Source organism: Typopeltis vanoorti, chromosome 22, assembly GCF_054136105.1.
Source record: "Typopeltis vanoorti isolate ZY-2024b chromosome 22, IOZ_Tvanoo_1.0, whole genome shotgun sequence".
Taxonomy (NCBI): domain Eukaryota; kingdom Metazoa; phylum Arthropoda; class Arachnida; order Uropygi; family Thelyphonidae; genus Typopeltis; species Typopeltis vanoorti.
In genome coordinates this window covers 41,144,550-41,685,616 of record NC_143570.1, presented here as the reverse complement: position 1 = coordinate 41,685,616, position 541,067 = coordinate 41,144,550, and the positions used below count along the sequence as shown (strand labels likewise).

Below are 541,067 nucleotides of genomic sequence, written 5' to 3'. Positions count from 1 at the left end.
AATTGAGAGTGTGCGCAGCACACGGAACGAAGAAAGCCCGAGGATTTTTAGTTAAAAGTAAATTTTGAAGCCCATTTTTCTTTCCCTTCATATTTGCTCCATTATCATAACTCTGGCCTCGCATGTCCTCAATAGGAATGTTCCATTGGGTCAGTTGTACAGTTATTGGCTCGAATAAACCGCGGCCTATAGAACCGTCAACACTTACAAAAGTTAAAACGTTTTCATTTATTTCGACTATTTCATTAGTACATGAAACAAAGCGTATAATAATAGTCATCTGTTCTGTTTTACTAGCATCAGGTATGCAGTCCAAAATTATCGAATAATATTTGGATTTTCGAATTGATAATAAGATTTTATTCCTTATTGCATTACCGAACATTTCTATTATTTCATTTTGACTATCCTTACTCAAATAGTGTACGCTGTTGTTTTTTCGAAGGACTCTTTCAATATGATTTTTCATAACAGGATCAAATTTAGCAAATAATTCCACTAATTTTAAAAAGCTTCCATTATTTTTGTTATATAATTTATCTAATAATCCTCGAAATGCTAAATTTTGACCACCAAGGAATTTTATTGTTTCTATTAACATTATTAAAACATTTATCCCATGTTTCTTCTCCATATCGTACATAACTTGCTCCCGATAGTCGATAGTACTTTTGTTTTTTAAATTTTTATTTAATTCTTTCCATTTTAAAAAATTTTTCATATGAATTGAACTTGTTTCATGTCTACGTAAAGTTTTAGATACCTTTCCCCAATCATTGTACCCTTCTAAAGGACTGCTAGATTCAATAGATGAAAAAAGGTTACAACAAAAGCAGAAAACAGGATTTAAAGATTCAGAATAAATTAGCCATGTTCTCGAAATGGTCTTTCCATTTTCCATTCTTCTGTTATAATGAACATCACTACATTTACATCGATTGATATCTCATGGATATTGTATATATTTTTCTTTTGAGTAGGTCCCATTTGAGTTACTCGTAATTTATCATTAACTTTTGCCTATATCGTCTAAATTTTCAGAAATTAACGACTTGTTTCTCTTGTCAGTTACTTGTTCCAAGTGTTTCTCCTTGAATTCCTGCTTTTGACTTTCTTCTTTACCAATTGCATCATTATCAGAGCTTGTAAGAAATTGGATTTAAAACTTTTATAGTAATAAATAATATAATACTTTTTTTGGGTTACAAAATAACTTTTGAAAAAAAAAAAAATAATAATAACAGTCAGCTCTATATTTGAAGTTATTAGAAGAAAAATAAAAATAAAACTTTTATAAAAACTCCATAATTAAAACGATGATATAATTAATAACAATACTTACCAAGAGGAACTGTTTACAAGTACAAATATGCAGATTTTAAACGCCAAAATGTAAGAACACTCCGAATAATTCGTCTTTAATTCACCACTGTCTTACGAATACTGTTCGATTAACGAGAGTAAGTGAAACGGACCGTTTTATAGTTGTCAATCTTAAAATCCTACATCACATTACACCTGGTTAGAATCGTTAGAATTACTTACATTGGCGACATGACGATTTCACAGAGTTCTGCACCGGGCCAAACGACTACTAGCACTTCAGCGGAATGAGACTCTACGGTTCCGTAGAAAATACATTACGGGATAGGGTCGTTGCAAAAGGGCTGCGCTGAGCCGAACGAAGCAGTGCACTTGCTGCCTAAGAAGGCGCGTTCATGACAATCTTAGTGGGAGAAAATCTGATCTATTTTTATGCAGAATATGTAAATTTGCAGCAAGTATATTGACTTACCTAATTATTATTAATTAATTCGTTTACAAAAATTTAAAGAAAGAATGAATACTTCTTTCTTTAAATTTTTCATACTAACACTTCGAAACAGCGCCCACCTTGTAGTGGCGCCCTGCTTATGAACTTCTAAATAACCTATTCACAATAGGCCAATATATTATGCGTGTTAAATGCTTGTAAGTTTGGCCGGTTTGTCATATTGTAATCACAATTTCATACGGTGTGTTTGAAAGAAGATGTATAGTACCAATACAATTAATGTAGATGATTATGTTCTGCTAACATAAGAAACATGAATCAATATTATAGTAACGTTGTTCTGTCTTTCTTCTTTTACCACATATGTATGGAATTAAATCTTGTAATTTCTTTCATGAATTAACAGCAAACCTAAGTTATTCTGATAATGATTCCTTTTAGATTTTTTTTTCTTTCATTTTATACATCGATTCCTGAGCTGATTCCAAAGCTTCTGGATATGTTGATATTCATGATGTGTTATTTATTTCGCGCCCGTATGTGTGCACGCGCTGCTTGACTAATCAAGTGATTAGAGGAACCACCAATAGGCTATGGGCTCGAATCCCTTGCTTTCAATGAACTTCAAATTCTCTTTGTGTTCATAATTGTTGCCTTTAAAAAAAAAATAATAATAAAAATGGATGCTACAAATCATCAAATGTTGTTCCAGAAACTTATAATTATGTTAAAATTTGTTTGGGTTTAATTGTAGTTTACTGTTTCCACCATTTTTTTTTTTTTTTTAATTCAAACCTTTTGTCATGAAAATATGACGTCACACCCGTCATAGTTAAAATCGTAAGGATTTAAATATGATTTTTATGTTAACACAATGAGCTGTTCGCCTACAGTACACTCATTTCAGAATGGATGATTTCTATCAATACAGTGTAAGAACAGTGAAAACGATATGATGGGAGTGGAGATTATAACCAATTAAAGTTACATTTTTATGAGGACGTAAGGTGCGCCCTCTATCTGAATGTTCTGAGCAACTGCGTACGCCGAAAACAAAATTCGTTTTAATTTTTGCTTTCGATATACAGGAAAACCTCACTTAAAGCGATTAATTAATCCATCAATTAATGCGTGTGAAGCGAATACAACAAACTATACGAATAATTATAATTCATCCATCAGTTAACGTAAATTTGGAAAAAAAATTACAGTATAAGCTATATTAAAGGATAAAATAATCAAAGTTAATAAAAAAATCAATCTTAAATTTTTATTTAATGTCTAAACATTTGATTGAGCTACTTTTTTTTTTACACAAAAAAGGAAAATTAAGTCAAGATGTTTGAATAGTGCTCGACTTTTTCATCTTGTCATGCAATTTACGATAGCTGGCGACCGCTTTATCAAGATTTCGGCGGACTTCGAAGCTTCGTTCCATATCAGCATCAAACAAAATTTCCTTAGCATACTTAATGTGATTGAAAACTAGCTCAAGTTCTTTTGCAGTTAGCTTCTTAGTCGTAACATTCTCTTCTTGTTCGCACTCCTTATCTTCTTCTTCATATGCACGCTGTTCTTCTAGTTGAAGATCATTCTTGCTTAAACATTCTGAATGGGAATCAAGCAAGTTTCTCACATCCTCATTATCCAGTTCATTAAATCCAAATTCTTTTTCCAGTTGTGCTGATTTCTTCAATAATGTCAAATCTTGGATTTTGCGTACGATAAACTAACATAGGCTTGAATTTAAAGTCGACTTTTGCATTGCCTGCCAAAAAAAAAAAAAAAGCGTAAGACGAACTTCAGATGTTTTGTATCCTGGTTGAGATGCTTCTATTTTAGCTAGGAAAGTTTTTGTTGGCATACACTACCAAAAGAGACCAATTCGTCGACGTTGAATATTTGCCGATCGTCATAATCACCCTCCTGAATTATGCTTTTCAATTCTTCAAGAAATTTGCCCGCAGAATCTTTATCAGCACTAAGATTCTCCAGTTATTCTTAAGTTATGCGGTCCAGCTCGATTTTTAAAATGATGTAAAAATATTGAAAGCTTTTGCCTGAATATTCCTTGTTTGCTACAATCCTCAACCAAAGCGATAGAAGACTTTGGTCGAGATCTGATTCGGGTGATCTGCATGTTTAAAGAAGCAGTAGCAACTTTTCCTTGTTCTTTGTATTCTTTGCTGTTATTTAATATAGTCCGAACTGTGGACTCGCTGTCTCGCACAATCACTGTATTACTAGCGCCACTTTCATGTCTCTTAATGACTTCCAGCTTTTCCGGTTGCTGCAGATTGGCGACAAAAATTTTGTCGCCAATCTGCAAACTTTGCAATCAAAATTTTGTCGCAAATCTGCAAAATTTTTTGGCGACAAAAATTTTGTCGCCAAAAAAGTGATTAACTGATTAATCACTTTTTTGGCGACATTAATCACCGGCTTAAAGCGGGAAATAGTATCATTCCACTCAATAGCGCATATCGAATTCACGTTAAGCGAGGTTTTCCTGTAATCTACAAGGTGAAACAAAAAGTTATTATTTTTAGACAGTTTAAGAAATCTGAATTATAGATATAAAAAAAAAGTTTAACCGGTTTGTGCATTAAACGCCTTTAGATATCGAAAAAAAACAAACTTATTATATAGTAGCATAAAACACCATTTTTGAGTTAGCCGGTAAGACCGTCAGACATATCTACTTTTTAACTTGACTACAAAATAGCATTGGATTACCTGTGACTATTATTAACAAAATTCGTGTAATCATCCTAATCGATAACTGCCAAATTCCGAAAGCTGCAATTTCGGATTATTACTTATTCCATTTTTTAAAATATAATTCTGTTCCTTGAAGGCAATGAGTATGTTTCCAGGTCCTTGAGATATCGCTAAGAATGTCTGCCGCATAAAGAGGTTTAATAATAAGAAGAAATGGCCACTGTAGTCACATTTGATGATCTCCCGGAGAGAGACAACACATAAAACTGACAGCGGCCGAGAGAACTATCAGTACATTTGCTGGAAACTTACTTCAAGTATCTTCTTTACTCTAGTATTAGGTATGTATGGTATGCGTCTTTTGCAACACAGCGATCAGCTCTTCTAGCGATCTAAAACCCGACTGTGCGTCGGGCACACACAGGAACGCCAAGAAAGAACGCGTGGAAGATGTTTAATTTCTCGACTGCTCTTAGTTCGTGGAGCGTGACGTCTATATTTTTAAAATGCGTTCAAATATGACTGGTATTACTGTGGCTCGTGCCTCTCTCGCGAGCAAAGAGGCTTAGCATTCCAGAAGCATTCCTCACGACCGAATGCTGTAATACCAAGGCATGGATGCAACTACTTATGCACAGCTACGACGTCAATTATTCTTAGCTGTGCTACAGGTTAGCCCTAATTTTCACGCATTCTTCTGGCGATTTTGCATTCCTTATTCCCCCCTCCCCCTACTTTTTTTTTTTTTTTTTTGACGGCTAATTCGCAAATTAGCGAGATGGTGTTCGTTTTTTTTATGCCAATTTTACAGTCCGGAATTTTCGAATATTTTGTAACCCTCTTCTACTTTTAATTTTTGTATTCAAAAAATGTACTTTTTTGGGGGGATGGGGGAGGAGGAAATTCTTTAGAACATAATGCGTGTTACTTGTTCTTCTTAACCCACCCCTTTTATTCACACAAATCTCCCACATGAAACGCGAATGAAGCGTAATTACAAAAGTTGAAACTTGATATGCTCAATGCACTGGCAGTTAGTTTCCGAAAACAAAAGAAATAAAAAAAAAAAAATCTATCCATTGCTCACAACAGAATTCGATCACCTCTTTAAATTTTTATTTTTTCTTCGCATCAATGATGTATATTGGGCATATTTACAAGAGAAATGTATGAAGTTTATTCCGGCTTATTTATCTCGTTTGTTTGTAGTCTACTAAGAATGATGTAACGTTATGCTTCTAAGCCAGCGCTTCCCAAAATGTGCCCCCCCCGGGGACCGGTAGTTTTGTTAGGGGGCCGTGAAATAATGAAAATAAATTTAAAATGTTTTAAGACTAAGTGTGCCATGTCAAATGTGTATAAGATGCTAAAAATGTAATATTCGCTGTGTATGTTTTGTATTGAATATAAATATAATAAATATTATAATAATATATGTCTGGAATATTTCAATTTTTCCAAGGTGGAAAAATCTTACATCCATAAGTTTGGGAAGCACTGCTCTAAACAATAGACAATTACATAAAATAGAGACGTAAATTACATGGTCAAGAATGAAATAGGCGATGTTTTTACAACATTCTCGTGCATGTTTTATTCTTGATGGCGTCATTGAGTAAATAGGTTTCGTATAAATACAAATTAGTCTACGATGTAGCATGCAAATTATATTTAAATTAAGTGCAAATTTTGATATTTCAGACTCATAGTCAATCGTACCATTTTTATAATAATATTAATTATTTACATAGGAGGGAAGCAGCAAGGTTGCGATTTGAGAAAAATAAAGTAAGGGATAACAGCTCTTGCTACCTTCCTTACGATATACCGAGATTATGCTATCCTTTTTACGCTTTCGTGGGTCTACAATAACATCCTCTTTTCGCTACAAGATTTTACCAGGATTTTAAAAAATAATCATAATTAATTGTTTGTAATGTGATGCTCGGTTAAATTTGACGCGTTCATTGAATATTTTTAAAAGATCTAGACTCTACTTACACAAATAGCCTTGAAAAATATTAATTTACAGAATTGAATAAATATTTGGGCAGTTGTCTTTCAGAGTGAAAGTCCAAGCTTAAGATTAGGATGATCTGACTGATATAGCAACGGATGTAGTGAATATGCAGGCTTGCTAATTCATACTAAAAAAAATGCATTTGATATCATACATGTTTAAACCTTGTTTCAAGTACATTTCACTCAAACTGGGTCCTAATTTCTTTCCGTAATAAGACTCTTCAGAGCATACACAAATTTCCCTTAGGTAATTTGTCTATTCCCTAGAATATTTTTCATATTATTAAAACAATATTTTTATTTCTTTTCTTTATTAGTTCGAAAACTGTATTAAATCGTATAAAAAGCCAATTCTAACTTGTACACCATTTATTTAAATAGTTAAAATTATTTTTAAGTCTATCTACCAGTTATTAATATTTAATGGGTGATTGATTCATTCACTCCAATACCCTTGGAGGGTAATGGATAGCAATGCTGTAGCTAATGAAGCTCTAACTGAGGCTCGGCTATTGCTGTTACCCTCCTGCCATGATCAGAGCTTTAATAATAGCTCAATAACATTATCCCTACACTGTCCACTATAGATAACGGGGAATATGAAAAGCATTATTGCTTCGCCCCTTTAAGCCAGTCCTTATAAGGACTATAATTAATATTTAATAGAAGGAATCAATCGACCGTGAGATGCGGTGATTGATTCATTCAATCCAATACCCTTGGAGGGCAATGGATGGCAATGCTGTAGCCAATGAAGTTCTAACTGAGGCTCGGCTATTGCTGTTACCCTCCTGCCATGATCAGAGCTCTAATAGCTAGAAAACACACCTTATCCCTACACTGTCCTCTACAGATAACGGGGAAGATGAAAAGCATTCTTGCTTCGCCCCTTTAAGCCAGTCCTTATAAGGATAATATAAAATTAATATTTAATGTTAATGTTCAATATTACTGTTCTTACACATCTGATAGTCATTTTACACGACTAAGATACGATAAGACTTTAACTCACAACGATTTCTTCGTTACCAGTGAAAAGCAAGACTACTTTTTTTTACATGTGCACAAGATGCCTCAGGATCTGTAATTTTATAAATTAATAGAAAATTTATAATTTCAACTCAGTTCAAAGCTTCCACGATACACATAATCGACAAAAAAAAGTTTTTTTTAGGATGTATTTATTAAAAAAAGGATAAGCACTATAACCAGATTAATTTCGGCGCATTTTTAGGAACACACTTTATTACATCTGAATTTGTATTTATCTTCGAAATATTCTTTTATACACGGTGATTTAGTCCTTCAAAATTTCAGAATCATTGACGATACTGCAACATTCTCTAGCAGTGTGTACATGTGCGCATAGGCCCATGCTCATCAGCAACAGTATTGATTATTTTGTTCTTTCTATACTTATTGGGTATGTTACATCTTCTTTCCTGGTTGTAATAAATGGAAAATTGCTCAGTTTATTTATTTCACTTTTTAACATCCAATATATGATCACAGGACTTCTAGTGTAAGCACCGAATGTTCAGAATCGCACCAGAACCTTTCTGGATCTTTCTCCATTTAAACAGGAAATTAAGGAGTTTGGAGGAATGTTAGTTTTTGATAGACACAACTTGATAAAAATATAGATTTTGACGCAACAACTCAAACTGGATGATGATATTAAATTTCAATCTTCGCGTGCTGGATTAACAAAACTAAAAGAAATTCTTAATATATTCCAACAAACAGAAGTAGTTAAATGGTAATTAAAAGTAGTTAAATTTAACTCCACGAGTTAAATGCTATATTGATCTTTTAAATTAAAAAAAAAAAAAAATGCGACTTCCTTTTGAGTCGTTGACCATCCCCCATGGAGAGGCACACAGTTTAAAAGCTTATTGACTTTTCTGTAACTGAGTTGATTGTTTTGAATTACAGACGAATCAAGTAAGGCTGTGAAAACAACATTACGTATGTTAGCTTTATGTTCTGGTCGATTTGCCTGCCTTGGCCGAGGAAAATCCTGCCACCATGTATGAAACTGACTCACTTACCTTCAGTTGAACAGCTCTTATAATAATTATTCTCGTTTAAAACGGGATGTGAACCCAGGTCGGTTAAGCCAAAAGGTATCATTCGACTTTCGACCTTCTAGTAATAACGTATGCTGGTTATGTAATGAGATGGATAGACTAGAGCAGCACACTTGCAATATGCCGTGATATCATGACTTGCAACTTCCACTGTATATTATTATCATTACATGACACCTCAGCAACTACACCAACGCCATCTACCACCACCACCACTAGTATTTTCACAGACAATCGCAAACATCCATGCCCAAGACGGCATTCGAACCCGCAGCCTTTTGGCTGGAGATACGCTAATCACTCGGCCAATCAGAACGGCAATATTACAACTGGAATCTTTATATTTACATCCAGGAGATGCATTCTTTTAACTGCATGGGATTTATGTACTGCGTTGTTCGACTTGTATATAAATTCCATGGGAAGTATTTGTAAAACGAATGCATCGACAAGGACTCCCTTTGATATTCCAATGTGTTTGTGGTTGACCAAAATGGCGCTCTCATCATTGCTGAAAGTTCTTAATCTTGAAATTCAGATGTCATAGCTGACCACCATAAGTTTTTAGTTAAGAGCATCTGACTTCTCCCTAAACGATGCACGAAATGTCCGCTTGGCTAATCGAATGGATAGTATCTTCGCTCTCCAGTCAAGCAGACTGTGGGGGTTCAATCCTACTGTGGATTCAACACTGAAATGCAATACGCAAACTATTTACTAAATGAGTAATTCAGAAATGCAGGTATTAACTTCTTAGAGAGACTAATCCAATTATATCCATCGTATTAAGTGACATTAAAATCGGTATTAGAAATATTTATTGATTCCGACAACATTAAAATAGCACATCACGTAAAACGACTTTCATCCATTTAAAATTAATCACTACGTAAATATTCCCAGAGTGAAATCGTGCGTCGTCCTTCCTTGTAGATATTTGTGGTGCAACATTCTTAATAGTTCCAATCTCAAATTCGTAGTCATATTTAAGATCTGCCTAGTGTGAAATGACCGACTGATATCTTATAATTAGAACTAATTTTCTCTTTTTTTGCTGTCTTAGCATCATCCCGATGTTTCTCTTATTCTTAAACTTCTAGACACGTTCCTCAACCGCTGCAATCTGCTGATAGCGTTCTTATCGCTCTCGAGACCACCCTGCCTTCTGTCGTTTTATGGCATTCCGTCCTAATCACGCGCGTTTGAACTGCACCACGTGCTAAACTACTGCATCATCGAAGAGACAAGTTGTAGATGGACATCATCCTAACACCTATTGTTGCAGCAGTCTAAGAACGCTTCCTTCTCGCAAAATGCTAACTCAGACGCAAAAAGTTGAAACTAGGAAAATAATAGCCATTTGCTTCTCTAATAATGTTTCTGGCAAGATATAAAATATTAATAACAAAGTACAATTAATTATCAATAATATAGTTCTCATTCGCTAGCACTGGAATTCCGCGAGATATAACTGAGGCATCCTGTCCTCATACACAAAGAGGAAAAAATAGTTTTTAGCCCAGTTCACTGTTCATTTAGACATTGTTCTGGTAATTAGTCAGCATACTTCGACTCTCGGTAGTGAATTATTCTGGTAGACAGTGACTCAATTTTGAAGAGCTAGTAGTTTTATATCGCTCACTCAACGACTGGAATTAATTCATAGCTGTGACGCCTTTGGTGCCGTATTATTTTATTTTTTTATATAAAAGATTCTGGAAGGGCATTTTTTTTCTGATAATATCTATGCATTTTTTTTTTTTTTTTTGAGGTATTAACTATATGCATCATGACACTAACGTCGCAAATAACAACCAGTAAATTATCCGGATAGAAAGCTAATTTGAGGCGGTGATCATCACTCAATTAATCAGTAAGGAACTTTATCTTGTATATGTGTGGGGGGGGGGGGAGGCAGAGAACATTTCATGTTCTCTAAGAAGATTGGGAATGAAGTTACCCCCCCCCAAGCGATGAGATGAAGAGATTTGTATTGTTCGTCTGATTTCCTGAAATAGTCAACAACGGGTTGACATTATAGGCAATCGGCATCGTCGCTTTCTTTCTCTTTTAGCGATAAGTGGAGTCATGAATAAATCGATGGCCACCCACTGTTGGCTTGAAGAACTTATAAAGCCATCGAGAGCACTAACTCTGTTATCAATAAAACCACAAACGGTACAAGTAATGTTTCCATTAGCAGTACCAACGTCAGTGATAGTGCACGAATTCTTGAACCAAGATCATGGTTATATTTTCCACGTGTTTATATTTTACTTAAACGGCTGGAAAATGTGACTTTAAGATCATGGAGCTTTTAGTAAACGAATGATATCAGAATCACCACAACTTGTTCTTATGTGGCTAGAAGAAGATGTTCACTAAAACACACAATTGTACGATGAACGAGACTGTCATGTGAGGTCTGATCAGAAATTGTCACAACTTATTTTTTCAGTAAATCACGCTGCTCAGTTAACTGTGCAGCGTGATGACGACTGGATTAAGACGTTTGGATTGACGTCGAAACGGTTAAGACACGCGTACGACGTCTGTCAATTTCAGTTTTTTTTTCTTTTTTTTATGGGGGGTGAATTCTTCACTTCACTCTGAGTCAAAGACTAAATCAGCCACAATGAAAGGGGAAAAAAACCCCTACAAAGTTGTTTTTCGCGTCCTTGTCGTATCCCGAATTCCACTCTTTCCAACCACAGGGATGTACAACATACTTCCGACCGCTCCATAGTGGCGTGAAAGAAGAGACAGATTTAACTCAAGAACAGTCTGCATGGTCATCATGATTAAAATCCACCGAACACGTTTTGAACATCATGCAATGCCACTTACCTTTAGTCATTCATACGGATGACCTGTCTGATGACCTTCCAAGGATGTCGCCATCCATTTCTCACAAGGAAGTTGACAGGCTCATTGACAGCGTGCCAACAAGGTGCAAGTCTGTCGCATCCAACTGCGGAGGTCACAGTTATTGATGCCCGTGGCTTTTCTTCTTTCTTTTTAGTATATACAATCAGCAATCCCTTTGTGTCATTCTGAACGATTACTACAGTAATTCCAATGCATATTATTATTTGTTTCGGGTTCTCAAAGTTCATCCGTATATTTCAATACAAAGTATTCGTTCCTTTGGCTGGTTTGATTTAATTTTCCTGGAATATTAATGCATATCTGTACTGGTGGATTATCTTTTCAGAAGTCATTAAAATGATCGTCACATATACACATAAGCAAACCAGGAATTCAACTTCGTACCGTCTGTATCACATTGGCCAAGTTTTTCACTATTATGCTTGACAGGAACTGTTTATTTTCATTTTTTAAGGTCTGCGTCGCAAATGTCTCAAGCACCTGTTAGATTTCTTTTGTCTTCTATCTTAAACCTCAACTCATGGACGTGTTAATAAAATTCGGGAGGAGAATTTTTACTAAATTTTGTAAAACCATCTCGCCTTTGGATCATTTTAACACATATATCACTGAATTTCTACAAACATCAATAGAACTTCATATATCAGTTCAAAAGGGAAGCAATATACTCAGTTGCTATTAACCAAAAATCTAATCTAAAATCATCACATTGCTACCCCCAGACAAATCATTTATTTTGTAAATTACGAGGGTGGGGGTGTTGAAAGTTCTGATAAACACCTAGAACAAAAACGATATTAAAGTAACTGATATAACCACAAGAAAGAACATATCTTAAAACCCTTTAAACTCCCATACTTCATCAAATTTTAATAATTTGCTCTTTTTCTTTTAGGATATATAAAAACAATTGCGTTAATATAATTTTTGTTGTGGGTGTTCATCAGAACTTTTCAGTCCCACCTCTTAATTGAGTTCACAAATTGCTAATAAATTATATTAGTGTTTCAAATACGGTTGAATAGGCTAATTCAAAAAAAAAAGTTAAATTAATGTAAACACGTAAAAACTAATCTTTATGGTCATTTTACGATTTGGCAGTAGCAAACTGCTGTTATACCACGCGTCCGTCACCATTTGTTTCAGACGTCTGCCAAATGGATACATTGAAATAGCTCGCGTTCAAACTCCCTAAACAGAAGTTCGATGATCTCTTCTACTTGTCACCACTAAATCTTAAAAATATTCGAGAAGACACAGTCCAATATATCATGCATGCGCGCGCGCGCACACACACTTGACATGGTGACGGCCAAAAAGAGATAGCTGATATTAATAAACATCCTTATATAAGTTATTAGCATTTTTGAGAACTTCCTAATTTTATGTCTGACCTGGACTCAAAATCCATACCACTTAGCAGCAAGTACGTCATCCACCGACACAGGCATGAATAGTGAGAATTTTGCTTAATTGCATAAACTCCTTATGTACTGTTTGCTGTCCAGGTGTCCCCACTTTCGCGTCAACCTATATTTAAATCTTCATTACTTCTTTTTCTGGTTGATAGTGATGGTACTCCCCCCCCCCCCCCCTATCCTGTCCCTATTATGCATTCTTTGGACGTTGGAGACAAAATCTAACACTGAGGATAGTAATAAGCCTTCTAGCAGTTGACAGTTAAAAATTCGGTTTTATCTTCTGTATCCATTAAAGCTCCAATCACCGACGCAATTATTACCTTCTGTCATGATTTCTAAAACTTAATGAACAGTTGCTAGTTTCTCCTAAAGTGAACAAATCCACAAAGAAAACGATCTTCGTTTAGTACATTAGACTACACGCTCTTAAATCTCTTGGTAATGTTTACGGTCATAACTTTCCTTTGACCCATGTGTCTGCCATACTAATCAGTGTACCTACACACACTTCCACCACGCATATGTCCACTTTCTTCTTTTCCTTCGGACTCGAAGACGAGTTGTCCTTGAGTCTCTCCAAACTACCAAGATAATGGGATCATAAAAATCGGCATGTCAAGGCACAACCTTGGAAATGTGCAAGGTCAATAACACAGTTCTTGAGACTATAGACCTTCCTAGAGGTTGTGAACCTGTTGTTTCGGGATCGTAGGTCTATCATGAGAAATATTAGTTATCAACGGGTCTAGTCTGATATCGCACAAACAGCTTTGTTATATATGGATAGTGACGAAAGACACGAACAACGCTTTCCTTTAAATGAAGTGGTTCTGCAACGAAATACAGAACCGGACTTGACTATTTTGCAACACCTGAGGCTGCACAGAGGCCTCCTTTGACTTATGAATTCCTAAAAAAAATATATCTTTAGGAATATAGTGTTTTGAATACTCTACGAAAAGTTATAAATCTATACTACATTAATACTGCGGGTGGGCTAAGAATTATTATTATTATTATTATTGTATTTATTTTCATAATCCGGAACTTCTCTAGAGATCAAATACTTTACAAACCGCTTCAGGCGTTCAGTAAACAGGACAGTGGTCTGACACCGGGCAATGAAATTCATCTCCTATGTATGCTAACCACATTGTCATCCAGACAGGAAAATTCTTATATTCATGAACATAAAATCAAAACGGAATAAAGTGGTAAACGAAATTGCTAAGGAGTGCTTGCATTATTTTTGAAAATGAACGCTAATTTATCTAGAAAGAAAACATCAAAAATTTTTTTTTTTCAATTGCATTTAAGTTTTAACCTATAAGGAATATGATTACTGAAAAAAATTTCAGCTGTACCAGGGGAAATAATTTACCAATTTCTACTCGTCTTTCCCCCCATTATTAATTTTAATGTTCTGCAAATATTTTAACATACAAATACATCTTCTACATGGAATTATTACTTAGGCTAGCAATCATGTCGTAATATTCGCTATTCTCCATGATATTTTACACATGAAATGAAAAAATCAGTATTGCTGATAACGAATCAACAAAATTTAAATCCTTATCCTTATAAGGACTGGCTTAAAGGGACAAAGCAAGAATGCTTTTCATCTTCCCCGTTATCTGTAGACGACAGTGTAGGGATAAGGTATTATTGAGCTATTAAAGCTCTGATCATGGCAGGAGGGTAACAGCAATAGCCGAGCCTCAGTTAGAACTTCATTGGCTACAGCATTGCCATCCATTATCCTCCCAGGGTAACTTCAAGCTCGATCGCACAATTTAAATTGAACTGTGAACTTAATTGGTTGACGACTGATTCCTTGACTCTTTATCCCTTCATCTGGATTTTAGATTGTGGGTGATGAGATTATTGTGGGTAATTTACCCGCTCATTGTGAGCATTGAGACTGTATCAGCTTTCTCTTGCGATGGAGGATTTCGGTTTTTTATGTTTGAAACGATCTGAGGGCTTGTAGTCCGCTGCCTATCGAACTAGCTGATTTGGGTGATTATCCGTGATTGTGAAGAATTTCTCCGCAATGCTTGTCATGTAGGTCTTAATATCTGGAATATTGGCTTCTTGATGTAACTGGATGTTTCTGATGAACCACGGGGCATTAAATGCCATTCTTAGGCATTATTCTGTATTATCTGAAGTCCGTTAATGTTGCTTTTAGTCGTGTGACCCCAGGTTGGAGAGGCGTAAGTTAGTTGCGGTCTGATTACCGATTTGAAAAGGAGGATTTTGTTGCTTATGCTTAGGAAGCTGTTCCTATTCAAAAGTGGATATAGCTGTGCTATGATCTGACTTGCCTTAGTGGCGACATTATCCATATATATGACTTGAAGTTTAGACGTCTATCAAGATGAACTCCCAGATATTTGGTAGAATTGCGCCAAGGGATGATTTTACCAAACATTTGTATGCTTGTATTCGGTTCTGCTTTACGTCTGGTGAAAAGTACTGCAGAGCTTTTGTTTGGGTTAATTGCGATACGCCACTTAGTGTACCAATCCTCCAATTCATTGACTGCTCTCTGAAGCTTGATTGTGGCCAGGTGTGGACGGAGGGATCTGGCTATAATGATTGTATCATCGGCATATAGAGCGGTGATAGCTGGGGACAGTTTGGGGAGATCTGCCATGTATATGGAGAAGAGTAGGGGAGATAGCAGAGAGCCTTGAGGGACTCCGGCCGTGATTCTCCTCTCTGTGGATCTGATACCGTTGAGTTTTATTTAAAAATTTCTGTTATTTAGATATGATTTGATAAGTAGAACTAGTGGCAATGGAATACCAACTTCATGTAGTTTAAAAATTAGTCCGTGATGCCACACTCTATCAAATGCCTGAGTGATGTCCAGGAAAACTGCGCCAGAGTGTTGGTGCCATTCATACCCTTGGGTTATATATTCGACAACTCTGTAAATTTGTAGCGTTGTGGAGTGATATTTCCTAAAGCTGAATTGCTCATCTTGAGTGACATGGTTGATATCTGCTGCCTCTTGAACCCGTGTGAGAATAGCGCGTTCGGCTATCTTACCTACGCATGAAAGAAAGCTGATTGGTCTGTAATTTTCAGGAAACTGTATTTTTTCCAGGTTTGGGAATTAGGAAAACGTCGGCAATTTTCCATCGCTCTGGGAAATAATTTAGCCGGAGGATGGCATTAATGATGGCTACTAGATGCATAACCCCTTTGCGAGGAAGTAACTTGAGTGCCTTGTTTGTTATTCCATCTGGACCCGGAGCCTTTTTGTTATTTAGCTTTCTTAAAATCTCATATACTTCTGTTGGTGACACGGATTTGTTATTGGATTGGAGTGAGGCAATTTGAGTTATTTTACGCACTTGGGTGTGAATTTTACTTATCAAATTTATACCTGTATTGATATAATTGGGGCTGCATTGTTTTTCTAAACTGTCAGCAAATGCTTCTGTTTTTTCCTCGTCGTTGTAGACAACATTAGATTCACCTTGGATTGGAGGAAATGTAAAACGCTTTGAACGGAGTGATTTCATAATTTTCCATATTGATTGATCCTCTGTGTTTAATTGGTGAATTTTGTTATTCCAGAGTTGGTTACGGTGGTCCTTTAGGGCATATCGAACCCGGTTTGTTGCTCTATTGACTGCTTGTTTATCCGCTGGGTCCACTGTTATTTGATATTGCCTTCTTAATCTGTTTTTTTCTTGGATAAAACGTTTTATATCCTCTGGGAGTTTATTTGATGGTGCACATTTGGTTATATTTGTTACTTCTGCTATAGCTGTCAGTAGTTGTTTTTCATGAGTTTTCACTGCTTTTTCTACATCTTCAGCAGATGTTATATGCGCTATTGGACCAAAGATTTCCTGGAAGGCTGAGGGAAGTTGTTCCCAATTTATAAATGTGGTGTGTTGGTGTTTTCCGTTTAATCTTGTATGGTGCCTAGTTGTAATATGATGGGGTTATGATCAGAACTTAAGTCGTTGATTGCTTGTATCTGATAGCTGTGCGCTATGTTTTTTAATATAGCTATATCTAGTACATCAGGACGTCCGGTTGCTCCGTAATGTGTGGGTTTAGTGGGTCCTATTACTGATATATTTCTTGAAGTGGTGTAAGAGTTGAGTATTCCGTTAATATTTGAGTTTCTGCTATTCCAGACTGAATGTTTGGCATTAAAAATCTCCGGCTACAATCACTGCTCTGCCTGTATTTAGTATGACATCTAAGTCAGATTCAAAGAGTTTTTTATTTGGAGGGTTGTAGGCTGCATGTATCGTAATGCTGCTTGTGTTTTCCATATGTATTTCTATTCCTGTAGTTTTCATGTGTTCTGTTTGGGGTTCGGCTATTGAATTATGTTTTATGTTTCTTTTCACAAAGATGGCAGTGCCTCCACCTCTAGCAAAGCATCTGTCTGTACGGTAAGTGCTATAATCGTTGATTCTGATTTTGTCACTTCGACGAAGATGTGTTTCATTTATGAGGATGATGTCTGCTTGGGTTTCTGCTGCAAACTCCCGCAGCTCCTATAATTTGATAGATAAACCATTTGCGTTCCATGAAACAATTTGTAACGATTTCGGTTTTCTTTTAGACTTATCCATTAAAAATTTCCATAAAGAGTGATTCTGTGCCTTAAGATGATATCCTTGGCTTCTTGAGTTGAGTTGGTTGGTCGGAGTTCAGCAAGCATTTCACCTAAGTGGCTTGTTATGTTCAGTAGGATAGGTTTGTTGGTTTGCTGTGACTGATTTGGTTTTGGGTCTTTTTGGAAAGTTGATCTTGTAACTTCAGCATACGATCTTCCATCCGTTGTGGAGACTATGGTTTGATGGGAGGACGTGCGTTCCTGAAGAGGTTTACTGATTTTGAGTTCTATCTTTTGGTTTTGGGGAAATGCTATACAGCCCCTATAGTTTGCAGGGTGTGGTCCTCCGCAGTTTGCACACTTTGCTGGAAGTGTGCGGGGTTTATGGTATTCATTTAATGCGTGTTTGCCACCACATTTCACGCAACGAAATTCAGCCTTGCAGCATCGTTGTGCGTGCCCAATCTTCTGGCATCTATGGCACTGGGTTGTAGTTGATTTATGTTTCAATGCCTCAACTTTTATGACTAGATCACAGATGATTTGGAGATTGTATATATGTTTTTGGTCTTTGCTTATTTCCATCAGAATTAGGGGATAGGGTGTTTTATCAGCTCTCCACATTCGGCTGACTTTAATTGGACTAAATCCCTTAAATTAGAGATCTACAGTGAGGTCTTCTATTTGTAATGTTTCAGTTACTCCCCTTAATACTACTTTTAAATTTTTCTCACTGTTGAGTCAAAAGTGTGATAGGGCAGGTTGTTGTTGTTTGGTTATTTTTCTGTAGTCTGATGACATTTTAGGTTGTATGCGAATCCCTTCTTCTGTGTTTGTGGCTTTAATTATTATTATTATTCCTGATACCTCCAAGGAGTCCGAAGACTCATCGCGGGAGGACACCTTACCTCTACTACGAATCAACGCCATCTACCGCCCACCTCCAACACCACCACAACTAGTAATTTTTGTCTGTAAATTGCGTGTGTTCTGAAGGGCCGATTTGTATGTATGCGGGATGAAAAACCCGAGTTTCCGGGAGAAAAAACCCTGCTACCTCCGTATGAGATCGGCTAACTCACCATCGATTGAAATCGACCAGATAAAGATTCCTCCTGTCGCGACGAGAATCGAACTTAGGCCTATTCCACTCGAAGGGCGCAATGTACCGTCGTTCTTCCAATTGCGCTACGGAGGCGCTAATGAAGGTGATATCTGAAGATTTCAGTGCGGATGCGACGGACGTCCAGTGTTCCTTGGCCCTTAGGACGACTGGGTACCCCTTTCTTTAATTTCATTATGTGGTTCTATCTCCGCTGTTTTGGGTGTATCTGCAGTAGAGGAGATTTTCCTTTTCTTTTTGATCGTTTGGAATTCTGTGTAGGTTTCCAAAAACTGCGGAGTATTATTTAGGGATGCAGCATCCTCTATATTCGTGGAGTGTCTTAATTCTGGTTCAGTCAACATACTTCCATCATTTAGATCATCCATCCTATCCTCTGTGACTGCTGTAGGGGGAATGTATCTAACAGCTTTACTTTCCCTGGCCAGTTGTCGCTCAATAGTTTTCCTAATCTTAGAAATTCTCTGTAAACTTCTTCGAATATGCTTTCATTGAGAGGTTTTGACATGTCTGATGAGAGGCAACAATTCTGTTAGAATAAAGTTTGAGAAATGGGTCCTAGAGCCTAATGCATATATCCCGTAGATCAAAATTTTGTTACCAGCATAGGTAGCAAAATTTTGCATTGAAAAGTTTTCTGAACAAATTTCACAAAATGAAGAACGCTTACCTCTATATATCATTCGGAAATCCAAAAATATCACATTAATCAAAACGCGAGCCGCCATTTTGCCACCCAAATCTTGAAAAGCTCAGTACTTACTTCTACAAAATACACAATTTAAATCTCCACAAGATTTTGGTAGTCCTTATAAGGTAAGGACTGGCTTAAAGGGGCGAAGTAAGAATGCTTTTCATCTTCCCCGTTATTTATCTGTAGAGGAAGTGTAGGAATAAGGTGTTATTGAGCTATTAAATTAAAGCTCTGATCATGGCAGGAGGGTAACAGCAATAGCCGAGCCTCAGTTAGAACTTCATTGGCTACAGCATTGCCATCCATTACCCTCCAAGGGTATCAGAGGCACTCAATCCGCATTTTCATACCCACAATTTAAATAAACCAAGCCATAAATTTAATGTTATATATATATATATATATTTTTTTTTTTAAAGGTGTCGAACTATATCTTTTAAACTTTTAGATAGACTAAGTTTTTTTATCAAAGAATTTAATTTTAATATGTAAGTAAATTATAAGTTACATTATAATTATAAAATAAAAGTAATATATAAAAATAAATTTAGCATTAAAACGTAAAGGCTGAATAAAATACCACGTATTATAATCAAATATGCAAACTCAAGTTTGTTCCATAATTTAATTGTAACAATTGTTTTATTTATAATTTTGTTCCATAATTTAATCATAACTTTATAATATTTCGATTTACTTTTTAAAGATGCCTATTGTCTTTTTAGATTACTAAATATTCAAAAATTTTAAAAGACAGCATTGAAACAATAGTAGGATAAAATTATCCATGCGTTGTTTATCTTTGTTTAAACGTAAACTTAATTTTGTTCTATATAATCTTCTCCAAAGAGAGAAGATTATATATATATATATAGAATAGACGCCTTTCGAATTATTGACTCTCCCCAGATTCCAAACTCTAAATTCTTTTCCGAAGTTTATATCTAACGGTTATTTTTCGTACATATGACAGCCAATAGTTCGAAGCGGTAACATCAGTTCAGCTCCCCACGAAACAAATAACACTAAAACATCTCTCTAAGAAACAAATTGGTGATCTCACATCGGTGAACTCTACAATATGAATTCGAATAGCATTCTATTCGAAAGATTATTCAGTTGAAATGCTGCCAAAATATTTTTATATACACATAATTTCATGTTTAATATTTTAAAGAAAAAATATCGCATTAAAAATTTTAATTCTATAACTTCATCTGAGAAACACCTACTATATTATATTATACTTTTCTATGACCAAAAGATTAACGAGGTGGTCTCAACTGCCTAGCTATGACTGTTTGAGAGATTTTTCTCTTGTGTTACGAAGAAACTTGATATTCTTTGAAATTTTCACAAAGAACTAAACATTTAAATGGAGAGCATTACTAAGACTTATTAAGGTATCAAGACTCCGATCATGGCAGGAGGGTAACAGCAATAGCCAAGCCTCAGTTAGAACTTCATTGGCTACAGCATTGCCATCCATTACCCTCCAAGGGTTCAATAATTTCCCGGGTTCCGCAATATCACTAAGACTTAAGTTCTTATAAGAACTGGGCGATGGACTGAGTCCTTGACTCTTTATCCCGTCATCTGAATGAAGAAAATCTGTGTGGATGGGGTGTTATTGAGCTAAAAAGCTCTAGTCATGGCTGGGTAACGGCAATAGCCGAGCCTCAGTTAAAACTTCATTGGCTACAGCATTGCCATTTGTTACCCTGGAAGTCCTAAAAAGGACTTTTTCTTCAATACCAACCATCTCGCTAAGACTTGTAGAATAATCTCCAATTTTAGAAAAGAAGTATTGAAAAAAATTATTAGTGTATGAAAACTAAAATTAATTTTAATTTTTAAGGAAATCATCTAGATTAATATTTGTTAATATTAATCAGATATAAAGTATTCCAGCAGTTTTTTATATCTTTCTTAGAGAAATTTTTTAGAAAAATTATCCACCAAGTGATTTCATAAAGTAATAGAAATTATGCAAAGTTTCAAATGAATAGTAATCAGTTAATAAATAAATCAGTCATTTACAGAGATAGAGTTTCGGCATTTCTTACTCTTGAGATTTGCAGAATAGATAGAAAAACAAATGGTCGGAGTTTTTTTTAAAAAAAAATACCCTCCCCTATGTTGCACTCGGAACGAAACTATTATGGAAGTAGATCATGAAGTGTCTTGTACTGACATGAGTGCTTTTTTTTTTTTTTTTGAGGGGCGGGGGCACGAACGCTAGATGATTCGTCATGAGTACGGGACCGAATCACGACACACAATTATTCCGTATTCCATTTTTGAAATAAAAAAAATGTTACGTGAGTGATGTTGATGTTACTTGAAATCTACTGGAGTAAATGTTTCTTTGAGGGTGGGGGGAGTGATGCACTTTGGGGGTATTATCCGCAATAATAATAAAAAAAATCTGATCGAGTGAAAAATTATTAATGGAAGTAGCGCTTAAAATATATTAAAAAAACATTTACTTCCTACCTGTCATCATAACTATAAAAATACGCGATTATCTGATTTAATTCAACAGACAAATATTGTGCCCTTTCTCCACACGCAGTGCAGCTTTAGCAGATACAAATATCCCTTCCACAAAGAGGGAAGTTACTTTGACAAGCCTGGTATTATTCACTACTTCAATGTTTCGTCTGTATTTAGACCTTTATTTATCAGAGCGTGAGTGAGTAGGGAGTTACCCCCCTCATCACTTGAAAACTTAAAGAGTGGGAGGTAAGACCTCGGGTAAAGGAGAATGTTGCTTTGTGTAGATCAGTGACCTCAGATTTTTTCAAAAGCGCTCCTACGAGAATTTGCGAAGTTTGATTTTAGCTGAATTATTGCACCCCGCATGACGGCCATTTGAAGTTTTGCTTTCAGAAAGTGCGTAGTGACACTCAAGAGAGGCAAACTGTTGAAATTCAATGGCTACACCAAAGCCTAATCTCGCTTACAATCACGTTGTGGGAAATATAAAGTGATAGTGGATCGAAACAATGTCAAATTGCCATCCTAGTTAGTCTACTGGTTATTGTCTCCTCGCTACAACCAGTAGGTCATGTGTTCGAATCCCACCGCAGGCGTGGATGATGTTTGGGAATGTCTTTAGGTGGGAGATAAATGTCATCGTCCAGTGTGAGGCCACATCACTTGCTTATTGAGGGTCTGGAGTGGCTTGAAAAAGTTTCATGTTGAAAAAGAATATAAGGTATTATATTTTATGACCTTTCGTGGGTGGGATCACATAAAATGAGTATAGTAAAGAAATTTCTGTAACTCTAGATCGTTTCGGCATCACTGAATTTAGATCTAGTCGAAGTTGATTAGTGCAAGAAACCAAAATTATGTTCACTAGTACTTAGATGAACAAGAACTTTGAATACAGAGTGGATCTCGAATCCATTTTTATTTTAGGAGACGAGGAATAGAACTGGCCACAGAACACACACACACACAACAGACTATGAAGATAAGATGAACAGATGAACTATATATCTAGCAACAATTAAATGTTTGAAAATTTACAGCCAAGTTGACCTAGTTGTAACAGGTCATTTGGCCTAATACAGTACTTTAAAGAAGATGAACTACATTTATATTCTTGTCCTATCCCACAGACTAGTGCTTCACTAATTTTGAATTACTAACTTCAGTAATTTTTCCAAAGATAGACAATACCTGTATGTTATCACTCAAAATAAGTCGGCCCTCTTACTGCATTCTAATTAGGGAAGAGCTGCGACATGTGACTGAATGTTGCACCGCCCCTAAGCATGGTATAGTAAAGAAGACTTTTCTTTTTCCTCGCCAGTTCTCGGGCACAATTTGCAGTATAATTCATTATATAAACTTGAAAGATTAATATGCTCCGATAGAATTTCTGCTGATGTGGGTCTGCAATGTTTATCTTTGCAACTAGGGATGTTATCTTATCATTATATGATAAGATAACAAAAATATATTCCCTACACGGGATATTTTATCGGAAAGCAGTAGAAAGAGCAACGGGAAAAAGGTCATAAATCTCTAATTTTCTTGTTAATTTTTGTGATACTAGGATTGCAGAAAAAATACTTTTTATAACCCCGATTCTAGATGTTGACTAGAAGAACATCTATTTTTTTTTTTTTAACTGATTCCTGAGTTAGTCTTTCGACGCAAGTTATTATGGTTTTTCATCGGAAAAAATCTCTATATTTTAATCCCGTAACTTACAACATTGACTGTAGGATACATCTGCGATTACGTTTAGGAGTTAGGAAAAGGAACATTGATTTTATCTAGCATTCCGTAGAAACATACTTAACATCAGCGATAGTGAGAAGTCAATGCGTATTGCCTACCGAATTTTATTCTTAGCGCTTATTACTCCCTTTAAAAAATTGAAAAAAAAAGCCAGTAGATTTTTTTATAATTTGTAACCTTCACTTGTTCGTTAATATCATCTGATTTTCTAAATTTTCGTTTTTTTCGAAAAGTTTTCGAAGCATTACAGCTTCTTCCTTATCCACTGAAACTTCTACCATTTCGTTTAGTCTCCCCAATCGACAGTTTAAAAATGACTTTGGAAATGGATTCTATCAGGCAGATGCAAAGTCCAGTTCATGATTTTTCAACTCGCGAAAAATTCCATAAAGATACTTGAACTAAACTAAAATATATATAAAAACGATTAATAAGAAAAATGTTATTTATTCTTCTTCAATGATTTTAAATACATTCGGAGATTAACAATCAGAAATCCACGAGTCGACATAACTTCCAAGTGTACATAATAGGGAGTACAAATTTGCATGTTGTTTTGTTTGTTATGTTTTATTCGAGTTATTTCCTAAAATTTGGTAGGAAACCTGTGAAGTACGCTTTCCACTTTCTGAGCAGACCCACTGGCAGTATGATGAACCTCCAAATATATGAATTTAGTATTATTTATTGCAAATAAAACAAACAAAAAACTCATGGAATAGTCATTGAATAATATGAGCAATGTCAAAGATTCATTTTAAGTAATAATTGAAAAAAAAAATTCTAAACATAATTGCACAGAGATCCTTTTTGCGATATTAGACAAAATTTAGTATTTGCTACTTAATTCACCGTCTCGTTGAAAATAAACTATAAGGAAACATTAATATATGACACGGGAAATAAAAACGTTTCTACATTTTACCCCTCCCCTAATCATTTTTCAATAATCAGTGGCGGTGTGATATTCAAAACTGTAATTATTATTTGAGACAGTGTGTCGATAGCGCATCGCAAAAATACAACGATGAGAATAATTTCTCCGTACGCTCACTGGTCAGTTTATTTAATACTGAATTATGCTAGGCCAATCTCGCATAAGAAATTGTACGAAGAAAGCTCTTCCTTTATCACAAAAGGGTAGGTCACCCCCCTCAGAGTATGTATTATTAAGAATAACTTATAGTTTATGAGTTTATCAATGCGATATGATGATGAGTTTTGAAACGTTCTGTATCAAATTAAAATTAAGATTGTAAACTCGAAGCAACAGTGTAGCATTAAGTAACGAAGGAAAAAAAAACATTTCAGTATAACAGTGGCAATGAGATCCCTGCCAGGACTTATTCAAATTCCTCCTCATTTATAGGAAATTCTTGTTGATATTAGCATTTTTAATATATAATAGTATGGATAACGTTTGTTTTCTCCTATGCATGCAAACACACACACTTCATCTCTATACTTAACCATACTCAACGCCATTTCATTTATTTTCCTATATTAATATCCAAGTTTTCGATTAATATTCAAACTTTTGAAAACAAATCTCCCGTTCAGAACTGGCACCAACCAAAAAATGTTCCCAAAACATCGGCGGGTATTAATTATTCGAATGTGTTTTTGAAATTAGCTCACTTCACTGGTGCCAGGCCACGTTTAAACTCCGCCTTTCTCCCCTTTGCCATTTACTGGCAAATGACAGCTCGTAAAGACGTGCGGAGCTCAGCGCAACTAATTTAGGACAGCCAGACCATCGTGTGGTAGCACTCTGTGTAGTTGGATGGCTAGATTTTGCATGCATTCTTCCCATCGCTGATGTTGTTGAATAAAGCCGTTGAAGCTAATGCTAAAGGAATCCCAGGGTCCCATGCACGCACGGACAGACACATAGAAGCACGCACCTAGCGAGTGGAGGAGGCACTTTATAAAATTATTTTTTCTTCCCTACGGAATAGAGTTGAAGAAAATTTTCATCTAACAGTGGTAGCTTGTTGGAAGGTGCTATTTATCAGCTACCTAAGGAGACATCGTTTTGCACAGCTCCGTTACCACAAAGGAGTTGGTTCTTTCCTGCGTGTATATTTAAAGGTAATTCATAACCATCTCCCTACGCAGTTACAGATAAATGTGGAACGAATTACACCAAAAAACTGCTCGTTAGTGAACGATCTGTCCTACGCACGCTCTATATAGCTCAGCACAAAGCCCAATTTAATGGCAAAAACTTTTTAGATTTATATTCTCGTCAAAGTACTCGACATTGAAATATATATTTGGTAGAAAAACATGCCAGCTTGCTTCAGGAAGTAGAAGGGAAATAGCAGTAAAAGTGATCAATTTATGCCACTTAAAAATGTCATTGCGTTTCGACATTAACAAACTTCATCAGGTGTACTTACCAGCAAACGTTTCTGAAACATATATTATAGTATCTCCTAAATTTTTATTAAATCACTGAATAATCTCCTATCACTATTTGTTGAAAAAAAAAATCATGGCTTATTCAATATGAGTTACGACTGTAATTTGAATGCTATTTGTAAAATACTCAAATCATCTAATTCGAATAGCGTAATATGATGGAAACAGACTAAACTTATTAAAAAGAATAATAAACTAAACGCTTTTTTTTTCAGATTTTTAAGAAATAAGATCATTTAATTTCATCACATTTTGAATATGATTTTTTATGAAATTTAAATATACCTTACTAAAAATCAAACTTGAAGATCGCTGTGATATTGATAAAAATAGCTGTGGTACTTTTAAACATGAATGCCATTTAGCTGGAAAAGTATTTAGAAGAATGACTCATAATCTATCTGTTAGAAAAACCTACATTTATATCCATCATCAATTTGAAGATGGTGAAAAGGATTTTTTCCTCCCACAAAGGCAGAAAAATAGCCCATATTAGAATATCCTCAATTGTCACTGATGTCTCACTTAACTCTAAATAAATGATAACGTAATATTGGCTGATTCAGACCAAAAAGTATTCTTTCATACTCATTTCAATTAGGATTTGAACTTGCAGGGAGAATTTAAAAATATATGCACATCGCATACGGGAACAAAAAATATCTGTAACACATAATGCAATAATCATTTGTATTTACAAATGAACAATGAAAATAAATGTTCATAAATGTTTTTATATAGAGCTATGAGCTCTGATTATGGCAGGAGGGTAACAGCAATAGTCGAGCCTCAGTTAAAACTTCATTGGCTACAGCATTGCCATCCATTACCCTTCCTGGGTTCCCATTTTAGTCGCCTCGTACGACATGCATGGGCTGGTATGTAAGTAAAGCCCTTTTTAAAAATTAAGACGACCCCCCCCGACCACTCCCTACGAGTGGCCGAAAGATCGTCCAACTCAGCGTTGGTTCCACTCAGTGACGCCCGCTCCCCCCACCACTGAGTAGAACTGCTCATACTCCAGGGAAAAAGCATCCACCGACAAGGCTCCCTCATGGACCACGCCGGAGAACACCCTCCCCAGAGACTCCAAGTGCTCCCTCAGGGTATCCCCCAAAAAAATCTACCCCCCCTCCTTACCGGGAGCAAAATTCTGGAAGAAACCTAAGAGAGCGAAACGTGGCGTCCCATTTTAGTCGCCTCTTACGACATAGCATGGGCTACAGTGGCGCTATTCTTATCCAGGCCACCACACGGGGTACAAATATAAATGATATAAATTAATTTAATATAGAAAAAATTATTTAATAGAGAAAAAATTGTTTAAATTGGTGTATTAATAAAAATGAAATCACTTAATTTTGACTTTTAAAAAATGTTTAAAAGTTGTATCATTTTAAATTAGAATAATTTATTCTATAATTTTAAATTGATATTGTTGATTTTTGTTGTATAGGCCATAGGAATGGAATAATTTCAACTTAAGCGATAGTTCAGAAGTTAGATTGATAATATTCATAATAAGAATGTGGCAAATCACATTAGGAATATGGGAATGAGAAATTTAATGAATGATCGAATATATTTGCGACTGAGTTGTGGTGAAGTTCTTGATATATAAATGATGAAAGCGACATCATTTATATATTTATATTTTAAAAATGGCAGTGTGTATTACGGACCGCTGAACCAACCGTAGTGGAACCGAAACTTCTCCGTGTGGCGTCGGCAAAGGAAAAAGCCTTGCACGACATGAATGTTGTTCAGTGATTATTGCATGTTGGATCAGCACGTACTAGATAAGAAGTTCCATTGCATTCACATGGAAAACTCAAACCCATCAATATGTTAGAATATGTATCACTGACAATCCGGTCTTCGAAGCACGCATGACTTCCAAGACGCTAGCGGTATAGGGAGGGGAGGAGGGGGCTAAACCGGTGGGACACGTATCTGGCATCGCAAGTGCGCCCATTGGCGTTCTGTTGTCGTGCGGATCGTGATATGATTTTTTTTTTGAGACACACACTTGATGTAAGGGTGCAGTCTTTTGTTGTATTTCTTTCTTTATTTATTTTCTTTTCGGACTAGTGTCGTGTTCATATGTCGCCGGTGGCATCTCATGTGTTGAACGTTTTTTCTACTCACTAGGAAACATGGCGATATCCTTTGATAAGTATGCTAAATGTAAGAACAGACACTACAAAAACAGTGCAATGCCCATGAGAACAAAATTCCGCTCTCCTACTGTAGTGTTAAAATAGCGTAACGTAGTCGCTGTAATTTTTTTTTTCTTTTGAATATTCTAATATTCAAATATGACCTTTTCTACCAATTGTTTTATTTTGTTTGACTTTAGTAAGTCGCAGATGTCAGATAATAGCACATCCAATTCAAATTTTTTGCTAGATGGGTAAAGCTAGAATGCTTTTCATATTTCCCGTTATCTGTAAAAGAAAATGTATGGATGTGGTGTTATTGAGCTATAAGCTCTGATCATGGCGGGATAACGCAAGCCGAACCTCAGTTGAAACTTCATTGACTACAGCATTGCCATCTTACCCTCTGGAATTTCAAAATACACCCAATTCAAGTTCTTAAAAGAACTGGGAGATGGACAGAGTCCTTGACTCTTTATCCCGTCATCTGAATGAAGAAGATCTGTGTGGATGAGTTGTTATTGAGTCATGGCTGAGTAACGGCAATAGCCGCGCCTCAGTTAAAACTTCATTGGCTACAGCATTGCCATTTGTTACTCTGGAAGTCCTAAAAAGGACTTCACCCAATCCAATTAAAACTCTGATCATGGCAGGAGGGTAACAGCAATAGCCGAGCCTCGGTTAGAACTTCATTGGCTACAGCATTGCCATCCATTACCCTCCAAGGGTATTGCAGTATGATGTGAGATAGAGGTGAATAGAACGAAATACTACGGATGTTATAGACCTGGTAACATGGATGGTAGTGACCATGAAATGTATAAACAAATTAGCCAAGCAAATATTTTATGGGTGATTTTAATTATGACAATATAGACTGAGATAGCAACTGGAAGTAAAGAAAAATGAATAGAGTTTCTGATGGACAACTACCTCACGCAGTATGTAACAGAGAACACACAAGGATTGAGGGTCTTAGATTTGCAAATAACATTATATTATTTCTTATTCAAAGATATCGTTTATCTAAAATGGTGTATAATTAAAAATTAAATTACTTAATTTTTATTATCAGAATTTTATAAAAATTGTGCAATTTTAAAATAAAATAATTTATTCTACAGTTTTCAATTGATATTGTTGATTTTTCTTTTACAGAACACAGGTTTAGAATAATTAATAGTTATAATTAATGAGGCCATATAAGAATACTATTATGAAACGCATTTTTAATGATGGTTTGACAATTTCCTTGCTTATTATTCTAAGATGGATTTTGGTAAATAGAAGTTAGCATAAATCGTGTAACATACACCCCTATTCTTCAATCCTAAGTAAATCTCTGAAGTTTTCGCTAACGTTATTGAAAGAAAAGATCATCAGCTGTTTGTAAAAGAGGTTCTGCTATATTTTTAGCATAGTGGTGTTATGTCGGTACCATCCCTTCCTCCTCACTTTATCTTAAATGAACAAGTCTCATTTATTTAAGATTGCGTGCTTTGTTAGAACAATTAAGAGTAGAATAACTGGGGGAGAATCCGTTCTCCTGTGGTTATTATTTATTCACTTACTGCAATGGAAACTTAACAGGGTATAAAGCAAGGTATTTGACCTCACACCCAATTTTGCAATTAAATGAACAACACCGGAATGACGTAAAGAAATTTTAAATGTTGACAGAAATAGGTTTATAAGGAGATTAGCTTTAAATGCTGGAACGCATTATCAAATTTCATGAAATGTATTTTCTTTTTATTTGCGAATGGCATCGCACAAAACTTTTACAATATTTTAAATGAAGTCATATAATATATCCAGATGATAAAAATTAAGGTGTGTAACTAGATTTTATGACTATTAGTTGAAATATATAAATATGATTCTCTTAATCGATCTCAAAATTATATAAATTAAGTGGATATTAATATCCGATTATTGCATCGCCGAAATGAAGCATTTGGCTCTTTATTTTAGTAAATACTTGACGCACCGACCGAGAGTTCGCCTACGGAAAATACACTTCTCCGAGACTGGGAATTTTTGCTCTCTTAGGTTTCTGCCAGGTCTCTGACGAAAACCAATGTGTTTGAAACAGCTGTCAGACTAGTGAAACCTATTAAAATGGACCACAGAAGGCAATATACGGGAGCTTTTAGCGTTCGTGCTTTTCCTATTAGGTTCGGCTAGGGCAACTCGTAGTATGATGGCGGTGTATTCCCGCAAGCTCCCTGGTCAATTTTCGCACGAAACTTTTATAGTTTCTGTATTCGGTTTTGAAATAATGTTTATTTCATTTTAGCGAGAGCTCTGCGGTAGTTCGGCTTCGTTTACCAAAGTACCTGTATCAATTTCGATGCTTGTAGTTGCCAATCGCAGTAAATGCGCAAGGGAATCATCTGTCAATGAACATCTGTACTTTGATTTAATGAATTTCATCGTTGAAAAAGTGCTTCGCAAAGCTATGTGCTCCCAAGCATTGAGCACATCTTGAGTCCAAAGTTCCTGAATTTCAGGTACCTCTCTATTGGTAGTAATTCAAAAAAATCTTCTCCTATTTCACTTCTGTTAGTATTAAAAAAAAAGTGTAAGAACGCTTCTTTGATACATCTAATATTTGAAACACACGTGGGTATATAATGATGTAAAAACACCAAATAAAATTACCAAAGTCGAGATTATCGATTAGTGATAAAATTAAAATATCTAATACGCATTTTATTCAAATTGTTATTTTATTTTTTCGCTCGTGAAAATCAAAACCCACAGGCGGGCCGAATGCGGCCCGCGGGTCGTGTTTTGGACAGCCCTGTTCTAAATGACAGCACAGCATTATACCATGACCGTTGTTATAGTCCAGATTTTTCCTACTACGGAACACTCCACAAATCCTGAAATTTTCACGGAACACCTTGGTTATTTTGTAATGTAGTAATAATTAATTATGGCATAATCATAAATGGTATTAGTACACTTGTGTATACGGTGTGACATGTTGACAAATATAAAATCACATTTAAATCAGTTATCAATCACTGGACTAATGAAATCTTGCAGCATATTGTAGTTTCCTCAGGCCAACATCATTAAATTAATTTGTGCTGATTTTCATTGACATATCCCATTCTGATCACCGAAAATTTATATTATTATAAGTACTTACGAATGAATGCAGACTTTTTCTCCTGTGTGGTAGTTTTCCCCTCCTTTTGTGCATCTTGGAGATCGCTTTGTAGGCTGGAGGTGGATGAATAACTATCTGTTGCGTCACAAACACCTCCAATGAGAGATTTCTTAACACCAAAATTAAACAAAAGTCCCTTGTCTCTTATTCATATTAAAATTTAAATCTGTAGGCCTATTACTTTCGAAAAATCACGGCATCCGGTATCGAAACAAGCACTTTCATCCTACAATACGAACTTGCGAAGAAAGTATTAAGTATTACTGGATTTGAGAACCGGATACAGACTACCTTGATCTTAAATTTCAGTGGAAAAATTTGCTTTATACTTCCTTGCTGATTGGTCACTAACATTTGCAACACAGATGTTATTTCGTTCAGTTTTGAGAACAGAGGATACGCCGCTCATTGTTGTAATCGGCTTGCAGGGAATTTTTATGATCGGTCATAAACAGCGGTATTCCCTTTCCCGAATGTTGAAAGATTTCGATGTGTGAAAATTAACGATAATTCATGAATATTTCGATGTTTAAAATATGTGGCGTGGTCACTAACATCACGGAACACTTATTCACTTTCTGCAGACCACTGCTGTTCTGGGGAACACAATTTGGGAAACCCTGTTATAATCTATAGTTGCAACTCTCGTCAAGATGTGAGATCTTCTCTTCCCCCCACCCCATCCCTTTCGATTAAATTATCATGCAAATCTCTTCTGGTAATTTATGCACAATATAAAACAAAGGCAATTATCTATTAAGAGTCCCTGTTATTTTTAAACTACTTTGAATTGACATGTTTTTAATACTGGTAATGTAGCGTTTTTATTCAGCAATTTGCAAGTTTAAGATACTGTGGGATTTAAGATACACGCTATTGCCTAACAGAAAACAAACACATTTTTCTGTTATCATGTAGAACGCTTGATATGAGATCCATCGATCACAACAATGTTAAGTATATATTAATTTTTTTATAAATATAAATAAAATAAAATTATAAATAACGTTTAAACTATAATTTTATATAAAATTTCTAGCTCGTTTTTCTAAAAAAAGAATGAATATTTAAAGAAATAAAATTAAAAATTTGTACACCTGTTTTTTAAATGAATCATTAAGATTGTATACGATGCCAATAGAAAAGCGAAAATTAGTTTTTCAGCGCTGTCTGTGTAACGTCGAATTTATATACTGTTCTGTGGTTTCAATATCCACACTGAGTTTGAACTTTTTTGAATAATTTAGTTAATAGTTAATTTTTTATTCAATAAAGACCAATTTAGTTAAATATGGTAATTACGTATTTGAGAAAAAAATCATTCATCATAGTTGATGATCAAAAGTGTGCGGATTTTCAGACAGGCCCGCCGCAACATATCCCTTGCAAATTAAATACAAGATGAACATGTCAGTCTGCCAAGATCAGTACTAGAAGTAAGAAACTTTTAGATGAAGTTTGCTTCTGGAATATTGAATGTAAAAATAAAAGAAAATAAAAACTGATTTTAGTTATAATAATGCGGCATAAAATGAGCATTATTATTTACTTTTATCTATAACAGCGCTTCTCAAACTGTGGCCCGCGGCCCCCTTGGGGGATGTTGGTTTGTTTTGTTGAGGGGGGCGTGAAATAACGAAAACAAATTGAAAATGTTTTAAGACTAAGTAGATTTTTATATCTTATTTGCTGATATTGACTTTTTGTGTAGCAGTATTGAAACCCATTCATCACATTAAATTATTAAACTTCTTTTATGTTTTTAATTCTTTCTTTATTACTAATCGCTTTACTTTACGTTTCATGTGAGTGTGTAAATGTACAATAACAATGTATCTATCTACATAAAAATATGAGATAATGTAGCATGTGAAATGTGTAAGTAAATGCTTAAAATGTAATATTTGCATTTGATTTTTGCAATATTTGCTGTGTATGTTTTGTATTGAATATAAATATTATAATAATATATGTCTGTATTACGATTTTTTTTTTATGGGGGCAGTGAAATATTTCAATTTTTCCAAAGGGGGCCCTAACATCCAGAAGTTTGGGAAGCACTGATCTATAACACGTATTGGTACAGTTGTACTTGAACAATTTTTAAGTTCATTAAGTAAGGAGGATTGCTGCCTTGATGCTTAATAATTCGGGTGTTATCCTAACAGATGTTGATGAATATTGTAGATTCTGAATACAATTTTTCTTATATGTTTGTGTAATGTTTTCTTATTACTGTTTTTTTTCTTCATTTCTCGTTATTTATAATATTTTAGTGTACTTCAACTATTTAACATAAAACACGTTAATTTTGAAGCGAAAATCCAAATATTAAAGGCTATAAATGCAGAAATGTTAAATTAATGAGATATAGGATGATTTATTTGTTGCTGCTATTTGTATTATGCAAAATAATTTACTAATAAGCAAAATTCATCTAAAGGGAGGATTCTTTATCTCTATAAATCACGCTAGAATTGTGTATTAACACACAAAACAGTAATTTTCATCTTTTTCACTTAAATATTGTAATTTAGTTTCTGCAATTTATGAAAACGTTCACATAATGACTTTGGCTCTCAAGTGCCTAGTGATTTAAAGGAAAGATACTAGACGATTTAAAAGTAGCAACAGCTTGAATTGTTTCACAAGTGAAATTAAAAACCCTTCAAACAGCGCTTCCCACGTAGAAAATAAGAAATACCCATTTAACAGTTGTAACAGTTATTTAATGTAAATACACATCATATGCCTTCGGCCTACACACACACGCACACTAATGAAAAGCACCAAGCGAGGGAACTGTCCATCCCCGTTAAATCTGAACTAGTACGGTTGCCCCTCCCCTCCCGCCTTTCCCGTCTATAAATGTAGTCGCTTCTCACCACTATTACCCACATAACTCGCGCGATTCGGGAAGCTCGAGAAAATGAGAGGGAGGAGTTCCCATGGAAACGACGAAAGAATGATGACCGGAGATTGGAATGCCAGTTTCCATTCTCGGCACGCGCCCGACGCTCGTCTCTCTCGGACTAGTAAATAAACAATGATCGTGCCCCCACGCCTCTTCGCAACAAGAAAGAGACGGGGTTGGGGGTAGGGAAAGAGAAAAGTGGACGGGTGGGTGGATGTCTATGAGGGGGGGGGGGATGAATAGGGATGTTTGTATCGGAGTATCGATCGCAACTTAGCGCTCCGCCTACTAAGCCATGGTTATCCACCCTGTAGAAATACGTCTCCTTTGCATTATCCAAGCGTATGCTGCCTATAGGGTAAGGGCACAGCGCGTAACAAAAACTGAATTTATGTTCAGTCTCCAATATCACTTTGACTCTACTGTAGTGGATAAATCAAATTTAGTTTAGAAATTGATGTGTATCACGTGTGAAGTTTGTTTATTTATTATTTATTTGTAATTTTGGCATACATGGTAATACAGAAACGTGTGGCTTCTACAAAAACAACAGAAAACCTCTGTTTTCCATTCTCGTTTTAAATCCAGTTAGAAATGTAAAGCAAGATCTCAATAAATCTGCGATTTGGCTTGCGACTTAGATTACCAAGACTCGATCAGATGTATAAGTTGAATGTTGCCTAAAGATCACCAAAATAAATAATTATTTATATTTATTTGTAATGAAAACATCTCGTACCAGTTTTCCTTTTTGATAAGACAGAGATGTAAATATTCTATATATGATATCGAAGGTATTTCAATTGTAAATTAGGTTTGTTCTTGCAATGGCGTGTATAACGGAAATTATGACATATATTTGCGATACTGAAACATCTTAAAATAATCGGAATAATCAAAAAATCCTACGAGCGTATGAATTTATGTATTACCTAGATATCTAAAGACCATTTTCATTTATTTCTTCTTGTTATTTTAATAATAAATAATCAGTATAAAGCTGCTAAGTGGGTTTTCTCATAAGTGCAGTTAATGTTGCTCAATATACTAAGCCGTGACATTAGCGGAGAAACGGCCATCTCGTGGTGCACTACATATTAAACGTGACGTTATTCTGTGGAGTCTGGATGGAGAAATTGATTTTCATAATGATCAGCGTATTTTCGTTATAGTGTAACTTGAAAAGGCTAGTCGATGATTAAGTAGACGCGTCTATCCAATATTAGCACTTTTATTCTTCTCAATAGAAATTTATGATTGCACAACTGATACAATAAAAATTAAATGACAGGTAAAGATATTCTTCTGTGTAATAAATAAGAATGCTCAGAAAACTACAATGAACGAATGTAATAGAAAAGTAAAAAAAAAACAGTTACAGTTCTCTTAGAAAACGTAATTGATAAGTAAAATTCAGAACCCAAGGTGGACAAGGTTTGATCTGTTTATAAACATGGATGACCTGAAAGAATTATTTTTTTTTTTAATGAATTCATTTTGCCTTCAACATACATTGGTGAATACAGCAATGCAATATATAATGTTGAACCAGTGTACAAGTATTTGGTGAGAACATTTTTGCTTGCGATCTCTCCTCTGATGAAACTGATTGTCTAGTATTAAAATTGGTTAGTTGGTTATATCTAAACGCATTGAACAACAACTTCATAGATCCAAAATTCAGGTATGGTTTTTCGGTATTTAATTTTGACTTTTTGAATGATCACTGTCACACTCCATTATATATATGAGACATATCAGTGTGGTTCAACAGATTAATATATTTTTAATAAGTGCAAACGTTTTCTTCAGTAAATATTATTTACTACATATACATGACACTCTTTACTGTATAAGCAGCATCAGACATTTGCTTTGGGTAGGTAGTTTACGCTTAGAGACTTAATAACTCAATTAGTATATATTCCTTTTTCCATATTAGCAATTTCTTTTGATACAGCTCTAAATAAGACGTGCTCAATTCTGATATTCAAGCATCGTTAAAAGCCATTATGATGTATGATGTTAAGAGTTCATATTTTTAATGAATTGAGACATCCTACAGGCGATGTCCTCAAATCAATTTGCTAAGACAGTCATTCCAAATACTTATTGAGCGAAAACTACATCAATACGCAGTCAGAGGTTATTATTCATTTTTATAAACAAATTGTTTATTCCAAACTAGGTTCAATAGCTAATTTACTACGCCTAATATCTTTCCGATAGCAACATTATAAATCCCCAAATCACGTGAATGCCAACAAACTAGCAAACACACAAACAGTGCTTGGATGATATTAAGGTTCTGCCCACATTTGTTGTAAAATTACCCCGTTAGCGTCATATCTCTTTGGCGTCGTTGTCCTGGTTGTTTATACACTCTATTTCTAGTGTATAATGGATCCTTTTAATGTTAGCAAAAGCTTTCTTTCGTTGTTTCTACATACCAAACAAGTTTTGGGGAAAGAAACCATAATTTAAAGAGCTCATTAGCTCAACGGTAATGGTTTCGGACTATCTTTTTAAAACAAAACGAAAAAACAGCCACTATTAATTAGATTGTCCAAACAGTTCTGTTTATAAATGGGTATTTTCTGTTTAGGTATTTAAGGTTGTAATGTTGTCAAAAAGCATTGGAATCGTTGAAGAAGTAAACTGCCAACTACAAACGAAGACTGTAATGGCTGAATAGTAAACTTCGTATTTTTCTACACTGTTTACACATTTTTATTCTTGAGACTTGACTGTTTTTTTTTTTTTTTTGTTCTGTTCACATTTCTTGGAGTGTACGCTCTAATTATAACCAAGCTTACTGTTGGATATCTTAGTAAGAAGCGATATAATCATCTATTCAAACAATCTCGCTAATTGGATATAAAAAAATAGCCTGTTCTAGTCACCCTCGTCATTCTCATCCTGGTATGTGTGCGGAAGCAGGGGGAGGTTAGACTGCATATCAGCACACAGACGGGTATGTGTCGGAAGTGACTTTGTTTGAAGCGAGTGAATACATGTCATATTTCCAAAACATTTTTTTTCCAGCGATGCAAAGGCAAAAATTACCGGATCGTTACAATCCGTTTGAAGTATCCTTTAAAAATATGAGACCGCGTTTAGAACCATATTGAGGATGATCCATACTCTCATTCATAATACCCTGGAAAGTGCCCTCAGGTGAGGGCACTTTCCAGGGCTCAAATCACCAAGGGAGAGATTCGCTCTCCGAGTAGCCATTTGATCTCTAGAGCAGGGTTTTCGAATTATGTAAAAAATAAATACAGATATACAAAAAATGCAAAATATATATCTCAGCCTATCCAAGATACTGATGTACTATAAGTTTTACCTTTCGCGGGTGATAATCATATAAAAGGTGTTGCATGTTGAAGCATTAGCAAGCACATACTACTGACTAACAAATAGCTTTGTTTTTCTTGACGATGTAAGCTGTCATTTCCACGTGATATACACAAGTAGAATCTACTGTTGCTATGGAAACAAGGCAGCATAACGTCGCAAAACCAATCCAACTATATTATATATTACTAAGGGGTTCCGTTCCCCTGACGCGGACGGCGCCCAACCCCGCGAGTTCCGGACTGGTAGGCCTGTTCTCCTTGAATTCTGGTGACTCGAATTTTGAAGACTCGAAACTCAAGGTAGCCCTGAGTTTTGAAGACTCGAAACTCAAGGTAGCCCTGAGTTTCAAAACGTTTCAAATAACTTGACAAAGAAACGCAACACAAAAACGTTACAAAAAAAAGACTTATCATTTTATATTATGGAGTAGATTTTATAGAGGCATAGTATATGTTTTTCGTTGTCGGATTATAACGCTATCCTGCTGAAGCGGCAAAAAATCATATTTGGTCTCCAAAGTAGACCCTATGGTACACTATTATCTATAGGTTTTTAATCTGAAGTACCCCTTTCTTTTTTCTGTTCGATAGAAATTAAAATTTTCTTTGAGTAGATACCTAAATGGCAAAAAGAAAGATTTTCCCATCAGTACCCGCTGTCGACTGCTGTGTTTCGGTAAAGATGTTTTCAAAGATCAGTTAGCTGAAATGACCAGAGCCTCCTTTCGTGAGTGAAAAAATTTCCTGTTAAAAAGATGTAACATTCAGTTAAAATTTGCTAGAAATAGAATCGTTTATTAATCGGCAAACAAATATTCCATTTATTACAGCAAGGAACCCTCACACCGAGCAATCGCACTGATTATAGTAAATCCCACGCATGTGAGATAAAGATCTCCGTTTCCCACCTGCCTCAGGTGATGTCTGTTGACTAAGCTTCTGGGTAGCCACTCAGGTTTGAATTTCCCAGAAGCGATTGTAAAGAACAACCGGATATTTGATCCTTTTACCAGCAATTTGTTATTTTTTTTTTGAAAATGTTTTAAAAACAAAATTCTTTCAAACCTATCAATGTTATGTAATTAGTTTTATGGACCTCCGAAAGAGTGGAAAAATTGTATCGTATAAACATTTTCACGATATTTTAGTAGACAAAACATGACTTGATTTGTATCCTTTTGTTTGTTTTTCATGACAACATTTTCCCCTACAGTCTTTGATATTGTGACCTATCAGATCTGATTTCTTACCTCTTGAAGGTTGAAATATCACGATTCATTCCCAAGTTCGATTTGATATAAAATCTTGAGTTAAAAAAAGAAGTTCCCTGGTATTTGATCTTCTGAGGTTGGATCTCACATACTTATTAACAGTACCTTTCTCTCTATGTGTGTGTGCGTGTATTTCTTTCATCTCTTCTAGTTACTTTTCATTTTTCCTCTTTCCTTTCGTTGTCGGCCATCTTTCCTGATTCTGTCTCCCTCCCACATTATCTTTGAGTGCAATTTGTCGTACATCTCACAGTACTAGGCAGACCAATCTAGCAGAGTGCCAATGCTCTTGACATGTTATGCAGAGCTTCACTACGCCTACATAGTTCATAAATGAGCAGTTTCTGCCCATGTGCGCTTTGTCAAAGAGAATTTTTTTTTTTTCCCCGCATCCTACTGATGAATATTTTGTTACTGGTCTCGACATGGCTATAAATATTTTTATCTTTAGTGACACTTGCACTCTTTATTTAACATTATAAAGTATTCTTACTTTAGGGGATGAAAATATTTAATGATAAATACCGTGAGAGTTTAAGCTTAATTATTAAATGAACTATAGAGGGTGGTAAGAATCTTTCTGCTGCGTATATAAATAATTGCGGCATTTTAGAAACAGTTTTCTTATATGGATCCTGAAGATTTATAATAAATGATTGCCAAATCTTATTCAAAACGAGACCATCCATTCAGATGCAGTTACTAGCATTTGAAAATACTGCTGAATTTAAATGGACCTCAATGTCATTATACGAACAGTTGGGATTCTTGTTAATATCGCTTGGAGCCACGGGACATATTTTGGAAGATAATCTGTACATTTCTGCCTAAATATCGAAAGTGTTGAGCAGAACAAATATTACAATCCAAACCATTAGACACATCATTAACCAGGGAACGACTAATCCCATAAAATAAAACCACCTACTACTATAAATCTATCCAACGAGGGTTTTGTGTCTGTCTTTAGAGCATCCTGCAGAGATTCCTGTTGCGTAATTCATCGAATCCTAGCCGTTACCAGCTGCCACCTGATGCTTGGAATTATCCCTATGGGGCTTCGCGGACTCTTATCTCCAATTTCACCTGTCAACTAGGCATAGCGCGTTGGTGACTATCGTCAAGACTTGAAACGTAGTACGCCTTTTATATTTTTCATGTTGCCATTTTAATTACGTTGATACTGTTTTAATAGGATTCAACTCTGCTGGACGCTATCGCGGTGAGTGTTTTATTGCTTTGGGCTCAGAGCAAGCGCTTCGGTGCACACAGATCCTTTGTAACCTATACGATCCACCCTTACGACAACGCCAACAATAGTGGATTGGAAAGAAAAAGATTATTTATTTTTATTTCTTATATTGAATTTATCTAAAATGGATTTTCTTCCAATTAATAGGTAAGATACATTCTTTCCATTATCACATTCCCAACACTCATGGTGTGTCAACTATTTGAACTGACATTTTTAACTACCGTTTACTCAAACAATCAATCAATAAACAAAATCAGTCTAACACTATTTGAATTTTTTGCTCATTAATTAATTATATTTATTTAATATAAGATAATTAATGGTGTATTTTATTTTTTCCCAGAATTTTTTTAAAATTTCAGAAAATTTTTAAATAAAAGTTTAGTTTCATTATTAATTTTAAAGAAAGTAAGATAAACCGAGTTTAAACGCGTGCAGTGACGTCATATATACAAAGAAATTTTAGAAATATAACTTTCATAGTGTAATCCGTCTCTTAAATGGAGAATCTCAGTTATCAGCTATAACAAACTATGGATAGCAGCATTTTCTTTCTGTGTTCATGTTTAAAATAAATCCCAGAGTGATCAAATCAAACAAATAAGCAAGAAATCTTCAACTGATTGCCTATCTCAACGTTAACGATTCTAACTTCAACGGGCATTTTATTAATTACATAATTCGTAACAATTAACAGAGTCGAGTTACGTCGTACCATTACATAAACACGATATATTTATTTATTTATTTTAGTTCTGTATATCATTGTACCAAAATATGAACACATTTCGTTTAGTATGAAAACAAGTTTCTCGCGTATCTCCTTTTCAGTCGCTGTTACAGTGAGGACAAATCACTAATGACATGGAATTAGGCTTGCTTTGTGTGTGTGAACTTCGCTCTTTCGTCTTTATTGCAAAGCGAAATAATTTTAGAAGGATACCAGAATAGATTCATACTCGCTAATTCACTTCACCTGAGGACTACAGATACTCTCCACAGAGGTCTAGGTCCAAGTGAACTTTTCCATCTAATTACTGGATGGATGGAAATTATTATTATTACGGGAGAACCGTACGTTTCTGTTTATTTCAGACGATGACCTGCGAAGAGCAAAGACGATTATAATTGTCGAATGGACTGCACTGCCTCCAAGTGATCTTACAATATTTCTCTAAAATGGTATCGTCAACTTTGCCTTTGTATATATGAACATTGCAAACCTCTTTTAGTTAAACCGGGAATCTTGATTACGCAAATATTAGCATGCCGGTAATGCAAACAGAACTTATATGCAGACTTATGGATAACCGGAACATACCCAAAAGAGAGTGTTGATATTGTTAGTGTGGGTATTGTTTCCATATAACACTTGATCGCAGAATGACAGTTAAATAAATTTGAATAATCTACAATGAGTTGTATGAAAGTAATGCTTTTTTTCCCCTTCTCGAACACGACAGAAAGCTTTGTAAGTCACTGAATGATAGTAATCTTTAGATTCACCACAATGAATGGCGCTGCGATCGGGTCATATGAACAAAGCATACATAGTTCAAAATGGCGGCTGCTATAGAATCGGAAGAATGTGCATGGAGACGAGACACAAAAACAAAGGTGTTGACTTAGGCAAAATTAGATGTTGGGTTAGTTTTTAGGAGGGATGAAATCGAAGTCAGAGACAACTGTGTGTAATTGCAGTTGGATCCAATTGCAACATTTGACTTGACTGATCGTTCCCTTCTTGCCCATAACCTGGATCTGGTGTCCTCTGACTACCTGTTTAGCCTTCTCAAGGATGCTCTCACCCCATTGTACAGACGATGAGGAGCAGAAACGAACTGTTTAAGAATAACTCACTCCGACGTCGGAGTGAGTAAAGACTCGCTCAGAGATGGCAAAAGTGTATAGAGAATGACGGAGACAGTTGAAAACTGACAGCATGCTCGAAGTATGGTGGATTAAATGCCATCGGTAAATCCAGTATATTTTGATGAAAAAAAGGGCATTACTTTCACGCCGTTCCTCGTAGTTTTTATGTATATATTTTCGTTGTAACTATGCCCAGTTTAAGTAAAACATACTTGTAGCAGAGAATTTCTCAGAGGCAACATTTGGTGACATTCTACCAATGCTGTCTGTAGCAAAAGTTCAACTTCAAGGAATCGGTTGTTATTTGAAGAGTGAAATGTGAAGTCAGAAGGTGCTACTTTTCAAATACAACTCGAGAGTTGTATTAAAATTTTAAGACAACGTATTACACAACATTAAAATGGTATAAATTATTGAAATGCCTATTAAATGTCATAACGCTAATTTTCATCATACTTCATTTTATTTATTCATTCAAGTAAAAATTCGGATCCCTTTTCGAAAAGCATCGTTCCAGTGCTATATGCAGTATCCATTATACACCCGGTCTTGTCTGACTTCAATGTATATTCTGAGGATGGTTTTTCCACTTTCTGAGGGACCCTGTCGCCTTTTTATTCGAAACCTGTTGATTCGCATTTAGTTAGCGAAAAAAAGAGATGCCAAGAATTGAACCAATTTTCTTCCTTTCAGAAGTCACCTGTCATCTTCTGAACGGACTAACTGAGCTATGGAGATGGTAAACATCATACTTCATTTGTCGTGCGTTAAAAGAGGGGAGTGGATCTTATTATTACTTAAGGAATAAGAACCCTTTTGTATCTTTTGACCGAGGCATTTATTAATTGATTTATTGTTCGAAATGAGATGTAACTTGCACCTTTAGGTTCAGATATATTTATCTATTTTTTCTATACCATAAAATTGCGTGCATTTCTTTAATCCTATAATTCGTAGAGCTTTTTTTCGGGAGGAACCCTTTTGGCGTCGTTACTTTGCATATATTGCTTGCATCATAATTAATTATACTACTTCGTACTCTCATAATTATTTTTCTTCGTACTTTCGTTTGGAATTAATTACGAATTAAGATACCTTCAAACATTTCATAAATTATTACATTTATATTGTAGTAAATTAAAATTGTATTAAAAGTTGAATGGATATCACGCAGGAAAATTAGTAAAGTACGAATAGATAAAGAAGTCAATAGGGACATCAAAACCTACAACTGAATTTAGCGAATTCTAATCCCACTTCCGTAAATCAACTTCCGTTGTCACAATAAAAATAGTTTTTAAGTTTTGTGGAACTTGTCACCTTAATTAAATAGGATTTAGAATAATTATATGAGAAACATTAATTTGTTTTCTCCATATCTAGTAAGTTGTCATGATTAAATACATAAAAAGAGAAGAACAGATAGAGGGATGACACGTGGTGTTCCTATGTAGTTCTTTCAAACATCCATTCTTCCAACGCCTTCTTTTCTACATTCCTTTTATTATTATCATCCGAGTTACATAATAATGATTTGAAAACCACGTTTAGTGCTGGAAACGGACGCATCCAGGCGGAAACATTTGGTTGACGTGACTTTACTACGGTCTTCAGACTTCAATAGCTGCAGCGAACACGGAATGAATATCGTACGCCTACACTTTCAGCTAACTCACAAAGACCTTTGGCGACATTTCTTCTTTCGTACATTCACGTTTCATAGATTCAAAACTAGAAGAGAGTTCTAGGACTATTAAAAAGGTTTCCTTAGTAACTGCTGATAGGTTGGGTTATTGTTGTTGGCCACCCGAATAGCGTGACTTGAAGGCTGAAGAAAATGTTACGTTCGGATTCCTGTTTTATCTGCTGACTTGGAATTCGTAGCATTTTGTTACATTCAAACATCATTTGGCAGAGGTGTTGTTTAATATTTTATGATCTCCGGCTCTTTCACTGCATTGTTTATACTTGTATTATCTCTTCTTTTTTATTAAGGTCACGTTATTGTAGCTATTATTTTGTTATTTATTTATTTATTTTTTTTTGTTGACGCATAGAATGGATAGCTATGTGGAAAATAATGATTTAGTATCACATTTTTTTTTACTTCAAATATCTTAGAATGCAAGAACAAATTTTATTAATTAAATTAATACTTTTATTATAAGTTGTGTACTCCCCATACATTTTTGTACCTATGTTAGGGATACAAGGTTGCAGATTAGAAACGAATTCATCGCTTTTGTAATGACAATAATAATCGTAATAATTGTTAATATAATAATTGTAACTTGAGTATTTCCGAAGAAAAAAATAGTTCCATAACATTTATCATTAATTATAATACAGTTCTTATCGTTCTTATAAGAACTGGGCGATAGACTGAGTCCTTGACTCTTTATCCCGTCATCTGAATGAAGAAAATTTGTGTGGATGAGGTGTTATTGAGCTAAAAGCTCCAGTCATGGCTGGGTAACGGCAATAGCCGACCCTCAGTTAAAACTTCATTGGTTACAGCATTGCCATTTGTTACCCTGGAAGTCCTAAAAAGGACTTTCTTCCGCTTAATCTTCTAATTATAATATAATACACAAAAGTATATATCATTAATTAATTATAATAATACAAAATATTTAAAGGTGTGTTAGGTTGTTTTCAGATTTAAAAAAAAATAATAATAATCTAATCATTTAAATTCTATTTTAAATAAAATATTATAATCTTTACACAATTAAAAAATAAATAAAATAAACAACCCTGGAAAAAAAACTTGCATAAAAGCAAGTAGTGACGACATCACTGGGTTAAAGCTTATGTTACTATTGTATTCGAGTAAAAGATGACAATGGATGACGCCTTGCAAAGATTATCTATCCTATCCCAATGGCTTTAACAGGCCTTTAAGACCCACACCCTTCCAAGCATGTTTGGATTTCGTAACCGAAATACGAGGATAATATGGCCTCTAAGTATTCCTGACTATGGCCTCTAAGTCGGTATTTCCCAACGTTTTTTGGATCATGCCCCACCTCAACGATTTTGATGCCCCCCCTCGCCGACATTGGTGAGTGTTTTGAGTATATCAGTGATGAGATGACGAATGCACCATCATTTTCTAATTTCCCCCAAAATATTCAAATTTCCCCCTGTGGGGCGTACGCCCCACGTTGAGAAACACTGCTCTAAGTATTCCTGACTGTATCTCTGTTTGTTCAAGTGGCCGGTTTGCCTGCTTGCGGATGAAAACCCCCCGATAAACTGGCGGAAAAAATCCTGCTGTCCACGCCCAAGACCGGCTAACTTGGCTATGGCTGAGGAAGATCCTTAAGTCGTCGACGGGAATCGAACCTAGGACACTCCTTCCCCGAGCATATGGTTGCGAAGCGCGGTTAACCACTAGACTAACCGCGCGGACTTGCAAAGGTTATGATATCACTAAATTCGTATTCTCTATTTCTTGCTTTATATATATTTTGTTGTTCTTGACACATGCGGGCGAGCGCGCGCACTCGCACACCATTTTCCTTACTGGGTACCTTCCTCGTAACTGTCAAATGGATGATATCCATACCGTCTTCTTGCATAACATATTAACAGTGTTACATGTTATTAATTTTTAATTCATTCAAAACATTTGTGAATTGAGTTTTTCCCACGGCGATAAAATATCATAAATAAGCCTAATCCATGATACCATTAAGCCTATTTGAAATCAGATAGACCAACCAAATAACCCACTAATTAGAATCATGTTAATCTCTACATTAGGGAACAAATAAAGAACGCTCCCCTACTTTAGCGCTTGTAATTACCTCTTAACATTCAACTCTCGTGTATTCATTCCTTTAAATTGTAGTCGTTCAACATTTCTTTATTATTTTTTCAACTTAAAAAAAAAAAGGGCAACTGATAACCATCGGGTTCTTTAGCTACAGTGATGTATGCAACTACTTGCTGTACAGACAATGCTGCGACTGTCTAGGGCAATCGCTCTACTGACGGGAGAGCGTTTCCGTGGCCCCCTACTGCGAGTTAACAAGCCATCCGAAAACGTGTGTGTACGAGAGGACAGAGGGAGAACTCGGCCACTTCTTTTTGTACTTTTCTGTTTTGTTTTTAGTCTTTAACTTTTATCATTTTTCCTTAAATCTCCTGGTTATCTTGTTCTCTCTATCAAACAGGTTGCTTTTTCATGTTTGATTTAGGCTCGGAGTATTTGTAGCGACACAATGGCGTCTGATCATCGAGATCAAATAGATGACAATAGAGGTCAAGTCATTGTGTAAAAATATTTTCCTGGGTTGGGGTAAATGTTTATCAGTTTAAACGCGTCACGGAGACAAGCTTGCTTATCTTCAAGTTCAGATAAAGGCAAAGTTTTTTTCTGTTTATGTGTTTGGCAGTGAGGAGAAGGACATTGTTGTATTCAGGCCTTGGGTTTGTGTCGTTGAGTTTAAAACCTTCCTCCAAGCACTTGTCTGGACTTCGTTCACATATCCATTTTCTTCTGTGACATAAAGAGGGCGCATAACCTTGTCTTTACTGTTAGAGGTTAAAGTTGGTGTTTGAGAACCCCATAAGGAATAGATTTTGATTTTTAAAATATTAAAGAAAGTACTTACGCTCCCAAATCACATTGAAATCTTGGGTATAAAACATGCGTGGATAAACTAATGAGATGTGCATTGACCGATTGGTTTTATCTATCTACAATAAAACTATTTCCTTTATTTGTTTAAGAGTGATACTTATGTAACTTGACGTCATACTTATGTATTTCCATGGCAACAAACAGCTGTTCTACATGCATATGTCATTTAGCAAAGGCTTGGTCTAGTTTTAGTTTTGTAATTACTGCCGAAGCAATGAAGCTATGAAGGCAATTTATTATGTTTATTAACAGCAGGTATACTGTTGGCCGCTTTCATGTTTTGCAGGAAAAAATACTAGACCTTTCCGAAGTAAAAACCTGAGATAAGTTCCAGACTCGAACACAGCCAAAGGGCTAAGATTTTCTTCTCAGATAGGTAGCATAAGTATTGTTTATGCTGTAAATAAATGACGTTGCAAAGTAATATGTTTCAGTGCACCGAAATTCAAACTGTTGAATGTAATATAAAATGTTTATTGTATCCCACATCTTGTTTTACTAGAACTAATTCTAGCGTAGAGCCCCATAGCTCAGTCGGTATAGACAAAGCTATTTGGTCGGAAAGACCTGGGTTCGATTACTGTCTGGTCTCTTCCGACTAGAGGTGAGTTAGCCGGTCTCATACGGAAGTAGAGGATTTTTTTTTTCACCTGGAAACTCGGGTTTTTCGTCTCCTCAGAACCGGCCCGTGATCTACGGTCATAAAAACATACTTAATCCCTCACTAAGAGGGTTCAACCTATCCTAAGGATAGGTCGAGGAACGGGAGAGCCCCATACGAATAAATAAATAAAATTGCAGCGTGTTAATTTCAGAGAGAGAGAGAGTACAACAGTAGTCGCGCAAATACCTTCATCTTTTTTATACGTGCATTTTATTAGGGTGGCATTCTTGGATAGCTACTTGGGAGGCGGAGATAGAGAGTTCCACTTTCATGATAATTGACAAGACACTTAAAAGGATTTGATGTGCTGTTCAGCAGTCGTCTCGAGAGGAGTGGATGATGAAAGAAGAAAACCGTATTAAAAGATTGGCTGCAAAGTCTTATCCAATGAAAGGAGCAACATCGAGAATTGACTTTGACTAGTGATTCGCTATAGGTCGCTTCAAATTAGCAACAACTTATTGTCTAATAAAATGGACTCATCCAGTATAAGTCATTGTCTGAGTGTCATACTAAAAACTAAATGTGTTATTGTAGTCATATGTAGCCTTATTAAATGTCTTATGCAAAGAAAATGCTATTTGCGTGTTAAGATTGCACTTGTCTGTAGTGCATTCAAGTGTTATCTGTTGTTAACCTACTGTATGATATTTTTGTTTCTTTATAACAGATCTTGGTAGGGTGCATGTTACGATCAGTACATAAAAAGACTTTTAATTGCAATTCTATCAGTCGTATCCAATGATATACATTTGTCATAAATTACAAATCATTCTTTGATATGCTAGTGAGGCATTTAAACTTCCAAGTTTCTTAAGTATTCAATGATATTTGTTTTTTCTTTTATTCATAGGAGGGGAATATTTTTTGAATCGATTTGAAATAGACTATCCTGCTATTTATGATCTGATGAGACCCTAAAATTAATTTGATTTTTTTGCGGTAAATTTTTAATTTAGTGATATTAAGTCTTACAAATATTATTATATAAAATAAAACCCACTTATTATACCACCTTTGCAGTACGACTGAGATCCCGCCTCGACAAAAAGCTTAGTGTGTGGTGGTGGTGATGGAACGACCGGGGGGGGGGGAAGTGATCAGTTTCAGATAAAAATGGAAACGACTACTGTCTCTCATCCCTATCACTCTGCCGTCATCTCCGTCTGCAAGTCTGCTGACCCCTTGCAGTACATAAAAACAACAGGCTGACGACGGGGAATGATAAAAAAAAAAAAAAAAAAAAAGAAGTAAAACCATGACGTTTGCTGCGGACCACACACACATCCTCCCACTGTACGTCCTCTTTCATTTCTTTGTTGCTTTCCCGGTTTATAAAGTCGGTCGTTGTTCATCGACTTGCTTCGAAGGGAGGTTCGCAAACGGTGTCTCAATTCGAGTACAAGAGAAGACGACGTCTCCGCCCTTCTGTTTTTCCTTTGGCCACCTAGACGGAGTTCATCATGTTTTTATAATTGCTTCCAAACTTAGCTTCCGACCGAAGAGTTCCTGACGTTCTTCCCCCTTCTCTGCTGCTGCTTGCAGACAAAGTATGAGTCACGTGCTTTGAAAAAGCGTCTGCTAGCGATGCTTTCGGTCCAACCCGGAAAAAGGTGAAAGCAATGGAACGCCACTCTTGGCGTTGTTCCCCCACAACACCTCTCTGTTATGGTGTCAATAGTGATGCATTAGACGAACAGGGCACATTGCCACGAGCCACTGGCAAACACGTTCTCATCGTAACATAGTCGTACGGAACAAGCCAGAAAGTTTGTAGAAACGGTTCAATGCTTTTCAGATAAACAGACGTCTCTTGTCTTGCACTGTGGATAATAATGTCTAATGGTTTGAGTGCTGATATGCAGAGAATTTGAATTGCATTGTAAACGTTGGTGGTAATTGCCGTTTGCTAGTGTTGCTTTACGGTATACTGTACGTACTCACTCCCCACTTTTTTTTTTTTCACCTGCCACTATTTCTCCTCTCTTTATATAGTGCGATATAAGGGGAAACGTACGAAGGCGTTAGTTCGTTGCTAAAAACTGTATACAAGATACATAGTAAGTAAACTTTACATCAAGATAGGAGCGATAAGATCAGATTGGTAACAATGACTCAAAGGCAGGTGTGCGTGTGTTAATGTTGTCTGAAACGCTCATTTTGGTAGAAGGTAAAACCTTTCCATGAGATTGGATAAGCCCATCATTCGTTGAAAAGTCCGTTTACAAGCTTCTGCTATTTTAGACAGGATTCGAATTCAGATCTTGCCAATAAAAGAGACGGCCATGCTTCTCACTACACCAAGGAAGAGCCGATAAACATAGAAACGAAATTATCACCGCAAAAAATCACCAAAGAGAACATTTTTTTTTTTTTTACACAAATTCTTTCTCACTGATCTACAAACGGTTTTGTAATATTATATAAATACTCCTATAACTGATGTTGGGGTCGAATTTTCGGCACTTCCCACAATCCACAGCCAGCGTACAGTTTGAACTTAACTGCTAAGAGTTCTAAATAAAAACTACCCTGTCCTTTAAGACATGTCTACTAAAAGATGCAAACAAAATCAGGAAGACATTCCTTTACACATAGCCGGATCTGAAATAAAAGAAAGAAGGGAAAAAAAAAACAAGTGATTTATAAAGAGACATCCTTTCAGGTCCTGAGATCAAAGGTTAATATCCTAAATGTTCAATAAATAAACGTGTTTAGTGAGAGCGGATAAGCACAAGAAGGTAAAACAGACGGAGACATGGTAGTCGAAAGGTTACTAGTGGATCAAGTAAATAATTTTTGGCAGACCATTTTGTGTAGCTAAGACAGTTGTAAGAAGCTCTCGTATATCTTTTCGGCGTGCCGCTCTTTTTTCGCTATCTTTATATGCTTTTGAAGTCATCTCAGTTTTTCTTTTTTATCTTTCGAACAGCGAGAAAAGTTTGGCGACATGGTCGCGACACCAGTCCTGCGAGCCATATCTCATGGCGGCATAGCACAGAGAGAAGCGTCCATTTCACCTACTTACATATTTTAACAATACGTAGAGCACATACCAACACAGAAACGCTAATTGTGGTCGGGGCTGACACAGCAACTTTTTATTATCTGCAAAGAATCCCTCCATATGTATTTCTTTCTTCTTTTTTTTTTACTCTCTCACAGTGAATGATGACGGTCCGAATGACAAGGAGACAGGACTAGGATTGTCCCTGAAATCTTCAGGCAGTGAACGGAACAGTGACAGTGTATACGGAGCAGTCGGAAGCCCTTTGTCATAGTCACCCTAATCTGGGAATAGCTGTAGGACATGGCGAACAAGACAGCTATCATTCAGTCTTATGTCTTAGTGTCTGGTTAATTGGGAAGATGCCGAGATAGTATCCAGCGGTATCTTTCTCTCATCATATCCGAAATGGACACAGGTAAACAATACTTGCTCCCTTTATTAATGTATCTACAGTGGACTTTAAACATCCATAATCTTTTACTGTGCTCTCTGGCGACAAAGCGGTCCGGTCGGCACTTGTATGTATGTCGAAGTGAAGATATAAATTGTCCTGTGTAATTAAATTGCTAGCGTCTCTTTGGTCTTGTTTCATATCTCACTTCGAGATTGTTACGTCCTTGGTATGCTTCACATATATCTCACAGAGAGGTGGTGAACGTTTGAGAATGGTGGAATTGTCGAGTTGTGTTGAATATGCTGAGGTAATTCATGGAATTCTTTCAGTCACTTTTGCTCGCAATGCAAAGTAAATTGTGGAAGCGAAGTTGCTAGATTAGTGATTTCAATATTGTTGAAGCAACCGAAAAAAACAATACAAGACAAAAATGATACAAAAGTTCTTGGACTATTATAATAAGTTTTTCATGGAAGCAATTAAAACTAAATACATTAACACATACATCCTTATAAGGATAAGCTTAAAGGGGCGAAGCAAGAATGCTTTTCATATTCCCCGTTATCTGTAGAGGACAGTGTGGGGATAAGGTGTTATTGAGCTATTATTAAAGCTCTGATCATGGCAGGAGGGTAACAGCAATAGCCGAGCCTCAGTTAGAGCTTCACTGGCTACAGCATTGCCATTAATTACCCTCCAAGCGTAATAATAATAATCACCTAATAATAATAAGCATCTAACGGTCGATTTGTCCGTTCGAAAATCAACACATTATTCGAAAATCAACACATTATATAGTCCTTATAAGGACTGGCTTAAGGGGGCGAAGCAAGAATGCTTTTCATCTTCCCCGTTATCTGTAGAGGACAGTGTAGGGATAAGGTGTTATTGAGCTATTAAAGCTCTGATCATGGCAGGAGGGTAACATCAATAGCCGAGCCTCAGTTAAAACTTCATTGGCTACAGCATTGCCATCCATTACCCTCCAAGGGTATTGGATTGAATGAATCAATCACCGCATCTCACGGTCGATTGACCACACTTCATAATCAACCAGACCAACACATTATAAAGTCCTTATAAGGACTGGCTTATAAAGGGGCGAAGCAAGAATGTTTTCATCTTCCCCGTTATCTGTAGAGGACAGTGTATGGATAAGGTGTCATTGAGCTATTAAAGCTCTGATCATGGCAGGAGGGTAACAGCAATAGTTAGAACTTCATTGACTACAGCATTGCCATCCATTACCCTCTAAGGGTATTGGGTTGAGTGAATCAATCACCCTCCGGTCTTCACCATCACACATTATATTAAGTATGGTGCCACACGCACGACCATTCACAAGTCAAACCCCGCCTCACATTATATTTTTAAAGCTCTGATCATGGCAGGAGGGTAACAGCAATAGCCGAGCCTCAGTTAGAACTTCATTGGCTATAGCATTGCCATCCATTACCCTCCAAGAGTATTGGATTGAATGAATCAATCACGCATCTCACAGTCGATTGATTCCAATCCTCACATTATATATAGCACTCTTCGTTCTTAATAATAAATTTTATCTGAGTTTAAAAAAAGGTGTCGTTTTCTGTCTGACAATAAAGATGATTAGAATTTAATTCTTAAATTCTAACATCTTTATTGTCTCTAGTATTTGTAAAATTACAGCTTATTTGCTACCTACACTTATAACGTTTGCCTGTGTTTAGTGGAATGTGACAGAAGCAATAACACTTAAACACTTCAGTATCGTGGCAGTGGACAGCAGTTGTCGAAATAGCCTTAATAGTAATTTTAAATTAGAACGAACAGTCGACAGCATTTCACCGGGATTGCACTCGATCAGTGGAACAAGAAAGTTCATTTAGAAAGCATTCGTACGGATATGTTATTTTTATAAATATTAAGGGTTATTTATAGCGACTTTTCAGATGAAGGTGAGTTAGCTGGTTATATTATGGCAGTGACAGGGTCCTTCCTTCTCCCAAAACAGGTACATTGGTTAAAAAAAAAAAAAAAAAAAAAAAAAAAAAACGCGCACATTTATAATAGTGTATTAACCGGCCAAAATGTCTCCTGATTTTAATGGGGCTTTTCTAAATATTCGCAACGACTGATGCATCTATTTTTAATTATACAGAAACTTTTGACCATGTTTGGGATATTTCATAAGAGGAAGAGAAATTTATTCATTAAGTGCAAGTGTCTAGAAACCTCTCAACTAATCAGTTTAATTCCAATATGGGATTCCTTTATTTCCACGGGTGTGCATAATATAATATGTTTATGTTATCTAGATGTTTACGTACATATGTTTAGATAAATAATCGAAAACGTTTTGGAGAAACTCAACCTGTCTTCTCGATTTCTTTTATATAGTCTTTGCAATTCTCTAGTTGTCTATTCACAGTAATATGCTTATAGGTTTCGTTTCGCAGCATTTCGTTGTTTGCAATCATTTAAAAACGATATATTCCAGAATTAATGTATTATTGTAAAGCACGAGAGGTCGTTTAAAAATTCCTAGATGCTACAGAAGTTATATTCGTCACTGGCTAATAATGGACTTCAAAAAAATAAATAAATAAATAAAAAATAATAATCCTTTACAAAAATGTAACATAATGTTCACATAAGGATGTCATTTGAAGAATTTCTGAAGCATAGTTCAACAAATTTTGAAAAAAATTAATAATATTCTCTGAAATTTCTATGCAACACTAATTATGTGTCAATTTTAATAAAATATAATTGCATAAACTTTGAAAAGCTTTATCAAGCTCATAATTTCACTAGAAACCATTTTAATTCAAATAATCATTTTTATAAATAAAATTAAAGTGCAATACTTTAATTTTATTGTATTTTAATTTTATTAAGTGTAATGAATCAATCGACCGTGAAATGCGGTCGATTGATTCATTCAATCCAATACCCTTGGAGGGTAATGGATGGCAATGCTGCAGCTAATGAAGTTCTAACTGAGGCGCGGCTATTGCTGTTACCCTCCTGCCATGATCAGAGCTTTAATAGCTCAATAACACTTTATCCCTACACTGTCCTCTACAGATAACGGGGAAGATGAAAACCATTCTTGCTTCGTCCCTTTAAGCCAGTCCTTATAAGGACTATAATAAGGCTTATTTCGAAATACGTTTTTTTATCTCACATCACTCTTTAATATATTTGGGTTTTGTCTGGCTTTGAGATATACTGTATATTTTAACCATATGAAGTCGATGATGAACAGCCTATTTGTCTACTCACTGCAGAGTGAAGGCCTCTCCCACTGCGGGAGGTTTTGGTCTACTACTCCCTTGGTGAGCCAGTCCATATTGGGAGAGTGTATCTATACTTGGGTGAGTGACGGTGGAAGACAATCACAAACATCCATGCCTACGCGGGATTCGAACCCGCAGCCTCTTGGCTGGAGAGCGGATACGCCAACCACTCGGCCAACTAGGCGGGCACGCACGCAGACACACACAGAGACACGCACGTCTATTAACTGTGGGTGTTCTCTCTGAGGTGGATTGCTTTTTTTGGAATGAAAAACCTAAATTTACGCACGGGGAAACCCTACCTCATATAAGACTGGCTAACTCAACTTCAGTCAGTAGAAAAAAAAGTTTGTATCAAATAATATATAAATCAAATAGGATTATATCGTAATGAAAAAGAATGGTGGAAGTTTTAGATCATGAAAATCTTAATTGATATTACTATTATTATCTAAATTCTGTATTCGTTTAAGTTTATATCCGATTCTCTCCTATTTAAAAGTAATGTTTTTGCTTTTACCAATGTATTCATTATAAAGTTTGATCTTTATTTTTCATTTATACTAATCAATAATACTCTTAATTTTATTTTTGCTTTTCTTTGCAGGTATACCGAAGACTTTCATTCTATACACAAAGTCTCAGTTAAGTAGCCGCGTGTAACTACAAGTTACTAACTGTTCCTGCCATTGAAACCACAGGAACACTTACTGCTATCTGGACGTTTAACTTAATCATACAGAGCTATTTTTGTGTGTGTATTAAAGTCGTTTGGAACAAAATCAAGTATATTGCAATGGAGTCATAAGTAACTTTGTACGCAATACGTAAAATAATATAATAGGGTATAACGAAGCTCCCTAAATGTCTAATACCTAAAACTTACTTTTAATTATATTTTATTATTTGCAATTCATTTGATGTAGCACAGAATCTGGTGCAACACCTACATTACGATTATCCTAAACGAAATCAAGTGCATATGAACATCATTTGACTTAATAAATATCCCATTTAAGCGAGATCATTAAGGATACCTCAAAAAATTCCAATTAACAATCTACAGCAAAGGATAAGAGTTCGGGGAACAGCAGAAGTGAAATAATTATCTTCGATATCCGATCGAAGGTAATGTGTTTAATGATTAAGGTGCTTCCGCATGATTAGAATTATGAAGAGATGATAGCAGAAGTATCATTAGGAAGGAAATGGGGAAGAAGCCATTGCTACAAGGAAATGTCTGATTATTAATAGATCTTAATGAGATAATGAGATTATCAATCGTCCAAAAGAGAGGATGCTTTGAATTATGTTAATTGACTTTGAATAGTAAAGATGTGTAATTATAATTATAATTGATATTATAATTAACATGAAACACAGAAGAGATACCAAGAATAAGATTAGTGAAACAAGCACCACAGTGATTAAGAGATGCAGGGTGGTCAAGAAGACTACAAAATAAAAAGTAGCACCTTGGTTTTATGATCTTGTGAAGACCGGTGAAAGTTGGATCGCGATGCAAGGTAAACAGTAGCTAATGAAATTTCTCGTTAAAATAGGGTATAAGCAAACAGAATAATATGATCTCATTTCGAACATAAACAAGTTAAATATACGTAATTTCAATATCTTAAAGTATTTATACATACAATACATTTTGTAAATTATAATAAAATTTTAGTTCGAATTTAGAAAAATGATGAACAGTGCAAGAATTATGGTAAGTTAAGATTATAAAAAAAATGATAAATACATATTTACATCTATTTTTGGTTATTAAAGGTTTAATTTTTGGATTAGTGGACATACTTAATTTTTTGTTATGTGAGTTGCGTTGATGAGCAACATAAATGATCAGAAGGATCATTTATTTAAAAGGACAATTTAAAATCTTTAAAATAATAAAAATAGATAGATTTAATTTCTGTTAATAAATTAGAATTGAATTCTCTAACACACCTTTAATTTATATCTATATATTCCATATAAAGTCTAATACTAGGAAGTCCTAAAACTTGTATTGTTGGATGAGGCAGGCAAACAACCTAAAGTCATTTTTAGGACTTCCAGTGTAACAAATGGCAATGCTGTAGCCAATGAAGGTTTAACTGAGGCTCGACTATTGCCGTTACCCAGCCATGACTAGAGCTTTTAGCTCAATAACACCCCATCCACACAAATTTTCTTCATTCAGATGATGGGATGATAAAGAGTCAAGGACTCAGTCCATCTCCCAGTTCTTTTAAGAACTTGTATTGTTGTCCCGTGTGGTGTCCGGGATAAGAATAGTCCCACTGTAGCCCATGCATGTAGAGGCGACCAAAATGGGTACCCGGGGAGGATAAAGGATGGCAATGCTGTAGCCAATGAAGTTCTAACTGAGGCTCGGATTGCTGTTACCCTCCTGCCATGATCAGAGCTCATAGTTCAATAATACCTTATCCTTACATAGTCCTCTACAGATAACGAGGAATATGAAAAGCATTTTTCTTCACCCATCTAGCCAAACAACAACAACAAAAAAAAAAAAAACCTGTATTATTTTCATAATCCACTTACCTCAACGGAAAGTTAACGATGGGTGTATAACCATTCCTCTTCGACAGGTCAGTCTTACTGTGTCGTACAAGAATCGGTTTATGTCTAAAATGAAGAACGTTTTCTTCCTTAGAAGGTCATGAGACAATATGCGCAGCAAATTTATAAGTAATTTGTCATCTCCCAGGACAAGTAGACGATTTAATCTTCCCTCTTCCCGTTTATATTCAGCATTCATCTCATTAAGGGGGGCTATAGCTGCATCCCCCCTCTTTCCACAAACCGATAAGGAACGCTATTTTTGATAACGCAAATGCACCTTCCAACACTTGCCAACTACCCCGTATTTGATGAAGAGGGTTATTTCTCCGCCAAGTCTACACAGCTTGCCCTTTGTTGTGGTCCTACGAATCTCCGACAATGTTCCGCTCATTAATCAGACACTATGTGCGGAGAGGGGGGAGAAAGATAAAATGTGAGTTGTAGTCTCATCTCTAAGGTTACGTTTGTGGCAAACCGCCAACTCTTCAACATCGTCGGGATTCCGCATCGCCATTGTTATACTGCTGATATAATAACATTGACATGTGGACAATGTTGCTGATAAGGCATATATCACTTGCACATGCGACTGATTGCAATCGAGTTATTTATATTTATGCTAGGTTTGGTCCCATTGGCCAAACACATTGTCTCCATTACGAAAGTAATTTTGCTGCTAATATAGGGGTCTTAGTAATAATACTGATGGTGTGAAAGGAAGGAAGGCACTGTTTTGGGAGGCGTCTTCATTTTCATCATTAGTGGAGTTTGTTTTTTTAATGAAAGCACTCTAAGCAGACTGAATCCAGTCAGTTGAATAGCAAGTGCCTGTATTACTAGTCTAGTCAATAAGCCTTTGAACTGTGGGTTTCACTCTTTGAATTTGCGTCTGGCCGTTCGATATTTCAGTGATATATGCACGAAATTTACGTTATGTTTTTCTATCACGATATGATTATATATTATTCCATGAAGTAAAAAAAGACAACTGTGAAAACTCATTGAAAATAACGCCCATTCCAATGGGACGGATGACTACTTGGTTACAAGTAGTCCATCTTTGTCAGTAGAGCTAGGCGACAAGAAGGTGGGAAACGAAAGAAGGGGGGGGGAATGCACCGAGGGGGTAGTCATCTTTTTTTCTGGGCCAATGCATCTATGTCAGGTTTTATGCTGGATGCTGACGACAAGCAGTGAGCGTACCAAATACGAAGATTACTTCGTGACTGGCAGCCAGGGTTTCAATGAGCTAGAAATAAATCTTATTGGATCTCCCTCTCACATATTATTTCTATTGTTAGAAAAGCCTAAGAATAAAAAAAATCAGAGTCGTGTTTTGACAACATTACACCAAAAATCTAAGCTCTGTTATCAAAATAAACATTTCTGATATCACCTAGATTTAGATGCATATATGTATTTGCAATTATCTTTAACTAGGAATTAGCAACAGCTTGCTTGTCGGTTTCAAATTGAGGTATTATACACAGTTAAGAAACGATATGTGGCCTTATTGCATTACTTTATTCTAGTGTTAGTCAACGAAACTCTTTCTTTCAAGTATCGGAATTATTTTTAAGCACGAATTGAAAATTTTTTTCTTTAATTCTTCTATGAAGCAATATTTTATGGATAGTACATTGTAAAAAAAATCATGAAAACCTAATTTCACTTATCATTTTTTTTTTTTTTTTTTTTGGATAGATGGGAGAAGCAAGAATGCTTTTCATATTCCCCGTTATCTGTAGAAGAAAATGTATGGATGGGGTGTTATCGAGAACTATAGATCTGGTCATGGCAGGAGAGTAACAACAATAGCCGAGCCTCAGTTAAAACTTCATTGGCTACAGCATTACCCTTCCTGAGCACCCATTTTAGTCGCCTCGTACGACATGCATAGGCTACACTGGGGCTGATATTTAAGTAAAGCCCTCTCTAAAAAATTAAGACGATCCCACGGACCACTCCCTACGAGTCGCCGAAAGACCGTCCAACTCAGCGTTGGTTCCACTCAGTGACGGGCTCTCCCACTGAGCAGAACCGCTCATACCAGGGAAAAGCATCCACCAACAAGGGCCCTCACACTCTCCTCAGAAACTCAAAATGCTCTCTCAGGCAAACCCCCCGAAATCTAAGCCCATCGGGAGCAAGATTTCGGAAGAAAGCTAACAGAGCGAAACTCTGCGTCTATTTTAGTCGCTTCTTACGACATGCATTGGTTACAGTTCAGCTATTTTTCGCCAGGCCACCACACGGGGTAACAATACAGGTGTTTCTTTATGATACGATATGCGTCAAAATGATATGTACTTTCATTTTGATTTGATATGTACTATCTCATCACCAGACATCAAAATGAAATGATATGTACCCCACATGGGTTACATATCATTTCTTTTCTTATAGTCCTTATAAAGACTGGCTTAAAGGGGCGAAGCAGGAATGGTTTTCATTTTCCCCGTTATCTGTAGAGGAAAGTGTAGGTAAGGATAAGGTGTTATTGAGCTATTAAAGCTCTGATCATGGCAGGAGGGTAACAGCAATAACCGAGCCTCAGTTAGTACTTCATTGACTACAGCATTGCCATCCATTACCCTCCAAGGGTATTAATCACCGCATCTCACGGTCGATTAAACCAATTTCATTTCTTTTATCCTTATAAGGACTGGCTTAAAGGGGCGAAGCAAGAATGCTTTTCATCTTCCCCGTTATCTGTAGAGGATAGGGATAATAGGGATAAGGTGTTATTGAGCTATGAAATGAAAGCTCTGATCATGGCAGGAGGGTAACATCAATAGCCGAGCCTCAGTTAGAACTTCATTGGCTACAGCATTGCTATCCATTACCCTCCAAGGGTATTGGATTGAAAATCAATCACCGCATCTCACCTTCATTTCTTTTGCTTCACAATGCATAATTTATTAAAATAGAAATAGAAAAATTTAAGGTGTTTAATGTAATATTAATCTTAATTGAAATATTTTTGTAATTAAAGTACTAAAGTAATAGAATTGTTATCTTTTTTTAAGTTTGTCTTATGAAAATTTATATTTTGTACGCATTTTCCTATATTTTTATAATTTTAATGTGCATAGATTAATTACACAGCACCTTTTCCAAACAAATGCAAACTGTTTTTTTTTTTTTTACTCTTCACAGCTCTGACAAGGAACATATCTGTTCTTGACAATTTTTTCTAGGCTTTAATTTATATTCGTCTTCTTAAATCCCAGTAATACCGTACCCTCTTGTGCGAATAGGGGGGGGGGGAGTATAGACAAACTTATGCATTTCAGGAATCCGCTACTCTTCCACTTCTCAAGCAGATTTTTGGGATTAAACGTTTTTAAGATTTTTTTTAAAAAATCAATTCTGGCGAATTATATTTTTCAAATATTAAGTTAGGGATCAAAGTAAAGTATGATCGAACTAGATTTTTTTTTTTTAAATATGATTAACGAAAGATTCGTCAACTGTTTCAATAACAATCAATTTACCTGCAAGATGAAATAGCTTAGTCTTATATTGTAGTACCTGTTCATTAATCATAAATAACACGCCTTGATATTGAGATCCGATAGTGTTATACAATGAGCAATTGGCGTGTATGCCAATCATTTATCGTATTCGGTGGCGTGACTTACAAAAGAGAAGAAAAATACAACGAACTTGATGACAGCGAACTAAGAATGGACCTGATGGATATCTGCAACTATTTCGTTTGTCTCAATGATAAGAGAAAACGACTAACAGACATTTAAAAACTCGGAGAGTTATAAGACTTAAAAAAGACATCACGGATTTAATTTACTTTGATGACAAATACAGTAAGAAGAAAGAAATGAGCTGTCATTTGTAATCTCTTTGACAATTTCGTCCGAACGTTTCTGACAAAAGGGAATTTCGTACAAAACGCTGACAGTTGATGAGCATTGGCTTGCATTCCGAAGAATCGTTTGCTTTTCGAAAAGTAACGTCTTCTATGGAAAGATGTGCCGAAGGTTTCGCAAGACAATTACGGAAAGTATGGCGTAGGAATGAGACTTCAGATAGAGAGAAAGAAAAGGGAAAAAGAAAACGATAAAGGAAGAAAAAAAAAACGAAAAAGATCAAAGAAAAGAAGAATAAAGTGCAAGGAAAAAAGGACAAAGAAAAAAAAAACAATATAGATGCCACAGAGGGACAAAGAAAATGACGTAGATGCCACAGAGGGGAAACCAATTAGAGTGATTTGGGATGTAGCCTATTTAACAGGATGAAAATGCACATAAATTTTGTTGAGTAGAGAGAGAAGCTGTCGAAAAGAGTCTTCTGTTCTAAAACTAATAGCAACGTCCTGGAATTTTTAAGTGTTTGGAAGATGGGTCCCCACCGTCGCAATTTTTAGTGCTTGTTACCTCACACAGATGTGCAGGTTTCAGCGGTTACTTTAAAAAGGTGTTCCCCACCTTCGCATGCTAGCCACGTGCAGCTCTCCAAGTCCTTGTTGGACTAATGTGAGCTATAGAGATAGGTGCAGAGCAGGCACACTTATACGGGAAGGCACCTACTTTCTCCTCGATAGTGGGTAAGAATGACCTCAAGTTATCGAGTTTGGACGTGCTCAGCAGCGGTTAAATCGGGGCCACCTACGTCGTTTCGGAGCTTCTCACGTAGGACACGCGCCGTATTCGAATGCCCCCCCAACTAAGGATTAAAGGGCAGACAAAAATGCCGAGGTCAAGAATTAGTTTCGGAGTGTCGCATGGGGGGGGTAGGGGGGCTAAACGATGTTTCTAGAATATACGGACCGTAATGCTTCGCTGGTCAAAGAGCATCGAAGGAATACTGTGCAATGTAGCAAGGGACTTTGCTTTATGTTACAAGTGACAAGGACTGGCTGTTATTGTTCCCTTAATCGATGATGTGGCGGAATGTCACTAGTGCTGGCAAACGTGAGATAATGACACAACGGTAGAAGAATGTATGGGATGTTTAAGACGCTCCTCCTGGTGGTCCTACTGATAAATTATCGCTACACTAATGAGCAGACTTTTTTTTTTTTTTTTCGTGAGTGCACTGGAGAAAAGTGTTCTTAACTTCAATTGATTTCTTTTCTTACTTAAAAAAAAAAAAAAAAACGATTTTGTATTATGGTTACAGAGTTTTAAAGTTAGTTTCTTTAATGAAAACAAAAGCAAAAATTAATTTTGTTTTAACCCTTTAGGGATTAAAGATAACATTTAAGAGTAGTCGCAATTAAAACGAATATGTGGACGACTCAGGAGAAAAAAAATTTTTTTTTTTTTAAATAGACATGCGTAAGATGAAAGTATACTGGACATAGAAAAAAGTGAATGTATGTTTTGGACAGGAAAACAGGTAAAGTACAACAAAAAGGGAGTGAAGGGAAAAAAAACGGATGCGAGTTTTTATTTTTTAAAGGAATACCAAAAGAAACTGTAGATGTTCTGAAAGAGCAAATTAGCACAGAGCTGGAATGCAGTAAAACACAGAAATGACTAAAAAAATCTACTAAAAAATAAAGAAAGAGGTAAGAAGGAAATAAAATGCAAGTCTTTACACATAGAGGAGGTTTTAGCATTGTTTTCAAGAAAGATAATTACGAGAAAACATAACTTCGGAATTTTGGGATGGTGTTTTTTTGTATTTCAGGAAATGCATTTTCTAGGACTAATCTGTATAGGCTATGCGGATCATGAAATAATCGTGTTTATTCGATGACTCCAAAAACTTAATCTTAGGAGAACTTAAGTACTTATTTTATATTTGCTGATCACATACTTCCTGACATCATCTGGAGCTGACCGTACACCCTTGGGACATCTCAAAGAGACAAACACTGTGTAATAGCAGGTGCTACCGGCGAAACAACAGTTGCGATAGGCGGTTGCTGAAAGACATTGCTGAGATTCTTGCAGGAGTGCCAACTGTAAATCAAGAGAGGTAGAGAGACTCTACAATCTTAGTTATCTTGTAATAATCCAAAGCAAATCAGTAGACTGAAAAAGAGTAAAATAAAAACTACTTGATTATCATTGTTCAAGTCTACAACTGCAAGTTAATTTGTGTCTTGATGGGGAGGTTGTTATCTCTCCAAAAGGACAATGCCGTCATCCACTAGGTAAAAATTATGAGGTAACATCCACCATACTGCAATGAATATGAAAGCCTTCCATCGCGACAAACACATGAATGAAAGCAGTATTTACCTTGAACGTCCACAAGCTTAAATGATCACGAGAAAAAAAAAAAATTAGCAGCCGAATGACAGTATTCACAGAAAAGTTCGGTAACCAGAGAAAGGAATAGTATATGAATGGTACATTAACTCCCTCACACTATTTCGTTTGTGTTCGAACTAACTGTCCTTGTTTCCACGCCAATGACAGCATGTGCGTAGTTTTGTAGCTTCCCAAGTAGCAAGCACCGAAACAGGTCTCCAGGATATGTTACGTTTCGGTTATGGATAGTTTGTTTCTCCTCTTTCTCTTAACCTCTTCTCAGAGCCCGCTCTTTTATCAGTATGCGGCATCTCTTTAAAGCTCAATCACAGTTGCAACTCTAGTACTAGTCGGTGTAGAACCACCGTTGCCGGGAGCCCTTCGTGTAGTCACGAAACTTGTCCTCCAAACCCAGAGAATTTCACTAAGTTGCGTATGTACCAGCAGAAAGCAAAGCTAGTCTTCATATAATTCGCATTTTATATGACGTTCAAGTGATAAATCGTCGAAAACATTCAGAATTCTTTGAGCTCGGATCCAGTTGCATGATTAAGTCTGTATGCCGAAGATGCCGCATGACTTAAAACCTTTCTGTGTAATGAATGGTACATTAACTATCACAGAACTATCTATAACTAAGACCCTATCATTGTCTTCAGACTGTAATAGGGACTTGATCCTCACCACCACGTTAATCTAGGGAGTTACTTATTTCAAATGCTTATGTTTTTCGCGACTCATTCCTCCGCTTAAAAGAATTCAGAATATTTGAAGTCACCATAGATTATTAAAAATAAACTTGGGTGAATCTTATAAAAGTAAAAATATTCAGTACATTTTCTTAAATAGATTTATGACACACACTTTTAAAAATTAGTTTATATAGTTACAGATAGTTAGATAAGGAAAGTATTAAAAATTCTAAAAAAAAAAAAGAATCACTGTATACATACGAGTGATCTCGTCCTTATAGTCCTTATAAGGACTGGCTTAAAGGGGCGAAGCAAGAATGCTTTTCATCTTCCCCGTTATCTGTAGAGGACAGTGTAGGGATAAGGTGTTATTGAGCTCTTAAGGCTCTGTTCATGGCAGGAGGGTAACAGCAATAGCCGAGCCTCAGTTAGAACTTCATTGGCTACAGCATTGCCATCCATTACCCTCCAAGGGTATTGGATTGAATGAATCAATCACCGCATAACCAACCTTTATCCACGCCGAGTGATCTTGTAGAGAACGTTTATTTTATTAGTAGAACGTACATACTTTTTAACTTATACAGTACCGATTTTACTAAAATCATCCGTAATTTAACATTAATGACAATTTGTTTTTACTTCTAACAAAGGGATAGGTATATAATATAGATCGGTATAAAAGCATATAGTAGTCAATGAATTTCCAGCAAACAATGATACTTAATACATGATTCAAAACAAAACCTTCTTTATTCCTTATATATCTATATGGATTGTATCTCTTTAAATATATAGATTGGTATAAAAGCATATAGAAGTCAATGATTTTCCAGTAAACAATCATACTTAATACATGATTCAAAACAAAACCTTCCTTATAATTGACAAATTATTATTTAAGTTGAAAGACACCATTCAAGATTTTATATAAGCTGTATATAAATTAAGTTTGCCGGTGGTTGTTTTATGGATATGGATTGGAATAAGTGATGTTGAGGTCCTTTTTAGGACTTCATGGCAATGCTGTAGCCAATGAAGTTTTAACTGAGGCTCGGTTATTGCCGTTACCCGGCCAACACTCCATCCACACAGATTTATTTCATTCAGATGACGGGATAAAGAGTCAAGGACTCAGTCCATCGCCCAGTTCTTATAAGAACTGTTTTATGGATTGATATATTTAAATATATCTATATAGATTGTATCCCTTTAAATATTTAAATATATATTTAAATATATATAAATATATATATATATATATATATTTAAATTAGCCAAATTTAGGATTACTCTTATGTGAGCCAAATTTTCAGCATTAAACTCTCCATGAAAAACGAAATATCGCAATTCTTTGATATTGTATTTATGCCAGACGCAAATTACAGTCGCCTTTGTCTCATTTATACACTATTATAATGATAACTTGAACACGATTACAATTAAAGCAGTTGTAATTAGTGTTATTCCAAGCTATGGATAATAAAAGAAACTTCATATCCAAAACTGTGTCCAAATATATTCTTCTAATATGAATATTAGTAGGGAGGAGTTTTCGTCCATCGACTTCAATTAGAACTACTGTAATCAATACCAATATTCCTAGAAGCTTTTTTGCATTGTTTGGTAGATTGAAAGATCAAAGTACAACAAAGGCAAAAATTCATTCTTGCGTCTCCACTCTCCTGGTGAAAACCTTTATATTCAATCAACACCGGAACAAGATTACCTTGCAGATTTTCCCCAACAGAAGCTCAGTTACTCACCAAGCTTGAGATGAGACGACTATGGCGGAAAGTACAAAGTAATAATAGCCTTCATGCGTTTTAGTTTTTTCTAAACTGTGTGGAAAGCTATTTTGTCGCAGATGACTACGTAATGGTAGTCTAAGGATTGTTGAACAAGGGGAGGAACACACAAAGGAATTATCTGTCCCAACTTAAGACCAGTAGTTCTACCACACAATTACATCTAAGAATGGCAACGCAATGGATGATGTATTTTAGGGTAGGTGACAGATACCCTGTAGTGACCTCTATCTTGGAATGGTGTGGAACGCAAGGAACGCTACAGACGGTCGGAGAAAATGCGAGCTGTGAATTTACTTCTGAAAGGGGGTGGAGTTGCTTGGCACGAAGAAAGAAAGAGGAAGGCTTAGAGGATGCCATGTGTCGAAGAGCCGCGCTATCGTTTCTTTACTGTTCATTTTGTTGTAAGAATGCATCTGCGCTTCTTGTTCTCAAGAATGAGAACTGTTTCGGTATAAGGACGCAAAAGAACATGAGATGGGCTGTCCTGTTGTACGTGTCTATTACTGTCGCTCGATGTGGATGACAGGAAAGATCTGTAATCACTTTTTTTGTTTTGTGTTTCCTTTTTTTTCGTTGTGCGTCTGGCTTTACCTTTTTGTTATGGGCTCTGTACGGATAAAGTTTCGACAAGAGGTGATAGCCAGGAGAGATGTACGTCCAGTGAAGAAGGCGACAACACGATGACATTACAATAGCAGATCATTGTAAAGATAATGCACAACAGTAGACGATGGAGTCGTTAAAAGTCGGCCATTAAAAAAATACGGTGAGAAGGAGATCTATTTTTATGTTCATTCGCTTAGAAAAACATTCCACAGTCGAAAGAATTCTAATTGAGTGGCTTATTTCACAATGTAAATATTGCTGCTAATGCCAAAACGTAGAGAAAAAGAAAATAATCAGTGAGATAGGAAGACAGTTAAATTTCATTGTTTACGTATAACTGTGATGTCATTAATTTAAAGTTAATCCTTAAAACCAAGAGAAGACTGAGAATAGGTTGCAACGTTATTAATCACTAGCTTATTAGAAGCGAAGTGACCTAAAGCTATTCTAGATTATCTAATCCTAGTCTTCTAAGACACTATGGTTCAACCTTACCTTCTATGGATGGAACTGTAATAAAAAAAATTAAAAAAAAAAGTAAATTGGCAAGGGGGAAGAGACTGAGATTTAGAAAGATTTCAAATGCATCAAATCTTTTTTCCTCATGAACGAGATATGATTTTAACTATCTTTAGAATGTGGAACGCATCTTTAGTTCATTATAGAAACTTTCTAACGTAATTAAAGTCTTTTTACTCTCTTAGTTATTGATTATAAGGAGTCGAAGTAATCTAATATACACCCCCTGTCCTAAAAGAAACCGAACTTTTCGAAAATAGAAGAAACTAATGATGCCACTAGTTTCTTCTTTTTGTTGTCGAAAGCGGCAACCTTCATTAGTGTTGTGTTAACTGTTTATGACATTTGTTTCATTACAAGCCGAGTTATAGTGCCAAGCGTGACAGTGTCTTTTGACGAACGGTCGGAAAACGAGTTTCAAACAGAGAGCTGTGGTTGACTTTTGTGTTAAACTTGGTAAAAGTTTTACCGAAATGCATCAAATGTTTCAAAAAGCATACGGTGATGAATGCTTATCCCGTACTCAAGTTTATGAGAAGTTTAGGCGATTTCAAAGTGGTCGTGAGAACCTTGAGGATGACGAAAAGCCAGGCCGTCCAAAAACTGGAATGAGAGAAGTTAACATCCAAAAAGTGCGTGATTTCATCAAAGAAAACCCAAAATCGTCCGTGAGAATCAACTGTGCACAAGATTTTGACCGACAGTTTGAGCCTTCGTAAATTGAATTCACGATTTGTTCCCCACAAGTTGACCGATGACCAAAAAATGTATCGAATTGAACTGCAAGGACCCCATTAAAAATCGCTCGTAAGGACTCAAACTTCCTTGAAACGATCGTTACTGGTGACAAAACGTGGAGTTTTGAGTATGAGCCCGAAACAAAGCTCCAGAGTGCTGAGTGGAGACCACCAGAAGAGGGGCATCCGAAAAAAAGTCGCTTGGAGAAGTCAAAAGTAAAGACAATGCTGATTTGTTTCTACGATTCCAAGGGCACTATCCACAACGAATTCGTTTCGCCTGCCCAAGCGGTCAATGGTGAGTTTTATCTCGAAGTTTCGAAGCGATTAATAGCGAGAATTCGTCGCTAACGGCATGAATATCGTGACGACCGAACGTTCGCCAAAACACACCGGCACTCTTGCCACTATAACGCGGCTTCTAATGAAACAAATGTCACAAACAGTTGATACAACAGTAATGAAGGTTGCCACTTTCGACCACTAAAAGATACAACAAGTGGCGCCACTAGTTTTTTCTATTTTCGAAAAGTTCGGTTTCTTTTTGGACAGAGGGTGTATTTTTGTTTTCATTACTTTTTAGTTTTATTTGTTCAACTTCCTGTACAAAGTTTAAGAAAAAAATAATCTGATTAAAAAAAATGCCACAATCCTCCAAATTCAGTGTGGCTTAACCAGATAATGTATCACATTATTGCAGATATAAAAGCGCTTGAACGAAGATAGTTAGCCAATGACCTAACATAATTTACATCAGCAACAGAATGAGAAAATAGGACGATCTATTTCGTATAGAAAAACGTGCTAAACATCCCGAAAAACACGTAATTAATAGACATAATAACTGGCTTACACAGCCTTTGTTGCTTAGGCTGCAATTTAGAGAGAGAGAGAGAGAGAGAGGAGGGGGAGGATTAACTTCACGTGAAGTTTCAGTAGACTACTAGAGACAGACCATCCTGGACTGTCGAAAAGACTCAAGTGTTCGTCACTGAAAATCTTGGATTTCTCTTTAGGTATCCCAACTCTCGTAGTTACACCACTCAAGACTTCTAGTGGATCAGACACAGATGTTGGACTACCAAAGAATGACAGAAAGCTCCAAAGCTGTATAAAAAAGTGTTCTAGTAGAAACTAATAACCTCTGATATCTTACGAGGTGATAGCCATTCATTCTCCCTGATAAGTATGTCAGCGCTTGTTATTCCATTTGTCTCCGATGATTTAATGCTAATAACCAGTTTCCACTCTGCAGGTACTCCTATTATGTTCTTTGTATTCATTAGGGATGAACTCACTAACTTCACACGGCATGTCAATTGTAATTCATACAACTGGATAACACCTGCTGTGTTGCTGACTATATACGAACTTCAATATATCACGTGCTGAGCTACTTGCCTACAATACGTTGAAAAGGAGGTCCCACCAAGTTGCAAAAATAACTTAAAATGAACTGCTTCAAGATGGCTTTCAAACGATACTTATCGTAAATTATAGTTTATTAAAGATTATTTTTAAATTAAAATCTTTGAAATAAATAATTTTGTTGTTAGTATTACTTTATTTGCTATTTTGAAAGATTTTTTATTAAATAACTTTTTGTTTTCTATATACACCTAATAAAAGTTAATATATATTTTTATTATATATAGTAGTTACTGTTTCATTAAATAACATCACTGATAATTTTTTATTCATATCGAAATATATGAATTAATATATTCCGAATTCGTATCGATCGATATTTCTGATAACTGATTTTAGTAATTTTACGTTTTCCCAAAGAAAACACAAATAAAACAAGGCTTGTGTTTTTCTTGTGGAAACGTTTAGAACAGAATTTGTTCCAAGATATTTCGCTGTCTACTGATCACAATAGACTACGAGTGATTCACATGAAAACACTGCAGTCGCGAGCTTAAGATTGAAGAGCGATAAAAATATCCTGTGTAGTCCTGTTTTAGAAGTAATTTGATCTAAAATTAAAAGGTTCCTACCTAGCCAACATACCTTTCCAGAAACACTTCTCCTAATTATAGATGTGCAAAGGTGCGTGGCATTCAGTTACACCCCTATCACAAAAAAGGGAGCTAGTATGCACAAGCATTTAAAGAATACATTTATTTTCTTGGTTTGGACAACCCGAATAAGCTAAATTTAAATAATATTTGCATACAGCATTTTTCCGCACTTCGTTCTCAGTATTAATAGAACGATAAATGAATTAGTCGTCTGTAGTCTGCCACTATTAGACTGACTTCTTCAATCCCGTCACCTTTATTAATTACTGGACAATAACACTTAGAAATGGGCTTCCGCATATGTATTGTTGCTCTACAAATAAAGGCAGGATTTTAAGGAATCCACTCCTTTCGTTTTCGTAGGTTATCTTACCCAATCTTAGGCATATAGTTATAAGTTTCAAAAACATACATTTATCAACAGGGAAATGTTTTACGTTGTTTAAAGCTGTTTCTTCATATTTCGTTAAAAAAATGTGTTTCCTATCAACAACTAGCCGTCCCGCCTCCAAGAAAGACCACTTACGAAATCCCAAAAGGATATTTGATGTTATACATCGGAATTTAAATGTTGGCAACGGCGTGTCAGTTTTGTATATCCGGGCATACTTTCGTATATTTAAAGTCAACCAAATCTAAACAGTTCGTTGCATTATGATCTCACCATTCACTTAAATGCAGTTAACACGAAAACAGGGGTAAAACGAAAGCTAAAATAAAAATATTAATGAATGGTAATTTAACATGATTAATTACCAAATGGTAGTTCAAGTTGCACTGAAATATGTCTGCGGGAACGAGAATCTCTACACGTTTAAATGTATTCAATAGGAATGTATCACTAACCGACGTGTAGAATGGAAATAACTACTTTTGCATTCTAAAATAAGTGCCTATGTAAATATTCTATAGCACTTCCGTGAATTATGGGTTATTTTAAAATAATTAAAAAGTTTATATTTCAGTTATAATTAAATAAGCCACCTTTACTGAACATACGCGCTGCAGTAGACTGGGTCTCTCTACCATAAGATTTGGAAGGCGAGTGATTCTGTGAATAGAAAATTTGCTGGCACCTATAATAAAAAGAAAGGGATATTTATAACGTACTTTTTTTCATGTCGCAGTTCAGCAGAGGGGGGTGGGGGTTGACGAGCAATTTAGAGCTACAGTAAGATTTAGAAAAGGAATATAAATATATTAACGGGTATTTAAGGTAAGAATAAAAAAAAAAAGCGAGCAGATAGATAAGGAGTGCAAGAGAGGACAGATAATAGTAACATTATGAAAACACGACGGTCGTGCTTGCAAGTGAAATGAAATAAAATACATCCATTTGTCCTTTAGATTTAGTATATAAATCTAAATGTGATTTTTGGACAGTTTCATGTCCCAATTAATCGAAAGATAGAGTCCGCATGATAAGGACATGTCCATTGTATCGTCTTCAAGGGACAAACATTTTAGGGGGGAGGAGAGCGAGGATATAAACTGCTATGTCAGAAACTGTGCATTGGTTATTCGATAGTGTAATTGTGGCATAATTGCGACTTTTTAGCCCTATTTTGGAACAGGAAACTCTTCCCACGTAAATACTATTGCAATTCTCTTAGCTTGAGATGATGTAAATTATGTCATTGTAATGGAATGGAACGCGTTTTTTTTTTTTTTTTTTTGGGGGGGGGGGTTCTTTCAGAATATGCAATGAACGCTTAAAGTAAATATATCACGAGTTTCAAGAATCCTTTGCATCCGTCATGGTGTAATTATCAACGCTTCCCTCATTTCCCGGAAGTAGCTGTTTATAGCTATTCATGCATGGAGTCCTCCTAACTCTGAAAGCAAGATGCCGAAAATAATCAAACATCAGCATATAATTATTTCTGCTCTCTCTCTACCGATATTTGGTTACTTAAAATCAGTTCAGCATTTAAAATAATTGCAAAATTTATTTAACTAGCCGATCAATGAATTGATTCTTAGTGTGCGTATCGTCCTATTTCTGCGTTTTTTTTTTTTTTTTTTTGTTGTTTACGTCATAATGCCAGAAAGTAACACTGAATAAGTTGTTCGATTCGTTAATATGAGCATCGAAAATCATAAGGAAACATATTCATTGATATGACAAAATCAATTCGCATTCCGATGCTTTCCTTCCCACACCCCATGTTTCGCATTGATCGACCATATCGGAAATATGTGGAAAGTTTTTTTTTTTTATCTTGGGTGTATAATACGTTAAAGATACCAAGAGATTTTATACTTGGTTTTAATTCTTATCCAAAGGAAGAGCAAAACAAAGTTTTGCGCGTGAAATATATTCACGTCTGAGCTACTTGTATATAGAGGCTAATAACTTTGTATCACTTGCCTTAGTATGTATCCCATTATGTAAAGCACATCCCCTTTCGGGCGTATATAATGCAATGCATAATGGGAAGGATCACTAACCAGACCGGTTTCGACCTTTATTGAGGTCTCATCAGTGGGAGCCAGACCCGGGAGAGATACCAAGGTTGAAGTAATGCCGAAGTCATATATAACTCATATACAAGTAGCCAAAAGATCCAGAGATTTTATTAATAAGATCATGCACCTTTTGCTACTTGTATATGAGTTATATATGACTTCGGCATTACTTCAACCTTGGTATCTCTCCCTGCTCTGGCTCCCGCTGATGAGACCTCAATAAAGGTCAAAACCGTTCTGGGTAGCTGCCCTTCCTATTATGCATTGCATTATACACGCCCGAAAGGGAGTGTGCTTTGCATTATGGGATACGATTGTGATATGGGATGCGATATCATTAGCCTCTATATACAAGCAGCTCAGACGTGAATATATTTCGCGCGCAAAACTTTGTTTTGCTTACTTGGGCAAAGGATTAAAACGAAGTATAAAATTTCTTGGTATCTTTATCATATCGGAAATACTCAAAACTATACTCTGCACTGCATTTTTTTTTAAATTTCATTATCTGCCAAAACGTGTTAAACTAATATAATTTTATACGAAAATTAATACTTGTAATAAGGTTCTGTCCTATTTGAAAAAGTTGTAAAATAAGGAATGATCTTAAGAATTAACTGCAATTACGTAACATTAGCATTCTAAGCTTAGTTCTTTTCTGTTTTTATTTCTCCAAGATATTGCAAAAATAAAGGAAAATAAAGTAGACATTGACTTCATGGATCAAATCTTTCGGTTGTCCAAAACGACACTGATCATGTGCCATTCAAAGAAAATGTCATTTCGGCGACCTTAATACAGAAAAAAATTTTTAATGTAGACAATGCCCTAGAAAAAAAGAAACAGTGTAGGCAAGTCTTTCTAATTATCCACAGGACTGACACGAACTTCGAGGATCAACAGCCCAAATTACAAAGCGCCATAGTTAGCGTATTGTGCTTGCTTGGACCCAGAATAGAAAGAAAACAGATGATCACGAGCAACGAGACACTGCTCTTTTAGTCGGACAACTAAAAATGGTGATAGATTACCTTCGTTAGGGAGCTCTACCGTGTCGCCAGAGCATCAGCAACCTCATGGCTCGTGTGCGGTACTGTTAAAATACCATAACCACTATTGTTCCCTTTTTTGTTAGCAACTACTGGATGGAAAAGGGGGGGGGGGGTTGAAGACATCGGGGGCTGCTTCGTTAATCCCATTTTCCCCAACTTACTGGTGCCAACAGTAACGCTCCTTCCGTTTTGTCTTGAAGACCATGACAGGTGCGATGCCTTCCTGGTATTGTGGTGCGTGTGATTAGTATGCCCCAAAAGCGCATAACAGTTTTCCCATTAAACTTGCTAATTATCTATTGAAACCTTCCTCAATGTACACAGTAATCGCAGGAGCTATAAATGGCAAGAAAATTGGAAATGCTACCACAGACTCGGATCTCTGTATTATAAAAAAATTCTTGGGTTGATCTACGGGCCCTAAAATCCTAATATTATTCGATGTTTTTTATATTTGAGTTCCTTGGAAACGTCGAGTTCTACTGAGATATTGACAACGGGCTTTTTTTTTTTTTTTTCGATTAAAAAAAATTTCAGATGGTAAATACGTATCTGTGTTTATACTGTCTTACGGAAGGATGACCATGGAAATAATCTAAAAAAGATCATTACGGCTGTAAATTAAATTTAAATTTGTTTTCTGGTAGGGTGTTTTCCCTAACAAGTTAATAATTATAATCTGGTTTACTCATTTGATAAAAGGCATACTGCGAAATGAAAATACTTTCTACAGAGGGGGGGGGGGGGAAGCCGAATGTAGAAACTATTAAATTTTCGTACGAAATTTGACCAGAGAGCTACAGGAATACACTCGCCGGCTTTTAAGAGTTGCCCTAACGCGGATCTTATAGGAGACATTATCGCTGCCCAAACATCCATATATTTGCCTTCTATTGGTCCATTTTGATAAGGTTTCACGGGCCTGACAGCTGTTTCGAACTGGTTGGTTCTCTTCAGAGACCAGGCAGAAACCTTAAGAGAGCAAAAACTTTCGTTCTGTACTAAGGAACTCGAAGTGTCAGAGAGGTGTATTTTTCGTAAGCGAACTCTCGGTCGGTGCGTAAAGTATTTACTTAAATAATGCCGTATTTGATATTCACTTGATTTATATAATATTGCATCTCCGAAATGAAGCCTTTTGACTCTTTATTTTAGTCATAACATTATATTTATTATATATGTCTGGAAATGGCACTTTCTGTTGCCATCATTTTAAATTAAAAGCAAGAATGTTTCATGTAAATATCTCTCTCTTTGTCATCTTAGATAAGTGTGACGTCATGTTTCTATGACAACAACAGGTTATGCGTGCGCATGACAATCGGTGCTTATTTGGAAAATATCTTCAACAAACAATATCTTCGATATTCTCTAGATCTCACAATTATCTTTGTCGAATTTATGTCTAACTAAATTGAATAATCCTTTGAGGAATTCTGAAACTCTTATCAGAATTCCGTCCAGCAACAAAAAAACATTTTGTCTACTTAGACAATTTACTGTTTCTTCGTCGCATCAAATCAGTATTTATTCCGGAGACCATTTCTTTTCCGTGGCGCATGCGCAGAAAGGGAATTGTAAATCACCAAAGACACCGACATAAATTATTTGCGCCACAGGCAGATGCCCAAAGGATGTGATATATTACAAGGTAATATCATCGCGGTTGCAAAAATAGTCATTTTTTATTTATTTATTTTTTTTTATTGGACATCTTGATTGCGAGACTGTAATGTTCTTTTATAGAAGACAGAATTATGTCTTCGAGTCATATCGTAAGTGGAACAACGAGCTTTTGTCTTGCACAGTTTTTTAGCTCCTCCACTCTGCCAGTGTCACGTTGCACTTCGCTTAGGGCGGCACTTCATAAAGGTTCCATTTTACATTACCACTGTGAGAGAGATACACTGACTTAGAAGACCTTACTTCCGTTTTGTCTCAAAGGAAAGAACTTTTGAAGAAAAGAGTGCTGTGGTGGAGTTTAAGAGACACTGTTTCATTTGCTGGTGATAAGTAGGAGAAAAATAACTACCAGTATGAAAAACCACCTCTTATGTTTCGTTCCTACTTAACACACCATGTTAAAGTCGTTACTTTTAAGTGAGCAATTGGTGCAGGATTTCTCAATCTTTATCTAGTATATAATTCTGTTAATAGCTCACAAATCTCATTGTATGAAGGAAATGCAGTCGCAAAACAGCTTCATCTCCAGTTGCACTTGTCATAATCCTTGTTATTACGAAGGTAAGTCATTTAGATTTATTGTATCGAATGACTAGTTTGTTTACACGCACCCTTCATAAAGGAGTATACTTCTCTAGAGACAGATAAGTACATGAAAGCGCCAAATAGCACATTCATCACTTTCGTTTTGGTCTATTTCATTATCGCGTTGAATTTTCGTTGCTAATCGATGGAAGCCTAGTAGATAATAGCACCAAAAGTTAAATTAAAGCATGTTAAACCACATCTAAGGCATATCAAAAATTTCTTCTGTAAGAAAAACCTTACGTATGCCTATCCCATATAATAAGAGTTTTTGTCTGACGTCATGTTTCCATGGTAACAGCGTATTCTACTTACATGAGGTGACAGAGTATGTTGTGTCTATTTTTAATAAATAATGTTGCAAATCATTTATTTCAGCACACTACGCGCGCCGAAGCTCTAGTACAATATCCGAGTTTTTCTCCTTTAATAGAAGGGGGAAAAGTTAACTGTTGGGGATTTGTTTGATATTATTAGCACAGCGAGCATTGGTAACAATGAAGTCGGCTCCACTTCCGATCCGTTTTCATTTTAAGGGAAGAGTTTGTTATTACTTTTTTTTTTCATATCTTAAATATTTCGTTGCTGGTTAAATGAAGATCGCAACGCAGGAATGAAAATAAAAGTTAGAATTGAAATGGCAAGAAAAAAATGGAAAACGAAGAAAATCTTGGCTGGCAGACATCAAACAGTGGAGTGGCATGAACTCTGAAAGACTGCTCAGAGTGGCTGAGAATCGCTAAAAATTTGCCAAGGTACCTCCGATAGGAGATGGCATTCAAAGAAGAAGAAATATTCCTTCCCATCTGAAATATTTTTTTTCAAATGACATAGAAATTTTAAATGCCGATTTATAAAAATATACAAAATCATTATTTTTAAGAAAGTAAAACGATAAATGCGACTTTAGGTTCCTCTGCGGCCTAAACAAAAGAATCCTTCAGGATTAAAATTCGTTTAAGAACAAACACCGTTGATAATTCTATTTCCCAACTGAAGCTACGTTAACCCGTCTCAGGCTACGGAAAATTTTTTCCATTCGGAAACTCGAATTCTTTCTTTTAGAAATAGAAACCGGCCGCTGAACACACAAGATTGACAAATATACTTGTTTCATTATGTGAATTTCGTATGGCTTAACGCTCAATGATCATATCCCATGTCTAAATCTAAGTTCAAATGAATCATCATCTTACGGGTTAGTTGTACCGCTACCTTTACTTGCACGGAACATTAGCGCCACCTATTATCAATACCTGTTACTAATGTGAATGTCTAATTATCTATCAAGTGATGTAATTAAAATAAGCATTGCTGCAATGACTTCTTTATTATCTCCTTTAATTATTTCAATGAAATCATCCCTTGTCACCGATACTTAGAAGGAAAAGACGCACGTATTTTTCCTCTTGTTGAAGGCCCTCTGAATCAGTTTCCAAATTCCGATTACTGAATCCGATATTCCTTGAAGCTACTCGCGCGTTTTGAATCTGCTAGTGTTCTGTTGCCGTGCATTTATCGCACGCCGCCCATATGAGAAGTACACAAGGGACCCAAGTAAGGGTGGCAGGGTCTAGTTGCCGAGTTATTTATATCCGCTCTCTCACTGACCATGTCCCGATACCCAGAGAGGTCACCACGTCGTTCAACGTCCCTCCCGTGGTCCGCTGACCACGACATAGTATCACACTGTTTTGCGGCATTTGCTTCCGATGGCTGTGACAAGTTGTGGCTCATTGCCCATGCCTCCGACACTCCCGGTTGGCTCTTCCGCTGAGGTCAAAGGCAAGCAGCGCGTGAAAGAGAAGGCTGGCGTTGTGAAAGGGGTGGTTGTTTTCCCCCTCCTGACATTCTAAACCGGCTGAAAAATTACGTCAACTGCGCAACCGGCCTTTCATCACTACGGTGAAACACGCGAGTTACGACCGGGGGTCCGGTTGTTTCCTACCGAGACGGCTATGTTCTGCTACGGTGGCTGTGATGAATAGGTGAGGCGAGGGTAGCGTTGGGAAAGGGTACCGCTCTCTCGCGAGCGAACGACACCGAGAAACACGTGCTGCGGTGAATGCGCTCACGACAATACGTTGTTTCACGGTGGGGTTGGATTGTGGGAGGTCTGGCGACTTCCCCTTCGACAGTCTTAAGAGTGTAATCCCCCTTAAACGACTCCCTGGATGTTGAATAAGTTGCCCCTCATTGGTGGCCACATGTTTCCGATCTTGCAACAAGTGCTTGTTCGAGGAAAACACCCTCCGAACCCCCGTCCGTCACAGGGTTTCGATGCATCGCCGTCTTATAAAACACAAAGGGAGAGGAGGAATATTGGATGCAAAATCGACTTCGGTTTCCCACTGGTATCGAATCAGATGAGTAGGTTAAGCACCTTAATGGGAAGGTGAGTGTGAGCAGACAAAGTAATGCGAAACTGCTTTAAGGCCGTGTGTGTGGCGTCGGAAACGATCAAAGGAGGTGGTAGCGAAACTAGCGGTACTACGGAAGTATCCGGTTACGTCTCGAGTCCTTTTTTTTTTTTTTCTTCTTTAACTCCGGTTTGACGGTAAGGATATTTACACATTTTCAACGTTGTATGTTTATTATTTTTTAATACGTTCCTTCTCTCAAAAAAAATAAAAAAATAAAAAAACAAGTTTGAAGATGAATTGCGAGAACTTGGAAGAAACTGGAAGTGTGCCTAGGGAGTAGACGGTTTAAGACAGTGCGACTGACGTAAGGATCTTGTTGCTTTAAGTCTCAATCATGTATGGGATTCGTGGAGATTTCTCAAGTGTCTTTTTCCTCTTAGTATCGGTAAAATAATAAGAAATACAATTAGTAGAATAAAGAGGCAAAAGGCTTCAGTTCGGCGATGGAAAATTACATAAGCAAAGTGGATATTAGATCCAGCATTATTTATTAAGAATTACAGTTGCGTATTGATTTGAATCTGTTTTCGGTCATTTATACCGATGCGTGTAAATAAACGGCTTATCTGCAATTATTAACGTAGTTGTCGAAACAAGTTATTACTATACACAACCCTAATATAAACACCAAACAGATGAACTAGTCGAATTAACAGTTGACACATCAGAATTGGGTATTTCATGACGTATTCAGTTAAAACTTAATTCTCTTTGTGTGTGTGTTATCACTAGCTCCTCTACTGAATCATCCCCCCCCCTCTCTATGCAATTGTAACTAATCCAGCTTATCCACACAAACTATGTAAGTCGTGTTCCTTCTCAATATATCTGCCCTTCAAGGACAATCAAGTCAAAGTGATTTTTGAGTCCATACAAACTATTATTTTTAATATGCAACACAAAAATAAGTGTAGTAGACTATTACATAATTTAAATGAATATAACTAAGTTTTTAAATTCCAACTTTATGAATTAGTAAGGCAAGGGAAATGATGCAAAGGAAAAAAAAAACCTACGTTACCACAAAGTGCGATCAGATTTACTCATCGCTGTATATATCCTCTATAACGACCTCAAAGCACTCTTTCATTAATACGATATTTTAATTTCACTATTGCGATGATAGTCTCACTTGTTGGACTCTCTTCAGCTAGTGAGCGAAAAATGTTTCAGTGTATTCAGAGTACCGACTTGAGGGAGGATCACTTTTGATATAAACAAAAACATAAATTCTAGTTTCTTTTTTCATTCTCGGGTATAGTTTGGTTTTCAATAAGAAACCAAAACCGTTTTCGTCTACTACACGACACCAGCGTGCAGATACGATCACGAATGTGATATGGAATATTAAAAAAAAAAAAAGAACTCTCTTGGGAAAAATAAATAGGGACAAACAATTTCAAATGAAATTTTAAGTCTAGTTCGATTTGGAACATACTGTACATTGAACATAGCATATAACGCGATGCAAATGGGCTGGAAGCGTCCTCATACATCCATCATTATCTTTGTATGACACGTAGCTGAACATCCCTTATAAAAGTTCCTCCCATCCTAGGCGAAAATCGGAACCCATGTTTCCAAAGGAAGGGTAATACCGTACTATCCTTCTGATTGAACTACGGAGGTTCTAGCGAAGAGATGCCAACCTCGATGCATCACTCGCATTGTAATAGAATTGTGACAGTCCCTGAATGTACTCAAAATATCCAATTCGTTAATATATATATTCACGTTATTTCAGAAAATTCATGTTAGCCATATACAAACTTTTGATGTTTTTTTCTATACGGAGACAAATGTCTGCATGACAATCCTACCAACAAAAATAAGGAACTTTAACGATGGGCTATAGATTGCATAAGCCATCAACACTGGTCTGATGACCAAACGTTTTTTTTATTATTATTTATTTTTTATGAATACTGTTTCAGACTTCTGACAAACAAGACGTCACACCGGACAATTAAAATCAGCTTACCACTTATTATATAATTGCGATATATAACGAATAACGTCATTTTTATTTGCATACTACCTCTAGCATTTAAAGAATTTTATATACTCCTTTATCTCGGAAAATTACTTCAACAAATTGCATCCATTTTTATACGCAATCTATTTAAACTGAGTTTCAAAATGTGCTTTAGAATGTTCTTTATTCCATCCATAAAATTAGCTCTCATTATTATTTATTTGCCTTGAGTTCTTTTAACATTACTTTTAAGTTAATTTTCTTAATTCCCACTTGTATTCGCGTCCTGTAAGGATGCGAATGCTGGGTCATTCTGTCTTGCATCCAACAAGCGGGCAGCAGTTTTCCAAATTGGAATGCGAAACACGCTGTCAGCATGTTTGACATTCCTCCTCTAAAAATCCAAATCATCGACACACACTCCAGGCGATTTTAAATATCTTTTTAATGAATATCGAATCACCTTTATAATCACCAACCTTCCTTTGACATTCTACCGTTTACTTTACGAAGGATTATTGTAATACTTAAGTTTTAACCGCGAAACAAGAATTAAGAACTGATTATCGCACTGATATTTCATACAGACAGACACGGTACAAACATCTCTGATCTCTCTAAGGTGCACTCCGTAAAAAAGAGTACATATAAGGGATATTTGTGTCTCGATGAAGTTGGATATCTCTGACAAACCATAGAGCGCTTAAAATCATTCGTAAGCACTTGTTTTGTACACGTTGCAGCTTGAGAATATTAGTATTGAAGGTATGCTCCAGGCTGGAGAGGCGTAAGTGATTACTGGTATAAAAGCAATTTGATTCTGATGTTTAGTTTGCTGTTCCTGTTAATTAGGGGTAGAGCTGAGCAATGGCTTTTGCACAAGAAGTTTTGATGTGCTGGTTAAAAGTTATTTTTTTGTCCAGCATTACATCAAGGTATTTTGTTTCTGTCTGCCAAGGAATTTTAGTATTGAAAAGTGAGACGTCTCTTACAAGAGATATCGATCTTTTCATGAAGAGAATGGCTGTGCTCTTTTGGGGATTTACTTGTAATCTTGGAGAACCATTGCTATAGCTTTAGGAGGTTTTCTTGAAGTGTTTCGGTAACAAGGTGTGGCTAATATTACTGTATCGTCTACATAGAGGGCCATGATGGACGACATTGGGTTGTGCGGAATATCTGACCTATATAGAACAGTATCGGAGCCAGAGGATCCTTGCGGAACTCCTGCCAAGATATGGCGCTGGGTTGAGATTGTTCCATTTATCTTGACTTGCATGCGTCTATCCTAAATATGATTTGATTAGGTGTACCATTTTCAATGAGATGCCGACTGAGATAAGTTTGTGAAGCAATCCAAAGTGCCATATCTTGTCAAATGCTTTGGCTAAGTCAAGAAAAACAGCTCCAGTATATTGATGCCAGTTGTAGCCAGTAGTGATGTGTTCAACTAATCTGAGGATTTGTTGAGTAGTACTATGGAATTGACGAAAACTACATTGTTCTTTTGGAAGGATGTTTAGTTCATTTACTGAATACTGAAGCTTGTATTGAAGTCTGGAAAAGATGACTTTGTAATTTTATGCAAATTGATGATAAAATTGGGACGATCATTTTAAGGCATACCCAACATTTGAGCCTTATAGTCCTTATAAGGACTGGCTTAAAGGGGCGAAGCAAGAATGCTTTTCATCTTCCCCGTTATCTGTAGAGGACAGTGTATGGATAAGGTGTTATTGAGCAATTAAAGCTCTGATCATGGCAGGAGGGTAACAGCAATAGCTGAGCCTCAGTTAGAACTTCATTGGCTACAGCATTGCCATCCATTACCCTCCAAGGATATTGGATTGAATGAATCAATCACCGCATCTCACCCCCAACATTTGACTTTTTGAATGCATACTCATATTTAAAAATAATATATTTTTCTAAATAGTCTATTAATATTTTCATAAAAATGAATAGAAATAACAAAAAAGAATAAAAATTAATTAAAAAATTTAAAAGTGTAATTACGTTACCATATAATTTTATATGGTATTCTTTTTTAAAAATGTTTTTCAAGAAAATAGCATTAAAAGTTATAATTATAAGCATTCAATTTGGATAAGTACACTTCTAACCTTTAGATAGTCTCATAGTGAAAAAAATCTTGAGAAATACTGGGGTGGGGGATTCCTATGAACTTATGTTTATGAAGATCATCAGTTTCTTTAACATGTTATTAATTTAAGCAATTCAAAAATTCGTATAAATTCTTGTTGCATACGAATTCGCTAATTTAAATTTTGTGTACCAAAAAATATAGCCTTAATGTTGAATTGTAGTTATCTTGATAGCTGCTGATTAAAATTTAATGGACACGCATGCGCACTGAATTCGTTCATTAGGTAAACAATGTTAGGTTAAGTACATAACGCACATTTCAGAGATATTCGCATTTATAATATCGATGCTGTTTCGCGGAAACCTTCATATTAGAATATGTAATAACTAATCATTCCAAAGACTATTTAAATTTAGTACAGCATACCAGGACAACTTGGAAAAAGAACGGCAAGTATTTAATACTTGACTTAAAAATATAAACCACAAATATGCGAAATCTTTTTCTTTCTAATTTTTTTTTTTTGGTCTCTTCTTTCAATCCTCAACTGAATAACTTTTAATTATCAAATTTTGGGAACAAAACGAACAAACACAAAACAAGTTTCCTATCTAAACATTTCTAAGTAAAAAAGATTTGTTGATAAATACAGAATTAAAAGACCGACCACTGACTGCACTTTTCAAATTCGCATCGCATAGAACCCTTTTAAAATAAAATTAACTTGCAAATAACACTTGCAGATTAGTAGGAAAACAGTATTCTAGACTTTGAATGTAAAGTACGAATAGATACACAAAATAGTATTGAGTCGTATGTGGTGAGTGCAATAATTATATGAATATTTTATTTTTTACTCCGACCTAGCAGTTTAAATACCAAAGATACGAAAAATCAAACAAAAATTTATGGAAGAAAGAACAGAAACAACATAAATAAAACTAAATTGCGTCTGTATAGAGCTCAAAATTTGCCGAATATTTTGTGCATTTCCCAAACTCCGTATTTGAACTAAACTTCTAGTGAAAAAGCTGATTGGAAGCTTTCAATAGTCGCTACAAAATATCATTTCCCACGAGCTCGAATCTTATTTGGAATTTTATGTTGTTTATTTGATCACGTGGTGTTTTGTATGAGAAACTGGCTGAAGCATCTGTTCTTCAATGACTTTTTTTTTTTTTCTTTTTCCCGGTTGTTCACATACAATATAGATTCCCGAAGGAAGAAAAAGAACTCAGCAATTCCTTGCAACCAGGAAAGTGGCCCGAATATTTTCAATCTTCTTGTCAGGTAAGGATTTTTCATTCGGATACGTTTTCATTTCAGGCAGTAGAATATTTCGTGTTCCGGAGATATTTATAAACACGTCTGCCGACATATATCTGAGAAGTAGGTGAAGTTTCGTTTTCCTACCTTTCTTCTGCAAGTTCTGATACAATATGGCGTTGAGCAGTAGAAGTACAACACGCTATCTTACCTTCATTATTTATATAATGGGCAATGTTTTATTTGTATTTTGCTTTCTTTTTTGTTGATTCCTAGTTCTTTTTTTTTTTTTTTTTTTTGCTCTTTATTCAATATATAATTTTTTTCAAGCGTTTTTTTTTCTCCTGGTTTATTTTATTCTTTCAGAATAAAAGAAGTATTACTGTTCATTAAACGGAATAAAATTTTTCAAATATTTAAGTTTCTAATTCAATACAAAACAAAATATTTTCAAAAAGTACTTTTTTCCCCAAGGTTTTTTACCGATGTTACATAAAAACAACAAATTTGCATTTTTTTTCTTCTTCCAATTTCCTTTAGAGGTGAAACATTTGAAAGATATTTCAAAAAGATAGTCAAACACATAAATACATATAAAGCATTCAATAAGCATATGCAATTTTTTCTTTCAAGACTTCTATTGGTTATTTATCTAATTTTGTTAGAGGTGTTATATATAAAAGATATTTTTAAAAAAATTTCTTAAGTTTAATTTAACAAAAATAAAAACAAATAAAAATAATTAAGGAAAAAATATATATATGAATATTTTTGCAAACGAAGCCTTGCATGCTACTTTGAATAATCGTTGCTATCAGAATCTGTTAGAAATAATAACACAATCATAACGAAATAGCTAGTTTATCCTGACAGTAAATTATTCTTTATTATTAGGTGACTCCTGTATGGAATCCAAGACTTTCTCTGGAGAGTTTTACACTACACAATCCACTATCTACAATATGCTACCTACGTCCAATGGTGGTATTTATGATACCAACATTCTGTGCCCGATTTTCCTGTATGCGAAATAAAAGATCCTGAGTTTTCGCAAGGCAAAACCTTCCTACTATATGAGATTCACTAACTCAACTTTAATTTAAAAAATCCGTAAGGATTCCTCTCGTCATAACAAGAACTGAACTCGGGTCGTCTACTTGAAGGACGCATTATCCAATCATTCTTCCATCTACGCTACCATAGCTAAACAGTATCATAAATTATCTTATCAAAACTCACTATTAAATAATTATATTCATAATATGCGTAGGGGATAAGGTGTTATTGAGCTATTAAAGCTCTGATCATGGCAGGAGGGTAACAGCAATAGCCAAGCCTCAGTTAGAACTTCATCGGCTACAGCATTGCCATCCATTACCCTCCAAAGGTATTAATCACCGCATCTCACGGTCGATTAACTCATCTCCCATTTTTCCAATGCACGCAATCTTAAAAAGTTCTTAAAAGAACTGGGCGATGGACTGAGTCCTTGACTCTTTATCCGGTCATCTGAATGAAGAAAATCTGTGTGGAGCTAAAAGCTCTAGTCATGGCTGGGTAGCGGCAATAGCCAAGCCTCAATTAAAACTTCATTTACCCTGGAAGTCCTGAAAAGGACTTTAGGTTATCTTCCTCCAATGCCATAACATAATATGCGTTCTTATAATATGTATGCGTTCTTAAAAGAACTGGGCGATGGACTGAGTCCTTGACTCTTTATCCCGTCATCTGAATGAAGAAAATCTGTGTGGATGGAGTGTTATTGAGCTAAAAAGCTCTAGTCATGGCTGGGTAACGGCAATAGCCGAGCCTCAGTTAAAACTTCATTGGCTACAGCATTGCCATTTGTTACCCTGGAAGTCCTAAAAAGGACTTTCAAATTGAATCCAAATCCTTATAATATGCGTATCCTTATATCCTTATAATAAGGACTGGCTTAAAGGGGCGAAGCAAGAATGCTTTTCATCTTCCCCGTTATCTGTAGAGGACAGTGTAGGGATCAGGTGTTATTAAGCTATTAAAGCTCTGATCATGGCAGGAGGGTAACAGCAATAGCCGAGCCTCAGAACTTCATTGGCTACAGCATTGCCATCCATTACCCTCCAAGGGTATTGGATTGAATGAATCAATCACCGCATCTCACGGTCCCCTCCATATGCGTAGAACAAGTTTTCATTTTAAGTAGAAATATGATATTAAAATTGAAGCGGTGTGTTTCAAGCTTACAGATATTTGAAGTATCAGCACATTGTAAAACATCTTGTTTATCTAAAATAAGATATCACTTTACTATATAAATGTAGTTATAATTTTGTATCAAAAATAAATGAAACTGTTTTTTTTTTTTTAAATATTCAATAATAAAATTGTATTCGAACACGAGGTTGACATTGGTGGCGCCATCTAGTGGAGATTAGAAATAATGAAATGTTATAATCGTCACCAATTATTCATTAACAGCCGGAAGTGGCATTTAAAAAGGAAGCAACAAAGTCTTACTTCAGTTTGAGTGAATAAGTTGGGAATCACAGTTTTTTTTTTTTTTTTTTTAATGTCATTTTATTAGGTGTAAAATACTGGATGGAATTCGATGTATGGTAATTTATTAATCTTAAAACGTTTCACTTATTTGAAATGCGGTTTTACAGTTGCAAAGATGTCTTCATTATAGACATTTAATAAAGATAATCAGCGATATTCTCTCTTATAATATTTAGATATTACTACAGATACAATGTACATAAAAGTAGATGAAATATGCTACTATGTGATATAACAATTTACTTATGCCTTGTTATCATTTTTATTTTATTTATTCATTTTTACAGCAATGAAGAATATTTATAAAATCTTTACCGATTTTATAAATTTATAAAATGTATACCGTTATAGTTTCATGTTTTGAGTAATAGCTGTTGTACTCCGTATAAATTTATTCACCTGACTCCCTACATACTAACTTCGCTTATACTACTGTCTATTTTCATGTTTAATTTGCCATCTTCACTGAAAGTTATGTGTATATAGATGGGCATAATCTTAAATAATTTATTGATATAAAAATAAATAAATAGAAAAATAGGCCTTAATTATTCTGTAGATTGTAGCTGATATTTTCAATGTTCCCGTTCGTTTTCATATTTTTTGTCTTTTTATTGATTTTCGTACCTAATCTGTTACGGGAGTTATCACGTCTAGTTAAAAAGGCCTAAAGAATTGTGGAGGATTTATTTAGGAGAGTAATAACATGTGAATAATGCATAGAAATAGGTTTAATATCTCTGATTTCGGTATTAAGTTGGCTGTCTGTTTCTTCCACAGAAATGACGAATAACAGTCGAGATGTAGTATACAACGCTACTTTACTTCATACCATCTTCCTAAGTGGAAGGAGGGGGGGATCCCTTAAGGATAGTGTTTATCATTCAGTGAATATTTCGTTTTATTCAAAACTGTTCAAAAAAAGGTAAATATAAAATCAAAAATTAGCTCAAGAATCGTCACAACTAATTGAAACTTTATTTGTCCTTATAAGGACTAGCTTAAAGGGGACAAAGCAAGAATGCTTTTCATCTTCCCCGTTGTCTGTAGAGGACAGTATAAGGATAAGGTGTTATTGAGCCATAAAGCTCTGATCATGGCAGGAGGATAACAGCAATAGCCAGGCCTCAGTTAGAGCTTCATTGGCTACAGCATTGCCATCCATTATCCTCCCTGGGTACCCATTTTAGTCGCCTCGTACGAAATGCATGAGTTACATTGGTGCGTTTTTTAAGTAAAGCCGACCCTAAAAATTACGACGATCTCTAGACAACTCCATAGTGGCCGAAAGACCGTCCTACTCAGCATTGGCTCCACTCAGTGACGGGCTCCCCCACAACCGAGCAGAACCACTCATATTCCAGGGAAAGGCATCCACCGACAAAGCCCCTCACCGGGCCATGCCGGAAAACACCCTCCCGGAGACTCAAAATGCTCCCTCAAGGCAAAAACCTTAAGAGAGCGAACTCAAACTCTCGAATCTCTGCATCAAAGGGTGGGTAACAGCAACAAACGAGCCTCAGTTAAACTTCATCAGCTACAGCATTGCCATTCATTACCCTCCAAGGGTATTAATCACTGCATCTAACGGTCGATTTGTCCCTCTTCCTATTTATGTTTATAATTTATTTGTCCTTATCCTTATAAGGACTGGCTTAAAGGGGCGAAGCAAGAATGCTTTTCATCTTCCCGGTTATCTGTAAAGGACAGTGTAGGGATAAGGTGTTATTGAGAAATTAAAGCTCTGATCATGGCAGGAGGGTAACACCAATCCTCAGTTAGAACTTCATTAGCTACAGCATTACCCTCCAAGGGTATTGAATTGAATGAATCAATCGACGCATTTCATTAATTTATTTGTCATTAACATTAACATTTCTGGCTAGATGGGTGAAGCAAAATTGCTTTTCATATTCCCATTTGTCTTGTAATGGAAGAACTTTGAATGGAGTGTTTGTGAGCTATATGCTCGCCCATTGAGGGCAGTGAAGTTAGTTGCGTTGAACTGAACTTAAAATAGATTTTGGTCTTTTAAATTTGTAGATTTCTTCTTCATTATATTCCGAGGCTTCCTTGATTAACTGGTATTGGATGGTCTTGGTAAAGAACTTTATTTGTCCTTATAAGGACTGGCTTAAAGGGGCGAAGCAAGAATGCTTTTTATATTTCTCGTTATCTGTAGAGGACAGTGTAGGGATAAGGTGTTATTGAGCTATTAAAGCTCTGATCATGGCAGGAGGGTAACAGCAATAGCCGAACCTCAGTTAGAACTTCATTGGCTACAGCATTGTCATTCATTACCCTCCAAGGTAAATGAGTCAATCCCCGCATCTCACGTTTACCACTTTATTTGTCAATACTTGTTCCAAGAATTTATATATACTAATTATTCTATATAGATAAGTGTGGGAAGTTTGTAAATAAATATACTAAGTACTTAAAAATATATTTTGTTTTAACATTTTATTCTACACAGTAATAATATTTTAATTCATATTATATACATATATAATATGAAAATAAAAGAAATGTGTGGATTTAAATTGAAATTAGAATATCGGAACTGTTTTCCTACTGTATGCAACACTAAATGAACTTTTTCTGTTTGTTTTCTGAGAATGGTTTCCAGTTTTTTATTTATTATTTTTTTTTATCATTCTTTCACATGCATGCGAGACCGCAAAACCTATAGCAAGCTCAACACAATCGGGTGTGGCCAAGTGGTCAAGGAGAGAGAGTCATGTTTGTCTATTGTAATGTTTTCTTCCAGAAATTGATGTGAGAAACAGAGTTAGATGGAGATCAGAGTTCGATACATTGTTCATGGAAGATCTTGAAGCTAACAATTTGTTAAATGAAGAAAAGGAATGGAGTGCACCATCAGCAAAATTTTGGATAGGGTTTGATGTTGTTAATGTGTAGTAGAAGAAAATGGACGAAACTACAGAACTCTAGAATATTTCGATATTAGTAGGAGAAACCAGGAGGGGGAATGGATGGGGGGGGGAGGGGAGAGAGAGAGAGAGGTAATCTTCCACCACGACACCTAATGAACAACCAAAGAAGAAACGGTCAACTCAGTTGCAAGGGGGTAGAGAAGGTAAACCATCCACAAGAGCTGCTTAGTAAGTACACCTCAATGTCAAGTAACAAAAATTCCTGATCAAGAGACAAAACATGGGAACTTTAAGTTACTTCTGGCCTCTGATAGGCAGGTAGTGATTTGATATCTGGCCATGAAACAGCAATATAAAGATATTTACAAAACATTCTCTCTCTCTTTATCTTTACTAATTTCTACTAAAACCAGAGGCATGGGACGTTTGTCTACACGGTACATGTGCGAGACTTTTATAGGTTCTAATCCTTGTGACTTGAGGTCAGCGGCTATCTCCTCTGACGTTATTGTTTCCACGAGACCTCTAATTACTACCTTTAAGTTTTTCTCGCTTTTTAGCTGGAATGTATGATATGGAATTTTCAGCTCATCCATAAATTTAGTAAGCCGACGGTAGTTCGATGCTCCTGGTTGAATGCGGACACCTTCATCTGAACTTTTAGTAGAGGTGAACTTTATTTCGGTGTTATTCATCACCTCCGCTACTGTCGACCATTTGTCTTTTCTTAGGATCACTGGTGGAATTCTTTCTTTGGGCTGAGCCGCTGTGTTCCCTGAAGCTGCTCTTTAAACGGACTGTACAGATGGACAGCTATCCTATCTTTAGGCTGAGCCTCTGTTGTTTTAGTTTCTGTAGCCGGAGACTCCTTCTTACGCTTAATAGTCTGCAGAGTCATCTGAGTCCATTTGGGGCTGTCCGATAGCTGGCAACATAATCTCTCTGGTGTTATCTTGAGAAGTGCTGGAAAGTGGATCAGGGGGCAGGTAGTCCTCTGATTCGACTTCAGTAATCTGGTGTATCTCTACCTTACCGGGCCATTTGGAGTTAAGGAGGTATCCAACATGTTTGAAAACTGCAAGGAGTTCCTTAAAGTTTAGGTCATCATATGGGATATTCATGATTAAGCCTAATCTGTAGTTTGAAGGGAGTTTCGCGTGGAACAGGACCTACCTTGTCCCTTCCTACACCAAGTGTAGACCGAAATCTCCTTTTTAAAGGCGGAAGACAACTGCAGGGGACTGGGCAGGGAACAGGAGAGGGCCTGAGAAAATTTCAGTGAGATAAAATCTTACCTTGAACAAAATGTAACTGAAAGAACGCTGTGTTGAAAATCACTATCAATCAAAACACTCCGACTCGAAAGATCCACCGAGCACGACCATAATAATAGCATTCTCTACAATAGACATGATCACTAACTTCATAACAAGCCACTTGATCTTATCTAATGTCTCATTAACTGCTCAAAACTCTGTCTCAATTAATTTATATCTATCTGAAATAAATGTAATATTCTAAATCAACTACTACACTCTTAAGTTCTTACTACACTCTTTCTTCAGAAAAGACTTTTATATGAATTATTTTAAGCAAAAAAAAGGTGTTTCAAGTTTCTTTAATATATCTTTAAAAATATAAAGAATATGAAATCTTTTACCATATAATTTCAGAATATTAAAAGAAGTAAATTTTAAGTATATAAAACAATATTATTTCATTTCAAAATTATTTGTTAAAATTTTAAATAGTTAAAAACATTTAAATAAATGGAAATTAATATACGCATGCATATTTTCTAAATGTGTATGAAAATGTAAAGATATATTATCACCGAAAATATAAATACTCAGAAATATCAGAGTATATTAAAATGTAAATTAGATATACTTGATATCACTTGTTTTTCGTGCATCGATTATCAGATAAAATAAATCATTACTGAAATGAGTAGGCCATAAATTCCAACAAATCCGACAAAAAATACAGGACTTAAAAATAACAATAACACTAGTGATATGCTACGTGTTTTTCATTCATAACCAATCAAGTGCCACTTTTGGCGATCAGTAGCCACCTGGCGTCATCAATTTCCAAAATGTTTGGAATACACAGCTTAATATAGTTTATGGGATCTGAAAAGGTTTTCAGATCTCATAAACTATATTAAGCTATGTATTTTGTAAAGAATCTATACGCGATAGGGAAAAATAGTTGTCATTTACAAAATATTCCAAGAATAAGGATTTTAACATACAACTCGTACTTATTAAGCGTACTTTTAAGTGCAACAAAAATAATCACTCATCTTGTGATTAAAAAATGACAAATATATTGTCATTTTTTATTAACTTAACTAAATAAATATATTTTAATATTAATTATAAAATTATTTTTTAAGAATAAGATAAATAACCTCATATAAAAAGTGTTTTTCTTAAAGACCACAAAAACACCTTTATCTGTTTTCGATAAACGAATTTCATATATAAAGTAATTTAAAGATTTTGTACTAAATCGGTCAATCAATCGACCGTGAGATGCGGTCGATTGGTTCATTAATGCCCTTGGGGATAACGGATGGCAACAATGCAATGCTGTACCAATGAAGTTTAACTGAGGTTCGGCTGTTGCTGTTAGCCCCTTGGGCGATGAGTTTTTGAGTTCGCTTTCTTAAGGTTTTTGCCTTAAGGGAGCACTTTGAGTCTCCGGGGAAGGTGTTCTCCGGCACTGCCCGCTGAGGGGCTTTGTCGGTGAATTATTTTCCTCGGAATTTGAGCGGTTCTGCTCAGTGGTCGGGGAGCCCGTCACTGAGTGGAACCAACGCTGAGATTAGGACGGTCTTTCGCCCACTATGGAGTGGCCTAGAGATCGTCCGTATTTTTGAGATTTCACCTTTACTTACATAGTCGGTGATTGATTCATTCAATCCAATTCCCTTGGAGGGTAATGGATGGCAGTGCTGTATGTAGGCAATGAAGTTCTAACTGAGGCTCGGCTATTCCTGTTACCCTCCTGCCATGATCAGAGCTTTAATAGCTCAATAACACCTTATCCCTACACTGTCCTCTACAGATAACGGGGAAGATGAAAAGCATTCTTGCTTCGCCCCTTTAAGCCAGTCCTTATAAGGACTTTTTTGTACTATACTATACTATATATACTATATTCTGATAAATTTGGAAAAAATGCCGTACATGTTGTATCATGTGTATGAATCTGCGTTCCTATGCATGGTAAGCATGTTGTAACAGCAGCTGTGCGGAACTTATAAGTTTGTACTTTTTGAAGAGTACTTGTATCCTTGTTTCTTCAAGAAACGAAAATATATGAAAAAAAACAACAACAACAACTTTGAAAAGCCAAAAGGCTATTTTTTTCTGGCGAAGTTGGTATAAGATTAAGGGGATAAAATTTTTTATCCCCTTAATCTTATAACAACAACTTTATTTATGCAATGCATTTATTAAGATATCATTACATACATGCACATATGGAAGTTATCCACACTGCTAACACGTGTATCTTAGGTGCCATGGCAACTGACACGTGATCCTATAAAATCATTCCTGATAATCACAAATTTAACCCTCCAGAGGTCGCGTGCGGACTGGGAGTCTGCACGTTTGCTTTTTTGGGTATATTTCTAAAGCGGCTGGTTAAATCTGGTTGTGCGTTTATGTAGCTTCGTGTATGTATGTGTGTATATATATATATATATATATATATATATATATATATATATATATATATATTAGTGTTATAAGAATAAGCAGTCATCAAAATTTTTAAAATTGGTAAGTACTTGTAAATTATTTATATTTTTACATACAGGCGTATATATTTACACAGGAAATATATTTTTTTTATATACATATATATCTATTTTATATATGTTTATATATAATTGCAGTATGGTAAATTATATTCCCTTTAGGTAAAATAAAATGGGTGACTATGAGAAGGAGCAAGAACGATTACAGAAACTGATGAATGAATGCTTCGCTAATGACGAGGATGATGTTTCAGACAATGATGTTAGTTCAGTGGAGGAAGACAATGTGGAAGAAATGATTGGCAGCGAAACCGAGCAAAAAGCCGATGAGGTGTCATTAGAAGTAGCTGAAGATAACCCGGAGAGTTTGGAGGATAGATTCTATCAGGGAAAAGACGAAACTTTATGGAGAGCAGTACCACGAACGAACAAACGTATTAGGACTGAGAGATACAATATAATCAAAGAATCATCTGACCCTAAAAAAGACACTCAAAATTTGCAGTCACCTCTTGATATTTGGAATTATTTTATCGGCGATTCTATTTTATCGATTATTTTGGAAAACACGGACAAGTATATTGAAAGTTTAGCTAGTAATTACACTCGAGAAGAGACGCCAAGTTTACAACTCGCAATGAAATACGGGTTTTAGTCGGACTTCTCTATATTGCTGGTACATATAAAGCAAACCGTTTGAATTTAGATCTTTTTGGGAGTAATGGTAAAGGCATTGAAATATTTCGACTAACAATGTCGGTGAGGTGATTCAAATTCCTTTTGAGGTGTTTGATTTGATGATAAGAGTACACTTGAAGAAAGAAAAAAAGCTAAACAAATTGGCAGCTATTCGTGAAGTTTTTGATCTATTTATTACAAAGTGCAAAAATGGATACAATCCAGGTGCATTTGCTACAATCGATGAAAAGTTGGAAGGTTTTCGAGGAAAATGTTCATTTCGCCAATACATACCAAGTAAACCGAATAAATACATATTAAAAGTTTTGCATTATGTGATGCTAGAATGTACTATATGGCTAATCTTGAGGTATATGGTGGACGACAACCGGAAGGGCCGTACTTCATGAGCAATTCGCCAGGTGACGTTGTTGAGAGACTAGTAGAACCAAAAAAGAAATTCGTTTTGTTGGCATCAAGTTTGCATGACGTTGATGGCATTGATACAGAGAGTGGAGCTTTATACAAACCCGAAATTCTGACTACCTGTAACCATACAAAAGGAGTAGATGTTGTTGATCAATTGTGTTCAACATACAATTGTGCTAGATCAACAACTAGATGGCCTATGGTAGTTTTTTTTACTCTTGCATCAACATTGCTGGAATTAATTCTCAAGTTATTTACCATGCGAATAACATTGACAAAAAAATATTGTGACGTAAATTTCTGCAAGATCTTGGATTCTACTACAAGCACATTTTCAAGAAAGGGTATCAATTCAAAGTTTGCCAAGAAATATAAAACTAAGAGTCACAGAAATTTGTGGATCATTCGAGAACAGAATTGACAACGAAACTGCAGTTGCACATCCAGAAAAAGGAAGATGCTATTAATGTGATAGAAAAAAAAAACCGTGCATCTAAATATTATTGTAAGAGATGTTACAAATTTATCTGTCTTGAACATGCTATAATCATGTGCAATGAATGTGTAGAACTTAAGCAAAAATGTTAATCCAGTTCTACACATTTATTGCGCATGTAACATATGCAGATCTATTTCAAAGACATTTAATTATTATTTTTTTATTTTGTTTTCTCTTACAAATATTTTGTAATTTGAATAAATAATATTTTTTTCTACAATATGTTTATTTATTATTATTCAAAACACCTTCAAGTTTGTTAAAAATGAGTGTGGAACGACAGTCCGCGCGCGACCCTTAATGCCAAAAAATTTTCACGCGACCTCTGAAGGGTTAACTTTGCAAATGTTGTTATCCAGCTAAGCCTTATTTTGTATAAAATGTTACTTCGCAAATAGATTATTTTAATTTCTTTTTCTGTACTTCATTACGAAAAAAAAAAAAAGCTTGTGTTATTATTATTAGCCGGAAAAACTATCACAACTTTTAACATTGAGTGATTTCAATTCAGAACTGCAAATTAACATTAGAGGGAAAAAAATATTTTTCTTTTAAAATGTTCCTTCTTGCAACGGAGATGCTAAATAAAGCATCAGAGGGAACAATGGAGATAAGAAATTCCACTCTAAGAAGAAAATAATGGTTTATTTAGCTGGGCAGACAATAAATCACCGACTTTTAAATACTTCCAGAAGGTCGCAAGTAGCTGTCATTGGTTCTTTTAACACAACGTCTTTGCAGCGCCAAGAAACATGTCTTACGTCAGGCAGGGAACTTTAAAAAACGGTGGGCGGTAATTATTTTAACTGTCACTGTCTAGTCGATGAGAATAAAATAAAAAAAAAAACCGGAGGAAGAGGAGGAGGTAGACAGAGACGGAGAGAGCTCATCTTGCCTTGTGCAGCTTCTGCATCCGTTTCCACGCGCGAATTCCAAGAACGCTAGGAATTCAAGGGTTCCCGTGCCTTTCTAGCAACTTTCGGCAGTGGATCGTAAACTGCTCCGAAACAATTTGTCAGAAACGAAGCTTCAAGCTGATTAATGAATTTCGTCGAGGGCAAAATGAGCCGTCGTTATAGTATATCTGAGCCAGCCAGACTCCGGCTGAGGATCTGTTGATGGAGGGGGGGGAGCTGGGAGGGGGGGTAAGGAGGAGGCAAAGAATGACGAAGCTGCTGACAGATGTGCGAGCATCCCCCAGAGTTCGTGTGGTGGTAATTGTTAGAACGGAGGTTTCTCCTGATAGATTTCCCCGCTCACCTGGAAATCCAGATTATATCAGACGCGGGATAGCATCGCACCCTCCGGATGAGGGATGAGAGCGGAGGCGATGTTCTCATCCTTCTTCATATCTCATTATTCTCTTATCAGACCTTTTTCCCGTAAACGAGCGATGCGTATTTTTACATTTTAAATTTTTGCCGTTATCAGCGAACTTGGGCCAAGAGTGTTGGAGAAGGTTATCTGAATTTCCGTTTTCAGTGCGTTAAAGAAAGTCTAATTACTTGTTTAGAAATGGAAAGAAATCTTAATTACATCAACGAGCAATAGAAATGCGTTTCTACCCCTTTTTTTGAGGATTTGTTTCCTTTAATTTAACCTATTTGTGTCTTAGATATCCACGTATAATAAACACACTTAGACTTCACGATGACACATCACTTACTCTGTTTATTTAACCCAGCTTATCAGGATAAGATTCAGTTCACATTTCTCTCCCATCTCCATATTTACACATTCGTATATTAGTAATGAGATAGGAGTAATAAATTACCTTTGGTAATGAAGTTACGAAGGTCTTTTTGCTTGGCGAAAAACAAAAGACTGGCAAAAGTTTTATTACCCACAATTCAATCGTCATTTTTAGAATGCTACAGGAATAGCTTTCTTATCAAATAGGGAGAATTTGTCATTGTAGTACCGTATCTTAAGAATGATATCAGAGAACGAGACTATTCTGGGACTCATAATTGGGAAGAACGTGGGACATTGGAGACACTACAATCAGAATGTCCACATCATTTACATCGATCTACTGATCGGTTATATTCATTATTTATTGCTAACTGGCTGTTGTCGGAATCCTAGTAGAAAAAAGTGCACAAACATATGTATGTTTTTAAAACAATAAAACTGTAAGTGTTACTACAGCTGTTTAATATTAAAGTCTTTTAATAAACTGCTTCCTTTTATATACATGACGCGCCAACGGGTGTGAAATCGGTCCTGACATCGTCTACTTCTCTTCATTGACTCTAATTTATTCAAATATATTTAGGTGCATTTTATTGTCCGATTTCTTCAAATATACTTTAAGTTCTCCATTCTGTATATAAATATATAAATATAAATATAAATATAAACAAAACGGTTGCCGATTGTTTTGAAATGCCATTCCAAGCATCATGCCTAACCTAATTAAGCAGCATAAGTAAATCAGAATACAAATTAGATCCCTGTATAACATTTTGTTATATTCAATGAAGAAATAGGTGTATTATTTATTTTTTTTTACTGTTTTCTTAAAATCTAAAGACTAAAAAAATTTTTCTCTTTTGTGAAAAATATTATATTTACAATAGCTTTATATATGTTTATATGCAAACTACGTGATTATTGCCCACTATAGACATGACTAAAGACAGTGGCACTCTACCTTTTAGCTTAGACAAGGTCATAGATACTTTGTAAAAGAGATTTTTCGATCTCAAGAGCATTTTTACTTTCAAACTCCAGTGAAGTACTTGAGAAACCAAGGTTGTCAAAAAGGTACACCGTATTAAAATAAAAGTACACTTATATTACCCCCCCCCCCCTGCTATTTTCTTTCTTTCTTTCCTTAAACATATCGCCTTTCTCGCCATTGAATTCAAGTCAGTTTTTCCACACCAAAAACTCAGTGAAAGTCGGGAAGCTGGGACGGAAGTTGGGCGACTCCAGGGGTCACTTCTTGTCAGTGAAAGTAGGGAAACTTCAGTCGACTAATTACAACCGCCGTTCATCAAGTGTCGCACACGTGACAGCGACATCAGCCGTCTTTTATGGAAGACGGAAGAAGAGCGATCGTCTGTTAGCGCAGACCGAAAACTTGCAGTAAGCGTTTCCTTTCTACGCTTGTACGACCGCTATAGGTGCATTTCCCCAGAATAATTTTAATGAGGGGAGGGAGTACGTTTGTACATCTGCATAGCCACTGCTAGGAAAACTAACTCACTGTAGCTCAAAGGATTTAGGCTTAACCCACTTGTACTTACAGCCTCACTACATAATTCCTGTTGGAATAAAAAGCTTTTTTTTTAATCTATTAAGCAAATATTTTTTTTATTTTTATTTATATTTTATTTACTTACTTTAATTAGAAAGTAAAAATATTTATATATTTACATAAATCTAAATATGTGACCATTACAAAGAAATTTTCTAAATACACCTTTTCTAAAAAAAAAATAACTCCTGCTTGAAATATTTCCGATTGACCAATTGAATTTCGGCTTTCTTTCAAAATTAGCAGTTGTTTTTACACAATTTACACAATTATAACCTGTTGTTTACATCACACCAAAACATGGTATGAACGTAAATTTAAGGAGGCCTGTGAGATGCTTATCAATCACCCTAATCTTAACAATAATGATGATCTAAAAATCTGAAACATATGGAAGGCACATATTCTACCCACTTAACCTTTATCCAGGCCAATGATGAAGTTTGTTGAACTCACAAAATATATATAATACATACATAGCACCATTTTAATATTCTTTCCACTTTTTTATTTTTTATTTTTTTAAACAAATTGATTATAGCGTCCCCTGATCTAACAGGAATTATACTGTCAGGCTGTTAGTATAAGCGTTAGAATCTAGCCTAAATCCTTTGAACAACAAGTAATTGAAAAGTGTCTTGTAATGAGGGGGGGGGGGGGGGTTGAATCTCCTGAAGTAAAGTAATGCCTAACTACAACCGAAACAACTGTGCTAGATATCGTGCATTCTTATAACATGTGTGAAATATAAGGTTTATATTAGAAGAGTGAAAGAGGAGAATCGGAATTTTAATTCCCTGAGTCGTCTACTTGTGACACGACAATGCACTTCATATGAACTGCTAAGAATGCAACAGCTTACCCTGGAGAGAACACATGACCACTAATCGTCCTCCGCTTCTAAATATCGGAGCGCTTTATTGCCGATTAGGTAGCTAGTATGAACTATTGAGAGCCTTACTACCAGAGTTCAGGGCTGTTCGGTAATGTTAATTTCGCTCGTGCAACCATCTCGACTGGGATAGATTTCGCTTTTATATAAGAACAACGTAGCAGTTTGCATTTCGATCGATATTGTACATTGCTTTATCGGTATTCAAGGCACTAGTTAAGAGTGTCAGTACAAGAGGGGGGGGGGAGATAAAGAGAGAATGTTTTATTATGATAGAATAAGGAATATGTGGTTTTCAACGAAGGTTATTTAAATAGCGATTTTCATATATTAATTAAGCACAATATAACTAGAGGGCGCTATATACACCATCGCGCTGAGCTAGATCATGAAGTAATGATTTCTTTTGAATTTAACTGCCAATAATTAAAAACAAAATCAAGCATCAAATTAAACGAAAAAAAATGTAAAATAAAATTACCTTTCTGTTATATGTAACATATATACGAATACTTCTTTCACAGGTACCGACGATTCACTTTATTTGGAAACACCAGTTTGAATTCCACATAGGACCCAATGAAGAACAAGGAACAGGGAAGAGTTTTTCATCCCACAAAACAGACCAACCGGGGTAGAACATACTATACTAAATAAATATAAAAATAAATATAAATATAAATAAATATATATTTATATAATTCTATAAATAAACATATAATTCTATGAATAAACATTATATAAATAAACATAAATAAATATATAAATAAAGAAATATAAATATAAATATATATATATTTATATAAATAAACATATAATTATATAATTATATAAATAAGCATAAATATAAATAAACATAAATATAACAGTTTTAGTTGGTTCGGCCGTATTCAGGAATACATAAATGCTATCAAATGTAGGAAAACAAAATCTAACTATAACATAATCGAAGATTAATATAGATGACATAAATATATCCATATTTCATAGTCACATGCCAATGAAACTTTTAAAAAAATTCAAAATTTAGTGGAGAGATTATGAGAATGTAACCTTCGGAGTTGCCGTGGCTTGCACAACTTAAAACAGACGGACCTCTTCCTACGAAACCATTTAGAGGGATTTTGGTCTTTACTTTCTGATGAAAATCAGCTGTCAGACCAATGAAACCTAAGCTAAGCACTAATAAAAAGATGAATATATGGACTCTTAGACAGAGTCCGTATAGTGCAAGCCAAGGCCAAATGCTGAAAGTTACATTCTCAGGTTCTCTTGTAATTTCGATTTTTTTTTTTGTTTCATTTACATTGTTATGAAATGAATATGTATTTACCTTATATCGATATTTATTATATCGATATTTATTATCAAGATAAAATCATTTGTTACGAATATTATAAAAATTATAAATTATTATTAGAAAAAATGTTGATTTTTCGATTGTCTGCTATTAACAGCTGACAGAATACCTTCCACAGCAAAATTTTTGTTGTTATTCTTAAAAGTCATGGCATGTTGAAAATTAAATGGTGTTTGGGAATATTCGCTAAAATTTAATAAAAATTTCATTCAAAATAGAAATTTAAATTATATAAATAAAAATTTTACATTTATACTTAGTATATTAATACAATATAATTATTGTTATGGAGTTTATATATATAATGAATCGCTTTTTTTTAGTAACTGAAATTGTGATCCAACAACAAAAAAAAAACACGTTTTTTCCAAAAAATCTAATTTTAATAAATAATAGCTTGAGTGGCTTACCAGTGTGTGTGTGTGAGAGAGATTATATACAACTATATATACAGGGTGTTCGGGATAAATTTGACATATTTATAATTAATTATATTTTTCCGTAAGTTACATGTATTAACACACACTTCTCTTCATTTAAAAGTTTGGACCCTTCTTCATTCATATACAAGATGTCAGAAAGGATGGATAGCTGGAACCCACCTGAATCATGGAAGAGAATAACTTGTATCATGATGATTCGTGCCCGCCATCAAAATAAGGATATTACGACTGCTGCCCAATGCTCCCTGAATACAGTAAAAACAATCAGGCATGAACTAGAGACTTGCAATGGTGACTACGAGGATGTAGCAAGAAGAAAGATCCCTAGCAGACGATCTGATTGCGTTCGTACAGCAGAATTCCTCGCAAATCTGCAGGAACAGGTGTTGAAGAACCCTGGCATTGGAATTCGGGCTTTGTTCGTGGAGTTGCTAACTGTAGTCAAGCCCTGGATAACAAGGGTAGCCAATGGTAGGCCGTATGTATGGCAGCAGGATTCGGCCCCTTGCCACACCTCTGGGAAAAGTCAAAAATGGTTGTCTGAAAATTTCTACGACTTCACCAGTCCAAATGTTTGGTCTCCAAACTCCCCAGACCTTAACCCCATGGATTATTTTGTATGGGGCGCAGTTGAAAAAGACACCAATCGCACTTCCAGTAATACAAAAGCCCAGTTAATGGATAAAATTAAAACAGTTTTTGCGGCCCTTCCCAGGGAGACTGTAGCATCAGCTTGTTCGAGGTTCCGAAGCAGAATTGAAGCTGTGATCGATGCTAATGGTGGTTATTTTGAGTAAATCTTGTTGATAGTATTGTAATTAACTCTGCCTGTAATGTTTTTTTGTCAATTCATTAAATTTAATAGATACAAAGAAGATTTTCTTTTTCCTTACGAAACTGTCAAATTTATCCCGAACACCCTGTATAATCTCTTGATATATAATAGATTTATATCAATCTGGGAAAGCAGATTCTGTATCAAGAGCTACACTTATTATTATTACATGACACCTCCAAGTCAATCAAAGGAGAACACTCCACAGCTCACCATCTTCACTACTTAATTCTCCAACTGCGCACAACGCCATCTACCGCCGAACACCAACAACAGTATTTTTGTCTGAAAATTGCTTGTGTTTTCTTGGCTGATTTGTCTGTATTCGGGATGTGAGACTGCTGTTATCGAGAGAAAAAAATCCCTGCTCTCCTCATAAGAGATCGCCTAATTCACCTTCAATTAAAAAAAAATCATATAAAGATTCCTATCGTCACGACGAGAAACGAACTCTGGTGTTTTCAAGCGCAAGGACCAAATATCCCGTTCTTTCAGTTGTCTATTCATTCTCTCCTTCACCTTTCGGCTTCTAAAGTAGCGAACTAATTAGAGACCTAAAATACTTTTAGGATTTCACGTCATCAGACCCAAGAGAATTTGCTTTCAAAATTAATTTAACAAAATACACTGTAGATCCCCCCCCCCCAACATCACCAAAAAAAAAAAGTATGCATAATATATATATATAGAAATCATTAATGCATCAAGAATGCTTTTTAGTTGAAGCAAGAATGCTTTTCATCTTCCCCGTTATCTGTAGAGGACAGTGTAGGTATAAGGTGTTATTGAGCTATTAAAGCTCTGATCACGGCAGGAGGGTAACAGCAATAGCCGAGCCTCAGTTAGAACTTCATTGGCTACTGTATAAGTAAAGCCATCTCTAAAATATTGAGCTATACAATATTTGTATAGTCGAATTAACACTTTGGCTTTGAAAATCGCCATTACGTCTTATCGGATGACTTAGTGCCATAAACAACAAATTCGTAAATTCAGAGAGTTTTTTCTGATATTAAATTGTTAATGAAATAGTGGTTAAGCAACTGAATAAAGAAGAATTGAACTATCACTAATTTTATTCGAACGATTCGGAACCACTTTACCTTTAGTTGCATCAACAAAATGTATGTAATATCCTAAAGAGGTTGCATTGCATAAATTTAATTTATACTTATATTAGTCCTTATATAAGGACTGGCTTAAAGGGGCGAAGCAAGAATGCTTTTCATCTTCCCCGTTATCTGTAGAGGACAGTGTAGGGATAAGGTGTTATTGAGCTATTAAATCTCTGATCATGGCAGGAGGGTAAGAGCAATAACCGAGCCTCAGTTAGAACTTCATTGGCAACAGCATTGCCATCCATTACCCTCCAAGGGTATTGGATTGAATGAATCCCTTGAATCCAACGACATAATCTGCTTTTTATCGTACCTATTTTAAAATATATATAAATATAATTTTAAGGTGTTTTGTGCCATTCTTAATAATTTGAAAAATTTTCTTACACTTCAAACTTTTTTAAAATAACTAGATAAAAAAAGTTACCACTTTTTTTAATATTCTATAATTAAGGAATGATAGGTTTTTTTTTTTTTTCATATGCATTCCAGCAGTCTCTCACGATAATAAATATTCCTATGTCATGACAATATTCAAGGTTAACAAAACTCTACAGATAACGGATAAGATGAAAAGCAATCTTGCTTCACCCCTTTAAGCCAGTCCTTATAAGGACTAAAGATTATGTCGTTTTTATGCTAAGCTTTTATATGGCATGAAACAAAGTTTTCTGAGTTCGGATGCATTATGATAATAGTTGATTACATGCAGTAATCAGATGTATAATATAATATAAAGTAAGATATAATATAATATAACATATAATATAATACGTAATAAGAATTAGAAGTATATAACGGTAATATTTTGCAGTCTGTAGTGTAATATGTATTATACAGTCGATTGTAAACAGGATTAATCTAACACCAAAAGTATTTGCAAGATTGTGGATGATAATATAATCATCTAAACCGAAATTCATGTTATACAATGACCTTTCAGAAGGTTTTTTTTTGTGATTGCAACTGGCAGTAAGACTGTGTTTCAACATCAGTGTCCGTTTTTTGCGTATTAGTTGTAATTGAATATTTTTATTAGCTATTTGCAAATACTTCTTATTAAGATATGTTTTTTTTTTTTTTTTCTATTACCATGGGCGGACCATGCACTCAATAACATCAGCTCTGAAAAATATAAAACCAAAACTTTAGATAGTTTTCATTATAAGTCTTCAAGTGATCCATAATATAGTTTGATTCCAAGTTATTGCCTATCAGTAGCTTCACTCACTCGACCGTCCAAACTAGCTATTATCTTCCCGTGGGCAACTGAATTTATCGTAATTATCTACGTTTAAATGCCATTTACAAATTTTTGCAGTGGGAAATAGATAATATAGACTATTTCGTTTTGTTTTTTAAAGTCATCCATAGATGGCACCACAGTGTAGCCACCATGTTATCTTCGTATTAGTATAACGCTGAACTGCAAATGGAAATTATTTGCTTTTGAAAGATCAACAATTTTGAGAGAAAAACGCTATTTATTTATTTATTTTATTTTATTTTATTACGGCGATTCCACCGTCAAATAGCTACTTTGCGATGTTTTTCTCACGAGCGTAGTGATACCGAATACAGGCAGCATTTCTCATAAAATAAGACGAAATAGTAATAATACAAGCTTATACTAGATACAACTTTTACTAGAAATTACTAATTTTTCTTCAGACTTCATGAAATTAGTTTGTAGTTTAAGTAAATAAAAAGAAATAAAGACAAACCAATATGTAAACAGAAGAGTCAAACCACCAATTCGGCTTGGACCTGATAGAATTTAATGAATGTTGAGTTTAAGAATGGTTCTAGCCTCAATTCTGCGATAATGATGAAATACTATAAAAGATTACAAAAGGAAAGATATAATTACAAGGAAAAAATGATAGCAGACAGTCATTTTCTACAAGTAAATTCATTTTCTGTAAGTAAATTCGTTTTCTGATAAATAAACTTTTACAGCAAGTAATCTTTACTTGCTGTAAAATTTATATATTTTTTAATTTGAGTGTCTTGATACAAAGATCCCATACACTATACCTTTCTTATTATCATTATGATTTTACTGCTCCGTTTTCAGAACTGACTGTTCAGGATTCGCCAAAAGAGCCTACTTAAAAGCTAGAAAAAAGGACTAGGATATCGAGACAAGTATATTGGATATATGTGCACATTTTTAGGTATATCGAAAGCTAGCATCCAGATGTATGGAATTAAAATGGTGATTTTTTTCCCCATGTATGATGATTAAAAACATGATGAAATGGAATTACTGTCCATAACAGAAGATATATTATTCATTAAAATAAATGATTAACCGTTTCTTGCACCTTTGCTCATGCGGTATTTTTTTTTTGAAAATTAAAACATAGAGAATACAAATAATTTGGGAAAAAAATCCCGAATTGGAGCTGAAATTGATACTTTTAAAAGCTACAAAGCCTTGGTAGTAAAGCTGAGGTTAACATTGTATTATATGTATATATAAAATACAAAAATTACGTTTTTGTTTCAATAATATGATTATTATATAAAGTGATATACAGTAATAAATTAAATTGGTAATATACACATTTGGAAAAATGTTTATAATCCCAAAAAATGCTAACGATTGTGTCTAGATGGCGCCACGAAACACATCTTATATATCTTGTAGCTTAGTTTCATTTGCGAAAAGATGACGTGATGAAAACAATTTGTATGTAGATAGCAACTTATTTCTTAAGATAAGATAATAGCATTGTATCAAAATATGTAATTTATGCTATATGGCAAAAAATGACTGCTCAAAGAAATGAAAAGGACTGTAGGAGGAAATATCCCCTGAGCATGTTATAGTGTTGTACATGAAAATGAAATATCAATGTAAAACGTTTCCTTTGAAAAGCATGCTATGTACATGTATATAGATGCTTTGGATTAATAAATATTGATGAAAACAATTAAATCAAACAACTAATTTCATTCAATTGACAAATAAATTATGCTATTTTTAAAAAAGTTAATTTGTTTTGCTATCAGGTTTCAGACCTGCTTAATAATTGCAAATGTATATGACATCGATGGTATTTAATTAATAACAAACAAAATTTTGATTTCTATATATTTCAGTAGAATTTCATACTTTTGTTAACATTGTGTGCAACTCAATTTGTAAATTTTTTGTAAATCGTTAATTATTAAGTTGGGTTAACGAAGTATAACCATTCTGATTGGTGCATCCACACTTTTTTTTTATTAATGCGGAACTTTAGTCAGTAATTAATTATTATTATTATAAATTTTAATTTGAATGAAGAGGTTACTTTATTGGTTTTATCAAACTGCTCTTTAAATTCACTAAAATGATGTGGCGCCACTAATTAAAATAAGGAGTTTGACCTACAATCAACTAAAACGGAAGAAATAATTTTGCTTCTTAAGTTCTTAAAAGAACTGGGCGATGGACTGAGTCCTTGACTCTTTATCCCGTCATCTGAATGAAGAGCATCTGTGTGGATGGAGTGTTATTGAGCTAAAAGCTCTAGTCATGGCTAGGTAGCAGCAATATCCGAGCCTCAGTTAAAACTTCATTGGCTACAGCATTGCCATCCGCTACCCTAGAAGTCCTAAAAAGGACTCAAGGTCACCAAATAATTTTGCCTTATAGTTCTTATAAGGACTGGCTTAAAGGGGTGAAGCAAGAATGCTTTTCATCTTCCCCGTTATCTGTAGAGGACAGTGTAGGGATAAGGTGTTATTGAGCTATTAAAGCTCTGATCATGGCAGGAAGGTAACAGCAATAGCCGAGCCTCAGTTAGAACTTCATTAGCTACAGCATTGCCATCCATTACCCTCCAAGGGTATTGGATGACTAAGTTCAACCGTTAAATAAATATATAATTTTGCCTTATAGTCCTTATAAGGACTGGCTTAAAGGGGCGAAGCAAGAATGCTTTTCATATTCCCCGTTATCTGTAGAGGACAGTGTAGGGATAAGGTGTTATGAGCAATTAAAGCTCTGATCATGGCAGGAGGGTAACAGCAATAGCCGAGCCTCAGTTAGAGCTTCACTGGCTACAGCATTGCCATCCATTACCCTCCAAGGGTATTGGATTGAATGAATCAGTCACCGCATCTCACGGTGACTGATTTATTCCCAAAATTTTGCGAATACTAATTTTATTAAAATACATCACTTATGTAAATAAGTAAGGGGTGTGTTCAAGCCATGAATAAACTGAAATATTAAGGCTCATTTTTTTCTGTTTTAAGTATAACAAACTGTTTTCCACTCATTCTTTACAAATAATATTTAAAAAGAATTATCATTAATAAATGAATATATTTAAGAAAGAAATTATATTAAGATTTACAAAGAAGATCGATGTGTAAGAATTAATATACCACGTATGTCGAGTAATATAATATAATAACCCTAATAGCGTGCCATTTATAAAATTTAAAAATAAATAAATATTTGGGGATTTTTTTTAAAAAAATAGTTCCTGAGATTAGTGTTCAGCATACCTTTTATTCTTTGTGAATTTATGCACTTGTTTAAAAAGAAAGTTACGTCATATTATTTCCAAACTATTAAGTACTGTATATATATATATTGTTACGGATTATCACTATGGACAAATTTTTAACTCATATTTCTGTTCAGTTTAAATGTATTCAACAGAGAAACAACGAAAGAAGTAATGCACACATAGTACTACGTTGAAAAATTATGTGATCGAAGTCTTTTGGATATCATTCACCACCCTAATATTGAATCATGTTCTATACATTATGTATCCTACAGGTATAGAAAATACGTCATTCAAACAGTTTCTCTTAACAACCCTTAGACGTTTTATATGTAAATAAAAGTGAGTCTAATTCTTATCCGTAAAAAAATAGCACTAATTTGGATTGTAACTTTATGTTGTGTTTTTATTTAAATAAAATAATAACAAAGTAATAATATTTTATTTTTATCTTAAATTTTTTTAATTAAATCTTAAATTTATGGAGATTAGTTAGAATACATTACTAACCCATTATTCTTTTTATATCAAATATTATATCATAAGGTGATCAAATAGGTGAATTCTAGCGTGATTGTTGTGGATCCAGTCATGTTATTAATGGTTTTCTGTTTAAAGATTTATATTTTTATATTTAATATATTTAATAAATATTAACGTATATTTAATATTTAATAAACACAACTATTATTATTAGATTTATTAGGCGTTCCCATACATAATTAAGTTTATCCATTTATTTATATCTATGTATTTGTTAAAAATTTATGACGAAGTAAATTTTGCTTTGTTTTCAAATAAGACGAACTCTTTTCAATTATTTTTAGTTCCTTGCTAACTGGTAAATGGAAATTACAATTATGTTCAAAGTGTGAATTTGTAAACTACTTCACAAGCTTAATAATTCATGGGGAAGGGCCAATCCAGTGGCATTGCTGCCAGTGAAAGGGCGAAGAATAAGTAGTTTAGATTGTTACCGATTTTATTATTTCTGTCAATAGACTCTGCAGAGATCTTCCATTTCCGTACCCTTTCGGTACACTTCAGTTTTCTCATGGCATCGAAAACGGGTAGAAACAATATATTCTCACAGTCTCGCTTCAAAGATATTTTATTTTTTATTAATGAGAGTTTATTATTTCTCATTCTGTACTGAAAAGATAAAATGAGTTGATTGGGTGTTTTAGAATTAATCCTAGTGTCGCAGTAAAAAAATATTTGGCCTGCTACTTGTGTGTTTGCTGGCTGGTTTGTATAAATTTTGCATGAAAAAAGTCACGTCCACCACGTAAGATCAACTGACTTAGCTGAGAACTGGAAAAAAAAAAAAAAAAAAGTAAAATACTCGCGACCTCGACGAGAATTTAACCCAGTGTTCCTAACCATGGATCTCGTTATTCCCAATGGTATCATGGAGATGCCAATGTTTCCCAGTTAATCAGACATTTATAATCTAAATTCATAATAGCTGACTATCGACAACTGGCATCTGTTTGGCAGTTGTCATTTTCACAAATTGTAAATGTACAAATCACTAACAAATGAATTCATGTTACGCAATTAAGGCAGTGGACATGATAGAAATGTGTATTTCATTGTGGAACACAGTTTATGACAAGGATGTTGGATTAATTTATTTAATCCAAGGGTAGAAACATAGTGCATGACCATTTCGTTATATTCATTCGATATTAAGTGTCGGAAACTAATCAGTTATTACCAAATATTTCATTAGTAAACTCTTAATGGTTTTTCTACAAACAAAATTATACACACGCACAATAACTAGATTGATATCCAGGATAAATGTATAAGATCGAGGGATGACACATTCGGCGCTATGGAGCAAGAGTCCGGAGCAGTACTGATCAGTCAACGTGCGCTCTGAAGGTTGGCAAGAAGCAGCGAAAGCAAAACTATCTCCCCCCCCCTGTAAATAATAATTTGAAACTTGAAAATGAATAGATCCTTCACGTGTTTACAAAATGTCAAAGTCGGAATATTCATGCATCATGTGACTTGTATATCGAAGGGAGAAATTGCATTCCCCCCCTTTTTTTTTTTTTTTTAAATAGAAGAATGATATGACCAGCACATCGAAGTATTTTCGTGGGATAACATATTGAATCGTTTCCCAATAAATGAATGCCAGTCTTGAAAGTGAAACGGCTTGATCTATCAACGGTAAGCTAAATACGTTGATTAATCTAATACAGTTAATTAAAATTTATGTGAATAACTAAATATATAAATATAGGATGTCTCAAATATGAACGTTAAATGCAAAGGAGAGAAAAAATAAAAACTCCATGGTGTTTTTCTTCAACTTCCAACACAGGAAGTTGAAGAAGTTTTGCAAAAGAAGAAAGCATACGAAAAGTTGCTAGCAAGTAAATTAAGAAAGAATACCGAGAAAAATGGAAGAAAGCAGAATAGTGTGTATGGGATAACTTTTGGTAAGAAGAAGATTCATATCAGGAAGGTGGCAGAATGTCCTGAAGGCTATTGAAAAGCTTACAAATGGAGAAAACAGTAGTGTAAAAAAGGAATAAGAAGAGGTAAAAGGTATGTGAAAATCTGAACAAACATATTTTAGATGTCGGTGGTAATTACTCTGACAGTTAAATTAATCGAAATAGGTGATATTATAAATCTGTACTTTTTCATAGAAAAATGTATGCAATTTAGAAATACGTATCAATACTTGAGGTAGAAAAAGAAATTAAAACCAAACGTCAAATATGGAAAGGCAGTTAAAATAGATGATATTCAACCATAAATGCTCAAAAATGGACGTACAAAAGTATTATAGCGATTGCAGTACATACTTAGGAATCCAAATGATCGGAATAGAGCTCACAGTTCTATCTGTAAGAATGGAAATAAAACTGAATGAGAATTACAGAGGTATTTCCCTACTTGAGTGTTCCTGATAAGATTTATGCAGGTATACTTGAGAAATGGGCTAAAATTTGTGGAAGGGAAGCTTGGAGAACAAGCTGGATTCCGGCCAAATAGAAGTTGTCAAGGTCAGATTTTCACTTTAAGACAAATAGTTGAGAAATCTTGGGAATATAACAAGGATCTGTATTTAAGTTTTATAGATCTAGAAAAAGCATCTGACAAGAGAAAATCTGTACAAAACGCTACAGTTGTATGGTGTAACCCGGACATTGCATCAAAACTGAAGGAGGTACAAGAAGATGGTTTGGTGTTCAATTAGGTGTGGGATACAAGGGTGTACATTATTTCCGCTATTCTTAATTAACTACACAGATCAGATTATGAAGGAAAGTGGTATTAAACCTGATATCAAAATTTGCATTGTTAATCTCAGCTCTTTACTTTATGCACATGTTTATACTGCTGATTATTTTGCAATAAATATGGTTTGAAAATCAACAATTAAAATACTAACACTATGAAAATAGGGAGGAACATTGAAAACATACTGATCCGAAATGGAGAATCTATGGAAGTAAAAGATTTCAGCTATTTAGGCGCAATTTTTATGGGTTAGACGTATAAGAAAAAAAAAATGATCAAAGATCACAGACATGAGTTCTAGGAGAGCAGAGTTAAATCTTAGGTGGTATGGTTACGTAAACAGAATGGGAGAGGAAAGTTTAGCAGAAGAGTTCTTTGTTAGGTCTTCACCTCAGTATAACTGCAATATTCACAAACGAGGACTTGACTCCATCCTAAGTTCAGAATTAGTCGAGTGTCTGGTGGGTCGATGAAAAGACCAAACTAGGTTCGAATTCAGTCTGGTATGCAAAGGATCTTTTTAAAGGTTTTCGTCCGAAGTGACGCAACCGGTCTTATACTGAGGTGAAAGGTTTTCCTCCCTGATTTTCTGGTGTTTCATCAAGCAAAACAGACAGACTTGCCAGAAGAACACACGCAATTAACAAGCATAATACGCTGGCGTTGCTGGAGCTTTTGTCGCCCCTCTCAATTCACACCAAAAATACTACAAAAAGTCAAAATAACGTATAGGGTAAAGTTCAAAGTGTCGCCCTCAGCGGACTTCCCCCCCCTCCCCATAGCTACGCCACTATTTCTATGTAATACGCTAATAAAGCTATAGCTTGCTGCTAAACGCCAAAGTGATCTGAATAGCTGCTAGGCCAGCTTTCCAAAAAAAAAAAAAAAAGGTATGGGTAGTGACTATGCTTGTTTACTAGTCCGATATGTGTGTGCTAATGGGTATAAAATAAAAATATAATTATGAAGTATTGTTTAAAAATTAACATTAATATAACATGAATATATACATTTAAAATTAAATTAATATATATGTATAATTATAATATAATATAACATGAATATATTTTAAAATTAACATTAATATAACATGAATATATATATTTAAAAATTAAATTAATATACGAAGGACTAATTTAAACTTATTTCAAGTTATGTATAATACGAGCTAAAAAGTTTAGCAAATATTTTAAGTCCTTAAATGGAGTTAAAGGGGCGAAGCAAGAATGCTTTTCATATTCCCCGTTATCTGTAGAGGACAGTGTAGGGATAAGGTGTTATTGAGCTATTAAAGCTCTGATCATGACAGGAGGCTAACAGCAATAGCCGAGCCTCAGTCAGAACTTCATTGGCTACAGTATTGCCATTCATTACCCTCCAATGGTATTAATCCTCAAGGTCGATCCTAACCATCTCGTTTCCACCATTCCGCAAAAATGCTTTTATTATTATTACTATTAATTTTAAATAGTCACATAATTTAATAATAAAGGTGTAACTATAAAACAGGAAACTTTTCAGAAGTTTATTTGCCTACATCATATCTACTATATTACATTTTATTTTTATTTTTCATTTCATTTTTTTATTTGCTAAGCTAGCATTTATAATCCCTTTTATTCAAGTTGAGCTCAGTACATTACACAGCACTTATGCAAAGAGAGAGAGAGAGAGAGAGAGAGCATAAGGGGGGGGGGAAGGTAGAAAGCAGAAGCAAGTTAAGTGTTTTTCCCAGCATGCATTAGCACCTGATAATTTTAATTTCGCAAGCCTTTCCAAACCCCAAGTAAACTGCCAACCAAGAACCCGCCTTTAAGACGAATCTTCGAGTTTTCTGTATATTAAAAACCTATAAACGTTCTCAAAAAAAAAAAAAAAAAAGTATTAAAGAAAACGGTTTGCATCGTAGTTCACATTCAACGGCTGATGTACTTTATCGGCAAGAAAAAGCATTCAATTCATCACCACTTGACCACATCTCTGACAATGCACTTGCCTTCTGGCATGAAACTTCAAAATAAAGCCAGGCAACCCGTCACCCTGTGCCTGCTTTTTCTAATGGAGCCAGTGATGAATTAAAGTACTTGCCCATCACTTTCCACAAGTTTGGAAGCATATTTTTTTTTTTTTTTTTTTTTTTTTTTTTACTCCCTCCATGTATGTGCGCGCGCTCTCGTGTTTTTTTGTATGCCGGGTGACGACAGGCAATCACCAGCGAAGATTTGCATGCACGGTGCGTGCTGAAAACTCCGAGCATCTGCGCCGTTTTCATGGAGCCCCCTCTGCTGACAGCGTCCGAAGTTAACAACCGCTTTATGTTTGCAGAGATGTTCCATGCTTTAAACGCTCCCTTCAACTTGGCTAATGCACTTTGCGCCGATTAACACGGAAGATTTGTTGTCTCTCCCCCCCCCCCTCCCTTCATCTCTTCCCCCCGTAAATGCACGGCACCTTAGGATATGGATGGGATGTGTGCTGGATGTAGTTTTTCCTCGTAAAAATTGCGTGTCTGCAAAGTTAAAAGTTTTGACTTTTTCTGAGAGAATATGTTAGAAAGATATTTATGTGGTTCTAGAGTTTGGCACGTGGTAACAAATGCGAGATGGGGGGGGGGGAAACCCTTACTGCTTTTCTTACCCTCATCGTGTAACTAATAAGATTTATCGTTCGTAAAAATATACTAAAAAGATGAGAATGTACTAATATAAATAAAAAAAAAAACGGGGTTTCAAAAATGCAAGATATAAGATATTGTTGGTATCTGTATCAAATTTTCTCAGATATTCGTAACAGTTGTGACGTCATTATAGACTAATCGCTTCTTTTTTTTTTCGACATTGTATAAGCAATGGAAATGGACAAACTAATCATAAAGAGCATACTTTAATCACTTAATTATAGAGCTTCTGTTTATGTTAAACAGTTACAAAGAATAGAGAATATTATAGATCCACTCATATCTTATAGCCAAATATAGAAAATATTTTTTATTTTTTTCTTTAAAATATAGAAACTTTTTATAATCTTATAAAAGAATATTTCGAAAATTTTAAGATTTTTCTAAATTTTGCTATAAAATATAAATGGACCTATAATATCCTCCATTCTTGTATCATATATTTTAATTTTTTAACCATTTTCATTTCACATTTATTTATTTATGCTCGCACACAAACTAATCAAGTAAATACAAACAGATCAAGAAATGCCTCAGCGATAAAAACGTCCTTACAAAGAGACTTTTTTTTTTTTTTTTAAAAAGTAAGACAAGTTAAACAAGTTAAATTTGCTAGGTGGGCTGTTAATTTGACGAGCGTTAAAAATTCATGGTCCATAATTTAAAAGAAAAGAATCTCCGTGTATGTATTCCTGTTCTGTCCCTTCCGTGCCTACGGTTAATGGGACTGGCGTGGCCCGGTAGTTTAAAAACTTGCCAGTTTTTCTCTGCAAAGTGCACGTTAATGATGAAGCCATACACAAATGTGTTAAAAACTGCGAGGCTATTAGCATTTTTATTATCTCCTCTCATCGGTGAGTTGTTCTTGCTGTCAAGTAACTCTTCTTTTCATTAGTTATCTACCAGACGATAATTCCCTTTTGCATCGTGCACCAGAATGAAGTAACGGAGTCAAATAAAGATTCTCGAAGCAAGGTTTATGCTTACGGTTATGCTAACTTAGCTATCTGTCAACACTGTCTCTTACAATATGAGAAAAACTTCTTCAGCGTATTGACAGCTCCATCACTACAACGAACAAGAAATTAAAGAGTTTATTTGGACGTTTCGGTACGAACTCATTTTGCATTTTCGACTGGAACAATTAAAATTCTTTAGATATTGCATAATTCATTTTCTAAAATAAAGTATCTTAATTCTAATTAACATCCTAAATTAATAGTAGAAATTTAGAATGAAACACGGAATTTAGAATGAAATTTACTTAATAAAATTTAGTTTCAAATAAAATTAAAGTAATTTTAATATCTGAATTGGGAAATAATCAGGGAAATTACAAATAAGTGAAACTGCCATTTATACGTGTAATTGTTTATTTTGTCCTTTTAAAAACATTTTTAACTTCAACTTATGGCAGAATGTTTTATGGGTTTCTCTCATTTGGTTGAATGATTTAAGGTAGTTTAAGAAAGTAATATAAATTTAAAAAAGAATATCATTAATTAACAAACTAATTAAATATTTAATGAATGTATTAAAGATCCACAATGTTTTTATAGCTAAATTAGTGAAATTTTGAAACGCTTCATTTTATTTTGCTATAAAATATGATACTAATATATAATGAGGATATTAAATATCGAAGTTTCAATCCTGTCTGGCTCTATATTTTGGTAATTGTGGTCTTTTGAAACATGATTTTACAATATCAAGTGTATTAAAATTAAAACCGGAAGTAAAATAACATTTTTTTAAAATAATTGGTTAAATATTATTTTTAACTGGAAGTAAAAATTAATTTATAAACTGTTATTTATATTTATAATCAATTTATTACTTATTAAATTTATAAAAATAATTTCAAGAAATAATAAAATTATAAAAGACAGTAATTATTATCTCAGATTTAAGAATTATTTCAATCGTCATAGTGTAATTGTCGAGTAAATAAATCTATAAGTACATTATATATTATATTATAGTCGAGTAAATCTATATAAGTATATAGTCGAGTAAATCGACATTGAGATGCGGTGATTAATACCCTTGGAGGGTAATGGATGGCAATGCTGTAGCCAATTAAGTTAAGTTCTAACTGAGGCTTGGCTATTGCTGTTACCTTCTGCCATGATCAGAGCTTTAATAGCTCAATAACACCTTATCCCTACGCTGTCCTTTACAGATAACGTGGAAGATGAAAAGCATTCTTGCTTCGCCCCTTTAAGCCAGTCCTTATAAGGACTAATATAAGTATAAATTAAATTTATGCAATGCAACCTCTTTAAGGATATTACATACATTTTGTTGATGCAACTATAGGTAAAGTGGTTCCAAATCGTTCGAATAAAATTAGTGATAGTTCAATTCTTATTTATTCAGTTGCTTAACCACTATTTCATTAACAATTTAATATCAGAAAAAATTCTCTGCATTTTGCGAATTTGTTGCTTATGGCACTAAGTCATCCGATAAAGACGTAATGGCGATTTTCAAAGCCAAAGTGTTAATTCGACTATACAAATATTTCACTTCCTCCTCCATAAATGATTCATCAAAGTTAAAAAATATTGTTAACATCTGTACAATATAAACCCGAAAGATAAAGAAACTAAGAATGCGTCTTTATGACCGTTTCAACTAGCATTTATCTTCTTGCTCAGACAAGTAGATGAGTGAAAATAACAGAATTAGAAATAACGATTAGAAAGTAGCGCTATTTATACCAAAAACATGTAGCTATGTTAGGAAAGTTAGTATTAAGACCCTTTTGGAAAAATTTTAGAAAGATATATTTATTTTGATTGGTCCAGCAAATTGCGTAAATAATTTATTAGTTTGCAACTGATTATTCCCATTTCTGATTGATGAGTTATAGTTTATCTGAGTAATAATATCTCCGACTAATAATCAAACTGGTTAACAGTTTAAAGAGCAGGAAAACTCACGCCTGAAACTTAGCATCACAAAGTGCGTCCCTTAAGTCTATTATTTAGATGCTAAGAAGGGATTTCTTCAAATATTACTACAGATGTTTAGGAGCTTATAAAGTAAAACGAAAATTTGATACCTTTTTTTTTTCTTTTTTTTTTTTGGCCAATACAGGACTTTAAAACTTTACTAAAATTTTATTTTTATTTAATATAGACTTTCTAATTGTGTACGACATTAGAATACTTGAACATTAAGATGTTTTTTTTTTTTTTTTCTTTCAGGTTAATGAAAGCTGATGAAGACATTCTGCAAGTGACGTTTGAGGTGTTTGTATCTTCAGTGCTTCCATTTTCGACTCTTTCCACATCGTAAGTTTTCTGCATCGTTTGATCTACTTTTAAATCGATTATTGAACATTATTTCCCCCTTTTGGAATTGAAAATCTTTCGCAATTTTGGTGAAGGCTGATGAATAATCGAATACAGAACCGACAGTAACGTCATGAAAGTGACTTAATGCACATCTACAAACAAACCTCGATTTTAATCCCAGTGATCACCTTTGATGTAGTGAAGTCTCACAGAGTTATGTATGCTTTTTCTCCCACCGTATTTCTAGATATCGTTTATGCAATGGATTCTTCAAGTCATCGTCTTCTCAGCTTTGTTGCGAATAAGCAGAGTTTTTTACTTCGCACTTTTTATCATTGGAAAAAAAAAAAAAAATTGGAAAATCATCTTTGCACAAATTGTCTTCATGCTCAGCAGAATTAATGTTACTTCGTATTAAAATACCTTTTAAGCGTTCCATATCATAATACTACAATTAAAATCCCCTAATACGATTTCAGAAAGCGAATTTTTGATGTCATTTGAGCAATCAGAGGAAGTCAAACGAAATAAATCGGTTCACTTAACGGAACATATTAACTTAAAATAATTCGAAGTAAGGAGGGAGGATTAATGTTTTTTTTTTTTTTTTTTTTTTGACAGATTAACTTTGAATAAGCGAACCGGAGTTAAGTTATTTCACCATTTTTGCTAGCGCATACAACAGCGAGTTTTAAAAATATTAGCTTATTAAATTACGTAACTTACCCTGAAAGAAACGCGTCAAATGGCTAATCCTATTAAGGAGATATAAGAAAGTTCAGGCGTAGAATCTCACACTTGGTGTGTTGTCATAAAGCACATGAGACCCTTTGCATTTTGGAAGAATTTTTTTCTTTACCAAGACAAGGCAAATCGTGTATGTACTAACGGCCTGTGCATTATTCAGTACACGCTAATCATTGATAATACTAATAAAGCTAGGACGGTGGATAAAGCTTTTAATGGATATTAAAAACACATGGAATAGATGCCTTCTTAATGTTTCTAATACATAATTATCGCAATTCAAGAATTTCCAACCTTTTATTAGCGTGACTGTACTAAATAGCATTCATCATGCCAATCCGATAAGTTTGTTAGGACACTGCCCAAAATGGAGCAATAAACATATATTGCTGCTAGCAAACCTTCTTTTACTATAATTCTTTATTCGTCATAAAAAGTGGGGTTGTGATGGTTTTGGAATTGCAGCAAAAGCAGCTGTCTAAGCCCAGTGTTGAGTGCTTCCGACTGGCTTGCTTGTTTTTACTGGATGAAAATTCGAATTACTGAAGGGAAAAACCTGCTATCCATTTATGACACCTCGTAAAAAGAACAAATCATTAAACTGTATTGTAACTGACACTAATACAACTTTTACTACTTTCATATTATACGTATTCAAGCGATTAAAAAGAAGCTGAGGGTCAAATGATATACTTAATGGATCTTTCATAGCCTTATTTCTCTCATAATCTAATTCTATTGGTAGGAAGTATTTCGAAACCATACAATATTGTTACATATAGCAACAATAATGTCCAAGAAAAACCAACATTGACCTATGAATATATTTTATTAAGAATTCAAATTTAATAATGATCCGGTTGGGTTTTTTTAGCCATTTACTTCGCATCTAAACAATGAAATTTCTTTTTAAATATGTGAATCCGATTTATGAAAGGTTTGGAAACCCATAATTTATTCGTATTAATACTGTGGGTGAACTAAAGGTCCGGAAACCCTACCAAATATAATTTTTTTTTCTTTCAAAAAAGCCACTTCAGTCTTCCAAATGCTGTCGTGTCATCACACTGATCAAGGAAAATCATCGTTCATCTGAAGACATTCGCGAATATTGTGCGATTCAAATCCAAAAGGTGTTGTTTAGAGAACGGAGACGATATGCATTCGATCAAGGTAGCCGGCTACGTTGGTCGATGAGTATTTGACAGATCTAAATGACGCTAATAACATAATAGATTGCAATCTAATTTGTCAACTTTAATGAAACAAGAATTTGTTTATGGGTCCTAAGCGAATGAGAGAGTGAATTCTGCACACGATATTAATATCTTCTGTGTTGTTATTTTGGCAGCAGTGGGGGGAGAGTTGAGATTTCAAGGTAACACTCGAGGCGAAAGTTGATGTCGACACCAGTTAATAGTGAGCTCCACTAACGTCCATTGCGTGAGGGTTTCAAAGGAAAACTTTCTTTACAAGGTTAAGGAGACAAATCATTGATCGTCGCTTATCGAAGTCCAGAGCGAGCCATTTCCTACTTGCTCTTGATGAAGATACAAGACATCTGTGGTTATACTACGTTATAGCTGCAGTGATCATGTTCTGCTGTTGGACAGAATTGAGAATGGTCTCCAATCAGGTGCCACCACGAGTATAGGAATAATGCAGCTCTCTCAATAATAGGCTGTAGGTCTGATGTCTACTGCAGGCATGGATCTTTGTGAAAGTTATTAGATGATTAACATTTTTCATCGCCAAATGCGGAACCATTATCCTGCTCAAAAAAAAAAAAAAAAAAATGACCTGTCTCGAAAAACAAAATCCATACATGCTCTCTTTAGAGCAGAACTTCGGGATAATCTGAGCCATATTTCGCGGTACTATAATCATGTATACAACCTTTTCTGAGTACAATTCCTATATAACAAAATGAAGGCAGTAACTCTGCCTTTAATGCCTTATACAAACTGTCCGGTATCAGAATTTTATCTGAAGTTATGAACATCAAATCAAATGTGAGTTGATTGACACACACACACACACACACACACACACACTCCTAGGACAGGTATAAGCCAAACATGTTTTTATTGACGGAAATCAATGAAGTATAGTCTTGGCTATTGGTGAGACTGTTCTCACCAACAGATCTGTTTACCTGTTAACCTGAAGTAAATTAATAGAAGAAGAACTTGCTTCACAAGTTCCACTAATGAAGAAAGATTGCCCTTATTCTGTGTTCCACTCAGAATTTTGTGTTGCCCACTCAAATGTCCCAGGGTTATTCTCTTCAAACCATGTGTTTGCATTCACTGCTGTGTGACATAGGGCGTTAGTGCTTTGTAAAATTTCACAGACCTGTACCGAGAAATTTCGACAATGTAGGACACAAATCAGAACATCAATGTTAGGAATTATTCTCTGCCGTTCTAGTAGACCTAATCCATATCGTAAGTAACCCCTGCATCATTACAATTTCGTAACCCGACTTTCTTGAAGAACGTGAGCTCGTTGTTAGTCCATACTTGAGACTAATCAGGCCTTAGTTTAGGTTCAGTGTCGTGTGTGGACTTCCATTTTTTTTTTCCAGCATGCTATCAATTCTAGGCTTAGGAATTTCACAAACACTTATTCACCTTAACCCCAAATGATCGGCAAACAAGATCAAAAAGACTTTCGAGCGAACCTCCATTTTCCTTTATACAAACCCCGCAGTTGCATTTTGGGTACTCGGATCCATTTTTATGCCATCGGAGGGGGGGGGGAGGATTACATGATTTTGTTAGGTGTATGCGCAGAATAGGAATTTAGCAGCATTCATGTTATTTGTGGATTCCAGAATAAATACCTTAATAAAAAAAATTAGGCGCACATGAAGTCAATTAAAAAAATTAAAATTAAGAAAGATCTTTCTTTTGATGAAGACATATCTCTTTCCGACTCTTAGTTAAGAGAGCCACCAGTTATTCTTAACATCTCTCGCCCATTGGTTGCATTGTTTATTTGGTTTTGTAAAACTTATCCTGATATTTTTTAAAAAATAACTACAAATACGCGTACACGTTTGCAAAATTAATCTGATTTCTCTTCAGTGGCAATATATTGAGTATTTAATCTATAATGGTGTAATGTGGGATGCTAAAAAATTAAAATATACTCATCGAAATTTAAAAAGAAAATTGCAGCTATTTCACAAGATTCCTATAATGTACCAGGAAATATCACGGTGGAGAAGACCATATAAGAATGTTATCGCCATATTTTTTTCTCTCTCTCTTCATTTGTGATGATATCAGATCTTATTCCTTTCAATATTAGCTTGAGTCTTGGAAAAATATAATTGGTACAGAACAATTACACCGTAAGTGGCTTGAAATTCTTGCACAGACAACGAACAATAGGCTAATGCATTGTCGTGGTGGAAAAACTTATCACCACTACGTCGCTTTTCTGAACTTTTCTAAAGGATATAACGTTAACGAAGCTGCTTCGAGAGATAACGGGAGTTATCGAAGTTTAGATAACTGCCGCCATCTTGCGATCCTAAACGCTAACTCGTATTATTATCTGAAATCGAGTTCTAGGGTAGACTTTTTTTGTGAGATGCGAGGTTAATTCGATTAATTCGAGAACCAGCTAAAGCAGTGACGTTCTTTCCTCAAAGCGACATCTATAGGTAATTTTTTTGTGGTTTATCGTTATTCAACCAAAGACACTGCGACATACTACACAGGAGATTTCTTTAAAAAGCATTAGTTATCAATAACGCATAAGCTAGAAATTTGAAATATATGGTGAATGATCTAGCAGATTCTATTATAAATAAACCCAGTGAAAAGCTTTGTACAAAGTGCAAATGGTGCTATGTATGCTGATTTTTTTATTTTTTTATTTATTTTTTTTTTTTTATCATCACACCTAGTAAATGCTAAAATTCCATCTCAAAGTAGATTTCGTTGATTTATAAGAATCGTTTATTTTTCACGTTTACCGAGTAAAATAACATTATCCCTGAGACCATAACACTCTTTATTTAATTTTTTTTTGTATGTCCAGGTTTTTGACACTTGGAAGTTTTTCCATTAAAATTTATCGATCTGAAAATCTTTTAGTATGACTCTAAATCTATTTAATGTCTCTCGAGATGCCAGTGATAAGATGTTCTCTAAAATACTCATTACATCTAAATTGTATACGTTTTCCACCTACAACTGCTACTATCGAGCTAATTTTTGATTACGGTCTAAAAATCAATTTCCACTGACTTCTTACAATGACAAAAAAAGTCCCCAAGACTTACAATTGGAAAATAACTTCCCCCCTCCCCTTACTTCAAATCTTCACTCCTATCTACACTAATGTATGTCTGAGCGAAGTAATTTTCCGAAGTGGGAGCACCTGTTTCGTGGCGCAAGCTAAAGAAACTCAGCCTACTTATAGCAGGGAGTAGACTTAATGGCGCCGCTATGACTATCAGAACTATTTGTTTATAGAGAGGCCAAAAATCGGAAAAACATTTAAAAGATATAATGTAAATTGCACTTCCCTCTTGTGCGCGTCCCCCCCCCCTTCTCCCCTCACACATGTGAAAATGGCTTCGGAGGCTACGTAAGATGGAGTTCAAGTCACATTATCATAGCTTCCATTTGGGTGTGTGTGTAATGCAAATTTATTAAATGGATTCTTCCCTCTCTTCGGAACATTAAGAGAAAGTTCATCATTCTGTTACTCACGAAAAGAGAGATACACACACACGAACGCACAAGAGGTCATCACATACACCTCTTTGTATAATTTATCTGTATTAAGACTAAAAAGATCGATATAGGACACAGCGGGTTAACATTTAGTTGTGTGTGTGTGTGTGTGTGTGTGTGTGTGTGTGTGTGTGTGTGTGTGTGTTTGGCGTAAATAAAGGCAGTAGAACACATTTACCATTTCAGTACCACTGAGCAGACAATGCATCTCGTGCTTCCATTGTTTCGAAATTTCTCATCACGCGCTCAAGTAGCTTTAATAGGCGGGGAATTCTTTAACAATGTGAGAAAACCAACTGCATACATATCGAAATGGATCTAAAAAGAAAAAAAAAAAAACACAAAAATAATCGGTGTAGGTTTTTGTTTGTAGTTTTACATCGTTGCTAAGTTTTTATCTCAAACTTTTGTTAACAATCGGTTTTGTGTATAACATACAGAATTAATCTTGAAGTCGAATAGAAACTTTAAAACTAGCATTTTACACTCTTTTTTGAATCTGGGGGAGGGGATTCGAACCCGGAGTTCTCCACTTGTCATTCATCGTATGCGAATATTGATACTGTTTACGCCGAAATTTATAAATAATCTAACAGATTTTTTTAATCATTTTTTTGTAGCTCTTAGGAAGTTTTTCTTCGTTCTCACAGGATACAAAAGAGGTAGCAGTTCTTTCATTTTACGCCGAATATGTTTAGAAGCACACTTAGCGTGCCCAAGAAAATAAATGAGTCAAACGCTACGGATTCCGAAAACGAACTTGACTGCGGTAAATTCTAAATTAGCACCTTGAGTTAATTTGCATTTAAATAGATTAAAAAAAAAAAGCAGTTACAGGATTGTGAAATCGACTTCAAATATTTAAATTAAGCTAACTGAATAACTTTCCACAGATGTGTTTTCTCCACGCAGTCTCTTGAATATGTTAACTTTAGACAGCGTAAAAACAGATGAAAAATAAAATACACAAAATCGCTTCAAGTCAAACAATGGAAGCAGTTAAACAATGAATTTTGTTAGCACGTTTTTTAATCTTTGCATACTAAAATGACCAATTTTGTTACATTTTTAGCCAAAACATGAAAGTATAAGTGGTTTGAATTCTTACTGACATCTAAACAAACTTGGATGCCGATAGATTGGACTGAAAGCTATTTCTTCATGACAATCTCAACCCACCTTAGGCGGATGAGAATGCTTTATTATCAGAAATAAAAACCTAAACACTGCCATCTCTTGTTTCGATCTAAAATCTTTGTCCTAACACCTCAATTGTTGATCAGAATTCCGGTCCGAATGGGTTTATGCATTCTGGAAAGTTATATTAGCAAGAAACAATCTCTTATCATTCAAGCTTCAGTTCTATGTAAGAGTGAGGAATTTTATATCGTTCTTTGATGTATGCTAATTGAAAATTATGCAGTAAACTTAATTAAATTTGGGCAATTTACATAAAAATGTGTTTAAAGTGTTTTGACGAAATTAAGGATTCACTTTTAGGAACATTTCCTTCAAAAAATTAAAGAAAAACTTCACATTCAAATGAAAAAAGAATGAATGCTATACACGCACGTTGAGACATTTTTAATAATTTTCGTAAAAACAATAATATTTACAACAACAAAACACCGATTATAGAAAACATTTTCATTTCATAAATTAATTATTATTTTTTTCTGAGTTAACCGGTCTCGGGCAGAGTAGGTTTTTTTTCTTATCAATCAATTCAAAACACCAGATCCTATCGCTTATAGTTTTGATAGAAATTGAAGAGTAGATTTAATCCCAATAGAAACTTCAAATATAAACAAATGCCTTGTCACTTAGTACAAAGAGAAAACTCGTAAAGAAATTTCGAATTGACCGATTATTATATCAAAGAGGAAGAAGTAACGTCCGAATAGATTAAACTGGACTCAAGACTTCATTAAAAAAGGTCTATCAAGTAACGTATTATGGCAAAGAGCGCCACACACCGATTATCTTTTTATAATTACGATCAAATACCTCTGCTTATTCAAAAAAGGGGAAAACATTTTTTTGTTTTCTTTTCCTTAAAAATATCACAGAAAGTTTCCTATCGTAGTTAAGAACTGTTTGATTACTTTCATTGTCAGTGAGTTTTCAGCCTTACAAAAAAAAACTCCTCTTGAGTTTCAAGTTTTTTCTAACTACGATGTTAATTATCCACGCAAAAACCGTTGACGGGGGTTCTTAAGGTGATAATTTCTTACTTAACAGGAATGGTGGTGGATAGTAGCAACCAAAAAGCATCTCTAGATGGCTAATTTGTTCCATTTTTGCTACCTGATGTGGTCACCCTCCATAATGACTTCGACCGTGCATTACTGAACAATGGATGAGCATCGCAAAAAAAAAAAAACTCCAATCGAAGCCCTGACTTTGAAGTATAGCGTCCATCTACAACCCTACAATTAACACATCTGTATGGGTATCAGCATTAGGTCCCCCCATCAAAAAAAAAAAAGTTCAGAGATGTAATTAGAAGTCAGATACGTTATACGTCATGATAATTCCGCCGAAAGGAACCAAAGAAAAAGTCAAATACTCTAAGGAAACATTAATGAACGAATTCTTCGTCTTAATAAAGTAAATGCGCTTCAATTCCCAACAAAGATTGGACGCTGTTTGTGTTTGTTCTTTCAAGTTAACAAACAACAGAAAAACTCTATTTGCCAACAATCTTCTCGTCTTTGCACGTGGACGTCCGACCTCCCCCCCCTTTCTTCCCCCACTCGCGAGCACCACCTCCACAGCTGATGAATGCTTTGTGGTCCGCCTTTGCTTTCTAGTTCGTAGGGCGGAGAACGACGTTACGCAACCCTCCGCCCAGATGCATGTTCCGTAAGCCTTGGAGAAAGCTTCGGGGGTTGTCATGCAAGTCGTTTAATCCCGCTCTGCCGCTGGACGGCGGCTCGACCGCCGTGCAGCGTTTTCCCAGGGCCGAGTCGTTAGCGGAGAGAGCTGATGGGCAAGTGCCGTGACTAGCTGACATAACAGACGGCTCACCCCCTCGCAACTGGATACATCAATACGAAATTGGCCTATCGGGCTTTGCTAGACTAGTTGGTGGGAACTTCGCCATTCTGCGGGATCAGTGAAGACAAAAGGCGCCTGTGGGAAGACAATAGAGTGGGGTTTTGTTTAGGGGAGAATCATGACAGCTGATCGAGTTCTCCAACTGTTAATGGCACACTAGTTGTTGCTCACTTCTCTACTTGACGCTAATGCTGCTTTAAAATCTGGAGTTTGCGTCCGCACTCGATTTTTATAAACATCCCTTGATGGAGGTGCGGACTCTCTCATCGATATGACTTTAAATTTCGTTCGTATCCCCTTTGTGGTCAGTCTGGGCGATGGTTCACACCTCGCAAAAGACCCTTCATACGAATATTTGTTGTGATATATCACAGAGATCAATATATTGGTCCACGCAGCATCTCGGTCTGTCCTATGTATTTTTGTACTAAGCTTATGCACGGAATAAACTATTTTCAAACACTGATCTATGTGATCCGTTTTGGAAGGCCGGCTGATGACTATTTGTTGGTGAGATGGGGATCTCGGTATTCTCTTTCTTCACTGTTTATTATAACTATTACATGCATTTCTTCAAAGCTTGTTACAACTCAGGGAGCACAATATTATTCAGTTATTTATTACACGATCTACGACGTGAAATTTCATTGAAATGCAATAGTTATATATGGATAAAATATAACTATTATGGCAAAGAGTATGTTGTATTTAATAGTAAAAAGTATCTGTAGAAAACATGTTTTAATATTAATATTTATATCAAGAACTCAAGTACGACAAGAAGAGTGTTTAGTAAGCTCAGTTGCATGCTTTCTCTCATTCGATTAAAGTTTGTTTATTTAACAAGGAGACGGTTACATCTTTCTTCAGATAAATTCATAATTTATCCACGAAGAGAAATGGGTCACATGTATTGAAAGAAATTAACGTTCTTTGCATCTTGTATAAATTTTAATAAGATCATTACTTTTTTTTCTTCTTTGCCATAAAACGTATGAAAATTCATCCCACTGATAATGTTCTTATTATCAGTAGGATGAATTGTGAAGCCTTTTGATTGCATGGGAAAGAGAAATTAATGGGGAAGTTGTTAGAATCTTACTAAACAAACAAAAACTAAAGCTAAGTATAGTAATCAAGGCGAAAAAAAAAATTGTTTCGGAATTTCTTCATTTAATCGAAGATTATTGTGAATTAACAGATATGGTTTTGTGTTAATTACCTTAGTTTCTTATTTTGATTTTGCATATCTTATATTCATTCATTCAAATATATATGTGTACCCTTTCGATAAAATTAAATATTCATTCATTCAAATATATATGTGTATATATGTGTATATGTGTATATATGTGTACCCTTTCGATAAAATTAAATAACAACATGTAACATTTCTAAATTTCTGCATTATGTAAGTTTTATATATTTATTTTATGCAGACTTTTAAAAGGTGTATAAAAACCTACTAACAAAGGAGCATCTGAATCATTAATCGAAGTTACGAAGGCGATTAAACTGTGTGTATGTATATTAATTCAAGTTTCTAAATAGTTCAAATCGTACCCTCTAGTGGTGAGTTAAGATTATATCCACAAAGGAATATTAAATGAAATATTCAAGATTCTAAATGGTTCAATGCGCACCCTCTAGTGGCGAGTGGTTAAGATTGTATCCACAAAAATGAAATATAAAAAAATATTAAATAAAATATTATCTGTAATCAGCAAGATATTACTGGTTACTATATTATATTTTATTTAATTTTATTTAAAAAATAATAATTTTATTATTATTGATTTGAATTGCTTAAGGGTTACGTACTTTTTTTATATATTATTATTACTTAATACATTGCAACAGAATTTCAATATTGCATCTATATTTAGGACTATTTAAATTCAAATTATGCCCTTAACATTAAAAGAATCTTTCAAAATGAAAAGACTTTAAAGATCTATACATAGCAAATGAATGGCCGGAAAAAAAGTTATATTTCCGTATGAGATTTCTATTGTGCTTCGTATAGGATTTGCAGTCATTGTTTATCTGGAGAGTTTCGTACACATTTCTAATCAGGCCAGTTTTGACAATTTTTTAAAGCATCCTCACGCATTCGCTTCCAGACTGTCTAGAAGACCACCTAAACGCCGACGTTTCAAAACATGACAGCTGACGCGAGGGATGAAAATTCAGAATATCTCACCCCCGAGCTATCGATGCACATCAGTGGCACCGTTTCGTTACACGAATAAAAGTGGGGGAGGGGGGAGGGGTAAGAACTGCAGATCACTGTTCCGTAACCTGCCTCCGAAAGCGTTACCCTGAATAAGGTGCAAAATAATGCAGGATGAGAGGCGAGGAGTAATTAGGTCCACGGGAGTGATCTTCTGTATCTTCAACCACGTGCCATGTTTCTCACCGCCTGACTCAGCAGAGAGCTCGACGGGACAGAGGTCATCAGTCGTTCGACGCGACCTGCTGTCTTCTGGTCTTAATAATCGTGCTGCGAATGAAAAACCTCCGGTATACGGAGGTGGTGGAAGTGCAAATTTGAGGAGACACTAAAGGGGACTGACGGGGGTCGGGATGCAACGTTCGAAGTACTGAAGGAATCGGGGATGAAAGATAAATCTGACACCAGCTGTAGATCATATTTCATTTAATCCTCTGCCTCGGAGCAATGGATTCGTTGAAGCCGAATCAATTTGTTTAAGGCGATTTTAGGTTTTATTCTGCATCTCCTTAACACTGAAAAAAAAAAAAGTAAGAAGACATTACAGTAAGAAGAACGTCATAAACACGGAACGTCGTAAAGAGCGAGTACACAACCTGTAGTTTCAGAAACCTTGCTGTAGAAGGCTAAACACACCTTTCCAAAGCACTTCAGGCCTCCAATAAGCAAGATAATGGTCTCACACAAGACGATGAATTTGATTTCACAGTCAAAACTTTCACAAGGAATTACACGGGGAGATTTCAAACCCACAGCCTGTTAGTTGGAAAGCGGATCAACTTCGCCGACTAGGAGACCCAAAGCGAAAATTACCGTCTTGCTGAAAACATTACGTCATTGAAAACAATACGAACATCCGGCTATTTGTTCCAATAAAAAAAATAATAAATAAATAAAAGATACATACAGGTATATATGGAATTTAATTTTCTCTAAAATATTTAAATTAAAATCAAATAAATATTTTTATTAGCAACAGTGATTATTTTAAAATGTTTGCTGAATATTAATTCATTTCTACTATTTGTTTCTTTTTAAAATATTGTTTTTATTTCAGATTCTTTGAAAAATGATTCACAAACCTGGATTCTAAGCATCTACTGCGGGTGCAATCTTCCGAGAATAAAAAGCAATATCATGTAACGAAGATAATCTATCAGAAATGGAAAAAAAAAAAAAAACACGGATGATCTTCAACTGAACTTAAAGTTCTGCTTGCCATCTCCTCCTCATTTCCTCCCCATGGTTCTTGTCTTTTATTACCTTTTTGATAACTGACTCCTATTTTAATATTATTGCTATTAAACTAAAAAAAGATATCGCGGATTAAGCATAATCTCTATCATTTCTGTCAGGGACTGGATAATAGTTGAAAAAGAACAATAAACAAACATCGCATCTAGACTTGAAGTAGAATTACTTTTCCTTCCTTCTTTTTGACTATAAACTATGGCGGAGGAATATGCAGCATAAGGGAAAGGCTGTCCTTAACCTTAAAAGCATTGAAACCTGCCACATGACCCTTGTCCGTCAAGGATCCTGATTTAATACCATGTGCTAATTTTTATAGGCCAAACTAAATGATCCACTCACAGATCCAAAGCGCTTATTATTCATGAACAAATTCATCATCCTTTTGGTCTTGTAACAGACTACTTTTTCAGGAAATCTCTGGAACGTACCTATTAGGTTATAGAAGTGCGTGGACGATGCAGATACTATTACCAATGTTAATTTTGTTATCAAGTGAATGGTAACTAAACCTTTTTTTAGTTTAGAACAATGACAGTTTAAAAATGAGGAATAATCTATCGGACATCCCTTATATGGAACTGTTCTTCAACATTTTCATTTACTATTTACAGCAATAATTCTCATAGCTTATTAAAAATGGCTACGATCTGCATAAGTATCAGTGCCAATGCGGGGCATAATCTTGGTTTTTCATTAAAAATTGTTTAGGACTATTACTAAAATGTACCGAACGACCGCGCGGTTAGCCTAGTGGCTTTGCGCTTCGCAACCATATGCCTGGGGAAGGAGTGTCCCAGGTTCGATTCCCGTTGTAGACGTGAGGAATTTGAGGATCTTCCTCAGGCATAGCCAAGTTAGCCGGTCTTGGGCGCGGTCAGTAGGGTTTTTTCCGCCAGTTTATCTGGCGTTTTTCATCCCGCAAACAGGCAAACCAGCCCGTGAACATACGCCTCTACAGTCAAAAATATGTCCCCCACCCAGCGGCAGACCAGGCGACGGGTCGGTTGGCAGTAGTACTAACAAGAAGTCGCATCTAAAGTAACACGCGGACCCTGAATAGGAAGCGGGAATAACGCGTAGAAGAAGAGACTAAAATGTACCGAACAAAAATATAATTTTGATGATGGGATTTTCAACTTTATGTCAGGCTATGTTGTTTATATTAGGTATGCGTTAAAGGTTAGACATTTTCAGTATTTAACATCACAGAACTTAAAGCTGCTTTGCAAATGAAAGGCAAAAATGTAATAACTGACAAATAAATAAAAAAAACATAATAGGTTAATAAACAGTTCAGCTGTTGCTGCCGTAATCTTTATATTAGTAATTATTTTCATTTTAATTCATTTCATTTCATTTAAATTTTCATTTTAACATCTTCAAGTTTTCAAATTAATATCTATTAGATCTATAGTTTCGTAATTTCTAATACGCCTCTAAAGATTATTAAACTTGATTATTAAAATAAGGAAGTAGTAGTCATAATTGTTCGGATCCCTTGTGATGGCCGGGATAAGAATAGCCCCACTGTAGCCCATGCATGTCGTACGAGGCGACTAAAATGGGTACCCAGGGAGCGTAATGGATGGCAATGCTGTAGCCAATGAAGTTTTAACTGAGGCTCCGCTATTGCCGTTACTCCATCATGACCAGAGCTTATAACTCAATAACACCCATCCACACATTTTCTTCTATAGATAACGGGGAATATGAAAACATTCTTGATTCAACTATCTAGCCAAAAAAACAACAACAACAACAAAAAAAGACTGTTCGTTTCTAAATACAGTAAACCGTCGATTTAACGGGGACTAATCGCGAAAATTTTAAAATAAAAACATCTGTAACATTATATACTGCAATTGTATCAATATTAGCACTGTAATAACGAAAAATTGTTTTAACACAATTTTCACACTTTTATATAAGTTAACGTTAAGTTAATGTTCGATGTTGAGGCGCTTGGTTTAGGTAATCCTGCTTTGAAGACACTATCAACTTTTTTTGAACTTTTGAATTCTGCTGTTTTTTTTTTTTTTTTTTTTTATAATTAACTCCCTAAAATTACGAAAATGTGTGTAATAAAACGGCAGCAGAAAGTCACGCCACGTGACAAAAGAACATTACAGTGCGATTGGTGGATCACGTCCTAATCATCCGCCGAACATGTTTTATGAGCAGTGACTCATTTATGTCGGCTAAATTACTACAGTGTTTTTCCAACATATGATGGCCTATTCACCAAAATTTGTTAAAAATAACAGTAAATGAATAACAAAAAATAACCTGTTAATTTAATTATAAGCAAATCTTGGTTAAAATAATTTTAAAATTAACAGGGTGTTAATTTTAACGGACCGGAAATTTTGTCCGTTAAATCGAAGGTTTACTGTATATATAAAAAATATTTTCGAAAGATTAACGTATGGGTATTTGTTTTAGTCCTTAGTAAACATGTATGTAGCCTTAGAATATTTTTTTATTTTGAAAAATTTCAGTTTTTGGTTTTTATTTCTATGTATTATTTGAATGTACAAGAAACACCCTTGTTACCCTTATATCTTTGGTAAGCATTCGATATGAAACAGCATCACGACAATAAATGTTATTTATAACACAACAATTTTAATAAAATCAATAAAAATCAAGAATGCTTACATCCTTCAAGTGCAAGTTATGTAGTATGAAAGCAGCAACTCGCCAGGTAAGTAATTCGAAGAGAGAAAACTATCTAAAGATAACATGAAAATAACTGCATAGGACAAAAATAAACGGCTCTAATTTATTTGAAGTTTTAAACGAAAACAATCATTATTTATTTGCAGAAATCGTTTATTTATTTATTTTTTACCAAGGATCAAAATGTTTAAGGATTAAATAAATAAAAAAAGTTTTGATTTCACATTGCATTTATACATCAAAAATCCAATTGTGTTGTGCATCCTGTGTCTTACTTCATGTGCTGTTAAAGTGCTTCGACTAGCCATGATCGTATCCCTCTTTTACGATCGGCCAGGTCGTCTGTGTACACGTTCTGTAATCACAATATTGCTCGCATGCGTATCCAAAAAAGAAGAAAATATTTTTTCTTCATAAGATTTCATATATTTCGTTAAAATAATTATGTAAGAAAAAAATATAATAAAATATCACATTATTATTTTTCAAAATTTTGATTTATTAATCAAAACAAAAAATTAGTTTAAACACCTAAAATTATTAGCAATACTCTAGCAATTATAGCACAAATTTTACTGAGCTAATTTGAAAGAACTATAACATTTATGGTTCTAGAATGTGGCTGCCTCATTGCTTAACTTTAACAGCAGTCGTTTTAATTTCGTCAATTATTACTTTGGAATGCTAACAGATTCTATCCGACCTAAGTCGGATAGAATAATTATTATCAAAGTTAGGATTTTGGACTAGTACGAAATATTATATTATATAAACATTTTATTATCCACTAATTGACAACGCAACCATGCACAACTGGCAACCCCATTTCGCGATTTGTCAATTAGTTTTCTTCTTAAAAAGAATCATATTGAGCAATTCATCAACAATTTTAAAAGGCAGTTTTTGAAGTTTATTGAACATATCTTTATCTGAAAATGCTAAGTAATTTGGAGTGGAGGGTTAAAGTACGAAATATTACAAAAAAAAAAAAAAGCGGAAATCTCTTCTCTTTCTGATCATAAATAAATGCCGTTCTTTATAATTAGGGAGAAAATTTCCTTCGGTTACAGCGAAACAAAATCGCAACATTAATGTTGCGATTTTTATTTTTTTTATTAAACTTAAAATATTTATAACTAATGAGTATTAGCTTCTGGAATCTTATCCTAAGCATCGTTCCCAACTGTCTTTTGATATCAGGAAATATACAGCGACTACAAACAAAGTAAGAGTGAATGAGAAAAAGTGGACAACATGGAGGATTGTCCGAGAGATTATAATTAATCTTACACAGTTTTAGTCCATTTATCTGCTGAAGTAACTAGACTGTGTATCTCCATAAGTGGTAATCACCACCGCACATCATCGAAAGCAGCTGCATTATCCGGTGGTCACCCATTAAGAAAAAAATTTCGCTTGGTGACAAGGCAATGCAGTTAATTATTATTATTATTCACAATGGCATACTGTTAGTTGAATTTTTTTTTTAAATTTCATTACCTATTTCAGCTACTGAAACTCAATGCAATCAATCAACGTAATAGAAGAATTGGCGAAATACAGGTCGATAGAAACAAACAAAAAAAAATGAAAACTTGTGAGATTCTTCTTAATAACAACTGCAAGATGTCCTATTCAAGCCATAATGATAAATGAAAAGAATAAATAGCTATAGTATTCAATACTGAATACAAGAATAATCTTGAATGATAGGCAGTATTACGTAGAGTGATATGAGCAGCATCAAAATGGGGAATTGGACAATGAGATTTACTTGTGCCTATGGTCCAACAGAAGGATCTACTAAGGAAGAAGTAGAGGAATGTTTTTCCAAGTCAAAAGAAAAGATAGCCGACATAAAAAACAAAGAAAAGTTTGTCTTTGTTGGGGATCTAAACCGTAGAATACGAATAACAAACATACAGATATGCTTTTGGAAAATTTGAAGAAACACGCTAATAATGGTACATACCTGCTGGATTTCTGTTCAATGGACACCAGGCTTTATTAACACCATGTTTCAGCATAAAGATGTGCACAAGTTCACGCGGAGAGAAGACACGTAAGAATGTCTCATTGATTGTGTTATTGTTATAGAAACATTTTCATGCTAGTTCAAGACGCCAGCATATACAGAGGATTTGAAATAGAAAGCAATCAGCATTTAGTTCTAAACAAGAGAAATATGTAAGAAAGTTTTAAATTGAATCAAAATGGAACAGTTTTCAGAAGCGAACTGTAGATTTAAGTATATAATTACCCAAGAAAAAAATTAAAAGACCTTTAAAATGAGAATCAAACATTGCATATTCAGTGGCAGAGCGAAAAAAAAAACATTGATTGATTCAGGCAAATCTAGACATGTGGTGAAATTATTAGTAAGGATAGAAAAATCAAAACTTCACGTTTTACTCAAGACGCGAAAGAAGCAAGCATAGTAAAAAAAAACATAAGAAAGTACCAAACAAGTAAGTCAAAATGAGTTCTGAAAGAATACAGAAAAGAACACAAGAAAGCAAACCAGTGTGTAAAAGTAGCTAAACAGAATCATGGAAAGATTGGTAAGAATATAGAAGACGCATATCAAGAAGATGACAAACTGTCGTCGTCTGTAGGTTATCCAAATCTTAGAAATGGAGAAAAGAGTACTATAAAAGTAATCACACACACAGTAACAAGAAATGAAGGTGAGAATTACAGGTTCCCCTAATTGTCTTTCAAGGTTTCTTGAAGGCAAATAATTAAGAAATCATGCGAATATAACAAGAATCTCTCATTTAAGTTTTGTAGACCTGGAAGAGTTATGTGACAAGATACCAAAAGAACAGCTGCTCAAAACCCAATTCTATGGGGTACACAGGACACCGTACAAATAATATTTAAGTTATACGTCAGAATTGTGAGTTACAAGGAAGATGGGTTGATGTAAAATCGAATATGAAACAAAGGTGCATGTTATCTTCACTGTTATTCGTCATTTATATGAAGCAGGTAATCAAGAAAAATGGCATTAAACCTAATATCAAAATTGAGACGAAAACTGAAAATAGGCAAGAATAGAAAACTTCAGCTACGTTCTCAATGGAGAACCTATAGACCAACATTTAATTTGTTTAGGCGCAGTTTTTACTAAAGATGGCAAAATGGTTGTGTCAGTTGAATACATTTGTATGGAATAAAAGAGAAATTAGTCAAACCACTAAAGTAGCTGTATCCAACAAGAGCTCAAACCAATTTTAACGTACGGATCTGAGAGATGGGTTAGAGATCAAGTAGTTGATTAAGGACAAAAGACAGCAAATATGAAAATTTTGATAAAATTAGAGGAGTAAACACATGAAATTAATAGCAAAATGTTATTAAAAATAAGGATATTAAACAGGAACTTGATATGTTTGCATCAAAGATGTGTAAAAGAGAGCTATTGGGAACGAGAGGAAGAACAGAACAAGATCTAGGTGGATTTATTCGGCGAAGCCCTAGCAGGCCGGTCGAAATATTGGATATATCACAATATTGGAATACTGAAAGTAATAGACTAAAGCGGATGAAAATTATCGATAGCAAGTTAGCAATAATGTAATTTTAATGCAGTACCATCATAAGTGTGTCGAGAATATTATTAGGAATTTGATGATGAAAAATGAATTTTAAATAACTTATAATAAAATACTATATTGAAAATTATTTTGAGTGTTGTTTTGTTCATATAACATGCAGTGCTTTTTTGTATGTTAAAAAAATTAGTGGCCTATTTACACACCAAAGATATTCTTGGATACGAAAAGCTTTCATAATCTGGACATACTTCTAAATCGACCGTGAGCAGGATGTGATCTTGATTAATCGACCGTGAGATGCGGTGATTAATACCCTTGGAGGGTAATGGATGGCAATGCTGTAGCCAATGAAGTTCTGAGGCTCGGCTATTGCTGTTACCCTCCTGCCATGATCAGAGCTTTAATAGCTCAATAACACCTTATCCCTACACTGTCCTCTACAGATAACGGGGAAGATGAAAAGCATTCTTGCTTCGCCCCTTTAACCCAGTCCGTATAAGGACTAACGATATACGCAACTGTTTGTGAACTATCAGTTCCGGACTCTTACGTGAAGACAAAAAAAAATCTTAACATGTAAGTCAGATCACTCAAACTGGTATTTCAAAATAACATCATTCATAGTCCATGAAATGATCTTTTTTTGGGTAGTTCTATTTAAAAAGGTATTCATAAGTACATTCTGTTGAACCAGCATAAGGTGGTTCAGCAGAATGCACTGAATAAGCAAAAAGATAGAATTTATTTATATAAAAATGTACTGCATTAGTAATCTGCAATATATTTTATTAATGGCGGATTACTTTCACTGTAGACTTTACTTTCCGTACATCTGGGATGTTGTTTGGAATCACAGCCAAAGCAAATATGACTGTGAGGCCAGCGTATTATGTCCCTGAATTTTGCCTGTTATGTTAATTAATAGTTTCCGACAGTCAGTAACTCTCCGATTCCCTGCTAACTCACCTTCCATGCGGCTCGAATAATTTAGCTACTGGTATGAGGACCAAAGGATTCGTCTTTGGAGCGTGTGCCCATTACACTGTCCAAGGACTCATCCATCCCTCTTCCAATGGGCACAAGAATGTGGAAAGCAAGATCCAGGAAGTCTAAATTTCTTATTTTATTTTAAAGCTTATAATAATGAGACTTAATTTTAATCTCAAACCTTAAGTCTGAGGTGGCACTGTGTGTGTGTAGCGGCCACATCTCTGGTTTACATTAAGCTAAGTTGAACAATTACATTGAGATGCGTGAGGTCAATTTCGGTATTCATCAAAAATATAAACATGGCATTTTTCTTTTCGTAGAAAGATAATGTTGCAGCATCAGAAAAAAAACTAATAACTCAACAGTATATTAACATTTTAAGGTCATGCGAAGTAAACAGCAGTGACGTAATCCTTCTAACAACATTTCCCTCTTAGGTGGGAGATGAATGTGTTTCGGCCTATATGAGACTATTACACTACTTACTAGAGGACTGAAGTGGATTGAAGAAACTTTAGTTTCCAAAGACGAGTTTTGTATTATGTAATGGTTGCGGTTCTAAATTTTCTACAGGTTACCGGCTTCTCGTTAGTGGGACACACACATAAATGCGTTAAGATTTCAACCCAACTAGACGCGAATTGCTGCATCCGACACACGAAAGTCTGTTTAAATATTTATTCTATAGAGTAAGTTTTTTTTTTTTTCGATTCTCCGTATTGATTGAAGCATAAAAATCGGTTTTATTTGAACAAGGCCAGATTTCAAGATTCTCACCCTGAAGAGATTTTCGATCAGCATGAATCGCCAACACCGATAGTGGACCCTCCTCGAGCAATTACGAAACAAAAATAAAGAGAGCTTTTATTCGTCTGACTTGCGAGATAATTCTGTGAGAAGGCAAAATAATAAAAAGAAATATATTTTGCGTGTGGTACCCATTTTATTTAAAATACAAGGACAATGTTTAGTTTTGTAATATTTTTCATTTAGTGTAAGTTGGGCGAATTAACGGTTAAGGTAATTACAGAGGAATGAAAGATGTGCGAAAACAAACATTCGTACAATGAAGGGAGGGCCATCAAATTTATTCTAGAAATGTGTCTTTTGTATCTTAGAGCTTTTCTTTTGAAATGCGTTTGATGGAAAACTATAAAACAAGTTTGGAGCATAAGCACGACTTTTCCCAGTAGCTAGCCACTTATAATGCAGCACGCGAAGTGAGACGATATCTTGTCAAAGCAATGAAGAAGAAGAAAAAAAAAAAGAGCTTCAGATGCCAGAACTTTAATTTCTCTGAAGCAGATAATATCATTTTTTACCTTAAGCCAACACGGCGAATTAAACGGGTTAAACACTAGTATATATCTTTGGACGTTATGTACACAGTCAGCCTTGCTACCATCTGTAAGGACTGGGGCTCTCTCTCACGCCATCTTCAGTTTGAATTACAACGTCAGACTTTGTGGTAACGGACATCTGGCTCATTTCTCATCTTCCCCCTTCGTACTTTCTCATTCTTGTTGCCCCATAATGTTTCATCGTCTAAGTAATAGCGGCGATCTCTGCGCTTTAAAAATACACTTAATAAGAAGTTGCTTCATCAAACAAGGGACGAGGAGGCGAAAACATAAAGTCTGGAAATTAAAGTTTCCTGCTTAGAGATGAGTGTGTATGTCCTTTTTAGATTACTTTTGTCGTTCACTTCCACACACAGCGGTGTCCTCTGTGATTTGATAAGAAACTCGCACACACACACACACACACACACACACGCAAGATTAGAAGAGACAAAACAAAAACAAAAAAAAAGGAATTTTTGGAGTTGCTTGCGTGTGTTTCTTAAAGAAACTGTCTTCTTTTGTTTTCCTATTTGTGTGTGTATGTGTGGAGGCGGAAGAAAAGAAAACAAGAGTAGAAAAGAATGAAAGAACTGTAAGCGTTCTAAATATTTTTTTAATGTTTTCGGAACTTTTTTTTTTTTTTTTTTTTTTTTTTTTTTGTAGAGGTTGTTTTCTTACGTTTGCTGTGATGGTCAACGCAAAGCCATGTTGATTTTCATCGATGTAATAGTCAAACTGCTACTTTTAGTATCGTTAAATACGGAAAGAATCCCTTATTTTGGAACAAAATAACACATGGAAGACCATTAAAAATAAGAAACAAAGAAATCAAAATCGGTTAATGCATAAAATTAAAATGAAGATTGTAATTCAAATCGTATGGATCTCTTCTTTACTTTTATTAATGGTTCTCTCTTCGTATAATATCTTTGTTTGAGTGAGACCAATGTGATGTAATGTTTTTATAGCAACAATAAGATTCAGAGTACATGAAAGAGTAATTAATGTAGGTTTTCCCATGAATAATAAAACGGGTGAGATGTTAGTTCAGTAGTAAGACGCATACTATTACTTGAATACATCTTTTGTTTGTACCTAACTTACGTAACAATATTTTGAGCCGGAAAAAAAGAAAGTCCAAAGACTTTATATGCTTAGGAGAGTATTAAAATTATTTTTAATACTATCCTAAAGAATTATCTTTGGGTTACTAACAAGGACATCCATGTTAGTAACCCAAGTTCCAAAAACGAAGTCGGAAATGAAAATTTTTATTATCTGTTACTTTCCTTTGCTGTTTAGTTCTGTTTAAATCACACTAAAGTTGCTATAATGAAGGGTTTATTATTTAATCAAAGAGAAAGGAATGGGGAGAAAGGGAGGAACAAATGATAATCAGAAAATTAAACTCATAACATGCAGCCAAAGAGAGATGAAGAATCCATAAGACTGTAGTTTAAAACTTTCTTTGATAATCTATACGTTAAGAAATTTATTCTGGAATTTCATATTACCAATACATTAGTCATCGAGCATACATTGATCCGGAGAAGCACATAATTTTCATCGTTATCAGGATGAAATCTGCATCACAAAGCCGATTAGCATTTTCCACTATATACTTCAATAATACTTATGTGTATTCGGTAGCCATACACCATAGAGTAATAAAGAGTTCACATTTCTAGATCAATATCTTCTGACTGTGGTTTGCAAACTATTTTAGACCAGCTAAAATTCAACTGGATGGCTTTACTGATAACCACATTGAGAATTATTGAGGACGTTAGCCCTGCATTTCGTGGGGACTTCTGGATTTGCATCTATACATGTACCCCAATAAGAGCATTCGCTAGCGAACAGTACCTTAGATCGTCATGTTCCACCTATCCCCACCATCATACACGCACACATCGTAGGAAGCAACTCGAGAATGGATGAAGAGATTCTGGGTTAAATTATTGATCAATTATATTTTCTAAATTAAAATTGGAAAATGATCACTATTACTTTGCAACTAAATACAGTCTCCTCCTAATGAGCGTAACAATTAATATTCTGTACGTACTTACGATATTACGTTGTACATAACAGAAATCGAATACAATTTCCAGGATGGAAAACCATGCCATTCTGTATTAGACTGGATAGCTCACGTTCATCTAAAAAAATCCTAATAAAATAACTTCATTCAAGTCAGGATTCGAAGCAGATCTCTCAGTTTTCTATCCAGTAAGAAAGGTGATAGTAACATTTTATATGGGTAGTCTTTTTCTTTTTAAGAGCTTGTAGCAATTAAAAAAAAGTTTTGTTCCGTATGCAGTTATCTGTTTAAGATCTAGTAGCACATTTTCCAACCTCAAACTGTGCGCTTCGTACTTAACTAACCAGGGGAATTTTCATTTATTAACAAAACAGGAAAAAATTAAAATATTTCCTCGTATTTTTGGAAGCAAACAGGACTTCATGGGAAAAGCCGAATAACGTTAAAGATAGAAGAAAAGAAAGATTAAATCTTGTGGAAATAAATTCTGTTTTACTAACAAAATACTAAGAAAAATGAAAAATTTATGGATTGTTGTGTGAAGTTGGATGTCGCTCCGATCAAGTCACCACACGAACTATAATACTATGCTATAGTATGGCATAATAAATCTAAAGAAAATATTAACAGCGTATTCATTAAATATTAATACCAAACAGGAAATTAGACCAAAAATCATATTTATGATTTGTCTATCTAACTTGCGGTCTTTCGAACCAAACAGTTTTAAAAACAGCTTTCAGGCCAGTGAAACCTAAACGTACTAATAAAAGGCGAATGCATGAGCTCCTGGATTCGAGCCATTTAAGTAGTGTCAACCAAAGCAACTAACTTCCATGCCAAACATTACATTAACACTGTCTAGAACAAAATTTAAATTTTCTATAAAATTTAAGTGCATATATAATATTCTTTCATAAATATTCTGAAATTAATATAATTTTTGAAAAATTTCTTTATATTATAAAAATATATTAATACACTATATAATTAAAAAGATACTACAGTTGAAAATGGTGCTTACTAGAAAAATTCTTCGATCTTTGGATTTGACTAATGATCGAAATCAATCCTTTTAGCCATTTCGCATCTATACCTGTTGAATTCCAAACAATTCTCACATTGTTACATTCCAGTATTCAGTATAATATAATATAATAAAACGAGGAAGTAATATATAGCGCCTCCGTAGCGCAATTGGAAGAACGACGGTACATTGCGCCCTTCGATTGGAATAGGCCTAAGTTCGATTCTCGTCGCGACGGGAGGAATCTTTATCTGGTCGATTTCAATCGATGGTGAGTTAGCCGATCTCATACGGAGGTAGCAGGGTTTTTTCTCCCGGAAACTCGGGTTTTTCATCCCGCATACATACAAATCGGCCCTTCAGAATACACGCAATTTACAGACAAAAATTACTAGTTGTGGTGGTGTTGGAGGTGGGCGGTAGATGGCGTTGATTCGTAGTAGAGGTAAGGTGTAGAGACAGTTGAAGATGTCCTCCCGCGATGAGTCTTCGGACTCCTTGGAGGTATCAGGAATAATAATAATAATAATATAAGGACGACGACGTTCTTTTTAAAACGTAAGAAGTCTTTCTTCCTAGCAGCTTATCTTTAGACTGTTCCTATACGCACGAACTATCTGATCATCCATCTCGTTTTCCTATACATTCATTCGCTTGGCTTCTTCTGTGCTTCAAATGCTGCAGAATACACTTTTTCTGTTTTTCTTCTCATTTCGGCAAGGAGAAAAGTAAGACTCAGGATTCATATCAGGACAAAAAAAAAAGCCTCGTCTGAATTGGGTTGTTTAAAGTTGAGTTACAGTCGAAGTAATTAAGGCCAGTGTATCATGAATGCTAATTGATTGTGCTCTTCTGACTTCTTTGGCTGTTTTAGCAAGATGAAAACCAATTTTCGGGAGAGGGCCCTTGTACATCTCTCTGGGACTCGCTAACTCACAAACTATTATAATTGGTTCTTCACGTTTTAGACAGGCTCTCTTAATACTAAAATAAAGAGCAAAATATATTCGGTCTGAGATTATATGATCTTCTGTAAGTATATCCAGCTTTTATTTTAAACGCAAAAAGTGTAAAGTAAAAGTATGATATTAACTCTGAGGTCTTTGGTGTCACAGATATTACGACTGCGCATGTCGTAAGCGATTACAACTGAAACATTGCAAAGTTAACATTTGAAACCAGTGTATCCATTGATAAAATATTAATGGTCTGTAAAAAAATAAATATTATTGATAAAAACATGAAAACGAAACTAATAAATCTATATGTTAAATGTACAGTGTGACTGAAGTTCACTATAATTGATAGCGCTTAATTGTAAGATTATCTTCTGATCATTTCTACAGTATGAAGTACTCTTTCTGCTAATCAAAAGTTTAAGAAATAAGTAAAATCGCAAAAAAAGGAATGTGCAATGTTGAATGCGCCTTTATCAGTGTAACATAAAAAAAATTACACTGTTCTCAACATTCACAGTCTGCATCAAAGTATTCTTATCGAAAACATGTTATGATCTATCAGTACGTATTATTAAAAAAGCAAAGAATGAAATATGACTAAGGCGAAGAATGCTCCTTATGTAAATAGGATTAATAGCTTTGTGGTATTAGGTTTCCATCAAACCAAGTTACTTGACCACGACAATCTAAGGAAACCGTTGAGTGTAACATGCTGAAGCGAGAAGGAAGAGTTCGATGTCTTCAAGTATTTTCACACTTGGAACATGGTAAAAAAATGCAGTCACACGATGCCCACACATGGGAATAGGCCGCTGCGATGTTCCGCTATGAGCTAAACATTTCCAAACACAGGACTGGCAGCGTTTCCATAGACGCTATTTTCAACAAATCACGCATTCCCAAACCACTTTGAAAAAAATAAAAAATACGAACTCCTTATATGTTATAATTTGCCACGAAAAACAAACATCCCTTCCAAATATTTCTAAACAGACCTTATTATAAGTCTGCAGTCATAAATATCTCCAGAGAGCTTTAATAGTAATAAAAACATTAACTTTTCTCATCTTTGAATCACAAGCTAACCTATATAGAAATTTGACAGCACTTCAAATTTTTCCATATGCAGCAGTTTTGCATCGTTGTCATGATCATGATTTTTCCCTTTCCATTCATTATTTAGATCATTTCAAATGTCTAAAGTCACTTGTGGCCAGTGATCCACTTTGACTTAAACAAATTACCTTTGATTCCATATCATCGTATTGCCTGTCCGTCGAAATTAAATTATAGAGAATAGCAAGACAGGATGGTTTCGTCTCTTCGGAGCTTCTTAAAGAGTCTCCTAATTGAGACACATTACTAGATCAAAATTATTTACCGTCTTGCTTTTCGCATCACTTTTCCGGATGTGAAAAGCAACGTCAAAGTCACATGCTATCATTGAGCGCAGAAACACGGGAAACGTTGTGTCAGTTGAAATAAAAAAAAAAAGATTGAGGGACTATCCCCTAGAGCCATTTGACGAAAATATAACGTCCTGTTTCCTGTAACCGATGTTTACTCAAAAGAAAATTTAACAGAATTTCTTTAATGTCCAAAAATACTGCATTATTCCATAATGATGTAAATGGACGGTTCTGGAGAGAGCATTATTGCTTATAAGTTGCTTTTCTGACTTATCACTTGTAAACTTTAATTATTTCTATATACTTTTCTGATTTGAGTTATTTAAACTATTTGAAACCATTATTTTATATTCAGAAAATACAATTAATTAATTTTTTTTAAAACTATCTGCTAACAACCAATGACAAAGTACCTACACCAATTTTTTTCTTAAAAGTACTGAACTCATAAGAGCGATCAGCTTATGGCTATTATTTTTGGCTGATCAATCGACCGTGAGATGCGGTGATTGATTCATTCAATCCGATACCCTTGGAGGGTAAGGGATGGCAATTCTGTAGCCAATGAAGTTCTAACTGAGACTCGGCTATTGCTGTTACCCTCCTGCCATGATCAGAGCCTTAATAATTGCTCAATTGCTATTATTTTTACACGTATTTTATGTGTTTAAAATTAAAAGAGGATAATAGTAAAACTTTTAATCGTAAACAGTAAAATTTAATTAATAGTAAAAAGTAATTAGTAAAATAGTAAACTTTTTTCAAAATAATAAAACGTATTGACAGCGTTGGTGTATGTCTGCTAGGGAAGAGAGGAGTCTTTTATTGAGACACCTGATATGCTTTTCGTAAAAAATGAGTATAAAAAAGATTGCAAAAGAAAGACAGTTTCGATTTTCTAGCCATCGAACAGAGAATGTTTTTTTTAGGCCTTTTTCGAGATTCCCGAGTTAGTCGATGTTCTGCAATGACAAATAGTGTTTCTCTCCGAAAGGAAATCCGAATTTTTAACTCAGGAAATAAACGACTTCGGTTTGGGAATATCTCCCGTTACCTGGCACGCTGAGGGAATGAGCTGAACTTCAGTAATAATCAAAAAATGCCTTTTAATTTACAGATTTCCAAAAAATAAAAAGTTAGATAAAGAGTACTGAAGTGGAAGGGATTTTTGTAAAAACAAATGTTTTACTACATTTTGGATCTGAAAATTTTTACTCAACAGGAGCTGAAGGAGAGTTGATAGAGTTTATCTTGCTGTTATTAACCTGTTACTTTCAACGAACACATCTTATTTCTTTCTTTATAACCTAGAAAGGACCAGAAATTATTAGGTATTTTATAGATTTATCTGACACTTATTACGATATTGCTGGATACAGATTATCATGAATTGCTCGGTCCTTCCTATTAACTAAACAAAGAACAAATGTTGACACCACAGTTTCTTAAAATGAGGTTTATAAAAGTAAAAACTGGACAAAAGCGAATCGTTGATTACCAAAACAGCTGTTTGCATTTTCTCCCCAAAACGGCGAACCCAATTCCCCACAAAACATTACTTCTTTTTGCAGGTTGTAAACGCGAACTTGTTATATCGCCTGGCACACACCACCTAGACACCAAGTTAAAGTGTTCTATTACTGGTGTTTTTGGCTTTCACACAGTGGACGCTCTAAAAGATGTTCTTGCACGCCACCCAGTCCTCGGGTCCATCGGTGGTGCTTAGCATCGCGCAGAAACCGAACTATAATTCACCCGTTGTCTTCAGTAGCCCCCGTACGTCACGTGACAAACAGCTGTGATTACATGCAAATTTAGCGTTTAACCTGACAACCTCTATCTATTTGCCCTTCGTAAATAATACATTAATAAAACCCGCTGATCGACACGGTTCACGCAGACGCCCTTGCATGATTCGGGGGGGAAAAGGAACAAAACTGTACTCATCACGCTAACCTACGGAGTACCAAGAACACGCACAGAAAAATTGAGCGCGCCTGATTTTTCCAAGTGCGTCCCGTCGCTTGTGGCGCATCCTCCACCGCAACACCTGTCCTGGTTCCCAAAGTATTTAATTCGCATGATGACATAGTGGCGCGCATAAAAGCAGAGACGAGTTAGCCACTGAATGCACTTGGGTACGGTTTAGCTTTTTGGCCAGGTCTACTGCCGGAGCAAGGTGCCTCACTCTATCCTTTTGTTGCTCGTGATTCGTCAAGATTATCCTCATTTTTCCTCAATGGATGTAAGGATAAGAAAATGTGGACGGTAAATAAAGTGCCAATCTTTCCGTCAAACTTTTAGACTCTTTACAGACGGCAGAAAGATAGCACCGGTGAGTAAAATTCCGCTTCCTAACTTTAAAGATACCTTTGGAATGATTAAGGTAATCATAGAAGATTACAAAAGCTCAAAAAGTATGTTTATTTGCAATATTATATTCTTCTCAGTCATTATATACTAAAAATATATGATGACAAATATTCTCTTTCAATCTATTTTTTTTTTTACTTAAATTCAAAGAATTTTTAAAGGTTCGATTTTTCTATTAAATTCCCTTTGACCTATACTTTTTTTAAAATCCTTTTATCTTTTTAAGGAACTTTAATTTATAGATATTTAAATTATTAAGATATCCAATGTAAGTGTTACTGACACAAGGTAACATTAATGCTTTTTCGATACCGAAGGATTATCGGAAAACGGTGCCAAGGTAATTTAAGTTTTGTCCATGACTTCAAAGAAATTGTTCGCTTTATGGCGTTATTTCCGTTTCCGGTACTATGAGTTCGTATATTGGAATTAGACTTGAATGGATTTGATTTTTATCTTATTCATTTTGAAAGGAACAAGACTGTGTTACACCTTAAAATGTTAAATTGCATTTAAGGGACCAAAATTCTAAATAAGAAATTTCTTTCAAAGTCTCATAAGGAAGACGTTTTTATTTCGGAACCTTTCTTTTTATTACTGCATTACTGGAGTTTATTCAAATATCGGTTCGTATTTCATTGTCCTCTTGGATTAGATTAATTTTTCAGTTTTACTTTTTTTTATGGATTAGATTTGAGTTTTACTTTTTTTTTTTATTGATCTTCTTATTTAAATTTTTGTACATTTTCTATTATATGGCCTAATAGAAAGAAAAGGTGTACTTAGAAAACATTTAAATAAAACCTTAATTGCGGAGACAATTTTAAAAATAAGGTTAATTTTAAATTAAAATAACAGATTACAAATTAATGTATATGTTATCTTAGTACATATTTAATAAATAATAATTATATAACTCAAAACAATATTGTATGTACTTCCTTTAATTGAGATTACTTATTTGTAAAGCAAATTTATATATATAATTATAACAATACGTTCATTATGAGCTACTTGAAAATTAGCCATTCATTATCATAATATTTCTATATTTGTTTTTGGAACCACACAGATTTTTGTATTAACAGTTTATATATATATATATATATTGAATTTCGACAACATAGAACCTTATTCTTCCTTTTCAAAGGCTGCCATTTTAGAATAACTAACTGGAATTGTCAAATAACCAGGATTCAAAGCAGTATATCGTTACATGATACATCAAAATAATTAATTATTTTCTTAAATAAACACGCAGCAAATTTTATGCTAAAAGGGCCTAAAATTGAGGTTCACTTTAGACAAAAAAAGCATGTTTATATTTAATCTAGTAAAATCCATGCACATATATGAAAACGAATACCTTGAAATGGTATCAAAGATCTTAGCATCAAGTAAAGTAATTGGTTTAAATCTGTCAACAATTTAAATTATATTAAAGTAATAACAATTTAAATTATATTAAAGTAATAAAAATTTTAAATTATATTTATAAATCTTGTAAATGTTTGTTAATACGAACTAGAAAAATTCAAAATGCCAGGTAATTAGGATCCACACCATCTTTCAGTGCATATCTTCTTACTTAAAAGGTTTTTTGCTTATTAATGCTGTAGCTAATGAAGTTCTAACTGAACTCGGCTATTGCTGTTGCCCTCCTGCCATGATCAGAGCTTTAATTGCTCAATAACACCTTATCCCTACACTGTTCTCTACAGATAACGGGGAAGATGAAAAGCATTCTTGCTTCGCCCCTTTAAGCCAGTCCTTATAAGGATAAAGTAGCAAAAGGGTAACAATTAGCAACGCTGAACCAAGGAAGTTAACTGAGGTTCGGCTGTTGCTGTTATCCTGGGTGATGAGTTTTTGAGTTCGCTCTCTTAAGGTTTTTGCCTTAAGGGAGCACTTTGAGTCTCCGGGGAAGGTGTTCTCCGGCACGGCCCGCTGAGGGGCTTTGTCGGTGAATTATTTTCCTCGGAATTTGAGCGGTTCTGCTCAGTGGTCGGGGAGCCCGTCACTGAGTGGAACCAACGCTGAGATATGGACGGTCTTTCGCCCACTATGGAGTGGCCTAGAGATCGTCCGATTTTTTGAGATTTTACCCTTTACTTACTAATCAGGGTAACAAATGGCAATGCTGTAGCCAATGAAATTTTAACTGAGGCTCGGCTATTGCAGTTACCCAGCCATGACTAGAGCTTTTTAGCTCAATAACATCTCATCCACACAGATTTTCTTCATTCAGATGACGGGATAAAGAGTCAAGGACTCAGTCCATCGCCCAGTTCTTTTAAGAACTAAAGTAGTAAAAATTTTATTTTTATTACTTTATAATTTATAATATATATTATAATATATATATAAATTATAAAGTAATAAAAATAAAATTTTTACTACTTTAAAATTTCTGCTACTTTTTCCAGTGGGACTCCCAACTCATGAAAGGTTATAAACCTATACTACATTAGTACCATGGATTGGCTAGAGATTTTTTTGTTTTGCTTTTTTGTCCTGATACTCCTTTTTATAATCCAAACTTGGAACGTTTTAAATCCACTTCAGGCCTCCAATAAGTGGGACGGTGATTGCACCCTGTTCTCGCAGCCTGTCGGTTAGAGAACGGATATACTAATACGGCCAACCAAGGTTGGCAAACTTTCTTGATCTTTCTTTAAATTAAACCTTTTTATTTTTTTACTTAAACACTTCATAAATTAACTAATCTACTGAAAAGAATGACAAAGTATTACTATTCACAATTTACCTTAGTAAACTATTAATTTTAATAGCGTTTTTTTTTTTTCTGGAGTTACACGTTGTTCACCTGAAAAGTTTTTTTCCAGATAAATTTATCTATGAATAACTTAAACTTATATTATGATGTTTCTTTTTCATTTTACGGTGATTTTGGAGAGTAAAAACATCTCCAGATAATATCTGTTATCCTATCGAAATACGAAAGACAAATCATTGTTATTTTTTGTAAAGCATTGTTTCATACTTAAACTGTATCCATCATTCCAATTATCTACAAGAAATAGAAAGATCGCCGAAGACATCAAGATGCTATAACTGCATATATAGCATTAAAAATTCATTAGATGCTATTGAAATTTTGACCGACATGATTTTAGTGGTATACTGTACCTGAAAAGTTATCTATAATGCTATGGTATCATTTGGGGATTTAAATGCCTCTCTAGAATAATGCTGATTGGTCACTAATATTTGCAACACAGATGTTATTTCTTTCAGTTTTGAGAACAGAGGATACGCCGCCCATTGTTGTAATCGGCTTGCAGGCAATTTTTATGACCGGTTATAAACAGCGGTATTCCCTTTTCCGAATACTTCTATGTTTAAAAATACACGGCTTGGTCATTGACATCACGGAACACAATTTGGGAATACAAATTGTGTATTTGTATTCACATACGTACGAATTCAAATTTGTGAGTAGAGTACAGCGTCATGGTAATAATAATATTCTTATATTCTTACTAAATTAAGAAATTTATGAAATAATGCACGTATTTGGAATTGTGTGTGGTGCATACAATTCATACTTGCGTCCAAACAAGCTGTAATATTCTAACAATTCAGATAAAAGCTGTAGTTGTTAAGCGTTACAAATATTTTCACATGTATTCACAGGGTAACTGAACTACAAGATTGCGAACAAGAAGACACTCAAATTTTTTGTTACAAAAGCAAAGGAAGAAATTATAACTATAAAATGCATTTTAAAGAATACTGCTGGTATTTTTTTTTATTTAAGAAACCCTTAAAAATAATAAGATCAAATAAAAAATACATTCTTCAGAAAAATATTAGTGACGTAGTTTTAGAGATAGTATACCAAATAAATTGATTCATTGGGTGTACTATCTCTAAAATTATTTATTTACCAAGAATTATTCTGCTTATGCGTTTTTTTATGTTTAAATATTCAGTATAATTAAGTTTATTTTTCTTTAGCTTTAATGTACACGGACATGTTGTTTTTATTTTCTTGAGAAAGATTGATATTTTTGAAAACCGTTTATAACAGACCTATTTTATAGATCGACAAATGTAATAAAACCAGAAATAAATATTTCAGAATGTTTATAACTTTATTTTCATCAACCTCTAGCCCCTTATTCTTCAAAACGATTGGCTTAAACACAATAACACTTGTACTCATATCTCATAAATAAATAAACACAATAACACTTGTACTCATATCTCATAAATAAATATATAAATATAAATAGTCCTTATAAGGACTGGCTTAAAGGGGCGAAGCAAGAATGCTTTTCATCTTCCCCGTTATCTGTAGAGGACAGTGTAGGGATAAGGTGTTACTGAGCTATTATTAAAGCTCTGATCATGGTAGGAGGGTAACAGCAATAGCCGAGCCTCAGTTAGAACTTCATTGGCTACAGCATTGCCATCCATTACCCTCCAAGGGTATTGGATTGACAGTCCTAAATATAAATAACAATGATACTCCCTAAAATATATATTTAATATTTATAATAATAAATGGTGTAGAATATAAGATTATATTAATAAAAAGTCACAGTAAAATGACTTATGTGATCATTTTATCTTTGAAAATATTTAAACTTAATTATTTTTTTTATAAACTAAGAAAAACAAATTAATACGTTTATTTTTTATATTAACAATTTATTTTGTTCCCATTAACTTTGAATAGCTACAATGGTTTGGAAAATATTCTGTTTAAATGGCTATAATACAAATATTTATACAATACATTATTTGAATTAAATTTGTTAGTTTGAGGTGATAACTGAATTACAGTATTATTCATTCAAGTTTCTAAAATTTGCCAAGGCGAGCTTTTAAATATTTCTGTTACTATATCTCAATCAAAAGATAACACATATACAGTAAAATGCTTACTAACTTAAAAGACATCCACCAAATCAGAATAACGCAATATGCCTTTGGCGATATAAAGATTACAAGCTAGTGTTAAATCACAGTAAGAACCTATTAATAATTGGCAACTGTTCATAGGCTTATATACTTCACTAGGAATGATATGAATAATAGAATGCCACTTGTTCAATTGACCATAGAAGGAATTAAGTTAACATGTATAAAGACATTATAAAAGTCATTCCCGTAATTATTGAACAAAGCGAGGTAAATTAATGGAAACGGAAGATAGCGAGACTTAAAACATAACGAACTCTGCTCAGGAGCCCGTATATTCGCTTTTTATTTGCGTTTTTTTGGTTTTACTGCCCTGACAGCTGCTTCCAACTGTTGACTCTCAGAAATAAGGCAGAATCCTTAAGAGAGAAAAAAGTTTATTACCATAGCGGTCACATACCTGAGACTTATTTTTTAAAAGTGACTCTCGACACATAATAGATGAATAGGCTCCTGAGCAGAGTTCATTGTCTTAAGAATCGATTTATGATATCCCCTATTTTTATTAGTCAATACAACAATTTACGGATCAAAATTTCACTTTCAGCATTGATAGAGCATCGTTCTGATTTAAATTAAGTCAATTAACGCGGCTTCATACTACTCCTTAACAAGCGATCATCCCTTACACGGCTTCCTTGAGTGAGCTTCATATTGTTCTCGAGGATCGTATGTTAAGCGACATGCGATTTCACAGCAAATGTAGTACTGAGCTCACTGACCTTCTTAACGAAACGGCCAGTTTGACCAAAATAAAAGGAGTGACATACACACGGAACCTGATAAACCCTGGGTAAAGGGAGAGAGAGAGAGAGAGAGAGAGATAGGGGAGACGACAGTCTGACTTAATGGAGTGTGTGTGTGTGTGGGGGGGGGAACTCCCGTTGTTTGTTACAATTGGTGACAACGGCTACAATCTCGGAAGTGCTTGAAATATAAGGAATCGGAACGGAACCCTTCTCCCAAAAATGTATGAAAGTTCTGATTTCCCATCACTTTTGTACCCTGGGACACTTTTTTTTAAAAAAAAATTCATCATGAAGGACAAATAAGTTCCTCATTGTTTAGCTGGTGTGTATAAAATTGTTACCTGAAAATGTCACCTCTCTTAATGTAAGCAAACTGACTGTTCTATTGAATAGAGGATTGAGTAGAAGATTAGAATATCAAGACTACGTCGGTTATGGAGAACCACAATGGAGAGTGCCCAATCTAGCTCCGAAATTCGTCTTCCTCTGACTGTTTATCCTGCTTCCAATACAGGGTCCGTGTGCTACATTTGATGCGATCCTTGTTAGTACAACCCCAACGGGCCTGCCGCTAGGGGGAAGGTAACTCACCTTTAGTCGAAAGAGACCAAATAAAGCGTTCCTCACGTCATCGAACACTTGTTAAAAAGTTTCGAAGACCTATTACATGGCTCTTATTAAATCAGAAAGATATTCTAGCCTTGATTAAATTAGGAAATTTTGATTTTCAGCGGTTACGATGAGTTTTGAGCCATACTCTTTTTTGCATATGTTGCGCTTAATACCTTATCATTGTGTCACTTGCGCAAATTTTATACCTGGGGTGATGCACAGGCCTAGAGAACATTTAGCTAATTATTATACGTTCTTACCATGTTTGAAAATTAGCTCATAATCTGTGTATCATTGAAAGTAGGCTTAAGTTGGTATAGTTGATGTTATCAAATTCACTGCGCTTGTGTTTCCTACAACTAAATCATTTTTGTCTCTACGAATGAAAGATTACTTGCGGGGGGGGGGGGTCACTGTAGCAGAGTAATTTCTCCACGAGATACGAGACTGGAAAAATTGTTGTACTGTTACAGACTAAGTCGGATGCGACAATGTTCCCATGACAACAACAGAATCGACATACGCATGCACATCTTATCGTCAAAAACGAAGTATGCGATCCCTTGTAATTCAGTGACTATCACACTGTTCGCTCTTTCATTCTAGTCTAACCAACTTGAGTCACAAATATGAGAACTACGCTTTTAACCTGTACGCGTATTATCAACGACTTCGGATAAACAGATAATGGAAGGAAACATATGAGATATTACGAAATTTAACAATTTCGAATAGAAAAAAAAAACGAAAGAAATAGGTGATATTTAGTCTAGCTCTGAAGATTTAGAGGTTGGTTAGCATTTAGAAATGATTTATTCAGCTTTACAGCTGATGCATAGGCAATGATATCACTGACCTACAGATATTATCATCTAGCGTTATATATACAGAATATTACATGACATCCCAACACAAGCATCTTCTGTATATACATACTTTCGTACTAACTGCGCTTCTAGCAGGGAGGGAATCGGATATATATCCGTATGAGACGCCTAAGTCACCTTGAAAAATCGTACGTTTTTTTGTAAATAATTAAAATATTACTATTTCAATGAATAGGACAGAAGTAAACAGTTCGAAATATATAAATGAAACCTAGCACAAACTACAGTTTTCTGGATGGATATTTGTTACTAGAGGTGGAAGTGAAATCCTTGTTAAGCCTAACACTGTAAAACTACATAACTGTCACTGCTAAAATGGCTTCTGATTGTTTAATATGGAAGTTGTTTGCGATTAGCAGAACAATCTACGCATACTTGGGACCGGAATGGTTTGTACAGTGTCTCGGTATGGTCTCAGAATAATAATCCGTAACGAGTTCAGTCTTCAATGAACTTTTATTTATTATTATTATTTATTTTATTGAATCAAATATATATAGTGGGCATATGTGGTCCAGATGTAGCGCTCTTCATAGCAATGATAAAAACTCTCATTAATACGAATCTAATCGCAAATATGGTAGCCTATTTCACGTAATATTAACACAATATCTTTACTCGAAGACCACGTCAGTGATGACAAATCAGTGGGTTTAATAATGTAGTCTGTACATTCAAAGATATGCTCGGTGCATTGCCTGCCAGATTATATTTGGATGACAGCCTCATTTCCATTTCGTATCACCTATTCATGCACGAGATTTTCAACATCTCTTTGTCTACATCTTGCTTTATTGTAAAACCATACATATACGAAAGAAAACGAAAATATAAAATGCGTCTTTTCCTCTCTTGTCGGTCTGGTATGTGCATGGGTATATGTAGTGGGGGGGGGGGGGGGAGATCGCCAGGGTCCACCTTTTGTAAGGAAGGTTTAAGTTAATGATAGAAAAAGTTATCTGCCAGTATGCTAAAGTAGTATGACATAATCAGACCAGTTTGGATAGCACTGATGGGCTGGGTTGTCCACATCTCACTCACCCACTTTAAACGAAATGCAAGATAAGTTTCTACCGTACTGCTGTAGAATCTGGAATTTATCTTGTAAGAATCCTGAGCATTACAAGATTTATCAAATGAAGAAGAGTGGAAGGAAGAACGAATGGAACATCAAGGAAATGGAAGTTATTTAATTTCTTTAAATCTGCAATGAAAGTTTTAATTTCAACAACTGAATTAGAAAAAAAGGTTTGATCAAATTAGTTACAGCATTAACTTAGTAAATTCAAAAACTTCAGGAATTTAGTATGGAAAACGTTATTTGAATAACAAACTATTCCACAACGAGAGCTTCCCCCATACAATGTGCCATCTCTCCCTCTCTCCTGTTTTAATTATTGAATCAACATTAATTATTTTATTACCACCATCGTCTTTTTATTCCTTTTTGAAAAAAACCATTTACCGAAAATAATTGGAGTTTTAACCATACAAGACTTGTACTTAATATATTAAATTTATAATCGATTAAAATCAATTCTTCTCCCCAACTTATTAAATGGGGTGACAAACAAAAGTTGTATCTACAAGAAAAAATTGCTTGGAGTTATGCTTCAGTGTGGATATTAGATTAGAGTTACGGAAGGGCAAAAACGCTTCTCCCCCTTGTGTTATCTTCCGGTTCAAATAGCGATTAGATGAGACTGTACTGATTAAGGTTATGGAGTCAGACGTTTTACAGAAAACGCATATTATTACCAGTGGAAACTATAACAAGTCGATGCAATATTCCGTAATAAATATTATGGAACTGTAGGTGAAGATAAAAAGAAACGAAGTACTATGTGTGTACACACTGCTTGGAAAGAAGTCAACGGATACCATAGAGTGAGGGACAAACAACCATGGCGCACACTACAGTAAGATGTAGGACCTCCATTCACTGCGATGACTGCAGCAGTTCTACGGTGCATACCCTCCACAAGCGCACGATAGCGATCAATGGGAATGTTGGACCATTCTTCCTGTAGGCATGCAATGAAATCGTGTACTGTTGTGAGGCAACCATCCCTTGATCTCACCAGGCGCTCCACTTCATTAGGATGTTCATTAGGGTTAAACTCACCTCCACAGATCAGGGTTCTGTGGAGGTCAATCAAGTATAGTGACGTTCATGTCCCCAAACCATGCAGTTACAGCAGCAACCTTATGACACGGTTCACTGTCTTGCTGAACGAGACAACAGTAAGTTCCGTACAAACTTCACAAAGTAGGAAGCATGGAATTGTCCAGAATGTTCTGATACTTCTCGGAGTTCATTGTTTGTCACATCGCCACCTCAGAATTTCATAGTATTCTGGTAAGAGAACTTCACTGGGCATCCGCCACACCCGTCCATCTGCCCAGTAGAGGGTTCAGCGTGATTCATTGCTCCATAACAGTTTTCCAAGCTTCCCGTTCCACTGTACACGTTCTTTGCACCACTAAAGAGGACGCTGCATTTTGGTCCGGGTGATCTGGGTCTTGCCTATTGCTGCCCTACCATGGAAACCCATGTTGCGAACCTCGGTTCTGAATGTTTTTGTGCAGATTCGTGTTCCAGTCAACGCCAGGATCTTCGCATTCAACGTATCTGCCGACGAATCTCGGTTTTTACATATTATCCTTCGTAGCACCCTACGGTCACGTTCGTTGAGTAATCCACTGTGGGTAGCGCTTGCACTGGAGGCCCTGCGCTTCCGTGTCAGTATGGTATCACTGATTGTGGACCTGGGATGGCTCCATTTGCCAAACAGATAGGCCTGCAACATGGAAGGGCCTGGGATTTCTAATGATGGCAACGGGATGAGATTTTCTACTGAGGCTTAGTAAAATATAAACGGTTGCTGTAGACATTTTCAATAGAAACTAGAAGATGAGATAACGCCCATGTAAGATACATATTATAAGAGCGCTATCATTTCTAGCACACATTTGTTGGTAAACACAAAGAAGTTCCTAAACCTTTTAAAGTTTTTAGGAACTTCTCAGTGCTGCGAATGGGCACAAGGATTATATATACGCCTGGAATATCCTGCTTGAGAGATGAAATAAATATGCCTTTTTATGCCACTTCATGTCTCCAATAATCATAATGGGAGATGAGATACTTGCAGTTCTTTGAAAGGATGGAATCAATCCATTACTGCAAACCATGCCGATTTTTAACACCCGTGGCATTCGCTAACTAACCGCTAGAAATGGTTATGGATTTCATGTCTTCGTCGACAAACCTTTCAAGACTGATCTTTCAGAAATATACAAATGTATGTATCTCTTTTTTTTTTTTTTTTTTTGGCTAGATGGGTGAAGCAAGAATGATTTTCATATTCCCCGTTATCTGTAGATGAAAATTTATGGATAGGGTGTTATTGAGCTATAAGCTCTGGTCATGGCGGGGTAAAGACAATAGCCGAGCTTCAGTTAAAACTTCATTGACTACAGCATTGCCATCTGTTACCCTCTGGAATTTGTATACAAAATTTGATTATCAATGGCCTTTTGGGGCAAATTTGTCTCTGTATTAATTGTTTTTACTTCCACTAACTGATATGATTAAACTTCTCCTTAAAAACGCTCAGAGAGAACATATTAAACAGAAAATAAAGGTTAACAATTTTGTAATCATTTGGCATCTTGCCGTAACGGCGATAGACTAGGGTTCAATGGACCTAGAGGATCTTCTTGGCTCTTATGGGATATCGTTGTCATCAATTACACGCCAATTAATCTAAGCAATATAAACGATTATTTCCAGTTCTCTCTCTTCAGTTAAATGAAATATTTTTTTTATACTTCCTTTCATCTATAAACGAAGAATTTGATTTTTGCCTGAAACACACATTAACCTGCAGAAACTTCAGTAGATTTCTGGTAGTATGAATGTGATCATATTGGGGAATTCGATTTATGGATACGGCAATTGGTCGTTAAGCAACCAAACATTATCAACCTGAATAATAGTTGGTATCGTAATCCAATAACCATAAAATAATTACAATATATAACCACATTATTTTGGGAAAAAAATATAACTTGAATACTCCAAGCCCTTTTTAAGTGATGTTGCTAATTAGGCTTATAGCGGAAGCATCGGCTGTGAGTGCAATGTATTTATCTACAGCCGATGCTTCCGTTGTAAGTCTAATTACGGAATGAGAAACCCCGGGGAACCTCTCCACCTCTGTATGAAACAGAATTCGCCTTCGAACGAAAATTCTTGATAAAGATGCTTTACACGGGATTTGAACCCATGTGTTTCCAAAAAAAAAGGGAATCGTCGATACCGAATGAGCTACGGTGGTTCTTACGCTGATGGGAATTCACTTCGAAATCGTTTTTGTACTGGCGACGCTGAGCTAAGAAAAAAAAAAAATTGGTTGCATTCAGCCGCTTAGAAGAGCACAAGTACTTCGTAGCGGTCACGGAATACGATAGCTTTCAATTAGTTTCTTAGAAAACGAAATAGCATCTTCATCGACTGGAGTGTTCAGGCGTGTTTCGTTTAGAAGCCATCACAGGAGTAACGTAAGCTTTTTAAGTCAATATTTTGTTACTACAGAAAGGTATTGCCCTTGAAGAACGATAGTATAACATTTCATGATGACAGAAGGACACAAGCACACGCTTAGGCCACAGAATACAATAATCACATTGCATATTAGCATTGTCGTGAGAATGTGGAACGTCTTTCTTTGCAAAATCAGCAAGGCGAGCCGACCCAGGTCAAAATGTAAGACTTCTGTTGATCAAATTTAAGCCTAATCAAGTTAATTTTTGCATTTCAAATTTCAATTAAATAAAGACCGACTAAATATTCGAGTAATCAATACTGAACTGAATCTTAAAAAAAAATGGATACTTTAGAAGAAAGTTATGTTTGATTGGAGTCGGCGTTTAGGAGATTTTCGAGTTTTTTTCATTTCCGACCAGTTCCTGAGTTAGTCGGTCTTTGGAGTAGGCACGTAGGATTTTCCTCTGAGGAACTCGGGTTTTTTAATTTTTTTTCATCGATGTAGATGAACAGTCGGTGACTAAGGGTGGATGCCAGGTTCCTTGTTCAGCAAAACAGGTTTTCCAAAAGGAAGAAGAACAAATTCAGGCAGGATACCGCACAATTTGCATAACAATACGGGATAGACATGTTTCACTTGATTTACTGATCCTATAGAAAAGTCTGGATGGCAAGTGTTCTTCATCCCAGTACAGTCTTGACATTAGTCCCTGCATACTTCTGTCTGTTCCTAAGCTGAAAAAACCACTGCGCTGACATTCAAGAGCTTTCAGCTGGTGCTGTCCAAGGTTATCAAACACAAAGACAGTTTGCTTACAAAAAGTAAAAAAAAAAAAAAAAAAAAAGATGCAACGAGATCCATTCTAAAAGCCTGTAAATATATTATCTTAATATAAGTTTTAAGTTTCTTAAATATTGCATAAAGACTTTTACAAAATCAAATTTAAAATTTTTATTTATATTTCAAAAACATGCTTGAAACGAAGTTATTAAATATACATATAATACTAAATATACATAACATACATAATATTAAATATATTTTAAAAACATGCTTGAAACGAAGTTATTAAATATATTAAATATATTAAATATATACATACATAAAAACAATTCCATCAATCAAAACACGCTGTTTTGATACAACATAGAAAATGCCAACAAATCTATATTTTATTCTATTTTTAATAGTAATTTGAAAAGGTGTTTGAATATAACTTAAAAATATTTAATAATATCTCAAAAATTTTAAAAACACTTAATTTTTTAAAAAGTAGTATTATTTTTAAATAAAATATTTAGACATAATATTTGAATATTTCTTAACTATATTAGTGAAGAATAAATACAAGGGTTATTAGCAGTTATTTCCCAAGGTAGAAAGACATTTACAAAAATTAGACAAATTAATGCCACTGAGATGAACATTAATAAAAATGAAACTAAGAATATTAAAAAAAATAAAGAACTCGCAAATCAGAGAAAAAATTGTAATTAATACGCGAATAAATGATTGAATCCAAAAAACGGAAAGAAGAATGGAAAAATCATATAGAAAAATGCGGGATGACAGATTGGTATCAATAGGATGACAGGAGATGGCCATATGGTTTTGAAAGCAGCAGCACTACAAGAAAGTAGGCTTAAATAGCGAAAGAAGAAGAAAGGACATTCTCGTGATGCACACCTACATTTTTGCCTTTTGGAAACCAAACTTGGAAAAATTCCCAAATGAACACAATTACCAAGATTAATTTTGCGGTTTTCAAATATGGTAGAAATCAATAACTGTTCAAATCATAGGAACAAAATTAAAATTTATCGAGAAACTTTGTTTTTACACCACAGTTTTCTTTAAACAGATGTGATGCGTAGTATGTAAGGAGATCGAAATGTTGTAAAAGAAAATTTTATTTCATTCAAAGATGTTCTTCCTAACTCGAATGGTTGACACATACAAAATATATAGCTCTATACCCAGACTTGTTTGCAGGTGGCCATGTTAATATAGCTATTCAAGGCTCTTTCCTCTTATTATTAGTTACAACCTTAATTGGATTTCGGCCTCATTGCGCAGTATCGATAAATATTTCGAATTTTGTTTCATTTCTAGAATCTTTACAACAAAAATGAAAGCTAGCATTTTAACTGGTTAAAATACTACAAATATACATTATGCAATTAAACATATGGTATTAGACTATACAGCCTAAAAGGCTTCAAAGCTAGCAAGTTAATTATTCATAAAATATGCTATTTATCCACTTGCCAAATTGAAGTATTTAGCTCTGTATTCTAATACTTTATGTATGCATAACTAACCAATAGTTCACTTTTAGAAAGGTAACTTTTTGACATGGGATTACTACGGTATCGAACAGAGGAATTCCCAATCCCTCCCTCTTAAAGGTTTTTTCCTGTTCTATGATGTGAACCAACAATTCAAAACAGCTCTCAGACCAGAAACACCTAAAAGTACTAATAAAAGGCGAATATACGGGCTCCTGGGCAGAGCATCTCTTTCTCTCAAAGAGGCATTCTCATAAGTCCTCTTCTAAATTTTGACTTTAGGTTTCGGTCTATTGGGCTATAATTAATGATATATTACTTTAATCTCTTATCTCATTATTTAGAATAACTATCTTTAAAACAGTGTTAAAAGTAGATGGTTTTCATCGATTCAAAACATTCGACTAGTTGAAATTGTCACAGGTGCGACCAAAGTGGCAATTATTTGATATTTCTTTATTTTAAAAGAAATTATCTTGAAAAGAAATAGGTGTGTTAGTGCGTTTGGTATATAAAAAGGAGATTTTATAATAAAATTTTTTTTTTTTAAAGAATATGAATGTATAAATTTATATACGAATTTGTATAGAGCAAACAAAAAGAATCTAATATTATTTAAAACAAGTTATATATTTCCTTTATCGGTCAGTTTTTAGCAAAACTATTTTATACTTTCAACCATCTGTTTCCTTGGATTGTGCTTAATAAGCACAATCGTATTTTATGCGATCAATTCAGTTCAAATAACTATGATACTGAACCATGTACACCTGATTGATCTCTTCAATCCTGATTTACCCAATCACAAGTCTTTCACACATCAATCTCCAACTTGCCATTATTCGTTGACAAAGAATGACATAGGGATAAAATGTCGTGTTATTGTATTTTACCAAATACTATAAAGTCTCTTCCATATTTCACGATTAGTTACTAACTCGATGAAGTTTTAGGCCTCATCGCCCAGGGACACCTCCCTCCACCAGTTAAATGGATTTCTTTGTCTGGAGAATTCTTAGAACAACTTGTTAAACGTAAAGAGGGCAACCTGGTCACCTCCTTACGAGATCGGAAAATGTATACCAATTGGTAAAAAAAAAAGTCCTTGCAATTATTCCTCATTCGTGTTATTAAAAAGAATCAAAGCCTAAGAGTCTCCTTTCTTAGGGTGCAGTGCCCCCTAGCAACATTTTCTTCAAATGGAGGGCGCCGGCTTCCAATCCCTCTTTGGTTGCGAAAAATCCTTTATAAAGGATTTTTGATGTCATATGTAGAGAGTATTTCCCCCCCCCCCCCCAGAAACTAACAAACATTTACACTGGGCTTACAGCATCAGTTGCTTCGGCTGTCATTAACCAAATGAAAAGATGAATGTGAAGCCATTCTTCCTGCGACGAACACACAGTGATATCTGAAAAACTGATAAATCCGATACGATTTTGACAAATTTTAAGATTGGCAGCCATTTTAGCAAAAGAAAATTCCATACTACATATCTCAAGAAAATTATTATATAACTCAAGTAGGTGTTTATCAGAACGTGAGGGACACACTGACAAAAATCAGTGTGTCCCTCACGCTAGTAAAACAAAATGCAATTTTGTCTATAAATTATTAACATTTAGAAATATTCATAATGAACTATAACCATATTATATTTCAATAATAACTATAATATTGGGGGGGGGAGTAGCAGGTGGGATCAAATACAATTGTATAGACAGAGGTCTTCAACCTTTCAGACAGTGGGGGCCGCATTAAAAATTTCAAAGCCCGCGGGCTTTGAAATTTTTAATGCGGCCACTAAACTAAACTGCGGTATTTAGAATTGTAAGATGCTTTCCAGATTCACAAGGAACGCTGTGCATGTGATACTTTACATAAAATCCTATAAAAATAAACAAACTCAGCTTTAAGAGCGTAGGTAGGAGTCGGGTTCATGTAAATACAATCAATACTTGAAAAAAAGATAATTTAATGAAGAAAGCATTCATTTTTTACAATGTCAATGGGCAACTTGCAATGTTTTTCCTTGACCAGCTTGTCGATGTTGGCATCAATGTTGGAAGTCGCTATGCGCAGAGTATTCTCGAGATGTTGGTTCTTGTCTTGGACTTCACATGCTTCATTCTGGAGAAGAACTGCTCACATAAGTATGTGCTTCCTAACAAAGTGCACATTTTCAAAGCATACCGGCGAAGATTAGGGAATGCGTCCTCAGAAATGTAGTCTCTGTAAAATGTAAGCAAGGGCACATTGAACAATTTTTCTCTCAAAGAAGAGTTGTTTTGGAGTTCAAGCAGCTCCATTTGTACTGAGACTGGCATTTCGGCAGCATTGACACTGAATGGCATTAAAAATAAATCTAAAGAAGACTGCTGGTTACGAAAATCACTAAATCTCTCTTCGAACTCACTTCGCAACACGGCTAATTTTGTAGCATATTCATCAAGAGACGAACAGTTAGACTCAGCGAGAAGCTGAAAATGAGTTAAGTCTTTTTTTGCGAGTTTTGCCTCCCAAAGTTTCAGCTTGGCCACAAAAGCTTTGATGTGATCAAACAGAGTGTGCACCAGTTGATCTTTGGATTGTAACCGCGTATTTAGGTCATTCATATGCAACGAGATGTCGGTCACAAAGGCAAAGTCTGTCATCCACTTCGGATTGTTAAATTCCGCAATCGGATTCCCCTTGGTTTGCATGAACTGCTGTAGTTCGCTCCTTAAGTCAAAGACTCTTTTAAGAACCTTCCCTCTGCTCAACCAACGCACATCATTATAATAAACCACATCGCCGTGATCCGCTTCGCACTCTTGGGTCAAAAACTCTTGGAATGACGATGATTCAATGTTCTTGCCCTAATAATGTTGACGACAGTCACAATAGCTTTCATGACATTCTCAAATCCAATAGTTTTCGCGCACAAATTCTCCTGGTGAATTAAACAGTGGTAATGGACGAAATCGTTTCTTCTAGTTTCGGTTCTTTCCGTAGCAGCGCAACAAACCCATCATTCTTTCCCATCATAGCAGTGGCCTCGAGGGTGGTTAAGCTGAGGTCGAAACGCTGGAGCGTTTTCTTGGCGGCTTCAAGAATAACAGTGCCTTTCGTCGTTCCCTTCATAGGTACGAGCGCTAGCAATTCTTCTGTCACATTGAATTGTTGATCAATGCAACGGACAAAAATAGCCAGTTGTGCCGTATCCTTCACATCTATGTTCTCATCTAAAGCAAGTGAATATGACATAAATTCATAAATTCGGACGACCGTTTTTTTAAAGTTCCTTCAATGTCATTGACAAGTTCTTCGACACGTCGTGCTACAGTTCTCCAAGACAAACTCAGATTTTTAAACACTTCATTATTTGGGCACAGAATATCCCCAACAGCGATGAGACACTCTTTCGCAAACTCGCCGTCCAAGAAGGCGTTTAATTTTTTAGAATTTTTTCAGCTATTACATAACTTACTTTTTCACACGCTTCGCTCTTTTCCCTCTTGCCTTTTAAACGTACCCTACTGGCATTTTAAATCAATTTGGAGACGGTTCACTTTGTCCACACGAAGCCGCCCTTTAAGGTGATCGAAATTAGACGCATGCTTTGTCTCATAGTGTCGTTTTATATTGTATTCTTTTGATACTGACATTGACTCACGACAAATTAAACACACTGCCTTATCCTCGATCGGCACAAAAAAAGTACAAATTGGTCCACTTTTCATTAAAAACCCGACAAGAATCACTTGATTTACGCTTTTTTACTCGTAGACACCATAGTAATGGAAGGTGAACCCAAAAAATGATCCAAAATGGCCTTGTAACGGTTATTATCCACTGAATATATCTCGTACGAATGATAAAAGTCTGGCAACATAAAACCACAATAGGCTATGGCTGACACGACGAACCTGCGTGCGCTTATACACGAATATCACACTGTTCACGACTGACTGACTGAGGATGAAATCCTCTTCTATTTATATGAAAATAACGAAGTACAGTATCGAGAACCTTCGAGATGTATCTGGAAGGCACTAGACAGCGCACTCGAACCAACTACTGCTTCAGCCATCTACCTGCTACGTTAGTGCTAGTACTTAAGTACCGCTTGGCGCTGTTAGAATATTTATTTTTATAGGATTTTATGTAAAGTATCATATGCACAGTGTTCCTTGTGAATCTGGAAAGCATCTTGCAATTCCAAATACCACAGTATAGATTAGTGGCCCGCGGGCTTCATTGAAATTATTTTTTTATTTAATCGCGTTTTAATGTTAAGTAGTTATTTTTTCAAAATGGGCGGCGGGCCACGGCAAACAGCTCCGCGGGCCATGCGTTGAAGATCCCCGGTATAGACTATCAGCTGCATGTAATTCTGATTTTTTTTTTTTTGCTCCCTCTGCAGAACTAAAATTTCTCGGAAAGTAAAAAAAAAAAAAAATCTCTATTCGTTTCGAGACCAGCTAAGTCAATCTGTATTGAAAAGAACAGAAAAAAATAAGAAGAAAGTATTTCATTGCTGGTAAGATGCGTGCATTCTTTCGTTTTAAGATCAGATTCATGATATTCCCTAATACGATAGCAGTAACTAACAAATCGAGCACGTGCAATGGCTGAAAAACATCCGACAAAATTAGTATTCTTGAAGCAAATTACTGTTTGGATAAAACCGAATAAAATTGCACCAATACCATTCAATTTAACGTAGAAACTGAAAGACACCACAGTTAGATGACTTAATGTTAACCTTACAGGAAAAAATAACGCTACCACGAGAACCGTATTCTATTTAGCTACACTTAAACGCTTACTCCGATCCTCGGATTTTTCTTGTGCATCATGTTACTAGTAGAAGAAAAAATATACATTTTATTCTTGATTATAAGAAATAATTTACTATAATCAAGAAATTATTAACCCTTCATAAAATATTAGGAAATTATTGTATTTTTAAAAACGCTGGGCTGTCTGCTATGCAGAAAGATGTAAGTATTGAATCTCAATGATATTAAAACAGAAGTCGCATCCAAATAAATGTAGTGATGAGACATGCTTTACACCTAATTTAAACTAATTTAAATTCTTTAATTTTTGTATCAACTTCCGATTGAAGTAGGAAGAGCAGAAAAATAAAAAGACTTCGATCATAAAAAAGAAGTCGCCCTGGCGCTATGAACATGAATTCACATTTCGATAGTTGTTATACAAAAGCAGATATTTCACTTAATACAACCAAGATTAATGGTAAATAGTTGAAATGCTTAGGAAATTAATTTAGGAAAGATTTTTTTTTATCTTGGTGTATCTGAAAGAAGAATTTTTATGAAGTTTTAAACCGACATGGGTTGGAATTTTAAGTGCAAGTTCCACCCCCCCCCCATGAGAAGTTTTCGCCCTATCGTGGATGAGCTAATGAATTCATCTATCCAGAAATCTTGCTCAAGTGACCAAACAGCACTTTTTCACATCTACGACTGTGGCTAACGTACTCCGTTATAAATTGAAGAAAGAAAATAAGAAAAAGAGCCTACGTTAAATATACATAAGAATGAACTACAACAAATAAACCTTGCTGATTGGATACTTTAAATATTGTCTTTGACTGTAAGAATATATGTTACACCATAGTGAAAATGTCCATCAGAAAATGTTAATAACTAAAATACACACCATAAAGAAATTCAACTATTTTAGTTAGTTACCCAATGGAAGAAAAACTGCAGTTTTGTTTTTCAATAGAAGCATCGACATGCTAAGTAATACATTTATACAATAGCATTATGTCAATAAATATTATTATTACGTGACACCTCCAAGGAGTCCAGAGGCTCATCGAGGGAGGGCATTCTACAACCTCCTACTTCTACAACGCTCCGTTTCTACCAAATAATCCACACTACCATCATCGACACTAACGCCATCTACTATCCACCACCACTAGTATTTTTTGTCTGTAAATCGTGTGTTCTCAAGGCCAATTTAATTTAATGACTTGATGAAATATAAAAAAAACCGATCTTTAATTTAATTTACTAATACTTGTTCTTCATTTGTCTGTAATATTAAATATAGAATCAATAAATAAACTCAAATCTTTAGTGTAGAATTGTGCCTGACAATTGTTTATCGTGCAAAGTGTCCCATCCAAACAAATTTAACATGCAACACTTAAAACATTGTTACAAATATTTGAAGTTCCCCCTTACATGGAAGTGGGAGGGGAATGGGAATATAGAAAAATGACCTGCGATGTCCAGACATTTTTTACTGATGTTATTCTTAAATATATCAAAATGACCAGTCTGTGGAATCCCACTGCTGGACAAAGGCTTCTCCCAAAGGTTCGGGTTCTATTTCTTTCATGGTGCTCAGTCCATCTTAGGAGGGAGATAGAGAGAGAGAGAGAGAGTGAGTATTTGTGTGTATGAAAAACAATCACAGACATCTATGTGTCTGCTGCAGACAACAAGCAGCGGACTCACAGCCTGTGGAGAGAGAAATGTACTTACCACTCAGACAACCAAGCTAGCTATCCAGAATATCACCTTAAAGAAGTCCAAAGAATTGAAAGCTTTCTTATGAAAGTAAATGTGAACTGTAAGCAGGGGAGTGTTAAGTAATATTTAAAAAAAAACGTAAAATGTTTTAAAAATATGGTTTTGAATTTTTATGGTTGGCAGACAGCAAGTGAACACCAACACCAGAGATCTCCTTATTGATTAATCTTAAGATTTCAAACATAGTAATGTAGGTATTGTTGTGCCTAAATAAAAAAAAAAAACAGAAACATCTGGAAATTTTGAACGTTTCATCGACAGATCGACGAGGAGAGATCCTACGGATCACAAAGAAGGAGAGATCCTTCTTTGTGGTTCATTCTACACTTAGAGACTCAAAAGAACATTTTCTTTCATATTTGAATCATATGAAATGAAAATACAAAATATAATAAAGTGACATAAAAAAAAACAAATGTTATGCCAGATAAGTCAGGTCTAAGTGGGATACTCAACTCGAGAATTGTAGATCACATATCCCCCCACCACAAAAAAAGCTAACACCGTTTATTTCCGAGGCGAGGACGTTTTAACCCTATCTAACCTTTGGGGATTGAGTGGACAGTTGGTAGTCATTCAGAGATAGTTGGCCCAAGGATATCACTAATTTAAACAGCCAGCAACGGAGAGACGGCTCAACAAGTGCGGCCATCTCGTGGTCCCTAACTCAACATTCTTAATGTTTGTAATAGTGTGGGTTCTACGGTCGACTTTCTTGAGTTTACTGGACGAAAAACCCGAGAAAAAACCTCTTGCTCTTACCAAAGATCGACTAACTCGGAAACTGGTCGAAAAAATGCTCAGAAAAAAGTTCATCTAGTCGGCGATGGCAAATACCACTTCCACTGAGCTACACAGTCTCTATATATTTCCCATAAAAGATGTAATATGATCGTATCCAAATATCTCCCCACACACAACATAATTCATAGTTTGTTGTAGACAAAGACGAGTGCAACATGTTTCCCTAACAACAGGTACTGGTTCTTTCACAGTATACAGAGTCCGTCAAAAATGTATACACACTTCAGCAAACGAAAATCCTGTATAAAAATTGAAATACTAAATTTATACAGACGTCAAAGGATGAATACAAGTTACCTTTGGCTTCTACAATTACACGAGGTGCTCAAAGTGGTTACCATTAGCGTCCAGACACTTATTATTACGGCGAACTACTGCTTGGGCAACGTTGACCAAAGTGTCCAGTGGGATTGCTGCACATGCCGTTTCAATTTCTTTCCGAAGGGCACCCAAGTGTAGCTGGTTTTCTACAATACATCCTTTAGAATCCTCCATAGGCAGAAATCCAAGGATGTTAAATCAGGAGAAAGTGGGGGGAATCCCAACTGCACCTCTTCGTCTTATCCATTGTCCGTGCAAATTCTCATCGAGGTAAGAGCTCTCACGTCTCGGTGGTAGTGCGCCATCTTGTTGGAAGAGAAATTGATCATTCCCATAAAATGCATGATTGGCAGGTAAAATGGATGTGAGTAGCATGTCTAGGTACACTTCGCCAGTAACAGTACCTTCCAAGAAGAATGGTCCTATTAAACCCCTAGATGACAATCCACACCAGATATTGAGCACCCGTAAATTGACTACCTTGTCCACATGAACGCCCGGATTTTCGGGAACCCAGTAAACACAATTATGCTGATTCACTGTTCCATTTAAGCTTAAATGTGCTTCATCGGACCAAACCATCTTCCTCACAAACTCCTCATCCACCATGTGTTGAAACCACTCACAATACTGCATTCTTCGATCAGGATCATCTTCATTCATTGCATGTAATAATCTTGGGATGTAAACTTTCCATTTAACTGCTTTAAGAATGCACCGTATGCTTGCACTGCTAACTCCTGGTTCTCACGTGCTCATTGTGTGGTAGACTTCTGTGGCGAGCGTGTAAACTGTTTCAACACCATAGCCGAGGAATCAGGACTTGTTGCTATGCGAGGCCTCCGGATTTTCCCTTCTGCACATCACACACGGTACCATCAGTCTCACGAATACGTGCAATTGTCAGGCGTGTTGGGGTTGTGTTTCAAATTCACGCCTCCATTGTTGAACTTCAACAACATTCTCATATTGAAATACCACTTTAAAATGGTCTTGCGTTCCTCGAACGAGTCGTGCTTCGGCCATTTTGTTTGACTGTCCTACCTGTCACGTGTTGATGCTAGTATTCATGTGAGTAACAACCTCTTTTGAGAGTATTTTTTTACAACTATCATTATCTGTCACCTTTATGAAGGAAAATGTGGGAGTTGAAAATTAATCTAACATTGCTCTTCACAGTATAATTAAGTTTCCTAATAGTTTTAAGAATAAACAGATTGTTCCTAGTTTATATCCTTCAATTCAAACATTTTTCCTTCTATGATGATCCATTATTGAATCTCTTGGGATTGCTGTGTCATAAAACATCTCACGATGTGCTCTTCAACTGTGTCTTGCAGATAAAGTCAATACGGAGTTTTAATCAACCGGGGAGGAAAAAAAACAGAGGAACTTACTAAGTGTCGTATTCCCTATAGGATTTCTGAACTCCCACTTCATCGTGACTTCTGAGAAGCCGACCGTATTCCAATATCACGTGACTGGATTGGATCATGGCAAGAGGTGAACATGGTGACAGATAGAAACTGCATTTTGGAAGCAATGGAAAAGAGTAAGTAACGACTTATTTTATTACTGTTTGTATCTTTTAAGTTTTATCTTTATGAAAGTAATTGGAGACCGAAAATAAGATGATGTGATATTCAGACGAATTAAAATTAATTTGTCAGTATCAAACTCAGATCTGCGATATAAAATCGCTAGCTGAGGATGCATTGCAGGCTATAATTTCTTGGCTGTGCGTGCTTTCAGTTAAGATGGAAACCATTTTCGTTTCGAGTGCGATTTATCACATCTTAAGATCAAATACTAATTATTAATCGGAGAGTTTTTTTTACGACTACACCTTATATTAGAACCTTCAAGTTACCACAAACCACTAATGATTCCGAACCAGTAAGTTTCTTAAAAGTGAGCTGGATGGGTGTTCCAATAAGTCATAGAACAGATCCCTTAATTTTCTCAATGCCAAAACACCTTTGTGGGCAGGTGCATTGTCCTGATGAAAGATGATTTTTTCTTCTGCAAACCGGGTGTTTTATCACGAATTTTTTTCGTCTAATCTGATTAAAAGTTCGGAATAATATTCCCTAGTAATTGTTTTACCCTTTTTCAAAATAATTAATAAACAAAATGTCTTTAGCATCCCGAAACACCGATGCCATGACCTTTCCTGCTGATGGAACCGACTTTGTCTTCTTTGGCGCTGAACTGCCGGCTTCTGTCCGCTGTTTTGACTGCTGTTTGGATTCTGGTGTGTACTGGCGAATCCAAGTCTCATCCATCGTAATAAACCAACGCACAAAATCGGTTTTATTCTTGTTAAAACGCTCCAAGCACTGTTCAGAGATTTTCACGCGAGTGCGTTTTTTCGATCAGCCACCCATCTTGCGCAAAGCTTTTTCATTTGCAATTCTTCATGCAAAATATATCCTACACTATAATCACAGCAATTTCATGCACTTTGACTTGCTGTCATCCAAAACCATATCGTGCACACCATCAATGATTTGTGGACTTTTTTGGACGTCCTTCACGTAGATCATCTTCAAGGCTGGTACGGCCACGTTTAAACTCGGGAGCCCATTTCTTAATTGTCGAAAACGAAGGAGAAGAGTGCCCATAAACTTTTATGAACTTCGAATGAATTTCTTTTGGCGTTAAACCTTCTTTTACAAAGAATTTTATAACCGCACGATACTCAATTTTATCCATTTCAAGAAATACAGACAACAGTTTTGCTTCAGACAGCTGTAAAAAACAAACTACCAGTCAGAATGACTTGCAATTTCACATGGATGCGTATCGCAGATGTACCAACTTAGAAAAAAAATCTTGCCGATAGTGTTGCCATTTATGGTTGAGGCCGAGAACTTTTCAGACCACCCACGTATGCTGCACCTAAGGCTCATAAGGACTAGTTACGTGTATATTATCCGCAAAATTTTCTATTTTACAGTAAGAAAATCCTGTCAGCAATATATGTGACCCACTAACTCACCTACATACTAAGCTGTGTGAAGGAAAGCGGGTGCAAGATAATGTTCGTCAAAGGCGAAACGTGGGTTGCTAAAAAGAACTTGAGTAACACTGATCTCAGGAGATTATATGTTGTTCTTTTAGTAAAACGCAGTAATCCTAAAATATTCTTGTTTGAAAAGTGTGATTGCACGCCTACAAGCAACGTTTAAATAGAACATTGCAATTTCAACAAAACACAAAGAAACCAATTAAGCCTTAAAGTTGATTCTGCATTTTTACATCGAACTATCTGAGTTGCTTTAGCACTTATCTTTATTAGTTGATCAATCTAAGTAGGGTTTCCAATATACTAGAGATTTAATTGCAGTTTCTTTTTCTTTCTTTTTAAGGAGATCGACTGCTGGATATCCCATGTCGTGTCTGTGGAGATCGAAGTTCAGGAAAACACTACGGAATATACAGCTGTGATGGTAAGTTAACATTTTTATGCTAACTATTCATACGACGACAAAAAAAATAAAAAAAAACTTTCCAGTATTAGTTATTCAAATCCTAGAGTATTCGGATAAAATAATAAGATAATAGTATCTATAACTATTACAACAAAAATTGAATGCTAATCCATCCTGTGAAATTTAGTTGGAAAAAATAAAATTAATTTATAACCAATAAAGTGTAACTTGAAGTCTGCAAAACGAAACAGGAGCTTCTCTAAAACCAATAACAAAGCGTTAGTTTAATGCTTCTTATAACTACAATACGAGCTCAAGCTATTACATTGCTGGCAGTGGCGGCTCGTAGCTTGAAATCGTGGGGGGTGCTGCAACTTTCGAAATATACATATACACTGTACTTACAGTGTGTACGTGTTGGGATAAAATATCAAAATTATGATAAAAATTAAAAAATAAAAATTAAACATGAAAAAATATTGTGTATTATCAATAAAATTATACAGTTTAGTATAATTCAAAATTACTTAAAAATAAAATCCGTTCCTTTAATTGTAATTAAAGGAATGGATTTACAATTTTTGGACATTATAATTAAATCCTTTAATTGTAATGTCCAAATATTTAAAGACACGGAGTAAACACGATAAACACTACGAACACTCTACTACTGGCGCAAACTGCATATAAACAACAGTGGAACTGCTCGACGGACAGTGCCGCATTACGCTAATAGCTCGCATCTCACTATGACGTGCATATGCCTGCGCGCGTAGCAATATGACACTGTGGTAAACACAGTGCTGCTAGCGTCCTTCGCCCTCCTAAGTGCTACAAGATGGATATTTTTATTATTTTTTATACAAAATAAGAGAATTGTATAGGATTGTTGATGATAAAATTAAATATCGCAAGCAAATATAAATAAATTAATAAATATATTTATATTTCGAGAAAAATTGGGGATGCTGCAGTTCCGCAGAACCTATGCACGAGCCACCCCTGATTGCTGGTAAAATTTCCCATCCTACTGGATTAAAAAGCTGTTTTTGAAATAAAAGGTGACATTCATTAGAATACCACCAGCCGTGTTTGAACAGTAAAAGTAAGAAAAAAAGAACTAAAACGAAAAAAAATGAATGTAACATGGTTCATAAAATATCTGGAAATTTATAAAGTCTCTCCATTTCAAGCAATACGTGTTGATCCTTGTTTACACTTAACGATCATTTGTTTTATTGCGTTTCTTATTTATTTTGCACGGTCTTTAAAATGTTTTTTTAGTGTAAGGATTAAGTAGTCTACAGATCGCAAAAAGATTCTTGCATCAAGTCTGTTTACGCTTTGTTAATAATGTATTATCCGCCCCTGATCGTTGTCAAGGTAACAACAACTCACTTCGCAAAGCACAGTAACAAAATCTTAAAGAAGCTTTCGATGTCTGAAGTAAATTGCAGGTTTTTATATAATCCGTCGCGAAGCACAGCATTGAATAGAGAAATATCTTATTTCTCTATTCTATATCGTGATGGAGACATTCTGAAGGCGAGTCTTAAGACGCTTAGAAGAATATGGGCATGCTTACATTTACTGTTACTCCAGACAGATTACACTGACAAGAAACTTAAATTTAGATAGCAAAAAGGTTTCTTCGAAAGTGTCGATCTCATAGCTGATGAGTCCCAACAAAATGATAGCTCTAGCACGAAAGTTTAAAAAAAATGGCATTATAAGTGACGATATTTCGCTCACTAGAGGGCGTGCCTTCCAAGGGCAGCAAATATTTTTGAAATCATCGCTTTTAAGTGTGAATGCACACTCCAGTTTGCTTTTTTTTACTGCAAAAAACAATTACGGAAATATTAAATGTATTTTGGCTACTTTTAAGCATTCTGTAAATTTTTTCATTCGATTCACGCTTTTTTTTTTCTTTCTAAGATTTCCTTTAAGATTCCATTTACATTTGCTTCTAACCAATGTGCATATTACATGAGCATTTCTAACAACATAGGGAACTACCTTATGATTAATTAATCACGTTTTCTTCTAGGCAATTAATCAAACTCTTAAATAAAATAAATCACGCTCATAAGTTCTCCTTGGAGACTGCAGATGCCATTTCTAGAAAGCCACACGTAACAAGATTCATGAATTTTCTTAGAATAGTTTACAGTGTAAATATTTCAAGGGAGAATTTAAGCTCATTCTACATGATACGAAAATTTCGCAATGCATTCTTGGAAAATAGACGTCTTTTCTCTAGAGATATCTTTAATTACAATGCATGGTGATAGCAACCACAGAGACACAATATATAGTGAGTTCTTTATTTAAAGCGGACATGCGTATTCCCTCCATATCTGTTCTTGTGGTTTACATATAGTAATAGGCAAACACTTCTACCAGTGTAACAAGAAAGCGAGTTAGCTGGTTGGCTTCATTAACCTGACAGGAAGATTGCTTGGTCGGTCGTAGGTTACAGAAAAAAGGTATTTTCATCAAATGGTGAGTTAACCGGTCTCATACGGAGGTGGAGGGCTTTCCTCCTTCAAAACGTGTCTCCTTAGGAGATACAGCAAAGAAGTGACATGTTGGCTGCATTAATTCGTCTTAACCCCTTAATCAGGGGACTTTACATGTCCTAAGGGGTGGATGAGTTGAAACCAAAGCATCAAGTTGTACGCAGAGATGGTTAGGATTTTCTTTACTGAAGCCCAAGTTCCTTCAAAAGAAATTCAAAGCCACGTTTTTTTTTATTATGTAAGTCCTAAATTAGAGCAGCCTTTTTTAGTATTTTCATTAATTTAATAACCTAATCTATTATAATGTATGTAATGCAAGCAACGTCTCCTTTGGTTGATCATCAGTACCGCTAAGATCTTAAGTGAACAACCAAAATGGCTACCGAGCGGATTAAGGAGGAGTAAATGAGTCAGGATTAAAAAAAAAATGAACAGTTTTGATCTGCCTGAAGAAAGGGTTAAGGAAGTCCTCAGAATACTTAAAATTACTTTGGGAATTTAGCCTCTTATCCGAAAGAAATGAACGTATTCAGTTTCGGATCTTCAGCCGATTGGGTTGGAGTAAAAAGATATTTCATGCTTCTTTGAAATATGTAACTTCAGATCTTTTCTGTCAACACTCTCGAAATAGAATCAGAAGATCGATAACATGGGTTAACTCATCGTAAAAAAAAAGATTAATCAGTTTAAATGGCATCTGTAGAGAATGTTTTACATTTTCCAAAATAAGTCATAATCAAGACTTGCATTGTGAAGCTAATTGATCAAGATTCACCAATAATCAACTAGAAGATGGCTACGGTTATAAGGCTAACAACCATAATGAGGCTATTAAACATTCCCGCAGTCATAGAAATACATTCATACACATCTGTTAGGGGATGAATAAGACAGTGGAAAATTGTCATAATGAGTCACAATCCATAGCATTAAGAAATACTAAGAAATATTATTATTATTATTATTCAAATCCCTCGATTCAAAGACTGAGTATTTGTATTACAATAATCAGGAACGTATTCAGAGAAGGAAGCACCCTAACAGGTACAATATCTTGCCTTAAATTCAAAGGTGTGTGTATATTAATCATGTAATCGTTAATATATAGGTTAAATAGCACTGATCATAACCGTCTGATATGCATTAGAAAACCACTTTCTTATTCAACTAAGAAATATTATTAACCAGGGATAGGGTATCCTATTCGACGGCACCACATCTAGCTTTGTTTTCTTTACTAACTTCCTACCCTATAGTTCCCCACATTTTTTTTTTTTTTAGATGAATCTAATCTAATTTGATCACTACTGTCTCTCGGCAAGGATTTGTAGTCGCTAGAGTGTAAAGACTTTGTTATTGCTAAATATTCATAGTAGATTCGGGGATTTATTCCAAGCCTTAAATCAAGGTCCAAATGATTGCTTAGAGATGGATACTGCTTAATAATGTATTTTAAATCACTATTAAAATAATTTAATTACCGATTATATATACAGTGGTACCTTGGATTGCGAGTAACTTGATCTGCGAGTGTTTTGCAAGACGAGCAAAAATGTTTAATAAATTTTAACTTGATAAACGAGCGAAGTCTTGCAATACGAGTATCACCTATACGCTTTGTCTGCCGAGCGTCACGTGATCACAAGCCGCTCGGGATTGTGGGAATCGTCTCGCATGCTCGGTCTCAGTCGGCATACCTCATTCGTATAGTCAACGTTCGTGCTAGCGTTGTGGCCACGTGTGTGTGCGTTTCTACATCTTCCAACAATTCTGGAAGATGTAGAAAAGTTGCTTTTACTGTGGATAAACGAGAAGCAACCAGCAGGTGATACTGTGACCGAGAACTTGATCTGTGAGAAGGCAAAGGCCTTGTACGCCGACCTCGTAAGTAAACTGCCAGGTACGTCTATAGAAAACGAAAAATTTTGTAGAAAAGCACCACCCGAGTAAGGCTGTGGCAGTGCCAGCGATGAATCTGTTTAAAGACAATGTAATGTCATATTTCCGCGAAATCCTCAAAAGGAGGCAAAAGTAAGTGTCATTGGATAGGTTCCTAGTTAAAGTCGCACAAAAAGAAAAAGAGCCAACAGATAGGCAGCGATTCCATTGGTGACAATGAAAGTCGTCCTACCCAATACAATTACTGTAATATGTAATTGTAATGTAATTAATAAATTCGATTACTTTATGTATACATATATAAGGTATATGTATTTTGTATTAATAATTTTTATATGAATATTGTTAAGTTTTGGAACGAATCATCAGTTCCCATCATTTCTTATGGGGAAATTCGCTTTGATATACGAGTGCTTTGGATTACAAGCATGTTTCCGGAACGAATTATGTTCGCAAAACCAAGGTACCACTGTAAATATTTTTATTTACGTGGGCTGTTCAATAAGTAATAAGACTAATTTTACTGTGGCGAAACCACTCATCACAATATTAATTTCTGTGGAATAAAGAAATGTTGCTGTCTGTATTAACAAAAGAGGTTGATAGATGGAGTATACGGGCTGATATGCCAGAGTGTCACGTGACTAAACGCAAGTGCTCATCGGCGCGCCTACGAGGCGCGACCAGTCTTCGAAATGGAAGCGTCCTTGAAACAGCGGTACGCGATTAAATTTTGTGTGCGTTTGCCAAAATCGGCATCGGACACTTTTATCATGATACGCGAAGCTTTCCACGATGCAGCAATGTTGAGGGCAAGTGTTTTTCGCTGGCATAAAACTTTTAAGGAAGAAAGGCAAAATGTGGAAGATCTTGAACGTTAGGGAAGACCTTCAACGTCCATCACACAGACAATGATCAACACAGCAGCGATTATCATCAAGCACGTCAAAAGGAAGCGTCCATTGCTGAAGAATGGCTTCTTATTGCACCACGATAATGCAAGGCCACATATTGCTGGCTGTGTAGTGGACGTTTTGCAGAAGAACAACACAGATATCCTACCACACCCTCCATACAGTCCTGATCTCGCACCGTGCGATTTCTGGCTGTTTCCTCAGCACAAGAAATCACTAAGAGGCCGCCATTTCGAAAGCAACAAAGCATGTGTAAAAGCTGCGGAGGCGGTTTTGAAAGAACTCTCAAAAAACGGACTCTCACATGTGTTTAAGAAGTGGACGCAACGTTGGGACAAATGCATCGAGTCTCACGGTAGTTACTTCGAAAAAGACCATGTAAATGATGACGATTAAAGGTAATCTGTTTTCTGTATAAACATAGTCTTATTACTTATTGAACAACCTACGTATATAGAGGTGGGGGAATGTAGGAGCTTAATTGGGCCTAAAGAAGGCTCTCAAAAAGATAAATAGCCAAATATTCAATGATCCAATTGCAAGTTTGTGTGTAGGGTGTACTGCAGATGTCATAGATTAGATTGCATTTTTACATGCACGATTATTTGATCTCCGCGAAATTATTTGACGGTTGTGTACAATTTATTACACAGCTTGACTGACAGCATGACCTATTTCGACATTCACAGAAGAAATCTAAACAATATTTATAAGAATAATTGATACTTATTTCAGTACATCATTGAGATAAGAGTTTGGAATCGAAATCATCGCACACGATGGGATTAATTAGAGAATGCGAAGTAAGGATTTGCTTATATGCTTGTTGCTTTAATGAACATATCCAACACCCCCTCACTTAAATAATGAATTTATCGTACAGCGCAATTGCTTCTAAATAAGTTACCATCACTTGGCTCATCATGGAAAACGAAGCGACTTCTAAATTTAGAAATCTTTTCGAACAACAAAGCATGTATTATTCTTTCAAATGAATGTTCTTAGAAATTTTGTGAAACTTTAGTTATTTTATATAAAAAAATGAACAATTTTATGTTATTTATTATTATTTAAACATTCTTTTACAGTTTTAACAAGTGTTTATTTAAAGTATTAATAATAAATAATACACCTAATTATTTTAATAATCATAATAAATTATTAGTTGCATTTGAAATTTTGCTGAATGCTAATTACAAAAGCTCATTTTGCTTGTATTGCTGAATGTCGTTTTAAACGTGGATTTAAACGTGGATAATATTCGAAGCTAGTGTTTTGCGTTTCTTATACAAAGTAAAGAATTTAGTAAAAATTTCACTCGGATATGTGATGTTTTAGAAGTCGCCTATCTTACATTTTTACATATTATTTGCATATGAAAAATATTTTTATACCACTTCATATTCTTCTTACAATCGATCCTGTTGAGGTTTTAAGTTTATAAAACTGTAGTGTAATAGACGATCGGAAATTGGCTGTGGTTCAGATTCTACGTAAAGAAGCTACACTAATATTGACAACGTCCATCATTTAGACATTATGTCCAGCAAAAACTGATAAGATCAGTTTTGCGTAGGATTTTCAAGAAATCAATAAATATGGGAAGCCAAATTTGGGTACAAGTCTTATACTTTTAGTGCCCAGTAACATAGGAAACTAAATATATGAGATGTATACATAACAAAAGCAGATAATATTCAATTTCTTTGCTCTTGTGCAGGATGTTCAGGATTCTTCAAAAGAAGTATCCACAGAAATCGAGTGTATACATGTAAAGCTCAAGGGGATATGAAAGGAAAGTGTCCGGTTGACAAAACGCATCGTAATCAGTGTCGAGCATGCAGATTACGAAAATGCTTCGAAGCTTCAATGAATAAAGATGGTGAGTAAACCTTTATTCAAGTTATATTTCACGATAATTAATTGCTGATAAATGAATTTTATACGACGTCTTGGCCAATACTACTATAAATCGTTAGTTCCGTTCCCGGATCCTTTTAAGTATAATAAGCCTCATTTGTATGATCCTTTCTTTTCAACGTCCCTATATACGTTTTATAAACCGAATCTTTCCAAAACATTCCGTTTGTCCAACGCTACATTCGCAGAACATTTTATATACAGCTGGTTTCGTAAGAGGCGGATAAGGTTGTTTAGGTGACCAAAATCATTGTAGAAAATTTTTTTTCATGGATGTGTATAAACTTATATGTAAATATTTACCAGTATTAATTTTTTTCCCGTATGCTGAGGATATTAATCTGTTTTGTCCTGTAACTGAGACGAGCACATCTTGTCTCGTGGAAAATGTGGGGTTTCTTCAATTTTTACTGTAAATTTCAGTGTAAATTTATAGTAAAATTTACTGTAAATTTTCCATCTCAATAAAATTGTCGAAACAATCGAGTATTTCTTTGGAACTGGGACAGACGAGGAAATTATCACCAATACTTTTCTTTTTTTCCAAAGTCTGCTTAGAAAACTGTATCAGAATCCAGGTGGATACATAAAAGAGAGTAAATGTTATTGGTATCCTCGATTTTATGTATGAAATTTAAGCGTTGAAGTATTTTAAGTACTTTTTTTGGATTTTATTCAAATAAAAAAAATTAAATATTTAGGTATTTATTAGTTTACTTATAATGATGTTAATCTTTCTGTGCAGCTGTACAACACGAGAGAGGTCCGCGGAAACCAAAACTAAAGAACTCCACGGGCGACTCCAAGCATCACGGACAGTCTGCGTTCCCTAGTAAGATCCACTTTGAAATTTCCCCCTCTCACGTGAAGGTTCCGCCATCCCTCTCTGCAGTAGCTGCCGTTACCTCGGTAACCGCTCCAGAGCCTGCCATGTTAGGAGCTACGAAAGACACTCCCCATCATACTCCGCCATCTGTACTCGGAGCGTCCTCTCCCGGATTGCTACAAATGTTACAGAACGCCGAGAAATGCCAGGAAACGTTGTGGAACAACGTTTGTCTCGGTTACAACGGGGCAGTTGGGGGTCTGGATCTCAGTTTGCCAGTGTCCGCAGCGACGAGGCTTACGAATCCGATTAGCAGTCAGCAATCGCCGCTGTGTTTGCCACCGCATTCAGTGTTATGCCCCGGCGACGGAAGAGATACGTGCGAGGCGAACAACAGAGCTGGCGTTGTACGCATGCCTTACGACCTGGGAGGACTAAATGGGTTTGCAAGAGGAACATCTCTCTTCCCTTTAGGAGGACCTGGAGAATCCGTGCAAGAAATGACAGCTCGATTGCTCTTCATGGTCGTCCGATGGGTCAAATGTCTGCCGACTTTTCAGACCTTGTCGAAGAGCGATCAGGTAATTGAAATTTAATTAGTTTACTGCTAATTAGTGAGGTACGGTATTGATAAATACTCTTTGGAATAGACGGCTTTGATTACGTTTAATGTTAAATTACTAATTTGCAAGAATATTAACATAAATTTACATAATGATGACGATTTGAACTGCTTATGGCGCAAATAACACGGCTGGGAATTGAACAGCAAAAAGAACAAAACATTTCTTTCTTCCTTTAATGTTTAATGACAGTAATTATGATTCTGTGTCCTTTCCCTAAATTTTGAAACAAGTATTATGAGTATCGATATCATAAGGCAAGAATTTTCCAGTTTGTTTTCCGGTTTATTGTCTTCTTTCCTTTTATCTGCGCATCAGCCAGTTAATTAACTGTAACTAGAAAGTGCTAAGAAATTCCTCGCGATGAGATTAAAAACTAGGTCTTTTCAGTTAAAAGACATGGGTCATTCGGAGGAGGAGTAGGTATTATTATCGCCTTTTTCAGATAAAGTCGATTGTTGGCCTCGTATGCATATTGTCTAATAATCTTAACATAAATTTATTTCATTTAACACTCAATAATATTTTATTTTGTATTATACTCATTAATAATAATTATATTTTGCTTAAAAACTGTTTATAATTTATTAAATTAATACGTTACTTAACACTGAAAATATCGAAATCTCATTAACACCATTTTATATAAATCATAACTTAAGTATGAAAATCATAAATCGTAAATTTTTACGAACTTGGGACAATTGTTAACAAGAGTCAAACAAATCGGTCATCTGATTAAAGGTTTTGTAAACAAACACTATATACATATATATATACATACATATATATATATATATATATATATATATATACATATACAGAAAAGTGTGCAATCAGAAGCTTATATAAATGCAAAATTAAACAGACACTTAAATTTTAGGTAATATAATATTTACATTCGAGCATCTAACCAGCCCAAATGAACTCAGTCTGCTTTTCCTGTGGGTGCAATTGTTAGCAATATCTGTATCCATTGGTTCAATTTTCATCCTGATGAAAGCTAACGATTCTTGTGTGATTTCTTTCTCAAAATTTTCGAAATGTCTCAATTATATATTAAAAAAAAAAAAAACGTTTGCTCTTGGGTATTCTTAATGGTTGTACGACAGTATTCCAATCCTCAGAAGCCCATCATTAACTATTACTCTTTAACCACCTTATCTAAGTTACATTACAAGTCATCGTCGCTATTTTTACTGTTGTAAATGTTTCTCTCTACTGCAATGTCATGTTTCCATCCGTCTTTCACCCCAAACAGATCGTGCCGAAATCTATGGGATTTTAATCACCCAATTAGAAGCTTTTCCTCCCTCGAGAGCTATTTTAAATGTTACGCGTACATTAAACCACCTCAAATTAGCACGACTTAATACACCTAATATAAAAAAATAAACACGTTCATTTTTTTTTTTTTAAATTTTCTTTCTGTTTGGGGATTTCGTTGATCGAACTGCGCAAACTCACTGAGTTTCTCAGTGAAGTAATGAAGTGACGTAAATGTTATCGAGCGAAAAAAAAAAAAAAAAAAAAAAAGGAGAGAGAAGGGACATCGTTTATCTCTTGTGTGCATTGCTTTGCTCTTAAGAATTTTTGTAGCAGTCTCCAGTAATGCGATTTAACCTTAGTCAGGCGCAAGTGATGCATGAAGCCTTTTGCATCTCGGGGCTGTCACCGCTGAAGATCCTTAACACGTTCCGTAAGAACGGACTTATGGTGTACAACTATGATTTAGTTAGGTAATAATAATTATTTGGTTAAATTTCCGTTGTCGCATTTTGGTAAAATATATTTCGCTGGTAATGATTCAAGTTATTTTTATTTTTTAAAAATCTAATCTTATTTTAAATAATTTTTAGTTGCAGACTCCGTTAATTTTCATTATTCCAACTGGTTTCTTAATTTCCATCTTTGCTTCATTTACAGCTTGTCCTTCTGGAAGAATCTTGGAAGGATCTTTTCTTATTAAACATGGCTCAGTGGTCTGTCACGGTGGATATTTTGGCTTCGTTACCAACGATCAAATGTCGTAGTCCCGATACCGAGGAAAAGACAAAAGGAAGCACAAAATCAGACGACGTTCATTACATCGAGGAGATCATGAGGAGATTCCGACAGCTGTCTCCTGATTGTACAGAATGCAGTTGCTTGAAAGCTATCGTTTTATTCAGAGCAGGTTGGTAATAAATTTATTAACTTGGTACTTCGTTCCTTAAACAAAAATGCTTCTGCCAGTTTGAAATAATAATAAAAAAATCATTTATGTTCCTACGTAAGGGATAACAATTGCCTTACCCTTCACTGTTACTTAACCATTCTATTATTTCTCATATATAACGATGCTATTTATTATATTATATTATACTTTTAATATCGTCCACATTAACCGCAAAATTTAGCACTATTTTTGTACCCAACTTAAATAACAATAATACGTATTTTCATAACATTAAACTTTTTAATTCATATGCAGTTAATCAACATTTTGAATTATTAAAATATTAAGGTATATAAATATACTGCTTTATATAATTTAAATATTTTGTAAAATATTTCATTTATAATTGTTTATTAAAAAATTAATTATTGTTTATATAAAATTATATATAAAATATTTGGTTAATAAGGAATAACAATCGTATCATAATATTATATTAGGTGACTATTAAACCAATCTATAAAATATATTAATTCATACAGAAATGTCTGTTTTCTCGTCCTCGACAAGTTTTGTCTTCAAGTCGTTTCAACCAAGATGTCTGTATGTATGGAGAAATTATTAAATAATAACATGCAAACTTACTTGTCGGAACTTTAGAATGGCTGATATTTGACCGCTATTTAAAACAGATACGTCTCAATGAATACTGTATTATTAATTTTTTTTTCTTTGAAACGTCGGTGTGCATAATTAAAAGTAATTTAATTAAAAACAAATGTATTTCTGTAAATATTTTAGGAGGTAATTGTAATATGGGGGATGAAGAGGGAATACCTGATAGCTTTGCACATTGAAATTAAAAGCGCTCTAAATATATGCTGTTTGAATGAGTAGTTGTGTCATGTGATCTGCTGTGCATTCGTAAGTAGCACTATGAACTTGGGAAAGGCATATAGTTACAATTATAAATAGACTAAAAGGAGGCTAAAAGCTGGTATTTTCTTATTAATGCTTGCAAAACACTGGTCAACCGCCAATTTAACAAATAATTGCCTATCTTTAAGATTTAAACTTGGAACGGACTTTGTCCGCTCATACATTAAAAAATAGTCCTTCATCCTCGTGGATATTGACGATAAATGTGACTACTCCAAACACTCATAATATCAGTCATTATGATACAAACAGCTTAATGGTGTGTGAATATTCTTCCCATTTTTATTATATATCTAAATTTTAGATATTTTTCTTTTCTAAAATTACGAATTATATATTAAATTAATATTATTAATATGAAAATTTTAAATTTCTAATATTGTCTATACTAAATTCCTACTGAATAGATGTAGCAATTGGGAAATCCATTTCTTTACCGATTATCTAAATGTTTCTTTATCTGAAAATGTCAATTCACAGTTCTTTAGCTCTATACCACCTTACTATTATTGTCTATTCAAAACAAATCCGGATAAATTTATTTGTAAATATATTTCATGAAGAAATGTTACTTTCAAGATTTGACAATTTTTTTTTCCCCCCCCAGAAACCATTGGTGTGTGTGACGTACATCCAGTAGAGATGCTACAAGATCAAGCCCAATGTATCCTGAGTGATTACGTTCGCCACAAATATCCTAGACAACCAACGCGCTTTGGTCGTTTGCTTCTGTTAATCCCATGTCTACGAGCGATCAACGTCGACGCAGTGGAACAGCTGTTCTTCAAAGCTACGATTGGTGATATATCCGTGGAAAGAGTTCTTAGGGATATGTATCAGATGGAGAGGATGGACTGAATGAACGCACATTTCTTGTTACGAGCTAACAACGCCAAAAAATAGCAAGACCTTTATTTTACCACTTTGTATATTCGTTGAATTCCAAACCCAGCTTTTATTTCGAAATCATTATTATGCGAGCTATATTAATCATTTTTTAAACGCGGGAAAATTTGTTGTTGCCCCTCTAAAGAAGTCTGAATATGAGATATTAAGATAAAAACACGTTTATAATATTCATAATATTGTTAACGCCTAAAACCAAAATATAGGTCTTTGATATTTTTTTGAAGTTTATTTCGAAACCGCTTTAGAAACGTTGTGTGACAAATTGTGGTTAATGAGAGCAGCATGATTTCATCAATGCAGATTTCAATTGTTCGTTATATTGTGTATGTGTTTTTCCGGATGTATCAAAAGTTGACTGATGTCCGTTTGTCTTTTTCATGTCAATGGCCAAAGAACACAACCGGTGAAAATTAAATTCAAGAAATTCTTGTCACTTGTATATTTTTTGTCGAAAAATTAAAAAATCTAATAAATAAAATTTTAAAAGTTTCGAAAAATACATAATATGTATTACATTTTTTGCTAGATATAAAGACACCATTAAATAATTTAGATCACTATTTAATATTAATATAGTTGTGTGTATTCACTTTTAATTTTTTTTTTTTTTTGGATAGATGGGTGAAGCAAGAATGCTTACAGGTGTGTAAACACCATCTTTTGATTACATCATTGGAGTTAAGGATTATCGAGAATGATACTGATCTCTTTATTTCTGTAAAAGAAACACTAAATATCTATAGAAAAGGTGTCAGGTTTCGCTGTTACGAATAAAACCAACTCTCGTAGATTTAAATGGTTTCATTGGTAGGCGATATGACCAGTATTATACTATTCGGTAGATTAGTCCCTTCACTCATAAGTTCGAGGGAATACTTCTACAGAATTAAAAGAATATGTAGAGACATAGCAATAAACTTATGTTTGCTTTCATCTATTCTCATCAAGAAAAGCCGATTACGTTTATTGCGGGAGCCTAAAGCATTGCCATTTGATTCGATAGCACATTGGTTTTAACCCTTATGCTGGATAATTAAATTTAAGAACTAAAATAATGTTATTCCAAAAACAAACAAACAAAAAAAAAGGATTATTCATTGAATAAAAGTCATTTTCGATGAGATTCGCAAAAATATTAATATCTATAATTTCAGCTTTTCTGTATTCACGTTATACTGAGACCAGCCGGGAAATTTCTGATAAAGTTTGGCCTGCATGTGAAATTCGTACAAAAAATTATCTAGCCATTTAAATTTATATAATTTCGACATGTCTTGCCCATAAAAACAGTCCAGCTGAAGCAAAAATTGAAAAAATGACAAACGTTTGTATGAATTCTGCATGCATATCAAATTTCAACGAAATTTGATATGCATATAGAATTAAGTGCTAAAATGCACCTAAAATGTCTTTTATTCATCAACTTTTTGCGAACAACAGGTGCGAGTGGAGAGCTAAATAATCTCAAATCTCTGCTGTAGAGACCATATTTGGATATTTTTCTTTTACGAGCCATTACATGCCTCGAAACATCAAGGGTAGTGGTTCAAAAGAGGAAAATTTGGCTATCACCTAAAAATCGTTAAGCTGATAATCGGGATATCAAACATGGCTTTTTATGTTCTTTAGACCTCCAAGATGTCAGGATCGGAAAGGAAAAATTATTTACCATCAAACGGTTTATTTTTATTTCTTAATATATCTATTTGCATATATCCAGCATCCATGCTACGGCATTTGGATCGTAATGCACAGACTTTACCTATAGCACTATGATTAATTAGAAGTAACACACGTATAAACCACAGTGAAAATTATTTAATTGTAAATATTTCATCCTAAGTATCTTAGGACATCATCAGTACAGTATTTAAACGAAAATTAGGAATAACATACAGTTAGGGCGCATGATTACAATAGAATCTCATGAAAACGTGCATAACGTGCTAAAGTAGTACAAAAAAAAAAACGTTAATTATTTAACACAGTTTTGTATGATAATTTCCCATACTTTAGGAATAGTAAGAACGTCGTTGCGGTTTAGTCTGTGTAGTAGGGCTTCAGAACTTTCTTTGTATAAACGTTCATGTTTAAATAAAGATCTATGTAAAAGTTTAGCCTTTTCCCAATGGATCCTATGGTTTGGATTTTCAATTCCGTGTTGAGAGAGGCCAAATTTCTGCGGTTTAAGAAGGCGAATGTGGTCTTGATGTTCCGAGATGCATTTCTGAACAGACCTACCTGTCTGTCCAAAGTAAGATAATTTGCCTGAACATGGAATCTTATAAACACCAGGTAACATCAAGGGTGAGAATTTGTCCTTAGGAGAAGGTAATAAGTTGTAAATTTGGTTGATAGGTTTGTAAGTAGTGGCAAAATTGTATTTCTTCATAATTTTAGAAAGACGTTCTGAGATGCCTTTAACGTAAGGTATGGGAATCCTATGCACTTCTTCTTGTCTGGTTTGATGTATGCAGAAGTGACTGATGATGTTTTGAGTTGTTTTGGGATTATATCCATTTAGGATGGCTGTATTTTGGATAACTTCTAATTCCTGGTTTAAAGATTCTTCAGACCTATTTTACAAAACCTATCAACCAAATTTACAACTTATTACCTTCTCCTAAGGACAAATTCTCACCCTTGATGTTACCTGGTGTTTATGAGATTCCATGCTCATGCAAATTATCTTACTTTGGACAGACAAGTAGGTCTGTTCAGAAACGCATCTCGGAACATCAAGACCACATTCGTCTTCTTAAACCGAAGAAATCTGCCCTCTCTCAACACAGAATTGAAAATCCAAACCATAGGATCCATTGGGAAAAGGCTAAACTTTTACATAGATCTTTATTTAAACATGAACGTTTATACAAAGAAAGTTCTGAAGCCCTACTACACAGACCAAACCTAAACCGCAACGACGTTCTTACTATTCCTAAAGTATGGGAAATTATCATACAAAACTGTGTTAAATAATTAACGTGTTTTTTTTTGTACTACTTTAGCACGTTATGCATGTTTTCATGAGATTCTGTTGTAATCATGCGCCCTAACTGTATGTTATTCCTAATTTTCGTTTAAATACTGTACAGATGATGTCCTAAGATACTTAGGATGAAATATTTACAATTAAATAATTTTCACTGTGGTTTATACGTGTGTTACTTCTAATTATGAACGCACCACAGATTTCGTTATTTAAAAAAAAAAGTATTATGATTACTTGCTAGTTTATGGTACAAGTTGATTCTGAAAGGTTTAAACACGTCATGGGTGTGTGAGAAATATTCCATTAGAGGAGTAGTCATTCTTAAAGCAACAAAAACAAAACAATGTCGTACAAGCAACATACAAAGTATCGTCCATGTTGCGATCAACCACAAGTATAATATCCATTAACACAAACCTCCAGATGGCCCCACCAATAGCGTCACTCCGGCCAAATAAGAAGTTAATTTGAAATTAGGAAAGGCTGCATCAGATATAAAACAACAAAGAAAAATGGAACTCAAGCGAGGTAAGATTATATTTCTTAATAAGAGTGTTCTCTGGTCGGTTTGTTTCGATGCAAAACGAACTAATTGTAAAATACTAATTAAACGAATGTGTATTAGTAGTTTCACGAATATCTTGCAAAATGGATTCAATTTCTTTAACTCAATATATTAATAGGATAAGAACTGGATTTGTTTATATGTGGTTCTCTGATTTCGTATAGAATGAAATTTCTTTATATATTTACTATTCTTCCTCACATTATCCCGCTTGGTGCGGGATTCTCTATTTACATGATGCGACTTTAAGCAACCACAACCGGCCTGACGTTGGGGGAAATGTATTTATTTCTGTAGATGTGTATGCTCACGTGAGGAACCCTCATAAAGGTTCCTCACATCACTGATGAGAATCGAACTCAGGTCTTTCCGACTGCGCTACGGAGGCGCCTATATTTTTTACCATTTGACAGACGTAAATCCCTTTCTGCTCCTTTCGTTTCTTTGGAAGTTCTCCTAATTAACTTATTAAATTACATGCCGACAACTTATTTAAACCGTAAAAACCGCACTGTAATTTTAATGTTTCATTCAACGTCAGATCAATCAATCAACACGCAAAAGGTTGTCGTAAATTTACTGGTAAGTCATACACGCATAACTATCAACACACACACATAATTGAGAGGCAAGTAAAAAAAAAAAAAAGAAAACTAAATTTATAGTGTTCAACAAAAATGCATGCACAAAATAAAAACAAATATTTCGCTAGAAAATTTAAAAGGATTATTTCACTTATAAAACGCAGGAGAGGCAAAGGAGGATAGCGATCGATACAAAAGTGGGTTAATTGATATCATAGAAAGCTCGCTACCTTCCCTCTCATGTTTTAGATAGAAAAGTGGATGGGTTGGAATAATCCCCCCCCCCAACTGAAAGATAATTCGCTTAGATCAACATCACCACATATTTCTCTAATCCCGAAAGTCTAATGAAGTTCAGTTGTGAAGGCGAATGAGAACATGAAGAATCAAAATTGTTTGTCTACTGATTGCACGTACTTGTTTTTGCAGGCTTTTTTGTTCCGGAAAAATACTTGATTTCTGGAGTAAAAAAAAGATAAAACATGTCCCTCATCTGACAATAGTCAATCAGTCGCAATTAAAAAAAAGTACCGTATATTTCAGCGTACAAGTCGACCTGGCGTATAAGTCGATATTGGAATTTTTTGAGTTTATTCGAGTTTTTATAGTATACTCGTCGTCGACTCGAAAAATTTCTTTTTCGTATTGACCAGTTGACCAATAGTGAACTAAAGTGCAATGGCTCCTTTTAAAAGAATGAAATATGACGCGAGTTTTAAGTGCAAAGTGATTAATTTCGCAAAAGAAAATATTAACTGTGTTGCTGCACGTCAGTTCGGAGTAAACGAAAAACTAGTTTGCGATTGGAGAAAAAATGAAACTTTAATAATGAAAGTGCCAAAAAATAAGTGCGCATTACCGAAAGGAATTTGCAAGTGGACTATTTTGGAAAATAGTATTGCGGATTGGGTTCGAGAAAATCGCCATAATGGACTCATTATAACGAGAAATAATATTCGTTTATTTGCTTTGAAATGGGGAAAAGCAAATATAAAGGAAAGCGAAAACTTCAAAAGGTACAGTGAGTTGGTGTAGCCGGTTTATGGAAAGGAAACATTTAGTGCTTCGACTAAACACGAAAATCGCACAGAAGCTGCCAAAGGATTTGGATGATAATTATTAAGTTTTCAAAAGATTTATAATTGCTAAAAGAAAGCAACCAAATTATTTATCGTCTCAAATCGGAAATATGGATGAAACTCCAGTTATGTTTGACATGATCGGGAATAGAACAGTAGAATTGGAAGGAAGCAAAACTATTTCTTTAAAAACAACTGAACATGAAAAAAGCCGTTTCACAGTTGTACTTGCTTGTATGGTTGATGGTACTAAATTAAAACCCATGATAATTTTTAAAAGAAAAACAATGCCAAAGATCGAAATTCCAAGAAACGTTTTTGTCCATGTTCATGAGAATGGTTGGATGGACGAAGCAGGAGTTAAGCTGTGGATAAAAAATATTTGGAATACACGACAAGGTGCATTAAAAAATCCAAAGTCTTTTAGTGTGGGACATGTTCAAATCCCATTTAACGGAGAGCAAAAAATCTTTATTAAGAGAGAATAATACCAATATGGCAGTGATTACAAGTGGGTTAACTTCACTAGTGCAACCGTTGGATGTTTGTATAAACAAACCATTTAAAGACAGTTTACGGAAACAGTGGAATGCGTGGATGCAAGAAGGAGAGAAAAGTTACTCAAAAGGAGGACAAATGCGACATGCGTCTTTGGTAACTATGTGTGAATGGGTAGAGAAAGCATGGGATGAAATAAAACCAGATACAGTAATAAAATCTTTTATAAAATGTGTTATATGTAACAAATTAGATGGCTCGGAAGATGATTTTGTTTACAATGATGACGAAATTGATGCTCAATCTGATGGTGAAAACGAATACAATTTATATGACGATATACCGGAAGAAATTACAGAACTAGAGTACAATGAACTTTTCATACATTCAGACAGTGAAAATTAAATTTTAATTAGGTATGTAGTTACCTACCTATTTTCTTTTGTAAATAAATAATTATATAACATATAAATACTTTTTTCTGTTAATAAATTTGATATAAGTTGAAATATTTTTACTTATTTACCCTTTTTGTATATTGCTAATAAATTTAACAGAGTATGATACGTACTAGTTTTTTTCTTGGAAAGCAATCGATTTTTGACCCGGCGTATAAGTCGACCTAAAAAATTTAGTTTTTTTTTTTTTTCAATGCTGAAAAGTCGACTTATACGCCGTAATATACGGTATATCAGTTTTACTAGTCAAGAGTATTTTTTTTAACTCAAGAGGGTAGGGATATACAGCTGCCAACCCAGCCGATTTAAAATGACAATTCCAACTCCTAGAAGTGAAAGTGCTTTTTTTTTGCCCTATCAAGTTGATTCTCATAATCATTTGTTAGTTTTAAGAGGCGGGAAAAAATCTGTTTCCAGGATGAAAAGGAAATAACCACAACAGAACACGCAACGCCACCTAGCTGGAAAAATATCTTTCCGCTATTGCCATTGAATGCAAACATTATTAATACCAGCAATATTTGGAAACAGAAAATCCCTCGTTGCGTATTCGACAGTTGTTTCTCGCTCGATTATTTATCTATCAAATGAAGGAAAGATGCTCCGAAAAACCTTTAATTAGCATTTATTAGTATCGTTGAGCGGGAAACTTACCTATTGTAATACATATCAACTCCACACCCAAAAGGTGTCGATATAGTGTCGTATATGGGGAAGTGATAAGAAAGAAAGCGAGAGAGAGAGGGGAATCTTAATGTGTTTGAAGAGTTGGGAGGGGGGTTGTATTCATTGGAGAAAAGTTATGAGAAAGAATATTCCAAAAGGCAGAGGTACTTGAAATAAAGAAGAGGGGGAAGTTAGGTTGGTACTGCGCGACCACAGATGCGAGATCCCCTTCGACATTTCTGCGCATGGCAGAAGGCAAATCCATTCCGATAATGCGGTAATCAATTCGTTCAGTGGGATGAGTTTATTATACGTCGGAATATTAGCTTTTATTTTACGAAAATTCTAGTTTATAAAGTGGTAACTATTTTGCTTGTAGAATAGTTAGAAAATGTACGTATAAAGCACGTGATTTCGCGAATTAACGAATTCGTACATTGCCTTATTCCTTTCTCCCCTTCAACATGAATTGACTCTTCTTGTCACATTGCCAACCGAGGGTCTCGCATCTGTGGTATGAGAGTAAGTCAGGAGCTGTACCATAGGGGTTGCCCATGCTACTACATCACTAGAAGTAAGTGAAGGAAGGCTAGTGGTCAAAGTACATGGAATTAATAAAAATATATTAACTATAGGAATTTTTTTGTGATTCACTACATTCGTAAACGCGAATGTAGGGAATCAGTAAGATGAGTCAGCCATAAGCGAATAACTCTCTTCTGGATAAAGTCGAGTATTCTGAATGAAGTATCTGGTGCGCCATCCCAGATATGACAACGCTGTTCAACGATTAACTGGATTTGGGATTTATAGAGCATTAAGAGTTGAGCAGAAGAGAAGGATCGTTTAGAAAGAAAGAATATTAAGCTCTTTGGAGAATGAAAAGGATATGGATGGGAGGCGTTTATTCTGGGATAGGCTTGAAATGAAAGTCAAGTCAAGAGGAAAATAGCGAACAGAGTGTCATAAAAAATTGAGTGAGTCAGACATGGTCTTTCTTTCGAAACGTTAAGCAGGATTGTGTTTCAGTAGCATTCAAATACTAAAGCTGAGAGTGGCTGGAAGATCAGTGTTTAAAGAAACAGGCGACTCATCTAAGCACTACATCGTTTTTAAAATGACAGAGAAGTGGAAGTACTGTCATCAAAGGAGTTATGAACAGGATTAGACATTAGTGAGAGAAGAGAAGTTGCGAAACCACATTGATGAAAAAATCAGGCTAAATGGACCCATCCACCATGACATTACCAAGGAAAGAAGGAAGACCACAAGATGCCTTGTGGTAGCCTTGATAAGAAGGCCGCGATGTCAGACACGATGAAATGTCTTGGAAATATCAAGGGCTTCCACATGAGTTTCTCCAGAATTTCCATAATCTGTGTAAGTCTTCTGTGGAATGAGAATGACGACATACATGGTGGTAATCGCTAATTACTTGATGGATCTATAATTACTGAAGAAATTGGTTAATGATGACTTTCTCCATCGATTTCGAGAGAGCATGGAGATGAAGGCAATAGGATGAGAGATTGATGGCCAAATGTTTATATCTCCTTTTTAAAAAACGGGTTAGAAAACAGCTTGCTTACTTGCCTTTGGATAGATGCCTGATGAGACATCTGGTATTTGTACAACTGACATCTTGCATAAGTGATACAGTCAGGAAGGATATACCCTGAGAACTTATTAGTATGAAGTTACTCAGTATTTTTCTGATGCCCATCTGGGGAAAGAAAGATGCATACTGTGTGTAGTTTGAGGAATAGGATAAAGATATGCAGAAGTCATGGAGAACACTGTTCCCAAGAGATCTAACTCATCTTTAGATGCTTTCATTGCCCATGAGGTTGAATTTATTGAATTGCAAATTTGTATTCGATTTTTTTAAAAAATGTTTTTGGTTTTGGGAGTTTATTTTTTATTTTGTTTTATTAACAGCAGTGTCCAGGGTAGGTTTGCGTAAACTACTTTACTATTGTAGCCTAGAATGGCTTCTTTTTAATTTATTAAAAAAAATCTTAAACTATAATCGACTAAGAATTATATTTATATAAATTACTTGTGTTTACTTAAGATTTTTCACCAATATACTTTCAATAATTGTAATTTCTCTTATACACCATACAACTATAATTATCGGTTGGAATTATTTGTTGAGTCAAATTAATAATACCCTTGGAGGGTAATGGATGGCAATGCTGTAGCCAATGAAGCTTTAACTGAGGCTCGGCTATCGCTGTTACCCCTGCCATGATCAGAGCTTTAATAGCTCAATAACACCTTATCCCTACACTGTCCTCTACAGATAACGGGAAAGATGAAAAGCATTCTTGCTTCGCCCCTTTAAGCCAGTCCTTATAAGGACTAATTAATTGTGTGTGTTGAAGTTATTCTCTTACATCTTGTGCATTGCCATAGTACGGAATAAGGATACATCTCTTACATCATAAGTACAGACAGTTTTCGAGCGAGAATACTTCGAGAATTAGTTACACGAGCACGTTTTTCAGAGCAGTTGGGTATTTCAATTGGGTATTTTTGTATGCGTCCAGAAAGTGATTGGATTAACGCAATTACAACTATCACGAAGCATTTGAGTTGTTATATTTCCAGCACACGTTCCCTGCTAGTTCGATGTTTATCAAACGAGAAAAAAACAGGAAGTACGTAATCTCGTGTGACAAATTCATTGTTAATAGGAATGAAAAGTGGGGATCTTGCTAAATTTTCTAAACCAAAAATAGTTCAAACTGTGAACTGGTGTAGAACCAACGTTTCTTTCTCCATTTACGCAATAATAAAATAAATAAAAATAAACAATCGTTCTATTGTATTCTGATTAATAAGCATGTGTTGGAACTCCTCTAGTATGTTAAATAAAGATTTAAATAGAGAACAAATAACTCAGTGTTTCTTATAGCTGGATTCCGATTCTAAATGTTTTTTTTTTCCTTCAGCGAGTCTAATTTTTTTTCCAATTGGCAAAAATGAGATCTAAAATTACACGGAAGTTGTATGTAAAATAAATTCTATTTTGTTCTTTCAATTATTTGTTCATCTGGATTTCAAAGCAGAAAATCAAACCCTCAAGGGCGTATTCTCACATACCAGTTAAAGAAATCGCTTTTGTATTAAAATCTTTAGTTGGAGGATCATGTTAGTTTAACAATGAAAAACTCACTGCATTCTTTTAAGATGTGAAATGGTCATAGGAAATCTTAAATAAAAAAAAAGCTTTTTTATTGGTCGAGTAATGGTAGAGGATTAATATTAGGGGAGTGAAAACTGCACACGTTCGTTAAATATTTAAAAAAAATATTTCTAAGCATTCCACCCATGAATGCTGTAAGTGAAACAGCGAGAAAACTGCCTTCAACTGCAGATTTATCCAAGGAAGAGCATTTATTTTTAAAGGCCGATTCCAAACTCACCCCCACTTATTTTCGATGTTCCAATTTCTTTTTGAAATCATCTTTCTCTTCTGACTGTCATATGCAGTTTATCAGGGCACAAATTACATCTATAGCCTCCTCTGACATTCAGGGTAGTGCATCCGAAACATCCTTAGAATCCTTGGTGAACAGAAGAGGTTACATGTTTAATAGGCAACCCTTCCCTTATATTTCAATGAATTGTATCACAGGGTAAGCTTTACGGTTGTGAATCATTTAGCGATAATGAAGAATGTAGACAAAGTGTACAGAGAATTCCAAACACCTGAAAAGCGAGGTCCGAAAGGCAAATGATTTTTGGACTAAAATAAAACATCAATGCCTAATCATCACCGAGGAATTATAATCCTCAAAAACGAGTTTAATTGCTTTATGAACTCCTGATAAAATATAATTTGGTTTCAAAAGGAAATAGAGTGCCTTACCATGCCATATTTTCTTTATCGTTCTATTGCGAGATATCTGTGGCTTATAAGTTATAGGTTTGTATAAGAGCTCAACCGATGAAACATCTTTACAAGTCTCTCTGTGCTATGTAGTATGTACTTTGACTAGGTTTGCTTATTTCTGCCGTATAAAAATCTTTTACTTCCATATGAGATTGTAGTGTGCATGCATACAAGAACTACTTCTATTCAATAAGAGAATTCAACGACATCACGTGGCATGCATATCGCCACGTGCTCAATGCTACCAGAAGACACGATAGTCACGTAACAATGTATTATGGCTATCAGAAAACACGATACGAATCACAAAACAATACCAATCTTAAAAAATAAGAATAAAATGAAACAATGCAACAAACGATACAAATCAATCATAAAAACAGTGAAAGGATTCACAAACTAGGAAACAAGAATAAATAATAATACAAAATAAATACGCTTCTAGAAGCAAATGGTAGTAACATCGCATCCACTAAGAAAATAAAGAAATGAAAAATAACTAAATAATTCAAATATTTATCTACCGAATTCAGAGTTGAAACATCGACAAAAAATAGCCAAAGAAAAAGGATAAACTTCAAGTGAAGAAATAGCAGAAATACTATCGATTTCAAAAGGAATCCCAACACAAACATTAACGGAAAAAAATAAGACAAAAACAAATGCTGACAAATGAAGACACGCCACCATCGGCCATAATAACAAGGACAAGAAAACAAAGTATAAAATACAACATAAGTCTTGGGTTACAACTGGCATGAAAAAAAAAAAGGACAACTTTTTCGAACTGTTATTTGAATATAAATGTATCACAGGAAATTAACACAAAAATAAAATTACACATGCAATAAAAATAACAAAAAAATAAAACACACGGAATAACACGTCTAATAAAAATAACCACTAAACCAAGAGCAATTAATTAGCACACCACCAAAGACCCCCCCCCACACACACACACCACAGTCTACGGCTCTCAGAAACTAACGCGACCTTTAAGTCAGTGAAATCAATCTCCCACCCAAGATTCATTGATGTCAACATATTACCAATTCAGACCCAAACACACAGCACTACAAAAGAACAAGCTCATATTTCATACATTTAATGAAAACCAACCAAAAACAGGTGTTTTGGCTACGTAAAGCACGCGATACATGACGTCTGTCGTATGGTTTTGTTCTGAACTAAATACCGAAGCAGAATACGCACAACAATGACTCGAAATAGAAGTTGGTGAAGGTTTAGGCAACTTATCCTCATGAATTTCGGCTTTACAGAGTAGGGTCTCGATGAATTATTAGTGATGCACTGGCTTCAGTGTCACCTAAACAAGGATTCTTAATGACACCAATTGAAATGTAATATTTTTAAGAGTAAAAGATCGCAATACTCAAAAGGCCACATTTTTTGAAGTACACGTTCTTAAAATACGTTAAAACGTGTGTGAGAGGGAGGAGGAGTTGTAAGCTTGACTTAAGGAATGCTATCGAATACTTTCAATAATCATTTAGCACAAATAAAGTGATATTAAGTGACAATCAGTGTTATGAGTGCTTCTAATCAATGTCCGTATAACAACATTGGAAAGTAATTTGACCCGAAGAATTAAGAAAACCAATACAGTTTCTTTCCTTTTTTTAAGCTGCTTTTTTAGGTCTCTCTGCAAGGAAAAACCCAGGAAATTAAGTAAAGCGAGCCAATCCCTTTAATGGTAGTAATATAATATAATACCAGTGTTAAACGAAACATTTTATGTGTTTATTTTTTTAATGTACGGAGGTAGATTGACAGTGGGGCCAACCCATAATCCCTCGCATAATGTCCTGCTGACTCCGATTTTATAAATATATGAAATATTCGAAGAACACATTGCTGATTTCGATGGCTGACTGGATAACAAAATGTGTTTTAATGAGAATTATTTTTTTTTTCTTGTAATGAATTAAAATTAAATATCGTCTAAATTAAAATATAATGGAAGCCTATGGAATGGTTTAAAATACTAATAAATCGAAATAACTTGCATACTTTTTAATAGTAATTTAAATCATAAACATACCTGAAAGCTGTCTCTGCAATCATTTTTAAACAAATGACCTCATTTTAATAAATAACATCATAAAATAGATCTTAATTCGGAACTTTAAAAGCGTCACATTCACAAAGCACCAGATAAAACACTTTCAAACTTGTAACACCTCTGACCTATTACTATTAGATTTTAGAAGTTACTGAAATAACATAACAGAGAGACATTGAACTAGAACGTCTGTATGGGCATGACTGAAGTGAACTCCCGAAAGGGGTGACAACTAGTCAAATACGGTGGGGACATTCTAAGTTAAGGTAAACTCTGAAGTTAACATGTAAAGCAAATCACGTACAACATAAAACCGGAAGTTGCATTTTTTTTATTTCTTCTTTCTGTGTTTTACGAAAGACAAAAATAAAAATAAATAAATAATAGAATACATAAATAAAACAAATCTTATGAGTAATAAAAACTATTTTTGCATTTTATAAAAGTGTGATATTACTAACATAATTTAACAGACTTATATTTCATCAGAATTAGATACAAATAGTATGAACACAAACCATATCGTACGAACTACTGATATAAATAATAATAAGAAGAGTGAAATAATAATAACTGCTCTTTTATTTCGAAATCTAATGTATATTTTACAATTATAGACATCCAAAAGCTTTCTCCTTTCAACGTAATAATTGGATCGAACAATGTTAGGCATCTGCATTGTTCAGATAACGATATTAATATTGTTAGCTCAAGAATGTTTACATTACTGAGCTAATGAACCTTCAAGTAGAAATACAAAGACTTGGATAGGCAATCATCCTTAATAATGCAGACAGATGTTAGATCTTTACTTAAGATAAACTAGATATTTCCTTATCGCATTACAGATTAATTAACGTACAGGTTGATGTGAGCCATTGCTCTTGAAAGATCCGTTTCGATTTAATCAGTAGCAAATATACCGCTTGTCTCTATTGTTAATTCATACGAAAGGCTTTATTCTTACGTATCAAATAGGAGAATTAAACAAATCATTTGATCCAAAGCTTACAAGGAAGAGTTCCGTATTCAACAAGCTGGTAAGAAATATCCATTTTGTTTAACAAATTTAATTATGTGTGCGACTCGTGTAAGAATATACAAGAATAGCAATAATTAGAATCTATTATAATCATGAACATTAATAATTCATTTTTAGATAGCTAATATTGATTTATAAAAAAATGGAGTGGTGAATTTTGAAATTACATGTATCATACATATATGCATTATATGAAAACACATTTTTTTTTTATAATTTATATGAAACTTATATAAGATATTTTATGGTGTGATAATTTGTTGTTTTAAATGATCAGTACAGCTAAAGCTATGAGTCTATTTAACATAGTCTGAGGATATTTTCTATTAATTACAGAAGTAATTAATATAAAATACCCATGAATGGAGGAGTATGAAGCAAACTCATGGGTATTGTTTAGGATGCATCTAGATGATACCTCTTTTTGTAAGTTTTGTACATGCGCTGTTTTAATGAAGCCACCAGTGCAAGCAGCAATGCATGCATCTCTGAAATCAAACAGAAGTCTTGTGCATTTCGGTTGGAAGATCTGCTTTTTTTTTTCTCGATATGCGCGTGCATAGAGAGACAATGATTTTGTAATTACTCGTAGATCATACTGAATGACTTATAAATGCAAATAATAGAACTAATCAAATAGATACCAGCTGGTATCTATTTGATTAGATACCAGCTGGTATCTAATCAAATAGACTTGGCTGACTACTGCCTTAAACAATTAAATAGCTCAGTTAACAGCGATGATTTGTGTATCACCAACTTCAGAAACCGCACCCACATCAGATGAATACACGTCAGTGTGTGTGTGTGGGGGGGGGGGGAACTAACACAACACAAACATGATGCGATATTATTTAAGTCCTTTTCTATGTAGTTTTGCATAACGTTAACAACAGACTGACTTCGAATTTCAAGATAGGATCAGATATCTTTATTTTATTTGTTTAGAGAATTAATGATAATAACTACGGCTCCTATTTTCTTTTATTTTTATTATTATTTAAGCTCGGATTGCGAGGTTACTGAGGTAGTTAATATCCAATTCCAAATTTAGATAGAACATTTGATAAAAAAAAGTATTATACAAATTTTACTGTCAATTTTGTTTCTGTTTCTGTATTGGTATGTTTCACATTCCACAAAAGAAAACAAAGATTATAGTTATAACAAAGTAGAAAACAAAGGTCGTAAAGCGGTACATAGTACCGTGATGATCTAAGGATTTTTACCAATTTTTATATATTTTTTTATTCATTTTTACATAATCCCGAAATCCTGCTTAAAAAAGGTTCCTCACATCTAGAGGGATTTAAACCAGTCTTTCCAGCCGAAAGACAAACGTCGCCACTGTCCTGAACTTCTCTATTGAAAATATCGCGTCTTCTTCATCCTTATATCGATACGAAAATGCCTTCCACAACGCCACTGGCTTCATCATGAACATCTCAGGTAAACTGATGTTTACTTAATGTATTTCCGTTTTTTCTTCCTTATGATTTAGGAGCCCGGAAGTGTTGTTTCTTATGTTTATTCCATGTTGGTCACTTGTCGATGTTTCTCGCCATCCTCGACTTTAGTCACACATCGGTACACTAGATGGCAGCACGTGCGTGATGAATAAATAAGGCAAGAGTCTCACGGAAATAAATTTATTGAGCTAAAAGTGCATGATCAGTCTCCGTCCCTGCACAAACTGCCACCTGTGGTTGTGTCCAATGTCAATCATGAGATGTGTATATAAAGGAAGAGACTCGCGGAAAGCCACTTTGTACTTGACGGTATTGAGGCCATCTCTTGGAGCTCTTTTTTTAGCCATCCGTAACAAAGCAGATCTGTAAAAAATCAAAAAATGTCACTTATTTCACAACAATAACAAAGAAATATTTTGTAATCAAAACAATTAAAAAATTTGCAAATGTTAATTAGATATTTCATATTTTCCTATTTACACATTGAAGACAAAACTCAAGACAGAGTTATCAATATGGAAATATTTCATATTGGAGTCGTATACATTTGATAGAAAGTGTATTTATTGTCATTCCTAGAAGAAGAAAAAGATTGGCTTTTATTCTAAACAAAAGATAGAATAAAATCATATTTCAGTGAAACAACTGAATCTGGTATGCTTACTGAACAAACAAATGGTAGGGATTCTCAAGCAATGACTTGAATGGTATGTGCTGCCATCTAGGAACGTTCAGCAGAACACATGGATACAAATAACACAGGAATGGATAATGAATATCATATCTCGCATTGAACAGTTACTCCTTTTCTTTCCCCTGTCACCTATTTTTTTAGAAGAATTTTGAAAATTATTAATATCGCAAACGCAAAATATTTCTTTAATAAATTACCAAAACGCCATTTCTAAATTAGGAATTAAATTTAGAAATTTATGATTGATATTAAGTAGTAATGGTGTTAATATCGTCATCTAAATGAATTAGTGTATAAAGAGGCTGATATTTTATTTGTTTGTTTGACAGTTTACTAAGACGGACTGTGATGTTTTTTTTTTCGTGTTTCCATGGCAACAGTAGACGACTGCCAGTCATTAACTCAGAGGGGAAAACACTCACTTCTGTTTCTCAAATATTGTTTATTTCAAAACGAAATATAATATTTTTAACACGCGCTGTAATTTTAGTATAGTAATGTTATATTTTGTGCAAGCATGTACAAAACAATAGTTTCATAAGGAAAATTATTCTTCAAATAAGGTTCATGGCACAAATAAGTTCACAAATAAATATAGTCACGAAAAAATGTTCTATTGTAAGACACGCTTGTATTGCAGTGAAGCTACTTTGCAGTGAACATCCAACAATGGAAAAAAGAAATTTCTAGATAAACTAGCATGGGATAATTTTATATGCAATAATATTGCCGACCTCCACTTACTATAACGATAATATATATTTGCTAACGAACCCTGAAGATTGTCATCTCAGTGCAGTGCCTTTCTAAATGCATCTTAAACAGAATTCAGATTTTTTTGGTTATCTAATGATTCTTACACTGTCAAAAAGTCACTGCAATTTACCATATGTTACATTTAAATTTTTTTCTAATTTTCTTCGGCACAAACAAGGCGTAATATATGGATCCTTTGACATGCATGATATACTGTTTGATTTCTTTACAAAAAAAGTGTTTTTTTTATCCCTGCTAAACATTTCAACATTTTTATCCATTACCTGTCACTTGAGAAAAATCTGTTATCACAAAAAAGTTATTTATGTAAAGCGATGGTCGATATGATCTTTTTTATGCATTTCGTAAGATATTAATGCCTTTCTGAGTGCTTCAAATTGTTTAGTGATTTGTTCTTTCTTTATTTATTCATTGTCACACTGTAAATACATGTTTTATACTTTTTAGTTTTATTTTATTGTTTTTCAATTTCTTTTATGCATTTTAAGTCTTTAAAATTTAAATTTTTCAAAAAAAATTCATAAGGAATTTTTGGTGAATTCTTTATTATTAATGATGACAATTATGCTTTAATTAATCGTATTTCACATATCGAGAAAACACACACTAAGAAAAAAAAATAAGAAGTCAAAGAATTAAAATACAGTAAAATCCCTTTTTTTACACTTTTCAGGGGACTGATGGAAAAAAAGTGCAAATAGCAGGAAATGTAAAAAAACATTAAAAAAAAGGCTAAAAGATGACTTATTGCTAGTATGTGAGTCTACATACTAGATTACAAAATTTAATAACTGAAAATAAATGAATTTACAATTACTTACATTTATCTATTGAAAAAAAAAAATCTTTAATTGGTGATTGTTTTTGCTTTTCGTTTTTTTTTTTTTTTGCCTTAGCGCCAGATTGCTTTGCATTGAGTTCAATGCTTGACCTGTTTTTTTACTATCGTGTTCAAAGTGGATACGGAGAGTCCAAGATCTTATGCTAAATGCACACGTGTTCCGGCATGCCAATTTACACGTCTTAGAATTGCCATCTTTTCTTCTACCGAAATACATTTTCTGTCTTTTTTCTCCATGTTACCAACATGGATAATCCATCATCGCAAAGCAACTTTCACACGCTAAATTACGTAGCAGAAATTCTGCAATATCAATTCGTACTGTGATTGAAAAATCACGGTATCGCTCATCACTACAGTACTGCTGCATGCGCGCAAGTCACCGTGATGGTGGAAACGAAACTACAGCCGAAAGCAACGCCACCTGGGAACAGAAATGCGCAGATTTCTGCTGAAATCGATATTGCCACCGAGAAAAAAACGCAAATCGCAGGAAATAACGTCCACATCAAGTTGTTAATGGCGGGAAAACAATACATCGTGAGAATAGGTCTTAAGACGGGACCAACAGAAAATGACGTAAATGGCAGGAAAACGTAAATTGCTGGAACGTAAAAACGGGGTTTTACTGTAACATCTTTGAAACCTGTTACCCCCGTATTAAGAGACACTATTCCGAAGTAGCACGTGATTCCTCAGTTTTATTAATGATTTTATTAGGGTTGCAGTGAGATCACAGTACTACTTTTGTCTCTCGTATTCCCATTGATTATCCACTTTATGAGACAATATCAAGGCAACTTTCGTTTAAAATAAGCCTTCTAATAATAATTTGGATCCAACCGTCGATTTTTGACCATATATAAAATACTTTGCAGCAATAAAAATATGAATAATAGAAAATTCGACATGAAACAGTAATATTTTTCTATTTCAAGTTTTTCCGATTTTAAAAATATACGATTTCAAGTACACATTTCAGTGATTATTACTGATGCAGCATTACAGGACCTGGATGGTCTTGTCCTAAGTATTTCGACCTTTGATGGTTCGTAAGAAAGTATGGAAATTACCTGAGAGGATCACGAAACATTAGTGAATTCTAATTCTTGTCACCTCATATGGAGACCACATACCATCCGCATTCTGGTTATTTGTAACCGCTGTTAAAACTTGGGACAACAGAATGGAAAATTAGGTTCTATCCAAAGAGTTGAGGCATCATTAGCCTCAACGATGTCCTTTGGTTGGAAAGATTTCAATCTGATTCCCGTCTAGGATGATCGTGAACAATTTTGTAAGATTTTTTTTCCTCCTGAAAGTTTGTGGTTACAGATCACTCTAGTTCCCCCTAAGAGTGGTTCTGTTGCAAATTTATAAATCAAGCCTAGCATTTCTGCTACTGCTGGAAGTTTCTTTTTGAGACCATTTTCAGCATTGCATGCTATTCTGCTCTGGATACGTGAATTCTCTTCGAATCTCTATCCTTTGAGCCCGACTAATCCTGATGGGGAAGAAATGGGAGTCACATCAAGCGAGGTCTGGAGGTGGAACTAAAAACTGCTCTATAGTTTGCACAGTGGAGCATCAACATCGCTTGATGTGACTCCCATTTCTTCCCCATCAGGATTAGTCGGGCATCATTACCAGGAAATTCTGTTTGTACTTTTCTGGTCGTCGGTTGAACATTCCCTTAGAACATCTGACAATATACATAAGTAATAGTTAGTTGATAGTTTCAGCCGACGTGAAGAACAAACAGAATTTCCTGGTAATGATGCATTATGTGGACCTTTCAAAAAAAAAAAAAAAACCGGCTAACTCCTTTTCATTCCCGTATAGGGAGTAGGCGAGACCATTTAGCACACACAGTGACACAGTGAAGAGAGACGGCTCAACATTTACCGCCATCTCGTGGTCTCCTTAACCCTAACACAATATATTTAATGTGTGAAATAATGTGGGTTCTATGGTCGATTTTCTTGAGTTTACGGGACGAAAAACCCGAGTTTCCGGGATAAAAAACCGCTTGCCCGTGCCAGAGATCGACTAACTCGGAAACCGGTCGAAAAAAGGCTTAGAAAAATTTCCTCTAGTAGCAGACTAGATTCGAAAGAAAATCTTCCTTCATGCGGTCAAGCGCCGTGGTATGCAAACGCCACATCCACTGAGTTACACAAGCTATCATGGACCTTTCATCTATTTCGTTTTTTTAGTCGAAGAAAGTTTAGAAGTATGAAAAAGAAATCCGTTTTCTTTTATTTTCAATCAACTTTTTTTTTCGTTTTTATTATATTAAATTTCTTCCCTACTTATGACACCTTAGTTTGTTCACCGAAATGGGATTATGCTTTACCTACAGGTTCTTGTAATAATCGTTTGAAATCTTTAAAAAAAGCTACGTCATAATAAATTACAATTTTATAATTAAATTATAAAGCTAACTATAAGGCCACAAGATCGATTAGTACATTCTGATAATTGACATTTTCCTGAGAATGTGGCTGACCAAAATGTTTGAGCAGTGTAAAAACATAAATTTATCAGACAAAAATATGAAATTAAAAGGGTGTTTTTACTAAAATAATGTAATTATACTTATCCAAGGAAGAGGTATAATGTTTCAAATGCTAGTTTAGAATAATAACGATATAGTGGAAAACATCTGGAGCCTTGTGCATCTAACAAAATCCCCAAGAGCTCCTAATAATTCAAGCAAGATAAAGTCGTAACATCCTCGTGATCCAAATAATTAAATTGCTTTACACTGCAAGGTTAATTTATTTACGCAAATGATTTGTACGTTGCAATTCTTTGTAGAGGCAGTTGTAAATGAGGATCGCTTTCTACAAGAGGTGAATTAAGAGCGACAGAATTTATTTTACAAAAGCATGACTTCCCCTAGCCAGTAATTACCATCTTCTGCAAATTGAATACAGTAAAGAGACCTTTGAAATGCGGGTTGGTAATGAAAAGATGCTTTATGAATTCTGTTGCGTTATATGACCTTTGGGACATTAAAAGGATCACCTGACTGGGAGTATCCGAATGGAAATAGCGTTGAATTTTATATTCGGATTACAGTGTTATTTCAGCGTGATTATTGAGTACTTCTTCTGATAGCTGTTGTGTATTGCGGAGAAAGTACATTACCATAACAACATTATAGTTATGAATGATCAAGGATTAGGTTGTTGTATTTTCACCTAATTACTCCATCCGTAGATGCAATGAAAAGCTTTTATAGTAGATAATAGAAAGATCTAGATATGCGATAGGACTAAATGCAATCTTTCTCTCTCTCTCTTATGCATTTATCATCATTAAAATGTCCTGAAATATCTCTTGTGAGAAACGTGGGAATAGATAAAATTTGTAGATATTGTAAATATTCATTAAGTATTTCAAAATTGTACCGGTGTATCTTTAAATTGTCTATTTACAGGGATAGGATGTAAAATGTCGACGACAATAACATCTATCGCACAATTAGAATTATTCTAGTTCATATTTTTTATACACAAATTTTAAATTAGCGGAGTTAATTTTAGACGTAAGAGCATATCGAGGCTTTGAATTAAACTCTGATCATTATATGGTATCAGCAAAAATTCGTTTTAAACCAAAGTGGCTAAAAACACATAGAATTGAAAATTCTTACCAGCCAAGCTACAAAATTTCTTCATTACAGGATCCTCAAGTTAGACTACAATATCAAAAATGCACAAACTTAAAAACAGAAACCACACATGAATCAAGTGACATAGAAGATGAATGGGAAAATTTGCAAAAAATTCGCACAAAAGAATCAACAGAAACCTTAGGAATAAAGCACAAATGGATTAGAAAAAGAGGACTATGAGACCGGAACAAAGAAATAGAAAATATAATAAAAACCAAAAAAAGACAGTTACCAGAAATGGCTAAATTCCAAAACAATAGAAGCAGAAATAGAGTACAAAAGAAACAGTGCAATTGTAAAACGAGAAGTAAGGAAAAAACATAGAGAGAGGGAGATGGAACAATTTCGTGACAGAACTAAAAAAAGGATTTATTTAAGCCACAACCCAAAACCTAAGTAATAAAATACACGAATAAAGAAATAAAAGAAAAGATAAAAATACAAACAATAGATTTAGAAAAATGGGGGATCCATTTCCAAAATCTCTGGACAGATAAGAACAATGAATTAAAATTTTATAAGACAAAGAATGACCTAATAGAAAATATCACAATGTTAGAACCGAAAAATATAATAAAGAAGATGAAAAATAGGAAAACGCCAGGAGAAGACAATATAAATATACAGCTATACAAAAATGGAAGTGAAACATTTAATGAAAGACTTTTGAAATTTTTAATATGGTTTGGATGTCTGGAAGAACTCCTGACTCAAAAAAAAAAAAAAGCACTGGTTATCCCAGTCTATAAAAAAGGAAATAAAGACGATTGCAATAACTATAGGGGAATTAGTCTGCTGAACACAGGATATAAAATATATGCAGAAAAATTAAAATAATGAAGCTAAGCAGCATTGTAGAGGACAAACTACTAGAAGAACAAAATGGTTTCCGAAAAGGCCGATCCTTCATAGATCCAATTTTTACTTTAAAATTATTAATAGAAATGAGAAGAGAATTTCAAAAAGAAACACACGTGGCCTTTATTGATTATGAAAAAGCCTTTGACAAAATTAGTAGACAAAAATTGTTTAAAATATTAACCTGTTTATACACACCAAGCCAACTTTTACAATCCATTCAAGAAATATATACAGGATATAAAATAGCAGTTAAATTGGAACATATTTCAGAATGGAAAAGTTCATATCAAGAGGAGTACGACAAGGATGTTGTTACACCTAATATCTTGAGAATATAGTATTCTCAGTTATCATGGTGTAACATGAAAAATAAATAACATAAATAAAAACCCCTGCATATTCTTGCATCCAGTATAAATTGAGTAAAATGTAAAGGTCTATTGTTTAGTTAAGATAACAAAAGAAAGGAATGTATTTAGATGTATTATGACTAAACAAGGAATTTGTATTAAATAAGTAGCTAACTAAGAATTAATATAGTAATGCGATTAAGAATGAAAGAGTTAAGTGCATAAGTATAAAAGAATGAGTCATGAAATACGCTATGTAAGAGGCTACAGATTAAGCATTAAGTAGAATTCTGAGAAAAGGTTTAAAAAAGGGGTTAAGATAGAGGCTAACAGGGGAAATAACGGAATATCGCTCAGGGCCTATATTCGGATAGAAACTTCGTTACGAGTTGCCGATCAAAATGACGTATGGCGGCAAAATGCTAACCAATTCGTAGACAGACGGAAAATAAGTAGGAGGCGGGAGAAAGAAGTAAGAAAGGGCGCCGTTAGGGAAACAGCTATAAAAGGGTTGGTAACCCAGGAGGCTTTTTTTTTGAAAGAGTAGGCTCTTTTGGTTTTTGGGGAAGACGTTTTGATAGTCAAGGAGGCTCGAGGCCTTTTTGACTTTTGCCAGAGGAGAAGAAACGTTTGGATAGTCGCGGTGGTTTTAGTTTGGTTTTCTAGTGGATTTCACGGTGTTCCTGAGTGGAGAGATATGGCTTATATCCTCATGCCACAACAAGGAATCGGAGGTGAGCGGGAAAGCTATTCTCGTATTCCTATGTAGAAAGCGAAATATGCCATAGGGTCATTGGAAACTGTGAAGATATCGATGTCCTCGTTTCGGATAGTATAGCCGACCACGCAGATGTTTATATAGCCTGAGTTGCAAGAAGTTATGCAAGCAAGTTCGTTCAGTAAAAAGGTAAAAGCCTGTAAGTGAAGCTAAAGAAAGGTATTGTGAATTTTGTCTTATGTTAACCAGAAGTTGTTTGTGATAGGTACCTTTGTCATAACACGGAACTGTTAAAGTGATTAGGGAGAAAATACAATAGAACTTTAGAATTTGATAGAGAATGTAAAAATTAAGCTAGCTAGTGTTGATAATTTGTGAATAATTAATTATCCTAAGAATCTTGAGTGCCTACTATATTGTAAAAGGAAAGTTAATGACATAGTTGTGTGATAATGAAGTAAATGGTTTTGTTAATATTGAGTTTGATTAGTGTGAATTGAGTAATCAAGTAGCCTGAGGAATTTGAATGCCTAGTGTGATGTGTAGAGAATCGGAATTGTCATAAGTATGTGCTAGAGTAGTTAATGACTTTGTTAGTGTACTTGAAGTTGAATAATCTATTAATGTGTGGTGATCTAATCTTTCCATGTTAAGTGAATTCATGTTTTATACGAAATTTTGTGGCGGCATGATCGTAGTAACTTTTGTCGAATTATAGCCCAACCACTTGTATTAAGCTAATTTTAGTGTGTAAGTAACTTAGTTGAGTAATTTGATATGTACCATGTTTAGAGAAATAATAAACCTTTTGTTTAATGAAAAAGAAAGTTGTCTGATATTGCTAATCCAATGGACCGCTTAGAAACATTCGAGCCTTACCACGCGGGGAATTAATGTTAAGAAACGGGAAGTTTAAGGAATTAATGTTGAGTAACAAGAAATAGTGTCACGACTGCAATAGTTACACTTTTAGATATTTGGGTTCATTTTCTCTGTTTATGTATAAAATATCTTAAACTAAATATCCCAAAGGGCACAGTTAAAATACAAATACTAGGGATACTACGGGGAACAACAGCTCAGATATTAGTAGAAAATTGGGTGATGTCTTGAAAGTAGAAGTTAGAAGAATATAGACGAAGGCTGTTTGTAAGACAAGCAAAAATCGTAAGATAGGGACATAACAATGTACCCTCTCACCTCTGCTTTTCAATATATATATATATATATATATATATATATATATATATATATATATATATATATATATAAATAAAATTATAACAATCTGGAACAGCATAACCCATTTGGTATACAAATGACCCCGCAAATGAAGATAGATACACTACTATTTTCAGATGATCAAATAGTATTAGCTACATCAGAAGATGACTTACAAAGATCATTAAAATCATTAAATGATATCTCAAAGCAATATAAAATGACAATATCCAAAGAAAAAACAAAAATAATGGCATTCAAAGGAGAAAACCCAATAAGAAGTAAAATAGTGATAGATAATAAAACTAGAACAAGTAAACACTTTCAGATACTTGGGATGTGATCTATCATACGAAGAAGAAAAAGACATAGACACTAAAATATCAAACTTTGTCAAAGTAAATGGCATAATAAATAATGTATTTAAGCCATCCCTGGTACAAAAACACACTAGAATCAGACTCTATAATTTCTTGTCAAAACCAACTCTACTATACGGAAGCGAAACATGGACCATGAAAAGGAAAGATGAAAAACGAATTCAAACAGCAGAAATGAAGTCCCTCAGAAAAGCAACTGGATATACCAAGAGGGACCATAAAACAAATGAAGAAATCTTATAATCCCTGAAAATAAAACCAATTAATTACTACATAAGACAGTATAAACAAACATGGCTAGAACATTTAAATCGAATGGGCAACAGCAGAAATATTATACAGATACAAAATAAGTGGAAAAAGAAGAATCGGAAGACCGAGAAAGAGATGGCATAAGACCGGAACAGGCCACTTGTCCTAAAATCCATGTTAAGAAGAAGAAGAAGATATTTTTTTTTACACAGAATAAAATTTATTCTGTGTAGAAAGAATGATCTTCTCTGTAGTGGTCTTACTTCGTAGCTTGCTTTTAACGACTCATATAGCAAAGAAATAAAAAAAAAGAATAAGAAGTAAATAAGATTGTCTGGTATATCTTAGTAAATCAGAGTTAATCTACTTCATCCAGATCAAATCCCAAGAATATGACTCATCGAGGTCTTCTGAACTCGGCATTGCTTGAAGCTTCTTTAAATTCTTTCTTATTTTTTCTTCTTCGTCTAATATAATTGATACTAAGAAACATCATAAATCTTTCAACTCCTTAAGTTTATCTCTTCTGCAACTCATCAATGGCAGTCTGGTATCTAAAAACATGTTTTTGTTCTTCGCTATTTCTTTCAGTAAAGAAAGCCAAATTTCTTTTTTGTTTATTTCCTTAGGGTGTTAAAGTTTTTATGGTCCTGAGGGAATAATGTTTGAAAGAAGCTTTGCATCGTTCTTATCTTCTTGAAGCAAATAATTTTCTTTTAACTTTATACATGAATCTATTGAATTTTAGCGAGTGATAGAACAACATTACTTTTAAAAATCGTTATTGACTCTTTTTGTTTTCTTGTGTGTTACTCTTACAATTTCTTGTCTGTGTTTTTCATGATCTCATTCGTTCAGAAAAACGCAAAAACATAGACATGGCAAAATTGAGGACTCCAATGCTTGGTTTCCCAAATTTTTTCAATTGCTTTGCTATAGGCAATCGTATGAATCTTAAAATATTTCAAATGTAGTAGATACGTGTTGGGGTCAACTATGAGGCAATACACAGGCGCATAATCTTAAATTATATCTATCCTCATCCCTAATACTCTACTCTAAGATGAAGACACTTATAGCATCGTGCGCTAATAAAGCACAGTTGAGTATGCATATTGTGAAAGCCAAGGTATTAAAACTGATGTCATGAACTAAGATAACGACATCAAAGAGTTCGAGAAAGGGTATGATCGTTCACTGCTCTCGTCTCGGATACTCATAGTCGAATGCCTTACGAACCACAGTAGTTAAGGTTTACACAGAACGTAGGAGGTAAAGCATCTATCACTGACGCAACTGTAAAAGAATAAAGATGTCCGTGGTGAACGAAGGAGATACAGCGCCTGCATCTATGCGGGCACACGAATACATGCAGAAAATAACTGAAATAATATATAAAATCAGAGTAATTTTTATAATATGTGTTTAAAATGAAAGTCAACATTATTTAGTCCCACGAAGTGGCTCTCAGTCGTTTTCTAAAAGCGTAACCTGATGTTGCTGACTTCATTTTATTAAGCAATTTATTGTAGCCGGTTGCTGCAGCGTGCTCAAATGATTTGTGAAAAATTTATTTGTTTGCATTGGAAGCTACAAAGTCATAAACTATAAACAACTATATACAGAAAACGTTACAATGTTATTTCTTACATAAAGTATACAATTATACAGAAAGTTTCTGTAATGGCAAAATGTTAAGAATGGCAAACTGGTCACTAGTTGAATATGAGAAGATATTAGTAAAGGCTAATTTACAAAGATATTAGTAAGAAGATATTAGTAAGGGCTAATAGCTTTGATTATTCTATTTTGTATTCGAATCAAAGGAAGCAACCTGCTTCCTTTGATTCCACCCCAAAAGGTGATATTGCAGTGAAGAATTTCCCCATGAATAATATAAATCATCTTAAAAATGCTGCATTGACAAATTTTTTAAAATGTTCTGTTAATTACGAATCTCAACTTGTTTGTTAAAAATGTGATGGGGGAGTTCCATTTCAGGTTGCTGTCGATATGTACACCCCAATTGGAGGAATCTGATGCTCCCAAGTGCAATTGTGTCTGAGTGAAATGGCCGAGAAAAGGGAACTAACGGACTATAAAAGAGACATTGTGATAGGTTGCCATGTTACAGGCCTATCTGATTGGCATATTGTTCACAAATTACGCCATCCCAGGAGGTCAACAATCAGTGACATACTGCGAAAGCACAAGGAGTCAACTGCAAGTGCTACCTGCAGTGGACGATTCACCACACTCACCGACAGTGACCGTAGGGTGCTGCGAAGGATAATATGTAAAAACTGCCATTCATCGCCTGACATGTTGAATCCGGAGTTCCGAGTATCGACTAGAACACGAATCTGTATTCAGAACAGAGGCTTACAACATGTGTTTCCATGGTAGGACAGCAATATGCAGACTCACAGTGTGTCTTTCTGGCCGTGCCTGTCTTTTTACATTAAAAACAATGTGTATACTCTTCTATGTGTTTTCCCTATCTGCGTTTATATGATCAGTGGTTGTCCTTATAAGGACTGGCTTAAAGGGGCGAAGCAAGAATGCTTTTCATCTTCCCCGTTATCTGTAGAGGACAGTGTAGGGATAAGGTGTTACTGAGCTATTAAAGCTCTGATCATGGCAGGAGGGTAACAGCAATAACCGAGCCTCAGTTAGAACTTCATTGGCTACAGCATTGCCATCCATTACCCTCCAAGGGTATTGGGGTATTGGATTGAATGAATGAAACAATCTCAATACTCCTTCTCCTCCGATTCCTGGTCAGTGGTTGGACAAAATGGACACACTTATTACGCACACATATTTCTTAATTAATATGGTGTTGGATCACCTTTTGCCTTCGGTACAGCCTGAAATCTTGGAATTGAATCAAATAGGATTTGAATCGAGTATGGTGTAATCTTGTACCATTCATCTTGAAGAACGTCTTCAAGTTTTTTATAAGACGTTGGAAGGGGGAGGATTAGTTTTTGGGGGGATTAGTTTCTTATTGTAATCTCCAAAACTGACTAGACTAGTTCAATAATGTTCAAATCTGGTGATTATGCTGGCTAGGGAAGATGTTGAAGTTCACATTCACGCTCTTCAAATACGACTGTACACTTCAAGATGTGTGAATGGGGACAGTGTCGTCTGGGAATACTGCGTGGTTGTTTGGAAATAACGTTTGGATCATGGGATGCACTTGATTACCCAAAATTTCCAAATAATCATTTGCAGTAATTCTGCTACAAATAACAATAGAACTAACAGAATACCACGATATCGCTGTCCTGAACATCACAGAACCTCCCCGTGCTGCACTGTTGGACCACGCATTCCTGTTTGTAGGCTTCCTTGAGTGTTTTCTAAACATAAACCCGTCCTGATGTAGGAAACAACGTGAAGGTCGACTCATCTGACCATAACACAGGTTCCCCGTTTTCTAATGTCCAGGTTTGAGAGTCGTGACATTATCGTTCACTCATCTCAGAATTATTTTCGGTAATCAGAGGTTTAGCAATTGCAGCACTATCATGAATAGGGTTTATGAAGTGCTGAAACAATTTGTGCTGAAACAGGTTCCACAAAATAAATATTCATTTCATCTGTTACCCGTGCTGCAGTAATTCTGTTAATTTTCGAAACAATCTTTCTCAATGTCCGGTGATTTATTTCTGTCCTTTTTGATTTTCGTCCACGGTTTATATGGACATTATCATGTCCATATAAACTGTGTTTATATAGACAAATCGTTGGTGCGCTAAACGCGCACCAACGATTTGTCCTCATTCGAAGTCAGATAAATCTCCCATTTTTCGATTTTGTAACATGATTTCTCACTAGATACAATCATTAATGTACTTTCATGAAAACTACAGACTGCAAATAAAACAGAACACGAACATTCAGTACTACCACCACAAGAATTTTTTTATTAGATTTTAATTTTTGTTGTTTCCATATCTCCCTGTTTTAAATAAACAAGGGCCCTACATTATATTATATTATACTCGTAGGTTTATTGAAGAAGTCACAAACTTCCTAGCCACAGTGGTACTCGAATCTCCAGCATTTGACAGCAAAGTAAATTGGTTTACCAACTGTGCCACTAATGCAAACATGTCTGCCATTTTTATATTTATCTGCTGTCGCTTTCTGTTTTTTTTTTCCAGTTCTTTCAATCGCTCTATCTACCTATCTTTCTCTCCTTTTTGGACTTTTGTTAATTTCGTTGTCTCTCATTTTTTACTGTTTATCTATCTGCCTCACAGATTTTGTTTTGTATTTCTACGCTTCTTACTTGTTTTTTTATTTGTGTACACACTCACTACAGAGCTACTTGTCTTTTGTTTTTCAAACTCCAATTAAACTGGCTACTTGTGTGTCGAGTGTTGATGTTTTATCGCTGTTATTTAATTCTTTCTGTCGCTTTTGTGTTCTGCAGTCTAAATATTACTCGTGAATCTTCTTTGGTCTTTATATTTATTTCTTTTCTTCCATCCCTTTTTGAATGAATATCTTCCCACGTGTATCCTCATTATTTCTCTCTGATTTTTTTCTTCATGGCTCAAAGTTTAATCTTGTCTATGCAGTTTGTTCTATACACGTTGTTATGCAATAACACGGTCCAACACAATTTTTGCTGACTTTTATATGAGACTTGTTTTTGACTAATTTGGGTTTGCTGATTTCAAATATCAAACCCATTTTTCTCTATCACTTCAGGTGTTTCCTCTGTGGTATTTTCTTTTTCTAATTTGTGAGTTTTTGATATTTTTTAAGGAGGCAGTACTATTTAGAGGATCAAAAAAATCGATTTTTTAATATTATTTTCTGAAAGTATGTACTTTTAAAAATCTGTTCCTAACTTTTTATCAAGAAATTCGAAAAATTCCCGAAGATATAGCCTATTATTCAAAGCGGTGCGCAGATCAGAATCGGAGCGCTCACCGCTCTCGCTTGTTAGTAAACAAATAAATGCGTAAGAAACTGCAACGGTACGTACTGGCGCTTTGAATGCGAGAGAGGCCGCTAATTAGATACATAACTACTTAACAATATTCATTAAAAATTACAAGAATATTTATAAAAAAAATAACAATTTTACTTACACATGAGTTTCAGGGAATAAATTTTGTTTGTAGCAATTTTTGCTGTGTGTCTGTTTTGGCAATCCCTTTGAATACTCCAACAGTAGTCGGCCATCATGTGAGAATCCCATCTTCCTTGGTACCCATCCTCCATATTTTTTAAGTCTTGATGAAATCTTTCGCCTTGATGAAATCTTTCGAAAAGTTCACAATTTCGTTCATCGCTTACAGCACCTAAATTCTCGGGAAATCTATCACGATGACTATATAGGAAATGAAGCTTTATGCTCATGTTGCAACCTAGGCGCTGGAAATTTTCAAGCATTGTTTCCACTAGATCTTTGTAATTGCACGCTTTTTTGTTTCCAAGAAAATTATTCGCAACCATCGTAAATGAAGTCCAGGCCTCTTTCTCAATTTCGTTCATAGAGTTGATGAAATTTGGGTCTCTCATTAAAGTTCTAATTTGCGGTCCATCAAATACACCGGCTTTAATTTTTTCATAACAAAGTCGTGGAAATTTTTCACATATGTATTGGAAACTGTCACCTTGTAAATCTAAAGCTTTAACATAAGACCTAGTTTAATGTGTAGAGGTGGAAAAATGATTTTTTCTCTGTCGATTAAAGGTTGATTTATAACATTCTGTTCTCCAACATTCAAGGATATTCTAAGCGGCCAATGTTTCTGACTCCAGTGTTGGTTTCTAGCTCGACTATCCCAGAAGCATAGAAAACACGGAAACTTTGTATATCCTCTTTGAAAGCCAAGTAAAAAGTTCACCATTTTAAGATTCACACAGATGATCCAGTTATGGTCTCTATATTTCAATAACTTCAGAACCTTTTTAATGTCCTCATATGTTTCCTTTATGTGGACTGAATAGCCAATAGGAATTGAGCCATATACATTCCCATTGTGTAGTAAGACACACTTGAGACTTCTGCTTGAACTGTCGATAAATAAACGCCACTCATTTGGATGATATTGTACAACACTCATTTCAGTTAGTAAACCTGACACATTGTTACAGTAAACAAACCCACACCCGTGTTTAAAATAGTGTACAAGATTACTTTCCCTGCTACGATAAAAATTTATCTTCGTATCTTGCTCCAGTAAGATTTTTCATTTAATCTTGAAGCTAACAATTCCGATGATTCCTTTGATAGGCCCAAATCTCTTACTAAGTCATTCAATTCTGCTTGAGTAAAACGTTGCGGTCCAGAACTAGAAATTAAATTTTTTGTCCAAATCAACATCCGGGTCTTGCTCCTCAAGATCATCTGGCATATCCCGATCATGCTCGTTCTCAAGTAAAGGAAGTCCTTTATAAATTGGCACGGCTATTTCATTGGAATGAGTAACTGGCCGAATTGATGAGTCGAGATTTGGATACACAATTTTTTTCTTATTCTTCTTATTATAACCAGAAGTCTGAACTAAACAAAAATAGCAATCATCTACGTGATTTTTCGCTTCACGCCAAATCATTGGGATGCCAAAAGCCAATTTTTGCTGTTTTCCCTTGCTCCACTGTCGTAAATTTTCTACACATGACTTACACACTTTATTTGGAGCCCATGAATTGTCTTGATCTGCAATTTTTACGTCAAAGTATGCAAAGTACACTTTCTTAACGAAATCAGTGATATTTGTCCTTTGACAGGGAACAGTAAAGCTGCCACAAATGTAGCAGAAGGAATCTACACTATTGACACAATTTCGAGTAGTAGACATGATGTATTTTCTTCACTGCCGACTAACATGCAATTAACAAGACAAAAAAAAACCAGAGACTTTATTGAAACGTTATAAGCGCTCATCATACTTTCACGATCGATTAACGATTGACTGATTTCGGTTGTTCTTTGTCCGCTATGACGCATATAGCATTCATTTGTTTTAGGCAGTTGTCATCGCCTACTTTTCATCACCTAAATGTATTAGGTCGGTTATCGGCCTCTCTCGCATTCAAAGCTCCAGTACGTGCCGTTGCAGGTTCTTACGCATTTATTCGTTTACTAACAAGCGAGAGCGGTGAGCGCTCCGATTCTGATCTGCGCACCGCTTTGAATAATAGGCTATATCTTCGGGAATTTTTCGAATTTCTTGATAAAAAGTTAGGAACAGATTTTTAAAAGTACATACTTTTAGAAAATAATATTAAAAAATCGATTTTTTTGATCCTCTAAATAGTACTGCCTCCTTAAAACTATCAAAAACTTACAAATTAGCAAAAAGAAAACGCCATAGAGGGAAAAACCTGACGTGATAGAGAAAAATGGGTTTGATATTTGAAATCAGCGCACCCAAATTAGTAAAAAAACAAGTGTCAGATCATAATCAGCAGAATTTTTTTTTTTTGTTGGCCAGTGTAATTAATGAAATTCATAATTTTTTTTTTTAATTCCAGTTTGAGGTAGTTTTTGTTCCAGAAACTTCAACATGAATCATTTCAACAGCTGTCGAAATTTGATAGGCCTCTTCAGAATCATTGCTCTTTGACGAGGTACAATCTGTGAGGATACACTAATAAGTTGGTGATTATTGTAGATAACAATGTCTTGTTGTGTTATTATGATGAGCTGAATCTCATTACATCAATTAATTAAAACAATTCATTTTCTTTCTTAAGATGGGTGAACATTTATGGCCTAAAATAATTATCATCTTAGTGATTTATCATCTGTTCAAAATGAAGAATCAGAGACTGAAGTAAATAATTAAATGAGAAATAACAAAATAATTGAAAAAAGAAGGCAACAAATATAAATCCTTCAGCATGACAACACAGCAACACAAGGTCAAACTTGCCAAAACGTTTCGGCTTATAAACCATTAGAGGTTTAATACAAAGTAAATGTCTGGGCGATATTAAGACAAAAGCTATGTGAAACATTCAGAATCAGAAATTTCCTAATATGAAATCTCTTAGTAACAGTTTACTACAAAACGAGCTAAATGGGGACGCTGAAACAGGATATAAAGACTAGACCACTACGAGTAATTGATGTACAGGGTGGCCATAAAATAATTTTCCCTCTTTGGAGGCATCTGTGGCTAAAACCAATAAAAAAAAATGAGACCAAATTTTATATTGAGACTTTTGAAGGCATGGGGAGATGATTTCCGCGAAAAAAAAAAAAGTACCAAAAGTCGCCGATAGGGGAAATTTTGGCGTTGGCGGCGCCGAAAGCAGTCAGATATTTGCACTAAACGCAGGTAAAAAGTATTATCTGCAAATTTTACTGTGCGTACGTGACAGCAGCGCTACCAATTCTACTTAAAAAGGACTGGGAACATTCAGGCAGTTATTCGAATGACTGACGAATTGTGCTCAATATGCGTCCTACCTTGCCTCAGCATGCTTTAGTTGTTAAGTTGTTTTACCTTAAACAGCGCGATGCCGTAGAATTTAGAAGGCTTTTAGAAGGAATTCAGAATTCGGCTGTCGCTTACACCGTCGAAACGTTATTATTCCATTTTATTTGCCTTTAATGTAATTATCTGCTTGTTTTCAGCTCCGCCAGCGCCAAAATTTCCTCTATCGGCGACTTTTGGTACTAATTTTTTTTTTCTTTTTTTTTTTTCGGAAATCATCTCCTCATGCCTTCAAAAGTCTCAATATAAAATTTGGTCTCATTCCGTATTGGTTTTAGCTACAGATTCCTCCAAAGAGGGAAAGTTATTTTATGGCTACCCTGTATTTTCACACATTAGACGCAATTCATTCGCTTATAACAACAAACACTATCTTCAAAAGAAGTGAGAAACTATGCCCACTTTCAAATCTCCAACCTGGAGATTGTGGGGCCACAAATGGATTGAAACTCAGTTGATATTTTGCTTGCTAACTCAGAGGCGATCCCCCATAACTTGAACGACAGGCACATCTGAGAAGTTGCATGAAGATTAAGGAGGTACAGCAAGCACTGGTACAGTTGATCATTGCTCCCATTAAAGTAGTTATTTTGGAATTTCTTCGGAAATCCTTGACGATAACCTTCTCTGTAATGTACAGAAGTAACTAGTATAAAAAAACATCAGTTGTTCGTTTCAGGCTAGGATTATTGTTGAAATGTTATTTTCTCTCTTTATTTTTCGGTGTACATCAGTTTCTCTCATCTTTTACATTCCGCATAAGCTTTGACTGAAAAAGAAAAAAAAACACAACTAATTACTTTCTTTCTCACCCCCCCCTTCTGTTTTTATCGTTGTCTATTTTCATGTATTTTTTCTAGTGATATACACAGATAAATGTTTCTTCTATTCTTTGTATTTATTTCTATCTCTGTATTTATAAATATCTCGATCTTATATGGACTTATTTTTATTTCTTGTTCGTCTCCTTCATTGGTATACTCTCATGCTTTTGATACAAACTGAAAAGTGATAGAAACTGCAAGTCAGATTGGCCAAAGCAGAAGAAATAATGGACAAACAAAATAAGACACCGGATGAAAGAAAGATTAACGAATCCACAAAGGACATCGGACCCACAGAGAAATAGATAAGTCGGTAACAAGAGGAGGAGGAGGAGAAGAAGAAGAAGAAGAAGAAGAAGAAGAAGAAGAAGAAGAAGAAGAAGAAGAAAACAAAAATGATAAGCAAAGAGACAGCTACTCAGAAAGGTAGTGCTAAAAGGTAGATAACAAGAAATCATACGAACAAGAGATAATAGCATACAGAAAAGAAAATATAATATATAAATCACCAATATATTCAAATAGAAACAAAGGCAGAAGGGAAAAATACTAAACTGCAAACACAAAACAGAGATACAAACAGACACAGGGAGACTAGTGATAATGCTAAGGATAGAAAGCTGCAAAAAGAAAATTAAAACAGAACAACAACAGCAACATAGATAAAACATATACACAAACATTTCAAAATGAGAACGGAGAATAAAAAGAGAGAAAAGGAAGTAACTGGATAAAGAACACAGAAAGAGAAAATGCACTTAGAATTCAATATTTAAGAAAACAGAATGTTGGCTTGCAATTGAAAGAAGCAACAATATTTGTACTCACCGCACATTATTTGGTGACTCTGCTCGGTGAGGGTGTTTAATCATTGAGTACTTGGCCAGAGGATCGGGAGGACGGATTATGTTTAGCTGGTACTGAGCTAACCTAAATATGCATTAAACAAAAGGTTGAAATTAGAAAATTCATTGTAAAAAATAACTTGAAAATACGAGGGTGGTCTGAAAAGTTCACGGCCTCGACGACAGATGGCAACACTATCGGAACGATTTTTTTAAGTTGGCACATCTATCATAAGCATTCATGTAAAATTGCAAGTCACTCTATCAAGTAGTTTGTTTTATACAGCTGTCTGAAGCAAAAGTGTTGTCTGTATCCCTTGAAATGGATAAAATTCAGTATCGTGCGGTTATAAAATTCTTTGTAAAAGAAGGTTTAACACCAAAGAAATTCATTCGAAGCTCATAAACGTTTATGGGTTTTCGAAGTAATTTAGTAGCATCTTGAAGATGATCCACGTGAAGGACGTCCAAAAAGTGTAACAACACCAGAAATCATTGGTCAAGTGCACGATATGGTATTGGATGACCAGCGAGTAAAAGTGCGTGAAATTGCTGAGACTATAGGTATTTCAAAAGAAAGTGTAAGATATATTTTGCATGAAGCATTGCAAATGAAAAAGCGTTGCGCAAGATGGGTGTCCCACTTGCTCAAAGCAGATCAAAAACCCACTCGCACGAAAATCTCTGAAAAGTGGTTCGAGCGTTTTAACAAAAATAAAACTGATTTTGTACGTCAATTTATTACTATGAATGACACTTGGATTCACCATTACACACCAGAATCAAAGCAGCAGTCAAAACAGTGGCCAGAAGCCAGTTGTTCAGCGCCAAAGAAGGCAAAGCCGGTTCCATCAGCAGGAAAGGTCATGGTATCGGTGTTTAATTATCTTGAAAAGGGTAAAACAATAACCGAGGAATATTATTCCGATCTTTTAACCAGACTAGACAAAAAACTTCGTCAGAAAAGACCTAGTTTGCAGAAGGAAAAAAATCATCTTTCATCAGGACAACGCACCTGCCCACAGAAGTTTTGGCAATGGGAAAATTAAGGGATCTGCACTATGAATTGTTGGAACATCCACCTCCTTAGATTTGGCTCCCTTTGACTTCTATCTCTTCCCAAAACTAAAACCCTTCTTCGCTGGTCAAGGTTTTTCTTCGAATCAAGAGGTGATTGCAGCTGTAGAGGGGTGTTTTGCAGATCTTACTGAGAGCCACTACAGGGACGGGATAATGGCGTTCGAGCAGCACTGGAATAAACATATTCGTCTTAAGGGAGAATATGTTGAGAAATAAAAATAATTTTGAAATTATAAATTCGTTTTTTCATTGTTAGGCCAAGAATTTTTCAGACCACCCTCGTAGTTAGTCGAATAATGTCATGTATAGTGCTAATCAAGTTACATGTCTATCGCGATGCCAGATAAAAAAACTACATTTTGTTAAGTTTTTTACATATAAATTAAAATGATGCGGAAAATTCATAGAATATGTATTGCAAAAAGTATTATATGAATTTGGAACAAGTTTTAAATAATTCCCATAACAGTGCATATACTGTTCCAAGAACACTTCATCAACATCAAGAAATTAAGTGGACATCACGTACATATTTCAATTTTATGCATCGTACCGATGCTAGTAAAGATGCAAACAATTTATATAAACTATCGTATGTGTAATTATAAACATCATTCATTTAAATGTCATTTGCTCTGTAAACAAGATCTGTAATGATAATATCTTTGGTAACAGCTGCAATATTTATTTCCCACGCGTATATTTATGTTACTTTCAAAAACTACGTGGTATGCTAATTTTAATTCAGTTCATTGGAAACACTGAAGGGAATCTCTTAACATAAATATTATGGAACTTTTAGTTATGTAGTTGAAGTCTAATCAAGAAATTCTGAAATAAAAATTCTGTTTTCTTTTTTTTTTCATCCCTTCCTTTTTGGTACATTATGTTGGCCATGAAATGCAAATATACATCATACCAAACGTTACTCCTACGCGCTAGCGCATGCGTGTAAATATTAATGGCACATTCAGTGGAATGGGAAAAAATAACTATGGTAGAACTTTCTTTTATCTGTCCCTCTTTTCTGTGCCCAGTAATTGCCAATCCATTTTTCGTTTCTTTTTTCCCTCCTCTATTTGTCGATCTAAATTTATTGCTCTTTGGTAATGGCATTCTCTTCTGATCGTAGTTTTCTTCTAAATGGCTCTACTTGATTGCGCTGCTTTATCTTCAAACTGTTTATGTCTGATTACCTTATTTCACTCGAATCGAGAGTTGGTTCCTTTTAACGTCTCTTCTTTTTACCTTTTAGATTACCTTTCGAAACATACGAATTTAACAATTATTACTATCGATTGACGATCTGCCCAATTACATTCTTTATTTTTCTTCTTTTCTAGCGTAGTTAGAGTTCACTGCTGTTACTTCGCTTGGACTTGGGTTCCGATTTTTCGATATTTTGAGAATGTGAATACGAATTAAGAATAAATAAATGCTATAGTAGATTTTGTTTGAAGTAATAAGGCATATAAATTAGAATCCATAGTCAATACTGAGAATATGGAGATAGTAGACAGAAAAATGTTAATATCGATCTGTTGAAGATACTTTTCCAGATACTTGTTCTAATGATTTACATAGTTGTTCAGATCTGCAGGATGGGAATTCTAGAAATGAATCCATGATCAAGCGAGCTTTACGCATTAGAATAAAAAATCCTACAACATTCCATGCTAGACTGTAGAAAAAAACAAGATGTATCCTAAGACGGAATTGATATCTGAAGATGAACGTACAGTGCAACTTTATCTTCTATTTTAATGGAATAAATGTTCACAAGGAACACCAGATAATTGCCACATCATGTTGTTATTATCAATAGCTTTACAACTTTTTTTTGTGGACGATATTCGCATAAAAAAGTCAATCATCATTCCAATCCTACACAGTTACGCCATTATGTCAACAAACGAGAAATGAAGGGCACTTAGCGAAACCCTGTCTTATCTCATCTTATACTTGTATAAGATATACGATGACATATGTTCCCGTTTCACATTGAACTCTTCGCACAGTTCGTTAGTAGACGCTCTCCAGTTTTTCCTAGTAGTCTGAACTAATGCTCGTTAGTTGCACCATCCACTGTGAATGCACGAGCATGGTGACATCCCTTTCGAAAAGGATGTCATCACCCGAGCAGTGGGCATTTTCTCATATTCATTGTCATTTGAAGCTACTCCTGATACTCGTTGCAGTTTCTTCGTCCATTGCCACTAAATCACTCTTTCACCAATTACTCCTCATTCAAATTCAGTGAGATCTTCTTCATAGAAGGATTTCAATTTAGCAGTGAAGAACTACTTTATTGCTAATATCTTCTATATGTGTTTTTTTTTCATGTGACTGCAAGTGTTTTCCGATAATTTTTCGTTCGTGCGTGCGTGCGTGCGTGTGTGTGTGTGGTATTTTTAAATCAATTATAAAGATATATTAGACGATAACACTGTAATAATATTTTGAAGCATCGCGTATGATTAAAATATAGTCCTGATAATATTTTTTTTCGTTCTCCAAAAAGATTAGGCGCCATTTCTTTAACCCGAAGACGCAATCTCCATCTCTGATCATCGTCGATGTTGAGTGCATTTTCGGAGGTATGCCAGATAACACGATTTTGCAAGTTACGGGACATTTAACATATTGTAAATTTTGATTATAATCAAAATTTACAATATGTTAAATGTAAACAGACCCTCCTGAGTTTTTGGTTTCTTGTTTATTTTGACAGCGGGTGATACAAAAAGGATAAATCTCTCTTTGGAAAGATAGTAAAACATCATCATCCTTCAGGCTGAAAAATAAGGGACGCTCATTTGTATCATTGGCTATTAAAATTGCCGGCAGATTAAAAATAAACAGAGATTATTTTTTACTGTGCTATGTTGTCATTCACGGAAAATTTCTAATAAAGTTATAAATGCTTGCAAGCTGTGTTCTTTGATATTGAGCGTATTTTCCCCATTTAAGATAACACGATGATTTTTTTTTATTATCGAGAATATTCAAAAACGAAACTCACCTGGCAGCAACATCATCATCCTCACCTCCCCATCCCCAGTACAGATTTGAATACCCGTTTATTTGAAGAATATGGGTAGTTCGGATGGAAAAGACTCCGCCTACAAGTTCCACATAAGGCAAACTAAAAGAAAACAATAAATAAATAAATAAATAAATATATATATATATATATATATATATATATATATTTTTTTTTTTTTTTTTTTTTTTCAAAATTCATTTTTACTCGGTTGGAATATTATAAAAAAGGTTTAATGACTGTTACCGAGAGAAAAGATGACAAGATATATTTAAACAAGATACTACAGAGACTTAAAATTGTACTAACAGAACAAGTATAAAAAACAGTAGCGTGTTTGAAAAAAATGCAAGTATGAGTTCTAAACAAACGAATACTACGCGCTGTCGCGAGTGCGCCAGTACTGAACAGAAGCAACGTGTGCGTCAGAGAGATTGTAACTCAGGCTGTTGTTGATATGAGAGGAATCTAGAGAAATTTCCCTAGATTCAACAATCTTTCTTTCGAGTTCATCGTAGCACACATGGATGTTAGCAGTTTGAGTCCAGTTTACAATGTGCTGGCGGCCTTCGTCTGAGTTAGCTGAAAAGAGAACGTGGCTAGAGAGAGCGCTAGCTCTAGTCCTGTTATAGGAGATATCTCTACGGTGTTCATCCAAACGTAGAAGGATGGATTTAGCAGTCTGTCCATAGTATGGCTTTCCGCAATCACATAAAATCTTGTATACTCCTGGAAACTGAGTAGGAAGATGTTTCTGTTTATTTTTCTGTATACAAGATTTTATGTGATTGCGGAAAGCCATACTATGGACAGACTGCTAAATCCATCCTTCTACGTTTGGATGAACACCGTAGAGATATCTCCTATAACAAGACTAGAGCTAGCGCTCTCTCTAGTCATGTTCTCTTTTCAGCTAACTCAGACGAAGGCCGCCAGCACATTGTAAACTGGACTCAAACTGCTAACATCCATGTGTGCTACGATGAACTCGAAAGAAAGATTGTTGAATCTAGGGAAATTTCTCTAGATTCCTCTCATATCAACAACAGCCTGAGTTACAATCTCTCTGACGCACACGTTGCTTCTGTTCAGTACTGGCGCACTCGCGACAGCACGTAGTATTCGTTTGTTTAGAACTCATACTTGCATTTTTTTCAAACACGCTACTGTTTTTTATACTTGTTCTGTTAGTACAATTTTAAGTCTCTGTAATTTTTTATATACTTCTTTAATTGTGATACCTGAGGATGTTCATGTAACGAAACTAGTAAACTAGTAGTATCTTGTTTAAATATATCTTGTCATCTTTTCTCTCGGTAACAGTCATTAAACCTTATATATATATATATATATATATAATACAAATCATTGACGAGTGCGTTAAATAAAATACAAAATAAACTCAGTTTTCATATTTATTTGCGATAAATGTGAAATTTATAATCAATAAAAGCTAAAAAGAATTAATTGCAGTTTCTACTCTGTTGTGAAAATGAAACAGTTGTTGCGGTTCCTATTATTGTAAAAGTTTAACTTAAAAACAGATTCGAAATTATAACCTTTTAACGGTAGCTGTTTTTATTCTGTTGTAAAAGATTAAAAGATTGCAATTTATACTCTACAGTAAAAAATAAATGGTTGCAGTTTCTACTTTATTGCCTTAAAGAACGTTAAACAGTTGCAACTTATACTGTATTGTTCTAAACGGTTGCAGTTTCTAGCCTATTGTTTTAAAATTTAAACGGTTTTTAGTCTATTGTTGTAAACGTTAAACGATTGTTAGTCCATTGTTGTAAAAGTTAAACGGTTGTTAGTCAATTTTAAACGGATGCAGTTTCTAGCCTATTGCTTTAAACTTTAAACGGTTTTTAGTCTATTGTTGTAAAAGTTAAACAGTTAGTCCATTGTTGAAAAAAGTAAACAGTTGTTGGTCTATTGTTGTAAAAGTTAAACGGTGTTAGTCTATTGTTGTAAAAGTTAAACGGTGTTAGTCTATTGTTGTAAATGTTAAACGGTTGTTAGTCTATTGTTGTAAAAGTTACACAGAAAAAAAGTCAGCTAACGCCTTTTTATTCCTGTATATAGGGAGTAGGCAAGGCTGTGTTAGCCCAATCTAACTTTGGAGACTAAGTGGGCAGTTCACTCTCCACTGGTACCCAATCAGAGATGGCTGGCCCAAGGCTGTTACTAATTAAGCAGCATGAAGTGAAGTGAAAAGAGACAGCTCAACAAGTGCTGCCATCTCGTGGTCCCTAACCCTAACACTCGTATTTTGTATTTTTTTAATGTCTGAAATAATGTGGGTTCTACGGTCGATTTATTTGAGTTTACGGGATGAAAAACTCGAGTTTCAGGGAGAAAAAACCCGCTTACCCGTGCCAGAGATCGACTAACTCGGGAACCAGTCGAAAAAAGGCTAAGAAAAATTTCTTCTAGTCGCTGACTAAATTCGAAACCAAGAAATCTTCCTTCGTGCAGTTAAGTGCCGTGGTTTGCAAACGCCACAATCACCGAAAAGTTAATAAATAGTGGTTAGTCTACTGTTTTAAAAATTAAACGGTTTCAGTTTCTAGCCTACTGTTTTAAAATTTAAACGGTTGTTAGTGTATTGTTGTAAACTTTAAACGGTTGTTAGTCTATTATTGTAAACGGATGCAGTTTTTAGCCTATTGTTTTAAAATTTAAACGGTTGTTAGTGTATTGTTGTTAAAGTTAAACGGTTGCAGTTTCTACTCTATTACTGTGAAAGGTAAAATGGTAGAGTTTCTACTTTATTGTTGTTAAAATTTCAGTTTCTACTCTGTTGTTTCAAAGGTTAAATAGTCGTAATTTCTACTGACTGTAAAGATTAAATGGTTGCAATTTCTACTTTATTGTAAAAGTTAAGCAATTGCAGTTTTAATTCTGTTACATTTTATAGAGATCTATGGAAACAATAACTGTTAAACTAAGCAGTTGTAGTTTCTATTGTAAATTAAAAATAAACAATTGCAGCTTCCACCCACTTATAAAAGTTAACCGGTGGTCCTTAATGCTCAGTGGAATTGCATGATGAAGAAATACTTAATGTTTAGCACTGTCTTGAATTTTATTGTACAGTTGCACTTAGCGTTATCAGACACTGTATTTTATACTATATTTATCTTAAGAATTAAACCTTGTTATGTTGTAATGTCTTACAGAAAGGGAAAAAATTGAACTCGGTTACCTATTAAGAAATATTTAAGTTTCGCATCTTGATTACCTGCATTATCTTTTCTGGTAGAAGTGTACTATAAAACGCTAAACCATTCTTACGGGAATCTGGCATCATTCCAAATGTCCTTGAAGATTCTTCAGCGAGTTACAAAGTCAAACGAATATCCCCGTGTTACAACTTATGGCGAAGATCATTCCAAATTGCTTTTCACTTAAATAAAGTGTTTCATTACTACTTTACGATTCTTCTCAAGTCTCTCCACTCAAAGACTATTAGCAATATTAATGACAACATTAATTCACAATGTAAAATTTATTGCTAATGCGAATGTCATAACTTTCAAAACATTTTCATCGCAATAAGAATTTACAGGATTTATTCGTGTAATTTGTAGAAAATGCAAAGAAGAGTTCCAATTTTTCTATTGTATGAGAACAGACTTGAGGAAGTGTGCTAGAATTTTTGTTCGGCTACACAAAAGCAGTGGTTTAGTTGAAATTTATCATAAATTATGAAAAACATTAATGTCTTAAACTGAAATGAAAATAAAACTCGAACGTAAGCGATTATAATAAATAAAGAAGACGAACTAGAGACTGGTTTGTTGTAAATGTCAAAGAGAAAAATATTAAGAAATAAAATAATGAGAAGAAACATAAAATATTTTAATAAGTAGGATCAAAAACGACCCGCATAAAATGAGAACATTCACACAACTCCTTAATATGTTGATTGTGCACCAACAAGAAGTGTTTCTTTCTCGCCAACAAATAACTGCTGTGCATCAAAATACAGCTTCCATTCAGATTATGCGTTATATACTTAGCATATGATGATACAACCATCGTGATGTCCATACGAGCATGAGGTACCTTAAGAAACAAATATCATAATAATGGTCGTAATGTATTTTTTGTCTGTAAATTGCATGTATTTTCCTGGCCTTAGCTCAGAGACAGAAAAAAAACCGACTTTTCCGGCAAGAAAAACCTTACCATATCCGTATTGAGAGGATATGGTAAGGTTAAAGGCACTTTAACCTTACCATACTGATAAAGGCACTTCACACTCTAAACGAGAATCGAACACAGGTGTTTTCGACCAAAAAGTATCGTAGAAAACGACGATACTTTTGGGTTGAAAACTCTTGGTTGAATACTGAGCTAAGGAGGCTCTCAGCTCATGCGTTAAGAGCGGCATATCACAAGCCTGACCAAACACATCATTGCTTTAACTAATTATGAAAAAAATCTTTATTTGTTCTACTAAAATAATGCATATTTATGTATGAAACGTTTATGAAACGTAACTGGGCAGAGGCAACAGGTAGAGAGTACAGAGAAATAATCAAAACACAGCTAAATCCCTAAAAATCATTCCTCAAGTCCTTAAGCACCGACGAAGTGTGCCCAATACCTGTCTATATCATTAAACAAAAAAAAAATTATTTATTCCCGAAAGATCGCATTGATTTCATCATATAATTCCAGTAGAAAATTCGCTCATTAGTTCATGCTGTAACACAACTTTGCTGATAGATAATTCCAAATATAAACGAAAAACAAGAGTTTGTTTATTATTAATCAGTGAGAAACATTCAGCTAATTTTCTAAAACCTATCTTTCTTATTTATTATTTAGCTTTTCTTTCTTCTTCACCCATAATTCCGAAATTCGGATACCATGTTTTTCTTTTGAATTGAATTAAATTCAAATAAGGTAAGAAATGTTACTCATCAGAAACGTTATTCTTGTATTTGACAAAATTGAGGTGCTTCTGTTATTCACACTGCATTTTTATTACTCTCACAAATTAGAGGTTTTGTTTTCATTTCGGAGATTCATTTATAATTCATAACAAGAATACATCGATAAAATGAATGGAAACAAAGAGTTACGTTCAAGTTACCTCTCTAAGAAATTAAGAAAAAGCAAATACGCAATCGCTCTGACAGACACATGGGAATGGTTCGCTAATTCACAAAGGAATAATTTTGAATTAATTTTCATAGTTTATTAGTTTACTTTTTTATTTAACTTGATATTATACGTACTTCATATTTTAGGCTTCTCTAGGTAGCAAAATATTATTTGTTTTGATCAATGGCTCTAAACTGTAAACCATGGAGTAAATTGACAGCACAAATCAGGATAGAAATACGACAGTCGTGATCAGGTTTTTGTAAACGTGTCTAAAAAGTTTTGTCACAAAACTTAAAACAATATTTGAACTAAACTGCAAGCACAGATGCTAACTCATTACGAAAATCCACGCGCAACATTAGGGGGTCTGAAGTTCATCTTATTTTTTTATCATTTAGCTCTCTTTCGATGGTGCATCTGTAATTTTTCACATAAAATGTTTCACTTAGTTAATTGAATTAAGAGAAATGAATATCATATATTTCCAAATCCATTGGTGGGTCACACGTGGCCCCAACACATTCACGCCGCTGCTTGTCTTAATTTTTAATGCTACTTATAAATTCCATCCGCCAAAATGTTTGATAGCTGTGCAAATATATAACGTAATACTTAAAGAAAAATAAATCATTTTATTATAAAAAAAAAAAGAAGTCAAAATACATCACGGAATAGCAATAAATCCTTATTGACGTGAAAGAAACCAAACCCTCAATTTCAACAGACTTAATGCAATGTATCAGCCAGAAGACATTTAAAAGTAGTTTGGTGAAAGAAGTTTTAATAAAACTAATCCCCCCCCTCCCCCCAGCAACATGAGCGCACGCGCGCGCACACACACACACACACACACAAACTATTTCTTTTCTTGTTAATTGTCAAGGAGGAAACGGAGAGAAAGTTGACGGAACAGCGTCCATTTCAAAGAGTATTGTGACGTCACCACGTACAAGAAAAACATGATCGGAATAGATGTCTATACCTCATACACCAACGACGCTTTATCAAATGATAGTACAAAAATAGGTTGGCCCTTTCGCACTAAAGAGCATTACAAAGAACAGGAAATATTGCAAAGAAACAGGAAGTACAAACGCATTTTTTAGCATCACATGTAATAGCACAATCCATGCATTTCTTCTGGCTGTATATCCGCGAATTAAGATTGATGAATGGCTCTGTTTAATTTATAACCTTATAACCCGAAGTGTATATATCTACAGTGATGTCACGTTCTATATAAAATATGTGGTCATCATATTTATTTCATGGACAGAAAGAAAGATGCCTTTCATCTGTCGAAGCTACCACATAATTTGTTATCGTGAGAAGTGCATGCGCCAAAGCGGCTCTTTCGTTTCACGCTGGTCTGGATAACAAGAAACCGGCTGTTTCACGGAAAACTTGTTAGGGTAGTGTAGCGCTCTTTGTGTTAATGTTATCTATTACGAAGCCCACAAATAAATTATTCGGAAATAATTGGATTATCCTATTGGACAATAACAGCATTAAAGGAAACACGGGAACTTATTTTTTCATCCTAGAATTTTCCGATGGTGGAAAACATAACATGTTCCAACATCGGAACAACAACAAGAATGAGGAAGCGAAAAGAATTATTATACAAGCCTACATGTAATGTCTATTGCAGAGTTCCTTGGAGTACGTTGGGTTGAACCATGGCATATAAGGAATGTAAGAAGGACTTTTGGGAATAATCCTAAAATATTTTTAGGATTATTCCCAAACATAAAAAAGTGAGTTTTTTATTTTTTCCCCTCCAAAGTTATCAGTATCAGTTGGAGGTGAGATCACTAAAAGATATCCGTAAATGATAAGCTCGCTCATCTGCACTAGGCAAGCAGACACTTCTGGAGGAGAGGGGGGAGAATAGGGGGTGATGGGATTAGGGGTTGGGGTGGGGGAGCATTGAACAGAAGACCTCTATCACCTTCTTGACGACCTTTTCACTTCCACCACCTAATGCTATTTTTTTCCCCATCCCAACAAGTTCGGACATATGAGTGAGAGATAGTCACATGGTCTAACATCAAAAACACTTTTTGAGGATAAAATACTTAACATAATAAGGACAAATAATATAGAATACCCTTCGAGCCACAGAGATAAGATTTGCCCTATGATGTCTCAAAGTAAGATAAGTTCACATCAACATCATATCCAACAGCATGTAGAAACATGTTCGTGAATCATCTGCACAGAAGTTTCATTTTGGAAGGAATGGTCAGGGTTAAGGGTCAGGAAAACATTAAAAATAAGGAAAAACAAACGAGTCAAGTGTCTTTGCAGTTACGACAATTCGTTCATCCAGTGTAGGTATTGTATTGTGTTGTGGTGTTTGGTATCCAGGAAAGTAAAGTAAAATAATGGGTGAGCCACAAAAGTCATTGAAATTTTCTTTCTTCAGGAAAATACACATGACAAAACTCTTCACATAGCTCTAAAAGGATGGAAACCGATTATTATTTTAGAAGACACGTACATTGTGATGTATTTATCCAGGACCACTTGGGAAAAGGTATGCAGGAAGTGGCCTGATATCCTCGGCTACATGCAAAGAAGAGTTGACTACGAAATGGACCTCGGGTGAATGTTATATTCTGAAATGCCAAGATGGGGAACTAATACTTGATGATACAGGAGCTGATGGAAGCAAAGTTTTTTCTATTAGTTGTGAAGAAGCTGAGAGATTTTCAGCCAAAATGTACGACAGTGATAATCATTTACTATTTTTGGAAACTGAATTACCAGATATTCGTATCATGGGGAAAATTATCGCTAATCATTTAAATTCACCAATGGTAAAATTGGATTTTCAAGATTTTATCCAATTCGATAAAGATTCTTTATTTTGGGACATTTACGAACATTTTATAAAAACTGTTTGTGTATATTTGGTGATAAAAGAACACACAGAATGTTTAGGGAGGCATGGTGTCATTTCCAGACTGACGCAATATCAAATGTATGGAAGTGTGGTTACCATGGTATCTGCTTTAAAAACTCTTTTGCGTGACCAGCTATTTTGTAACCAAGAATCAGTGAGTAACAAAAATTTTATCCATTGAACTCTTTGGAAAATGTTAAAAATCTAAACTAAATATTGTGAAATATTTTTAGGTAATTACATGATTCGAATTTTTCTCAGTGAATATACTTGTAAATAGTATTTCAGAAAAATAAAATTTGCATTTGTAAACTTAAATGAATGTGTTTTTGTTGTTGTGTTTTTCCACAGTGAATTTTTTACTCCGTTATTCTGATTAGAGCTTGATATTTAAATCCAGAACTTCATACCTTAATGCAATTCTATTTAATTATTTTTAAAAAAAATCACAAATGTGAAATTAATGCCAGGAACGGGAAAAAAGTGTTGAAAACTGATATCCATGTATTGATTATTTTAGAAATTGTCTAATGTTACCTATTGACATTGTTTGAGTTATCTGCAAACAATTCGTTCACATAATTGAAAATCCGAACTATTAGAATTTGGTTGTTTTACAGAGAGAGAGAGCAGATAATTAATCCAAAACATGACTTTAACTCTTAAAGTTTGGTATAGAAAAAAGTTTGTACTCTCCAGATAACACATATACAAATTTTACCTTTCACACACAAAGTAAGATAAAAACACACCAACAGTATGCAAAAGCATGTCGTTGAGTCATCTGCGCAAAAGGTTCATTTTTGAAGGAACGGTCAGGGTAGGGCATATAGTAAGGGTCAACAGTACTATAAGAAAAATCCATAGATTCGAGTGACTTTGGACTTAAGGTAATCATTTATCCACTGCAGCTGCTGTTTTGTGTTGTGGTGTTTTGTGTTTGGTAATGTAAAAATAATGGGTGAGCCACAAAATTCTTTGAAAGTTTCTTTGTGAAAAGTTCCAATTGTTTAGAATTTTGTAACAGAAAATTGACATAAGATATAAGATCAGAGCTAATAATCAGTGAAATAATAATAATAATAATAATAATAATAATAATAATAATAATAATAATAATAATAATAATAATAAATAACTATTTATTTGTGGTGCCATATGAAGTAAACTAAGAAGAAGAAGAAGAATGAAGGAAAACGATTATGAAAAATCGAGAGTGGGTGAAAAAATACGAATTTTCGGCATTGGAATAATTAATTGTCAATTTATTTTGAATAAGACTTCAAATCTATTTCCTAAAGAAATTTGTATTTCTGATGGAATTATTGTAAGATATGCATTCACCTTGTAGTTGGAAAGAATTACCTGAAAGAGTTAAAAAACAGAATTCTTGGTTAAAAAAATATATCCATCAGCTGAAGTGGGAAATTGGTTCACTATCTCTGGAGACACACTAAGAAATTGGATGATAGAATCAACTGGCAAATATCAAATATTACTCACCAAAGGAAAATCAAAACCATTAACGAGGTTAATAGGAGGCCTGTTCTTGATTTAAATGAAATTGGATGCCCAAAACGTGAAAACATAACGTGTACTTTTAAATGCTTTTGGAAACATAACGAAAGATTCTGTGCTTTTAATAATTCTCAGAAGTATATGTATTGGATTCAAAAATATAAATATGCAACCCTTATGGAATTTATTACTGTAATTTTACTACAGTAATAAATTCCGAACGATCACCAAAAGAAAAATTAACTTTCAGATGAGAGTCACATTGTCAAAAAGCACATGATGGCAATTCCACAAGCATTGAAGAACCTTTGAACAATAGTGCAAATTTAATAATAAGAATATTAAGGAATAACAACAAAAAAAGATTGTATTTTTCACTTTATTTATTTTCTGTATGTTAGATTCAGTAAATACAATTTGTAAATAATATTTGTTTCAAATAAAATGTGTACATTTAAATGAACAAATTGGGTGTCATTGACGTGTTATACAAATTTAAGTAAGACCATAATATTTTTTTTCTCCTTGTAAAATTTCATGCCACAAACTATCCAGAGACTTTTTTTTTTGAAACTTCACTCAATGAAATTGTGTCAACTCTTGGAAGCAAAAGGAAATGGGTATTAAAGGAGAATCAAATGAATTATACGTAAGCTCCAGTGGGAAATCATACACTATGAACATCAGCACAAATGTGAAATCAGAAGAATAAGAAAAAAATACTGTCTTTTTCACTTTATTAAATTTCTGTATGTTAGATTCAGTAAATACAATTTGTTAATAATATTACAGTCAAATAAAAGGTAACATAGAAATGAACAAAGTATATATATTACGGAGCTAATATTCATTTGAAATAAATTCCAGTTTCCTAGCTACACAAAATGTAATCAAACAAACAAACTTGAGAACAATAAGTTTATAAAATCCTTAATCAGGAATGAATAACTTAGGATATGTGTCATCAGAATTTTACACTAGAAAAACAGTCGTACTTCCCCTAACTGATAATACCATGCAAAACATCAAAGGGAGAACACGAGTCATGAAAAAGGTGACGTTTGGATTATCAAACCCTCAAGTAAGACCAGGAGAATTCCAATCCCCACCAGTCAGAAATGTTCACAAGTAGTCACAACAATTACCGATCATTGGTGGATATATTAGTCAGCAAAAGACCGTTTGAGGTTACTTACCACGTTGGGAATAAAAACATACTATGACCCAATGCTAAGGAATTAACAGTGTACCAAATGGACAGAAAATCTAAGGAACAAAAGTCAAATAGTTTTTCAGATTATTACAGAAATTTTGTTCTTTCAAGATTGTGTTTTTGTGTGTTGTGGTGTGGATAAAATTTCAACTATTTTGGAATATCTATTTGCATTAAGAAGAATCATTCTGGAAAGTCTGTAAGTAAATTTAAATTATCGTTAGAATTTCTAGACTACATACAAAAAAGTTATTGTAAGCCTTTTAGTCTCGTTTATTTTTAATTTATTTTTTTAAAATGCCGTTTGGTTTTTCTCTTCACGATAAACTAAAAAAAACACCAATTTCCACACATTTGTAAACAAGATAACGTAAATTCGAAAAAGAGGTTGTCATTTGCCAATAATCGTTTAGTGATGTCACCTCCAACTGATAGTGATAACATCGGAGCAAAAAAAATGTATGTTTGAGGGACACCAGCATATAATTAAATTATTCAGAACAGCCTAAACACTGCTGCCATCACGAATCTACTTAGAGTAGATTCGTGATGACTTTTTCCTTTCTTAGGAAAGAAATATCCCAAAATGTATTGGAAAATTAGTACAGCCATCTATAAAAGGAAACAAAAGTGCATGTTTGAGTGACATCAGCATATAATTAAATTATTCAGAAAAACTCGAAACACGGCGGCCACTAGACTCTACTCTACTCTAAGAATTCCCACCCTTTAACAGGAAAGAAATGTCCCAAAATTGATTGGAAAATTAGTACAGTTATCAATAGACAACCAAAGACAAAACATGATGCCAATGACGGATGTGTGTCACCCTGGGAAAATTCCAAGATATCTTATCTCATAAACATTTCCCACATTTCCATAGCCAAACCAAAACACCATGTGATATCACAGAGAGGCACATGTTCCCCAGAAATTTCCAAACATATAACGTCAGGATTCTTATCTCTAAATATTACCCACAATGCTTTAAGCGAACCAAACACACCACGTGATGTTCCTGACAGACGAGGGCTCCAGCGAAATTCCAAACATTCCTAACTCTATAATAACACACATACACGTCACGATTCCTTATCTTATTTTGATCTTCTCAGAAGTGTCCCACCAATCATGCCACGATTCCTTATCCACTAATATATCTCCCTTTTCCATTCAAAACAATAACGTCACTTATTTACAACTAACAAATGACGTCACTTATTTTCATCTCATAACAACACACACCCACGTCATGATTCCTTATCTTATCTTCATCTTGATCTTGTCAGAAGTGCACCACCAATCACAACACGAATCCTTGTCTCTACCATCACCCATAATTCCATACGCCAACCAAACACAAGAACCGACGTCAATGACACATATGTCCCCAGGGAAATTCCAAACATTCCAAACACATGACGTCATCTTCTTATCAACCAATCACGTCACGATTCCTTATCTTATCTTGATCTTGTCAGAAGTGCCACCCATACTACTGAGATAGTTTAGACATAATCTCATGCCTCTGTCAATATCACAATGCATCATGTCATAGTGTAGTTCTACTCTTGCTCGATTTGAAGAAAACGATATGGATAACACTGACTGGCCTGCGCCGATTCTCCACAGAATAGTGGTACAAAATGGAACTCTGAGTATGGGTTCGGACTAGTGCATTCTACAGCATTTCATGGTGATCATGCAGAAGGAAGAAAGGCATAAAATGCCCAAAAAAGGTGACATGTGGCCTAGGATAAAGAAAGGACTACATGCTATTCACGTGCATGCGTTTTGAGTTTCTCTACAATAGGCCTTCTTCTTCTTTAGTATTCTGCAATTGAGCAGGTTCTTCTTTTAGTAGCAGAAACTTTCCTTCCACTCTCTTCTGTTCTGAGCCTTCTCTTTCAAGGTTGTGTACCTGTCTCCATTCAGCATGTCATCTAGCATTGTTTTCCTTACTCTTCCTCTGGGTCTTTTTCCGTCTATTTTTCCTTCGTGGAGTTCTCTGATGATTCCATTCCCTCTCAGAATATGTCCGATCCAGTTTCCCTTGCTTCTTTTTATCCTCCTTAACAGACTTCTTTCTTCTTCTATTCTTTTTAAGACCTCTTCATTAATAATTTTATCTGTCCATTTGATTTTTTCCATCCTTCTCCAAATCCACATCTCAAAGCTTTCCAAAATCTTAATTTCTTCTTTCTTCAATGTACAAGTTTCAGCTGCATAGAGGGCAACACTCCACACATAACATTTTATTACTCTTTTCTTTAGGTTTCTGTCCATTTTAAATGAATTCCATTTTCTATTAAAGGCATCGCTTCCCATCGCTATTCTTGCTTTTATGTCACTTTTACATCTTCCATCACTGCTAATAACACTTCCTAGATATTTAAATGTCTTTTCGTGATTCAATTTTCCCCCATTTATTCTGATATCCATATTTGTCTCTCTCCTTGCTATTTTCTTCACCTTTGTTATTCTGATGTTAATTTTCATGCCATAATTGATACAGGATTCCAGTAATCTGCTCAACAGATGTTGTAGTCCTGTTTCAGTGTTTGATAGGGATATTCCAATACTTATTCGAACAATTGTAGATAGCATGTATGACTTATCCAGTTCTGTCATGTGTTAATTTTTTTTCTTTGATTATATGCTTAAGATTTTTATATATCATACAACATTTTAATATACATGGCAATAAACATCGTCAGCATGGTCAAGAAGCCACTAAGTTCTATACGAGACGCAATCAAACCAGTCGTGAACAATTAAATGCAGAGGGATAGCTGATTTACGATTCGACTAAAGCCAGTTTCAAGTAGCGGCAGGAAACGTTACAAGTTCAGTGAGATATTCTTAATCATCGGTATGCTTTTATGTGCATTTGCCGTGAGTTATATATATATATATACACACATACATTTGTTTTGTGTCGAAAAATGAAAAGTCGAAACGTCTTTATTGTAATGACAGAAAAAAGACTCTATGGGAAATCACTGCGATACTACAAGATAATCTTCAATTGGAATTCTTTCACTGTTTTCGGACAGGGAAGGACTGATGGACGGGATGGCACTAAGTGGCTCTAATTCTACACATATGATTCAAAAAAAATCAGCTAACGCCTTTTCATTCCGTATATACAGGGAGTATGCATGGCTGTTTTAGTCCTATCTAACTGCTTGGAGACTGAGTGGACATTTCAATCTCCACTGGTACCCAATCAGAGATAGTTGATCCAAGGCTATCACTAATTAAGCGGCACGCAGTGAAGAGAGACGGCTCTACAGGTATCGCCATCACGTGGTCCCTAACCCTAACACTCGTATTTAATGTCTGAAATAATGTGGGTTCAACGGTCGATTTTCTTGAGTTTACGGGACGAAAAACCCGCTTGCCCGTGCCAGAGATCGACTAACTAGGGAACTAGTCGAAAAAAGGCTTAGAAAAATTTCCTCCAGTCGCCGACTAGACTCGAAACCAAGTCTTCCTTCGTGCGGTCAAGCGCCATGGTGTGCAAAAACGCCACATCCACTGAGCTACACAGGCTTTTAAATGTAAACGAGCCAGCCAGGATTATTTATAAATAAATTCACAGCTTTTATGATTGGACTAGGTCCTAGAAAATATTCGGGAAAAAGTGCAACGTGTACAAAATATGCACTCCTTTTTATTATTGCTTTAAAAGAACAGAAATATGGTCATAAAATAATTCGTGTATCCACTATGTAATGAAATAACAAAACAATTATTTTAACACATCAGGAAATTTCAATAATTCTGAAAATAGTAATACTGTACTCAATAATAATTTTTGCCCATATACTTAGTGTATCTACTCACTAACCAAAAGGTAGCGGTTCGAATCCCGCTGCCTGTTGGTTATTGAATAATTTTTGGAGATGGATGTTTGTTCATTGTCCTTGGATGGAAGATGAATTTCATCGCTTATTGAAGAAGTTCCATGTTTTATCACTAGGGCAGGGTTTCTGACCTATTTTTAAAATATAAAACAATCTAAAAGTAATAAAAAAGTAGACAAAAATGTTATCCCACCCACCGTACGCGTGTGTGTGTCTTATACCTTTCATGGGTATAAGACACACACACACACACCACACACACACACACACACACACACACACACACACACACACACACACACACACACACACACACACACACACACACTCTCTTCGTGTCTTATGGTTTCTATGAATCGTGTAAGCAGTTCTATGCCCTCTAATCAGGGGCGCGCCGGCAATATGTGCAAAGTGTGCGACGCACACAGGCTCCAGGATAGTAAAGGCGCCAAAGATTTCAGGCAAGGAGGAAATACTTTAAAAAAATATTATTCTTTAATTATATCAAAATAAATTACATTTTTGTTTAAATTTTAATTATATTTTATAGAATTGTCTTAAACAAATTATTTAGAATTACTTATTTGTTATTATTCCTTAAGATCTTATTTTATTCTGATTTTCTTAGTTCTAACAAGTAGTTTAGCGTAAACAAGTAAAAACTTGAATTTCGTGAGTTTACTGTTCACAGGATGACGCGCGTTTGAATTTGTTTAATCTTGTTCACACTCGCATTTGCTCTAAACATATATAAGAAAATCTGCTGCAGTTTTTAACTTTATTCTGTATTCTGCTGTTATCAGCAGAATATAGGCAACATCTTGCAATGTACCTGAATCGTCATGAGAAAAATTTAAATCATTTGAACAATTACAAAAAATGGACAGAATTAATTACATCCTTAAAAAATAAAACTTGTATTGATCATTTGCAGCAAACAGTTTTAGATAATGAAAGGAAAAGTTGGTATGAAGTTATAAAAAGAATAATTTTTGTAGTACAGTTTTTAGGCAAACAAAATCTAGCTCTTCATGGTAAAAGTAATAAACTTTACGATCGCAACATTGGCAATTTTTTAAAATGCATTGAGATGTTAGAAAAGTTTGATCCTTTTATATCGGAACACACGCGACGTGTAGCTAATGATCCTGACTTTAAAAATATGCCTTTCTATTTAGGAGATAAAATTCAAAATAAAATACTCACTTTATTGGTATCAAATATTAAAAATAACGTTTTTATGAAGTGTTTGTTTATTGGCGGGAGGGGTATAGGAGCCCCAACTAAAGTTTTGCACACAGGCGTCGGACACTACTAGCCCGCCCCTAGCCCGGTCCTCGAGGCAAAACAACAATCCCTAGTTCCTTACGGAGAAAAACTAATCATTGACACGAACGAGTGATAATTAAATGTCGCATTGGTACACGTTGTCAGATCGGATTTCAAAGGCTTAATCCAGCATCTTGGGGCGAATTAGCGTCAAGAACGAGATTGTCTTCAGGAGTGACGTTGCCATCCTTGGACTTTCTGAGTAAGTTAAATACAGGGCTTTTCTTAGATTCAGTTTATGTTGTAGTTGTTTCAGACATTTTCGGCTGAAATATGCCCAAATTCGAATTACCAAAATAATATTGAATTGGATTCGGATCATATTCTAAAATTAGCAAAAAGGTGAGTCTAAATATTAAAATCGTTAATGCTTTTATTTCTGATATAGTTGGATATATAGATCCCATATTTATTACTCTACTAATAGTATTCATATTAATAAAAACAAAGCAATTAAAAGTATTTTAAAAACCTGAGCACCGAGTTGCTTGAACTTTTATAAGAATACCGATTGGTTAGAATACGTGTATGAATTTAGAAATTGGCTAATTTCATACGCAGAATAACTAATGAGTAGGCTCAAAATAATGTACCTTTTGTACGTTATTGTACGTTTTTTTTTTAAAAAAAATTTTATATGCACTGATGGTGTTTGTTACTTAGACTACTTTTGTGCAGTGCGCTATCTTCCTTCGTAGATGTGTAATCTTAATACATGTTGTAACCCTGATGAATGTATATTTGCTATTTGAGTCACGCTTTTGATTCCTTTAATATCATTTTGAAAATGTAATCTAAAATTTGAATTCGAAAGCACAATATAAACTCCCTAAACTTTTAAGTCCCTCTTTATTATAGTAAAATATAGGCCATATATTTAAAGTGAATAGGAAAATGAGGAGTGTAATAAACACTATTCCACTTTAGGTTAATAATAATAACACAGAAATTTAAAATTTAGTATGTTAAATGTACGTAGCTGAATTTATTATTATTATTATTTTTATCCTAAATGAATTTTCGAGGTAAAATTTTTATTACACTCCTTATTATATTGCTTATTACGTTAATTTACAGAAATTTACATACGGAAAGCAATCTTACCGTTATCAGCAACTCAATCTAATTTCCGATGACATAGCATTAAACCTGTTATTGAGCGCCACTGGAATACATTTAAGGGTTACTTATCAGATAATGCGCATCTGTCTGATTCAATCGAGCACGCAGAGATAAGTGAAACAATGTGTACAAAGCATTATCGAACATGCATTATTGTTAAACTACCTGCTTAGCAATTTAAAGATGACAATCCGATTAAACCATTATTATGTCATCGAGAACGATTATTACTGCGAAAGATGGGCCGGCAATTTATGGCACTTAGAAAAAAAATGAAAAAAATTATGATGTTTTGAATAATCAAACGCTTTTCGTTAGCATTTCATGCTTTGATCCCAATGGTTGGATTAAAAAAAATTTTGGAAATGAAACTAATATATATAAGGCCGGCAATAATTATATTTTTCATTCTTATACCATTAATGTCTTTATGACCTTCCTTCTAATGTATTGTTTTATTTTCCCTTTACACTGAGCTTTTACTCCTTCCTGTGATCCTTATTTTCTTCGTCTGTCGCGTTCGAAGAACGGTGGACTCCGCTGGGATCGATAAGAAACATAACTCCAGGAAACAACCTTCCAATAATAGAGGGGCGGCTGATGGAGATAGCTGAGGCATCTCCAGTCTGGAAGAAGTGCGTTATTTCTGCTGTCTACCGCGAACAACAATTTCAGTAGCGAAGTATTGACCCAGTGCATTGTCAAACTCTGGGTAGGAGCTACAACAGGAAGATTTAAGGCTAAGATACATATGCAGAAGCTGAGCATCAAGTACGACAGAATATTTCTAGTAACAGGCGTCTGTTTGAATTAAACTAAAAGGAATATTTTGTAGTACATACCAAAAGATTATATCTTTTTAAACTAATCAATGACTGATTATTATCCATTCGTTTAAATAATATTAAGTTTTATACATGCTTTCTCGGAATCGGATAGGATTCAAAATAACCTCAATGACCACGATATTAAACTGTATACAAATGTGATAACTGTATTAAATAATCAATAAATAGAAGTATTGAATTAAGACCATGAGGCCAATTTATTATGTATTTTAATTGTATTTTATTACCGGTTTGTCTATTTTCTTGGCATCGTACTAGCGTCTGTGCTACAGAGTGAAGACAGTAAATAGACCAGGATAATTTTGCGTATAAATTTGTATGATGTAACTTCGGAAAAGATCAATTCAACTATTTCATCTCTTTAGTTACGAATATGGCTGGCTGTTAAATTAAATGAAATGTCACCTGATTAATATTAACGAATAGAATGCTTTCCAGAGTTAGCAGGATATTATCTTTAAAAAATTGATGCAGTCCGTCATAAACTCAAGGAAAATAGTAAAGCTTTTATGATTGACTTCTAATGAATGGTAACGAATCTGCGATTTATAAGGATAAATAAAAAAAAAAAAGATAGGGAAAGCTGAAAGTAAGTGGTGGATGATTTTTACCGCGAAGTGTGAGACGACCACACCTTTACTTATTAAAGGCTTGACGTGACTTGAAAAAAAAGTTCCATGTTTGGTCTCTGGAGCAGATTTTCTGGATTATCTAACTTATAACCTTCGCAGTCTACTGTGAGTTTATAATCTTTTGTAGGTGGGTTTGCCATTAAAGAAAAAAAAACAGAAATAAGTGTGTTTGTGTGACAAGCATGGAAATTATCCCATATTCGTCTTACAAATGCGGAGGCACGATATCGAAAAGTGCTACTTAGACGAGACGAAGCATTCGCCATCCTAGTACACTTACTTTCATTTCTTTCTCGTGTTTCGATAACTATGTTGAGTGCAGCAGTTGCCACACGCGACCCTATTTCCATTAAAAGTATCGTGTGACGATTTATGAAGTGCCAAGTGAGTCTTTTCTCACCACAGAGGATGGACTAAGTCCTCCCTCCACCGTAATGATATTCTGAAAGCAGTTATCTCCACTCGAGGAGAATGTGTATCGTCAATTCCAGAATGATCGCGACATCGGCTCTGATTTGCACGTTAATGTGTTCATACCGAATTCCATTGAAGTTTTCTTCGCTCCATAAGCAGTAAAAATTGAATTTGAATTTCAGATGAAACACACACACAAAAAAAAAAACTGCTTCATCATCATCTCATTCAAATCCAGAGCAGAAAACAGATGAGCTTTTCAACAGAGGGATTGTTTGATTTGATCTTTTCAGTTTTGATTTATTTTTATCGTATACATCAAAATCCATAAGCATTTAATACCAATTTACATTTATAAGCATCTGTTCTTGTCATTGCATCAAATTTACAACGATTACTGCTCTTTAGATATGCTAATTGAGGAAATCTGTTTTTTATTTTTAAATAAGATTCGAACATAACTGCATTATGCGTTTCATTTCTAAAGGATTTGAAGAACAAACGAATGTCGAAAATCATATTTCATTTCACATTCGCAACATGGTTTTCATATTGAGCCGCCAGATGACAGTACTGTCGATAAACAACAGTTGTTTACCAAAACTGATTGGTGAATATAAAATAAATGGAAAGAAAAAGGTAGAACAAACAAACAAACAAAGATGCTAAAATGCTTGGAGGGAGGGTTGAAAAGCGAAGCATTTCCCTGGGAGGCCAAGGTAAAAATATACGCAAAATTTCATTTAAAAAAAGCACAGGTTTAGTAAATTTAATTAAAAAAAAAAAGCGCTGATTTTTTTTTTTTTTTTTTTACCTTAGGGGCCAGAGGGCTTAACTCTGCCCCTGATGCCATGTGCAAAAAAGGATGAGGAAACTGTTCATTGTAGGGGGAACAGAAAAGGTAGGAACGTAAATTCCAGAGTCTGTGTAATGATCATAAATTCTCACTCTGTAATCAACGCAATAATTAATTTAATACAGCTTTTTTAGTTTATATTTAGCAGCAGCTGGAATGGTTAATTTATACTATTTATTTATTTATTTCTGCAGATTTTAAAGAACATGAAATTATAAAAGACAAATGCGTGCACAAAATTTGATCTTAATGAAGCCACTGATATAAAAAAAATTCCCAATATAAACTGGGTCTTTCACTTTAAACAGTGTTTAATAAATGTAATTAATATTTAAAAATAATTTAATGAAAAAGATGTGTGGTGCGTACTGTTCTTTATATAATTTGAAACTATTAATTTTAAGAAAGGTAGTTCAGAGAGCGCAACCCCCACCCCCATGTGCTAAATAATGCTAAATGTCATTATTTTGGCTCACAAATGCATATTAGGGGAAATGAGTTTCAGAAGAACAAACCAAATTTCTTGTAGAAATTTGGCACACCGACAAGTATAAATATAGCCGTTGTTTGATTCGAATTTGTGACTTCCTTGAAGTTGGTGTGACGGATGACGTAGGCTAATCGCTTTAATCTGTTTCGTATTTGCATGTAAGAGAAAGAGAACTTTCAATAGCCAGTTCTATTTCGTGACATCATCATTATCCTACTGATCATCTCTTTCAACAGCATCTGGTCGTTTTCGAAGGTTTTGTTTCAAGGTCATTTTTTTCCCTCTATCGTGCAACAGAAATGGGAATCAGTGACTAGTCCTGTTTCGTGATATCTTCATTATCTGACTGATCATCCCTTTCTACAGCTTCTCTAGTACAAAACGTAAAATAGGCAATTATTTGAAGGATACTTTTCCTATGTTTGTAATTCAGTTAAAAGAAGAAATCGCAATCACAAACCCGAAGCTGCACAAATGAACAGCTTCAACATGCAACAGATTTTAAAATCAACTTTTGTGCAATTTACTCTAATTTTTTAATGGTTCTTCATGATAAAGATCAATCAGAATAACCTAAAGATAACACATACATCTTTAAAATGAAGCCTTTACTATTCAAGTAAGAATTTCATAAAAAAAAACAACTTACGTGTAATTAAACTTGTCCACTCCTACAGACATATGCCTGGGCATTGTAGGACAGGAGTACATGTTTCGGTCGTCTTCCGGGATAAGGTCGACGTCGTGGAACACAAAGCAGTGGTAGTCTGTTTCTTTAAGAGCCTCTCGAACGCCAGCATTCATTAAGACACCTTTGTTGAACGTATCGCTGCCATACTAGGAAACATCAGAAAAAAACAAGTATTAGCATATCAGGCGTGCTTAATAGAGGAATGACGCTGCCAAAAAACATTATCATAAGTGGAACTATGACGGCGTTAAGGTCGGCCTATTATTGCTACTGTTGTTGAAATCATTCCCCATTTCAAGAACAGCACGTCCGACTATTGCATTAACTGGAGTATTATAATGGGAGAAAAATATTTTTGCGGCCTGTTACTGACTAATGAAATACTCGGCCAAAGATCTACGTTCGAATCATATCTAGGAAGCGAAGAATCTTTATAAGGGATTTTCAACTGAAAACCCCTTATAAAGTGAGACACCAAAGTGAGATAACCGGTCTCATACGGTGGTGGAAGAAGTTTTTCTTCTTGGAAACTCGGATATTTTTAATCCTGAAAAACAAACAAATAGGCTTCAGGAACACATGCAGCCAACAGCAAATATAAAACTGTGGGTCTTTCACTTTAAATGAACTACTGGTCCAGTAGTCTTCATTGCTTCAGCAAAAATTTCAAAAACCCAAATTCAACGGAAAAGTGGACTTGAATGTCCACTGTTCCGATGATCTTCTGTAATTATGGTGAACTGTAGGGCTTCTCTTATGCTAATTAATATACTTATAGCGACATTGCAGTGGCAGCTTGTCGGAGAAGGCAAGGAGGAATTCGAAGTAGGAATAAATGACCAAATACTCCAGTATTTTCATTTACAAATCTTTATCGATTTTAATTCCCTATTCTCCTTTAATTTTTAATGCTTCATACCTATTATTATCCATTATTAACGGCTCATGTGATATAACCCATTCATGACCACCAGATAAACTTCGATTTTGACCATTCTGAAGATTAAAGGCTAAATGCTGATCACTGCACTGATGTTGCCATTTGTTCATATAATCAGTCATTTCAAATCAGTCTGCTTATAATCAAATAATTGGATCATACTCAAACCTAACATTATTAATATACAAGTTAAACCATAGTGACTCAATTACAGAACCGTGTAATACGTCATTTGTCAGAGAGAAATAACAAAATTAGTCAAACATCAGTTCATGATTTTTTCTTGAAATACGATGTCACCGGAAGTTAGAAAGTTAGTAGTCTCGAGTCTCAGAATTTGAGAATAGCCCGATTATAAAGCGGGATTCTTTAGCTGGTACAACTCGTCTCGTAACCTGTATATTCCACTGAAAATTAACTGTTAAGGAATTATTTATTTTTTAATTACTTATTCATTTATCTTTCACAATTGTTGTAATTATCTCGCAATATGAAGTTGAAATATAAAGTGATTCACATACTCAGTCAATGTGTAAAAATGATTTTTAATTATTTTTTTGTCTTTGTAATTATTTACCATTTTCTTCATTCTTATTAAATTTTGCTAAATAATGAATTCAGAGAATTGCTGATTTAGAGTATTTTTCTCGTTCCTGGATGACGATAATTATTAGTTTAAAATTATAACCGTCTTCAAGCCTCACAAAGTTTTTTTTTTTTTTTTTTAAAAAAAAAACATTTTTGAGTAATTTCGGATGTAGACTTCGCTGCTACTAAAACAATGAGTGTCATCACTGAAGGAACCTTTCAAATTATCAAACATTTGCTTTTAATTTTGATTTATTTATTAAATTATAAAAATAAATACAGTATTTTCCGGTCCATCTGACTCGCTTAATTACAGTGCAGATCGCGATGTGTTGTTCACCGCTTCCAATCTAACGAACATGCGCTCACAGTTTTTTTTTTTTTTCTCTAATATGCTTTTTTCTTTTCACTCTTATCAGAATAAGTATTAATTCTTGCTTTAATTTTTTATTTATTTTACATCACTAGAAATTTAATTCAGCTGTTGTCATTAGAAACACCGTCTGAGCGTAGTTATGTCAAGTCTGTCAGGAGCAGAATGGAATTTACAAAAACTATCACGCTCCTGTCAAGTCAGATTTCTTAACTGATCTTTTTATAATTGTTTATTTAATCTGATACTCAAAATTCATGACAAATTTTAGTATCTCTCTCTCTCTCTCTCTCTCTCTCTCACACACACACACACACACACACACACACACACACACACAATGAGCATACATCTATTTTGGTTTTTCTTGTTATGTGAACTTTAACTTGCAGCATTGAATGATTTTGAAAATATGCATCGACGGATGAACTGCCAGGAAGCATCATAATTAATAGAAATACGAAGAAAGTGATTGACATAATTATTTCATTATAAAATGTCTTTCTTGTTTTATTAAGACAATACAATAATCCTCATCCTGCATCACATTTAAGCTATTATACTAATAGAAAGATTCAATTTATTATTATTATTTCTGTTCACAACTCCTTCGTTAAGCTAGAAACATTCCTGTACTGGGCAAACACTTTCTAGTTAAAATTGTAGCCTTTAAGGAATACCATAAACGACATAAAAATAAACCAATAATTTAGAATGGAAAATCTCTAGTATTTTAACTTTTTTTTATCTCTGCTTTTTTTAAGTAATGTAAAAATACAGAAATGTCATCATAGCAAAGCCACGTATCCAAACAAGTTATAAAACATTGCTGTTTATCTCACTAACAAGAGGGTTTAAAGACATGTATTAGCGAGCGAGCGCGCACGCACGCGCACGCACACACACACACACACACACACACACAAACTCTTGTCATATGTTTTTGAAAATCATAATTCAACTGGATTATGTTGAAGCGTTATTTGTTGTTGACCAACAACATATTTCACCCCCAAATTTGATAAGTGGAAATACGACACTTTGTAACTTTCAGAAAACTTTTTTTTTTAACCCAGCGAATTTTCACGCAATTCTAATATACTGTAATGGAAATTAAAATCATCTTTCTTAATCCCATTATCGTTTTGTCGGGTTCTTTGAGGTCACAAAACGTCAATCACCTTTTTATCATTAATCAGCTGTTTATCATGTCGTTAAAAGAACAAATTTGATTAAGCTGTTGCATTGAGAATACTTGATTTCATATTTCCTTGCGAATGCTACACGTAGATGCTCTACTGCAGAGGGTATTTCATCATATTTTAACATGATAAAACATGTTGCAAAAAACGCTCTAAAGCAGTGATCCACGTGGTTTCCATTTTCAGTTTATATTGTAACGGTTTCTGCATGTTAGTAATGTTTCAGTTCATGTTACTCTTTTATTTTATTTTTATCTTATCCCAGACAAAACCACAAATAACTGCGGCTCAACTAGTCAGTTATAATTTTTTTCATATTATTACAGCCAAATAAACCTAATACATTTCTCCTTATGTTGCAAAAACATTACTTTGATGATAACTTGGTCATTCTGCCTTTTGTGGAATAGGACTGAGACGTGTAGCAGTGTTTAATTTTTTTTTAAATTTAATTTTTATTTCCTTCCGTGTGCCTTTTAAGTCATTCCTTTTTTCCTCCATTAATTTGGGGCAACAAATAACATTACTAACGATTTTTGTAATATACAATTGTGCATCGTACATTAATATGTCATATTTTCTAATGAACGATAACAAAGGATCGAGGAAATTCCTCAGATTGTACTCGGCATGATAGTACTGGGATTCGAAGCTTTACCCATACTCGTTCGTTGCATCAGTTGCATTTGAGGTTTTCTTCTGACTTGTATAAAATGTATAACAGATTTTTTATTCAGAGCATTTTCTTCATAAATAGTAGCAAGAGTGAAATTTTCTTCAGTAATTTAAATAATGCGTGACAGTATGAATACAATTTATTTTGTGATAATTATGACTGGTGCAGCTATTTTAATATTGCTGGCCGAAACTTTAGAACGTAATTAATAAAAGTGGAGCTAACAGATGTTTTTAAGAGAAAACTGTAGAATTTATTGAAGGTTAACTCTTTGATTATACTAATCCTATTGAGTGCATTGAACCTACTGAAACTAAAATTCATTTCTTATAAAATTACTTACGTTTTGAATTGTTTTCGAAACTCTGAAATAAATCTTCCGTGCTAGAATATTACACTTTTTTTATGACATTTACTAAGTACTGATTGATGCTGTAAATTTTATAAATTACTGTAAATAAACATTTCATGTTTTATTTACAAAAGGAACCGGTAGCAAGTAATACACAGATCGTTTGGTTTTCAGTAAACAATGGCAGCGCCCTCTCACATATACAGACAGATGAAAAATGAGAAATTAGGTAAAAAAATTCAAGTGTGATCCAGTAACAACAGCTTATTATACAAGATGTTTCTAAAATGTTTAGCCAATGTCTTGTCACTTGTTCTACCGCTGATTCCCTAGCGAAAGCGTTAAATGGTGTGCGTTTTGTAAGTCTTTCAGTTTTTTAAATAAATATTTTAAAGTGTAAATATCGTTTGTCACTAATTTTGAATTTAAAATTTACGTAATGTGTTTAGGAATCGTTTCTTATATATTTCTACAAATGGCAAACACAAGCTTCATATAAGACAATTTTCACCTGCAAAAAGAACGTCAGGAATGATTTATAAGTGATATAAAGTGAAGGCCTGAAAATCGTATATCTAATCTTGAACTAGTTCAGGAACAAACACTATAAATATGTCCTTGGCTTATCCTTGGTGGGGATAAGCAAGTTTAAAGATTAACTAGGCGAATAAGTCGCAACGCATTGGAAATCATGAACTAGATTCAGTGGCGTTTCTCAAAAAGGTTTCTTGCGAAATAAATAACAATGATACGCTTTCGCCATAAATATCTATTTTCTCTTTTAATGGAGCCAGCAGCAAAGCAATTTCTCGCACATAACAACAAGGATGTTAGAGCGGCTTCAGGAGGAAATAAATTTGCCACTTGGAATGGCTACATGTTAAAAGTGTCAAAGAAAGTGAGAGGAATGTTGTTACCATAGTTGCGACAAATGCCACCAGGGGATAGGAGGTACTTTAAAACACTGATTGTTTATTGGATCGATGGCCGCTCAACAGACGTTATGAAATCCGCATAGTACTATAAAAAGACACACAAGTCGTTCAAGATATTTTATTAGCATTCAAAATTTCGTTCAAGATAGTTAACATTCAAAGATATTCCATAACAAGCATTTTAAATTTTACAGCCTGCTATCGAATTAATATAAAAGTTATATTAAAAAATAAATTATGTATATAAGTAAAATTGCTTTTTTTGGTAATATTTTGAAAGCTATATTTACCATTAACGTTACTGACAGGATGGGTGAAGCACTAGTGCTTTTCATATGGATGCAAAAAACAGCGGGTGAAGGATTTGATAGTGGTATTGGGTACAAATGATTTGAAAGGAAATAAAAAGGCTATGAGGGAGGATGTGAAGGAATTGCTTGAGGTAGCAAAAGAAAAGAGTGAGAGAGCTAGGATGGCGAGTCTGTTGCCACAGCATGACAGTGAAGAGTATAGAAGGAGGGCCATAATTGCTAATGACTTTATACGTGAATTATGTCTGATGAGTGGTGTGGAATTTGTGGATGTGTGGAATGAGTTCAATGGGCGAAAGGATTTATATAAAATGGATGGATTACATCTGAATGGATTTGGTGTGCGGAGACTTGAAAAGGTGTTGTCGAATGTGGTGGAAGTGAAGTTACAGAACCAGGGAAACTAGATTTATTAAGGGGGGAAGTAGATTTGCAGATTTCAGGGAGACAGTTGAGTGTGTGAATGTGTGTAATATGCCCAAGCGAGTAGGAAAGACCACGAATCAGAATGGGATAGTTAGTATAAGGCATCAAAATAGGGATGGGACAAATCGGCTTCTTCAATTCATGTATACAAATGCCAGAAGTATTAGGAACAAGAGGGAAGAATTTTTGGCCTTGGTTGGCACTTCCAGACCAAAGGTTATTAGCATTAGTGAAACATGGCTGACAGAAGATGACACAGCTAGTGGGATTGAATGTGAGGGGTAGTGTGTTCAGGAGTGACAGGGAGAATAAAATGGGGGGAGGAGTGTTATCGATGATAGCTGATGAGCTACAGCCAAGAAGAATAGAAGTGGAACTGCAGGATAGAGAAAAGAGCACATCTGAGGCAATTTGGTGTGAGATTGAAATTAGCAGAACTAAATATACAGTTGGGTGCTGCTATAGACCAGGTGATGGAATAGATGGTGGAGATAGTATGCATAAGCAAATAGAAGAAATGAGTGGAAGGAGGGTAATTATTATGGGAGATTTCAACTATGGTAACATTGATTGGAAGGGGGAGAGGACACATGGCAGGAAGGAATTGGATTTTATGCGGTTATTAAGGGATAACTATCTGCGAGAGCATGTAATGGAAAATACTAGGGGTCGGAGAGTTCTTGACCTGGTAATTGCATCTGAGAATTTGGCTGTAACGAATATGACCACGTTGCCACCAATTGGTGAGAGTGATCATAGGGTCTTGACTTGGGAGGTGGCTAAAGGTGTGGATTTTACAATAAAGACAGGGTACACGTGGAATTATCGGGCTGGTAAGTATGACAAGCTTAGGAGATTGATTGATTCAGTGCCATGGCATGTACAACTGCAAGGGCTAGAAGTTGATAGTGCATGGGAGGCAGTAAAGAAGTGTTTGCATGAAGCAATGGCTGACTGTATACCTAGAGTCCGAATAATAAATCAAGTAGGGGTTAAATGGATGAATAACACCATTAAGCTTGAGCTGCAAAAAAAATGAACAACTATGGAGGAAATTTAAGGAGAAAGGTGACCTGCAGGCACATGAACGGTATAAAGCGCAGGCCAGAAGGGTAACGAGTGTGGTAAGAAAAGCAAAAAAGGATTATGAAAGAACATTGGCTATGCAGGCTAAAGAGAATCCTAAACAGTTTTTCGAAATGTTGCTAGTAAAAGAAAAAATGTATATGGCAGAATGATTTTAAAGAATTCTGATGGCAGGGAGGTAACCGAATCAGCTGATACAGTTGAATTACTGAGCGAGCACTTTGCAAGAATATATCTTCCAGGTGGTGACATTGCAGAAATGAATGAACCAATAGATTATACGGGAATTGTGGTGAATGAAGTGGAGTTGAGTAGTCTATTGCAAAACCTCAATGTCAATACATCTGTAGGATTGGATGGTATAGCAGCTCGTGTCGTACGTGAAGTGGCTAAAGAATTGTCTGTACCCTTGACCATTTTGTTTAATTTGAGTCTCTGGTATGGGTTAGTCCCGAGGGGGTGGAAAGAGGGAAAAATAATTCCACTGCATAAAGGAGGTTCGAAGATTGCTGTTGTAAATTACCGACCGATTAGCATATCAGGAATCGTTGTCAAGGTCTTGGAGAAATTAGTCAAGAGAAGAATACAGGACTGGATAGATGAAAATGGGATACTGTATGGGGGACAACATGGTTTTGTGAAGGGTAGATCATGCCTCAGTAACTTGCTCACGTTTTATAACACAGTGATGGCTGAACTGGATAAGGGTAATGGATTTACAGTGGACCTTGCCAAGACCTTTGACAGGATACCATGTTACTCTAATCAGTAAACTGAAGCAGATGGAGATGAATATAGGGTTGGTGAGATGGATAGGAGGGTGGTTGATGGAAAGATACCAGAGAGTGGTTTATTCAGGAGTGGAGTCAAAAAGATGGGTTGTGCTAGTGGTGTGCCGCAGGGTTCTGCTCTTGGCCCACTACTTTTCAGTTTGTTCATTAACGATATAGGAAAGGATCTGAGAGGAAGTGTTCACTTGTTTGCTGATGATGCAAAGTTGGGTAGAGCAATTGTGAGTGCACAGGATGTCAAAATTTTGCAGGATGATTTGGATAGTTTGGAGGACTGGGCTAGGGAAAATGGATGTCAATTTAATGTGGCAAAGTGTAAGTTATGCATTTTGGAGTGAAAAGATTAGCAGCAGTATATCACATTCGTGGAACAGTACTCCAGGAGATTGATGAGGCCAGGGATTTGGGAGTGTTGGTGGATAGGGAGTTGAAGTTTAGGGGGGCACATTGCAAAAGTGGCCAAAACAGCTCATCAAATCACTTGGTTGCTGACAAATGCTTTAACAAGCAGAGACAAACAAGTTATTGTTCCTCTATATTGAGCCTTGATAAGACCCCATCTAGACCACTGTGCCCAGATATGGGCGCCAGGGTTTCTTCTTAATGGGGAGGCGGTGGAGAGGATCAAGAGACGAGTGACCAATATGATAGCAGGTCTCTGGAATGAACCTTATGAGAACAGGTTGACGATTTGTGGGTTGCAAAAATTGATAGGCGGAAAAGGGGTGATATGATCGAGACATTCAAATTACTGAAGGGTTTCTATAGGATTAATCCAGAAGCTATTTTTGAGAATAGGATTGGTGGTGGGAGGACTAGGGGCCATACATGGAAGCTGGGCAAGAGCGTGGTTGACAAGGGTGTTAGAGCTAGGTTTTTTACTTGGAGAGTGGTGAATGAGTGGAATAAGCTTCCAGAGTCTGTTGTGGGTGCTACTACCGTAAATGAATTCAAGGCAAGGTATGATAGATACTGTGTGAATGTTGAATAGTTTTTCTTGACATGATGTTAGGGCCTCCCTCGATGAGTTCTGTAGACTCCTTAGAGTTGCTCGAGATAATAATAATAATAATAATAATAATAATAATAATAATAATAATAATAATAATAATAATATTCTTCTTTATCTGTAATGAGAGTTGTTTGGGAATGGGAGATTTGTGAGCAATTAAGCTCGCCCTCTGGGGGGAAGTTGTGTTCGCTATGATCAGTTGAGAGAAGAATAGCCTTCGGTCTTTTGTGTTTGTAGTAATCAGTCTCATTGAAATTAACAGCTTGTTAATTTCAATGAGATTGAAATTAACAAGTGGTTTTGAATGTGAACTTGATTAGTGGGTTTGAATGTGAACTTGACTTCACGAAGAATTTTTCTGCAAGATCACGAAGAAGGGAGGAGATGTATGGAATGCCGGTTTCTCGGTGAATCTGTGAATTTCGGATGAACCATGGTGCATCCAGGATCACCCTAAGGCATTTGTTTTGGATTCTCTGCAATTTCGAAATGTTTGATCTTGAAGTGTGACTCCATGCTGGTGAGGCGTAGGTAATGACTGGGCGTATTACCATCCGGTAAAGAAGCAATTTATTATGTAGGTTCAATTTGCTCTTGCGGTTGATCAGTGGGTAGAGCCGTGCTATTACTTTGGAAGATTTGGAGCCAATGAGATTGATGTGCTTGTTAAAAAGGAGTTTCTTATCCATTAATACCCCAAGATATTTGGTCTCTGATTGCCATGGGATCATATGACCAGAGAGCAGGATGTCTTCTTTATTGCAGACCTTTCTTCTTGAAAACAGCATAGCTGACCTTTTGAGGGGGTTCACTTGAATCCTCCAGTTGGTGAACCATTTTGCTAGCTCATTGATACTTCCTTGGAGTCTGGTGATTGCTAAGCGAGGGCTGAGCGATCTTGCTAGAATAGCAGTTATTCTCGAATTGAGAGGAATATCTGCTATGTATTGATCTCTTCTGGCCCCAATAATTTTCACAGAGTGAAAAGTAATGGGGCCAGAAGAGAACCCTGAGGTACTCCCACCAGATTTTTGCGCCTTGATGACACAATTCCGTTGAGTTTTACTTGCATGTATCTTTCACTAATATGAGTATATGAGTTTCACTAGTTTAATTGGAATATTGTTTTCAATTAGTTTGAAGATAAGGCCTTGATGCCAGATCTTATCAAAGGCCTTGGCAACATCCAAAAATACGGCAGCAGTGTGAAGGTGCGAGTTAAAACTATGGGTGATATGTTCTATTAGTTGGTGAATTTGTTGTACTGTTGTGAGCTTTGGCAAAACCCAAATTGCTCATTTGGGATTATTTTCTGTTTGTCCACTGCTGATTGTAGTCTTGATAGGATGACCTTTTCTATTACTTTGCCAAGACAGGAAAGAAGAACTGATGGGCCTATAGCTTTGGCGAAGTTGTGGGTTATTACCAGGCTTTTTCAGTGGTATAATGTCAGCGATTTTCCAATCTGTGGGAAAGTACTGAAATCTTAAAATGGAATTGGTAATATTAACTAGATGAATTGCGGCTTTCCGTGGGAGTAGCTTTATTATTTTATTTGTAATGTCATCAGGGCCGGGAGCCTTTTTGTTCTTCAGATGGGAAATAATATTTATTATTTCTGTTGGAGATGTGGGGGTGATGATTTCTGAATCATCCTTAGGCTGTCTTAATGCATTTCTAACTTTACGATGAACTTTGTAAATGAGATTGATATTTAAGTTTACATAAGATGGGCTGCATTAATTTTCCAGATTGTCAATTAGGGCTTCTACTTTTTCTTCATCTTAGTGTGCAATTCCAAGATTGGTCTTCAAAGGGGGAAGGGGTTGTCTTTTGGTAAGAAGAGATTTTAAAAATTTCCACATGGAGTTATCTTCTGGGTTGATTTTCATGAGTTTGGATTCCAGTTTGGAATTCTGTGCATCTGGAGGGCTTCTCGAACCTGTCTGTTCAGGTTGTTTAAGGTTGTTTTGTCCTGCGGGGCTCTAGTGTTGTGATACGCTTTCTGGCTTTATTTTTGGCCCTAATCAGGTCTATTATCTCTTCTGGGATCCAGTTGGGAGCGTTGAAGACAGTAGTTTGAGTGACTGATGCTATTGCTGTGTTGATTTGCCTAGTTAAATTGCTTACAGCTTGGTCTATTTCTTCATTTTTACGAATGACGGGAGGTGAAGCGATTGGATTGGGAGAACCTTAGAGAGCTTGTCCCATGGTAAGAAAGAATGATGGGGAGAGCGCTGATCTTGAAGTCCTAGCCTGAGTAGGATGGGATTATGATCTGAGTTAAGCTCTTCTACTGTCTCCAGCTGGTATTGATATTTGATGTTTCTGAGGATAACTATGGCTAATATATCAGAACTTCCTGATGGGCTGTAGTGGGTGGACTCAGTGGGTCCAGCTGCTATTGATGAGTTGAGTGACGTGTAGTTGAATAAGGTACGGCATTTGGAGTTGATTGACGAACTGAACCAGTCCGTATGTTTCGATTTTAGGTCTCCTGCCATAATTATGGGATCCGTGAAGCCGAGGATGGAGTCTAAGTCTGCTGTCAATAGTGGAATGCTGGGAGGATTGTATGCTGCGTAGATTTTGAGTTTGCCTGCGTTATTAGTGTGTACCTACACACCTGTCACCTCAAGGTTTAGAGTTTGGGAGCTGGTCAACGAGTTGTAGCTCAAATAATTTTTAATAAAAATAGCTGTGCTGCCTCCACTATAGTTAAGTCTGTCTGTCCTATATAAAATATAACCTCTTAGTTTTGGGTTTGTTTGATGGTCTGAGGTGGGATTCACTGATCAAGATTATGTCTGGATTGTATCTTTTTGCGAACTATTGCAGCTCGAGAATTTTATTTGTTAAGGCATTGGCATTCCATGCTGTTATCATGAGGGAATTCGGTTTAAATTTTTTAAACATTGCAGAGAGCTATTAATATGGATTGGGTTTCTAGATAGAATCTCTTTCTAGAAGATGGTGAGGTGCTTTCTTTGCTGAATTCATGCAGCATTGTTGCAAGTGACGAGGTTAAAGCTGATGTGAGTTTAAAGCTTGTTTGCTCTTGCGATGAGGGAGTCTGGGTTCTTACCGCTTCCGCATATGATTTGGACATGGATGAAGGTCGAGTGCCTTCTGTGCTGCCGAATGTGAGGTATTATGATCTGGAGGGCGATCTGCTTTGTTGTTTGTGTCATTGCTTGGAGGAGCGTGGTTCGTTCTTGTTGATCCACGGTTTTCTGGATGGAAAAGGCAGCCCTTGTAATTAGCGGGATGTGGTTCTCTGCAATTGGCACAGCAGGCAGGTGGATCTGGGCTTGGTGCAGGAGTTAGTTTGGTGACTCTCACCATTTTAGGCATCTGTAGGCAGCTAAGCACAGTTGTTGGGCGTGTCCGAACCTCTGGCATCTGTGGCACTGCCCTGCCGATGCCTTCTTCCTTAGAGGTTCGGTTGTAATTTTAAGCTTCCAAATGTCAGTAACTTCATAGATTCTTTTTTGTGTATTGGAGATTTCGACCAACACCAATGGCATTGGTGTTTTATCTGACCTCAGCATCCTACTGACTTTGATTGGGGTCAATCCTTGACTCATGAAGTCAGCTGTGATCTCATCAGTTGTGATGCCCTCAGCCACTCCTCTTAGAACCACTTTTAAGTTCTTCTCACTTGCTAGCGCAAAGGTGTGGAAGGGCAATTTAGAGTTGTCCAGCATTTTCGTCATCATGCGATAATCTGTGACAGTGGTAGGATGAATCTTTACACCCTCTTCAGTATTTCTTGCCCAGTAGAAATTGATATTTTGTTCCCCTAGGGATCTTGAGACTAAGGTCCATTTATCTTTATCTCGAAGGATAACTGGAGGGACCTTTTCTTTTCTATCTTGGGTGACCTGATTTTCGTGAGTTATTACATCATCTTCCGATGTTCTGCGTCTTTTATTAGATTGTTCCTCCTGAGAACAATCGAACTGGCGGGGAGTCTTTGTAGGTGGAACAGGTGTAATGTCCTCTTCGATGTTCAAATCATCGTCTTTGGGGTCATTTACTTGAGTGAAGAGATTCAAGCAACCAGGATAATCCGTTTCAAATTTCTTTAGAGTGAATTGGAGAATGTCAAGTGACATATCTTTGTTTAAATGCTGAATGGCGTCCTTGATATCTTTTACATTCTCCATCCTTGTATACAATGAATGAATATTCCAATATCTTATTCCTGACGACCTAGGAGGGTCTATTGACAAATCCCTTAGACTCACGCAAGAGTCTATCAGTTAAGCAATGTGTAATCACAAAAATAGTCAAAAGGAAGAAAGCTTACCTCTAAATATATCATTCGGTAGTCCCAACTGTATCACACTAATCAAAAAACGCGAGACCACTCAATCAATTCATCTTCGGTAATCTTTTTCACACAGCCGAAAAAAAAACGAATTCAATAATTCCTCATGAGCACACCCTCCATTTTGGCCTATATGCATTAATGCCATCTCAAAGCTATTTTTATAAATTTGCTATCGAATTAATATAAAAGTTATATTAAAAAATAAATTATGTATAAGTAAAATTGCTTCTTTTGGTAATACTTTCAAAGCTATATTTATAAACTTGCAATATTTGATGGAAATGAAAAACTTGTAACTCTTTTATAGAAAAATTAAACATCGTAATGGATATAATTAAAGTAAAAACTCAAATAAACATACCAGACTCTTACCTGCTCCACTACATAAATTTTGTAGTCTAACAGTTGTTTCTGTAGGATGGGATGGAGGTGATAGAGCAGAATAGCGAGGTGTTCCAGGCGGTCCCGGTACGGGATAATAACTGCCACACGGTGGCGGGACGTGCAGTCGGACGGTGACCAGCTACCCCCTTCCTGCACTGAAGGATTTAGAAGTAAAATGTCTGACATGTTGGTGACGTGTGGAGTGACCATGTCCACTTTAATCCTTCCTTCTATACGCAGGGGAAAAAAAAATGAATTTGATTCAATATTTAGAAGTGACGAATGTCAAATGTAAAACTTAATTAAACTACATAAATACAGAAACCAGATTTGCACAATATTTATTTTATTTTCCAACCGCGCTATACAGAACCTAGAAATTAAAAAAGTTTCAAAATCTCATGTCATATACTATTTATATAGTTTTTGAAATCCCATATAGTATTTGCCATAAATATACAATGTTCATTTCCGAAATTTCATCTTATCTACATAAATAATATTTACAATCTCTCTTAACCGGCAATGATATTTTGCTGGATAATTGAATATATATATCGAGAACTTACTTGTTCATGTTTTGTGATGCCATCTGTAGAAATCGCAGCATGCGAAGTTCGTTGGTGGTGTTTCTCGATCTGCCGGCCATAATTAAATAAATAACAACAAAAATCGTGCGGAATTTTTAAAATGTAAACCACATATACATAATTTTATATTTAACAAAATCAAGCCAGCACCTACTCTTCACTAACACTAACCTTCTCCGAATGTGTTACTAAATCCAAGATGTCAGACACGGGACGTGTTTTGAAACCACAAAATTCTTCTTCATCTTCAAACATGATCATTGGCCACAATTTACGCCAACAGCGACGTCAAGTACTTCTTTACATTCTTCCAACAAAGAGACTTTCAATGTGAACTGTTTCTGAAAATCTTGGACGCTGCCTTCAAAGTTCACACATCGACGCATACGAAGGGAGCGGTAGTTCATCTTTATATTCTCAATAACTCTTTGGTCCATTGGTTGGATAAGGCTTGTTACGTTGGGCGGCAGAAACATAACACAAATGTTTTTCACATTAGTCTTCAGCTGGGGGATGGGTGGGCAATTGTCCAACAAAAGAATCACTTTTCTGTCTGGTGGTTAAATCCTTTTCCCTTTAATGCCCATCACACTGGGCACGAATAAACTAAGAAACCAATGTTTGAATATGTCACAATCTATTCATGCGTTCTTTTGTGCCTGATAATGGATAGGCAGATTGTGGTACTTGCCTGCCACTGACAATCTTACTTTGCGCGCACCTGTAGTATTTGCGCATACCACCACAGTTACACGGTCCATGTTCTGCTTAAAGCCTGTCGGCGAGGCTTTCGTCGCACAAGCCAAAGTCGATGTGGAAAGACATTTCCATAATAAAAATCCAGTTTCATCGGCATTATATATTTGTTCCGCAGTTATATTATTTTCGTCCACATTTTCTCCTAGACTTAAATTTAGATCCTCAAAGTGTTGTTTTGGTAATGCCGGTTAATTGGGTGCCTGTTACAAGAGATTTTAATGTATTTTCAAAATTTCACTATAAACTGCACAAAATTAAACTAAGACGCAGACATAAATGAAAAAAGAAAATGTCCATTTGTAATAAGTCCTTATAAGGACTGGCTTAAAGGGGCGAAGCTTTTCATCTTCCCCGTTATCTGTAGAGGACAGTGTACGGATAAGGTGTTATTGAGCTATTAAAGCTCTGATCATGGCAGGAGGGTAACAGTAATAGCCGAGCCTCAGTTAGAACTTCATTGGCTACAGCATTGCCATCCATTGCCCTCCAAGAGTATGGTGTCGACCTCGAGCCTCGCCATCGCAATAAGTCCTTATAAGACTGGCTTAAAGGGGCGAAGCAAGAATGCTTTTCATCTTTCCCGTTATCTGTAGAGAACAGTTTTAGGGATAAGGTGTTATTGAGCTATTAAAGCTCTGATCATGGCAGGAGGGTAATAGAATAGCCGAGCCTCAGTTAGAACTTCATTGGCTACAGCATTGCCATCCATTACCCTCCAAGGCTGTTTCACCTCTCTTGCAATAAGTAAAGAAAGAAAGAAAATGCCTATTTACAATAAGTAAAAAAAAAAGAAAAGGTTTACTCGAAATGATTAAATACTAATAAATAAAATATTTATTTTTTAAAAACCAAATATATAATCAAGGTTGTATATTATTTGCCTCATTATTTTATTTCTATAAATAAATTTCAAAGAATAGACTGAGTAATCTTAACTAATCAATGAATTTTGGCTTTTATAGAAATATATATATTCATTTATTTTAGAATCTGGATTTCTAGACTCATGGAAAAACATCTCGAGAGTAGAGAAATTTCATAAATTTACAAATGTGGAAAAGAAAAGTGTCGAACTTATATTTTTACGTAATATTTTTAATTATTTAAAATTTTAAATTATAACAAATATATTTAAAATAATTTTCATGACCGAAATTGTATAATCCTGAGAATTCCTGGGACTTCGAAAAAATGTGTCTAGTGTGCCGGAAAAAAAAAATTCAAAAAAATAAAATAAAAAAATAAAAAATCCGAGACTCAGAAACCCAAGTTCAAATGTTGGCTAGTCGATGCAAGTATAGTGACCTATGCCTTCAGTTGCTTACGGTCATTTTCTCCTCTGATAGCACATTGCACAGTAAGATAAATCTTCTTCTTTATCACTAGCGCGAAGATGAGTGCTTCTGTTTCTTATTACTTAAGTGAAGAATGCTTTTCGAACTGATGAATGACAGCAGAAAACTCGATCTGTACACACACATTACAAAAAGAGAAGAGAAAATGTTTTTCTTCTTTTAGAAAAAAAAATCTTAACGTAGCAACTTTTTTCACTTTTTTTTCCTAGCTTTTTTTTTTTTTTTTTTTTTTTTTTTTTTTTTTTTTTTTTTTACAACTGGCATTTACTTGACGTCGTCTGTCAATCGATTCTCTACAAATGTATGAAGCTGTCGTTTTCGCTTGACGTACCAGGGGCTTTTGGCCATTTAATAAGTTCCGACTGTCGGTTGAAAGCAACGCAAAACATAAACGCTACTTCACTTTGTACGAAGGCAATTTCTTTTTATTTTATTTTTAAATAAAAAGGATGAGATGGAATGGAGGATTGGAGGGAGGAAAGAGACAGAGACGGTTTCTTTCTAGGGACAATTTTCTCTTTTCCTCTTTGGGTCTTTTATTGCCCTTCTCTCGTTCTAATATCAAAAGTGAAATAGTTGAACTGTATTGAACAAACTAATGTGTGTGTGTGTGTGTGAGAGAGAGAGAGAGAGAGATCTGAAGGATAGACATTGTATTCAATTTTAAATGGCGAACATTTTGACCCAAGTGCTTTGTTTTTGAAATGTGACAGAAGAGAAAGATTTTGAATCCCCAGAAAGATTTAAGTTCTATTAAATAAAGCCCTCTAAGCGGCAGAAATAAAAACTGAAAGAAAAAATAGCCTTCTCTCTCTCTCGCTTCAGATTTCTTCACTACAGATCATGAAAAACTTAGTGAGGCGAACAATGTTTTGATGATATCCCTCCCAGCAAGTTTACACAAAAAATGAGTAAAAGAACCGAAAACGGGGGTTTTTGATAACTTTTTTGATAACTTTTAGACTTATCAAAAAAGTTGCTTTCGTTGCATAACTTTAATTTACTCTTATAAATCGTGATGACATTTTCCTTGTTATTTTCATATGTTAAACAGGGTATTCCTTTGAGTGAAAAAAAAAATCAAAATATTATTTTGACGAATATCTAATAGCACCAATAAAACCCTTACATGTTAAACAGAACCACAGTAGAGATTTCTGAATAATAATATATTAAAAATTGACCACATTATTATGTACTAAGTAATTGTTGCTTCATATAAATCGAGTGCAATTTTGCACTGATGATATGAAGGCTCGTTTTTTGTGAAGGCCATAAAAGTCTTTTTTTTAGATAATGCAAAAAGTTGAAGTTTAAACGTTAGGCTTAATTAATATTATCTTCCTTAGAACCCCGGCATGGTGGTACTTGTCTTTCATAATCTCTCCCGTGAAAACAATGATTCATTCAAGGCTTAAGCTAATAATCAGGATTGGTTGAAGATGCGACAGGCAGCTCAAAGATCTTCACAAAAATATGACTAAAAGTGCTTTACCTGCTCCTTTTAAGAATAAAATGCATTAGAGGATAGCGGAGTAATCAGAAAGTGTATCAGAACACAGAAACATTGACTATCTCACGTGTATCCAACATTCAGTCTGTTTCATGGTTTCATTCTCTCCCTTTCCCCTTAATTGCACTCCTAGATCCTTCCTTGGGTCTTAGTTGTTTAATAATTACCAGAGAAGATGGTTCACAAGACACTCAGTACTAAAGTATCATGAAATTCGAACCAAAAATGAAATATTTTCTCTATCAGACACAAAATTCAATAATTAACATCGTACTTAAGTGTTTATTTATAGTTATTATAAAGTTATAAGATCTTTTCATCACTTTTATGAAGCGTAATTGATAAAAGACACTTTCCAATGAAGACTCCAAGTCTTTTAATCTAATTTAATTCCAGAAATGATGACTGGCGTGCCATCAAAAGGCAAAAATAACTGTTATTTTATCCCTTAGTCGTTATTACGTTTTTGTCGACTTATATTGCCGGAAGATCTCGATTCTTTTAACGCAAAGACAATTGCCGGCACACGTTCGGATCAAAGCTTGTTTCTATAGAAACTACTACATTGGGAATGAAAACAAATTCACCAGCTGTTCATAGTTAGCCAACTTCGTTGTCTTCTGACGTCATCACACAAACCGCAGATCGAACGCGCGCGTGCGACAAGAAAAGATCAAGTGATATATTTGTGGAGAATCTGTCGTGCCCGCCTATAATCGAGAAACACGTTCTATTTTAATTGACTAATAAACTGGATGCTGTTCAGAATGGCAGATAATTATCGAGGTGTTATATACAATATCAATAAAGCAATGATGAAGGCTCTCAAACAGCTTAAAAGAAATATTTATGCCCCTCTAAATAAATAAAATATTATATTTTATTTTCTGCACACATAATAAACCTCATTTAACTCAGACGGATGTGACGTAACAATGAATAGTGGCTAGGTAATCAACTCATCTTTCTTGATATCAAGAGCAGATGGTGACGTTTTGCTTTCATGTTGCCATAGCAACAGCAGTTTCGTATACCAACTGGCAGAGGATATTACAAGAGGGATAGCAAACGAGCTATGCACACTGAAGCACTAGGATTTAAATAAATATATCTTAAATATTAACTAATAATAAAGATTTGTATTGATTCACAGGAATTAAAACATTGAGAACTGTGAATTTTTAATGAAAATATAGACTACACAGTAGTAAGCATCTAAACTAGAACGATGCAAACAAAGATATGTTAAAGAAATACCGGCTTGTGTTAAAGTAAAGAAACGCTAACAATTTAAAGGGAAGAGGGGTACCAGGAGGTTCCTTACGTGCTCTTAACAAAGGTTATGGGGTTCCTACTGCGGTAATCCGTGACAAATACAAAGAGCTGTTCCTCGCCTCTGTGTTTATATCCTTCCTCGCTAAGACTTGTCGGGATTGTACAGCACGATGAATGTGTTTACTTGTAGAAAACAAGGCTTGAAAGAAGCAGTTTAAGCATTCAGATTAAAAGAAATTTAAGCTCTCTTTTCGGAGAAGAACATTTCAGAAACGCGCCGACACAAATATCGTGTGTGCGTTCGGGAATCCGGTGGATTACGTAATCATTTCTCACCAGTAATTGCTCTCCTTAATACACGAGGCACGTCATTCTCCCCTTACCATTTACTACATGTCGCTCATTCCATTCTCTACGTGCAAGCCTCTTACAAAGAGACGATTACCCTCTTTCTTAAAGCAGAGCGTGCCTAAGTGGGTAACTGTATCGTCTCACGTTCCGTAACAGCTCTAAGGTAACCTTCGTTTTTCTTTCTAAGTTTTCCGAAGTTAACAGAAAAGCTTTGTATTTTCTCTAACGAAACAACATCTTCAGTTATAGCTCGTCGGGGGTTTCGTAAGTTCCCGATTATTATCGGGAACTTACGAAACATTACGCAACATTACCTAGAAGCATTCTTTGTGCAAACATCGTCATATGCCGTATCTATTTTCTTGGAGTTTCGCCGTAATGAGGGCAATAATTCGTGCTTCCGAAGTAACCCCATCCGCCAACATCACCAGAAGATATTCGCACTCTCATTATTATCACTTTGATTCTTTTATTCTGTGTTCGCAAATGGCTAAGACAAACTGGGTGCAGATCTTGTTAAAGGAATGTTTTTTGACACGTCAATGGAATCAGGCCTAGCAGTATTCCAAGTGGAGACCTAGGCTGTGCGTATAAAGCATTGCCTACAGCATCATATAGAGCAATCCCGGCTTTAGTCATTAGTCCTGTTGGTGTACATCTGTTTTCCTTTATATAATCTGTAGAATTCAACCCCCTCACCAAGGTTGCAATTATCAACATTCTACTCAACATTTAAGACAATAAAAGCAATTGAATGTGCATTCCATGAGCATTTAGAAGAACAACTGCCGAGCGATCACCATCATCCAACAGGAAGCAAAAAAAAAAAGAACAATCGATTGTGATTCCCTCTTCACTGTGTGGTCACAAGCTATCAGAAGAGGGGCAAGAAGTCGATATATCGTCTCTGGCTCGTGTCGTTTCGCCCGTTAATCTCTATCAGTTCTATCATTGCAGACACTTTGTAGTCACAAAGTGGTGTGTCAACATGTCGCATCTCCACATCTTCCGAGCAGATAGGGAAGAATAAATGGTGCGAGATTCATCAGTTGATCCTCGGTTACCACGTGATCTGCACTTACAAATAGCAATGCAAGCAAAAAGAGGTGGGTGTGGGAGACTAACCTTGGCTGATGCCCGCCTCCTTTTTTTTTTCAGTGCTTATCCATCTATATTTATCATATTATACTTGTCTATTTAAGACATATATTACGAAAACATGTCCACCCATCTAATTTTTAACCATATATCTTTTCTAATGTTTTTTTTTTCTTCCTTCTCTTTCCGTTTGCTGTTTCTTTTTCAGCCCATTTGAATTTCTCATCATCCAGAGCCTTTACAATTATTTGCTTTCATGCAGGTACTTTAACTGTATCAGGATTATAAAACAATTAAAAAGGACTAACTTAGTATAAAATTACAATGACATAACCAGAGGTAATACAAGAAACTTCAATTTCATTAAAACATTTTTCGATTCACAAGTGGATGGAAACATTATTGCTCCATAATAGTCGCATATTAGATTTGTCTATGTATCAAGAAGATTCAATTGAAGAACGTTTTAAAAATGATGTATAAAATCTTGGAGAAATTCAGAGGCTTACCAACTGTAGTGGAGGCAAACAACCAATAGCAGTAGATTCATTATACAAGATTTATGGTTGTTATTAAAAACTTTAATATATTAAAATCCTGCTTTTTTATCTTTATAATAAAGTTATCTAAAGGAATATATACTTTATAAACACACTGCATTAACGCATCTAGCATTGCACCATTTAATTTAAATTACATAATGCCTAAAACTAATTAATCAGCCTAGCCTGACCCCTTTGGGAAAAAAAGTCAATAAATAATAAATAAATAAAATAATAAAAAATAATAAATGAATAAATATAATAAAAAACAAAAGTAAAATTAATAAATATTAATTAATTACATCAACTAATCAGGAAAATTCCTCCTTTTCACATCCACTAGTTAATCCTTACAGTTAGTCTTGATAATTTATAATAATGTATTCAGGCATTGGTTGAGTTTTGAATATTGAAAACCCAGAGTCGTTAAAAAGGCGCTTAATTCTTCTGTTGACTTTTATTTATTAAAATTAATTCTAAGTTCAAGTAACTATTAGTTTCAAACAAAAATAATGAAACATGTCAGCGCGGTTAACTTAGTGGCTATGCGCTTCGCAACTATATGCCTAGAGAAAGGAGTGTTCTGGGTTCGATTCCCGTCCGTGATGTGGGGAGCATAAGTATCTTTCTCAGACATAGCCAAGTTAGCCGGTCTTGGGCGTGGACAGCAAGGTTTTTCTCCCCAGTTTATCTGGGGTTTTTTCTTCCCACAAGCAGGCAAGCCGGCCTCGTGAATACACGCAGCTACGCCCATAGAATATACCTGGAGGCATAGGATTAGTCACCGCATCTTCGGGACGGGTATGATTTAGAAGGGCTCAAGATAGCTCTGTAATCTTCTCCCTTTTACGTGTTAGGCCAGTAGGCCTAACACGTAAAAGGGAGAAGAAGAGAATAATGAAACATAGATTAGCATTAAGTGCAGTTTGATACTCAAGAATGTGCATTTGTTGTCAAGATTGCATATAAGTTGACCAAAGCTTGGTAACATTTTTATTGTGTTGTATTATTACCACCAGGGATCAGGTCAGGCGAGTTAATTAGTTCTAGACATTACGTAATTTACAATGGTATGGTGCTAGTTACTTTAGTGTAATATAGTGCAGTGTGTATACAGATGTATGTATTCCCGAAGATGACCTCTTTGTAAAGGTCGAAACGTAGGACTTTAATATTAGTAATTTTGTTTTTAATCTTAAAAGGAAGTTGAGTCCATAAATTTATTTCACTGAATAAAGAAATATTAATTCATTTAACTTTAAAAATTTTAAACTTCAAAGGAGCATATATTTAATTAAATAAAACTTTTCAAACTTTTCTGTTTCTTTTCAAACTGCATTTCTATCTAAAACATGTTTGCTTCTGTATCCGAATAAAGGTTTACGCCAGCAATTTCCATTGTCCCCCCACCCCTCTAAATGTTCTTTTCCATTGCAATTTCGCTTCAGTCAGTGTCCGCGTTAGTAAGCGGCATCGGTCCCTCGCTTATTCGGCTAGAAAATCGCCAGCTAAATTCCCATCAGAGAAATGTTACCCCAGTTGAAAGATCCAAATGGCTTATTTTGTTTCATAATATTCCGCTACAACTAACCTCCGTAAAATTCCACGGGAATCACTTTTCTCTAAAGAGACGTAAGTTTGGACGAGATAAGGAGCCAGTTGACAGGTGAGCTAAGTCGATGATTTATTACACGAGAATTTGTAGAAGACAAACGGTAATGCGGACGGAGATTCAAGAATATTTCGTGAGACTGAAGGTCGTGAGCTCCAAGACAAATTCTCTTAAGGGATTTTAAAGCGTGGGACCTTGACGTTATCATGCTATAGAACTGCCTGCGGTTTTCTCTTTAAAACAGTTCTTTGTGAGATAAGTGACCTCAATAGTCTGTCAACTTTGGAACTGCAACGAAAGAATATCCTCAAGTAAACAGCGTCAATACAGCTGATACTACATAGAGACAGGTGGAAGGATGCTGCTATTTTGTGAGGCATAAAAGTTATGATGGTAATTGCAGTAGACACAAAAATGATCTCATGTATATTAGATGGATGAAGACACTAATATAAGTAGACGGAAGCCTGCTTGATCTTTTTATGCTTTCCATCAACAACGATTTACCAGCAATTTTTTTTTTTTTTACTAAATCAAATTTTGTCTCAACTTTTGTTCTTAAAAACATAAAAGAAGTACTTTACTAATGTTTTATATTTAAATAATCATCGTCATAATTTTTATTTTGAAAAATTCTTGAAGATAAATATCTAACACCATACTAACTTTACCATGAAATATATTTACATATAAAAGATATGGGATAGATAGATTTGAAGATCTAACTGAGGCTCGGCTATTGCTGTTACCCTCCTGCCATGATCAGAGCTTTAATTAATAGCTCAATAACACCTTATCCCTACACTGACCTCTACAGATAACGGGGAATATGAAAAGCATTCTTGCTTCGCCCCTTTAAGCCAGTCCTTATAAGGACTATAAGATAGATTAGAATTTGGGATCGTGAGGGTTGATTTTCCTAGTCAGGAAAATCCACCATACCTTTGGAGGTTAATGGATGGCAATACTGTAGCCATTGAAGTTCTAACTGAGGCTCGGCTATTGCTGTTACCTTCCTGCCATGATCAGAGCTTTAATTTAATGTAATAGCTCAATAACACCTAATCCCTATACTGTCCTCTACAGATAACGGGGAAGATGAAAAGCATTCTTGCTTCGCCCCTTTAAGCCAGTCCTTATAAGGACTATAAGATTAGAATTTGGATTAGCTGAGTCGTATATATATATATATATATATATATATATATATATATATATAAAGCCTAGTGAATGTAATATCGTTTAGTTGACGAATAATGTCTTGAGTATTGGTTAAGATTCGGTAAGTAATTTTGTTCAGAAAACTTTTAAGTGCAAAATTTTGCTACCTATGCTGGTAGATCGATTTGATCTACTGGATATTTACATTGGGCTCTAGGACCCATTTCTCAAACTTTATTATAACAGAGTTATTACCTCCTATCAGACATGTCAAAACCCCTCAATGAAAGCACATTCGAAGAGGTTTACAGAGAATTTCTATTTCTAACATTAGGAAAACTATTGAGCGACAAATGGCCAGGGAAAGTAAAGCTGTTAGATACATTCCCCCCTACAGCAGTCACAGAGGATAGGATGGATGATTTAAATGATGGAAGTATGTTGACTGAACCAGAATTAAGACACTCCACGAATATAGAGGATGCTGCATCCCTGGATAATACTCCGCAGTTTTTGGAAACCAACACAGAATTCCAAACGGTCAAAAAGCGGAGATAGAACCAGATAATGAACTAAAAGGAAGGGTACCCCCAGTCATCCTAAGGGCCAAAGAGCACTGGACGTCCGTTGCATCCGCACTGAAATCTTCAGATTTCAGTGCGGATGCAACGCATACATATACAGCCTAAAACGTCATCAGACTACAGAAAAATAACCAAACTTCTAGACAACAACAACCTGCCATACAACACTTTTGCACTCAACAGTAAGAAAAATTTAAAAGTAGTATTAAGGGGAGTTACTGAAACATGACAAATAGAAGACCTCACTGCAGACCTCCAATTTAAGGGATTTAGCCCAATTAAAGTCAGCCGAATGCGGAGAGCTGATAAAACACCCTATCCCCTAATTCTGGCGGAAATAAGCAAAGACCAAAAGCATATATACAATCTCCAAACCATCTATGATCTAGTCATAAAAGTTGAGGCATTGAAACATAAATCAACTATAACCCAGTGTCATAGATGCCAGAAGATTGGGCTCGCACAACGATTCCGCAAGGCTGAATTTCGTTGCGTGAAATGTGGTGGCAAACATGCATTAAACGAATGCCATAAATCCCGCACACTTCCAGCAAAGTGTGCAAACTGCGGAGGACCACACCCTGCAAACTATAGGGGCTGTATAGCATTTCCCCAAAACCAAAAGATACAACTCAAAACCTGTAAACCTCTTCAAGAACGCACGTCCTCCCATCAAACCATAGTCTCCACAACGGATGGAAGATCGTATGCTGAAGTTACAAGATCAACCTTCCAAAAAGACTCAAAACCAAATCAGTCAGAGAAAACCAACAAACCTATCCTATTGAACATAACAAGCCACTTAGGTGAAATGCTTGCTGAACTTCAACAAACCAACCCAACTCAGGAAGCCAAGGATATCATCTTAAGGCACACACAATCACTCCTTACGGAAATTCTTAATGGATAAGTCTAAAAGAAAATCGAAATCGTTACAAATTGTTTCATGGATCGCAAATCGTTTATCTATCAAATTACAGGAGTTTGCAGCAGAAACTCAAGCAGACATCATCCTCATAAATGAAACACATCTTCGTCTAAGTGACAAAATCAGAATCAACGGTTATAGCACTTACCGTACAGGCAGATGCTTTGCTAGAGGTGGAGGCACTGCCATCTTTGTGAAAAGAAACATAAAACATAATTCAATTGCCGAATCCCAAACAGAACACATGAAAACTACAGGAATAGAAATACATATGGAAAACACAAGCAGCAATACGATATATGCAGCCTACAACCCCCCCAAATAAAAAACTCCTTGAATCTGACTTAGATGTGATACAAAATACAGGCAGAGCAGTGATTGTAGCCGAAGATTTTAATGCCAAACATTCAGTCTGGAACAGCAGAAACTCAAATATTAACGGAAGAATACTCAACTCTTAAATTACTTCAAGAAATATATCAATAATAGGACCCACTGAACTCACACATTACGGAGCAAACGGACGTCCTGATCTACTAGATATAGCTATATTATAAAACATAGCGCACAGCTATCAGATACAAGAAATCAACGACAAATTCTGATCATAACCCCATCATATTACAACTAGGCACCATACAAGATTAAACGGAAAACACCACCACATTTATAAATTGGGAACAACTTCCCTCAGCCTTCCAATACCGCATATAACATCTGCCGAAGATGTAGAAAAAGCAGTGAAAACTCATGAAAAACAACTACTGACAGCTATAACACAGGTAACAAATATAACCAAATGTGAGCCATCAAATAAACTTCCAGAGTATATAAAACGTCTTATCCAAGAGAAAAACAGATTAAGAAGGCAATATCAGAGAACAATGGACCCCAGCGGATAAACAAGCAGTCAATAGAGCAACAAACCAGGTTCGATATGCCCTAAAGCAGCGCTTCCCAAGTTTTGTTGAGGGGGGTCGTGAAATAATGAAAAAAACAAATTTAAAATGTTTTAAGACTAAGTAGATTTTTTTTATTTTAAAAGAAACGTATTTAACTTTTATTATTTCTTTTTTGTTATTTTTTATATTTTAATGGAAAAATTCACACATTGGTGTTGGTTCACAAACTTTGCATCCTGCGTATTTCGGCGCTTAATGAATATTAGTAAATATTGCTTATTCATATGTTTCATTTCAAAGCAGTGGTTAATTGTATTTATTTCGAATGCTCTCCAGGGAAGCTCCAAATCTTCCTCTCCCTTTCATCATGCATTCGTAATCAGGGACTGTTGATATTGACTTTATATGCATATCAAAACTCGTTTTATATTATCACTGTCATACGAGCTAGTTTTCTGTTACCAATAAAAGTTTCGCATATATTTCACACATGAAAAAAAGCTTAAACCAGTTCATGTGGGGAGATAGTAACTCGCTTGCAGTGATAAACAACACGCCCTCCCTAACAGCCACTATACTGCAGAGGCAATGAAAACAAGTACTTTTATTATGCCAGTGAATAAGGTATGAGGAGTCTGTGTAATATATTTCTCAACAAATAGTGCAATTAGAGACAACTGGAATAAAAACACACTACCTAATGAATCACATGTCCCCTCATACAGAAACTATGCTGTATAGACTGAAACAAAACCATATGTTGCAAGGGCAAACACAGTATCTAACTAAAAACTATTGCTATTAATTAGATGTGTGTGAGTTCGATTTCCCAAGGCAGCAATAAAATTCAACGGAACGTGTTAAAATTCGTAAAAGTGTTAAAGCTAAGTAATATATATATATATATACATATATTCGCGTTAGGCTTAATTACCTTAAAGGGAGAAAAGTCACAAAAGAGAAAAATGTTCCTGGTCCGGGGATTCCCTTATTAAGGTAATATTCACTAACTTCATGTTATCGATCTGAGGTATGCCAGTATCGGTAAGTGGTGATATTATTTGATCTATTCTACGTTAAAAAAAATTTAACCCTGAGATGGATAAGTGACTGATAAAAAATAAAAAAAATTCCCGCGAACAATCAGAAGAAGCAGAAACAGACTCAAAAAAAAAAAAGGACAGTATTTCATATTTTACCAGAAAAGCCCGCATCGCCTTTAGAACCAAACGGTAAGAGGCAAAAAATGTAATATGTGCATTTGAGTTTTGCAATATTCGCTGTGTATGTTTTGTATTGAATATAAATACAATAAATACTATAATAATATATCTCTCTATTACGATTTTTTTTCGAGGGGGGACATGAAATATTTTAATTTTTGCAAAGGGGGCCCTGACATCCAGAAATTTGCGAAGCACTGCCCTAAAGGACCACCGAACCAACTCTGGAATAACAAAATTCACCAATTAAACACAGAAGATCAATCAATATGGAAAATGATTCACTCCGTTCAAAGCGTTTTACATTTCCTCCAATCCAAGGTGAATCTAATGTTGTCTACAACGACGAGGAAAAAGCTGAAGCATTTGCTCACAGTTTAGAAAAACAATGCAGCCCCGATTATATCAATACAGATATAAATTTCATAAGTAAAATTCACACCCAAGTGCGTAAAATAACTCAAAATGCCTCACTCCAATCCAATAACAAATCCGTGTCACCAACAGAAGTATATGAGATTTTAAGAAAACTAAATAACAAAAAGGCTCCGGGTCCAGATGGAATAACAAACAAGGTACTCAAGTTACTTCCCCGCAAAGGGGTTATGCATCTGGTAGCCATCATTAATGCCATCCTCCGGCTAAATTATTTCCCAGAGCGATGGAAAATTGCCGACGTTTTCATAATTCCCAAACCTGGAAAAAATACACAGTTTCTTGAAAATTACAGACCAATCAGCCTTCTTTCATGCGTATGTAAGATAGCCGAACGGGCTATTCTCACACGGGTTCAAGAGGCAGCAGATATCAACCATGTCACTCAAGATGAGCAATTCGGCTTTAGGAAATATCACTCCACAACGCTACAAATTTACAGAGTTGTCGAATATATAACCCAAGGGTATGAATGGCACTAACACTCTGGCGCAGTTTTCCTGGACATCACTCAGGCATTTGATAGAGTGTGGCATCACGGACTAATTTTTAAACTACACGAAGTTGGTATTCCATTACCACACTTATCAAATCATATCTAAATAACAGAAAATTTAAAATAAAACTCAACGGTATCAGATCCTCATAGAGGAGAATCACGGCCGGAGTCTCTCAAGGCTCCCTGCTATCTCCCCTACTCTTCTCCATATACATGGCAGATTTCCCCAAACTGTCCCCAGCTATCACCGCTCTATATGCCGATGACACAATCATTATAGCCAGATCCCTCCGTCCATACCTGGCCACAATCAAGCTGCAGAGAGCAGTCAATGAATTGGAGGATTGGTACACCAAGTAGCGTATCGCAATTAATCCAAACAAAAGCTCTGCAGTACTTTTCACCAGACGAAAAGCAGAACCGAATACAAGCATACAAATATTTGGTAAAATCATCCCTTGGAGCAATTCTACCAAATATCTGGGAGTTCATCTTGATAGACGTCTAAACTTCAAGTCATATATGGATAGCGTCGCCACTAAGGCAAATCAGACCATAGCACAGCTATATCCATTTTTGAATAGGAACAGCTTCCTAAGCATAAGCAACAAAATCCCCCTTTTCAAATCGGTAATCAGGCCGCAACTAACTTACGCCTCTCCAACTTGGTGTCACACGACTAAAAGCAACATCAACAGACTTCAGATAATACAGAATGAATGCCTAAGAATGGCATTTAATGCCCCATGGTTCGTTAGAAACATCCAGTTACACCAAGAAGCCAATCTTCCAGATATTAAGACCTACATGACAAGCATTGCGGAGAAATTCTTCACAATCACGGATAATCACCCAAATCAGCTAGTTCGACAGGCAGCGGACTACAAGCCCTCAGATTGTTTCAAACATAAAAAACCGAAATCCTCCATCGCAAGAGAAAGCTGATACAGCCTCAATGTTCACAATGAGCGGGTAAATTACCCACATTCTAAAATCCAGATGAAGGAATAAAGAGTCAAGGACTTAGTCCATCAACCAATTACGTTCAAAGTTCAAATATTCAGTGGGGAAAGATCTTAAAATTGAGTTAGGAGAAGGATGAAACCCTGGGAAGATAATGCTGTAGCCAATGAAGTTCTAACTGAGGCTCGGCTATTGCTGTTACCCTCTTGCCATGATCAGAGCTTTAATAGCTCAATAACACCTTATCCTTACACTGTCCTCTACAGATAACGGGGAAGATTAAAAGCATTCCTGCTTCGCCCCTTTAAGCCAGTCCTTATAAGGACTATAAATATTCAGTGGTACGGTAGGAAGTGATGGATGAAACCCTGGGAGGGTAATGGATGGCAATGCTGTAGCGACTGAAGTTCTAACTGAGGCTCGGCTATTGCTGTTACCCTCTTGCCATGATCAGAGGTTTAATAGCTCAATAACACCTTATTCCTACACTGTCCTCTACAGATAAGGGGGAAGATGAAAAGCATTCTTGCTTCGCCCCTTTAAGCCAGTCCTTATAAGGACAACAAGGACTGGCTTAAAGTTTTATATTTAAGCCAGTCCTTATAAGGACTGGCTTAAATATAAATATTCAGTACACGTCAGATACGTACTAAAACAGTGTGATACCTGTACCAGTCAACACACACCTTCTTCTCCAGCCGAAATCTACGCCATCATACAAAATTTTAAAAATAAAAAAGCTCCTGGACCTGACGGCATCCATAATAAAGTTATTAAACTGTTACCCCGAAAGGCCATAGTACATCTTACAGCAATAAACTAAATGCCATGCTTAGATTCGAATACTTTCCCTATGCTTGGAAGTTGGCAGGTGTGGTCCCTATTTATAAGCCTGGTAAGGACCCACAGCTCACACAAAGTTATCGCCCCATCAGTCTGATTTCCAATTTGGGCAAAATCGCTGAAAAAGTCATCCTCTCCAAAATTCAAGTTTCTGTAAACAGGCTAAACATCCTACCTTTAGAGCAGTTTGGTTTTCGCAAACTCCACAGCACTATTCAACAGATCCATAGACTAGTTGAATACATTACCACCAGCTTCAAGTGGCATCAATACACCGGAGCAGTCTTTCTTGACTTAGAAAAGGCATTCGACAAATTATGGCACTTTGGACTCCTATACAAGCTGATTTTAGCCGGCATTCCATTGGATCTGATCCACGTCATTAAGTCTTTTCTTTCTGGAAGACGCATGCAAGTTAAACTAAATGGGGCGGTATCTACCCAGCGGCGGATCTTGGCTGGAGTGCCTCAAGGATCCCTCTTGGCGCCGATACTTTTCTCGATTTACATGGCGGACATCCCACATAACCCGATGTGGGATATCTATGCTGACGATAAAGCAATACTGGTCAGATCTCTTAAACCGCATCTTGTTACAAAGAGACTACAAGATAACCTGCTGAAACTGGAACACTGGTTCTCCATTTGGAGACTGCAAGTAAACCCTCAAAAAAGCAGTGCTCTTCTGTTCACAAAAAATTCAACATCTTTCTATTTAACATCAGGATTCCCTGGAAAACAGAAGCCAAATATCTCGACGTACTGCTAGACAGAAAACTTCAGCCCGCATACAAAATCCTTATGTGCAAAGGCATCAAAAGTCATAGCACAGCTTTACCCTCTTATCAATAGGAACAGCAAACTAGACATTAAAATAAAATTGCTCCTCTACCAGTTGATGATTCGTCCCATTATCACTTATGCGTCCCCAGCCTGGAGCCATATTCAAGCTCAAATATCCTTAAACTGCAAAGACTGCAAAACAAATGCTTACGCATGATCTTAAATGCACCACGGTACATCAGAAATGTTTAACTTCATCGAGACACAAATGTCTCTTATATCTACTCTTTCCTGCAATCTCTCGCAGTCAAGTACTTCTCAAAATCGTCCTCACATCCAAATGAATTAGTCCAACAAGTAGCAAATTATGATGAATCGGAATTATGCACATATAGACGACCTAAGGCCATCCTAGTTCCCATTCAAGATCTATAACTTGCCCAACTCGGGCTGAGCACGTAGCTCATAAAATTTTCCCTACACAGCAACCTATCAAATAGCGGGGATTAAAAGCATTATGCTTCACCCTTATAGACAGTAACGTTCTGCATTCTGGAATATTCAGTAGAGTTGTTGATAACTTTTGAAAACTAGGCTTACAGATGGCAATGCTGTAGCCAATGAAGTTTTAATTGAGGCTCAGCTGTTGCTATTATCCTGAGACATTGAGTTTCGCTCTCTTAGGTTTCTTCCGAAATTTTGCTCCCAGTGAGGGGGGACTTAGATTTTGGGGGGTTTCCCCTGAGAGAGCATTTTGAGTCTCCGGGAAGGGTGTTCTCCGGTAGGGCGCCAGGTGAGTGGCTGTGTCGGTGGATGCTTTTCCCTGGAATATAAGCGGTTCTGCTCGGTGGTGGGGGAGCCCGTCATTGAGTGAAGCAAACTGAGTTGGACGGTCTTTCAGCCACTATGGAGTGGTCTAGGGATCGTCCTAATCTTTAGAGATGGCTTTACTTATTCAGTAGCCAATGAAGTTTTAACTGAATGAACGGGGAATTTGAAAAGCATTCTTACTTCACCAATCTAGCCAAAAATATTCAGTAAGTTATCTAGTGCGTGAATTATCGTTAAATGGTTTAAGATTCGGGATCTCTGCTGATTCTCTTTCCAAGAAGCAACTGAAGAGAATTTTTTTACATATAAATTCCACAGATAAGAGGTTGCAAAATTTTTATAGTACATCACTGCTATTTTGTAGAAGAGTAAGAGACAAGTAAGAAACGGAAGTAGTAGTCTTTGAGAAAAAGAGTGAAGAAAACTGTTACAAAGAATAGAAATAAAGAGAATGAAAAAGGAGAAGTTAGTTCGTTATATTTAGATGTGGACAGTAGGTGGATGGAGACCACAACAGCAGCCGCTCCTATTTTTACAGGCGTAAACGAAAATGGAGGAGTGATGGTAGCCAGTTCAGCGGAAAATTGCTCAAGAAAAATCTAAGAATATGCGTAGAGCACAAAACGCATTATCTGAAAGAGAGAGAGAGAGAGAGAGAGAGAGAGAGAGAGAGAGAGAGAGAGAGAGAGAGAGAGAGAGAGAGAGAGAGAATGATTGGATATGCGAGAAGAGGTAATCGATTCACCGAATGTCGTTTTCTGCATGGCATCGAGTATTTTTAGGGTTGGTGGGGGGGATATTTTGGTGTGCCACCTCAAATGTGGAAATATGAAGTCAATATGGATAAGAGGCAGAGAAATATTTCTTGCAAGAAATATGACAGGAACCGTTTTGGTCATATTGGTCACAATGAAAACTGGCAGACATCTCAGAGTTTTAAGCATTGTTTGTGGATGATCTTCAAGTTGGAATAGTTGTGCTTTACAAGTTTTGTCGAATGAAGAAGATGAACAGAGTGTACCGTTATCAGTAAAGCTATAAGTAGGATTTGTAGTTAGGGAAGAAGGGCATTTACGTGCAGGAGCCGAACCTGAGTAAAAGTAGAGAACCCTCGGATTCACTTGCATTCTTGGAGAAATTATGAGGGGAGGAATCATTCACCATAACGTACAGTGAATGTCTGAAGAAGAATCCGGCTACTCAGTTACATAGCAAATCACGAGATGGTAGCTTGGTGAGCTTGTCTCCGTACCAGAATGAATGAAACGAATATCAAAGACGTTAATGAAACTGTGGAACAACATTGATTTTTTGTTAAAATTAGACAATCATCATCAGCATTTTACAATAAGATCAGAATACATTTTCAGTTGCTGACTGAAGTAACTTCATTCCGGAAGTGGAATAATCATTGAACTCTGGTGATGTTAATCTTCTTAATGAAATGTTACTCGCACGTGATAATCCTGGAGTTGTCTAACTCATTAATATACTTATCTTTCGTTAAGTAACAATCTTTAATTAACATATCGTGAAGACAACCGCAATATTACATTGTAAGTATATTTTATAAATTAATTTTTATTATGTGAGAAATTATGATGCTGCAGTGTTATGGTATTTAGACGAAACTTTAATTTTCAACAAATAAAATAATAATATCAGCGAAGGAGCCTCCCCTAAAATGCAACTAATCTCCGTTTTGTTAGTACTGAGACAATTATTTTTGCAATTTTGTATGACGTATCACTTACTTTTTTTTCATCGTTTTTTCATATAGCATGAAAACTTACATTTTCACTGATCCTTAACAGTTTTATTGCCCTCATCTTTGAGCGGATAACATCAAGTTACAGAGAAGAAATTATGTGAACGAAATAATAGCATCGAATAAAAAGATAAGTAATGTGAAGACGCCAGCTCTCCTCTTCATCGATTGATTGCTGTTGCACTTTGGCTACGAACCTTTGCTACCGATAAATGTCACGAACAGACAATCTAATTGAAAGGGAAAGGTTAAGTTATCGAAAGATTTAAGACAGAAAAACGTTCCTCTGCTAATGAAATAGTTACTAGGCTCATCGAAAGACTACGTCGTGTGTGTGTAAGTACATTATACAGATTTGTGAACCCCCCCCCCCCCTTAATCTAACCTTATTTAATTGCTCCTACGTAATGCAGTTACGGAAGTCGCGACAACTAGTGTTTAGCTGGAACGAGACTTGAGTCCAAATCCCATGTAGAACACGAAATCTTCATAAAGGCTTTAGTGAAGACAAGTCCTGTCTCGTATGGAGAAGATAGCATCTTTTCCTTCTGAAAACTCGACTTTAAAAGGTGAGTTGTTTTTGAAATTATGAAAATATTAAATAAATCCATCACGATGTATTACCAAAAAAAAAAAAATCAATTTCTGAAGTACAATTTTCCGTTTTTGGTTGGATAAGAAACGTTTCCTATCGACCACATTGAGGATATGAATGATAAATTTATATGGAAATTTAAACATTAAAAATGGATCATACATACACATTATATTATTTGAAATGCACATCCCTTCATGTAGAGATAAAAGTGAATAGAGATAAAGATAAAAACTTATTCAGTTTGGTATTTCGAAGCAAAACCAAATGAGTTTTATGTTAATTCCTCATCCGGGAACACTGTTCACAGAAAATATGGTTAGTTCGATTGTACTGACACTTTCCCTCTCTCTCTCAGTGCCAGTTTTCTTTTTGTATGTTCGTCGAGTTGGCAATTTACTCGTGCATTGCGTTTGCTACCTTTTTAATATCTACCATGTGTCTCATTTTTCCGTTTCACAGACTGCCTGTGGCGCTTCAGCATATATCGTTGTCTGTCCCTGTCTATTAATCCATACGTTCTATTCCCAACACCAAAATTCCTGAGAATACGTCTATTCTTTTATCACTTGTCTGTTGTATCAACTGCAAACTGCTTTCCAGTTTTTTAAATTATTAAAATAGCTTTTGATACAAAAAGAGTCCTATTATATATATATTATTAACATTTCAAAGAGAAATTGAATATCGATGAACTTAAAAAGTATAAAAAACATTGTTAATAAACATTCATCTTTGTTTTATTATATTAAATTTAGCCATAAAATTTTCTGGTGTACTTATAAATAGCTAATTTAAAGAAGGTTATTAAGAGATAAATTAAATTCAATAAAATTTTTGGAATATTTTAAATACTTACATTTTTATATATAATTATATTTTACTTTTTTTAGAATACTTTAATACAGTTCCAAAAATGCGAACTCTTTGCTACATAATGTTTGTAGATATTCTAGACTACCAGAGCACACTATATGCATATGGTAAAAAGAGAGCTGTAGTACTCAGATGGTTCTGTTTGTGGAATTATATTCTACTAATTTTAAAATTGAAATCTTGAAAACGGACGATTTTAGATGCGTATTTTTAAAGTCAACATTTACAAGTTAATGTTTTAATTAAATGCATTTAGTAATTAAGCGTTTTCTTTTCTTAATAATATTGAGGGTCTAATAAAGTTTTCTAGACTGAACTCCAATAGAATGAAAACAATAAAAAATAATCTGTGAGCAAGGATAGATAAAGAGGAAAGCTGCGAAAAGTTGAAAGCAAAATTATACAGACGTTCTGGATTGTAAACGGATTCATTGTTGTTGCAAAATAACAATCCACGATCAAGTAGAGCAATTTCTATGACTTAACAGAGTAGGAAAATCCTACAATTATTTGTTTAAAACAGAGAAAAAATGTATTATATATTAAATGCTAAAAAAAACGCTATTTTATAATATTCTTCTATTAATATTATATTTTCGTTTAAATTTTTTTTTAATTATTTAAACAAAAATTAATTGCACACCATTTTCCAAAAAATATAGTTTAAAATAAATAATAGGTTTCCAGTCTAGTAACTAATAGTCCCCGATATCTACAATGTAAAGTAGAGGAATATTCTTAGCAGTATCCATTATCTCTCTAATTCAAGTACAAATTCACCAAAAAATGGTGCACCCCTCCCATTTTAGCGAACATACATGAAGGACAACTCAGATACACAAGCACATACAATACAATATATACCCTATACGCAAACATAATACTAAAGAACTAATGGAATGTCAAAAGCTTTTCTTGCAGGAAATTTAGAGTATGGAAGACTTTAGGACCCTACATCGCAGCAGGAAAGACCAACTTCAGGCGGCCACCAAAAGTAGCCTCTGGGATGGAAGAACTACAAAGCCGCCAAGTGCTCTAAAGATACGAATCACCAATCATTTTACTAACCCTACTAACCTTTATTTAAAAAAATGTATCCTACTAACCTTACCCAGAAGTAACTGAAGAATAGGAAGAGATTACTAACCAAATGATTTATAGATAGCAAATATGGAATTTTATGTCTTAGTAATAGAATAATTGTTTTTAGCGTTAATTAAAATTGTGTCATTAGATAGTAACTACTTACACACTAATCCCTTGTCTCGAATCAAACCCTAACTTTAATATTTGGATTTGGGACTGCATGACGAACAGAATCTAGGAAGGGGGCTGGCACCTTTCGCTAGAGAGAGCCTCCACCTCTGTAATGATGTCTTTAAATAAAAACCCACCCCACCCCACCCACTTCAAGACCAGTTTTTTCTTCAGCTTTCCTATCAGTCTTCTCACTTCCAGACCATAGTTTCAACAGAGCTCTCAAGTCTGCAAAGTCTACAAATCCCCTCTGCTGATGCATAGCCAGAGTGGGCAAGGACGACACAGACCAGTGGGAGATTCAAAGAGACAAAATGGTAAGCAATAAAAGGTATAAAGTGTAATTAAAGAAGTGGAAGCTTCGGCTGAAACTTTAATAATTGTGTTTTATCAATGAGTATGTCTTCCATTGGCCTTGGCAGAGCTGTGCCCTGGTCATGAAAGGCGTCTAACAATAGTTAGAATAAACAGAAATGGTACTCAAACAAGATCTATTATGTTTAGATTTTTTTTTACGGTTATTCGTCTTGCAACACAGCTTGAAGCGAGACCAGATGCCATTACACTTATTTCCTATAAGGTCTTAAACCTTTCAGCACATATCAGTAATTCTCCCCCCCCCCCTCACCGAAATCATTCAACTTCGTTTTTCTTACCCACTTGAGAAGCACTGGATAAACTATTTTCTTTTCTCCTATCGCTTCAAGGATTGTAGTAAGCTATTGTCGAGCAACAAGAAACATATCAAGAAATGAAAGTGGTCATCATCTTCGCTATTAAACCCCCTCAACAGTAAACAAAAAATCAACTTGGAACTTTTCCAGACGAATTTAACGCAGTTCAAACACTGTAGAGTTAAATACACGCTACATAAGTCACCGTAAAGCGAACGGTGGATAGCAGATTACTGAGATAACAAGAAATAAGCTTCGGGAATGTTACATTTTAAGCTCCACATTTTCATTTATCAAGAATAATCACTTGCTTTCAATGAAAGTAACTCGTTATTTAAAGTATTAAATTTATGTCTAGATGCATGTGTGCCAAATAATAGGGAGTAAAAAGTGACAGGCTTAAATCTCAAGACTTTTATTCTTATATTTAATAGGAATGTCAAACATTTTTAATCATAGCAAGGTTTTTATTTTAAGGACCGCCTCATCATCTTGACGTAATTCAATTTTTTGTGTACATGACTGAAAAAAAAATAAAGCAAGGAGTAAATTAATAAGATGGCAAGACAAACTAAAAAAGAAAAAAAAAGGTTAGAGACTTTGTTTTGAAAATCAACCAAATACGAAATCTGAATTTTTCCGATTAACGAAGCCTGTAATGCATGCTGAAAAAAATTTGAAACCGGAAATGTTTATAAATTATATAGATAAAATACACTAGTTTTTATTTCCCAAAGGAAGTATGCAACACTCTATGGTGTGAACTTTTCTTTTTTTGATATCAGTATGGCAGGTCGTCGCTATAGTCTAAATATTGCTTCATTCCCTAGCTGCCATATATAGGTGAAAGAAAATACAAGTAATGACGGCAACTGTCCATGTTGTGTTCCTAATGCTAGTTAATATTATTGTGCCGATACAATTGTGAGTTTTACGCTCAATTTTTCTTGGTCATGGGGTAAAAATCCAATTTCATTTAGAAGGAAAAAAAAAGAAACAACCGTACTTAATTACGTCAAGATCGACTAACTCTGTAATCGGGGAAGGGGGGAATAACTAGAAAAAATTCCTCTAGTAAGTGACTAGAATCGAATAAGGTCTTTCGTCTGCCGATGTTGCGTTATTGACTTACCCAATCGCCTGAGTTAACTTTCTTCAAAATTCAGAAGGTACCTCATTGGTACCTTAAACTACTCTGTGAAGATAAAATGCTGGGAAAGGCAGCGTTCAGGGGTACTTAAGAATCGGAATGATTCCTTAAAACCGGGTCTTCGCAACCGAAGGGCATCATCATTATCATCTGAGCTATGAAGGCTCTCTTTCTTAGTGTTACAATGGTATGAGCAGCTATTTAACAACCACTGAACAAATAAATCCCCATCTTTAGGGGGGGGGGTTGGTATCCTGTTAGTAAGTGGTTATTATTTCGTAATTCATTTCACGAATACGACATAAGGAAATCAGCACATTAATCTAGCGTAATGTGGTATCCAATAATTAATTACTTCGTCTAATGTCGGCAGGTAATTAATCGTCATGACACAAATTAATGACAATACTGGAAGCAGGTAACGAGTGGGACATTGTGGCAGTCTGTAAATACTGATGCTCAACAAGTAAGCATCTTTCAACAAGAAGTGTTGAATATACAAGAACATATGGCTTCCTGGAAGTCAAACCTGCTGCCTTATTCAAGTAGGGGGGGAAAGGGATTAACGGTAAAAGAATGCATTCACAAGAAAAATCGAATTAATTACTATTGTAAGGTAAAACTGCGTAATGCAAGACGAAATGCTGAATTGACATTAATCTTATTAAATCCTACGTTCGCAAGGCAACCTCTGCTCGCTTAAAACCCACTAATAGTATTCATAATGTGAAGCCACCATTAACTACCTTTTCCTTAATCTCTTAAGTATGTACGCTCACCTGCTAGGGATTGAATTTATCAATGTAATGTGAGTGGACAAGAGCTTCATAATGTAATGAAAATGCCGTTGAGTGTCGCTACCATCACACTCTATTTATATGTTTTAAAATTTAATATAATAGGATGATAGCCGTGTCTATGTATATGGTTGGCTACAATTAATTTCTTATGCAGACTGGTGGAGTCTCTCTCTTTCTTTCTTCCTCTCTCTCTCTCTCTCTCTCTCTCTCTAGATAAACTGAAAAATAAAATTTTACGAAAAATATGTAATTCGAAAATGACTTCAGTTGTCACGTTGTATCAATTGGAGTGCGTCGCTGTATTGCGGTCGAGGTTCAGTAGAATCACGAATTACAGTCTGTGTGAAGAAAAACCTACATAACCTTCTCTTGACAGCAGACGGAAACTTCCACAGCAACTGTTCCGATGATGTCGTTACGTGAGCGATGAAATAAACGACATTTCACTTTGCGAACACCAAACAATTTCTACGAAACATCTCCTTCAACTCCTGTGACATTTTCACTAAATTACTCAAAACACAACAAAGCAATTTTTTTTTTCGTGTAAGTTTCCTAGTTACCTAGCAACATTGTTTTCATGGACAAATACTTAATAAATTCGTACTATCTATTAGCTAGTACAATAAGAACCGTGTGCATCGACGATGCTTCAGGTTGATACTGTTTAGCATTTTCTTCAGGGTCTTAAGTCTCTATAGTTGATCATCAAAACCCCGTTGAGAAATAGGAAAGTAAGTACTTAAAATGTGTTTGTAGTACGCAATCCCAACCCTTCAAATGTATATGCTGATTATACACTCATAATCACCATGACATGGTGACCAAAATACATGGTGATGTTATGGTCCGATGGATCTGGTGTATTTTACCACGACACGATTGCATGCATATGTAATCGTTCCGTGTGCTTCCATAACGAATTAATTCTGATTTCAACAAGAATTCTGATTGACAACAACACCTAAACGAAATCGCAACATACTTCCACCAAAACGCAATTCTAATCAACGGCACCAAAACACAGATGTTGATAATACACAACCCAAGAATCATACGCCCTGCATCACTATCGATACATTGTCACACATACCGCTGCATTAACAACAAAAATACCTGCCAATGTTCCGAAATTAAACCTGTAATGCACGCAAAAAACCTCGGTCTCTATGTAGATTCCCACCTTAAATGGACAAAACATATAGAATACCTACACACCAAACTCCGGATCATCGCAGCAAAACTCTTCCAAGTTAAAGACGTTATTCTACCCAATATAAAAAAAAAACTCCTATATCACGGTATCTGCGAATCCCTATTCAGATACGGAATAACAGTCTATGCAAATACATCAAACAGCCACCTAACAAAATTAGAAACACTACACAGGAAAATCGTGTCGACAGTGATCTGGACATCTTACACGCAACAACCAATATCCGATAAGCACATGGGGATACACAGAATTCTGAGCATTAAAAACCTGAAACACTACATGACATTAACAAGGAATTACTTCAACATCACCTATCGAAACAACAGAGACACATATCGTATAACACGACCTACAACAACTCTCTACATCCCCACACCCTTCAACAACTCATACGGTTCTTTTGTGAGATCACATCAGATACCCACGCAACTCAACAACCTACCAAGAAAGTTAAAACATGTAGATAACTACAGAACATTAAAAAACGAACTCTGGAAAATATACCAACAAAGTTAAGAAACCATTAACACTAATATACACATCACAAATCACTAGCATCCAATGCCTACATCCCATATATAAACAGTAGCAACAACACAAATAGTGAAGGCTAAATCCCACTCTCTTCATAAAAGCTAACCCAAGCTTCGAAGTAGGTGGGATTAACTTGCCTCACTCATCTACAAGTAATCCTTATAAGCAAATGCAGAAATTTGTATGTATAATCACTCTTTCTCAAACTTAAAAAACATAAATAAATAAAAAATTATACAAAAAATTCAGTATAATCTTCATTGTTAATATTAGAAGAACATGTGTTGTAAATACATAATATAAAGGCAAAAAAGTATTATTAAAAATTTTAATTGAAATCCAATGTAGGAATTGCAGCACTTAGTGTTGAAACTCTGTAAAATTATAAGGTGCAATGCCACACAAGATGTTTATTGTATGTATAAATAAACATCTTGTATGTATAAATTTAGCAATCAATAAAATATATATATATATTTTTTAAAAAAAAATGAATCCATTTGATATTTGTGGGATCATGCAGCGATCTAGTGCTTCGCTCAATCGCTGACCTACGGGACGTTTTCTGTCCAGTTGGCCCCAATACTTCAGGGAACCTTCCATGGTCTGGTGGAGTCCATGGCAAGAAGATTCGGGGGTTGGGGGATTAAGCGCTTATCTCGGCCAGAGGAAGCCAAAAAAAAAAAAAAAAAAAACACTGATAGACAATGCCATGCAGATAAATGTTTGAGTGTAAATATTTATATAAGCTTTGCATATTTTTTTTTAAATAATAAGTATAATTTTAACTTAAGACAACCACTATAATAGCCAACTAGAGGATTTTTTTCCCAGCCATCCAGTTGTCAATCTTTGCCACAAGCAACTAGGGATTTTTCCCCTAAGAATCTCAGAACTTAACCTATTAACTCAAAAAAATATCTTCTGTTTACACTATTTGAGGTAATAATATATAGTGTTAGAGTTATAGATAAAAAAATAATAACAGCTTGTCTGCCATTCTCTCTTTCTCGGATGACTATGAATTTACTGATAGCCTTGAACCAGCTTCACTGATGTCAAAATTGGAGATTGCCTGCCCGCAGATATCCCAAAATTTACTTAAGGTTAAACAACTTCACCTACTCCCTTTTGGAGGTGTTAGAGGATTTATTTTTATAACTTGGGAAGATTTGTCTTTGGAAGATTTATTATCTTAAAATGTTAATATAATTTTAAGATAATAAATATACACAATGATGGTCTAAAATTATTTTGAGTACATTATTTTAAAAAAGCTTTATTATTATTTATAAATATTATGAAACTAATACATTTTTAAATTAAAAATAGCATACACACCAAAATATAACGCCGTAGAGAAAACCTAAATAGGGCTCTGATTATCGTCTGTTTTTTATACTCTGTTTATAATATAAAATTAACACCCTGTTAATTTTAAAATGTTTTTAACCAAGATTTGCTTATAATTCAATTAAATGTTTTTGTTATTACAGTGCTAATATTGATAAAATTGCAGTATAATGTTACAGATATTTTTATTTTAAAAAATTCGCGATTTAACAGACACCCCTTAGTCCGTTAAATCGAGGGTTTACTGTATTACAAAATTAATCGAATTTCTTAATAGCACGATAATCTTAGGTGCACTTGTGAGAATTCTATTTTCATCCTTCGGTGATGCGAGCAGTGCAGCTACGTTCCGACTTTCAGTTTTAAGTGCAGTGAGTTACCACTTAACAATTGTAGATTTATTCGTTATTTTTTAAAATTAACACTGTGTTTAATTAGGCCTTCAGGGCACTAATACTTTAACATCAACAAGGCAAAAAAAACGCAAACATAGATTTGTTTATCCAAATCCTCGTAAATTTCGAACTTCTAAAAATCTGCAATTCACCAAAACTTTCACCTTTAAATTACAGTGCAATAAAGTCGGTTGCTAAGAGACGAGCAACAATTGATATCAGACAATGATGCACGTGCGATCATTACCATTTCAATAACGGACATCATTCAGGTCCGTGTAATTAGAAATTTCCTAACAATAGGGCTGTGGAACCAAAACTTATATTATTATGATTATTATTAAACTATTCAATGTTTCCTATGCGAGAACATTTTATTAATTCTCAATTCGTTATTTTATCACCAAGATATTTTTTGTGTGCGTATCATCATTCGCTATTCAGATGGATTTAATGAACTGAGTGAAAGAAAAAAAAATAATAATTTGCTTAATTTAAAGATTGTGTTAAACAACGTAATTGCTTAAGCACTTAATATTGTATCAGATTTCTTTAGCTAACCAAACTACTACACGTATATAACAATATATCCTAGTAGCATTGGTGTCATGGAAACATGCTACATTATTTTCTCAACAAATAATCGTGTAAACAAACCATGATAAGAGTATGAATTCAATTTATGCCACTCCCCACAAAACAATTCGTGATTGTCACCGTTCCCTGCCGAGATAGTCATCTTTATAGCCTGTTTGTACTATTTTCCTCCGGATACTCCGATTTTCTTTAACAAACAGGAAAATAAATACTTCATAAAAAACGTATTACATATAATATGAAAATGATACCTAAAATAACAAGGAAAGTATTTTAAAATTTCCACCATTATATAAAAATATAACTGATTGTTTATAACGCCATCTGATGACAAATCTGCGAACCATTTATCATTTATATCGACTTCAACAATATATGGATACAAAATTATATTTAATAATAAATTATATTTAATAAATTATATATAATTATATTATATATAATTAAATTAAGTGGACATTAAATCGAACATCATTTCAAAACGAAATACATAAACTATAAAAGTTTCGTGCGAAAATTGACCAGGGAGCTTGCGGGAATACACCGCCACCATACTACGAGTTGCCCTAGCTGAACCTTATAGGAAGCACGAACGCTCAAAGCGCCCGTATATTCGCCTCCTATTAGGTTTTTGCCTGGTCTCTAACGAAAACTAATGAATTTGAAACAGCTGTCAGACTAGTGAAACCTTATCAAAATGGACCAATAGGAGGCGAATATACGGGGGATTTGAGTTCGCGCTTCCTATAAGGTTCGGCTAGGGCAACTCGTAGTATGGCGAAACTTTTATAGTTTCTGTATTCGGCTTTGAAATGATGTTGGATTTATTATCCACTTAATTTATATAATTTTGCATCGCCGAAATGAAGCCTTTTGGCTCTTTATTTTAGTTATATATCGCTATTTATCAATCAGCCTGAAATCGAGATTATATTTTCTGCTAAGGTTAGGGAAGATAGATAATTAGGACGAGAAAAAGTTAGATCCCTATAAGGATTTTTTTTTTAAAAAAAGAAACCTTATTTAAAGAAAATAAAATCCTAAGTTGGTTAAAATAATAGTTTTGCTGTTATCTTTCAATATTCTTCAAGTACCTTTCTGCATGCTGTTCCTTTTATTTTAAAAATATCCAAGGCAGGACAAAAAATGAAAATCAATCCAAGTTTGAGGTTGTTTACGAAGTCTACGCAACAATTTTGACGCCCGAGAGAATTGTCTACCAAAGACAACAACTGAGAGTAATTTCCGATGCAATTTATCAGTAAATCTTTCGTTCTATTGGACTTTAGAGACGTATTGAACTGAGAAAATCCTCCTAAACTTACTATTTCCACTTCTCTTACCTTAAATAAACGGTTGTCGTTTTTATTCCCAAACTGAATATGTTCGTCTTCAGTCGGGAAAATTCGTTCACCAAACGGAATACAAAATTGTGTGCGTTTTACCAAAACTTTCTTCGGACTTAAAATTCCTTCAGACGAGCGTCATTTATGGGGTCGATTTATCTCCTTTTTCTGTATCACTGTTAGAATACGTAAACGGAGCTTTTCCAACTGTATTTTATTACTAAATCTATTTTTCTAGATTTCAGGGAAAACGTAGATAATAATAGCATACTTGCTTCTGGGATGCCCTAAAGTTTTATTGGAAAAGTTAACATAAATGAAGAAAACGGAAGATAAAAAAACAAGTGAAATTTAAAATAGGATAACATTTCACATTAGAGGAGCATTACGGGAAAATTCTAAGGGGAAATAAATGACGTTTATAGATATTTTATACTCCAAATAATATATTGTCTCTGAATGTATCCTTCTATCATTTCTGAAACACACATCAAAGTTGAATAAATTACATTGCTTGAATCCAAACAAAAGACTATTTACAGTATTATGCAACTTAATGCAGTTTCGCTGACGTCACACTATTGTTGGATAATGTATTGTTTACGTCATAGAAGTATTGTAGCTTGCAGTTGATTTTTCTTCTTTGTTAGGCTAACAATTGTTGAAGTGAAGCAAATGCTTGTACATGACTTTAATGCGCATTCAAATGGTTAATTCGAATTCTGAATGTATGAAAGCGTTCTTAGGGAAGCGAACAACTCACTCTAATTACTAATTAATATAAACTGCTAAGGAGTCGGGTAATTTCATACGACATAATTAAAATAATCACGAATTTAATGAAAGCAAGCAAATAGTTTGTTCTGTTAGATACTCAAGGGGATTAAAAATAATGAACTTTTCATGCGAATAATTGATTCATTAAAGTGGCCGTGAGTCAATTCTAACTTAAGAGAAAGGATGATTAAAACCTTTTCTGAAAATGTCACAATTCTTTCGTCGTTTTATTTAATCCGCCCCCCCCATTTTTTTAAATAAAGGCTTTTTTTTGTTGTTGTTATTCCAGCGTATCCATTTTACGGAATTATTATTCAGTAAAATGTCAAGCAAGCGAAAGAGTAAGACGTCAACTTTTATGACATCCCGGAGTCGTGTAATTCACGACTTTATCTGCGATGAACATCCCCGAGTTTTTTTTTTTTTTTTTTTTTAAAGCAAAATGTTAGAATCACTCCTGGGATTTTAATGCTTTCGAGTTAAACAGTTGACGGAGAAGTCCCACAAATTCCAAGCTGTTAAAATTAACTGGGCGTCGCAGAAAACGCTACGGCATATACCCATTTAATCAACTGCTAGTAGCGATGACAAGCGAGGGTGAGTTTTCAATTTAGTTAGTAAAGAAAAGTGTTACCCAACCCTGTTCCCTTTTGTAGCTATTTCTTAGCAAGCCGGCGAAAAATAAGACCCGACAAGCTGATTATAGAAATACAATGGATTAAAGATCAGAAGGCATTACGGCAACGTTGGTAATTTACTTTTTTTTTTTTTTTTTAAGTGTAAGCTGCTTTGCCTTTTTGATGTTTCTTTGCCCTGATTTGAAAACGGGCTGTCAGCACGCGTGCACAAAAATAATAAATAAATAAAAAAGTTGGTATTAATAAGATTTCTTTAAGAAATCATGCAGATGAACTCTGTCGCTTTTAAAGATTTTCTTACGGTTATTTTTTAAAAAAATTTCCTTCGTATTTTATTTTTCGTAAATAGCTAATTATCTGAAACTAATGATGCAAACAGTCAAACGTCAAACTTAAAAAAAAAATGAATTAAATAAGAATTTAATTGCTTAGATGCAAGGTAAATTTGTTCTGATTACGGATTATAGAACCCTCTTGTATATTCTAGATTTAAATTATAACGCATTTCAAAAATACATATGAAATCAAATTAAAATTAACCTGCAGATTATTTTTAAAGCATAAATATTTATAGTTTTCTATGCTGATGGTTGTTATGATGTGTATATTTCACATTTCATTTTTTTTTATTTCAATGATAAGTTGATTTTTATTATCTAACAATGAATAAAAAAAGTGAGTAAACAGCGCCCCTAGAGACATCTGATAGCATAAATAAATATTAATCATGAATTATTTAAATTATAGCTAATTCTTAGAGTGAGTAGAGGACTACTGTGTTCTTATCCTCAAGACCACAGTCGATCTTTATTGTTTTCTATTTTCACAGATAACAAGATCAAATGACTACGAAACTAAAATCTTTGTTTACTTTGTATGTTGGGCTTTGAAATAAACACAGCTTAATTCTTCGTCGGACCTGCATAATTAAAACACACATACGTATAGTATACTCTGCCTGCATTGCCAACTAGTTGTTTATTTTGTTATACTGAAGGTTCGCGATAGGGGATTCATTAAAAGGTATCTTACAGACAGGCAGCAGAACAGTGACATTACTTAAGCAATACTTGTTTAATTTGTATCATTTGATATTTAAAAGGACACTTTATTATCAGAGCCACCGTAGCTCAGTCGATATAGACGAAGCCTTTTGATCGCAAAGACCTGGGTTCGATTTCCCCCCAGAACAGGCAAACCGGCCAGTGAACGCACGCATTTAGGGCACACCGGGAGGCATAGGGCTAACCACCTTATCCTCGAGGCTGTCGCGGTTTCGAATCGTAATAGGCCATGCCTAATACGAACGTAACGGGCCACTAGGGCCTAATATTACGTATAAGGAGGAGGAGATTATTATCATTGTATTCCCATCAGATTTATCGGCAGTGCGCACCAGTTCCACTGAAATAATAATAAAAAAAAGCTTAATGGGATTTGAATTCGAGTGACTAAAGGTTGTCCCTGTACCAATAACAGACATGTACTTAATAATACATTACATTATCTTTATGAAAATCTCTCTATGCAGAATAAGTGATCGATAAGAATATCTTTGGTAAATTACTATAAACGTAATATGAATTAAATAAATATATTTGGCCGGCAACAATGTGCAGAGTAAACTGTACCATTCGATCATTGCTGTGCTTTTATCGGAGCCTCAGATGTGTCGGAAAACATGTTCCACACACTGTTCCCTTATATTAATGTGGCCAAACATGATGTGCTCGTCGCTTTCTGTTATTGCTAGAAATAATAACAACCGGGATTCATCACATCTTACGATCTTTTCCGAGTCCTCTGGTGTCTAATATTTAAGTATTAGACACATTTCCAGTTTAGTCGTAGTTGCCTGTTATTACCGGACAGACTCTCAATATTTATGTGCTCTTAGTCGTGGAGATTTAAATATTATTAAACTGCTAATTTCAGCAATTACTTTAAATTTGATATTTAGTCCTTATAAGGACTGGCTTAAAGGGGCGAAGCAAGAATGCTTTTCATCTTCCCCGTTATCTGTAGAGGACAGTGTAGGGATAAGGTGTTATTGAGCTATTAAAGCTCTGATCATGGCAGGAGGGTAACAGCAAGAGCCGAGCCTCAGTTAGAACTTCATTGGCTACAGCACTGGCATCCATTACCCTCCAAGGGTATTGATCACTGCATCTCACGGTCGCTCCTCAAATTTGAAATTTAAAATTGCAGTAAATTACTAAAAAAGTAGCATAAATTAAATAAAAAAAGGTGTATTTTTAAAATTTGCTAATCTTCATTTTAAAAAAATATAGAATAAAAATTTATGATAATTTTTTTTTATATTTTATATATTATGAAATATATAATTGGCTACAGCATTACCATCCATTACCCACCAAGGGTATTGATCACCGTATCTCACAGTCGATCCTCAAATTTGAAATTTATCCTTATAGTCCTTATAAGGACTGGCTTAAAGGGGCGAAGCAAGAATCCTTTTCATCTTCCCCGTTATCTGTAGAGGACAGTGTAGGAATAAGGTGTTATTGCGCTATTAAAGCTCTGATCATGGCAGAAGGGTAACAGCAATAGCCGATAGCCGAGCATCAGTTAGGACTTCATTGGCTACAGCATTGCCATCCATTACCCTCCAAGGATATTAATCACCGCATCTCACGGTCGATTTTCCAAACCAAATTTGAAATTTATATCCTTATAAGGACTGGCTTAAAGGGGCGAAGCAAGAATGCTTTTCATATTCCCCGTTATCTGTAGAGGACAGTGTAGGGATAAGGTGTTATTGAGCAGTTAAAGCTCTGATCATGGCAGGAGGGTAACAGCAATAGCCAAGCCTCAGTTAGAACTTCATTGGCTACAGCATTGCCATCCATTACCCTCCAAGGGTATTGGATTGAATGAATCAATCACCGCATCTCACCAAATTTGAAATTTAAAATTGCAATAAATTACTATAAAAGTAGCATAAATTAAATAAAAAGGTGTACTTTTAAAATTTGCTAATCTTCATTTTAAAAAAAATATAGAATAAAAATTTATGATAAATTTTTATATTTTATATATTATGAAATATAAAAGAAAAATATATTACATTATGAATAATATATTATCATATTATATGATGCCTTGCTTTTTTTAGCTTATATGAAATACCTGAAGTTAGTTGGCTCTGTACATCTTTCTAAATTGCACGCAGCGCCATCTTAAGTCAGTTATGTTAATATAATACTTCCCTTAAAAAATATGAATCGATCATGCTTAGTTTTTTTTTTTTTTTTCCTTTCCAGAAAATACTGTTATCATGATACATAGCGTCGGTAATCTTCGAGATGCATCGCCTTACGTTACAAAAGAATAGAAATTAATGAATACAAATTTTCAAAACAAACATAACCCAAATGGTTTCTAAAACCAGCTTTATAATCCAGAGAAACTGCATTCACAGTGTATGCAAACTAGGCTCTAAGAATAGGGCTAAAATCGATATTTCAAACTGATCTTCTTCTTTCCTAAAATAGCTGGTTGTACATAGCACAGGTTGAGAATCGTGATTGTAAACAAAGTATAGAATGCATCTTTGAAAGCTTCACAATTTGTATTGGGGGGGGGGGAGATTTTGCTTTTCTCCGGTACCTGAAATCCTACCCCAACACACACTCTGTGTGTGTGTGTGTGTGTGTGTGTGTGTGTGTGTGTGTGTGTGTGTGTGTGTGTGTGTGTGTGTGTGTGTGTGTGTGTGTGTTAATCAAGGATTAGAGAAAGGTCATTCCGAAGATTCTCTCATTTCACTGTTCTCTCTTTCTTATTATTCAACTCATTAAGGCAGAGCCATCTTCGTACGGAATTTCATTAAGCGATGCACTGTTTGTCTGCCACATATAAACCTGTCATTCACAGATGTAAAGTAACGAACTTGGAGTATCGAATAAACATCGCTTTATTCAATCCTAATGACAAATGCGGGTTTGTATCGGTTTTCTTCGATCTTTCAGGAAGTTAAGAGAACGTAACTTCGAAGAGACCCGAGCTATCTGCCCGTTGCTACGGCAACCGTTACACATTAATCAAATCGACCTAGCAACTGTTAACAGACAGACTGGTTTAATTTTGATTCTTGAGATTTCCAATTATCTTTTATTGTGGATTCACGTTTAGGTCTGATCATTAAAAGTTTGGTATTGTGGACGTTAATCGTTTAATGCTATCCGAATTCACAAAAATATGCTTGTCGTACCTAAGAAAGGTTAACCCATATGCCATAATAATCGAATCAAAGAAACATGCAAAAACAACTTTTTGCATTGTAGCATGGTTATATATCCTTATAAGGAATGGCTTAAAGGGGCGAAGCAAGAATGCTTTTCATCTTCCCCGTTATCTGTAGAGGACAGTGTAAGGATAAGGTGTTATTGGGCTATATAATAAAGCTCTGATCATGGCAGGAGAGTAACAGCAATAGCCGAGCCTTAATTAAGACTTCATTGGCTACAGCATTGCCATCCATTACCCTCCAAGGGTGATAATCACCGCATCTCACTTGTAGCATGGTTCCTTATAAGGACTGGCTTAAAGGGGCGAAGCAAGAATGCTTTTCATCTTCCCCGTTATCTGTAGGGGACAGTGTAGGGATAAGGTGTTATTCAGCTATAAAGCTCTGATCATGACGGGAGGGTAACAGCAATGGCGGAGCCTCAGTTAGAACTTTATTGGCTACAGCCTTGCCATCCATTACCTTCCAATGGTATTAATCACCGCATCTGACGGTCCAATCTTCCTTCCTGTAGCATTGTTTTATGTAGTCCTTATAAGGACTGGCTTAAAGGGGCGAAGCAAGATTGCTTTTCATATTCCCCATTGTCTGTAGAGGACAGTGTAAGGATAAGGTGTTATTCAGCTATAAATAAAGCTCTGATCATGGCAGGAGGGTAACAGCAATATAGCCGAGCCTCTGTTAAAACTTCATTGGCTACAGCATTGCCATCCATTGCCCTCCAAGGGTATTGGATTGAATGAATCAATCACCGCATCTCACGGTCGATTGATTCATCGAATCATATCCAACCTATAGAATGGTTGTAAACCACTGCTCTATTTTATATCATTTTTATTTTTACATATAAAAGGTGTTAAAATAAATTTTTAAAAATTTTGATTATTTTAAAACTTACCATAAGTTTTCTTACATAATAACTCTTATAATTTATATTAGAATATTAATATATTATAAGATTTTATCTATTTTTATAAGATTTAAAAAATTATATTTTTTAAAATTATTGTGATACCATTTCTATATAAAAATAAAATTGAAATAAAATTAATTCCAAAGCCCACATAAATTGAATTGCACTTTTATTTGTTTAGTATTGCTCGGTGTTCTAGTTATGAAAATAAATCAATAACAGCACATATCAACAGTCTGAAATATGCGTAATGGTCTTGTTTTAATTTTTTTTGTTCTCTTTAATATAAATGTAAACACAAGAAATTTATGCGCTGTTTTAATTGGATTCAAAATTTAAGATGCAGCCTTAAATCACGGTGACAATATAAATGCAGTAATTCGTCCTTTTGCTTGTTACTCCTTATAACTCGATAATAATATTTTTCAGAATTTCTTTTGCTACATTGCAGAAGAAAATTAATAGTAATAAATGCCACAAATATCAATTTCAATTGGCATCTTTTTCATAAGGCGCTGGAAATATAACAGTACTTCGCAATTAAATGCAAATGAATCTTCGAAGACTTCTGAAATATTTTAATTATCTATAACTTGGTACCTATCAGAGTCTTCTTTGCAACTATCAAACAATACTATTAACTGACAAGTACCTTATCATTATAAGGACTGGCTTAAAGGGGCGAAGCAAGAATGCTTTTCATCTTCCCCGTTATCTGCAGAGGAGTGCATAGGATTATAGGATAAGGTGTTATTGAGCAATTAAAGTTCTGATCATGACAGGAGGGTAACAGCAATAGCTGAGTCCCAGTTAGAATTTCATTGGCTCCAGCATTCCAACCATTACCCTCCAAGGGTATTAATCACCGACTGTTTAAGTAAAGGTGATATCTCAAAAATACAGACGATCTCTAGGCCACTCCATAGTGGGCGAAAGACCGTCCATATCTCAGCGTTGGTTCCACACAGTGACGGGCTCCCCGACCACCGAGCAGAACCGCTCAAATTCCGAGGAAAATAATTCACCGACAAAGCCCCTCACCGGGCCGTGCCGGAGAACACTTTCCCCGGAGACTCAAATTGCTCCCTTAAGGCAAAAACCTCAAGAGAGCAAACTCTCGAAACTCATTATCCAAGGCGGTAACGGCAACAGCCGAATCTCAGTTAAACTTCATTGGTACAGCATTGCATTGTTGCCATCCATTTCCCCCAAGGGCATTAATGAATCAATCACCGCCTATGTAAGAAAAGGTGAAATCTTAAAAAATCGGACGATCTCTAGGCCACTCCATAGTGGGCGAAAGACCGTCCATATCTCAGCGTTGGTTCCACTCAATGACGGGCTCCCCAATCACCGAGCAGAACCGCTCAAAATCCGAAGAAAATAATTCACCGACAAAGCCTCTCAGCGGGCCGTGCCGGAGAACACTTTCCCCGGAGACTCAAATTGCTCCCTTAAGGCAAAAACCTTAAGAGAGCGAACTCAAAAACTCATCGCCCAAGGGGGGTAACAGCAACAGCCGAACCTCAGTTAAACTTCATTGGTACAGCTTTGCACTGCCATCCATCACCCCCAAGGGCATTAATGAATCAATCACCGCATCTCACGGTCGATCAATCCTAGCCTCCAACTGACAAGTACGCAAGACGCAAGACGTTGCTGACTATAAGGGCGAAGCATAATGCTTTTTTATTCCCTGCTATCTGATAAGGATTACTGTGTGAGGAAAAGTTTATGAGCTGAGAGTTCTGCCTGAGTGGGTGCGATTCAGAGATCTTCATTTGGAAGTAGGATGGCCTTCGGTCTCCTATATTTTGAGAAGTCTGTTTCATCATAATTGGCTGCTTGTTGCACTAATTCATTTGGATGTGAAGAGGACACTGAGAAGAACTTCACTGCTGAAGACTGCAGGAAGGAGTAGATGTAGGGGATATTTGTATCCCGGTGGAGTTGGACATTTCTGACGTACCATGGTGCGTTTAATATCATGCGGAGACATTTGTTTTGCACTTTCTGTAGTTTGAGGATATTTGTACTTGAGGTGTGACTCCAGGCTGGGGACGCGTAAGTAATAATGGGTCGAATCAACAGTTGATAAAGGAGTAGTTTTATTTTGGTATCCAGCTTGCTATTCCTATTGATAAGAGGGTAAAGCTGTGCAAGGACTCTTGATGCTTTTGAACATGAGGCTTTTATATGTGAACTGAAAGTTAGTTTTCTGTCCAGCAGTACACCCAGATATTTGGCTTCTTCTTTCCAGGAATTCTTGGTATTAAATAGGAAGATATCATCTTTGGGGAATATTGAATTTTTAATGAAGAGCATGGCAATACTCTTCTGAGGGTTTACTTGCAGTCTCCATTCCGAGAACCAGTGCTCTAATCTCTGCAGGTTACTGACAAGTACCTTAGTCCTTATAAGGACTGGCTTAAAGGGGCGAAGCAAGAATGCTTTTTATCTTCCCCGTTATCTGTAGAGGACAGTGTAGGGATAACGTGTTATTGAGCTATTAAAGCTCTGATCATGGCAGGAGGGTAACAGCAATGGCCGAGCCTCAGTTAGAACTTCATTAGCACAGCATTGCCATCCATTACCCTCCAATGGTATTGGATTGAATGAATCAATCACCCTTGCATATGATATGATACAAAAGATGATCAATCACTGACAAGTACGTAATCAATTTTCTAAATTAATATTAATATATTATAGAATAATAACAGGTGTATTTATAAACCTATATTATAAAATAGTTATTTCCAAAATTAATTTTTTTTTAGAAAAAATTAGCAATAATAATTACTATTACATTAAAATTTTATACAAAAAAATAATATAAAATTTGAAAAAATAGCAAAAATTTATTTTTTATGAATGGATACAATTATTTTCATGAAATTATGAATTTTTTTGTATCGCAATCTTAAGTTGAGTTCGTTTTTGCTTTATGAAAATTCACGTATACTTCCGTTGCAATATTATATATAGGAACTATCTTTGTTTGGTTGGCTGCATAAAGATAAAGATAATTCCTTCAAGAAATTAACTTTGTGAAACTTAATTACAATGAGGAAAAAGTCTTAGTATTAACGGCCAGAATTCTATTATGAAGAGGACTCATACTAATAATTTTAAGTCTGTTTTTTAAGTCACATAAAAATAAATCGAATAAAGAGAAAACGGAAGGTTTAATATGATAAACTAATGAGATTCTGGAGCTTCTTTCATTGGAAGAAGAGTCTGAATAGAAATATTTCATGTTAATGTGAACACATGCGATAGAAAGAGAGAGAGAGAGAGAGAGAGAGAGAGAGAGACCAATTTCATTGATGCATTTGTTTCCCGACTTGGACAAAAGTTTCACTTGTAACCAAACTTAAACCGAATTAAATTAAAAAGAAACTTTTTCTCTGTTAAGAAATCAATTGAGATAGATGCCTGATTAAATTTTTTTGTTCTCACCGGAAAGAGTTTTGTTTATTGCAATTTCAGATTAACTCGGTTTATTTTGTTGAATTTCTTTTTCTTTTTAACTTTGAGGTAAATGTAGTATCAAAAAGTCTTTTCTGTCACTAGTTCAGAAAAAGAATTCTCTTTTGCTGAACTAGTGACAGAAAAGTATTTATGGGGGTTAAGTATTTATGGCTGTAGATCCCTGTGTTCAGGGAACCGGTTTGCCTGCTTGTGGGATGAAAACCCCCAGATAAACTGAGGGGAGAAAACCCTGCTGTCCACCCCCAAGACTTGGCTATGGCTGAGGAAGATCCTTAATAGATATGAAGGATCTTCCTTAATGGAGAGTAATTAAAATGACATGAACATGATATGTAAGAATAGTTCATGATATTGTTAAATAACCCTCGTTTTCTCACATTGCTTGAATGATTGGCTATTTCGATACTTTAATTTTAATATTTACATAATAACTTCTCTTTGAAATTTGACGTACCAATTCTTGCGTATTCGAAAATGAAAAATTGCTTTAAGAACATGAATGCAACTTATATATTGTTTAGTTTTAGGAGGAAATATTTGGTTATTTGAAATATTTAAAATTATTAGAAATCAGACTCCTTTTTAATTAATTTATAATTTGACTATTTGTTTATATTTTAGCATTAGTTGAAGTTTCCACTTTTAGGGAGAGTAATGGATGGCAATGCTGTAGCCAATGAAGTTCTAACTGAGGCTTGGCTATTGCTGTTATCCTCCTGCTATGATCAGAGCTTTAATAGCTCAATAACACCTTATCCGTACACTGTCCTATAGAGATAACGGGGAAAATAAAAAGCATTCTTGCTTTGCCCCTTTAAGCCAGTCCTTATAAGGACTATAAAGTTGAAGCTTCCATGAAGGTGGGGAGAATCGACCGTGAGATGCAGTGATTAATAATATCCTTGGAGAGTAATGGATGGCAATGCTGTAGCCAATGAAGTTTTAACTGAGGCTCGGGTATTGCTGTTACCCTCTTGCCATGATCAGAGCTTTAATAGCTCAATAACACCTTATTCCTACACTGTCCTCTACAGATAACGGGGAAGATGAAAAGTATTCTTGCTTCGCCCCTTTAAGCCAGTCCTTATAAGGACTATAATGTTGAAGTTTCCAGTGGATAGGGGGGAAAATGTGAATATTCAGTCCTTTTTAGGACTTCCAGGGTAACAAATGGCAATTCTGTAGCCAATGAAGTTTTAACTGAGGCTGGGCTATTGCCGTTACCCAGCCATGACTAGAGCTTTTAGCTCAATAATACCCCATCCACAGAGATTTTCTTCATTGAGATGACGGGATAAAGAGTCAAAGGACTCAGTCCATCTCCCGGTCGTTTTTAGGACCAATGTATGTGGTACATTTTTGCGATGATGCCTTTATAATAATTTGCCAGCAAAGAATTTGTATAATTTTAAAATATCTTTGCAGTTCTTTGACAATTGGTGCTCTCGCATAAAGCGAGTAATGGAAACTGTTAAAATCGAGCTGTCTTCATCGTACAAGATGGCCGAATATCGACGACATGACCTGTATAATCTGACAGTCCATATTTTGTGAGTTAGGATGATTTATCAGTAGCAACAATACTGTGTGCATATGATAGGCGAAATGAATTTTGGGAAGGAGCAAAACTCATTACATGTTTCCAAGCATTGTTTATCTACAAAGGAGCAATTTTTGAAAAAAAAACCCGATTATTTAATAATGGATAAAAAATTACAGATGAAGCGGGTTACCTAGCTATTTACCTGAGTCGTACGACTTCGACAAAACCATCTGGCAGCGAATGACACCTTGCTCGGTTTGTCGCTTTTCCCATTAAGTCGGAAGGAAAGCATCGAATCAAAGAGATGACATTTGGACATCGATCACGTCATCTGATGATTATACAGCCATTTAAACACTAGCGTAGCTTTCTTTCATGCAAGATAGATGTCTCACAGAATCACTGCAGTATATTTTTTTTCTTTCAATGTTTTTTTTTTTTTTCTCAAAAAACCTTAACAATCTAGTGCGTGTTTCAGGATTGAAAAATTCTTGGCTTGATAGTTAGCCATAAACCTTAAATCGTCGATTTATAATATATCTGCTTAATCAGCTACGTTACAATCCAACAATCAAGATTTAATCTCATTAGCCAATTGTTGCATCATGTTAGGGATCTCCTAATGCGTATCTCAGTTATTAAAATTGCTAACATTTTCGTGCCACAGCGTTTAAGAATGGTATTCTGATAATCGTGATAATCATTTAGTGGTATAATACTCACTGTTATATTAAAATATATTGGGAGAGTACTCGATTACGATAAACAAAAAATAACCAAAATCATTTTCTTATATTTTGATACTAATGTCACGTGCAACTCCAGATTTCATTCTGTTTTGCTATTGATACTAATATAAACATCAAATAAAAAAAGTAAACATTTATTTTTTCCTTTTAATTTTTTTTATTCAGCGATAAAAAAAATGCAAACAGGCAGAGGTCAATCAACAGACCCACTATTGATTTGAAGAGTTCTCGTAGATTTCACAAAGATCAAAATGACTTGACAGTTCAGATAATCTAATAAACAACAAAACAATAATTAGAACATAAATGTTTGCGTATCACGTATTTCGGCAGCGTGTTGGTATGTTTATCCAAGATCACATATCAAATATTCAGTATTGTTTGATGGTTTGTTAATTAAGTACCATATATACACGTCCCAACTGATTTTTAGAGAGACACCCTTTTGTGATGGAAAAAGCCTACACATATATTTTAAGTATGTTAATAGGCTTCACTGAAATTACAAGAATTCGTTGAGCGATAAATACAAATAGCATGGCGTGCAAGTGTTGTCATTTCCAGCGAGCATCGTCCTATTTTTTTATAGAGATGTCTAGTCAAAGTCTATCTGCAGACTGATCTGAAGGTGACCCAAAATGTTTACGGGAATAAGTCTGACCAAAAATGGACATGCCGACTCCTTCGCACATGACAACAGATATTTTATATTGGTGAGTCTCGCGGTTGGCGGTCCGGAAATGCATTCAAAATGTTCACCCTATGACAACAGAGATAACAAAAATATTCGACACCAGGTGGAGTATTTTGTATTTTTCAGAAACACCAGAGAAGAACTCCATCTGGAAACAGAACCGATTAAGACTATGAGTTCTTGGAATTGGTCTTATACGCAGGAGGTGGGTTTTCTTGAGAAACTGTGATTCCTGGAAGGAAAATCATCCTGCAAACTTAACTGTGTTCCACGGCCAGTTTGTTTGTTTTGCGGGAGGGAAAACTCGACACTTCCATATGAAATCCCACCTTCAGTTTGTCCTTAGAGGCTAAGTGAAATGAAAAGTCATAGAAACCTTAAACTTTTTTTACAATTTAGAATTCTATCCTTGTTGTTTTTAACTCGCTGTTCATTGTTTATTCGAATGGTCTTCCAAATGTCATAAATAATGCAGAACTATAAATATTGCATTCTGTAATCGTTATCTGTGGGAGAAAAAAAAAATAGAAATCTCGAATTCTAAATTGTAAAATCGATATTATAAATAAGGGATTAGTTGTCATACTTCATGCATCGTTAATATCACTCTTCACGTCTATTGACGAATATTCAACAATATATATTTCCACATAATAGGAATTATTTATATATTAGCCAAAAGTAATGATAACGTAGTTGGTGGCTTTATGATGCATGGCTAGTACAGAATAAAAATGGTTTCCTATCATAAAGCAAGAGACGCGAACGAAACAATCGCGTGTTTCTGAGTTAAAAAAAAAAGAAGAAAAAAGGTGAATAGGCTTGATTATTCCTCCCAACAGTGTAAAGATGATTGTGCTTATAGCATCCAGAGAAAATATACGTATTAATTTGAAGACAAATGATTTCAACTGCAGAAAAGGAATGCCACCATTGCTACTGTTGCGTCATTGTGACGTCATCAGCATATACAATTATTGGACAGACAAATCACTAACGGAAACAATAGCCAATAATAGAACTCAACACGTGACGTTAAAAACTCAAGCATTTAACAGGTAGAAAATTCTAAACGGTATCCAAACTTTAAATAAAAAATATTTCCAAGAATACAAAGTTGTTTTGCCGATTCGTCTTATTTAGAAATAATAAAATATTATTATTATGTGATACCTCCAGGGAGTCCAAAGGCTCATCGACGGAGAGTGTACCAACAGCATCGAATCCTTCCAACTACTAACCACCGTCAAACTTGCTTAACTTTTTGCGTGAGCTATTAGTAGTAGAGGCTCTACCAATCGACCAACCTTTATTGGCAAGAAATGCTGAAATCAATGAACAACAAAAGAAGAAAAGAAACATGCGAAAAGACGCTAAAAATTTTAAGGAGTATTTTTTTTTCAACTCCTTACAGAGTAGGTTATGTTATTTTATGTCAACTTTAAGTTCTATTAAGGGTCTCTGATTTTTTGGTGCGAAGTAAATATTAACGCAACACATTACGTACTCAGCTGTCTTATGATAAAGAATGTTGATACCATAAATAATTAATACTGATTTACTTATTAATAATTTATTTTATAAATTTAGAATTATTCAAAGAATTTTACTCAAAGATGACATAAAGATTACAATATGCTTTAAAAATAATTTTACTCAATACCTTACGCACTCAGCTGTCTTATGATCAAGAAAGTTGATACCATAAATAATTAATACTGATTTACATATTAATAATTTATTTTATAAATTTAGAATTCATATTTAAAAGAATTTTACTCAATACCTAGATGACATAAATATTACAATATGCTTTATTTTAAATGTTCTTAAAAAATCGAAAGCATAACTGAGAAAGCGAAAATCGAATCTAAACTAACCTTAATCATTAATGTTGTAATATAAAGATATGAAATAAATTAAGGTGTTTTTATTATATATTTAAAAACCTTTTGAAATTTTAACATTTTGAAATAAAAATAAAATAAAATATAATTTGTGCTATTATTTTGTATAAAATAATTTAGAAAAATTGATAAATAATTAATTATATCACATTCTTTTTAAATTATCAAGCAGCAAACTTTGATATATGAAAAGACACACAGAGACTTTTTTATGGCGAGGTAGATGAGCCTAAAAGGAATATTCCAATAGGTTTGGATCTCAAATACGTTTAGTGACAATCACATATTTGATCATACGGAACCATAATCCCGTTCCTCGATTTTAGTTATTTTCTCCCTCTTCCTTATCGCTTTGTAGTCTATCGAAAAAATGAACAGTACAGAGCTCAAGACTTTCTGTCTCATCCTACTATTGTATCCAGTTGTATACGTAAATATCCATTTTAATAAAAAGTCACAACTAAAAAAATAAGACAATAGTTAAGCATATATGAAATCAATACATATAATTAAAGACATATAATAAAAAGTGTAGCCAAAAAGCAAACTAAATTATAATTGCACATGCTCAAAGACTAATTAAAATTATGCCCCTTATAAAATTATCCTTAAAATAATAATCTTTATAAAATTATCCTTAAAATAATAATCTTTATAAAATTATCCTTAAAATAATAATCTTTATAAAATTATCCTTAAAAAGAATTATCCTTAAGACAATAATCCTAATAAAATTATCCTTAAAATAATAATCTTTATAAAATTATTCTTAAAATAATAATCTTTATAAAATTATTCTAAAAATAATAATCTTTATAAAATTATCCTTAAAATAATAATCTTTATAAAATTATCCTTAAAAAGAATTATCCTTAAGACAATAATCCTAATAAAATTATCCTTAAAATAATAATCCTTATAGAATTATCCTTAAAATAATAATCCTTATAGAATTATCCTTAACGTCTCCTTATAAATAATAATATTCTTATAAAATTAGCCTTAAGACAATAATTCTTATAAAATTATCCTTAAAAAGAATTATCCCTATAAAATTATACTTAAAAAGCAATCATTCATATAAACAAAAAAAAAAAAAAGAAAATGAATTTTCCAATTACAACGTCATCTAGCTGAACTATGATAATTAGAGCCACACATGCACCCAATGACCTTCCCGTCAACGGAGTGTGCGAGCTGTAAATCCTAATTTATGTTGTCTACTTGAAACGGTTTTCTGTCTGCGACTTGAGCTATAATAAATGTTTCGTTGTGGATCAGCGTGAGACAGAACCGCAAACCAATCGATGGGAAGCACAATAAGCAAACATATCACGTACTGGCGTAAGAGCAAGTGAAAGAGAGAGAGCTGATAGTGTCAGAGGTTGTTAACGCGTCCTTTATCGCCTTCGAACTCGGCCACAAGCGCATACTGAGACGAAGAAAGTATTCTGATAATGTAGTAGTTATACAAACTCCACCCTCTCTTATATGACATGTCCTAAACTACAGAATTGCACTCGTTGTCATTTCCATTAGCATTTGTTATGTACATCTACGATGTTTAGATTTGTAGAAAACATTAGCTGTTGAACTTTCCCATGTGAGTTGGAAAAAAAAAAAAACGAAATCTGATAACAAGATACTGAAACAACATTCGCAACAATGGAAGTATGGTCATTGTTAATTTAACAATATAGAGAATTTTTTTAATGCCCAAATTGATAAATTATAAGCATGAACTTTCTTTCAGCAATATGGCATTTTATGAGGAACTTTCATAGGAAATTTCTTCAGTTAAAACTGAGTCGGCTGACCTCATACAGAAGTGTCCGAATACAGAAAAGTCGATTTTTTCCTGAAAACAGACAAACTGGCCTTAGAACACACGCATTTAATAGACATAATACGTTTAATTGGTGGATTTTAGAGCGATGAATGCGGGGAGGGGTACTCCATGGAGATATGAAATAATAGTGGCAACAATAATTATAATGGATCTTTCTAAGTTTATATAAAATGTATAAATAAACAGATGTAAATTTACAGATTTATTAGATTGAAGAAATCAATTCTTTAAAATTATATTATTCAGTAAAACTAAAATCACAATGTTCCACTAGAATTGATCTCGGCAAATTGATAACCATTTTTTAATACTATATATTTCTTTCATAAATCTTTCTACTTTTCTCTCTGATAAGTCCAGTACAGTACTTAACGATGGAACTACTTTTAAAGTATATTTCTTCTCAAATTGCGAAATGAATAGATTTCTTATTTATCTTATCCACAAGCTGTAATTTTTTTACCACATCGATAGTCTTCATTTTCTTATACTAGTAATGAATTTGATAGCAATTTTCGTGCTATAAACATAACTTAAAAATACTGAATGATGACTTGAAAAAAAAATGATTAAATATGTCAATGCGCATCTGAATTTAGGATTATGTTTTGAATGTATGAATCAAACGTGGTTTATTTAGTAAACACAGTGTCATCCTATGACATGAGTTTTCGTATTTCTTAAAGTAACAAATGTTTGAAGATGCATATCTGAGGCATTTAAAGACTTTTTTTTAAGAAAAGAAAAAAGTATTTCCAAAAATCCGTGGGTATGTTCAAATATTAATTTATTTAAACCTCTTTTTCTCTATTGACCGAGTAAATGGGTCAAGAGGATTTATTCGTTTTTCACTTCATCCATTTCAGTGACTTTTTTCTTTAGCAAATATCGTAACCAATTTTCCTTTAGCAAATATCGTGTTTATGATTTCCCAATAGGAGAAAACTTTTCTTGCAGAAACCAACTTCCAAAGACTCTATAAATTGAATAAGAACAACAAAAATCTTCAGAAACCACATAAGATTAATCATGCCTGAATTAAGTTAGTTCAACGGTCCGAGAACTGAACTCACTACAGCTTTTCCCAATGCTAAAGTCTCTCAAAGGAAACAGAAAAACAAATGCAAACTATAAAAATACGATTCCCGTTCTCGGTCCGATTCTTTACTCGCGCTACAATAATTCAAAAACCGGTTTCTGTTTACCACACTCTCCCCATTTCCTTGTTGTTTTAGTGAATGTTCATTTCAACCTTTCTCCGGAATCCACCGCTTCCTGAAAAGGGGTAAGTCGCCAATACGCTTAAAGTCTTGAAAATTCGAAACCTAAAAATACGACTGTTACTGCACCGATGTGTGTATTATTAAAATCTTTTACGCACATCGTTTACTTGACTCAACTTACAGTGCAGCGAAAACGTACCGAATCAACTAGTGACGCTTTACGACATGATCCACGTTATCAAATGCTCCGCTATTGATCGGCGATCGATCAAAGAGATCTGTTTTGGTGGTTAGCATATCCCCTGTATTACCTGTGCCGACACGAGTGAAGAACGCATATTCCACGTTACGTCTTTGGCATTTTTTTTCCCAGGGAAATTTCCTGTTCAGTTCTGAGTTGGATAGGCTCAGGCATAGTAAACTTTGATTTTAGAAATTCTGTTTAGAAATTTCTTTTAGAAATTTGCAATCTCTAAAAGAGAATCCAAACAAACGACATGAGATTACCACAAATGCAACTTTATTTAGATACTTTTCCCATAGCTCGGACTATTAAACCAAAGCCCAACATAAACACGCACAAACTTAGACTAATGCATTCAAATGGAAATCGAACATCAAGTCTGGAAGACCTGCTCTTTAATTACTAATTACACTCATCGATTTTCTTTAATTAGGTGTGCTACCACCCTTTTTTCCTCATAAGGTGTGACTTATTAATAGCTGGTCTCCTGTTTGGTCAAATAAAGCAGACATTATCGCTAAATGAGTTGTTTGAAAGTGCAGCTATAGCATCATTCTTAATGGATAAACTAATCGCTATAACGAACAATAGAGAAACATCATTAATCTGATAGTGAAGAGGGAAAACTTTAAAAATCTGTTGGAAAAACAGCAAAAATTACTAACTAGCAGTCATTACTAATAGTGTCGCTTATATAATTAAAGAGCTTCACTTTTTCGTATTGAATACGATGTCTGTGATAGCGTTTCTAGGTACCCATGAAAACAATATGTTTGTACCTTTGTAAGGGAAAAATGAGGCGACTTGTCATCATTTCCAAAATGTTTAGAAATTAGAAACATACAGCATCTGTAAGATTTAATTCTTCGGAATCTTAGCACGCTACGCGCGCCGAATTTCTAATTCATTAATGATTTCAAGCACGAATAAGTTTGAAGTGTATAACAATCTTAAATATGTCTAAAGTTCATTACGATTTATTCTGAAGACCTTTTTCTAAGTTATTTTCTGTCCAGTAAAGAATAAATGGCCGCAGAGAAGTCTGAGGAAAGCAGACACTTTAGTATTTTTACGAGTGCAAATAAACATGGAATTATTTAGCTCCCCAAATGCCGAAAACCCAATCAATGTTAACAGCATCGTAATGGCAGACTAGCTGCTATCTACACTATTTGCGATAATGAATTCTAAAGGTTTTTTTTGCTTAGGTAATTGACCGAGTTGATGATGTAATTATCAGTTGATTGAGGACATATTTAGTTCATAAAAATAACGGGTTTTTTCGTCTCTATACAACATGAATTCTCCGATTCATGTTGTATAGAGACGAAAATGAATAAGATATCAAAAAAGAAATATTTAGGTGCTTCGGTATTGGTCTCAGGTCTGTCTTAATAAACCTCAAAATTAGAAGAACATCGACGTGTCCCAACTACTTTTAACTTGGTCAACTAACACTAACTTCTAACCAAACTTGTTTGATTATGAAAATTTGGTTTCTATTAACTATATGAAAAGTTTTATTTGAAGCAACAGAAGGATGTGACGTAATATTTCCATGACAACAATAGATTTTGCTTTTACAGGATGGACGCAGTCAAGATGATAACTTTTAGTATGCGTCGGAAACGTAAATAAAAAATAAATAAATAAACGAAATAGCTATATCGCTATAATTACAATTAACTATATATCTATATCAGTACGCTCCAAGGATTATCAAATTTGGGTATTTTGCCCAAATGACATCAATAGTCCATATAAGGACTAGCTTAAAGGGGCGAAGCAAGAATGCTTTTTATCTTCCTCGTTATCTGTAGAGGACAGTGTAGGGATAAGGTATTATTGAGCAATTAAAGCTCTAATCATGGCAGGAGGGTAACAGCAATAGGCGAGCCTCAGTTAGAACTTCATTGGCTACAGCACTGCCATCCATTACCCTCCAAGGGTATTAGATTAAATGAATCCTCTCGAATAATCTCCATGACATCAATAGCACTGCTAAAGGCATTAATTAATTCTCACTATACAAAAAAAAATAATGGTTTATTATCAAGATTTTAATAATTTCTAAATTTTTTAAAATAAAAAATATTTTCTGTAATATATTATACATAACAATAAACAGTGTTCAAAGTTTAAGGTGTTTTTTTTTCTATAAGCAAGTGATAATAGTTTGTCTGAGTATGTCATCATACGATAGACTCATTTAACTACTGTAGCTTTCCCTTTGATACCGCACTGAAACACGACTACATTTTATTGAATTACAATAATTGGATTTTTGAAATTTGTGGTTTTATTTGATCTTAAATATGAAAATAATTGAATAATGGTAGCAGAGAGTGCAATGTTGAATTAAATTGAAACAAACAATAACGCAAGAAGAATAAAAAAAACTAAAAAAAAAACTACATTTTCTACGCCACAAAATAATCGAAATAATAAATATTGAAAGCATTCATTATTTCGAATTTTAAAAAGTTTAGAAAGTTCTTAAACTTTTTAAAATTCTTATTATTCTTAATTCTTAATTCTTATTCTTAATTTTTAAAATATTTTTAAAAAAGTATAAAAAGTATATATATATATATATATATATATATATTACATATATTCATTATTTCGAATTTTATATATATATGTAATTATGCTAACAGGCACTTCTCGGCCTTTTGGCTAAGATCAAAGTGTAGTGTATATATATATACTTTTGCTAACAGTCTCAGCCTTTTGGCTAAGATCAAAGTGTAGTGTATATATATATATATATATATATATATATATATATATACTTTTGCTAACAGGCACTTCTCAGCCTTTTGGCTAAGATCAAAGTGTAGTATATATACAATCCCAGGCAATCTTCCAATGATGACATCTGTTGGTCCTCGCATCCGGATCCTCGACTTTCAGGTGAATGCTTCAACACCAGCAAAGACGATAGTGAGAGCTATCATGGACTATGTAGGAGCTGCAAACATATTTGGAAGGTGCCAAGTAGTTGTCAAGAACATAGCAACCAGAAATAAGCTACTTGGCAGCTTTGAATGTGGAGGGAAAAATATTTCTCCCTTCGTGGTAGGGAGCATCTTAAAAACGCTGAAAATACCGAGATTCCCCTAGAATACGCGGAGAATGAAGACATTATTCGGAGCGTGTTCTCAAAGTGGGGCGACGTAAAGGAAATTCAGATTCTTAACGATGCTGACAACCCAGAGTGGAAATCAGGGGAAGTAAACATCTCCCTTGAGATGAAAACTGAAGTTCCCAACTTCATTCTCATAGGATCTGCCAGGGTAATGGTAAACTTCCTTGGCGAGAAAAAGCAATGTTTCAGGTGTGGTGCTTTCAGTCATCTTGGGGCAGACTGCCCTCGACTAAAATGTAAAAATTGTCTTAAAACAGGCCATACACTAGATAAATGTAAAGCAGCTTGCCTCAAACGTGGTGCCATAGACCATAAAGTGGACACCTGCCCATCCAGAGCCCATGCAGAAAGGATGGAAGGTATCATAAGGCCAACAACAGTTACGACAGAACAAGAGTCGGAAAACCCAGACTTTCCAACTCTAAAAGAGGCATACCGCAAAACAACGGCCGAAGAAGAGAAGACAGTCTCCACAGAAACTTCAGCATCCAAACCTAAGGAAGAGAAAAAGCGAGACACACACGAAAAAGAAACAGCCAAAAAACAAGCTGCCACAAATGATGAAACCACTGCAAAAGAAGAAGAGAAAGAAGATGAAACGGAAAGTATGGAAACAAACAACACCCCTTTCAAAAGACCAATCAGTCCAGAGGAAATGGAAAAAAAAAATCAGATGATCCTGAAAAAGCAGATATTGCCCACCAAGATACCCCTCATGCGAAAGCAGGAAAGACGCTAAGGCATCTGTTAAAAGAAACCCCTGTGTTATCAGAAAAGTTCCGGAATGCAATAGCAAAAATAGGAGACCCTGTACTCATGCTCACAGGCCAAAAAGGCCCTAAAGTTGTGAGTGTGAAATAGGGTGACCTATACATAGAAGACATAAGTGAGGTCATTCCAGAACAGATAATTCGAGTTCTGGATAGGAAGAGGCAGAAATAGCGTTCTTCAGAACTCTCCACGTGATAACTTTGGCCAAGGGTGGTAGGTTGGCAGATGAAATATTGACAACACACAACAAGAGGAAGTAGACCTTGTCAATTCCTTGTACAGTTCAATTTTGGCAATTTCTTGGACCTGAGAACCCCAGCGGCGAAGGTTACAGCGAGGCGGTGCAGCTCCTTCTGAGCTGCATCACTCGGGCCAGGTCCTTCCCCCACTTCTAAGTTCACCTTTCTATACTCTTCCCAGATAGGTTTACTATCTCTGTACCTTATTCATGTTAAGTTTTTGTTAGATGTTTCCTTTTCAAGATTTTTCCTTTTTTCTAAAGTGAAAAATCAACGACCGTTTTTGAAACACTCCTGGGGGGGGGGGGGTTAAACAGCTAAAACAGGTCAGCTGAGGCCTCTTTTACCTACTCTACCACTATGCACTCTATCTTTATTTCCTCTCCTACTATCTGCTGAATCTCAGCATCTATCTCACTCCACAGGCCGATGATGAGATTTTGTTGAACTCACAAAAAAAAAAAAAAAAAAAAAAAAAAAAAAAAAATATATATATATATATATATAAAATATAAAAAATACAAAACAGTGATTGAATAATTAAAAAACTTTTACTAAAATAATGATTATTTAATAAAAACATTTATTAAAATAACTACAACAGGCAGAGTGCATTTTAATATTTAATTTTACATGACTAACTGATAAAGAACTTCTGGTTCTTATAAAGGCAAATATTGTATTGCTGAGCCGTGACCTTGGAAAATTTGGATCGAATAGTTTAAAAAATATGCACGCGATTTAGTAGCAACCAAAACGGATGAAGGAGAGACTTACAACTGCTATTAAGGAGAGGAAACATAATTAGCACTGGACAGAAGTGATTGGCAGTAGGAAAAGCGTGAAACTCTTGCGTTCTCAGAATACGCCCTGCCATTTACTAAGTCTCTAAATGTCTTCTTTAGTATGCACGATTTCTTATACCTTCTAATCCGTTTGTTTAATATTGTGAAAAGCATTAATGGCTATAAACTTCTTTTTTTTTTTTTTTTTGCAAGTGTCGAATTTTCCAAGAATAAACGGATACTGGCACTGACCTGCCATCTGGCGGCAGATCAGTTTTCATGACAATTTTCGCAAGCTAATTAGACAAAAAGGCAACGCGGGAGACACACTTGGCAGTCGAAAGGCGTCAAAACCGTATGGTGCTGTGGGTACAGTAATTAACTGTTCCGGACAGACTGGCGGTGCGCGTCTAGTAATTACACTTTTCTGTCCTGCCATTATTGCTGCTTCGCTAAGCTTACTGGAGGTAGAAATAAAAATTTAATAAAATAATAGTAATAAAAAAACGTAAATTCATTTTGAAACATTTCGGATTTTTTTTATCTTTTCGAATTAAAAAAAAAGAATTGAATGGATAAATTCTTTACGAAGAAAAAAAAAACATGAAAGACAAATGACTGATTAAATTACGCTACTAAACCTGGTTAATATTTTACCACGGAGATCGAACATTCTTACGTTCCCCCCCCCCCCTCCACAAACACACACCACCGCTTTTTTTTTTTAATTATATGTTTTCTCCTAAAGGTTGGGAGTGTCAGAAATGCTTATTTCTTCTTTAATTAAATAAACGATCCTTCATTTAATTTTAGTAACAGATGGATTCTTATTTCCAAACAAAACGTACAGAATATGGAAAAAAAATTCTATAAGAAAACTGAAACTGTTTAAAAATAAACATAGAACAACGTAAGAATATAGAATGAGAAAGTTGACATAAATCTTTCTAAAAAAATCACTTACAATACATATGTTTAAAGATTAATAAATCAGTAAAAAAAGTAACCAAGATACCTTCCTTGAATTAAAAAAAAAATCGCGTGTTTAGTGTTGTGTTGTTTTAACTGAAAAGTCATAGTTCAATTTGGTAATCACAAACCTGCGAAGCTAAACTGTTCATCAGATTTATCGCACGAGCTCGATAGAATTTCCTTTGAACACCTTACAGGTGGTTACACCTACCATTCATTATCCAGTTTGTTTATGAGTGCAACAATAAGACAACTGTGTGTATTGGGTGTGTCGTTTATAGCTAGTGACATTTGTTTTTAGGTTCATTATAAACTATCTAGTTTGCTAAAATAGACAACAATGTTGCCACCCTATTCATTGTTGTTCTCCGCGCGAGTGCAGAGCGTGTTCTACTATGGATGAAGCAGTTTTTGCAACGTTTCCATGTGTTGTAACAGAAGTGTTTAACATGGGATTGCTCCTGCATCAAGTCATCACTGCATTGAGGCATGGTCAGGTATGTTGTGGAATTTGATTACCAAGTCTCAATAATCTCTTAGTGTGGTTTCAGTGAATTAGGTTCACTGACGAATTATTCCAGCAGGTTTTATTTATGCTTTTTTTTTTCCATAGCATCTTTTTTATTCGATTAATAGAAAATTTAATCTCTCAACAAAGAAATAGCTGCTATTGATGGAGCTGTTACCACACACTTTTGCTCTGATAATATCCCACACTTTGAAGTATACTGTTATGATAAACGAAGTGAAGACAGAGATATATTAAATGCGCGAGGCAGTATCGCATTGACAGCTGATCCCAACTGTCTTGCATTCATTTGTAATGGTGACAAATTAATGAGTGAATTCTAAAGGTATCGCTTCGCGTGTTAAGAATAGGAAAAACAGCTATAATTTGTTTACCACTGGGCCATAATGAGTAGTAATAGTGGTCTCAAGTTGCAGTAGTCGAAGATATTCTGTTGCATCAGATGGAGTACTGGGCATTGATTAACGTATATCAGTGCAAACGTCATCACCTCGTTGCTTGCAATTGAAATACAAACATCTGAAATGTGATACGTAGATTGGATTAATGCGGTTATTGCAAACTGTTGCCGCATTATTTAAAAGTGGTTGCGTAATAACCCTTAAGCGTACACTTTTGGGAATCAGTCAGTATCATTTAATAGTTCCCTGATTGCACAGCAGTGGAACAACTCAACTGTAAAGGTTTATTTTAATGTTGAAAAACAGATAAAAATCACTTCTCACTTTTGAGTCGGATAACTTTCCTTAGAAATGAATAGTGATGGTAATTTCAAGCTCCAGTAGTCGAAGATATGCTCTTGCATCAGATGGACAATTTTATTAAAGTTCTTTCATAATCAATGAAGATCACGTGTGCTGCTGTTTGAAATTCTCTTCTCGTTTCAAATGTTAATTTTATAATAAAATTGAATTTATTCAAGATCGGCATTTTCGGAATCCATTTTGTTCTTCTTACTAGTTTTGATATCCTCATATATCTTATAACCTGATTTCCTTTTTTCATAAATTGATATAATCAGTATACTTTTTTCCCTTCCCAAGAATTAGGAAGTATCCAACCCTTGTTAAAGATTTTCTGTCGTCATTCTTTAAATTTTTCTCTTGTATTTTTGTACGTTCCTATTTATATTGTCTTTTGCTGGTGTTTTCTTATTCCCCCCCCCCCCCCGTTTTATTCACTGCATTTTTCAGTTTCTTCCATAATATTTTCTGTTAGGTCATTCGTGTTTTTTTTTTTTTTTATAAATTTTACTTCCTTATTATCATCTGTCAGGAAATTCCAAAAAATAGGTTAACCATTCTTCTAAGGGCTTTTGTTTGTGTTTATAAATTTTCTTTATTCATGAAGTTTATTATTTTATAGGTGTTACGGCATCGCTTTCATGTATCTTTTTCTAATTCTGTTACAAAATCGTTCTAGCTTTCTCTGTGTTTTAACATAATTCTCTTTTTTGCAATAGACCTATTTCTTTTATACTCTATTTCGGTTGTAACAGAATTTAGTCATTTATGGTACATGACCCTCTCTTGTTTTTTTGGCTTTTATTATTATATTTTCTGTGTCTCTTTTTCGATCCGTTTTCCTAAGTTGTCTGTTGTGGCTTTTATCAATATTTCTTTCGGACTTTTCTCATTCTCCCTCTATAGTTCCGTTTCTAAGTAACGCAAAATTTATTGAACGGATTATATTCGAACTCAAAAAATTGATTACATTGATTATAACAGTAGATATTTATAATAATGCAATATTGAATGATTTAAAAGGTGGATTCAAAATGTTTAGAATTTCAAAAGTTTTTTCTTAAATTATTAAGAATAAATAATAAAATTCTTACTCAAATATAAGTAAATTAATTGTTTTAAAGAAAAATTATATAAAATGCAATAAAAGTGTTATAAATAAGAGTAAATCCTTTATGAATGACGTCACTCAAATTAACATTACATTTCTATAAATATTGAGATATCGATATTTTATTAAAGTAATAAAAAAAGTAATTTAAAATACAAGCCTATTTATTCGATCAACCATCTATAAGATGGCTGATATTTGAAATGATTCGAAATCGATTCGAATCAACGAGACTTCCCTTATCGAAATTACGCATTTTCCGCATCCCTTTAAGTACTTAGACGTATCTATTTTTATTGCTCTACGTGCTGTAAGACAAGCACTCTACAGCACGCACGAACTCAATCAATAAACTGTGATCACCTGAATAATACATCCACATACTAGCTCTCTCTCTCTCTCTCTCTCTCTCTCCAGAATTAAGATCTAAAAAGAACACGTGCAAGACATTCGGTTAAGAAAGTCGTCAGCTTCTTCGTGACATTTTCTGTCGCTGTTCGAGTATAGCTGTCAGCTGTTTCCCTCATTTAAGCCCTTGGAAACAAGGCAATAAAGCAAGTATGCTGATATACCGACGTGTAGAATTTATGACTCGATCTAAAGATGCCATTACCACCTATCGTTTAATAACATGGTGGAGATTTATAAAATTGTTCTTCTGTTGTAACTTATTACCCATTTGGATCAGTAGTATTGCGACACGGTACCTAGGAAAGTTGTCTCATTTGACGCAATAACTTCATAACATGCTCAAATCTGTCCAAATGGTTTCCTCCGTTTATCTTCGATATATGGAGATTGCTGTAAGTTGCTAGTAAGAAAACCCACAGTTAAATAGCGCCATTGACTCAAATGATGAAGTTATGGATTTAATTTGTTTCATTTTCATCGTTGCTAGTTTATGGGGTTATTCGCTAAGCTCAAAATCGATGGATTCAGTACGCATCACAAAATAACACGTTTATTCTATCCCTAGGTTTTTCAGAAATGTTCAGAGTCAATCCATTTATTATCAATTAAAAATATTATCCCAAGGCGTTCTTGTATGTGTTGTATTCCTGCATACACGTTTATTAGTATTTGTTGTAACAGAAAAAACTCATTATAACAATACCATAATTAAACTGAACCGAGATAAATAAATCAAAGAAATGTATTTACTTATTTTTTCTTATTTTCTTCAGAGAGAGAGAGAGAGAGAGATGTTAAGAAATATTAGGACTTTATTTAGCTAGGTGAAGACACGCGGGCATTCCTAATGCAAGAATCAATAATGGTCTCGTACCAAAATCTTGTTTTACCGAAACGCAGAAGGCTCTGGACTTCGAAAAGTACACGTGGGCGCATTTCTCTTGCCATGACAACGCAACCAGAAGAGATTCTTGTTCACGTTTCTACACACACTCTCATCCACGATATTCACACAAGTATTTCTATGTTCTAAAAATAGCAACGGTAAAATCGCGTTAATCTTAGATTTCGGTAAGAAAACAAAAAGAACATTATATATCACCTCACCAACAGATATAATTTCAGTCATCAAAATGAAAATATTGTTAAATAACTTAACCAGCTTTATTAAATAGTAATATATATGTGTATCAGGGGCGGCTCGTGCATAGGCACTGCAGAACTGCAGCATCCCCAATTTTTCTTGCTATATAAATATATTTATTAATTTATTTATATTTGCTTGCAATATTTAATTTTATCATCAACAATTCTATACAATTCTCTTATTTTGTATAAAAAATAATAAAAATCCATCTTGTAGCACTTAGGAGGGCGAAAGACGCTAGTAGCACTGTGTTTTCCACAGTGTCATATTGCTACGCGCGCAAGCATATGCACGTCATAGTGAGATGCGAGCTATTAGCGTAATGCGGCACTGTCCGTCGCGCAGTTCCACTGTTGTTTATAAGCAGTTCGTGCCAGTAGTAGAGTGTTCGTAGTGCTTATCGTGTTTACCCCGTCTCTTTAAATATTTGGACATTACAATTAAAGACATAACATTTGTTATAGCTTTTATTTTAGAACATTATTGGGGTTATGATAATGGATTTTATTTTTTTTAAGTAATTTTGAATTATACCAAACTGCATAATTTTATCGATAATAAACAATATTTTTTCATGTTTTTTTTTTTTAATTTTTATCATAACTTTGATATTTTATCCAAACACGTATAGACTGTACTTGGAGTGCGTATGTATATTTCGAAAGTTGCAGCACCCCCCCACGATTTTAAACCACGAGCCGACACCGATGTGTATATATCTTGGAATTTTTAATATGAGAGTGCCAAGAGGGATTATCGTTTTGCACACTTCTGTGTTCAATGACATTAATTTAAGATCGACTGCCTTCCCCAAGTTGCCCCAAGCCATTCCTGTACTCCACTCTATTCGGCACAGATCCGTTTGCGAAACAGCAGGTTGTATTACACTAGTAAAGAATACAGATGAGTTGCGGTAGGCATCTATCGATTGCTGCCAAGTAACTTAATAAATCTTTTATTTCTGATTTTATTCCTCTGGCGTATGACACAAGAAATAATTTCCTAATAGTTAGTAAGCGAGCTACTTATTTTTTGTGTTATCTCTTAATCACTCAGAGATTTATAACAATTTTTTTTAAAGGTAAGTTCAGAATTTTGAATTAATCTATAAATAATTCTACAGATAATCTATCTATATTTAGCTTATTGGTCAGTCAATTGGTCAATTAATATAATAATAAATTATTTATTTAGTATTAGGGCTATTTGATGGTGAAATATTAATTTGGTTAGCTTAGGAATCAATAATTTAATGCAGTTTTTGCATTTAATATTTTTAATAGAAAAGAAAAATTTGAATATCAGGGCATATAATGCAAGGGACACTTCTTCGAGTTTTTTTTTTTTTTTTTTTTTTTTCATTGCTTAGTTCGACACCTCCAGGGAGTCTTTGGACTCCCTGGAGGTGTCAAATAATAATAATAATTTAAATTTTAATACGATTTTTAAATACAGTCATATAATACGCATAAAATTGCAAAAAAAGTAATCACTTTTTTTAATTTTTTGAAATTATTATTTTCGGATTGAACGAGAGGAAGATTAAAATAACTCGTTTGACTTATTTATACACAAGTTCCAACCTCCTTCGATTATAATCATGCAATCCGCGAAAGCTCTGATAGACAATGGCACATTCAGTAGATCGTCAACACTGTTTCCCATTGTAAATATGGGCAAAAAAGTTATAAATTATTTATAGAAAATTATACGTTAAAAACTTATTTATATCGTTGTATACTAAACACGTCAGTTTACACTTTACACACGCAACACAGATGAAACAGAAAACAAAAACAGCAACTCATGACAAATGACAACGTTCAATTGGTAGGTTGACACAATAACCAATCACAGTAACTGATTTCTGGGTGCTATTGTCTCGGCGCACATCCTGTCTCGCCTTCTGGATGGTTTTAAACCACTTGCCAAGAATTTGACCACATGCGCCATCTGTTCACTAGCTCAAAGAAGGTGTCCGGGCTATTAACGTCAATGTGATGCAATGTTTACGTGTGGTAAAGTGTCTTCTTCATCACGCGAAACTAGGACACAGTTGGGAGTCTTTAACAGGAATAAATGCAAAAAATGAGCCTCCTACCTCGGTCGGAAAGACCTGGGTTCGATTCCCGTCAGTGAGGAACCTTTATTTGGTCTCATTCGACTAAACGTATACACCTAATCCCTGATTGGGAGGGCTCAGCCCGCCCGAAGGGAATGGGGGAGAAAGAGGGGGGGAACCCCATACGAATAAAAAATGCAAAAATACAATATCAGTGATATTGCTGTTCCGTGGGTGTGCACCCCACACCCTATATATATATATATATATATAATTCGCTTTCTCCGCATTTCTGGATTTTTTTATTGGATATCCTATAAATAGCGTATACTAAACTGACTTCGAAACATCAGAGAAGAAAAAAACAGGAAGAAGTTAGGGGCCACTGCATTAATTTATTTCACATGCACAACCCCAGTTTCGGAAGCATTCGTTAGTTTTTTCAAATTATGCCCGGGAGAGAATTTGCCAGAAGTAACTCATTAAATGCATTTTTCCGATTCAAAATACTCTGGTAGTCACGCGATTCCAACTACGACCAGGTGATGCAGTAGTCACGTGACTCCAACATACGGCATGCGGGTCGCATGCGTCTTTAGTCACCTTGACTTGATTATTTTCATTACTGCTGGGCACCGAATAGCTTAAACATCACGACGAGAGCAAATGTACGTTAAAAATACACAACTCTGAGGGTTGAGACTATAAACAGAACCGCTTTGCGAGTTGTGTTATAAACCTGCATCATTCAAACCCCTACCGCAGCCCACATATTTCTGACATTAAATACTACTTCACTTAGAACAAGTCCCACCGTTACCAGTTACCATATGTCGAATTTTGAGACCCCTCTTTCCCCTTCAAAGGCGAAGTTGAGTAATAATGTTTTTATTTTTTATTTTTTTTTTAATAATGTTCTTATATTAAAGATTAATTAAGATTTTTTAAAATCAATTATTATTCTCTGCAGGTTTTCTTATATTGAAAAACATAATTGGAATACATAGCCAATCCAAAAATAAACGTTAACATAAAGGTGAATCATAGAAAAATGTTTGCCTAGAAACAGTTCTGATACAGGCCACCAGAATCGGTGGTTTGCATTTCGAATTACTTGTATTAAAAGGTCTATGCAAAGTAGGTAAGTGAGTAAGGAAACTTAACGCTTCAATCTTATATCATTAAGCCTAATACCATAGCAGAAAATTTAAAAAAAATTACCATCAAGGCCTTTTTTCTTTACGGAATCATTTTTGCCAGTAAGTTTGCTTAATTATTGGTTGACGTGTTACTGTGAGACTTCGTCCAAAATATTCAATACGCTCTTTCTTCGATTAAGGGCTAGTTTGTTGTGTGCGTTAAATGCTGGATATTTTAATCACAATTTTAATGTGCGTTTTAACAATATGACAAAGACTTATTAAAGTATTGCATCTGCTCCTTAATTATTCTCAATCTGTATCCGGTAGTAAGTTCCGTAGGTTGTAGCGCGAGGTCAGTGGAACAGTTTTTGATTACGTGCTTCGATTTAATAATAATATTACTAATAATATGATGACATTTAAAACAAATGATTCTACTTTATTATAAAAAGAAATGGAAAAAAGTCAATGAAATATTTTTTTTTGGTACATTCTTAAAAAAATCTTTTTACAAAATATAAAAGAGAGCCTCACAAAGAGGTTTTTGACACATATGAGTAAAACCAAATCTGTCAAAGGACATCTATCTATGACTTCGCCATACGATAACTTTGTAAGATTTCATTCTGAACTAAGATGTGAGTACCAGTATGCCAAGTCGTGGACCAACAAAAGAATCTCGTACATAGAGCAGTGAGATCAAAGAGATATTCATTTTCGTGATTGAACCAGTCAATGATGCTTCAGTTTTTAGATAACTATGCTGCTTTCAATTCGTTATGTTTACCATCATCCATATAAATTCGCGACAGTTATAACAGATTTCGGATATAATGGAGGTTTCTTATTTCTCTAGTGTGTACCTTATTACCTGTTGATTTAATTACAGAAATTAGATGATACTATTTGCAGTATAAATCCTATAGTGCGTTGACATTAATATCGTGGATGGATTCAGTTAAACCAGAAATCCTACTCTACAAGGAACAACTTTTTCAATCCACTTCAGGTCTTCAGCAAGCGGGGCATTGGCCTCGTATCGAACAATGAAAATCATCCTAAACACATCCACAAATCTCCATTTTCACGGATTCAAATCCACAACTTATTGTTTGGAGAGCGCTATCCAGTAGACCAATACGGCTAGCCAGATTGGCTGAGAATAAATATAGAAAATGGAACTACGGAAATGCGACGTATAAAGGATCCCAAATATTTATTGGGTTTCCAAAATAAAGAATTACAATAGTACAAAAAGTTTCAACTGAAAGTGAGTTAGTCGTCTCGTATTGCGGATGTCGGGTTTTTTCATCCATCAAAAGAAGGTCGAAGAATGCAGGTATAGGAGACCGGAAATGAGGATTCAACATCCTCTTCCGTCGGTCTGGTTTCAAAAGCCTACTTGGTATGATGTGGGTCTACGTGTGAGTGTAAAATGAAAGAATAGAATTCTCAATTAATACTGAGATTAATTTAGCTTAACACACTTTAATTATGCGATTAAAAATTAGTTAAATTGGTTAATAGCATGCCTGAATTAACAATTTTCTTAATCTCGATTCATTTAGTATTTTTTTTCTCACAGTAATTCTATCAGAAAACCAGAACAATCCGCTCTCTGATGTACATTCTTTCTAAGTAATCCTATTCAATTTTTGTTTTTAACTGTATCTTTACAGATAAAATCTCAATAATCATCACTTCTATCCATTTACACCCTACTTCTGATAATTGACAATTAAATGCTACCATCAACCATGTCAATTTAAAAACAAAAAAACGAAGCATAAAAATGTTGAAAGAAAATTACCCTTTTTTGACAGCATAACTTGTTATTTAATAATTCGTTATGCTCTCAAAAAAGGAATAAATAACAGCATGTGTATTTACACATGCTGTTATTTATTCCTCTGCAGTGAGCGACATAATCGGGTTTGATATCCTCTCTTTCTATTGGATTTTTTTTTCGATTTAAACTCCTAATCAAAATTTCCCAACAGCTGGAAGTATAAGGCTATGAACATACGGGTACTTGTTCAGAATATTCGCTCTGATAGTCACACAGCTTTCTCCTATAACACTGATACGTGCCTATTTCCTGGATAGCTCTGGGAGAGTGTAAAAAGATCAGCTATCCGAGCAGCAGTTGTATGAAAGGTAAAAAGAGATATTGCTAGTGCTTTATCTCTAAGATGTTCATCCTCTTGTTGCCTTTCGTGGCGCACTCTTTTCGTGTGCTTCGCTAAACACGGAAAGAAAGAGAGTTCTAGATCAAAATTGCATGAATGGAATTTTGCAAACAATGGCTGATTCAGCAGTTCTTTGCATTATTAATGGGTCTGCACTTTTTATACGTTTAGGTGAATGCCGAATCAGTAGTTTAAGAAATCTACGGGTAGACTGACAACACTAATATTTTTTTCCATCACGGCTTCACCATCACGTATAAGGATATTCACTTTTTTTATTAATATATGGTTCATGCTTGCAAAGTAGTTTAAAGGGAAAAGAACTGGTTTTTGACATCTCTATTCACATAAGAGACTGTAACGATGATCTGTAAGACTGTAGCCTAAGCGATGCATCCAATGAAAGAAATTTCCCACCTGTATCACTATGTGCATTGTTTTGAAGCTGCGGTTTCAATTATGTTACAATCATTTTGATTGTAATAGGCAGTTTACATACAGTTATTAGCTAAAACATTACAACCACATATTAGCGTATTAAGTTCGCTGTGGCCTAAAGTGCTTGCATCCGTCTTGATATTGACTCCATTAGTCCCAGGTAGGTGTCCTCAGGTATTTCTGACAAACTAGAAAGGATAACGTCTCAGGGGTCAACGATATGGGATTTAAATCAGGAGAATTGAGCGGCCAGCGGAGCACCTGGAATGGTCGGATCTGCTGTTTATATCATGTTTGCACAATCAGAGTTGTAACATGGATTCATTGTCTTGCTGGCAGAGTCCTGATCCACCGGCCACGTTGTCATTATATAGGGCAATACCTGATCAAATAATCCCAATGTAAGGAATGGCAGTTGAAGTGTGGTCATTGGGAATGAGAGGACCCGGTGATGTTCATGAGACAAACTCCATACGAGGATAACCAACACTATCAGCCTGTTTTCAGCCAACCGTGTAGTCTGGTTGACCGGAAACAGGCTGTTTTGGCTCATGTATGTATGTGTGTGTTGTATCCAATAAAAGAAATTTTATGTTTGATTTTATTTGAAATTATTTAGATTCGAAAAACAAAATCGTACATTAAAAAACTTTACAATAAAACCGCTCCTTCACAAGAACTTGACTCCATCTTTATGTCTTACAACAACTATATCCTTTTTACAATTCTATTGTTATTCGAATTCAAAAGCTGAATGAGTTGCTAACATCGTAAAAATAACTGATGGTGTCAAGAAGAAAGTGAAAAGATGCGAAATTTGGATTGCTTTAGCAGATAACTGGAAATCCAATCTTAACAACGACTAGATGTGCATTTGATCACAGAATAAATATCATTTACAGGATAATGTCAAGAATCATATTAGAGATTCGATAAAGTAGCATTACCCTGATTGAAAGTAAAAAAAAAAATCAATAATAGGCGAAAAAATGTATTGTGATTTTTGAGTCGCGCGCGCGCACACACACACACACGCGCGTTTTCTTTGTCCTTTATGAAACGTATACGACGAGTTATCATACTAGTAGAGAAATATTTCTCTATCACCACAGGAAAAAATGCATAAAGAAATTTAAATTGCATTTAAAGATATGACAGTCGTGTCATAATCGGATTACAAGGCATTGTATGACGAAATCCAAAACTGTGAAGAAGCATGGGAGGAATGACTAATGAAATCGGCAGAGATCGTATTTTTTCCATGCATTCGATTATCACAAACGGCGCAAAGTGAAAATGGGTGGAATTCAATTTCAGTCGATCGCAGAAAGAAGATGCCGACAGTATTACTGCTCATCCCATGAGATCGCGTGAACAAAATGAGATGCGAAGAAAAATCGAGAAATGATGATGGAATAGAAGTACTGAGTAACAAGAAGGGGTACTGAAATGGACTCGGGAAAATATGCAAGGATAAAAAAGAAGAATGTCAGAGGGACTGAAGAAGTAAATATATTGTTTGTAAGACATAATAAAATTAATTAAAGATGAATATTTGCTACACGAATTTTTCTCCTAGAAAATAAAGTGACTACAATAATATATATACAAATTAATATTTGTATTAAAACAAGCAAACAAACAATAATTCTCAGCATCTCTCTTTCTCCCTATCATTTTTTTCTCTTGAAAAGCCTACGACATCTCACAGATACTTTAAAAAGTCTTGGACAATCACTTGGCCTGGTTCATGTAGAGGAAACTTAGGGTAAAACGCGAGTATATTCTTGTCCAATCATAGCGTATTTTTACGATCGGTTGCCTTGTGTTCAAGAAGAAAAAAACCAAGTTTTTGCCTTAGCAAAAATCCTTCCTATTCTTCTCGCCCTAAATGCATGTTATTGAGCTAAATTTATATCTCGCGTGTTATTGAGCTAAAGGCTCCAGTCATGGCTGGGTGACTGCAATAAATCTATATCGCATGTTATTGAGCTAAATCTATATCGTATCTCGTGTTATTGAGCTAAAGGCTCCAGTCATGGCTGGGTAACTGGAATAGCCGAGCCTCAGTTAAAACTTCATTGGCTACAGCATTGCCATCTGTCACCCTGGATAGGATCCCACCCAGGGTGACCACGGAAAAAGGTACTAGATCTGAAAAAAAAAGTACTAAATTTTCATTTGCTTTCGTTTCACTCTATTTAAGACATTTTACGACATTACTACCTTATTATCATAGATGAACTCAATGTAAAACCGCTAAATTAACACATGTACAACAAATATGAAAATAAAAAAAGTCAAAACTCACCTAACTGTAGTCATCTATGAGTCCAAGAGCTGCAGTTGTCAATCATCATAACAGAAGTCCCAGTTGTAACTCAAGCACTTCACATGTGTATTAATTTACCATATAATTTTTAGTTTCACTTTAGTGTTTAAAATAATGTAACATTAAATCTCCAGTTAGTTATTATGCTATTTACATATATACAGGGGTTCCCACCCACAAGAAAAACACTGGAAGTATTTATTCATTATTTTTATCAGATTTTGCTAAATTAATTAACTCTTCAGAAATTGTAAAATCTGTAGCTGAGGAATGTTTCCATTTTTCTTTTGTCAAAAGGAGTCTGTTCATCAAAGAAGTTTTTTTTTTTTTTGAGATTTCATTGCATGAATCTACAGCCAACGCATTTTTTATAAGACAGTTACATTTAATGCGTCCGCACTCTATTTTCTTAGCAATTTCACTATCAGGAGCAATTGTTTTCAATAAAGTTGGAAGAGAATCCATAAGCCACAAAAGCAGATTGTGTTCGGCATCCAGGGCTGTTCCGTGGGTTTGCTACTCATGAGTGCAAACTTTTTGTGCCCCCCCCTCCCTTTCCATTAAAAATTAAAGGAACCCGAAGTACAATAACACGTTACGAATCATTTTATTATAGTGCACATTAAGAGGAATGTATATTAAAATAAAGAAAAAACACAAATAGTAAAAAAAAAAACTTATTTTATATAATAAACAAACATACTCCTATAATGTAACATGGAACACGACAAGAAAAGAAGAGACTCTCAGAATAACTCAGCGTGCAATAGAACTCAGGATTTGTAACATCAGCAAAATGGAACATGTTAGAAACACGGAACTAAGTAAGTGATCAGGCATAAAAGATGGTAACTGCAGTATAATATAGGCAGGTCACATAGCCAGACTCAGGAATAACAGATGAACATATAGAATATTCAACTGGCAACAGGAATAAAGAGAAAACCAGGAAGACTACCTACAAGATGAGAAGATCCACTAGTGAAATCTATGGGTATAACATAGAAGAGAGAGGCTCAAGATTGAGATCGTTGGCGGCATCTTTGTGACCTGCACTCATGGAGAAATCCTGAGTGAAACACGGGTCCATCAAGAAGAAAACTCAAGAAACTCCTAAATGTCTGTTCAGTGTGCTGAGAGCAGTGATTAAAGTAAGTTGTGTTGAAGCCCGTACCATTTATTTAACTACCCAACGACTCAGCCCCTCACTGAAATCTCTCACATTGGAAGGTTACAAATGTGCACAAACACTTCAGTGTATTATTCATTCCCTATTTTTTATGAACGTGTTCGATTATGTCGCCCCTAAATTGTGCCACCCAGGTTCATTGTACTCTTTGCACCCCTGAATGGAAGGGACCTGTCTGCATCATATGCACATAATCTTAATTCTGCCGCTTTAATTTGTTTTTCCGACTGGTATTTGGAACTGGATTTAACCAAGGACATTATACCTGGTGACTTCTTTTAGATTCTGCATTCTGCTAGTGTTTTGGAGTGTTTGCATAACGAATCAATAGACAATTGCTACCGTTAATGCTTATATCACAAAATTTACAATAAGCAGTGTCTTATTTACTTTTAATTGAATAAATCAAGGATTTAAGAAAGGGATCCTCCAACCATTCTTCTTTGAATTTTTGCTTATATGATTTTTTCATCTTTTTAGATGAACCTTGTAAACCTGAATCATAACTATTATCAGTTTCTCTTTTATCTGAATTACCTGTGTCAGAAGTGGTCTCTTGTGAGTGGGAAGGGCTGGCATTGAGATCTTCACTTTCAGTGGTTCGTTTATGTACTTTACTGACTCATGCACTACACATTTTCCCCTGAGATTTAGAATCAAATTTAAATTTAGAAAGTTTTTCTTGTCCATGTTTAAAAGTAAAATCTAAATAATAATATTTTCGATGAAGAAAGAAACAAGTTTTTGTTAATAAAATTAATAAAAACACTGGACTTATAAACGCGTGAGAAGTGTTTGAATAGCGAAGAATATATTTTCATTGGCTAATGTCAGATTGCGTGAGTGCGGGATCGGGGGGGGGGGAGAGAAGACGGGCGATAGGAAAAAAAGAGAAATCATTCTTGTGTCATGAATGTGACATATGAGGAGGTGAGAGAAGAGAAAAACATTAAATTCATATGTCTAACTCATGTTGTTGTTGCTGTTATTATTATTCGGAAGGAAGAAAGTACTAGATCTGTTGGTGAACGTACTAGAACACTAAAAATTTATAAAACGTACTAGATCTAGTACGAAAGTACTAGAGATAGATCTAGTACGAAAGTATATAAAACGTACTAGATCTAGTAGGAAAGTATTAGAGATGTGGTCACCCTGATCCCACCTAGCCTGCTACTTTTTCAGTCCTTATAAGAACTGGCTTAAAGGGGCGAAGCAAGAATGCTTTTCATCTTCCCCGTTATCTGTAGAGGACAGTGTAGGGATAAGGTGTTATTGAGCTATTAAAGCTCTGATCATGGCAGGAGGGTAACAGCAATAGCCGAGCCTCAGTTAGAACTTCATTGGCTACAGCATTGCCATCCATTACCCTCCCAGGGTATTGGATTGAATGAATCAATCACCGCATCTCACGGTCGATTGATTCTAATCAAACCTCCCTGCTACTTAAGTTCTTAAAAGAACTGGGCGATGGACTGAGTCCTTGACTCTTTATCCCGTCATCTGAATGAAGAAAATCTGTGTGGATAGAGTGTTATTGAGCTAAAAAACTCTAGTAATGGCTGGGTAACGGCAATAGCCGGGCCTCAGTTAAAACTTCATTGGCTACAGCATTACCATTTGTTACCCTGGAAGTCCTAAAAAGGACTGTTCCACCTCTGTCCCCCTGCTACTTTACGTTCACCGGATAATTAATATAGGATATTTATGAATAAATAAAATAGGTGTATCAAGATATTGAAATAATTTAATTATCAAAAATCAATGTAATACTTTTAAATTCTTAAAATCTTAAACAATTTAATTATTACAAACCATTATAATAATTTTAGATTAAAATAATGAATTATTAATAATAATCCTAATAATAATATTAGGATTTAGAAATAATAATACATATTTATATATTAAGTTTACATATATAATATTTATATATTAAATCAGCAAACATGGTCCTTAGAGCTATATGTTTTCGAGGCCTAGTTTCCAGACTTTAGTACTTGAAATAAAACCTAAAACATAAAGCAGTGGATCCATCGTGATTTTATTTGATTATTTCTTAGACTGCAATTAAATGATTTCATTTTCATCATTTAGAGATGTATATATCATATTGCAAAAAAGCTTACCTATGTGATAGAATGACTCAATTCTGATTACCAGTTGATTATTCATATCGTTCTGAACATCTAACAATGAGATATCCAACAATAGAGAACACCGGAAGTTAAATTTACATGACCTGCGCATCAAGTGATAGAAGAGCCATAAGATATGAAAAAAAAGAGGTTAATGGGCATTTTATATTTGTAGAGATGATATCAAAACTGTGGTTACGCATAAAGAAAATGTGGCTCATTTAATGAAACTTCAAATGCAAAAAGAGAGAAGGGAAAACGTGTAGTATTGTGCCACGATACTCACGTACTGTTTCTTTCTTTCTCTCTCTTTGAATTATAATAGGATTCTCCGATTTGTTTCACCATCAGTCAAATAATTAACAACCCTGCTGACCTAGTCTTACTTAACTTTATTTACATCTCTGCTGAGGCTAAGTGAACTTCCATACAAGACTAACTTCCTCGTAAGCAACGAAAAGGTTAATTTAACGTCCACCTTAGGGCGCATTGAAAGCTTGCATGATATTCCATAATGTTTTAGTTAATAGCCAAGAGGAATTGGGAATCAGAAATGAGGTTAGATTTTTTGTAATTAATTTTGGCGTAAATCTTTATCATACGATCCAGCGGTAGCTGTTACGTCAGAAACAGGCCATCCAACCGGAACTTATTTTAATAGGACCTCGGAACAGAGGAAAATAAAATTTATTTGGCTGCATTCTTAATGTTTGTTGTTTCGCATCTTACATTCCTTTCTTAATCTTCATAAAAATTTATGAAATGTATAAAAATTTAGGCTGCATGTGTAATATTTAAAATATTTTGCAAAAAGTATGTTTAAAATATTTTAAATATAATTTTAAATGTGGTTTCCCATCAAAACGTCTTTATGTAAACCTATAACATATTCATAGAGTGGATGGGCTTAGAATTTTTTTATATTTTTATTGACTTTATATCTCTTTTTAACACAGTTCCGAAACTCTTATGATTTTTATAATCCATCCAGAGTTTACGTTGTGTGATATAGACAGTTGCCTTCTGACAATGAAGACTGCCTTTTGATGAACTAGATGAAGACTGCCTATTTCCAATGGTTAAAAAAAAATAAAGATGCTATTAATGCTATCGACGAAAATATAAGCATCATTTCTGTTTCTTTAGCATTCCTAATGTCTTGTTTGTCAAAGTTAAATCATTCTTACTTTATATGGATCACGAGAGTTCAAAAAGCTCCGTGAAAGATTCAAATTATCCGTTAACAATTCCCCCATGGCGTTTCTGTCATTTTGCATTTGGAAATGACAATGATAATATTACACAGCCTACGATAACGGATGACAGGAGATGATAGCATCATTTGGGCACGTCTGCTTCAAAATTCTCGCTGCTCTCATTGTTGTCAGCCAACCATGACAGCCAAAAACCGTACTAAAACTTTGCGTTAGCTGAAATCATTATTTGAATTTTACAGCCGTATTTCACTTGTTCCCAGATATATTTCCGATACGTAATTTACGTATTTTTTGTTAAATCCAACCATTGAATGCCATAGCATTCAATGGTTGGATTTAACATTATTTATTTTTTATATTTTTACCTGCCCTGATATGACTGCACCTGTTTCTATATCATAAAGAAAATCCAAAATGGATGCCGATTTCGCAAAAACAGATCCTTAATCATTTCATAAATACGATACATTTTTTTTTGTCTATCAGATAAATTCGCATGTACCTTAACTATACCATAACCTATTTAAAATTCCCACGACCATAGAACAATGATAACAAAATAAGGTAACTTCGCATTATAAGTCCTGTTAGAAGCGATACAAGAAGACATATGACGTGGCACAAAGTGGGATTCTCATGATATATAATGGACAAAGTCTAATCCACTGAGATAGTTATGCACGTTCCGGAAGGTTATGAATAATTTAGAAGTTATTATGATCCATCCACTATGAGAATGAACTACCATTCTTCTCCCTAAAGACTATTCTCACAGAAGGGTGGGGTAATGAATGTAAAATTACGTTAAACATGGCTTGACTTCCATTGAGTTTAATGGTAATATAAGTAGTTCCTTGTTCGCTAGTAATAAACAGCTGTTGAGAACTCTTTAACGACCTTTCCATCGATCTACCCTTTATTTATGTTGTATGCATATATAAAAGAGATCTAATGAAACTAAATTATATGAGATTATTACAAGTTTTACCAGGGAATGAAACTGGACAAGTTCTAATAGTCCATAACAGATTACAACAGTATATGTACTTCTAATTTTCTGCTGAAGTGTACCTAATAATACTTAATAAATAATCTGCTGTACCAAATTAAGGTTGTTTCTCAATATCTGCTATTTACCTTCACTTGTACTGTTCGTGTTGTGTTTTTATTTTCTAATTAGGTAAAAGGCAGGTTTATACATAATTCAACTCAATAAACCATCAGTTACGTACATATAAACATGGTGACCTTTCCATTGTTATTAACATAATGCACACGACAACAATATTTTTCCTAAAAGCTACTATTACGTCAAGTTCTCTGTTTCGTTTGTTTTGCTTTTGCGATATTTCGAAACACCTCACCAATATTGCTCAACAAGTTTTGAAAGAAGGACACCATTAAGTTGTCGAACGTTGACGATAGATTGCACTCATCGAACTCTTAATAATAGGAAGGCAATTTTTATTTCGGATTACGTGAACAAAGTAAAAATAAATTATATACAATGTGAATACTTGCATCAGATAACATTAGTTCCAGTAACTAGGCAACGAAAAGCTTAGGATAATAACATCAAAATAATGGACATAATGATTAACCTAGACAGTGATGCTAGGTCGATCAGGCTACTTTTCTTGATCAAAAAAAAAAACCCCCTGACCTTTTCTAAATCCGATGATAATTTGCATATTTCATTATAGAATATAGATATACTTAGTAAATTAGCTTCTTTTAAAATCAGTTCTATTTCTGAAAGGTTGCAAACAAACAAACTTATCGTGATGTGGGTTGATTATATTATCGGAAATTGCTTCAGAGATCAAGCTTGGTAATTTTCTGTTTCTATCTTTAGCTACAGTATATACTATACACTATAGTTATATACATAACAACAATACTTCTATAATGCGAAGTATAACTACGATGTTTATCAATGAGTTAAATATAGTAATTATAATTATTTAAAATATACTAAGGCTTATAATAGTATTTCTAGTCTTATTCTTGCCTAATTAGCCTCCGAAGCTCAGTCGGTATAGACGAAGCCCTTTGGTCGGAAATACCTGAGTTAGATTCGTGTCAGTATCGTGAGGAACCTTTATCTGGTCTCTTTCGACTAAAGGTGAGTTAGCCGGTCTCATACTGAGGTGGCGGGGTTTTTTTTTCACCCGGAAACTCGGGTTTTTCGTTCCTCAGAACAGGCAAACTGACTGGTGAAAGCACACGGATCTACTAGGAGGGCTCAATCAGTCCTAACGGACGGTGGAGGAACAGGGGAAACTCCATACGAATAAAAATAAAATAAAATTGTAAAAAAAAAAAAAAAGAACACAACGTTCTATAGGTTCAGCCACTTTTTCATTAGAAAAACAAGAATAACTGAAAATATGATCAAAACCTAGAAGTGAATCAGGGAAACCTATATCTATTGATATTTCTACTTCAATTCATATCCGAAATACTAACTTATAGGATTAAGATCTGAATAGTACCATTTTTAATAGTTTGGAAGCTACTTAATAATACCATAATATAACTAAATATTTAAATTCAGGTCTCGAGTTGATAGGCTCACACGTTGAGAACCCTTTACCTGGAGCTTACAGTGCTATGAGTGGTGTAGAAATTTATGGCCATGAATGGATATTGTAACTAGTTGAGAACTGCAGACAAGAAATTGTTATCGTGAAAGATTTCATGTTGGATAAACATGAGATGTATCAGAATACACGATAATTCAGGTATGTTGGATGATTTTCAATTAAGAATAGCCAACCTTTGCAGTTAGAAGGCACCCGATATCATTATACCCCACCTATTTCGACTTTTAATTGGCTATAGCAATGCGTTTCAGATAACAGTAGGGTTACCTTGGAGTAACCTTGGACAAAAAAGTACTAACTGCCCCACTGATATACCTACAAATGTGCAAACTGCATTCAATGGCCGATCTACATTTAGAAATGAGTCCTAAGGGAAATCACCAGTGTCGCCAATCTTTACCATGTCCAGCGCGTTAGGAAAGCAGTATTTATGTACTGACATTTATATTAGAAAGAGTAGGGAGTTCACTTTTTATCTCTGAGACCAGAGAAACACGTGCAGAGAGTAAAGGGACTTCGCATTCAGTTAGTAAATGTTATGTTTTCATATATCAGCTAAAAAGATTATTCGAAACAGTTTTTTTTTATTCATTTATTTTTTGTACATTTCAATATCTTAACCATAGCTCGAACCTTTGATGTTCAAACTTCATATTAAAAAATACTTTCTCAAATACGATTGGCTAAATGAATATGTTAATAATGCTGTTAGGCGTAACTATTTGATAACTTCCCTTATTACAGCTACCATTATATTCTTTTGAAGAAAAAGCAAGTATTATTTTTGCATCTCACACATATTCAGAGGTCACCCCGCTCTTTCTCATGTTGCTTTCTAAGGTTCTAGTCGGATGTAATATGAGGTCGCAGGTTTAAGAAGAGCACGTTCCCAAATCTCAAGTCATCAAAATATGCGAGAATATCAACGGTCTAAGAAATGTTTCAAAGCTTGATTTCCGAAACTGTTTGGAAGATTTCAAAATTTCACACATACGTCTAATGTAGCACGAAATGCATCTTTTATTGAAATATAATCGGAGTGGAAAAGGCAAATTTATGCGAGTATTTGAAATTATAATAACTGCTTATGCATCATCGGAGAACTGTATTTATTCACATCGTTATAGGATTTCGCAATTAAAAGCAAACTATATTTGGACTCTATGTAATGGTAGTCTTTGTTAAAATAGCTTATTATTAACAATATTTAAAACAAACAAAATAAAACATTTATAACCTTATCACAGTTCATCTGGATGTAATATTTTTATATTTTTATATTTATTTATATTTTTCAATTTCTTATCGATGACACCGGTGTCAGCACTTACTAACCGTTGAACAGGATTCAATTTCTCGGCAAAAAAAAAAAAAAATCACTGAACATGAGCAAGAAAGTTGGATTTTTTTAGTCAAGGTTAAATCGTTAGCTATCCAATCCCACGAACTCAGCTGAGAAGAAAGGAAGTCATAAGGTCAAAGTGTCACTCCGTAGGTATTAAGCGACAGCAGTAGCGGTATGTATAAAGATATTTCCAATATCGTTTCTAAAAAGTCCTGCGTATCACTATAGGCAGCGGCATATAACTCTTGGTTCAAATTTGTTCTGAGATCATTATCCTTTAACAGGCTGAAGTGCATATGGAATGGCTCATATAATTACAAAGAAGTTGACTGTTGACTGGATTTGTACGCTTTAGTTAGCAAACAAGTAGTAATAATAGAAACAAGCCCCTCGCCTATTGCTTATTTACAACGTTAATCTCTTATTCTCAATTAAGAAAAAAAAACTAATATATTTGTTACCTTATAACGTCTATCATAACAGTGCCGGTCAAACTATGGAAACACTCTAAATATTAACCGTCTGAGGTCTCTGAGAGCACCTTCAAAAATAGCCCAGACCTTATTTCCTCCGATTATCACTTGTCTGGATCGCTCAAGTGTTTTGATGGGCTGTCAGTGTGTTTTCTAGAGATCAAAAGGTCAAGGGAACAGAGCATGTCTTTTTACCTCTTAACCGAGTTTTTCTCTACTGACATACAAAGGCTTCTTCATCACAGGACCAATATAATTCGAAATGATTAGTGAGACGGGCAAGAAACGGGCAAGAACTATTTTGAGAAATGATGGCTTGTACCTTCCTCGTTGTTGTCATATCAATTTTTAATAAACTCATTTACATTTATTAAAATCATATATTGTATTAAACGCGATACATTTTAAGCAAAACGTTTTATAACAAATAAAATAAAATTATGGTTAAAAAAAGGAATATAATGTTTCGAGATACAAAGAATAATGCTGAAAGCACTACCAAGTTAATGACTGTAACAATAGATGACGTCACTATACAACAATGCTATTATGAAAAGTCATTTTTAGGAATATCCAGTCACGTCCTTACTTTTTTTGTCTTCAAACGAACTTCGTCTGTTTAATTTTTAGTCAAAGAAAATGTTAAAAAAGCCATTAAAATTTTGCCATTAAATGCATCGTAACATAAGGAAGTGTCTCTTATTTCGCACAGTTTTTATATTTATTAGAATAAAAGAAGTTTGAGTTCCAGTTAAACATCAGAAGGATAAATAATGCTTTAAGAAGAAATCTTCAAATCTGCCATTAGCATAAATAAATGACTAAATATTCATTTGAAAAAAAAAAGTCACTGTCAAGTTTTTTTTTATTAAAACTGACTGTTTTAATAATAATGGATTTTAAAGTCCACGTTTTTGCTTTCTTATTCAGATAAAGAAACATTCGTGTCTTCTTAACAAAGACTGTTTGTAGCAAAGGTTAGTCATTACTTAAGGCAAAAGCTGTCTACCTAAAAGATGAATATTTAAGATGAATGTTTGATCAATTTCTTTTTCCTATTTCTTCTTATTTAAAAATCAGATGTTCCCAGAAGGAAATGATAGTTTGATCGCATCTAATCTGGTTCTTTTAAAAGCACAGCCATTTATTCGTAGCATTAAATTTTAGATTTATGTAACATCAAACAAAATAGTCTTAAAGATGCCACTTCACATATCTGATGTCGAGGATGTTACAAGAGAAAATCTTTATTTTTAATCTTCGGATTAAGTACCGGATAAATGGCAATGATCACCAGTAGACTCTCTTTCCCTTACATGCGTATTTGTTGCACTAATAGACATCCCCCCCTCCAATCCCCCCCCCAAGTAAGCCAAATACTGAGCAGTCAGGAGGTTGCGGCAGTTTCAACTTCGATGGCATCTTTATTGATTATAGTTTGGTTGCTGTCTCGAACTCGAATTTCAGAAGGGGGGGGGGAGTTAATTCTCAACATTTAAACTATTAATGTTAGCTAAATAACAGCTTCTAAAGTGCGCTTGAGTTCCTACTTCCTTCATTACACATGGCACACTTTAAATATGAGATATTTTTAGGAGGGGTAGAGTAAATCGATTTGGGGAGGGGAATCGATTGAAAGACAACCTGTGGATGTGTCTGATGCACAAGCGATGTCTCCTTCTAGTCTTCCTTTCAGTTTAATTCAATGGGCATGAAATTATCGAAATACTTTAAGCAATTTAAGAAACTATTATGTTCCAAATTTGGTCTATCGGTTGAACGATGAGACCTGTCAAGGAGTATATGGAGGAGGAGAAGGAAAAGAAAAAAATGCTTTGGAAGCATCTTCAAATCGTTCTAGCTGTTTCATAAAGTGGATTCAACGCTTAAGATCAGTAACGCACTTTGGCAGGCTAAGTCGAGTTGGATGCACGTACGGGATAAAGGTGACGGACCCATTATATACCAGACTCGAAACGTGGGTTAAAGTAGATCGAATTTGAATCCTTGTAATAAAAGTGGCCAGTAATTCCTTTTTTTCCTCACTTTGTTAAAAACAACTACCGTGCCTGTTGATCCCAGGGAACCTGCAGTCACGCACAATCGCGTATTCGAACCGGACTGTGAGAATATCGCAACAATTGACCTCCGGTTGGAAAGATCTGGGTTCGAATTCGGTACAGGAGGTGAAGAATCTTTATACTTTTTTTTTAATAACTAAAGACGATTTAACTCTCATAGAGATGCAGGACAGATATGTCAAACTGCGTCCACCCTGGCAGTATACACCACATTTTGACTAATTCCCGCTACCTATGTTATGCGAGGCCTGTCGTCAATGAACGTGTTAATTAGGAGGAATCCCCCTACCTCGCATTTTAGTGGAGCATGCGATAGATCATGACGCTATGGGAGACGTCTTTTCTATTTGTTTTCAGTTTGTATCCCCTCGCTGTGCTGCTATCTTGCAATCGCAAGTCACGTTACTAATCTCGTCAAGTGACCTACGTGTTCGCTACTACTGCCAATCTACGGAAAACCTTGAGCAAACTTTCATCTTTGTTTTTCTTTGTTTGTTTGTTTTATATAGTTTGCCATTTTATTTTCTTATCACTCGCTGTTTCTTGTAATGGATAACTTTCCCACTAATGCAAGTGTCTTGAGATTGTCCTTTTTTTCTGAAATCAAAGGTATATACAGAGCATTCTTAGTAAAGACATCAATAAAATATGTGATAAAATAACTCTCTCTCTCTCTCAACTATTCCGCTATCGCGTTAATTACTTCTTATACTAGTGTATATTGAGTTGCAAAAACATTCTACTTAGGTATCAATGTAGTGGAAAAGATGTCACCTAAGCTTAGAATACAGTTTAAGGTGTCATGCACGAAGTGACTGGGGCTCTGACAGTAGCATTGTCGTCCATGAAACAATCACCATCTGCTGGATAAAAAGTCAACATTGCAGGACGGACTTGATCGGCAACAATGTTCAGATATTACTGGGAGGACCCCCGACTTTCCAGGAACATCAGGGGGATCCGTTCCATACAGACAAAACATGTCCCACAATGACACCACCTTATCTTGAGTTGTGTTTGCAAGGTAAGTTAGATTCATTGCTTCATGAGACTCCCGCCAAACTCTCTGTCTACCGTCGGTACAGAACAAGGTGTACAGTGACTCGTCGGACCATGACTTTTTTTCCAGTGTCCTGTCACGGTGTTCCTGACACCACTGTAGACGAACTTTCCGGTTCTTTGCAGAAATCAATTCTCGTATAGGCATGTGACTGCCAATACTGATCCTCTTGAATTCCCTGCGCATAGTTCAGCGAGATGGTGATCGGGAACAGCCTTCGTTAAATGCTTTGGTCAATTGCTGCACATGTAGGGAGAGTTCTGTTTGTCCGTAAGCCTTCTCAAGATGAAGGCGATCTCGTTCCTGACAGACTGTCTTAAGAACACAGTTACGTTTCTTAGACAAACAATGTGGGTTATTTTTCCACTCGAACACTGGAGATATCTCATCTTTTGCGACACAAATCAGCTCAGCTGTTTTCAAAATCGTGGCTCTAGACACTTACAATAAGTCCTTTATCAAACTTCGAAAGATCCTTTGTTTTTCCCATTGTGACCAACACTATTCACGATTACTGAGCAGCATTCTGTAAAGTTGCTCAGAACATGTGGTGTAGCACATTTTATAAGCAATTATACTCATGCCATAACTCAAAAAATTGATAAGAAAATTAATAAAAATATTATTTATAACAAAATGCATGTTTTCAAAATGTTGTTACAAAAGAAATCATGAATTAGATTAAAAAATCGGTAGGATCTTTTATTCCCCATAGGGAGTAGGCAAGGCCGTTTTTAGCCCTATCTTTTTGTAGCCTGAAGGGATGTCGAACTACACTGTAGCCAATCAGATGGCTCTCCCAAGATTATTACTCATTTTAAACGGCATCCAAAGAAGAAAGGCAGACAAGTTCCGCCATCTCGCGGTCCTAACTGTAACACAAGTTACCGAGTTTCCAGAAGACAAAACTCCCTTTCCTGTGTCAGAGATCGACCAACTCGCGAACCGGTTGAAGAAAGTCTTAGAAAAAGTTCCCCCCTAGTCTGCAACTAAAATCGAACGTAGAACACTTTCTTCAGGTGGCCTAGGGCTATGGAGGCAAACGCGATTTCTATAGTGCTACATAGGCAAACCTGAATTAGATTGTAAGTTCTGTTTTATGTTAAGTATTAATTAACGTATTGATGGAACTACAAAAAATGGAAAAAGAAATTATAACAAAGTAATGTATGAGATATAATTAAAGAAAATAATTGAACACAATTTTATTTATTTAAATGTTCTCCTCTTTGATGTAACAAACCAAGCTCATCCTCAGATTTTTTTAATTCTCCCTAGTTATTAAATTATCCCTTAAACTATCCCTCTATAATATATGATTTTCAAATTACAATTATTTCTGAATAAGTTATTAATATTCACGTTTTTCAATGAAAGAGAAATTTTTTTTATAAAGACTGTGCTTAACAATATAAAAATTACAAAAACTACATATTTCATTTGATGAGTCACAGAAATCTTTGATGTAGTTTATAAACGAAACTGGTTCAAGTCCTTAAGAGTACTGCAATTTAGCTAAAGAAAACTGCTATGCCTTTTTTTTTAATTTTTTACCATTTATGATCTGGACGTTAAAATAGCGTTTTTTAAAATCTCAGTGGCATGAATTCTATTTTAATGAGATTAAAAATAAGTGCATTAGCACCACGAGTAGGATAAGGTTTAGATAGTACGAGAACTATTCTAAAAACGAAATATGAAAAATAGTCTAAGTAACTTTAGGCTCCTACCAATAAGCAAGGTGGAGCCTCGCACCAAGAGATGAGATCTCTTGATTAGCTAAATCTATTATTTCCTGATTTCAGTGTCGTAGATTCTTTGGGACAGTACGCCTCGTTGTTCTTTTTCACCTACAGTGTTCAGTGTTTCAAGAGCATTCAATTTTTTCGGATTATGTTGACGTCTAAATCGTCTTTCATTGCACCAAATGGTCGACTTCAATGCAATCTAAACACAGCGGTCTTCTTGCTTACAAAATGGATTCTTGTCAACTTCTCTTATTTATGAAAATATTCAGATTCTGCAGAAAGAATATCCGATCTCTCTTCTCAGAATAATATTTACCTACAGCTTATCCTAACAAACACAATCGCATCCATAACTGTCTATGCCTCTAAAATCATTGTTTCTCTCTAGGCATCTCTCTCTCTGTTCTATAAATATTCTTACAAATCCAAAATTCTTAAAAATGTTACGAAACCGATCTCATATTTTGTCTGCTGCAGAGGACAACTTACAGAAGTCAGCATTTTTTTGGTTTTAGGAAAAGTTTTTTTTCTTTAAAAGTAATACATTTTTTTAAAAGAGATAAAAATAAGATTTGAAGGAAACTGTTGAGCCTACACAGGTCAAAAGAATTCTCCGAAGTAATTCTTAAATTCCTTACACACAAAAAAGAAAAAAAAAACAGATTTCTCACCTTAACGTAGTGTTGGGGAGCTAATAATTTACAGCTAGAGAATTAACAATGTGCTGATTCATAAAAAGTAACAACGCATGCGCCGCATTTATATGACAAATGAACTGAAAATTACATCACATATTTTACTTCATTCTTATGTAGAGATAACAAATTTCTAATTCAATGAAATAACACAGAGATTAGCAACAAAGAGGAAAAGCAAATACATTCAAAAATGTTGCGACACCATAAATATGAATACTGATTATGTACCTAATTCTGAATAAGTAACGATGGTGGATACAGATAGTGGGTTCGAATCCCACAATGGACACGGATGTGTGATTGTCTTTAGGTGGGAGATGTCATACTATAATATAATATAATTCATCGTAGACCTACGATCCAATAGTGCTCTTTATTATATGTATATAGATGGATAGATAGGAACAGTGGCGGCTCGTGGCTTGAAATCGTGGGGGTGATGCAACTTTTGAAATATACATACACACTGTAAGTACAGCGTATACGTGTTTGGATAAAATATCAAAATTATGGTAAAAATTAAAAAATAAAAATTAAACGTGAAAAAATATTGTTTATTATCGATAAAATTATACAGTTTGGTATAATTCAAAATTACTTAAAAATAAAATCCATTCTTTTTGTTTTGTTTCGAGCGAAAAGGTCAAGTTTTTCCTTGATGTTTGTGTGACTGTTGCAGAATTTTTTTTCTCCGTTGAAATCATCACAAGTGTATTTAACCTATCCTGATTCATATTTAACCTATCCTGATTCATATTTAACCGATCCTGATTTAACCTATCCTCAGAAATGTTTTTATTCTCTTTTATTCTCATAATTGTCAATAATCCCAATAATGTTCTAAAATAAAAACTATAACGAATGTTATGTCTTTAATTGTAATGTTCAAATATTTAAAGAATAAATACTGGCACATACTGCATATAAACTACAGTGGAAGTGTGCGACGGACAGTGCCGCATTACGTTAATAGCTCGCATCTCACTATGACGTGCATATGGTTGCGCGCGTAGCAATATGACACTGTGGAAAACGCAGTGCTGCTAGCGTCTTTCGCCCTCCTAAGTGTTACAAGATGGATTTTTATTATTTTTTATACAAAATAAGAGAATTGTATAGGATTGTTGATGATAAACTGAAATATTACAAGAAAATATAAATAAATTAATAAATATATTTATATATCGAGAAAAATTGAGAGTGCTGTGTCTATGCACGAGCCGCCCCTGGATAGGATTATGAGATATTAATAAGTGCTTACTGATTATTATAAACAGTAACTTAAAAATGGAATGATATGGTGCTGTTTATGAACAAAAAAAAACCATCTGATATGAATAAATATTAAATTACAAGTTTGCAAAAACAAAATTGAAATCATCCTTTAAAGATAAAGATATGAAGGTTTGACCAATATATTCTTGCCAGAAATGTCTTGAGGTAGTTGGGGGGAGGATCTCCTAGTTTCTAAACTCTCTCACGTGAATCTAAGTTATCGCTGATTTACCTGCTACTATCAGTCACTCACTTGTCAAGCATTATCACACGCTACATAAGTTCCTTACATAATCTTTTTCGTATATCTGCAAAGCAGATGCCATTCATCAACTCACTCGCTACCAAGAACAACCCCTTGGCCTTTTTTTATGAAATAAAAAAACGAGTTGCTGCCTCGAGTATGAACACTATGGCTGATGGGCACTGTGGCTTGTACAAGACACACCCATTGTCCCTGGCCATAATTAAGCGGTGTAACAAGACTAATGATGGAAAATACATTTAAGAATAATTAAAAAGAGCTTAAAACAGAAACAATAATCCAGCTTCTGTAGTAGGAGGTTAAATTACACTTCATTAGTACAGGCTGCTATCAAGAAAAGTTTTAATTTTAATAAATACAAATAATATTTTATGGAGCACCCCCGAATAATCTTCCTTTAGCAAATTAACTTTCACTATATTATTTTGTCTTCTTAATTTTAATAATCTAAGTAAAGTTCTTCAAATTTGAAATGATAGCTCTATCCAAATCTTCGAGTATTCCATGGGACGGAGTTATTAATGACAAATTTGTGATTCTTAGAGGTACGCTATTTTCCCACAAAGGAAACAAAACAATTTTACCTTTCAACATATTAAAGTTCCATTATTATTCATTACATCTATGGAAGCCTAAAATATATCTTTAAACATACAGATAGCGTGTTTGAACTACAAAGTCTTGTTTATGACCAACTAAAAATTAGCGAATCTCTTCAGAATCCTAAGCCAACAAAATGCGAGATATCTGATTACAGAACTGTAGTCTATTTCAATGCTAACATGACTGCGATTCTGTATACATTGGATCAACTATTAGATCACTACGGTCTCTTGAATACACGAACCTGTTAGAGATTTCAATATATCGAAACCGATTAAAAATAAACTTATCAAATTTAAAGGAAAGTATAGAGGAGATAGAAGAAATAACTAGACGTGAGCAAGGAAGAGGAAAAGATATAATAAAGAATTAGTGTAAAATGATATTTTTTGTCTACTAGACATTGTCCAGGCCTAAGCACTGCAACATCCGATGCATCGATACCGGCCGTAAATGCTGCATACCTTGCCGATGTGCTGACTGCTAGATCCAGAATTTTGAAAATAATGCGTGCGGAGGAGAATTTACACAAGCAAGACAATACAAGATAAAACGGGACGCTGTAATACACCTTGACATTAATTAAAGGAGAGAGAGAGAGAGAGAGAGAGCATCTATTCTATTGAATTTGTTTTCAAAGGCTTCATGATACGGTGTGGGCCTACGTGCAAGCATAAACAGATGCCCCTCTAAACAGCTCAACAAAACCTGTAGAATGTGTACTTCTACAATCTTAAAACACCGATCAACAGCAAAGAAATTATTCTTTCATGAAGAACGGATAATCTGGTTAGCTCCAATGCACGTGCAACTAAACGGCTTTTGTTTTTCTCTAGACAAGATGAGGTTTCCCCACTTAATGAAGACTAAGTCAAGCTGTAAATAAATCATTTGAATTAGCACCGTCGTAATGATAACTTGCAAAGCATCATGGGAAACGAAATTTTGTTTGTTCGTCCTATTTATTCCATTTTGTTGTGATAGTTGGATTACAGTCTGTTTTTCCCTCATGAAAGAATAATATCTAAAATAGTGCGGGGAGAGCTCGGATGATCAAAGATTTATTCGCGTTTCCTCTAAACCTGTAACTAGCCAGAGGGATTAATCCCTTTAGAGCTCGAGCCAGCGTGCGCTCACATACACATGCTGTGATAACAGAGAGAGAGAGAGAGAGAGAGAGAGCACTGAGCTTTGTACTTTACAAACATAAGCGAAATTTGATTATATACGAAGCAGCACAAGATGTCCTGGTATAAACCAGATTGGCTATTCGCGTGTTGCTTTAGATGCATGATACAGCTGGAACATAAAGGAAAAAAAAAACGATTGAAATCTGGAAAAAGAAGAAGAATAGAATGATATACATAAGACATCTCTTCGTCGGTGTACTTGTAAATACAACAAATCAATTATGAAACCCTTAAAGGGTTTCTGAAAGCGATTTTTAGCAAAAAAAAAAAAAAATTCCTGTTTAAATAATTTCTTTCAACCATTTGAGAAACTGTTTATTAAGTAAATTGGGTCGATTTTTATACTCAAGATTTTGATCCTCTCAGGGAATATCGAAAAGAACGTGCTCATGGTAAGCAGGCAACTCATTTATTGAATACATTACTAGGCCTTTGTTCTCATCGTTGTATTTCTCTTTGGTCGCACAAAGTCTTACGACCACCTCTTCTATCGTAAAGACGAAAGTAATTAATTGATTTAAAGAAAAACAAAAACTTATCCTAAGATGGATTTTTCTTCTAACTTGATACACGCTTCCTAATTGATAAGAAAAAAAAGGCTTTTATTCTGAAGACATTGTTTATGTTTTAGAAGACAGAATTTTTTGAGTGGTTATTGTTATAATATTGCAACACTAGTATGTTATAGATTATGACGTAACAATATCGTTTGTCGCAACAAATGCGATAACTTTTATTTTTTTTATTACAAAATACAAACATTTTGATTGTTAATGTGGACTGTTAGCGCATATATTTTTGTAAAATTCCACAACTAGCATTTGTCTTTTAAAGAATGAAGATCGTATTTATATATCACGTGTATTTTCATTCAAGGCTTCGTTTTATGGCAAGAGGCAGAGGCATCGGATAACAATTGATTACACAATCGATTCCAACGACTATATTTTAAGGTCGCTTTTATCGGCTTTGTATATTTTCTTTGTGATAAAAGATGTTATCATTGGATAATGAAAGTGAGTAATAAAAGTGAATAATAAAACAATGGAGAGTACACATCTTAAAAATATAATTTCTGGTTTTGAGATGTTTTTCATAACCTGAATTTATTTCTGTTCATTACATGGAAATAATCCACGAAAGCAACAAAAAAAAAAAAAAAAAACACTTTCACAAATAATCGGATGCACTTTCGCCATAGTAGCAGCTCATCAGAAAACGCGATATGTTATTTTCAAGACTTAAAACTTTTGTTTTCTTAGACATTTATCTTCTAATAGCGTCAATACAAAATCTGAATCTCGTATGAGAGTTTAGAGTTATTGAATGATAAAAGCAACTCCGCCCTACGATTTTTATGCTTTTCTTTCTAGACAGAATACGGTACCATTCGTACATTACCCCTTTGAGATGAGAACTCATCAATTTCTTCAGTTCCTTCCCTACCCGTCCTTCCATCAGGCTTACTTACTGGAGTCCAATGGAAAAAAAAAAGACTCAAAAAATCTTGTACTGGTACGCATTTCCGCTATTTCGGTTGCTATGGGATGATATCGATGCAGTCAAATAGAAGTACTACGTTCTGTCCTATCAGAGGGATTGCGCGTGGGAAATTGTACTTTGTGATTGCATTTGAAATTGGTTTTTTTACTCAAGAACATATTTCTTTTATACTGGAGAGAGCTGGAGGTGAATTCGTGCTGCTAACTTATCAGATTGTTCAGAAGATAAATGTTAAACAAAATTTGTCTAAAATTCAAATGGGAATTTGGATTTCTCTTAAAAGTCTGTGCATTTAAGTTACTATTTTTATTGCAGTAGTATTACTTTAAGTAAAGAATAGAATTTCTATCAGAACTTCGTGTAAATCATCGGATGTTCTTCATTTTGTCTTATAAATTTCCATAGCAGTAATCTTAAAAAAGTCCCGTATCTAAATTTTCGCCCAAGTTGAATTTTTCTGTACGAAGTTATAGAAATAATAAATAAAAATAAATATTCTAATGTATATACATTCTCCAAGGAAGAGAGTTCTTTTTAGGATTTGTCTTAAATCCTGATTTACGCATTTAGCCTTCAATCTCATTCTCATTGATAGTTTGAGTTCATTTCTACAAACGAATCGTAAAAACAGTACTGCAGACCTCTACCGCCATCTCGTGTTCTTCCTTAACCCTAACCCTGTTATATTCTAATAACATGCATTAATTTATGCTACGATTGGACGTGAAGTCTATTTTCATAGCTGAAATATGTCGGTGCATGTGTTCTACGGTTAGTTTGTCTGTTTAACCTCCACACGAGAATGGCTTACTCGTCCTCAGCAACATAAATGTTCAACGTATTCTAGAAGACTGAATTGCTTTGTTGATATTTACTGGTTCGGGGTACATCATGCATGATTTCAGCCGTTGAAAAATTGCAAACCTTTTAAATAATAATATTCATACCACAGTGGGATTCAAATCCGTAGGCTGTAGAGCGAAAATACTATTTGCTCGGCTAACAAAGACGGCATTTAACCACTTACAGAACTGTATTCAAGATACCAAGTAATTTTATATAAACTTGGTTTTTAATCCTATTTCCCAAGTAAGAAAACAGACAAGTAAGTCAAGTTTGCGCCTGTACGTAGTGCAAGTCTGTGGCAACTCGTGGATTAAGCTCTGATCACTTTCCTTAGTATTTTTCCCTTGATGTAAAGCACATCCCCTTGCGGAGATTATGATGCTATACATTAAAGGCAATGGGCACTACCCAGACCGGTTTCGACCTTTATTGAGGTCTCATGAGTGGGAGCCAGACCTGAAAATGCTATAAGGACTGACTTAAAGGGGCGAAGCAAGAATGCTTTTCAACTTCCCCGTTATCTGTAGAGGACAGTGTAGGAATAAGGTGTTATTGAGCTATTAAAGCTCTGATCATGGCAGGAGGGTAATAGCTGAGCCTCAGTTAGAACTTCATTGGCTACAGCATTGCCATCCATTACCCTCCAAGGATATTATTAATCACCGCCGTATTTAAAGGTAAAGCAGTCTCTAAAAATTCGGACGATCCCTAGGCCACTCAATCGTGGATGAAAGACCATCCATCTCAGCGTTGGCTCCACTTAGTGATGGCCTTCCACCCACTCACCACCACCGAGCAGAATCGCTCATATTCCGAAGAAAAAGCATTCACCGATAAAGCCCCTCAGCGGGCCGTGCCAGAGAACACTTTCCACGGAGACACAAATTGCTCCCTTAAGGCAAAAACTTTAAGGGAGCGACTCAATCTCTCGAATCTCTGCGCCACAGGTGGTAACAGCAACAACCGAACCTCAGTTAAACTTCATTGGTACAGCATTGCCATCCATTACCCTTCAAGGGTATTCGATCCCGCCTTCCACATCTTACGGGCGATTAACTGAACCTCTTCAAAATGCCAAGGGTGAAGTAATGCAGAGCTTATGGATTTTACCTAGACAAGTTGCCACAAGGTGCATTGACCTTGTTAAATAAAATCTCAGGATGAGAGATAGATGTAGAAAGTTTTTTAACTTAGATATATTATGTATTCAAGATACCAAGTAATTTTATATAAACTTGGTTTTTAATCCTATTTCCCAAGTAAGCCAATAGACAAGTAAGTCAAGTTTGCACTTGCACATAGTAGTGCAGGCGCAAACTTGACTTGAGTTGCAAACTTGAGTTGCCTCAGACTGGCACTACCACGAGTTGCCTCAGGCGCAAACTTGACTTACTTGTCTGTTTGCTTACTTGGGAAATAGAATTAAAAACCAAGTTTGTATAAAATTACTTGGTATCTTGAATACAAAATATACCCAAGTTAAAAAACTTTCTGCTTACAGAACTGTTTAATCATAAGTCTATTTCTTCTGGTAATGAGATCGTAAATCTTTTAGAATCTAATGCGTTTTATTCTCTTAATTTTAAAAGCTAATTTCTTAAAGTTTATTTGCATTAGATATTAAAATATATTTTAAATATATTTCACAGTATACGTGTACATTAAAATCCCCTGTTCTGAACAGAGAATAAAACTAGGCTACAATGCTACTAGTGTTCCACTGTTATGCTAATTGAAAAATTAAATATATATCATCGATATTTTGTTTTGTTTGTGAGAGAGACTTATAATGAAGATGCAAATACATTACTTGAATATAATGCAACACACTTTTCATTAAGGTTTCATGGACACATCTACTTACATGCAACGTCACATCATTCTCAATCATGATAATCGTTGAAAATGCCAGGTCACGAATACGTATGCATATATATTTTATTTCTTAGTTACAGTGTCATGAGATGACGCCATGATTAAATATATGTCACTGGATTACAGTAAGAGTTTACTATAAATAACCAGAATCAAATTATGTTTTGTAAATATTATATGGTGTAACAAACTCTTCGCAAGTGTTCTGCAATCACATTAATTCTGTTAACGCAGTGTTCCTCAAAGTCTTCCTTAGAAAAATCTGTATTAGTTAGATTAACAGTTTCTTTTATTACTACTATACTTTATAATAAATAATAATTTGCATGCTCTAGCGAGCCATTTATAAACAAATATAAATGTTAAACAAATCCTTATCCTTATAAGGACTGGCTTAAAGGGGCGAAGCAAGAATGCTTTTCATCTTCCCCGTTATCTGTGGAGGACAGTGTATGGATAAGGTGTTATTGAGCAATTAAAGCTCTGATCATGGCAGGAGGGTAACAGCAATAGCTGAGCCTCAGTTAGAACTTCATTGGCTACAGCATTGCCGTCCATTACCCTCCAAGGATATTGGATTGAATGAATCAATCACCGCATCTCACCGCTTTCTGTTAAACAAATCTCCGATTTAAATTGTTATAACAACCATGCTACTAAAATAAAATATGGTGTAATTGTATCATCTATAATTAAATAAAAGTTTTTAGAATTCTAGAGTGATTATTACTATTATATAAACTATAATTTCAGATAACTCAAAATTTATAAGTTAAATTTCAGTTATTTTTTCTATAAAATGTAAGTTAATTTATTATACGATCCCCTTTATAAAATCAGAGGTTCAAATGCATGTATAATCTGTCAAAATTGGGTTTGTTTCCATATAGGCTATCAGGAGAAAGACCATCATAACCATCATAAGTTAGTTTCTAGTTTATTTTAGACAATAATTCCTATTATTGTCTGAAATACAATTCCTATTATTTGATAAATAGCAATCATAGTTTTAAATGACATACTGTAAGCGTATCTTTGTTTTTTCGTAAATAAGTCGAATGATTAACCATCTTTCTTGGGAACTTCATTAGAGAAACAAATTAACATCTTGTTTTCGGTTGAGCAAATTTAGAAAATAGAAAATGGAAGTAGGTTGTGACAGATGGCAATTACAGGGGTGTGTCTCCATCTCGCAGTCTACGAGATAAACAGTCTCGACGCAACAATGATGAAAATTAGCAGCCTTCGTAAGCAAAATATCATTAGAGAATTAATAATTGCTTGTAAGCTTGTATTTATAGATTTGGCCTTTTCAGGCACTGATGCCTAATTGGGATGTTTACGTAAAGTTTAAAAGAACAGACTGTAATTTCTATTTGTTAGACAACCTCAGATGGCCATGGCAATTACAACCTTTTCGGAAATGAATAATATTTATAAAAGTGAATGCAGTTGTATCCGAACACGCAAAACAACAATTTAACATGACGTCTAATTATACGGTGAAGGAATGACATGACATTTGTGATTATTTAATGAATTGTGTCGTGAATATATACGGATGAGCCAAAATATTATGACTACCCACATAACAACATTGGCCAAGAACTGGTTGCACCTGTCTTGATATTAGGACATCTTCCGGTCCACTAGACCACAGAGAGTGTCCTAAGTTATTCTGGACCAACTAATGCTGAGTTCTGGAAGATCCCACATTGATGGGTTTCAAATCAGGAGAAATAGTCCTTCAGGGAAGCTCAATGAATTCTTGGATATGCTGTTCGAACCATATTTGCACTAAGCGAGCTTCGGACCGTGGAGTGTTGTCATGCTGGAAGAGTTCAGATCCTTCCGCCCACATTGTCACTGTGTAGTACATACAATCTTGTCCCAAATAGTCTTCAGGTAAGAATTAGCGGTCATGGTATATTTAATACTTGGGAGAGAATCCAGTAATTTACATTAGAACAATCCACAGAATAGCGCCACCACCTGCTTGTTGTCAACCAATCATGCAAAATATTTCATATTAATATGTATGAATTCATGTAGTAGTTTTAATCTGTTCACTATCTTATTAATTGGATGAGTCTATCAAGTTGCTCATATTCTACGAGCATTCGACAACAACATGGACAAGCAAAGGGTTCTTTTGTATTATTACTTCATTTAGCAACTATTCTATATTCTGATAGTGTAATACTATCGTACTGATGCATCTGGTAGGCCTCTGGCAGTACCGTGAAGAGATGTGCCTGATATTGATTTTAACGACCGATTTATGGATGCATCAATTGGTTGCAGTCTTACCTGTCAGTCAGCTATCGTCAGGTATTATATCGAAATGGAAAGTGGAGTTAGAGGGGCGAATAAGAGTGGTTGCGCAATCACAAACAGAGCGATATGATTATTCTAGCTTTGTTTTAATATAAATAAAAGTGTTTGATTATTTAACTAGTCGTGTATATTTATATATAACAAAACAACTTTGTTTGTTTGAAAATTAACTAAGACGGATGTAACTTCACACTTTCTTGTGGCAAATTCTGATTGCGTTTACCATGTGGAATGCGATGGTTTTACGTCAAGAATGAAATATGAACTCAGTGTTTCGAATGCAATCTTAATGTTACAAGTAGCCCAAAAGTCTTTTTAAGAAAAAAAAAAAAAGGCAACATTTAGCGCGCCTGTAGGTTTCGTTTTTAAATTACAAATAAAATCAAAAATTATGTGTTATATCTTCCCATTTATTTATATATACGAATTTACAAAATAAATTATCAGGAATACACTCAAGTTGTAATTATATTCTGTAAGTTTTAAAATGATTTGCAAAATAGTCAATATTTTTCTGGTGTTTATGAAGTTAACCTTCGTGCTGCTAATAACATCCAGCTTTAGCCACTCCTGAAAAGCAACTACAGCTGTTGCTAAGCAACAGTGGATAAGCGGGCTCGTTCACTGTCGACAGATATTAACACATGATGGAAACAGGAATAGATTAGTAATTTTCTCAACTTATTTAAAGACAGGTCTGTTTTAAAGGCAAGAGAAAACAGTATTCTCGACCATCGTGCAGTAACAGATCCTTTATATTACATATACGCTTCCATGCAATAAAAAAAATGTCATCAACGAATGTTCGTAATATAAATGTCATATATAAACAATTATAGTAACACAATCCTACTGCTGCTTCTTGAAACCGAAAGATTCTCAAAACGGGAAAAAATATGAATATTGGATTTTTTTATATTTTATTTCAATTAAACAAAAATAATGTAATCGCAAATAGTTTGAAAGATATTTCGACTAATCAGCAAAATAGTGCGTGCTTTTATTTATTTATTTTTAATTACTAGAACAAGAAAACATGATAGCAGATTCATAGTTAGGGTCCTGTTAGTTCTTTTACAGTTTCTGTTAAAGAAAAATTTTCAATAAAAAGTTCGATCTACATATAATATAGCAAATAAAGCATGACAGTTCAGTGAAAATAAAAGGATCAAATGTTCCTATTTTTACCCCTTCGGAATCGTTCGCATGAAGAGGAATTTATCGCCGTGGCCAACCTCGGCAAAATACTCTCCCCACGACCTCATATTATAAACAGCTGTTTCTTGGTCGCGTGCACTGGAGTACTCAAGCAAGCAGAGTCCTAATACCGTTCTTCTGGATGGAGGCACGCTTCGATTAGCCTCATTTCCAGCATCGACCCTCTCTCTCTCTCTCTCTCTCTCGTTCTATTCTTATCTTTCATCCCACATGTAACCTTGACCTTGTTCTGTCTCTCTTTTCTAGCTCAACCTTGACCAAGAGTAAGAAACGAAAAAGGAAAGAGAACAACACACGAACAACATCGAACCATTCATAATCTGGTGTTTTATTTATTTTTATTACAACTTATTTTTCATTTTGAGTTTGTCCGTTTAAGTCTTTAACCAAGTCACGCAAATAACAGTAACGGATTCTATTCAGCATCCGTAAATAAATCATAAAAGGTGGAAAAAAAAAAACATCATAATATGTCTGTGTGAGTTTGGGAACCAACGTAATAAAGTAAATATCGCCAATGCCTGTTGTAACACGAGAGGAATCAGTGTTTTGTGAATAAAAGTGAGTTATCTGAACTCATGCGGTAGTGTCAGAGTTTTAACCCTGTGGAGGTCGCGGCTGATCTGACAGATACAAACATATTATTTATTATAAATATTCTTACACATATCCAGTTATAGCTTGGAGGTCATGAGTACCTGCGCATGCGTATATTACGAGTGATATTCCACACTGTTCATGCGGTCAGTTTTGGTTTAACGTTAAATTGTATCTGACAGATACCGCGACCTCCAATGTCAGTATAGTATTGGTTTAATTGTTTTTTTTTCTTTGTTTCTTTGTTCAATAATTTCTAGATCGTAACTGAAAATAAATAAACCATCATGTATTATATTTGTAGTGTTTTTTTAAAAGTGTTATCGCATTTTAGCACATACTAGTAATGAATGTATCTCACAGTTGCACGCGACGTACGCTGCAATTTTTTTGACAGCGACCTCCGCAGGGTTAACTATCGGAACCTCGAGTTTTATTTATTTATTTTTAACCCTGCATAATACGCAAGCTGGTTATAGACCGCACTATGTATAAACACAACGCAACCAATCTAATAACGCTTTAGCGTCTTGCCACTATCTTTGCAACTTCCTGATACGAGTGAGTTTCAGTGAAAAGTACGTAGGGACATCAATTTTTTTTTTTTTATTAACTTTATATACTTTTGGTTAGTTAGTGCAGTAACCTCTAATTACCGTGAGTAGCAGCAAAACAAGGATTATCAGAACGTTCTTAGCAGTCGTTTCTGCGAATTGCTATTGAAATGCCAGATCAGCATCTTTAAGATTTGAGTTGCGCTCTTGAAAGAATGGATAAACAAATATCTTCAGCATTATATTAAACGTAACAAGAAACTATATGCTTATTTTCATCTTTATTTTATCCTAACATAACCCAACAAACGTTTGCACCTGAAATATCTTCAGGACTAAGCTAGTTACATTCAGGGAGCAGCTGATTAGTTGACTGGTTTGTGCTGTCGATCCCGTGATCGACAGCACACTCCCTCCACGAAGCGTGTTGTACCACAAACATTACGGCAAGGGTCATTTCCAAGGAAGGTCTTTGGATTTTTTTTAAAATCTAATTTGGCATAATAATTTTCATTTCTCTCGCCCAACCACCCATCAATATTTTCATATTGGATCCCTTATGGAGCTAATATAAAGATTAGTGCAAAAAAAGTTATTCTATATCTTGGCTGTTTTAAAATAACCTCACGGCTGACTGTAAACAATTTTAGTTGTTTGTTTGAATTTATAACTAAACCGGAAGCGTTGACAAAATTTTGACTCTCCTTAAAGTCCATCGACTGTTAGTTTTGTAGTGTCAATATTATGCTGTATTTCACATTCATTTGTGACCTGATATATGTATCCCTTTCATTTATTTCCTGTACATAATTTTAAAAAAAAAGTTCATTGCTATTGAGAATAATGTCAAACTCAGCGGGTAACCTTGCTTTACTTCCTGTTCAAACGTGGCATGAATCGCCCATATAAATATGTAATCTTGCGGTTGTTTTGTTACAATATTGCATTCGTCTCGCACGTGTTGATAGATGACTATAACAAAATTTTTTCAGAGATTTTTTTTTTCATATTAATTTGTACCATGTTTCTTTTCACTCTGTTATTTAAAAATGATTCTTGGTATTGTTTATTTAAAGATATGGGTTTCCGATTTTTAATCTGGGTGTGATCTTTATCTTTCATTTTTAAGAAAAGTTAGAATCGATTCTAAGAAGGAAATAGGTGGCGCTAAATTTTACCTAAAGGAAGGAAGTGAAATAGGACGTTAAAATTGCTACAGAAGTTAACGTTTCAGGAATGAGGCTTAGAAGGTTTTATTATTTTTTAATTCTGATTATTTTATTTATGCCAGACTCAGTATATTTCTTGTAGGAAATAAGCTTAATTGAAGTCCTCCTTACATCTCCTGGCCATTCATGTTTTATGATTTTAATTTAATAAGGTTTAGCTGGTGGTTGTTTGGTTAGTAATGCTTTCTGTACCTGTTCACAATTTCAGATATTTCTGTGCAGTGATTTTCTTTTACTGCGATGTTTAAATAATTCTAAAAAGAGCTTTCTGTTTTCAAAGGTGCAACCATGGATATTGTGATTCTTAATTTTCCTCAAAGCCAGATTAATCCTTCGTAGTGATTTGCAACATGGTAAAAGATAAAAAAAAAATATATACCTATCAGGCTTTCTACACAGTATCTCACAGAGACATCTCTTTTTTCTACCAAAAATCAAAATGTTAGAAAGAAATAAAAGAAAATAATAAACCATACTAAACATATAAAATATGCCTTTTTGGTTCACAAAACCACGACAGATACCTTGAACATATTGAACGATTGTGCTTTATAGGCTGGTAAGATCTACCCTCTGAACGGACAATACCCAGATATCGCCAGTTTCGTCCTTATAAGGACTGGCTTAAAGGGACGAAGCAATAATGCTTTTCATCTTCCCCGTTAACTGTAGAGGACAGTGTAGGGATAAGGTGTTATTGAGCTATTAAAGCTCTGATCATGGCAGGAGGGTAACAGCAACAGCCGAGCCTCAGTTAGAACTTCATTGGCTACAGCATTACCATCCAAAGGTATTAATCACCGATGTTTAAGTAAAGGCAACTCTAAAAATTCGGACGATCCCTAGACCATTCCATAATGGCCGAAAGACCGTCCAACTCAGCATTGGTTCCACTCAATGACGGGCTCCCCGACCACCGAGCAGAACCGCTCATATTTTCCGAAGAAAAGCATTCACCGACAAATCCCCTCACCGGGCCGTGCCGGAAAACACTTTCCCCTGAGACTCAAATTACTCCGTTAAGGCAAAAACTTAAGAGAGCGAACTCAAACTCTCGAATCTCTGCGTCCCAGGGGGTAACAGCCGAGCCTCAGTTAGAGCGTCATTGGCTTCAGAATTGCCATCCATTACTCTCCCAGGGTATTAAGCACCGCCTCTCACGGTCGATTAATCAAAACCACCGCCGCCCTTATAAAGACTGGCTTAAAGGAGGTGTTATTAAGCTATTAAAGCTCTGATCATGGCAGAAAGGTAACAGCAATAGCCGAGCCTCAGTTAAAACTTTATTGGTTACAGCATTGCCATTTGTTACTCTGAAAGTCCTAAAAAGTTCTTAAAAGAACTGGGCGATGGACTGAGTCCTTGACTCTTTATCCCGTCATCTGAATGAAGTAAATCTGTGTGGATGGAGTGTTATTGAGCTAAAAAGCTCTTAGTCATGGCAGGGTAACGGCAATAGCCGAGCCTCAGTTAAAACTTCATTAGCTACTGCATTGCCATTTGTTACCCTGAAAGTCCTAAAAAGGACTATTCCTTCTCATCTCCACAATAATAATGACGACCTGTCCTGAGCTTCTAGTCCTAAAAAGGACTAGAAGCTCAGGACAGAAAATGATGAAAGAAAAATATCTTTTTCTTTCATCAAAAGGGAGGGAGTCTATAAATCCAAAAAAATGCGTGATATAATTTATAGAAGCGCCTATATCGAATGAATGCAAGAATCAGTTGCCTTAATTCGATATGCAGTCCCTGGAAATATTTGTAGGTTTTCAGTTGGGGCCCAGTTTAAAGCGCGCGGACCTTTCTTGTCTTTCTCAAACTCCGGATATAAATCTGAATATTTGTAGATCGTAAGCTTGGAGCGAAGTACCCAGGGTCTTTGCACCGTGACGGGAGAAAACAAAACGCTTGCGTGATCGCAAAACCTGGCAGATTCAAAGCAAACAAGGTGAATGCTTTGCATACTTTAGAAAGAATATTTTTCTTTCTTTGTGTGTATGTGTGTGTGTGTGTGCGTGCGCCCGCGTTTGCTTCTCCTTTAAAGGAAATGTGAAACGTGTATAAGGGAAGAAATGTAATCTAACATTTTGAACGGAGATAACAGATGTTGCACCCTTGCTTTTGACAGAATATTACTAACCAAATAACATTTTGAATTATTGTTCTGTTTAATATTAATATGAAAACGAAACATGTCGACATACGTGAAAAATGTACTTCATCAAACCAGAAATTACTGATTTATTCTCGTGAAAGTGAAGTTATTCTACTGCTTTAGTTTTTCGGAGCAGACTAGTTTTAGTTCAAAACTTACGTCATAACATATGTGCCAGTTGACTACAAAATAACGCAAGTTTGTTAGCAAGTTGTATATCAAATAAAAAAAAAAATAAAGAGAAAAAAATGCCTATCCAGAAATGTGGCATTTCTGGATAGGCATTTATTTAAATAAACAAACCCTTTTAAATAATTTTCTAAAAGATACCCATTGTTCCAAGATACAAAGAGAAAGATTTTAGGAAATCAGAAGGAGGTACTAGACGAAGATTAAAAATTAATGTGAATAATATAAAGAGCACAATATTTAAAATATGATACTATTAATTAACTAATTGGAACATTACAACTAATCACTTATGCAGTCCTATATTGGGGAAGTATACTCAATGCAATATCTGAAGTCGAGCATATAATTAGTATTTTTTTACCAAATGCAACTTTCGTAAGAATTTGCAAGAAGATAATTGCTCATGAAATATAAAAACGGAGAATTAAAAATAAATAAAAATTAAAAACGAGCTTCTGGAATAAGCTTCATTAGCTACCTGCTTAGATGAAATCTTTTGGTTCTACGCATTATTTGGGGCGCGCACGTGAGTTTAAATTCTCTGTGGGAAGCAATTATTAGAAAACATTTCATCTTTGCTCACAGTACTCATTTTGAAATGAAGGGTGCTATGATATTATTCTTCGATTTAGCGACGAAAAGTGATGAAAGACAGTCAGGACCGAATTTCTGCCCCATACAGGCATTACTGTACTTCAAAAAATGAACTGGCCAAAAGCCTTTCACCTTTAATTAAGTAATTTGGTGGCCTGACAACCGTTTGGTTCTGATCAGGGATTAGGTATTTAATCAAAAGCATACGGATTAGTCATTGCACTTGTATCTGATAAAGTATTTCGTCAGTCCTCGGACTTTTTCGAAACTTTTAGTTTCAAAGGTAAATATTAATGTAATCGGTAGAAAAAAATACTAAGGATACTTATTAACTTTCCTTCTAATAAGATTTATAATAAAATGTAATCCTTTTGATCATCTTTTCATTAATTTAATTATATAAAAGTAATTACATTCCATACAAAACATAATAATACATTATACCATTATGTTATATAACGATTATACTAAGGGCATACAACACGATAATATATTACTAAGGAAATAATATTATTGCATATAATGCACAACTAATGAACTATAATACATAAAGACCGAATTAAAAGACATTATCAAAACATAAAACCTTTGATGTTAAAAAAAAAAAAAGTGAAATGCAATACACATCTCACTATTTATCATATTCTGGTAGAGTGTCAACACTTTACACGAGAGAGAAATGAAATTTTCACCTATCTAACCAAGTCATATACACTCAGGGAAATGCTAGCAGACTCAGGCAGATTGCATGATGTTTTTAATTTTTTAGAAAGAATTAATTTGTACAAACACATTCGACTGTAAATTTGTTTATATGTAAATAATGTATTGCTTAACTTAACTTTTATACATATATATTATTCATTAGTTTAAATTTTGACCAATTATGTATTACTGTAGGCCTTGATCTATCTTGTAGTGTCACCCTGCTGTAATTTTGATAATATGTAAATATTACAATGCTAACTTAAGTTTTATGTATTTAATTCCTTTCTGACTCTTTATAACAACATTTATATATTTATAACATTTGTTATAACAAAATGTTACAAATATTTAAATATATAATAAAAAAAGTCGTTCTATCTAACGTGCTATTGTTTTGTTGTGTGCGTGCTTACAGGTTCTCGTGAGCGCCAGTATTGAACAACTGTAGTATGGCTATCAGGGATGTTATAACTCAAATTGCTGTTCAAATGTTCAGGATTAAGGAGGATTTCTCTGGACTCCACGATTTTCCTTTCAAACTCATCACTACAGCGAAAAATGTTTTGGATTTATCCCAACAAACTGAGTGACTCTATAGATCGTCATGAGGGTTATTAAAGAAAAGCACATGACTGGATAGCGCAGATGCATGTGATCTTTTATAGGAGATGTCTCTCTTATGCTCCTCAATACGCAGTTCAACAGCTTTGCTAGTCTGTTCAAAATAAGGAATATTACAATCGCACCATAACTTGTAAACACCTGGAGATTTCAGGTTATGATGAATAGGCTTCGGATGGCTTATAAGAGAACAGACTTTAGGAAGTGTAGTGAAAAACGTCCTGATGTTGTATTTTTAAAGGACTTTAGCCAATTTATTGGAGACTGAACTAATGTAAGGTATTGAGATGTTACCTTTAAAATCAGTAGTTTCCGTAGTACGCTGCCTAGGAGGATCCAGAAGAAAGTTCTTAATTGTTTTTTTCAGAATATCCATTTTGTTTAAAGATAAGAGAAAGTTGTTCAATTTCTTTTTGGAGTTCATCTAGTTAATTTAAAAGAGATCGTGCTCTGGGTGCTAAGGTAGAAATAGTTCCGGGCTTTTGTGGTAGAAAGTGATGAGATTGACAGTGCAGATATCTGTTAGTATGAGTTGGTTTTCGGTATATAGAGATTTTAAATCTATCAGAGCATCGTGTAAGAATTACATCCAGGAAAGGAAGGCAGTTATTTCGTTCTAGTTCGGCAGTGAATTTTATATTAGGATGCTGGTTGTTAAGATGTTGAAGAAAATCATGAGAGATGTGTGTCCGTGACTCCATATAATGAAAATGTCGTCAACATAACGTCTCCAAAGTTTTGGCTTAAATGAGGACAATATGACTTTTGTTTGTTTCAAAATCTTCCAGGAAAATTTTTGTTTCTAACTGGGGATAAAGGAAGATTTTGTTTCAAAAATGTTTCTTAGAACCGGGGATAAAGGGTTGCCCATTGCTAGGCCTTGGTTTTGTTTGTAAATGGAGTCCCTATATCTGAAGTAGCCAGATTGAATACAATGCTTTAGTAAAGCAAATATCTTTTTAGACAATTTGTCCTTAAGTAATATTAATACCTCCTCAGTAGGAACGTTAGTAAATAATAAATAACTAAACTCAGGCCAAATCTCTGATCAACTGTATGAAAAATATCATATCATATTCACACACACACACATATATATATATATATATACTGCTTTCCTTGACTTGTATATGCATATGTTAACTGTCTCAACCACTACATCGAACTTCTACTACGAATCATCTCCATCAACGCCATCTATCGCCCACCACAACTAGTATTTTTATGTCTGTAAATTGCGTGTGTTCTGAAGGGCCGATTTGTCTGTATGTGGGATGAAAAACCCGAGTTTCGGGGAGAAAAAACCCTGCTACCTCCGTATGAGATCGGTTAACTCACCTTCGATTGAAATCGTCCGGATAAAGATTCCTCCCGTCATGCAATAGTCCTTATAAGGACTGGCTTAAAGGGGTGAAGCAAGAATGCTTTTCATCTTCCCCGTTATCTGTCGAGGACAGTGTAGGGATAAGGTATTATTGAGCTATTAAAGCCCTGATCATGGCAAGAGGGTAACAGCAATAGTCAAACCTCAGTTAGAACTTCATTGGCTACAGCATTGCCATCCATTACCCTCCAAGGGTATATTGATCACCGCATCGCTTTTTTTCTGATAGATTCTTTAAAATTTGGATATTAAAAATAAAAAGGTGTATTACAAATTTTCAAAAATTTTTAAATAATTGAAAATATTCAAGAAAAATTCATTTTTTGAACATTTATATTATTGATATTATACTATTATATAGTAATTATTGTATAAATATTAAATACCGATCTTAAAATAATTCACTCTATTCATCCCATTATACTTGTAAGTAAAGATATAAATATTGAAAATAACTCAGATTGATCTGCAACCACCTAATTACAAATTTTTTATCTTTATTGTCGCTATCAGAGAAGACTGCCTGTGTGTCTTAAGTAGTAGTCCAGATACTAGTGACCAGATCAAGATCATGATAAGATAAGGAATCGTGACCTGATTGGTTGATGACGTCATTGTGTGTGACGTCATGGGTCTGGAATGTTTGGAATTTCCCTGTGGGCATATGTGTCACTGGCTTCAGTTCTTGTGTTTTGGTTCGCGTATGGCATTATGGGTGATGATAGAGATAAGGATTCGTGTTGTGATTGGTGGTGCACTAGTGACAAGCGAAGATCAAGATAAGATAAGGAATCGTGACGTGAATGTTTGTTGTTATGAGATGTAGATAAGTGACGTCATTTGTTAGTTGTAAATAAGTGACGTTATTGTTTTGAATGGAAAGGAAGATATATTAGAGATAAGGAATCGTGTCGTGATTGGTGGACACTTTAAACAAGATCAAGATCAAGATAAGATAAGGAATCGTGACGGGAATGTTTGTTGTTGTCAGATGAATATCAGTGACGTCATTGTTAGTTGTAAATAGGTGACGTTATTGTTTTGAATGGAAAGGAGGATATATTAGAGATAAGGAATCGTGTCGCGAATGTTTGTTGTTGTTATTGAGTTTGGAATTTCACTGGGGCCCTTGTCTGTCGGCGACATCACGTGGTGTTTTTGGTTTGTTTATTGCGTTGTGGATGATATTTAGAGATAAGAATCGTGACGTTATGTGTTTGGAAATTTCTGGGGAACATATGTCTGTGATATCACATGGTATTTTGGTTTGGCTATGGAATTGTGGGCGATGTTTTTGAGATAAGATATCTTGGAATTTTCCCAGGGAGACACACATCTGTCATGTTTTGTTTGGTTGTCTATAGATGACTGTACTAATTTCCAATACATTATGGGGTATTTCTTTCTTTCGTGTTAAAGGTGGGAATTCTTAGAGTAGAGTAGAGTTGTGATGGCATCCGTGTTCCGAGTTTTTCTGAATAATTTAATTATATATACTGATGGCACTCAAGCATACAGTTTTTTTTTCATGGCTCATCTGTATTTTCTTCTATATTCATATTCTAAACAAGTTCATATTTTATTCATAATTCATCCGAATATTTTGATTTGTCTAAAATTAAGATCTTAAAATTCAATAAATAAATAAACAAATCGTTGTGTATTCACGGTGATTTCAAAAGTGTTCTTACTTAAACATTTCAAAAATGTTCTTACTTAACACATCAAAGACACTGTTCTTTTAAGTTTACATTTTTATTTCACAGATATTATTTACAACGCAATATGCAGAAATAGGACCATGTTGGTACTTTAATATGTATCCTATGATTACTCTTATGAAAAAAAAACTATTCAGTATTAGAATTACGCTTACCAAAAAACATACGAACAGTGATTATTGTATTACAATTATAAATTGTTTATGTTCAAGTTAAAAAAAAAAAAACTTACATATCTTTCCAGAATGGGAACATCTTGGTACTATGTTGGTTTTCTGAATATTCCAAATTGTTAATTAACATATATTCACAGAACACAAACACAAGTCTGAAAAGACATTTCACTTTTTCATTATAGGTTACTGTGGCTATCATATATTCACACCACAAAACATACAAAACATAGGAGTTGAAAGATATTTCTGTAAATAACCAGAAAAGCTAGTGGACTACTTAATTTACTTTAGTATCCGATTGGTTCTCTGTATTAATTCTTTCCCACTGTTGCCTAATCTTGGTGGGAAAGTCTATGCGCCGTTTTGTTTAGGGTAAGTGTTATTTCCGGTTTCGAATTTCGATTGCTGTTAGAGTATGGAATTCTGACAAGTGAAATTATTATTATTATTTTTATTTTTATTTTTTTTCAAATTGATTCGTTATTTTCTGTATTTTACTTTTAAAGGTCATATTCTAACAGAATAACTGAGCAGAATTAATAAATATATAAAGTATATGTGAATTTATTTTCCAACACTGAATATTTTCTCATTAAGTCTTATCTTAAACTTGCCCAAGCTTGGTGGGAAAGTCTATGCGCCATTTTGTTTAGGGTAAGTGTTATTTCCGGTTCCGTATTCCGATTGCTGTTAGAGTATGGAATTCTGAAAAGTGAAATTATTATTGTTATTTTTTTTCAAATTGATTCGTTATTTACTGTATTTTACTTTTACAGGTCATATTCTATCAGAATAACTGAGCAGAATTAATAAATATATACAGTATATGTGAATTTATTTTCCAACACTCTATATTTCTCATTAAGTCTTATCTTTAAGGTATCTATCTATCTTATCCGTTAGCCTTTTGTTGTATGTAGGTGAGAAATCGTGTGTTTTGGTTTGAACTCTTGGTTTCCGTTGGGAAATTACCAATATAACTATTAATTTTACCTTCGATTCCTTGTGCTTTTAACCTATTTCTGTAAGTGGAATTTATTTATTTTATTTATTTTTTCTTTAGCATTAGTAAATTTCAAGTAACTGATATGAGACAAACAAGGTTTTGAACTCTCCACAGTTTTTCTACAGCAATCTTCTTTTTAAGAGTTTTTGTAACGTGTCGTTGGCTTTAAATATCCAAACTCTAACAGATTGTGACTTTTCAGGTGAAATCTTCACCGCTAAAAAAATTCTAGCTATTAATTTAATACCCGATTATTTCTTTTGCTTCCAAGATTTGACAGGAGTTTCTTGAAATATTTGAGGGCTTGCATGAACAAATAAGACTTTTAATTCAATGAATCAAAAAAAAAAAAATTCTCTGGTCACTTTGTGGCATGAAATTTCACAAAGAAAAAAAAATTATCTTCCTTCTTAAATTTGTATTACACATCTACGACACCCAATTTGTTCATTTAAATTTACACATTTTATTTGAACGAAATATTATTTACAAATTGTATTTACTGAATTTAACAATACAGAAAATAAATAAATTGAAAAATACATCAAATATTCTTCCATGCTTGTGGAATTGCCATCGTATGGTTTTGACAATGTGACTCATCTGAAATTTAATTTTCATTTGGTGTTCGTTGGGAATTTATTAGTGTAGTAAAATTAAGGGTTGCATATTTATATTTTCGAATCCAATACATATACTTCTGAGAATTATTAAAAGCACAGAATCTTTCGTTATGTTTCCAAAAGCATTTAAAAGTACATGTTGTGTTTTCACGTTTTGGGCATCCAATTTCATTTAAATCAAGAACAGGCCTCCCTGTTAACTTTTTTAGAGTTTAAGTAACGTGATAGACTAAAATATCAGTTGTCTATCTGTAAATAACCAAATTCTAACAGTCGTATTGAATTGGTATGATAGTTTTTCTAGTCTGGTGAAGGAAAAAACGCGTTTTTTATCGCGTTTTTCCCTAAAAAATTATCAAAAAAAAACGCGTTTTTTAATTTTGTTTTCCTAAAAACTTATCAGTATCAATTGGAGGTAACATCACTAAAAGATATCCGCAAATGATAAGCTCGCTCATCCCCGCTAGCCTGAGCAGACATCTGCTGGAGGAGAGAGGGATGATGGGATTAGAGTATGGGATAGGGGAGCATTTAGCATCAGTTGGAGGTGATATGACTAAAAGAAATCCGAAAACGGCAAGCTAACTAATCTCCCTTAGATGAGCAGACATCCTCTGGAGGAGAGGGAGGGTAGGGGAGCCTTGCAGGGAAGACCACTGTCAACCTCTCGACTACCTTTTCACACCCAACACATAATGCTATTTTTTTTTCCCATCCCAACAATTTCGGACATCCGCAAATGGCGAGATCGTTCATCTCCTTCGTTATCAGTTTGAGGTGACATCACTAAAAGATATCTACAAATGGGTAGCTCGCTCATCTTCCTTTGGATGAATTCGAGCCACAGAGATAAAGTTTGTACCATAATGTCACAAAGTAAGATAAACGCACATCAACATCAATCCACCAGCATGCGAAAACATGTCTGTGAGTCATCTGCGTGAAAGTTTCATTTTGGAAGGAACGGTCAGGGTAAAGGGTCAGGTAAACACTACTATAAAGAAAAACAATCGAGTCGAGTGTCTTTTCAGTTACTGCAATTCGTTCATCCAGTGCAGCTATCGTATTGTGTTGTGTTGTGGTGTTTAGGTCCAGTAAAGTAAAATAATGAGTGAACCACAAAAGTCTTTGAAATTTTCTTTCTTCAGGAAAATAGTGTAAACTAAATATTGTGAAATATTTTTTGGTAATTACAAGTTTCGATTTTTATTTTCATTATAAGTAATATTTCAGCAAAATAAAATAAGCATTTGTAAAACTTAAATGAACAAAGATGTGTGTTGTTGTTGTGTTTTCCACAGTGAAATTTTTACTCAGTTATTCAGTTTAGAATTTGATAATTAAATCCATAACTTTATACCTTAATGCAATTCTGTTTAATTATTGTAAAAAAAATCACTACTGTGAAATTACCAAATTTGTCTAATGCTACCTATTGACATTTTTTTTTTGGAGTTATCTGTAAACATTTCGTTCGCATACTCGAAAATCCTACCTGTTAGAATTTGGTGATTTTACAGAGAGAAAGCAGATAATTTTACCCAAAACATAGCTTAAACTCTTAAAGTTTAGTATAGAAAAAAGGTTTGTACTCTCCAGATAACACAAATACAAATTTTACCTTCACCCACACAAAGTAAGATAAAAATTTGGTTATTTTACAGAGTGCAGATATTTTAACTCATCACGTTACCAAACTCTTAAAAAAGCTTGATGTAAAAAAGAAAAGAAGGTACATTTTTCTTTTCTTTTAAGATATTTGTACATGATAAAAGTTTAAAAACATATCACTGCCAGTCGAAACTTTTTTTTCTTTTTTTTTTCTTCAAAACTTGACAACACACATTTGTAGTTTGGTGAATAAAGTACAATTGAACTGAAAAGACTAGAAAAACAATCGTACCAATTCAAACAATACGACTGTTAGAATTTGGTTATTTACAGAGAGACAACTGATATTTTAGTCTATCACGTTACTTAAACTCTAAAAAAGTTTATTGTAGAAAATAAAAATGATATCGTAGCATGCAGATAACAAATGAATCAACATGTATATATCAAATAATAATCGCCTTTGGAAGAGAAAAATCAAAATCATTAACAAACTTAATAGCCATACCTGTTCTTCATTTAAATGATACCAAATGATGAAAACAATATGGGTATGAATTTTCAAACTTTGAAAAGCTGATGAATTTCTTGCTTGCTGTGATCATAAATAGTTATTTGAATGTAAACATTTTATTTTTCTTGCGAGTCGAAACTTATCTCAAAACTTTACCACTCATACATTCTAGTAATGGAGGAATTAAAAACAGAGACCATACCAAATAATGGATTTGTAGTTTTGTGAATAAAGTAAAAATGAACTGATAAGTGACAATTTGTTACTACATCTGTAGATACCTTCACCAGACTAGAAAAAACAGTCGTACCAAATTCTAACAATACGACTGTTAGAATTTGATTATTTTACAGAGACAAACAGCTGATATTTTAGCCAATCACGTTACTTAAACTCTAAAACCGTTTGTTGTAGAAAATAAAAAGGTATCGTAGCGTGCAGATAACAAGGAATCAGCATGAATGTATCAAAAAAAATTACCGCCATTGGAAGAGAAAAATCAATAACATTAACAAACTTTATAGCCAGAACCGTTCCTGAAAGAGTTAAAAAACAGAATTCTTGGTTAATAAAATATAACCATCAGCTAAAGTGGGAAATTGGTTCACTATCTTTGGACAAACTAAGAAATTGGATGATAGAATCAAAATGGAAATATCATATATTACTTGCCAAAGGAAGAGAAAAATCAAAAACATTAGCGATGTTAACAGGGAGGCCTGTTCTTGATTTAAATGAAATCGGATGCCCAAAACGTGAAAACATAACGTGTACTTTTAAATGCTTTTGGAAACATAACGAAAACTTCTGTGTGCTTTTAATAATTCTCAGAAGTATATGTATTGGATTCGAAAATATAAATATGCAACCCTTAATTTTACTACAGTAATAAATTCCCAACGAACACCAAATGAAAATTAAATTTCAGATGAGAGTCACATTGTCAAAACCATACGATGGCAATTCCACAACCATGGAAGAACCTTTGATGTATTTTTCAATTTATTTATTTTCTGTATTGTTAGATTCAGTAAATACAATTTGTAAATAATATTTCGTTCAAATAAAATGTGTAAATTTAAATGAACAAATTGGGTGTCGTAGATGTGCAATACAAATTTAAGAAGGAAGATAACTTATTTTTCCTTCTGAAATTTCATGCCACAAAGTAACCAGAGAATTATTTTTTTGATTCATTGAATTAAAAGTCTTATTTGTTCATGCAAGCGCACAAATATTTCAAGAAACTCCTGTCAAATCTTGGAAGCAAAAGAAATAATTGGGTATTAAATTAATAGCTAGAATTTTTTAGTGGTGAAGATTTCACCTGAAAAGTCACAATACTGTTAGAGTTTGGCTATTTTACAGAGCCATTAGATATTTAAAACCAACGACACGTTACAAAAACTCTTAAAACGATTGCTGTAGAAAAACTGTGGAGAGTTCAAAACCTTGTTTGTTTCATATCAGTTACTTGAAATTTACTAATGCTAAAGAAAAAATAAATTCCACTTACAGAAATTGGTTAAAAGCACAGGGAATCGAAGGTAAAATTAATAGTTATATTGGTAATTTCCCAAATGAAACCAAGAGTTCGACCCAAAACACACGATTTCTCAACAAAAGGCGACCGGATAAGATAGATACCTTAAAGAGAAGACTTAATGAGAAATATACAGTGTTGGAAAATAAATTCACATATACTTTATATATTTATTAATTCTGCTCACTTATTCTGATAGAATATGACCTGTAAAAGTAAAATACAGAAAATAACGAATCAATTTGAAAAAAAAAAAAATAATAATAATTTCACTTTTCAGAATTCCATACTCTAACAGCAATCGAAATTCGAAACCGGAAATAACACTTACCCTAAACAAAACGGCGCATAGACTTTCCCACCAAGGTTTGGCAACAGCGGGAAAGAATTAATACAGAGAACCAATCGGATACTGAAGTAAATTAAGTAGTCCACTAGCTGTTCTGGTTATTTACAGAAATATCTTTCAACTACTATGTTTTGTGTGTTTTGTGGTGTGAATATATATTAGCCATCACAGTAACCTATAATGAAAAAGTGAAATGTCTTTTCAGACTTGTGTTTGTGTTCTGTGAATATATGTTAATCAACAATTTGGAATATTCAGAAAACCTACATAGTACCAAGATGTTCCCATTCTGGAAAGAAATGTAAGTTAATTTTTTTTAACTTGAACATAACAATTTATAATTGTAATACAATAATCACTGTTCGTATGTTTTTTGGTAAGCGTAATTCTAATACTGAATAGTTTTTTTTTTCATAAGAGTAATCATAGGATACATATTAAAGTACCGACATGGTCCTATTTCTGCATATTGCATTGTAAATAATATCTGTGAAATAAAAATGTAAACTTAAAAGAACAGTGTCTTTGATGTGTTAAGTAAGAACACTTTTGAAATCACCGTGAACACACACACGATTTGTTTATTTATTTATTGAATTTTAAGATCTTCATTTTAGACAAATCAAAATATTCGGATGAATTATGAATAAAATATGAACTTGTTTAGAATATGAATATAGAAGAAAATACAGATGAGCTATGAAAAAAAAACTGTATGCTTGAGTGCCATTAGTATATATAATTAAATTATTCAGAAAAACTCGAAACACGGACGCCATCACAACTCTACTCTACTCTAAGAATTCCCACCTTTAACAAGAAAGAAAGAAATACCCCATAATGTATTGGAAATTAGTACAGTCATCTATAGACAACCAAACAAAACATGACAGATGTCTGTCTCCCTGGGAAAATTCCAAGATATCTTATCTCAAAAACATCGCCCACAATTCCATAGCCAAACCAAAACACCACGTGATGTCGCCGACAGACAAGGGCCCCAGTGAAATTCCAAACTCAATATCAACAACAAACATTCGCGTCACGATTCCTTATCTTATCTTGATCTTGTTTAAAATGTCCGCCAATCACGATACGATTCCTTATATCTAATATATCTTCCTTTCCATTCAAAACAATAACGTCACCTATTTACAACTAACAATGACGTCACTGATATTCATCTGACAACAACAAACATTCACGTCACGATTCCTTATCTTATCTTGATCTTGATCTTGTTTAAAGTGTCCACCAATCACGACACGATTCCTTATCTCTAATATATCTTCCTTTCCATTCAAAACAACAACGTCACTTATTTACAACTAACAAATGATGTCACTTATCTACATCTCAACAACAAACATTCACGTTACGATTCCTTATCTTATCTTGATCTTCATCTTGTCACTAGTGCACCACCAATCACAACACGAATCCTTATCTCTGTCATCACCCATAATGCCATACGCGAACCAAAACACAAGCACTGAAGCCAGTGACACATATGCCTACAGGGAAATTCCAAACATTCCAGACCCATGACGTCACACAAAATGACGTCATCAACCAATCACGTCACGATTCCTTATCTTATCTTGATCTGGTCACTAGTGGCTGGACCACTACTGTCTTAAAACAGTCGTTAAAACAGACTTTACGATAAGTTCGGAAGTGATTTCCAGTATTTCAGAAAATCACTCTCTGACAGAGAAATTTTTAATTCTTTGAACTACCTGGAACTATTTTTAGTTTAGTTTTCCATGCATGACTTCAAGAAACGAGCAAGTTCAATGAAACAAACACAGGTGTTTGTTCTTTTCAAAAACCGGTTGCTCTCTTTACCCGACAGTCTATTTCTTTAGCGTTTCCTGCTTAGAATAAGTTGATATCTAAAATAAACCTAATATAAACAGCTAAACTATTAAATTTTATTAAAAATTCTGGTATTAATCGGAGTTTAGAGTTTTAGAAAGGTTTTCAGAGCTACAAAACTAGTGAATTTTGGAACGAAATAATTAATAATAATAATTCATTTAAATAGTTTTTATTTGCTTGCGTTTGGGAGAATTATTATAGCAATATTACCTTATTATCGGAAGTAACATTCTAATTATCTACAAGTAGAGCAGCTAAGTACAAAACAAATAGCTGTCTAATAATCTGCCTTAATCATCACTTTGAAACGAAGGGAGAAAAAAAATAATCAGCACATTTCATCTGCGGTAATTAGACCGAGTGAGCTGTCGGCAAAAGCCATCTATTACCGTCCAACACAAAATGATGAACTTACTTCCTTGCAACAATTTCACGGCTGAAGAAAATCTCGTCAATTAAAAGATAATACGACTTATGAAGTAATCGATGTGGCTGAAGATTAACGCTGCAGATAAATTCCGTTTCTGAATATTTAAGCGAAGAAAATAGTTTTTTTTATTGTTTATTTGGTTCGGTCCACTGATCACAAATGAACTACAGTTCTGTTGTAACTTTCTGTTTGATTTGCTAAACAAAAATAGAGATTTTAGAGTAGATGATTTAAACATACCAAACAGATCAGGACCATTGTTTGTTTACAAAATAAATGACGTATTTATTTCCTAAAAGGGAAGATAAGTAGCAGTACCATTGCCATTATCTCAATTATGTCAGAAATCATGGAAAAAAGTCAACTGTCAACTTTGGAGGCGGACAGTGACCATCAACATATATTCCAATCCATTTTGATATATAGAAGTGATTACCTAGCCACCTTTTCTCTGTATCAGACAGCAAAGATATATATATATATAATAAAAATAGATATACATGCATACAAACATTATTTGAAACTGATCATGATGATCAAACTGAAAATGATCATTACGCTTAGGTTCTATAATCCTTATAAGGACTGGCTTAAAGGGGCGAAGCAAGAATGCTTTTCATATTCCCCGTTATCTGTAGAGGACAGTGTAGGGATAATGTGTTATTGAGCAATTAAAGCTCTGATCATGGCAGGAGGGCAACAGCCTCAGTTAGAACAACATTGGCTACAGCATTGCCACCCAATACCCTCCAAGGGTATTCGATTGAATGAATCAATCACCGCATCTCACGGTCGATTGATTCATCCTATCCTGTCTCCTAGGTTCTATAATACTGTTAGATATTATTTTTCATTTAATGTCTTCTGAAAAAGAAAAAGGTGTTTTATGAATCAATGTTTTAAATAAATAAAAAAAGTAAAATATATTATCTAATCCTTAATTAAGCAGTATATTACAAATCCATTAATGTTAATATAAAAATTTATTAGTAGAGTTTTATATTTTAATTTTTTCTCATATCTTTCGATATAAAAATAACCAATGAAAATAGAAGAAGAATTTTGAAATGGAATAATGATTTGCCTAATATTACATTCTTTAGTACTTCTTAAACCTTAATTGCTAAAAAACATAATTTCTTTATAAATTACTAATTATAAATTAATGATAATCTTTAATATATTGTAGCATACCTTAAAAATATTTGTGGCAACATTAATGAAAATAATCTTTTTGTTCTATTTTAATTGTGAGAAGAATGCAATAAGACTCTTTATATGTATTTTTATTTATTTAGATAAATATAACGAGTAAACGTTAGCTAAAGCATATGACAAATATAATTAAAAGAGAAATGATTACATTAAGAATAAGACAAAAATACTAAAATATTTCGGAACTAATTAAAAATAAATAAGCAAATATTAGGTCTATAATAAATACAGAACAAGGACAGATTACAGACATTAAAATAACCATAGGAATTACACAAGGCGAGTCGTTGGGTCTGAACTTATTTCGTTTTGTGATGCATGAAATAATAAAAAGAAGGAAAAAAAATAGAAAAGCGTGGAATACGAATTACAAATGCAAAATTAAGAATAATCGAATATGCTAATGATTATCTTATTGGCATAAAATGAAATTTTATGCTAATAAATGCAAATAATCAAATCAAAGAAAACTGTAAAATAAAATCAATAAACGATTGATATAAAAACTGAAAGAAGAATCGAAAAATCGTATGAAAAGAACAGAATAATAGATAGGTCAAAAAAAGAACTGGATAGCAAAGGAAAAGCGAAGCAGATCAAGGCCAAGCAAAGACTACGGGATAGACTTGGAAACAGTGACATTACAAGCGAGTTGTAATGTCACTTCGAGCCTCTGCAGCTCAAAGAATGGTGTGCATTTTTGGTTGAATTCGTAACTCGTGCAAATGGAGGAAACAAAGGAAGTTGAATTGGTCGGTCTCAGAGGGAGAAGATGGAAATTTGCCTTGAAAAGATGCAAACCAGCCAGAGAACACACAAGTCTTTTATGTTCAGACAACTAAGGCAACGAGAAGCATTAAGTTGTCTTCGCATAACTTTGAATAACCATAAATCAACTTGAATTTAACTAAAATTTAAACGTGTTTTATACAAGTATGTTACGATAATGAACTCCAACTAAAGGGTTGAGTTAGTTATTTATGGTAAAGCACTTCAGAGACTAAGAACCAGAGAACATCGCAATTCTCGCGATGCTCTCTGGGTACAGAGGCACTCGATTCCTGATACTGCTGAACATATTTTCTGGAAGACCAAAAACATTAGAAAATAATGAACTCATTCCAAGAATAAATTAGAATCCTTTCAGAACTGAAAGGTTCATTTAATCGTGAGGGAATGATTTTTGCTTGCCTCTTTGCAGCAAAAAAGAAAATCATGTATTAACAACACGCCAAAAAAGAACGAAAGACGAGAGAGAGAGAGTAAAGCAAAAGACCAAATAAACAAAACTAACAACACGCACAAAGAGAACGAGAGAAATAAAAAAAAATCGAAAAGATAAATTGCTACCGTATTTGACTTTCAGATTTTCCCATTTCGTGGAACCACCGATATTGATTGGTTCTGGAATTAATGTTGAAAGTACTAGCTGTGGTGGTAACCACCCTATTTACTTTTCTACACAATAAATTCGAAGAACAGTTATTATCTAGCTTCTAAAACATTCTAGAAATCTGCATTTCCCTTCCTTTGCATTCTAAGACTTCTCGAAAACTTCCTTTATGTAATCTTTGTAGCCTCGGTTAAAATGGAGTTTAATTGTAGAATGCATTAAATAACCAATTTAAAATAAAAGCTGTTCTTTAATTATAATGTCTAAGTTAAGAGTGCATTAGTGATTCCAAATTCGCATATTTCATTTGCAGAGGGAACTCTTATTTCACCGATCAATATTCTTGTTGCTGTTCCTGTTCGGAGTAGGCAGTTTTTATCCACGCTGGAGACGGGTCAGAGCAAAGAAAATTGTCACATGACTTTCAATAATAACACTCTATTGAACATTTGTCAAGATTTATTTAAAATGGTAAACAACAGTGTGTTTTTTTCCATATATATATATATATATATATATATATGGAAAAAAATTGTTATATATATATATATATATATATATATATATATAATTAAAAGTACAATAACTTTAATAAATCGTAACTGACATCAAACAATCCTTAAAAGGACTGGCTAGATGGGCAAAGCAAGAATGCTTTTCATATCCTGGGATCTTGGGAGGACAGTGAAGGATAGGGTGTTATTGAGCTATATAAAGCTCTAATCATGGCAGGAGGGTAACAGCAATAGCCGAACCTCAGTTAGAACTTCATTGGCTACAGCATTTCCATCTATTATCCTCCCAGGATACCCATTTTAGTCGTCTCGTACGACATGCTTGAGGTACATTGGGCTATTCTTATCCCGGCCAGCACACGGGAAGACAACAAACAATGCTTTAAATGCCATGCAGAACGCAGAACAATACTGGTTTGATGGGTGAAGCATAAATGCTTTTCATATTCCCCTTTGTCTGAGAGGGAAAATTCTTTGACTGGAGAATTATTAAGCTTTAAGCTCGCCCTGAAAGGGCAGTGAGATTAGCTGTGTTCAGCTGAGCATACAATTGACTTGGGTCTTTTGTATTTGCTGAAATCTGCTTCATTGTAGTCTGAAGCTTGCTTGATCAGTGGGTTCGGATGATTATTTGTCTTGATGAAGAACTTTACTGCAAGGTCATGGAGGAGGGATGTGATGTAGGGAATGTTGGCTTCTCTGTGAATCTGGGAGTTTCTGATAAACCATGGGGCATCTAAACTCATTCTCAGGCATTTGTTCTGTATTCTCTGCAGCTTTTGAATATATGTATTCGAGTATGGCTCCATGCAGGAGATGCGTAAGTAATGACTGGGCGTATTACCATCCTGTAGGTGAGTAGTTTGTTCTGAGTGTCCAGTTTGCTTTTTCTGTTGATCATGGGGTAGAGCTGCGCAATTACTTTGGATGTCTTCGAGCTTATGTGTTTTATATGACTGGTGAATTGTAGTTTTTTGTGAAGCATTACGCCGAGATACTTGACTTCACTCTGCCATGGGATCTTAACTCCTAGTAGATGTATGTCTTCCTTGGTCTGAAACTTCTTTCTAGTGAACAGTATGGCTGAACTGTTCTGTGGGTTTGCTTAGATCCGCCAGTCCATCAACCATTTCTCTAATGTGTGAATACTGCTTTGGAGTCTTTTGATGGCTAGTTTGGAGCTGAGAGATCTTGCTAATAATGCAGTATCACCTGCATATAACGCATTGATTGTTGAGCTTGGGTTTTGAGGGATATCAGCTATGTAGATAGAAAACAGCAGGGGGGGCGGGAGTGAGCCCTGCGGCACACCTCCCAGGACCTTGGGTCTGTTTGACATAGTTTCATTTATTTTGACTTGCATGAATCTGTCTTTGAGGTATGAGTGAATTAATTTTACTAGATTTGTTGGTATATTGAATGTGATGAGCTTGTAGAGAAGACCCTGATGCCACACCTTATCAAAAGCCTTCGCAGCATCTATAAATGCTGCAGCTGTGTGGAAGTTCCATTTGATGGAACTTCCACACAGCTGCAGCATTTATAATCATCACCACACAGCTGCAGCATTTATAATCATCAGCAACGAAATCATCACCAAAGGCTTCCATTTGAAGCCTTTGGTGATGATTTCGACCGGTCTGTGAATCTGTTGTACGGTAGTGTGTTTTTTTCTGAATCCGAACTGCTCATTAGGAATAATACCTAGTTTATCCGTTTTTGATTGAAACCTTGTAAGGATGACCTTTTCCGCAATCTTTCCAAGGCTGGACAGAAGACTGATAGGTCTGTAGCTTTCGGGGAGCTGGGTGTTCTTTGCAATCTTTTTGATTGGCATGATATCCGCATCTTCCATGTTAAGGGAAAATACTTGAGCCTGAGGATGGCATTGATTATGTTGACTAGATGCACAATGGCTTTTCTGGGGAGTAGTTTGATTGTTTTGTTTGTGATTCTTGGTCTGAATTGGGAGTAAAAGTTGCCTTTTAGTGCGGAGGGTTCTCAAGAACTTCCAAATGGAGTTGTCCTCTGGGTTTAACTTCGTTAGCTTGGATTCCCAATCCCGGTTTCGATGTTTTTGGAGAGCTTCGCGAACTTGTCTATTTAGTTTATTCAGATTTGTTTTATCTTGTGGGGCTCTTGTGTTATGGTACCTTTTTCCGACTTTGTTTTTCAGTCTGATTAGATCCATGATTTCCTCGGGGATCCGACCACTAGGGTGAAAGACTGTAGTCTGGGTGACTGAGTTTATTGCTTTTTGATTTGACTGGTTAGGTTGTTTACAGTAAAGTCTATCTCCTCTTTAGTGTGAATAACAGGGACTGGGTCAATGTGGTCAGGGAGAATTCTGGTGCGTTTGTCCGAAGATATAAAAGAGTGGGAAGGGGAGAATTGTTCTTGTGTACCGAGTTTAAGAAGAATGGGGTTGTGGCCGGAAGAAAGTTCATTTAATGTTTCCAACTGATACTGGTATCTGATGTTTTTGAGGATGACTATGTCAAGTACATCTGAGCTTCCAACTGAGCTGTGATGGGTGGGCTCTATGGATCCGGCTACAACAATAGAATTTTGTGTTGAGTAATGATTTAGAGTTCGACCTTTATCGTTGATTGTGGAGCTATACCAGGCTGTATGTTTGGCATTAAAGTCACCAGTCATGATGATGGAGTCTGTGAAGCCGAGAATGGTGTCCAAGTCAGATACTAGTAATGGAATGCTGGGTGGATTGTGCACATCATAGATTTTGATACTGCCAGCATCGTTGGTATGAACTTCAACGCCTGTTATCTCAAGGTTCTTGGTTTGTGGATTTGTCAGAAAATTGTGGCTTAGGTAGTTTTTAATGTATATGGCTGTATACCTCCTCCACTGCTGGTGAGTCTGTCTGTTTTGTACATAATGTAGTTCCGTAATTTGGGATTATTATCTGGCCTGAGATGTGTTTCATTTACTAATATTGTGTCAGGATTGTGTCTGTGAGTGAACGCTTGCAATTCCAGAATTTTGTTACTCAGTCCATTTGCGTTCCATGCAGAGATCATGAGAAAGTTGGGATGAAATTTTCTTTTATTCATTATTGAGGGCTGTCAAAATTGAATGGGTACCTTGTAGAAATATTTGCGTGGAGGATGGCGAAGGATTTGTCATGCTGAATTCTTGTAACATGGTAGCTAGTGAGGCAGTTAATACTGATGTTAATTTGGAACTTATTTGTTCATGGGATGGAACAGCCTTAGTTCGTGCGGCCTATACATAAGTTTTGGTCCAAATATTCTCCGAGCTGGAGATTATTTGGACCGGGGTGCGACCTGCACGGCTGCCTTGAGCATCGCTGTAGTGTGTTGGAAGGGTAGTTTTTGCTGACCCACTGTTCTTTGGGTGTGTAATGCATCCCTTGTAGTTGGCAGAGTGAGGTCCTCCACTGTTGGCGCATTTAGCTGGTGTGGATCTTGACTTGGTGCATATGATGATCTGGTGTCCCTCGCCGCATTTTAAACACCTGAAATTTGCCTTGCAAAGTTTTTGGGCATGACCAAACCATTGCCACCTATGGCACTGCCCAGCTGACAAATTTTTCCTTAGTGGCTCAGTAGAAATTCTGAGGCCACAGATAGCGATCAGTTCATATATAGTTTTCTGTGCCTTCTCAATTTCTACGAGCACCAGTGGCATTGGCCATTTATCTGACCTGAGCATCCTGCTAACTTTACTGGGTTCAGACCCCAACTCATAAGGTCAGCAGTGATTTCTTCAGAGGTGACACCTTCGGTTACCCCGCGAAGTACCACCTTGAGATTCTTTTCACTGGGTAAAGCAAATGTGTGATAAGGAAGACTTTTGTTATCCATTAATTTTGTCATTTAAGTTTATTTTTTAATATTAATATTTAATATAAAAAAATAAAAGTTAATATTTAAGTTTATTTTTCTAAAAAAAAACTACTAACATTATGAAATAACGTTTTAAATAATTAAATAAATTTAAAATTGAATATTTCAAATAACTGAATACATTAAGTTAATACACCTTCTTTTTGCTTAAATATGAAAAATATATGGAATCTGGGTAAATAAATTTTAGTATAATATATATATAATATAATATATATATATATATATATCTTTTCTTCTTTGAGAAAAGTCCGGTATTATAATGCATTTGCAAATGCAAATTATTATTATTATTGAAATGAATGACCAAAAGAAATGCTATTCTTTATCATAATAGATGATTAACAGTAACGTCATTTATCATCAGTTTTGACTCAGTTGCTTATGGGCATGTCCATAAAAGTTCAAAACGCAAAGAAACCGTATCCAAGACAAAATATTCTGCACATTTATTAGGTCGTTTAGATAGAAACTTTTCACAAATGACGCCTCGCTAGATTAAAACAATAAGTGTACAGTTATTGCGTGTATCTCACTTTCACAAATGGCCACTGCAAATGTCCGCATCTCCGCCCATCTTGGTGTGGTGGTGGCGGCGATGGTATTTGTCTCCTTGTAGCTACAGACGTTCAAAGGTTATTAGACGACAGCTCTCCTTAGTGACGCGTTATGACCATTCTGACGTTAAGCAGACAGATTAAAAAAAATAAATTAAAATAAAAAACAGCATGGTTCGGTGAACACGTGAAAGTCATTTAGTTGTAATTCCACGGAACAGCATCGTCCCTTGTAGCCGATAACACGTTGTTAAAAATAATGGTATGAGAAGGTATCAAAAGTTCGATGACGGCAATTATCGATTTCGTCAAAGGACTGCGTCACAAAGAGCACTCTTCAATGATAATGGCATTTTTATTCTCGCTTCTTAATCATGTTATTTATTGAATAAAGTTCAATACTAACATTGTTTAAAGTATGTAATATTTCACCGCTGTTTCTACTACAAATGCGAACTTTGTGACGTATTACAAATGTTACATATGACGCAACAATGAAAACGACAATACGTTATCATCGTTAAAGATATCTGCTGGCTTTCCATTATTCAGTTAGAAACAACAGACACTAAGGCAGTTCAGAATTAATATCTACAACTGATTAATAATTTTAATAATGATAATAATAAAAACGTCCTGTCACAGTTGTTTGATTTATTTGTTGAGGCTCGTGACGTGACTTATTACTACGTTACACAGCAAGTTTATATCATTTAATAATGGATGTAAAAACATTATTTAAATAGCATTCTTCATGTTGGTGAATTAGCAGCTGAAATTTAGTTTTTTTTTTTTTTTTTTTTTCTCGAAAGTGGAACACATGCAATTTTTATATTTTTTCGCTGTCTTAATTTTCATGCTTAGATCTAAAATCAAAAAAAAAAAAAAAAAAAAAAAAAAAAAAATATATATATATATATATATATATATATATATATATATATATATATATATTAAAGAACGCTTTAGTTTTCGTAGATTTAATTGGTGCAAATCTCTATGTAGAGACAGATCCAGAAGAGAATGGATACAGATATATGAAAGTAGCTGTAATTGGTTCACTATTAGCGACTTTGACAACTATGACCAACTGTTATGTTTACTGGAGCAAGAGGGCGGGGGAATTATTATAGAGGAAGGTAAAGGTCTTCTAGGTTGGTCCATGTTCTAGATTAAATTGCCGGCTAGCTTCCTATATGAGGCGCGAAACATTTACGATTTCTATACACGATGCATTTCAATCCCCTAGATCAGATTCATCCCAAATTCAAAGGTTCATCCCAAATTCACCTTAAACGACCCCTTGAATTAGCCTTAAACTAGCACCTTACAATCAATCACAACTTACGGGTCCATTGCATACACAGTAATGGTCTTGAGTGAGTGAACAGATACGAGATAGTTAAGAAAGCTAAAACTTGGGAAGGAAATAAAATAAAAGACATACAATTAGTATGAGGGCATTAAGCACAAAACATTGAGTGGTTAATTTAAATGATAGAAAAATAAAGCGATTTAAAGGTATAAAAATAATAATTTTTAAAGTTCTGAACGGCTTTGGATGAGAGTATGGAGAAGCTTCAACACACGGAAACTGACTCTTCTCTTTTCTGGCTGTACTGCACAGCTATAACCAGGGATTTCGAAAGAAAGAGAGAGAGAGAGAGAGAGAGAGAGAGAGAGTATCAGCTGTTTACGGTCGCATGCACTTGCGTTGACTTGCTATCTGGTTCCCGTTATCATTTTCCCGTTCATAGCTTGAGGATACCATTGTTCAATATCTTATCACACACCTGCTTGAGCGCAGATAATACCTGGCTCTACCGCTTATGTATTAGATCGTATTCGCCCCGCGTTGTTAGTAACATACTACAAGTGGATTGCACATCGCATGTGATTGTAATATTTTGGTCATTGGGTGTACTCTATTCATGTAAGGGGACCATAACTGAAATGATCAGAATCAAAAACTTCAATGTAAACGAGCCTAACAAAGTGATGAAGACTTACTGACATAAACAAAACACATTTCTCTATTGACAGAAATACAAGATATCTCACACTTGGCATTATAATTGTCTCATAATATCAGGATGTCTTCGTAAAAATGATCTCTTTCAGCAGCACTAATAAGCTTCGCCAATGAAAAAAAAAAACATTTAATGCTGCGTTATATTACTCCACAGATGGTCTGTTAGGTTTCAGGTCGGGATGAACTCTATGTCGCTCAAGGCAATATTACATTGTCATTTTCTTCAAACCAGGTATTTATAATCATAGGATTGCAATATGGAATGTTATCATGTGTTGGATAATGTAAGGATCGGTACAGTAAAATCAACACCCATGTCCTTGACAACTATGGACCAAACAGCTAATATGATATTCGTATTGTCCAGACCATCGTAGGATGTAGCAATCCATTGGATGATCTAAACAATACCATAAGAATCTACCTTCAAAGCTCATCGTTGGGATAGTACATAAATAATAAAGTGCATAAATGTCCCCCCCCCCAAAAAAAAAAATTTGCATTGTTCCGGGGTGCAGTTCAATAACTAACATTTCTAAACGCAAATCCTGATGGATATGATGGTCAGATGAGATTATCAGCCTTCTCAAGATTTAGTGTTTTAGGTCAATCTAGTCTTATCTTAGACTGATTATCACCTATGGATCCATTTCTTGGGCTCACTGCCAACAATGGAATTGGAAACTACAATTACTGTAAAATAGCACGTACAAACATTGTCAAATGGAATTCAACGATCATTCTCTTCTAAAACTGTTTACCTCTTTCCTTTGATCAACGCTTCAGCTAACCACTGACATCTTTTAATTGCATACTGAGTTATGACATCGCTTTTCCTGCTATTGGAAGGCTAACTTGACTTTAGTAGCATAGCATAAACATACTACGTATAGGCGTTAGATTAATGGATAAGTCGACAGATTTCCAAGACTCGTGAAAGAGATCTAAAATTGGAAACACCGAAGATAAGTCACCTATGCGTCGCAACTATGCAATTCATGATCTTACAAGCTATCAATTCTTGCGCGCCACCCACATCCCAGTTATTTAAAACGGCCACCAACTCTTCGTAAAGTTGCATATCCTTTAGGGATAAGAAGAATTGGTAAGACGGCAATTTGTTTCAGAATAAGCTCATTCGGGGCATGCAAACTATTATATTAAAGTAAGACAGTTGCTGTGTAAAAATGAAAAGACCTAATGTTTGAGATCAGCAGTCTTCACTATGCGAATTTACGGAAATTTTCCTTATGGTTTCATCAAAGTAGTCATTGGTATTGTCAAAAAAAATATGTTGCCTACAACACCACTACTAAAATACTGCTTTAGGACGAAGACCAGAGCGAGAAATCGGCTTCGACCTCTGCTCTACTTTCCCAGCATTATACTGTAAGACGACCATCGGAGAAAATAGATTCGTCATTATCTATCTTTAGAACGTATATCGATCTTGAATCTGCACAGCAATTTTCTCCCGAAGTGGTTACTGAACTGTTATTTATCACATTCTTCGTCAAAGTGCAATCTTCAAAGCTGTAAATGCTATCTTGATATCGGAAGAGCATTTTAAACATTGAAAATAAAAAATGCTTTGCATCGATTGGTTTAGCTTGAGATAGTAGCGGATAATTTCAACTAAACAGCACTGAACCATGGGCCGATGACTTCGAAATGGAAAGTGAGGCGGGTGCTATCACAGAGTATCGCGATGAAGTAATAATGACGTATACATTTTACGTTCAGTGATTAGTTTAAACATGGAATGTGGTTGCTATTTATATTACTAACGGTTTCTTGAATATGAGAGCTCAAATTACTAATGATAAAGAAGTTCAGAAGGCCCATGAACAAATCTTACGAGGTAGACGGAGCATTTCATCCACTGGATTGATGACAAGATCGATGAAGTAATAGTCTTGACTGGTTTTAAGTAACATGCTTCTTCTGTTTTAATAGAATTTTCTCCGTTTTTTTTTTTTTTTTTTTTTTTAGCTTGTGGTAGGGATGAGCAGCATTCAGTTCGACTGTTTTAAAATTAAAAATAAATATTTATCTTTCATGTAAAATTTTTCTTAGAGATTTTACCTGTTATTGGGATCCTTCCAATGCGCTCCCTAAATAAAATGTTCTTTTTTGTTTTGATAAAAGTAAGTTTGTAAGATACTGAATCGGCATCTTACATCAATATATTCTTTGCGCTCGTTGCATGCGTGCACCTCCCTTCCGGTGCAAGTTACGAAACAATATTCAGGTCGTGTACATGAACTGACGTTGTTCAACGCTGCACTTGCAATCGCCAGCATTCGTCACATATCAATTTCTGACGATGTCTTGCACTAAAGTGAAGGCAAGAACAAGCAAGCTACACGTTATCTCGTGCCAAACACCTGTCCTGCATCCAGGGGATGGTCTGTTGTAAACATTAATTTACAGAAGAGATAGGAAATGACAGTAGAAAGCTTCGTGGAGATATATAGGAAATGAAGTCTGGAGCGGGGGGGGGGGAAGAACGTCGAAAGGGTTAGTGGTAAATCGACATTAAAGAATTTCAATATTGGAAATGTGTTTATTTTATTTTTCTATTCTAGTTCTGAGACAGATGGCGCTGTTGTTTTATTTTTATTTTGTAAAAAAAAGTCGTATTCCCATGGGCAAAATTTTTTAAAAATAAACAGCGGTTTTATTACTTAAAAAAACAACTTAATTCCACTGCTCTAGTTTCAATATGACGTCATACACGCACTATTTTTTTTAAGTAAAGCAACACATTCTTAAAATATTCAGCAACACTCGTGTGAGAAATACGAGATTCAATCAAGGTCTGTGTTTAGTCACCGAAATCGATTTTCTGAGGGATAATCAACTATTTAAATCAGTTTTTTTTTTTTTTTACTTACGTTGATCAAGAGGTTTTTTATTTTTCCCTTTCGATAGACAGCAAGGAGCAATAACTTGCCTTGTTTGGTATCCAACGAAAATGAATCTGGTAATCCTTTGTTAATTAGTTTCAGAGATCAGAAGTGCAATGGCTCTCACGATTGCTTTTGAGAAGTAAAAGTAAAACTTTATTAAACGGAAATACACGAAAAGCTTCGAGATTAGAGCCTGCAGTGAGTTTTATCGCTTGAGATAACCGATTGAGTGCATTCTTCCTCGTTGTTCAGAGCAGAACTCGTATTTACGATTTAATTACAGCTTTTGCTCAGAAAAAAAATATATTTCCGGTTTCAAAAATACATTTTTGTTTTTAGAAAAAATCATGTGTGATTCAGATGGAGACTTTCAAGTATCGTGGGGTTTTAAATTTTTTTTTTTTAGAGAGAATAGTTACATTCAGATATATATTTTATTTTATGCATTTTAGTGCAGTATTTGTATCAAAATATACTCAACTATTGCACCGAAATGCAATAAAATGCAGTAAATACATTAAACTACACATTTTCTGAAATATACGAAATTTTAAAAAAATCAATGGAATTCGAACTCAATTCAAATTGAGTCCTTCAAAGTCGATTGTTACCCCGACTGTAACAATAAAAATCAGTATCAATACAGTTACTAGGAGCTCAAAGAGGGCATATCGTTTATTATTCACTTCCCTTTTTCCGATGATAGGGAGGTTCACGACAGAAAAGGAGCTAGACGACCCCAGAACATTTTGTGATTTATCTAAAGAAAGTAACTTCCTCGTAAAATCATGCATCAAGAAGAGTCCCGAGCGCATCTAAAATCGTGTCTCCAATTTGCATTAAAGTCACAGTGGCAGCCTATTCTCGTATGGAAATTTCTTTTAAAGCGAACAGCATTCGGCAGCCCTTCTAAAATATTTCTAGTTTGCCTCGATATTACAATGTAAATAACAAATCGGCCGTCTTGTTTTCTCTAAAGAACTTTGAAATTATAGAAAATATTGACCTATTCTATCTTAGTACGGGACTAAAAGGGAAAGAAAAACTAGTTTATCATAATTGAGGACACGTGTGCAAATACAATTTATCTATGGGCAGCCTGATATGGATAGCTTGATCGATGCCTTATTGTGTTTAAATCACTCTTGTTCAAATGATTCCAGACAGCTTTAGATTAGCGGGAACAAGTGCACAACAGATCAAAGCTCAGAACATCTAATTCCTAAGATATTGTACTCAGCACAGCATTATAAGTTTGTATTATTATTTATATGCATAGGATTTACGTGTCATTAAACGTTGTAACAAACTTAAACTTAAACGTTGTAACAAACTTAAACTTAAACGTTGTAACAAAATCGGCTTAAGAACACAAACAAATTTATTAGATATTATTTATTTAATTATCAACATATTTTTCTTACACAGATATTTTATGAATTGCTACTCTTAAACATAGCAACAGTCTACCTTCTAACAGACAAAACAAGACGACAGAAACAAAGGAAGGAAGAGACGCAGTGCTAATATCTGATTTCCTGATACCAAATCAGGATAGAGAGAAGGAAGGAGGAGTGCTAAGGGATTAAAAAGGCAATGCTCGTAGAAATGTAGCGGATATGGTAGAGGGACGCGGGAGATATAATGTTCTAGTGGTGCGTTATTTAATGATAACGAGGAAACCATAATGTGTGAGTGCGTGCGTGAGTGCGTTTGTACACAGGACAGATAGAAGGTTCTCTTATAGCAAAGTTTCATTAAATCAGGGATTTCACAATTCACGATACTGCCACCCCTAAAATAATACACAATTCCGTGGAATTGTGTACTATTTATTCTTTTATTTAGTACTTTCAAATTCTTTTATTTAATTAATTAAATTTAAAATATTTAAATGCATTAAATAAAAGAATTTGAAAGTACTAAATAAAAAAAATCACGAAAATTAGATTAGTAATAATAATACTATATCAACATGATCGTTTATAGAAAGTGTAAATTCGTGATCATATATATATATATATATAAATTGGTTTTTATTAACCGATCAGTGTCTGATCGGGCGCTGAGAGTCGAAATACCTCTATTTTTTGTAATTATTTATTGATAATATACATGATATACTCTGCCACCTGGTACATGAAAGCAGAATCTACTGTTGGCATGGAAACAAAGCTATGAAACGATTTTGCTGGTAATATATATAGCAGTTAGTTCATCATCATATTCTTTTAATTTTCAAATAGTGATTTTGACTGCACGAAATATTGTTCAATCTATAGCAAATTAGTGCAGTGGAGAAAGTAATGACCTATAATGATTAAGTTATTCAGAAACCCTGACTTACGAATAAAACATTTTTCCCTAAACCATTTAAAACCAAAAAAGCAAAGTCCATAGAAGCATTCATGCTACTAACAGTTATAATAAAAAAATCGCACGTTATGTTCTATAGCATTGTGGTAAAGATAAGATGTGTTTATTTAGAACAAAAATGCATCGTTAATTTTGTGTAAAGTTGAAGGCATTTGTAAGTAAAACTAGAAATGGTAAGAATATGAAGTAATGTTACAACCTTTTTCATTCAAAACCGACAAAAAAAAAAAGATAAAATTTAACAATAAAGACTTCGTAGATTTCGAGTAACACGATGTCAAATTTTCTTCGCAGATGTCAACATCAAGTAGCGTGTTTTATTTTGTTTACACTTTACGCAGAAAAAATTTTTATGGATTTAAGAATATTCTCAATTTTTCTATTTGATCTATAGACGACATTATTTACCATATTTCGTGTGACGTCATGTGCAGAAATTCGTAGGAAGTGCTTAGGTTTCCGGATTTAAAACTACGATAAGGTGGGATCCGGAAACCTAAGCACTCCCTAGAAATCCTCAACATTGGATAAAACTATGTCGAGGATTGGGGTGCAGAGAAAATAAATATATTCGAATTTATTTAGTTATTATTCTTAAGCAGTGGAGAAATTTATCTTGTTAAACCACGTTTTTCGTATGTCTTATCCTTCCTAGAGCTACTTAAAATGTTCGTTAATCCCAGTTACCCATCTTTCATCCTCCTAGTCCTCTTTCCTGTTGAAACTTAATGTCAAAACCCGTGACTGACTGAAAAAATGTTAGAAATGACAGCATACCAAACATTCTAATATGTTGAACATGCAGTACATACTTCAGTGCAAATATCTAAATATTTGCATTGCAACGAATTGGATACAATGTTCAATCAGCTACATAGCGTCACTGCTATCTTTAGTGCATATGTCATCAGGGAAAACTGATATTTCTCGGCCAAGATTGAAAGTATGAATTTGATTACAAAGTGTAACAAAACGTAAGAATGAGGAAGAGAATTCAGGAAGTCTAAAGAGATTGAATCCAGGATTTTATTATTTTTAATTCTATATTGATATTAACATTCAAAAAGGTACGAAACATGATATTAACTATAAAAATTCAGCTCTGCAAGATTAGTTTTAAAGAATAGGCAATTACCGAAAAAAAATGTAACATCCTTATAATTTCACATATTTAACTATTGGTTAGAGATATCAAAATGTACATCGCGCTATTAAATTAAAATTGATCAGCACCGTTATTAAATTAAAATATCCAGTGTCAAAGATTTCGCTGGACAAAGATGATTAGATGAAAAAATAAATCAACATGGACTAAAAACATTTCTTATAAGTAGGCAAGACTTGTAATTTTGCAAGAAATCTAAGAAAGGTAAACCATGGTTATACATAGATATTAAGTTGCATTGATCGAAGACTAATTATAATGATTCATCGGTGTGATCCGTCATGACAAGACAGCGCACCAAACTTGTAATACTAAGGCAACTCATGATAAAGGTAAAGTACAAGGTTTGCAAGTTATAATTTGCAAATATCACTTTCCGAAAGGTGGTATATTGTTTTGGCTACACATGGCTACTCTGTACTCTGTGTAGCCATGTGGAGATATCTATTTCCTTGTCCATGGACGTTAGATTGTCTAAAGAAAAGAAGCTATAAATCGATAAATCTAGTTGCCGACTAGAGGACTTTTCCTAAGCTTTTTTTTTTCAACTGGTTTCCGAGTTCGTCGATCTCTGACACAAATTTACCACCCAGAAACTCAGGATTTTAATCCTGCAACTCAAAAATCGACCGTAACAATCACACTATTTCAGAAAATAAGAGTTTAGTAGGCCACGAGATGACCATAGTTTTCTCGCATACGCACCTAATGCCTGTGAAATCACCTATAGCTTTGGGTTCAGCTATTGTGACAGAAGCCGGCTATCCACTGAACTTCCAGAAAGTTAAAAAGAGATCCTGCCACTCTATTTGGGAATAAAAGACATTAGGGAATTTTAGTAAATGAGCATATTTATGAAATATTTAAATTTTTTTTAAAATATTTCTAAAATTTTATCGATGAAATTGTAACAGTCGAAAAAGATGGTCGCTTCCTCTTAGAAAGTTTAATTACCATCACAGTAACATTTAAAAGAGCTTTTCAACTGATTACAAGCTAGTCGCTCCATATATCACTTTTTGATATCTGTCCAGCGGCCATTCTTTTATTCACATAACCAGAGTCATATCCATCTCCAATTTGTTCTGATTTCCGTGACATGAATTCCATGTGGCATTCTTTTAAATGCCACATGGAATTTGTAAAATCCAGCAAAAACATCGTGTAGCCATTTACTAAGGTATGACTGACCCTTCACGAAGCGACATTGTCCCTCCTAGAGTATTATATTCTTGTCTACCTATTCTGTTTCTGAACAATTTTTTCAGTATTTTATCACCATTCCCGAGATCGTGATTGGTCTATAATTTGCTATTGCAGTCATAGAGCTTCCCTTATGGAAGGGAATTATTTTGCCCTCTTTCCACTCCCTCAGAACTCAATCAGAGCTGAGACTTCAAGAAATCAAAGAGTGTAATGCCGTTCTGCAGAATCTTTCATGGTCTTTTTCTAACTAATTGGATGACAGCTAAGTTATGAAAAGGTTGTATAGTTTTTACTTAAACTTTAATAGAATCCTACGTCATGAAGCAGTTGCCCACTCTCGGAAGTGACCTAATAGAGCAAAATGCATAGCAACTGGCACGATAGGAAAAATAGGAACGGTATGGAAATTCTCACAATGGGAAGGTGCACAAACTCAGCAGATCCAATTAGAATGATTAAGATTGCGAAATAAATTAAAGATACCAAGAAATTATGTACTTGGTGTAATCCATCATTCAAGTATAAACAAACAAAGTTTGTGCCTTAAGTATCTTTCAGGACTGGAGCAACTCACTTGCCTCAATATCCCATAATGCAAAGCACACCTCTTTGCGGACATGTATAATGCTATGCATTAAGGGAAGGGTAATTACCCAGACCGGTTTCGGCCTTTATTGAGGTCTCATCAGTGAGAGCTAGACCTAGAAGTGGTACTGAGGTGGAAGTAATGGAGAATTTCCGTATACCAGTTGCCAAAAGGTGTCACACCTTATTATTGAAAATACTCTGGAGGTTACGAAATGGGACAAACAAATTTCATGGTTAAGCGCAGGTTTTATATGGTAACAGTGCGATGCTTGCATAAAACTTGAAACTGGCGCCAGTGCATACGCGTGTAAAAAATGTGCAAAGTCCAGTTTTAGACTATTCAATGCAAATACCGGTCACCAATACTTACCCAAGTATTGATAACACCGTCTTAACAAGAAAGACCTCAGAAAACATAAACGAATGTAATGTTGGTAACAAACAAATATTTGGCCATGCAGACATCGTGATCTTACGCTGCTGTGTGATGACGGAAGTCTGGCGCATACAGAAACAATCCGTCGACCTCTGTGAATCTATAGAACGCTAATATCACGCAGGAAGTGGTTCAGGAAATGCTACGACCTGCTGTGTCATCGCTCATTATAAGGGCAAAGGCTGACGGCTGCTACTACTACTACTACTAGTCTATGTTGACCAGCGCCCTCTATATCCTATTTTGTAGAACATACAAGTTCTTCACGTAGTTATGTCCAACAACATATTTTCTAATCTACATAACACTACAATCGGGGGATGGAACTCACGTCCCCCCCTACCAAAACTGATTTACGATAATACTCGAAGGTTATATAGATATAATAAATAAATATAAACAATATTTAAAACATGTGGTATCGAATGTATGGTTTTGATGATATTTTTTGCATATAAGGAAAGGCTTTCGTAATTAAAAAAAAAAAAAATTTGAATTCATGTCATTAAATTATGTTAGCAACAGATGTTCTTGAATATTTTTAGTTGATTTCTTTATTATGTTGTTTCTAATAGACTCCTTCCAATGCCGACTAGCTGCGCAGTTTACAATTTAACCTGATGCAATACGTGCACTATATAAAACACCTGTTATTGGAAACTCAAACTACGTAACTCGGAAAGACTGGCAAAGTAGATAACGAGATAACGCCAGATATTTTATCTGTGGTTTAAATAAGAACTACGAGTGATCGACCAGTTGTCACTACCAAGCAGTTTTGTTGCGTGATTCCTAAGCAAACATTTCCAATATGGCTATGCCTACATTTATTACACTAAGTGGTTTTGGCGTAGTAATATAAGAAATACCTTAAATAATAATCGACTTATTGCTGACATTTTCCATGCCTCCTAAATAAAAGTTATAGAGAACATCAATAACTGGAATCAATGCCATGTTTTGCAATAGAAGAATAGGTTCCGGTCTCACTAGTTGAGTCACGTGATTCAACAAGTACTTGTTAAGTCTTGCTTCTCTTCGAGTCGGAATATGTTCATTAAATCACTAGTCCTTATATAAGGACTGGCTTAAAGGGGCGAAGCAAGAATGCTTTTCATCTTCCCCGTTATATATGTAGAGGACAGTGTAGGAATAGGATGTTATTGAGCTATTAAAGCTCTGATCATGGCAGGAGGGCAACAGCAATAGCCGAGCCTCAGTTAGAGCTTCTTTGGCTACAGCATTGCCGTCCATTACCCTCCAAGGATATTAATCCATTCGATTCACCCCATATCATAAGGGGAATGTGGTTCTCCTCTTCATACAATGTTAAGTTATTTTTAGAAAGGTGTTGTTATAATATTTATGATTGGATAGCTAAAAAAATAAATTTTTCAATTAAACTTAACTAATTTTATATTATTTTTTATTTACATTTATAAATTATACTTTTTATTAATAATAGCTACGTTCTTAGAAAGTTTTTTACCTTGGGTATAATATATGTTAAAGATACCAAGCTATTTTAAACCTGGTTTTAAAAGCTACGTTCTTATTTGATTAATGAATTTTAATTGAAAAAATTCCTTAATGATAGAAGTTATGCCTTTAGAATATGTGGTGTAATTATTTTTCTATTGTTATTTAATTAGTATTCATATCTCACAAATTTTATCTTGGTGGAATACGATAACATTTCTTTCTTTTTAAAGCACAAATGGCAACAATCGTCATAAAACAACTTGATAAAATTAACAACAATTAAAGGTTGACAATGACTCATCATATTAACTTCAACATTCTTCATGAAATTGTTGCAATCCGGGTGATAAAAAACCGCGTGACCTTTTTTGCAACGTCTAATCATTTTTTGAATAAAAAAAATGATTCATTACAAATACTTTGCATTGTCCTACCCAATTATAGAATAAGAAAAGTGAAAAGATCTGGTGAGCACAATAATAAATGAACGTGTCAGGGTTATATTACCGAGACAGAACAAAAGTGAAACTATTATAGAACGATGGTTACGGAATATAATTCTCAATTGCGAATGACATACGGTTATTGATGTTTTAACGAGTTTCCAAGAGCATTCAAAACTAATTATTCTGACCAAATTTAAAAAAAATATTAACAAGCTAATTATTCTTGTAAAATCAAGACATGACACCTTACCTAAATTTGGCGGTATGGAAGGACAAAGAGGTTTTTTCTTGGCATCTGGCAAAGTCTTTGGCACATCTCTTGTCATGCGGTCAAAAGCACGTGGAATAAAAGACACATTTCTTTGAATCCTACTGAACACGGGGTCCTCCCCGCGTAGCGCAAAATTTGGCAAATCGCGAACAGAAGACGGTTTCTCTCCGTTCCAAGACACGTTCGCGGCGGGATTCCGATTGATTCTGCGTGCGTTCTGCAGAGACTCGATCGTACTCAGGATCCGTCGTATTCGTACGGAGTTCAGAGAGCTAAGTAAAATCAGACTGTTCGTTTCGACGGACGGAGCGTTCTTGTCGAACACGGCTTCTAAGCGAACCGTTTCCAACCTTCTCCGTCTCACGGGCCTTTTCAGCGCTCCGTGTTTGGCCGCTTGTTTGTTGACTTGCGGCGACAGCGATGGGGGCGGAGGCGGTGGCACGGTGTGTAACAGTTGTTGCGGTGGGGGTGGCGGCGATGGCGGCTGGAGATGAGTCGGTGGGTGCGCTGACAGCGACGACGGAGCGGTGACCGCCTCGGGTCGGTGGACATAGTGGACTCTACGGTTGGCGTGGAGGACGGCGATCTGCAGGAGAGTGATGCAGATGAGCGCGACAACCACAAGTGCCAGGAACGCACTCGGAAGCTGCTTCAGACACTTTGTTAGAGGACACTTCATCAACGGACGTGCGAAGGGTATTCGTATTCTGACGAGTCGCATGCTGCTCTCCGCCTAACGTCATGAGCTGCTTCGTAAGCGACAAGAACGGTGGACACAACACTGAAAGATAAGAACCATGAAGGCACGATAGAAACAGGGGCACGAAGGCAACAGACCGACTACTGTCACCTCCGCTCGCTCCTGCAGTCACACTACCTCGTATCGACCAAACGGCGTTGTCATGGTAACTTAGCATCCACGTTAGGGGGCACGCGCGCGGAGTGACAGAGATGTTGGAGGAACAAGGTAGCTATTGCCTGTTATGGGGAACCGATCGTCGCGATGGACTCTGGCGTCATTGCACGTGGCATGATAACAAATGTCGATCACAGCGCCCTCGGAGTTGTTTATCGGAAAAGTAGTAATGCCACCTGTTGGGAAACAGATGAAAGAAATGAGCATATATATAAAACTGTAAACCAAGCTAATGAATGCATTTTAATGTATAATTTTAATCGATTATTTTAATTTTATTAAAATTACTGATTCAATGTTAGAACAGTTCGAAGGAGTTTGGATATAAATGACCTAAAAAAAGAAGCTACAATTATAATCAATTTAAAGTCAGCGTATACATAATATATATATAAATATATAATTAATAAAAAAAAACTATTAATAGTTCCTACACATGCTCAGAAATAGTGACACGAATCCATTTCTTCTAAGTAACTAGGTCATTTGGATGATTACATAGATAATCGATAAAAAGATCAATAAACCCAAAAATCTACGTAAACATTAAAATCTCACGTAATGTAAGTTCATGAAAATTGGACCTGTAAATCTCTCGAAGTATCTTGCAATCACACTAAAGAAGCATGGGCAATAAAATGATCTTTTCCAGTACGCTTTTGTGGCATTTAATCTGCAAGAACGCCCAGCACTCTTAAAATATACTAGAAGCACAGTTTCAGCTTTTTACAATATTTGCTGTTACTTAATTCAAATAAAATGGTAAGTTAATTTAACTGTATGCTCTCTTAGTGTTTTCTAATCTAAGAGACATCTAGTTTAAATGAGTGCATTGACTATGTTATATATTTTAATGGAACCTCCACTACGTGGAAAACTTTTACTACAGCACTCACTTTTGTGATTTATATATATATATACAAAGCATAATATACTATGTGCGGATGTGGGCAATATATGTGGGGGGGGGGGATACAAAGCATAATATACTATGTGCGGATGTGGGCAATATATGTGGGGGGGGGATACAAAGCATAATATACTATGTGCGGATGTGGGCAATATATGTGGGGGGGGGATACAAAGCATAATATACTACCCTTTGATATTACAGATTCGTATTATCTCAATTAGCTTACAATTGACAATTGACAATTAACATTTATGTCTTTAGGGGTGAAGAAAGATGCTTTTCATATTCCCCGCTATCTGTTGTGGTTACAGTGAGGGTAAAATTTATGAGCAGTTTGCTCGCCCTGAATGGGTATGGAGATTATGCATCACTAAAGGAGGCTAATATAGCTTTTGGTCTTCTATATTTGAATATGTCTGTTGGATCGTATGCTGCAGCTTGCTGAACCAAATCGTTGGGATGTGTGAACGTCTTTAGGAAAAACTTATTGTAGAAAAGAGAAAATATAGGGAATATTTGTGTCTCGGTGGTGTTGATTGTTTCTAACATACCACGGGGCGTTCGGAATCATTCTCAAGCACTTGTTCTGCACTCGCTGTGTTTTGATAATGTTAGCATTAGAGGTGTGGCTCCAGGACGAAGAGGCATAGGTAATTATAGGACGAATCGTCATCTGGTATAGTTGCAATTTGATTCTGTTGCTGAGCTTGCTATTTCTATTAATTAGCGGATTGATCTGAGCTATGGCTTTAGATGCCTTTGTGCACGCAGACTTAGTGTGCTGATAGAAAGATAGCTTTTTGTCGAGAATTACACCCAGGTAATTTGTTTCTGTCTGCCAGCGAATTTTAGTATTGAATAGTAACACATCTCCTACAGGAGGCATTGGCCTTTTTGAGAAAAGAACGGCTGAGCTTTTCTGGGGGTTGACTTCCAATCTCCACTTAGAGAACCAACCCTCCAGCTTTAGAATGTTTTCTTGAAGCTTTCTGGTAATGAAATGGGGTCTGAGAGATCTGATTAGTATTGCCGTATCGTCCGCATACAGAGCCAAAATGGAAGTCATCGCATTGTGCGGGATATCTGACATGTATATAGAGAACAGCAATGGAGCCAATAGAGATCCCTGCGGCACTCCAGCAAAGATGTTGCGCTGGGAGGATGTAGAACCGTTGATTTTTACTTGCACTGATCTATTCTGAAGATATAAATGGATTAAATGAACCATTTTTAGTGAGGTACCGGCTGAGATAAGTTTGTGCGGGAGTCTAAAATGCCAGATTTTTTTGTCAAATGCTTTGGATAAGTCTAGGAAAACAGCGCCTGTGCACTGGCGCCAGGTGTAGCTGGTGGCAATGTATTCGACAATTCTGTGGATTTGCTGGGTAGTACTATGATGTTGCCTAAAACCAAACTGTTCTTTAGGGAGGATGTTTAGGTCATTTACTGAGGTTTCGAGTCGTAAGAGGATGATCTTCTCTGCAACCTTACCCAGATTTGAGATGTGACTGATTGGACGATAATTTTGCGGTAGGTGTGGGTCTTTGCCTGGCGTATGTATAGGAATTACGTCAGCCAGTTTCCAGGTGGAAGGAAAATAGTGAAATCTTAAAATTGCATTTATTATACTGGTCAGGTGCACTACTGCTTTTCGGGGCAGAAGTTTAATCACCCGATTAGTAATGCCATCTGGCCCAGGAGCTTTTTTGTTCTTTAATTTTTTAATAATGTCATATAACTCAGCAGGTGATGTTGGTGCAATATCAGTGCTGGTGATAGGAAGTTTGAGCGAGTGTCTGACCTTGCTGTGAATCTTATATATGTGGTCAAAGTCAAGGTTTCCATACGAAGGCCTGCATTGCTCCTCTAAGTTGTATGCTATAATTTCTGCTTTGTCTACATCTGTGTGAGCAAGGCCCTGGTCAGAGAATATTGGGGGAAGGGATCTCTCTCTCTTTGTTTTTCATATTTTTCAGGAGTCCCCAGATGATCATTAGGTGAAATGGAGGATAACTTTTCATCCCATACTTGGTCTCTATGAGCTTTGAGTGCATCTCTTACTGCCCCATTTAATCTGTTTAGATTTATTTCATCTTGTGATGCACCCGTGTTACGAAGTCTTTTCCTGGCTCTGTTTTTGTCTCTGATCAAGTTCATGATGTCTTCAGGCAAACGATCTGGCTTGCGGGCAGATTTGTAGGAGGAAGCTACCTTTATAGCAGAATTAATTTGTTGTGCGAGATTTGTAACTGTAGTTTCTACTTCTTCTTTTGTGCGTAAGTGAGGAACAAGTTCAATATAATCCTTGAGTGCTGCTGACAGTCTTCCCCATGCAATGTAGGAGTGAGGAGGAGGACACAGGTATTCTTGATTTCCCAGCTGTAGTAGAATTGGATTGTGATCAGATTATAGTTCATCCATAGATATGATGCTATATTGAAGTTTAATATCCTGCAGGATAGCTATATCCAGGATGTCAGCAGTGCCGTTCGTACTGAGATAAGTTGGTTCGGTGGGGCCTGCCACAACAGCGTTGCTTGATCCTAAGTAATTGGAAAGGATGCAACCATTCTTGTTTGTGGTTGTACAATTCCACGCAGGATGCTTGGAATTCAGAACCACGGCAATAATGGTGGGCTCTCTGATGCATAAAATGGCATTTAGATCAGAGTGAAGTAGAGATTTTTGGGGAGGGTTGTAAGCTGAGTAAATGTTCAGTTTGCCAGTGGAACTGGTGACTACTTCCACTCCTGTGATCTCAAGGTTAGTGGTTGAAGGATTGCTCACAGAGTGGTGCTTAATGTAGTTTTTAATGAAGATGGCAGTGCCGCTGCCTCTGTAGAGTAGTCTGCCATTTCTGTATAGGTGACATCCCCTTATTGTAGGATTGTCTGAGGATCTTAAATGAGTTTCACTGATTAAAATAACATCTGGTTGATACCTATATGTGAAGTCTCGGAGTTCCAGAATTTTGTTTTTGAGGCCATTTGCGTTCCAAGCAACTATCTGAAGAGATGCTGGAATGAGTTTATTACTATTCATTTGCGAGAGCTGTGAGGATGACCTGCGTTTCACGAAGAAATCTTTTAGTGGAGGTTTCAGTAGGGTTTGATAGGCTGGAAATTTGTAGCATGTTTGCTGGTGAGGCCGTAATAACAGCTGTTAGGTTTTTAGGTGCTGTTGGTTGATTTTGTTCTGGAATTGGTCTAATTGTACGGGTCACATCTATTATTGGAGGTCTTCGACTGTGGCAGCTGAGTCTCCGGTTTTGATGTCTGGGCATCTGGTGTTCTTGTACTGTAGGAGGAGGGCTGATTGATTGCCTCCATCCGTCTGTTCTTTGGGTGCTGATTACATCCCTGTAGTTCGCAGGATGAGGGCCACTGCAGTTGGCACATTTGGCCGAGGTGGTCCTCGGCTTTGTGCAGGTATTGGTTGGGTGGCTGTCTCCACATTTTAAACATCTATATTCCGCTCTGCATAGATTCTGGGCATGGCCAAACTTCTAGCACCTGTGGCACTGCCCAGAAGATGATCTTTTTACGGAGTGGTTCCGGTGTGACGATGAGACCACAAACTGTTTTTAAGTTGTAGATATCCTTGTATATTTTATGAATATCAACAAGGACTAATGGCATGGGAGTCTTGTCTGCTTTGTACATTCTGCTGACCTTGACTGGAGGCAGATCCTGAGAATTTAGGTCAGCAGCTATTTCTGCTGTGTCAATGTCTTCACAGACACCACGAAGGACTACTTTTAAGTTTTTTTCGGAGTTGAGAGCAAAGGTGTGATACTGGATGCCTTTGTCGTCCAGTTCTTTGGTCAACCTTCTATAGTCTGTCACTGTTGCTGGCTGGATCTTTATACCTTCATCCATGTTTTGCCTTAATGAAGCCAATATGCAAATTGGACATTGTGGATCTTAAGGCTGCCCACTTATGCTTTTCTCTAAGGATGATCGGAGGCACCTTTTCTTTGGGAGAAATAGCGGCGTCCGAACTCTGAGAATCCTGTTCCATTTCAGTATTGTCATTGTGCGGCTCATCTGTTGTTCTTCGCTTTTTGCGTGCGCGCACTTCTACAAAGTCTGAAGGAGTAGAAGGCACCGATTCTAAATGATCTTCAGCGACAACGTCTGAGACACATTCGGGGGGAAAAGTGTCATACAATTTCACTTTTCCCGGACAATTATCACTCAGCAGCTTTCCTAGTCTGAGGAATTCCTTATATACTTCCTCGAATTTGGTTTCATTCAGAAGTTTTGCCATTTCAATAACTTAAAATGTGTTAAGACACAGATGGAGAAAGAGTAGAGATTTCTCAGGTGTCCCGAGCAGGTAAAGATAATCTTGTGGACTTTTGGGGGGTCCACTAGCAAATCCCGTAGACACTCTTAGGTGTCTACTAGCAATAAAATGTCACTATAAGAAACAAAGGCGATACTAGCGGCTGTAGGTCTAGCGTATCGTCCTTGTAATTACAAATGACTTACCTGGATAAAGCACTATGGAAAATAAAGTGAATGTTTATGGTAGCAAGCAATTAACTACTATTACTAATGAATAAGCATAAATATAAATCGCTAAAAACATATCAATGAAATTTACAATTCATCATCAATAATACAAGACACGAAACACTAACACACGAGCCGCCATCTTTTTTCCATCCTGTCAAATTAGCTTACATCGTAGTATTCGGAAATTTATTGAAGTATTATTAAATAATTATAAAACATTGAGAATTTATTACACTTAATTTATTAATTTTTCAAAAATCATTAATAGTACATAATTAATAATAATAATAAATTAAGAATCCCATAATATTATATATTTATTTTAGGTAATTTTTATGTTATCCGATTTGTCTCTGCATAATATTGTGTTTAGCTCCATTGTACGCATGCTCGGAATATTATTAAATTGCCTTTTTTTTGCATCATTAGAATTAGGATTTTGATAATTACAACTATAAATCTCGCATTATACGTATTATACAGGGATATGCTCATGATATAAAAAAATTAAGATATTGTAATTAGCTCGTAGAGGTAATAAGACAAAGTATTATCATAATAAAGTTACCAAAGCAAATTAATTTAATTTGTTCCAAAGGATAAAAAGATATATTTGGTTAATGTTGTAAACAATGGCAATTGTGATCTCATATTTGCAATTTCATGGCGTAATTTCTCATAAAGGTCACTCTACCTTTGACATATAAACACAAAGGGATTGATAAAACGTCACTGTTTCTATCCTTCATATGTTGCGTTTAATACTAACATCAATACAGTGTTTATATATTATTCATGATATCCAGACTTTAAACCAACTAGTCGAAACGTTACATACTAAAGTGCATTGCTAAAACAAATACACTCGTTGTCAAAAGTATAGACATCTCTATTTTGAATGATTCCCACCATTTTTTTTTTATTAGCAAAGGAGTATGATGATGATGATGATGATGATGATGAAAAAGTGGACATTTTAGACAATCATTCGTGTGTTTACATACACATTAGTGAGAAGGCGTGTAAACTTCTTTACGAGTAAAGAAAATGAAAGAAAAACCTCGCTAATCGATTCAGAAAGCGTAACTTGCACATGGGCATTCCCACTAGAAACTGCTATTTGCTATTAAAGTGGAATACGAGCAGGTAAACCGTTCAATCTATCCCATTCCAACACCACGTCAATAAGTTGTTAACCCGGTCTAAATGGAAAGAGCAGATTATTGGGAGCATTGTTAATTACTTCAAGAAACCCACTAAACACTTTTAAGATGCGAGGAATGAAGACATCTTATATGAACTGTCATAATAAAGCTGAATACTCAACAATAAACTTTTTTTTTTCAGTTAAAATTCAATAACAACTTTAATTGTTGGATTAATAATGATTATATTTTATTTTTATTGTTGTTTAGCTTTAGCGTTGTTGGAATTGCACTGTAGTCGCATTTTAATATCACTATATAAACAGCAGTAACTGAATAGGCACAATTTATTAAGCAAAGCAAGTTTATTTGCTAAACACAATAATTGATCATCGTGTAGTTACACAACCTAATTATCCTGTTAGTAATATATTTTCAGGATAATTTGCTAAAATAAATTCGGGATATCAGCAGATGTCTAGTTGTCAAACTAGTTATCAGAATGGGCCAGCGGCTTGTTATCTCGAGAGTAATTTCTCTTCAGACATAACCCACAGCAAATTGTAGCTAAATGCTATTGGATTATCTTAATCCTAAGTACATTCCCGATGTTTCGCGAATGGCTTACGACAGCGTTATTGATTAAGGTTGTCAACATCTTGAGATTAACTGCTGGTATATGGGATAAAGATGTATATTGAAACAAATGTTTGCTTTCGTTGGTTGCTTGTCTGCTTTTTCAACGATTAGCTCACTTGATTGCTTCAATGCTTTTGTTAACGTTAAGCATTTAGTTCATTCCGTGTTTGATGTCACATGAACTAAATGGCAATCAATAAATATTTTCGATTTTCATGTAATGTAGATAATTTTTTTCTCAAGTTAAGCACTTTGATCTTACTTAAAAGTGGTTACTTGGTGTCATTTCAATCAAACTCCTTCGAGAAAAATAATTTTATCAATGAGATATACCAAAATTTATATTAAAAAACAATAATTTATCGTTAATACAGATTGTCACGATTATGATAATGAATAGCCATAGTTTTTAATTATCATATTTCCCAAATGTAAAACAAGTTTTTTATATTTAACTAATACCAAACATTTACTAAGAAACCTGGTTGTAAATATAATTTTTCATAAAATTTAAATAAAATTTTAATTAATTCAGAGAAAATTTTAAATATTTAAGATAAACTTTCATACACCGTTTTTATTTAATTATAAAATGATATATAAAAGTTTAAATAATTGCACACATCAATTGAGGCTCGGCTATTGCTGTTGCTGTTACACAAAGCATAGGGATTGATAAGTAGGTAGATAGATAGATAGATAGCTGATAGATTGATAGATATATGGAGGTAAGACTGATTTATGTGCAATTTAGGAATTGTAGTGAATTCTGAAAAAGAAAATACGTCATTGGATTTTAACGGTAGCCATCGCAGAAAGCAAACCTGTGGAAAACTTGACCAGGTGCATTCAGTACAAAGGAGTGGATTTCGATTGAGATTCGCTGAGCGAAAGGTAAGGTTTCGCTATTAATTTTCACTTTCAGTAATTGATCAACCCCCACCAAAAAACCTACTAGACGTAATTATGACTGAAATAGACACTGACGCCCTGATAGAAACACTAGACAAAGATCTGGCGCTAAGCCTACTCAAAAAATTACTAAACAAATTTGAAGTGGAATGGCCAGGCTACTTGAACCTATACTCCACAACGAGGGACGATGAGGAAAGCGAGGATATTGCTAATACAGAGGAAAAACTGGATTTGGTGGTCTCCAATTCCCCCCCCCCCAGGGACAAGGAGAGACCCACCCGCGGAAAAAACGCAAAACACAGACGACAGAACCACCCACAGATGAAGGTATGGAGGAAGACGTTCTGACCCTCCTGCCTCCACTAAAGAGAAATTGCCTCCAATTATCTTAAAAGAAAAGAACAGGTGGACGGAACTAAGGGCCACCATGACTAGTCTACAGATACTTATAAAACAGCAAAGAATTTAGACGATGGCATAAAAATCCAGCCTGCCACTATAATGGACTACCGCAGACTCACAAAGGAGCTAGACAATAAAGGTGTACAATACCACACCTTCACCCTCGACTCCGAGAGGAGCCTGAAGGTGGTTCTCCGTGGAGTATCAGAGCACATACATACAGAAGACATAGCCGCCGATCTCTGCTACCAAGACCTACCACCCATCAAGGTCAGCAGAATGACCAGAGCAGACAAAAGTCCGATGCCACTCGTCTTAGTAGAGATCCACCAGGCATACAAAAACATATATGACCTAACATCAATTTGCGGGCTAAAAATCAGCCGTGAACCACTAAGAAAAAGAACCTCATCAGGACAGTGCCACAGGTGCCAAAAGTATGGTCATGCCCAGAGATTATGTAAAGCCGAATACAAGATACTTAAAATGCGGTGAGAGCCAGCCCACAAACACCTGCACCAAGCCAAAATCCACCCCGGCTAAATGAGCAAACTGCGGGGTCCGCATCCAGCAAACTACAAAGGATGAATACACACCCAAAAAACAGACGATCTGCTCCCTATACTAATCTACAAAAACCAGTAGCAGTAGCCCCAGCTCCTCAACCCACCAGAGGTCGACAAAACACGATACAGAACCAACTGCCGCAACCAGAAGCCCCGATCGAAGCAAACCTCAAACGGCAGACGAAGACCTACGCAGATGTAGTCCGCTCAATAAAGGCCACTCAGGAACAATACCACCCAAATTTAGCAGCAGTCATCACAAACTCCCTCGCAAATATGCAGCAAGACTTCAGCAATTCTAACCCCACATCGGACTCCAGAAAGATTTCTACAAGAAACCCAATCCATTCTTGCAGCTCCCATAAATGCATAATAATAAAAGCACCCCAGTTTCCCTACAGATCATCGCTTGGAACGCGAACGGACTTTGAAACCCGATTCTGGAACTCCAAGAATTCGCAGTGGGATACAATCCAGCATCATCCTAATAAACGAATCCCACTTAAGACCAGCAGACAACCCCAAAGTTAGAGGATACCTCCTCCACAGAAACGACAGAATAAACTACAGAGGAGGTGGCACTGCAATTTTCAAAAAAAGCCACATCGATCACAACTGTATAACCAGCCCCTCAACCAGAAATCTAGAGCTCACAGGAATAGTAGTACCCACTACCTCAGCTGGAAAACTAACACTTTATGCAGCTTACAACCCTCCATCAAAGAATCTACTACATTCGGATCTGGATGCGTCCTGGGCAATAAAGAGCAAGTCATTTGCCGGTGACCTAAATACGAAACACCCTGCATGGAACAGCAAAACCACCAACAGAAACGACTACACACTCTTCAGCTACTCCAGTTCAAATTATGCAGTGGTGGCAGGCCCCGCAGAACCAACACATCATAGTACGTATGGCACAGCCGACATACTTGACATTGCTATCCTACAAAATATTAAGCTACAGTATAGCCTAGACTCTTTAAATCCGATCACAATCCGATCACAATCCAATCCTGCTCCAGCTGGGAAAGCAAGAGCAACTGCTTCCCCCCCCCCCCACACACACACTCCTTCATCTCATGGAAAAAACTACCAGAAGTACTATCGGAACACATTAGACCTGTCCCTCACATCAGATCCATAAAAGAAATTGAAAATGCTGCCAAAAGCCTGACTCAGCAAATCAAACAGCCATAAAGGTTGTCATCTCTACCAAAACCACTCTTAAGCCAAACCGACTACCCGAAGACAACATGGATTTAATTAGTGACAAAAACAAAACAAGGAAAAGGTATCACAACACCCGTGCACCTCATGACAAAAAGATCCTCAACAAACTGAATAATGAAGTTAGAGAAGCACTTAAAGCTCACAGGAACGAAACATGCGAAGCCAAACTGGCCTCTATATCACCCGGCGAACACTCCATCTGGAACATATTAAGAAGCCTCAGAAACAAAAACAAATCTCTTCCTCCACTCAAGTCAGACAGGGGCCTACTACACACGGACGCAGAAAAAGCTGAAGAGATAGCAAAGAACCTAGAAAAACAGTGTAGCCCTACATACGACAACTTGGACATCAAGTATGTCTATAAAATCCACCTCCATGTCAGACATGCACTAAAACTCACCGACAGCTGCAAACACCTCACCAGCGGAAATCTACGAAGTTCTAAAGAAGCTAAAGCCCCTGGCCCAGATGGCATAACAAATAGAATAATTAAACTGCTGTCCCGAAGAGCTGTCGTACATCTCACTACCATAATCAACGCCATGTTCCGATTTAACTATTTCCCCAGCTATTGGAAAGTCGCAGATGTGGTCCCAGTGCATAAACCAGGTAAAGATCCACACCTGCCTGAAAGCTATCGACCCATCAGCCTAATCTCAAACTTAGGCAAAATTGCCGAAAAAATCATCCTCTCCAAACTCCAAGCCTCAGTAAACGAGTTAAATATCCTTCCTAAGGAACAATTTGGCTTTAGACAACATCACAGTACTACTCAACAAATTCATAGGATAATTGAGTACATCACCACCGGCTACAATTGGCACCAGCACACTGGAGCAGTTTTCCTTGACATAGCGAAAGCTTTTGATAAGATATGGCACTTCGGATTACTACACAAACCCATCTCAGCAGGCATACCATCAAGAATCATCCACCTAATTAAATCTTACCTCCAGGACAGACACATACAAGTCAAAATAAACGATACAGTTTCCAGTCAGCTACGGATCTCTGCGGGAGTTCCACAAGGTTCCCTACTGGCACCGATCTTATTCTTGATATATATGGCAGACATCCCACATAACCCAATGTCAGCCATCTTAGCACTCTATGCGGATGACACAGCAGTACTTGCCAGATCTCTACAACCGCATCTCGTCACTAAAAAACTGCAAGAAAACCTACTAAAACCAGAACATTGGTTCTCCAAATGGAGATTACAAGTGAATCCCCCAAAGAGTATAGCGATACTTTTCACCAGAAGATTGGCAACTCCCAAGGGGGACCTTTTTCTATTCAACACCAAAATTTTGTCTAGAATTACCCCAAGATATTTTGTTTCTGTAAACAGAAACAAAATATCTTGGGGTAATTCTAGACAAAAGATTAACGTTCAACCCACACATCAAAGCCTTATGCGCGAAAGCATCTAAAACCATTCACAACTTTACCCTCTAATAAATAGAAAAAGCAAACTAAATACCAGAATCAAAGTACTCCTCTACCTGCTGACGATCCGCCCCATAGTGACACATGCATCTCCAGCCTGGAGCCACACATCCAACACCAACATCCTCAGGCTACAGAGAGTGCAAACTAAGTGTTTGCGCATGATCTTGGATGCACCGTGGTTTGTAAGGAACTTCCAACTGCATAGAGATACAAACATCCCTTACATTCTCCTTCCTACTAACTACAGCGGAAAAATTCTTCTCAAAGATCTCTACACACCCCATCGCTCTAGTTAAACAGGCAGAAAATTATGACGAAACTGACCTCTTCAAATACAAGAGGCCAAAAGCCATCCTAAATACTAGCAATAATGACTAATCTCCGTGCCCCCCCCCCCCCACAGGGCGAGCTCACAGTTCATAAATCTTTCCTTCAATTCGTTTTCTCTATCAGACAACGGGGAATAAAAGCATCTTGCTTCACCCTTCTGGCCAATGGTGTTATGTTTATGTTACACCTCATGTGGTTGGTTAGGAGAACCTCCATACAGATTTTCTTCATTCAGATGAAGGGATAAAGAGTCACGGACTAAGTCCATCTTCCAGTTCTTTTAAGAACAATGTCATGTGTTACGTGCATCTCAACATGTATTCCAATTGGCAGGATTACAGCATCATTTCTCATTCCACATCTTTTGTTTATACCTGCAAAATTGAATAACTCTAAAGCCATTGGTCCACAGCAGCACAACAAAAAAAAAAGAAAAAAAGAAGCACCACTTCAACGCAATTAAAAAAAAAAATAACACAACCTCAACACGAAAACTAGAAATTGATAGCGCAAGGAAAGATATATGAAGTCCGACTTCCTCCTTGGAAAAGATGCCCAAGCGATTCCATTAGAACTAAATCCTGGAAGTGGCAAACAGAAGTCAAATACCTTGGTGTACTACTGGACAGAAGGCTAACTTTCAGCTGCCATATCAAGGGACTCTGTGTAAAGGCATCAAACGCCATTGCTAAACTCTATCCTCTAATCAACAGGAACAGTAAACTGAACACCAGAATCAAACAACTTATCTACAAACTGATGGTTCGTCCTATACTCACTTACGCTTCTCCAGCTTGGAGCCATACCGCTGATACTAATATTCTCAAGTTACAACGAGTGCAAAATAAATGTCTGCGAATGATCCTAAACGCTCCATGGTTCATAAGAAACAACTCCATCGAGACACAGATGCCTCCCTATATTTACACTTTCTTGCAAACTATAGCAACAAAGTTCTTTTCAAAAGCATCTGCACACCCCCAATGAACTGGTTCAATTAGCTGCAAATTACGAAGCAACGGATTACTTCAAACATAAAAGCCACCTTTAACTACAATTCTGATGTATAATATTTAAGCCCGCTCAGGGCGAGCAATTATCTCATAAATTCTTCCACTCACTGTTTCCCTATCAGATAGCGCGGAGTATGAAAAGCATTTTACTTCACCCTTTATGTCAGAAATGTTAATCGTTAATACATAATATAATAAAACGAATATAATATAATATATAACATGTAATATAATGAAAAAATAATAACGTATTGTACTTCAATCACTTATTATTTTGTAGTTATAATTATTTTGGTGTTTTCTTTTGTATGATTAATTAACATATAAATTTGAATATTCAAATCTAAATAAAGATTGCTTAAAATATAGCAACCCAGAGCATTTGAAATCCCAGTTTTTTCCCATAAGTAATTGAGATTCAATTTCATTTTATTATGTTTAAATATATTTATTTAAAATGATTTGGAGACAACTCAGTATGATGCATTTTGTCATGTCCTAAAAGACGTTTCAATAATTTATGAAATGAAAATCAAGGTTGTCAGTGAAAAGCCTATTTCTTCGTGCCATGAAAACGCAAATTACTTGTTAGTTTAGTTTGTGGTTAATGGAGGCTGAGAAGTGCTATTTGGAGCGAAAAACGATGTTCCGTAGAACAAAATACATTGATTAAACCAGGAAAAATATTTTAAATGCAGAGAAAGAACTGAAAAGGCTTCATTAACATTAACGGTTTTGCTTGTAATGACAAAAAAAAAGAAAAAAAAAGACCATTGTGCTATGGGTTCAGCTGTTACAGTATTTACTTAAGAAATGCTAATCTAATAAATCTAACTAGTGATTTACTACGTTAAATAACTCAGTCGTTCAGGCCTGCGGAAGCATCTCATGATTAGGCTAAAGGTAATACATCTGTAGGTTGGAGGAGTAGTGACGTTTGACAACTGGTTTTGATTTATAAAATTAAGAAATTTGACAAAAAAAAAATACGTCAAGGAAAAGAAAGTCTTTCATATAATCTCAAATGAAATAAAATCCAGACAATCATTATCTTCGGGAAAACCAAATCCACATACCACGCTCAAAATAGATACGATTTCAGCCATGCATAAACAATTAACAGCTTCGTCCATTTTACGTGAGGGTTTTTCATTTGATTGTGATTTATGAACATTTATTGCGTCAAAAATTCATTCTCGATTTAATTGTAACTAATATAACAAGTTTCTAATACGAACAACAATGCTTCAAATAAAACTGAAAATTTTAATCACGCTCCAAGAATCTCAGCTGTTTAGATCTACTCTCACTCTCTCCGTTTTTTTTTTCAAATGCTTTGCAGTCTTTTTTCCATAATGCAAATAAAAAAAGTCTTCTCTTTCCAAGAGGAGACTTTTTTAGAGGAGACTGTAAACTTATGAAATAGTTTCATCGCTCCTTCCTTTCTCTTTCCTTCTCTGAGGGTGACCATTTCTGCCTAGGTGTTCAAAGAGTAATATTAAGTTCGAGGAACGGCTTCATATTTCACTGAGGGGGAAAAATCAACAATCACCAAGTCACAAAGTTTCTCCCTTTTTTGGAGAAAGTTTAATAATTCCATCTCTTTCGACTGAGGTGAAGACATTTTGCATGCGTTAAGTAAATCACGTTAAAATTGATCTCCAAAGTTACAGCAAACCACACGCAGCATAGTACATGCTTAAACTCTTATCGCTAGCTAGTTGTTTTCTCTCTCTAAAAGATGGTTAGTTCGTCTATTGAGATGAACTGGTCATCGATCGGCACACAAACTGTACAGCAAGTGCTCATCTGGACAGATTTTTCGGAGAGTGTTTGATCTTGTAGATTCTATGTGGATGAAATTACAGCTCACCACGGTGAGATCATTATAACGTGTATTATTCATAATCCTATGAATGTACACATTCATGCATATATTCATAGCATCCATGGAATCGTGAATATACAGTGTGTGTGGATGTGTGTGTGTGTGTGTCTGTGTGAGAGAGAGAGAGAGAGAGAGAGAGAGACAGAGAGAAGAAATTGCAGTTCTTACAGAAACGAGGACCAAATCGAAAGTGTCATTTTTTATGCCTAAGGGGAAAAATACAGATTTTACTTTTTATCCTAAAAAATCAGTTAAAAATCATTAAAATATTACTTGCTCCATTTTTTTTCATAAGCGATGTTTTCCATGAGATATCATTTGTTTCTAAATAAAGTAGAAAAAGTAATCAAGAAGTAGCTAACTAATGAAAATCGGTTTATAACCGTTGTAGATTTCTGTGTGATGTTCGCCTCCCCACCCCCATCATTTGTCCTTCATTTTGGTTCGATTGTTCCTAAACTGTCAAGTTACCTTAAGCAATGTAAGAAAATATGCCATATCGAAATGGATAGGAAAATACGACCTATAAAAAGTGAATCTCTGCAATACTTGGCTTAGGAGTGACTTTAGTTATTTTATTACGTGTAGATCACGTCGCAAACATATCACAATTAAACTTTATTTCTGTTTTTTATACTGCAAAACGACGGAAGATAATAAAGAGCTTCTATTCAAAAATTAAAAGGAAATATGATAGTACTGTATATAGTGTTTAGAGATACGAATTTCTTTATTAATTATATTAGTTAGAGGTTGAAGGTCCGTACAAAATTGTTGGGACTTCAACTATAGTATGCTACATTATTTATATTCGATTATTCAGACTTACAGTGTTTTGTGTTTAAATTGAAGACGTTTATATAACATTTGCTACTACTTTATATAATAATGATATTTTTTATGTTTATTTGCCTAACACAAAAATCCAAAGACATTTATAAACTTATAAAATAAATATGGATTTTTTTTCCCTCTTTACAAGAATTAATTAACTAGAAGAATTAAAAAAAAAAAACTAATTTTTTCACTAGAGAACTAGCAAACTATTTAAATACCATTACACACATCAAGGTGTAGGGAATTTTATTCTTCATTCAGATTGTCTTCCGTAAAGTAATATAACAATGAGCTTTATTATGAAGTCACATTATGAATCCATTTTTATTCATGATGGATACAAGCCAACTGGTTAAAAAAGTAATAAAGTATAATCTGACTTAATTAAAGACTTTCCATTGCCATGAAAATATACCCTGCTATCCGAAACACTGCTAATGACAGTATTTCACGATGCTATCTAAGCCCTTTCATTAATCAAGCATCTCATATTTTAGCGCGTGCATTTTAATCGTAATATCCACACAGCAGTTCATTTAACTTCTTTTCGTGGCTGTTTTTTTTTTTTTTTTTAAATACCGAAGCGACCTAACCAAGAAATCATTAGCATTTCGTACAGCTTTGAGTATCAAAGCAATGATAAGCATAACTAGCACCACTTAAATGTAATTTTACAGTTTCTTGTTAATTCGGTCTATTTTTAAACCAATTACTTTGAAATGCATTCTTTTGAATCATCTGGCAAAGTTTCATTTTCTTGTAAAAGATAAGTCTGTTAATCACCCCTTGTCGAAAATCCTATTTTCTGGATCCACTAACCATAAAATAGTAAATCTCTACTTATCGTCTGCTTTCTTTTATTTATAGCATTTATATCGTCTGCTTTCTTTTATTTGTAACACCACTATCGTCTGCATTTCTTTTCTTTTTATTGTAACAATCTCTATCGTCTGCATTTCTTTTCTTTTTATTGTAACAAACTTTATCGTCTGCATTTCTTTTAACTGTGACAAACTTTATCGTCTGATTTCTTTTAACTGTAACAACCCTATAGTCTGCTTAACTTTCTTTTAATTGTAATAAACTTTATCGTCTGCTTTCTTTTAATTGTTACTAAAAAAACGCTAATTTTAATTCCATTGTTGACACCGTTCTTGTCTATTGTACATTTCGCATTAAATATTTTCAATTTTCTTTGGCTGCCGAAGCTTTCAAACAATTCCAAATAAAACGAAAAAATTATATATATATATATTTACATCACAATATTTCGAAAAGAGTCAGCAAGATACTTCTATTCCACTCCTGGGCCACTCTTAGCAGAAAACTGCACTTGAGAATTTAATTTCGTAGCAAAATTACCAAATAAAACTTGTCGTACTCATCTAGCAATTACAGCGCCTCCTAGCGGCAGTTTTTATATCGATTTTGTTCTATGTATACGAACAGTAAATGGGAATAAGCAGATGGCAAACTTTATTAAAATAGATGGTTGTGAAGCACTACACAAGTACGTTCTCCAGATCTTCCGAGTCGTCTGTCGTAATGATGGCGCTTTCATTACAGATTTTTTTTTCTCTTTAGATTCTCTAATGCATCAACACAGAGATAAACTTCAAATTTCTCAAGATTTCAACACAACTGCCCGGCACACTCCAAATGCATATTAGTTACAATAGCGGGCTTTATCTTTTTGATATCCGTTGTTTATTTGATTAAGCAAATATTTTAATTGTGTGTAATTAATTAGTTAGTAATAACTGTCTTTAATTATTAATACAATGATTTCAGTGTTTAAGAATTCGTGATTATAATTTGAATTTGATTAAGAAATTAAATTAATGTAAAAACATGGCATTGATTACAGATAAGCAAAAATAATATTTAATATTATTTTCAGGATAATATGGAGTCGCAATATTCATCGTAGGAGGCCATTCAATCGTGTCACCACTGTGAAAAATGTTAGCCTTGGCTGACTGGCACCAATGTAATTAAATTTTAATGGTATGTTGGGAGATGCCGCAGCCTGCATTGTGTATAAACATTGTTGTTAGATAAACAATACTTAACCAACCAAACGGACAGAAATAGATTAAAAAAATATTATAACCGACTTACGCAGTATTTGCTTAGATTCAGAACGTAAATATGTGAAGTTGAAACACAAAGGAATCATGTGAAATACCATTAAATATATTTACTTATTTCTCTGGAAAACACTAAGACTTTCTCAATCAGTTGCAGTCCTAGCTGTAGCAAGTTTTTTGCTAGATAAAGTTTGCGTGAGAAGTACTTTTACAATCAAAACCAATGGCTAGTTGCTCACATATTTTACACATGCAAAGAAAAATGGTTGATATTAAGAGAAATATTATAAATAAAAATAAAATTTTTTGTTAAATATAATAATATTTGAAAATTATTGAAATATTTTTAAATATTTTAATAATTAAAGAATATTTTAAAATATACTAATAAACCTTTTATAATATTAGATATGAAATATATGATTAAGATATCAAAGTTTCATTCAATCCAATACCCTTGGAGGGTAACGGATGGCAATGCTGTAGCCAATGAAGCGCTAACTGAGGCTCCGCTATTGCTGTTACCCTCCTGCCATGATCAGAGCTTTAATAGCTCAATAACACCTTATCCCTACACTGTCCTCTACAGATAACGGGGAAGATGAAAAGCATTCTTGCTTCGCCCCTTTAAGCCAGTCCTTATAAGGACACGGGATACAGGTGAATGATAGGAGGGTGGATCTCGAAAAAGTCCTTTTTAGGACTTCCAGGGTAACAAATGGCAATGCTGCAGCCAATGAAGTTTTAACTGAGGCTCGGCTATTGCCGTTACCCAGCCATGACTAGAGCTTTTTAGCTCAATAACACCCCATCCATACAGATTTTCTTCATTCAGATGACGGGATAAAGAGTCAAGGACTCAGTCCATCGCCCAGTTCTTTTAAGAACACGGGATACATATGATACATCTTTTGAATCGAAAAATGTGCCTTGTCCTTAGAGGGTAATGGATGACAATGCTATAGCCAATGAAGTTCTAACTGAGGCTCGGCTGTTGCTGTTACCCCCTGGGACGCAGAGATTCGAGAGTTTTGAGTTCGCTCTCTTAAGGTTTTTGCCTTAAGGGAGCAATTTGAGTCTCCGGAGAAAGTGTTCTCCGGCACGGCCCGCTGAGGGGCTTTGTCAGTGAATGCTTTTCTTTGGAATATGAGCGGTTCTGCTCGGTGGTGGTGTGTGGGTGGAAGGCCATCACTGAGTGGAGCCACCGCTGAGATGGACGGTCTTTCGCCCACGATTGAGTGGCCTAGGGATCGTCCGAATTTTTAGAGCTTTACTTACACTTTACTTACACATCGCCCTTGGGGGGTAATTGATGGCAATGCTGTAGCCGATGAAGTTCTAACTGAGACTCGGCTATTGCTGTTACCCTCTTGCCATGATCAGAGCTTTAATAGGGTCCTTTTTATGACTTCCAGGGTAACGGATGGCAATGCTTAGCCAGTGAAGTTTTAACTGAGGCTCGGCTATTGCCATTACCCAGCCATGACTAGTGCTTTTAGCTCAATAACACCCCATTCACACAGATTTTCTTCATTCAGATGACGGGATAAAGAGTCAAGGACTCAGTCCATCGCCCAGTTCTTTTAAGAGCTTTAAGAACTTATAAACACATGGATAACGGAGGAGATTGGGAATCGACCGTGAGATGCGGGGATTGATTCATCCAATCCAATACCCTTGGAGGGCAATGGATGGCAATGCTGTAGCCAATGAAGTTCTAACTGAGGCTCGGCTATTGCTGTTACCCTCTTGCCAGGATCAGAGCTTTAATAGCTCAATAACACCCTATCCTTACACTGTCCTTTACAGATAACGGGGAAGATGAAAAGCATTCTTGCTTCGCCCCTTTAAGCCAGTCCTTATAAGGACTTATAAACACATGATTTTCAAATCGAATGTCGTGTGGTCTTGTGGTTTCTGAACAAGGGAAAAATTCATTCGAAATGTGATCTGAAGTTTTATGAAGAATTAAATGACTAGAACCGATTCTAGTCATTTAATTCTTCATAAATATATATATATATATATATATTTTTTTTTACGTGATGAGAACATATTTATATATTTATATTTACGTGATTAGAACAGCTTATAGCGATGTCAACTAAACATTCACTGTTTATTTCAGTTAGAGTGAATATAAAACAGTTTCTTGTTGGTATTAAGGTTGAATGTTTCTTCTACATTTTCAAATTCGTAGAATAAAAAATATCATCGTTTAATACTGCCTATTTTTACTCAGCTACATAAGATAGTTTCTGACATTTCCGGAGAGAGAGAAAGGACAGTTTTCTGCTGGATGAAGCAAGTAATGACGAATTCTATTTCAACATGTATTCTCATGAGTATGTAATCGTTTATCTCCCTAATGGTAAACTGCAATCGATTTCAAACTTGCCTTGATTTATCTCATATTCCATTGTTGCAACTATGACGTAGGAAGACAATAAAAGATAAGAAATGCGTAAAAGTATTGCAATCACAAAACGAAATCTTCTATGCACTAAATGCTTACAGAAAATAAAATTTTCTAGTTGATAATTGCTGCCAGAAGACAATTTTGGGTGCCATTTATTGTTTAGCTAAAAAAAAAACATTTAAAATATTTTTATGCATCAAAGATATAATTAAAAAAAAATAATAGGTCTCGTTCTGGAGAAAAAAAAATGATGCCATTTTCTTCAAAAGAAAGATAAATAATAATTTGTCTTCTTTTCATGACGACAAAGACTTACTGCTATTTTTTTTTAATTACATGATTGAAATTTAAAGAATTAAATAGAACACTGGGGTAGTTAAAGATTTTTTTCAATAAAGTATAGGCCATGCTTGCATAAACGTATGTATAAACGAAAGAGGGAACATTAAATTTGTGTAGTAAAAAGATATTTGATGATCTATAGCAAATACCATAGGTTAAATTACAAACCGATTTAAAATCGGATGATAGATCAAAAAAAAAATAAAGATCGCATTAAAGAGATTTGCAATCTTTACAGAATCATTTAGTGATAAAAAAAATAATAAAAAAAAAAAAAAAAATATATATATATATATATATATATATATATATACACACGTGACTTTACCTTTGTTAATCAATGATTTCATATACCTACATAATTATATTAAGGCGTGTATTTAGGTTTAACTATATGTTTATGCGCTCAGTTCATTAATTGGCATTCCTAAACGATTAAAGGGAAGTTCTGGTGCCAAACTGTTCATTAGGAACAAAGCAATTAAATACTAACTTGACGGAACAAATTGTTGATTGTGTACGCTTAAATGCCCATTTATTCTCAATCGCAGTGGATTTGGTATTATGGATCGAGCTTTAACGTATGAAACAAATGATTTCCCACAATAGGATAATTAAACGCTTACAACTAATAAGCCAAATGACGTTACGATGGTATTCATTCTAAACTAAGCAGTATACACGCATTGCTCCTTGTTTATATTTTTTATTATTCATTTGACACAAATCTTTATATTATTATAATTTATACGTAATGTTCTCATTAAATTTCGTAATGTCTTTTTTTTAATTGCAAAACAGCTATATGGCAGTGGATATTGTCACCACTCTCCAGTCAAGAGGCTGTTGGATCGGATTCCTCTACTGGCATCCATGCTTATACAAGTCTAACATTGGTAGACAATCAATTAGTTTCAAAAGCAATTACTCATTACTTGATCTCCATATAAAAATTATTTCAGAAGATGCATATTTTTTATTACAAATTAATTTAATTTTTTTTATAAATAATAGTTGAATGTATTTTATTTGTAAATTTTACAATTTTTTTTTTATATATATGACAAAATATATTTTTAAAATGCTAAATAAATTATACACCTTTAAAAGTTTATTATAATTTTAAAAGTAAAGGAGAGAAAGCGACATTGATGTAAAAATATCACCTATAAATATCACAGGCGCTATTTTCCTAGACTTATCCAAAGCATTTGACAAAATCTGGCATTTTGGACTCCTGCACAAACTTATCTCAACTGGTACCTCACTAAAAATGGTCATTTAATCCATTCATATCTTCAGAAGAGATTAATGCAAGTAAAAACCAACAGTTTTACATCCTCCCAGCGCCACATCATTGCTGAAGTGCCGAAGAGATCTCTACTGGCTCCATTACTGTTCTCTATATACATGTCAGACATCCCGCACAATCCGATGACTTCCATTTTGGTCCTGTATGCGGACGATACGGCAATACTAACCAGATCTCTCAGACCCCATTTCATTACCAAAAAGCTTCAAGAAAACATTCTAAAGCTGGAGGGGTGGTTCTCCAAATGGAGATTGGAAGCCAACCCCCAGAAAAGCTCAGCCGTTCTTTTCTCAAAAAGGTCAATGTCTCCTGTAGGAGATGTGTTACTATTCAATACTAAAATTCGCTGGCAGACAGAAACAAATTATCTGGGTGTAATTCTCGACAAAAAGCTATCTTTCTATCAGCACACTAAGTCTGCGTGCACAAAGGCATCTAAAGCCATAGCTCAGATCTATCCGCTAATTAATAGAAATAGCAAGCTCAGCAACAGAATCAAATTGCAACTATACCAGATGACGATTCGTCCTATAATCACCTATGCCTCTTCGTCCTGGAGCCACACCTCTAATGCTAACATTATCAAAACACAGCGAGTGCAGAACAAGTGCTTGAGAATGATTCCGAACGCCCCGTGGTATGTTAGAAACAATCAACTCCACAGAGACACAAATATTCCCTATATGTTCTCTTTTCTACAATAAGTTTTTCCTAAAGACGTCCACACATCCCAACGATTTGGTTCAGCAAGTTGAAGCATATGATCCAACGGACATATTAAAATATATTAGCATCCCATAGCGATGCATAATCTCCATGCCCATTCAGGGCGAGCAAACTGCTCATAAATTTTACCCTCACTGTAACCATAACTGATAGCGGGGAATATGAAAAGCATATTGCTTCACCCCTAAAGACATAAATGTCAACTGCCAATAGATGTAAATATAATGTATATAATGTATAATGTAATGAGAGTCGGGAGGGAAATGAAGAATCAACCGTGAGATGCAGTAATTATTAACCCTGGAGGGCAAATGGATGGCAATGCTGTAGCCAATGAAGCTCTAACTGAGGCTCGGCTATTGCTGTTACTCTCCTGCCATGATCAGAGCTTTAATAACTCAATAACACCTTATCCGTACACTGTCCTCTACAGATAACGGGAAAGATGAAAAGCATTCTTGCTTTGCCCCTTTAAACCAGTCCTTATAAGAGCTATAAGGTAGGCGTCATAATGATAATTATGACAATTTTATAAATATTTTGATTAGACCATTAAAAATACCTTATATTCCGGCGTATAAGTCGATATTGGAATGTTTTGAATTTTTATAGTATACTCGTGTTGTGTCGTCCTATCTTGCTTACTGATCTACTGTGTTGTTGCACGTTAGTTCGGAGTAAACGAAAAACTAGTTCGCGATTGGAGAAAAAAAGAAACTTTAATAATGAAAATGCCAAAAATAAGTGCGCATTACGGAAAGGAATTTGTAAGTGGCCTATTCTGGAAAATAATGTTGCGGATTGGGTTCGAGAAAATCGCCATAATGGACTCATTATAACGAGAAATAATATTCGTTTATTTTCTTTGAAGTGGGTAAAGCGAATAAAAAGGACAGCGAAAACCTCAAAGCTACAGTTAGTTGGTGAAGCCGGTTTATGGAAAGGGAAAATTTACTGCTTCGACTAAACACGAAAATCGCACAGAAGCTGCCAAAGGATTTTGATGCTAAGTTATTAAGTTTTCAAAGATTTATAATTGCTAAAAGAAAGCAAAAAATTATTTATTGTCTCAAATCGGAAATATGGATGAAACTCCAGTTATGTTTGACATGATCGGGAACAGTAGAATTGAAAGGAAGCAAAACTATTTCTTTAAAAACAACTGGACATGAAAAAAGCCGTTTCACAGTTGTACTTGCTTGTATGGTTGATGGTACTAAATTAAAACCCATGATAATTTTTAAAAGAAAAACAATGCCAAACATCAAAATTCCAAGAAACGTTTTTGTCCATGTTTATGAGAACGGATGGACGAAGCAGGAGTTAAGCTGTGGATAAAAAAAATATTTGGAATACACAAGGTGCATTAAAAAATCCAAACAGTCTTTTAGTGTGGGACATGTTCAAATCCCATTTAACGGAGAGCAAAAAATCTTTATTAAGAGAGAATAATACCAATATGGCAGTGATTCCAAGTGGATTAACTTCACTAGTGCAATCGTTGGATGCTTGTATAAACAAGCCATTTAAAGACAGTTTACGAAAACAGTGGAATGCGTGGATGCAAGAAGGAGAGAAAAGTTACTCAAAAGGAGGACAAATGCGACATGCGTCTTTGGTAACTACGTGTAAATGGGTAGAGAAAGCGAGCCATCTAATCTAACAAATTAGATGGCTCGGAAGATGATTTTGTTTACCATCATTAGCTCATCTACTAAACAGAGACCAAACATAAAACGTTTTCAGTCAAGTCTGTAATAAGCGAGGGGATGGTTTCGTACAGGGTAACGCAACGTTAACCATATAAAATCTTTCACAAACCATGCCTTAGTGGAATTCGAAACTACATCCCGTTGGTCGGAAAGTGGAGGCTGTACCAGCTAAAGAATGTGGTTAAATAATCCAGGATGGTTGCAAGGTTTTCATGTATTTAAAATTTATTGTGAAAAAAGGGGCGGAAAAAAATGTGAAGGTAAACCATGCATTCAAACTGCTCTGAAATAATTTTGGAAGACAAGATGGAAACAAAAAATGCGTCATGTTAAAGTAGAAAACGAATATTAAAATAATATATCGAACTAAATCGTTAATCCTTCTCGTTCCAGAAAATTTATCATTTGAATCCCCCAAAACTTATTAAACATTAACCAATTGAAAAAAAAAAAAAAAAAAACCCGCTAGAATCTAAGTAATAAAAGAATTCTATGGTTACCTGCCACGCTTCAATTAACCTGTCTAATTGTTCGAAGCACGTGAAGCTGTTATTTGGAGGTTTGATTTAAAATATGCATGAAAGATTAAGGTTATAATTGCACATATTGTGCACGGTTATTAAAACGAACCATCTTTTCTTGGACCAGATATTATCATGTTCGTTAAGGTGACAATCACAAAATTGAATCATTTATGATGCGTCAATCTAATGATAATTTTAAAATTTAAACGCATTTTAAAGTTTTCATTCATACTTTTATAAAAAGCATGAATAAAATTATACTTTTTATAAAGTATAATTTCCTAGTACTACTAGACGGATGATCTGATATTATCCAGGAGAAACTTTAAATAATCAATATTTTAGGTCATTCTCCATTTTTTTATTTTTATTTTTTATTTTACACCACTTGTCAATACGCACTGCCTAGGATTAATTATTTCAGAAGGGATTTGCATTTTGGTTGATTAGATTAACAAATACCCTCCTGGGCGGTAGCACACTTACTTTCTTTTAACACAAATCTAACTCCACAGAATTAATGGAAAAAAAAAAACGTACTTTTGAAACTCCACCCTATTACACTCAAAGAATTGATTCATTTCGCTAAGAATTTTGGCTAACATCCATCAATGTAATTATAATGTTATACTACTACCCGATTTTGTATTTCCTTGTCCACTATTTTCCCTTACATTTTATTTTATTTTACTAATTATTCATTCATTTAAACTTTAAAAAAAATTACTTCATAATAGAAATGCTCTGGACCATTTTAACTGCATATCAATCCAAACCGGATTTCATTCAGCCCATATGAACTACATCCAGTTCTGTACAGAAATCCGAATGTGTAGGGGTTGCTGACAGAGCGGATTTAAGTCTATGATGAGTGTGGTATGTTTTGTCAATTGTCTCTGTTCTATTACTAGTTTGAAGGCTTTTAGAGATGAAAACACTTCCTGGAGACCAACTAGATTACTTTTAGTTAAAAACTCTCTAGGTTTTTAGCTCTTTAGTTAAGTTTTTTTTTCTAAACCAAAGGTGTTCTAAACTAAGAGTGCGCCATAGCGATGCTGTTTGTTTTGATGGAAGAATTATTATTTACAATCAGAGGGAAGTCATGGGAATTGATGCTGGAGATCCAGCAGTACAAATTAGTGTGACAAACAAACAGTCATTCATCTTTGTTTATAAACTATAATAAAGAATTTATTTATATTTTCGGAACACCAAAAAAGGTTTTGCAGGCTTATTTGAGTTCATTTTCTCATCAGTATCGTTTGCTGAAACACTGAAAACTACCGGAAGTGCAAACTTCACCAAACTTGAAGTGCTTAGCTGTCTCACTCTTGTGGACCTCCAGGGCATATTCTACAAATGCACAGTTGAAGCTTTCAGACACCCTGTAAGAGTGTCTCTTCTCTAGTGAGTATTACTCTGGATTGCTGCGGTGTCTTTCTTTCAGTCTCGCTGTTGTTAGTTTTGCGTCTCTCATAGGACATTTCTGCCTTAGGGATTTGCCCTTCAAGAGTTAGTTAGAATCTGCAGTGGTTTGGATTACCGATAACGCAAAAGACAAGCAGGCTCTAGGGATTCACGGAAGGGGATGAGTAAAGTTGGGCAGCTCGCTGGTGTTGGAGTCGATAAGTAGCTGACTATTAGACAGGTGACGGATTGTTTTTGTGATTAGTTATGATTTATTCGATATTCTTTCATCACAGAAAGGACTGTGGGTTTTAAACGTATTAACTGCATGACAGTAGTTCCCTTCCTTTTTGGTTTCCGTGATATATTGCTCTGTCCAATTGATATTCCAATTTAAATTTTGTGTTCCAGTGAACTATTATAAACTAACAAGAGAATTCAACGTCATCACGACACAAAATCCCATCTTCACTTTTGCTCAAATACAGAACATATCATGTGATATTGGAGTGCAAGAATTTAACTGGTAATGCAGTTCAACCAGAAATACCCGAGAGGGAAAAAATGAGCCAAAATGTGCGTTTTTATCGACGGCATGTCTTGAAGCTCCAGTCACATATAGGCATCCAACCTGACACGAGAGGGGATCGCTTTACGTGTCGATCGAACGGAGGAGCATTAGCAAGTAAGCAACTATGACATCTTCGGCTTAAGAGCTTAATGCTATAAAATTACAGTTTTCTTTCTCACTTCGACTAGAAGTAACGGCTTAAAACTGGGGAGAAAATGTTATAAACATGACACGATAAAGGAAGGAAGACGTGAAAAACGTTTTAACTGTTATTTTTATTCATGTATTACTCGCATATTGATTGTAAAAGTGCGAACCAATCCTTTATGCCAAACATATTTAATTTTCACTACGGACGTCGTATTTTGACACTTGGACTCCACTTTACAAATCGTACACGTTCTTTGCAGACGGAAGTATGCTGATATAATAAATGACTGAGGTCGTTGGTCTCCATGTGTAGCTTACCTAATAAGACCGATAAATCTGGCAGATGAAAATTAACCACGAACGAATGACCAAAGTTTTAAGATGCTGTCTCATTGATAGATCTCAAAATGGACTTATTTTTTTCTGTCACGTAATAATAATGTTTTCTATCGACGAAAGACCTCGTTGCTTGTGGGCTTATTTTTTCACTTTACTGCCAGTTTAAATCGGGGTGCCTCCAAAGGTTTGCCTGTTTTCCAGAAGGAAACCTCTCCGTGTCATTGTCGATAAACGCTGACCTATGGAAACTTCACAAATACAACACAACACCTGCATTGCCTGTAATTTCTGACATTCCGTCTTCACTTGGCATGGATCGGTGTTAGTATTTTCTTTCCTTACTTAATTAAAAAAATTCTAAAAAAAAAAAAAAAAATCTTTCATGTTAGTTGGACAAAATAAGTTCAGAAAGCATTCGACGAGCCTGAAAAACTGTATTTGAAATGCCATCCCTGCTGCGACTGGTAAAAATGCATACATGTAGGACTTTAAGGAAATTCGTAGAGCCTCCGTAGATCAGTCGGTATAGACGAAGCCCTTTGGTCGGAAAGACCTGGGCTCAATTCCCGTCCATGACGTGAAGAACTTTTATCTGGTTCTTCAACCGGCTAACTCACCTTTAGTCTCCTACGGAGGTAGAGGGTTTTTTCATTCCGAAACTGGAGTTTTTCGTCCCGCAGGATAGGCAAACGGGCCCCCGTGAACACACACGGATCTACAGTCATAAAATACATATACCTAATCCCTCATTAGGAGGGCTCAACCCCCCCCCCCCCTAAAGAGATGGGGGAGAAACCTCATGCGGATATATAAATAAATAAGTTCACGTCTTACACAGAAAGGAAGAAAATTAAAAAAAAAAAATACTGAAGAATCATAGAATAAACTAGCCTCCAAAAATCGTACCTAGCCGTAAGATTAATTTTTTGCCTAAAGATATTTATAAACATTTATAACCACAGTGAAATTCGAACCTGCTGAGTGTTGGTTGGAGAGATGGGGGAGGGGGGAATGTTGCTATGCTCTTAGCCTACAAGGCTGGTATTACTCAACTCGCCATAACCAAACTAACACATAACCTAACCAAATACTCTAACTCAGGAAGATGTCCCGTAATTTTCAGTTTAACTATTTTTTTTTTTTTTTTTTTACCGAATCCTCCCAACAGTTTTCCTTCATAAAATCTGCCTTCTTAGCAAGAGAAAAAAATAAACTCGGGAAACTTCACAAAAAATTATCAAAGAAGTATTCTTTTCTTAGTTTACATGGTTTCTCGTTCGTGGAATTATTAATTTGCTTGATCCGAGTAAACATTAAAATTAATTGAAACTGCTAATTTGCTTCGTTATTACTAATGTAGCGTGACAGGGTTTTTTCTGTTTTGTTCATTAACTGAACAAAAAAAAGAAAGACATCTACCTTAGCGCTCTCATAGAATTTTATTGTTGTAATACTTACCCTTCTCCTGGTTGCTGTCAACTGCAATGAGATGTAAGTATTGAAACAATTACCTACGTCGTTATTGTTAATCTGGGAGTCAAGTACAATTCCAAGAGCAAAAAAAGAGTTGGAATTAAAAAAAAAAAAAAAAAATCGTGATTTTTTTTTTTTTACTTGAATTGATCTCCTATTCCACGTAAGCAACTTTATTTCCACCTAGCGGAGGAACTTTGTAATAACTGCACTACTGCCATCTAACATTCAGTGCGAAAATTTTTTGATCTTCCGATTAGCCAATCTGAATATCTATCAATTGCAGCTTTCGAAGAAGAGAAGTTCCCAAATAAAACAGAAAAAATATATATATTAAAAAAAATATTAACTTACAATAAGGAAATTTATTAATAAATAAAGTTGAGATAAAAACCTTTGCTGTTTTTCACAAAACAAAACATTCGTTATTTATTTTATTTCTCCTAACCTTGATATTATTTTACGTGTATAGCGTTTGATGATGCGTTTCCGGTGAGTCAGTCACGTGACACGCCGTATTATTGATTTCTCGGGTATCAGAAGAGGAGTAGCTGTTGTATATTGGGAGATGTTCTCTACTTTCCCAGAAATGCTGAATCCATGCAAGAAAAATTACGATTATTACTGCTATTACATGATTCACCGTAAAACGTATATTTTACACGTAAACTGCTTGATAAATATATATATATATGTGTGTGTGTAATAAATTTTTTAACTTGGGGATTAAAATAATCAAGTTGTTTATAAAATAACTTGATTATCCTAATATACAATATCTCCAAGTTAAAAAATTTATTACATCTATATCTTATCCAGAGATTTTCATTAAAAATAAAAACACCTTGTTGTAACTTCTATAGGTAAAATTGATAAGGCTCCGTATTACTATAACGGTATTTATTTAGGGTCTAGCTACTCACTGAAGAGACATCAAAAAAGGTTGAAACTGCTCTGGGTAGTGACCCCACCCATAATGCATTGCAATATACATCTTCTAGTGAGATGTGCTTTGCATTATGGGAATGGGAAAATACTAAGAATAGTGATCAGATCTTTACAATGAGTTGCCCTGGTGTTGTATCATCTTTAGACTTGAACTTTGTTTCAGGCGCAACCTTAATTGTTTGCATACTTAGGATTAGGAGTTAAATAACCAAGCTTATAAAATAACTTGGTTATCCTAATATGTATATATATAAATAACCAAGCTTATAAAATAACTTGGTTATCCTAATATGTGTATATATATATATCCTAATATATATATATAGGGTCAGCTAGACTTGCAATACGTGCAGGCGCAAATTTGACTTATTTGTCTGTTTGCTTACTTGGGAAATGGAGTAAAACCAGGTTTAAAATAGCTTGGCATCTTTAATATATATATAATAACATACTAACTGCGAGGAGATACGGTGTTCTTGTATAGATCCCATTTTAAAAACTTGTAGAAATAGTTTTATGTTTTGTTAAAAATACCAAGCAATTTTAAACCTGGTTTTACTCCATTTCCCAAGTAAGCAAACAGACAAACAAGTCAAGTTTGCGCCTGCAAGTGATGCAAGTCTAGCTGATCCTACAGGTAGTGCAAGACCAAGGCAACTCGTGGTGAAGGTGGCATAAGATCTGATCACTAATCGTAATATTTACCCGTAATGCCAAAACACATCTCCAAGAAGGGGATGTATGATGTTTTGTATTAAAGGCAAGGGGCCACTACCCAGTTTTATATTTTATCAATGCGGTTATTTTTCAGGAAGTGTAGAGAATAACTACTGTAGAATTGATATGCTTTGCTGGTGACCAAAGTAATGTTGTATTACTGTTGTAATCAGATTAATAATGCTTGGATAATTTAGAACTTTTAATTCACAATTTACTATGGGGAAAAAAGAGAGATGATTAAAAATACTTTACTAAAGAACTTTATATCAGACTTTTACAGCTTTCTTAAATGAGTTGTTTCAATTATTTAGGATTATAGACATCTGAGTTTAATATAGACTGCGATGAGGCAAACACGAACAGAAAGTTTGTGCAGTTCTGAGCGGCAAAAACATTGTCTAAGGACAATCTTGACTGTAGTAGGGAAAGAAGGTTTCAATTATAAATTTACAGAGCTAGTAGAAGACAAGAGATCAACCATTCTCGTAGTAGAAGGACCTACACGAAATAATTTTCATGCAGATTTTGTTCGGTTAGGCTTGAGTAAATATAGATAAAACCAACCCAACAACATAACTCTTTTGTGCAAATAATCCATGTCATATCCGTATTATCCACTTAATTTTTGCTTGTCCCACTCTTGTTTTTTTTCCTGTGCTATCTAGAAAAGGATTACCGTAGAGATTCTCAAATCATGCGACAGGTATAAGAAAAAGAATGGTTTTTTATTATCGATACAAATAGCAAAAAAAAAAAAAAAAGCAATCAGTTGAGAGAACTTTTCTCTTTAACTAAATTATGATGTAGAGCTAAAGAAAATGAGCAAATGAATTGCCTGAATAATTCATTTGGAATTATTTCCAAATAAGCTCGTTTTAAAAATAAAACGGCCTTAATAGCGAATGCACGAATCTCCCAGCTAATGGAGAATCAAATCCTGATAAACCAAAATCAATAGACAACTTATAAATAAAGGAAAGTTAAGAAAACTCAGTTTCTTACATTATCGCTTATTATTTAAAGGGATAAAGGAATTAAAACTGTGTTTATTATCTTAAAAACGGAAGCGTTTTCTTCATTACGTTACAGATTGGTTGCAACATTAGAGAATTAGCAAAATAAAAGGTTCGCAGGAAGAATGCTTACAAGAAATAATCCTTTGGACAGCAGAAGATGATGAAACTCACCCCTAAGAGTCAGTTCGAGTGAGAAAAGGCGTTGTCACGTGTTTAAAATACAGTGAAATAAATGATTCATGAGATGAAAATACAATTTTATGGATTATACAGCTATTTTGAATAAGAGATGCATTGTTTGTTAGCCTAGGGAAGGAAAGAACAAGGAATGGATCTCTTGCTCCGTGCAGGCAGGATTCCTAGAATTCACGGTGTCCATTGGAAAAACTGGGCCTTCTCAGGTAAACCCAACATTAGCCTTACTTAAGTTCAGGCTCCGGCAAAAGCTTCCAACACTAGACTATGTTTAAGTGATTTTACTCAAAACCAAGTTAATGTGAAAAAGATTAACTGCGATGAATATAAAGTTTTTATTTTTTTTTCTTTGAAGTGGATTTTATTCTGAAGTGAACACGCCAGCGTACAATGGATGCCAATAAAATTTCACACACCCTTCTGGCCTTGAAAGAATTATTCCGTTCTCTTCCCCCCCCCGGCAACCGAGAAGTATTATTTAACATCATGTTCGCTTCATATTGAAGCAATGGGAGGATTCTTACAAGAAATATATCGCATTTTATTTTCGGTGTGCAGTCGCGTAAGAATCTAAATGCAGTATGCAGCCAAAATTTGACACGCAAGTTTTGATTGGAATTCAGGTATTTAAACAGAAGGCTGTCGTTTCTGAGAGAGTCGTGTGGCTTTACCTCAAAGAAATACAAAAAATATTTGTTGATTTCAATGTTAATTATTTTGTCTTGCATTGTTGAATAAAGATGAATGTGAAATATCAAATGGACTAAAACCTTTATCGAGGAAGGACGTCAGTGTTGGGTTGATCCCCCCCCCCCCCTTCATAGACATCTATAGTTTCAATTATATTTCTTATGTATAAAACCCAGAAATTTCACAGCATAGTTAAGAAAACAACACAACCCTTAAGCCGGAAAAAAAAAAAAACGCTTAATGCAAATCTCTTTCTTCTTCAACCTTTTGGTTCTGTCCGCTGCTGGACGAAGGTCTCCCCCATGGTTTTCCAGACCACTCAGTTTTCTGCCTCTCCCATCCATCTCACTCCTGCAACTTGTTCCAGTTCATCCCTCTACCTTCTTCTCGGTCTTCCTCTTCGTCTTACTCCATCCATTGGTCTCCACTCTGTTGTTTTTCTAGTTCATCTGCTGTCATTGCATTATGGCCAGCCCATCTGCACTTAGCCTGTTTAATGTATTTTACAATATCCGTGGCACTTGTTTGAAATCTTATTCAGATATTTGTCTTCCTATCTTTTAATGTTATTTTTAGCATACTTCTCTCCATGTGAATGTTTTCAGTTGCCTTTAACAGAAGCCCTAAACAAAAAGCGTATCTCCTTACTGTCAAAATGAAGTGAGTTGGTCCCCCTCATACGTGGAGTAGTAGGGCTTTCCACCCCTTTAACTGGTTTTGTCACGCCAATAGACAGACCAGCTTTAGATTAGCTGTGTATAGTGATAAATAATGAGAATGCACATTGAATCCTCAAATAGCGAGGTCAGTGCAGTGAAGTGTGGTTACAGAAAAGGGATTTGTAAGTGTTGCTCAAGTATGAACCGAAATTAAGGCATAAAAAAAAGTGAACCTCGACAGCGAATTGGGAACGTACCTAAGGATCGCACAGGTAGGGATTGTTTCTTTTTATTGTACGCCAACACTTCATAGAACCGAGCTTGGCAATGTGCCAAGAAGAGTTAATTCATGCTAAAGGGGAGAAAGAAATAATGGATGTACGAACTGGTTACCAACACGCGAAATCACATGCTTCATACGTAAACATTTCCAACTGTTATACAAGCAAACTAGTTACCACTTTAAAAAACTACAATGTTCATAAAAGAAAAGTTAATTTTCCGACGTGTAATAATAAACAACTCATCCTATAAGACGGAATGATTACCCTATTATCGGAATGCATTCGTCTTCTTCTGACATGCGCAGATGTGTCGAAGGGTCTCGCATCTGTGGGCGTACAATACAACACCCCAACCTATATTCACTATTTTTCCCCTTTCATTGTAACTTAATTGCCATGTTTCTTTCCCGATTAATAGGACTTTGAATGTTTCAAAAAAGACTGCAAAAATATTTCCAGCAAATAAGCAGTCAGATTTTTCACTCTGTCCAGAACTCTGTTGAGGATTTCTTTCTATACATTTGTTCCATGCTGATATTGCGTGAAAATGACAACACTGTCGCCAGTGGTGAGAATAATTACTCTCGCGAGGTTGCTGCGTGGCATTTATAGCAGACGAGGCAACTTCCGACTCCAAATTAATAAGCCTATGCACGTGCGAAGAGATATTTGCATGCACACGCATTGTTTCGTGTATACGTTTTCCAGAACTGTTAACTATTAATAGCTCGCGTGAGAAATGTTCCTTTGGCAGCAGATTCTATCGTTTGGCCTTTCATTACTTGGTTGATTTCTAACTATTCTTCAAGGACATATGGAAAGTGCTGCTAAACGAACCAATTTTTATTTAGAAACGTGCCATACCGGTACTGGTCAAGAAAAAGAGGAAATATTCATATTAAGAAGGTAGAGGACTTCCTGTAGCAAATGACACATGCGTGATGTTGCTACGAATAATAATCTGGAATTATTAGAACAAAATCATTCTTCCAACTGAGTAGGATACAGTGGATGAATGTGTACATCTATTAAAAGCAAGAAAACACGTACTGTATCTACTGATAAGCATGTATTTCAAGATACAAGACTCTTATCTATGTGTCGCTTGCCAAACCTGTCATAATTTATAAGTAATTTTTTTCATTAAACATAGTTTAGTTTCTGATTCATAGATGGCGTTATTGATTACTGTTCTTTTAGCAAAAAATAAAAATGAAGCTCAGAAAATACTAAATGACCTTGAAGGAGAATTAGGAAAAAAGGTAATCAAACTAATGACGAATTCAGATCACACCGAACTAAAATTAACAGATAATCGTATTGAAATTGTGGAGGATTATATTTACCTTGGTACGTTAGTTAGTTTTAAGGAAAAACAAGATAAGAAAAAGTACAAGAATCAGACAAGGAAACAAAGCATTTGTATAAAGATTGCTTGTTAGGCAATTTACCTACACATATCGACCACTGAATCAGAAACTTTTATTTCGTACCGTGTTGAACCTCCTTTAGACTGAGTGCAGTTTGGTATAAATTCAAAAGGTGTCGGATTGCATCTACGTCTACAACATACCAGGCGTTCACCAGACAGTCCTTTAACTGGCACAGATTTGACTGACTTTGCTCCCGGATCTGTTTTTTTCTAATATGTCCCATACATTCTCAATGGAGTTCAGATCCGGGCTTTGTGTGGTCAGAGAAGATGGTAGAAGTCGCTGAACCATTTGCTGGATAAAAAGTCGACATTGCAGGATGGACTTGATCGGCAACAATATTCAGATATTCCTTGGAGGACACCCGACCTTCCAGCAATATCAGAGGATTCGTTCCATACAAACAGAACATGCCCCACACCATGACACTACCTCCAGAATCTTGAGTTGCGTTTACAAGGCAAGGCTGTGTTCATTGTTTCACGGGGTTCCCGCCAAACTCTTTGCCCACTATCGGTACAGAACAAGGTGCACCGTGACTCATTGGACCACATGTTTTTTTTTTTCAGTCTTCCAGTGTCCAGTCACGGTGTTCCCGACACCACTGTAACTTTCCGGTTCTTCGCAGAAATCAATGGTTTCCGTATGAGCATAGGACTGTCAATAACGGTCCTTTTCATTCCTTGCGCATAGTTTTCGATGAGATTTGGGTGGGAACAGCCTTCATTAAATGCTCTCGTTCCTGACAATCTTAGGACCACAGGTACGCCTCTTAGACAAGCAATGTGGGTTATTTTTTCACTGATTAAACACCCGGGATACTTCACATTTTGAGAAAACAGTCATCTGCTTTTTTCAAAATCATGGATCCAGCCAGATGCACACCCACAATAAGCCCTTTATCGAACTCCGAAAGATTCTTTGTTTTTCCATTGTGATCAACACTGTTGACGATTACTGACCAGCAGCATTCTACAAAAGTAATCCCTCTAAATTAGTCATGTGAAGGAAGAAAAATCATTCTTTTTTATAAATCAATAGCTTACTTTTTCTTTATGCCTGATCAAGTTGGTAACTCAGTAGCCGGTACCTTACAAGAAAGCTCTTTGATATAATGCATTATTTCAGTGTTTACCTATGGAAGTGAGAGATGGGCAACAAGTATTGTGCACGTTATGCTTTTATTGGAGAAGGAGAGAAAGAGAGAGTTAATTTTCAAACTTTCATTAAGTAGAGGAATGCATGTCCTAGCTCAGGGTAGGCGGTATTATGGCTGACACAGCGTTAAAGCAAACGTGTCCCAACATTCAAATTGCCCGATGACATCATTCATGTACGTTTCATAGCAGGATTTAAACTTTGCTGGTGGAATTCGGTTGAAGGATGAGCTGGCGAAAAATTTAATATATATATATATATATAATATCCAGCACCAAAATTAACAGACGGGATGTACCCTCTTAAATAACCTACTACTTGAACCCGGGTTTGAATCGAACCTCCTTTCCCCCTCTAAGAATATTCCCGAACTGAGCTGCGATACCGTTTTGGTTGGAAAGGTATGAGTACGAGTCCAGTCTATAAGACTTTTTTTTAAAAGTCAAGTCAAGGTGCGTATTTGGTCTTATACACTAGTTCTGAGATGGAAAAACCGGCAATAGCACCCCCCCACACACACACTTTAGAGATAATACACTGACATCACGGCCTTAACGGCTGCGGTTATTCCAAACAAACACACTAACGAATGAACGGAAATAAAGATTAGCTTGACCTGCTTTTAACGATGTCAGCTGCAGTGCCGTCATCATACATACAAACTGACGGATGTTTCACACGTTGGCCTATGACAACACCTTGATGAAAGTGAGTTAAGTCTAATCCACTCATATTGCTCACAACTGTTATCATAACGGAGAAGGTAACACAACCTGAAAGCCTCCTTTCCATTCCTCTTGATATATTTAATTACTCTGCACGAGTTCTATGAAAAGATTTGGAGAAACTTGTTCAGTTAATATTGATATTCCCAAGTATTTAAGGCGGACATCTGCCATAGTATGGTTTGCCTTCTATTGGAAGATGAGAGCTAGTTTTCACGGAACAATTCACTGACGTTAACAGCATCTTATTTTCGACAGTTTATTTTATTAATTGTCAAAAATGTTTTTATAGCATATTTTACGATATGACAGAATATTTTGTAAGCTAAGCACAGCGTTTTATGCGAAATGATTGCAAACAGTTTAACGGAGATTGGGGGTTTCATGCTCACAGCAACAAACTTTACTTCACAGTTTCAATACGTGTAAGTGATGTAGAGTAAAAATTGTGAATTCAACAGAAAGAAGCATGTCTTCCACATCATGTCGGGTCCCTCCTAAACGAAGAGTCATGTGAAGGAAGAAAAACTGCTTTTTTATTAAATAAATCAGTAGCGACTTTTTCCTTATGCTTGAAAAATATCAATATTATGTACAAATAATATTCATCGTAGTCGAGATTTATTATACCAAATAATTATACTTGAACTATATTTAATCAAAAATATTTAATCCCATCTCAGGGATAAGAGCTATGATTAATTTTTATAGTTCGAATTCAGTTAACACACCGAGATCCTTTTTTTTTTTTTTTCTAAATTGAGGAACTCGGTCTGCATCTGCAAATATAACTTCTACAGAATAACATTCAGTTAAACTAACTGAGATAAAGACGAATTCTTATTCGATTAACCATAGAAATGTTAGCCGTAACCATATTTATCAATTATTGCATTGCACTAATTCTACGTGATGTGATGCAGACACCGTCTAGTCAAAAGACCTTTCAACAGATTTTTCACAAAAAAACAGTGCTGCCACCTATATGTCTATGTGGTCTCAAATGCTTGCAATCCGAACCATTAAAATCTCATCAGGCTCTGTTATTTTCTTATCGATTTAGCAGCTCTCTCTCTCTCACCCCCCCCCCCCCACACACACACACAGAGAGAGAGAGAGAGAGAGCCAATGCAGTTATCCAGTATAAAACGACCCATCAATGACTTTTTGTCCCAATTTCTGTCATAAAATGCCTTCGTTTTTCTTCCACTGCTAACAGCGTCTGGAATAGCTTGTCATTCAACTGTTAGAAAAACTTAAACTTTTGTAAAAGCATTTTCGATCTACTACGGTGTTCACTAATACCTTCTTCTAAGAAATGTGGGACTATCATGGATATGGAAGAAATGTACTTTTAAGGAGTAATTTTGATAGTTTTTCCCGTTTCCACGTACTTTTAAGGAGTCATTTCTGTAGTTTTTTCCCTTCCAGTTGTTATCTTATATTTTTTTATTTAAAAAAAGCACGTCATTTCAGCTGATCTGAAATAACGAGCTATTTTTTTTCTAAAAAAAAGAACGTTATTTCAGCTGATCTGTAAAAAAAAAAAATTAATTGGCTAAGCATTGTCCATCCGCACATCACCCAGCTGATCTGTCCTTATCCTTATAAGGACTGGCTTAAAGGGGCGAGGCAAGAATGTTTTTCATATTCCCCGTTATCTGTAGAGGACAGTGTAAGGTGTTATTGAGCTATATAAATATAAAGTTCTGATCATAACAGGAGGGTAACAGCAGTAGCCGAGCGTCAGTTAGAACTTCATTTGCTACAGCATTGCCATCCATTAGCCTTCATGGGTACCCATTTTAGTCGCCTCGTACGACATGCATGAGCTACATTGGGGGCTATTCTTATCCCTACATATCAGTTTTCGGCTGATATGTAGGGCGAAGCAATAATGCTTTTCATCTTCCCCGTTATCTGTAGAGGACAGTGTAGTGATAAGGTGTTATTGAGCAATTAAAGCTCTGATCACGGCAGGAGGGTAACAGCAATAGCCGAGCCTCAGTTAGAACTTACAGCATTGCCAAGGGTATTGGATTGAATGAATCAATCGACCGTATCTCACGGTCGATTGATTCATTGTGAGTCCTTATAAGGACTGGCTTAAAGGGGCGAAGCAAGAATGCTTTTCATATTCCCCGTTATCTGTAGAGGACAGTGTAGGGATAAGGTGTTATTGAGCTATTAAATTAAAGCTCTGATCATGGCAGGAGGGTAACAGCAATAGCCGAGCCTCAGTTAGAACTTCATTGGCTACAGCATTGCCATCCATTACCCTCCAAGGGTATTGGATTGAATGAAACAATCCTATATCTCAATCCATGATTCATTGTGAGGTTTTCTTTTAGTATCATATTTGCAAACCATTTAGATATTATTTTGGTGTATATTTTTTAATTCTATTATTTGAAGGAAAAAGGGACAAAATATAGAAAAATCACGAAAATAATAATAAATAAATTTGTTTTCATAATAAAATAAATAATTTAATAAAATACATTAAGTAAATATATCTTAAATAATACTTATTATTTAATAAAATATGTTTTAAGCTTAGCTTCCATTAAATCAGCCATTATGCCTATTCTGAGGCAAGATATATCCTATGTGCAAGAAAGTTGGAGTTACAGAATAATTTGCAAAAATTTACACGAGGACCAAACTGTATAGGACAGAATACTCTGGAAAGCATCCATGTGTCTTACCTCTCTATAATACGTGGAGTGCAGAAAAAAATTTAATAAAAGTTGTCTGTTAACTGCATGCATCTTTTACAAAGTTTCTAGTATTCATTACTCCAGCATAACTCTATCCAATACTATTAATTCGTGTAGGTTTTTTTTTTAAACGCTGCTACATTTTTCTTCCATACATTTTTCTCTATATTACCTATTCATGGGAAATTCCCTAGAATGCGGAACTGAGTTATTTGAAATTTTAGCTAAGCGATTCACGGTATTAATGTTAAGTGTGTTATGTCTGTTAACTGCATATATTCTCAGGCCAGTTTGTATGTGTTTCTCTTTGTCTGCCAAGCCAGAGTCTGTATCGAGACTGTTTGAACATGAGAGAGGAAGCACTTCTATTGCCTAGTATGTACTCTCTCTCTCTCTCTCTCTCTCTCTCTCTCTCTCTCTCTCTCTCTCTCTTTGTGCGTGCGTGTGTATGTGTGTGCGTGCGCGCGCGCTAAATAATAAATACTCAGGGATGGATTCAATGAGAATTCTATTCGCTATTTGTATCCAATTAACGGATAAATCGAAAAACTGGTAGACTAACTCTTCCCTGCTTTTGGCAATACTTAAAATTAGAGGCCGCGTCAAGAAAAACTATCATTATTTTTTTCGTTCCGATCACAATCCCAAATTAACGTGTGCAGCAGTTGCTACTCTCCAACTGAATAACAGTCTTGCATGTCTGTTACACAGAAAACGTCATTTCATAGAAATGTTGTGGCATGGGAAACCCACACATAACGAATCATTAATGACACACAAGACACGACACTTGATCATTACCAGTAAAAAAAAAAAAAAAAAAAAAAACCACTGTTATTTAAACACAATACGAAAACTTCAACTGTATTGTTTAGTAACACGTTTAACATTATCGATGTTACTATTACGCACGTGCGTGTCTCTTTTTACGTATGCTCATAAAAAATTTACGTAAAATTTTACGTAAAAAATTTACATAAACACTAAGTCGCGTCAGTGGAGAAATTATAAAATACGTTTCAATTATTCCACTTAGTCTTTTCTGGTTTGTTGTACTCTTCTCCTCATTTGTCGTGATTTTGCACTTCGGTGACTTTTACGAAATTAAAATGAGAGTCTGCTTTCATAGCGATTTAAAATATTCCGGTTGCTAGCCTGCATTCTTTCTAACTGTTGCCAGATAGGTTGCTCCGGAACTTTAAGAAACAGCGTTGTTAGTGGAACTCTTAATTAAAATCTGCTAATTTTGTGAACTCTTGGGAGATTGTATGTCTTAAATCTTACAACGTCAAGACAATTCTTTCAAAAGGTCACAAATCCTTGGTGAATGTTGCTTCTGATTTCTAGATGAACGGTAGGCGACAGTGGAGATCATTTAACCATAAAACGAAACATAGGTTATCTGAACGACAGTTTATCGCATTACTATTGTATCTATAGCAGATTGAGTTATGCAATTTTAAAAGTTACTAAGAATTATTCATTGCAGTTGATACTGAAAGAAGAGTGCGTTGATAGAAGTTGGAATATACTGTACACTGAAAAGGGAATAGTTAAGATGTTTCATTGATATAAGGAGGAATAGAAAGGGTCACTTATAGGTGCCAGAATATCCTACGGATCTTAATAATAATAAAATGTCACCATTCAAAAAATAAATTTGTTTACCATTTTTATTACCAATGATTATTGTTATACTTCCAAGTGTTGCCATTAACGAAAAATGTGCTTGATAAGCTCATTTGAAAGAGTATGCTTAACACTACTTAATAGTTTTTACTTTGCTGAGAAAAAGAAACAAAATCACACTAGTTCCCAAGCTAAAAAAAAGTAAGAAATTAGAGTATAGTCCAAAGTAAAATTCAATTAATCGATAAACAAAGTTACATTAGTATTTAGGAGAGAAACAAAATAAATTAAAATATTAAAGAGGATAAAATTTGCATGTGTGACTTCACATCCGTTTCAAGTGGTCGTGCATCTTTTTATAGTGCAGAGAGAGAGAGAGAGGATTAGCTGCAAAAATGATAAAAAGAGAAATCGTACAATCCTTCTACTATACAGATTTCTTCAAAAAAACAAAATCCTTCATTTTGTTTGATTGTTTGTTTTTAATATTTCTATTTAAGATCTCCATCTTTTTCTAACCAACAAGTTTCAAAATGCACTCTAAACCGGGGTTTCCCAAATTGTGTTCGTCGGAAGGTGAATAAGTGTTCCGCGAGAAGTTCTCCTGGAATTCGTCATTTTAGTTTTCTAAACATTTTTCATGAATAAATATTTTATAGTAGAAATATTCTGAGGAGAATAATAGTCGTGAGTATGTCAAAAAGCTCAGAATCCAGAACGCCTATTAACATCTGTGTATCGTTAATTTTCACACATCGAAACCTTTCAACAATCGGGAAAGGGAATACAGTTATTTATGACTTATCATAAAAATTCCCTGCAAGCCGATTACAACAATGGGCGACGTATCCTCTGTTCTCAAAACTGAAAGAAATAACATCTGTGTTGCAAATGGTAGTGACCAATCAGCAAGGAAGTATAAAGAAAATTCCACTAAAATTGAAGACCAAGGTAGTCTGTATCCGGTTCTCAAATCTAGTAATACTGAATACTTTCTTCGCAAGTTCGTATTGTAGGGCGAAAGTTTCGACACTATAGTGCCGTGATTTCTTAAAAGTAATAGGCCTGCAGATTTAAATTTTAATATGAATAAGAGACAAGGGACTTTATTTAATTTTGGTATTAAGAAATCTCTTATTGAAGGTGTTTGTAATGCAACGGATAGTGAGTCATCCACCACCAGCCTACAAAGCGATCTCCAGGAGGTACAAAAGAGGGGAAAACTACCAGCACACAGGAGGAAAAGTCTGCATTCACTCGTAAGTAGTTATAATAATATTATAAATTTTTGATGATCAGAATGGGATATATCAATGAAAATCAGCACAAATTAATTTAATGATGTTTATGTTTAATTAATTATTAATTAATGATCAATTATTAATTAATAATAAAAATCAGCCAAACTAACATTTAATTATTAATTAATACATTACAAAATAACCAAGGTGTTCCGTGAAAATATTTGGATTTGTGAAGTGTTCCGTCGTAGAAAAAGTTCGGGAAACGTTGCTTTAAACGCGCGCGCGCGCGCACACACACACACAAAACGGAAGGTAAAACCTATTTAACAAAACTACAAAACTTCCCCCAAAATTGTTTTACCTTTTCTTTGAGACTAAAATGCATTGCAGTTCCTCCTTAATGTAACATCTTTAAGTGGTAGCATTCTAAAATAACAAATAACATGTGCAAATGGCAACACTTGAAGTAATGGCTGCCGAGAACCAAGTAATACTTCATGTTCGTAAAACTCATGGAGGGCAGGTTGCACGATGGTCTCCAATTCGTGTATATACTGTGTGTGTGTGCATCTGGATATTGGCTGTAAAGTCCACCGATCTACTTCAATATGTGAAAAGGAGAGAAATTTTTCTCTACATTACCTACTCCAGACATTTGCCAGCCAGGTCTTAAGTGATGAACGAACGAACGAGCCATTACAGTAATGGAAACCAACATCAGCTGACTGTAGCAAAACTCGCTGTTTTCAGATATCCCTGCTGGGTTTTTTTTTTTTTCCTTAAGTCAAAATAATCTGCTTCGATGCACAAAACTTAATTCTGAAGCAAACGCAGTCATTAATATTCTTGGATATTCGAAATCTATTGCAGTTTCTTTAATGAACAAAGAAATAAATTGGGTAGAAACGCAACATTCGGTTTTCTTGTGCGTTTCTTTTAAAGTCAAATTAAGCTTGGAAGTTGAAAGAATACTTGAAAGAGAAAATAATGATAAGATATAAATATAAATCGATAAAAACTTGCAATACATAGTATTGTGGAATGAAGAAAGCTCTCGGATTTCTAAAGAATACCGTGTGGATAACGCTGTAGAATAATAATAAAAGAGATTTTAAATGATCGCAAAAAAAAAGGTACAATGCATAACTGCCCAACAATTCATAATGTTTGTAGTCGCAATTCTTGTAAAGTCCTATTATTCATTGTTACAACAATTAAACCCAGAGCTCGTTCTTTTGGCGAGTTATTAAGTAAAAACCAAAACTACTTGCATCATTCAATTCCTTCCTACACGATTGCAATAACTGCTATCATTCCCCCCCCCCCCAAAAAAATGATTCGATTAAAACACCAAAATTCGGTTAACTGAAACTTTTTAGTTGACATCCTAAATAAAACATTTCACTAAATGCCATCCAAACGAAACAGAGTTATTACTTTGTTCATTTTCAAAAATGATTTTTCCCAACTTTATCTTTGCAAAATCGCGTCTCAGTGAATACAGAATTGAAATCTATTTTCGTAAGAATTCTAAACACCAAATGTCGTTCAGACAAAGCCGACGATTGACATACATACGTACAGACGGAATAACTCTTTTTATGAAGTGCATTTATATTTGAGACTTTTACACAAATATGTATCTACAATACTGCCTAATCTTAAAAGTGAAAAAAAAAAATAAAAAACAATATGACTTAAATTAAGGGGATATTAAATCTCACATAGTTTTAAAACCGAAAAACTATGTGGTTTTAAAACTAAGTTGTGGGATTTAATATCCCCTTAATTTAAGTAATGTTTTCATTGCCGAAATGAAGCTTATTAGCTCTTTATACTTAAGTAAAAAACAATATTTCAATCTTAAAAATGGAAAACATAGTCCGACAGACAACATGGAAAATTTAGAAGATACTTAGTTTGTCCCCTAATTAGTCAGGCAGACTGGGCATCATCCTGATGCCCAGTCTGCCTGACTTTTATTGCCCGCAAAGGATGTCTTTCGTTGTATATTCACTTCGTATAATTGTTGAACTCAACTTCCCGGTCAACCAAAGGTCTTTGTATTCCCCATCATTTTCTGAAGTCTGTTTATTCCACTTATCTAATATTATGAAATATTATCTCCTTACCTAATCGGATGTGTATCGTGGGTGGTCTAAGGTTATTCTCACACTCTTTTTATCAATTTTATATATTATGTTAGCATTTTGAATTTATTTTTCACATAGTCCAGCAACCCTACTCCAGAGATCAAACCAACAATGCATTATACTGCATTGTTGTACAGCCGTAATAATTTGCAATAATGTACTATATTACATTGTTACAAATAGTGGCTCTTTCCAACAATGATCCATCATAAAGTGAAAAATAAATTCGAAAAATTCAATAGTAAATAGCCCAACTCATTTGGCGATAAACTTTTGCTGTTGCTCCTTGATCGCCATAGAAGCGATCAAGGGGAGCAATAGCAAGTTGATCTTCCACTGTTTCTCTATTTTAGTCATGCATTAAAGATAGTATTACTGAAAAGCAATGGATAAGAGGGAGCATACACTTTCCTACAATATCGAGTTTTTCACAATCAGTTGATGTTGAAAAACGGAGATCACGTTCTGAGAATTCTTTCAATGTTGATGTTATATTGTTCTAATATTCGAAGAGTTTATATCAGTTATTTTTCTCAGTTTTGGATCAAGAAAAAAAAAAAAGCAACTTGTATGACTGTGGGTTCGATCTTTGTGATCGAACCATATACCATATCTATCCAAACTTAGCTGTTTATTTATTTATAATAGACAATTCCTTTACCATTGAAAAAAAAAAAATGATCGGTATGACGAACAGATTTATCATTCATAGTTTTTATACGCTAGTTTAAAAGCTAGAGAACTTAAGTAGTTTCATAAATAATCCAATTTATTTTTGTGTACGGTATGTGTTGTCATACTGTATTCCAAATCTCGGTCATTACTTTTATTAACAGCGTCATACTGTGTGTATTTGAAAGGTACTCCATTCATCTTTCTTTGACAAAAGTTTAATGGAATGAATCAGACTGTGAATACAAACAGCAGTTGAATATAATAGTTATCTTACATGTCACAAAGATGTATAGGAATCCTTTTCAGGTGGGAACCCAGCAATGCAGAAAATGATGTTTCTCTTGTTTAGTTCGGGAGGAAACGTTTTGTTAGATAAACACCGCGACAATCACCTAATGGACATATTTTCGACATTCAAATGACAACTGTTCTCTTTTGCAACAATTTTCTACTACTACTCGTTTCTCTTTGACAGTATCCATGAGGTTTATTGCGTCAAGGCGCATGCGCTGTGCTAGCATTTTTTTTTTTCTTCGATATTTCAAAATGCCTGCTTCTAGCTGTGTTTGAACTATCGATTGATTCTAGAGTTTCCGATTTTTAATATACCCCTAAGATTTTTTTAAAGGTCTATAAAAACGTCCGCAGTGTCGATAAAGAAAAAAAAAAAAAATCTGGAGCTAGATAAATTATAATCCATGAGCTGGGAGGACTTTTTTTTTATACGAAACTGTTCTGTATCATATTCCAAAGTGCAGGGAATGAAAAAAAAAAAAGAAATAAATAAATAAAGAGATAGAATATACGTCGGAGTTTATATTTTAGAGATTTCCAAATTGTCTTGAAGTAAAACGGATACAACTAATATCACCATTACAAGATATTTCAATTTTTAAGACGAAAGATGAAACTGATTTTAAACAGAATTAAAATTAAATTAGAATTAAATAAAAATGATATTAAAAATTCAGAATCAAAGGACGTTCTCATAACTGCCTATGTCATTAGAATGCTTACTTCCAACTTCATCGATTGTTATCAAAGTTCATCTCTGATTTGGTTTATTTTACGGAGTGGTGAGCTTTAGAGCTGTCAGCCGTCGATGAAATATTGTTGACGACACCAAGATTTCAATGGCGTACATGAATAGGTCCTTCAACTGAATATCGCCACGATAGATTTTGTTCCATGCCTTTACGGCTCGCGGCACAATAAGTACGGTGTAGGGCTGTATTGCCCTCAAAATGCTGTTCTGTGTGGTCGCAACAGCGGACTTAGAAGGAAAAGACTTTCACGTTTTTTATCCTATTCGTAATCTGAAATGGAAAAACTGTCTAAAATGTAGACCGTTCGATAAAAAACCGAAAAAAAAAAAAAAGACTATGATACATCGTGACCCCAACGAACAATGGAACAAAGCTCCTCTTTTGGATAGCATTACCCAAAAGTGAGCTTTAAAAAAATGCATATTGTTATAAAATTCAAGTGGATATTAGATCCAGCCTTATTTCAAACCCGAATGTAGAAACTATGCCTGCGGGCGCGTTCCCGTAAACTCTCTGGTCAATTCATTTTCACGAAACTTTCATAGTTTCTTAAGTGTATATTAGGCATGGCCTATTACGATTTGAAACCGCGACTGCTTCGAGAATAAGATGGTTAGCCCTATCCCTCCCAGTGTGTCCTATGTCTATAGATGTAGATGCGTGTGTTCATGGGCCGATTTGCCTGTTCTGGGGGACGAAAAAAACCTGAGTTTCCGGGTGGGAAAAAAACCCACCTCTTACCCTCCGTATGAGACCGGCTAACTCACCTTTCGTCGAAAGAGACCAGATAAAGGTTCCACTGACGGGAATCGAACCCAAGTTGCAATACCAATTTATGATCATAATTATATACATTATACCGTCTTAAAGCATTCAAATCTTTCAGAAGATATTTAGTAATGTGAGTCATGAATGCGAATAAGCCTCCTCCAGAGATATTAAGTAGCAGTCGATATGGATTTTGGTTACGAGGGGTCAAAACAGTTTGATCATCGGATGTTACATCGATATTTTGCTATTGTACGTTACAGAATTATTTGAATAATTTTGCGTAGATTATACCAGAGATTATACCGTTGTTAAGAAGCAAGATGATGAACACACACAAAAAAAAAAAAAAAGAAAAAGAAAGAAAGAAAGAAAAGAGAGAGGTATCGCTGTACAATGTTTCAATAGGGTCAGTCTCAACACATCTTTATGAGGAGTTTCACAGTTTTGCTTTCCATGTTAGGACTGATCCGACAAAACCAATAAGACATCAAGCAGTTTGAAATGTTGCAGTGTTTCTTTATGCACTCAGAAACCGCGTAAAAAGACTGTGGAGACTCCAAAAAATGCCAAAATACGCAGCTTTTCGTCACAGCTCTCCATCAGTGAAGTTCAAAGGAAGAAAGATAAGAAATAGAGCTGGTTTGGATTTATGTTGTTCCTGGTATCGATCAATATTAAATAGTAATACATTTAAAGGTTAAATGTTGAGTCCTACATTAACGTTTCGAACTGTGAGTCTATGGCAATTACGTCTTCGTGATCGCATATATTTCTCTTGAAACGTTTGCAAACTTATCAACGTATTCTGGAAGTTTTACACACGCGTTTATTCCTTGCTGTTTCTTCCAAAGTGTACATTTTTATCTCAAAAAAAAAAAGTTTGATTGTTACCCTCACTCGGCTTCTCCAGATATCTACCACTGACAGTAACAAATTTATCTAATTATCTGCTCTATGAAGATTATAAATGCAAGCTCCTTTGCTACATCGTTTGTCGTGCACAATAAACGGAAACTTATCCAGGACTAAAGTAAACGTCGCTGTGAGCCTTGACTCACAGCGACCTTGACTCATTTATATTGACTTGCCTATACGCAAGTCAATATAAATGTACTGGACAACTTAGAAAAAAAGCGAAAGTAACTGAGCTATCTTTTAGATATCCACAAAACTAGCTCACAATCTCAATATTCAGAGCCAATATAGATAAGGATAAGATAAAGAGATTAACCTATAAATGAAATATTCTAACAGAACAAGAAATATTTGAATAGAACAAGAACTAGACATCATGGAATTCTGCAAAACAGCAACCCAAAGCACGAATAACAGCTAGATGAACGGATTATTGCTATCCTCAAAGCCTGTAAGCCTAGACAAAGATAACCCAAACAAGTTTCTCCAATAAAATGGACAATGGTAAACTGATTTCATCATTACAAATAAGGATATATTATTTATTGAAAAAATTTGTTACTAAATTACTAAGTTATCAACATGTTCATAGTTCATTGAACGAATAACAAAATATCTGTTTATAGAATTAGCAAAAAAAAAGGTATGGTGCAACCCAGCACAGAACAGTGTTATGCTCATCTCCAATAAGTTCATACTGAGCAGTTGATTAATATAAAAATTCAATTAAAAATGGGACTAAAATGGTCGAGTAAATGATGCAAACACCAGACAACCAGAATTGGAAATAATATTGATAATTTCTCACTAAAATCAACAATAATTTCTATGAAAGTAAATATAGACTAATAGCAAAAGCGATAGTGGAAAATATGACAAGATGCAATAATAAAACATGGAAATACAGAAAACAATTTTAATTATACAGACAAACGTTAAAGGAGTTCTATAATCGCCAATAATGCTTTAAAATAACAACTTACATATTAAACTGGAAAAAAATGGAGGAAAGGTTGATGAAATAGCTAAAAAAAGGTCTAAGCTACAGACTCCATATTAAATAAAACGGACTAACTTACAAACAAGTACAATCCATAATGAAAAATGAACAAACCAGCTTATGGACACAGTACCATCCACATCACGATTGATAAAAATACAAAAAAAAACAAATCAAAGAAGAATTTCTATTACATGATCTACAAGAAGACGCTATTTCTAGCTTGAAAACCGGCAATCCTTTTAATGAAAATAACTGATGAAATAAAAATCTAGTTCCAGTCTATATTGCCATGAAGTTCGTGCGAAACAAACTCCACTGCTCACACATCAAGAAAAGAGAGAGACTGTCCAATCCGAAAAAGATAATTAAGCTCCTGAAATAAATACATTTCATGGAACTGATCCAAAGAAAATCTTACGATATGCAATATTTTCTCCCTCTATACGCCGGACGATCAAATCCAATTTGGAGACTTGCAATTTATACAATCAGCTGAGACAACTGACAAGTTAGTTACTCACATGTGATATCATTTTTGACGCCCTGTGGTTACTCCTGTACCTCATTGGGTTTTGGGAGTAAAGCCTTCTGCTATAAGAAGTGGTAGGGTCGCAGATGTCGAACTTGCAGCCTCTCGGCTGGAGAGCAGATACGCTAACCGCTCGACCAACCAGGCGTGCCTACTCAGAGCCGGCGCTAGGGTCTTTGTCGCCCGCATGCAATGTCTATCTAAGCGCCCCTGTAACGATCTGGGCTTATGTGGTTCTTTTACGATAATAAAAATTTATATTATTTGAAATTTCTTAAATAAATTTTGACAGAACAGCCACACGTTGGTTCGCTAAATGTAACGAACCGGGGGTGTTGACTAGACAGGATAATCGTTAAAAACCCGTATATTCAAAAAATTCTCAAAAGTTAAAGCAAATTTTGATAAAGCCACTTCACTTTAATTGTTGAATATATAATGATACATGGATTATAGTCTTCTCACCGACCCGAATCGCTAACAAAATTAAAATGAATTTTAATTAAAGTTAAAATTTATTTGAACTAAAGTTTAAAAAATTCTTGCGTTTTACAAGTTACTAAATTCTTAGTAACTTGTAAAAATTTTTTAATAATTTTTATAAGTGGAACTATCTTTTAGGAAAATAAAAGAAACTCAAGATAGATGAGAAAATAAGAAAACAATTCAGAAATAATTAGAACATTTAATATAAGTATTCAAAAAATAACATCTTTATAGAATAACAGAAAATAAATTAAATTACATAAATATACTTGAAATTTTTTAAATTATAATTTTATTTTTTTTTGATTTCATATTCATAAAATTAGAAATAATGGTCTTAACGTCTAATTCCGCACATACATCATTTTCAATAGCTATTAACCCAAACTAACAAGCCTTTTTTGTGACATACTTGTTCTTAAGTAGGTTTTAATCAATTTCAACTTGGAAAAGCAACGTTCACCGCTCGCTACACTAACAGGCAAGGTTAATAGAAGCAATTGAAAAGTTAGGGAAAGATAAATTATTGGGCACAATAAAATTAAGAATATCGAAAGGGTTTTGAATATTTAAATTATCCTTTCGAAAAATATCCCGGAAAGCATAACTCGTCATATAGTTCTATTGCATTTACGTCTTTATTATCGCCGTCCTCCAAGAGAATCTCTAAATCGTCACAATTGTTTCGTAAATCTTCATTATTAATTTGTAGTAATCTATACAAGAAATTGAAATTATCATAATATGTTTCTAGTTGTTCAAAACGTTCTATTAACGAACACATTGCAACGTCTAGAAGTGTATAAAACACATTCACTCTAAATTTATCTTCTGGCGTTTCGTCATGAAGGTCGTAGTCAAATTGTCGTGTCTTCTTTCGTCGTCGGACTTCCGTACCAGTTTTAAATTCTTGTTCTCCATCCACCTCTTCACTCAGTTCTTTTGCCGTTTTAGAACTTCTTTAAAATATGCATCTGATCGATACTCTTGTAAGAATATTTTTAAGTTTTCGATAGATTCTAAAGCAAGCGTAATGTTCATATTTTTGTCTTGAAGCATTTTACTCACACGGTTTATTCTGTTAAGTAAATCATGCCAAGTTATAAGAGAGCAAATAAATTTGTAGTCCTTTATTTAAGCACATAATGTTTGTGCTTCATGCTGAGTTTCTTTATTAAAATGTTCATTATTTAAAATGTCAAAAAGTGCATCGTAAATTTCTCGTAACTGATATCGTAGAGGGCGGATTGCATTAAATTTACTTTCCTCGCGTTTTTCATGGCTGTTTCAATGTGTTTAAATTTTTACGAACTTTAAAAGGATTGTCCAATAAGTTAAGGGGATAAAAATCCCTTATTGTTTTTCAGCCAGTAAGCGAAACTAAGATCGAAAACTACGATCTGTAACGTTTCATGGATAAAAATCCCTTATTGTTTTTCAGCCAGTTTCGATCTTAGTTTCGATCTTAGTTTCGCTTACTGGCTGAAAAACAATAAGGGATTTTTATCCCCTTAACTTATATCAACCTCGCCAGAAACAAATAGCCGTTTGGCTTCTCAGGATTGTCCAATGTTTGTAAGAGAATGAAAAGAAATTATATATTTCTTGAATAATTGCAAAGAAACTAATTGTATCTGCATATACTTTGGCTGTATCGTTAATGATTAAATTTAGAGTATGTGAAGCACATGGCACGTAAAAAGCTCGAGGATGTTTGTTCAGAAGCAAATTTTGGAGCCCATATTTTTTTCCCTTTCATATTTGCCCCATTGTCATACCCTTGACCTCGCATGTCTTCAATGGGGATGTTCCATTTTTTTCAGTTGTTCCATTATTGTTGCACATAAACCACGTCCTGTGGAATCTGATATATCTGCAAAACCAAAAAAGTTTTCGCTGATCTTAACAATTCCATTGTCACAGGAAACAAAGCGAATAATAATGGTCATTTGTTCTGTTTTACTTGCATCAGGTGTGCAGTCTAAAATTATGGAATAATATTTAGATTTTCGAATTGATAATAAAATTGTATCCCTGATTGCGTTTCTTAAAGTTTCCAATATTTCATTTTGTCTGTATTTACTCAAATAGTGTACTCTATTATTTCGATGTAGGGCCCTTTCAACATGATTTTTCCGTAACGGGATCAAACTGCACAAACAGTTCGACCAATTTTAAAAAATTGCCGTTATTCCTTTCATATAATTTATCAGATGATCTGCGAAAAGCTAAATTGGCTACCAAGGAATTTTATGATTTCAATCAAGCGTTCTAAAACACTCGTCCAATGTTTCTTTTCCATTTCATACATGCTTTGAATCTGGCAATCAATAGTAGTTTTGTTTTTTAAATTTTTATCAACTTCCTTCCATTTTAAGAAATTTTTCATGTGAGTTACACTAGTCTCATGTCTATGCAAAGTTGTACTTACATTTCTCCAATCGTTATAACCTTCTACAAGACTACTTGATTCAGTAGGTGCAAAAAGTTTGCAAAAAAAGCAAAAAACAGAATTTAAAGTTTCGGAATAAAAGAGCCATGTTCTTGGCACGAGCTCCCCGTTTTCCATTTTTCTATTATAATACGTGTCGTCAAATTTACAACCATATGTATCTCTGGGATATATTATATTTTTCTTTTGAACAGGCCCCATTTCAATTAAAACAACTCGTAACTTTTCATCAAAATTTCACCATTCACCTGGATCTTCTAAATTTACAGAGACTAACAATGAGTTAGTTTCGTGGTCAACTACAACTAAATCTTCTCCTAACTGTTTTTCACTTAAATCATGCGTCTTATCTTGTTCAATAGTTGCAACAATACTTTCATGCAAACTGGATGATGTGAGCGGTTCTTGAACTCTGATTTCTGATGTATCGAGTTGGTTACAATCCGCATCAGAATATTTTGATATTTTAATAAATTTATTAAGAGTCCCAGTTTGTTTCTTAACATCTGCTTTTTTCGCAGCATGTTGTGCACCGGATAACTTTTTAAAAAAAATTTTTGATTCCATTTCTATTTTATACCCACAAGAAATTATTACACAACACGACACAGAGACGAAATAATAGTCCGCACTGAGCTACGGTCAGTAGCCTACTGAGATGCGTACCATATGACAGGTTAACTAGCAACAAATGTTTTGTACGAAAATTCGTTTCTGCACATAAAACCCGTTCACCATTTCACTTTAGACTGCAGTAGACACAGCATTCTCTACGCAAGCATTTAGCCTGCTCTCGCTGCAAAATTGTAAATAGCCGGCTGATCAAAGAGGCGGCAATATACAATTTTTCTTAATTTTTATTCGGTGTATCCGGCCTTATTTATTTTAATATTGATCATTCTAAGAATTTTTTTGTTTTTATGATAAATTTTTTTTCTTAAAAATGAACTTATGAGCGGGGCCCCGGCGGCGGCGCCCCCCTTCGTAGCGACGCCCGGATGCACCGCATGCCCGCTTCCGCCGGCCCTGTGCCTACTAACAACAATTAAAATAAATATTTTTGACATATTCGCAGGAAACTCGAGATAAACAAATACCATTTAGGTTAATTTTTATCTGATTAAATATCCATTAATATTCTTCAAGTATTCAATGTATTTCAGTGTTCCTTTCCTTGCGCCATTTTATCATTTATAGGTGTGTTGAAACATTAAGAACAGCGCACACGGGTGACCTTTAGCTCTACTTTATTAGCGGGTAAACACATTAATATATTAAACAGACAGACATGAAAGGAGCACGAAGATAACGAATGTATAAGTATAACACAGCAGTGAGACATCTCCTATTATTCACTTTAGGTTAGGGATGATTAGCGGAAGCTAGAAATGAGCATGTGCCTTCTTGGTATGATTTATAATCAAAATTTTATTTTAATTATAAAAAACATTTTCATTATTATATTCCAAACAATTTTGCGTATTGGCATTATATATGAAAAATATTGATTTATAAAAATAGTGGATTTATAGCAATTTATTTTTGGTTATTCTCTTAAATCATATATATATATATATAATATAATAAAATCTCATTTATTATTTCTCTGAAACATTATCTGATAATATGAAAACACAAATAACATGCACATGAATTTCTTGTTAAAAAGAGTGCGTGATATTAAGTTGATCTGCTATTATATTTTTCGCACGCAAGTCAATGATAGCAGGTGCTTGTTAGCATTATGATTATTACATGCAGATTTTACTGCCATCTAGTAGCAGTAAAAAGTGATAACTCAATAAATCTGTTATGACGATGTATTTTGGGGGCTTTATTTTCATTGTTTTCTAGAGTAAAAATATATAATTTTTCTTATTTTTTATATAGCTGTATTAGTTCTCAAATCATATATATATATATATATATATCATATATTTATGCTGACATTGTTCCAATTCACACGCCGGGCAAAGACTACACTTAGCTCAAAATTATCGCCCCATCATCCTGATGTCAAACCTATGAAACATTACCGAGAAAATTATCCTCTCCAGACTTCAAGAATCAGTTGACAAATTAAATATTATACAGTATGAACAGTTCGGCTTTCGTCGAAACCATAGTACCATCCAACAAATTCATCGTTTAGTAGAGAATATTACTACAATTGGAAACAACACACCGGCGCCGTATTCCTTCACATCGCAAAGGGTTTTGACAAAATTTGGCACTACGGACTGGACTGCTGTATGAACTTATTATTTCTAATATACTATTGAAGATGATACAATTAATCAAATCATATCTCATGAACTGAAAGATACAGATAAACGAAACAGTGGAATTACTGGCCCCGATATTGTTCGCAATCTACATAGCAAATATCGTACAGAACCCCATGTTATCCATCATGGCCCTTTATGCAGATAAATGTTACTAGCAGATCACTTCATCCTCACCTTGTAACCAAAAAACTACAATATAGCACTTTATTATTACTATTATTATTATTTTCATCCTCAGATAAGCTTACAAGTAAGCTTCGAGGATGAAAGCTGAGAAATTAGTTCTCATCCAAGATTAAAAAAAAAAGTATGCACCATATTTAATCAAACGCATGTAATGTATGTAATTCATGCATGTAATTAATGTATGATTTAATCAAACGCATGCAATATTATATAACTTATGTAACTCTGAACTATATAATTGTAAATTATTACTGTAATTGTTATTTTAAAAAAATAGCAAAAAAAAATGTTATCATTATTATCATTGAAATCTGATTATATGTAGTACTTAGGGCTGAACCTTGTAAAATAATATACTGAATGTTACTCAAGATAATCATTGTGCATATGTAAATATTTGAGAGAGAGATCAATAAAATTATTATTATTATTATTATTAATTAATAAAAATTATTACGTGACACCTCCAGGGAGTCCAAAGACTCATTGAGAGGGAGGACACCTACTCTACAGCTGTCCACACCAACTACAACAACGCCATCTACCACCCAACACGACTAGTATTTCCACAGACAATCACAAACATTCATGCCCACGGCGGGATTCGAACCTGCAGGCTTTTGGCTGGAGAGCGGATACGCTAACTACTCGGCCAACCAGGCAGGCATAGAGAAATGGTTTTCGGACTAGAGGCTACAAGTGAACCCCCAGAAAAGTGCAGCCATACTCTTCACTAGAAGATTAGCACTCCCAAAAGGGGGAACATCGTTCTATTTAGTACCAAAATTCCATGGCAAATAGAAGCCAAATACCTCGGAATACTACTAGACAAATACTGCTGCTTCAACAACCATATTAGGAACATCTGTGTAAAAGTATTTAAAACTATCGCTCAACTCTATCTTTTGATTAACAGAGACAGCAAATTAAACACAAGGAACAAACTACTGCTCTATCAGATGGTGATTTGTCCTATAATTACCTATGCCTCTCCAGTTTGAACCCATACTTCCGATGTCAACATACGTAAATTATAACGTATCGACGAGTTGAACACCACTGACCTAAAGCCATTCTAATACCTAATGATGCTTTAACTCCTCTGCCCTCTCAGGACGAGCTAACTACTCGTAATTTTTTTCCTATCAATGTTTCCTATGTATTAGACAACGGGGAATATAAAAAGCGTTAAGCTTCACCCTTTGAAACAGCCGTTAACCTTTAGCCATGAATACGTTAATTTGTATAGTCAATAAATAGATTTGGAGTTTTTATTCAGCTGATGTATGGGAGGTTTATGAGAATAATTCCAATGTAAACAAATGAATAAAACAGCCCTCCTCATGTTTCTGTTGCGAAACTGGCATCAGAACTGTTGATGAGAGTCATTTATCCCTTCATGAAAAAAAGAAAAGAAAATCCACTACTTTAAGTGCATTGCGAGACGCAAGACGTTGCTGACTATAACAGTGAAGCAAAATGCTTTTATAACCCCTGCTATCTGATAAGGTTGCTGTGTAAGGTAAAGTTTATGAGCTACGTGCTCTGCCTGAGTGGGTGCGATTTAAAGATCTTCATTTGGAAGTAGGATGGCCTTGGGTCTCCTATATTTGGAGAAGTCTGTTTCATCATAATTTGCTGCTTGTTGCACTAATTCATTTGGATGTGAAGAGGACACTGAGAAGAACTTTACTGCTGAAGACTGCAGGAAAGAGTAGATGTAGGGGATATTTCTATCCCGGTGAAGTTGGACATTTCTGATATACCATGGTACGTTGAAGATCATGCGGAGACATTTGTTTTGCACACTCTGTAGTTTGAGGATATTTGTACTTGAAGTGTGGCTCCAGGTTGGGGATGAATAAGTAATAATGGGTGGAAACATCAACTGATAAAGGAGCAGTTTTATTTTGGTATCCAGCTTTCTATTCCTATTGATGAGAGGGTAAAGCTGTGCAATGACTCTTGATGCTTTTGTACATGAGGCTTTTATATGTGGACTGAAGGTTAGTTTTCTGTCCAGCAGTACACCCAGATATTTGGCTTCTGCTTTCCAGGGAATCTTGATATTAAATAGGAAGATGTCATCTTTGGGAGATATTGCGTTTTTAGTGAAGAGCATGGCGATACTCTTCTGAGGATTTACTTGCAATTTCCATATCGAGAACCAGTGTTCTAATCTCTGCAGGTTTTCTTGCAGTTTCTTGGTGACAAGGTGCGGTTTAATAGATCTGGCTAGTATAGCTGTATCGTCTGCGTATAGGGCAATGATAGATGACATTGGATTGTGCGGAATGTCCGCCATGTAAATCGTGAAAAGTATCGGTGCCAGTAGGGACCCTTGAGGAACTTCTGCCAAGATGCGTCGCTGGGTAGATAATATATCATTTAGTTTGACTTGCATTCGTCTTCCACTAAAAAAATCACTTTATAATTTGGACTAGATATAATGGAATACCAGCTAAAATCAACTTGTATAGTAGTCCAAAGTGCCATAATTTGTCGAACGCCTTTTCTAAGTCAAGAAAAACTGCTCCAGTGTATTGGTGCCAATTGTAACTTGTGGTAATGAATTCGATTAGTCTATGAATTTGCTGGGTGGTACTGTGAAACTGGCGAAAACCAAACTGTTTTGAAGGAATGTTTAATTTTTTACTGAAAGTTGAATTCTGGAAAGGATAGCTTTTTCTGCTTTTTTGTCCAAATTAGAAATCAGATTTATGGGACGATAACTTTGAGGCTGCTGAGGATCCTTGCCAGGCTTGTATATAGGAACTACGTCTGCCAACTTCCATGCAGAGGGGAAGTACTTAAACCTGAACATAGCATTTATTATTGTTGTAAGATGTACGATGGCTTTTCGGGGTAGCAATTTAATAACTTTGTTGGATATACCGTCAGGCCCTGGAGTTTTTTTATTCTTTAAGTTCTTCATAATGTCATAAATTTCAGCTGGAAAAGTAGGTGTGAGTTGGCTGGTACAGGTATCAGGCCGTTTTAACACGTGTTTGACGTGGCGGTGGACTTTGTAAATATGATTAAAATTTAGATTATCGTACGAATGGCTGCACTGTTTTTCTAAATTTTTAGCTATAGTTTCGGCTTTTTCTGCATGTGTGTAAACAATGTTCAGGTCAGATTTGAGAGGAGGAAGAGATTTGTTTTTGATGTTTCTCAGGAACTTCCAGAAGGTTTGTTCACCAGATGACATGGAGGCTAATTTGTCTTCCCATAGTTTGTTTCTGTCGTCTTTAAGTGCATCTCTCACTGCACTGTTCATTTTGTTGAGATATTTTTTATCTTGGGGTGCTCTGGTGTTGTGATATCTTTTTCTTGCTTTATTTTTTTCCCTGATTAAGTTCATTCTGTCATCTGGTAGTCGTTTAGGCTTAAAAGCAATTGCATTTGAGGTGATAGATGTTATGGCTGTGTTGATTTGATCGGTAAGTTTATTGACTGCAGAATCAATTTCTTCCTTGGAATTAATATGAGGGACGGGATCAATGTAGTTTGGAAGCATTTTGGATAGTTTTTTTCCCCAGGGAATGAAGGTGTGAGGCGAAGGGGGAAGTCTCCTCTGATAACCCAGTCGGAGCAGAATAGGAATGTGGTCTGATGATAATTCATTCAATGATTCCAGGGTGTACTGCAGGTTGACATTCTGAAGGACAGCTATATCCAAGACATCGGATGAACCAGTCGGACTGTGGTGAGTTGGCACAGCTGCGCAATTTGAGCTTGTGTAGTTAAAGAGGATGCGGACATTCCTATTTATAGACCTACTGCTCCAGGCGTGATGTTTGACGTTTAAATCTCCGGTAGTTTAACTCCGAGGATAGCATCCAGATCTGTGGTCAGCAATGTTTTTGATGGTGGATTATAAGCAACATAGATTTTTATGTTTCCGACAGAGTTTGTGATGACATTGATACCTGTGACTTCGAGATTAGTGGTTGTAGGAATGGCTACAGCATGATGGTTGATGTGATTTTTGATGAGGATGGCTGTACCACCACCTCTATAATCCAGCCTATCATTCCTGTAAAGTTGATATCCTTTGAATTTAGGATTGTCAGCAGGTCTCAGGTGAGTTTCATTAATTAATAATATATCCGGGTTATTATCTGTCATTGAATTCTTGCACTTCTAGTATTTTAATTTTAAGGCCGTTGGCATTCCATGCAATAATCATTAGAGAATCTGGGGTGAATTTTTCCATATGCATTGGAGAGTGCAGATAAAATGGACCGTGTTTGCTGCAAGAAACGTTTTGTAGTGCTTAGTGATGGATTTGCGTTACTGAAATCCTGTAACATATTTACAAGAGAAGAGGTGATGATGGCTGTTATATTTGAATGTGGATTTGGCATATTCTGGTCATGGACTGCTTTTTTGGGGCGGACCACGTCAGCATATGCTCTTGTTTGGTGTTGAAGATTTATTTTCTTGGGGGGGGGCTCAGTTGATGGTGGGTGAACACCTGTCATCTTGTTCAAACTAATAGGAGCCTGATGAACTTGAGCTTCTGGGGGGGTGGGCTCTCGTTTCTGATAATGAGGTAGATTGATTGATTAACTCAGTTTGCCTGTTTTTTTGGGTGGCAATGCACCCTCTGTAATTTGCAGGGTGGGGGCCACCAAAATTAATTACCGCACTTAGCCAGGGTGGTTTTTGGCTTGGAGCAGGTATGTGTGGGGTGGGTGTCACCACATTTTAAACATGTGTATTGAACTTTGCACAACTTCTGAGCATGGCCAAATTTTTAGCACCTATGGCACTCCCCAGAAGAGGTCCTCTTCCTAAGTGGCTCCGGTGAGACCTTAAGCCCACAGATTGTCTTCAAGTTATAAATATTTTTATAGATATTGTGTATTTCCACCAATACCAGAGGCATAGGGGTCTTGTTTGATCTGTACATTGCTGTCCTTTATGGGAGGCAGATCTTGCATGTTGAGGTCAGCAGCTATTTCAATGTCTTCTGATACTCCTCGGAGTACCACTTTTAAATTTTTCTCCGAGGTAAGTGTGAAGGTATGGTATTGTATACCTCTTACATCCAACTCCTTGGTTAAATTTCTATAGTCAGTCACTGTAGCGGGCTGAATTTTGATGCCCTCCTCTGTGTTCTTGGCATTGGAGTAATTTATCTGCAGGTTGGCCATGGCGGTTCTTAAGGCTGTCCATCTCTGCTTTTCCCTAAGAATGACTGGAGGCACCTTTTCATTGGTGGAGGCAAAAGAATCTGTGGGGGGGGGGGGGGGCATCTTCATCCATGCCATTTTCGTTTGCTGACTCTGAGCCGAGAGTTTTGCGCGCGTGCGTCTCTCCTTGATCTGAATAAGTAGAGTCCGAGATTACTAGATTTAATTTTTCCTCCATTTGAGGAGCGTCTTCATTTTGATCTTCATCAGTCTCGGTAAAGAGTAAAAATTTAGGAAGCCGGGCCATTCAAGCTCGAACTTCTTAAGGAGTTTCTTTATGAAGTTGAATGCCAGCCCTTTATCTAAAGAGTCTATAATGATGTCAGGATCTATCATGTTCGATGGCCATTTGAGCTTAAACATCCTTTGAAGTTTATTTACAAGAATAAGCGCTGGCTCTTCATCCAGAGAATCTGTGAGGGCGTCCAAATCTAACACATTCATCATTAACGATTTGCGTATAAACGCAAGTAAATCCTTTAAATATATGGATCTGAAACAGATGTGCTAACAATGGCGATTCTAGCGGCTGTTAGGCCTAACGAATCGCCCTCGTTACAATTACAGTCCACTTACCTGTGCTGCTGTTCTTAAATATACAGTATAATCCGCAATTTAATAACTTTAATCACGTCTCTGTTAGTTAATCTAGCAGCTACACTACAAAACCAGAGTTTCTCATATTTGATTAACACGTTCTACGGCGCTTTGGAAATTTGGAAACATCGTGACAAACTAGAATTACACGAGCCTCATATTTTATCAATTCCTTTGCAGTCTTTAATTAGTCCTTATAAGGACTGGCTTAAAGGGGCGAAGCAAGAATGCTTTTCATATTCCCCGTTATCTGTAGCGGACAGTGTAGGGATAAGGTGTTATTGAGCTATTAAAGCTCTGATCATGGCAGGAGGGTAACAGCAATATAGCCGAGCCTCAGTTAGAACTTCATTGGCTACAGCATTGCCATCCATCACCCTCCAAGGGTATTGGATTTTGGATTGAATGAATCAATCACCGCATCTCACGGTCGATTGTTCCAACCTTCTCCAATATCAGTCTTTAATTAGTCCTTATAAGGACTGGCTTAAAGGGGCGAAGCAATATTGCTTTTCATATTCCCCGTTGTCTGTAGAGGACAGTGTAAGGATAAGGTGTTATTGAACTATAATAAAGCTCTGATCATGGCAGGAGGGTAACAGCAATAGCCGAGCCTCAGTTAGAACTTCATTGGCTACAGCACTGCCATCCATTACCCTCCAAGGGTACCAATTTTAGTCGCCTCGTACGACATGCATTAGCTACATTGGTGCTATTCTTATCCCGGCAACCACACGGGGAGTCTTTAATTAGTCCTTATAAGGACTGGCTTAAAGGGGCGAAGCAAGAATGCTTTTCATATTCCCCGTTATCTGTAGAGGACAGTGTAGGGATAAGGTGTTATTGAGCAATTAAAGCTCTGATCATGGCAGGAGGGTAACAGCAATAGCCGAGCCTCAGTTAGAACTTCATTGGCTACAGCAATGCTATCCATTACCCTCCAAGGGTACCAATTTTAGTCGCCTCGTACGACATGCATTAGCTACATTGGTGCTATTCTTATCCCGGCAACCACACGGGGAGTCTTTAATTATTGACAATTGACAATTGACATTTATGTCTTTAAGGGTGAAGCAAGATGCTTTTCATATTCCCCGCTATCTGTCATGGTTACAGTGAGGGTAAAATTTAGGAGCAGTTTGCTCGCCCTGAATGGGCATGGAGATTATGCATCGTTATAGGAGGCTAATATAGTTTTTGGTCTTCTATATTTGAATATGTCCGTTGGCTCATATGCTGCAGCTTGTTGAATCAAATCATTGGGGTGTGTGGACGTCTTTAGAAAAAACTTGGAAGCTAAGGATTGTAGATAAGAGAGAATATATGGAATATTTGTGTCTCTATGGAGCTGGCTGTTTCTAACATACCACGGGGCGTTCAGAATCATTCTCAAGCACTTGTTCTGCACACGCTGAATCTTGATAATGTTAGCGTTAGAGGTGTGGCTCCAGGCTGGAGAGGCATAGGTGATTATGGGACGAATCGTCATCTGGTAAAGTTGCAATTTGATTCTGTTGCTGAGCTTGCTATTTCTATTAATTAGCGGGTAAATCTGAGCTATGGCTTTAGATGCTTTTGCACATGCAGACTTGATATGTTGGTTGAAAGATAGCTTTTTGTCGAGAATTACACCCAGGTAATTTGTTTCTGTCTGCCAGGGAATTTTAGTATTGAATAGTAACACATCTCCTGCAGGAGACATTGGCCTTTTTGAGAATAGAACCGCTGAGCTTTTCAGGGGGTTGACTTCCAATCTCCACCTAGAGAACCAACCCTCCAGCTTTAGAATGTTTTCTTGAAGCTTTCTAGTAACGAAGTGGGGTCTGAGGGATCTGGTTAGTATTGCCGTATCGTCCGCATACAGCGCTAAAATGGAAGTCATCGGATTGTGAGGGATGTCTGACATGTATACAGAAAACAGCAATGGAGCCAGTAGAGATCCCTGTGGCACTCCAGCAAAGATATGGCGCTGGGACGATATAGAACCGTTAATTTTAACTTGCATTGATCTATTCTGAAGATATGAACGGATTAGATGAACCATTTTTAGTGAGATGCCGGCTGAGATAAGTTTGTGCAGGAGTCCAAAATGCCAGATTTTATCAAATGCTTTAGATAGGTCTAGGAAAACAGCTCCTGTGTACTGGCGCCAGTTGTAGCTGGTGATGATATATTCCACAATTCTATGGATTTGCTGGGTAGTACTATGGTGTTGCCGAAAACCAAACTGTTCTTTAGGGAGGATGTTTAGGTCATTTATTGAGGTTTGGAGTCGTGAGAGGATGACCTTCTCTGCAATCTTACCCAGGTTGGAGATGAGACTGATTGGACGATAATTCTGCGGTAAGTGTGGGTCTTTGCCTGGCTTATGTATAGGAATCACATCAGCCAGTTTCCAGGTGGAAGGAAAATAGTGAAGTCTTAAGATTGCATTTATTATACTGGTCAGATGCACTATAGCTTTTCGAGGCAGCAGCTTGATCACCCTGTTTGAGATGCTGTCTGGTCCAGGAGCTTTAATGTTCTTAAGTTTTTTAATAATATCATATAATTCAACAGGTGATGCGGGTGCAATATGATCAGCACTGTTATCCGGGAGGTTTAGTGCATGTCTAACCTGTCTGTGGATTTTATACAGATGATTGAAATCAATGTTGTTATAAGATGGTTTGCACTGATCCTCAAGATTTTTAAGTATGGCTTCTGCCTTATCTGCATCTGTGTGGATTAGGCCCTGGTTTGAGATTATAGGGGGGAGGGATCTGTTTTTGTTTTTGATGTTTCTCAGTAGGCCCCAGATAGAGTGATCAATAGGTGAGATAGAGGCTAACTTTTTATCCCAAACTTCGTTTCTATGCGTTTTAAGTGCATCTCTTACTGCTCCATTCAATCTATTAAGCACTGTCTTATCCTGAGGAGCGCGAGTGTTACGAAATCTCTTCCTAGCTCTGTTCTTCTCTCTGATCAGGTCCATAATGTCCTCAGGCAAACGATCAGGCTTGGGAACAGGTTTCTGGAAGGTTGCAACCATTATAGCGGACTTAATCTGTTGGGTGAGGCTAGTCACTGCAGAATCCACATCTTCTGGTGTGCATATGTGTGGGACGGGTCCTATTTGATCCCGAAGTGCTTTAGACAATCTCTCCCACGATGTGCCTGAATGAGAAGGAGGAGACAGGCATTCTTGTTCTCCCAATTGCAGTAGAATTGGGTTGTGATCCGACGACAGCTCGTTTAGTGATGTAAGGCTGTACTGTAGTTTAATGTCTTGCAGGATGGCTATATCCAAGATGGCAGCAGTGCCAGATGTACTGAGATGAGTTGGTTCGGTAGGTCCAGCCACAACAGCATGGTTTAATCCTGTGTAGCTAGAAAGGATACGACCATTTTTGTTAGTGGATTTACTGTTCCAAGCAGGATGCTTTGCATTGAGGTCTCCAGCGATGATGATCGGTCCTTTTACTCCAAGGATGGCATCCAGATCTGAGGTCAATAATGTCTTTAATGGAGGGTTGTAAGCAGAAAAAATTTTGAGGTTCCCAATTGAGTTTGTGAGAACATTGATTCCTGTGATTTCGAGGTTGGTGGTAGTAGGGTTGGTTATTGAGTGATGATTGATATAGCTTTTGATAAGGGTGGCTGTACCTCCACCTCTATACCCAAGCCTGTCGTTTCTGTAAATCTGATACCCTCTGATTTTCAGGGTGTCAGCAGGCCTCAGGTGAGTTTCATTAATTAGCAGTATATCTGGGTTGTATCTATTATTAAATTCCTGGATTTCTAATAGTTTGTTTTTTATACCGTTGGCATTCCAACCGATAATCCTAAGAGAGTTTGGGACGATTTTTTTTCCTATGCATCAGAGAGTGCAGATAATATGGATTGGGTTTGCTGTAGGAATCTTTTTGTGACACTTAAGGATGGATTTGAGTTGCTGAAATCCTGGAGCATGTTTGCAAGAGAAGAGGTGATAACAGCTGATAGATTTGAGTGTGGAGTATTCCGGTTCTGGGTTTGTACTATCTGTTTGGAGCGGGCCACATCAGCATATGTTCTTACTTGATGTTGAAGATTCGTTTTCTTAAGGGGCTCAGTTAATGATGGGCGAGCACCAGTTGTCATGTTCTCACTCTTGGAGAACTGAGTAGCCTGAGCTTCAGGAACTCTCGCATTAGATGACGAGGTAGATTGATGACTGGGATCATTCCATCTGTTTTTGGGATGATGCATACACCCTCTATAATTAGCATGGTGGGGACCCCCACAATTAGCGCACTTAGCCGGGGTGGTTTTTGGCTTGGCGCAGGTGTTTGTGGGGTGATTCTCGCCACATTTTACGCATCTGAACTGAGCTTTGCATAGCTTCTGGGCATGGCCAAATTTTTGGCACCGGTGGCACTGCCCAGAAGATGATTTCTTTCTCAATGGTTCTGTGGTGATTTTGAGTCCACAGATTGATTTTAAATTATAAATGTCTTTGTAGATGTTATGAATTTCTACTAAGACTAAAGGCATAGGTGTCTTATTTGATCTAAACATTCTAGTGACCTTTATGGGGGGTAGTTCCTGTAGGTTAAGGTCAGTAACTATTTCATCTGTGTCAATATCCTCAGAGACTCCTCGTAAGACTACTTTCAGATTTTTTTCAGAGGCAAGTGAAAATGTGTGATATTGGGTTCCTCTAGTATCCAGTTCCTTTGTAAGGTTTCTATAGTCAGCCACCGTGGTGGGCTGAATTCGTATTCCCTCGTCTGCATTTTTAGCAGACGTGTAATGAATTTGTGAATTTGCCATGATGGTTCTGAGTGTTGTCCATCTCTGCTTTTCCCTTAGGATAATCGGTGGCACCTTTTCATTGTGGGAAACAGAGGGATCTGAAATGGGAACATCCTCTTCCATACCAACAACATTTGTTGATTCAGCAGCAAGAATTTTTCTCTTCTTACGTGCGTGAGTTTCTTCTTGATCAGAAGGATTAGAGGTAGAGACAACTAGATTGAGTTTTTCCTCCACTTGTGGGGAGTCTTCATTTTCCTCAACTTCAACTTCAGGTGAGGAATACAAATTTAAGTAGCCGGGCCAATCCCGTTCAAACTTTTTGAGGAACTTTTTAATAAAACTGAGTGCTAGCTTTTTATCGAGTGACTCAATAATAGTGTCGGGGTCAATCATGCTAGTAGGCCATGTCAACTTGAACTTCTTTTGTAGTTTATCAATGAGTTCAAGAGCTGGCTCTCTTTCGAGCAGATCAGCAAATACGTCCAGGTCAGGCACGCTCATATCGATTTAGTTGCGTATGTGCGTTAATAAAATATCCCGCAGGTCTAAAGACCTGCCAGCAGAAGTTTTTGTAAAATATCCCGCAGCCGCAAAGGACTACCAGCAATATCAAGCATAGGCGCGTCAACTAGCAACAAGATGTTAAAATACAACAACGACACTAATGGCAGTAGGCCTAGCGTATCGCCTTTGCGAAGTCAGTTGACTTACCTTGTATGGGAAATAAAATGTAAAATGCCTGTTTATTGCGGCAAGCAAATAACTGATATTACTAATGAATATAAGCATAAATCTCTGAAAACTTATCAGTCAAATACACAATTCACCATCAATAACACACGACACAAAACACTAACACGCGAGCCGCCATTTTTCCCAAGAAGAATCACAGTAAAGCAAAAATCTGAATCTTAATAATCAGTCTTTAATTAGGAAAGACAAATGTACTTTTAAATTTTTAGATGAATTACATTACAAGGTGTGAGAATTAAATAGTTAAAAAATATTGAATATTTAATTTTTAGAGCAGAATTTTCAAATTTTTTAAAAATAAATTAAATATAAAAAATATTATATAGAATTAATAAAAACAGAAAGAATTTTTAGCCCGCTCAAGGCATTAATGTAATATTTTTTTATGATAACCGATATGCCATAGCCACATTTATGTTTCCATGAAAAATAAAACGATCAAATCCCATTGACATAAAATGCAACACGTTTGACATGTTAGATAAAGGCGGACATTAATAACAGTTATCTTCAGCCTAAAAATGTTATCGCCAACTCCTGAAATAATAAATCACGGGTTTAAGAGGTAACTCTAATGACAAGAGAAACATTTTCTCGTCTTGTTAGTTTCGGGAATCGCTAAGCACCGAGTGTTTTCACCTCGCGTGACAAATATTTCACCACTTACAGCTATCAACGAAATCCTTTGTCCTAGCGGTGGGTAGACGGAAGCGAGTTTACGAAAAATTCCAAATGGATTATTGAATCAATGAAAAGACGGATACAAATATTTGTCAGAAGATATTTAAGAAGATTAATGCAGAGATAGGGGAGTTTAAAGTACCTACGACATTTAACAGGTTCGTAGTGGCTTTATGGTGAATTATACTTTTGATCGATGATTGGAATCAAAGAACTTCGGTAGTTGATGGTCGGGTTTTGTTTTGGTTGGTGATAAATGGTAGAGCTCAATCCATAAATAAATACTGTAGTATCAATTACAAGTTAAAAGAAAAGATATTTCAGGGCTGCTTATATAAATAAATACTGTAGTATCAATTACAAGTTAAAAGAAAAGATATTTCAGGGCTGCTTATATATTATATATTATATATATTATATATGAAGTTCGAAATTTCGTTTTCAGTACAACCAAGACAATTTTACAGTGGAAACGTACGACAGTTCATATTGTAAAACTACAAGGTTTTTTTGTTTCTTTTTTTAAGATTTTTTAGATAAATTCTATTAACAGGTGTGAGAATAAAATGAAAAAAAAAAAAGATTAAAAATTTGATTTCTACAGCAGAATTTCATAATTCTTTAGAAATAAATTAAATATCAAAAAATTATATAGAATTGATAAAAATATAAAGAATTTTTAGCCCGCTCAAGGCATTAATGTACTATCGGTAGACAATCATTTTTGGGTAAGAGTTATGTAAAAAGTGTATTCTCGATGGCCTATATAAAAGGAGGACACAGATTAAACTCCTTCCAGCTAATTCTTATTTTCTTAACTGAAGCATTTGCGAAAGGAGATAAGCTGTCATATATATAAAATGATAAGCCTTATTATGTCACGTTTATTGAAACGTTTTGAAACTCAGTCTTCAAATTCCCGGAACTCGGGGGGCTGGGCGCCAGGGGAGCGGAAGTCCCCTTTCGAGTCTTCAAAATTCGAGTCATCAGAATTCATGGAGAACCGGCCTACCATTCCGGAACTCGGGAGGTTGGGCGCCACATCCCCCCCCCCTAGTGTATGTGTGTATATATATGTATGTATGTATGGAGGTTCATTTATTCGGTTGTTAAACATATTTTTTAAAAGAATTGAATGACATAAACCGAAAGGAAAAAAGGTTTAATATCACACGACTACTTTCGGCTTTTTACAGCCTTCTTCAGGTGTTTTTATAAAAGAAAAGAAAATGCATTAAACATTGAAGATAAAAACTGTGAACAGTATAGGAAAGTCACTATAACGTGAAAACGTTGTAGTTAACGTATTCTTCGTTGGCCACATTGTTGGGTGAGTGCGTGCGTATAGCATCTCGTGAGCACCAGTATTTGATCACAGCAGAATGACAGTCTGGGAGGTTGTAGCTTAAATTATTTAAATGTACAGGGTTGAGGATGATTTTAAACTCAGCCGTGAATTGGATATTCGGGTGTTGACTATTGAGATCCAGGAGAGAATCACGTCCATGGCTCCAAATGAGGAAAATGTCGTTCACATATCGTTTCCAAATTCTAGGTGCTAAGGAATAGGAAGAGATAGCTTTAACTTCAAAATCTTCCAGATAAATGTTGGCAAGTATACAGGAGATAAAGGATTATCCATTGTTAAACCATGATTATGCTTGTTGATGGTGTTTTGAAATCTAAAGTATCCAGACTTGATTCAATGAGTAAGGCTAACATTTTTTTGGATAACTTATCTTCGAATAGTGTCAGGACTTCGTCTGTAGGAACATTTGTGAACAAGGATACTATGTAAAAGCTAGCCATGATTTCATTTTCTTTAACAGTAATATCCTTAATGTATGATACAAAAATCCGCAGAGTTATTAATAAAAGACAGTAAAAAGTTTAATGTTTTTCTTTTCTTTTATAAAACACCTGAAGAAGGCTGTAAAAAGCTGAAACTAGTCATGTGATACTATTAAACCTTTTTCATTTTTTCTCGGTTTATGTCATTCAATTCTTTAAAAAAAAAAAAAAAATATATATATATATATATTGCCTGAGCTACGTCCCCTTCTCAGTCGGCCGAAGACTATTCATAACAGTCTCAAATATCCCGGTGTTTATGAAATTTTCAATTTGCAATTGTGGAAAACCTTACTTTGGACAGATGGAAAAATCAATCGAACTCCGTATCAAAGAACAACAAAGAGATATCAACTACAAAAGAACTCGAGCCAGCGCCTTATCAGCTATGTCTTGTTTTCAGCAAATTCGAACGAGGAGGGCCTCCCACATCCAGTACTCTGGGAAAAGTCTAACAATCTTTACCGTTGTTATGATGAGATAGAGAAAAAATTCTTGGAATCAAAAGAAATAATCCTAAACCCTGTTCATATTACTAATAATTTAAGCTACAATCTATCAGACTGCCACAGCTCTGCCATTCAATATTGGCGTGCGCGATATCGTAGACGCATGCATGTGCCTTTGTTCTTCTCTTTAAACTCAGCTAGGTTTTACCTCTAGTGTTTTTTGCTGCGTTTTTTAGTACTGTTCGGTTCCGGTTCCTCTACAGTTTCTTACTAGAATTCTTATATGTTTTGTAGCACCTGAAGAAGTCCATGTAGGACGAAACTAGTTGTGCACACACAATCTTTCTTTCTGTGGAACAAACTTCTAAGAAGTCACTATTTGAAATAGCTACGAATACGTGGTGCACGCACGCATCCTTCAATTAAATTTCACTTAAGAATAAACAAAAAAAAATTGTTTAGACATTTGTCCTAGAGGCTACGTGTATGAAATGCTCATTAAGTATCTTCAGCATTGCAACAATGCATACTCACAAACAGGCATGAGAATGTACGCAAGCTACAAACAAAAAGTACTACTGGGTGGAAATCGTTAGATGGCGCTGTGTGTAGTTGGCGGATTAAGGAAGTTGTGGAGACTGTGAGTTGTGTGCAGTAGAGTAGAATGCCCTCCTTCGATGAGTTCTTGGAGATGTTATGTAACAGTAATAATAATATAGCAATTTATGCTGTTGTCTTAGCATTAAATAGGCCTCACGAAGAGAACCAATTTTAAGTACATATAGCCTATTTCAAGTAATTAATTTAACTGCAGCAAATCCTGGTACAGCAGTCCCTTGATTAATGCGCCCCCGATTGGTGCGCCTATATACATCTTAAAAATAAATGCTACAGATTTTAAAAATTTTCTATCTATACATTTTTATGGCTAACTATTTTAAAAAATCACTCGCCAGGATGAAATAATTTAGTTACCGATTTGAAACATTTTACAGAGTTATTTTTTAATGGTATACTACACTATTTCCATGGACGCTATGTTCCAAATTTACAGCCAAAATTTATGTCAAAATTTTGGCGGTAAGGTATAAATCAAAATATTATAATGATTGAATTAGAGAGACTTCTTTTTACATGGATCGCAGATTGTAACCAAAAATTTAAACCAAAAGTCAAAATTTTGGCGGTAAACCAAAATGCTTTACATAGCATTTTGTTCATCATATCTCCTGCAATTTTCCTTACTTTTTTTATTTTAAATTATTTTCCTAACCTTTAATCATGAGTAAAAGAATTAGTGAGCAAAAAACAAAAGTGTGAAAATTATTCGAAAAGTAATCTGATTGGAAGAAAAACTTGAAATAATAAAGAAAAATGAACAAGGCTGCTTGAATTTCATCACGCATGCACTGAAAATCAAAGTATTATAATGATTGAATTAAAGAGACTTCTTTTTACATAGATCGAAGATTGTAACCAAAAATGGATCCCGCCTGAACACTGGCCTTATTAAATCAAAAGCATTGTCTCTTTGTAACCTGGAAAGAAAGGGCTATCAATGATGGAAAAGAAGAAGAATTACACGTTAGTGCTGGGTGAGTTGAGCGTTTCAAAAAGAGAAATAGCCTACATAATGTTCTAATCACAGGCAAAGCTACAAGTGCAGATAACGAGATATCCGGAGATTTTGAAGAAAATTGTGTAAGAAAGGGACTATTGTGAACAACAAATATTTAATGTCGATAAAACCTGCTTTTTTTTGGAAGCGAATGCCTTCCAAGACTTTTCTAGCCAAATCAGAGAAATCTCAGCCTGGTTATAAAGTCGCAAAGTCGAATGAAATTACTGCTAGCAATTGTGAGTCGTTTGGAAGCACATTCTTCCACATTGTGCAGATGATAGTAGAAGCTTTTGAAATGAATCTAAGTTAATTAAATCTCATTCTGAGAAGTTGAGTGATTCCGATCTGCTAAATTTAGATGCACAGCGGGAAGATCCTGAAGAATATGAAGAAAATTTAATCACTGACAAGCCCAAAGAGCTTTCACAGAAACAATTTGAAAATAATTTTCATACAATCGGAGTTTTTAAGCAGCAATGCTTAGAGACTGACCCTGGTGAAGAGAGAACCAGTAAAATTTGCAGAAGAGGCAATAGGGCCATACCGTCACTTGTATGAAAAAAAGAAACAGAATGCCCGCCAAACTACGTTAGCTCAATTCTTCGTTAAGAAGCAGAATAATAAATTGATATTCTGAATATGTTTTACTGTCTTTCAGCTTCATGGTTTCCCTTTAACTAGGCCCTGAGACATACCCTAATTTTATAAAGAAAAATTAATTGTTTGTCTGAGTGGTTTACTCAAGTATAATTTATTATTAACAAATGTATTTTGTGATAACGTTTGCTTTTCCTAATTACTCCTAACTTAGTACAGCCTTACTTGATTTGACACACCCCATTTATTTAAGAAATATTTCTGATATGATTAAAAAATAAATAAATAAAAATAAAAACGCATTTCCTGCTATACTTAAGGTTATCATTATCCCGATACTTATACTAGTAACAACTAAACTTGAACAAAAATACTAATTGCTATGGTTACGATGGAGTACAGAGAATGTTCGGGATAGAATTGGCTTTTCTTTTTAATTTTTATGAATCTAAACGTACAAGTCTCACATGCAACCAACTTCCCTTCTTTGAGAGAAATAGCTGTTTCAATACGCCTTCCAAAATAAGTAAGGTATTAAATACACACATAATACCTTCGCCTTTCTTCTCCTGTGGGAAGAATATAGATTGCATCAAATGAGTTTGCCGTTATTGCTACTGAACCCGGATTCCCATATCGCACATCGATCCAGCAAGATTTCCTACAGTACAGGGTTATTGTGAGCAACAATGCTAGATTATTAACTTGGATGGTCAAACCTAATCAAATTCCCATGCCATAAAAGAAGTATGTGACGATGATCAAAATGAAATTAAGTTAAGATAACTGATTAATCCAGATTTTATTGATGGAGGATTCTACTTCCAAAGAATCCGTATTACTGCTAAATAACAAAATGTAGATTTTTTTTGTTGTTGTGTTTCTGTGGTAGCTTTCCAGATCCGCAAACAAATAGAAAACAAACATCCATCCAGTTAATTTCAATCCATGCATTGTCACATGTGAAGATGACGTCATCACTGTCAAAAGCATTCTTACTCTGGCACAAGAGTAAGCCCACGAGAGAAGGCTTGTAAAAACAAACAATTATGCATGAAATATTAGTGGCTTTCTTGTGGCGCCATCTAGGAGCAAAAATTCGGAGGGTACCATTTTATAATTGATACAAATATAGAGCTAAGCCTGAATTTTACTAATTTATTAATGCACAAGAAAATAAATGATTAGATAGGTTAATTTATTCAAAAGATTTATATTTCAAGTGTAATTAAGACATGAAACATATATAATTCACACCCTTCTATATTTTTGCGAAACTATCTGCTTGCGTGTGTGTGTGTAGCAAAGCGGGCAGAAGTGCGTCGGACCAAAATTCAGAATACACGTATTAAAATATTTCATAAAGAGATTTCAGGAAAAAAAGGGAAACAAATACATTTTTCAGTCGTATATATTACCACATGTAAAACACATGAACATAGTTGTATCGGAACCCCTTTGCACTTTTTTTGTCAAGTATTTTTCTCAGAATTACTGTATACAGTATTTCTTAGAAATTATAGCATGAAAGACTTTTTCTTTTAAGTGGTGCATTTTCCTCCTCTTTATTTTCAGCTTTATTTTCTTCAACACAAGAAAATGGTAAGCAGAGCAAAACTGAAAAAAATTTAAGAATGTTTATTATTTTTACGGCTATTTTGCCTGCTTTTGTTAAGAATGTAATGCATTTAAGAATGTATAATTGGACCCGTCTAAAGAGGAAGAGATCGTTTATTAGTTTAATAGAATTTTGCAAACATTCATGTCAGGAAGCTATAATTAAAAAACTACACGTTGTATTGTGCATACACTGTTACAATAAGCATCTTCAGAGCAAGTTACACTAAGACAAATACTGTTAAATTAAACTAAGAAAGAGAGAAACGCAATTTACAATGAAGGGTCGCTTTCAGATTTTTTTTTTTTTCTCCCAAGATTTAAGGGGAAGGGGAATTATCATTTCTGTTAATGGTGGAAAATGTAAAGAGAAGAAAGTGAAAGATGGGGCATTGATCAACATAATTGATCTATTGTGTACTGATTCAAGTACTCTTAGGGGTGTCACTTCATAGGTGGGAACAGTGCGCGATAATTGGACGGATTTGTGATGGGTATAGAGTTAACAGCTGTTCAGAAGTCAAGCAGCTGTTGAGCAAAAAGAAAAAAACATATTCTTGACGGTTGAGGAGGCTGTTTGTAACACGCTTATAACATGAGAGATTGAAGAGTTATTCCAAGAAAGTGTCGTGATGTTAGCGACGTTAATGTCTAGCGATGTTAATGATATCAAATGGAATTATTCTTATTATTTTGCGAACAGATTTTATGAACAGAATTTATTTTATTATTTATTTATTTATTATTTTATGAACAGAATTGAGTTTTACTAGCGCTGAAATTAAGAACATTGTGGGAACTGCACTGAAATCCAGTTTGGAGATCGGAAGTGAGGATGGTGAAAGTTGATTTTCTCAAAGTTCTATTGATTCGTACAGTACCGTCGACAGGGTGTAGCACATCGGCAGCCTGCCTCACGGCACGGCTTAATAAGGGCGCTCATTCAGCCATGTTGCGGTAGGCGCCGTCGCTTCTTGCTACGCTAACAATTCGTGTTAGCGTAACAAGTGCGGAAAGAAGTTTATCTAAGCTTAAACTGATTAAAAATTATTTGCAAACAGCAATGACCAAAGAAAGATTGGTTGATCTAGCAACTATATCGATAGAGGCGGACATAGCTTATAATTTAAATTTAGAACTTATAAACAGTTTTATTGTGCGATATCCCCGTAGAGCAAACATTTAATTCATATTATTATGTAATCGTTTTGCATTACTGTTTCTCTTGTAATAAAAACAAAATAGCAATTGGAGATTTTTCTTATATTTTTGTCTTATAATCTATCAGGGGCGATATTTAATTCTTTGCCTCGGGGCGCGATCTAACCTGGCGACGACCCTGGATTCGTATAGTGCAGTGGTCGCCAAAGGGGTCTATATGATATTGTTAGGGGTCGATTCGGGCTCAGGGGTTGACAGAAAAATATAAGACATCATTGTATGGGTAATATCTAATTCGGTTAACTTGGATTACCTCTGACAAAAGACATGGAGGTAATGACAACGTAATTAAGAGTGAATCGTGGGATCAGTACCTCCATCTTACAGGTCCATGAATAGGACCTGCAAGATGGAGTACGGTCATGAAAATAGTTACTGAGGCCAATCAAGTAGGCCAAAATGACGTATTTACCAATAAACGGATGTTGGTGGTTCCTGCCGGCAGGCGCAGTGGGAGCGAGATTGCAACACGTGCGTGGTTCTTATTTGCTGATACTTACAAGTATTCGATCCCAGTCTCATTTTTGCGCATCGACACACAAGCGAGCGTTAATGCTCTAAAATTCATCAACATACATATTATAATTCAATCGTTATTCATTCACGAACTAAACTTCTCTATGTTGAAGAGTTGAGCAGCGCTGGTAGTAATACCAATGATATTAATACCAGTAGTTTATTAATATCACTAGTAATACCAGTGATATTACTAGTGATAGTAATAGTAGTAGTAATAGTAATATAATAATATATACTATATTATACATACAATAAACACTGTAACTATAAAATAAACAATCTAAAAACTCACATAAGCGTCTTTTTTTGCTTGTCCTATTATAATTACGTAATAGTAAAATATAGGGGGTCGATAAAAAGTCAAGAAACGCTTGAAGGGGTCGACGGGCAAATGACTTTGGCGACCCCTGGTCGCCAAAACGAGAAAGAAGAGCGGAGTGTGCCGTCGTCAGCAAACTAGATTGGATTTGCATTCAACTGGAAAAGTTGTGATGCATGAATCAGAATCACTAAAGAAACTTCCAGTTATTTCTATTATTCGACTGAACAGAGCTGAGTGACATTATTCTTATGAATTTTCTGGATATACAATCAATCTATATTAAATAACTTTTGGTGAAAAAAAAAATCAGGTCTTCTTAGATATGATATGATATATAAGATATGATAGATAAAATCAACTCACAACATTCTTCAATATTTTTATGATGTCATTTAGCTTTTTTTTCCTTCTTGAATTCGTGTATATTCATAAGCTATGATTGGTTGAAATCTAAAGGCTAAAAACGTACTTGAGAGATGTTTGATATGTACGCTGCTCTAAATATAGTTAGCTTGAGAAGTTCTTAATGAGACCCTCGAATTAATAAATTTCATACATTCTATATCTAAATGAAGTGATGAGAAATGCATTTCTTTTTATGTGGTTCCCACTCACAAAAAGGTTTTTGTAAACCTTTCGTATTCGTACTGTGAGCGGGCTTTGGAATTTTCATCAACATCATGCACTTCAAGGATTTAGGCCTAGAGTGGTCTGTTTCCGGCCTTAGAAGTCATCGTTAAATCTCTAAAAATGTTTTCTATTTTTATTTTTGTATGTAGTTCGGAGACTCTGCTCTAGAGACAGGGAACTTTTTGAAACCATTTTAGTCCTGGAAATAAGCGTTGAGGTGATCTCACATCTCCGTGCCAACGGCAGTATACACCAACCACTTGGTCAACTTAAAGAAATTAAGTTTGAATGCATTTTATATTTCATTTTTAAAACGTTCAGGTTAAAACTTTCCTAGTAGATCACAATTATAATTATTTAAAATTAGAATGTTATCATCACAAGCAAAAGCCTTCTGTTCATGGATATAATTTCGTAACCCTTTCTATTTAAAACCATAAGTGCTCTAACATCGTTTTTACTAGTAATAATAATTTAGGTGTCAAATAAGTAGATTACATTTATAAAATTTGGGCCATGTTTGCACTTTGTATTCTTGAAAGTGTAAACCGGGCCATTTTACAAAAGATAGCACAAATTTAAAACAGCATTTGACAAGAATGAATTCCACTTCTTTAGGCTTAAATCACTAGTTTATATGGCAAGTTACATTTTATGTCCTACTTTATTACTAGTGCATTTAAAGTAATTTTACTATATTTTATCACGCGAAATGTGCTTAAAAAGAGTCGTTTCATTAAACTGAAAATGACTTTCCTCCTTACACTCGTTTTAAAGAAGAATTTTAAAGAACACATCTGCATATAAAGGGACAGATGTTCTACATAAAAAGCACCTTATCCAAGAAAGTCACCATACAGTTGGTATAATGATGCACTCTTCCTCAGTCAGTGTACGCCTATGTTTCGGAATTCGACACACAGTATAATATGTTTACTAACCAATCCTTGAGTGAGTTTCCTTGAACTGCCCAAACGTTCTTTACTTCCCTAATGATTTCAACGATACAAGGAGTGACAGCAGAGAATGCTCTGTTTAAGATATCATATTTGTCGCGATTTTTTAATAGAAAATTCATGTGGAACAGTTGCGGTTATAATTTGCAATTTTTATTTTAAAATTATGTTATATTTTTGAGTAATTTAAATTTACAAATGTTTAAGAAAATTATTTCCATTTTAAGATTTAATCATTTGTAGGGGAAATGTTAATTTGACGGAAGGACATATTGAATTTAAAACTTTTACCAATAATCGAAGTTTATGCAAACAATTTATTACAAATATGAGCGTTAATTTAAATATTTTCATTTATTATTTTATAAATGTGATATGACGTTAATTAGTACTCCAAATGGCTGCTATTTCGTTCGCATTTATTTCATAGCGGAAGTGCGTTATTTGAAAAATAACAATTCGTTTAATCGGAGATGTCCGAGCATGCGCATATGCGTCATTTTATCTTACGAAATATTCAAACTTGTTTTCAATATTTAAAAATTTTAACTTACTTTTTCCAAATTTAAAAATGTGATGTCTGTCGATGAGACTGAATAGGGTATGTCCATTGAAGAGCAAAATGGAAAAAAAATGTCGAGAAAGTCCAGGAATCTATCCTGATTGATTAGTTTCTTTTCATCCATACTAGGGAAGTGACTATGAGCAAGCTGGTTTCTCGTTGCTTTCCTTGCCGTACTATATCCTATGGCTGTCTGTATCCTGTATGTTCACGGGTCCGGTTTGCCTGTTTGTGGGATGAAAAAACCCCAGGATAAACTGGGGAAAAAACCCTACTGTCCACGCCCAAGACCGGCTAACTTGGCTATGGCTGATCCTTCAGCTCCTCACGTCTCCGACGGGAATTGAACCTAGGCCACTCCTTCGCCAGGCATATGGTTGCGAAGCGCACAGCCACTAGGCCAAGTGCGCGGACCCACTTGTCCTAGAACAGTGAAATTTTGCAAGTAGACACTAAGCTATCTCAATACACATTAGTAAGATGACATGGGTAGATAGCAGTAGCACTGTTCAGGGCAATTGCTTTGTTCTATCACACGTATAAAATTTCACATCTTTTATTAGATAATAAAATACAGCTAAAGAGCTAAAATGAGATTGGAAGGAAGGAGGGAAACGATAGTGAAACACAGTATAATTTTGTTGGGGAGGGGGAGGAGGCAGTGAAACCATCCATATGCTAGACTCAGGATTTATGGATCACAGACATGTGGTAAATTTTTTTTTTAAACTTCCCAGTTCTTTATTATCCTGCGTAACTTAGTGTACTTCAGTGTGGTGTAAGGGGGGGGGGGGAGGACTCGTGTTTGCATCACAAGCATCTCAAATTCCTGTTTCTAGCGTTAAGGGCTGACGAGATTATTTGCAGTGACGCTGCAACCCTAGTTGGTTAATGTTACCGCTAGATTATTTTGTATTGGGGGCCCGATGTTATCTCAATTCACCACTGAGTATAATTAGAATTTCTGTTCACTATTTAAATTTTTAGTGTGAATTTAAGAACTGAAGGGTCTGTAATTAATAAATTTTTACAATAAAAACAAATAAAACAAATTTTATCAGTCATTGTCGATGTCAATATGTTATACCTCTTTTGTTTTATAAATAATAGATATTAAGATAATGATAATAAAAAATAAAATGGAGGGCAGCAGGAACGAAATATCAGAATCTCTTCACTAGTAAGTCTCTCTTTTCATATGATATGAAAATGCGAGTGATCATTGAGTCCACAGCAGCAAGTATGAAGAAGGCCTAAGTGTGATTGATGAAAGATGTCCTATTGAGCTATGACAACCTTTGTCATTATTCATACAGCACAATGCGATGACACATCATTCATCGTGCTCTGGGGTAAAAGGCTCTTTCTCTATCGTTCACTGTCCATCTAAATCAAATTTGCATATAATGTTTGTCACTAATGTTGCAAGAGTGTTTCTTTAAGATTCATCCAATAGATACTTGTCAGTAAGAACGAATACAGCGAACTTGTGTTATCGTAAAAGTATATTTTGTTATTTGGATACTTTCCTGCTAGGTTTGAGCTTCTCTACAAAATACGAAAGAAAAAAAAATCACTTATTTCTTAAGTAAACCAAAAATGATTATTAATTTATATTTATTTTTTACCTTCTTTTTTGATTTGTTGATAGTCGAAGTATGAGCGAGTATAGGCTTGTTTCCGGTTTTCTTTTCATTTCTTATTTTATTTATTTATTTTTTCCACTGGTCAGTGGTGAATTGAGATAGCACTGAGCCCCAATACAAAATAATCTAGTGGCAACGTAGCGACCAACTAGGATTGCAGCGTCCCTACATATAATCTCGTGAGCCCTTAACTCTAGAAATACATAAAAATAATGAATTTGAGAATGCTTGTGATCCAAATGAGTTCTCCACGTCGACTGAAGTACACTAAGTTACGCAGGATAATAAAGAACTGGGAAGTTTTTTTAAAAAATCCATCATATGTCTGTGATGCATAAATCCTGAGTCCGCGTCTAGCATGTGGATAATTTCACCGCCTCCTGCCTTCTTCCCCTACCCTAACCAAAATATACCGTGCCCCAGTGTTTCGCAAGTTAGGTAGTTTACTTGTACATTATCGTTTCCCTCCTTCCTTCCAATCTCATTTTAGCTCTTTAGCTGTATTTTTATTATCGTAATAAAAGATGTGAAATTATACACGTGTAATAGAAACAAAGCAATTGCTCTAAACGGTGCAATGCAGTGCTCCATACTCACGTTATCTCAGTAATGCGAGTGAATATTGCTTAGTAGATAACTTAGTGTCTACTTGCAAAATTTCACTGTCCTAAGACAAGTGCAAGTACACGGATTTCGTGTCTAAACAACCGTATGACTCTGAGTTTACTTTTGACTCCAGCTTTCATTCATTAGACAAGTCATTAAAGTGAATGGCAATTTTACAACTAAAATACATTTCTCAATGTCTAAGAATGGATACTAAAAGTTCGACAGTTATACAAAAAGAAGACGTAATAATTCTTAAAGATTCGTTTTCACTCTTAAAGCTATTTGAAAGTATTACAGAACATTGTTATCTTAAAAAATGTATATTTTAAACTTGGAATTTACTAATTACCTTAAGATAGTTGTAAGAGCAAGTTACTATAATAATTCACTGTCGGTTCGTTTCCAAGTTTCTCCCTATGACATAAGCGTTTGGCTTCCACTAAGGACAATTTGCATTGCACAGTAAACATCTGATGCGAGTCAGCTTTGAGAAATGTCGCCCCGTGTTTGAATATCGATTCTAGTTCTAAAGAAAGTAGGCTAATGATGGCTATGTATCTTAGAGAGAGACAAAAACCATTCACAAAATTCACCTTAGGAAAAGAATAAAGAAAGTAAGAGATAGAGAGAGACATTTGCTGGGGGGGACGAAGACCCTCAATAAGTAACTTGTTTGGGACAAACATAAATACATAGGAACAAATAATTTAGTTTACGAGTGGTTCCGTCAACAATTCAGAAAAAAAAAAGCTTTTCGGTAGATAACCTTCGGTAGAAAAATAGCTTTTCGGTAGATCAGCTATTCTACCGTTTTCGGTAGAAAAATAGCTAACAGCTATTTTCTGCCTTTCCCAATCAAATAAATTCTGAGTACTTTACTATAGCACAATGTAATATGCAAATAGGACCACTTCCTAGGGGGTTCATGAGAAGTTAAAATATTTCAAGGAAAATGTTTTGTCGTTTTGCAGTGAAGACATTTTCTTTAACATACGGAAATTTAAAACAAACATATATGAATATGTTTGTTTTAAATTTGTATATATAAATTTAAATATATATAAATATGAAATGCTTTCAACTCTCATAACATATTATACATATATAAATAATGAGATTTAGTTTTAAGAACTCATAATCTAGCAATGGAGGTACCTAGGGATATTGAGATTCACTCCCTGTTTTTAATTTTGGTATGGACACTTACTTAAAAGTGAATACCGCTTTTACATTATAGGATTCCCGGAAATGGAAACTCTTCCAAGGGCACTCCTGTACAAAAATTTAGAATAATAAATGGGTTGATCAAATGAAAACCAATATAATCGATAGTTATGAATTGTTGAAACTAATTATATAGTTGCCTAAGTTGAATGATGCTTAAAATAATCGATAATTTATCATTTTAAATTATTATATTTTAATTGAGAATAAGACGGCCTATGTAGCTCAGTGGAAGTGGCGCTTCCGTCCTCTGCGCTTGAAGTTAGACCTAGGTTCTAGTCTAGTCGCTGACTGGAGGAACTTTATCTAAGCCTATCTTCGACCGGTTCCCGAGTTAGTCGATCTCTGGCACAGGCAAGCGGGTTTTTCGTCCCGTAAACTCAAGAAAATCGACCGTAGTACCCACATTATTTCAGACAGTGACATATCTTGTTAGGGTTAGGTACTAAGAGATGGCAGCACTTGTTTGCCAGCCTCTTCATCGGTGGCTGCTATAATTAGTGATTGACATGGGCCAGCTATCTCTGATTGGCTACCGGTGGAGATTGAACTGCCCGCTCAGTCTCCAAAAGCTAGATAGGGTATAAAGGCCTCACCTACTCCTATTAAGGAATAAAAGGCGTTAATTGATTTTTTTTAAAATTCAGAATAACTGTTATGTAGATTGTGTTTTTCTTCAGTTAGGTTTGCATTTGTGATTCGTAGATTAATTATTAAATGAGCTTTAAGGTATGAGGTTTACTTTGCTAAAGAAAAGTGTACGCTAACATATAAATTTCCTTAAAACTAATTTCATGTCGGTGCAAATTAAAAACAGTATCAAAAATAGCAAGGCTTATTTGGATAGTTTAGATATTTCATTCTTGCGCTGTTTATAATCTGACGACGATCCCCACGAAACAGCTAGCACATCGTTATGTTGTTGGTCCTATATATATATTACCAATTTCTCATCAATTTTCTTGTTTAATTTTAGTTTTAATTTTTTTTTTAGTTCTCACAATTTTAATTCTTAATTAATCAATATCTATAGTTCATTTCATTCTTCATCATATTTCTCTATGGTTTAATTCATGTTTCATTTTCGGCTATTGAAAATACATACACTATTTGGAAAGAAGTCAACAGACAACATAGTGTGAGAAACAAACAGTATTTATTTTTTCACACTATTATTAAGGCGCCCACCTTCATAGTAACGTAGAACCTAACGTAGGACCTCCTTTTGCTGCGATGGTTGCAGCAATCCTACGGGTCATACTTTCCATAAGCGTGCGATAGCGATCAATGGGACTTTTTTTACCATTCAGTAGCGGTCTTATGACACGGCATATTGTCTTGCTGAAAGAGACAGTGGTGACTTCTGTAGAAACGCCACAAAGCATTTGCATTGTCCATAATATTCAGATATCTCTCGGAATACAATGTTCGGGGCATCAATGGTCCGAGGCCAAACCAGGTAAAACAGGACTATACCATCACACCACTATCTGCGAATTTAATAAGTGGGGTTACACACTCTGGTAAGAGAAGTTCACGAGGCATTGGCTACACCTACACTAATCCATTTGCTGGGTGGGTGGGTGGGTGGGTGGGTGGGGGTTGTAGAGTGATTTCGCACCATAACACAGCTTTCCAAGCTTCCACGTCCCACTGTACACACTCTTTGCACCATTAAAGACAACGCTGCATGTTGGTTCGGGTAATGTGGAGCTTGCATATTGCAGCCCTGTCTTGGAAACCCATGTTGTGAACCTCGGTTCTGAATGTTTTTGTACAGATTAGTGTTCGAATCGATGCCCGGAACTTCGCTTTCAAAGTGTCGGCCGACGAATGGCAGTTTTTATATATTACCCTACGGTCACGTTTGGTGAATGTAGTAGGTCGTCCACTGCGGGTAGCACTTGCACTGGACTCCTTGCGCTTCCATTTCGATATAGTATCGCTGAATGTTGACCTGGGATGTTCCAATTTGTCAAAAAAGTTCCCTTCTCGCAACCATTTCACCCGGACACAGTTGCACTGACCTGGGAGCATCATATTCCTCCAAATAATAATGGCAGTAAACACGTGACTGGTTACATGGGGTGTCCTCTGTTTCTTGCCAAGCAGTGTTCCTTTCCTACCTTCTAAAACTACATAACCAGGTATGTCCTTTTAATTATTATTTTAATATAAACTTAAGAAAATATACTCAGATCAAAAGTAGTCTTTGGTTGGAAAGCAAAACAGCACGATCACCAAATATATTTCGTTATTTTTTCATAAAATGCATAATGGTCCCAAAGAAAGTAGATTAATTTTTTAGTTAGAGATCGTTTTAGTTCACTTAAAAGACCAATCTTCTCTCAAACTTATACGATACTAGTGCGTCTGCCATTGCTTATAGTGTATAACACCATTGATAGTATTCTTTTTTCCTTTTAGATGGCCTTCAGCTCTTCCAGGATTCATTCAGTACCTCTAAAATTGCCCAGATTCCCATCCTTTGTATTGCACTTTCAATAATCAGTTTTTGCGCCAATTTCATGGTGGTGACTTTCGTTGAACGCAGTGATAATGGACTTTGAAAGAAGATTACTGTTTGTAACATATTCAAGATATCTGAAGTGGTTTTAGCGAGTGTAAAACAAAACGATGCAGATTCCCTGCTGTTAGAAGCACTAAACAAATCGTTTTTTTTTTTTTTTTGTTCATAACGGCATGCAGTCATAAAATTCGTTTCTTAATAGCTTTATTGTATTCTAATCTATTATCACAATAATTGAACCGTTTTTGTATTAAGTAACTGATTCCCTTAGATTTTCATAGTGATTTTCAAATTTCATTAAAATCTATCGATCCGGGGGAGGTATTATTATTATAATTTCGAATCATTTTTGCTAATAAAAACTATAAGGAGAAACAAAAATATTTCATCATCAGGTTAAACCAGTATATGATGTTTATATGACCGCTGGTTAAAGAAAAACAAAATACTGCACCATAATCAATGTCGTCCTTGTGATAAAAAAAAATGGTTTAGCATTGTCTTTCAGTTCTCTATATACAATTCATTTTGCAACTGTTTCGAGTTAAGTTTCCGATTGTGACTATTTCCGCTGTTTTCGCAAGAATTATGATGATATCTGAGATAAGTTTACGTTATTCAGAGAGCTCTATCACATGGTGGTGCTTTTATAAAATATCCATGTCAGAGGCGTAGCTAGGGGGAGCACTTTGAACCTTTTTGAATTTTTGCAGTTAATTCTAAAATACAGTCTCGAGAACTCAGTTCCAAATATTGTAATACTACTGCGAATTTTCCTCACAATTGCTGTTGTGAGGAAAAGTGTTGCTAGTTGTGTGAAGAGTTTTTCTAAATAAAATTGATTAAGAATTACCTACATGACTATGAAATAGACTTCGCCAATGCCATTGACCTTTTTGTTAACAGAAAAGCAAGAAAAATAACATTTTAGAATGTTGAAATTAAAATTTTACTTCAAAAATAAACATAGTATTTTAATTTATTTCCGTATACGTCGTTTTGACTTTTTGTAGTATTTTTGGTGTGTATTGAGAGGAGCGGCAAACTCAGGGACCGCCCAAGGCGGCAAAAGCTCTAGCTACACCACTGATCCATGTTCAAAGTTGTAGTACGATTATCTATAACTTTGTATTAGTTTTGTATAACTTTGTATTACTTAATTTTGCAATTACAACTAGGTCGATTAAAACCAAATTTGAATAACTGGAGAAATTTAATAAATCCTAAATACATATTTTCATTTCATCTAGCCAGTGCACTACTGTTATCAGTTCAAATCTTTCTGTCAATTTTTTTCGATAAAAATGAATCAATCGAAATGTAGAAACACTGATATTTTCTTGTTTACAACGTAAATCTCAAATAGTAGTGAATTCCATGTAGTCAGAGAACAGAGCTATTATTATTATTACATGACATCTCCATGAAGTCCAAAGACTCATCAAGGGAGGGCACCCACTCCACAACTCTCCGCATCCACCAACTACAACTAACCGCAACTACACCAACGTCATCTACTGCCCACCACCACCACCACCAGTATTTCCACAGACAATCACAACACCCCTGCCCACGGCGGGAGAGCAGATACGTTAACCACTCAGCCATGACAATATATAATTTTGATATGCATTACGTTTTCGCGTTCCTAAAAATAGATTACAGTAAAAAATTCGGTTGGCGTGTATGGATATGGAACATATTATATGGAATAGAAATACCAAATTTTAATAAAGGACTTACAGCTGGAGTGCAGCAATAACGAACGGACAGACAGACGTATAAAATTAATCTGATATTGCTCAGCAATAAAAACAATAATGTTGGCCAAGTATTTTTTCTTTTTACTGCTTGCTGAAAGCAATGCGTAGGGTTAGAGGTTAAGCCTAACTAACGCACAGCTCTTTCATTTTACATCGATTAGAATTTCCCAGGAGGATTTTAAGTGCCATAAGCAACATGTTTTTATTGGGAACGCGCATATCAATGCCCTAAAACAAAGGGTGAATACTAATACGGTATATCTGCATTTTATATAAATTACAGTGTTCACCTTCGTAGGTATTTTCAATACCTACGAAGCTTCCGCGAATCCCAGACGGGATTCAAACCCAGGTATAGAGAAATTTAAAGAGTCAAAATTAACAGAACTGTGAACATATTATGTGTATATATACCTACCACACATGCGAGAACCCCGCCTGGCACAGTACCAAGAAGAGTCAGTTCATGTTGAAGGAGAGAAAGGAATAAGGCGATGTACGAATTGATCAATAAAACGCGACACGTACTTCATACGTAAAATTTTCCAATTCTTATACAAGCAAAATAGTTACCACTTTAAAAACTAGAATTTTCTTCAAATAAAAGCTAATATTCCGACGGATAATAAACACTCATCATTGATTACCCTATTATCGGAATGGATTCGCCTTCTTCCGTCATGCGCAGAAGTCTCGAGAGGTCTCGCATCTGTGGTCGGACAGTAGATTATTTATTTCGTAAATATCGAAATCAGTAATTAGTTCTTAAGTCACAATAGACATAAATGTAACTAATAGAACAAAAACAAGATATAGACTTCCTATAGATTATAAGTATTAAAATAAACAACCGTTTATACAAGCAGATCAAATGTTTAAATTTTAGTACTCACATCTAAAGAAAGAAACGACACTAAGAGCACACAGGCTGCATAATCAAATATGGTGAGTAAAGAAAATAATATATTAAGTTGAATAATTATACCAAGTAGAGACTTTAAAATTGTTGGTTTTATTTACGCAAATTCAAGATTAAATGAAGTGAGGTGATTACGTGTTATTACGTTCTGTAATGTTTATCTATGAACTAATAATGTTGACTAATATTTGCACGAAGTGTAATAGAACATGAAGCGTATTCCTGTTCCAAATAACTGGCAACTGCTGTTTACTGACTTTAAACCATAAACATCCATAACAATAAATAGGAAATGATTCTTTTTAGAAAATAATGACGTCAGCAGTTGCAAGAAGACGCCATTATTATTTAATACAACAGTGGGTGACTTAACATAAAAAGCCGGCGACCCATGAGCACATAAGACTTAACAGACAGAGACGTAAAAGAAAGCAGACCGATTAAGAAATATTTATTCGTTATTTTAACATTATTTGTTGAATTAATATAATTTAGTCTTTTCTCTTTTACTTATAATAGTTTTGGAAGCTTTTAATTGACATAATAAAAATCAATAACAGGAACAGCATCGTTTTCTGTTTTAATTTATGCATAAAAATGATAATTTTTATTGCTGTTCGAATATTTCACTTAAATGTAGTTTAATATTAAATGGGAGTTTATAAACTTGGTTATTTTATTCCTAATCCCAAGTAAGCAAACAGTTAAGTTTGCGCCTGAAACGTAGTTCAAGTCTAAAGGTGGTACAACATCAGGGCAACTCATTGTAACATTTTAATATTGTAACGTTTCAGGCGCAAATTTAACTGATTGCTTACTTGGGATTAGGAGTCAAATAACCAAGTTTATAAAATTATTTGGTAACCCTAATATACATTATTCCCAAGATAAAAAAAAATCTTATTTACATATATATATATATATATATATATATATATATATATACAGGGTGTCCAAAAATTCACGCAAGGAGTAATTTTGATAGAAAACACAGGTTTGTAATTAAAAATTGTAATTTCTTATTGATTCATAAAGTATACAGTATAGGGTTATGCATGGAATAGCATATCGGGTAAATGGCCTCCACGGCTTTGCTGGCACATACGCACTCTTTTGTCGAAATTTTCCATGACCGTTTTGCATAAATGTGGCTGAATTTCGTTGATACAGTGCTCAATTTCCTCCTTCAAGCCGTGGGTGGTCGTGGGCTTGTTGGCATAAACATTAGACTTCAAAAAACCCCAAAGAAAAAAGTCCAACGCCGTTGGAATTTTTTCTTTGGGGTTTTTTGAAGTCTAATGTTTAATTGACATAATAAAAATCACAAAATCACAATAAGTCACATGATCTGGGCGGCAATTCTGATCACCAAAACGAGAAATTACACGACCAGGAAATGACTCATGCAGTAATTGAATTGTTTCTCGGGCTGTATGGCATGTGGCACCGTCTTGTTGAAACCACATGTCGTCCACATCCATATCTTGCAATTTAGGCACAAAAAAACTGGATTATTATGTCGCGATAGCGAGCACCATTAACTGTTATTGCCTTACCAGCCGCATTTTCGAAGAAGAATGGACCGATGATGCCTCCAGCCCAAAATCCGTACCAAACAGTGACACGTGATGGATGCATTTGTTTCTAAACAATCACTCGTGGATTTTCTGAACCCCAAATGCGACGATTAACGAAGCCACCAAGATGAAAATGAGCCTCATCGCTGAAGATGATTTTGTTCGAAAAATAAGCATCCACTTGTTGTTGTTCTATAATCCATTCAACGAACTCTCTTCGCTGTGTGTGGTCAGTAGGCTTCAGTTCTTGAGTGAATTGAACTTTGTAAGCATAAAGATGCAAATCTTTCGTGAGAATACGCTGTAGAGAGCTTCTCGAAATGCCAATTCAAGACCGCGCTGCCGAATTGATGTTCCTGGACTCTCAGCAACACTCTCACGAACTGCTTAGATGTTTTCTGCTGAACGACTTGTTGAAGGACGGCCAGAGTGTATAAGATCACTAATTGATCCAGTTTCCTTGAATTTTTTAATTAATCTTTTCACAGTTGATGAAGTTAAATCACTATTCCGCCCATATTTTGTACGAAAATTGCGAACTGTACCTGCCAAACCTTCATTATTTTTAAAATATTGCTCAACAATGAAAATGCGTTGTTCTTTCGTGTATTGCTCCATTTTCAATAACCCTGAACTGTCAGCTGTCACGTTGTCTTTTTTTTCTCGTTGGCAACACTTTACCGCACAAATAGCGCTAAATTTAAATCATGCGTGAATTTTGGGACACCCTATATATATCTATATATATATATATATATAGATAGATAGATAGATAGATTTTTTTTAACATTTTATTTATTTATTTATTTATTTTGAAAAAGAATTGAATGACTAGAACGGAGATTTAAGTAAAATGGTTTAAATATTAAAACACGACTAGTTTCGGCTCGTAACAGCCTTAATCAGGTGACATTATGAAAGAAAGAAAAAAGAAAAAACGAGAGTCTCTATACATAATTGAGATTAAAACATTGTGGTTGTATTTAAAGCTGTTCTTTCGTTTGTTTTATTGTTGGAAAAGTACGTGCTAGTAGCATCTCGTGAACGCCAGTAAATGATTACAGCTGAATGACTATCTGGGAAGTTGTAGCTCAAGTTATTATTTAGATGAACAGGATTGAAAATGATTTCCCTAGATTCCACGATTTTTCTCTCTAGTTCATCATTGTAACGGAAGATGTCAGTAGATTTTTCCCAGAAGACTTTGTGACTTTGGCTTTCATCATTAGGATTAGCCGAGAAAAGGATATGACTTGATAATGACTGGCTCGCTGCCTCTTGTAAGTAATGTCCCTCATGTGTTCTTCCATACGCAGTTCGACAGATTTGTGTGTCTTCCCAAAATAAGGAATATCGCAATCACACAATATTTTATATACACCAGGGTATTTGAGATGATGATGAAAAGGTCTTGGGTGGCTTGTTAACACTTTCATTGCCAAGCTGAAAATTGGAATTTCGTGTGGCGGCCAAATTTTGTTTATTTTTTTATTTAGTTAGCGGCGTCCACACGATAACGCGTGATCGGCCGTTTAGTGAGAGCTCGCGTCGCGCGATATCGCGTGATTGTCTATGAACGTGTTAAGAAATGGATTTTTGGAAGTGGAGTGAACAAGGTTCTGGTATTGTATTTTCTTAGAACTTTTGCTAATTTATGTGAAACTGTACTTATGTAAGGAATAGATATATTGCCTTTGAATCTATTTGTTTCTTCTGAGCGATGTCTAGGAGGATTAAGAAGGAATCGTTCAATGATTCTCTTGGAATATCCATTAAATTTGAAAGAAGTTTTGAGATGGTTTATTTCTTTAAGAAGTTCATTTGGGTCATCCAGAAGAGAACGGGCTCTTTCTCCCAAGGTGGAAATTATTCCAAGCTTATGAGGAGGGAAGTGATGGGACTGACTATGCAGATATCTGTTGGTATGTGTGGGCTTTCTATATATCGATATTTTGAGTTTCCCAGAAGAGTGGGTCAGTTTGACATCAAGAAAAGGCAGGGAATTATCCGTTTCAAGCTCGGCAGTAAACTTAATACTTTGATGTCGGCTATGGAGATGTTCGAGGAAAACCATAAGGGAATCATGTCCATGGCTCCAAATAATGAAGACATCATCTACATAGCGTTTCCAAACTTTAGGTGTTAAAATAAAGGAAGAGATAGCCTTGGTTTCAAAATCCTCTAAGTAAATATTTGCGAATACAGGAGATAAAGGTTTACCCATAGCTCTTTGTACGATTTTGATGTTCACGAGTCGGATCTCTCTTGAGTAATGAGTAGGTATCATTTTGCAGTAATTCAAGCATTTTATTCTGGTAATCTTCAGAATTGAGGATGACTGTTGCATTGCCTTTATTCGCAGGAAGGATAATTATATCTCAGTTGTTTTTTAAACCTTTAATAGCTTTGCGTTCTCTGAAAGTAATGTTATCTGCAGGTGGTTTTGCGTTATTGATAATAAAGATTGATTCAATACGTAGAAGTTTTGCATCTTGTGCAGGGAGAAAAGAAATAGCTTTTTCTATTTTTGTAAGTAGTGTATCCTTTGGTATAAATTTTGGGGAAGGAATAAAGTTTAGACTTTTACTAAGGATGCTTTTTTCTTCATCTGAAAGTGTATACAGTAATAAGATTTGTTGATAACGACTTTGTCAATATTGATGTGTAGTTTTGAGAAGTTCCTATTATTTTGTATTCTTTTTAATGTTTCACATTTTCTTATAAGATCTACTTTATTATTATATTGTATTGTGGCTGCTTGAGATTCACAGTATATATTAAAGGTATGCCAACTTTCATTATCTAGAGATTCTTCCAATTTCTCCGCTATAGTTTTTTTTTTATTGAAACGAAAAGCGAGAGTTTTTCGTACAAAATCGTACAAAAAACTTATTAAAAACAACCATTGAATTATCCCGAAACGTTCGCTTATCTCAACGCTCTCTACATCCGTTAATTCCTTGTATATATGGTGTTCCTAAAATCCATAAAGAGAACACCCCACTAGGCCCCATTGTAGAAGGTATCAATTCTCCGACTTACAACCTTTCAAAATATCTTGCAAATATCTCAACCGTTTTTCAGGCAAGTCACCATCCTTTATCAAAAACACAACAGAATTTATTACATACATTGAGGATATAACAGTTAATGAAGATGAAATCATTGCTAGTTTGGACATAACTTCTTTGTTCACTAATGAACCAACAGATGAAGTCCTAACATTACTCAAGGACAAGTTATCCAAAAAAATGTTAGCCTTGCTTACACATTGCATCAAGTCCGGTTACTGCAGATTTCAAGATACTATCTACAAGCAAAATCATGGACTGGCTATGGGTAAATAAACCTTTATCTCCTGTATTCGCAAATATTTACTTAGAGGATTTTGAAACCAAGGCTATCTCTTCCTTTATTTTAACACCTAAAGTTTGAAAACGCTATGTAGATGATGTCTTCATTATTTGGAGCCATGGACATGATTCCTTTATGTTTCCTCGAACATCTCAATAGCCGACATCAAAGTATTAAGTTTACTGCCGAGCTTGAAGCGGATAATTCCCTGCCTTTTCTTGATGTCAAACTGACCCACTCTTCTGGGGAAAACTCAAAATATCGATATATAGAAAGCCCACACATACCAACAGATATCTGCACAGTCAGTCCCATCACTTCCCTCCTCATAAGCTTGGAATAATTTCCATCTTGGGAGATAGAGCCCGTTCTCTTCTAGCCGATCAAATATGGCTAGCCCAAGACTATTACTAATTATAAGCAGAAACCGACAAAGAAACTAGCAAACAAGTGCTGCCATATCTTGGTACCTAATCCTAACAGGATAGGTTCTTGTCTGAAATAGTGTGGGTTCTACGGTCGATTTTCTTGAGTTTATGGGGCAAAAAAACCGAATTTCCGAGAGAAAAAAACCACTTGCCCATGCCAGAAATCGTCAAACTCGAGAACCAATTGAAAGAAATGCTTTAAAAAAAGTTCCCCAAGTCAGCGAATAGACTTGAACTCAAGTCTAAGTTCGGGAAGCACAGCGCATCGATTTGTTCTACTTCCACTGAGTTAGACATGCAATATTATTTTGCATTCTATTGTTGTTATTGTACTGACGATGCCTATGATAACTGGCGAACATTTCACGGCTAAGAAACTTATTTCACGCAATTTTAAGTTTTCTTCTTTAATTTTTCGATTTCTTCAACTCTAGTAATTAGAATGTAACCGTCAGACAAAATGCTTACTTCTGCAAAAAAGTGAGTACGAAATATAGTTTGGTAAACACAATAAAAGACAATACTACCACCACTAATAATAATAATAATAATAACCCCAAAGGAATACGCCCTTGTCGTGGCGGTGGCGCTTGCATGCTTCAGTGATGTTGAGAGTTATTCTGGCAGTAGCACAGCTGCCAGCAGGGCCACCCTTATCAGACGGGTCTCAACTGAGGAGACAGACTAACAGTATTCCATTCGCCATCTTAATGGTGAAAAGTAAGAAGAGAGAGATCCATACCGGATCAGTCGACGCCCTTGTCATTGTCATCAAGGACTGCATCAGATGTTGGGGATCCTTGGCACAAGCCCGTTCTGTACCGGGGTGGTTCTGTACAAAGGGTACAATGAACCCGGACGGCACAATTTATGGGCGGTATAATCGAACACATTACTAAAAAAGTTCATAAAATTTATTTTAATATACATTCCTCTTAATGTGCAGTATACTAAAATGATTCGTAACGTGTTATTATACTTCTGGATCTTTTAATTTTTGATGGAAGGGGGGCACAAAATTTTTCACTCAGGCGGCGCAAACAGGGAACGGCCCTGCCTGACAAGTGGGATACAGGATCCAGCTCTCCTTGCTGGACAGTCAGGGAAGAAAGCTGAAAAGCGACTGGAAGAAAGCTGAAAAGCGACTGGAAGAAACCAGTTTCTTTTTCTTCCACAGACTGTGGAAGAAGAAGAAACTAGTTTAAGAAGTTACATCGACAATAGCTCCGAGCCAATGCTTCAAGCAATTGCACAAGAGGGCCTTCTAAAAGCAACAGGAAACAAATCCGATTATAAAAAGGAATACCAAAATAACCGATATGTGCGCTGGAAAAATAAAGCTTTGCATGGCAAATTTCTTCGAGATACTAAGAACATCGCCGTGAACAATACGCGGCAATGGCTACAATATGAATACATTAAAAATGAAACAGAAGGATTTATTCTAGCAGCTCAAGTACAGGCATTACAAACTAATGCAATGAAAGCAAAAATTTTGAACATCAATAATAACAGCAAATGCAGATTATGAGATCAGAAAGATAAGACTGTAGAACATCTAATCAGTGCCTGCAGCAAAATAGCTCAAGCAGATTATAAATAACGTCATGATCAAGTCGCCAAAATAATTCATTTTCATGTATGCAAAAAATATGGCGTTCCCACTTCTGATAACTGGTGGCAGCATAAAATAAAGACAGTACTGGAAAACGAAACAGCAAAAATTCTCTGGGACCTTAGAATACAAACCGATCGGCATTTAGAACACAATAGACCTGACATCACAATTATCGAACATCGACAGGTTTGGATTATTAATATCGCAGTACCCAGTGATAACAACATTAACAACAAAGAACTGGAAAAAATCGAGATCTGACAATCGAAGATGGCCGGCTTTGGCTTAAACACCAAATTCATCCCAATATTTATCGGTGCACTTGGTGCAACTTCAAAGAAGCTATCCAACTATATACAGCAATTAAACATCAAAAGTGACCCCATGTTCTGTATCACCAATCAATTGTTTAAATGATACATTGTTTTGACTGTGTATCAATCATGTGAATAAAATAATAATAATAATAATAATAATAATAATAATAATAATAATAATAATAATAATAATAATAATACATTAGTACTGTAGTACACTATTTTTTCTCAAAATTGCTTGAAAGTCTATTCTAATTAATAATAAGCAAGCCCAGAAAAATTAACAGGGAGCCTGAACTTCTATAAGATTATATGAGGGTTAGAATAAGAGTACAAATTTGTAAACATGCCAATTCTATATTAGAGAATATGTTTTTCGTGAAGATAAGCAGAGCACAAAGGGAAGAGGAGCACTATTCATTGCAACCGAGGAGTTATGCACTTCCGAGGTGTGATGCATGGAGCAAATAGTGGCAGTAGTTTTGAATCAGATTGGTATGAGATAGAGGTGGACGGACAGGCTGAAATATTTAAGTGGATGTTCATTTAGACCTGGGAAATTGGAGGGCAGTGAGAAGGAAATTTATAGTCAAATTGGTTGCGCTAATAAGAAAAGGGCAATTATGGAGATATAGATTTGGAAAGAAGACACAGCATCTAGGAAGTAAAGAGAATGAATTTCTTTTGAGTTTTTGAGAGACAGTTACCTTAAGCAGTACGTAACACAGGGCACACGAGAAGTAAAGGTCTAAAATTTGATTATCTCATCAGGACATGTTATTTAAATGGGGTGGAAAATCTTTCTCTACTTGGCGAAAGTGACCATGAAGTTGGGTGGTGGTCAGCCATAGAGGACATCCGGGAGAAAGGGAGATTATGTGGAACTCTAAGGCTAGTGTTTATGAAAACTCAGGAGACATCAGTTTGCAGCTATATCAGGGAATGTGGAATTTGATGGAAAAGAGATCAGTACTGCTTGCAGGGGCATACTTACACTTTTCTCGAGGTGAGCAGGAAGTACAATATACCAGGAGTGAGGAACAGTCTAAACTTGATGTCAACAAGGCTATAGGACTTGATAGTGTATCACCAAGTATCCTGACGGAATGTTCCAGGGAATTAGCAACATCTTTGATGTACCTTTTTTAACATGTGCCAGATTGAGTCAAGTTCCAAAAGGCTGGAAAGTGGCAAAATTGTTTTGCTTGATAAGACAAACTTCAAAGTACATTCAATTCTCTTTGAATAGAGTTACAGTCAAGGTGTAAGAGAGGTTAGTGACTTCCAAGATTCAAAAGTGAATTGACAACAGCAGCTTCAGGAAGGAACAAATGCATTTTTATAACGACCACACACACACACACACACACACGCATAAATGGTATAGATTCCATAATACTGTAGAACAGCGTCGCGAAAGCGTGTGTGTGTGTGTGTGTGTGTGTGTGTGTGTGTGTGTGTGTGTGTGTGTGTGTGTGTGTGTGTGTGTGTGAAGTCATTAAGGAGAAAGGAGGAGCCTATTCATTTCACAAAGAGCTAGAAGTTGCAATCGTCAGGGAAAACAGTATACTGTAGGGAGATTGTTTCAAAGAATAGAGATGGATGGAATGAAGGAGGAAGAAAAGTATGTTAAGCATGTTTAGAGTTGAATATTGTATGGTGTTAGCCAGTGGCTGCTGTAGTTCTTATAAGAACTAGAGCAGAACTAGAAGTGTAATGGTAGTGGCCAATTTATAGGCGCAATATCCATGAAAGTTCCTACAGAATGGCTAAGTGCAGAAATATAAAGCCTATGGGAAATGAGTGAAGGGAATCTGTGAGGGAAGAGTCACCTATTAAGTGGATCGTCCTCCTCTCTCTATATCTGAATCTGGGACATAAATATGTTGGTAGTTGAGCTGGAGACAAGTAACGCGTTGAACGGAAAAGAATACCGAGTTTTGTAATATCCTTATGCGAGGATAAACTGGATGAGACGGTCACCCAAAAAGAGAAACCTGGTGTTAAAAGGAAATGAGAATATTATCAAAATTAACTGAGAGTAAAGTAAGAGCTTGCAAGTAACAGGGCAGAACTGGGTTTTTATGGCATAGAAATTTGCTAAGTTGTCTTCACCCCTTTTGTGGATGTGAAGGGGATCAGTGTTAAAGTAAGTGTTTATAGAAATCATGAGGCCTCCATCATTTGAGTGTTATAGGATTTCGCTATTGACGAAGAAGGATGAATAGATTGAATAGAATAGAATTTGAAGTCATATAAGAAAGAGACGCCATGGATCTAAAAGGATGAAAATACAGAACCCTGGAGTATTGATGGGAGAGCAATGAGACGATAGTTATGTAAAATCTCTCATGGTATGTAACTTATCATGTTTCTTTTACAAAGGTTGGTCGAGCCTCTGCTACTAATGGCTCGTAAAAAGTTAAGAAAGTTTGTGAGCGTGGTGAGTAGTTGGAAGGGATCAATCGTTCGATGCTGTTGGGACACTCTCCCTCGATGAGTCTTTGGACTCCCTGGAGGTGTCACATAATAATAATAATAATATTTTTCTAAGGAGATTGCAGTTAAAGAAATGCCAAATTTCTGTAATAATCTTATATTTGTAATAAATTAACCATGAGCCTTTGTTAGAGAAGCCTGTGTAGCTCAGTGGAAGTAGCGTTTGCACTCCATGGTAGTTGACTGCACGAATGAAGACTTGGGTTCAAATCTAGTCACTGACTAGAGGAAATTTTTTCAACCGGTTCCCGAGTTAGTCGATCTCTGGCACGGCCAAGCGAGATTTTTCTCCGGGAAACTCGGGATTTTCTTCCCTTAAACTCAAGAAAATCGACCGTTGAACCCACACTATTTTCAGACATTAAAGTATATTGTGTCAGGGTTAGGGACCACGAGATGGCGCCACTTGTTAGCCGTCTCTTCACTGTGTGGCGATTAACTTAGTGATAGCCTTGGGGACAGCTATCTCTGATTGGCTGCCAGTGGAGTTTGAACTACACTCTCAGACTTCAAAACGTTAGGGCTAAAACAGCCTCGCCTACTTCCAATACGGGAATAAAAGGTGTTAGGTGATTTTGAGCCTTTGTTAAAATAATGTGGCGCATGACGTCATCAGTTAACACTGTTAACTCATTTCTAACTAGCAAGTCTAATTCTAAGAATAAGTGAAGAATTCTAAGAATTACCATACATGGCAATTTCAAAAGACGCTCGAAGTATGACGTCATCATGTCAATACGTGACCATATATAGAAGTTTTAAGAGACGCGCGCATGCTTACAACTGAAGTACGGGCCTATATAAGGCGAGGCGTCGAAAAACATTTTGTATGAGGTTTTGGAATCTTAGGTTTTCATCTTCTCTTACCTGGGTCTACCGCCACTTGGGGCCAGCTGTCGGGAATCTACAGGAGAGAGCTGCACATTGCTACCTTAACATAGTGGACCTGATAATCGACGACTCGGACAAGGAAGAAATTTGGTTCAGGTACGAACAAAAGTTCATGTAAAGAGGCAGTGCTGAACGAGAATTGAAAGTAATTATGTATACGATAATTCCGAACAAGATTGTACATCAGGAGTGTCTGTTTATGGGCAGAATAAAATAATGTAAATTGATATTGAAATAAGCTTACTCAAGGTATGCTTTATTGTCAGTTTTTGCGTATAGGACTGGCAGTTTATTCCATATATATATATATATATATATATATATATATATATAAATGGTGTCGCAAAATTCACGCAAGATTTAAATTTAGCGCCATTTGTGCGGTAAAGTGTTGCCAACGAGAAAAAAAAGACAACGTGACAGCTGACAGTTCAGGGTTATTAAAAATGGAGCGCTACATGAAAGAGCAACGCTTTTTCATTGTTGAGCAATATTTTAAAAATAATGAAGGTTTGGCAGCTACAGTTCGCAATTTTCGTGCAAAATATGGTCGGAATAGTGATTTAACTTCATCAACTGTGAAAAGATTAATTAAAAAATTCAAGGAAACTGGATCAATTAGTGATTTTATACAATCTGGCCGTCTTTCAACAAGTCGTTCAGCAGAAAGCATCGAAGCAGTTCGTGAGAGTGTTGCTGAGAGTCCAGGAACATCAATTCGGCACCGTGGTCTTGAATTGGGCATTTCGAGAAGCTCTCTACAGCGTATTCTCACGAAAGATTTGCATCTTTATGCTTACAAAGTTCAATTGACTCAAGAACTGAAGCCTACTGATCACACACAGCGAAGAGAGTTCGTTGAATGGATTATGGAACAACTACAAGTGGATGCTTATTTTTCGAACAAAATCATCTTCAGCGATGAGGCTCATTTTCATCTTGATGGCTTCGTTAATCGACAAAATTGTGGCATTTGGGATTCAGAAAATCCACGAGTGATTGTTGAGAAACAAATGCATCCACAACGTGTCACTGTTTGGTGCGGATTTTGGGCTGGAGGCATCATCGGTCCATTCTTCTTCGAAAACGCGGCTGGTAAGGCAATAACAGTTAATGGTGCTCGCTATCGCGACATGATAATCCAGTTTTTTTGTGCCTAAATTGCAAGATATAGATGTGGACGACATGTGGTTTCAACAAGACGGTGTCATATGCCATACAGCCCGAGAAACAATTCAATTACTGCATGAGTCATTTCCTGGTCGTGTAATTTCCCGTTTTAGTGATCAGAATTGGCCGCCCAGATCATGTGACTTAACGCCGTTGGAATTTTTTCTATGGGATTTTTTGAAGTCTAAGATTTATGCCAACAAGCCCACGAGCACCCACGGCTTGAAGGAGGAAATTGAGCGCTGTATCAACGAAATTCAGCGAGCTTTATGCAAAACGGTCATGGAAAATTTCGACAAAAGAGTGCGTATGTGCCAGCAAAGCCGTGGAAACCATTTACCCGATATGCTATTCCATGCATAACCGTATACTGTATACTTTATGAATCAATAAGAAATTACAATTACAATTACTTCTTGCGTGAATTTTGGGACACGCTGTGTATGTATATATATATATATATAGTAATGTGAATAAAACTGTAAATATTCCTTTTTGATTTAATTAAATAGTTTGTGAACAACACACTGGACTGATTCTGTCAATTCACTATTCTGAAAATTTCGAACCTGCATAAGATAAAGTTTAGGTGATCATAATCAAGCCACGACTAATTAGTGGTAAAGATTAATATAAGTGGGAAATTTTAAAAATATATGCTTTCTCTTTAGTTAAAAAAATCTTATAATCTAGCACTCAATATATAGTCTAACTGACTATATATTGAGTGAGAACATAAGATATAATAGAAATGTATTATATTTCTATAATACATTTATAGAAATGTATTATAGAAATATTATAATATTTCTATAATACAGGCGTGAGAAAATAAGATATAATAGAAATATTTAAATGGAGGCAGTCCATTCACGGCACTTCACGAATATTTAGTAAAGAAAATAAAGACAAAGCAGAGTAATATTTATAACAGTTAGATGGCTACTTTTGTTCCCCGTTTTAGATACAGACTGTATGGGCTGGTTTATATGCAGCTGGATAGACGCGAGTTGCATATGATACCTTACATAGGCTATAGAGGATGAGTGTCAATTCAGGTTGCAAGCTTGAGCCCAAGTGTAGGAGTACCATCTGAACTAGGAGCCTCATTAGCATCGAATTTTTCACAATTTTACTGAAGTCATTCTGCTGAAATTTCAAAAGGAGGGATGCAATATGAAGCTTGTTGTAGAGTGAGAGGTGATTCTCCTTTGTCATCTAAGCAAGAGTTGAAGGAATAACCTGATACCAAGAGACCTGCCTTTTCTTGGGGTGAGATTGCCTTGGTACTATCAGATGCGAGAGAGGTAGGAACAAGTGAGGACCGAATTTACGACCAAGAGATTTAGTGATAAACCTGAAAACTTGAATACCAGTTGAATAAGAGGCTAATTTATTGCGTTACATTCTTATGAAGTCTCCTTTGAAATCTGGTAACTTTTTTTTACACTTCTTTTTGATTGGCTCTTCTGAATAAGAAGATAGAATTTTCAATATAAGCCATTGAATATATCCTGCATTTTTACCATGGACTGCACAGGCACGTTTAACCACAGCTTGAATACAGTCAGAGATGTTCAGTGGAGTGGAAAATTAAGACTTTTATTGGATTCTATTAAGTCCTTTGTTTGGTAAATACCTGAATTCGAGTCCTGTTATACTAGAGGAATCTTCAAGTTAGCTTTTTCTAGTGAAAGTTCTTGAAGCTTAGGATTAAAACCCAAAAAACCTGTTGATCAAATAGAGATTTTTAAAACATCTTCGAGACACTTTGCTTGAAACTTTAGGTAGCATGGCTTAATCTTCACAGAAACAGATATTTCATTCGTAATACCAGCTGGGCCATAAAACGTAAGTCATTAATAGACAAAAATACTATTCTTGTGTGGCTGATGGTAGATCAAGTAGTGTAGATAGTGTGCTATGTCGTTTAGAATGTTTCCCTGCAATAATATTGTGCAGTGTTAGAAGAGCTATCCATAACCAAGGTGGCCACATTACCTCCAAATGGCGAAAGTGACCTTGAGGTGTTGACGAGGGAGGTGTATGTGAGAATACAAGGCAAATGATTATGACAAGCTTAGGAGGAAGCTTGAAACTACAAGTAATAAATCACTGCAAGGTAAGGATGTAATTGGTGCATGGGAGATAATTAAGGGGTATCTAGAGGAAGCAATATTAAATTGCATACCTAAGTTAAGGAGGGTAAATCAGGCAGGAATTAGATGGATGAGTAGTATTATTAAGCCTGAGCTGAAAACGAAATTGTTGTGGAGGGTATATAAGGAACGTGACCAGCAAGCTCATGAACAGTACTAGGCTCAGGGGAGAAAGGTAACCAGCATAGTAAGGAGGGAAAATTCAGATTATGAGAAAAATCTTGACAAACAGGCCAAAGGAAATCCCAAAGCGTTCTTTCGTTACGTGGCAAATAAGAGGCAGAATGACTATAAAAGATTAACCTTAATGGGTGTTGATAGTAACAACGTGACACAAGTAGATAAAATAGTTGAATTACTGAGTGACAGCTTTACAAGTGTATGTAATACAAGTGAAGCTAATGCGGTAACATATGTGATAGAGGTGGATGAATTGGGGGTTCTTGGGATATTGCAGAAACTGAATGTAAATACAGTTATAGGTTTAGATAGGATATCAGTTCGAGTTCTGGAGAATGTGCAAGGGAATTAGCAATGCCTCTGACTAGACTCTTTAATTTAAGTCCCACTTCTAAGTCCATTGGAGAGTTCCAAGGGAGTGGGAAGAGGGCAAAATAATACCCTTGCATAAAGGAGGTTCTAAGACTGCAGTAGAAAATTATAGAACATCAATATCTCAAGCATGTTGGTAAAAATACTGAAAGAATTGATCAAAAAGAGAATTAAGGAATGGATGAATAAGATTATGATACTGTGAGGGGTCAAGATTGCTTTGTGAAGGTCGGTCACGCCATAGAAATTTATTAACTTTTATTATGGTGTGACAGCTAAGTTGGATAAAGGAAAATGCTACAATAATTCTGTCAAATGCCTTTGCATTTGACAAAATACCACATGCAACTCTGTTATGCAAATTAGAACAAATGGGATATACACGTACATATGATATATGACCCTGGACATAAGAAGGTGGCTACTCGACAGATATCAAAAAGTAGCATATGGAGGGCAAAATCGAGGCGATAACAGGTGACTAGTCGTGTGCCGTCTTCAGTGCTGAGACCACTGCTGTTTAACTTGTACATAAATTATATAGAAAATAACCTGAAATTAAATATTCAGTTGTTTTCTGATGATCCGAAATTAGGTAGAGTAACAGTTAATCACGTGGAGAGCTTGTAGGACTATTTAAATAGGTTCTCAGTTATGAGCAAAAGATAATGGATGTCAGTTTAATGTACAGAAATGTAAATTTATGGATTTTAGGATAAATAGATTACAAGCAGTGTACCACATTGATGGAACAATATTCCAGGAAATAGATAAGGCTAGAGATTTATGGGTGGTGATACATAGAGAAAAAAAGTTTAGAGGATATATTGCTAAGGTTGCCAAATTAGCTGATAAGATTACTTGGCTATTAAAGAACACACTACCAAGTAGAGATAAGAAAGTTATTGTTCCACTTTATACGGCTTTGATACATCCACATCTAGATTCCTGTGGTCAGGTCTGGTTTCTTGAGTATGAGGTGGAGAAGATTCAGAGGCAAGTGACCAAGATGATTGTGGTATGCGGAATGTTTCCTATGAGGATAGATTGAGGATTTGCGGACTGCAGAAGTTGGTTGATAGGAGAAAAAGGGGATACGATAAAAACATTTAAGTTGCTTAAAATCTTTTGCGATTTAATGCAGGAGATATGTTTCAGCACTTGGCTAGAGGGGCCAGAACAAGAGGTTAGTCTTGGAAGTTGAATAATCATAGGTGTGGTTAGTATGAGTGAAGGACTAGACTCAGCTAACGCCTTTTTTTTATTCCCGTATACGGGAATAGGCGAGGCCATTTAGCCCTATCTAACTTTTGGAGACTGAGTGGGCAGTTCAAAATCCACTGGTACCCAATCAGAGACAGATGGCCCAAAGCTATCACTAATTAAGCAGTACGCAGTAAAGAGAGACAGCTCAAATGTGCCGCCATCTCGTGGTCCCTAACCCTAACACAATATATTTAATGTCTGAAATAATGTGGGTTCTACGGTCGATTTTCTTGAGTTTACAGGACGAAAAACTCTAGTTTCCGGGAGGAAAAATCTGCTTGCCCGTGCCAGAGATCGACTAACTCGGGATCCGGTCGAAAAAAGGCTTAGAAAAATTTCCTCTAGTCGCCGACTAGACTCGAAATGAAGTCTTCCTTCGTGCGGCCAAGCACGGTAGTGTGCAAACGCCACATCCACTGAGCTACACAGGCTCCGGGACTACAAGGACTAGACTTAAAACTTTAAAAAATATGAAATTTAAACCGCCTACATTGAATAACAAAGCCAAGCATTGCCAACGTCTATTTTTTTTTTCTCTGAATAATTCACTGCAGACATCGATATTTAGTATCGAACAAATGCGACTCCATGGTTATACACATTACTTGTATCCGTGATATTGATATATGATTATAGGTAGTAGGTTATGAATAATAATAATTTATGATTGACCAACATTAAAGTATATTTATAGTTTTTATTAAAACGGGACAAAATTGATATTTTTATTAAAACGACCGGACTGCCGGGAAATATGAAAAAAAAAAACGGTACTGTCCGTTCAAAACGGTACGTATGGTCAGCCTATCCATGAGGCACTACATGCTGTTCAGATATTAGCAACTTAAAAAGGATCACTGCTTTTGTTAATTGTTCCTTCAGAGATCTTTAGGTACCCTACTTCTATGTTTGTACTCTATTCAATTTCAGGAGCAATTCCAACGCGCGATTGACGGACAATTATCGCTCGAACACTTATTGGGGCCTAGAGATTCGAAATACAGTCGAAGGCATAAGATCCCTTATACAATAAAACCTTGTAAGTTTTAGTGGAAACCCCCCCTTCCCCCAGAAAAATACACTTTTTCTTCAACCAGAAACAGTCATTTCAGGGAAGAATATACATTCCCTACTGGTTGTTTAATTAATAATTGCTGGCTTCATGGTTTAATTATTGTTCGTAATTCCAATCAATTCTAATATGAGTATATACAGTACAGCATCCAGTATGACTAAAGGAATTTTCTCATGCTATAGTCCAGATCGTCAGAGTTTAGAGATGGCAGCACTGCAGATATACTCTAAACAAACATGGAGTATGATATAAACAAATGCTAATTTTTGGATTACGGAATTTGGTTTAGGGATGTAGATGTTTTTTTTCTTCGTGCATTTTGAAAGTATGCGCAATGAGGAATCCATTTTTGTATAGATCCCTTTCTACAGCTATATGAATTAACCATTGAGAGGTTAGTAAACGTACGACACGAAAAGTTCGTTTTCAGATAATATATTATCTGCCAGGTGTTGGCTTACGCTTGGTCTCGCCGAACTTTATAATAGAGTTTTCTATATTCGGAATGAAACTCTTGGTTAGATTTCCTATCTTTGAGTTTCTTATTAGGCTAAGAAATAATGTCGTATTCAATATCCACTTAATTTTGAATATTTTACTTCGCCGAAGTGAAGCCTGTTGGCTCTTATTTCAGTAAATATTATCTGCCGTTATCTTCGTTCATGTAAAATTTCATGGCCTATCATTTGCTAAGTCGTAACTAAATTAATTTAATAATGAAAAATTCTGGATGATCATGGATATTTTAATGGTTGCTTTTAATGAACTGTATGGTATATAATAATACCATATTAATATACGAAATGCGCAATAAAGTTATTAAAAAATTATTCGTTAAAATTGAAATATGTTGGAACTAGTGAATCCCTGAGTTCCAAGATTAGAGGAGATTTCAAATATGAAGGGTGGTTTCTCCTGCCTGCGAACTTTTAGTACATAAACAGCTGCTGCCACAGTCTATTTACCTACAGGCAAGATGACCGAGCACTTTATTCAATTTGTTATTATCATTCTGGTATTTCTTCTTTATAGTAGAAATCTGCGAAAACAAATTGGTACACTGACTAAAAATCTTCGGTTAAGAACGCAGGCTTTGTATGTTATACATACAGGGTGTTCGGGATAAATTTGACATATTTATAATTAATTATATTTTTCCGTAAGTTACATGTATTAACACACACTTCTCTTCATTTAAAAGTTTGGACCCTTCTTCATTCATATACAAGATGTCAGAAAGGATGGATAGCTGGAACCCACCTGAATCATGGAAGAGAATAACTTCTATCATGATGATTCGTGCCCGCCATCAAAATAAGGATATTACGACTGCTGCCCAATGCTCCCTGAATACAGTAAAAACAATCAGGCATGAACTAGAGACTTGCAATGGTGACTACGAGGATGTAGCAAGAAGAAAGATCCCTAGCAGACAATCTGATTGCGTTCGTACAGCAGAATTCCTCGCAAATCTGCAGGAACAGGTGTTGAAGAACCCTGGCATTGGAATTCGGGCTTTGTTCGTGGAGTTGCTAACTGTAGTCAAGCCCTGGATAACAAGGGTAGCCAATGGTAGGCCGTATGTATGGCAGCAGGATTCGGCCCCTTGCCACACCTCTGGGAAAAGTCAAAAATGGTTGTCTGAAAATTTCTACGACTTCACCAGTCCAAATGTTTGGCCTCCAAACTCCCCAGACCTTAACCCCATGGATTATTTTGTATGGGGCGCAGTTGAAAAAGACACCAATCGCACTTCCAGTAATACAAAAGCCCAGTTAATGGATAAAATTAAAACAGTTTTTGCGGCCCTTCCCAGGGAGACTGTAGCATCAGCTTGTTCGAGGTTCCGAAGCAGAATTGAAGCTGTGATCGATGCTAATGGTGGTTATTTTGAGTAAATCTTGTTGATAGTATTGTAATTAACTCTGCCTGTAATGTTTTTTTGTCAATTCATTAAATTTAATAGATACAAAGAAGATTTTCTTTTTCCTTACGAAACTGTCAAATTTATCCCGAACACCCTGTATATTTATACACATAAATGTATATTTAAATATATTTATAATGCAAAGTGTATGCTTTCCTTAGGCAAAAAATATTCTCTTTCTTTAAAAAATATTATTTATGGATTGTCACATAAACAAATTTTTGAATTAGAAAATTGAATTTATTTATATAGTTGGATTTTAACCCCTGCTGCATTTCTAAAGCAGCATAAGATAAAAGCATTGAAAATTTAGTAAACGTAAAATAACATATAAAAATATAAAAGATAAAAATGAATACATTTATTCACAAATACTGTTTCTTAATTATAGATTGCCATGCCACTATTAACAAGTTAGGCAGAAAGATACATAAAACTTGCAGTAGCTACATAATCAACTTATATATTGGTAAGTATTAATTATTCTTGAGCAAATATAACATTGTATCTAATGAAAGCAACAATCAATACCATATTCTACTGCATAAATTTCCTCAGTGGTTCAGTTTGGCGAACATATTTTTGGTTTATGTTCTACATGAGTAAATATGCTATCCCCAGATTCAAATGCCAACTTTTGTTTTGGAGCACTTTAATTTTATATGTGATGCTTGCATTACTTTATGGTAATACCAGATATAAGCAATTTGTACTCACTGACTAAAGATCTTGGCCTGTTTCCAGGATAGTGTTAGGTGTGGGATTACAAAGAGATTTTTCTTACTAGAAACCACTCATGTTTTTAACTGCAACTTAGGAAAAATTGACTATAGAATACATACTACACCATATTAACATGGAGAAATGTGGTAGTAAAGATGAAGAATATACAATAATCATTTTTGTGCTGTATTCTCATGCCATGTTTGTCTGTCCATGAGTTTGAGCTCATGCTAATAATCTAGTGATGAGAAGGCAGAACTAGCCACTAAATGATTTCAAAAAAAAAAAAAAAACAAGGTGATAATTGTTCTCTTTTGAGAATAAATACCTGGTTTTCCCATTCAGTCGTTTCTGACCATTTTCATTAGATAGGTGACTTTGTAGGTATTGCCCGCAAGGTATTCCTGGTGAAGATTTTTATAGGGTAGTTCACCATTGCTCCCCCCCCCCCCCCAGTTTTATACTGACTAAAGATCATATGCTGGGCTCAGGACCAGCATATGGCGGGGACGTATTCATGACTGTAATCTGTGTGCGTGTGCGCACAGGGCCAGTTTGCCTATTTTGGGGGATGAAAAGCCTGAATTTCTGGGTGAAGAAATCCCCAACCTCTGTATGAGACCAGTTAACTCACCTTTTGTTGAAAGAGACCAGATAAAGGTTCCTTGCATCACTGATGGGAATTGAGCCCAGGTCTTTCCGACCAAAGGGCTTCGTCTATACTGACTGAGCTACAGAGGCTCAGAGAATAAATGGCTTATTTTATTATTCATATATATCAGTGGCATTGCGTACCCATTTTGGTTGGGTGTGTTGTCGTGGCGTATGCAAAATACCTGCGCTACAAAATTCACGTCAGTTTGATGGTATAATTGCATTTTTATTGATGTATGAAAGTGTAAAGAGTGAGCAGCACATCAGCATTCATCTTAATTGGTCTAATGCAATTAATTGTAGGATAATATTGAATACTTTAATTTATCAATTAATTGTAACCAAATCTGCACAGAGTGGGAGACAATGTATTTGTTTAAGATATATTAGAAAACAATCATGAAGGAGAATGCTATATTTGGTTGGTATATTTGAATTACTCAAAGGTGTAAAATTTGGAAGAGAAGGACAAGGCTTGCTGTCTGACTACAAATTCGAAACCCTAGTCTGGAAACTTGCCAAGAAGAGTCAATTCATGTTGAAGGGGAAAAAGAAATAAGCTGATATACGAGTTGGTCACCAACACGCAAATTCACATGCTTTATATGTTAATTTTCGAACTGTTATACAAGCAAAATAGTTACCACTTTAAAATAAACAATTCATCCCACAAGATGGATTGATTACCCTATTATCGGAATGGATTCTTCTTCTTCTGACATGCATAAAGGTGTCGAAAGGTTTCGTATCTGTGGGTGTATAGTACCTCCTTTGACTACAATACTGTTTCCCATTGTAAATATGAGCAAAGAAGTTATAAATTTATCGAAAATTATATGTTAAAAACTTGTCTGTATCATATATAAACTTGCCTGTCATGTCAGTTCACACTTCATGCATGCTAAACAGATGAAACTCAGAAAACAAAAGCAACTCGTGACTTAATGACAGCGTTCAGTTGGATTGGTTGACACAATAACCAATCGCAACCTCTAGGGTGCTACTGTCTCAGAGCTCACCCAGCCTCGCTTTCTGAGTGGTTTAAAACTATTAGAACGCTAAGAATTTGACCTGCTGTGCCATCTATACATGTTTCCAAAGGACTCAAAGGTTGATGTATTTTGAATGCATACCTAGACTATTAACATGAATGTGATGTAATGTTTATGCATCAAAAAAAAGTGAAGCATTAGTATATCGTATTTACTTTTAGGAATCATGCAAAGTCTGGAAACAATTAGGGGAGTCTTTAACAGGAATAAATGCAAAAATGTAATATCAGTGATATTGCTATTCATTGGAGGAGCACTGCACACCTGGAATATATATATTCTTTTATCTTGTCTGTATCATATATAAACTTGCCTGTCATGTCAGTTCACACTTCATGCATGCTAAACAGATGAAACTCAGAAAACAAAACAATTCGTGACTTAATGACAGCGTTCAGTTGTCATTAAGTCATGTATTCATTCAGTATTCATTCTATTATCATAAATAGTATAATAGAAAGAATATATTTATAGAAACTGTATGGTAAAAAAAATATATTCTTTTCCATAATACATAATGATGTGTGTTACAAATAATGTTTTGTAATTTTTCCTAAAGTCAGCATCTTGTTTGGGAATTACATAATTGTACTGGCTCACAAAGGATACAACAATGTGTTTTAACATAAACTCTGATTCTAGTTAATTTGAAAATGTGTTTTCAAACATTTGAACTTGACTCTAGAATTTGTAGAAATTTTGATCAGTATAATGCCAGCAAAGGTTGGTTGATTGGTAGAGCCTCTGCCACTAATGGCTCACGCAAAAAGTCAAGCAAGTTTGAGCGCGGTTAGCAGTTGGAAGGAGCAATAATCATTCGATGCTGTTGGCACACTCTCCCTCAATGAGTCTTTGGACTCCCTGGAGGTGTCACAATAATAATAATAATAATAATAATAATAATAATAATAATGCATATTTCAACTGCTCTTAATTGGTCTGTAGATGCATCTATATCCAGGTCTACAAATTGATATTTATATATAAAAAAAAAAAGTCATTATGTTAAATAACAAAAAAATAAAATTAAATAAGATATCGTCTACTAGTCACTTAACAAAGTCTTCTAACTCATAATTTAGAAATTTGCAGCTAAATACACTTTGTCCAAAAACATAAGTTACAAATGTTATTTCCAGCATGAAGGAAGATTTCCAGAATTAGCCTAAAACTTTCATACTTCAGTTATTTATTGGTTTATTAATTTTTGATTCATTGTCAGTGAAGCATTAGCCTTCGTTAATTGTAGATGAGTAAATCTATGAAGTCCTGGTTATATACAGCGCTGTTATTATTCTTATTATTGACATACACACTATCTAATCAAAAATATCTAAATGTCTGCTCATCTCAACTCCATTCTAAGATGAAAGACATTAATATGCAGTTAGTCTAACTTTGGTGGCTATATTTCATTCATCTGGGAAAGCTTTATACTAGATTTTGGTAAGTTGCTGCAGTAATTCCCTTTCATTCTTCCAGAAGAGCATTAGTGAGATTGGTTATTGATATTGAACAATTCAGCCTGGCTCTCATTTGGCATTCCACTTCATCACACAAGTGTTTGATAGGATTGAGATCATAGTTTTATGCAGGCCAGTTAAGTTCTTCAACACTCATATCATCAAACCATTTTTGCACAGACTTTGTTTCTATGGACAAAGACATTGTTGTGTCAATACAGGAAAGGATCTCCACCAAACTGTTGCCATAAAGTTGGAAGCACAGAATTGTCTAGGATGTCATTACAGGTTGCAGTGTTAAGAATCCCCATCACTGGAACTGGGGGAAGGCAGCCTGAACCATGAAAAACAGCTCCAGACAGTGATGCTTCCTCCACCAAACTTCACAATTGACACAACACATCTGCCAAACTCAGACTTATCCTTCAGATTGCCAGAGATGAACCATGATTCATCATTCCAAAGAATGTGCTTCCACTGCTCCGGAGTTCAATGGTTGCGAGCTTTATGCCACTCCCACCTTCACACTTGGCATTGATGATGTTAGACTTGTATGCAACTGCACAGCCATAGAAACTCATATTCATCAGCTCCTGATGAACAGTTGTTGTGCTGCTTGCAAAGGCATTTTGTAACTTGGTAGTGAATATTTCAACTGAGGACATGATTTGTTTTTTTGCACCATGCACTTTGGCACTTGGCAGTCCTGCTCTGTGATTTGAGGCAGTTGTAACAGGGCAGAAATTTTCTGAATATTAACAGCAAAAGAGGCTGTACTGAAGGGTGATTTTTGATGGGGGCACTATTATAGGATGCCACCTTTGTACTACTTAACCCATTGATCATTGTTTTATAGTATTCTGTAATGTTATAAAAAACAGGAGAATAATGATATTTTTATTTTTGTGGCAGAAGAAATACTGGTGGTTCTGTCACTTATATTGGTACCTGTTGCAGTCTGAGTATCCAAACATCGGTATCATCTTCCTTGGAAACTTCAGTGTTCTCAAACTGGCTTCCTTTCTCTTAATTCCACTGATTAAGCTGGAATACATTCCTAAGCATTTGCTGTGCTGTTAGTAATGATCTAACCAGTGGCGGCCCGTGAAGTTTAAAGTGGGGGTGCTGCCTATACAAATTTAAAAAAAAACATTCTTTTTTTCCTAATTAGTAACCAATTTATTAATAAATAAATCTGTAGATTTATTTATTAATAAATTAGTTACTGATTAGGAAAAAAAAGAATTTTTTTAAAAATTATTTTGTATAGGCCCCCACTTAAAACTTCATGGGCCACCAATGGATCTGACATACATCATCCAGACCAAAATAGATAATCCTGACTGTTCTCCTAACACCCTTGATATCTTCTTAACCAACTCTCATTCCAAATCCATGTGGTGAGGCTTAAGTGCTGTGCAGAATTCATGTTGGAGGTTTAATGAAATAATTATCAGCACTGAGAAAGGATTAAAAATAATTTTAATACTTCCAATATTTCATCTCTGTCACAGAGACATCTTCAGGGATTACAAAAAACTTTTTGTAACAACATACACACACAAAAGCAATACAGTAGTGAGTGAAACTAAAGCCCTATCTAGGTGGTGCGCCCTCTTTGCATTGTAGGCCACCTACAAATGCCCATAGAGGGTGCACCACCTAGATAGGACTTTAGTTTCACTCACTACTGTATTGCTTTTGTGTGTGTGTGTTGTTACAAAAGTTTTTTGTAATCCCTGAAGATGTCTCTGTGACAGAGATGAAATATTGGAAGTATTAAACTTATTTTTAATCCTTTCTCAGTGCTGATAATTATTCCATTAAGCCTCCAACATGAATCTCATTCCAAATATACTATAGATAAATATGTCTGTTTTCTGTTCTATGGAATGAGCTTGCTTCACCTAGCCATTCTCAATCTTGTGTCCTATAGTGATACTAAAATGGGATGGAATTTAAGGCAAAAGGTACATTTTTTGCATGTTTTTATATGTTAGAAAAACATGGATTTTTTTTTTTTTTTGGTCACACAAAACAAGCAAACTAGGATGAGACCAAATGAGCAGTTTCTGCTCTTTCTTTCTTTGATTTCTGTTCTTTTGATCTGAACACTACACCATCTTTGATTGAATAACTGAAATAACAATATCTTTCTCTGTGATTTTATGTGGCCTACTAGATCATAGGCTACATATCACTGGCATGTGAACACCTTCATTCCCCATTCCACCCCAGACTTTGGACCCCTATAAATTATTGGTTCTTCAATAAATGTAGCAAAGTAGCCCAAGATAAAAATTTGGCATATCTCAAATGGCATGAAGAACCACTAGTTTTATTGTGGCTTTCACTTGTAGCCCATGACATCTATTAAAAAAACATGAATTCTGATTTTGAAAGGGTGAAATGTAGAAACTCTTCTTTTCTTTAAACAGCAATTGACTTTATCAAAAGACCAAAATTTGAATGGTACCATTCAAATGGTACCATTGTGATTATAACATCATCCAAAAGCAAGAACTCCATCATCCAACTCTTGTATATAGTGACTAATGTAAATCACTGAATCATCTTACATTATACCAATAGCAGCCCATTTCATGCTTCTGATCTTTTTCAGAAAGACATCAGAAGAATTCTTAATAGCTCAGATACCTTGAAATGTCTTTTGGTCCTGATGGTATTCCCACCCCTCTCCCCCCAAATTGTGCTCAAAATACCGGTCTTTGTATTCTAGAATTAACTATTCTAGATTATCTTTGCAATCTGTTCTCACAACACAAAAGTATGCTCAGCCCATCTCAAGGAAAACAAACAAACAAAAAAAAAAGTCAGACAGTTGTAGATATTGCTTCATTGCTCTAACTTCAGTTTTTTCAAATCAAGAAAAGTTCATTAGTAGCTAATTTTTCATTATCTAGAAGCCAAAGAATTCTGCCGTTTTTTTTTTCATTCAGGAGCAGCAAGTAACAGTGACAGCTCCCCATTGCTACTATTACCTGCCTTTTGGATGCAAGCCAAAGGTTTGGAAGACTCATTGGATCTGGCATAGAAATGGATCTGGAATAACTAACATCAGAGTGAACTAGCAATATGGCAACAGAAACTTTTTGTTGCATCTGAGTTGAAACAAATCAATGTCCAAATCTGTAGTTATATTAATGTTAGAAAGCTAAAAAAAAATATTTTTACATACATTTATACTTCCTTTTGCTTCATTGATTGTCTCTTCTCAGCCTTCAAATAATGTTAGGCTGTGTTATTTATGGACCCTTGTGGCATCTCATCACATTTCACATACATTATAGTGTCTAACTTGATTGATAACTGATGCTCAGCCATTAAATGAATTAATTTACCAGTTCTTGCCAATTCAAAATCTGTCTTTTCCCCCCACTTTGTGTGTGTGTGTTATTTTTGCTATTTTCTTTAGCATGAAAATGGATTCTCATCAAACATCAAAACGATAGTTGCAAGTAAATATTAAGATAATTTATTAATAATTTTGCTTGAATACTATCAAAAAGAGATTTGTCAAAAAAAAAGTTACCAAATTTATTTTTTTTATTATTTTATTTTATTTTTTCTTTTCTTTTAGGCTTACACGGTGATCAGAATACATTTTGGAAAATTATGGAGACAACTACTCAAACTAGGTAGTTGTCTCCATAATTTTCCAAAATGTTTACCAAATTTATATTGTATACCAGTTTTGTATTTGCACGCATGCGTGTGTGTGTTTTGGGATTTGTATAGTTAGCAGTTTGTAAAGTTGTGATTTAGTGTCTTGAGCGAAAAAAGTTTAGATGTTTGAGATGTGTTTTGTGCCAAGAAAGGTTGGAGGTGTAAGTTAGTTGAAGAAGAAAAATTAATCATGTTTGGATATCATAATATTGAAAGTTAAGGGAAGATATTTGAACTCTTTCTTGCAAGAGATCAGATAGTGCTGAGTTTTGCTGGCATTGAAGTCTGCAAGGTTGTCTTTGTCCCATTGATATAATTTATTTAGATTAGATTAGAGTTCGGGACATTGATCATGGTGAGTCTTGAGAGGTCTAACAATTTGGCACTACAAAGTTTGTCAAATGAAAAGGAGGAATGAAGTGTATGTCATCTGCAAAGCTATGGATAGGATTTGCAGTCTGCAAATGTAAGTCATTTATATACAGTAGGTAGAGAGTAAGTACACAGCCCTGGGAAATTACTGCATTCAAGGGGAAAATCTGAGGAGAGGAAACAATCCACTGTGACTCAATACTGAGCAACCAGGGAGAAAGTTAGTGAACTGCCATTTGATAGTCTACTTTGCAGAGGGTAGACCATCTAATGGCAGTTTGTTAAGTAGGGTTCTTTGCAAAAACTGATCAAACACTTTTGCAGTGTTAAGAACAACCACAGTGATTCTCTGAATTTTCTATGACTTGACTCCAGAGGTGAGTGGTAAAGGCTAGAGAATCAGCTGTGGATCAAGAGTTGCAGAATCCATATTGCTAGTCACTGATTAGTTATTGGTCTCCAGGTGGTTCACAGGTTGGCTTTCAATGACTTTCTCCATAGTTTTGTTTTAGGGAGAAAACAGAAGTGAGAGAGCAGTTGAATGGTAGTTTAATGGTTGACTTTTATCACCTGTCTTTGGAATGGGCTGGATGTGGGCCTGTTTTCATGCTGTAGGGTAGATGTCATTTGAATAGAGTATATTGAACAGATGATGTGAGAGTGTTGGAAATATGAATGGACAAAAGTTGCATCCATTGACCTTGGCAATTGACTGAAAGGCTTGACTCATTTTGATAGGAGGCAAGTTTGAGTATTTCGTCCATTCAGAATCTTATTTGGTGGTGATGATTCTTTTATAGTGCTTGCAAACTGTGATATAAGCAGAGTGATCAGCTCGAGTTTTGGTCTTGAGCTACTCATATGCTGAATTTGCTTCTTTTACTGCATCAGCATACTTTTTATTTTTTTTTTTGGGGAGCTAATGCTTGGATGATGGCCTGGAAATTTGGTTTTGGAATGAGGAATGAAGGCCTTTGTTCCTGTGAGAATTATTTCTGTTATTCAGTCTGAGCAGATGTTTGGATCAAGAGAACTGAAGCAGCTGTTGCACGAGGAATAGAAGTTATTATGGAAGGCAGCCCATTTGGCATCCTTGTAGTGCAAAAACCAGTTGGTTTTTACCTAATTTTATATATATACATAGTTTATTATTCTTATCTAGAATGAATAAATAAAGAATACCAAGAAGAATGTATGAAATGGAAATTAAGGGGGGGGCAAGAGAAAGATTGCAAAAAAAGGTGGAGAAACTTGAGATGGACCAATGTTGATGAAGAAAGAATGAAACAATAGAAGGAAATAGAGAGCTTTGATTCACCCAGGTTGACTGTTTCTGCAGTTGGTGATGGAGGTTGAGGGGAGACTAAACGCTGTTATTTTTTTAATATTATCTCAACACATACAAGAGTGTAAAAAGTGGACCACCATTAGCTTTGTGTGTGTGCAGGAGATCATAATGATGGAATGAACCTATTGTTTTTTGAATAACCGGAGGTTGTATTCCTTAGGAAAAGCTGTGCTAAACTATATTAATGCATGGAGATAGATAGAATGAAAGAGGATAATGAGCAGTTTGCTCAGAATGTTTTGAGCTGCGTAGTGACCAAATGACCAGCAGTTACTCATGCATTGATATGATGGAGGGAACGTAGAAGAATTGATAGTCAGTTCAGTGGAACAGCATGTATAAAAATTATACTGTAGAAGATGCATAAGGTAGAAACAGAACAGTATGAGAAAGTGGCTGGAGAATTTTTAGAGAGGTTTTCATTGCACCACCCCATATATGAGTACATTATTTTAAGGCAGAGTGGATTTGGGATTTATACAGTGTTAGGAGTTGAAGTTACAGATTTGAAATAGTATCTTGAACAGAAAAGTATATATACATTTTTGGAGATGGAGGAAGCAATGTGCTTATGCCAGAAGAAGCCAGAAGTGAGTCAATCTAAGACTTTATGCATGAGATAAGATAGGATTATCTTTTAGTAGTAGTATTGAAGTTGATAATGTTGTTCTCATCCCACTGAAATAGATAATCAGTATTTAATCAGTTGATTATTTAGAGTTGCTACCTGGAATGTTTGAAGTATAACACAGAAAGAACAACAACTAGATACAGAACTAAAGAAAGTAAAAGTTGATTTAGCAATACTCAATGAAACAAACAAAAAACAAATGAAGAAATTAAGAGGAATGGAAGAATCAGAACATTGTATACAGATATATTGCAGAGTTGGAAGAAAAGTGAGAGCTAGATCAAGATTAATGATATGGATGAAAAAAAGATTTGAAAGAAAGTATACAAAGTTATAGCTATTGGAGTGAATGATTATTAGAAACAAGAATGAAAATAAGAGGTTATCTAAGAATTATAGGAAGTATATGTCCCAGTAGAAGGTTGAAGATTAAGAAAGTGAAGAATTATATATCATTACAGGGTATGTTAGATAAAATAAACCCAAATGATTTTATGCTAATAGCAGATGACATAAATGTAAGAATAGGTAATGAATCAATACCATCTGTGATGGGTAATTGGAGACTTAAGTTGTCTTAAAAATGAAAGATTAATAGAATTTGCATCCTACAGTAACTTCAGAATAATGAATAGGGTTTCTTAGACATGCTCATAAATTGATCCATGTGTAAAGGCTTAAGTGCTGGAAGAAACTCAGGTTAGAAACTTAATGAAGTAGAACAGCACTTAATGGAGCAAAATTTGCTGCTATGCGCACCATCCTCGCTGCTACCAATGCAGCCATTAGCTCATTGCATTCAGTACTCTCAGCTATTCTGAACTCTGTACCAGTCACTTTGATATTTCAGAAGCCTCTGCTCAGAATAAATTCTTAAAAATAAAAAATACACATCAAAAAGTAAAACAGTCTTTTGGATTCTAAACCTGTTCTTCTAGTTCAACCTCTTCATACAGTAGTTAACTTGTCAAAAAGGCTTGATGAAGCTACCATCAGCATTCCAAGTCTCAGCCATAATTTTGCTGTTGCTTCAAAGCAAGTACTGGCACTAGAGCTAATGTTCAACATGAAATGCAGTATCCATAACTTAGCTCTGATAATAGCTAACAACGTTAGGCTTGATGTCATCAGCATTCTTTCTAGATCTTTGCCTCCTAAAAGAGATCTTTTTTCTTTCTAACTCAGTGCTCTCAAGAAACTATGCCAAGACACTAGTATAGTCATTACCAGAACTGATAAGGAGAGTGCTACTGTTATTCTTAATACCAGTGATTACAATAGAAAAATGGACATCATTCTCAGAGACTGCTCCACTTACAGACCTTGAGATTATAAGCTCACCAAATCTCAGATCAAAAAAATTGAAAAGTCTGCTAAAAAAAAAAAAATTCTTCCTGGCCTACTGGAATCATAAAAAAGCTCAAACTCTTCAGTTCTCATTTCCGCCTTCCTCCACTAGATATATGAATTATCAAAAATCCACATATTGTTAGATCTTGAATGAAAAGTTTTTTTTTTAAATACTTCATTCAGGATTTAACAAGTTCAAATCAACAAAGATATACTTGTACATAGGTAAAGATGCAGATTGTTCAAGGATTTATAAATGAATACCTTTAATGTAAAATTACTCTATAGAAAAATAATAAATGTAATCTGTTTTGTAAAGTTTAACAATGAAAGAAATATTCTATGAAAATTATTTATTACGATGTAAGAATAAGAGTTCAAAGTTCACTGGTGAAACTTCATCATCATCAAATTCCTGCCATGTACCCTCAAGGGGTGTACAGGATATGATAGTACTATATGAAAAAATTACATCCTTACTAACTTCCTATCTACAATTTTCCTCCAAATCAGTCTGTTACTTGTCAAGACTCTAACATTATCAGATCTTATATTTCTATCGTCTAAGGCACTTTGTACTGTATCAGTCCACCTATATCTTGGTCTTCCTCTGGGTCGTTTTCCTGCCAACCTGGCAGAGAACACTTGTTTTGCTAATCTTTTCTCTCCCATTCTATTTAAGTGACCATACCACCTGAGATTAGCTCTGCTAACGCATTCCTGGATGCTGACAATGCTAAGTTCTTTCCTAATATCCTCATTTTTAATGTGATATTGCCATTGATGCCATCTGTTCACGCCTCTAATCTTTCTCAGCACTCTCATATCTGCAGTCTCTAGTCTTTGGTCAAGTGTTTTACTTCTGATCCAGCTCTCAGATCCATAACTTAAAACTGGTTAGAACACCGTCTTGTATACAGCTAATTTAGTGTTCCGACTAATTTCTCTCTTATTCCATATGAATTTATTCAATTGACTTCCCACCATACCAGCTTTGCTGATTCTGTTGTCTATTTCTATATTTAATTTACCATTTTCACTAAAAATTGTGCCTAAGTAGCTGAAATGTTTTACTTGTTCCACAGGTTCTCCATTCACAACACAGTTGACATTTTCAATTATTCTGCCTATTTTCATTGTCTTTGTCTTTTTATTGCTGACTTTCATACCATATCTATTACAACAGTTATTCAATTTAGTCAGAGAATCTTGCAGACTTGTAGTGGATTTATTTAGAAGTATAACATCATCCGCATAAAGCAAAGAGCTGACATTAACATCTCCAATTTTGATATCATGTTTAATACCACTTTCCTTCATAATGTGATCCATATAGATAATGAATAACAGAGGGGATAATGTACATCCTTGTCTCACACCAGATTTAACATTAAACCATCTTCCTGTACTTCCTTCAATTCTAACTGCTGACTTACAACTCAAATAAAGACTAAGTATTGCTTGATATAATGCCCCATTGACACCATATAACTGCAGCGTATTGAATAGCTTCTCTCTTGGCACCTTGTCATATGCCTTTTCCAAATCAACAAAACTCAAATACAGATCTTTGTTATATTCCCATGATTTCTCCACTATTTGTCGTAAAGTGAAGATCTGATCCTGACAGCCTCTATTTGGCCTGAATCCAGCTTGTTCTTCACCCAGCTTTTCTTCCACAATTCTTCTCAACCGTTTCTCAAGTATACTTGCATAGATCTTGCCTGGAACACTCAGTAGGGAAATACCTCTGTAATTCTCACATTCAGCTTTATTTCCCTTTTTATATATGGGCACTATGAGAGCTCTACTCCAATCATCGGGAATTTGTCCCTCTGTCCAGGCTTTCTGAACTATGCAGTGCAGCCACTGTAAGACTTTTATACCACCATACTTTAGCATTTCGGGTCGAATATCATCTACTCCTGCTGCCTTTCCACATTTCAAGCATTTGAGGGCTTTTTCTACCTCAAGTATGGATATGTATTCCTGACTGCATGCCTGATCAGTGTTTTTTACCACTGTGCTGTCATCACTGCTTGTTTCATTTAGCAGTTTTTCAAAGTAATTACTCCTTACTTCAAGGATATCTTTTTCTCCTGTTTTCATGTCACCTTTATCATCTCTAACTCCTTTTACAGCACTCTTTCCTCCATTCCTAAGCTTCTTCAACAACCTCCAGAATATTTTGCCACCTTCTTGATATTTATTTTCTATATTCTTGCCAAAGTCGTCCCATGACTTTTGTTTAGCTAGTTTTACACAGTGTTTTGCTTTCTTACATTTGTCTCTGTATTCTCTAAGAGCACAAGCTGACTTATTTGTCAGGAACTTTTGATATGTTTTCTTCTTTTCCTTCACTGCCTCTTTAACTTCTTGTGTCCACCAGGGAGTTCTGATTTTTTTATCCTCGCAGACAACCTCATGCCTCTCTGGCAGAATCAATCAATGTTTTCTTCAGAGTTTGCCACTGAATCTCCAAGGTTTGATTCCTGTTCTCAAACTCTTTCATTTTTTTTTCAATAATCTTTCTGTATTTTAGTCTACAGTTCACATCTGAGAGCTGCTCAACTTTTATTCGCTTTAAAACTTTCTTACATGTTATTCTTTTCAATATGAAATTCAATTTTATCCTGCTCAAGACTAAATAGCGATCACTTCCAATTTCAAATCCTCTGTACACTCTAGTGTCCTGCACCATGGAGAAAACATCACTATCAACAATAACATAGTCAATGAGACTTTTCTTATTCCTTGCCTCTTCCCTCCATGTGAATTTGGGCACATTTTTATGTTTGAACATGGTGTTGGTAATAACCAGTCCATGTCCTGAGCAGAAATCCAATAGATATTTGCCATTATTATTAGCTTTGCTCTTTTCTCCAAATTTTCCCAAAATATTTTTGTATGTCTCAGAATCATTTCCTACTCTGCTATTTAGATCCCCAACAAGGACCAACTTTTCCTTTTTCATTGTGTCAGTTGCTTTTTCTAAAGCCTCAAAAAATTCCTCCACTTCTATCTTAATAGAACCTTTTATATGGGACCATAGGCACAAATAAGTCTCATTGTTGAGTTCCCTATACTCATATTTGCCCACATTACTCTACTCGAGACTGCCTGCCATTCAAGAAGATTAGCCTCGTATTTTGTGTTGAATACTATGGCTACTCCTTCTTTTCCTTGATTGTATTGCCTGAATATAACATTTTGTATTTATTGCTCAGAAAGATCTCACCAGTTTTGGTCTTTTTTGTTTCAGTCGCCCCTATTATGTCAATCTGGTACTTATCTAATTCCTCAGCTAGCTCCATTTCTTTGCCATTCAGGCTTCTTACGTTGATAGTACCAATCTTTAACTCTGGTGATGTTGAGTTGGGGTTTGTTTTCAGATTTGTTCCAGTAGCTCACTTTTCGCTGTTCGCCCTGGTTCCCTGGCGAAAACAACGGGGGCCTTGTTTAACCGGGCGATGCCCCAGCAGGCATGAAATTTTGTCATGTTGTTCCATCATTTTTTATTTTGGTTTAACCAATAAGAATACAATTTGGTTGGCTAAATCCCAAATTGCCAGCCCATCCTCGTTCGTTCAGTAACAAAGTAGATACCCAACAGGGTGCACCATGAGAAGGTGAGGATTGGACATTAGGTCAGAAGCCTTGGTGGGTTCTCCGCATTCCTTTAAAGGCTATGTGGAGGTCTCCTCTCAGTTATACAGCTTTGACCCTTAAGCACCCCCCGGTGAAACTTTAGGATAAATATTTGACCTGCAGCAATCGAGAATGCACGGGGAGCAGCACGCTCTCATAATTCCCGGAAGACGCTGCAAAGGAGATTGTCTCACGTACAAAAAGATCAGTATCAGGGAGAAAACGTGACGCACTGAGAAGGGGCCCAAAGAAGTGATATAAAAGGAGTCTGCTCCCTTTTCTTGAAGCTTTTTTTTCTTCTTGCCTCTTCTTGGGTTCCGGAGTCTTCTGCTGCTGGGCATTGACACCTGTGGTTCCAGGGTCCTGGCTTGAGACATCTTCGGAGATGAGTAGCTGAATACGATCTTCGAAACGGCATGTCAGAAGAGACAAAGTGCGATGGAGCAGGCCAAGCGTGGACACATGGTCTACCTCCGTAGAGATCTGTACCCGGTGATCGCTATGAACGACCACGTGTATCAAAAATTAAGCTGAGCTGATTCTAGTCCACTTCAGAGGAAGAGACCTAGTAATATGTTCCAAGTCGAGCCATGTGAGACAATCGTCCAGATAAAGAGCAAGCACCTCGTAAGAATAGTTGAAGAATAAGTGGTGGACCTGATGAATTTCCTGAGAGTTGGTAATGTACAACCTTTAGTGTTTCTTTGTTGAGAAAGGGAAGAAAATTCCATTATATAACTCTTAGTGAATATTCATTAGCATTGTTTTAGCTCCATGAACATATTAATGAGTGATTGTATAGATGAATTATGTTATGTGAAATAGGTAACGAAGTTAATAGATTAACTGCTTTGGAGGAAATTATAGATCGGTGTATTGATGAGAGCTAAGAATTATTCTAGTAGTAATAATTCATGATAAGATTCAGTAGTATTGACTCTGTTGCCGTGATTAGCTGAGTGTATAATTTGGATATTTATTCTAAGAATTCAATTCAATAAATGTATTTTTGTATTTTAACTTGACTTGTGGCCTGATATTGAATCCAATGCACCACTCATTTTAATCAGAACCTGAGCTGGATAGAATAACGTATTTGAGACCACGACTGCAAACGAAAAGTAGCATAAATGATTTAGGTAATTTGATATTAAGTGTATTTGATAGATTGATCAGTCTTGTATATTTTCTGGGAGTTGTTGCTCGGTTAAGAGTTCTTCTAACCTAAAGGTATTGGCTGGCACAGCTAAAACAAATAAATTTGCCAGTACCTAATTGAGGAGTAACTCCAGATAGTCATTACTAAGGATTTGGCTCTAACCTGAGACAAACCCTTTGTTTAATTAATTAATACAAGTGATCAATCACAGGGTCGGTCAAATGTGTAGATAGCTCTTCTATCACATTTAGCGAAGAACGATCAAGTTAGTCTCGCATTTTAGAGTGAACAAGACATATAGGCAAAAGCAATATCTTGCATATTAAGAACAATAAATTAATCTAATAATAGAAAATAAAATAAATCAACAAAATAATAAAAGATACGAAATATTATAAAAGATAGAGACATGACAATATCCAATCCCCTCCCCCCCAAAGACCTATAATAGATGCTACAGATTCCCCATGCTATAAAATAGCAAAACAGTTAGCAAGCTCTCTTATCCTCTCCTCTCCCCACTAGTCATACCACATCTTATTTTAAAAGAACTCGACTCATTTTAAAGCTTCCATTCAGAATTTAATGCTAAATGGTACAAATACTTTGATTAGCTTTGATATTATCTCGCTGTTCACCATTAGTTCTTTAAATGATAATTTATCATAAAAGTTTTTTCTCCTGATATCACAGATCTCCTTTCCTTTGCTATCCATTCCAGATATTTCTTTTGGAAGCACAAAATTTATAAACAAATAGAGAGTACCATTATGAGTTCTTTCCTCATCTCCCTCTTGCCAATGTTTTTATGGAATAGTTTGATGAACAATCTGGTTAAGATATGTGGATGATGTGTTCTCTATTTGGCCTCATGACCCAGACACATTACACTTTTTTCTCTCTCTCACTTCTATAACCTTCACCCAAGAATCCAGTTGACTATGGAAAAGGAAACTAATAATAGATTAGCCTTTCTAAAGACTTTGGTAACATGTCTTCCCAATGGTAATTGTTCTAACCTAACCTGTCTTTTTCAGTATACAGAAAACCTACTCACACAGGCAAACATTCACAAACTTTTCCATTTCCCACTCATCTCCCCCCCCCCCCAACAATATAATATCATTAACTTCCCTACTGGTCGAGGTGGCTGAAATAGCCAGACCACCCTAGCACTTTTCAAAATCAAATCAAAACTTCATTGGCATTCTGCCTTTTATCATGTAATTACTCTCATCTGCCATTAATCCCTTAACGCCAATTTTAGAGCCATTATAGTTCGCCCACAGATTCGAGACCCTTCGACACTTCTGCGCATGTCAACAGGAGGAGAATCCATTCCGATAATAGGGTAATCAGTCCATATTGTGTGATGAGTTGTTTATTATTACACATCGGAAAATTAACTTCTCTTTTATGATCATTGTAGTAAACTATGTTGCTTGTATAGCAGTTGGAAAATTTTACCTATAAAGTACGTGATTTCGCGTGTTAGCGACCAATTCGTATGTCCTTCATTTCTTTCTCCCCTTCAGCATGAATTGAGTATTCTTGGCAAGATGCCAAGCAGAGACCTACAAACTGTGGGCAAACTATAGCGTATTAACTGTGGTGGAGTGACCTATGTGTCACTTGTCTTTAAGTATACTGTGTACTTGGAATTTCCTTTACTGTCCTACGATATTCGACCTGTTTTTTTTTTTTTTTTTTCTGCACAATTTATTTATTGTCTCTTCCCAAAAATAAAAGCGAATTTCACATGTGCGAAAATAAATAATCCCTGAAATGACCACAGATCAGCCTTTGCAATGAATCTATTTAGTAGTAGTAAATTTGCTGTTTGTTGCTTCAAATCAGTTCAACGGAACAAAATAACTTTTTGTTCTTTCACTTTTCTGACAATATAGAAGCAATTTTTTTTTGCATTGAAAATATTATGTCAAATATTTATATTATTTAAATAACGTTTATTGAAAAAATATGACTTTTTGCTTTCTTTTCTTGCAAAATACCATTATATGGATCATCACATTTCAGTTTTAGAAATGATTTTATTTTATTATTATTATTATTTTTTTAATGAACAACAAATGATGTTAAACTGCATTACTCAGTTTCTGCGAGTTCAGGACATATGGTAGTTATCCATTGTAACTCAGTAACTTTTCCCCATCAAGGGGGGTCTAGTAATTCCATTACTACAGCATCAACAAGAGAAGATTCGTATATTTATCATGTTTGAGTACAGTCTGCTTTCCCCTATAAGTTTGAAACTCCAAAGTTATCCACATTGTGTTTCACAAAGCGGATAACTTTGTGAGCACAATCAAATTTACCCTGTACTTTGCTCTCTTTTGGGAAATATACTGCTTACATTTCAATTTGCTTTTGAATGGCATAAGGCTTTTATTGATCTCTTTCAGGAATGCGTAGTATGTAGTGATCTAAATTTCTGATGAATTTTTCTTCATTTTCCAGTCCTCAACAAAATCATTAATTTTGTTGAACTGGGTAAGGATGTGTTGCCTGATCATATTTCTCATTATTCTGAAAATGCATCTGAACATGAAAAATCATAACATCACAAAACATTGACGTGTTCAGAAAGCATTTTATAGACCATACATGTAGAAATCCATTTCAATAGTGGACTTTTTCACGACATCATCAACACAGCAATGTTGCTGTGTCATAATCTTCAGTAATTCCTCTTACTTATGAATGGAAACTATGGACAAGCTGATATGTATTTAGTGATGATCACCCATCTTCCGCATGCAGGTATGTCTAAATTACATGCAAAATTGCTATCTTCACAGTTAGAAAAATTTTCTTCAACATCAGTACAGTAAGAGCTACTTGAAAGGCGAAGGCTCTAATTTTCTGCATCTCCAAAACTTTTCTTTTTTTTTACCCCATACTTTGCTTTCTTTCTTTTCATCTGCTTTTGAATGGCATAAGGTATACTTATACATGAATTTTGTTTGTATGGTGTAAAAAAAAAAAAAAAAAAAAAGTTCTGGAGATGCAGAAAAATTGGAGCTTTCACCTTTCAAGTAGCTCTTACTCTACTGATGTTGATGAGATAAATTTTTCTAGAAGATAGTGATTTTGTGTGTAGTTTAGACATGTCTTCATGCAGAAGATGGGTGATCGTCACTAAATGGGAAAGTATCAGTACTTCGAAACTGATGCTACTACTTGCCATCTCAGAAATAAATTGTCTTAGATATACATGCTAATACTATTATTATTACGGGCAACTCCAAGGAGTCCTTAGACTTATCGAGGGAGGCCCTAGACATCATGTCAAGAACAACTATTCAACATCCACACAGAATCTATCATGCTTTGCCTTGAACTCATTCACAGTCATGGCAACCACAACACACTCTGGCAGCATGTTCCACTCATTCATCACTCTCTAAGTAAAAAACCTAGTTCTAACACCCTTGCTAACCACACTCTTGCCCAGTTTCCATGGATGGCCCCTAGTCCTCTCATCACCAGTCCTGTTCTGAAAAATATCCTTTGAATTAATCTTATAGAAACCCTTCAGTAATTTGAATGTCTCAATCATATCACCCCTTTTCCGCCTATCAACCAATTTCTGCAACCAAGAAATCTTCAACCTGTTCTCATAAGGTTCATTTCATAGACCAGCTATCATCTTGGTCACTCGCCTCTGGATCCTCTCCACCTCCTCCTTATCAAGAAGAAACCCTGGCTCCCAGATCTGGGCACAGAGGAACAATAACATGTTTGTCTCTGCTCGTCAAAGTATTCTTCAGTAACCAAGTGATTTGATGAGCTGATTTAGCCACTTCTGCAATGTGACCCCTGAACTTCAACTCCCTATCCACCAACACTCACAAATCCCTGGCCTCGTCAATCTCCTGAAGTACAGTTCCACCAATGTGGTATACTGCAACTAATCTTTTCACCCCAAAATGCATACACTTTGCCACATTAAATTGACATCCATTCTCCTTAGCCCAGTCCTCCAACGCAATATACTTTCTGCTTGAGTAAAAGGCTGTAAACTAATGAAAACTATTGAGAAAGTGAGAAAAGAACAAGTCCAGTAGACACTAAAAAGTCCCAAACAATAGCAAATATAGACTTTTTTTTTCACCCTTTCTGATTGATTTACACATATACGAAATATTTTATTCTGAAATTAATGTATCAGACGTTCGTGTGATACATTAATTTCTCCAATATCACATAATTTAATGATTTATAATTAGCAGGAAATAATATAAATAAGAAAAAATACATAATTTGCTAATTTATAATATTTCACAATTTAATTTCGGTATCAGAATATTAAAAGTTATCTGGTACAGTTACTTTGGAAAAATAACAAATCCAAACAAAAAGAAAGTGCACATAAGTTACCTAGCAGTATTTGTGTATGATAGTTTGGAGGAGAGGGGTTTAGCCATCAAAGGAAAAATAAATATAAATTTTATTATGAAAATTTTGGAAATAAAATTTCATTTTGATGTGTGCACCTATCCATGTTTTGAATGATGAATTGTCGGGAAAGTATTGCTACCTCAAAACTTCTGCATAATATCAAAATTAGCAGAAAATAAGTACATAACAATTGACTTCATAAACATTGTTTATTTTGATTTGTAGTGAGTGATTAGTGGAAACCAAGAAAGCCGAAGTACAAAGAACTACAGTTTACGTGATATGATTCAAGACTTACATATGATTCTCTATAAAGCAAAATCATAAAAGTGCAAGCCTTCATGCAATCTGTGAACTAGCCTTCGAACTAAGATTATGAATAAAAAAAAAAACAACTTAATATGGAATAGACGGAGGCTGTATTTATTTTAAGATTTGGATTTTCATGAATATATAAAATAATTCTTGACAAAAATAATTATCTTGAATCAAGATCTGGGAGAATAAAATGTATTGGCAACTAAGATAATTAGCAAAAAAAAATTGATAATAACACTGGTCTTCCCAAATGATACAATATTTAAGTGAAGAAAGTATGAAAGGGGTGCTTAAGGGTCAAAGCTGTATAACTGAGAGGAGACCTCCAGTTCTCATATCCTTTAAAGGAGACCTCATAGCCCTTAAAGGAATGCGGAGAACCGACCAGGGCTTCTGACCTAATGTCCAATCCTCACCTTCTCGTGGTGCACCCTGTTTGGTATCTACCTCGATACTGAACGAACGAGGATGGGCTGGCAATTTGGGATTTAGCTGACCAAATTGTATTCTTATTGGTTAAACCAAAATACAAAATGATGGTACAAAATGACAAAATTTCATGTCGTCTGTGGCGTCGCCCAGTTAAACAAGGCCCTTGTTGTTTTTGCCAGGGAACCAAGGCGAACAGTTGAAAGTCAGTTATTCGAACAAATCTGAAAACACACCCCAACTCAACATCACCAGAGTTAAAGATCGGTACTATCAACATAAGAAGCCTGAATGGCAAAGAAATAACTAAGCTAACTGAGGAATTAGGTTAGTACCAGATTGACATAATAGGGGTGACTGAAACAAAAAGAAAAAAAACTGGCGAGATCTTTCTGAGCAATAAATACAAAATGTTATATTCAGGCAATGACAATCACGGAAAAGAAGGAGTAGACATAGTATTCAACACAAAATATGAGGCTAATCTTCTTCATTGGCAGGCAGTCTCGAGTAGAGTAATGTGGGCAAATATGAGTATAGGGAACTGAACAATGAGACTTATTTGTGCCTATGGTCCCACAGAAGGTTCTATTAAGGTAGAAGTGGAGGAATTTTTTGAGGCTTTAGAAAAAGCAACTGACACAATGAAAAAGGAAAAGTTGGTCCTTGTAGGGGATCTAAATAGCAGAGCAGGAAATGATTGTCAGACATACAAAAATATTTTGGGAAAATTTGGAGGAAAGAGTAAAGCTAATAATAATGGCAAATATCTGTTGTATTTCAGCTCAGAACATGGACTGGTTATTACTAACACCATGTTCCAACATAAAAATGTGTACAAATTCACATGGAGAGAAGAGGCAAGGAATAAGAAAAGTCTCATTGACTATGTTATTGTTGATAGATGTTTTCTCCATGGTGCAGGTCACCAGAGTGTACAGACGATTTGAAATTGGAAGTGATCACTATTTAGTCTTGAGCAGGATAAAATTGAATTTGATATTGAAAAGAATGACATGTAAGAAAGTTTCAAAGCGAATAAAAGTTGAGCAGCTCTCAGATGTGAACTGTAGACTAAAATACACAAAGATTATTGAAGAAAAAATGAAAGAGTTTGAGAACAGGAACCAAACCTTGGAGATTCAGTGGCAAGCCTTGAAGAAAACCCTGATTGATTCAGCTAAAGAGGCATGTGGTGAAGTTGTCTGCAAGGATAGAAAAATTAGAACTCCATGGTGGACACAGGAAGTTAAAGAGGCAGTGAAGGAAAAGAAGAAAGCATATCAAAAGTTCCTGACAAATAAGTCAGCCTGTGCTCTTAGAGAATACAGAGACAAATGTAAGAAAGCCAAACACTGTGTAAAACTAGCTAAACAAAGTCATGAGAGGACTTTGGCAAGAACATAGAAAATAAATATCAAGAAGGTGGCAAGATATTCTTGAGGTTGTTGAAGAAGCTCAGAAATTGAGGAAAGAGTGCTGTAAAAGGAATTAGAGATTATAAAGGTGACATGAAAACAGGAGAAAAAGATATCCTTCAAGTATGGAATAATTACTTTGAAAAACTGCTAAATGAAACAAGCAGTGATGATAGCACAGTAGTAAAAAACACTGACCAGGCATGTAGTCAGGAATACATATCCATACTTGAAGTAGAAAAAGCCATCAAAGGCTTGAAATGTGGAAAGGCAGCAGGAGTAGATATTCGACCAGAAATGCTGAAGTATGGTGGTATAAAAGTCTTACAGTGACTGCACTGCATAGTTCAGAATTCCTGGGCAGAGGGACGAATTCCCGATGATTGGAGTAGAGCTCTCATACTACCCATATATAAAAAGGGACATAAAACAGAATGTGAGAATTACAGAGGTATTTCCCTACTGAGTGTTCCTGGTAAGATATATGCAAGTATACTTGAGAATTGTGGAAGAAAAGCTTGGTGAAGAACAAGTTGGATTCAGGTGAAAATAGAGGCTGTCAGGATCAGATCCTGACTTTACAACAAATAGTGGAGAAATCATGGGAATATAATAAAGATCTGTATTTAAGTTTTGTTGATTTGGAAAAGGCATATGACAAGGTGCCAAGAGAGAAACACTATTCAGTACGCTGCAGTTATATGGTGTCAATGGAGCATTATATCAAGCAATACTTAGTCTTTATTTGAGCTGTAAGTCAGCAGTTAGAATTGAAGGAAGTACAGGAACAAGGTTTAATGTTAAATCTGGTGTGAGACAAGGATGTACATTATCACCTCTGTTATTCATTATCTATATGGATCACATTATGAAGGAAAGTGGTATTAAACATGATATTAAAATTGGAGATGTTAATGTCAGCTCTTTGCTTTATTACGGACGATTTTATACTTCTAAATAAATCTGCTCCAAATCTGCAAGATTCACTGACTAAATTGAATAACAGGTGTAATAGATATGGAATGAAGGTCAGCAATAAAAAGACAAAGACAGTGAAAATAGGCAAAATCATTGAAAATGTCAACTGTGTTGTGAATGGAGAACCGGTGGAACAGGTAAAACATTTCAGTACTTAATCATGAATTTTAGTGAAGATGGTAAATTAAATATAGAAATAGACAACAGAATCAACAAAGCTGGTATGGTAGGAAGTCAGTTGAATAAATTCATATATAGTAGGAGAGGAATTAGTCGGAACACTAAATTAGCTGTATACAAGACAGTGTTCAAACCAGTTTTAACTTATGGATCTGAAAGCTGGGTCAGAAGTAAAACACTTGACCAAAGACTAGCGACCGCAGATATGAGAGTCCTGAGAAAGATCAGAGGTGTGAACGGATGGCATCAATGGCAATATCATATTAAAAATGAGGATATTAGGAAAGAACTTGACATTGTCAGCATCCAGGAATGCATTAGCAAAGCTAATCTCAGGTGGTATGGTCACTTAAACAGTGACCATACCACCCGAGAAAAGATTAGCAAAACAAGTGTTCTCTGCAAGGTTGTCAGGAAAACGACCCAGAGGAAGACCAAGATATAGTGGATTGATATGGTACAAAGTGTCTTAGACGATAGAAATATAAGATCTGATGATGTTGGGGTCTTGACAAGACTGATTTGGAGGAAAATTGTAGAAAGGAAAATTGTAGGAAGTTAGTAATGATGTAAATTTTTCATGTAGTACTATCATATCCTGTACACCCCTTGAGGGTACATGGCAGGAATTTGATGATGAAGTATGAAAGGATCTCTTATTTTGCACTGGCATTAAAAATGATGATTATACGATAAAAGAAGTAGAAAAAATAAAAATAACTTGTAGGTCCTTAGGGACGGTTGAGGTAAGGGGTGGGACCCTACACTAATAAAATAAAAGTCTAATATTACTAAGATTCCATTTACTGAGCAAATGGCAAGCAACTACATTTGTTGCTATAGGTAACTGAATGTAGCTATGTACGCTAGGCAATCTGGTTAAGTGTTCTCCTCAGCCTGAAGGATTATCGCACCTTCTAATGGAAATGGTGGTCAAATTGCATTTCATGTTCTTTCAACAGGTGGTCTGAATCGTATCCAAGTTTTGCTTGACGTATATATATATGTCCTGGCTGGTTGGGAGGTTAAAACACTAACCAGTAGAGCCTATCCCCTTTGTACGAATGAGTCCTTTCTTGCTCCAGAACTTAGTCATATACACTACACCTTTTTTTTTTTTTTTTTTTAATCTAATGGCTACAGTTCCCAATATCAAAAAAAGAATCAATCCTTCCCCCAATCTCTGATCTTTTCTTAAGAATGATTTTAGTAATGCATCATTCCCTATGTCTGAGGCACTTCAGAAAAAAAGGCCAGAATCTTAAAGAAATACAACCTCTGCATGGCTTTCAAGCTCCACTAAAGACCTAATCCCTTCTCTCTCTCTCATTTTCTGAAGTATACAGAGTACCCTATTCCTCCAAGTTAGCCTGCTATGGACAGAAAGGAAGATCAGCTAACATCTGCATGGAAGAATATAAAAAACATATCTGCAGTCATGACTATGGTCAATCAGGCCTTGCAGACCAAGCTTTGGATGCGGCTCATAGAATCAACTGAAAAAAGACTACCATGCTCTGTTGCAGTAAATTTAGAAGAGAAAGACTGCTTTTAGTCTGCAGCTGCTCTCAGAAATCAGCTAATTTGAATAAGAATGGTTGCATTAGTGCTTCCCAAAATATGGGAAGCACTAATACATCGAGATCCCAGTTTACATCCTAGGTACAACAAGTGCCTGCAGAGGGGACCCCATCTAGTTAGGACTTTAGTCTTTTGTCCACGTTTCACATAGTTTTGTGTTGCCTTTGTGTGTTACAAGTTTCATGTTGTACTTGATGGTGTCTCAGTGACTGAGATGAAATATTGGAAGAATTAAATATTATTTTAATCCTTTCTGAGTGCTATTTTACTCCATTAAGCCTCTAACATGAGCTCATTAATTTACCTGGTCAGCTAGAGATCAAAAATCTAAACTTGCAAAATGAATAAATGATGTCAGTGTTTACAGAGGTTACAATATTGATTTGGGTTATCACTTGTTAATTGGAAATATAACAGTACCACCAAACTGGATAAAGAAAAGAAAATCTAATGATATTGAAGAAGTATATAAAATAAATCTCTTATTACAAACTGAAAAAAAAAGCATACCAAAAAAAAAAAAAAAAAACCACAAATAAATACTTAAGAGAAACAGAATGGAAAGAAGATATAGAAGAAGAAGAAGAATGGAAAAATATGGCACTGATTATACATAAAGCAGCAGGGGCAAAAGTTTACAAAAGAAGTAAAAATGGAAAAGAAAAACTCCAAATATAGAATGATGAAATTATGAAATATAATTGAAGAAAAAAACTATGTTAAATGGCTTATGTCAAAACTGTTGGTAAATTAGAAAAAGAAATATATACCTGGTTAGCTGCAACCCAGAATACATAAAGCAATAAAATTCTTAAAATGTTGCAAAAGAAATTATAGATATTGGAAAAATAGATGAACAACAGCTGATAGATTATTATTATAAACTCTGGAAAGGAAATACAGTTAGAATTACTATTTAAAGTATTTTTTAAAAAAAATATAACTGATAAGTCTCTCAAATAAGATTACACACCAGAAGAATTAATTGAACCATTGAAAGAGATGAAAAATCACTAGAAGATAAAATCCCAATAGAACTTACAAAATCTGCAGAAAATAATTTGCCATGAACAAAATATTATGACAAAACAATAAAACAAAAATTTAATGAACAAAATATAAAACATTAGAAGAATACCCATTGACTGGAACCATGCAAATGTGATTCATATCTTTAAAAAAGAAGCAAGAATAACTGTGATTAACTATAGAGGAATTTTTTTAATATAAGTTTATTAAACACAGATTATAACATATATGCCAAAATACTGAAGAACAAATAATCAACCCTATACTAGAAAAAATTATAAATGAAGAGCAGAATGGTTTTAGAAAAGGAAGATCCTGCATAAATCCTATATTCAGCCTGAAACTACTAATTGAGAAAAGAAGAGAATTCTACTTAGAAATACATCTAACATTCATAGATAATCAAAAAGCTTTTGACAAAATGGACAGATATAAACTCTTCGATGTACTTAAAAACCACTACTACCAGTAGTCCTTCCAACTATTCTTGGACTTCGCAACCGTAACTTGAAAATAAGGTGGTTAGCCATATGCCTCCTAGTTTGATCTATGTCTAGATGGATGTGTTCACGGTACCGGTTTGCCCGTTCTTTGAGGACAAAAAACCCGAGTTTCTGGGTGGAAAAAAAAAACCCTACCTCTGTATGAGACTGGCTAACTCATTTTTTGCTGAAAGAGACCAGACAAGGGTTCCTCACATCACTGACAGGAATCGAACCCAGGTCTTTTCGACCAAAGGGCTTTGTCTATAACGACTGAGCAACAGAGGCTTACATACTAAAAAACCACTTGCCTGTAAATTTATAAAAATCATTCTATAGCCTATATGAGAAAGCAATCATAAGCATATTTGTTTCAGTAATGAAATACCATGAGCTAGCATAATGAAAAGAATTATAAAAATGGAGGAAAACACGTAAAAAATTTTTGCCTGAGTAAAGTCTTAAAGTTTTGCCAAGTAAAGACGTTTTGCGATCTTGTACTGACGATGCATAGGCATCGTCAGTACAAGATCAGTACAAGATGTACAAAACGGCAGTTAAACAATAACAGATAATTCTAAAAAACACTGCCTGAGTAGCTAATGCAAGATAACTAAAAAAAAGTCAATAATTTCATAACTTATTTTAAAAAAATTATATATATATATATATATATATATATATATATATATACACACACATACATAGACAAAATAAAGTGAGTACTTTATAAATTTGCTAATCTTTACAATCTCCCACAAAGGACAATTAGATGTAAACCATTGGATCTGGTTAAGTTAGGATAATGAAGTAAAGTTTCACATTTCTTTATAAAAAATATTCTGTGAAGAAACAACTTTTATTAAGGACCTTTGTCCTTCATAAAAGTCATAGCATAGCATACTCTGCATTCCAGACTGTTTGGGCTCATGGTATTTAATATAAGATTTGCATTCTAGATGAATAAAAGCAATCTTCCCGTTGGTCCAAAATAAGATAATCCACAAGAGCAAGGAATCTGGTAGACACCTTAATAACTGAGAGGTGGAAGCTTGTCCTTAGGTGAAGCGAGAAATGTGATTTTTCTGGAAGGCAAGAAAAATATTCAGTTGTTTTAAAACTTTCGCTATGCTTTCACTAATGCCATGCACATAAGGAATGTGAATGTGAATTATTTCTTCTGTATTTGAAAAGGTAGCGATACCATAACTGTTAAAAGCTTTTTCAATGAAAGAATCCTTAAAATCATTAGATAAAAAAAAAAGTAAAATTAATATGTAATTCTTTCTCTAAAATTTCATGTGAAGAACATAAAAAACAGGCATGATGTATTGAAGTCTTAATAGTTCCAGCCTTTTTGGCTAGGAGGGCGATGATATTTAGTATGGATATAACGACTTGTATGAGTCTTCCAAAAATCTGAAAAATGTAGGCTAGCATCTGGTTAACGAAGAATTAGAAGATCTAAAAAGGCTATTTATTTACTACTACTTCTAAGGTGAATTTCATCCTGGGATGAAGTGTTTTTAATTTGGAAAGAAACTGCTGTAGCTTAGAGGAAGATCTATTCCGAATTGCAAAAAAATATCATCTAGTGTGTAAAAAAATATCTACTATTGTGCAAGTCTAGGTGGTCCTTGTATTTGTCATTGTAACAATGTATTTTTCATTAAAAATGCAGTGTTTTATGAAGAGCAAAGGTAGGTCGATTGGTAGAATCTCTGCTACTAATGGCTCATGCAAAATGTTAAGCAAGTTTGAGTGTGGTTAATAGTTGGAAGGGAATCAGTCGTTCGATGCTGTTGGCACACTCTCCCTCGATGAGTCTTTTGACTCCCTGGAGGTGTTGCATAATAATAATAATAGTTGGCAGTAATAGGAGAAATAGGATTGCCCATAGCTGTTCCTTCAATTTGTTGATATAATTTGTTTTTAAAGGAGAAATAACCAGAATGCATTACAAAATCAAATAGTTTAACAATATCTGAAGTAATTCACTGATGTCAGATAAAGGTATATTAGTAAACAAGGATACCTTTATCTGACAGTGAATTAAGTGAATGAATCTTCTTCCAAAAAAACTGAAAAATGTAAGCCACCATCTGGTTGACAAAGAATTAGTAGATCTAAAAAGAATAATTGGTTATTTACTTCTTCTTCTAGGGTGAATTTGATCCTGGGATGAAGTGCATTTAATTTAGAGAAGAAACTGTTGTAACTCATGGGAAGAGCCATTCCAAATTGCAAAAATATCATCACATATCTGTACCACTGTAGGTCTATGAAGAAGTGGCGATAGTAGGAGAAGAACTGCTACTTATATTAAAAAAAACACTTTGAATTTTAAAAATAAAATTCTAATCATAATATTTGAAGTCCATATGATCAGAATTTTTTTAAAAAATTCAAACTGTTTTTTTTTAATATAAGTAGCAGTTCTCCTACTATTGCCACTTCTTCTTAGATCTACACAGTGGTACAGATATGTGATGATATTTTTGCAATTTGGAATGGCTCTCTTTTTATGGATCCTTTTATCAAAAAAGCTTTCTTTTAACAGTTATGGTATTTCTTCTTCTTCAAATACAGAAGAAATAGCTCGCATCCCTATTCCTTGTGTGCATGGCAATAGTGAATGCATAGCCAAAGCTTTAAAACAACTCATTATTTTTGTTGCCTTTCATCCCATCAGAAAAATCACCACATTTCTCAATTTGAGAGGTGGAAGCTTGTCCTAAGGACAAGCTTCCACCTCTCAGTTATCCAGGCATCCACCAGATTCCTTGCTCTTGTGGGTTATCTGATTTTGGACAAAAAGGAAGGTCTGCTTTTATTAACCTAGAAGAATACAAGTCATATATAGAAAACTATGATCCTGAATAGTCTGGACTTAAGAAGCATGCTATTGACACTAAACATAGTTTACTGGAACAAGAGTTCTTCATAAAAGAAGTTTGCTTATGGAATGTCTTTATAAAGAAACATGTGAAACATGACTTCATTGCTCTAAGTTAAACAGATCTGATGGTTTACGTCTTTCCCCTTTGTAGTGGATAGTACTTTTTGAATCTTCTAATCTTGCATAACATTTTTGTCTGTTTGTGTATATTTTATTTATGCATATATACGTTTGTGTATATTATTCCTTAAAAATAAGTTAGGAAATGATTGAACTAATTAGTTATCTTACATTAGCTACTCAGCACTTTTTAGATTTTTAGAATTGTCTGTTGTTGTTTAATTGCCATTCTGTGATCTTGTACTGATGATGCCTATGATACTTCGGCAAAAATTCTACATTGGTCAAGTTTTTTATGTGAATTTTTCTCTGTTTTTGTAATAATTCTTTTCAATAATAAGCATAAAAAGAGGTGAGAACAGAACCAGAATAATTCTGAATAATATTGGAGAAAGGGTGCACCTTTCTCCAATATTATTCAGAATATATTCTGAATAATATTGGAGAAAGGTGCACCCTTTCTCCAATATTATTCAGAATATATATGAAATAATCAAGAAATGGAGGTCAATCAACAAAGAAGGAATCCATATAGAAAATAATTTTATCTTAGATACTTTACTCTTTGCAGACGAGCAAGTGATGTTTGGAACAGCTAAGGACATTTTACAAAAGCTTATATCTAAGCTGAATTTAATAATAAAGTAGTATAATATGTCAGCCTCTCAAGGAAAAACTAAAACTATGGCATTCAAAGGAAAAATGCCCATTTGAACTAAAATAAGTAATAGACAATAACAAGTAAACAATTTTAATTAAATTAAAATTAATTAAAAATTAAGAGTAGAGGTCCTATAGTTCTCATATCCATCTATAAAAAGGAAATGAGTGTTTTGAGTGAGATTTATGATTTACATAAGAAACATGAAGGGGGGGAAAGCAACTTGAGGTGGAGAACAAGCTTAGTTCAAGCCAAATAGGGGTTGACAGAATTAGATCTTCACTAAGCAAATAATTGAAAATCATAGAAATATAACAGGTATCTTTATTTAAGTTTTGCAGACCTGTGCCAAGAGAAAGCAGTTCAAAATTCAACAATTATATGGAGTGAATGAGACACTAAACAGAACTCAGTTTAAGCTGTAAATCAACTGTAACTGTTGACTTATTACATGATGATAGAAGATGGCTTGTTATAAAATCAGGTGTAAGATAAGGTGCGTTCATCACATATGTGGAAATTACATTATGAGAGACAGTGGGTGGCATGATTGATAAGTTAAATCTCCAATTCTGATATCAGAATTTAAGATATTCATCCAAGGAAAAAAAAAATCAGTGATAAAAGACAATTGATGTACAACCATGAAAATAGGCAGGAATATGGAGAACCAACTGCATTTTCAATGGAGAGCCTGCAATTAAAACATTTCATCATTTTTTTTATCTCCCTAATTTGATCATATCACTTTTAGTGTAGATTTGCTAATGTGCATCTATGAATATCAGTACAGTTTCTTACTAAAATCTTCATGTTTAATAACTATGGTTCTGCTGGTTCATCTATCCAGTATGCACATCAAGTCCAAAACAGTAACAGAACAAGAACCATTCTTGTTTTGTTTCTGTTTTGGAATTATAGCACATGCAAACTTTGTTTTTTTTTTTATTTATATATTAACCCTATGTATGCAAGGTTGCAAAACCTGTAGCACATCAGTGCTCTGTTTGGATTTCTCTTGCCTCTGTACCAATTAAATGACATTCTTTCTTCATTTTGAGTTTATGAAAAACAAGACACTTAAAATGCTAAAGTGTTCGTCTTTATTTTTTAATGCTTAAAAGGCTTATTGTTTGTATTATTCAAAAAGATTGCTTTGGGGAAGCAAAACTAACAGAAAATGAACCATATAGGATATATAAATATGCAGAAAATGAAATTAAAAAAAAAATAGTTTTTATTAATTTTAGCAGTTTAGTTTATAAACATGTACTTGAAAAGAAATCATGAACAAAGTAATGAATTATTGAAATGATTTATTAATGAAATAAACATGTTTCTTCACTTGACTCTGTTTGAAAGCTTTTTATCCACTGATTTATAAAACAGTTAATAAGATTTATAAAGTTTCACTTTTCCACTACCAGGATTTTTATTTGTTATTCACATTTTATATTTCTATAATAATTACTAATATTGTAAATTTTCAATTACAAAATTGAAAATAACATTTTTTGGAACTTCATCAGAGTTCATTATATAAAATTCCTATAGTCTCCAAATGGTTATCTATTGTTTTTCAACAATAGATAACAGGTTCACAACTGTTTTTGTTTTCTGATGTTTTGTGAGAATGGTTTTTAGCATTTTATAAAGCATCAGAATTATTGTGTTCATCTTCTAGTTTTACTTTTCACCATTTCCATTATAACTATGAGAATTAGTTTATTAGTGCTCAAGATATCTTTTCAAGGCAAGTAAATATAGGTGGCTTATTTGAATGCCTCAGATGGGCTGGTGGCATTGCCATCCAATGTGAGCTCAACATAACACAAATTGATGTCAGTGACAAAAATAATAATACTTACCTTGAACACTCACATAGCATGCTGATATTATATTGCTGTCCTATGTGAGGTAGAACACTGGACAAATTTGTGCTGATTATTTAAAAATACTGCATTAAAAATTTAGGTTTTATAAAGATATTGTAATTGAACTGAAATTAATAAAGTAATAAACATTATATGATATAAAACTTTATGGTAGTAATATTAATGAGTGCTCAATTTTGTGTGTGCAATGTTTAAGATTGCACACACATTAAATTTCTGAGTTTAAATTCAAACCTGAGATGTTTTTGTTTATCAGAATGTGGTGTGTGTGTGCGTGCATGCCTGCCTGCTTGCATGTGTATAAAAGTTCATATTATGATGAACTGATCTGTTATTAATTTAGTTTACTTTTGATTAGTTCAAATTATATTGTTTGTACATTATGTAATATATATGTCTGCCATAATTTTTAAAAAAACTTTTTTTTTTATTTTAATTATAATTACAGATCAAGAAATTCTGAGAAGTTATTCATAGAGAAAAAGAAGAAATTCCATTTGTTTTCTGACATGATCATGATGTTAACCTTTTGAAAGGTATATTATAGTCTCAGTATCATGCGCATTATTAGGTTCCAGCGTAAAAGAGTAATAATTGTAACTTGTGCTTCGCTACTGCTATTGTTGTTTGTGTTACAGTCTGTATGGAACATGGATTCTGATGCCCCATCATGCATTGTACCTTTGGAAGTACACCAAAAAATTGGAAAGTTAATAGATCTTATTCAAGATGCCTTGACTGCTCTAAAGTTAACATATTTTCTGTGTTACAACAGTTTGTGGGGAGCCTTGAAAGTAAAAGGGCCACTTCCTTGGCACAGTAAATTAGATCTTTGTCTTTTAAATGAAGAACTTTCAAAAATTGATGAAGGTTTTTTGATTAGAACCTTTAAAAGATATGGATTAGCAATAAGTTATAATTCTGCTGACGGGACATATCAGGTGACATTAATAGGAGATGCTCTGCCATCTGCTAACTTGGTAGTATTTGAAGAAGATTCATTAACTCATCAGATGCGCCGTGTTGGATGGAAACATAGAGTTTTGCCTCCAGATTCATGTGATATGTTACATTGCTTTCCCCCACGGTTAATTTCTGAACCACTACCAACTGTAACATTTAGAGGACGAAAGTTGCCTGCTCCTAAAGAAGAAATAGAAATACAAAAATATCTTTTTCCTGATACATGGTGGAAAGATATAGATCCTCCAGATTGTAAAGAACAGTCGCAGTAGGAATGACTTGTATTTTGGTTATATGTTTTGCATAGCAGATAACATAATTGTAAATATCACATTTCCAGTGATATTAATCAGCTGGATATGTTTGTAGTTGTCTTGGCTGCTTTCAGCTAAACTTTTTTTTTTTTAATTAAGTTTTCAAGTTCTTGTGCTAAATTATTTATGATTAAAGAAGTATCTGTATTGTAATGTTATTTAAAGCATTACATTAAAGCTATATTATAAGTATTCTAGAAATTTAGTTGTAAAATTCTTCACATAAACCTATCATGTTTACAGATCGATTCAAATGTGTGCACACACATACATACATATATGTATTGTATATGTATATATGGTGTATAAACTAGCTCATCATCCTGTTTGAAGTTGTATTCCTATGTCACATCAATAATATATTATTTATGGGACAGGAAAGTAATCATTAGTTATATTATTTGTATTACATAGGAGTCATTAACTATCATTCAATGTATATCCCAAATAAAGGTGGTCAGCTCTTGCATTATTTTATATACCATATTTTTCTGTGTATAAGATTCCATGTATAAGATGAACCCTACTTTTTTGAACCCAAAATTAAGAAATCAATATTTTAAACATAAAACAGAACACATTTGATAATTTTTTTTTAAATATTAAGTATATTTAGTAATTAGGTAATATTTTTAAGATTTAAGCTTTATTTCCATGTTCTTTTGGTTAATTGATGACTTTTAACTTGAATTTTGAAAAATGACAATCGTTTTTTATTTTCGGATATTTTTATGGGCTAGTGCTCAAAATATTGTTAATGCATTAATTTACCCTGTCAAAGAGTTGCAGATATATGAATGCTTTCAGAGTTCTGATTGGTTTATTCAGAATCGGCCGTTAATGACGTCAATCAGCAGAGTTAACAAAGGCTAGTGACTGGCGGAAACCTGTTCGCAGAGACAAGGTACCGGCAGTTTCGCCACGGCGACCATGGCCTTTCAACCGTTCTCCCCCCCCCCAGTGTATAAGACGACCCCCAATTTTTGGTTTAAAAATTTTAGGAAAAAGTATCATCTTGTACATGGAAAAATACGATAATTAAAAAATGCCATTTTCAGTAGAAAACAATATTTCCTTATATAAAATAACAATAATGATTTCACAGAAGAAACACTAAAGAAGTACTTCAGTTTCCTGAGGATTATATTTAAAATAAAATCATAGACCAAGTTTTTTTTTTTTTTTAGATTTGTTGGGATATCTTAAAGTAGGAGATGAGGGATCTGAGGGTTATGGTAGTTAGGAACCTGAAATTTTGGAGGGCAACACAACAGAATGTTATCATTCCATTCTATAAGGATTGTATAAGACTTTGATCAGACCACATATGGATTACTGTGCACAGATTTGGTTACTTGGTTTTCTTAATGATAAAGCAATGTTGGAAAGAATAGAAAATTGAATAAGGTGGTTTCTGTTTCTGGAATGTTGATTGTGAAGACAGATTGAGGGAATGCAAATTGCAGAGTGATGTGATTAAAAGGAGGGATAGGGAACACGATTGAATGTAAGTTTGTAAGAGGTTATTATCAAATTAATGTGAATGAGATATTTCATAGAACGAGTACGGATAAAGGGGCTGATAAGAGGCCATTTCTGGAAGCTATGCAAGGATATAAGCAGGGATTGGGGAGTAGATTTCTGGCATGTGTGATTGGAATGCATTGCTTGTGTTTGGAGAGTGCAGAGACAGTGAATGCATTTGTCATGGTGTGACCTATGCTGTGTGTATGTGGGTGAGAGAGAGAGTGGGGACCTTCTGCAATGAGTCGTGACTCCATATAGGTCTGATCGTAATAACTTCTAGATATAATATTACTATTTATAGTTAACAAATGAAGTTCTGTAGATAAGGGAGGATAATCAAGGTAATTTTCTAATTCTGTTACTTGCTTATACCATTTTATTATAAATGCTTCCTGTTGCATATTTCTGATCAATTAAAATTCTTTTGGAATGTGGTCGAACAATAAGAGCAAGTTTCTCTTGACTTTAAAATATTCTCAATCCAGCCACTGTGCGTTGTTCTAGGATTGATAATATTTCAAAAACAGGATTCTTTTGTTTAAGGTATATTTTGTATGTATATAGTTTAAATTTAGAAATTTTATTATCTAATCACTGTTTCAAGCCAAACGGATGCATAATTAGTTAGGGATTTGTATGGCTTTTAGTGTCATCCTAATTGTAGTGTCATTGCATGACAACATCTGTGGAGTATATTTTAAAATCAGTTGACATATATTTTAAGTATTTCTTTTAGTTTAGTACAAATTTTTCATATCTGTTTATATTTATTAATGTATAACAGTTTCACATGGTTGTTTAAATATGTAAAGTGGGATCTCTGATCATTTTGACAAGTGGACTTGAATAGTAATAGATTAAAATTAAATGCAGATAGACATTAGTTAATTTATAAAACTAGTTATCATAAATCAAAATTAACCTAATTAAGTGCACAAATTCAGTAGATATACTTAATCTGGACACTGTATTGTCATTCTCTTAAATCTGTACTGGCAATATAGAATATATTCAAAAAACATTGATTTTTATGGTTAAATAGAAATCTAAGATTTTAAGAGCATGCGTTTTTGGATAAGGACGATTACATTTTTTTTAGACTGATTTTTCCATCTGCAGTTTGAGATTCCATAAATGCACATATTCAACAGGTATTCAGAAGTATGTTAGTAATAGGCCTGCCTCACTGATGAATAAACAAATAAGTTGATAGATTACATTTGATCTAAGACAAACAGCTAAGTGTTCATCTGCCCAAAGTGAGTTAGTGATGCTGCAAAAAATAAATCGGCTAATAGGCCAGAAGAACACAAGTAGACATGATATACTGGCCTCATTGCCTCAGTTAATTTTTTTTTGTAATTTAAAACAATCATGACCATTTTTAACATTATTTTGTGAGTAATGTAATTATTTGTAATGCATAATGAATAATTCTTAAAAAAAACCAGATATCTGTTTATTAATATCTTTCACATAAATTTATATGCCAGATGAGAAAGAACATTTAGATGGAGAAAGCCAAATAAAATAATTAATTAGAAGAAAGTTAAAATTCTTAGATAATTTATGAGGTAATAAAGGAAATTAAAATAACCTTGAGCATATTTTCTGTTGGAGTACAAAATTGTATTTTTTGTCCCCTTGATGCCAAAGATTCTAACCAGTTTGGTGCCAAGAAATGCAAAACTGGCAACCTTTCTGTGAATTATTGCTTCTGCATAACTTTTAATTAATTTTCATTTTGAAAATAATTTTCTACTGCCTGTAACAATTGCCAATAGTTACAGGTGGGATCAGATATAAAAGGAATTCAGTGTGAGCCTTTGAAAAATTTCATGATAATGATGATGCAATTTTTACTTAAACTTTTACTGATATTGCTTTCATAATGATTTTGTTTCTCCTCTCAAAGTAGCCTAAAGCAAAAAATAACTGCTATATGTTTTTATTATTGCAAACTGACTTCAAAAATTTTAATTGTCTTTTAGTGCATTCTCTATGTTTTAAAGTTTCATCAAATCATATATATTACAGCTAAAGAGGTGTTAATCATGAGAACTATTTTGAAGAAAACGACAGCCATTTAGTTTTACTGGATGTCTTTAAGGATTATTTACATAAGAGTTTAAGGTATTATGTAAAGTGCATACCTGTTAGGGCATTGTTTCATGACAGCTAATGAGTGACAAAATTTCTTCAATGTTATTGAAATTTGCTAGAACCTGTTAACATGGAGCATTGTCATACCAGTACTGAAGAATAACTATTATGAAATATTATTTTCAGTACTAAAAATAAAAGAATCAGAAAGATTAAATGTAAATTTTTTTTGCTTAGGTCTTTAAAGATTTTCACTTATATGTCAAAGGCATCTTCATTACAGAAATCGAATATTTCTGTAATGAAGATGCAAACCAGAAATTTCTGGTCCATCCATCAGATGATACTGCTGCAGTTTATATAGAGCTCCTTGGCTAGGTGTAGATAAAAGGTAGCATAGAAATTGGCTGGATCATTCATTGTTTTGGAGTTGTAACTTTTATTATTAAGATGTAACACTTTGTAAAGCAAGCCCTTGCTGAGTTCTGTTCTGTCAGACACTATAGATAAGATAAGGATTAGATAATTTAGGAACTGTGTGCTAGAGAGTGAAGATAGTACTTTTTCAAACCACTACAGGATTAAAGTAAGCATAGTAGTCTCATACCATGCAAAGACATCTATGAACATCTGTGCATAATGGGATTTAAATATGATGCTGTCTACTCAGGCAACCAGTTCTTCTCAAGAGGTTGAATTCAGTAATTTTTTTTATATTATGTGCTTATTAGATAAACTATTTCAAGGACTCACAGTATTATCTATACTTAATAAGTACAGATTATCTAATAACTGGCCTGGTTGGCCGAGTGGTCAGCGTATCCACTCTCTGACCAAAAAGGCTGCGGGTTCGAATCCTGTTGTGGGCATGGATATTTGTGATTGTCAGTGAAAATACTAGTGGTGGTGGGCAGAGGATAGCGTTGGTGTAAATGATGATGGAAGTTAGTTTGTTATATTTGATGGATTGAATGGTGGAGACAGAGAGCTGTGGAGTAGATGCCCTCCCTCAATGAGTCTTTGGACTTCCTGGAGGGATCACGTAATAATAATAAATCCCTTTCATCAAATCATTATTTGATGAAATAATTTGGAAATGTGGACTAAATTATATATATAATTTATATATTATATATATAAATCATATATATAATTTAGTCCACATTTCCTCCTAACTTTAGAAAACTGTCTCTCTTATCTTTCTCTATTTTCTCCAAATACCTGTTGAGTCTTTTTGCATGCACAAAGAGGATGCCTTTTAATACAGTTTTGAATGGTTGATAGTGATTACTGAAGATTGGCAACGTGTGAATTTCGAAAATATTTTGGGAGCTACATTTAAAATTTTGGATTTTAAATGTAGACGTATGTATTTTCTGTTTAAGTTTAAAAAAATTAAAAAGGATCTCAGTGTATCTGATACATTTTCAAAGTGAAAACAATAAATTGGAATGGAATACCTTTATATAGCGCAGTCTGTTGCATCTGTATATTTCTGAAAATTAATGATTAAAAATTAATGCCGGTCTGGTTGGCTGAGTGGTTAGCGTATCCACTCTCCAGACAAAAGGCTGTGGGTTCTAATCCTGCCGTGGGCTTGGATGTTTGTGATTGTCTGTGAAAATACTAGTGATGGTGGTGGTGGGCAGTAGATGGCGGTGGCCGGGCCACACCAACCTGAGAGTGCAAGGGGGTGCACCACACCCGGGCAACAACATTGATAGGGCAGCATTTTATGTAGTTAATATCAATTTGGATTATTCAATGCAGTATTAGGGGCGGCCGATAAAAGTTTGCACCCTGGCAGCAAATACATTGGCGTGCCCCTGGTGGTGGCATAGATGATAAGGTTTCCTATAGTTGGTGGAGATGGAGAGTTGTACAGTAGTGCCTTCCCTCGATTAGTCTTTGGACTCCCTGGAGGTGTCACGTAATAAGAACAATAAAACAAAAGGATATACAGGAAGATGGTTTGATGTTAAATCAAATGCAAAGTTATAATGTATATCTGCTATGGGGACTCCATTATTAAGAAAAGTGGTATGAAACCTGATATTCAGTTATGAAATTATTAGCTTAGTTCGTTATGCTGTGATATTACCATCTTAAATAAATTTGCCACATGCATTTACATGTTAAAACAAGTTAAATAATTGCTGTGATAAATTTGATTTGTATATTGACAATGAAAATACTATTCTGTTTACTATATAGCAGTGTTTCCTAACATGGGGCATACTACCCGCAGGGGGGCAATTAGAAATTAGAAAATGATGTTGCATTTGTCACCTCATCACCAATATACTCAAAAAATCACCATTGTTGGCGATAAATTATCATTGTTGCAATCCTGACTTTCCAAGAAAAAAAAAAACTGTAAATGACTTGTTACTGAAAAAAAGAAAACATCTCGATATCACAAACCATGTGGATTTGAGATTGATACTTTAGTACCCCAAATAAAACCTCTTTGCAGCAGACATCAAGCTCAAGGATCACATTAACCTGAATTTTATTTTCCCTAGTTGAGTTCGATTTATGTTTTATAATATACAAAGTGTAATATAAAATTTATATTCATTGAAGAAAGTTAAATTAAAAACAGTTTTACCTATGTTCCTTTTTTATTTGAAGTACCGATTTATATCATACTTTTTCAGAACTTGGTTGACTATTATGCTAGAGGGACATCAAAATCTTTCAGGTGTTGCGGTGGGACATGACACAAAAAAGGTTGAGAAACACTGCTATATAGGCAGGGAAAACAAAAACATCACCTGTATTCTCAGTAGTGAACTTATTGAATATGCTGTATTTTTTAGTTATTTAGTCACAATTTTTAGTGAAGATGGCATTTTTTTTTTTTATGTATCCCACTCACAAAATGCTCTTATCCCACACTACATTCGTATTAGTACTATGAGTGAGCTGAGGATTAAATAGTCTGAAAACCTTGCTCTAGAGACCAGACATGGAACTTTTCAAGCCACATCAGAACTCTAATAAGTAGAGTGGTAGTCTCACAGCATGCAATGAAATTTATCTTCCTGGGTGCTTTGTGAAGATGCTCACTAAACATCCATGCCTATGGTGGGATTTGACCACACAGCCTTTTGTTGGTTGGAGAGCAGATACACTAACCACTTAGCTAACCAATGCTATAAAATAAACTACAGAAATACATAATTGAATAAATTTATATAGAACAAGAGCCAGCAGTGTGTTAAACAGTATTCAAATTAATTTTGACCTATGGATCTGGGAATTGAATTAGAAATAAAATTGATCAAAGATTAAAGACAGATATGAGAGTTTTGAAGAAAATTAGGAGGTAAATAGATGGTCAGTGGCAGAACCATATTTTAAAAGGATCAGAAAAGAACTTAGCATTGATAATATTCAAAAATTTATAAATTTTTTTATAAACTTTCCAGATTATCCATTTAATATTATAGACACTTCAGATTTTCCCTTAAGACTAATCTATGAATATATGGTCACATGCAAAATAGTAAATAAAAGTTAACCAAGCAGCAAGTGTTTAAAGCAGAAATGGCAGGAACAAGACTCAGATGAAGATGAGGGATGTTTTAAAAGATTCAATTGCAAGAGCTGATAAAATTAGAGATTTGACCAATGATAGACCAATTTGGGAGAAACTTCCTGATCAGAAACTAGTTATGAAATATTGTTTGTTATATATGGTATGCCTCTCGAGGTTATAATAGCAAAAATAATGATGTTTAGCAATATGTCAAAGTAATAATGATGTGTGTTTCAGAAAATTATAATCAAATAGCTTTCTCTGTTTAACCACCCTGTAATATGACTAGTCAAACTGGGTCGTTTACATATTACTGAAATGTAACTATATTATTGCATCAGTAGTACTGTTTTTTTGACTTCCACAAGTATTTGTAAATCTATATTACATTAGTACTGTGGGTGTGTGCTAAGATGTTTTCTATTTTTTTTATTCATTTTTTTTTTTTTTACATATTCCAGAAACCCTGCTCTGCAGAGACTAAACATAAACTTCAAGTCACTTTCAAACTGCTTGCATGCGCAGCATCCAGTGGCAATCCATTCCAATCACACACCACTCTATGAGAGAAAAAATCTAGATCTCATCCCCTTCATGGTGGCATTCTTGGCTTCCATGGTAAATTGAGTAGGGAAATAGACAATAGAATCAACAAAGCTAGTATGGTAGGAAGTCAATTGAATAAATTCATATGGAATAAGAGAGAAATTAGTTGGAACACTAAATTAGCTGAATACAAGACAGTGTTCAAACCAGTTTTAACTTATGGATCTGAGAGCTGGGTCAGAAGTAAAACACTTGACCAAAGACTAGAGACCGCAGATATGAGAGTCCTGAGAAAGATTAGAGGCATGAACAGATGGCATCCATGGTATTATCATATTAAAAACGAGGATATTAGGAAAGAACTTGACATTGTCAGCATCCAGGAATGCGTTAGCAGAACTAACCTCCGGTGGTATGGTCACTTAGAATGGGCGAGGAAAGATTAGCCAAACAAGTGTTTGGCTAATCTTTCCTCGCTGCCAGGTTGGCAGGAAAACAACCCAGAGGAAGGCCAAGATATAGGTGGATTGATACAGTACAAAGTGCCTTAGATCAGTGCTTCCCAAACTTCTGGATGTCAGGGCCCCCTTTGCAAAAATTAAAATATTTCACGCCCCCCCCCTTGAAAAAAAATCGTAATAGAGAGATATATTATTATAATATTTATTGTATTTATATTCAATACAAAACATACACAGTGAATATTGCAAAAATCAAATGCACATACTACATTTTTTGCCTCTTACCATTTGGTTCTGAAGACGATGCGGGCTGTTCTGGTAAAATATGAAATACTGTCCTTTTTTTTTGAGTCTGTTTCTGCTTCTTCTGATTGTTCGTGGGAATTTTTTTTTATTTTTTATCAGCCACTTATCCATCTCAGGGTTAAATTTTTAACATAGAATAGATCAAATAATATCACCACTTACCGATACTGGCACACCACAGACTGATAACATGAAATTAGTGAATATTACCTGAATAAGGGAATCCCCAGACCAGGAACATTTTTCTCTTTTGTGACTTTTCTCCATTTAAGGTAATTAAGCCTAACGCAAAACAGACGGCAAAGGCAGGTTATTGAAACGTGCATATGATTGATGCGGTATTAACAAAAGATTGCGCAACCGAAAGATAAAAGCATAGCTGACAATAGAGTTGAAATGCTAACTCTCTTCAACTGAATTCCATATGTGAAACTGCCATAACATTCATTATATATATACAGGGTGTTCGGGATAAATTTGACAGTTTCGTAAGGAAAAAGAAAATCTTCTTTGTATCTATTAAATTTAATGAATTGACAAAAAAACATTACAGGCAGAGTTAATTACAATACTATCAACAAGATTTACTCAAAATAACCACCATTAGCATCGATCACAGCTTCAATTCTGCTTCGGAACCTCGAACAAGCTGATGCTACAGTCTCCCTGAGAAGGGCCGCAAAAACTGTTTTAATTTTATCCATTAACTGGGCTTTTGTATTACTGGAAATGCGATTGGTGTCTTTTTCAACTGCGCCCCATACAAAATAATCCATGGGGTTAAGGTCTGGGGAGTTTGGAGGCCAAACATTTGGACTGGTGAAGTCGTAGAAATTTTCAGACAACCATTTTTGACTTTTCCCAGAGGTGTGGCAAGGGGCCGAATCCTGCTGCCATACATACGGCCTACCATTGGCTACCCTTGTTATCCAGGGCTTGACTACAGTTAGCAACTCCACGAACAAAGCCCGAATTCCAATGCCAGGGTTCTTCAACACCTGTTCCTGCAGATTTGCGAGGAATTCTGCTGTACGAACGCAATCAGATCGTCTGCTAGGGATCTTTCTTCTTGCTACATCCTCGTAGTCACCATTGCAAGTCTCTAGTTCATGCCTGATTGTTTTTACTGTATTCAGGGAGCATTGGGCAGCAGTCGTAATATCCTTATTTTGATGGCGGGCACGAATCATCATGATACAAGTTATTCTCTTCCATGATTCAGGTGGGTTCCAGCTATCCATCCTTTCTGACATCTTGTATATGAATGAAGAAGGGTCCAAACCTTTTAAATGAAGAGAAGTGCGTGTTAATACATGTAACTTACGGAAAAATATAATTAATTATAAATATGTCAAATTTATCCCGAACACCCTGTATATATTACTTAGTTTTAACACTTACGAATATTAACACGTTCGGTTGAATTTTATTGCTGTCTTGGGAAATCGAACTCGTACACATCTAATTAATAACAATAGTTTTTAGTTAGATACTGTGTTTGCCCATGCAACATATGGTTTTGTTTCAGTCTATACAGCATAGTTTCTGTATGAGGGGACATGTGATTCATTGATTAGTGTGTTTTTATCCCAGTTGTCTCTAATTGCACTATTTGTTGAGAAATATATTACACAGACTTCTCATACCTTATTCACTGGCATAATAAAAGCACTTGTTTTTATTGCCTCTGCAGTATAGTGGCTGTTAGGGAGGGCGTGTTGTTTACCACTGCAAGCGAGTTACTATCTCCCCACATGAACTTGTTTAAGCTATTTTTCATGTGTGAAGTATATGCGAAACTTTTATTGGTAACAGAAAACTAGCTCAGATGACAGTGATAATATAAAATGAGTTTTGATATGTATATAAAGTCAATATCAACAGTCCCTGATTACGAACGCGTGATGAAAGGGACAGGAAGATTTGGAGCTTCCCTGGAGAGCATTCGAAGTAAATACAATTAACCACTGCTTTGAAATGAAACATATGAATAAGCAATATTTACTAATATTCATTAAGCGCCAAAATACGCAGGAAGCAAAGTTTGTGAACCAACACCAAAGTGTGAATTTTTCCATTAAAATATAAAAAATAACAAAAAAGAAATAATAAAAGTTAAATAAGTTTCTTTTAAAATAAAAAAAATCTACTTAGTCTTAAAACATTTTAAATTTGTGTTCATTATTTCACGGCCCCCCTCAACAAAACCTACGGCCCCCAAGGGGGCCGTGGCCTACAGTTTGGGAAGTGCTGCCTTAGACGATAGAAATATAAGATCTGATAATGTTGTAGTTTTGACAAGTAAACAGGCTGATTTGGAGGAAAATTGTAGATAGGAAGTTAGTAATGATGTAAATTTTTCATGTAGTACTATCATATCCTGTACACCCCTTGAGGGTACATGGCAGGAATTTGATGATGATGAAGAATGCCCTTTCATCCTTTCCCCACCCTCCATAAAATGAAAAATTTCAACTGAAATTCTGTATGACCCTTTCAGAAGTTTGTAAGTCTCAATCATATCACCTTCTCTTTCTTCTGTTTGCTAGTGTCTGCAGTTTACAAATTCTCATGTCTTCATAATCAGTATTCCTCAATCCTGATATCAATTTTTGCATTCTCTTTTGCACTCTCTCTCTCCACTGTATCAGAATCATAAAAGAAACGAGAAGACCAGACCTAAACACAGTGGTCTGAGTGAAGTCGTATCAAGACCTTGTGAAAGGCAAAATGAGATTCTTATCTTTACATGTCAAAGTTCATTTCAGCATTGCAATTATCTTTTGAGTTGTATTTGCAATCTTTGCTACATGGGCTCCTGAAGATCCCCAGCCTGGTCAGTTTTGCCTAGCATAATCCCACCAATATAATATTCCATTTGATATCTAATTACACCAAAGTGTGACCTTATATTTACTGACATTAAACTGACATCCATTTTCCCATGCCCACAATTCCAGCCAATATATTCAAATCATTCTGCAAGTACTACATATCAGCCACATTCCTGATTACCCTACCATCAGCAAATAGCTGATTGTTGCCTGTCAAATCCTTCCCAATGTCATTAATGTACAGATTGAATAACAGTGGACCAAGGACTGATCCCTGTGGTACACCACTGGTTACCTTAATATGTGATTTTCCAGGTTAAGGCTTTGAAATGGTGCTTTGCCACTGAATTCCTGATGAAGTTAAACTTTTCTTGAGTGTGCCTCTGTTGATGATAGCACATAGTTACTGAGCTTTGTACATCATAACCTTACCACTGCCCTCGTAACCATTCTGTAATCGATTACAGTGATAGTAAAGCAGAAATTATTGAGTTTGAACAAGAGAACAAATGCCCAGTTATAAATGCAAGAAGTACTGAAAGCGTTAAGATTATATTATGGGTCATAAATATTTAGCCATTGAACCTTTCTGATTCAAGTACTTCCTATTGAAAAACTGGCTTAGTTCGTCAAGTGGATAGTCTCTTTCAGAAGTTGTGAATATGAATCCCTGTTTCAATTACACTGAATCTAAACTGGGATTCACATTGAATTACACAGAATGGATATGAACTGGCATTTCTCAAATGATGTTCATGTTGCTGTTATCCTGTTTAGGGAAAGTAGTAATGTGCAACTTTTTGCCATCTAAAATTAGGTCAGCATATAAAATATAGTTGTCATAGTTAGAAACATATAATTTTGTCAAGAAAAGTAACACAGTATGTATATAGGTTGATGTAGTTTTTAATGCAGTGCAAATACATGCAGTAATTATTGCAGATAAGACTAGATGTTGAGCTATTATTATACTAAGCAAAACAATTTATTAAAATAATGACTATACGTGTATAATCATAAGTAAAATTTCAATTTAGTTAAAGTAAGCAAATTTTTATATTTATGGTACATTGAGAAGCATAACTGTGGATGATTTGCATGCCTGCAATATGCAGCCATAAAGGATAATAGTAAAATTAAATCTGGGAAATTTCTGTGCCTTTTAAATGAGTGCAGAACTGATGATCGTGCTCATATATGCTGAAATCTGGTATTGTCACTTATTTGAAAATATATTATTTCAGCCACAGATCTATAAAATTTATTTAACTTATCAGGGTCATTCTAGGAAAGTAATTTGAATTCTCAATACAGTTATTTTACTGCTATTTAACTCTGCATTTTTAAAATTTCTGTAAATTAAAAAAATATACTTAAGTTTGCAGTGGGTTTAAAACCCTGGATTATATACGAGTATATTAATGATAAATATTGTTTGAAGAAATGCACTAATAAAATAATGTGCTTACATGAAGAACTGTTGTTGTTTTTTTTTGTTGTAGACATATTTTTGTTGTCGATTTTTCAATAAAAATAAGTTGATCTTTTAATTCTGTCATCCTGAACAACTGGTGCTGTTTTCATATTCTATCTTGCATTGTATTTTGTGAAAGTAAAAAAGGGAAAAAAATATAATACTATATTAACGAAATATAATAATAATTCATATTTGCAGTCAAATTTGTCTAGTCATTGTATTAATTTTTCGATAATTTATAATACTGTATATATTATTGGTGTATTATTGCTTATCTTTGATAATACTTAGATAAGTATTATCACATTTATATTGTTAAATTTTTAAATTTTCTCAAATGTTTCAAACTTGTTCAACTGTTTTGTATTGTGCACATTTGCTGTATTGCATTATGAAATATAAATTAAATATAAATTTTGAAATCTTTGCTTCTCAAATTTTTAACAATTATCTTTTTATTAGCATATCTAGAAATGCTTAGCAGAATTCTTCACTGGGAATTTTTCACATGTAGAATAATACAGTGAATTCAGAAGTGTTAATTCAAATACTTCTTACCGGACATGAGGTATATTAAAAATAAGTTTATTTAGATAACTGATATCTTACTTAGCATTTAGATAAGTACTGAAGATTTAGCTTCTTTAGTATTTTTAGTTGAGTATTAACATGCTCATTTAAAAAATAATGAAATACTCACCATAAATACTAAGTGATACTTTTTTGTTACCAGATATCTGAAATGAAAAGACTCACCATGTGGGGAATTCACTATTATATCTCACGGCACTTCATATTAATTCACACTGTGCACTCACACTTATCCTCCTCAACAAAATGTTTTTTTCAGCACGATAATTTACTTGTCATTATCCTTCTGATTGCAGTATTTTTGTTTGTTGTCCTCATACTTTATTATTACATCACACCTCCAGGGAGTCCAAAGACTCATCGAGGGAGGGCATCGACTTTACAACTCCTCGTCTCACTACTCCACCAACCTTCATCATCTACCACCAATGCCATCTATCGCCGACTACCACCACTAGTACTTTCACAGTAAAATCACAAACATCCATGCCCAAGGCGGGATTCGAACCCGCAGCCTTTTGGCTGGAGAGCGGATATACTGACCACTCGGCCAACCAGGCCGGCAAATGCTAGATTATACTTTTATAATCTGTTTTCCCTGAATCTCAACTCTATCCACTCCTCTACAAATCTCTTGTGCTTTATACTATTTGTTTTCAGTAATCCTATTAAATATGCATTGTGAAGACCAATCATTAGTTATTGAATAGCATCTTTTTGATATTTTTGGACCTCTGATTAATTGAACCTCTAAGGTTCAACTAGCTAAAGAAGCATAATAAGATTGATTCAGGAATTTTGTTTGCAGCATTTAAAAAGAGGGCATGGTGGGTGATGAGTACTGTAATAATGTCTTCTTTTGCCTTAGTGGCGTGGCATGGCAATAGAGCAAATTTGCTGGAAAAATATCGTGTCACAGTATACCATTGGAGATTTATTTCATGCAATCGGCATCAAAGAAATTTGGGAAATATTTCACCCAAACTAGGCATCGCATTAGAGTAATCACTTATTCATGTCATCTTTGTGTCTCAAAAAATTTTTGTCTCATTGCTGTAAACACACACACATGCACACACACATGAACCCACTCACCCACACACACACACACAGACTGTCATGTGGCGTGTGATATTGGTAATAATCAAATGACAGAAAGCATATCAAAAGTTCCTGCCAAATAAGTCAGCTTGTACTCTTAGAGAATACAGAGACAAATGTAAGAAAGCTAACCACTGTGTAAAACTAACTAAACAAAAGTTATGGAAGACTTTAGCAAGAACATAGAAAATAAATATCAAGAAGGTGGCAAAATATTCTGGAGGTTGTTGAAGAAGCTTAGAAATGGAAGGAGAGAGTGCTGTAAAAGGAGTTAGAGATGATAAAGATGACATGAAAACGGGAGAAAAAGATATTCTTAAAGTATGGAGTAACTACCTCGAAAAATTGCTAAATGAAATAAGCAATGATAGCACAGTGGTAAAAAACACTCAACAGGCACACAGTCAGGAATACATATCCGTATTTGAAGTAGAAAAAGCCATCAAAGGCTTGAAATGTGGAAAGGCAGCAGGAGTAGATGATATTCGACCAGAAATGCTGAAGTATGGTGGTATAAAAGTATTACAGTGGCTGCACTGCATAGTTCAGGAGGCCTTGACAGAGGGGAAAATTCCCAATGATTGGAGTAGAGCTCTCATAGTACCCATATATAAAAAGG

The 541,067-nt window shown here is 35.1% G+C and overlaps 3 protein-coding genes across 7 annotated transcripts; 2 read left to right on the top strand and 1 right to left on the bottom strand.

The window, feature by feature from the left end:
* The first annotated feature begins 166,966 nt into the window (after positions 1-166,966).
* On the top strand, positions 166,967-181,517 carry LOC150094349 (nuclear receptor subfamily 2 group E member 1-like). Its single transcript, XM_090412446.1, has 6 exons — positions 166,967-166,976; positions 168,796-168,876; positions 175,914-176,075; positions 176,859-177,520; positions 179,489-179,738; positions 181,267-181,517. The coding sequence occupies exons 1-6, from the start codon at positions 166,967-166,969 to the stop codon at positions 181,515-181,517; spliced, it is 1,416 nt and encodes a 471-aa protein (XP_090268572.1).
* Positions 181,518-194,958: 13,441 nt separating this feature from the next.
* Positions 194,959-524,783, bottom strand: LOC150094348 (beta-1,4-N-acetylgalactosaminyltransferase bre-4-like). Of its 4 annotated transcripts, none has more exons than XM_090412491.1 (7): positions 524,655-524,783; positions 386,520-387,632; positions 255,362-255,603; positions 241,920-242,107; positions 220,930-221,052; positions 216,811-216,912; positions 194,959-197,268 (listed from the first exon to the last, which is right to left on the bottom strand). In XM_090412491.1, exons 2-7 carry the CDS (start codon positions 387,259-387,261, stop codon positions 197,094-197,096), a joined length of 1,572 nt encoding a protein of 523 aa, XP_090268617.1. In that variant the 5' UTR covers positions 387,262-387,632; positions 524,655-524,783; the 3' UTR covers positions 194,959-197,093. The 4 variants fall into 4 exon arrangements, with proteins under 4 accessions (XP_090268617.1, XP_090268614.1, XP_090268615.1 ...); XM_090412488.1 differs by lacking the exon at positions 524,655-524,783 and adding an exon at positions 473,324-473,478; XM_090412489.1 differs by lacking the exon at positions 524,655-524,783 and adding an exon at positions 472,849-472,972.
* LOC150094347 (uncharacterized) lies at positions 473,245-526,572 on the top strand. 2 transcript variants are annotated; one of them, XM_090412493.1, is made up of 3 exons: positions 473,245-473,375; positions 492,574-492,651; positions 525,130-526,572. In XM_090412493.1, exon 3 carries the CDS (start codon positions 525,239-525,241, stop codon positions 525,914-525,916), a length of 678 nt encoding a protein of 225 aa, XP_090268619.1. In that variant the 5' UTR covers positions 473,245-473,375; positions 492,574-492,651; positions 525,130-525,238; the 3' UTR covers positions 525,917-526,572. The 2 variants fall into 2 exon arrangements, with proteins under 2 accessions (XP_090268619.1, XP_090268618.1); XM_090412492.1 differs by lacking the exon at positions 473,245-473,375 and adding an exon at positions 490,519-490,649.
* The last annotated feature ends 14,495 nt before the right edge of the window (positions 526,573-541,067 follow it).

Coding starts and splice junctions, on each gene's coding strand:
- LOC150094349 (XM_090412446.1), top strand. Junction 176,076..176,858: donor AGCTTCAATGAATAAAGATG/GTGAGTAAACCT, acceptor CTTTCTGTGCAG/CTGTACAACACGAGAGAGGT. Junction 179,739..181,266: donor TATCGTTTTATTCAGAGCAG/GTTGGTAATAAA, acceptor TTCCCCCCCCAG/AAACCATTGGTGTGTGTGAC.
- LOC150094348 (XM_090412491.1), bottom strand. CDS start 387,261: ATGCGACTCGTCAGAATACGAATACCCTTCGCACGTCCGTTGATGAAG. Junction 221,053..241,919: donor GTGGACAAGTTTAATTACAC/GTAAGTTGTTTT, acceptor GTTTTCTTTTAG/TTTGCCTTATGTGGAACTTG. Junction 197,269..216,810: donor GAGTCACCAAATAATGTGCG/GTGAGTACAAAT, acceptor GATTTTTTACAG/ATCTGCTTTGTTACGGATGG.
- LOC150094347 (XM_090412493.1), top strand. CDS start 525,239: ATGCGCATTATTAGGTTCCAGCGTAAAAGAGTAATAATTGTAACTTGT.